General features: G+C 38.9%; 19 protein-coding genes and 1 long non-coding RNA gene across 55 annotated transcripts in view; 11 read left to right on the plus strand and 9 right to left on the minus strand.

Moving 5' to 3' along the window:
• Positions 1 to 343: 343 nt before the first annotated feature.
• Positions 344 to 76,509, minus strand: STK39 (serine/threonine kinase 39). 5 transcript variants are annotated; one of them, XM_063162056.1, is made up of 17 exons: positions 76,370 to 76,509; positions 60,287 to 60,399; positions 55,278 to 55,386; positions 53,820 to 53,961; positions 53,385 to 53,440; positions 51,607 to 51,716; positions 51,407 to 51,508; positions 51,089 to 51,222; positions 47,848 to 47,896; positions 47,676 to 47,741; positions 34,112 to 34,234; positions 33,951 to 33,983; positions 31,952 to 32,019; positions 19,785 to 19,837; positions 17,881 to 17,949; positions 5,863 to 5,927; positions 344 to 1,834 (listed from the first exon to the last, which is right to left on the minus strand). In XM_063162056.1, exons 2-17 carry the CDS (start codon positions 60,299 to 60,301, stop codon positions 1,760 to 1,762), a joined length of 1,269 nt encoding a protein of 422 aa, XP_063018126.1. In that variant the 5' UTR covers positions 60,302 to 60,399; positions 76,370 to 76,509; the 3' UTR covers positions 344 to 1,759. The 5 variants fall into 5 exon arrangements, with proteins under 5 accessions (XP_063018126.1, XP_063018125.1, XP_063018124.1 ...); XM_063162055.1 differs by lacking the exon at positions 76,370 to 76,509 and adding an exon at positions 76,142 to 76,217 and having other exon boundaries at positions 60,287 to 60,395; XM_063162054.1 differs by lacking the exon at positions 76,370 to 76,509 and adding an exon at positions 75,656 to 75,812 and having other exon boundaries at positions 31,952 to 32,013.
• Positions 76,510 to 108,045: 31,536 nt separating this feature from the next.
• Positions 108,046 to 205,020, plus strand: CERS6 (ceramide synthase 6). Of its 2 annotated transcripts, XM_063162059.1 has the most exons (11): positions 108,046 to 108,333; positions 138,683 to 138,788; positions 141,029 to 141,159; positions 154,885 to 154,942; positions 169,525 to 169,575; positions 172,154 to 172,246; positions 178,385 to 178,513; positions 181,892 to 181,998; positions 195,744 to 195,900; positions 196,885 to 196,908; positions 199,162 to 205,020. In XM_063162059.1, the coding sequence occupies exons 1-11, from the start codon at positions 108,164 to 108,166 to the stop codon at positions 199,321 to 199,323; spliced, it is 1,188 nt and encodes a 395-aa protein (XP_063018129.1). In that variant the 5' UTR covers positions 108,046 to 108,163; the 3' UTR covers positions 199,324 to 205,020. The 2 variants fall into 2 exon arrangements, with proteins under 2 accessions (XP_063018129.1, XP_063018130.1); XM_063162060.1 differs by lacking the exon at positions 196,885 to 196,908 and having other exon boundaries at positions 108,050 to 108,333.
• Positions 205,021 to 209,510: 4,490 nt separating this feature from the next.
• Positions 209,511 to 214,326, minus strand: SPC25 (SPC25 component of NDC80 kinetochore complex). The gene is made up of 7 exons (XM_063162061.1): positions 214,284 to 214,326; positions 213,864 to 214,032; positions 213,711 to 213,776; positions 212,801 to 212,947; positions 212,547 to 212,651; positions 212,142 to 212,240; positions 209,511 to 211,202 (listed from the first exon to the last, which is right to left on the minus strand). Exons 2-7 carry the CDS (start codon positions 214,015 to 214,017, stop codon positions 211,069 to 211,071), a joined length of 705 nt encoding a protein of 234 aa, XP_063018131.1. The 5' UTR covers positions 214,018 to 214,032; positions 214,284 to 214,326; the 3' UTR covers positions 209,511 to 211,068.
• A 187-nt stretch (positions 214,327 to 214,513) lies between these two features.
• G6PC2 (glucose-6-phosphatase catalytic subunit 2) lies at positions 214,514 to 229,273 on the plus strand. Of its 3 annotated transcripts, none has more exons than XM_063162069.1 (6): positions 214,514 to 214,641; positions 221,165 to 221,238; positions 221,532 to 221,641; positions 224,698 to 224,809; positions 225,640 to 225,755; positions 226,954 to 229,273. In XM_063162069.1, the coding sequence occupies exons 2-6, from the start codon at positions 221,189 to 221,191 to the stop codon at positions 227,463 to 227,465; spliced, it is 900 nt and encodes a 299-aa protein (XP_063018139.1). In that variant the 5' UTR covers positions 214,514 to 214,641; positions 221,165 to 221,188; the 3' UTR covers positions 227,466 to 229,273. The 3 variants fall into 3 exon arrangements, with proteins under 3 accessions (XP_063018139.1, XP_063018140.1, XP_063018138.1); XM_063162070.1 differs by lacking the exon at positions 214,514 to 214,641 and adding an exon at positions 224,959 to 224,969 and having other exon boundaries at positions 221,021 to 221,238; positions 224,698 to 224,771; positions 225,619 to 225,755; XM_063162068.1 differs by lacking the exon at positions 214,514 to 214,641 and having other exon boundaries at positions 221,021 to 221,238.
• Positions 219,073 to 267,841, minus strand: ABCB11 (ATP binding cassette subfamily B member 11). Of its 8 annotated transcripts, XR_010028564.1 has the most exons (32): positions 267,380 to 267,744; positions 265,314 to 265,416; positions 264,707 to 264,728; positions 263,445 to 263,492; positions 263,305 to 263,353; positions 261,293 to 261,534; positions 259,532 to 259,619; positions 258,509 to 258,642; positions 257,679 to 257,850; positions 255,824 to 255,948; positions 254,874 to 255,048; positions 251,745 to 251,858; positions 249,713 to 249,823; positions 248,653 to 248,778; positions 247,656 to 247,859; positions 246,228 to 246,398; positions 245,658 to 245,859; positions 244,859 to 244,937; positions 243,784 to 243,919; positions 242,078 to 242,236; positions 239,352 to 239,456; positions 239,092 to 239,253; positions 237,106 to 237,309; positions 235,181 to 235,422; positions 234,915 to 235,071; positions 233,950 to 234,147; positions 232,997 to 233,203; positions 232,132 to 232,278; positions 231,347 to 231,578; positions 226,111 to 226,197; positions 223,864 to 223,949; positions 219,073 to 219,231 (listed from the first exon to the last, which is right to left on the minus strand). XR_010028564.1 is itself a non-coding variant. In XM_063162065.1 (30 exons), exons 2-29 carry the CDS (start codon positions 265,387 to 265,389, stop codon positions 231,378 to 231,380), a joined length of 4,056 nt encoding a protein of 1,351 aa, XP_063018135.1. In that variant the 5' UTR covers positions 265,390 to 265,416; positions 267,380 to 267,744; the 3' UTR covers positions 224,803 to 226,197; positions 231,347 to 231,377. The 8 variants fall into 8 exon arrangements, 6 of the variants coding, with proteins under 6 accessions (XP_063018135.1, XP_063018136.1, XP_063018132.1 ...); XR_010028563.1 differs by lacking the exon at positions 219,073 to 219,231 and having other exon boundaries at positions 222,303 to 223,949; XM_063162065.1 differs by lacking the exons at positions 219,073 to 219,231; positions 223,864 to 223,949 and having other exon boundaries at positions 224,803 to 226,197.
• A 2,459-nt stretch (positions 267,842 to 270,300) lies between these two features.
• Positions 270,301 to 279,086, plus strand: DHRS9 (dehydrogenase/reductase 9). The gene is made up of 5 exons (XM_063162072.1): positions 270,301 to 270,549; positions 274,445 to 274,775; positions 276,326 to 276,584; positions 277,788 to 277,951; positions 278,787 to 279,086. The coding sequence occupies exons 1-5, from the start codon at positions 270,535 to 270,537 to the stop codon at positions 279,035 to 279,037; spliced, it is 1,020 nt and encodes a 339-aa protein (XP_063018142.1). The 5' UTR covers positions 270,301 to 270,534; the 3' UTR covers positions 279,038 to 279,086.
• LOC134421311 (uncharacterized) lies at positions 275,734 to 277,909 on the minus strand. Its single transcript, XR_010028565.1, has 3 exons — positions 277,724 to 277,909; positions 276,072 to 276,683; positions 275,734 to 275,846 (listed from the first exon to the last, which is right to left on the minus strand). It is a non-coding gene; the product is annotated as an uncharacterized LOC134421311 (long non-coding RNA).
• Positions 279,087 to 281,196: 2,110 nt separating the features above from the next.
• LRP2 (LDL receptor related protein 2) lies at positions 281,197 to 391,585 on the minus strand. Of its 3 annotated transcripts, none has more exons than XM_063162074.1 (79): positions 391,310 to 391,585; positions 376,320 to 376,427; positions 374,282 to 374,404; positions 371,742 to 371,858; positions 363,925 to 364,035; positions 363,712 to 363,825; positions 363,122 to 363,238; positions 362,137 to 362,280; positions 360,626 to 360,745; positions 358,848 to 358,976; positions 357,544 to 357,713; positions 355,093 to 355,316; positions 354,125 to 354,331; positions 352,907 to 353,109; positions 352,137 to 352,277; positions 351,025 to 351,228; positions 350,099 to 350,291; positions 348,831 to 348,956; positions 348,416 to 348,546; positions 347,518 to 347,655; positions 346,316 to 346,597; positions 344,873 to 345,112; positions 344,118 to 344,237; positions 343,653 to 343,769; positions 342,134 to 342,511; positions 340,998 to 341,246; positions 338,577 to 338,788; positions 337,925 to 338,109; positions 336,812 to 337,040; positions 335,506 to 335,683; positions 333,424 to 333,552; positions 332,310 to 332,476; positions 330,555 to 330,698; positions 329,482 to 329,591; positions 328,406 to 328,583; positions 327,876 to 328,089; positions 327,189 to 327,428; positions 326,867 to 327,055; positions 324,949 to 325,869; positions 324,233 to 324,398; positions 323,603 to 323,761; positions 322,403 to 322,692; positions 321,228 to 321,431; positions 320,616 to 320,858; positions 319,880 to 320,005; positions 318,063 to 318,182; positions 317,120 to 317,251; positions 316,045 to 316,246; positions 315,297 to 315,592; positions 314,280 to 314,796; positions 312,351 to 312,503; positions 311,728 to 311,898; positions 310,225 to 310,448; positions 309,638 to 309,815; positions 308,513 to 308,709; positions 306,701 to 306,946; positions 305,904 to 306,032; positions 305,627 to 305,746; positions 304,965 to 305,081; positions 304,578 to 304,694; positions 303,045 to 303,182; positions 302,212 to 302,334; positions 301,194 to 301,322; positions 298,922 to 299,053; positions 297,469 to 297,600; positions 295,660 to 295,803; positions 294,777 to 294,942; positions 293,014 to 293,142; positions 292,124 to 292,344; positions 291,520 to 291,696; positions 290,891 to 291,010; positions 289,001 to 289,091; positions 288,369 to 288,436; positions 288,089 to 288,206; positions 285,694 to 285,823; positions 283,867 to 283,986; positions 283,664 to 283,771; positions 283,158 to 283,229; positions 281,197 to 282,699 (listed from the first exon to the last, which is right to left on the minus strand). In XM_063162074.1, the coding sequence occupies exons 1-79, from the start codon at positions 391,401 to 391,403 to the stop codon at positions 282,538 to 282,540; spliced, it is 13,983 nt and encodes a 4,660-aa protein (XP_063018144.1). In that variant the 5' UTR covers positions 391,404 to 391,585; the 3' UTR covers positions 281,197 to 282,537. The 3 variants fall into 3 exon arrangements, with proteins under 3 accessions (XP_063018144.1, XP_063018143.1, XP_063018145.1); XM_063162073.1 differs by having other exon boundaries at positions 288,089 to 288,209; XM_063162075.1 differs by lacking the exon at positions 283,867 to 283,986 and having other exon boundaries at positions 288,089 to 288,209.
• A 20,263-nt stretch (positions 391,586 to 411,848) lies between these two features.
• LOC134421017 (collagen alpha-1(XXVIII) chain-like) lies at positions 411,849 to 445,535 on the plus strand. The gene is made up of 36 exons (XM_063161397.1): positions 411,849 to 412,005; positions 412,792 to 413,360; positions 414,996 to 415,016; positions 416,387 to 416,446; positions 417,564 to 417,617; positions 417,695 to 417,739; positions 418,533 to 418,559; positions 418,838 to 418,882; positions 419,493 to 419,537; positions 420,184 to 420,237; positions 420,977 to 421,045; positions 421,733 to 421,801; positions 423,541 to 423,609; positions 425,803 to 425,871; positions 426,302 to 426,370; positions 426,457 to 426,525; positions 427,692 to 427,760; positions 428,957 to 429,028; positions 429,603 to 429,671; positions 430,319 to 430,390; positions 431,249 to 431,317; positions 431,742 to 431,810; positions 433,521 to 433,589; positions 434,633 to 434,701; positions 435,157 to 435,225; positions 436,619 to 436,687; positions 437,394 to 437,462; positions 438,227 to 438,307; positions 439,326 to 439,361; positions 440,471 to 440,507; positions 440,636 to 441,193; positions 441,853 to 442,046; positions 442,635 to 442,722; positions 442,807 to 442,896; positions 444,227 to 444,415; positions 445,477 to 445,535. Exons 1-36 carry the CDS (start codon positions 411,849 to 411,851, stop codon positions 445,533 to 445,535), a joined length of 3,588 nt encoding a protein of 1,195 aa, XP_063017467.1.
• A 740-nt stretch (positions 445,536 to 446,275) lies between these two features.
• On the plus strand, positions 446,276 to 456,980 carry BBS5 (Bardet-Biedl syndrome 5). Its single transcript, XM_063162081.1, has 12 exons — positions 446,276 to 446,383; positions 447,522 to 447,604; positions 448,418 to 448,483; positions 449,307 to 449,356; positions 449,883 to 450,010; positions 450,893 to 451,028; positions 452,026 to 452,121; positions 452,624 to 452,686; positions 453,373 to 453,507; positions 453,619 to 453,702; positions 455,418 to 455,441; positions 455,556 to 456,980. The coding sequence occupies exons 1-12, from the start codon at positions 446,322 to 446,324 to the stop codon at positions 455,655 to 455,657; spliced, it is 1,029 nt and encodes a 342-aa protein (XP_063018151.1). The 5' UTR covers positions 446,276 to 446,321; the 3' UTR covers positions 455,658 to 456,980.
• Positions 456,981 to 457,658: 678 nt separating this feature from the next.
• On the plus strand, positions 457,659 to 465,408 carry KLHL41 (kelch like family member 41). The gene is made up of 6 exons (XM_063162079.1): positions 457,659 to 458,873; positions 461,535 to 461,692; positions 461,784 to 461,891; positions 462,706 to 462,891; positions 463,381 to 463,527; positions 464,350 to 465,408. Exons 1-6 carry the CDS (start codon positions 457,764 to 457,766, stop codon positions 464,459 to 464,461), a joined length of 1,821 nt encoding a protein of 606 aa, XP_063018149.1. The 5' UTR covers positions 457,659 to 457,763; the 3' UTR covers positions 464,462 to 465,408.
• Positions 465,409 to 467,443: 2,035 nt separating this feature from the next.
• Positions 467,444 to 485,125, minus strand: FASTKD1 (FAST kinase domains 1). Of its 3 annotated transcripts, none has more exons than XM_063162077.1 (17): positions 484,867 to 485,125; positions 483,291 to 483,392; positions 481,796 to 481,879; positions 480,531 to 481,032; positions 480,073 to 480,141; positions 479,055 to 479,180; positions 477,473 to 477,871; positions 476,253 to 476,363; positions 474,959 to 475,090; positions 473,515 to 474,001; positions 472,659 to 472,773; positions 472,093 to 472,221; positions 471,201 to 471,332; positions 470,071 to 470,184; positions 469,642 to 469,783; positions 468,559 to 468,676; positions 467,444 to 467,587 (listed from the first exon to the last, which is right to left on the minus strand). In XM_063162077.1, the coding sequence occupies exons 4-17, from the start codon at positions 480,863 to 480,865 to the stop codon at positions 467,498 to 467,500; spliced, it is 2,499 nt and encodes an 832-aa protein (XP_063018147.1). In that variant the 5' UTR covers positions 480,866 to 481,032; positions 481,796 to 481,879; positions 483,291 to 483,392; positions 484,867 to 485,125; the 3' UTR covers positions 467,444 to 467,497. The 3 variants fall into 3 exon arrangements, with proteins under 3 accessions (XP_063018147.1, XP_063018146.1, XP_063018148.1); XM_063162076.1 differs by having other exon boundaries at positions 483,291 to 483,439; XM_063162078.1 differs by lacking the exons at positions 481,796 to 481,879; positions 483,291 to 483,392; positions 484,867 to 485,125 and having other exon boundaries at positions 480,635 to 480,771.
• Positions 485,126 to 485,345: 220 nt separating this feature from the next.
• Positions 485,346 to 506,739, plus strand: PPIG (peptidylprolyl isomerase G). 2 transcript variants are annotated; one of them, XM_063162087.1, is made up of 13 exons: positions 485,346 to 485,468; positions 492,156 to 492,235; positions 492,354 to 492,428; positions 494,531 to 494,638; positions 495,143 to 495,187; positions 496,822 to 496,909; positions 497,992 to 498,021; positions 498,115 to 498,254; positions 501,596 to 501,800; positions 503,490 to 503,657; positions 504,125 to 504,209; positions 505,004 to 505,140; positions 505,464 to 506,739. In XM_063162087.1, exons 2-13 carry the CDS (start codon positions 492,175 to 492,177, stop codon positions 506,581 to 506,583), a joined length of 2,262 nt encoding a protein of 753 aa, XP_063018157.1. In that variant the 5' UTR covers positions 485,346 to 485,468; positions 492,156 to 492,174; the 3' UTR covers positions 506,584 to 506,739. The 2 variants fall into 2 exon arrangements, with proteins under 2 accessions (XP_063018157.1, XP_063018158.1); XM_063162088.1 differs by lacking the exon at positions 485,346 to 485,468 and adding an exon at positions 485,737 to 485,754 and having other exon boundaries at positions 492,155 to 492,235.
• Positions 506,740 to 512,559: 5,820 nt separating this feature from the next.
• On the minus strand, positions 512,560 to 520,725 carry LOC134421321 (cilia- and flagella- associated protein 210-like). Of its 3 annotated transcripts, XR_010028566.1 has the most exons (8): positions 520,443 to 520,725; positions 519,526 to 519,682; positions 518,397 to 518,536; positions 517,918 to 518,110; positions 517,207 to 517,371; positions 516,419 to 516,522; positions 515,516 to 515,680; positions 512,560 to 512,964 (listed from the first exon to the last, which is right to left on the minus strand). XR_010028566.1 is itself a non-coding variant. In XM_063162097.1 (7 exons), exons 1-6 carry the CDS (start codon positions 520,538 to 520,540, stop codon positions 516,421 to 516,423), a joined length of 855 nt encoding a protein of 284 aa, XP_063018167.1. In that variant the 5' UTR covers positions 520,541 to 520,725; the 3' UTR covers positions 512,560 to 512,964; positions 516,419 to 516,420. The 3 variants fall into 3 exon arrangements, 2 of the variants coding, with proteins under 2 accessions (XP_063018167.1, XP_063018168.1); XM_063162097.1 differs by lacking the exon at positions 515,516 to 515,680; XM_063162098.1 differs by having other exon boundaries at positions 512,560 to 515,680.
• A 1,554-nt stretch (positions 520,726 to 522,279) lies between these two features.
• Positions 522,280 to 528,526, minus strand: LOC134421020 (cilia- and flagella- associated protein 210-like). Its single transcript, XM_063161399.1, has 9 exons — positions 528,428 to 528,526; positions 527,551 to 527,817; positions 527,135 to 527,308; positions 526,846 to 527,042; positions 525,798 to 525,954; positions 524,658 to 524,797; positions 523,661 to 523,853; positions 523,175 to 523,339; positions 522,280 to 522,678 (listed from the first exon to the last, which is right to left on the minus strand). Exons 1-9 carry the CDS (start codon positions 528,524 to 528,526, stop codon positions 522,469 to 522,471), a joined length of 1,602 nt encoding a protein of 533 aa, XP_063017469.1. The 3' UTR covers positions 522,280 to 522,468.
• Positions 528,527 to 528,558: 32 nt separating this feature from the next.
• Positions 528,559 to 550,600, plus strand: SSB (small RNA binding exonuclease protection factor La). Of its 5 annotated transcripts, XM_063162095.1 has the most exons (13): positions 541,726 to 541,792; positions 542,470 to 542,529; positions 544,944 to 545,018; positions 546,546 to 546,649; positions 546,817 to 546,991; positions 547,142 to 547,249; positions 547,326 to 547,426; positions 547,621 to 547,692; positions 547,774 to 547,816; positions 548,421 to 548,561; positions 548,921 to 549,104; positions 549,278 to 549,409; positions 550,149 to 550,600. In XM_063162095.1, the coding sequence occupies exons 3-13, from the start codon at positions 544,953 to 544,955 to the stop codon at positions 550,244 to 550,246; spliced, it is 1,224 nt and encodes a 407-aa protein (XP_063018165.1). In that variant the 5' UTR covers positions 541,726 to 541,792; positions 542,470 to 542,529; positions 544,944 to 544,952; the 3' UTR covers positions 550,247 to 550,600. The 5 variants fall into 5 exon arrangements, with proteins under 5 accessions (XP_063018164.1, XP_063018161.1, XP_063018162.1 ...); XM_063162094.1 differs by lacking the exons at positions 541,726 to 541,792; positions 542,470 to 542,529 and adding an exon at positions 528,559 to 528,675; XM_063162091.1 differs by lacking the exons at positions 541,726 to 541,792; positions 542,470 to 542,529 and adding an exon at positions 540,620 to 540,733.
• On the plus strand, positions 528,561 to 530,879 carry PHOSPHO2 (phosphatase, orphan 2). Of its 3 annotated transcripts, none has more exons than XM_063162101.1 (2): positions 528,561 to 528,675; positions 529,568 to 530,879. In XM_063162101.1, exon 2 carries the CDS (start codon positions 529,570 to 529,572, stop codon positions 530,293 to 530,295), a length of 726 nt encoding a protein of 241 aa, XP_063018171.1. In that variant the 5' UTR covers positions 528,561 to 528,675; positions 529,568 to 529,569; the 3' UTR covers positions 530,296 to 530,879. The 3 variants fall into 3 exon arrangements, with proteins under 3 accessions (XP_063018171.1, XP_063018170.1, XP_063018169.1); XM_063162100.1 differs by lacking the exon at positions 528,561 to 528,675 and adding an exon at positions 529,069 to 529,269 and having other exon boundaries at positions 529,613 to 530,879; XM_063162099.1 differs by lacking the exon at positions 528,561 to 528,675 and adding an exon at positions 529,070 to 529,269.
• Positions 534,938 to 540,737, plus strand: KLHL23 (kelch like family member 23). 2 transcript variants are annotated; one of them, XM_063162090.1, is made up of 4 exons: positions 534,938 to 536,160; positions 537,760 to 537,912; positions 538,417 to 538,671; positions 540,601 to 540,737. In XM_063162090.1, exons 1-4 carry the CDS (start codon positions 534,948 to 534,950, stop codon positions 540,627 to 540,629), a joined length of 1,650 nt encoding a protein of 549 aa, XP_063018160.1. In that variant the 5' UTR covers positions 534,938 to 534,947; the 3' UTR covers positions 540,630 to 540,737. The 2 variants fall into 2 exon arrangements, with proteins under 2 accessions (XP_063018160.1, XP_063018159.1); XM_063162089.1 differs by lacking the exon at positions 540,601 to 540,737 and having other exon boundaries at positions 538,417 to 540,593.
• Positions 550,263 to 555,483, minus strand: METTL5 (methyltransferase 5, N6-adenosine). 4 transcript variants are annotated; one of them, XM_063162105.1, is made up of 8 exons: positions 554,948 to 555,483; positions 554,142 to 554,263; positions 553,372 to 553,486; positions 552,762 to 552,943; positions 552,302 to 552,384; positions 551,983 to 552,034; positions 551,273 to 551,322; positions 550,263 to 550,371 (listed from the first exon to the last, which is right to left on the minus strand). In XM_063162105.1, the coding sequence occupies exons 2-8, from the start codon at positions 554,248 to 554,250 to the stop codon at positions 550,318 to 550,320; spliced, it is 645 nt and encodes a 214-aa protein (XP_063018175.1). In that variant the 5' UTR covers positions 554,251 to 554,263; positions 554,948 to 555,483; the 3' UTR covers positions 550,263 to 550,317. The 4 variants fall into 4 exon arrangements, with proteins under 4 accessions (XP_063018175.1, XP_063018173.1, XP_063018174.1 ...); XM_063162103.1 differs by having other exon boundaries at positions 554,831 to 555,483; XM_063162104.1 differs by lacking the exon at positions 554,948 to 555,483 and adding an exon at positions 554,613 to 554,798.
• A 352-nt stretch (positions 555,484 to 555,835) lies between these two features.
• UBR3 (ubiquitin protein ligase E3 component n-recognin 3) overlaps positions 555,836 to 576,716 on the plus strand; it is a 98,138-nt gene continuing 77,257 nt past the window's right edge. For all 5 annotated transcript variants that reach the window (XM_063162082.1, XM_063162083.1, XM_063162084.1 and 2 more), the window contains exons 1-7: positions 555,836 to 556,299; positions 567,785 to 567,924; positions 568,315 to 568,473; positions 569,490 to 569,633; positions 570,259 to 570,308; positions 572,881 to 572,947; positions 576,686 to 576,716. The exon at positions 576,686 to 576,716 is cut by the window's right edge and continues 100 nt beyond it. In XM_063162082.1, the coding sequence (XP_063018152.1) occupies positions 555,851 to 556,299; positions 567,785 to 567,924; positions 568,315 to 568,473; positions 569,490 to 569,633; positions 570,259 to 570,308; positions 572,881 to 572,947; positions 576,686 to 576,716 (1,040 nt within the window). In that variant the 5' untranslated portion in view covers positions 555,836 to 555,850. The remainder of the gene's footprint in view (positions 556,300 to 567,784; positions 567,925 to 568,314; positions 568,474 to 569,489; positions 569,634 to 570,258; positions 570,309 to 572,880; positions 572,948 to 576,685) is intronic.

Below are 576,716 nucleotides of genomic sequence, written 5' to 3' on the forward strand. Positions count from 1 at the left end.
ACGGCTGCCAGGAGCCAGCTCAGCCGCGGGGCTCGGCGGGCACCAGCAGCCCCGAACGGCCTTGACCGGCCCCAAGGCGCCTCACCTGGGCCGCCGACCCCACCCCGGGCCGTCCTGCTCTCCGTCTACACAAACCAGCAGCACAGGGTCTGCCCCGGGAATAACACTTATTTCTTGAAGTAAACCCTTGGGAGCCTGTAAAATGGCTTCGACAGAGTCTTGGAGAGCAAGAAGGTAAAGCTACCCTCTCCACCTCCTCCTCCTCCCCAACTAAGGGCAGCAGCCTTTTGTAATAACAATTCTGTAATCCACTCAGAGCATGGAAACTCAAAATACAAATCGGTTTGTGCAATACATCTTTATTTTAATTTTATTTTTTTAATCTTTGCAGTCATCTTGGAGTAATCATCATGTAAACAGTAGGATGGGATGGGATTACATTGAGTCGTATGCAAATAGTTCTAGAACACCTCAACGATTATGACAAGGCATTATAAATAACTTCTCTTAACAATATACATTTGCCATTTTCAGTACATTAAAGAGCTGCCACTTATCTAGGATTAACTAGGAAGTAGTTTAAAGTGTAACCTCTGAGAAACATGTCTCCAAATGTGGAAGTCTTTCTAAGGTTCCCTAGCTCCATAGCATCACAGGTTAAACAGAGGGCTACTTGGGTCAAAGTGTTTTCTTTGTAACAGAGTTTTACTTGATCATTGCACAAAGCCCTATTATTTTCATTCCACCTTGGTATTTGGCAGAACTTCAAATAAAGCTTCAGTTCCATTCTTCAAGTTTTCATTCACTTGTATGTAACTGGTTTTTATCATTAAGGGTAAGTGAGATCAGAGATGGACACAGTAAGCATTCTACCTTAACAACAGTTCAGAGTAGCTCTAGTTCATCGACTCCCCAATAAAGCATAGTCAAAATACTCTAACACCTTTGCTACTGTAGATCCCCTCCTCGCTCAGATAACTATATATATTTATATTTATTGTACCATATGTATGGTACTTCTAGAAAATGGAGATTATTTATATCAGCAGCCTCAGGCACATTCTTAAAACATTAATATCTGCAAGGCACCTCCCACTCCCTTGAGGATCAGTTTGTGGACTGGTTTTTTGACACACAACCAACAAAAGCTTGCTAATGCCAGATCAAATGATTTCAAAAAACCCCTAGAAGTTACTAAATACTTCAAAGACATACCTGAAACTTTTTTAAATAGTGGGAGATTAACTGCAAATAGCACATAATCAAGTCAAATAATTTTCTTATTACTAGTATGTGTAACGCATAAATATATGAAAAATAAAATTCACAGTAATTTTTTTAAACTAGAATTCAAGTTTGGCTAATATTTCTAAACTTTTATATGTATGTTAATTTCTAAATGTAACAGAACAGAGGCAGTATTATCAACCACAAGTACAGGTAAAATAGTATCACTCAAAGTCTGTGAAAGAAGTAAGCTTGATAGAAAGTTCCTTTTGTAACCAATAAACACAGCCACCTGAGAGAGAGCATTTCCACAGGCTTTTCACTCTGGGGGAATCCAAATCAACTTCTAAGAGACATTGAGGAGCATTTTGAACGTTAACAGCAGCGGTGTAGCTGTGGGCTTTGCTTGTTCTGACTTTGTGAATTGCTAGATAATGAAGCAGAACTCAGTGTGTGGTGCATTAATTTTCCTTTGCATCTAAGCTGGCTTTTTTGCAATCTCACAATTCGGCTTGGGGTCAAGGGACAGACATCAGCTGACACTTAACTGAGCAAAACCAATCAGTTTCACTTCATCAGGAATCTCAGTGCCATCACAGCCAGAGGCCTGCAAGTACAAACAGAAATGTTTAGTATATCATGCTGCAAAGGAGCATTTGACAGCCAGGATATAAAGTTTCCCCATATTGCCCACTCAGCAAACAGCTTGATTGAAGGAAAGCTTTCAGACTGCTTCATGTGGCCTCAGTCAGCATGCAACCAATTGCAACCTTAATTTTAGCAAACTCTTGTAGTCAATATTAAAAATTATGGAAAAAATACTGGAAAATGGGCACTGAAATACCCAAAATCTTTAAAACAAACTTTCCAGACTGGAGCCAAATTTGCTTTTTCATGGGAGTAAACAGTTTTCCCTCATGAAGAGTATCTAATACATATGTATAGAATCCACTTTTTACCACTGTGCTGGTGGTACACAGCAAATGTCTCATGAGTCCAGCCGCCAAGTTAGTTCACCAACCAGATGAATTTTTAAACAAGGAACTGAAACAGTCTTTAGTTATATAGTAAATGCTAATATTTGCAAAAGGACAGCTCCCTCCTGACGGTACAATTTAGTAGTTAAAACTGCACAGTTTAGATTCTTCAGTAAAGCTTGTCTCAAAACAAATTGGCACAAGTAATCAGTTCATTTTTCATATATAACAGTAAGAATATAAAACCACTTTGCTGAGAACGAAACAATTACTTTAGGGCTGTTTTAGAAAAAAAATGCTGGAGGCAGAGTATTTCTGTTCCATTTTTAAACACCACAGTTGCTTCTGTAGGACAAAAGTAGCACTTTAAATAAAGGGGCTTATACTTTTTTATCTGTATGGTAGATAAGTCAAAATATTAATAGAATTGGATTAAAAGTGCAATGCTAACTTACTTATGACAGATGCCTCCAGATTTTTTTGCATATCACAAAATATCTCCAACAGAACAATTGGTCCACCCTATCAAAAAGCTTTTGATCCTTTTTTGCATTAGTAGCAGTTGAACCCTTTAATAGAACTGGTTTGTGAACATGTGCTGTAGGGTTAAGAGCTCTCAGATTGAGCATAGAAGGTGCATTGACACAAACCATTGAATTTTCATGACAAGAAATAAAAACTGTGTAGACACTTGTTGAAGTATTACATCAGGCTAGCCCTTCAAATTTACTTTGAGCAGACACAGAGAACAGTAGTTCTCTCTTCAGATAGTATTTCATATCTCTTATTCCACAGAAGCAGCAAATTAAAGGTCTGAGATCATCACTCCTGGTTACTATTCAGATATCTGCATGGTGCTTGGATTGGCATTTTACCAAATAAATGGAGTTTGAATTTTGCACTTAAAATTTAATGCTAAAAAGTGCTGCTACTACTACTAACATTGATTGATAGCTAGCTAGAGAGTAGAACAATCTGCTCAAAGTCATGCTAAGTAACATATCTAATGAATATAGATATTCAAATGCCTTAAATTCATTATAAACTTCAAAATCCCCATCAGCCTAAAAATAGACTTCTACTCCCTTGCCTTCCTTATCAATAAGTATTATCTTATGTCTATTTAATGCACCTGGAATCTATTAACTTGTGTTTTGTGCTTAGCATAAACACAAATATGATACACAAATTGCAAAACAAAAGTGCTTGGTAGAGACTGAACACACTCATTATTGGGTTTCTTTCCACCCTTTTTCATAACTAAAGTCTTTGCGCAAAATGCGAATTATGCTGTGCAATGATTTTGTGTTTCCTTGAGTGTTTCCAAGATTATTTTTGTATTAAAGCAGCCTCCTTCCCAAAGTGTGGACAGCTGGATCATACAGGGAAGTTTTCATTCTGTGTTAGCAAAGACAGCTAGGGGATAGTGAATACTATATATGTTCTGCAGAATTACATCATTGCAAGAGCAAAGATACATTGTTTATAAAATATGCAGGAGAGGGAATCCAACCCCTGCCATCCAGGCACCCCACCTTAAAAATTTTCTTTACTATTTCAGTAATAATTAAATACAAAAAATAGTTAAGACAAACTCTTCCTTTTTCACCCCAAAGATGGACAGCTTGCTGTATGAATAGAAATATTATTTACCAGTAAAATACCAGTAACAGCAACTTGTAAGCAGAGAGATACTAACCAGACTCCTTGTCCAGAAATACTAGCAACTAATCCTAGACTAAGAAGTACTTTTCAAATGAATTTTCTGAATGGATATAGGATTAGCTACACTTAGACCTGTAAACCCCTTTAAATATTACCAACAAAATTTGTTTTAATCAAGTAGCATACAAGTGCTCAAATTCAGTGAGATCTTGCTATGAGGTAACAAAGACCCATTAATGCATACAAAGATATGAGAGAGTTCTCATAGGCAACAATTCACTTAGCAACTTCACTATACAATACAGAAATAAGCAGAAATAGAAGATATATTGAATTAATCCAAGGAGAAAAATAAATTAGGATACTTCTTGTTATGGTCTTTCCCTATGAAAAGAGGAACTAGTGCAGGAAACTGAGGTCAAGAGTATGAGGAAGAAACTAAGGTTAAAAATTAACCTCCAGAATTCCTACCCATCCAGTGGAACTTACCTACAGCAGGGACAAAGACATTGATTTTGGATTGTCTACTAATGCTGAGTATGGTAAGAAGCAGAATGATATCAGCATTCACTCACTGGAATCTGAAATTTTATGTGACATAAACCTCAGCAATAAATCCAACTGAATCATCAAAAAAATAGAAAAAAATATCCCAACCTAAATTTTCAACTGGATTTGTTTTCAACATACATAATCTGGATACTATGGGATATTACATTTTGGAATCACAAGCCTCTATTTTAAGTGTGGGAATGAGAAACCCAGGCTTCTCAGAGCCTCTGGAATATCTGTTACCTAAATGCTCTTGGTGAGATGTCATTTACTACACAATAAAGCCAAGTCAGGTGTTTAGACAGCAGGAGCATACATCAGCTGCAAAAAACTAAAGCAGTAGCTTTTAAGCCGTATTTATAGCAAAGGCCAGAGAAAGAAATGAATTTGAGTTACATGTCTTTGTTCCCCCAGCCCAACCCCTTCTCACAAGGGATGCAGAAGTTCAGGGGATTTCACTGGATTGAAGAGGAAAAGTGAGCTCAAATGAGTCAGCTAAAACTCCTCAGATCTGTATAAAGAATGACATGGGAAGAAGAGTCCTGAATTAATACATCATCATCAATTAGGTCTAAAAATGGCTCTCTACAGCAGCTGCTTTTATAAACAAAGCTGTGATGCTGCTTATCTAACAGACACCCAGTGTAGTCTCTCATGTGACTGAGTCACTCCCAGTAAAAGGTGCTGAAAGCTAATTGGCATTTACATAACTAATAATTCAGTAGCTTTAGGTATATACATTTTTTAAACTTAATTTTAACAATAAATAAAAAGAAACACAGCACATCAATTCTGGCTCAAGTTTTTGCAATTTAAGTCCAGTGTACAAAACGCAGCACAGAAAGGAGTCCCAAGCCCCAACCCAGGGTCTGATGACATACATACAGAAGACAGAGGTAGAGAAGTAGAAACAATAATAAAATACAGTGGGAGAAGGACCACCATGCAGGTGTGGATGGTCAACTGGAAGAAGGTTGACAAGAACTAAGGAGAAGTAAGCAGTGGAGAAAGTGACCTGTATGCAAAAAAAAATCGGGGCAGGTGTTTGAAAAAATGGGATTGGAGCAATATGTCCATCAGCAGAGGACACTTCAGCCAGGGTAGAGCTCAGGGGCTGGGGGTGAAGGAGTGCAAATCTAGCTATTGCAGTTTTCTCTGTTTTACTTGTTTCTGCAATTCTTCCCAGGGGTTTTCTTACTGTAGCTCTCACCTACACCTCAGGCTGCCTCAGAACTCATGTGACTGAACCTCTTTCCCATGCAGTTATGGCACTGTCCTATCAAAACAGGGTTTCAGCTTTTTCTCTAATACATGGAAATTTCAGTCACTTTCTATGTCAACACAGCTGTTCAACAAAGTATCCATAACTGAGATAGAACCCAGATTCTTATGTGAATATTTTGATAATTTGTTTGTTTCTTCCATTGATGCTTTTACTTACCAACTTAAAAGTCAATGTTTTCAAGGCCTTTGGATCATCTACTATCTTCTGTAAGTTAGCAGCAACTGTAAAAAAAAAAGACAAAAATATGATTTACAGAAAATTGCATTCAACTTCACATCAAGGCTTTTGTTGAATCTTCTACTTAATTCTACACGAATACATGTCCGTAAATTACCACTTGAATCATTTAATCCCTCTCCAGCTGCTGTTTCACAGGGCAATTGAGCTGCCATAAATCGTACTTCCTTTCCTTCAGAGTCACTGATACCTTGTGACTATGTGACCTGATTCAGTTGCATGTTTCTCCATGATTCATATTGCATGTCTTTAGGAAGAGCAGCCTTTCATTTAATGTTGCCCTGCTGTGGCACAGCCCCGTGCTGCTGGGCTATTCCCCCAGGAGCAAAGCTTCCAGCTGCCCTCAGGCACTTACTGCCAAAGGCATTATTAGTGCTTTTGCAAACAGCAGCCCATGATCAGCAAGTGTTTTAATGAATTGGCACACAGGTGGCTAAGGGGCATCAGGGATGTATTGAGTCTTTAAAAACCCTAACCACACTCCTGATTGATTCTTTACCGGGGAAGACATTAAAAATTTCCAAGTAAAAACAGAAAAATTGGATTTTTAATATATGTAAATAGTTAATGTTAATTACTTTGTTGTTGTTACTTAAACACTGTATCAGAAATGAGTGGTGTTTTAGATGGCTATCATTCCTCAAGAAAGCAGAGAACAGTGCTCAGTAAAAGGCTATGGGACAGTTTCATTTATTCACTTGTTTTTACTTTTAATATGAACTCAAGTCAGAGACTTTTACATATTAAATATGCTTTATTTTTGTTTTTCTGATGGACCATAGCTAGAGTGGGACATGTGTAGTCAAATAGAAGATTAGGAGAATTTAAGGGCAAAATGTCACATATTTTCAGGCTATGCTTGAAAAGGAGAAAAGTAGACCTAAAAAGAGTCCATAGCATTAGGATACAAGTTTACATTAAGAATAGTCACACCTGCAGTTTCCTTCAGAGAGATATTTTCAATTTTAATCATACATATTCAGCATTTTCAAGTAAACTAGCATTTCACCTTTGACTTTGGTACTGTGTTTTACATTTTCTGGCCTTTACAGAAAGGCAATAGAAATCACTTAACCAACATAATGTCATTAATCACAGTCAATCAAGCCACCATGAATGCAAATCCTCCCAAAAGCCTACTCTTTCTGCAATATCTGAAAGCATATGTAATTATCATCAACTAAGAGCCAAGTATTTGCATACTTATCTAGCAAAACCATACCACCCTGCTGGTATCTTTTTCATTTTTCTAACTCCTTGTTTTTGTTTTGCCAGGTCTTGCCCTTATTTAGACCACAAGGACAAAAATTAGATGCAACTGTCTGAATTTGGATATTAAAGTCAGTATTTCAGGAAACTTTAAAATATGGTTCATTACCTTTAGGGATGAGACAATCATTACTCTTTTCACCTTAGTGCAAGCCCAACCTTCTAAGACCTCAGTATGTACATAGCTTTGGATGTGTCCCTCTGCACCTAAACTGTTTAAAAATCTGGGTTCAAGTGATAACCTAAGTGGTCACCTAAGAAACACATAACCCATAGACTGCAGGTGTCCATGGCATCCCCAGTTTGGTAAATTCCACTGGAAACAGAGCCTCTAGCACAGGCAGTAGAAGCCATCCAAGCAGGTGAAAATCCTTCCTGAATGCCTGCAGCCCCTTCCAGTTATTTCTCCAGAAGGTCTGGGGATCCCATACAGTGAAGACATCCTCAGAATTATAAATACAACAAGATACTCTACAGTTGAATACTCATCCAACTTTAAATGCAATTAAAGATATCATTTGCAGTACATATAACTGACTTACCACTCCTGTAAATATATTTCTGAAAATTTAGGACTCTTACTAAACAGTTTGGACCACTAAGTATGCAAATTTCCCCCAAAGACACCAAAAAAATTCATGCCAGGCATACACTCATGACAGTAAAGAATGCTTTCACTTACAAGCAGTTGGTGTTACTGTTCAACCCTATACAGAATTAATTGTCACTTCGGGCAAGTATAAAAACCCAATTATTTTTAAGTGGAACTATTAGGCTTTATAGATTAAAGTCTCCTCCAGCTACTGGATTTGGGCTCTTCTCATTCAGGAAAATTATTGACAAGGCCAAGACTCACTAACCCTCCTAGTACAGTTCACGTGCAAAGTTCTAATTTGGCTTAAATATATCAAATGATACTAAAGTCTCTAAATGCTCAGTTTCGAAATGAACTCAATCACATCTGCAAACCATAGTGAGGAAAATAACCATCCCATTCTCACTACCTTTCCCCACCCCACAGTCCCAACAATTCTTGTATTGCAAGTTGGTGAACAAAATCAATTTAATACAGTAACACTCTCCCTAAAGTGAAAAGGAGTTTCATACTAGGACTTTCTAGAGAGGTAGGAATTGTTTTCTCCACTGGTACTTCGATTATTTGGAAAAGTGAAGAGCATTGTAAAATACATATCTCTCTACACCTTATCTCTAAGCTAAGTATACTGCAGTTCCTATTGACAAAGCCATTTTTCTTTGAAATAATCTGAAGTCATGCCTTGGATGCTGTACTTGCAAAATTCATAGATTAGCTCCTGCAAGCAGCACTAATTGATAATTAAACTCCTGTTGGGAATTCACTGTTTCTACAAGACCTGGATATCCTATACTCTTATTTTGCAGAGTGTTTTCTCAATATTTTATGGCCATGCACAGAAGAAGAAACATGAACAAGAAAAAATTAAGTGGTGATGGAAAAATCTTTGCCAGCAGTAACCTCAGATAAATAGAGTATACTTCAAATCATGCCTTGGAGCAAAAGCTCTCCTTAGACATTAGCAGCAGTTAGGACAAGAAGCTTTTTGTTGTTTACAACAATAAATGAGGTCCTGTTCACTTTCTTCAGAAGGCTTCTGAAGGACATGTAATCAACCTACACACCACAAATCATTCCAGGTTCTTTTGCAGGTTTTGCTCAGTGACAAATGGTTGTGCCACTCTGACGAAATAAGAGTGTGCACTTGCAGAGCATGCAATAGGAGAAAAGGTCAAACCCAGCATATAAATATACAGAACACAGGGTGTTAATTGCGGATGGAATAAATTTAAAAATCCCATATAATTTGAGGATTTTGCATGTATATAATACAAATCACTTTTTGCTATATTACAATTTTGGCCAACAACATAAATTACAGTTTTTATGAGGTAACAGAACAAAAAAAGGCCCCCTTCAAGATCCTACAAATACAAGATAATAACCAAACTGGACAGTCTCAAACAGCTGTTTTTTCTCCTGTGATGTGACAAAGTGCTCTCTCTCTGGTTACTTAAAATTCTTAACACGGCATGAAACTTAACCCTAATGGCTTCTGAAGAGGGAAAACTTCTGGAAAAGTTAAAATTAATGAGACAGTAAATAAAGCTATATGAAGTACAGTTAAACTATTTCCAGTACAATGCCCACCCAGCCAACTAAGCCAGAGCCATCTGGCATAAACACAGACACAAGCAGAATCTAAAGCTTGAGATGATATTTCTGGGGTGCTCTCAAAAGAATAATGATTCATCTGCTTTTCCATTTTGCAAAGAATGGATGGGTAACCTCGGAAATAGCTCATGAACTTATGCTTAGGTTCAACAGTTTGCAAAGCTAGTGCATATTGTAATCCTGAAATACAGATATGAGGAAAGGGAAGTATTATTCAGGCACAAAATTACTGTCACTAAAAAAAGAGAAAAATTATAACCTTGGAGAAAATGAAAAATATTTTTAATAAGTTAGAAGTGAAATATTTTTTTTGTAGTCTAAAACTAAGTCTATAAAAAATAGCTACCTTCAACTGCTCCCTACTTCATCAGCAGTATGGCTGTTAGAGGAGACAAGCTCAAACCTCCACAGATTTATTTGCTTTCCTGCTGATTGTTTCAAATATTACCTCTTCCCCAACAGTAGGCAGTTATTTTACCATTTTCATCTGATACATGGAGCTCACCATAATTAACTGCCTTGGGAGTCTGCTGGTTTGAGGATTAATGCTGTGTTCTCCTGTATAGGTCTTAGGACACAGGGTGCTGGAGTAGCAGGGAATATTTTTAAGGGGAATTATCACTCCTAAAATTCAGCTACTGGTAGCCCTTTTCCTCCAAAGGGCTGAATTTATTATGCACGCTCTTGAAGCCATTTCACATATTGCAAGATGTTCATTGCAATCTATGCACTCATTTATTTTTCATACTACACAGTGGTTTTCATGCATTTGCAAGTCCAGAAAAAAGCCAAAACTAAGTTTTAAAACCTAGATAGTACTGTATTATAGTATATTATACAAACAATGAAAACAATCAGTGTTTAGAGCTTTTGGTAACAATTCCTCCAGATCTCTATCTTGTTACTATCTGCCAGCTCACCAACTGTCTGCCTTGAAAGATTAAAGGGCTCTTCAAAGAGAGATCAAAAAGGTCACTTAAGTGTAATGTGATTCCATTAGTTCAACCATTCAGGATGCTGTGAAAAAATCCCTTCAGTTGCTCAGTAGCAAGGGAAATGTTAAAGCATTTGAAGATCTGCGGCAGCTAACCAGCAAGTGTTTATTGCTAAAGGACTGCAAGGACCTAGACATGATTCTTGTAAGTAAGAAATAAAAGAAAAGAGAAAGATCAACAGCAAACTTGGCTTCTCTTCTGAGAAAGCTATTGGACACTGATATGGCAGAACCATTAAAAACATTTAGAAATGTATTATTTATGAAGAATGTGTCATTAGGAATTTATCAAAGGGAGATTAAAGCTCACAAATTTGTCTGAATTCTCAAAGTGTGTTGCTGAATCAGTAGATATAGATAAAAGGCAGTGGAAATGATCTCCATTTCAACTTTTGATACTACGATAATTTCTTACAGCTCGATTTGCAGCCTCACCACCAGAAAACACAGCTTAAAGAGGGCAGGTACAGGACAACAGGAGGCCAAAGCACTTCTGCTTTGAAAGGAACACCGAGACTGGAAATGGTCTCCTACAGCATCCCAGTGAACAGGGATCCTTGTGAACAATTTCTACCTGCACTTTTCACAATTTTAAACAATAATTGACTCCACTTGAGATCTGTGGTTCATATGAGTTCTGAGCCCCAATACTGTATTAATTTCTTACTCCATACAGACATCCTAGGTTTAGGCTGGCTCATGTAATTTTAGACATTAAGGATATTAAACAGCATAGACATTAAGGATAGTAAACAGCCTTTGGCACCAGGCTATCTTGTTCCAAAGAAAAAAAAAAAATGGCAAAAAAAATAAAATAAAGAGAGACTTGGTTGGGACCAAAGCTTTAACAACTAGCCAATTAGCCTTGGTTATTCAAATGAATGGCAGAGACATCAGGGGGATATTCCTGATTGACTTCTACCCACAAATAAAGACTTTCAATATTTACCCTTGCTCAAACTGAAAAAAATATATCTCAACACATGTACAAAATAATAGCAGACCTCAAATGTCTTCATATTAAGTGAATTAAGATCAATTAACATGGAGTATTGATATTCAGGAGTCACAGGCAAAAACTAGAAAACTGAGGTTTGGTTAAGTAATATACAAGTTGTAATTTTTCTTTAGGTAACTGATGGAAAAATTCACACCAACAGAAGCAGTATATTTTTATAAAACAGGAGTACTGCATCCAAATAGAAAGTGACGTAAGTCAGTACTAGAAATCTACCTATATCAATTCCAATAACATATTATTAAGCTCCTGAATTCTCAATTACTTAGTATGGCTATCTGATTCCAAAGAAACGTTTTATATTATAGTCTGTGAGAAGAGGAAAAAAAAAAGAAAAATAGCACAATTGTGACAATTGGTTTTATTGATAGTTTAAAATATTAATTGTAGAACTGGAAAGTTGTAGCTTTTCCCAGAAACTTATAAAAAAATGAGAGTTGATATTTCAAATTGATTTTTCTTCCCCCAGAGGATGTAAAAAATGCTTAGGATAACCACTGCAAATTTAAAACAAACTAAAAGGATAAGTAAACAAAGTAAAAGGATATTCTACTTTCCTTTCTAAAAGGATAAATGGAATATATTTGGGTAATTAAATACTTATGTATTTCAGACCTTGATTCTTCATGTGCCTAATAGAGTAGATTATTTAGGAAGGTGAGGGCTGAGTATATACATATTTCATCACTTCCCCTTCATTTTGAGGATCCTGAGCATTCTAGACCTCAGTCTATTCTCAAATGAACATTCATAATAAAAATTTAGACCTGCTGCCCAGCACTGCTATTAGGGCTATTTAACAAGCCTGAGATGTTACAGTAAATTGTTCTCTTAAATTCTCTATACAAAAGAATGAGAGTACTAGGTTGAGAAAATAATTTCCCTATGACTGAATGTAGAAACCAAGTGCTAGTTTTCAGATGCAGGTTTTGGCAACAGTTTGGTAATCATCAAGATAGTGAAGACAGCTCTAACAAGTATCTTCATCACACTGGATTAGATCTGAAATATAGGTCTATGCAGAAATAAGGCAGGTCATATTCTGCTATGCATATTATTACTTTGCAATCTCCTTTCCCTATCAGGTCTTCACAAGTCCTCCTGTCCCAAGTTCAGCTATGAATTATAGATAATGTTCTGACAAAACTATTAAGAAGATGAAATAGCAGCCAGGCTACTTCAATACCTTGTATCTGAAACTGGAAACAAGAAGAATATATTTAGAAAAGACTCCCTGATGTGCTGGAGTTAGGTTCTGAAATAGAATACATCTAGTTTGAAGAACCTCAATAAATCCTTATTTTGACATACTAGCCCCTGGCAGAGAAGTGAATGCCAAGGAAATAAAGAACAGCAAATAAATTACTATTGAAAACAGGAACATTACATACATTGCTGCTTTTGCAATTTCTGATTTAAACTCACAATTGTTTTTGGTTTTTTTTCTTCTGAACTAGAAAGTCATTGAAACTTTGATTCAAATCTATGAGGAGCAGAGAGTTTATCACTTACTGTATCAAAACTCAAACTAATCCCACTAATAACCACATGGATTAATTCCTCATTTGCACATTTAAGTAGGAACCAGCAGACTGCAGGTTGAAAAAAGGAACTTTCTTTGAAAACAGTTGTCAATTCTACCTTCTTTTTTCTTTAAAAAAACATAATTATTAGTTACTTTATCATGGCTGTAAGACAGGCACATTCACTATGACACATGAACACACATATGTATGTGTGAAGAATAATTTGCACACTTGGAGAATGTCTTATATGACGTATTTATAGTTCTGCTATAAACCACAGCAACAGTGATTATTCACCTAACACAAGGTTTTTTGCACCTTGAACCTTTACATTTTTACCACACTGAAATTTCATCACAGTGGAACTTCTGTGAAACCTGCCAGCTTCACACAATACATTTCCTCCAGTGCACCTTTTATATCCAACACAGAAGGTCTAAAATAACTTAGGTGCAATTAGACACAAAAAGTCATTAGCTGCAGGTGCACCTCAAGCTTCCAGAACTCCTGGCAGTCTCATCATTATGAGTCACCCTTCAGTGCATTAGCTCTAAATGAGCCAGATGTGTTGAAATATTTAAGACCTTGTTAAAGCCCCCAGGGATTTTAGAGATATTCTTCCACTTGTAATGTATTTGCATATCTTGCTAAAGAGATACTGAGTTATGTACACATTTTGAAGGCACATAGGTTTTTACAAAATGCCTGAAAATACAGTCAGGGTTTCATTAAATCTATATGTTTTCTTTCTGGATAATAGATTAAAGTCAGCACAAAGTATTTAGTCCCTCTAATTTAGTTGAAATTAATTTGTAAGAATCTATAAAGGCATTTTCTCATTAGAAAGTTTATGGGTAAACTGAGCTTTGGAATAAATAAAACTGTGATACATTTAATTTAAAATTCAGTTATTTAACTCAGTTTGAACCGCAAGTAAAGCAAACAAAACTTCTAAAAAATTTCCTAAATACTACAAAAATTGGTGCACTTCAAAATATTACTGATATTAAACGACAAACCTAAGGTGCCTTCAAATGGTAGTGCTGTTCCACTTAACCACCCATACTGCTCTTTGAGCACAAAAATGTATGCAGCATGTCTTCCACTTGTGCAGCTCTATCCCATTTTCTAACTGCAGTAAGATGAGATGGAATTTGTTAAAACAAAAATCATTCAGTTTCAAAGATGACAACTCTAAAAAGACAAAGTAAAATGAGGTATAAGCAAATGCAGAGCAAAACCTAAGAAAGCAAAATGATATGTGTAAGTCCATGGCTTTTCTAGAATGTGCATTATCAGTGCCACCATAAGCTAACTGTACCAACAAACTGGGCTGGTGCTTTTTCATCATTCTATTTTAGTATGACAGTACCTTCAGCATCAGCAGACATTACACTGTAAGACAGTCAGCTGTTTCAATTTCAAATGCTTTATTACTATGAGTAATTGGTAACTATATATTATTGCTACACTGTGTTACATATGTTACTTACTGTTTAGCAGCCCTTTGAAATAATGTTATTCTGGATTTGGTCAGATACATGTTCTCTACATTCATGGTCATTACTGTATCCACAGGCTTTCTTTATAAATCAAGATGCTAATTTAAGTTCTGTTTACTTACAAAGTAATTGTATCAAACTATTATGGCATCTATTGTATTCACACGCCTAAGAAAATATTCAAGATATTGATGAAGTTATGTATATACTGCAATTTAGTAATTGTAAATACACCTTCAGGTTCTGAAATTTAAACAAGGACTCCAGCAAATTAACTGTAGTCTAAGGCTTCATTGTAATTATATGCACATTGTATATACCAGTGGAGTAGGACTGCAACTACGTGATTTTCAACAGAATCGACTGTTGATATGATTTGAGTTTTCCTTATGGTATCAAAAATATAATGCAGCATTACCTGATGAACATTTACCAGCTAATATACATGCATTGCATACAGAGACACATTATCTCAAAAGGAATTTTGAAAATATTCCAGATCTGATTTAACATAGATATTTCTGCATAAAAATACCTCATCAGCAAGATCTCACAGGCTCCAAGGCTCATTCCCCTCTGCAATCACAAACTCTAGTCTGCTTTTAAACAAATCTCTCTGCTAATTCCCATGGTCTAGGGACCTTGTGTGAAACAATGATAAAAGAAAAGAAACCAGCCAATCAGAGCCAAACCCAAACATCAAGCTGGGATTTCTCCTTTTCTGCAGAACAGATAGCTGAACTTCATGTACATCAGAAAGGAAACCTTCCTGACAAGCCTGTGTTAAGTGAAGCAAATCCAGCAAGATTCAAAAGGTGAAGCTTGTTGATGCTTAGAAGCAAATTCTATAGAACTTAAGGTGTCAGCTTTTAAATTCTATACATTAACAACTTCAGCTCACACATGCCGTGGCCTACTTCCACAACAGCATTTGCTGACTCCTATTTTAAATGTCCTTTCTGAAGATCAGCCATTATTCAAACAAGTAGTTGAGTTCAACATAAAAACATGTATTTTCACCTTCCTCTTTTGTCCATGTCTCTACATGTTTTAACATCCATGAAAAGAATCTACAAGAACAACTTTCATGAGACTATCTCAGAACCTTGTTTTCATTCAGGTTACAGTGGCTGAATTTCTGCCTACTTCAGCTAAAAAATGAAAGGCAATTTACCACCTGCTTTCAATCTGGAAACTAATGGAATCAGTTCTTCTGGTGAAGAAGGTTAACCAAGCTCTTCTACACTATTCCCTTCTTCCTATATAGGAAGATATTAAAATTTTGATTGAACAAGGCACTAACATAATTTTACACAGAAAATTAGTTTTGTAAGCAGATTTACATTTTAAACACCATCTGCTCTCTTATATGACCTCTGGCTTTAAACTGAAACACTTCTTAAGATTGCACTGTTACAGTGAAATATTCTAACAAAGTGCAAATTTAATTTTTTACTTAATTGAAAGCAAAATCACATTTTGCAGAAATCTTCCTTCAATAAAATATGAAATCTGAAGTAATTTTCTAGGAAGGTAACAATGTCCAAACATATTTGAAAACTTCACAGGTGAGGCAGATACAAGATTATAACACAAATTTACTCAAGAGTTTGTGCCTGTGGAGCTTGAGGTAAGTTACATCATAAAAATCCTACCATATAAACTTAATAAAGATTATTATAAACTAAAAATAAATTACTGAAATTAAATACAAGTTGATTCATTTCATTAAATACAATAAATTTTATTTCCTTAGATTTTTTTTTAGTACCACAGTAAAAGATAAAACATGAAAATACAGAAGGAGCAATCATAATCCTAAAAATCAAAGTGTGATGCAATTCAAAACAGGGACTAAGTAAGGAAGTAAACTTTTATTACTAGACAGTGTCTCTAACCAAGCCTGATATGGAAAAATCTTGTTTAAATATTTGTGCTTCTTCAAGGACCAAAATGCTATCACTGTGGGATGGGAATTTATCACATGAGGGACATCTATTTTCATTTGCCTTTCCCCCATCATGCCCCCTGCAAGATGATAACAAATCCCATTCATGCTGCCATTTTCACAGAAGTACTGGCACTTTGCATTGAAATAGAATTTTGCAGCAAAGGGAAAATGAAGAAGGGAAAAGATTTCTCACTGGGTCCCAGCAGGACTTGCACTGCAGCATCACCAGTTGTGACTCAGAGTGCCACCTGACTGTCCAGGCAGTCAAATAACAATTCTTTTGTTAGCCAGAAAAAAAGTCTTTTTCTAAATGAAAATTCTGCCAGAAATATTATCAGCAGTATGGTAATGACATTTTTCATACTGGATGTTTAAATGACAACAAACCAAGGCCAAGCAACTCCTCTTCCTGAACCCTTAAAATAACCATGCAGTAGAAGTGACTTTAAGAGTGCCTACAGCTTGTATCATCTGCAAGCATCTCTAAAATACTTTTTCTTTAGAAATAAAGGTAAAAGAGCAGATAAGAATTTTATCTCTTATATCAGCTAGAATTAATCTGTATTCTGATCATCAAAAAGCAAAAAGTACTTTTTTTGCTTCTCTCAGAAGGAGTTTACCTACAAATGCAGTGAGAGTGTATTTTAGATAATCTTCCAGGCAAGTAATGAACTTCTGGAGCTGTGAAACACTCTCCATACCACTGAGGAGTTTGGTAAGGAAATCTTAACTTACTGATAAGAATTTGTTTTTGACTACAACACAAAAATTGACTTGATTGTATTCCTCAATTCAGTTCTCCCTTATCTAGCATATACTATCCCCCTCTGATTTTGGTGATTATACATCTGCTGGTCTTGAGCATCTAGAAGAAAGGAAGAAGATGCAGAGAAATAACCACTTCCAAATTAATCATCTTCATGAAGCACTGAATTTCAAGAAAAAAAAAAAAAAAACATTACTAAGCCTGGAATAGAAAAATAGAGAAGCATCTTTCAGCCACCAGAAAACATTTCTGATTACCTTTTCTTTTTTAGCACAGAAATAACACCATTAGATGCAATTTCCATAGGTCCTGAACACTGTCTTGCTCCTCCTTCTATGAACCCAACAGAAGACTAATTTCAGGGTTGCCAAAGCACACTCTGCAATATCCTTTACTTATAATAACATTTTATTGTTACACAAAAAAAATGAAGTTATCACAAAAATGCTCAATCATAGACATGTCAATAATCCTTCAGGAGAAATATATCGCCCCCTCTCAAACCACTAAAGAGATCTGACTTCCAATAGCAATTCTTGGACTGGTATCAAAATTGCCTTGTTGATTGAACTATGCATACATGAAAGCAAAATTAGGACAAAAAAGATTTTCTGAAAACCAGCATCAGAGAAAACATTTTTTCACATCCATTTAACATGAACTTGTCACAAGAGCATAATTGCAAACAAAAATGTAATTTACCTATAACTACATCATGGCCATCAACCAGGCCTGCAGAGAACAGCTCCTGAGAAACGCCATCTGCTGTGTCTGTCCAAAAGGTGAAAGGAATAAGTGTGAGAGTCCAGAAAAACAACAAAAAGTAGCAGTCATCCAATGCACTTCAACAAAAAATATATTTTAGTTACAAAACACCCAGGGAGGCAGGATTGAAATCAAAATTATCTTTAATTGGGAGGAAAAAAAGATAATTATCTTATCAGCCTCTTCACAGCAAATCACATAAGGTAATGACTTGATTCATTGCAAACCCCCTCCAGACCTCTCCTGGCCACCAGCACTTCTCTCTCATCTGACTACATCATCATACACATTTTGCAAGTTCAGTATCTTCACAACCAAGAAGATAAACTAAGCTTTAGTGTGGTTTTCTTTATGCCATCCACTGTTCTGCATATCTAGACAGAGAAATAATGGAGTAGGCTTTCTTGTTTGTTGCAAGTGGCATAAAGGACTTACGTGAACAGTCATTATTTTGAGATCTAGGTTTTAAATAGCTTTTAAGTATTCTGAATCCAGAAAATCAAAGCTTTGGATGGATTTCCTATTAACTGCTGTACCTGAGTGGGTGAATTCCTAAGCCCCTGTGACCAGTACTTGCCCTGGATAAAGGCCTTAGAAGGCTTAGATGTAAGGAGGCAGGAACAGCAGGAACAAGCCTAAATTCCAGCTAAATCTCAACTTTAATCTGGCCCCAGCACCAAACACCCTAATGGAGCTCATGCTTTGAGGCAGTTAAAGTTTTATCATTTCCTCAAGAAACACACACAGGTGAAAAGCAAGGTAGCTGAGCAGTTTCTGGAGACGGGAAGCACAGCTGCCTTCTGGCTGCCTCAGTGACTGACTACAGGAACAGTCCTCATCTATCCTCTTATTTTTGACCAAGCAGAAATTCTCAAATGGCTTAAGGAATGGCTTCCCAAGTAATTCTTCTGGCAAATCGAGATGTTCTGTGCCCAATTAAGTAACAGGCCTTTTTTGTTTTTACTCATTGCCAAAATCAACGAGAAAAGCAGGTAGACAACACAGAATAAATCCATGCATAGAACTACTGTACATGAAAGATACTATGATTTACTGTGAAAGAGACACCACTTCTAACCTGGATTTAATTTTAGGTGAAACCTCTTTGAAGGCTTCTCTAAATAAAGTGAATACTGACTTCTAAGGAATATAAAATAGGTTCATAGTTCAAAGGGTTGCAGCTTAACAAGGATGATACCTTCTTACTCAAAATATTAGCCTTCTGTGCATTTCATCCCAGTACAACTTGATTTTTTCAAACAAAGGCAAAGTACAAGTTCTTACAGCTCTTAGCACTGGAAAGCCTACAGTTCCATAAGTATGCAGCAGAGTTTAAAGTTTCAATACCAGAATTTCTTTCTGGTGATAATACCAAAGCTAGAGATACAGCTAAAATTTCAGCTGAAGATAGCATTTGAAAAATGGTGTGCACTTGATACTCATTAATAGACCGTCTTTTATTATAAAAGGGAAAGAAACTTAAATGCTACTGCCATCACCACATATACTTTTATGGCTACTATATTCTATTTCTTATGATGTTTTCCAAATGTGAAAATGGAAATATTGCCAGGCAAGATCTTCTATACCATATAGATCATTTCAATAAGACATGAAATTGACAAAAGTATACTGTGAATAAAGTTTTCTAATATATATATTATGCAACCTTGCCACTAGAATTTACATACATTTGCAATTCTTACTCCACTGAGGTTCCATATAAAGCTCTGCACAGTAGGAAACATTCCAGAGAGGCAGTCTGCATGAAGCATAAGCAGTAATCCATGTCTGAAATGCCTTTTTAAGCAGTAAGAATAATTCAGTTGCAGGAGCCTTACCTCTGCCTGGAGTAAACTCAAACCGTATGTCATTAAGTTCTTTCCTGGAGTTCCTGAAAAACAGTCAGTGCATACATTAAAATGTTAAGAAGAACAGAATAACTATTCAGTTCCTATACCCAAAGAATATCTCTGGCATTGACAGCCACATTTTGTGTGTTTCCTTGAAAATCCTGCTCTCCCAAAGCACCCAGACTGGAAAGACTCCATTGCATTTTCATGGCAGCATTTTGGGAAAACTAGCAGAAAAATACGCTTAAGGTGAAAACACATTCAGTACCATAAAGGATAAAATAAAGTCCTCTGATAAATATTTTCCTTTTCCTCTTCAAAAGACATTCTGCCATATTGACTCTAATAGTCCACCACAGTTTGAGTCAGATACCTTATCCTCCAAGGACAACAGAAGATTCACTTGGACTTAAAGCTCCCTATTTGAGGTCACATTTATACAAAGATGTTTAAGAGACAAAGTATCCAGCAAATGTTAAATGCTGAAAAGTAGCGGTGATGCACAGTGTTTATAAAAGGGTAAATTCTTTACTCCAAATGAGTAAATTCTTTCACTGACCATCCTTGTCTCAGAGGTGAGGTTCCACCTACATATAAAATGAGCAGTAATATGTTAAATCCCAAGGTTTTTTGTCTTCCTGCTTGCCTCCAAGAGTGTTTAACCAGTTCAGTGTGCAATACAGTCTTAAGGGAGTTAATAGCAATGTTATAGAATTCCTTTACAGCCTTATACTGTGCCCCATTCCATGCATTCCATGCATGTTTACAGCTTCAGGTTTAGTTAATAATTTCTTCCATCAACAAAACATAAGCCTCTGCAAAACAGACGTCCATCTCATTTTTGGAAATGACAAGTCAGCTGAGCACAGGGAGGAACCTAATTGCTGTAGCCCGCTCTTTTTCTAATGAATAGCTCAATCCACTTGAAATGCTAATGGTAACAGAATGTGTTTTGCAGTTCATTATTCTTCTCCTCAGCAAGGAAACGGTATGCAAGCCCCTATTTCAGCATACCAGGCCATGAAGTCTTGCTGTGGGAAAACTAAATCCAATAGGCAAGCATATTCAGCTGTGACTTACATCTATTACTGCTTGCTAAATACTTCTAGGAATATTACAGAGCCAAAACCAGCAACATGCAGAAACACAAAACCCAGAATGATTGACAGCACACACAACAGTAAGAGAGCAAACCCTGAAAAATGAGTATGCCACATGCAGTGCTTAAAATGAAAAGTACTCATTTACTGAATCTACTAAATGCTTCAAAGGTGAAGGAGTTTCAGGTTCCCAAAAATCTACTCTAAATAAAGAACTACAGACATTTAAGATCACTAGCACAAAGCTGCAAATAATGAAGCTAGCCAGCTTCATTATCAGCTTCTTTTTCTCTCTCCTAGAAAAACATGAACGGCTTTCTGTTAAAACAAACAGCAACAATAACAAAAAACATAAAAACCATCAACTTAAAGACCTATCTCCAGGATTCCTTTTGACAAAAACTGTTTTCCAAAGAAAAGGAAAACGCACAAAAATTTAGCATTATTCTTGAATAAGAAATGTTCTGACTAAATGTCTCATGTAACTCAAATACTCATTTCCTGCACATACTTCAGAAGAAACAAATCAAGTGAATAAAGACTTTCACACCTTTATAGAGGCAAACCAGGAGGTAGGAACAAGATGACCTTTAAGGTCTCTTCTAAGCCAAACCATTTTGATTCTATGACCAAGAAGCCTAATCCATTAGGTTCTCCAATTATATCTTTCCACAGACCTCCCATAAGCAGAATACCTATGATGTAAAAAGGCACCAAGTAATTATGAACTCTTATTAAAATTACCAGCTTTTCACAGCTGTTTGAAAGAAGAGCTGCTCCTAGTTACACTCCTTCCTCATGCATGATGCACGTGGGCTCTATGTTAGATTGTCTCCAAGTTCCAAAATATCCCAGATAAAAAGTTAAGGAGTCAAATCAGTTTATTTCAGTCAAGGCAAAAATTCATTAAAGGTTGATATATATTCAGCAATCCAACTTTGCTATTGAGAATTATTACACTGTGAATTATTTTGAACTTAGGACACTGCTGCTTTCTTTATAATCGTATTCAGCTATTCAGGAAAGAAAAACAATGAAAGTTTGGCAAGATTAATTTGCTAGAAGCCTGTAAGTGCTTTTGCTTATTGTTCCATTACCTGCCAGACATTTATTGATTTCCATAAATTATGTATTCCAATATATAATCCACCAAATAGCAGATGCACTTGAGTTCTCCCCTAAAAGCACCTCATGGTCTTTTCTAGCCTTTAGACACTTCTCTGGTTCTAGTTAATGTCACTGTAACTGCAAATTAGTTTGCTAGCTCCCCCCTTGGTGAAAACTGTTTGGATTTGTTGATTTATTTGTAGGCAGAGTTTCCAAGCAGCATTTCATTTGTTCCTTGTTTTTCTTACATCCATTACACTCTTATCATGTAGCAGCATACAGACTTGATTTCTGCTATATAGAAATAGGATTGGAAAAAAGGCACTTAGTATCTTTGTGATTAATAACTTTATCTTCTTCATCATTTCTTAGTGGTTCCTATTTTCTCAAATGCATTTGTGAAAAAGTTATTTCTGTTTTAAAATGCCAACTCAGACCTTTATACCATCTCTTATAATAGCTCTTATGTGCTTCTAGCTCTGTGCCATTACAGACTAACATACCTTGATTATCATGCGTAAAACAAGCCCATCCCTCATCTCTTTTTAAAAAGTAGTAAATTTTAAGTACTTTGCACGTTTCTATTCACTTCAAGTTGATTTGCATTATGCACTCACCTCCAACAGGAAGAATTGCAAATGTTTTGAATAAGGGTGACACCAAAGCATGCCATGCTAAGACATTCGGCAGCCATCTTACCAGCAAAGTAATCGCAGAATCTAAAACTTCCCACTTTGTGAAAGCATGTTCTGCAACCCTTCATTGCTTATTTGTTTCCATCAGAATCACCTGATATGCACACCAAGATTGCTAAATTTGATTTCAAGGGAATAATGCTTCCTCAAGGAAGTTGAAAAAGCACAAAGGCCACCCACTTCGCCCCTCACCTACAAACATTGGCAATCCTGTCATTAGGATATAAAAGAAAGATATTCTGTTTTGAAGGAAGTTATTTGTAAAACAATGCTAATATTGACCAAAATCAGGATTAGAGAATAAACAAATTATGCAACTATTCAGATTGACATGGTTCTACTGACAAAATCATAAGACATGAGAGATATTTCAGGCATTTGCATTTAAAGAAGCCTTCAAATAATTACCTAATGATAGCATGATTCCTGCTACAGTCAATTATCTCTGTTTCACATGATTGACAAAAGATGTGTGTTGTTGAATTAAAATAGAAAATTGTTTGTGTAATGATACAACTGTAAATTAGAGACATCAAATGTCATTATTTCTTTTGTCCTTAAAAGCAGAATGTCTGTCACGTAAGTGCGATTCAGGAAAATGAGATGTCTTGGAATTAAACTTTAAGACTAAAACATGCTGGAATACTTTGATTATATATCAAGCAGTCGATTTTCTTTCAATTTAGCCATATTTTTTACCCTCACAAATTTATCCATCATTTCTTATGCAGAGTTATCAAAAACAACAGCATCTATTTCACACAAGCTTCAGCATCTTCCATACAGCCCTCAGGGAGAGTCTGTATTCCTGGATGAGATGTATCCTACCATAGCTAATTAACTGTATATTCTTCCTTCCCAAAGTAAGAAAAAGATTTCTCAGACTAGGTAAACCCAAAGAAGTGTGTGTGTGCAGGTGTGTAACAACATCCACATTCTGTCTCTGCACTGCTTGCCTAATTTTCAGACATCAGCTACACAATCATCACATGTGGTTCCAAAGCCTGATGTAGGGAGCTAAGCATCCAAGAATGCAGGTACTGACAGAACGGGAACCACCACAGCTGACTCATGACTGGAAGAGACAACAGCAGAATGCAGAATATGCATTCTTTTCTAGAAACAGAAATGAGCTCATCTTTAACCAAAACTGTAGAAACTTTATTATGAAAGCTCCATAACAATGGTGCCACATGGCACCCTTCACCAGTCAGTTTTTCCCCTCCTCATATTCCTAATAAGCCCTATTCCCACCAGGACAGAAGCTCCCCCACCATCAGGGACTAATGACACAGGCCAAGTCAGTGTGCTTTAACAAAAAACACATGCTAAAAAAAAAAATTAGAAAAAAAAAACAATTATCTCACTTGTACAAAATTTCAGACCCACAGATCTTCCTACCATCTAAAATCTGAACTGCATTGAAACTACCATGGAAGCAAAGTTAGAATGGAAAAAACAAGATAGCATAGCCTTAGAAGCAAGGGTGAGCAGCTTGGCATTTGCACTACCTCACTGCAGTTGTGGCTGTAATTAAAATCACAGAAGAATTCAAATTACTTGCTCATTTAGACTGCAGAGAAAGCAGAAGTTCACATCAAAATGAAGTGGACTAATCAGAGTGATAGGTGGGCCATACATCCTAGAGCTGTATTCATCCAATTTTCATTCTACATCTCTTGGGCAGGATCTTAGTGCATACAATGCAAGAAATATAATTGAGGGGCGAAAGCACAGAAGAGAGGAGTTTGCAGGTTTGTTTAAAAGAAATTTTACATGTATTTTTTATCTTGCTGGAAAAAATGCTGGAGAGACAAATGCTTGGCCTCACCAAATGTCACTCAAATTTTATAAGGTCATCTGCCTTCTCTCAATAAAGTGTCACCCATTTTTGTCTTTCACCTGCTTAAGGCAGAAAGCCCAGGATAAACACAGTTCCCCCATGAAGTCTATGTAGCCTTGTTTTCACACTGGTAGCTTATTCCACAGGTGTTGTATTTTTTTATTAAAAGCAGAATTTTAAGTATTAAATACCTGCACTGATGATCCATAGTACCTGTTTATTATCTCAGTTTTGATTAATTAAAACTTTATTTCAACTTTATTTCCAGAACATAGTTAATATACACACAAGAGTGAAATACAAACTGGCACTTTACTTTCAATATTATAAAGAGAATGAGGGACTAGAATATTGGAATAAACAAGTAAAAAAATTAATCCATCCCATATTTAAGGTTTAGCCAATCTCAATCCTCTATACATCTATGTTCTCTACCTTACAATTTTCTTATGCTTCAGCTGTGGAATGTAGCTATTAACCTAGGTCAGAGCAAGTGAGAATCCTCTCCTACCTCAACAGAAATCATAGTTCAGTTTTCTCCGGCTCCTGCCCCCACTTTCTGGATTTCTGAAGTCATGATGCTATGCACACAGATGAACCAAAGCAGCAATAAGAGCAATGTATGTTTATTAATGTAATTTTGTGAATCAGAACACGAAGGCTCCTGTGGGATTATATAAACACAAGAGAATAGAGCATTTGTAAAGAAGCATTAGCCTCCTGAGGATTCACCACATGCTTGTGTAAACTCCTTTATTTCTAACACTTTGATGCTCAGCTGTCATTTACTAATCAATACCCAGGCTCCTCCATTACAAATTACCATATTATCAAGAGAAGATCATGCCTGTTCAGCACTCCACATCAGTGGAGATGGCTCTGCTCTACTTAATTTTAATTACTTCAGGTCAATTGTAAATTAAATGAAAAGGCGTCACTGCTAACTTTTGGTAAGAACAAGAGAGATCTTTGAATTCTCTTCTGCTTCAAGATTCCCACTAAGAAGAATGGGACTAAAATCTCTCTGTATTAATAAAATGTGGTTCCAAATAATTATTTTACATTCATCAAAACCTTACCATAAAATTCAAATTAAAAACCTTAAATTAAACTCAACAGTTTAATTTAACACAGAAAAATGCCACTACTATTTAATCATCACATGATCTTGGGTAAAGAGCAGATCTCTCAGATGATGCAAACACTTTTTAAAATCAGTACACATCAAGAGGCAGCAGCAACACTAACAGCAAAGCACAGCCAAATTATGCTTTCAAGAGTGGAAAACATAATGCCAAAATGAAGCATTGTCATTTGGCTGATAAGCTGCTGGAATGAGACAGCAGCAGTTACCTGTTAAAGATTTACTGTCTCTATGCCACTCAGCATACAGAAAAGGCAAGTGCACATTAAAAAAATCAGCCACCAAGGCAATTGTTATGGTCACAATCAGAGCAGCTAGGAACACTGTCCAAGGCTCCAGGGCAGCTGATAGCTCCTCCCTCAGGAGGGGTCTTTACAACACTTCTATCCATAGCTGATAGGTCCTGATTGCTTAAGACTCAAAAGAAAGTAGAGTCCTTTCCATCTAGTACAAATGGATGGGATATGATAGTGAAGCCTTGAAAATGTGTGACAGAAAAACACAAGAAAACTGATACATTTTAGAAATGACATATAAATGTTAAGTCCTTTCTCTCAATCCACTGGTTTACAGCCCCAAGTCTACATATTATGACAAAGAAGTGTTAGAACTAGAGACATTTTAAATATATCTATATCCAAATATGCTGCTTCTCAATTTCTGCATTTGCTGATGCCAGAAGCTAAATCAGAAGAATGTTGAAAGCCCTTCAATTTTTTGACTTGTGATGTTCATTTCTAGCTAAGTCAAGCAGCAAAATCTGAAACAATATTTTTTGCCTCAGTTATCAGTGACTCATTTCACTGCACAGACAGTGAAAAGCAGTATTCACTTGCATCATCTTTTTTGAAATTCACACTTCCTACCTGCTCTCATAAATCAGCAGTGGGAATATTCAGCAAAAAGCTATCAAGTTTTTTTGCAGCAGAGATGGCAATATTGATCATGAGGTTTTTTTCCTCTGAAATTACTCTGAAGTAGCACAGAAGTTTTTTTAAGAGCAGTGGTAAAGATTTAACTTCTGAAAAGCATCAGTTTATAACAAGTACTTGAAATACAAGGAAGGGCATACACAATTATGCTTAGAATTTATTAATGTGGTAAAATCTTAATGTTTGGTAGAAACCAGAAGTGATCTAAAATAGACTTTTTCCTAAAAGGAACTGGAATTAAGTACAGAGAACATCAGTAATGTTAAAAAAAAAAATCACTTGAAAGTATTCAGCGAGGATTTCAATAATAGAAAGGACAACATGCACATAATTTGATCACTTTGTTAAGCATTACAGCGGGTTGTGGTTATAGTTGCCTTTCTGGATTTGCCTGTAATTTAACTTCTCCACTCTGAGTGTATCTCTGTATGTTTTGATACCAAATATTATTGATCAGTGCACACTTTAAGGAAGTCCAACCTGTATTAGCTGCATGACTGAAGTGATACCCCATCTGCCTGACTGATAAGAAATACCAAAGCAACTTAGAGATTAAGCAAACAAAGCCTTTTCTGCATGCCTGGTGCACAAGAAGAGGGATTATAACCTGTTATTCCAGTGACAAATTCTTCAAGTACAGCGTTGAAAAATAGCAACAATGCTTGAAGCAAAATGCCAGTTCCTTAAATCAGAAAGCATGAAAGGCCAATCATTGCCAGGAGACTGGGGGTGTTTCAGAATAGAGCTCTAGAAAAGTGATTTTATTTATAAAATCAAGACAAAAGATTTACAACAACTTCTACAGGTATATGGAGTTTTTTAATAGAACCTTGTAATTCCCCAGTGCACAAAACAGGCTTTGAGAGGAAGGCACAGAGAAGCTTTTGACTTTACCCAAATCAAAGAAAGTTTTAATCATGTTTAATCAAAAACAGCCTGGAAGTCTGCATCCTTTTAATCCCACTGGCTCAGAGTTTTACAGTGCTGATCACCTGTCAGTATATTACTGTAAAACAAAGGGAGACTTCTAGGTAAACCAGAAAGACACCTGGCCACCACAAAAATTACAATCTGCATATCATCCATCTAAAAGTCATGGATCCTGACTAGCTTATCAGAAAGAGTGGGAAGCATGGAAAAAAGTCTAAGACTTGTTTTAAACTCTTCAAAGGTTTCATCTGTTTATCCTGCCAAACTTTCTCTTTACAGTAAATCAGCTTCACCAGCAAAATCTGTTCCTATGTTAAATTGTTGTCACATCTGTGTCCCAGTGCACCTCTTGTGGCCATTCACTGGCCCCACTAGAACAATGACAAATGTGAGGCAAAACAAAGTAAATAAAATTGAGTATATTTAAAATTTTACCTTCCCCTCAAAAATATCAGAAGTCACAAACCAAACAACTGAAAGCTGGCTGCTTTATAGGGACCCAACACAGTCCCAGAACATCCCCACCAGTGGAAAGATGGAGAACCACACAACTAAGTGGGAACAGGAAAAAAAAATATTTCAAATAGTTTCAGTCCTGCCCAATGTACTGCAACACCACATTCACAGGCCAGTAAAATTCATTTGCCAGTAAAATATTTCCATTTGCCCCTTTTCTTCCACAGGCTTAATTCATCTAGTGTGCAGGAACTGTATTAAATTAGGTCCTGGGACATTCCAAATTACTGTCAATAAATTATCTTCCTGTCATAGGAGCTAATTTAACCATCTTAGATTGCTTCAGATAATTTGCAATTCTTAACTATTAACCATTAACAACTCTCCTAATTTAACACAATATCTCTGTTATTAATCCAAGTAGTCAAACCCTCTAATAGTGACCTTCCTAAATCTGTAACTGCAACAGCTTGGTTAGATTGGAAATTTCAAATCCAGGGTGGTAATTGCTCCCCATTTCCCTTCCCTGGTGCTGTGAACAGTCCTGTTGGAGGACTCAATCACAGACATTGCCTTGGCCTCTCTCTGCAGAGCTCCTGCCAGGGTCTGATGCTGAGACACGCGGTGTTCACAGCCTTACTGGAAACAAATTTAGATTACAGATTTCATTCCTCCCTTCTCTCAAATACCACTTCCTCTTGAGGGTGAGGATACAGAAGCATTGGCATTTCAAAGTGGCAATTGCTCAGGCTGGGTCAGAGTCACGCACTGTGGTAACAGATCCAGCCAGTGAGAACCAGTATTTTCAGCTCACTGCAAAATTCAAGCACGGTCTCTTAACTACATTAGAGCTTTAAAACACTAATGGCCCATGTTAAGCATTTAATACTAGATCCTTTCAAGAGCTTTTCAGGGAATTACCTAAAACAGCCTGCTGGTAATTTCCCTTTTGGGGCAATGTACTCCAAGACACAATACTGCAAAAAATAAAAAAAAAAAAAAAAAAAAAAAAAAGGAAATTGCTGTCTCCAGCCCATGAAATAATCCCAACAGTAGAGAATTTTTTGACAAGTCAGCTCGCACTGAGAAAACTATGAAAATAGAAAGGTATTAAATACAAGGCAAGGACAGATAAATCCGTCTGGACGGTTTTCCCTTTTCTTGAGTAAGGGAGTTAAATACCACCATTTGTATAAAGAGTACCATGGGATTCTTCAAAGATTATTTCAGACTGTGAGTTGTGTTTCTGATCCACAACAAGGCATTGCAGTAAACAGAGGATGGTGTTAATTTAGCACACCCTAAGGAATCACTGAATGAGTCCAACCCTGCTGTGACTGGGAAAAAATAATAGAACCTGACCATCCAGGTAAAGAATTACCTAAATGCATTGATTCTTCTGCCAGAATTCCTCCTTCATGAAAGCAATTTTTAATTTTTATGGGTACTAGTAAGCTTGTTCTGGAACATACTGCTAGGAAAAAAAAATTGCAAGCTAACATCTAAAATGCAATGGGGGGTCATGGTGTAGCCTCACTGTAGAAGAGGAAAAAAGAAAAAGGCAGGAGTACTTTCTTCCTGCCCACCTCTTGTTCCTTTTTAAGGTTGCCCATCTCTTTATCCTTTGCCCTGTCCCAAATCCCCAGGCACTACTCTTTAAACCTTTTGGTCCACACTCCCAAGCCTCAGACTAAATTGTTTCTGCTCAAAAAGCTCTAAATGTTTGCATCAACTTCCATGACAAAGTCTCAACAGGGAAGAAGGTCAACAGTGAACAAAAAGCACAACTCAAATTCTACCAAAGGTACCTTGCTAAAGACAATATCTATAGTCAGCCAGTGGCTGCCTGAGCTTTGGTGAACGTTCCATAAACAAAATAACTCCTGCCTTTAAATTAGCAAATACACAGAAATTCTAAATACTGTCTCTGAACCTATGCTTCTGGGCACAGATATAGGCAGCTTGTAGCCCTCACAGTCTCATCAGTCCTTCATAAAGGGCCAAACAAAAGAAAAGTGACAAGTGTGTTACTTAGTGCAGCCCACACCCCTTCACTGCCCCCAAACACACACACTGCTCATGTGCTAGCTCTGACCCCACTCACATGCTCAGGCTGCCAGCAGAAGCAAAGTCTGTGCCAAGATCTATAACTCTGCCCCCCTCCTACCACCGAGACCAGACACAGCCAGAGCTCACATGGGACAGAGGTTTGCACTAAACAGCATTCTTCCCTCAAAAGCAGGAAAGTTAGAATAACAAAACCCTGCAAAATTACACACCAGATTTTTAGTTTTCTCAACACTGCTAACAGAGTTCCCAGGCCCAAGAGCATATCTACTTTTCAAGACTCTTTTTTTCTGTTTAATGGAAGCTTTCTGATTCCTAAAACAGAAATTCTCCTTTCTTCCCTCTCTACCAATAATCACCTATATGTTCATAAATATAAGAAATTAACCTAATTACTACAGACTTGCTTTTAGGGAAGGCAGGGAGAGGAAATTTTTTCCAGCCATGAATTAAAGAGGATTCTTAAAAAGAACAGAAGTTCATTGTGCAAGTATGAGCTTGGAAACTCAAGTCTCCCAGGATCAGTTCTCCTTCACTTGTGGCTCAAAAGCTGCAGAAAACTGAAAGCATAATTCCTGATGTTTCACTATACTTGCAGGTCTAAAATGTTTGCCCTCTAAATATGCCAGCACTGCAAATAACTGGGTAAGAAGCTAATCACTCTCTGGGTTTTATGATTATTTATAGATAACCAAAGCACCTCACTGCAGTACACATTGGTACACACAGCAGTGCAAATTGGTCTGTTTGTAAATGGTTTCATCTACCTGCCAGCAGAGAGATGAAAAAGAATATTGATAGCATAACTGGGCAGTTATGTAAATTGGACAACCAAAATTATTCCAAATAATCTCTATGTCTTTCCTATCCCCACAACAAAATTCATTAATCCTCTCTTTTTTACACAACCTTTGGCAGCCATGCAAATTTTTTTGCATCTGCCGCTAGAAAAGTAGTCAAAGGGAAGAAAATAGATTTTGAAAGTTGGCACTCATTCTGTGTAATTGGTTTTTTCTGATTACAAACAGTGGAACCAGAACACTAACAAATTTTGATGCTACTGTTTTAAAGGTATTTGTTATGTATAGATATGATATTTGTTTCTAACATACTGGTTGTAATTTCATAATTATTTCTGGCTTCTCATATTTTTGTTAGCATAAAAAATAATAATACTTTTCTCCATAGCAGTAATTAGGAATTTACAACCTCACATAGATATCCTGTCAACACAAACAGATGTAAGCAAGTTTTAAAGTGAGTGGTAATAAGCTTTTTAAGAAAAAACATTAAAAAAGCTATCATACACATAAAAAGCTATCGAAGTTTTGTATGAAGAAATAGTTTTATCCAAGAACTAGACTGCATAATTAAGCAATTCAAACCTTAGTTATAAACTAATTTTAATTAAAGGTAATCTGACTTACTTCAACTAAGCAAAAATTTAAGCCTGATAACATGTTTGTATCCATTTTCTAAAATACCCATCTCTTCTCCACAGTGGCTGATCAAACTTGCCAGTGAAAAACATTTTGAGTAGGCAACTTGTAATACAGCTATGGTTTATTTCTGTCAGAGGCTGACTGCTGAAGTGTGAAAGAAACTCATTAAAAACTTCTCACTGTGATTCTGCATTATAAGGAAAAAAAGAAAGAAAATCCTTAATGAAGGGTACACTTAGCCTGAAGACACATTCATATTCTGCTTTTCATTTTACACTATTTCAGTAAGCAATTAAAAGACAGCAATTAGTCACAGAAACACTATTTATACTGGTCATACTGGGAGATTATACACTTCAGCACTGATTTTATGTTAATATTATGAGTGTAATGAGGGAGATCAAGATAATACAGCTAAATAAATAAAAGAATCTTTTACCTTAATCTTAAGACAAGATTCACCGCACATGGAACTTCACTGTATTCCTCACTAACAGCAGGCTGAGAGAAAAAAGCAAAAAGTCTTATAAAGGATGCCAAAGGGAAAAAAAAATCACAAAAAACTTTCCATGCTAACAGTTTGAAGTTAGCACAGAATATTTAACACATTCTCTAACTTTAAACACTTGCAGTAAACAGCCTATAATATAGCTGATACCAGTAAAATTCCCATATTTCAATTACAGAGAAACAAGTAATAAATAGGGCCTGCATTAAAGCACTGAGTGTAGGAGCTTATAATCCACCTTGCACCAAAGCAACAATTACCTATTGAATAAAATGCACACAGTAAGAATTCCAAACTGCTACTCACATTATTTTTGTGTAACAGTTTTGGTTGTTAAGGAAGTCTTACATCTACCCATATGCAAGGAACTAGCAGCACATCAAAGCAGATATCAAGCTCAGAGGATGTCTTCAGCAGAGAAAAATCAGTAACACTGGTATCTTTCACCTTATCACTCCTCCCTCACACTGTGATATCCTCCCAGCTCTCAACTAAAATCTCAATGAAGTCTCAAGCAAAAGTGTATCCCACACACAGAATACAACAGGCTCCTCTACCCTACTATGATTTCATACCCACCTTGGTATATTTTCACCAGTCACAGAACAGCCTGTTCAGAAGTTACAAAGGGTTCAGAAGCCCTCCCAAAATAAAGAATTGCATCACAAATTTCATTTGACTTTTTTTAAAACAGTTTTCCATATCAAAGCCACTTGAAAAAAAATTACACAAGATCTGTATTTTATTATCTGTGTATTTTCAGGAAACATTATTGAATTTTTGGAAAATTCTTTTTCACAATCACTAAAATGACAGCAGGGATTTTTCTGCTTCAGTTAAATTCCTTCCATTCATATAAGCTACTATTTTTTCTGCACTTTCAACAGACACATTATGCCAATATATAGCAATGTGGATCCCAAAGACCCCAGAGGCACACACCAACAGTGACAAGATGCACTAGCCTTAGTTCCAAGTCATCTTCTAGAGCATTTCAGGAAACAAAAATCAACAGAACACTTCAAGCAGAGGGTTTTTTTCTCTTCCATAAACTAAGCAACTTTTAAAAATGATGAGTTACCAGGTCAAAAGCAGTAGAACTCTCAACATTTAAGACAGTAAGACTGTGTGGTGAAAGTCCTATTTTTGTACTCTGCTTACATAAAGTATCTGAGATGCTGAAGAGCTGTGTAAATTAGGTCTGCAATGGAGACACAGGGGTCATCACAGGAGCTAACAGGACTAAATGTGACAGAGAGCTGCTAGTCTTTTAGAAGATTTCTCTGACACCAGCGAAAATCAGAGAATCTAAAATTGCAGGTGAAGTGGCAAGGGTCACCCACCCAAGGAACAGGCATTTTTAAAATCATTTAGTCTGTAAGCCATAATTCTATTAAACAATTGATTATAGCAGCGATGCTACCCACACTTAGCACAGGGCCATGAAATTCTATATGGTATTTTGTTCTTCAGAGTTAATCTATTATGCTTCAGTACTGAACTATTTTATTGTGTATGGAAGGAAATATTTTAATTATAAGCTACATGGCATGATATAGATACTAAGAAGAAAAAATTATTTGGAGATGTTCTAGCTACTCCAATGCAGCCTTCATTACCTGTACAGACAGCAATTAGTGTGCTCTAGTTACAAAGATTCATTAAAAAAAGCCAAATTACCTATCTTCATGAGTTCTCCTGGGCACAAACATAACATGACTTTTAAATTCCTATCCATCTTATCCACTGTGTGCTGAAGTCCATTGTTACAGGCACAATGGCATAACAGCTCTATCCTCACAAACACTTGCCATACAAGGCTGCAGAACAATACTCCCACCTCAATTCACATTTTTAACAGCAGACATGAAAAAGAAATCTCTTTACTCAAATGCTTGGAAGAAAAATAAATTGATAAAGACATTTTTACCTCTGCATTCTCCTCCTCCTTCAGTCTTCGTGACTGGAAAACAAATGCAGTGAGACATGAGCTATGCAGCTTTATGCAACAAAGATCTAGAAATACTAACAATTAACATAAAGACAGAATGTTTTTTAGAGTATAAAGGTCTTGGTACAAACACAAAATACCTTTTCCTGAGAAATAGCAGCTTTGCCTTCCTCACTCTTCTCATCCATTTCATCATCACTCCATTCCCAGTCCCCATCTTCTGTTTTATGGAGGTGGCCACTGGAACCTGGCACTCGTCTGACCTACCAAAATATTGTTTACTATTACATAGACATCCTTAGTCTTTATTGGTATTCTGGTTAAGCAGAAATTATTTGCAGTTTTTATTCTGTCTGCTCTCATTAATTTGCTGCCGAAGCCACTAACATATTCCAATAATATCTGACCTCCTTAAGCCTCCTTTCAATGCCTTGCATTATATGAGCAGTGATCAACTTGGTTCTACATTCTGTTGGTTGGTGGCAGTAATGGAAAACACAAAACAGGGGAAAAAACCTAAATATAAAAATCTGACTAGAAAAACTACAGTGTTTTTCAGCATAATGAAACTTAAAAGAAAGACTAAGCTGGTATTAACCCTGCTCTAAACCCCTATGGTTTGCTGCAAGCCATAATGTGCAGAGAGATGGAGCATGGGACAAATTCCAGCTGTTTCTAAATCCCATCAGGTATCATAACAGCAAGATGCATGACATGAAAACAGCTTAGACCACTTCAAGTCTGAGACCATGAGCCTCCAAGGAAACCGTGATTCAGGCATTAATACAATTTTTCCAAAGCAGATTTTCATAGAGAGCTGGGCATTTGTGCTATTCCTGTATTGTGTTTAGGCCAAGCACAATTTGGTATTCCTCCCTTACATTTTTTCCCTGTACAACTGAATTAGAGTGCCCTACTCAGTTTCTCCATATTTTGTTCTCATTTGTAACTGAGAAGAAGGGAAACCTATGGAGGACACTGAGGGAACACCCTACTCCATCTCTTGATGGACAAATTCTGCCCAGTTTTCCCTGTTTCCCATACCAAGTTCCTACTGGATCAATTTTAGCCTAGTTACCTCCAAGCTTGGTAGAAGCAGCTCATTTGTATTTGGGAGAGAGGAGCAGGCAGACACCAAGGCAAGCAGTAGCACAGCAATTCTTTCCCCAGCTGCAATCAGCCCAGGCACAATCAGTGGGCTCTTACTGTCTACAGCACCAGGGATCAGCAAAGACACAAGATGATCTAGCAGGCAATTTGCCTGCTGCTTGTGGATGTAATTTATTATCCTTCAAGGAGACTGAGGTAGGCTTTTGTTCAACAGCATAGGCATCTTCCAAATGGGTCTACACAAACCTAGCAGAGGACATCATCCACAACTAAAACCATGCTTTTCCAGCACAGAAGGATATATTGATTTACAGGCACACTCAAACACTGTTTCGTGCACTAATCAGTATCTTCGGCTGCTTCCATTTTCAGCTGTTTTGAAGACTTATTCTAAACAGAATTATTTTAATAGGGCTTAATGATGCTTGCATCATTTGCAGAGAACAGCGGATTTCAAATTTTTAAATAGACTGCCTTTTAATAAAAAATAAACAAATGGCCCAAGTACAAAGCAAAACACCATGTTAAATTATTTTCTTGAGAGGTTTCTGAAAGCAGGAAAACAAGTTTAGTGGTACTCTGTTTCAATCACACTGATTCCCACCAACATACACGTTCACAGGAAAGAAATTATAATTTCAGCTAGAGCAAAGTACCCAACCTTTTCAACTTTCAGAAATGTGAAATAGTTGTCTAGAACATTTTTTAAATTTGTGTGTGTGCTTAACACTTGCAACACTTGATGAACTAATTTGCACAATTTTTAGACTAACAAGTCTGGCTTTGATCCCTCAGTTCTAGTTAAAGCCACAAAGAATCAGTCACATATGGAGGGCATGTACCCTACCTAGGTGAAGGAAAGAGCACGAGTGGCACACCATGTCTGCAAATAAATTGTCTCTTTGTGCATCGTAATCATCTCACTCTAGTATCAGATATTGGATGGAAATATACATAATTTATATGACATATTAAATTTCTGTTCTGGCTATCATTTGAGATACTAGTAGCAGACTGATACCATAGGCAGCTTGCATGCATTTCACTCCAATAATAACAGCATTAAAGCAATTGAGAATATTCTATATATTTCTCCTGATACCCTGCTACAGGTCTTCCATTTTGCAGAGAGAAATAAAGGAGCAAAAAAAGGAAGCTATTTACATACAAAGGCACAAAGCAAATCCAGGACAGAACATGGAACCTAAACAAACTTCTTGTGTATCTACACAATAAGAAGTAAGTTGGTTACATTGCATGCAGTAGCCATACAAATGTAATTTCCCCATCAGCTTCAGTCAAAATACACAACATCGGTAATTCCTTATGCTAGAATTGTATATCTCAGGAAGTATTTCAGAGGGAAAGGAAAACAAATTAAAACATGCTCAATCCTAATTTGTATTTTACTGATTAAAAATCTACATGATCCTTCCAAATAGGAAGGAAACTGAACCATAACTTTTGCTAATATAGAAAACAATGGAAGTTCAGTTTTACAAGACAAATTAGCGCATATTAGAAAACATTTTTCACATAAGTCAGAAGACACAGAGAATAAAAAATTACGTTGAATGACTGGCAGTTAAACTACAGCCTATACAAAAGCAGTTCAGAACATTGCAAAGTACAACCAAAAGCTGTTTCTAGGAGGGAAAGCTTAATAAGTGACTGCCAACATTACCACAGCTGTGGAAGAAAGACATGAACATCAGTTAAAGCACAGAATGTTGGACAAATCACTAAGTGAAAAAAACCACAACCACCACAGAATATTAAGCATTATATTAGTAGTAGTATTGTTGCATATGTTGTTCTTGGTTAAAGCTTACTGCAGAATTCAACACAGTCACGAAGATTTAAGTATAAATTAAACTGCTGAAGAACTCTTTGTCCCCATCCTTTTAAAGTAGGATACAGATAATTTAACATTCCCTGCCAATTACACCATGCCCTAGCTTTCTAGGAGAAAGAGTGTTAACAGATGAACAGGGCAACTGTAAATCCCACCCAGTGAAGGTCAGGCCTAATCAGCCTGACAGAGAGAGAACTTCATCAGCAGAATGCAGAAGCTGCCACATTTCCCAAGGCTTGATAAAAAGAAGGCAACAATGTAGAGAAGCAAAACATAAATTGTTTTCTTCAAGGTATGATGTGCTCACTATATGTAAATGTTAGAGACTGGGGAAAGAAGAATCTATTATTCATTACTGATTCTTTAGCTGCTGCAATCTCTTTGCAAGTTTATTTTTGCAAAGTGACAGCAAAGGGAATGAGGACTTTTTGAACACGAAGAATTTTCTACATCCTTATTCACAACTGCTCAAAACAGAAAAGAACTGGGCCCACTTACAGATTATTTTATTTCAGTGTCTATAAGTTAATAAAGAAAGAAATAAAAAGCATACACTGTGGGACACCAGTGCATACACATAAAGCATTACTGCATTTCATACATGGTAGAACACATGATCTTAGACTATATTACAAATCCAGTCTGTCAGTAAGAGCAATATTATGCATCTACTTTATTTTCCCTCCTTCTGCAGGAAGATGACTGAACTACTAACATTGACTTTCCCACTATCTGAAATATTTAGGTATTCCTATTGAAGCTCTGGCAACCAAATATTTGCAATGGGGTCCTGGAGAGATTTAAACCAGCATTTTTAAACTTTGTTCCACAGAAAGACTATGGTGACCTGAAAGCATGGGAAGTAGGATGCATTTGTGTAAGTAAAACTGATGGCATCAATAAGCATTAGTATTAAATATCATGGAAGGTGCCTTGCCACCCTCCATATAGAGGTAACAGAGACCCCAAATTTAATTTGTTCCTGAATTCCTGGAGAGTAGCAAATGTGTAGATTCCACACATTTAAAGCACATCTGCAAAAGTCTTTGTGGAACCCTGACACTCCTTCCTATTAATTTCTAACTAGAGAACAGTCAGTGCTGTTGTCCAGTTTTTGCATTTGTGTATCTCTATAGAGGGCAAGCTATACTTTTTTATTTTTAAACACATATCCTTCCAGAAATACTGCAGCTGGAGATAAAATTGTCTTTTATTTTACCACAGCTACATATTCTAGTAGAGTAGTGGAGATATGCCGAATCCCACATACCCCAGAGAACAGCAATAACAAGGTGATTATTTAAAAACTTCACCTTTTTCATTTTCTGCAGTCTGTCCTCATAAAAGCCTAAACTTGATTTTCAGGCAGAAAAAAAAAAGACCAGTCAACTGATGCTGTATACCTTCACGTTACACTGGTTCTTACAGGAGACTGGACTCCCACTGCTACACAGATCCCAGAAGATCTTATAGAAAAAATATACTCTTCAAAGTATGAGTATTTACTTGGTAATTGATAAGGAGAGGGTTTTTGCATAGCCATTGCTCCCCTCCTTTTTTTTTTCTTAAATCTCAAGTTTTAAGAGCTTCACTTCTCATATGAAGTTCTCTTCATGAGAAGTATTTATAAAACCAGTTCTATCCTAGTTATTTTATGGAAAGAACAGTGATGAGGAATAGGACATTACTGAATAGTTTTGGGTTTAGCACCACACTTTGCTTGGTGTATTTTTCTCTCAAAAGAAATCCCTAGACCAGTTCCTTCCATCCACAGCTTAAGCTTATAGAACAAACAGATTTTATAACTTTTACCTTTCACCATCTTGCAAACCTTTCCTGAATGCTTCCAAGGACAGAAAATCAAATATTCATCTCCACCCCTATGCATGTATTTTTTATTTCAATGCAACAAAGAAAATCAGCCTACCATTGTGTATTCAGTTATGCTGCAAGTGTTTTGCCTTAAACAGTTTACAGCTTTAATCACAGCTTAGCTCCTGAAGTTAATGGCAAGAAGTCACTTTCTACAATATATATTAAAGTCACAGAACACTGTTCTTTTTGCATAAGAACACCTACAGTGTAATCACATTTTTGCAAAAAAAAAAAGACAAGAAAAAAAACCCCAAACCACAAAAACCCTGAGGTCCAAGACAGTACATGAATTCCCACATGTTCACATCATCCTTTGTTGAAGAGTTGAAGCAGTACCTCAGGAGAAATCTAGTCCCCATCCAACCCAGGCTCACAGATCATGTGAACATCCTAACCCCTTCACTGCTGGCCATTCCTAAACTCCTCTGTATTCATTCTATTGTGAAGTCTTATTTTTATTCTGATGGAAACCACAAAACTTCTGCAAGCCTGAATGTGTTTTATGCAATTGCAACCCTTTGTTTTTCTCACAACATTTTATGCAGGCTATCGTTATTAATGGGATGTACCACTACCTTTGTAAAAAAACACACTGGCAATCTGCTTTGTAGAACTCAAAAAGTGCTAAGATATCACAGTAATTTGGTGTTAATGTCCTCTCCTCTTAAACCAGTATGAATGCTGCAAATACCATCATGGAAAAAAACCTTAGTCTTATGTTTTTCTCATACTTGGAAAAAAAGATAGAATTTGCAGTGTTTCATACTCATACACAGAAACTATTGGAATACTCCCTCCCAGAGAAATCAATTACACTGGCAGCTTAAAGTCAAGAAATACAAGGATCATTATATCTTTCTTTGTGAAAGAATACTGAACACAGGAGACTGATAATTCTGCATCAAACAGGATTTCTTCAGCTTTCTACTGGATCTGGAAGAGCAACCTTTTAAAGGGATAACACAGCAGAAGTCAACAAAAAAACAGATCTCTGTTTAAAAAAAAACAAACACTTTAAATATTTATGGAACTGGTGTGTTTTTATAAGCCAAACAGTATCATGGTTACATGATGACAAGTGTGACACCCAAGGGCATGGCCATCAGTTGAGAAGACTGCCATGAAATCCTACCTAGGCTCCCAATTTAGAAATGGAATGCAGTGCAGCTGTCAGTGAGAGGAAAACAAAGCCATTACCAGCTGAAGAGAGACAGGATGAGGGAGCACATTCCTGTACCTCTAGAGGAAATGATGAGAAAAGTACCAGTGCATCAGTGTACAAGTCCTCCCCCACTCTGGGGGATTCTTTGTCTAACACCCTCCTCTTTACTACTCTTCACCAATTCTTCTATTGCTGGGATAATGGTGCTTAGAGACAGGAAAATGTAGTGGCTCAAAGTAAGACACTATTTTGTTACCAAAACATCTTGTAAACAAGTGCAGGTATTCCCTGAACTCCTAATTCTGCTTTCTTCAAACATGAGGTTTTACCTAAATACTGCAACATACTTATTATCTCTGCTTTCAACCTGAGTCCAAAATTAGAATCTGATTTTGCTTTGAGAAATTACAGTTTTGCTGAAATTCCAGTCACATGGGAAATGTGAAATTTAGCAACTCTGTATGATTTTTGCTTTTCAGACATTATTTCTCCATTTATTAGTTCCACTATGTAAAGTTCATTACTGGATGTTATTAGCTACAAATAATTCTTTCACTCACATTTTACCAGGAGTCCTTTCGGGCATGAACGTGTACCTGTGCTCAGGAGGATGTTTTCAATTAATTGTGCAGAGGAGATAGATTGTTCCCACACAAGGAATCCCAAATGGCTGACAGGCATGACCCGATGGCTAATGCACACATGCGGAGTGAAGCTCTTCTCTATCCTCTCTCTTTTCCCTGCCTGCTTCCCGCCACCCTTCCCATCTAATTAAGGTGCCAAGGCCAAGGGTACCTGGCAAGAATCAAAGCAAGCAAATCAAAGACACAGCAAATTGGCAAAGTAGCTTAGTACCCTGAAAGATGATGAAGACAGATCCAGATCTTTAGAGTTTTCTTTCCTGGCTGCTCAGATGAATGCACATCATGATGGTGAATCACTGCTAGAAGACATTCCACTAGAGGGATCACTAGAGCCACCTTGACAATCATCATTTTCCAATTCCACCATGCTTTTCTATCATCCAAGCAGCTTACTTTCTTAAAATAAACAGAGGTGAAAAGAAAAATATAGCCTTATGTAGAGCTTTCATTACTCAGTAGTAAAAAACTCATTATAAGGTGGGTTTCACTGTCAGCATTAGAGACAGAGTAAAGAATATTTAGGAAAACAGTATATTACTGCAGAATTCAAATAAGAAATTACTATGACTTTCAATTACTTTCAAACTCAGGGTCTTGAAAGTACCATTTTCAAGGTGAAATTCCAATTTTTACCTTTTACTATTTTCTCCAAGGTTTCCAACTGCTTATGTACATAGAGAAATTACTGTAATACACATTCTGCATCCCACACAGATTTTAAAGAGACTTGAATTTATTCAAGGTCTCTCTCAAATATTAAGGTGATCAAATTTAAACTGGAGAGTAGTTCTTCAAAAAAGTCATTAATTAACATGAAAATAATTAACACAGTTCTGCAATTTTTATAAAATCCAATATTCTAAAACCCCCAGTGCCCCTGATTTAGTCAGACATCAAGGAGCAGCATGCCTTCTACCAGCCTACAGCATTTACAGTGGCAGAGCTGGAGCGAGACGCGCAGCCTGCGAGCGCAGCCTGAGCTCAGGCAGGATGGGTCCTGCACGGCGCTGGATGTGGCTGCCCCCTGCTGCCAGTACATCCCGCACTGCCGGCCTGCGCAGCCCCGACTCTCCTCTTCCCATACTGACTTTACCTTTAGCTGCAGCTACACTGCTTGAATCACCTTCTCGAGGAGCTGTTTTTCAGAGCTAAACAGAATTACTGTTCCAGACCTTCTTTCTGCTCTGCTGGCCTTCATCTACTTGTTCTGGTTAAAACCTTGAAGTTTTCAGCTCCAGACATAATTTTAACTCCTTGAGACAAGAGCACTTTTCAGCAAAATTAAGTCCCCTATACTATTACTGGGTGACACCATCTCAAGGATGTCCTTATCACCTACACTTCCCTTGCAGCTCACCCCAGGAGCTTCCAAGAATATCACTGGCATCAAGCACAAGTGCAGGGGGGAAAGGAGTGTCAGAACAAATGACACACACAATTATTTTTGCTACTATACTTGTAAAAGCTTTACAGGGTCTAACCAGGAAAACATATTTACGCTTTCTTCAGATTCTTGATCCTTGAGCCTGGGCTCTTTTTCTTTTTAATTTCCCCGTCTCTTTTTTTTTTTTTTTAACTATGAGGGTTAAATGTTTAATTTCTCCATATAAAAGCAAAAATTCTCACACACCTACTCCATCAGTCTTTAAGCAAATGGTAACAGGTGGGAATGCTGCTTCTGAGCCACCTGGCTTTTAGAGAATCCTCTTTGTACCTGCATGACGTTCCTGACAAACTTCCCAAAATATACAAAATCACAAGTATTACACACTTCCACATCCTGCCAAAACTCCTTGTTACCTCTATGAACAAAGGCAGAAAGGCTGTCTCTTCCAGAAAGGAAATCCCATGACAGTAAGGCGACCCCAGCTAGCCAGCGGATGCTGCCTGCATTGACACAGTATTTATTTGGCCTATAAACTGGGAAAATTATTAAATAAAAACTAAGTCCATTGAGACAGTTTCACTTAGGGAGCCAGTCCAAATCCAAGAGAAGCAATCTGGTATTGGATGTCATGCAAGTGAAACGTTTGAGGTTTAATTTCTCACAGGGTAAACAGGTAAAACCAGCACCTTGCTGCACATTTTCAGTGACAGGAAACCAAATCCTTACAAAACAGGGTAAAAATAGGATTATCTTCTGCTTATTTACAAGGCTGAATCCCTGATCAAAGACTACCACCAGCATCATACACACCCAGACTTCCTTTATCCTGTCTTGATTCTTTAATCATGACTCCTTCAACAGCACTTTTAAGAAAATCCTCCTCCAGTTCTGCAAGTTTCAACAGCTTCGGCAAATGCCAAATACTTAGAGCTACTGCTCTAAGCAGAAAAACTTTCAACACACACCAACCCACTGTCAGTCCATGTCCAAGATGTTTTTGAACAAGTCAACAGGTCAGGAACACAACACTAACTGAGGAGCAGATCAATGCAGTCACACAAGAGACAGGGACTCACTGCAAAAATGAATTCTGAAGTGGAACCATGATGGCCCAGGGACTGGAACACACCTTCCAGTAGGGAACAGGGCTACTTTTCAACAACTAAGATGAATCATGTACAAGCTTTTAAACTCTGCCATAATAAGTAATCCAAGTTATTTCAGATATGCATATGGCTATTTGAAGTACAAAGACACTCAACTACGCCATGGTTTGTTTCAAAGCTCACTTCCTTAGGTAACAATTAGATCCATTTGAAAAGGCACAAAATCCATCCTCACAAGCAAGCACACAGATAGTAAAAGCACCCTATGAAATAAAAGATGGACTAACTCATATAGTGCATGAAGTTCCTGGCATCTAATGGCACAAACACAGCATGGCAACACTAAGCTGTCTTCTTCCTTTACATGAAAGGTTAAAACAAAGCTGGTGCAACTACATGTGTCTGCCCCTCCCAATTCTACTACCCACTAATGCAGGCACTGCCTTCTCATTATTTGAATTGCTGTCAAATTTACATTTGGACACTTGGAAGAAGTGCTTTTATTAGATTTCCCTTCCAACAACTTCTTGAAAATAAAAAATTACCAGACATAGTGTGAGTGGCAATTTCTCCTTTTTTTTTTTCCTTTAAGTGATATTCAACCATATAAATACAGTTCCACTATCTTTTTTTTTTTTAATTTGTAGCAGTGTTCTGGAAAACCTGAACAATTAATCCTCTGCAATGGAAGGCCCTCCCTCACACAAAGCCTTGCCAGACGCATTTATAGTTCAGTTACTGCCTTCCAGAAAAAGTGTTCAGTATAACCCATGTCCCTTCCTTATATATGTCAATATTATTTAAATAAGACTTTCTTATACTGTAAAGAAAAGTTAATATACCATTATATTAACAATCTGATTTCAGGTTCATGTTGCTCTCTGCTTTGCAATTCAGCTGGAGTCCAGCTGTACCAACATTCATCACTGGTGAGATGTATCTATCATATTAAATCTATTCCTGAAGCAAGGAAGGACTGCACATGTATGTCTTGCTGAGGTGCAATCATGTTGTTATAGCTGTCCAAGAAATCTGGGATATAATGATATTTTTCTCATTGAATTCAGGGGATTGATGATATCTTATGTAATGAAATATGACCATTTTCTTAAATTAGCTGTACTGAGGAGCTAGAATTGCAACCCATCCACAAGAGCATTTCTAGTGAAGTATAATCAAAACTGGTATCACTCACACTAATCATCTCTTCATGCTGTCACAGGTTTTTCCCACTAACACAAAACTCTCAGCTCTAAAAAAACTTTCTATTACAAGCAACTATTACAAGTTTTCTGTTACAAGTTTCTATTACAAGCACAATGCAATACCATCATTCCAAAAATAAAATTCAAGCCCAATTATTGCTCAGATTTTTTTTATTAGCAGCACTTCAGACAGCAATAAAATGATATGTAGATACATGCTTTTCCCTGTTCACTTTGGAGAAGTGGCAGTCATGCAGGAGATTTTAAAAATAAAAAAAATAGGATTATAAAACCATAAAATTGACCCAGGGCCTTTAGGCATACAGAGTACTTAGAGTTATAATTAATTTTTTAGTGTGACAAGATTTGAAAATTGACTGTGGAACTCTAAAAGCTGTTACAAATTTCAAATTGCTCTCTTCCAATACAGCAATCCTAATCACAAATGAAACAACTTAGTGTTCAGTTCAAAATTAAAACTAGTTCAGCACATGCTAACACATAGTATATTCAAACCCTTATATGGTGGCCTGTTTTATGGCAGCAGTGCACACAGCCCTCATCCAGGCAGGGCAGGGCAGGCTGCTCTACCATCACACCATCTAACCAGGCAGAGGCACGGGGTGCCAGGGCTCCTACATTTATATCAATGACAGAAGTGGCTTCAGAGCATGTCCCTGCTTACCCTAGCATACTGAGCTCTGACCATTCCACACAGCCTTTTCTCCAGCCCTTCTTGACAGCAGCACAGGTGAGCAGGCCCATTAGTGACACCCAGAACTGCCAGTAAGAAGTTGCAGGGTGTAACACTCATTGCTGTGGATCAGCACCAATATGAATCTAACCAGGCCCTGCACAGGAAGAGGCAGGACATGCTCCTCCTGGGTAAGTGGTTCAGCATTAATCCTTAATTACTAGGCTAGGGCAAGGAAGAATTTAAAATTCAGCAGAATTAAAAGCAAATGAAACAATGGAACAGGAGAAACGTGCATAAACACATGGCTTACAATTCTAATGTTACACAGTATTTTAAACACAGTGAAGATGTTGCTCAATTATTAAATTGGGGTTTAAAGCAGGACACATCTTTATAGCACCAAATGTTTTCCTCACACATACAAGACCTGTGTATTTGCTTTCAGGATTTCACAAACGGACCCAAAGTCATATTTAGAAAAAAACAGATGCCAAGTATAAGCTATAAAGGCAGAAGCAAAATGTGGGAACACTATGTCAACAGAGAGGAATTTAAAATTAAAACTAAACTGAGACTGGAGTTCTGGGCAACAAGGCAAAGCAATTATACATGTGGTAAATGGAAGAAAAATTAGATTACCACAGGGCAGATCTGACATCTGTACTAGCAGTGGTGCTACAGATCATTAGTCACAGGCATTTCACAGCAAGTGCCACAGAAGATAATTTAAGCAGTGATGACACCAGCTCCATCCCATCCATTGCTCTAGTAATATTAGTTTTCCAATTACAGGGGTTACTTCTTCCAAGAGAAACCTCTTAGACATTTTACATGTAAATGTTTAAGCAACCAAACTCAACTTACACAAGCTTTTTAAACAAAACCCCAGAGTTTTATTATTAAAGTACATTTATATTTTATGGTGTCTTAAAAGAGCAGCTACATGCACAGTTCTAACAAGTGAATTAAACTTTAAATCCCCAATGAATTTTAATATTGTGTACTTTTAAAATATAAACAATGCAGCATTTTCAGTAGGTAAAACCCAAATATTTTTCCCATTTATGATGTAATTAAAGACATATCAATATGTATCCACCACTGTATAGCTTTGATTTCATAAGATTCACACCTCTTTCAAATTAGAAATAATTGTCAAAGAAGCAATTCAGAAAATTATTTCTGGTGGTGTAGGGCAGGCTATCCTGCATTCCCCCTCGCAATTCCAAGTGCTATGTTATCCAAAGACATATAAAGTACTACGTGCGTGCATGCATGCGCTGCGGCAGTCTCTGGAGCTGGCCCGGCATCCGGCGGGGAGGAGGCACAGCCCTGCCAGGAGCCAGCACGTGTCTGGGTCCCTCCTGCGCTCCCGGGGGGCAAACCCAGAAGCAGAGGACGGGCTTTCTCCGGCTGGATCCTGGTTTGTGCGGGCATTGCTGCCACCGCACGGCCAAACCCTGAACACTCCTCCTCCCCCCATGCAGGCTCGAACCTGCTCAGCACAACACCCTCGCCACAAACCCTCTCCTACTCAAGCCTCCCAGAGCCCACCACCGAGTCCCCAAAATTACTTCCATATGAAGAAGATTCGAAGGAACTTGAAGCGCTCAGACCTTGCTGACAGTCTCTTTCAAATGTGAGCCACCAGCTGTGAGAACATGTCAGTGTTGTACAACTACACTAGACCAAGAGTCCCAAAGACAACAGAAAATCGTGCAGGTGCTGCTCAGGGCAGCTGCAGCCCAACTGACACGCCAACAAAGGCTGAAACAGCTCCTTTTCTAAAATAGCTTCCTCCAAATATCCCCCAGCAAAGCCTGCTTTTAGAAGGCTGGACTCAGCACACTGCTGTGTCTGTCACCTGCAGGGGCTCAGCAGTCTGAGCAAGCACCTCATACTGAAGAGACATGGTGAGTTAAGTCACAACACAAAGGGAAAAGGAAGTTCAATATTTTTTCACACACAACAAACAGGAGTCTACATTCATTCCTGTTTCTTAGCTCTTATGAACAGCAGTTTGCTTCATATTGAAAGATTTTACAATACTTACCTGTTAGGAATCAATTTTTTTTATTCTGCTGCACATGACTTGGTAAGCTCATTTATACAAGTGCCAAAGGCACCACAGAAATACAAGCATAGCTGTGGGTTTAACTCTGTCACCTGTGGAATAATGCTCCACTGGTCTGAAAAACTCAGCAGCACTCTTGCAGAGTTTTGACCTGACATTTTAGGAATAACATTTTAAATACTCCAAAGAATCAGGCTGATTTCAATAAATACCATTTAAAGTATCTTCACCCTTTCCTTAGGTGATCAATGAAGATGTGAACTGTGCAGTTTATGAACCTATATGTTTGCAGGTCACCTTTTTTCCTCACAACTACTTCACCTGTAGCTTTCTAAGAGGAAGTGAGAAAAAAAAACCTATCAAGTATGACAAATATCATCTATCATTTTGACAAGGTCAGAAAGGAAATTAAAATGCCTCAGGGCTTCCTAGAGAAAACAAAGCTGCAGAAAACATTCATTCAACACTCACTATCTTTGATGGACTAAATTAAAAGTATGGCTCAGTTAGTCAACTAAAAATGTAAGGCAACTGAGGAGTCTCTGCTTTATCTTCCACACTAGATGGAAAAATATGTGAATGCACTCACCTTTTTTGCTCTTTGTGCTATATTAGGTGTTCTAGTGAGAAGCTTTTCAATCAGGTATTCTCTATTCTGCAAAACCAACATTTGTTAAGTTAAAAATCAGTACAAGGAAAGAAGACATTTCACATAGATTTTAAGGCAGAGCAAAATTTACTCATAGGGTTAAACGTTTTACCTTGGCTTTCTGGAAAAATTTGCATTTTAAAAGTTCTGATGCTGTGGGCCTGAAAGATCAATAATAAATTAGAACAGAAAACAAAGACCCCTCCCAGTGAATACAGCACAGACGTTAGTTAAATGGTACGTCTCTAACACTTTTGAATTAGTACTGTATGAATGGGGAATGAATGAACATAGCTACTGAATTAATTCACACAAACTCACTTACCACACATGAAAAAAATTAAGACTCTCTATGGCAAAAATACCAAAAAACAGGAAAAAAAACAATTCAGTCTCTTAAGCTGCCATTTTTCCCTCTTCTTTGTTCAACACAAATGCATTTAACCTTTAAAAAAAACAAATAAGACCCAAAAAACCCACAAAAAAAGGGAGGTATTGCTTTCTTCCCCAAATGATTCTATGAATACAACTAAAACGTTGCTCCACAGCAATAAAAGCATAATTACATTTTCCATACAGCAGCATGAGTACCTCCTATTGGCATTCTTTTACCTCATTGATGTCAGCAGATATTCTCAAGAACTATACTGACACTATTTACATGGAGCATAAACCAAAGAGTCATCAGGAAAATTAATCTTCCAATCAAACAGACAAATACAAACCAAAACAACAGCTGCAAGGTAAAAACTGACACCCTTCATTTTTACTTGCAGTTCTGCTTAAGTTTGTTTCAGCATTTCCAAGAGATAACCACAATCAATCTTGCAGCTATCCAAGTGATTCCTACAGCAGGTTTTGTCTCCCTAGATTCAGGGATCTAAGAAGCCACTTATCTAGCCAAAGCCAGACTCTGGTACTGAAGCAGACTCTGAAGAGTAAGTGAAGCATCTCTTGGGATGAGATAAAATCATTTCCATTAGGAGCCCATACCACCATCAGGACTAATTTTGACACAGCTAAATTTAGGGAAGTCAAAATCCTCAAGACTCAATTTCTAAATAAACAGAAGAAACATCTGCTCTAGTTTTCCATTCAAATTCCAGCAAGAGATTGAATATTGAACAAACTAGGTAAAACAGTGAGAAAGCTTCAATTTGGAAAATCTCAATCTCAAAAAAACCCCAAAAATCTGACCTAATTTATTTCTTTGAGGACAGATCAGTAAAGTTAGTGAGCAAAAGAGTAGTAGTAAGTAGTCTGTATGCATATATCAGTTCATACTTGCAAGGAATAATGAAACAACTTGACATTAACAAAAAATTCAATTTAGACAATAAGTTCCATAGAGCACATAGTTTTCTTCACCTCCAAAATGCCCAAGTTCTACAATAAAGGAGTTTCAATCAGTGGTCCTGTGGAGACCACCAGACTTGGTAATAATTCATAACTGTATCTTGAATGAGCAAAAAGGAAGGGAAAACTATTTAAAAGAAAAAATAGCTTCAGTGCTAAAGTTTTAGAGTTCTCAAAGTACACTGCTATCACATCTTACAACAGGGTTATGCACACTTAAAAGCTACATTTTAGTAAAGTTTTATCCAAATTAGTGTTCTCCGTTCCTCTACCATTAATTACGCCAGAAGCTTCTGAACTGGCTTGGACATGTTTCCTGGCCCTGTTTTTCCACACAAGCTGCAGCAATGAATTGCAGCTGTGGACTATGAGCAGCATCCTTGGCACTGTGGAAAGAGAAACACCCACAGAGATCCCCAAAAGAAAAACATCATAGTCTGAAACAGCAGCAGTGCAATGCCAGTCCTAGAATTTGCCACAAAAAGCAAGGGCTTCTCCCACAACTGACATAATGGCTGCTGGAGGGATCTCCATGCAAAATTACATCCTGGATTCTAAGAACTATGAAACCAGTATGTTTCTATCTGAACATCTATTTGCTGGTCTAATTGTTCCATTCAAGGCAATCCTGAGTATGAAGGTGTTGCATGTGTTTCAAAAAAAATGTATAAATTTAAATAAGTACCTTAAACACCAACGCCTTTACTATACACCAGGTAACTCCACATTATGTATTCAAGGAGACAAGGAAAACTCATTTTATTTACTTCTCATTAGTTAATACCACTTTAATCTTGCCTGAAATTTGCTAGATACAGGAAACAACAGGAAGCTTGATTATCCAGAGCTTGATTATCCATTATTACTATTATTCCTATCTGTAAGCAGCCAAACTGCAGCACTAAGCTTAAAGCATCAGAACTTGCTACTAAGATCAACAAGGGTAAGGGGTTTGAGAATCTGAAAGCAGTACACAAGTGATCACTGAGTGAAAAAAAATTCAAGTATTTCAAGAATAAAGACATGGCCATAATCTTTGTTGTTAATTGTACTTGTTCTCTAGTATTCCTGCTGTCACCTACTCAATGTGACTCCCTACAACCATATCCTGCACTTGGGCTAACATTACATCAGGAAGTACACACCATAAATGACACATACAATCAGGATTGCTCTCTCAAAACAATCTTTCCCCAAAAAATAGTAGCTCAAACTCTAGAAAACAGTGATATACTTAACACCTTAGGAAATAATGTTAATTAGAACGTGCTTCATACAGTTCTTCAGCAGAAAAAAGCCTGCAAAAATGAGTCTGCATAAAAATGAATAGATAACTAATCATTCAGGGAACTTGGAATCTCAATGGTTTTGAAATAAATGTTTAATACTTTCATCACCTTGGCTATTTAAAAAACACAGCAAGAAAGAACAAACAAAGACAACATGACATGCAGTTCCCTATATAAACATGAAGAAAATTCAAAAAACTTGGAGCCCCTAACTTTACAGTAAAAAAATACATCTTACTAAGTAATTTTCTCTGGAAATATCCCAGTTAAAAATAACACTAAGTTTATGTCACAAAAAGAGAAATCAACATACAATTATTAATTTTTAATTTCTTTTAAAGGCCAAGAGAATTATATATTTGGTTACCAACAGTTCTGCTGCTCAATCTGAACAGTCTTGTTAGACTTGTGCACAGTATCAATATTTATACCTTACTTCAGATGAGAAATTAAGATGTAGAACAAGGACTTTTATTTGATCCACATTTAATTCAATACTGTGTTTAAGTTTAAATACATTAGGTTAACAATCAGAGGTAGTAAACTTAAGGAACAGTAAAAGGGCAATTTCTTCTTCCCAGATGGAGGTGACTGAAGGCTGATATATACAAAACTCAAACCATACACTTAAAGATTACATCACTGTAACTTAAAGTAGTCTATATATTTTCAAAAATAATTCTATTTTACATGACAATAGTGACCTACCTTTTGGAAGGATCTTTTTGAAGGCATAATGAGATTAGTTTTCTAAAGGATTTGCCATACTTTTTCATCATCTCCTTGTCCTCTACACCTGTCTCTAAAGTGGGGGGGTCATTTTGAAGCGTTAGCATTAACACCTAAAATAAACCCAAAAATGAGGTGTCATAAGAAAAACCAATTTGAAATGCAGAAATTAAAAGAAAAAAATACTCCACAGAATACATCTATTTAGATACCCTGAGTTGCTACTGAAAATGAAGTAGTACTATCTAACAGCATTAATACAGCTAACAGCATTAACAATTACAAAGTGATTGTTACTTTCATAGGAGGGTATTTGTGATAAGGTGCTGCTCCTGTTGCTAACTCAATGGCTGTTATCCCAAAACTCCACATATCGGCCTTGAAGTCATAACCTCGCACCTGCAACAGAACCAGAACGGAAAACCAAGGCAGTAATGTCTCAAGTTCCACAATTAAGAGACAAAATGCTGTAAATTTTTGATTAGCATTAGAAATACCTGCTCCATTACTTCAGGGGCCATCCAACAGGGAGTCCCAACAAATGTTTTCCTTACTTTGTTACGAGTAACATCACCTCCAGTTGCTAAAAATGCACTAACACCAAAATCTGCAAAAGAGAAGAGCTGAAATCTGTTAAACTGCCAATAACAAAGCAAAAGTTGTACAATTTAGAAATAAAGTCAGTTCCTGAAGGAATGCTTATAGAAACTCTCCATTGCAAAGCTGACCTTTGCTCCACAATACGCTGTTCATGAAATGCTATGGAATAGAAGGTACAGTTTTATCAGGGAAATCCACACTAAAACATCCTCAGGTTTAACCTCAGAGTATGTGTCTTCCTGGATGAAGTTGCAAAGAACTCCAATACATCTGTCACCTCAGGTTTTCAAATATTCACTTTGTGCCAAGGTTTGCATCTGCTATTGTTCAAAGACAAGAAGCTTCTTCTGCATAGAAACTAAACATGAATCTGATTTGAACAAGACAAAATACTTTACGTAACTTCAATTCTTATGGGAATTTGACAAACCAAAGGCAATCAGAAAAGCCATCACTAATATGTACTGAATAGTAGACCAGGACATGAACAGTTTTCTCCAAATTCTGAAATAGAAGAAAAAAAGCCAAAAGGCTCAGTGTTCTGTTAATCTGTTACTACATCAATGACAGCTGTATGATGTAGTAGCATCATACAGAGGGAGAGGTAGGCGTGTAAGTGGAAGAAAGAGCAGGTTCCCAATGTATGTAGAAATACTGTCAATTTTGACTAGAGCTATATGAAGAGTATTTTTAACTGTACTAATTACAATCCAGTTATACTGAAATAGAGTATTTCACTATACACTTCAATTTATTCCCTAATGCTTTCCTGTTGTTACCTGATTTTAAGGTTGAAAAGAAAACACCTCCAGTAATCACAGAAAAATGTAGTTTTACCATTATTTGACACTGGCATATTAAAGCCCTTAAAACACATGCTTACATGGTACTTAGAAAGCATCATTTATATAAAAATTACAACTTCTGTCTATAGCCATTTTTATTACCAAGGGCTCTCAGTGCTCAGTCACCCCCTACAGACTGTGGGAGGCCTGGCAGTGTGCTGGGGAAGGGGCAGGTATCACCACCTGCTCCCATTGTTTGCCACATCATCTGGAAATATTCCAGATACCAGTCTCAGAGATGGCATATGAGCCTTGCTCTTACAAGACCAAATAATTCAATTCATACAGATTACATCAAGAAGCACATGAATGTACTCAGAGGACATTTAAGATGCTAAACTGTATCCAACAGATACCACTGCCAGACAAATGGCAGATATGCCAAAAATAATTATCAGTGAGATATATCTCATACATCTCAGTGACTGGTAAATTTATAGTCCAAGCCCTTATGATGGACAGTATATACAGATTGTTGGATTCCCAAGAACTATTACAATTACTTGCAGAAAAAAAATGAAATTAACAGAAATACCAGCTTCTACCATTTGTAATCTGTTTACGGTGCATGGGTGAATAAAATGGAAACATTAAAAGGACATTAGAAAATTTGCCTGAAATATTTGATGTGACACAGAGAAATATAGAATAATTTCTGAGTCAAGTATCATTAATCAAGAACCCCAAAATCTGAAACTGGATAACTTGTGGCTACAAAACCCCAAAAGGAATAGTTAAAAGCCAATAGAAAAACTTTCCCCCTTGATATCAGTTGCTCCTGATCCAGCTGCAGTTACCTTTTGCTTTTATTCATTCATTACCACCATTACCTGCTATTTGTACAGAGCCATCCTCACCCAGTAGAATGTTGCCAGCCTTCAAATCTCTAGAATGTACAAACAGAGGTTGGCATGAAAGCACATACTGCGCATTTTATGCAAACAAATAAATATTGCACACTGAATAGTTTCACAAGATAGCATTTTCAAATTTAAAACAGAGAAAGGAAGATGACGCATAAAACGTAACTGAATAACATAAAAACAGAGTGCAGAACTCCAACTCTAACAAATTTTCACATATAAAAAGACCAGAATTCAGATCAAGCATAAAGGAGCAAAATTCAGGAATAGATTTTAAGAAGGGAGATATTTAGGTTCAAAGTCTGGCTTACAATCTTTTATAAATATAGTCTCACAAACTAAAGCTTTCAACAAGCTACAGTCAATTTTGAAAATGCTTTTCATTATGTATAATGCTCCTACCTGTGAATTTGTCCATTCCTGTGTAGATAGTCTAAGCCCTCCAAAACTTCTTTAAGAATTGTTGCTATTATGGGTTCTTCAAGCACACCATTTTTGTGCTCTCCTCTGTTGACAATATACTTTATTATATCAAGCATTGAACCTGTATTACAGATCCAGGAGAGAAAAAAAGCATATTCAAAGCATTATCATACCAGATTCCTCAGAAAGCTGTATTTTTTCATTCTTTCTATGCTACTGCAATTTAAATCTTTGCATGTACATAACTAGCTCTTAGAATAAAGCACACCACTAACCCATTCAAACAAGATATTGAGCACTGCTTTTTGTCAAAAATACTATAACACTTAATGATCCATTAGAAAGATCTGCTAACACTTGCAAGGCAACCACTAATTAAAAATTCAGGAGTACCCCATATTTAAACAGACATGTACTGCAAAGATCTTGGTTTATTATCCAGTTTAGATCACGCTTCACGTATTCACAATGTAAACACACAGCTGCAAGACTGGAAGCAGACAAATGCAAACAAATTATAACATTCCCAGTGACACACAGTTTGACATAGAACCTCAGTTATTATACACTTCAAGGCTTGTAATGGAAACATTTTGTTTTATCCAAGCACTATCCAACAGCTCACAGTAAATTCCTGTCATGAATCACTTTGTTTCTCTCATGGTCTATGCTTGCTTTTGCTTGAAGTGACCAATTCAACCAAATGTGACACAACAAGTGCTTTGAGCACTTCCCCTCCTTGTTTTCCAGCGTCGTGGTAAAGCAGCCTGCTGCCATCAAGACTAATCTCGTTCTTTTTCTTGAACAACATCGTGTAACAACAGAACCAGAGCAACCATTTTCTTCTGGGGCCTCTCTTTGCTGAACTGCAAGCACATTAAGTTCAGCCTCCTTTTTCCTCTTCCAGAACTAAATAAGAATTTTATACCAGTAGCTATTATCATAAAACAATGCGATGAGTGTTTGGTTAGCTTAAGCAATAAAAAGGATGCAATATGTGTAACACTTGGCCTTGAATGGATCTTGCTTGAATAAGGAATCAGTAATACTCATTATGAAATCAGATATATATGCATTTTTATAAAAATACAGAGGATTCTAGAGAAACTCCATAAAAATCACACTGACAGAATGGAATTCATTCTAATCAGTTTTCTCTACACAAGCCTTAATAGCGAACTTTAATAAATTGGTTCAGAATGCAAATTAAATTCTGTTTATATAACTACCATATTTCATTAATTCTTAGCCTCTCCTATGAATATAGATATACAAACTTTGTAAGCTTGCACGTTCCTCCTTAACATCTCAAGGTTCATTCCATGTAGTGTCTACCCCATTCTCATTAGTTTAGCTCAATGAACTTGCAGGTGGTACATTAGGAAAAAAAAATCCTAAAATTGCCTTGCAGCTGAACAAGTAAAACCAGTAACTTACCCCCACTTAATAGCTTCATAACCAGCCACAGTTCATCCTTCACCACAAAAGATGTGTAATAGGTCACCACATTAGGGTGATTGCACTGACTCATGGCTTGAATTTCTTTCTGTAAGAAATACAAAGTCCAAAACAGAGCCAGCTATCAGTTTTGCTAGTGTAAAGTTTAATTTCCAAAGTGAAATACTATAACAGAGCTAAAGTATGTACAGGGTATGCATCAAGGCATTAAAACACTAATTTACCTAAAGATCTGCATGCAAGAAAAAACATTATTGCTAAGAACACGAGGGAAGTCTGGCCATGAGATACAGGCATAGTTACATCACTTTTCTCCTGAGAACAGCAAAGAAATCACTGTTAAAATCTCAAATTCACAGTAAGCAATGAAGAATGAGTAGTCTCCAAGAGCTGAAGATGTGGATAGAGGCTGGACAACAAAATGCAAGGAAAGGTCAAAATCTACTGCATTTTCTGTTTAAAAGGGATATGAAGAGTAGAATGGGAACAGGTAGCAAAGAGGAAGGAAGCCATCGAACAAAGGACACAGCACCACTGGCTCAGCTGCTGTGGGACAGACAGGTAGACACCAGAGCCACACAAGTAAACAGAAATAGAGAAAAAGCACTATTACAGGCCAAAAATCATAGGAAACAATTGACTAGAGGAACACACAGGCACTAACAGATGCACAACGTGGCACTACCAAGTAACAGCATCTATGACACGCCACAGCTGTACACATTAAGAATGACTGTCTTGTATCTGTTAATTCAAGCAGAGTTCTTTTTCTATTCACTCCTTCACATAATTGCTCTGTAACACCTTTCTGGCTGCTCTCATTCTTCTGCCAATCCTTACACAGGAGCATGAGGCCTCTTCTGTACCACAGGCTTTGGCCTCACCAATTTAAGATGTCCCAACCCTACTTCTCCCTCTCTACTTCCAGCTACAGAGCCCTGATCCACCCCTGGTGCTAGAGGACATGCTTGTGGAGGGTGAGCCAGCCTGGAAGCCAATCCAGCCAAAAAAGCTCTTCCTCCCCTCCTCTCTCTGAAAAGCAACTGCTTGAGGTGAACTGTTTCTCTCTGACTCAACAGCACTTGTACAAGTTACGCACTAAGCAGGTCCCACTTAGGTTGATTAAAGCTGCCACAAATGCCATTTTCAACTTTAAGCTTCATTTTAGCAATTGTTTGAAAGAGATTCTTTGTTATTTGCAATGTATTCAAAATCACAGCTGGTTTCTAACAAAAAGTTAATTATATGTATTAAAGACTGGGATTTAATCTCATGGTGCTTGTAGGAAACTATTAAAGTCAGGCTGTAGTTTGACACACATCTCAGCTTGTACTGCTGTCCCAAGTCCTCCTCCTTAGACAATTTCTGAAACACAGAAGGAAGAATGTCTGGATAATGAATCAATGAACCTGAATAATAAAAGCAATTTGCAAGACAGCTCTCTGTCATCCCCCAGAAAACAGTAGGTGAAAGACAGAAGACAGACATGTAGAGTACATTTCCCTCTCTTAGAAGACATGTCATCTTAAACACAATTCAAATTACTGCCTCATGTACTTAATTCAGCTACCCATTCTAAACCTCAACTGTAACTCCCCCAGTCCTGGTTACTATTTCATTTCTTACACTGTTTTATTGTTTTCCTATGCTGGTAATATAGCAGTGACTCAAAGTCCAGCTGACACCACTGGGCAAAAATGCATCTCATCTAATTTTCTCAGACATTAATAATGCAGAAATGTGACTAACTGACTGAGATAAGCTTCACTATCTTTAACTGAAAAGTGTTTTGAATATTTTACCTCCCAGCATCAACTCATGGGCAACAATTGAGCTACCACAGTAACCACTGCCAAAGGCACCTTGTGTCTCAGCTTTCATGACATTTTTTTTCCAAAGAGTCTTTGCAAAACAAAAATAAACAAACAGAAAGCACCTCATGAGAGATAAGGGATGAAATTTTAGTCAAGAAAGAACTAAATAATTTCAGACTTGCAGTTCTAGAAAACTCCTATCACAAACAGAATAGTAAGCCTCCACAGACTTCATTCCATTTGGCTGTGGCCCACAATATGCACAGGTGAGAAAGAAAAGAATTCATTTAAAATACATTGCCAGGGAAACAGCTTGCAGCAGAACACTCAGGAGAAAACGCTGGAGCACTCTTGACATTTATGCCACCTCAGACATTCAACAGCAGCAAAGAGGCAACAGCAATTTAAGTCTCTCCCTCATCCCTCTCTTACCCCTGCTTGCACTAGCACAGGCATTTGTGTGCTTCCCCAGGCAATATGCCCAGGTTAAAAGCTAACCTCTTTCAGCCAGGTTACTCCTGATCCAGTTTCACAGAGCAGCTGCATAAAAATGTCTTTCAGCCTGAGGGCAAGTGGGTGACACAGTTAATAAGCAACTGCGAGACAGTTCCTTTCCGTGCTGGGCTGCAGCAGCGGCCGGGCCCTGAGCAGGCCGCTGCCGCCGCGCCCCGGGCCCGGCTCCCGGGGCCTCCCCACACGGCCGGGGCTCCTGAACGCCTCCTCCCCCCGGGGCAAACACCGCAGAAAGGCCAACAGCCTGGAAAATCCCTTCGAGCAAACAATTCTACACAACATTCTGGAGTTTGTGGGCTTGAGGGGTGGATTGTTCTAAAGAACTGGAGGTAAAAGAATAGGGAGGATACCCAGTCAGGACAGTACTAAGGACAGGACTTCTCCCTTGGCTTAGGGGGTAAAGTTACACTTAGGTTACAATAGTGAGAACACAGGACATTGCAGGAAACAGAGTATCGAATTTCAGGAGTTTGGCAGTTTGTGTAACCTCAGTAATATTTAAACTCACTCCCACGCTGCCTTTCTATTTTAATTGACACTGGCCCAAATACTGTCTGCTTGCATGGGTTGATGCATTTCCACTTCTCTGAAGGCCACACAGCTGAGAACTTGTGAAGGGTGCCTGTGCACAGCATTCATAAGCACTCTGCACCATCATTTTTAAAAACAGCATGTTCAGAGAACAGACAGTTTTAGAACGTTCCTGTGCCAACAAAAACTGTTTCATCAGAAAAATAAGTGATTAAAAACTGATTAAGCTCAAAATTTTTAGTCTCAAGTTCTGCCAAAACCACAAGAACATTTTAAGTACTATCAACTGAAATGAAAATGTTAGTACAGTTGTAACAAGAGTTTTGAAGGTCAATTATGCCTTTTGCCAGAAAAATTCTCTATTTTTGAAACCAAATTTTAAAGTTTCTCTAATAGAACTGAGTCATAAGTACACTGAACCTCACAGAAAAAAGTTAATTATGTACGTGTATGCATGCACATATGTGTACACACTTCTATAGCTCTCCGAACCAGAATCCAGGAATATCCCAATTCATGTTCAGATCAAAACAGATCAACAAATTAAACAAAAATTCTGAGCACAGGAAAGCAGAAATTGACTCATGTTATAAAATAAAACAGATGGTATGGACAGTTGTCTTTGTACCAAAAGAAAGCAATATAGGACCAAATATTCAAGACCTACTGCCTCATTTGACAGACAGCAGAGACATGTCAACAGTAAAGACACTCAAGCATTTGGCAAGGTAACTTTTTACAAGCTTGTAACTAACTGCAATCATTTCTCCAGACCACAAGAAGTTCTCTGGCAGTTTTGTCCGGTTTTGCTTGTTTGCTTGTAATTTTAATTCTTAATTCCCAGTATTAGTTCAAATTCTAACCAAAAATTTCCAATTCTGACCAATTTATCTTACAGTTATTAGTATTTATCTTTTTATAGAAATGTTCTTTGGGGACTGTAGCTGTTAATACATCATGCACAGCATCTCACCTTGGGCTTAAGGACAGCTTAGAATTTATCTTTTGAGTTTTCAGTTGACAGAATTCTCACTACCTCAGAAGCAACTTCCACTACCACAATCCCCGTAAAAAGCACAACAATGTCGCATACAAGCGGTCACAAACTCAAGGCAAATGCCATCAATCACCAGGGGAAGAGCATTTTGGGTCCTCCACTGTAAAAAAGCCATTTTATCTGAAGAAACTGGACGGACCATACCCTCTGTATCAAATTCAAGATATCTTTTGCACTGGCAATTCCCTGCTGAGGAGACCATTTCCTTCAGAGGCAGGAATTTCTGCATTAGAAAAAGCCCACAGTCTCTAGGCTGTAGTATAACCTGTGGAACAGAAGAGAGTGTTCTCACTTTTAGAATGGTTTTGTGTCCTTCAAACCTTATTACTCTGCCTATACATAAACACACATTAGTCTTGCAAGCACCTATCTAGGAGCATTAGAAAGCAATAGGTTTTGTGTTTCAATAGTTCTTTGTGAATTTTCTGGATTGGCATAACCAGTGCAGAGGAAAAACTCTTGCAGTTCCTTTACAGATGGCTTCTTACAGGTCCCTTTCTTCTCTGACCAGTGGCCCAAACAAATAAAATTCTTCAAACATTCTTGCTGCGCCTATCTGATAAATGTGTGTTACTAGCTTTAACAAGAGTTTCCTTGTGTAGATGGCTATGCAGCCATTCCTCCTTTTCTCTTTAAAAGTTATCACTATGAAATGATCCAACATGTTTTGGTGCTTCAGACATTTTAAGGAGACTTACAAAATTCTTTCTGCATATTTTTAATCATTGTTTAACCAAAGGAAAATGTATCTTTCCTCAGTATTAACAAAGACAGACATCCAGGCAGTAATTGCTTAAAATCTGAGCTTCCAGAAAACAAGAGTTTAGGGTCCTCCCACAGTTATCCCAAGTTGATTATCCCAAAATTAAAGTTTGCATATGTTGGTTTTGTGACATGAAAAAATATGCATTAAAAAGTCATATCTTTAGGGAATGGTATAAGTCTTTAAGATTATTTTCAAATCCTTCTCTCATATCCTCCATAAAATTCTACCTCACTCTTGGACCAAGCAAAAAACAAGTCAAAACAGAAGTTAAGTCTCCATGTAACATACTGCCCCTTTATTTACTTACAAGTAATTCATCCATACTGGTTTGGCATTTTTCTAAGTTGATCCTCTTTATTGCTACACGTTCTTGCCTGGGTTTGCAGAGTGCTGCCTGGACAACTGCTGTAGCACCGCTACCTGAAAGGGCAGGAAAGGAACAGTCAGAGATCAGCAGAGACTCACAGATGAGGTAAACCAGTGACCAGCATGAGAAGCCCATACTGACAAAGAACTTCAAAGCTGCTGTTTATGCTTTTTCAGTGCTTTCTCCACATGCATACCTTACCACTAGCAAGACACCTTTCACACATCCCAGATGGAAAAGAAAAACCTTAAAGTTTCTTTTCCATATAGCACAAAAAAATGCAGAGCCAATGATTTCAAATGATGTACTCATTTATCAAGACATAACCACCACCTCAACGCATTTCATAGTTCATTACATTTCTGTCTTTGGATACAACCATTTTAATCAAGAACATGACCTGCACAGTTGATACATGGAGGGGTGGGTACTGTGCTTTATCAATTGTTCTTTTTTTTCTGTACTTTTAGGCCAGTCCCTATTTAACCAGGTTTTTTGCTCCCCTATCCAATGAACAAAAAAAAAAAAAAAAAAACAGTAAACTGTGCATGCCAAATCTTCTACAGTTCCACCAGTGTTCATGCTCATTCATTATGACTGCAGTAACACCCTACAAGGAGCATGCTGATCCTTGTGAGGAGCACAGGAGGCACAAGCACCACACCAACAGTGAGAAGATGCAGATTACTGAATGGCCCAGCAGAGAAAGTCACTCATGTTTACTTGGCATGCAAATCACATATGGTCACACAACTATGCTGATAACAAAGCCCAGGGGAATTGAACAAATGTGGGGGGAAGAAATAGAATAATTTTCTCTAGAATGCTTTATTTGTGAACCACAGGAGTAAAAGGCATTGTTGCTTCTTTTATCAGCACCCACTGGCATTTACCCAGTCAGTATTGCCTCACTAAATTAATGAAATGATTGCCAGTAATATTCAGAAAGAGCTTTGCTCAAGTTGCACATCTTGTTGCCCCATCAAATATAACAATGTGTGCTTCCTCAAATAATTACATTGTGCTCATGCATGCAGAAATCTAAAAGCTCCCAACAAGCTTCTACCATAATTCTAAATATTTCAATATAAATTATGGATTTCTGGTAAGTCGTTTGAGCAACATGTTATATTGGCCTGCTTATAAACTATGTTCTATTTATTTGGCATGTCCTAGACGAATACAAATTGTGAACAAAAAGCCTTTTGTTGTCAAGCTCTACAAACGTGGATTCAGTTACCAGCCGACTTAAGAACAATTGAGAGCTTTTCCCTCTGCACATCTGAAAACAGCACCAACAATACCTCATGACTGAAAGTTATTGTATATGTTTTAATTGCTATCTGCTTAGCTATTTTCATGTATTTTTGGTTCACATGATGTTTTCACTCAAATCACAAAGCTTTTTAACTGCATATGATTTTTGTGTCAAAATTCTGGGCTCATCTTTTAAAAAAAAGTCTCTTTAAAAAATCCTCTCAACAGGACTAACTAGTCATGTTTCTGCAGGATGTGGTCACAGACAAATATTGACATGTCCTGTTCTGTCTGCTTGCAGAACAAAGCCTTTAAAAATTCCAATAATGTAGGTAATAAAAGAATTAAGATATTTTAAAAATTAAATAAGACATCCCAAGGAAGAAACCACCAAGTCAGCACAATTCAGCTAAGGTAAGACTCATCTACATCACTTTAATGAATTCGTCTTTCAGTAGACATCAAGACACAAATCCTCTCATTACTCTGACTACACAAACGTACATTGAAACAGGAGAAAGTATTTTTAGCTATTAAGTATACAGAAAAAAGACCAAGATTTTCCTTATGTATCTTTTTCATCTATGCCTTTAGTTTTATCTACTTGTAGAAAACAACCAAGATCTTTGCTTTTAACATAGATTTGTATACAAAAGCCTCTAAAAAGACAAACAGAATAAGCATACAGAGAATTAATTCACCCAATGCCATGGTAAAATCTTGACTACTTCCTCAAGTTAAACGTCAGCAAGAAACACTTCAAAACTCTTCAAAAAAAATAAACTACCAAAAAAAGTATACTTTTCTGTGTTTTCTTCTCAAACAAAGGTGATTTACAGCGGGATGTTCTTCACCACATGACTAAGATGTGCTGACAATGCAAAAAACTTTAGAATAAAGCCAATATACCAAGTTTCTTCTTTCTCCAGCTTTTCTAATTCTCTACACAATACACTAGTTTGAGAGTAAAGTCAAGGTATGCAGTCTTCTCAGTTTGACTTATGTACATATCAAACCTGCTTGAAAAAGCAGTCTCACACACTGAAGCAGGAGCCAGACACTGAGTAGCTGTATGCCTCCTTCCTCCTAAAGATGTTCTCTCTTTCTCTGGCTCACAAAGTGAACAACCAGGGATAGAGATAAGGAAAACCTGCAGCTTTCACATCTGGTCAAAAGACTCCTTTGTCTGACCTACTAAACAAGGAGAAGTGTGCAGTGTTCCATAGGAGCAGCTATTAGAGACTACCTAAATAAGCATTTCAGTTGAAAGGTAAGAGAATGCAGAACTAATGAACCTATCATCATACAGTGAAACTAAATTGGCACAAGCAACCATTTAGCATAACAAATTAGGATCACAGAAAATTATTTCATAGACTAGATTACACTCAACTATTCCTTGTCAGAAGGTAGGGCTTCTTCAGATATTGAGACTTGCAAGTCTTCCAAAACCCTCAGAGAATACCAACTACAACATAACCAAAACAGACTGGTTTAACACCCAGTCTCTGTTCAGGAAACTGATATAGCATAACAAAAGCTCAGGTTGCATAAAACCATGAAGCCTTTACATCCAGTTGTCTCCTGCAGAACAAAACAATTACCCATAGTAATACTAAAAAACCCAGCCTTGTAAGAACAATGGGCTTTTCCACTACTGGAAAAGTCATTCTGCTCCAGACAAGTTCTCTTTGCCAATTTCAAAAGTTAACAGTGAAACAATGCAATTTCAGACCACATCAAGATGCCTACTACTCCCATTTCACAACAGACAACAGGTCAGAGTTTCATCTTGCCCTGGTGTTTTTGCTGCCATTCTCTCTAGTGTGAGCATGCCCTCACAGCCAACCTGTCCCTTCATGCTACAGACCATGCACTCCCTACCAGTCCCATCCCCAATGCAACAGAGCCATTAGAATTTCTTTTAACCATCTGGGTTCACACAATAGAAACCTTCACAAGAGCTACATCATATGGCCACACTGCACCTCTTCTGAAAGGATGTACCCTAAAAGCAGTTTTCTGCATTCCACTTTGCACATACTTCACAGAGAGCATATAAAAACTCCACAAATACTCATCTGGGATTGAAGCTTACCTGAACCAGTTGTTCTAAATTTGACATAAAGGTATTTTTTCCTCTTTTTTTTCAAAACATGAATTAAACCCTTGCAGAACGTGACTCGACAAAGAAAAGGATATTTGACATTAATCTTTTAGTTTTAACTGCTCTCCACTAGTCATGTCTCAAAAATACAGTGGGGTGAGATGGTTGGACCATACCACTGGCATACTGCACATGCCCACATCCTTCATACAAGGATGTGACACTTCATTTATTCCATTATTGCTAAAGGTCTAGTACTTTCCACTTATCATGGCACACTAACTGTATTCAAAATAGACCACAAACATTTCTTTTCAATTTTGTTCTTCTCCTTATAAACAAAAGCCCATTAGCCCATAATGATTCATCCAGTTTCTCTTTTAGTGGCTCAGTGTTAGTCTCTACAGTATTTCAGCACAAACCTCTTTTAAAGATCTCTGCAGTTTAGGTCACTCTAACAAAAGAGACCTTCCCCAATACTACACTGGTTCTAATTTCAGAAGAGGAGGATGAAACTTGTTGAGAATGGTAAGTTTTCTTGTTAACTAGGTATCTGAAGGGCTAGAGAACAGTTGCAATTGGAGAAGACTAAATATCTTATCTCAGTATCTATAAAGTCTTATATACCAACCTATGCCACCTGCATTTTTGCACACTTCTGCTCCTCCAACCTACAGAAACCTCCTAATAATACTTAACCTCCCATGACATCCTAGTTTTGAAGAAGAACCCCCCTAGGTAATTCTTAAATGTAGCTCCTATACAGTGTAGCTGCAGGATTCCTTTTGCATGGAGCAGAATGCATTTGTGCACAAATCTAGATTAGGTTTCTACTCATGAATACATGTGGAGTTTTTAATGGAATGTACAAAGCACCTGTGCTTACATGCAAGCTTGGAGAGGTATGTTGTATGTGCTGTATGTGTGTTGCACGCAATATTGTGCAGCATATTTCCAGCATTACTAAATGTGTTATGAACCAATCAGCCTTTCAAAATATTCCATAGCAGCACTGGGCTGAGCCTGGCTGGTCTCTTCAGTTTTGAAAGAATTAATTCTGTTGGTGCCAAAGCAATACTTTTGGTTAACAAACAGAGAACAAAGAATATTTAGCTTCTTTTGGTTGCTAGATTTTACCCCATAATACTCTAGACAACTTTCAGTATTACTCACTTTCTTTCATATTACTTCCACTGATTAAAATAAGTTATAAATCAGCCAGGTAAAGCTCATTTACACCTCCATACTGAACTCTGAATCTTTTGGAAACTTAGCTTCTTCACAGAAAATAAGCCATTATTTCCCTTTACATCTTCACATGACAAATACTTGAGTTCTTAAGAAGCTCACAATAATCATTCCTGTCCTAACAATTCCTACCCACTTTGTGTTCTGAATTCATGCTGGGATCAAATCTCTCTCCTGATAGCTCACTTGGATACTACTTTGCTTATCCTAGCAGTTACAATGTAATTCAGTTAAATACACTAAGTGCTACATGAAATCAATGCCCACACCTAGAACTGCTACTTCTGCATTTTTGACAAGGATTGATCTCTTTAATTCCTCAATAAATTTGTTTTGCAGTTGGACATTTAAAACATTGCTATTATGGCTAAAGAACCACAGGGTTACTCAATTGTTGTGTTTACCTTTTTGTGGAAAATTAGCTTACACAATATCTGAGATCTAGCTGAGATCCCATACTACTTTTTAAAAGCCCATTGTATAAACAATCCAGAAAAACCTTTCCAAATATGCTATACAGATATTTCAGTGATTGTAGAGAAGTCATAAATAGCCTAAATGTTGATGTCAAAATGATTATGCATCATAGAAAAGTTCTATGCAAGTGTTAAGACAACCTGTGATAAAACAAGCTTCAGCATTAACCAGGCATCATATCCTCCATACAGAAGGAAAAAGGCAGGGGGATTCACAAAGAGCAATAAACCCCCACATGCATGAAAAACAGCCACAGGAGGAAATGACCTAGCTTTCTGAGATATTCTCTTTATTATCTCACTAAAATAGTAAAAGTACTGGTTATAATAGATGTTTTGCCTAGATAAATTACAGGAAATACTCCAAGGTTTACTGTGATATAGCTCTATGTCAAATCTTTAGAACAGAATAAAATTTTCTGCCAAAAGCACGTGAAAAAGAACTATTTTCTTGAACATAGAGGGTACTAGCATCCGAGTATAGCAAATATGTGTCAATAACAAACTAATTATTCAGTAAATATGACAAATTGGAACTGTACAAGAAAGTTGAGAAGCTCTACCAATAATCTGGAAAATACAAATCTTACTTCCCTCCATCAGAGACTCAGACACACTATATTGCAGGATTTCTTCTGAAACATCTTTCTTATCTGAAGAATAATCAGCTATCAACACCAGCCATGGGTAAAAGAATTTTAAGTGTTCCACTGTCACTGACAAAGGTATTTAAGAAATCTGTAGCTAGAAAGTGAAACCAGATATATTTAGATCTGACACAAGTTTTTTTAATAGTGACTGTGTTCAGCTTTAAAATGTAATATCAGCCTAAGTGATGGCTTTTTACTTTCTTGTTAAGGAGACTTCGGCCTAGAGCCATACAGAGCTCAGCACTTGTCAGCTTGATACAATGCCATCAACACACTAAGATTAGACTGAAAAGTCCAAGGATGACCATTAACTATGTTTGGGGCATTCAAGTAAACCTTTCATGGAAATGTTAGCATCACAGCTGGTAAGGAAAACCTAAACAAAAGCAGTTCACTTTCAATAGGTGTTATTTTCTCCCTAACTTGTCCTTTAAAATAGGTGAGTCATCTAAATAAAGTTGAAAGGGAACTGTCTAGGGAAACCCCCTATTATAAACATTACTCAAGATTAAATTTCTTTTGCTCTGCTCTACATCTCAATTATCTTCTTAAGAAGTTTTATAAGTGAGAAATGTCTACATAAAAAAAAAACCAAAATCACCGCTGTTTGAGACGTCAGAGTTATCAGAACTGGAATTTGCCTTGTGGAAATGTCAGGATAAAACTGGCCCACAGGCCCTGCTCCTGACCCCTTGTAAAGCAACTGGCATAACTAACACCACTTTATCAGGCAAGCAGGAATTCCCTGTGACTGGATGGGTGAAGCATTCATTCCTCTCCCCCTTATTCTCAGGCACTGAAGGTCCTGTGAACCAAGTAGACAAACCAAACAGATTTCTCCTTCCCCTCCTGCAGTCTCGTCCTGCTACACCCTCCCTCCCAGCTTCAAGATTCCTGGGAATCATGGTGATCACTCCCTCTTGTACAGCACTGAACATCCCAGATCCCAGTGCTGGTGATGAACCCATCACTGGGAAGTACAACGGCACAGGGAATACTACAACTGCCTGTAACATCAAGCACTTACAAGTCCTGAGTAAGGAACTTGGACTCAAGCTGCTGGTGGACACTGAGATGCTTGTGGCCAGAGATGCTTCCATCATCATCTGCTACCTCTGAGGACTGACTTGCATCTTCCATATCTTCCAGTCCAGATTTGACCTGATCTGCAGAGGGTTCCAGTCATTGGAAACAGTAAGCTAAGTTGTATTAAAAATTCTATACTGTACTGGGGCTGCCATGGGATAAGGACAAATGTGGATGTACAGTACTCCACATTAATGTATCCAACAAATCCATATTCGTTCTCTATTTTTCCAACAAAAGCATAAAAAAGAGTGGAGGATAAAATCCATAAACTCTTAATCAAGTTGTATCTGCCATGTTATTATCCATTCATTCTCACTTGAAAAGAACATGGATTCTGATAATTTCATTTTCCCTGTTGTTTCATCATCAATATAGAAACCATTATTCAATATGCATACAACTCTAAAAATCTGGAAGGCAAAACCCATGCTGAAAATGTCTCTGTATAACTACGGGAGAACTTGGTATCTGGTATTCACTGTGGAACCAAAAGTTACCTTACCAGGGTACCATCAGAAGTCCACAGAACCCCCTTACAAAAATAGAACAAATTGAAGATTTGCTATGCTGAGTCAGATCTCCTGCCTAGAAAGAAGCTGTTAAAGAACTACTACTCATTTCTGAAGTAGCACTATAAACAAATTGTGGTGTTGATTTAGTCGGCATATTTTATTGTTTCTCATTTGGTTTGAAAGTAAACACTTGGAACAATTCTAATACCATGAATGCAGTATTTTCCAAGTATTCCGGATGTCACCACATAGTGCATCATTCTCTTCCGAGAATGAAAAACAGCAATCCACCAAAACAAAGGCATTATTGCTTCTGTAGTGTCATAAAGATCTCTAATTAATCCAGCAGTGTTGAGCTACAAATCTTCAGCTAGCTCACCCCAACAAAATGTGCCTCCTAGAATTTGAGTCTACTGTGACCACACATTACAAGCAGAAAATTTACCGAATTCTCATATATTGCTTCTCATGAAACAATGGCAGAGTTGGAGCAATATGAATACTATCATATCATTAAATTTTCATTAGGCAATTCTAATCCAATTCTAATGAGGTTCCTATTATTAGTCTGAAGTGGTTTAGGAGTCTGGAAGCACAAGACACTAAGAGGAATAAATTATAAGCTTAAATTCAGTCCTGGTGATAAAACATCTTCAAAGCAAGAAAGTGAGAAGGAAAAAGCAACTTTATAATTAAATGGCTATGCTTCTGAGTACAAATATGTTACTTCTCAGAAGTCTAAAGCAATAGCTTAGGTTTATGCTCTTGTTCATATTACTCCTAAAAGATAGAAACCACAAGTAACAAACACACAGTATTTTTCTGGTCAGTTAAATTAACTATTTTTGTACCACTACCCTGAACCTTGGCACATGGACATTCAGTATGGGTCTTGACTTTCAAGACCTTTAAGTAGATAATTCTTCTGAAAGGATGATTAGGAACACAAAAAAACTCCTAATTTTCAATCTGCTTCCAATTCTAATTTTTCTAAGTGCAGAAGCATAGCTCAAAGGATATGTGATGATTATGTTACATCAGCCTATAGGGCATTCTCAAGTTTCATCTATATTTAACTTACAAACAGAGGCATTTAGACATCCAGAGGAATAATTAGGCTAATAAAATAATTCAGAAATTTTTATTTGTAAAGATAAAGGACTAATGGAGACAGCTAATTTATCATACTGAAGTTTCACTTATAAGGAAAAAGTAACATTTTAGAGAGAATTCTTTTCTCAAGACTTTTATACCTACCACTCTCACCTCATTCTGCCTGATAATGTTCTTAAACTCACATGCTTCAACCATGCAAACCTTGTGCACATCCTAAGACCTTCAAACTTAGCAACAGTCAAGTCTAGTGGAGCTGTAAGGATTTCATCCCACTGGAAAGGCTGTGCTGTACAAGGCAGAAATACAGAAAAATCCACACATTCAACACACTTCATTCTTTATTTACACAAGTAAAAAGTATCAACATATATTAAGTATGATTTTTTGGGGATGAGGGAAAATTCACTTTTAATTTTGAGCACCAGAAAATATCCTAGTGACATATTGTTTTCCAAGTGCTGCAAGCATGATACTCCTGTGCAACCTCTGCTCAACAGTATCCCAGTGACTTCAGCAAACCCAAGAAGTTAACAAGAGTAGCTAACTTAATTTGATTTTTAGGGTCCATTCTTTAACCATCAAGAATTACAATTATTACTGAAAGCAAAAAAAAAAAGCCTCTATCAACTGCTGCCTTACAGTTCCAAATTATTTTGGAAGGTCAAATGGAGGAAGAGAAAGAGAGAACCAAGGCAGTGCACACAAGAATTAAATATGACCTAGACAAGTAGCCACTATAGGAGCCACCCAGATCTCCTTTGGATGGAGAGTTAACTGTGTTTTCCCCTCAAGCCAATCAGAACAGATGTGGTTTTGTTTCCAGTTAACAAAGAGAGAAGCTCCATTTGACAAACAGATTCTGAAAAAAAAACCAACTGGTCTAGGACCCAAGAGAAAATGATTCTTCACAAAAAGAAAAAAAGTAAAGCAGTTCTTAAGTTGTTTCAGAACAACTACTAAAATAGCTCTGCCAGGTCTGAACTCAGCCCCTGCCATCAAAGCACAGTGCTGGTTACAAGAGGCAGCTCTACTCCGAAGATGCAAAGCCTTGCTGTTGTAACACTTAGCAAGGGGCAAAATCATGCAATCCCTTCAAATTTCTACATGCTCAGCAGCAGAGTGGCTCCTCTTCTAACACTCAATCAAATCCTGCAGAGCCAGGACATGGCAGGTATTGGGCCTTAACTGTAAGAAGGACTTGGATGGAAGGGAAAGAAAAAGCATAGAGAGAAGAGAGCAGCCAACAGGGAATTAGGCAGATCAGAAGAGCAGGAAAGCATATGTAGTATAAATTATCATTACACAGCACCAGCCAACTGCCTGATGTGTTGATATATGTTCCTTTACCCTTACAGTAAACAAGGTAACTTTAAAACAAGCTTAATATCCTCACTACTTCCAATCAGGAGAACCCCAAGGGAAGCGTTTTTTTTTTCTTTTTTGCAATTTACATTAATTTTGTTTAAAATTCACTAAGTTATAAAAAAACAGTTTGAACGTTGAATCAATTAAAGTTTTACTTCTAATGAACCAATGAAAACTACAGCTATGTACAACTATGTCTCCAATCAGGGTATTTCTAATGCACTTCCATTAAACACAAAAAAAGCATCAAGGCAGATCCCTTCCCCAACACTACCATGGGGAGACAAAGCAAATAATTAACAACTTCAAGCTCTGCAAGCCTCATTAGCAGCACAGCACTCTGAATGTTCCACAAGGTGTTTTTAAATTGTACCATGACCACCTTTACCCTGGCAACTGAATTAAAAGCCACTCCTTATTAAAATACTAAATGGGGATTTAATATTTCCAGTTTTTACAGATGGTTATTAGCAGGCAGAAAATCTCAACCAATTATTTCCCAAAATGTAAAATTTAATTTACAAAATTAAACTCTTCCTGCCAAGCTGAAATTGTATTAAGTTACAATTAATATTATAAAGTCTGTATTTAATATGTGCATGTAAAATATGCTTAGGCTGCTGTAGTAACTTTTAAGATTTATTGTTAAAGAATAGAATTTATTTTGGAGCAGAATTAAGGCAGACACATGTTTCTTTTTACCAAAACTTTTTGTAAAAAGACATTAGGTAGCATTAAGTATTGCTTATCAAATTATGAAGACTCGCATGCAAGAATTATGGAGGTTTTGCCAGAGCAAATACAAAATTTTGCCATAGCTTTAGTTGTTAGTGTGGTATTTCATTCAGTACCATGTGATTTACTTTACAGCACATACATAAACTACTGCAAAAGAAAGACCTTCAAATGTTAAAAAAAAACCTGATTCAGCACAGAGATAAGAAATTTTGGAAGATGTGAGTGAGACATGAGTATCTGATTACCAGAACAACAATGAAGAACTGTAATTTCACCTTTAACTGTACAGGCTTTCCAAAACAGCGTACAGCACTACCAACGTGAACATGGATTCCTGAGGATCACAAACAGAGATAGTCAAAGATCTCTGATAGCAACCAATATAGCAAAGTCTATTCTCTGTCAGACAAAGAGCCATTAGCAATACATGCAGCAGGCGAGAAAAAGAAGTCAATTACACACCCTGGAAGCGCCACTAAAGACCTCAGAGCTATTAACCAAGAGAGATTCTCAGGCTGCTTATAATAACCATAAAAATCAGCAGAACAATCTCACATACTACCTTGTTCTACTCAAAATCCCAACACACTTGACTTAGCAACACTGCACCTTATGAGGCAAGAAACCACAAGATATTTTTAAGCTCAAAGTTAGAAAGAAAATAGACAAACACAGAAGTTCCACTAAGGAAACTTTTTAATGATTTGCAGCCAATATAGATAATCCATTTCATAAAAGTAACCTTTTATTTCAATCTAATTCTGTCTGTTTCCCAGCCAGAATAATTTTCCAAGTCAGTTGCAGCAGGAAAGAAAAATATAATTTGATAATGGAAACTAGTACTCAACCTAATCAGAAGATAATCCACTGCTTCTCCATAACAGAATCCACCTTCCATCAGTGCAGGATGACAATAAGTTACATCTGGCAGAGAAGCATCAACTCCAAAGTAGTTTTCCAAAAGAACACAAAAAGGCCAACCAATATTTAATGCTGCTTTGTCTCATCCACATGATGTAGGGCTCATTACTATCTGAAAGGCTGAAAGACTATTTTAAAAAGACCGAAAACTGAATAAAGTGGTAATGTTGATTACCATTTAAATGCTTTTTCTTTGAATATTGATATTGTTTCTGAGGAAAAAACCTCATTTGTACATGAAAAATTCAAAGAAATTCTATTTCAGTTATTTTATTCTGAACACTTGTTTATAAACCCAAACTGCTTAAGAACACCTCTCACAGTACTGCTTTTATTAGCTGCTATTTTTTCAATCCAAGTCATATTCATCTAAAAAAAAAAAAAAAAAAGACAAAAACCAAGAAAATCCTCTCCACACATATGAAAATCCACTGAGCATTTTAATGCATTTAAATCTTAGAAAAGATCTCCCAGGTCTTCACTAATTTAAATCTGGTTCTACCTTAATAGCAATTACAGTTCTTATCTGCGTAACTACTGCCAGAAGGTTGGTTGGACTCTCCTTTCCTAACAATTAGGAATCCCCTTCCAACATGCTTTTATATATGGACAGCCTGTATTAATCCAAATTAATGTAAAAGTCTTCTCTTTACACTATACATTTATAGAGAGCAATCAGTGTTTTTCTCCCCCTCCAGAAAATATAAGCATCTATGCATTAATCGGAAGAGCCTCTTCCTTGCACCAAACCTGTCAATCACAAAGCCATGCAGCAAGTCAAACAGGGAATCTGATCCAGCAGGAAACTGACCCGGCAGAAGAACTAGTTCGCTGTCAGATCAATGTGATCCTTTCAGCAGCTGCCTGTTAGAGCAGATTAAATGTATCATGAAACTGCACACAAAGAGTTTACAGAGAACTGGCCAGCCTCCTACAAAATAAAGCAGACTTGGAATAACATCTCATAAGAAGCACTCCTTAAAGCTAGTATTTTCTCCTCAGCAGACACTTGAATCTCCCAGCCACCCTGAAGGATACAATGGAGAGAAAATGAAAAAAATAGCTTTTTCATTGGAAATCCATATCATGTGGCCTTGGTTTTCAACATAGCATGGGGCTAGACACAGATGAGCAATAAGAACTGTTCATGCTCTCACAGAGAAGAATAGACCTTCTCCAGCTGCTAAACCCAAGGGATGGAGATGGCCCACAAGACTAACAATTATTTTCATTTCATAATCCCCACCAAAACTTGTAAAAATTCCTAAAACAGCTATTCCTGCATTTCTGCTTTAGTTACCAACGAATCTAAAGTCTCTTCTGTCAGGAAGCATGGTGATAAACCATTATGGTGTATCTTTCCTCCTGCAAAGCTCAAAATGGTGCTTCACTGCGTTTTTATTTTTTCTCACTTAACTGGGAAAGGGCTGCTGTAACTGAACTCAGCTGACACTACACAGCTCCTCAGGGAGAAGTATGTGGTGCTTTCCAGAGGTGATCAGCTCTGTTTCAGCAAGAGGTAACTACTCCTGTTCAGAACATAATTAACCCTGGCATAGACATGCAAAGGGTTGCTGCTGAACTAAGTTCAGACTGTGTCATTCTCTCCTCCCTCAGATATAAAAAATATTATTGAAGAGTCCATTACCATGTTCATTAAAACCGACAATATTCATCCCAAAGCTCCAAAATTATGTTAACATGTGGTCAAACACATGGAATTTACAGGGGGCTTGGTTTGGCTGGGCTTTTTTTAGAAAGTGGAGTAGGGTGTGTTCAGTTAGAGTTTTTTACTATTTTAATAGTATCCAGACTAAATTTAATCTCACAGTGAGTCTCCTGTAAATTAAGAAGGTGTTAATGAAAAGACACATTTGTCTAAGCACAAGATTTTTTTAGTCAAGTGGTACAAAATAAATCTCAGCAACTTTCAAAGAAAGTCATGGAATACACCTAAGCTCAGTGAAATTACAGCAGGCAAGTTCAGTATACCCTGACCTCAATTTACTCCCTAGACATTCAGTTAAATAACATCAATATTTAGGAGCACCCACAGGTAACTAGCAAAGAAGTTTCTCTACAGATCAGTATCTGCAAGTCCAACGAACATCCACTCATTCAATGGATGTATATAAATATATATTAGCTGTCAGGATTACAGTTTACATATCAAAAGATACAAGCTTTTAAACCAAAAGAATAAAGTGGAAAGGAGGTTTTAAAGGAAATTCTCACACATGCATTCTACAGGTACTGTAACAGAAAACAACTACTATTTAAGTAACTCATATGACCCATATTACACCCTAGACAAAGATTAATCCAACACCTTTGAGGCCTTTTTCACCATAGAAATGCGATCTTCTCAGCAGAGATACACCCTTATGCTAGTAGAATCACCTCCACTTGGCTAACTTTGACCTATTCCCCAGACTGAGGAAGACAATCCTCTGTCCAGTAAACCCATGCTTTTGGGGGGCTTCCATAGGCAACATCTGCTCAATACTGAACATAGTCAGCCACCTGCAGGGACCTGAACACCTGAACCCTCCTTAGTCTCTATTCACAGCCTGGAAGTACAAACAAAAACACAAAGGTACCACCTGGGTCAACAAAAAGCCATCCCATTTTAAGGAAGAAGTACTTTTGTCAACTATTTTGTTTCTGCCTGTGGAAAATAAAAAGGCTTAATGACAAAGCTGAATATACACAACTTCCAGATTGATAACATGAAGTTCTGGTGCTCATCAGCCTGACAACAATTAGCAATTAGTGTAATACTGAAGATAATCAACAGCATCAGCAGGCAAGTCACCTGGACTTTTCTCACTTAAGTGGCCTTATTTGTAAGAAACAGCAATCAGAGCTGGTCTTTGCCATCTGCAGTGTTTGCTAGAAGTTTAAAATGTTACATACAAATAAAAGCAAGTTTTCCCAAAGTAGATCGTTAGCAACAAGCAGCATCTAGGGCAAGAGATGAAAAACTTTCCATCGCACATACTTGCAACAACAGCTAGCATTTCATAAAGTAAAATTCAAAAGAACTTTAACCAAGTAAAGGGAATGGATAGTGAACACATCTGATCTGTATTAGTTGGATACGTGAACAAAGTGCTGAAGTACACAACGAAGAAAGTCCCCTTCCTTGGGAGGGGGCCAGCAGACGGGTTAAACTTCTCATGGCAAACCGGGTCAAAAGCAGGTTGGCTGGGGTGAAAGCGAAGCTGTAATCCCCCGCTGGCCTTACGTGCCACCGACGGGCATAGGGCCGAGGGGCATAAGGAGATGCGAACAAGATGAAACAGTGAGGGAGAGTGGAAATAGTTTAAATATGTATATACGTGTATATATACACACTGATTAACAGAGAGTCGTCACGTGAGCAGCAGATCTACGGGTGAGATTTACCTCCCCCATGAAAGCACCGGAAAAAATGCAGAGTAATCTAAGCGGATGCACGCACATGTGCGCATCCACGGACACACAGCGCAGACACACAAAGCACACAGAGCGCATCCGCGGAGTTGCCGGGGTCCCAGCGCAGAGCGGCAGGTCAAGGCTGGAGTGACGATGCACCGCAGGACAGCGGCGCCTCCGCCGAGCCGCACCGGGCGGGGCACGGCGGCTTCTGGCAGGGGCCGCCGCCCCCCGGGGCCGCCCGCTGCCGGGCGGATAAAGTTTGCAGCAGCCGCCGCTGCAGTGCCGGGTGCGTCCGCCGCAGTGAGCGAGCCCTGCCTGCGGGAGAGCGAGCGCCGGTAGGCCCGGAGCCGGCCGCGGCATCCCTGCCTTCCTTCCCCACCTCCGCCCCGCCGCGCCCCCGCTCCACTGACCGATCACCTCCTGCAGCTCGTAGGCGTCCCTGCAGATGGGCCAGCCGGCGGCCGGGGCGGCGGGTGCGGGCGCCGGCTGGGGCTGCTGGACGTGCACCGGCGACTCGCCCTGCTCCGCCATGATGCTGCCGGAGCGCCCAGGCACCCGGCGACCTTCTCCAAAGTTCCCCTCCAGCAACACCTTTCCGCCGCGCTCTGCCTCCCGCCCGCCCTGCCCGAGCAGCCGGCCGCCCGCCCGGCGGAGGGAGGAGGCAGGGCACCGAGGGGGAGGAGGCAGAGGCGGGCGGCGCCGCCGGCCCCGGCCGCTCGCCCAGCGCCGCTGCGGAGAGACGGAGCCGAGCGCGGGGCCGGGGCCCCGGGCGGTGCCGGTGCGGGGCGAGGCCGTGCCCCCGCCCCAGGGACGAGCGCGGGCGCTCTCGCAGGTGCGGCCCGCGGGAGCGGCCCCGCGCACCCCGGGGCTCGCTGCCTTCCCCGGCACCCCGTAACCTACCTGCCTGCCTGCCGCTCCGGCCATCGCCCTTCCCCGCTCACCCCGCGGCTCGCTGCGATGCTCTGCGCCTCGGGAAGCACCTCGAGGTCCTGCCCAGGGCGGCGGGCAGAGCCCGTGCAGGCCATGGCCCTGCCGGCGGAGTGCCGGACCCCGCCGCGGCCGGGCAGCCCCGGAGGGAGGCAGGGAGGGAGGGAAGCCACGTCGCGGGGCGGATGCTGAAGCACCTGTTAGGCCGATAGCATGAGCACGCAGGCTGCTCTGGAGCACAGGTCACTAGAAGTGTCACTGCTGAGTGTGCTGCTGCTGCTCCAGATGACTCGTATTCGAATTTGAGGACGTGAGGAAAGCATTTTCTTTCATCGGCGATCGTGCTGCAGTCCTGCAAAGTTTTCAAATACCCTATGACGAGTAGCCCTCTCCAGGATGAGTAGGACAGCTGCAGCGTGTCACTTCAGTGCAGACGCTGCCTCAGTTCACGACACCGAGAAGGACTGAGGACAGCTAAAAATGCTCCCCTCGCTAACCAGTACCAAGTGATTTAAACAAATACGAATCATGATTAAACGTCTCCAGCACTTCCAATTATACAGTGCAAGGTTTAAAAAACCCTTCAACCTTGGGTTAAACAAAATTCTGCTGTTAATAATAGTATGGATTTTTTTTCTCTACACTCTAAGTAGTGTCAAGTGTTCAATGATATCATCAGGATTTTACTTACTATGGAGTAATTTAGAAAATAGTTATTTGCATAGTCTACAGTCTCACCCCTACTTTGAATGCTTTGCATTCTAAGACTTCTAGAGCTCTGAGAAGAAAAGTGGTAACATAAGATTTCCATATAGTCCAAAATCTTACTTCCTGCTATAGAATGAACTTAAGGTAATTAGAACTAATACAGGATGCTAGCAGGAAAGCTATAGCACTGTCTAAAAGAACAGAACCTCAAAAATTGTTAGGAAGTATGATGAAGTGTGATTTAGAGTCAAGAAAACATACATGTAACAACTAACACCTGTTAGATACTTTGTTCCATTTGGGATAATGTCCTTTAATATTTTGTGTGTGTGATTAGTTCAGTGAGGACTCAGTTAATTGAAGGTTATTTCAAAAAGGAAAGCAAGTTACTTCTAGTTTGCTTTTGCTGAGAAGCTGAAGGAAGTCCTAGCCACTGCTTAATGATTGATTCACCAGGTGCATCAGCAAATTGCAAATATTTCTGCACTGCTCTTCCATTTTCTCCTAAGCAAAAGTTTAGCTTAGTATAGAGACTTCTAACAGTAGAATAAAAATATCACACATTTTTTTGCTAAATTAATGATTCTTCTCAATCTCATTTTTAAAAGTTACATGATTGGAGTATTTTCCTATATACAAATTAAAAATTATTTGCCACAAAACTGAAGGTCAGCAAGACTTGGAAGAGGAAGTATTAAATTGTCATTCGGCATTAAATTTAATGCCAAGACCTTTCTGCCAGGAATAGCATAAAAAATAGTAAAAGAGCAACAGCACAGGCCAAATCAATCAGCAGAGAAAATGGGTTACTCACTATTGATGGAAAACAGCCAACTTCTCCATCTGTACTCAGTTGTTGGGGGGGAGGAGGTTGGAGGTGGCTCGTTTCGAGCCATGAATTTCTGTGATGCTACTGCCACATCACTCTTTAAATTGCTGGTTAACACCTGACACCATTATGTTTATTTTTGTCCTGATTATTGCCCAACTAATCCCTACAATTTTGGGGATTTCTAGAGTGCACCTGCACTCTGTAATTCGTTGAAACGAGCAGCTTCCACAGGAGGACCCTTCTGGCACAGCGGGTTTATGAGCAGCGGGAAGCGTTCCGTGCGTTCCAGGACAAGGCCTGGGCACAGCGCGGGGAAGGGCCCCGCAGCCCGGGCTCGGCCGCGCCCGTCCCACACACTGCAAACAACAGCAACCCGCCGGGTTAGGGGGTTCCGGACAAACTGATAGCACTCATTACAAATCACTGCTCTCTGAATCAGTCACCAAATGATTGATTCCAAAGTGAATGAAGGCTTTACATAGCCAGGTTACTACCAAAACCGGTGAAATATAAAACCACGTAGGCCACTATGGCAGGAGAGTTAAAGCCATGCTCGGACCTCTTGAAAGTTCCCTGCAGTACCCTCTGCAGATGGGACAAAAATGTGCTCAGATCAAAATAAGTCAGACTCCTTTTCCTGGTTTGCAGAATTTAGCCAAGATAATGTTAGTACTTACAATGACATTGCAGACCAACTAATTAATTTCAAATGTAAGCAATACCAATATAAAATCACAGACAAGCATAAGGACTGGGGTTCATAAGCAATGGTAGGTATGCTAGTAGCATAGACAAGGGATAGCATCCACCCAAACTACTTTTTTTTCTGAATACAAGGCAGCAGATGCAACCAAAACAGCAATATAACCTACTACAGACTAACCCAGAGCGACAAGGAACTCTTCTCTCTACTGTTACTTAGTCTACCTCAGAGAAATGAGTGAAATAAAAACAACCTCTCTTCCACAAGGGTCCTAAAAATGCAGTTATGACTATGACATACAGCAGCACAGCTCTCTCCAATTATGTAGGTAAGGTCTGAAAGCCTCTAATTTGGCAGCACTGAGGGATGGCTGTGCTTTAAACAATGTCATGAGATATGAAGGCTGACATGACAGCAGCTGGTGCTGATGGGAGCAGACTAAATGCTTCCAGCCTCCCTTTCTCCTCTAGTGAATGCACAGTTAAATAGGTACCATGCCCATTATTGTTACTAGGATGCTTCCTTTCATCAAAGCTTACAGCTTAGCTTGGTTTCTGCTCAGAGAACACATGAGTATCTTCTTGGTGATTCACATCACAAAACACATTGTACTTAATACAGAATCATTTGGGTTAGAAGAGACCTCCTGAGATCATCCAGTCCAACCCTGCCCCAACCAAGGCAGGGTCACCTAGAGCAAGTTACACAGGAACGTGTCCAGGTGGGTTTCAAATGTCTGCAGAGAAGACTTCACATCCTCCCTGGGCAGTGTGTTCCAGTGCTCTGCAATACTGAATGCAAAGAAGTTCTTCCTCATGTTGAGAGGGAAACAGTGGAATGTTTACATTGAAAACCCTTCATTGGAATTGGAGATGAAGTTTCACTGAATTAAGGTCCATCAAAGCATAGTGATGCTTTACAAAATAAGCCATTTCTATTTTTTCCCTAAGTTGAAGGCCTTGATGCCTTCATTTCTTTTCTTCTCCCTTCCCCCCCTTGTAAACCTTTGCAAGCTGTTCCACTCAGCAGATTAGTCCTTTTAAACTCCTAGAAAAAGCTGTGTTCTGGATATTAATGTTTATTGAGCCAATTATGATTAAGCTATAAATAAATTTTGTTGTTATACAGTGAAATGGGTATTTCAATTACTTACTTATGTGCCACAACCCAAGCTGTTACTGGTCCTGGCAAAAAAAAATTTTTTTAGATTTTTTTGTTAACCTGGTTTTCAGGCCACAGGTAGAGGAAATGCTCGCATCTTTGTCTCAAGCCCTTTGAAAGTGAGAAGCCCTGACAAGGATATTGAAGACATAAAAGGAATAACAGAGCCTGGATGAGCTTCTCTGCAGAGCTGGAGAGCAGATGCACCCTGTGTGTAATCAGAGCTGGTTCCTCAGTGTCACAGCTGGCTTTGCAGGCTGGGAGCCCCTGTTACAGTAGCTAAGCCTCCACATCCACCCATCCAGCTTTTCAAACCAGGCCATGGGAACACATTGTGCTGTTAGCTTGCTCTTGCTGCCAAACCAATCAAAACTTTAAAATCACCAGCTAAATATTACTAGCTCATTCCAGCACCATGAGCCCCAGTGGCTAATTGCCTAAATCATGATGGCACATCAATCATTATGAATTTCAAACACTCAAAATTCAGAATTTTGCATCCATTTATAATATCTACATGCTAGCCATTTGTATATTGGCAACAATAGCCTTTTTGGGACCTGCAGGAATCACAGTCTGAGCTATGATCATTTGAATGAATTTAGGATACAGTCATCATGAAAGTGACAGTGAACTAAATGTTATTGTTGCTTTTGAACTACAGTTTAATATAATTAAGATGATGTGGAGGTGTCCAGCTTACTGAAGCTTATAGCAGGAATAAACTCTCCATAGCTGTGAATGAATAAAACTCAAATATATAGAAGATTTGATCTAGGAATTCCTATGGCTTTCATCACTGTAGGATATGGACATCTCATGCATATCAATAAATTAATCCTCACATTAATTTACATACAAAAAGACTGGAGAATAGAATTACCTCAGTTCACAAGTGGAAACAGAAAAAGCTTAAGGGATTTGCTAAAGGTCATGAAAGAACTCTGTAGCAAAACTGGGAGCATATTTTCTGAGGATGAGATTTCACACAGCCTCACAAGATCAGGGATCTAATCTGGTCAACAGCTAGATCCTGATTTGGCTCATCCAAAAACATTGGCTAGTTAATGGTTAGCCAAACAAGCCACACACAGGATAAACAAGGGAGACATGAAAAAAATGCAGCCAACAGGGGAGAAGAATAAATGCCACCATTTAAGCAGGAGCACAGTTTTAGCTTTGTTAGATGATCATGGAACAACCAAAACAATACATTAATTAGAAAAGGCTATTCATCATTTGAGTAAATAACCCCAGCCTTTGTTCATTTTCTTTTCACAGTATCAGGGAAGAAATACATTGCCATCTTATCACAAAGGTTCCATACTGTTGTCTCCTTATCACAAGTTTCTTACCTTCTTGGTGTTTCTCGTGGACAGCTCCTCAGGGCACTGACTCTTTCTTCCTCACAAAGCAGCCAACTGATTCCAGCTCCCTTCTCAACCAGCCACCCCACTCTTTTATAGCACTCTTCTTCTCATTGCTTACAGCTGTGGCCTGTTAAAGTCAGGCCTGTTCCTAATCTTTGATAATTGGCCCAGCTGCAACTCCTTAGGGGTAAGATTATTTCCTACACTATCTTTATTTTCTTATATTCTATCCCCCTACAGAAACAGTCCATATTTTACTGGAAAGCTACAAGCTTCAATGCAGTAATGTTTATAACGTGCTTCAGCTCTTGAGGTTTAAAAATTTCTAAAAGTTTTCTTTTCAGTTTTGGGGATGTAAGTTGAAATAATTTTGTAATCTAAATGCTGTAAGTGTGCCTGTACATGAAACTCAGCAATAGAACAAAAAACTGTGATTACATTTAAATGTTCTTTTGTACCTTCTGGGTTTTTTTGGAGGGGTTTTATTTTCTCTTTTTTTTTTTTTTTTTTTGTTAGTTTTTGTTTTGTTTTGTTGGTTTTGTTTGTTTTAAGGTTTTTCTTTTGTTTTTGGGGTGGTTTTTCTTTTTGTTTGGCTTATTTTTGGGGGTTTTTTGATTGTATGTTTTTGGTTTTGTTGGGGTTTTTTTGTTGTTGTTGTTGTTTTTGTTTGGTTTGGTTTTGGTTGGTTTTTTTTTGTTGGTTTTTTTTTTGGTGGTTTGGGTTTTTTTTTTTTTTGTCCTGGAATATTTGAGGTCTGATGAGCAGTGCTTCCCGGGAAATCAAACAGCACTTAAAATCAAAATAAGCCTTGGTCACATTTTATAATTTCTCTCAAACATTATGATTTACAAATGAGAAATTAAATTGTCCAATGCTGCTGGATAAATCCTTCCCTTCAAGTAAGTCTACAAGATTTCCAGTCAAATCTGAACATTATAAAAACCTCAGGTTCCCATCTCTCAGGGCAGCTTGCTTGGCTTTTATGGGACTGGCAGAGCTCTTCATCTAGGCCACCCTTGAGGAAGAAAGGATGAAAAGCTTCTGCCTGAGCAAATCATGTCAGCAGCAAGAGAGGCTGGGCTGCCCGGGAGGGCAGGTGAGCCAGGAGCCACAAGTACCAGCGATGCAGCAGGGCCAGGGCCCACACCGAGCAGGGGACACCCTGCCAGGAGCCCAGACAGGGCCAGGGGCCACACCGAGCAGGGGACACCCTGCCAGGAGCCCAGACAGGGCCAGGGCCCACACCGAGCAGGGGACACCCTGCCAGGAGCCCAGACAGGGCCAGGGACCCAGACAGAGCAGGGGACACCCTGCCAGGAGCCCAGACAGGGCCAGGGACCCAGACAGAGCAGGGGACACCCTGCCAGGAGCCCAGACAGGGCCAGGGGCAGCAGCCAGAGCCAGCCAACAGTGCAGGGACTGCCAGGTGAGTCTGGGGACAGGCAGGTGCAAGCTGCAGCCAGAGAGCTCCATCAGCAGGCAAGGTCAGGATCATCCATGTGCAGGACTGGGCTCTGCTGCTGTGTAAGGCTCAGGCAAGGAGCCAGCACAGCCACAGCATTGCTCAGGCAAGAACCACAGGCAAAGGTCTGAGCCTGAACACAGCAGAGGACCCAGACAAGACTTCTCATACCTCTGTCTTGCAACTTGGTTGTTTTGCAGCACTTTGATCCAAGGTTACAGAGCAGCACCATGTCTGAGCTGGCCTTGAGTACAGACAATAAAACCCTAGGTGCAGGGAAAGAGGCAGCAAATCCAGGTGGTGTGCTCAGAGCCCTGCAACATAGGCTTAGCATCAATAACTCAAGTGTTTCTCTTGTTAGGAGTGTTTGCCATACCCACCATTAATTTCCAGAGTCACATGACAGATCAGAAGTACTGTCAGTGTAGGTTCAGATTTTAATTCAGAAAATTGCCTATTGCTCTAATTCCCTCTACTCTATGAAGTGCTGAAACACTGCAGGAAACTACCCAAAGGGGAAAGTACAGAAGTTACCATCCTTTCCTGTGTATCAGCTAAATCTCATAAGGCTTCCTGGATTAAGGCAAGCTATGGAATAATGTCTGAAACAAAACCCCAGGAACACAGAGTAAATCCAGCAAATGAGTAGCCTCTACTCTAGGAAGATTAAAATACCAGTTAAGGCATTAAAAATAGAACTCAAACTAAAAGAAAAAAAATTCCTCAAAACAGTGAGGTGCTTTAAAATTCCTGAACACTTCTTTCTCTCTTCTCTGTATCTCCTAGGATGTTCACAGCATTGAAAAAACCCAAACATTTGTTGACTCAAAAATTTAGGTGTTAGTTTTCTTTTAAAGGCCTTTATCAATTGCTCTGGATCTTGCATAATTTGTGTAATTCAGAAAAGGAATTTGAATGTAGACTCAAAAATAACATTTTTCCTGACACATACTGTTTTTATGATTTCTTCAAAAATCTAATTTATCCAAGAGTAACAGTAACCTAAACTAATCAACATTGCGTTTCTAATAATTGCGAAACAGAAATTAGGCAGCTTAGGCACAACATTTTTTAAGTTGTACTGGCATATCATCAAAACATACAAAGTACACTCAACAGACATCATTATTCACAGATGATGTACTCATAAAAGCCTTACTTTTAGTAATACTAGGTACAACATGCCAAGACAGAACTCTTATTTTTGTTTCCTGCTTTACCAACAGTAGAATCAACTGTGCATAAATATCACTACTCTAGTTTAAGCAGGCTTTGCTGTTACATCCTGTAATGCATCCCCTGTAAATACAGCAAAGTCCTCGCTCTGACCTGGCATTCTGGCCCGTACAATTGCACCTACAAAACTAGGTACAGCTGCAGAAGCCACACTTTGACTAGTTCTGTTTGTTGTGCTTATGTAAGGGTGCTCATTGTATTGATATAAAGCCTGATTTTGCCAATATACCAAAAAGCATACTAGAAATGGTGCCAGTAAAATGCAAATTATCTCTATTGGTAAACAAGTCCTAGCATGGGCACAGCTTTTTTTTTTTCCCAGTGATTACACCACCAACACGTGGCTTAGTGCTGATATGAAAGTACTCACTGATCTAGGTCACACCACTGAGCCAGAGCATCACTGGAGAGCAGAGGTGCAGTTCTGGGATGTGATCTTTGAGTGGCACCAGAGAGAGCTGTATGGGAAGAGAATGCTGCAAGCCAGGGCAGCAGGCACAGCTTGCTCTGGGATGTGCAAGGTCCAGAGAAAATATTGAGGGCTAACAACCCAAAGGCAAGAATGGTATCTCATGGGAAGAATGGGGTATCTGGAAGCTCTGGTACAATTGAATATCTAGATAATGATATTCAGAGGTCCCTTTCAACCCTAACAATTCTGTGGTTCTCCGATTCTGTGATCCAGCAGTACAAATGACAACAGGAAGTTGCTTAAACAGGACTTTCATCTGAATCTGTAATATTGGTGTGAAAAAACCACCACCACAAACCAAAAAACACTTGGGGTGTCAGCTCATTTCCCACAGTAGCACCTCAGACATGATTTACTTAGAATAAGTTTACTATGAATTTTTATTACAAAGACTTGAGCAGTGTATTACACATATATCTGAAATGTACGTGTGTGGTGTCTTTTAACCAAAGCAAAGAGAAACTCTAAGGAAATCTGCAACCTGTCTAAGCTGTATGCATTCATGAACTTATCCCGGTTTTTTACAGTTGACTGGGTTGTGGCTGGAAGTGTGAACAGAAACATCATTCCCAGTCTTTCAACAGTCCAGAATCTTGGTTAGCCTGCTGACACACTGGGACAACTGAAGTTATCCACTCTAGGAAGGAATCTGCAGAGGGTGGAAAAAATGGCGCTGAGAACTAGCACAGCCTCGAGGGAGGAAAGGCGGCAGAACTCTAAATCCAGCTGGCAGAGCTCCAAATCCAGGAAGACTACTAACAGTACTACTAAGAGTAGCACTAAACATCATGAAAGTCCTGAAAGCCTTTGCCTCCACGAGTGAACAAAAGTAAAAGGCTGGCAGGTAAATAATTATTAGATTAAAAAAAAAAAAAAAAAAAAAAGCAAACCAGAAAACTGACTTGAACAAAACATGGGCTGTGATTGTCAAAAATAATATTCTTAAGGGCACAACTTACAAAGCTAAAGCCATTAGCACAAATGGGGACAGGAGGTGCCCAGCTCCACTTAACTATTCTGGAGCAAGATCTTACTGATATGGTAATTTTAATTTTTGTATAAGACAGCAGAAGTCTGATCTTTAGGATTAAAATGTATTAAAAATTATAGGTTATTTGTGGATTTCAAAAGCAAACAAGATATGCCAGAACACAAGTTCAGTGGAGAAAAAAATACTATTTCCTGAAGACAAAAAAAAAGGGCAAAAAGGCATGGGTAAAGTCTTTCAGAGACCTGTGTATGTTGATGGCAAAAATACACAATTTAATATTCTCAATTTTCTGGAATATATATGCTAAAGTAGTATCTCAGCTAAGCAGCTGATTGGCAAAGTCATTCTTTTTTAGCTACATAAATATTCTAAGCTGAAGTTTGTGTGGCACAAGTCGGGGCAGACCACAGTGAAGTTTATTGTCTTCTCCTTTAATTTAGTAGATTGCTGAAAGTTCCTTGCCAGTAACAAGATGCCCATTGAAAAGGATTACAGAGAAACAGTGTCAGCTTCAGTTTCATTGATGCCATATCCTGTTACTTAATAGCACAACGTATAATTTGACAGGTCTAGCAACGAATCATTGCTGGTTACCTGCAGACATTTTTGACAGAAAACTCCCAACTAGAATACTTATAATGGAGGAAGCTGGAGTCAGAAGAAGAGGTGGGAACAGGTATCAGAGCTGACAAGTAAGTCTGATCTCCTACCTGAGACAGGCAAAGGAAAAAGGAACATGTGGCACCTTACCCAGCTCCCAGAAAGGTGTGAGACCAAACACGTACAAAATGAGATGTAAGAATAATGGTTTGCTGCTGAACTGAGGCAAGACCACCAAATCTCCTGATATAAAACAAGCAGAACAAATGTATTTTCTACATCAGTAGTAGCAGTGGTATTTCAGCTGAGAATCACTGTCATTTCAAAGTTGCTAGACATCTAAGTAGACTCCATTTATAACATGAAAATTTTAAAATATTCATATAATTTTTTTAATCTGCCCACAAAGAAATTTGAAGCATTAAAAACAGCTAAGGACTTCCCTATGGTCATTTACACCACCCCATCTGAAGGCCAGAAACTCCTTTCTCTGCCACAAGCTCTTTAGCAAGCAGATGTTTGAATGTATTCCAAGAGTGTATTAATACCGTGGTTAAGGAAGCTCAGTGGGGTTTGTGTTTGCTTTAAATAGGATAGATTTCTCTAAGAGGCAGAAAAGTGGTAGCCCTTAATAATGGCAAAATAAATTAATATTTCCTTTTCTGCCTTGTCAAGCAAAGACTAAAATATGAGTTTGGTTTTGTTAATGCTTCCAAGTCTGCCAGCAAGTCACAATACATAAAGGGCTTTTGTTGTCTCCCACTTAAAGGGACAAGTTTATATTGTCTCTTTGATGCACTTTTGAAGTTATATATTAATTTATTTCACTGCTTGAAACAATACAATATGTAAACTCAAAATATGCAGGAGTTATTTGCAAGAATTCTCTACTCTGCTGCAGTAAAATGGTGCTATTTTTAATAAAATAAACAGCAAAAAAGCTTTCTTTTCATACAAATTGTGTGCATATTTATTGATATTCCCTGACAGATTATGCAGTACAAATGCTATATTGAACAATTAGAGGAAGAGAAAACAGCTTAATTTTAGATTCAGATCTTGTCCTCCAAATGTCTTAAATCAAATAATAAAGATTTACACTTTTAATTCGTGCCTTAGATTCTGGGCTGTAAATTAAAAAATATAATAAAAAAATTACTGCTCTAGCTTACTCAAGATTTTCCTGTAATATGAATAAAATATTTTTGGTTATGTTTGCTTGAATTAACATTTGAACTGCACAATATACTAGTCCTCTTCAAAGCTGCCTAGAGACTCTGGTAAAGTCTTTATCCAACTATGTAACTTCTGTGAAGCATTGATGTATGAGTCAAAAATCAGGAGGAAAGTCTTAAATCAGTTTAAGTATTTTTTTATCCCAAAACAACCAATAATTCAGATTGAGGGAAAAAAAAAAAAAAAAAAAAAAAAAGGAAAAAAGAATTTTCCAGCTATATTTGCAGGGAATGTAAAGGTGACTCATGAGAGGTGCAGGACTCAGTCCTCCTGTCTCAGGCACACTGAGCACAGTACAAGTGATGCACCAGCACATGAATGATGAACCCTTCAGGAAAATGTCCCTGCTGACCATGATGACCCTGAGCTGGAAATAGTGCTGCTCATTCACCATCATCACTAGGACTTTTCTTAGGGCACACATCCAAACACATTTAAAAACCTGTGTACTTCAATGGCAATATGAAATCTCTCAACAAGCCTCAAAACTCACTGTTACTTTTAAATGAAAATCTTATATTCTGCAGAGCTGGGCATGGATTCAAGTACTAGACAAATATATTAGGCAAGCTGCCTTCAGCCATGGGAATTGCAACCTGGCACACATTATGAATCAGGAAAGTAACTTGTATTGATTTGTATTAGTGCTGATCCTGTATTCCTCAGCAAGTTTCAGGTGACATTTCCTCTCTCTTGATGAATTATAAGTTAATATTGCTTGTAGAGACAAGTCAGACAAACACAAAGAACTATCACTTTCAAATGAGAGGTTTCAAAACTGAAAGAGCTAATGTTTTCTCAGGTTCTGAAGCATTTTAACCTTGTGGCCCAAAAGCTGCCAAGCTGGCTAGCCTGGATGCTAGAACCACTTACTTAATGGAGGAGGAGTAATACTGCAAGGCAGGCAGACAGGCTTGCTATGGTTGCAGAATCAACACAGTTCCAGGCTCCACCAGCCCATCAATCTTCAAGGTCTCTGCAGAGACTGCTGCACAGCATCTTTTAGTAGTGCCCCCAAACTGCAAGGGGAGAATGAACTGATTTCTCTCAGCCAGGTGACAGGGCCAGGGACACTCTGTAATCAGAGGCAAATAGACCTACCTCACTTGCAGCCTTCAGTTTCTAGGCTTGAAGGTTGATCAATGCTCTATAAAAGATGTAATCTCTCATATTTGTCCCACCATAGCTTTACAATACCATTCCTTACTCTCCCATAAACCTTGATTATTTTTACCCATGGGCTTATTCCTGGAACTTATCACAGACCATGGGGAGAGCACACACCATTTAGGTGCATAGAAGGGAGAATATATTTTCTGGTTTTGTTTAGCATTGGCTGCATTCCCAGACTTGAAGCTTTCTGGAAGGTGACTGTGTGCATCTGCATCAGCCAGGGTGCAGCAAGGACAGGGCAGTCTGGGGGCTCTGGGTGCCAGCAGGGCCAGGGGCAGTCTGGCACCACCCCAGCCAGGGGAGGAGGGCAGGTCTCACAGCTGCCACAGCAGGCTGGTCCAGGTCACCGAGCCATGCTGTGGCACAGTGTGCCTTGAGCACAGGCAGAGCAACCCCTGAAAGGCAACATTGCATGGTGAAGGACTCCAGGCCTGAATAGTCATGGCTTTGTTTTAGCTCAGGTCTGTCCATTGGGAGTTGAGGTTTGCAAAGGACAGGGCCTGCTGGTGGGACCTATAGTCACAGAAGAAGCAGTGCTCCTTGACTTGGGTCCATCAGGTCTAACAGAGCTATAAAGTTTAGAATCTCACAAGTGCAGTAATGTTGAAGAGAAGCTGACGCAGGTTAACATTCTGTACTAGTTATATTGTGCTTAATGGTAACCAAAGCAAAAAATTCAGTGGCCATCTGGATAACTACAGTAAAATTTTCGGAATTCTGTTAATGCATGGGGATCCGGAAAGTTCACAGCTGTGCCTGGCTCTTTCTAGCACTCCCTAACACTGGTCAGAAAATGTGTCAACTTGTTTCTCCCAATGTATATCAGTCTACTGCTGTTTTATTTATTTAATAATACTCTTTATCCTATTCTCATCATGTCACCTGATTTCTAAGCCATCTTTCCTTGTCTCTTCCCTATCTTTTCCTTGTCTTTAGAAAAAAAAAAAAGTTATAAATTAGCAGCAGAATTTGAATGCTGAGAACTACCATCTAAAATATTTTCCTTTAATCAGAAAGGACATCTACATTGACATGCCTGAAACAAGTCTTATGAAAGTCCATATTGGGATGACAGAGGGAGAAAGAATTGCTGTAGGTTTACTTGTTCAAGGAAATTTTCAGTGTATTCTCAGCAGCTTTATTCCCTGGTGTATATGTGCATGCATAAGGAACATGCAACATAATTTTGTTGGTATCCAGTACAGTTAACAGAGCTCTTTGTAAAAGATTTACAAAACCAGATGGATTGCTAATGTGAGGGTACTCAGAGAAGTTGCAAGCTACTGGAATTACCCTACCACCTTCTGTTCCTAACATTCTCCTTGGAGGGTTAAATGGTTGTTTTGCAAATCTCTTTGAAGTGTGTAAAAATCCATCCCACCATCATGCCAGCATACCAAAAAGATAAATCCTTACACAGTTTACCTTACTTCAAATACAGTATTTGGCATTACATGCTTTGTTTAAACTACTACTAATGCTTTGATTTTTTTCCTTCAAAAGATACCCCAGTCTAGATCTTACCATTGGACTTCAAACACTCCCCAGAGTCCAGAGGGATGGGAGAGCAGACAGCAAGTTCTCCCAGAAGAGCCCAGTCCTCCTGCCTCTGTGGGAAAGGAGTATGATTATGCACAGGCAAGTGAGACAAATCTAAAACAGATTCACAAAAAGCAAAGCCCTTCCACTACCACCATGCTGTGGGATGCTTGCTGAGATGTGCCAGTGGCTGTGGGAGTTGCTGCTCAGGGCAGGAGGAGCTGCATTTTGCTTCCCAGAGGATCTCGTTCCATCTCCTTGGGTCTCAGCAGCGCATTTGCCCTGCACCAGGCACTGCTGAGAGCTGAGAGGACTTCCAGCCTAGCACTGTGGAACAGAGCAGGGCTGTGTTTTTCTCTGATTGTACCAAATTAAATTGGTATTATGGAGCTGAAATTTATATCTATTTCATTCTTGATTTAATAAAATCTTCTATCAGAAAGCAGAAATTGTTGCCCATGCAACTCTTAAACTGATAAATTACTTAAATAGCAGCTGAGAAGGAAAAAAACAACTTTTAGTTAATTACCAACTCTGAAAATTCTGTCCCCAGTTTTTTGTTGAGGTGTAAGTTTTAAGTCTGTTTACAGCTTCTATTGTAAGAACTGCCTAGACAGAATTCTCATGCGCCACAAATCTTAGAATCAACCAGGCAACCTCTCTTCAGTGTCATTATGGCAACTTAAATGACTGTTACAAAATTTAAAAGTAAAAATACTTTCCTTTATGTTCCAATCATCATTATTGTGACTCAAGTGTTGGAGAGAGTGAGGGAAAGAAGAGAAAATGGAAATCACTTCACTTTCCAAAATCACAGTTAATGATTCAGAGTTAATCATAGTTGGGCTCCATGATCTTAAAGGCCTTTGCCACCCTTAACAATTGTATGATTCTAAGGCATGTATTTATTTTAATCAGTACTACTGTAATTTGGGCCAAGGTTATTTAAAACCTGTCTCTTGCCATTTGTCTGCATTTTGGTTCTGGAATACAGTCTTTTGGGGTGGCACAGACTGACCAGAGTAAATGCTTCTGGAGGCACATGGGGACAGATTTCACTGGGAGCAATGGTGCTTCTAGCAAGTGTCCTGGGGGGGTTCAGCTCTCCTTGTTCAAGGGCTCTGGTGGGACTGAGGGTTAGAACTGAGTAACAAATTACCATGGGCAGTTACTATTACAGGAGGCAGAGTCTACCAAGCAGTGTGCCAGTGGTAGGGGGACACAGTATGGGTAAATGAAGGTGGTATAGAATGTAATCTTAAAGAGTTGCATCTGAACCAATTACTAAAGATTAGGAGCAGGCCTGATTTTAACAGGCCACGCCTGTAGCCAATAAGAAGCGTGTTATAAAAGAGTGGATTGGATGGGTGAGGGGAGCTGGGGTTGCTGGGTTGTTGTGAGGAAGAGGCTGTGCCTAGAGGAGCTGACTGCAAGAAACATCAAGGAGGTATGAAACTCTAGTAATATGGAACCTTTGTAATATAGTGACAATAGAACTCTTGCAATATAATGACAACACCAGTCGGTGAAACACCTCTAAGGGCCATAGAGGCAGGTCTCAGGGATAGTTTAACACTGAAGAGCTGAACCAGATACTGTCTCCACAAAATGTAAGAGCTCAAGCTAGAAATGGTGCCTGAATTCTGCACAGACCGAGAAGATTTGGATACACAACAGATCCAAATTTCAGGATGAATTACCAAGAGTCCTAGTGGACTTTAGGACTCTGCCAGTAATATCATACACTACCACACTACCTATTTATTGTGGAAATTACATTTTTTCCTGTTCTGCAGACTAAAATTATTCCTGTTTGACAGCTGGAGAAGAAGCAGAACTACAGTGATATGAAGCAATTTGTCTAAGGTCATGTTGTGTTCCTTTCACAGACATAAAAACATGAATTCATATTCCTTGGCTCTCAAGCTAGTTCTGATTCCCATTTTTATTCTTACATCTTAATCCAGTGATCATTTTTATGGTTTTCACAGATTTCTCTTCCTGACACAATGATAAATGGTTGTAAGCATTTAAGTAGCTTGTTAACCTGTTTTAAGACAGCAGTGGGATGTACTTGAAATAAAGGCCAGAATCACTTTTTGAAAGCTGAAATTAAGATATAGAATGAGCTCACTCATCTGATAGAAGTTCTTTTGTGGCCAGTTGTTAGGCAGCTCTGCTAAACTGGTTTTACAAAAGTATTTCATAGTGCACTCATGATGAGAAGTGCTGCTGAACAGTTAATTTTGTGTAGAGCAAAGCACTTAATTCTCAACTTCAAGGAAATCTTTGATCAGGTTGTTCACACATGTGTCATCGAAGGCTTGTCATAGCTGATATGGCCAGAAAGTATCAATCAAGGAGGGTAAGCACACATGCTCTGGTATCACTGAAGCTATCAGAATTTTCCCAGTAATATAATAATAAAACAGCATCATTATGCTAAATTTAGGTAACAAATAAGAAGTTATTTGCCATATTTTTTTAAAGGTTAAAAAAAAGCATGTTTCATTAATTGAATACACTTGAATACTAAACACATTTTTAAGTAAGGTTTTAAAAATCTTACAGCAGACAGTTATTTGTTCCATAATTGCCAAAACCTATCAGTATTAGTATTAAAATAGCTTTAAAAACTTACCCTACAATTCCCCCAAACTCATAATTTTCTTGCATGTCTTATATTGTGAAATTGTAATATAAAGGTAAATATAGAGGCACTTTTAAAAATTGTTTTCTTTTTATCACCCCAGTTTACTTCCACAACAGAAAACAAGCTGAAATTATCTAGGAGGTCATCATGTAGGAAATAATCTAGGAGAAAGCATAGCTCATGAAAAGAGAGTGGAATATTTTTAAATGGTCTATTTGAAGTTTGTCAGATGAGACAGAAAAGATTTTCAGTGCTGAAACATGCAATCAGCTGTAGACTGGAAGTGAAAAATTAAACTAATCATATGTTTCATAGGAGTCCAAACAAATTTACAACTTAAAATGAACCAGCACTGCAGGTTTATCAATGCACATTGGTGGCCAGAAGAGCAAACAAGTCAGTAAAAGGCAAGACAATAATAGCAAATACACTGAGATGGAAAAAAATCTGTCATTGTTTGTATTAACACTGCAGCATCAGCTGCATAGTCTTCATAACTACATTTCAAATGGATATCACAAAAGGAGTTAGTCGTTTCAGAAAAAAAGATGGGAATGGAATCAAGGGAATGGAAAAACTCTCACATGGAGTCAAAATACAAGATATGTTTGCTTTAATGTGAAGATAGATAAGAATATGGGAGGTAAAAATTATATTATGAACTTACTTGAAGCTTTCTGTCTGCAGTACTTTTACAGGAAAGAACAAGGCAGCAGTCAATTACACTGAAGAAGAGGCATACAAAAGTAATGAGGCCCTACACTGGGCAGCTAATATAATCTTTGTATTCCTCCAGCATGAGGGAAATGATGAAGACTGAAAAGTGATAGTCAGAGTTTCTCTAAATAACAAATAGCCAGAGGTTTAACTATGGTCAGAGCTCTCTGAAAGGTTTTTTTAGGTATTTAAAAAATCTCCATTAGATGAGGAAGCAATCTGAAGCATGTGCAGGTGAGAATAGAAGACGCAATGTTTCCCTCATACGCTGGCTGCAAAGGTCTTATGTTCTTCTGAAACACCTTGTACTGACTGCTGGCAGACAAAAAAAATCCTTGGTCTGATTCAGCTGCCAAGTTCTTGATTTGTTCTGGGACATTTCAAAATATTAAGTTTTTGACCTTACCTTTCAGAAATATATTAATTGCTTTAACTGCACTGACAATCAATCATGATGATACAAAATACTAAACTAGCATGTGCCTGATGATGAATTTCAGACACTAGTTTAGAAGTCTGGAATGCCCCTTTAAGTCTGTTTGCAATGGCCGGCACTCTGTGTCAGAAGAGCTGCAGAGCCTTGTCCCAGATCACCTGCAAAGGCTGTATCTGCCCTGAGCCCTCTGGGCTGCATTCTCACCACGTGGCTCTCTCTGACATGATGTGCTTTCCTTCCGCCTCCTGCAGTCATCAGCTCCAGAGCCTCTGCTCTGTCCTCCTGCAGGCCAAAGGCTTACGAGAGGTTCTCCCAGCAAGGCAGGGTTTCTTGGGCAGTAGGTACCTTAAAGCCTCAAACAGGAGAGGCCTCTGTAAAACTGTGCCAAAAGGAAGTGCCCTCTGGCTGTAGCTGCTTGAATTTTTGAGGTATCTTTGCTCTTTTTCTGCAGGGATATTGCTTTGTATTTGGGACAAGGTGTGCTGGGACAGTGTTCCTTTAAGGGAGGAGTGGGCTAGGTGTGGGTAGAAGGAAGTAATTTGAAACTATTTGTGTTTCAGAGGTCTCCAATTAAAACACATCAGAATACAAATTGCTCAGCTTATATTAATATTTCCAAACAAAGCAGTTGTTGAAAAAGGAATATACTTCATCTAGATATTATTCCTAAGATGTTATTTAAACGGTGAGCAATCACCCAGTAACTGCTTTTGTTCTGGTAAAATGAGAATCTGTGGTTTATACACTGTTAGCTTTTCAGGCTAAACCCTAGACCTTATGCTAGGGTTAATTTTAACTAGCTTATGACTGCAGACTTTTCACAGCTTGGTTTACACTAGGATTTGAAAAGGTGTTAATAAACAGTGCATGTTAAACTGAAGCATTCTCCAGCAGAGTGGCAGTAGGGTAAGCATAGCCACAGGGTACATAAGGATAACAGCTGCCAAGTGAACCGAGGGATTTTTCATGATGGGGTATTCCTTTCTCCCCGTTCCCAGCCTGGCAAGGTGGATATGATCTTGCTGCCAGCAAATGCCACTGCCCGAAACTCTTGCATGCCAGAATGCTGACTATCTGCAACACTCGCTTTCCACACAGCATGTGCACAAGGAGGCCAGATTTCCAAACAGCACAGTTTGCCTTACAGGTGAGGCCAAATCACTCAGACTTCCAGGGAGTTACACAATATCCATACCAGCCTCCTACTTTCCTGCCAGAACATGGTCTCCAGACTCCCTAAGGTTGATGGCTTGGCTTTATTTTAGTCGTGCCCTCAATTTTGCATAATGCTCTCCTGGACATCTAGCCCTAGGGTGAGCTTTAAGATATGGCAGATGTAGCACATTCTGCAGTAATTTGTCTGCTAGTTTGAAGCCAGGAGGAATGCCCCAGGAGAAGACTGTGTGTTTGCTATGCCAATGTATGCAAAGCAATCGGAGTAAAAGTGACTTCTCCCCCGGGGAAATCTGTCTCAGAAAAGAACTTTGATATGTAATGACACTTACAAGGGTCTACCAAAGTGTGGTGTGGGACAGTCCCACTGTGCGTTCCAGAACCCCGGGCATGTGGGCAGCATGTGGGCTGCAGCTGTTGCTCATCCCTGTGGCATGTTTCCCTCCTGGCATGTTCACACAGGTGGCATTGCAGTGTACAGTTTTCTTTGGGAGCATGTGACTCTACTTGTTTATGTTTAATTAGTGTATTCCTCATTCATCATCAGTTGCAGAAGGGAGTGGACCCCTGCACCTTGCCCTGCTGGTCCATGAGCACGGGGGGCAGGAAGGCAGCACCTGTGGGAGCCCGGGGTTAGCGGGAAGGACAGGGCAGCGTGGGCTGTGCTGCACCAAAGCCAGGTGCTCCACCAAGCCACCCCTGCGGTGGGGCACCAGGCACCCTTGCAGCCCGATAGAAGTCAATCAAGGAGTCAATCACTTCTGTCCCCCACCCAGCTGCCTGATGACCCACAGCCTGCTCTCCCCCAGGTTATGGCATCTGAAGACAAAGAATTCAAAAGGTCCATTAAACAGATTTTAGTCTGAGTAAATCCCAGTCTAGAAGCCTGAAGCATAATGGAGTGGCAAGTCAATTATTTTTCTTCCAAGTTCTAATCTTCCTTAGCTTCTGGCTGTCTTTTTGCTGATTCTCAGAAAGGGTGATTTGTAGGTGTTTATTGCTGGAATTTGAAGTGATTTAAAATGAATGATTAAATGTAGCATGACTTTCAGAACTAAGTTATTAATATATTACTAGTTTTCTAAGCAGTTAATACTTTTTAAGGACCCTTAAAATTTACTAGCACACTTCATATATTATAGTTTAAGCAGAAATGCCAATTAACCCACACAATGTGCAGTCAAGATAGATGAGGATTAAGTCCCTACAGCCATTGTAATAGAAGAGATGCAATGACCTGAAAATTGTGTCCTTAGTTCCTTTGCCTGTAATTAATATAAATTCACCAGTGAACTGCCTTTCCTCTTTTTATTAATCCCTTCTCTACAGTCCTGGATCCCTGTTGTTCAAGCAGTTAGGACAGATGGCATATGTTTTCTTGATTCTTCAGGTCTGACTTCAGACTTGCAAGGGCTGCATGGCCAGGCTTGATAAGCTGGGGGCTTGGGAACAGGATACAGCCATCCTGGATATGTGCAATAAATTTCCAGTTATGCAGAAAATGCCAAGGCATGTAACCATGTGTCCAGCTCCTATTTTTTTGGCCTTTGTCTTCCTTGCACATCTGTGAATATGCATTATGTCTCCTCTTCTTTACTCAGTGTCAGCCTTTCCATATTAAATTTTGTTCATTGCTCTCTGCTAGCCCACAAGTAAAACAGTCAGTGCAGAACTATGGAGGGTGTTCTTTTGGGCCTGGAGCAGAAGCTGAGAATGAAGGACTCATGACCTTGTCTGCAGTCACAGAGGCATGGGTCAGGATAGGATGACCAAACTATTTTAATAGGGAGCAGAAGTTACTGCTTCCATGCTGTCCTCCACGTTTCCAGAGGCACATGGTGAAAGTAAAATCCTGCTGTTCTGACTCCAATTGCTGCGGATTGCACACATTTTCACACATGCCTTGTTTCTGGTTTGCATTTCAGAGCTACACAGCTGTCACTGGAACCAGGGAAATGAGTAACCCTGTAGATGCATGTGGTTAGCTGACTCAGAGAATATTGGAAACTGCTCAAATCCTGATGTGGCTGTCAGCCACACAACTCAGGATATCAGAAAAAAAGCCATAACTAACAGAAGCTCTGAGAGACCAGCTGTGGTGAGTGCTGTGAGCTAATTCATATTTCAGGTTGGCAAAGAAGTTCATTAGAGTATTCCTTTTCCTCCTGTGGAATTAGTTAAGATTTAGTGTCAAATATAAAAGAGAAATGCAGTCCCTTGTTTGTCCTTGAAGAAGAAATGTGCTGTATACTGTTTCTGCTATTTTACAAATGTAAAAATTAAGGTTAAGGGAGGAAGCAGGACATCACTGAGAAAATAGAATTTCAGAAGTAATGGGATGCTTATGCTGTTTAGAGGTGCAGGAAGACTAAGCTGTGTTTTGGTTTAGGAAGCTTGTCCCATCAGCTGAGTTATTTATAAAATTACACTCCCTTATGTCCTTATATATAGCTCATCTTTTTAAGAAGTAGAGGGTCTTAAAATTAATAAAATATTCCTTTAAGAAGCTCTGAAATCAAGGAGAACTAGAAACCTACAGCAAAATGAAATTATGCATGAATCAATGTGTTGGGAAACAAGCCAAGAGTTATGGTGACAAAAGGATCTCTTAGTCATCATCTCACAATCCTACAGTAGGTCTATAGAAGGAAATACATCTAGTAACTTAATAGGCAATATTGATAGGATTAGATCAGTGCTGAGAAGCAGCTGTAGAGTCATATGTATAAGATGAAAATACATTAAAAGTAGAAGGTCAGAGGATTTAAGGATTTGGAATATTAAGCTTAGAAAAATGGTAAACTCAGAAGGAAAAGCTGCTAGTCTTTGGCACAGCATCAGTTACTGCACCAGGGGAGGAATAGTGGCATTAAATTGGTGTAGCAATGTAGTTTGAGCCATGTAAAGAGGGGCATTTGTCCTGCTTGTAAAACCACCAAAGTATCTTAAAGTTATGAATACACTTTTTTAAGGCCTTGCATGCTAGCCTTTTCTTCAATATCCATCCTGGTATGTGTCAGCTGGAGCAGACAAGATGAGAAGAAACTTGCTATTAATGCTGGAAAATACCATGGTACTCATGGTCATTTCTGTGATGACAGTGGAACAGTTCACTGTTAACAAAAGGTAGATCTGTTTTCCATTTGCAGCACTTCTAGACAGGTAACACAGACAGACTGTCAGCTGTCACCCAATATTATGACATGGCCAACCCAAAGAGGGGCACTCAGTGGTTGCTCTGCTAGCAAATCTCACTCATGGCTCCATAAGGTATTTTTGTAGTGATTTTAGCTACTAGATTGGGAAATAGCATAATAGAAGTGTCCCTTAAGGTAAGTGCTGGGCTGTGCACAAGCCACTGATCTCTACTCCCACCAGGCAGACAGCAGCCTTCTCACCCTTAAATAATTTATTGTCAGGTGCAGTTCCCTTCATATCGTCTTCACCTGATCCTTGAGTCAATCTGAGTTACCATCAGAGCTCAGGCTTCTGCTACTGCTGCTTCCTGTCCTCTGAAGTCAGTGGCAACAAAATCCTGCTGCTGGGAGTGTTTCTCATGCACGTTTCACTCATTCTTTTTCTCTGTTACCTCAGCTTTTTGCAGAATTAACAGCAAATGCTGAGGTAGACAAAGAATGAAAGATGAGGTTTTAAAAAAATACAAATCCATTCATCTCCTTTACAATATGCACTCCTTTTAGCTGGTACCTTTTTCCATCCTAAAATTGAAAATCTGGTCATGATGTTTCACATCCAATTGGTATTAGATGCATCTTTACTTGTATTTGCCTAGCAGGCTTATGGGATGACTAAACATGGTGAAAATGTTTTGGTAAGCATGACAACTATTGTCAATATTTCTGGGTGAGTAATTTTAAAAGCATATTTTAGCACCCTCTCAATTCCTATTTAAATCAGCCTCTACCTCTATACTTGGTTCCTAGGATAATCTAGTAATCAAAGCACCATGAAGTAAAATAGAACATCATAATTCTGTGAGTGCACTAATAAACACAGTAAATGTCTCAAATAATACTTTAGTAAAAAAATGCATATTTTCATGGCTTAACTTTACTGAACATTGTGTTTGAGTAATAACTGAGTGGGAAAATGACCACATACACAGGAAAGAACAGAAGAGAGGCAGGCAAGCGAGAAAGTTTCTATGCCATTTGTTCTAATAAAAAGTCTGCGGAAAGAAAGCATTAAGAAATTGTTGATGCAGAAAGTCAAGGAAATAAATAGCAATTACAGATTTAAATACCTAATTAATGTTATCTTGTTACAAAAGAACACCTGCAAAGCACCGGCAGCTGGTCTTTTTAGTTACTGATCGGTGGAGTAAAAATAAAAGGGGAAAATTGTCACTGCCAAGCGTGGTTAAAAGGAGTTGACAAATTGACATTAAGTCCTACCTCACATGGTGGCTCTCCACACTGTTATTAGCTCAGCCCATCCTTGCAGATGCTTGCACTTTGTTTAGTGCTCAGTGTTATGATCCCTTAATTCCTCCTTAGTTTGTTCTATATCATATTATAGGTTTGGTGAAACACAATTCAACACAAGAAACTAAATTTAGCAAAGAAAAAGCAGGAAAGGTTTTCTTATTTTACTCTATTTCCTTTAATTTTAAAAGTAATTAAAACTTAAGTATATAGACACTGACAAAATACTTGTATTTATGAAGAGGGATTTTTCTACATTTTATAATACTACAGAGCCTGAGTCAATATACTGTAGCATGTAACTCTTGTAAGATTTGTGTTGAGGGTTTAATCCCAAGACTTTGTTCGGACCCTTTACTTCAGAGTGATTTATGGAATATTATTGTAGTGAAATAGAGACATCAAACATGCTGTTAGGGTACATGGAACATCCTGCATACACACTGGAACAAGCAGAGGATTATAGCAGTTGTATTGTGACTGTACCTGCTGACTAACTTCAAACAGGATGTAAACACTCATGTAGCAGGAAGGCACAGCATATGACCCAAAATAACATGCCAGAGAGTTTTTATTTTGCTTTTCAGCGAAAACTCAAGGTAGAAACGATATTTTCAATAAAATGGTAGAACTGTGCCCATCCTGTCCCCATCAGGCAAGAGCCTGCCCTCCAAGGCGTCCTCTAGAGGACTTGAAAAACATAACACAACACTAGTGTGCTTTAAGAAAGTGGCATTTATTTAAAGACAGGCAAATTGGTGAGGGGAGTGGGGTAGGCTGATTGGTATATTTTGGAATTCAATGCAGCTCTGTGTGTCTGCCTCTGCTTAACCACAGCTCATGTGAAGGGTTTTTGTGTTTGAAATTATATAGCTACAGGATTTTAATGAAATTATATAGCATGTCTTGCTCTATCGTTTCCTGGAAAAGTTTGCTATGGTGCAGGCACATCTTATTCCAAAAGTGAGGCAGCAGCTCTATTCCCCATTTGTAAGGGCCACAGCACATCATGAGCAGCACAAAATGAGCTCTGAAAAAGAAAACTGAAGAACCTGAACTGGTTGTGGCAAGACTGGAGAGAGCTGACCTCATTGAAGAGATGTGGGTTCAGCTGTAATAATGTCAGAGTGCTTCTCTTCCCGAGGGCAGAACAAAAGTAAGTTGTACTTGGTGATCAAATCCACTGGAAGGTGCAACAGGATAAAGAAAGCTAGTATTTACCTTACTTAAACTATGTCCCTGTAACTCCCTTTCCTACTCCCCCTGCCAACACCAAGTCAGCTGCATCTTCATCCTCTGCTGATATCCTAAGTGCACAGTCAGAAATGAGTGCATTGTGGTTTGCATTATTTCATTTGTTTCTGTGATGAGTTCTTATTTCTAGAAGCAGCATTTTCTTCCTGAGGTTTAATCACTTAGGGTTTTCTTTAGTAAATGAAAGTCTCTTTTATTGATAAACAATAGCAAATAATGTCAGTGATGAGAATGCTAGTTAAAAGATTATGATTAAAATGAAATTATACCATTTTCTCCCTAGGGAATATCCTTTCCAAGAAAAAGTCATTGTATTGACAGAAACTGCAGGGATTTTTTTTTAAAGAAAGTCTGCCAATGTTAATTGACATTATTCAGCTACCTTCATTTGCTTGGTTCAGAGTACTCCTATTTAATTTATCTGTCTTGATATGGACCTCATTCCCCAGGGAAACTCTGTCACTATTGCAGCTGTATTTATTCTGATTTTTTTATGAAGTGGGTTAGCTAACAAAAAGTAGTTTTCCATGTACAGTTTATGTTTGCAAAGTATCCAAACTCCAGCCAGGCCCCCTTCATTGTGCAGAAGGAAAGGCTTCCTCAGCACTGCAGTAAAAGCCAAGTGTAAGGAGGCCACATTAGCACGAGCAGGGTTTTGCAGCAGTGCTGCTCAGCATGTAGTGAGATACCCGAATTTGGTCAGTCTGGAATGAGCACCACCCACCTCAACAATATCTTTAACAATCCTCAACAATAACTGGGAAATGAATGAAATAGTACAACTGTGCTGCATGTGGCAAAAGTTGCAGCACAGTTGTACTATTTCAACTATGTACTATTTGGCCCTTCACCAAAATTCTACTTCCAGAAAGTTATTCATTGGTGTACCTGGTTTGTTCAGTTCAGTTTTATAGAAATTCATTAGATGGTACATCTAATCAGTTAAAATAGCCTTCTCCTATTTTTTTGAATGCAAGGAAGAACTTTTTACTGTGCGGGTAATCACACACTGGAACAGATTGCCAAGAAAGGTTGTGGAGTCTCCTTCACTGCAGATATTCAAGAACCCTCTGGATGCAATCTTGTGCTCCAGGATGAACCTGCCTGAGCAGGGAGGTTGGACCATATGACCCACTGTGGTCCCTTCCAACCTGACCCATTCTGTGATTGTGCACAAATGATATAAAACCACAAAACCACTAATACCTAGGGTTTTTTTCCTTAACACTACATGCTTTTAAGAACTCTGGCTTCTAGGTCAAAGAGACAAAGACATTAGAGCTTTGGAATCTTTTCTAAAAAAATCACCTCAACTCTGCATACATATATTGTGCTAAAAATAAGTTTCTAATAACCACTTTTAGTCCTGTTTGATAAAATTTTGATATAGTTAAGTATGCAGATTATAAACTTAGAGTTGCATGTCTTTCCAAATATTTCTTGTTGAGTTCCCTAGGCTGAATGGAAAATTTTGCAGCCTTCCATACCATTCCAAGAGGCTGTCTGCGATGCAGTCACTTTAGAATCAGCCTCATTTTATGGAGCAGGAGGAGCCTTGATCACACCAGGATTTTCCCCTACACCTGAGAACAAATTGAAGGAGAGATAAATCCCTGAACAGATTTTGCTTGTGGGTCCATGCTGCTGTGCCTGGACACAAAGTAGTTATTAGCCTGGGTTGACCAGCTGATTTGGAGGAGGGATAGCAGCTTTGGATATCAAGAGGGAGACAAGGGCTCTGAAGAATACAAAAGGGCTGCAGCCACTAACTGGAGGAGTGTTATCCATAAGAACAGGTAAAATGATGAAACTGGTCAAAGACTAAATACAAAATTTAATTCAAGATGTAAATATAATGTGTAGTAATATAGTACCTGTACACATAACCTGGCAAACAAAGTTTTTTTGTGCTTTTTGTCTTCATGGGAGGAACAAAAACAACCCCTTTTTCATAGCTGGGATGAAGGTACTCTCCTTTTTCTGTTGAATAATTATCCCCCCTAAACTTGTAAAACACAAAGTGTTGTTCTCTGGTTTTGCCTCTCCACAAGTCCATAGAAAACAGAAATAGAGTATTATACTGGCAACTCAGAAAATGCTTAAAGCCATGCCTAACTAATCTACAGTGTCAGTGCCCATAATAGATGTGGCCTGCATCAGAGGGAGGAGATAAGATAGTCAGCTTCCACTTTTGGAGTCAGGACTGTATTTACAGGGCACAGTAAATTGTCACATTCACTACAGAGCATAAACAGTGGTAGTTACCCCAGCAGGGAGTGTGGCCCATTGAGTTATCACTTCTACTTTCTGATATCTTTTCCACTTAACTGATTTCAGTGCAATAATCTGTGACCTATAATCTTGGGAATTTTGACACAGTCAGTAAAGCTAAGGGAATCTTTAATTACTGTCCAGACCTTTAAAGATAAACTTGTATCAAACAATTATTGTGTGTCTGTTTTTACCCAATCCTTTGATTTACATTTTACTTCCAAGTCACATTAAAAAATGAAACAACCTTAATCTTGCAATATCATTACGAAATAAAAAAAATTGATGTTTTGGTTTAAAAATGTCAGAATATATACATGATAATTGGTGGAAATTAAAATGTTAATTTAATAATTTCAGCATTAATTCAGTAATATTTTTAGTCAGCCCGAATGTATATTATGGGTGAAAATAAAATTCTGTCCAGCTGCGACATAAGTATAGTGAAATTCATAAAGAAGATATTTAAAACTGTGATAAGAAAATACAAGTTTATTGCTAGCTGTTAACTGTCCCCTAGCTCCTAGGAAAATAGTAATTTACATCTAGATGGCGTTTTAAAACCAAATACTAAATAGCATTGTCTTTATTCATATATGAACACAAAGTATTACCAAGTAGCTACCAGATGATATTCTGACAATGATGTTAAATGAGCTTTGAAGAAAAATCTGAGATGACCAGGTGAATGTTCTTCTGAGCAGAATGTAATTACCGTGGAAGCTGTCTGAAAATGACTAGAGAATTAGAAAATTTAGTTCTGACAGTAATTTCTGGAGTTTTGGGGTTTAATAAGTCAGCAAATGGCTGACAGGATTGGAGCACAGCTTGCAGCCACGGGATGGGAGGTACTGATCTCACAGAAGTTCACACTGACAATGCAAATTCCCTGTAAATGATATGACAGGTCAGCATTGCAGTAGCTGACTTTTTATGCTAGATTAGAGCTCCCATTGCATGGAGAGCCAGGTATTGTCTGTCCCCTCAAAGCTGACACAAAGCTGGCAGAGACTCCAGATTGCATGTTCATTGGCAAGTCAGGCACACTGGTGTGGTTGGTCAGAGCCCAGATTTCACTGAGCACTGGAGACAAGGCCTGGCTGCTCAAAGTCTGCAAGCCCATGGAGCATGTCTGGATGCTGGGGAAACAAGATACAAACAGTATACAAGAAATTCTGGTGTCATGCAGGTTTCAAGAGTCCCTTCACTAAGTAAATTCTAATGTGACTCCATAGCCCAAACCTGGCCGCATGAATAGGCATGAAGCAGATGTTTCTGGAGGGCCAGTTAAGTGTGACACAGTGCATCTAGTTTAAGACAAAACTTGCATGTTTTCCAGCTGCCTGTCTTTGCTCAGAGTTGTGCAAACCTCATTACAAGGTTTTTTTCCATGATAATTTATTTAAAATTGGTATGGAAGACTCTGGCTACTCTTACTGTTTGAGTACATTGGGTAATTAGGCAACATTGCAATCAAGTGAACTATGATGGTATCATATTTAGGACATGCATTTTCACACACTTTCTTTAGAAATCTAGAGCAGGAAGCCAAATCAAAGTGAACAATGAAAGCAAATGAAGCATGGATATATACTGACTCAGGCAATCCCTGCTTTCTACTCTCCTTCTGAACTGTCTTCACAGGGCAGTTCTGCTTCAGCTCTTGACTTTAATTGGAGCCCAGCACAAAGCAAAAACCATCCCAAGGCTTGTAAACCTTTCTTTCAGCTAGAGCTATTTGTCCATGTATCTTTCCATGGCAGCCAAACTAATTACCATGGCATGTCTTTCCAAGTGACAAAACTTGCTTGTCTGCCAAGATAAAACATTTGGAGGGCTGTCAAGTGATGTAACCTGGGTACACCTCTGTATTTCTGTATTTTCAGTGCCATTATACAGAGCTCTGTTAGTGATTTGAATGCAGGGTGTGTTGTGTGGTGATTGGGTGAAGCCAGACTGATCTCTTCAATACAACCCCACACAGGAGTCAGGACTGGTGTGACTGGCCGGGCATAGGTTTTGTAATGAAGACTGCTGCTCTGTTAATGTGATTCTTAGGTGAAATTATTAGAAAAGCTGGCAAAGCTAGTAGCACAAGAAGCTAGAAGAGAGCACAAAGCTGCCAGGAAGAAGGTAGAAGACAAGTTAGAAGAAGGGCAGCTCACTGCCATGACTTGCACTGCCACTTCCCCTGTGCCCATGGTCCTTCATGTTCCCCAGGAGGGCACAGAGCAGTCACACTACACCCAGGCAGTCCCTGGCCATGCTGCTTGGCACATCATTAGCAGTCTAATGACATTGACCTATGGAAATGGGACTGGCACCAATGCTTTTAGAAGTATCAACTTTTAGAAGTACACTTTTTTTTAGAAGTATACTTTTAGAAGTATAGCCATCTCTTCTGCTTAGGAGCAGTTCAGATTTGGGTAACAAGAAGTCTCAGTGCATTGTGTTATTGGCACCTCTGCTACCCAGTTCTTTAAAGGGACTGGTCCAGAGTCTTATCACAGTTGCCTATGTGCAAGCCTGATGCTACTCCAGAAATAGAGTAGACTAAATGAGATTTTTTTTTAAAAAATTGGCTAATTTTAAATTAGCAATCCTTTAAAATCAAGAGGTTTTTCTGCAGCTTCTTCTCTTTTAGTGGTCGAACTCTTCCAGATGGCCATCAATATAGCTCAAGGTCTTGAACTAGCAATGTGTAGGCTGTCAGTTTTCTTTTTTCTTTTTTGGAATGGTAACATAAATTAAGTAACTTTTGCAGAATCCATGTATCTGGTTTTGTTTAGTTAGTAGTAACTCTTGTTAGTAATTACAAAGTTCCCAGGCTTCAGCCCTTTACCTTCTTTTAGGACAGCCAAGTTTTAGCACTATTGTGGAGTAAGTTCCTTCAAGATATGGGACCACAGTTTTTAAGTTCTAAGGCTCCATTTTGTGGGGGGCTGGAAAGAAAAACACCGTGGTAATATCTCCCTTCAAAGCACAATATTCAGTCATTCTTATTCCATAGTCATATCTTGGCGACAGCCACAGTTTGAATTCAATTAAAAGCTTTTAATTGGTCATCCTTCCAAACATTTCCAAACTGTCATTCACTTTCAGATGCATCTAGAGATCTATTGTCCTGACATAATTTTAGTCTAAGACAGAAGTCAATTACACTAATTGTTCAGCAGGAATTAACCTCTTATGCATCATCAGATTATTACTGTTGCTAGGTTCATTTTGCAAAGATCTTTCCTTTATCTGTACATAAGCAAAGCTAAGCACCAGCACTTGTGATTCTCAGTACTGACTGGGAAATAACTACTTTATTGGAATGAGAACAGACATGTATATTGAATGTACTTCTAAAACTGACTGGAATATTGAAATAGGCTGCAAAAAGATAGGTCACCTTCAGCTATGGGATAATGACACTGATTCTCTGATTAAAAATGGCTTTGCCATAAACACAATTATTAACAAAGTAAATGGTTATCTGTGTGTTGACAGATAGTAAAACAATATCTAAAGAACTTTTAATCAAAGTTGATGCTTCTGAGGTTGTTCTGAGGATGTGCCCTTATACCTCCATTTAAAACTCACTTGAGCACGTCCATTGAGAAAATGGAGTGATCTGGAGGATTTGAGAGGTGTATGTGTACATGCAGGAGCCAGCTCATGTGTATGTGAGAATGTGCTGAAAGACAAGCTCCCAAGGGAAATTCTAGGTGTTCTAGGAGTTCTAGGTCAGCTGGAAGAGAGATGAAATCTGACTGTGAGGACAAGGCAGAGAAGCTGGAAGGAAGAAGGATAGGCAATTTTTTGGTACTGGATAAAAGCACTCTTGATGATTTGAGCGAATGAATGTTTTCTTATGCTCAGAAAATCTTATTTTTATGTGAGGAAAACTTCATTAGGGATGTGGAACTCATGGTCTGCTTTCCCTCTGAACTGAAATTCCAGCAAAGCCCTGGATTTTGACAGGTCATGTCAGAGAAGAATCCTGAGACAAAGTGAGGGAAGAGCTGGGGCCAGGCAGATCTGGCAGTGGTGCTAGAACTCACACTTTTTTCCAGACAATTTGAAGGAGAGACTGTACTCTCTCCCCCAGAAGCAACCACAAGAACTGAATTGGAATAATAATACAGCCACTTAGGAAATTGTCTCATCAATAAAACAGAAACATTCACTGGCAGGTTTACCTGCATGGCTTGTCAGCCATCCTGCCAAAGCATTTCCTGAAACTTCCCTGAAATGTCCTAGATGGAAATTATCTCCATATACAGAAGTTGTTTGCTTCCTTTAAATTGATGCGGCATTTCCCACAGCATTATGTTTGACTTATGATTGTATTCAGCACAGAAATGTCAGCACAGACATGAGGAGCTGTGCAATTAATTTTTCAGGAAGGGCAAATAGAACCAGTGGGGTAAAAAGAGCAAGTTAGTGTAAAATATAAAAGTGGGATGATAGAACTCTGAACTATGTGCAGAGGTCTGGGTCTCAGTATACAATAGCCTGATGGAAAGTATGATGATACAGTGAAGAAAACAGAAGGCATCTAAAATAAACTGGGGCAGGGCACAAAAACAGTGATGTTACAGGAGCTACTACTTCAAATAATTTTGTGTGTGCCAGGACCACCACACATACAGTCCTGTGGCTATAGCTATGCTAAAGCCTGCTGTAAAGTTTCATCAAATCAATTGTAGTTTTCCTCTTGCAGCATATCTCTAGCAAGACATGGCAACGGGATAAGGAATAGAGGTAAAAATCTATCTAAAACGAAAAAGGTTTTTTTTTAGCCAGGAATGCAAATCTACAGCCCTAACCTCTATCTTGTTGCTGATGAGTCGTGTGCTTTTCCCTGCCACATTTACACGTGTTTGCTGTACCCGCGTTCAGAGTGAAGTCACTGCATGTTTGAGGGTCCTTCCACCCGGGACAGCCCCGTTCCCGGTTAAACACCTCAGCGGAGAGGGCGGGAGCAGCGCTCCGGGCAGGGGTCACTCTCGGGGACCGGACTGCGGAGGCCGACCCCGGCCCAGGTGGCTGTGCAGAATTCACAGAGAGCTTTTCACTGCTGCCACCTGCCCACTCCCACCGGGCAGCAGCCTTCCAGGCTGGCCGGGCCCCCGGCTGGGCGGCAAAGGCCGGGTGGGTGCCAGGGCGCGGAGCCGGCGGGCGGGCGCTGAGGCGGAGGCGGCCCCGGTGGGCGCAGCGCTGCTGCCGCCAGCCCCCGGGACGGGGTCCCGCTCGCTCGGGCCGCGTCACTTCGGTCTCGGGCTTCGGTGCGGCGTTGGGGCAGGGGAAAGGGGCGGGGGGAAGGCGGCTCCGGACCGCCCGGCGGGCCCCGAGCAGCGGCGGGAGCCAATGGGTGCCGGCGCGGCCGTGTGACAGGCGGGGCGGCCGCTGCCCCCGCCGGGCGGGGAACCTGCACGGCGGCGCTTGGCAGCATCATCCGCGGCTGCGGGGCTGACACACGCCTCCATCCTCCTCTCTCCCGGCAGCCGCTCACACGCGCCTCGCCGCGGGCGGAGCGGAGCGAGGGGCGCCGCGGCAGACAAAGCAAAGATGGCAGGGATCCTCGCCTGGTTCTGGAACGAGCGGTTCTGGCTGCCGCACAACGTCACCTGGGCGGACCTGCAGAGCACGGAGGAAGCCGCCTTCCCGCAGGCGGAGGACCTCTACCTCGCCTTCCCCCTGGCCTTCTGCATCTTCATGATCCGGCTGCTCTTCGAAAGGTAACGCCGAGCCCCCCGCGCCGCCCCGGGCTTGGCTGGGCTGGGCGGGCCCAAGGGCAGCGGCGGAGCTTTGTCAGCCCGGCGCCTTCCCCGCCGCCGCTGCACTGCCGGCCTTACCGGGCCCTTGCGTTATCCCTGCCCCCTCGGTGGGTCACGTAGCGGGCCCGATGCAGGAAGGTGGAGGGGTTCGAGAGGCAGCCGGCGCGCTGTTCCTGCCGCCTGCAGCGCGGCCCGGCGCGGGCGCTAGGAGGCGAGGTCTGCCCGGGAATGGGCGCAGCCCTCCCGCCACCTGCGCCGGCCGCGGCGGGCGGGGAGACGGGCCCTCGGGCGCCCGTGCGGATCGGGGCGCCTGCCCGCGACCCTCGGGCTGCGGCGGGGCCCTGTCCGCCCCCCTCACGGAAGCTCGGCCAGAAGAGCGGCGGCCGGCCGCGGCGGGAAGCGGTCCCGGCAGCAGAGTTTGCCCGCGCCCCCGCCGCAGGGCCGCTGTCCGCAGCGGAGCCCGCGCTGGGTCCGGCAGCGCCCGGGAGCTGGGGCCGGCGACTGTCCCGCTGTTCAGCGTGGGGCCCCGGGTGGGAAGGGACAGTTCTCGGTAGCTGAGCAGAGCTGTGCGTGCCCAGTGCAGATGGTATCAGTGAGCGGTGCCGAGTGTCGGGGCACTCCTGTAGCTGTCGGAATGTGGAAGCTCAGTGGTGAAACGCGCCAGGCGCTGTTCATCTCTGAACCAAACTCACCGTTCTTCGAGGCTGCTGAACTCATTAACCACGTTTCACAAATACATAAATACGTATATATGTGTATTTAAACATGAGGCGTCAGGCTAGCGGTCGGTCGGCAGGGATTTTCTGTGTTTTCTGTGCGTGTTCCCATGCCAGCGGGTGCTGAGCAGGGGCCGCCCGGCGCGGGGGCAGCTGATGCCAGGTGCGTGCTCGCCTGCGCTCGCTGCTGCGCCCCTGACAAAGGTGCTGCTCCCTCAACAGCTGAGAGCAAAAGAGCGACTCCTTATGCCAACACCTACGTGTTTTCAGTGGTGTTTTCTTAGGCATGGTATTAAGGTAGTCAAGGAAGATAAGGGAGGACTGGTAGTTACTACATGCCAGAGAAGGGCTGTAAAGATACTTTAAAAATGATAAAAGAGCTTATCTGCCAGGTACTGCTTCAAATTTCCTAAGCATTCCCTCTCCCTGGTTAGAACTTGCCTGTATGCCTAGCTTGGTTGAGGGGACCATATTTGTTTTGAAAAATAAGCTGTCACCGGCTGTTGTTATCTTCTGTGTTGCTTTACAGATTTACTGAACAGCAAAAATTGTCATCTGCCTGAAAACCTGAGGTTGTGAAAAGTTAATTGAAGCAATTGAGTTAAATGCTGCAATATGGTTACAAGTGGAGTAATGAGTACCATTACAAGTATTTAGATTATGTCAAATAATTAATCTTTTTTTTTGCAATCTGTATGATGTGTACTTCTGAGTGTTGAAAGCGGGTGCATGATATTGCATCTTGTCATCTGAACTGCAATAAGCATCACAGCAGGACTGTGTTTGATGGATGAACAGCTAGTCAGAGAGATAGTTTCAGCCTCAAGTTTAACTCACGTTTCTGCTAATCCTGATGTGGCTGTTGTTTGCATTGTAGAAGCTGCTCTGATTATGTAGTAGTTTGTATCCACTTACTTGGGTTATTTTTCTTCATTCATTTAAAGTAATGTTTAATTTTGAAATGCATTATATTTTAAGTGTTAGTTATACATATAGATGAGAATACCGGTATTTTTTAAATTCTCTTGTATTCATCAGGCAGATTTTGAAATTTATATCTAGAAGTGTGTTCTGCTAACCTGATTGTAGGTGAGAGACCTCCAAAGATGTTTATTAACAATTACTTAGGTATGGGGTTTTTCCTTTTAAAATTAAAATCAATTTCATAACTCCCCTGTGAGAGTAGAATCAGGCTGTTTTGTGTGGGATTAATCCACATAGCATGCTACAACAGTGATTTTTCATGTAGAGCATTTTATTAAAGCAGCCTGAGCTCAGAAGCAGCATCCTTTCCTAAACTCCTAAGCATCTCCTCTGTGAGGAGTGTGTGCTTATAAAAAAACTGTATTCACTCAGCAGTCAGTGTGCTTGATGGACACAAAGCAAGAGGGTGACACTTCTGTTTTAGAGACTTCTCTCAAGGCAGAAATTGACTGAATCCTCCAAAAGGTTTCCTGGTAAAACAGATTTCTGATGTGGTCCAGCAATCTTCTGAGTCAAGTAGTCTGGTATTGCTTCTTTCTTTACACTTGGCTCACCTATTGCAGTTACTCATACTTCATCTTTGCACTGTAGTTGCACTGTGTTTTATTTCCCTCATCTTGTAAGCAGCAGTTTAGGCTCAGATCTAATGAAGTCACTCAGTGAATCAGCAAACTGCTTTTACTGCTTATATTGTAATCCAGCCTTGATGAGGAGCAGTCCTCCAAGGTGATGCTGATATTCTGCAGCTGATGGAATGGCTCATAAGGTCAGAGGCAGCTTGATTATATATAGCAACAGCTGCACTGGCTTGAGCTGAGCCAGCCACATCATTTACTACTACTCCAATCAAGATACTGTAGACGTGAGCGTATGGAAATTCATGGCTTTTATTTGAAACTGCTTTTGTAATGATAATTCAGTCTCAAAGGTTACCTCAGCTGATTTTCATTTAGTATGTCACAGTAGAGTACCTAGGGGATCTGGGTGACATGATACAATGACTGTATGGGCATGTGTATATATATATTTTTGCTACCTATAAAAATTCATTCAGATGACAATACATAGTCTTATGAGTGTTTCTGGTGTGTAGTGTATACGTACAAATTTTGTTTTTTTAAATACCTAGTATCAGTGGGATTTTACAACAAAAAAGAGGCTAGACAGAATACAAAGTTTGGAAGTGACTGTACTAGCTTTCTGTACTTCCAGCGGCCCAGAACCTCATCTGGAGAGGTTGGGTGGGGCACTGATGGCTTTTTCTGTCAAAACCTTTTTCTAGGCTGTAATATTTATAGATTTTTTGCTTACTTCCCTGTGTGTTAGGCAAAATCTGATAATTCAGGTGTAATTCATTTGTATGTAAGTGGATGCATGTTCAGTTCTTTCTTTACCTTTTTTTATAATTTTTTTCCATAAGATGACATATAGGGCTTTTTCTTTTTGCTTGATTGCTATTTACTAAATGCTTAATTCTGTTGAAATTGAATAGCATATTGAAATTGCTAACATGTAAGAAAAGACAGACCCTGGAAATAAAATAACTAAAAGAATATTTCTTTTCAACTTTAAATCAACTTCATTTTTAAAAGTAACAATAGATCCTTAGCAGTAAATAGCTTGAAAATGCATTTATATCTTGCTGATTGTACTGTTCATTTCTCTGTGTTTCTTTAAGTTACTAATTTTCTGTCATTTATCTTTTTCTTTATATAACCAGTTTTTGTTTCCCAGGGTGGCAGGGGTGAGCTTCAGCCACTAACACTTGCAGACTAACACTTCCCAACAAAGGGGTTGTTTTACCTGGAGAGCTGTTGTCTTCTTGGCCTGTCTCTTACCAGCTCAGACCAGTGCAGTGAGTGCTCAGGCACACTGGTGCTGGCTGGTACACATCTCTGCTGGGTAATGTGGCTGTGTGTTCACACAGAGGCTTGGAGTGTTCCTTTAAAAGGAGGTGCAGTGGATAAAATGCACATTATTTGAATGTCCTTCGTATCAGGCCGTTCACAGATGTGTGTTGGCGTCGGTCTTAAAATTAGGAGTTAAATGGGAAATGCATGCTGAGCTCCAGAAGAGAATGCCATTAGAAGTGATTCCTAAAATATCCATGTGAGAGAAGTGTGACAGCTAAACCAGAGCTCTGCCAATGAAAGGTTTCAGTGACAGGTCACTAGTGGGTGCTGGGAGCCTGTGAGTGGGTTTTGTCTCAGAGCAGGTTCCAGTTACTGGTAGCAACTCCAGTTTGGTTCCGGCCTGGATTCCTGCAACCACGCAATTGGATCCAAATTACCTGTGTTGTGTCTCTTTCTGCTGCCCTGCTTCTGCCTCTGTCACTGATTAATAGGTGTTTGCGAAGGATTTATTTTTGGAAAAAGAATAGCTTCTGGTATGCTGCTCCTTTCTACGTATCTGCAGACCAGTGTCTTATTAGTCCATACCAAATATTTAGTAAATTACCACTTGTGATATTCTGTTCCCTAAAATCTATCTCTGTTCCTGTCAACAGGGCTGATGCCTGAGCTGAACAGTGTTTATTTGACTATAGTTTGGGGGGGAGGTCTGTTCTTTTGTCTCAAGTTGGTAAATATCCCTTGCGTGCCCTAGGCTGACAGTTTATTAGCATGTGGTGTTTCTGTGCCTGTCTAGAGATGGTCTTGGAGTTTGGAGAAGAAAGTTAAAATTACAGCATAAAACTATATAGCTTTTGTAAGTGATGTAACCTTATATAATATCAAGCTGTATGCTTAAGACTGTGTTGACACCCGATGGACAATCAGATGTATGTGATGTGTATCAACAGTTCCTTGGAGCTGCTGATCTAACACCTGGATTGCTTTGTGTCTCCCCCCAGAGTGACTTCCTTCACTCACTGGGCACTGACAGATTTTGGGGGGCAGCCAAGGGAAAGGAAGGGTCTCTGATCATGAAACATGTGAATCTCTGATTATTTGGAACAGGAGGAATCACTAATGTCTTGTTTCTGACAATCAGATGGGCTGAGAACTTCTGTCCTCTGGGAGGAAATGTTTTTAGCACATAGTCCTTGCAGAAGACCAACACTGCACCATATAGTGTCCATCAGTTTATGATGATGCCTTTCTGGTTGTTCTGAAGTAGTCAAACTGCAGCCAGGGTGAGAGAACTGGAGTATTTAGCACAGTCAGCTGAAATCCTAGAGATGGTTTTCAGGTGGAACTGTAACACAAACTTGTGACTTCTGCACATAAAACAGAGAGTGAACTGTATTTTTTTTTTCCCTATGTAGTTAATACCTCTCTTAATAGCAAATTCTGCTGTTGTGAAACTTTAATGTTTCTGAGCAATTGTAAAGCCTCATGTAACTATTACTGATGTAGCACAATCAAATTTCAACTCTCACGTAATTGTACAATTAGTAAGAAAATTTAAGAATTGGAAAGGAGTGTAACATCCTGTTAACTATGTCATGTATATTGGCTATTAATCCAAGTTATGTTTTGCACAGGGAGGAATGAAATGCTAAGGGTCTCCAGACTACCTTGTATTAATGAAATAACATTCAGGTTCACTAACCTAAAACTAATTTTAATATTATAAATGATGCACATTAAAGTTTGGTCTGAAGTGATGAAAAGCCTCTCTGTGCTCACAGGTCACACTAGGATAGTTACAGCAAAATACCTAGATCACTTGTATTTTTTCACAGTGCAAATGCAGTAGAGTAGAAGCTTCCTTTTAATAATATCTTCACTGTATTGGTTTCTCCTGTATGGATGAGGGCAATAGCCTATAGTACTGTATTAAAAGAAATAAATCTTGCTGACATAGTGAACAGTGGTGCACAAACAGAGGTCAGAGCTTAGAATGTGTTCATTGGCATAAAATCTTACGTTCTTGAGGCTAGAGTATTTTGTGCTCTCAGTAGTGTTTATCATTTGCAAAAGCTAGTAGCTCTATTTTTATAAGCAGTGAAATAACATAACGTGGTGTCATCAAATCTACTCACTGCCCATTTGCCATCCTCTGAGGTAAACTTAGTATTTTTTAGTTCTGCAAGCACAAAAAGCCTTAATTTTGATTTAATAAAAATGATGCTGAAATCCTCACTGCAGCATTGGGATCTCTTCAGTCCCTTTTCACTCTGTTCATGACTGATTTCAGTTCTATATGACATTGAGGAAATTCAGATACCTGAACTTTGGTTGGGACTGCTGTTTACCATGTCTGTGGGACTCCTGTCTTTTCACTGAGAATACAGTGGAAGTGAAGACTGCTCTCAGTTTATACTTTCCTAAAGTGTTTGACAGAACTCTAAACTATGAAAACTGCTTTTGTACCGATACTGTCTACCTTGAAATGGTACAAACGAGCTAAACTGCCTAGACTAATGAGAGATGCTTTCCTGCAGTGGCAGGGAATTGCTTATTTGGAAATAAGACTGTGCTCTATAGCTCAAAGTAAAGAGCTTACTCAAAAGCAGTCCCTGATCACAGAAGTAATGTGAAAGGAAGATCAGAGTGGTGTGTTGTAATATCCCTTGTGCTTGCTCTTCCTTGTGTCTGTTGTGACTGTGTGATGTGTGTATTGCTGAGACACAGTTGCCTCCATAGTTAGAGATAGCCTGCTTGGTGTGCTTTTTAAGGGGATTGCCCAAACAAGGTGTGTTCCTTAAGGTGCACAGAAATTAGCCTTGATATGGCAACTGCTGAAACACTGTAAGCGGGCAGTGTAAATGTGGAATGCTAGTGTAAACCAGTGGGCATTACAGTGTGACAAAGCAGACAAAATTAAATGTACATGAAATGAAAGTGAGCTCAGAAATTTTTGGGGTGGTGGGTGAACTCAGGTAGCACTTTTCAACCAGGAGGAGACCTGTTCAGCTGAAGGGCTCCAGTCTCTCATCAGCTGACTATCAGGCCTGCAGCTCTCCTGAGCTCTGCTGTAGCAGATGAGACCAGTGCTTTGTCAAGACCAGAATCCCCTTACATCTGGTAAGACCAGTTGTTTCTGTTGAAAACAAAGTTCTAAGAAATGAGTGGGTCATGAATATGTGCTTGTTGACCAGCTTTTCTGCATTTGTCCATTACCTTTTTCCACTTCAATACTTGTGGTTGTCCAAAGCATGCTGCTGGATGAAACGATCAGGTCCAGTTTGGTATAATAAGTTCCTGTTATGGGCATCATGTTGGAAAGAAACTGTTGAGAAAAAGAAATGCAGGTGGTTAGACCACAAGCAGAAACGTGTTGTGTATATATTGAAGCAATAATTGAGTGGTAATTGAGTGGTTGATTCTTATCTGTCAGTTTTTCCCACACAGTAGTATGAGAGGAGGGTGAGAACTGATATGATAAGAGAGTAGCCTGAAAATATTTCAGTAGTTCCGGCTCCAAACATTTCCCAGTGTTACAACACTTGGACTAAATTAACAGTGATTGCATTGTTATGATGACAAATTGAACTGTAGATGGAGTTTTGGGAGTGCTGGTGGACACAGATTCTTCTTAGTGATGTATGTGAAAGGACGAGAGGCAACACGCAATTGATGTGCAGGAAATTCTGTGTAAACAAACTTTTTCTTGGGCTGGTGGTGAAGCACTGTGACACGTTCCCCAGGGAGGCTGTGGAGTCTCCAGTTGTGGATGTACTTGGAGAGCACGGGCATAGTCCTGCACTGATTGACCATCCAGCAGACTGGGTGATCTCCAGAGGTCTCTTCCAGCCTTGGTGATTGTGTGAAATCACAAACCTCACAGAACGACAGAGGTGCAGGCCTCCAGGGCACTCCTGAGACCTGTGTCTGCATGAAGTTTGTAACCTGTGTTGGAAAACTGAATAGGAGAGGATTAAGTTGAAGTTTACAGAAGAAAATTAGGGCAGAGCATGTAACATTTGATTGAATGGACATCTGGATTTTCCATTTTCTGAAGGATAGATCTTCTGATTTTTATTGTAGTCTGGTGTGTGAGGAGATGGGATGTAAACTGAGAAATAGATGTGGATCTCCTCTACCTAAGACAGGAATTAACTTATAGGTACCCAGAATGAAGTCTGAGTTGCTTTGAAGTAAACACATTCTGTTCCCCTTCTAGGAGGAATGCTTTGAGTCTCCTACAGCATACAATTTGATTATAACAGACCATTTTGAGGATAATTTTAGTTTTGTTCCACTTAAGTTGTTTCTTCTCAACACTGCAATATCTTTAAGATAATTTTGGGTTTGAAAAAATTCACAGAAAGAGGTGCTTAGACAACAGAAAACAGAAATCACATGCCTTACTGCAAAAGCTTTTATTCCCTTTGTTCATGATAATAAGAGTAGATCAGACTTAGGGGAAAAAAGAGAGAAGGCAGTCTTTAGTCTCACGTTCACCAATTCTTTATATTGGTAATAAAATGCAGAGTTGAAAATATATTTGTATATGTGCATGAGAGAGAGTAATTTACATGCCACAGTGGCATCATATCACTCTGATGCAATGTGCTTTTTTCTATTTTGTTTTTAATATTCTTACATCAAAAAATAGGTGTAAGGTGTGGATGTAAAATACTGACTACTCGAGAAAATGAGATATTTCGAAATGTCACTTTTTGGGGTGATAATGAAACAGTGATGCTTGACAGAAGAAACATATCTTTTCTCCCAGTTAGAGGTACTGTCATGTGTGCTAATGTGGAATTGTTATTTTCTAGAGCATTTACAGGAAACATGAAAAATACTTGATTTTCTTCCAGTTTGGAATGAAATGCAAAGTTAGAAATGTCAAAATTTCATCAGGAGCAGATGTCCTGACTTTCAGCCAACGCTGATAAATGGATTTGGTTACAAGGCAAGGATCTAGAGATAAAAATGAGATCTCTGTAGCATTACCAGCCTCCAGAATCACACATTCTATTCTCACCAGAGTTAACCAGCTTGTATCATCCATGATACACAGAAAGTTTAATTGTGTTTTCCTGTTTGTTTTGTGTTTTATCAGAGGAAAAAATTACCCCTTAACAGGTAATGTGTAAAATTGCCTCTTAACAGGTTGTTTTTTTGCAAATAGGCTGATGGTTTGTTAGAGATGGCAATAGTTTGAATCTCTAGCCTGACATTTACCTTCAGTTGCAAAGATGAAGAGTGTGCTGGCAGAAATAGGACACTACTTCATCTTGCTCACTCTTCCTCTGAGAGCTGCCTCTGAGGTTTGAAGAGAGCCCAGCTGCTTTTATCCATCACAGGAGTGTTCCCTGTGTTTTGCCTTGCTTCCCCAATAATCCAGGTGTAACACCTGAGTGGTTTAGAGCTTTAAATACTAACAACAAACCTCTTAAATAAGTTGCCTCAAAGGAAAGAAAACTTCAAATATACCTTGAAGGATCTGCTTTTACACTTATTTTTAAGGGTTCTCAAGGGTTTCAAACTGATCCTAATTTTATCAAGGGTCTTTCTCAGTTTGGTGGAAAAACCAATGTGTTGGTCATCCCCAACTGAAAACCCTTCATGCGCTTATCAGGAAGAAACCATAGCTTCTTTCACATTTTTTTTCTGTAAAGTCCTGGATCTATACCAGGAAATATTTTTTTAAATGGTTTGAAAATAACCCAAGTGCATTGACTAAGAAAATGACATCTGCTAAATAATCTGCCATCCTCTTCCAGCTCTCAGACTAGAGCACAGCACATTGAGAAGCTATATACAGAGAGGAGGTATCTGTCAAAGCAAGGACATTGCCAGCTAGGCCATAAAGTGATTCTGGGATTTCAGTCCTCAATATCCAGGGTTTTGTGTACAATATGCACAGGACTCTGCTTCCCTTGAATACCCATGACTGACTTGAAACCTTGACCACAATAGGAAGGTGATATGGGTTTTGTTTGACTTTTTTGTTTATTTGTGGCTATGGGTTTCTGTCTTGGGGAAGGCTTGTTGGAATGGAGAGCCAAGGCATTAGTATTCAACATCTTACCTTCTTGTTCACATGTAGAAATTTCAAATAAAAAGTGAGATTAGTTCATCTTCATATATAAAAACAGTCCTTAGAATCCAAATATTACCACTTGCATCTTGTCTTCTTTTTCAGACTTGTATTAATGTCACCTGGGGCTTCTGTGAATCCCTTGCAAAGCTTTAGGCCTGCCTGATGCACATGGACTGGTAAATCCTAAATCATACATGAAAAAATGAGGATCAGGGGTTTTCATGCTCCCATCCCAGTGACTTCATAGAGTTTACTGTGAAACATCCTGGATTCCATACATCAGGCTAGTTGTTGGTCTTCCAACATTAGCATTTGTTTTCCTAGATTAATTTTAATGTAAAAAGAGCATTAATTTTGTGAAACATGTATTACATGCATAAAGAGTTTTGTCACACAGTCTTATCAGGTTATTTGCAAACAGTAAGGTCTGCAGGAGGTGTAAATTACAGTGTCTTTGAGGGTGGTTGAACTGATTTGAGGATCTGCATTACACTTGAATATAATTTATTTACTCAAATGTCCTGAGTCTGATCTTCTGCCAATATAAATTAGAAATCAACTTTTGCTGAGTTTTATCAGCTTACAACCTCTGTGAAAGACCAGAAGTTTTATGACATCATGCATGGTCATTTGTATCCATGGGATTTTAGTAATATAGTAATCTAATCTAATAATTAGGTTGCTGTTTTAGTTATTATGAAGCAAAGCAACTTTATCTCTATACCTATATATATGTATATATAAATAAACCCTGGCATTCTATGGAAACTGTAGTCACTGCCACAGTAACAATATCAGCAGCTATTGAGAGCTCTGAGTACAAACAGAAAAAGAAAAGTGTCATTCTTATGATGATGACAATGTTTGTTCCACGTGTGATGATTTTGTGATTTAGAGAGTACAACAGGTTGTGTGTTCAAGTTGATATTAAAATAGGTTGTAATGATGACCTCCATCACTTTCTCAATAAGTCTGCCACTCTGCTTCACAACAAGGCTTTTTTTGCCTTGCCTGCTCCTGCTGCAGGTATTTGTTTATACTGAATGACATAAAGAGGCCTCTGAATGAGTGCACTTGCATAATGAACAGTGCATTCATTGGATCCACCCTGTATTTTCTTTCAGCCTCCATCCACTGAGCTTTCTTCAGCTGAAGGCTTGGCAAAAGTTCCCTCTCAGCTTTTCCTTCAGAAGAGTGGTTACCAACCAAGAAACTTAATCACAGGAGTGAGCATGGCATCCTTCTGACCCTCCACACTGCTGGCCTGTGGGAGAGTAATGAAAAGTACTTTGGTCTGGTTTTGCTGTTGACATTGAAAGAGTGAGGCTCCTCATCTCAGGAGGTCTCAATTTGAATATTATAGTCAAGTAGAGGACTAAAATTTAGTGTGCTTGTGTTTTCTGATTATTTTGAGTAATGTATCATGGGGCCTGGGGTCCTTTTTTTATGATATGGGGATAACTACAGTACCTGCTTATTGCTTCTAAAAAATTTTTAGTGAGAACTATCACTGATAGCAAAAAGTTTTTTGCAGAGTGAGAAGCTCTAAGCTCTAACAGCCACTGAACAGTTAATTTTTTGTTTTTGCTTCTTAACACCTTCTTCACTATTGTCTTGCCTGGAAATTTTCTAGCTTATTACTTAAAAGAAAGAAAAGGAACACTTCATGGTTGCAAAATGCAAACTGTCAGGCTATTTTAATTTTAATGGTATCACCTTGCTTATCCATTTACAGTGTTCCCAGAAGAGTCATACACATTTTCCTTTCTCATTTCTTACCTCAGAAATTGTATTGAAAGCATAGTAATAGCAACAGTAGTAATAGTAGAGTTGATTATTTGCTTGTTTTGAGGGGGTGTTTTCTGATGCAGGTCTATAAAGGGAACTTAATGCATTTGAACAGTTGAGAAAGGACTGAACAATAATACGATGGTTGCATCACTGCCTGTGTCTAATAAGGCTGTGTAAAAGTGAAAAACCAGCAGAAGGAAATGCTGATGCTGTTCTACATTTGGCATGGGATGATGCTTGGCATGAAGACCTGTGAGTGGAGGAGGGCTGCTGTGTGTGGCAGTGCTCTATACCAAAGAGATGTGTCCTCTTGATTTGGCTAAAAAGAAATAAATTTTGTAACTCACTAAAAATATGGATTGTAATAATGCTTTTGGACACCTGAATGTTATCTAGGACACAAAAGAAAAAATACTTACAAAGTTATTCTCTTGTAATTGTTGTAATTTTAATTAAGGACTTCTTACTCTTAGGGTTTATTTATGACAATAGCACACTAGTGGAGTGTGCTTCAGCTGTGAGTTTGTAGTTCTAAGTTTAGATCTTTCTTCTGCAGCTGGATTGTTTATGGTATAAACGAAATAATGATAAAATGCAAGTTCTTTTGGTCCTAATGCAGAACAAGCTGAGTGAATTTGGCATTCCAAACCCTCTTAACAGCATTAAAAGAATGAGTTATAAAAGCAGAAGTTGGAATACTTCTGTGCCATCAATAAATATTTGCATCTCAGATGACAGATCACGACAAGTCAACCCCCTCATGAGTGTGAGTAATGCAGATAATTTTTGTGGAGATGCAGTGCAGCAGCCACATGACTTGTGGTGTGACAATCTGCTGCTCTTCAATATCTTGACACTTCTGTTGCTTACTTGGAATTCAAAGTTTAGAGAACTAATTACTCACCAAACTCTTCCTGTACTTGCTAGGTAAAAATGGTTAATGAAAGAGGTTGAGGACCAGAGGTAGGAATGGGGCAGAGAAGTAGAACTGGAAGGAGCACACAGGTGTCTTAGGGAGAGTGGGAGAGGGGAGTGGGACTAAAGATACCTTGTGTGTGGGGAAAACATGACTGTGATGTAAGTGTGTGCACCTGGGCGGACTGTGGTGTAACCAGGCATGCCTGTTTGCTTGTGTCACCAGAAACAATGTGTTTGGAACTATTCCCTTCAGATATGCTTCTAAATTCAAAGGAATATGAGAACACTTATATCCTAGGCAAGGAAGAAGCTTGATGTATGTATGTCTTGTCTTCCTCAAGTTGTTAACAAAACATGAAACAGACCTGAAAATTCTTCAGAAGAATTCAAATTTTACCTTTTTTTTTTTTTTTTTTTTTTTTTTCTTGGCAGTAAGAAAGCCATAGTGTTTGTATCATTGCAGTCTGGTCCCACGTGGAAGGTGTAGCGTGCCCAGCCCCACACCCACCTTCTTGCAAAATCATTAATGAAGACAGATGACAACTAAGAGATGCCAGCTGGGTCAAAATGATTATGGACTGGTGTATATTTAGCTCTTCTGATGACATCTAGAAATCTGTTATTTGGGAGGGACAACACCCTTTCTTTACTTTCCAAAATAAGTAAATTAATAACCTTCCAGGTTGGTTGGCAAATGTAGGTACTGTTATTTCTGGAAGATCTTAGTGGTAGATTGGGTCCTTGTCATTCAGCAGAACCCTGTGCTGGGTGGTCAGTGAGACCAGGAAGTGGTCTGAAAGGTAGCTGAAAGGAAATAAAGGAGATTTGTGTTAAGTGTCATTGGGGAAAGTGGCTTGCATCTGTAGAGGTTAAAAATAGTGTTAAAATGAGACAATTTCTGATTGGTGAGCTGAGAGTTCCAAGAACAGAGGATTTACAGCTGAGGTGACAAACCTCAGTATAGCCAAGAACAATGGGTGACCTTGAGTATGGAGCAAGTAGGTGAAATTTGAGTCTGGTGGGCCATTTGTGACAGAGGGAAATATTGCTATTGTTACTTGTCTAAAGTGAACTCTGCTTTGCACATTGCAACTGCCTGACAAACTCTGCTGTTGGCAAACCAAGACTGATAAAAGGATTCTTGATTTTAAGATAAAGAACATTTCCAATCAGCTAGACAAGGCATCCTTAATGGTCACAAGCTATCACAGCACAAAAGTACTGCTTAAATCATCTGGGGAACCTAATAGTGTGCTACTCCTATGACTTAATTAGCAGACAAAGTTTCTTTTATGACATTAAGAATAGTGCCAAAGAATTGTTCGTGTTTTATGGTGTGCTGTAAGGGGGGATGGTGTCTGTGTGTGTGAGAAAAATGGTAATGTTCTCTAGTAACCCAGAACAGTTATGATTGCCTGGATCATCTAGAAGCACAAGATGTTTTCAGCAATTAATTTATAGACTGAGCAGATGTTCCTATGGCAAGAACCCAATAAAGGACTTGAGCTGTTCTCTGAAAGACTTGCAGATATTTTCCCAATAACTGAGGCTTAGGGAAAAAAATCTGCAAACTTTATTTGGGGATTTTGAGAAGCACCTGTTTCATAAAGGAGATCTTCTGTTAAGTTTGTCATTAGACTATCAATCAAAAGATACATTAATGATCTAACACAAGGAATTTAAACAATTTAAAAAATTCGCCTTCTTTAAATAGTTTGAATGGTTTTGAGAGCTATTGTAAATTGCATAAAACATTAGTTTGAGTAGCTTTTTTAATAAATGAAGGAGAAAGCAATTTCCAGCTTAGTTTTTATGATTTCAGCTACTATTTTAGAAGCAAAAATAAACTTGGCATCATATAGGAACAAACCTAGCTGAGAGTGTTGATCTGCTAGACATCATTAAAGAACAGCACCAGTTTCTGATTGATTTGTGGGGAAAAAAAACCCCATACTAATGCAAATGAAGTTTCACAAGTTATTGTACAATTTATCTATTGATTAGGATAGTGAAAAAACACCTTTTTGAATCTCAGTGTTTCTCATTGTGGGGCTGTATTTAAAACAAAAGATAAATGAAGGAAGTATTTAGGTAAATGCAGACATACTATCTCACCACTGTTCAGAGGATTAACACAAAATGAGCTTTGCATTTTTCTAGAAGCAAAAGATCTGTTTTAGACCATCATTCATGAACACAGCTCAAGTAGAAATACTGAGCATTAAAGTACAGGCTTCAAAACCGAGTAAATATGCCAAATGTTGCTACCTGTCAATGTAGTGGTTCCAGAATGGTTTTCGTTTCATATTTCTCTTGCAAATGCTTGTTTTTCCTACTTTACTTTGCCAACTCCTCATATCTACCTCGAGAATTCCATCCTTGCCATTTCTTTGCTTACCCTCTGATCCAGTATACATTCAACAGAGGGTTCGCATTCTGAATGTCTTTCTGGCTTCAGGTCCAAGATGCTTCCCCCTTCTAAATGTGTCACTGTCAAAAAACCTGGTGAAACAAACATGAACTAATCAGCCCAAAAGAGAGCCCAAACGTTTTCCTCAGGATTTCCATAGTTTATCTAAGGTATTGAGGCAATAATTGTTTATGGCTTGCTGAGTTAAGGATGAAAAATTATTCAAGACAATGAAAGTTCATCTGTAACTGCTATAGATAAGATGCTACTCAGAAACAAGGGCTAAATGGGGCTGGTTTAGATGAGTTACGTGCAGCATAGGCTTAGCTTCAAAGGAATTTAGCCAAAGGCAGGAATGGTAAAAGTGAAAAAAAATATCAAAGACAAAGGCTCCCTGGGCACATTCTAGAATTTAGGATGCAGTCTGTGTAGTCTGCTACTCAGCTGTATACTGTGCTCTAAATGGCTTGTCTGGGTGGTCTGGGATAGTCCTGGGTTTGCTGGTGAGAGAGAATGGCTTCAGCAGCACAACATAAACTCTGCACAGTACCTGTGTGGAAAGTGAAATGATGATGATTTCCATTGAATTGAACTAAAAGGGCTCAGGATTGGTTGTGAATTTTGCCAGCCAGATCTGCACGTGTCACATTGCACACTGGTCATTCTTTTCCACCAAAGGAAATGAGCGAGGCACTCCTGCCTGGCAGCAGCACCCTCCCCTCTGCCCCAGCCCTTGCTTTGCCACCTCTGGAGCCCCTTGGCTGCTGTCCCAGCGCCCCTGGCACCATCAGCACAGCACACAAGGCTGCTGGCACTGCATGGTTTGAGGAGGTGCTTGCCACTAAGAGCTGGGGCTGGTCCACCCCAGCCTTCAGCTGCCAGTCAGCAGTCCTGTGGCATTCACCCATGTGCAGGCTGTGGTATGAGCCTTGCCAAACCTGTTAGGCTGGCCATCACTGCAGTAAGTCAGGAAGTTGATTTCTTCACCTTCTTGCACAAACTTGTCCGGTAGCACATTGCATGTCGTGGAAATAGGGTTCAAGAGTGATTTGTTTTAGTATTTGCCTGATACAAAATGGCATTTTTTTTTATGATAATGAAATAGAGTCCCTTCTGTCTCTGCAACAGAAGGAGAGAAATGACTAAAAATGAGTAAGCTGCAGTTGGATTGTCTTAGTCCCTACATTTTGTGAAGATTTAAAAACCCACTTAATGCCTTTGTGACAGTGAATATATGAATTCCAGTGTGAGTCCTTTTTTCCAGACAAGAATTGTTTAAACAATTCTCAGGGTGGTGAGTAGATATAAACCTAGTATTATAGTTTCTCTTTGAAATCTAGTGTCAAAATGGAAATATTTATGAGATTTCTAAAACTGTTCACCAGGAAGCTGTACAAAATACACTAGCAAGATGTCATTAAAAGCAGCAGATGCTATTATGGTTTTGCTGCAAGCACAGCAAAAGTGAAAGCACAGCAATTCCTCTATTTTTGCTTCTTTCTAGCCTATATTTGTCTGTCTCTTGCCCCTTTCCTTCTACATCTATTTTCTAACATGCATCATTTATTTGATTGCTAATGGACCCTAGTAGCATTCAGTAGTACATGTGCTCTAGGATTAGGATTTGTGAATAGGAAAGACTATAATGATTTAATTTTTTTTCCCTTCCATCTGTAGTTCCACAGATGACCTCCCTGATATGTACCAGGCAGAAGCAATTTGAGACCTGCATGACAGGTCTGTTAATTGATTCCTTCAATAACTGCTGAAATCTAAAGGGGGAGGAGGGCTAGGGAGGAATGGCAGCGAGGTTGACTAGCAAAAGATTTGACCTAGTTTTTTCAATCTGCATGGATGTGCAGACAGACTCAATTATAAATCTGCTGCTATAGAAGAGCTTTTTTTTCCCCTATGTGAGCAGCTGCATTGATTTTGAATGTTCAAATTTGGTGTGTTAAAACATAAAATTTTGTCATCATTGTATATAGTGTAATGTGTCATGAAATATGCACGTGTGGTGAGGAAGTAAGGGAAGTCACCTACTTCTGGTGGATTTCTGTGGGGTTTGCTGCTTTGTGCCCTGCTGCTCGATCCTCTCGTGTGTGGCATTCCATGCTTGGCTTTTTGTCCTGCCTGCAATATTACTGTGTATGTGAAATACACTCACTCTTACTTTGCATAGGAGCTATGGTACTGCTTTGCACACAAAGCTAAAGGGGGCTGAAAGACTTTTGTTTTAAATTTTTTGATAGCATCTCTAAACTAATAATTTGGCTTTCTTATATCTATTTATAGCACTTGCCCTGGCCTTTGCTTGGTTTGCTTGTTTGTTTATTTTTCTTTCCTTATTTAGCGATGAAGCACCAGGGATTAGTACTAAATTCTGCAGCAGCATGGGGATTCATGACAGGCTTTGACCAGAGCTTTGATCCTCCAGATGCTCTGAATAAACATGACAACAGACATTTGAAGGGGGATATTCAGTTGCTGAACAGATTTGTGAATAATTTTTTTCTTCCTTTTGATTATGGATTCCTTCTAGAGTGCCTGATTAACTGATGCATGGCTCTGGGGTTGGCCAGCCCAACAAGGGATTTTTACCTTTTCTGCATTTCTTAATAACTGGTTTGGTTTTTGAGCTGTTTGCATCTGCTACAGGAAAACCATAACCTACTGAAAACCAGCAAACTGAGTTTTGTTCCTGAAGCTGCTGTGAGATCCTGCCGAAATTGTGTCAGGAGACTGCATAAACCCATCCTTGCTGGTTACATCCTAGCTTCCTAGCTCTCTGCCTGGAGGCTCTCTTTCGTTGTGCTGTAGGCAATGGCCTTGGAATGTGGCTTCATGCTGCTTTGCAGTTTCTCACTGTTTGCTTGTGATCTCTGCTCTCTCATGGCACTGCTGTGGCTCCAGTGTTGGTTGGTGCCAGCTGGAGAGGCTCTTGGAAGGGCTAGAGTTTGCAGCTCTCGGCTGGCAAGGAGGGGACCACAGTGCTGGGGAAAGAGCAAAGCCAAGTGGTGTTGGACCAGGGGAGGTTCTGTAGGCTTTGTGGGAGCTCCTCCCTTAGCCAGGCTTGGAACTGGCTGCATGCTGCTGTGCCCTTGGTGCAGCACCATTCATCAGCCCTCCTTCTCCCTCCCCCCTTTGGCTTGCCAGTGCTTCTCTCTGAACCTGGAGGGATATCCCTGTAGGTAGAAGCTGATCCTGCAATGGAATAATTTCATCACTGTTTCCTATTCTAAAGGAAACATTTGGAATTATGCCATAGTCCAGGGTATTCTGAAGACTTTTCCTTTTCTTTTTGTGCCTGGCTGTAGCTGGTGGAGTCAGCAGTCCTGCTTTTTGGGAGCCAGGCTGTGTCAGTAATTTTCTCTAGGGGGTCATGGCTAACATGCATGTCAAGAAAGTGACTGTCAGCCCCAGGAGCTGAAAGGAGGTGCTCTGAGTATCCTTCTTTGGCATCATATCTGCTGGCCTGACATTCCCAGTCCCACTCTGAGCCCAAGTCCCACTTGGGCTGAGGTATTTGGTTGTGTATCTTGGATATAGACATCATGTCTAATTTGTTCTCAAGGGAGGACAGAGTTTGACCTGTGATTCTCTGTAAAGTTGCTAATTACCATGTCCTCAGTGCTTGCAAAGCCTTCTGCAGTTCAGGCACTGTGCAGACACTTAACTGGTGTGCATGCTGAGTGTTTGGAGTGTGTGCAGCAGGGAAGTGTGAGGCTGGCCAAGTGCATGTGGTGGGCTGTAACATCTGTGTTTGCCTGGGCTGTTATGGGCAAGGCTTCCAAAGAAGTCCTGCAGTAACTCCTGCCTCAGTATTTCTCCTCCCTATTCCATCTTCTCCTTTCTTTGTCCTCTTGCCAAGTGTACAGCACTCCACAGTTCAAGTGCAGAAATACTGCACATGGCTAATCTGTAACCCAGCTGGGTGAGAGACTGGCTGTCACTTCCATTTGGGTTGTCAGATGAACTGAGTAGGTAACAAACAGAGACTTTGTGCTTTTTGGGCTGAGCTGCCACATAATTATTGTCCATGTGCACCAGAATGCTCAGTTTACCCAGAGCAGTGGGAAGAGCTCTGAAGACCTGTGGAAGAGCTCATCCCCAACAAGGCAGTGTGTTTGTGTCTTCTGTTCTGCTGGGAGGGTTTTGGTGGTCGGGCAAGCTTTCAGAAGCATGTACACACTGCTGCTTTGCTCAAACTGCACCCAGACATTGCCATCAGAGTTGTTGTAAAGGATTTTTTCCTTTTTAGTTATACTCTTAAACAAGAATTCTTCAGTGACTAACCTTAGAAATTATGTTTCTTGCCATTAAAAAAAATGTAACTGACAATCTACAATTCTGTAAAAATCTTCTATAATTATAAAACTTGTATGGGTTCCCAGTTTTGGTTTGCATCTCAAGCAGCACACATTGTGGTGCGTTTAAAAACAAATAAATAAGCAAGACAGTTCTAATGATCCAAAGGAGATGAAAAGGATTATGGCACCCTAAGCAGGAATACAAAGAGTAACAAATACTTGCCACTTGAAGGTTTTGAGTAGCTGTTTATCTTCCACATATTTTGTTACCAGCCAAGGCAGATAGGTGCTCTGTCTACTTTTCAGCACAAGGCACCCTTCTTCTTATTTTTTTCAAATTCTTAATAGTAAAAAGAACTTTTTCTGTTACTATCTTAGCATCACTTATTTGAGGCACCTAATCTCATCCACTGGGTAACAATGTTACAGTGTCAGCTCAGGCTTCCTCAAATACCCACCTGCCCAATTTTTTTTTCCTTCAACTTCTGCTGGTAGAGATGGGCGTTTATATTGCAATACTCTTAGGGAACCATGTTTTAGTCACGTGTCCTGTAGCCAGGTGTTGTTTGAAATTGTAGTGTGCAAAGTTGCTGACAAAAATCTTGTAATGAGCTAAAAGAAAATATGATTCCAACAGTTTCTTGTGTGTTTTGCTGTAGAGAATACACTTGCTTATGGATCCAAAGTGTAAATCACTCAGAAATACCCAAGACATGAGATGACTTATTTTCTTTCATTTGACGCATGCTGCAGCATGTTCAAATGCTGTCGAAGCTGGTGGGCCAGCATTGCTGCTGCAGGGTGAGCTCCTCCAGATGGCTGACAGCTATGCATGCAGCTCACCACTGCATCCTGCCCGTGGCTCCCTTCCCTGGCTGAGGTTTCTGGCTGCAGCAGCCCAGGGAGTTGTTTCCAAAGTGTCGTTTGGGTGATCCGCTAACAAATCCTATTATTTGTTAAAGGGATTTGTTCTTGCACTGTTTGGTCCGATCACTGATTGTTTATCGCGCATTAGGGCTACAATGAGATGCCTGTCAGCTGTGTTTTGAGCTTTTTGTGTGCAAGACTCATTGTTTGCCTGTGATGGCAGGTTTGCTTTGGGACAGCCTTAGTGTGGAAGGCAGAAAACATAAGGCTGTGCATTTCAAACACTGCAGTGTAGTATTTCCTGCACTCTGGTGGGCATTAGTTTCCCCAGCTCCCCAAGACAAGGTCAGAGGGTCAGTAAACTCATGTGGAGGGTTGGGTGTTCTGCACTTCTGCATACAGAGCTGCAGCTGCCTTCCAGATTGCTTCCCTGCCTTTCTGAAACAGTGTCCTGTTGAGCTGGCAATTAAACGAGAAAGCTTTAAGAATATTCAATAATAGAACAGAGAGGTGAAAATGTACAGGAACACTTGGAAGCTAGTGAAGCATAGTTGCTTTTTGTCTTGTTGAATGTTTTGATCAGTCCATATGGTATTTAATGATCATACAATGCAGGTGGAAACTACTTCTTAAAAGGGGTTCACCTGAGCTAGTTTTTGAGATTTTAGGTGTAAGCACTTGTATAGGTATTTTAATAAATATTTTGCTGAAGCACTTATTTTGGAAAAAAAAATAATAAATCTTTTGTATTATAGGTATCCTAATACGTTTTTAAAATCTTTTTTCTCAGAAGAGAATACAATGTAAGAAATACAAAATTAAATTTCCGAAGCAGAATATCAATATGGTCCTGTGATGGCTTAACTTGAGCGTCTAGAGGGTTCACCTTCAAGGTTCCCAGTGTCTCAGTTTAGTGATGCTGTGTTGATAGAGTGAACTGGATCAGATCATTGATCCAGCTGAAAACTCCATGCTCTTCTGGGCTGGTGTGCAGTGATAGTCTTCAGTTTCTGGAAGCCCAAATCTGCTTCTTCTGTGGCTGCAGTAAAAGTGGCAGAAAGGGACAAGTGAGGGAGAGGGAGCCCAAGCACTTCAGGTGGCTGCCCTTGCTGAGGGTGTGGTGCCTGGGCAGTAGAAATGGCTCAGAGCAGCCTGCCACATTCACTCTGCAAATTTTGAACAGCTCTTATTTTCTTAAGTAATACCTATTTAAGAATAAAACAGGGGAAATAATTTATTGTGTTGTTTGGCTGTATGCTTCTTTAAGAATAGGTTTCCTGAATATCTACATGTGTCTCTAACCTTTTTGTATTGGTAGCTAATTAGAAATAAACTGAGGAACTATATTGTTGTACCAGATAGGAACTGGGTTTTGTTCTGAGTTTGTGTAAAGTGTCTGGAAAGAAATAAGGCTCTAATTCTGGTATTTTAGTACTCAGACACTGTGCTGAAGTTTGATTGTATATACACACATATATTAAAAGTACGCACGCACAAATATATAAAAATATATGCTATTACATATGTTTTATATATATATATATGCTTGTTTCAGTGTACCATATGGATTTGTGTTCATATACATACAGAAAATGCAGTGAATTAATACTATTGTGATCATTTTTTGTGGTTAATACCTGCCAGCCAGAATGAAAATTGGTTCCTCTTGAAGCTCCTGCAAAAGATTTGATGATTTTGTGACTTAGCTCTTGGAATCAAAGCTTAACCTCCAAGCCACACCAACCATCCCTATTTCCAGTACTTGCAGAAGTACAACTGTCCTGCAGAGAGGAATCCATGACCTATTCCCTCTTCAAAGGGAACAGAATAAAGATTTAGTGTGAGCACTCTACTCAGAGCAGGAAAGTTCCTGAAACATGCCCTGCCTCCTGAGGTGGGGAAAAATAGGATTTGCACCAGAGGTAGTGGTTTGCCCATAACTTTCAGGCACATCTTGAAATTCTCTGTCTTATGCCATGACAGCCCACCAGCAGTACAGAAGCTGAACTCACACAAGGACAAAGAGAAAGCTTGAAAATATTGAAATCCTTTGTTGTGTGTGCTTTTCTTAAGTTTGTGGCACTGCCAGGTGGTGTAATGCCAGCGTTCAGGAGCAGAGCATGCCTTCAAGTCATGCAGGCTGGGTCATTTGCTCAAACACAAATGCACACTTGGAGCAGACAGAGGTTTGGGCTTTACTTTTCTTGCAACTCCTGCCTTTGCTCAGGGCCTGGTTCCATAATCCATGGAGCAGGGCAGGATCCTTGGGCCCCTCAAGCTCTGAAATATTTTAGGCACTTAATTGTTTTTTAATGTTCTATTGAATATAAAGCATTATTTATCTTCTCTGCTTTGAAAAAATGTTTTCTAACGTGATATAACTTAATAAGTTTCTGTTCTTGGTGAACAGTATAATTTCCCAACATTTCTGATACTTGTCAATATTTTCCAGGAAGTTGTTGCTGAAATTTTAAAGTTCTGTTCTGTGACTTGGTAAAGTCTTTAGACTGTTTGTTGTTAGTGATTGCTAGGGTTTTTAACAACATCCTTCTTTATTTGGCCTTCTGGTAGTAAATAGATCAGAAGGCAAGTACATTAGAATGTAAGGGGACCTTGATGAGACAAGTTAGCATGTGCTGATCAGGCTGAGACCTACCATGGGGGAACCTGGAGGAGTAGCATTGACTTTCTACAGGGCAGTGGATGGCATGCCTTGGCTGTTCCTTTACTGTAGACATGGGGATCAGTCACAATTTTTAATTTTTTTTTGCTCACAAGTTAAAGATGTGACCAAAGTCAAAGATGCTGCAGGGCCTGGGGGATTAGAACACTGTCATTGTGTTAGACTAACCCACTGCAATTTAAATATTAACTTGTCAGTCTTTAATTTCTTTCTGTGCTGTCTTCCTGCCCTTTTCCCTGTCCAGAATCAAATCCCATTTGGACCATGTGTCTTTTCATATGTTTTATGGTTGGTTCTTTGTTTTGGTTATCCCACACTTGCTGAAATGAAGCAACTTACCAGCTCTCTATTTTAGAAGTGGCAGAGGAAAGTACGAATCTATAGTGTCAGGAGAGGCAAAGGATGCTTTGGGATTGACTGTTCATTTTTACCCAGTGCAAGAAAAGAAAAAGCAAAAACAAAACTGGCCAGCAATGTGTTCAAAATGAAGGGGCATGGTTCTCCTCACAGAGTCTGAATTTACACTGGAGAGCTCTGCCATAGACCGTGGAAAGTTTTCACAAGCTCAATGAGCTACAAGTGCAGCCTGAGGAGGAAGGGTCAGCCCTTTGGGGACTGCTATGTGCAAAGATGCCTTTTTTGGTCTAAATAGTCCCTAAGCCACAACTTTCTAGAAGTTGGGAGAATATTTTTGCTTCACTGACCTTTTTAGCAGTGAGCTACAATTTTGGAGCCTGAATTTTACCATTGACCCTGACTTGTGTGTCCTGATTTTAATGCAAAAAGGGTGAGAGTGATATCTTCAGAATTGTATCATCCATACCATCTACTGCCTTGGTGATGGTGGTGGAGGGCAGCTGAGAGAAGGCACCATGGGTTAGAGGTGGGGGCACTGGAGTCTATCACCATTTCCATTCCTTCTCCCTCTCCCTGATCTGTGCTTGGAAAGTTACAGAGTGACTAAACTTTATTTTTAGAGATTACAAAGAAAGAAAGCATTAGACAGCTGGCTGCAAAAATATTTATTTGTGACCTTTGTCTACATTTGTGCAGTGCTTGCTGCTATTCTGGAGCATGTAGTTTCCCTTGATTTCACTCTTACAGTTTAAGGAGAAACTGAAATGCTTAAAACTTTACGCATACGTATATTTTAAAAAAATTGCTTCCATATCTGGAAAAAAGGACCACTTCTGTTTGTAAAGTGCTGGCCTTATTTGTTTCCCATTTTTGTAGTAACATATGGACTGGAAAAGCAACTGGAGCACTGCTGGTAGGGGCCAGGCTGGAGTAGTCCCATACTGGGGGCCGAACACCTCCTGCATGAGTCAGTCCCATTATGAACTAACCTGCAGAAAGGATGAAATAGATTTTCCAACTCTGTGGGGCACAAAGGATTGGCACCATGAGTGAGTAGGGTCTGGAATTGGGTCAGTGATCAGTGGGGTCTGGCCTGCAGCTTGTGATGGGAGCTAGCAGGTATGCAAAGGTAGCTCAAGCCAAATGTTACTGGTCATGGTTTTTGTTACTGGATCAAAATCTTCAGAAAATGGGAGTATTTTTAACTTTGCACAGGAGGACATGTGTCCTTGAGATGTGTGTTTTCAGTCAAAAAGGTAGGAAAATATAAATGTGAGAAATCCATTGCAAAGATGAAACAGTTTGACAGTGATTGAAAGAAAGGTATGGGTCAGTCATATTAGTTGTGTTTCTTAAAATTAACTCTGTTAGGACAAAGCTTGGCCTAATAATGCTGTTGAGTGATGAGGATAATTTGTTTTATTTACTTAAAATTATGTGGTTTTACTCTGTACTAACAGTAAGTCTGAAAGCTGAAATACATTGTGTCTTATTGGATCTTCTGTAACATAAATTATTGTGAAACATAAAGCCAAAACCGCTGCTGGGATAGGTATGCTGGAGTGATAACCCTGTTTATCTACTGATTTTGTTCTAGAACTATGGAAATTTTTCTGGATTTAATAATTAAAATTAATTATTTTAATTATTACTAATACAAGTAACTTCTGAGTTAAATAGGTCAGCTATACCAAAATAACAAATTCAGTAATTCTTTTTGAGTGTTGTGGCAGTAAATCGGTTGAGCATCTGCTCAGAAACAAGCCTCTTCTGCTTTTACTGATCCTTTGAGCAAATTTAGATTGTTTCTGTTCAAAAGCAGCAAGCAATGTCCAACAAGTGAGACAATTGCAATCATAAATCCCTGGAATAATCTGTGTTTAGTGAGCATAAAGTAGATGAGCTGGGAAAATTTGCTCTGCATCACTCTTTCAAAAAAGGAGCCAGACTCCTCTTAACAGATCTGTGTACATCTTTAGCACAGAGAGGAATTTTTGCTGGTTTAACTGCCTGCCCTGATATCTTTAAGTGTACTGATAGGAAACTGAGACTTTATGGACATATTTGATTGGCAAGGAATAGTTTGCTTGGTTTTTTTGGGGGGGTTTTTTGGAGTTCACGGCTGGCTTGTGTTAGCAAAATGAGCAGACTTTCATGCAAGCATCACTTGAACTATGCCAATGTCTGAGGATTTTTACCTGTTTCACAGAGATACTGAATGTATGTAATCAGAGCCTACCACTTATCTAGACTGTGGTATCCCTGGAGATCCTCTAGTTGTACTTGGGGTGACTCAGAGATGTGCTGCACACCTTCACATTCACCACAGTTTTTTCTAATTGCTGTACATAGATGCATCCTCAGCACAGAAAGAGGACACTCAGCTCTCATTGTGCATTGACAAGTAATTAACTCAAATGTTTTTGTGGACATGAAAGGCTAAAAAACCCCTGCATATTCTCAAGGTACATGGGGATGTCATAGCTTAGGTCCTGCCTGTTTGCTTCATGATATTTTTCATCTGTTGCCAGAGGTCATGTAGGAGCAGTCTCCAGGGTGATTTTGTGCAGATCCTTTGTGCCATGCTGAGGTATCTTATCAGAAAATAAATTGTTAGTTAGGGGATGGATGCTATGTAATAACAGGCCATTAGTCATGTCTCTTGGTCCATAATGTGACCTACTTTTGATAAAAATGAATGACAAAAGTGACTGATTTAAGCTGTGATTAACCAAGATATTTTAGGAAAGTGTGAAATATGCACTGGCTTAGCTTTTCTCACTTGCACTAATGAAAATTTCTGAGTGGGCTTCTGTATTGAAGTTGGCCACAAAATAAAGTTACTTAAGTGAGGGAAGAAACTTTGTGTGCTGAAAATACTGCAAGGGAAAAAAAAGGGTTTACTAATGTGTGGGATGACGTGTAGCTAAAAAATAACAACAACAACATCATCATCATCAACAACAACAGCAACAACAGCAATAATAATAATAGTCTAAACTTACATTGCCAGTTATTGCTGGGTTTGGGATCTGTTAGGACTCCTGCAGATCCTTCCCTTTGATGATGACTTATTTTAGATGTGCCAGTTTTAAGTGCAGAAGTATAAAACACCCTTTTTCCTCTGTATCAACCACCCTTGTTTTGATTTTGGTTCTGTTGAATGGGTAATCTTATCCTTTTGCAAAAATAATTGGTTAACATGTATCACTTACCTAACACTGTCAATTACTTTTGGACTAGTGTTTCTCAAATTCATAGTTTAGAAGAAGCATTATTTTCTTTTCATACATTAAAAAGAGTGTGAGTTACATGAATCTAATATTCATTAGCTTTGTTAGCTTAATTTTTGTTTGTTTTGTTGGCTTTTCTGGGTTTTTTAGCCCTCTTTGGAAAGCCTTGTTAATTCTTGCAGACCTTTAAGTCTGTTTAAAAAATCCTGGACCTGTAATCCCTATTTGCCTGCTGTGGGCTCTGTTGTGGTTTAAATACCTGCAGAGCTGCTGAGGAACTGTCAGACATGGATTTGCTAAAGGGCAGCTGCTCTGGCCAGCTAGGAAATGGCAGATGACCTGCTGGGGTGAAAGCACTACAGTCACATCCTATCAGAGGGCCTACAGGCACATTCCCAGTGCCCCAGATGACTAAAGAGTTCTGGATCTGTGTCTGGCCACATTTAGGGCAAAGATGACATGTTACAAGTAGGGCTGTTTGATTTATAGTAAGAAAAATTAAAGCCTTGGGCTTTGGGGGCATGGGGTTTAAATGTGGCTTCTGTCTGTGAATAAGGAACCTGCCTTTAAAAAGGGTATTGAATTTTGATTTTAATTCCCTTGTTTGTGTTAGTCTTTCCTTTCTAGATCCAGAATAGATGGGGCTATATTCAGCAAAATGTGTTTGTCATTAAATTTCTGTGTAGTTGAATACCAGTTTGCAATTCAGCTGTACTGAAATCCATTGAAAAGGAGATATTGGTGTGGTGTTTGTTCAGATTTCTGTGTTTAACAAAGAAAAGCTGGCAATATACTCAGTTCCACTCTCCTTACTCTTTCACAATAATTGCTCCCTCTTAATTGCAGTACCTTATGCAATAAATGGTCCCGTGGGATTTACCAAGACTATTTAGGGAATTGAATACTACAGTGTTAGCGGAAATGGAAAAAATGAACAGTGCTTTTAAGAAGTGTAGCATTTGGCAAAATACTCAGTTTGTACATGTATCAAACATTAATTATTTTTTTTACTTATGAATAAATTTAAATTCTTACAGAAGAGTATCATGTTAATGAAGCATTTTATGGCATCTGTGAAATTTGGACCCTGTTAAATGAATTCTACTTTAAATGACTTTGAACTCTACTATTGTAGCCTTGAAAAACATTTTTATACTCTAAAGTATATCTTGATTTGGTTGGGTTTCTCTATGAAAAAAAAAAATCTCACATTTTATGAGTTCTGCCAAAAGCAGTCACATGGACAAAGCTTGGCTCATGCATACTTGAATTAGTGCTCAAACCTGCTCAGTATTGCAGGTGTCTAAAATGTTTCAGTTAAAACTGCTTTTTCTTGAGTGTCCTGGTGGGACCTTTGTGGGTTTTTCGTAGCTTTGCCTGTCCCTTCATCACTGACATAGCTGGCCAAGATAATCCTGGGTCTTGCAGCTGTGTACTGTGGACAAGCTCTGCTTTAAGTCACGTGTCCATTCCTCCCATGCACGTGACAAACATAAGCAACAAAGGCAGAAAAGCTCATGTTTGTGTTTAGAAAATGTGTTTTGTTTTAGGTAATGGGTGCAACATCTATAGTATAATTTTAAGGTTAAAAAATCCCCACTGGGTCTGTGCTTTGTCTTGGATTTACCTAGGCTATTCATTAACATCACATTTAATTTTATTATAATTTAAGCAAACCTAGCTGGCTGGCTTAGATTTAAATTAATATCAGCTCAGCATGAAACATGTTGGAATTATGTCTTGTTGAATTTTTTTCTAACTGGGACTTTTTATCTGCTTTTTTCTTTTTAAATTAGTGTGTTTAGGGAACTGCCTCTCTATTGGAGTTATACCATGGCTATCACATTCCTTCACTCAGGAGAAGGAGAAAAGCAAAACAGAGGTTGCAAGATGTATTTTGTTAAAAGAATAGCGAACACACAAAACAACAGCAAAACCCCCAAGCAAACAAATAAACCCCCCCATACCCTCCAAATAAACACAGAAGTCGTAAATCATGTCCCATTTCAGAGGAGACTGACTTAAGAAGTGGACAGAAACTCCATCTGAAACAATTTTTATTTTGATTTTTGTGGTTATTTAATAACTGCTTCTTGATTTTGCTGTTGATAATGGAGGCTGAGCTTGGTTTCCTCTGTGAATGCATAAATCTGCTGCAGTTGTCTTCTGTTTCTTTTATTTGTTTTCACTCTGCCTACAGCATTCCCCTGCCCCTCTACTTTTAAATGTTTCCTCTAACGGCTTAGTAAAATTAGCTTTAATAGTGATTGACATTGGCTTTATTGTCTCTTTAAGGATTGACTCTTGTCTAGCTCTATGGCTTACTCTTCAGGAAAATGTTTTTATTGTCTTTATTATTAAAGACTTGAATTTCCGTCTGTTTTACAGCTTTTTGATACAAAATAAGGACATAGATGCTAATATTCTGAGCCCTATTGTTACATTATGAAGTGGTTTAGATTCTTTAGTAAAGTAAACTTCTGAAATCAAATTGCATTGGCTTCTTCAGCTATCTGTTTGGTTATCAGCTAGCAGCAATTACCAGCACTGCTTTGGTTATGTCTTGAAATTAAGAATGCAATTCTCACTTCTTTTGTCAGCTTATACTTTAACTAACATACAAGTTTCCAATGTGGCTTGGTTAAACTGTATTTACACCTAACATGTGCAGAGCTTACATGCTTCTTTTTCATGAGCAGAAGACTGAATTGTTTTCTTGATCTTAGTAGTGTAACTGGATTGATCAAAGCTCTGAACTCTAAAAAGCAGGGAATTTGCACCTGATGCAATGCCTTTAATTTGGTTGATGCTATAGAGGTAGCATGATGGTTACAATCTGCAATTTATATTGCCACCAAAGTTTTACAGAGTATGAGGGGTTTTTTTCTTCTGTAACACGCTAGGAACAAATAGTGAGATCACTGATAACATTGTATGTGTTTTTTGAATATTTGTCCTCTCAGTCAATCACCAATATAATTTCAGGCTACAGAATTATCTTTCATATGGATTTGTGTCAATGTATCAAGAATTTTTCTCCAAGAAAATAAGGTGGTCTGGCATCACCCATCTTTGTTTACCAAATGCTATTGCTGTAACCACTATCACATTGATTAGGACTTAATTCCCTTTAATCATCAGTGCTATCTTAAACATGGCAGAAACAGCAGTTGTAGCTCATAACAGGGCTTAAAATGGGGCTTGTGTGTGCATAAGAATTCTGGGATTTTTTTGTAGCTTGTGGTCATGCAGCTGGATAAATGTGGAACCATTTAAGTACCAAGTGTTGTTTTGGTCCTTGCTGGCGAATGAAGCTTAGGGAAAGAGAAGCTGTTTAAGTGAAGTAATGAGTTATATAGCTCAAAGATAGCAGAGGTTCATAGTGTTCAGAGATGAATGGGATTCCTATACAGTGCTTTTAGCTTTCATGGGAATTCCAGATTTAGACTCGTAGTTACAAATAATTTAATTTTTTGTGAGTAGAGTGGTGGTCGTTGGCTACATGCAAACTACACAATTCAACTCTAAAATGTCTCAGAGAACTTATGGATTGGTGTTAGGATTTTGGACAGCCTCATACTTCAGCAGAAGAGTATTGCTTGTGTCTCTGTACCATGTAAATTTTATGCTTTTAGGAAATTGTATTGACTGGGCAGCTTAAGTGCTTCCTGTCTTTCAGGATTCTGAAATTCCATTGTGCCAAAGGAGTCCTGAGGCAGTAGCTACTTTGGAAACAGATTTTTTAAAAGGCTGTATTTGGAGGATAATATTATATGCTCCTCAAGCTGTCCTGCTCTTCTCTTTAGTTGGTGCTTCTCTAGGAGGCATTCTTCTTATGCTTTTGTTCTAATCTCTTTCTTTACAACATGAAAGAAAATCCTCTGTTTCATGTGTTCCAGGAGTTCCTTTCATCTTTCAAAGTGATGTTCCTTACTTTGTGATGTAATTGCCTATATGAGCTTGCTTTTGAGCTGTAAAACTAAGTATTGTTGTTGTTGGCAGGGTTATAATGTTTGCCATTTACCACATGCCATTGATTGGTAACAGTAATGAAGTAAATAACTGAATGTTTTCTTCTCTCGTTTTTCTGTTTCTCACAGGTTCATTGCTAAACCATGTGCCTTAGGCCTTAAAGTCCAAGCCAATGGACCACAGAAAGCTCAACCTAATGCTATCTTGGAGAAGGTTTTCACAGCTATTACAAAGGTACTGTGTCTGACTAAAATATTTACCTTGTGAAGTGGTTTGTGGACCTGTAAACTATGTCTGAACAAAGCAAGGCTAACAGATGCAGCGCTGCATTTTTGCACCTCAAATCAGAAATTTAGGTATTGGGGATGTCATTAATGCCAGCTTGCGTGGTTGTGTATCCCTTTATGATGTCTCATGTAAGTTTTCAATAAAAAATTGTCACAGAAACTTTGTAGATGCCATATGGCCACCTACATTTTTTTGCTTCTTATCTGTTTTTGCTTCTTATCTAATTTTTATCAATTTTTGCGAAATTGTTGGGGTTTTTAGAAAAAAAGTGTTCATTTTAAGCCAGTAATATTGATACCAAGTTTTCCATGAAACTTCAAAGCTATCCTTCCTAGGGAAAGGCCTGTTTTGCTGGTGTCCCAGCTAAGGGAGAACAACATAGAAAAGTGGGGAGAAACTGACTGAAAAATGTTTTATTTATAGCTTGCATATCTTTCTTGTACAAGATTTCCCCCCACAACTTACATATCTGTCTCTACATCTCTCACCATATGACATCTCAACCTGTTTGTTGTTCTGTCCATGCTTTTCAAGCATCCCAAATTTTTCTGCAGGAGCTTTCCATTCCCACCTTGGCTCCAGACTGCAGCTGGGCAGCAGTGTAAACAGAGAGTATTAAAGTCATAGAGGATAAAACTGGGTTCAGTGTCACAGACAGTGAGAGAGGCTGTGGATCTGTCTTGCTTGTGTGTCCTACCCTACCCAGAGATCACTTGCTGTGACTTTTGTCCTGTTTCCAGGGAGGGAATTGTGTGTGCCTTGTTTCTGAAAGCTTCAGGATATACTTTCATACAGACTCTGCTGAAGGAAGAATGGTTAGGTTTTGTTAGTTGTGCGGTTGTTTATTTGTTTGTTTTTAATATTTTGTCATAAAAACTGGTAGTATGACGCAGGGCCTGAAATACCTGTGAGATGAAGAGCTCCAAACAAAAGTATTTTTTTTCCTGCAAGAATCTGGTAGCTGCTCTCAGAGAAAGTGTCCAATTTAGCTCCCTGCCTTTTTTGAATCCTATACAGCAGTTCTCTCTAGTCAAACTCCCAAGAGCTGCATCAAACATTTCATTTTTCTAAGGTTACAGAAATTGCTTTTCTTAACCTTCCGTTGAAAAACTAGTAGATACTTTGGTAGACTAGAAAACTTTATTGAGATGGATGCCAAATTCATCCAGCTTCAACCTTCTCTTGTCTCATCCTTTCATCTCTCTCTTTCCTGTGTTTTCTTGGAGGCTGATGGACAAAATTTCAGCCTAACAGAAGTCTTGCACATCTGTGTCTTGCAGCAGTTAAAAATTTAAGGCTCTTTTTTGTAAGGGCTCTTGTACTTCATTCAATATATGTAACTGATTTGCAGAAATAAAGCTAAAGTTCCAGAAAACAGATTGTGCATTTTTCTGTTTATTTAAAAAAAAAATATGTGATCAGGAGAAATACATAAGAAGTACATATGCTTCACTGTACATGTAGAATTGCTCCATGATTGGAGATTTGTCCTGTACTGCTCTTCAAATTAAAGACAAACTAATTTTCTTTTGCCTTACCTCTGCACTGGTTTGCACCCATGCTAATGGTGTGAGACTTCTACATTTTCTGCTTTGGAGAATATTTGTGTGTATTTAATTTTACAGAAAACAATTCCAGAAAATGTCTCCCTGTTGTCAAGGTGATTTGCCTTTTGAAGTTGCCACTTTGTTTAGCGACCTCATTTTTTAACATTATTGTGCAGAAACGTGGGATTTATCTTCTTTGTGTGTCAGTCAAACCATCTTCCCTAGTGCAAGAGTCCATAGGACAAAGATCCTGATGTAGGCGAGTGGAGCAGGTATTAGTGTGTGACAGGCAGTGGGGTGTTTGTAAGAGCCACTGCTCCAGAAATGCATGGCATTTTATGGCTGCTAAACTTCACTTCCAAGTCTCAAGCAAGTTTCAATCCCATTGTCCCTTTAAAGTTTTTTATCAGTAATGGATCTGCACATCACATTACAGCATCTGTCCTTCTAGATTAATTGTCATTGTAAATGTATTCTGACAGGAATCTGCCAGTAGAGATTTCTGTGAATTTATTTCTGTGTATCCATGTGTCTGACTGACAGCCTTGGTAAGAAGGCTATAGTCAATTTCAGTGGTTCTGAATTTAAAGTGAATGCAGTTGGGCTAGAAAATAATTTTTGTGCTTCTCTGTTTTGTAGCATCCAGATGAGAAGAGGCTGGAAGGGCTCTCCAAGCAGCTGGACTGGGATGTGCGCAGCATTCAGCGTTGGTTCCGACAAAGGCGCAACCAGGAGAAGCCCAGCACCCTTAGGAAGTTCTGTGAGAGCATGTAAGGATGCATGTTCTCTTCTTGTGTCTTGTTGAGCCTGTGTTCTCATCAGTTTTCCCCTTTGTTTTTCACAGGTACTTTTGCAGACAATTAGAAAATTATACAAATTGGTAGAATATAACTAATGAGAAAAATAATCTTCATTTTCCTGAAGGAGTCAGATTGTACTTTTCAGGGATTTTCAGTGGTCAAAAGCTTGCAGAAATCATGTTGCTGTGATTCTATACTATCAGGGCACCAGTACCAAATCACCTGATGTTAGTGTGCTGTCCTTACAGCACTACCTTCAGCCATACAAGCTGATGCACATCTGAAATGGAGGAGCAAAGATAAAAGGCAGTTGGGTTATTAAATAAAAAGAAGACAGAAGACAAATTGTCTAAAGATGACTGCCCTTTATTAAACAGAATAACTTAGGTGTCAGAATGCTTAAGTCTGTTCTTTGGTATTTACAGCTAAAATCCTCCTTCCTTAATGTTTAATAAATCAGGGCATGATGAGATTATGACAAAATGACTTGGTCATTTTGTTGCCAGTAGCTGCTGGCCTTAGAGTTACTAATTTTTGAGATCAGTGAAGAACAACCTTTTTTCTGCAAGGGTTGTAGTTAACTTGTCAGCTGTGGAGTCTTGGGAAAAAGTATTGCTTTATTAGTCTTAGAGGTAGCGTATTTGGGTGGCATATTTTGCTTCCTCTGTAACTCAGCTCAAAGACCTCGCTCTCTTGCACTGGTGTGAGGGCATCTGGGTGAACCTACAGATAGAAAAATTTAAGCATACCATGAAATACTGGCATGGATAGGGTAGTAATAGGTGCTGAATTTGTGGCATGCATTATCAAAATGGGATGCAAATGACAGCTATGAGTGCAGACTGGAAGGTAAGGTCAAGCTGTAGTGAAGTGCTGAGAGAATATAGTGCCAGCTTTGTTTAGAGGGAGCCATTGGCATTTCTGCAATATGTGTATTTAACAGTCACGATAAAACTTGTCCAAACAGAAGCAAGATGGCATAAATAATAGGTCAATACTTCAGGTTCTCTCTGTTCATGGTTTGCAGGAGGTACAGTGAGAGCTGCCTCTCTATTTCTGTGCTACCTAGTGCTGTGGCAATGTGGTGTTATCCAACCCAACTGTGTGTGCCTTGCCCTGGGAGCATTTCCAGTGATGGACTGTGTGCCACCAGCTGACCTGACACATTTTGGACAAAGTTGTTGGCATGTAGTCAGACTACTGCTTGGGAGCCCAGGGTTCCCTTTTATCCCTTCAGTATGGGTTCAGTTAAAGTGTGGTTTAGTTAAATATGTCCATCAGAGTGCTAAGCAAGGTTGTTCAGAAAGTTTTGACCAAAGAAATCCTTTGGTATGGGGTCTGTAGCCTTTTCATAGCTATTGAGTTAATGGGGTGGCTTTTGAGAGATGTAGTGACTGTGTGTGACAGATGCTTTGAAGCTCTGAGCTCCTGAAGTTCATGTTCCCACAGCAGTCATGGGAAGGGGAGCACTCCAGTCTTCAGTAATTGAGGTGCCAGTGGAGAGTTTCGACAGAACAAAGTGTGCCCTTATCTCATAAGCAAGAGCAGAACAAGCAGAATGACAGTGATCTCTGCCTACACCTTCATCTGCTGAGCTGCTGTTGTCCCTCCAGAGAAGGCTTCAGTTTTCCTGGGAACAGCACTGATTGACTGTGGCGTGGGAAGGAAAGTGAGAGAACCCACAGCAAATGTGGATCTGCCTAAAAAGAACTCTAACTCTTTTCACATGGAGACGATTTAATTTACTGCTAGACAAAGTGTTCCTTGGGCCCAGAGTGGCTTTTCCATGATGAAAGGGAAGAGGAGCTGTGCCAGAAGGGCTGTAGGCCATTTTTGACTGCCTTATCTTGCTTGCAAATGAATAACGTGGGCACTATCTAAGGTAGAGTAGCTTCAATGTGACAAAAGCCGAGAGTGAAATTTAATGATAAACACACTTGCCTGAGATGAATGATGCCAAAGACCCAGCCCCAAACACACTATGCCAGTAACTTCATTACTAGGTTCTTATTGTCACAGATTTCTCACTTTCTCTAACCCTTCCCTTCTCTTCAAACGATTACAATTCTGATCATGAACAGAGTGCAGAGAAACCCCAAAACCTACACTGCTCGCTGCTTCTTGAGGGAGAAGGGGTGTTTGGTGGGTTTTTTAGTTTTGTTTTGTTTCTGTTTTGTTTGTTTGTTTTTGTAGGTTTTTTGTTGTTTTGTTCTGTGGGTTTTTGATTTTTTTTTTGTTTTGTTGTGTTTTGTGGTTTGTTTGGTTTGGGGTTTTTTGTTTGTTTTTGCTTTGTGGGGAGTATTTTTTGGTGGTTTTGTTGGTTGTTGGAATGGAATAATTCCTTTGCTGCCAGTCTTTGTCAGATATTCAGGCCATGGGCAGATGATGGTTATATGAAGAAAACCACAGTAGTAAAATCTCCTGTTTATTGATACTGTTTGTGTCACAGCATTATAGTGAAAATAAATTACTTTTTCAGGAACCTTTCATAGCCAGTATTCACACCATAGAGTTTTGTCTGTCAGTGTGGAAGAGAAGGTGTAATTTGATTTTTGGAGCCATAGAGACCCTAGTGGTGGGACCCTAGTGGTGTTACATACCTGCTTAAGCTTTCAGATGTTATGGTGATAAGTATTTATATGAAATAGATAACTTCACTAGGTGGTGATTAATGTATATAATCACCAGGTGGTGATTAATGATCCAGTCAGAAAGTAATAAATGCAGCACTGAGTATTATTTTACTAGCAAGTTGGTCCTCATATCCCAAGGATTAGGTGATTCTGGCATGAAACCTGGAGTTCAAGTCACAGTTTGTAGTCACTAGGAAAGGTATCCACCTAGTATAACCTCAGATTGCAAAGCTCAGGCACTTAGCCCACTATATTAGTTGCAGAGAATAGTCTATCCATAGCTTTTCTTTCTATTTTGTGAATTTAGACCATTTGCACTCCTTTCTTCAACTTGAAAGTCCAACACCCATAAAGGAGGGGAAAAAAGTGGTCAACTAAGTGTGCAAAATGAACTTTTCTACTCCCATGTATTTCTGTTGGGCTTTTATTGTTCTTTTCTCTCTGTCCCTATGGCACAGCCTAAATCAAGAATATTACTTTCCTTATTGCCACACAGAATACAGAATCCAATAATGTCTTTGTTAATGTTTGATGTGTCAGAAAGCCAATGCAGGAGTGATTCCCAAACCACTTCCAGTGTCTTCCCAGTTTCAGTGTGTTGTTTCTGCTCATAGTACCAGTGTGTAGGCATGTCTGGTTTTCTCAAAGAGAGAGCATTCTCTCATCTCCCCTTGTTGTCTGGCACAAAGGGAGAGAACCTGTGATGCCAGAAGTTACTAGCCTGGGATTTTGGAATTTCATCAGGCCGATGGCTTGTCTGTCCTACAGCAATGTACATTTAAGCAAGCTGCTTATTAGAGATATTTATGTGGTTTCTAAGGAGTGTCTGGAAGAAACATATGGCCAAGAGAGATGTTTTGAGTTTATGCAACATTCTGCATGTGAAAACATGGAAATGTGCAGACAGAAGAGCCAAAGATCTATTTTTTCCTCCCCTTTATTCTCTAGAAGAAGCTTGGATACTAAATTGTCTGTAAGTAGGGTGTCTTTTAGTTTTGATGTAGGGGAGAGAAGAGCCTCTGTCTTGTATCCTAGCTAGATATTCTTTTTCCTAAGGAATTGAAATTTTGTTTATGCACATTTTGTTGTTGCTTTGGAGGAAGATTTTATCTGTCTGTGCCTGTATATGAGTGTGTGTGTGTGTGCACATGTATGTGTATAGATGTAGAGAAATACCAATTGGGGTTTTTTTTGCTTGTTATACACGTTTGTGTGAAAATTCTGTGGGCTGTTAGCAACTTCTTGGGCATACTGCTTTTCTTAACTAGCAGAGTAATTCTGTCCTACAAAATTGTACTGGAAAAATAACTGTGAAAGGGATAGAAATGAAGACAGCTGTTTGGTTGTTGAAATTCTGAACTGTGCTGATGCACATGATAACAGAATGTGCGAAAGAATTCATCAGTCTGTGCTCTGTGTTGAGCAGTAAAGCATTAGAAAATAAATAGGCTTTTAGCTCTGAGTATTTAATAGCATCAGGCTCTCCTAAGCCAGATTCTAACACACTTCTGATCTGAGGAAAAATTTGTGGTAGGTGGTACTTTGAGTCCATTTAATTTTGATTTTTCAACTGCTCCAGTGCTAGATGGAATGAAGGACTAACCAGTGTTTCATGAAAACTGTTTTTCATGAGACTCTGTTTCAGTGTCCTAGAAAAGCAAAGAGGGGATGAGTCTGTGAAGACCCACAATGTGCTCTGCAGCAAATGTGGTTGTTACTCTTCAGTGGCCACAGAACTGCACGATCTCCCTTGTTTTCCTTTGCTGTTTTCCATGGAATGGGAGTTGCTGTCACTTGGGCAATCAGATATTTGGCATTGTGTTGATAAGTGGATTACGACATGAGGGGCAAGTAGGCTCAGATGTTGGCAGAGTCACATTTGTGAGGCAGCTTTTGGATGAAGGATGAAGGTGTTCAATGAAATGTGAAGGGAGTTGGAGTCTGTGAAATTGTTCCAGAACAGAGAATATGTGTGTTTGCTGAGCGCAAGAGGTGTTTATTATGGCTTCAGGTGTGGTAACTGAAGTGCAGAGTAACAAAGGTGATCTGGCAATTTTTATCTGTACTAAGCATGTAAAATACTGCCTTTTTACAATAGTGCTGTAAGAGTTGCATTTAGACTCTGGAGTTAATACATTCAAGGACCTATTACTCTCTTAAAAGAATTATGTCTAGTAACATCACTGAAGAGAGATGTGCTTGAATGCAAGGCCTCTGTAGAAAGTAAAAGTCAATGAGGCATTGATACTGAGACTCATGTCAGGGAAACTAGAGCTATACAAAAAGGCCTGGAGTCATGTTTGACTATGTAAAACCAAGACAGAAATCCTGATTTGTTTTACATCAGGGTGAGCTGTTGCTCCACAAGAGTAGCACTCAATAGTTCTGCATGTTACTGATTCCTTTGTCTGCTACTCTCTAAGCCATGTATGAAGTCAGTATGGAAAAGTATTGATGGAGCCTTTTATTTTGTGTAAATGTATGTTTTTGTATGATGTCATTCAGCACTGGTTCACTGATGACCTCCCTGATCCAAGAGTAAGAATGTGAGACAGTATTGGTTGCCTTGAGTTACATAATACATAGTAATCTGTAGCTTTTTCACTGGACACACAAATGAGTGAATGGCTGTCAAGCTGTCCTAATTTTAAAGTTGTGAGAGCACAGTGCAGCCATGTCAGCAATTTTAATTCTTCTCTAGCACTTGTTCTCTGATAAATCTATATTAACCATCTTCTGTGTACCTCCTCTCCAGCCCTCAGCTTGCCCAGCACTCCCACTTCCAAAGGCAGACTCTGGGCAATGAAGCCCAGCTGCCACAGCGTGGTTTGCTGTGGGTTCCTGCCTTCAGCTCTGCCTCTTGGCACATCTGTCTTTTTAGGCTGGGCCTCAGGACTTCTCACTGCCCTAACATGGTGTTAGTGGGAAGTTACAACATTGGTTAAGTGTCAGGAGTGGCCAGCCCTCGTTCCCTGCAATTCTGCTGGAGCAGACAGGCAAAGATGTCCATGCCATGTCCTCAATAATATGCTCACTAGGTTTTAAGACTTTAATGCTTTAAGCACTTATTATTTTGCATCTTGTGAAATTCCCTCTTCCCTCAAGTTGAATTACTTAAAATTATGAATTCCCTGCCCTTACTGCCTTCTGTGACACAATTTTTAACACAATTAATTAATTTAAATTAACTCATGTGCTCATCCTGCAAAGACACCATCACTTAACATTATCATTGTACATTAAGCAAGGTTATAATTAACTAGGTTTCCATTCTCTTGTGGGTTGTATGGGCTCACCCTTGTCTTATATTATGGAAATTAAATAAGTTCTAGTTAATGTGAACACAAATCCAAAATTACAGTCACAATATAACAATTTATGACAACTAAAGGAAAAATGAAGAGACTGAAGTAGCTACTGTTTTCTTGTGTTCTATGCACCTTAAACAGTCTAGTTCTTCATTGTGGCAGAACAAGCTGCCACCTTCAGTCAGCCTCAGCTTTAAATGAAGTTGGCAAACTGGAGATAAGTGCCTTGAAACACTGAAGAGTTAAGTGGCAGTAAGATATTATTTTATACACAGCAATGAATTAATTTTATTTATACACTGCAAATCCTTACTTCTCTCTTCTAGCTTATATTTATGCTGTTACACAGTTTATTTCATATTTGATTGCCTTTCATTTTATAGATCCATGGACTATGCCTCTTCACAGAGACACAGAGTTAAGAGGAGAATTAGCTTTTACATTGTTTAACATTTTTCACTTGCATATAACTAGGCATATAACTACACTGTTTTCTGTGTTAGTAGGTTGTCTGCCAATGGCAAGGGGCTTGCAGTGGCCTGTAGCCGAATTTATGTAGTGGTGGTGGTCTCTGTGAGAACATGTACGTGATGCTGATGGAGATGAGAAACTTGCTAGTTTGTCTAATGCTTTTTGGGATGATGGTAGGTAATGTAGCCATAGGCACATGGTAACCCAGTGTTTGATACAGCTGCTGTCTTCTGCTTTGGTGTCTCACCATAGACCTGCTGTGGCAGCACACAGAGCCCAGGCTGCACTGGGGACCTCTCTGGTAACTTCATCTCTATGCCCCTGTTTTGCATTATATGTAAACCCATGAACTCATTACATTTTACTGATACTATCAGTGTGACAGGCCTTTCTGCTTGTATTGAACTGGTGACCAGGATTTGCTCATACAGGCATGTTTATTTTTCACTTCCCTGAAGTTCAAGAAGCTAGCAGATTTTAAAAAGGGTATGTGAGATTTAAATTCTTCATTAATTTTTTCAGAAGATTCAAGTAGTGTGTCAACTCATGTAGTCCTGGTTATTGGCAGGGTAAATCTTCTAAGATCAGGCCCTGAAACAGCCTGAAATTGTGACTATCAGACAGGAAGTATTCAGTATGAGGTGCTGCAGAAAGTATGCTTTGAAATTCTTAATGCTATCCCTTATGGTTAGTTATTGAAATACTTTAGGACAAATGAATATAATTTGGTTAGATGGTGCTTCCTGGTAAATTTGGGGTTCTGTCTTCTTTATCTGCTCTGATAAAAGCACTTTTGCAAGAACAATAGTACAAAAATTTCCTGTCCCTCTTTCTTTGTACAGTGCTTGAAATGCTGATGGAAAATAAATCTTTAAAAATAAAAAATGGACCAAAAAAAAAAGCCTTCACTGTAATGAGCAACTTGTAGAGGTTTTTTTTAAGTTTTCAGTGATCCAACAAGCAATGAATGAGAGACACAGAAAGGGATGGAACATAAATGACAAAGTCAATACATTTCTTTGGCATGTAAAAGGGAAAACAAAATTGACAAGATGAGGTTTGCGTACTCTGCTATAAACATTGCTTATCCTCCAATTTTAGCTATAATAGCCCTGCAACTCCCACTTGGAAGTTGGGGAGGTTTGTCTTCTGAAATGGAAGCACAGAATGTGAAGACAAAGCAGACATCAGGGAGGCAGACTGATCTCTGCCTGTGTGGTCAGAGGCTGTGGGGTTGCTGTGCACTGCCTGGGATGTGCTGCATGGATCCAGCACAGCCAGCAGCTCCCTCAGGGAAATGGGGAAGCAGCACTGGCACCCAGCCTGCCTCCACACAGGCCATGCCCCTAAGGGTTCAGCATCTGCTTCAGCAGGGCAAAAACTGCTCTGGAGCACACTTAATGCTACAGCAGAGTCACATTGAGCACGGGAGCAAAAGAAAACAGGTAATGCAAGTTGGTCGAAGAAGGTGGCTACCTGACACTAAGGTGCCTTATGCATACAAATGTTGGCCATCGTGGCTGGACAACATCATTAGGTGAAATTCAAATGCAGTCTGGAAGATTCAAGTTTTCATTCCCCTAGAGCTGTAAAGGAGTGGGACAGTGAGCAGCTGTTGTGTCTGCAGACAGGTGAGTTGTGAGTTCATTGTGAGAATGGAGAGGGGAGGTCCCTGTTAGAAAGGCTTTGGATTGGTTTCTCATCAGCTGTTTGCATTGAGCGTCACTGATGAGAGTGCAGGTCTGCTGGTCAGACCACAGGGATGGTGCATGGCAGCAACCTCTGGTTTTTCTGTGTGTGCTTCCCATGAGCTTTCCAGATAATATCTCTTTGTAGGGCAGGATTTGGTAAGGAGCATAGGTCTCTGAGGTCTTATTTTTATTTTATGTAGCCCTCAAAGTGCTCAGAAGAGAACAGTTGCATAATCATTGAACAGAAAATATGTAACCTAGAATGAGTTACCAAAACACCTTTTGTATTATACATATTTTCTGGCCTAATTATAAAAACACACTTTATTATTTATAAAACTGCATTACTTCAAAATTTATTACTGTGTTTCCTTTCCTCTTTTCTGCACTACTAAATTTTGCTCTTAAGACTTTCAGAGCTGCATTTTGAGCATACAGATTTAGGACAGGACTGGTCTCAAGTGGCTCTGTAATACTAAATATTAAATAACTGATTCAAACTGCAACCAAGAGGAAAATCAGATGACAGTCTTAATCCAGAAGATTGAAGAGGAGAGCAATACAGTGTTGTCAATTTATCATGCCTGATATTTTGCACATCTTAGTGAGTTGTGCATAACTGCCTTCTTCCTCATATAACATCTGCTTAACCACAGTGCAGGAACTATTTACCATTTGCATGGTCCAGGCTGACTCCATGCCAAAAGAGGCAAGAAGATTTTATTAATTCATTTATTTACCTATGTATTATTTTTAATTCACATTTTTTTATATCTGCTTGCATGTCAGGCTTTGTGGAGATGCAGCAAATTATCATTACAGAAATCTGGGAAGGCAGGAAATTGGAACAGTGGAGCTTCTTCCATCAACCATACAGTCATACTTGCAGCTTTGTATTAGAATAGGTATCAGGTTTGAAGATAAGTAAAGATTTACTGGAGTCTACTGTTTGACCTCCTATGTATTGGATGGATTAAGCATTATTTTTCAGTGCTCTGTCTTGTATTTTTACATGATTTGTTGCCTAAAAAATAGTATCTTTAGGAAAATTTTTTGTTGGTTTAGGGAGAAGGGTTACTGTTTGTTGTGTTTAGTTTTGGTTTTAACTTAAAGTTGGAGTAATAGGTAGGTGGACAATGTCACAAATATTAAGAAGTTGATCCAGAAGTTCAGAGTCCATTTTTTTTTAGGATGATCCTCTAAATATTTGTCTTTAGAGGTAGTCATCTAGAAGGAATGTAAACCTCTGGCTGTGTCAGAAGCAACAGTAATTGGATTAAGTCTTCCTGAGTGAAGTTGAAGGCTGTCATACTGTAGTTGGGAGAGCAGAAAAATGCAATTTGATGATAAAACAGACTGCTTTAAGTAACAGTGAGCATGTGTGGAACATTTAAAAGAAATGAACACTGAATACTGCTTAAGCTCAGCCTCAGAAATGCTCCTTTGAGCACTCTCACAGTGAATAAAATTTTCACAGCCAAAGGAAATCATTGCAGCAAAAAGTAGTTTTCAGTCCCAGCTAATGATGCCATAGCCCAGCTACATGTTTGTGCAGCCCATTCAGATTGTGGGGATTGAAATGGAGAACAAACTGTATAATGGTACTTCAAGCCTTCTCATCTCCAGAACAAAGACCTGCAACTGTGGAGATGCATGAAGCTCAGTTTGACTTTCAGTCCAAAGCCTGAGCACAGAGGTGTGTCAGCCACTGCCAGAAGGTGAGCAGGGGATGATGGAGAACAGCAAATCTTACATTTTACTGCAATCTCACATTTACACATGGAAGTGTATTTCCATGGAAAAACTTCAGGCATCTCCATTTTCTCTGAAAATAGTTTTCAGAGCCAGAGAGCCAGTTTCTTCAGCTGCAGACAATGTGGTGAGTTTATGACTAGTTGCTAAATAACAGTGAGGTTTTTTTAAGGTTAACTGTTTTGAAGTGTGGCATTCTTAAATTGCTGATTGTGGCCCTGTCTGTAGCAAACCAGTGGCAAAGGCATCTCTGTAAATAACAGCTACAATTCTGCAAGAATAATGGGTTTTATGTTTTTAACATTCTGTATGTACTGTGTTTGGTGTTTTGTTGTCAGCAGTTAGTTTTGGATCCTTGCACACCATTGCTGAGCAGCAGGCACTGGTTTGGCACCAGAGCCATAAGCACTGTGCACTGTGAGCTGGGTGCTGCAGAGTTCTGCAGGACTGCCAGTGTTCACAGCCTGGCCGCTCAGTCTTCCTGCAAAAAAAGTGGAAAAAAGGAAAAACTGCAGGAGCAGAGAGGCCTTTTGCCTCTTCACCCTTGTTCTAGGGACAAGTGTCCATTTTTCTTAGGGAGGCACCCATGTTGAGCTCACTCAGCTGGACATGAGCCCCATGTGGTGAGCTCTGCAAAAAGTATGGAGTCGGGGAGTGCTTTGCTTGACCACTGACTGAGCCTTTTTTTTTTTTTTTTTTTTTTTTTTTTTTTTTTTTTTTTTTGTTAGCCATAGTTTAATTTCATATTTCAGAGCAAAAATTCAGAGGAGAATTTAAAGGAAAAAATTTCATTGGTGTGATGAAGGGAACCTGACAAGACATAAGCATGAAATTGGTGAAGTGCTTGCTCAAGTGGGCACTTTAAATAGTTTTTGCTGAATTGAGCATACCATGGGGTATATCAGGTTAGTTGGTGGAGGCTCTCCAACTTTTCCATCTTTTTAGGTGATGTTCTGTGTCATGCTGAAGCATCTTTAAAATTTCATTAGCAGCTCAAAGTTAAAGGGGTTGAGACTACTGTGGACTGGGAATGCATTCAAATGTAGAACAGGAGCAGTCAGATCTGCTTGTGCACCTTTGAGGACTCTACAGCATTCTTTTTAAGACTACATTAGAAAATAATTTATTTTTCTGTTATGGCAGAGTCACTCTTCAGCTTGACTTTTTTGCTGCAGTGTGTCACATTCATGTTTGAAGCACTGGCCTGGTAAGCAGCAGCGCAACCTGAAGAATTTGCTGGAAGGTCCCTAAGTCCATTTGATCTCCCTAATTCAGATGTAAGCCTGGTTCAGTTTGGAAGTCTTATAGTGGAGGACTAAAGTGAACATCGTAAATCTTATTGTGAGCAGACAGATCAGGTCTTTCAGAGCTCTTGTGCCTTGAGTGCTTTCATCTAGGTTTGCTGGATTCAAACTAACTTCAGCCTTTCAAGCAGCACACTTTGTGTGTAAATGGGTAATTCAGATTTTGTCTCTATACAACTGAGAAAAGGAATGTTTGAAGTCTGAGGGACAGAGTAAATTCTCACAAAACAGAGAAGCTTCAGCTGTTTTCATCTTTCAGTTAAGCATGAATTGATGTGGCAGTGGCCCATGATGGAGTGCTTTACCTTGTGGCCTCCTCTGTATGTCTTTAATAGGGCAGAGAATATTGCTGGGGGAAAAGGGGAACAAGAGGTATTTTAGTATGCATCTTGCCTTGCTTTTCCTGTTCTCTTGGGCTCTGCTACTGCTGCCTTAGAAGAAGTTGCTTTGTCTGCTGAAGACAACCAGCTGTGACCAAACATTAACAGTATCCAGTGACATGTGGACACTCAGCATGAGCTGCTGATGCTTAAACAGGATATTAGAAAGTGTCCTAGGAGGCACCTAGGACATCTTCCCTTTCTTGGGTTCTGTAACTATTCAGACTGTCTTAGGCTAGAGGCACTTCCCAACATTAGATTTGGGATTATTACCTAGGACAAATTTGAGACAGCGCTTCATCAACTGCCACTTTGTGAGTTCAGTTGGAATAAAACTCAATAACCACCACTAAGAAAGGTGTCCTTCTCTTCCATGATGTCCTGTGTGGACAGAAAGAACATTTTGCCCAAGCTCTCAAATGCAGAGATGTTTTGGACACTGGGCTAAACTGTGAATAGGTGTGATTACAGGTCATAACATTTTCCCTTTATTTGCATTTCCTCATCAGTGGGCTTCAGTGAGACCCAAATAGAGGCATAAAGTGGTATGTACTGTAGATTGAAATCCATCATTCATATTAGAGTACTTGTTGCAAGAGAATTGGTTTGAGAGTTCACCTTTGGAGGAATCTTGCTTGGACATATCTGCCCTGTATGAAAGGTATTTCTCACATACATTCTGTCCAAGTACTCTGTGTTCACAGTGTCTTCAAAGTGCCAGCATGAAAACAGTGTGCCGTGTTAGGACAGTGCCCAAACCCTTGAAGGGTTTGCTGTTTCTCTCATATCAGTTTAATAAATCAATTTCTTCCATGCTATGGGACTACAGTGTAAAATAGAGATTCTGTTCAGCTGAAGTATTGCACTTTAAATCTCATTGATGTTCTTACACTCTCCTCAAATTGGCAGAGGGTTATTTATGTATGACACAAATGTCTTTCTAAATACTTGTAAAAGTAATTTTGAAGATAAAGGTTTGGATTAACCTTTAACATAGGAACATTTTCAGTTTTGTAACCATTCCAGTAATGTTTGAAAGAACTCCAGTGCCAATTAACTGGAAGCTAATAGTTTTGCCAGTGCAGAGAAAGTTGTAAGTGCTGTAAAATGTGTCAGTGAAGGTGATTCATGTTGCATCATTGCTTCACACTAAGGTGGCTAAATCTCATCCTGCTATAAACATTATGATTATTACTTCTCTGGTGTTTATATTAAGCATGTTTGTGTAGTCAGTCCAACCCTTGGGAAAAAAAAACAAACGAGGAATTCTTCTAAGAATTTATACTGCACAAGGTTATGATTTTATTTCCTTAGACTTCCAGTAGTTCTTTCATAAGTGAGTAATGGGTCCAAGAGATAGGCAGTTACTCTCTCTGTCTTCTTTTCTTGAAGACTGGAGAAAGACAGAGGTGAGGATGATTTTGTATTAAATCTCCTGGTGTTTTCTCTTATTTTCCATGGAATCCTGTTCTTAACTTCTAGTTTGCCTCTATTTGAAAAGAAAAACCAGAAGCTCTGCAATTATTCTGAGTGCATTTGGGAAAATGTAGATAATTTTTATCACGGGATGCATGGGAAGTGGATGTAAATTATGGATATATATCTGTATCCAGCATATCAATCTGTCCTAAATGCACTCCCTAAAACCAAATGTGGAGTGCTGCAATCTGCCAAGTGAATTTCCAGCTCATTGTGAATGGCACTTTTCATTTCTAAAGAGTCTGTTTGACATGCAGTACTCCCAAGTCACCTGTTGAAGTCTTAATAAAATTTTTTATTATCTTTTTCCTGGTGTCTAATAAGAGATGACCTTTCCTACAACAGATGGGTAAATTGTCCTCTCTCCTCCAATGTCCTGCTAGTTTTCATTAAACTTTTAAAAACTTAATATCCTCGAAAATGTGTGAGGATTTTCTTCCCCTGTTTAGATAAAATTAGCAAGTATTTTCAGAGAGCTAATGAGAGGCCAGGAAAAGCAGGCAAATGAGCACAATGCTTGATAACAGAAGTTGTAGAAAACCAGACCAAAATTTTGCTTCAACTTCTGTTAATTTAACTAGGGTGGGGTGGTTTGGTGGTGAAATAAGAAATCATGTGTTGAACTGTAAAATATGTAAACCTGGTATCCTAGAGTTAATCTCTTGTGCCTTTTGCAGGTGGAGATTTACATTTTACCTTTATATATTTACCTATGGAGTTCGGTTCCTGAAAAAGGTAGGCACTTATATTATTATGCTTTCATAACATATCACAGACTTGAAGTCTTGTACAGGTACAATATAAAGCTCAGGAATAAAGTCAATGTTCACAAGGAGTGAAAATTAAAATTTTATTTGCATTCATAAAATGCTTTGCTACTAGCATTGGTAAGGAATATAAGTTCTTATCAATATTTAATGGGGTTTTAAAAGAAAAAAAGGCATAGCAACATGCCTAGTTCACTTGATTACTTTTCATTATAGGTATTAAACTGACAGTAAGGCTTTCCAAAGTATTAATCTCAATTTCACCATCATCCTTGCTTAAATGCCTCTGACAGAGGTTACTTTTTATTAAGAGACAAATTGCATTAGTTTTAGAAAAAAATACCTTTTTTGCCTATTCTTTTTCTAATGTACTGTGGAAGGAGGTTTCTGTGGAGTTTCCCATCAGTGGTGTGTCTCACCTGATTTAAAAAGAGAACGGTATGGAAAGCTTCTAAGCATCTGACATAGGTCTGTTAAGCCTGCAGTAGAGAGTAATATGGATTTGTGGTGCAAATGTTTTTACAGTGTGACTAGTTCTCAGAGCTTCTGTGCAAGTTGGGCCATATTTCTGTAATTCTAGGAGGTGAAATTAGGGGAATGGTGCACTCAATGTGTTCATGTAATCTTTGTTTTGGTCAAAAATTTGACACAAGAATATGTACCCTGAATGTCTCTGGGTGAGAGACAGATTCTGTATCCTGAATGTGCTTTGTAAGTAAAAGAGGTTTAATGTTCTTTTTTATGTCTGTAGTTCTTGAGGCTGTCTCAGGTGCAAGGCAGCTTGGTGTGAGCAGGAATGATGATGTGCCTGTGCAGGGAGGGCACACCAGAGCTATTGAGCAGTACTCAGCCCCAGGGGAAGTGTGGCCCAGAGCAGCATCAGTTGCATTCTCCCTCTGTCTCCTTGAACACTTCCATTTTGTGTGTACTTCATCCATTAACATGCTGTATGGTCACTTGATCCGGAGCACTGTGTGTTTCAGAACATGCCCTGCAGTGGGATGCTAATGTACTGAGGGGATGAAAAAGGTCATAATCAGGATTTGAACTCACTTGTGTAATTTCTGATACTTTATGAGAAGAGGGAATCAGTGCAATTGTAGGTTAAGTGTTCAAGTTGTCCACCTTCTACCTCAAATACTATTTTCAAGAGCAGATTTGATAATGAGTGTTCTTCTGTGTGAGGAAATGGACCAAGATACCAACTTTGAAAGAGAAGATGATACTTTCTTTGTTACTAGCTGCCAGCTCCAGTCTTTACTGTTTTTAGATCAGGTTTAAATTATTTGTGACTGCAGAGTGGGTGAGTGGCCCACAAAATCATTTAATGGGAAGCATTCACCTTTCCATCAAATCCTCATTGCCCCCATTCTTGGTAAAATGGCAAATGCTAGATGTGGCCATCCCCACCTTAGTTTTCAGACTTCTGATTGAGATATTTTAGCACTGAAGGACTAAAGCTAGCACACACTACAGCATTCTTTGTGTATTTATAAATCACTAATATTTGAAGCATAAAAGATAAGTAACCAATTATATTTCCACTTTGATCATGTATATGCAAATTCTTTCCTTTCTGAATGAAACTGAGATTTTTCAGCTCTACCATTTGTTTCATTTGCTTGTCTACAAAACACTTCTTTGCAGAGTACCGCACCAATAGTCATGTCAACAAAACATTGAGTTCCAGTGAGTGCCAGTGGCATTAAACTGGCTGCTTTGCTTATCATTAACACAGGAACAAGATAATGTTTTTGTTTTCCTCAGTAATATTTGTAGTTAAATAAATGGTGGCTTTGCTCATTAAGAATTAATTGGCTTTGCTCATTAAGAATTAATGGTCTGACTGTGCTCCAATTAAATGGAAAAATATCATTATCTTTGGTGATAAAGAAACAGAGCAAAGAGTTCAGGATTAGCTTGTTTCTTGCTTGCTCACCCTTGGTGCTAAGCAGTGCCTGTATAGTGCTGTAAAATGGAAAAACAAGCATGTGGAAGCAAAGCTTCCAGGTGGCATATATAGACTTTTCACATTTAATTTCCTTTCTTTAATTGCCCATGAGAATTACAAACTCACAGAAGAGGATTAATTTTCTGTGAGTCTTCTGAAGTCTGTACTGAGACTTGGAAACCTGAAGTTGCATGTAGGTATTCTACTGGGAAAAGAATCATCAGCCTGGATAAACAAATCTTGCTATTTTTCAAATTCAGTGTTGAAGTAAGGCAGATGATACAAGTATGCTGTGGCTATATTTAAAAAATGCTGGGTGCAACAAGCTTCTGTGGGTATGCAGCTGATGGAGTGTCCTTCCTAATGAATCATCCCCTACAGGAGGACTGAGAACTGTCTGGTGGGTAGTTACAATTTCTAGCTTGCAAAAGAACAGGGAAAGCCATGTTGAAGTGTAAATTTGACTGCAAAAGGCCACTCAAGGGACATAAATGTATGGAAGGCAAATAAAAAATAGGGTAGTATGAAGGAAAACAACCCGACAGGTAGAGCTCCACTTGTTCTGTTATGAAATTTCCCCTTTCTTGAAACTGTAGGATGTTTCAGATAAAGACACTGAAGTGCTTATCCTCATATGTGCACTAACCACTGAGCCAGTGAGCTTCTGTGTGACAGCAGGAGATGTTCTGGTAGTGGCCCACAGTTTCTGTGGGCACATTGAGAGAAACTGGCTTGATGCTGGTTTGTGAGAGACAATGTTGTATTCTGTTGCTCAGTTGAGTTGACGGATTCTTTGCCTCTTTTTGGAATAAAATAGCAGCAGCGATACATGCACATGCTACAGCCCAGAGAGAGTACTGTAGAATTTGTAAATGCCTTTTCAGATTGCTTGTACTCCAGAATTTTAGAGCCTAAAGTCAGACCACCTTCATTAGAAATACATGAAAAGAACTTGTCAATAAAGTGGTGGCTGGTTATTGACATTGTTTCTGTATTACAGTTCACCTACTATTCAGATTGTTAACTTTAGATGAAGAAAATAATGGCTGTAATGCATAGCCACTTCATAAAATTAAATTGCTATATCAAAAAATATACTGGTGCTCTAGATAGTTTTCAGTCTTCGTAGCAGTAAGACAGACTTGATTTTGTCATAAAATTTCCTCAGCTATTGGAAAGCTATTTGCAGAACACATTGCATGTTATATCATTTGGAGCAGAAAAAATGACCTGCATCAGAATATTCAATATTTCATTTACTGTTTCCATCTTTTGTTGCCCTACCTGCTGCATCTACTTTTTCATTAAACTAATGCTGCTGCATATTTTGTGGAACAGAACAATAAAAGAAATGTAGCATCTTGGAAAAATGCATACCACTGTTTGGATTATATCCGATTGTCTGATTCATAGAATAAGACTCCTTAAAGCAGGTTTAAGCCTTTTTTCTGGTTTTAGCACTGAAATACCAAAGCGTGAGTTAGGAAAATATTTACCACCTTGGTTTAAATCAGAGCTGGCTCTAGCAAACACCACTGTGGCAAAAGCTGGGAGGGAGGGAGGGAGTTTACCTCCAGAGCTCTTGGTATCCCTTTCACTCTTGAATCAATTCAGAAGGCCTTCTGCTGGGCACATTTTCTGCTCTAGTCTGCATCTGCTGTGATGCTTCCTTCCCACGTTCTTCCCGAAAGGTTTTTATATTATCTGTTACTGGAGCCTTGTAATTCCTTTTGTTCAGAGAGCTTATTTGCAAAATGCTGGATAAATATTCTCATTTAAATGAAGAATGCCAGAGGCCACTGTGGAGCCCTTTTAACACAATGCTGATATTTGATATTTTACTGTGCTATTAGCAGAGGGATAATGTGATACGTAGGCCACTAAGGGAGGAAGTGAAGCCCGCATTTGGTAGATTGTGCTTGCTTTAAAATTGATTTGGATTCTCTGGAGGGTTTGATTCCTTTTTTATTTTTTACTCATAAAACCAGTTGCTGAGTTTCTGTAATTCATGAAAATTTTTAAGCTAAAATAATTTTGGATGTTAAAATTGAATTATAACCTTTTTCCTTTCTGTGAAAGCACGGCTGAACATTAGGTGATAAATAAAACAATTTCTAATTCACTGAGTGAGCAAGAAAGTATACCCGTGCCCTGGAGTCTTTTGAAGAATGCCATTGTGAGAAAGGGGAAATACCGTATTACATTTTAAGTAAGCATCACAAGTGGAAAAGGTTTCCAGGAAGACCATAGTTAGATGCTATCTCATGGGAAAAGGAATAATTTGTTTCAGATTTATCTTCAGAAAGGCATAAAAAGTGTTGAGGGCATTTAGGAGAGATTATAGAGTGTTTTAGATGCCTGAGATCTAAATCACGAGTCATGCTGTGAGAAAGATCAAAGCTACTGAAGAAATTTAGTTTTAAATGACTGCAGCACCTCAGTGTACATCAACAAGGAGAATGAATGCATTTTGGACAATGAGGCTTTGTAAGAGAAGGCGAGTCAGCATAGGAAGTAATTCACTGTGTGAGCTGTTGGAAGTTAAGATAATAACTGCATCAGGCAAAAGAGGACAAAGCTAGGCAAGCTGGCACAGTTTATTTCTGGCTGAAAGGAAACTGAAAGGTTTTGAAAGAAAAAGCAAAAGGAGAATATCAATGGTATCCTAATTCGATAATAGGATGACAACAGGACTTTCAAATGTATGCAACAGGGACAAATTTCACATAATCATGGGAAGGAAAAGCAACACACTAATTCAAAAAATGCATCTAGAATTCAATTTCACTTTATCTGTTTTGAATCCAGCTGGGGGTATTTAATAACATCAGAGTAGTAAGTAAATGCTATGTAATCATCAAATTGGCAAGTTAAGCTGGTACTGAGCCATGTTCAGCATCTCTGCTGCTTGTGCATTGCGCTGGGCAGTGAAGGAGGGGCTACCACACCTCATATCCCCCTGTGGACTGCTTGCTAATTTTGCCTTCAGCACAGTCAGTATTCATTTTCTTGGCAGCCCAGCTTTCTGAAAGACTGAAATTTTTTCAGGGTCATATCATAAAAAATGCCAGATATAGAAAAAAAAACCTCACAAAGTGTTATATTTGGGCAATTTTATGATAAAAATAGTATTAATTCATCTATAAACTGAGGTTGCTCATTCATACCTGTAGTAAAGTATTAGCTCAGCACTCTATTGCCATGAGCTTTTCATGTTTTTCTATTCAAATTAATGAAGCAGTCCTGTTTTTCACAGCTAATTAAACCTGAGCAAAGAGTACATGTTTGGATATAAGAAATAGTAATGCAGGTTGTTATACAGAATAGTAATACAGGTTATTACTAATGTAACTGGTGCCTTGCATTGCCCTTGTTCAGTTGCACTCAATACTGAGGATAGCTGTATTCTCAATTAAATTAGTAAAACCTGTAGAACAAAATGTATTTTTATACCATAAGTGCTTCAAGTCATTAAGGTGCTTCATTTTGTCTTTCAGTAGAGGAAAAAGTCTTGGCAATGAATAAATCCATCATTGATAATCTTTTTGGTTTTTTCCTATTATATTCCCTTCCAATGTTAACCTGTCACACCTCTCAGAGCTTTATCATTTCTTCTCCCCACTGATGCTCTTGGCTATTGGCTGTTGAACAGTGGCAGGTTAGCATGGGGAAGTACTGCTGTAAATTTGAAACCCATTCAGAGTTTTGCTTCTATTTTTTAACTGCTGTTATCTCACGGGCAACTTAAGGAGTTTCTACAGGGATTTTTGTCCTGTCCGCTCAAGAAGATGAGAAAGAGAAAATTCCTTCCTCTTGCCCAGCTACTTTAGGTTCTCTGCTGTGGCACAAATTTAATATTTATGGTTTTATACTAAAACTTAGTACAAATTTGTAATTTATTAAACAAAATCATATGCAATTTATGATAGTTCCCCTGTTCTCATCCCTACCAGCCAGTCTTATTGCTAGTTGTTTTAATAGATCAATTGCAGAAAACTGCAAGTTATGTCAATAGATCCATCAGCAGATGACAAATGGAAACGTCAGAAGACTTGTCTCTTTGCACTTCCTCAGCAGGAGGGGAAGGTGAAAAACAGAGAGAAAATGAATATAACATTTTATGTAAGTTTAGACATTCTGGGAAATTATTTTGTCTGTCTTCTTTTGCTTTAGAGAAGACAGTGTTGTTATTATGGTCACTGACTCAGAACTGAGCAGGAAAAAATTCCTTGCAAACTGTGTTTTTATATTTAAATTAATTAACATTTCCCCCATCTGTCTTCCTGTTAGAGGTAAACACAATATGAGAGAGATTCTCTCACTGGGATTTTTTTCATTTAGTACTTACTACTTGTGGCATTATTACATACACCAAGAAATGTGATTCTTGGGGTGTTCTCTGCAGGGCCAGGAGTTGGACTTGATGATCCTGATGGGATCCTTCCAACTCAGCATATTCTGTGATTCTGAGTATTTCAGTTGTAATGAAAAAACACAGTGGTTGCAGGAGTGGAAGGGAAGCAGCTGCTTCAGGGTGTCGTGTTGCTCAGGGTTGTGCCTCATTTTAGCTGTGCTTAGTGATGGGTTCCTGTGCAGTGCCCACACACTGGGGTGCCTTTTGGCCTGCCTGGTCCAGCCTGTCTGAAGGAGTTCTGCTCTCTCAGTCAGGTGGGAGTTGTGGTGTCTGTGTTGGGAAGCAGTCAGCTCCTTCTGCCAGGGTTTTGGTGGCATTACTTGAGAGTGGGGAGTTCACTAATAAAAGGCCTTCTTCACCACCTGCCCATTATGGCACTATGTGATTCAAATACATTCTTGCCTCTCCAGGGCCATGTGAACTAAAGAATAATGTCCCTGTGAACTAGAGAAAACCTATATTTCCTATTAAAAATTCTGCAGTTGCAGTAACTTCCTAATTTTCAGACTGTCAGGGATGATCCTGAGACCTTGCTACAATGTGCCTATATGAAAGTACAGCAAAACACATCAGCTGGGGCTTTTGGTTAGTTTTTCTCTATACAGTGTGTTTCCAGTAGGCAGTGCAGTTTCATAAATTCCACAATCTTAAACATCTGGGTTCAGGCATGAAATTTTACTTGATGTTTACCTTGGTATGGAGTTGTTATTATTATTAAAATTTTACTCTGGCCCCCTTCATGGACAGCATGCAATGGTGGAACATGTTGTATGTCAGTGAAGCAAGCCACAGTGAATCCTGCAAAGGAAAGCAGCTGCCTGAGGATTTCCAAAACTCAGCATCAGGAGTACAATGAGTCTGGTAAACACTTGCCATCAACACATGGTACTGGAAGGCAGTGGCTGGCAGAATCAGACACATGCACTCTTCTTGCAGAGCAGCCACAAATAGGAACATAATTGCAGAAAGTAGATATGTAATGATGAGTTTAATTATTCACCACTTTCCTGTATGCCTTTGAGTAACCATAGTATCAGAGCGCTGGAAACCCTGGAGCTTTGTTGAAGCTGCATGCTGTAGGAAAATTAGGAGTAGTCTGAAATCAGGCTACTCTGCAGTGATCAATAAGGGTTGAAGTGCCCTATTTTATTTTTTAATGATTTTGTCTTGGGATTTTTCCTGATCTCTTAAAGGTTTAATTTTATGCAGATCTCCCTCCTACAAGGTGAGGTTCCCCAAGTGTAAACTTCAGTACTCTCTCTTAACAAACTAATTCCAGGCATGCAGTTATGTGTTGTCCTTTTAAATAAAGTAAATCCATAAATATCCTCCTAGATGCAAATGCTAGGCTAATTGATGTGGTCTGGCATTGTGATCAAAAATAGAAGGCAGCTGTAGAGCTGATGTACAGCTGCTTTGCTTCATCAGAGGGTTATCAGGCATCTGGAGTGCTTGGGTGAATGTGCCCACTACTTTCTGTGCACGGTTCTTACAGTGTGGATTGAGGAACTACAAAATACATTGAATAGTGTTTCTGGGAACTCTAGCCTAGCTCCTGTAATATTTATGTAGACATCCAGCTGCTCGAAAATGTCATAGCACCCATGATCACTCAGCTTGCTCATGACCAAACTGTCCTTGAAAACGTTGTCATTACACATGAAGGCAAAAGATTTTAGAAGTTTTGTTTACTACAACGCAATCAGCGGAGCAAGTGTCAGAGGAAGAAGGTACACAGAAGAGAGCAAATATTTTGATGGCTGGGCTTGGTAAGGGGACTGGTGGCAGTCTGGGAGAGGAGATGCTGCAGGCAACAAATTCTCTGTCTGGAGTGTTCTTCCATTCTGTTCAGTGCATTGCCTTAATATTAGGACCCTTCCAGATTCTAATTATCAGTTCCTTTTGCCAGCTTCATTTTCCTCTTAAGCTGTAAGTTGAAAGTCAACTTTTATCAACACAAGGCATAAGCTCCAGATCTCTATACATAATATTTTTAAAGAGAAAAGTCGATGTGTGCGTGAAGCTTATTCTGCCTTTCCAAATATCATTTCGTATAATATATTAAAACTTGAATTTGTATTTTTTCTAAAACCTTTTTTTTGAACACACATGTGTTTGCATTTGAATGTCAAGAGCGTTGTGCAGTGATTGTTATTAATCTTGGCCTTTATAATTTCTTCCATATTTTACAGTTTCCTATTAGCAGAAGTATAATTTTTAATTATGTTTGGAAGTCAGCAGTGCAGATTGCTGAGAGGAAACACTGAGCACTCTTCATTGCAGAAGCATTTTTTCCTCTAAAACCTTTTTTCTACAGACACAAAGCACTAAACTCTAGAGGGAAAAAACCTCCAGTTCTGCAGAAACTTAAAACAGCTTGCTTAGTCACAATATATGAAAAAAGAACCTCAGAAGGTTCATTGACAATGTGTCATATTGTCTTCACTTCTGTAGTTAGCTATGCCAAGAAATACCAACAACTGCTTGGATCTCTGAAGGATTTATGAAAATTCTATTCCTGGTGTAAGAGGCAACTGCATCCTAAACCAAATCAACAGTCACTGCAAGGAAGAACTTGCACAAGTTGATGCAAAATAGTAGCCATGGATTTTGTTGTTTTGCTGAGTTCTCTTTGCTCCCAGCATGGTGCTTTGTCAGAACTCGGTGATTTTGTGGGTAGAGGGAAGCATACATGATTTGGATGTGTAGGTGACTTGCAGTGGTGCTTGCAGAGTCAGTTTGTGGCACAGCTCAGCCTGTGCTCTTGGCATCGTTGGCTGCCGAGGCTGTGCCCTCAGAGCCTGTCATGCATGGCCAGCGGAGGCTGGAAACTGTCTGATGTGTGCTTTGAGTCAGTGGAACTTTGGTTTGAGAAATTCTTAAGTAGTAGCAAAACAAGTACAACAGTAGCAAGGGATGTTGCTATATTCAGGGCAGTTTTTCAGAGGATAGTAAGAAAAAGCACACATTTTTAGGAAATCAGAGAGTTTCCAAGACATCATAAGGCAGACTTAGTGGAAGATGGTAGAAAATTTGAAAAGCTCACTCAGAAAGTTCTGGTTTTTGCTTTATGAATTTTCTGAAAATCAAGAACAATGAGCAATCATTTAATTTTCTTTCTGCTGGAGAGAAGGAAGCTGCAAAATTGTAGGGGCCTGAGTAAATGTATGTATTGTAAATATATGTATGGCAGTGAAAGATCTCTGTATTGTATTAGTGACCCTGCCCTGATTCTAGTTATTGTAAATGGGCTGCAGCTGTGATGTCCTTGATTGGGCAGCAGCTGTAGCCCATGGAGGTAACTGAGATAAAGGGGGGCGGGGTGGTCAGGGAGAGCCTTGGAGAGGAGCCCTGACCAAGAAGCAACAACACCACTGCTGTGAAGATCTGCTGTGAGAAAACCACCCAGAAGGTATGAGGTTCTGGAAATATGATATACAACAATATGAATACAACATAAAATATTAATACTTGTGAAAAAAAGAAAAGGTGATTTTCTGTAACTTTTTAAATGGTGGCTTGTTTTACAAAACTCCTTAATACCAAGGAGTTTTTCTGTAGTTAAGAGGAATAATAATGTATTTGTTTCTACTTTATATGCAGAAGCAAATATTTTCATGGATATATATGCTTCTTAAGAGTGAAAGGTGGCAGCAGTCTACAGGTACACGGATCTTCATTGAGCCAAGAAGATAGGGAAGGAAGCCCAGGATCATTGTGGAATTTGTATCTAAGAGACTAACTTATTAAAACATCTCTTGGGTTTACCATACATGGATGGAGTAATTTTTATAGCAGAACATAGAGCTGGCAGAGGAGAGTAAGGAAGGATGCTTTTTGTGTTTCCAGGTAATCTAACTTTCCTTCTAATGTCAGCAGCCATCCAGCACACCATGCCAAGAGGATGCAGGTGTTGCAGGAAAAAAAAAGAAATCGAGCATTTCAATTTACCTCTAAGCGAGTGCTTATTCAACCAAGTGATGTCCAAAAGGAATGTCTATTAATACGTTGTAAAAGAAAAAGGTTGCTATAATCCCTACCCATAACTGGGGGAAAATTACTATTGACATACTATTTGATTTAGGCAAGTAGAAATGCACAAAAAAAAAAAATCCAACCAATGGAACAAAACCTAACCAAAAAAAAAACCTACTACCCAATACCCCAAAAAAACCTGTTAATCATGAATAATTGTCCATCTCCTAATGTTATGAAAGGTGCTGTTGATTAAAAGGCTATCAGTTTCAGTTCCTGGATAATAAAAAGTGTGTGAAAAGTGTCAAATGTTACTGTACTTTGCAGTGAACAGAAAGCTGTTAGTCTCCTCCTGTGCTGTTGCAGTTGCACTTTGGGTAGATGAGGTTTAAAGCTGGGGATGCACCGAGGGAGGGAGGGAGGGAGGGGTGTGCCAGGGGGGCAGGAGCTGCTACTGAGGAGGAGAGTTTGGCTGAGTCTTGCCCTGTACAGGGGTATCAGACAGTGGAGGTTTGCCCCTGGGGTAAGAACAAATTGCACACAGCCTTTTGGGGCTAAGTGAGAGCTGATCAAGAGGAAATCTTCTGACCTTACTTTGTACCACTTGTTTCTGTGAAGAGCAAAGCAAGGACCTGCTGTAACTTGGTGAATGTAGGTACGAATGCCGTGAGACATCTTTGTCATATTTGCCTATATCAGCCCCAAAAAATGAGATCAGTAGAGCTTTGCTGAAAGTATATATTACCTTGACTGTAATGAATAGTGCTTATTTCCATTCCACTTAATATTGCTTATAGCAATTGATACAAAATTGTATTCAAATGCTTTAATCAAGACAGATAAAAATCTTGGCAGAATAGTGAACATGTACACAGTGAATGCTCTGTATTTTGCTGGTTTTGTTCTACAGTTTCAAAAGCTATCTAAGTTGAAAAGCAACTTTAAATCATTTCTTTTTGGACTAAGGATGTCTTATTGTGATTTGAAATGTGTTTTGAACATAAATTGACTCTAGTGAAATGTGGGGATTCTGTCTTGATATTCCTGGATTTTTACATGCTGGATTCTGGTAAAAACAGCAGCCAGATTTCTTTTTTTGATGGAAAAATTAGAAGATTTTTCTTACTTACCTAAGAATTTTGGAAGTACCCGTTTGGGAGCTACACCATGACCTCATAGTCATGACTAAATCAGGTGCATAACAGCTCTTTTGTGATAAACAGGAAGTTTTTTATTGTACTGCTTATTTTCCCCCCTTAATTTACTATCACAATTGATCTTTCACAAACGATACTAGCAGCATTTTGAGCAAGACCTGGAGATTTTAACTTCTTAGGACTTTCTAAAAGCCAGGGGCCAATTAGATGCTTTCTCCAGAGATAAGTGCATGAGGCAATGGATACAAAACAACCCAGGGCTTCTGGCTAAGCATGCAAACATCACAGATAATTTTGGAAGGGTTTTTTTTGTTTGTTTTTTTTTTTTTTTCTTCCAAATCCTCAGTCATTTCCTTGTCTCAAGAGAAGTTTTCTTTCTGAAGGAATTCTTTAAAATTACTCTGTCTAATCACAGGGATGGAGAGAGATTTGATGGAGTTTTTAGCAGATATTCCTGTAAGGGAATTAAGGTGATTTGTTCCTTAATACTGTAAATCTCAACAGATTGAACAGCTGTTTACATCCTCTGTCACTGACATTGCATTCATTTGGCACTGCCCCTAAGTGTGGTAAAATTTCAGCTTCCATCTGAGCTCCTTTATGTTCTGTAAGGCAGGCTGTCAGCATTGTAGAGCTGGTGCTCCTAGCATAATTGGTACTGAAGTTTTTAGTATTCTGTTTCCTGCTTAAGGTGGGGAGGCTTTTTGTTATCAGGATCTTTGGATTTCCTCTCTTCTCCAATCCCCTCGTGTCCCTCTCTTCTTCAGACATATACCAAGAATAGGAAGTGAAATGAAAATTGGGTATTCAGCAGGCAGCAAAAAGAGAAGCATGCCTTTATGTTCATCAGAAAAGGATTTGTTGTGGAGCCAAGTCACTGACCTTTTCTTCTAATCCAACATGGGATTTTCAGGCAGAACTGTGCTCTGCTTCACAGTGACCTTGCCTGTTCTGAGGAAGTTTGCAGACGTGTCCTAGGAGCACACACAGGACTCACTTGAGCCCTGGAATGTCAGTCTTAGGTCCCTTATGATTAATCCACCTTTCACTGCTGGGTCTAGGTCTCACTCTGCAGCCTGTGTGAGCTTTTTTTAGGTTGTTGCTTCCTACTGAAGCCTCTACACAGTATTGCACAGTTGTGAGGCTCACAGAGGTCTAAATAAGATGCTTCTTGGTCCAACTGTAACCGTGGATTACATTTAGGTGTTGAGTGCAGTCTAGGGCTGTGCTCATTGTGGAGGTCAGAGAGGAAGGTTGTGCTTAAACCAAGCTCTTCCTCCACCTCTTCCCTAAAGCCTGCAGACAAGCATAACCCAAGTGCCCTGCTGCTAAAGCTATTAACAGCAACTCAGAGGTGCCAAGGCAAGTCAGGGGGAAGGGAGACTGGGGAGCTAAGAAGGGTAAGAAGGTGCTGCAGGAGCCCTGGTATTTTAAGTGCTCTTGCCCACAAAGGATCCATTAGGTTTCCAAACAGCTGCTCAGAAGCATTTTGTCTGAGATGGCAGCATGGCTTTCTGAGCCTTGTGTGGCTCAGAAGGGACATATATTCTGCTGCATTGGTCTTTGAGGCTTAGTGCATGCATTACATTATTTGTCAGTTGTGATACCCTGTAGGGCTTTGTGGTTATAGGTTCATCAAGAAAGGCCTATTTTATTTAGCAACCAGCATTTTAATTGCTCATAAACCTCTGTATCTGTAGCTCCTGCAGCAAGCATCTCTATGAAGAAGGCTTAAGATGTCATAATATTTGAAAGAGAAAAATATGCTTTTTTTGCCAGGACCTGTAATTTAGGCAGCAAAATAATTGGGTAGGAAGCATCTCTTATCTTTTGATGAATATGATATGAAAGACAGTTACAGCTTTTCAAACCTGGCTTAAACTATGAATTATCCTAGAATATTTGTGTGGATCTAATTTAGGCACCTGTCAGACAGAAATATTTTAGATTCTTTATATTGTCTTGCAGAGATACTGTGGCTGTTTCCAAAGACTTTTTTTATTGCATGAAATGAGGGGAACTTGTATAGCACAGTAAATATGGTGGAGACCTTAGAACCAATTAATTGGTTCCATGAAGAAGTTATTTCTGATGGAGGGAAGGATAAGTTTGGATGGGCTTTAAGCATTCTTACAGCATCCTTGAGAGAGGAATATCAGAAACTCTAGGAGGTCTGTTACTTCAAATGCTGGCACACCTTTCAGGCTACTGTAGGAGCTATTCTTTGTCATTTCAGGAGCACTGGGGGTAATGGTGTGAAATTTTTATATTGTCTTCTTTTTATTGAAGGGCGTATTCAAAAATCCTTCCTACCTAGCCTGATTCTCAGCCTGGGGGCTTTACCATTCTGCCTAGTGTCTGTTTTCTTGCTTTGATGCTCACCCATTGTATTTTGGATGAGTTTGATATTATGGTTTGCCTGAGCTGAGCTGCTCCACCTGATGGTGACAACAAGAACAGGCCTCCTCTCAAGCAGTGAGGATTTATTTGAAAAACTGTGGTCTTGGGGAAGCATTTAATGCTGCAAGTGTAAGCTGTGTGCTGCCTTATTCCAGGAGACTGACTAATGGTGTTCTGTCCCCTTTGTACTTGAATGGAGAGTAGATAAGGCTAGGTAAAGATGAAGGGTGGATCCTATATGGAAGAATGCCTATATATAATAGCACATGCAGGGAATCTTCTTTGAAACATTTAAGCTGGCTGAGGTCAAAATTTCCTGTGCTATTGAGAATATAGTGTGAGATCTGACCATCCAAACACGAGCTGGTTACTCTCAGTCTGCACTCTTGCAAAAGTGGTGTCATGGGGTACCAACAAAAATGGGCAAATTGCTCTAATTCATGCTCTGAAAGTCTGAGAAGTGTCCTTGACTTTGGTTTTCATAGCCTCTATCAAAACCTCTATCAAGTATTCAGGTTTTATAGCCTCTATCAAACAATGCAAATTCTAAGCTGTTCTTATATTTTTTGTCCTTCATTACTATTAAATATATACACTTAACATATTACAAAGTGGTCTGTACTGACCTTTGTTTTGCTTTTTCTTCCTTTCAGACACCCTGGCTCTGGAATACCAGGCAGTGCTGGAGCGGGTATCCATATCAGGTAAAAGTTACAGTGCAGTCTAAGAACAAGCATGCCACTTCTGCAGAGCTCTGGTTTTCTTATGGGGGAGCTTTGTGCCAGTATGTTTGTGTGAGTGGGCTACTCAGCATTTCAGAACATTGCTAGATTCTTCCCGTCTTGCTTGAGTTCAAGATGGGAAAGATGGACATAGCTGTCACACCTGAATTCCACACATTAAATTCTAAAAGCTCCAGAGAAGAGTTTGCAGTTTAAGGAATTTGACTTAGGGTGTAAATATATATATATGTATATATACATACCCTATATGTCTAGGGTATTTTTTTTTTCCTTCCCTAAGACCAGGGAAGGGGGGAAAAAAAGCAATTGTCTGACTGGAAAGTGTGAATAAGAGTATTGTCCCAAAGACACATGAATCCCTGTGACAGTCAACAGCCCTTGACAGAACAGAGGCTGAGCAGAACTGTGTTTGGATGCTGCTGTTCTTGAAGGTTGTGTCTCTGTTGGAAATACTTCAGTGGAGACAGTTCAGCAGAAATCTTGATCCAAGAAACATGGAGGGAATTTGGTCATGTAGCCTCAGAAGAAATAATGACTTAAATTCCACCTGGAGATGGAGGGTGAACCGAACAACAGTAGGGAAGCAGCAGCAGAAATTGAATGGGGGAAGTGCTGAAAGTTAATCCCTCAGAAACTTCAGGTACAGTTGTTTCTTAGATTGATGTACCTACAGTCACTGGTGCCTCTCAGCCTGGTTTCCTACTTTTTTTGTGTTATTACGTGCAAGAAGAGGTTGACTGAAAGCAAAAGACCCTGAAGCTTACTGATTGAAGAACATATGTTTACCAGACTTACCAGAAGAACAGTCATTTAAAAGTTGGTTACAGCCTTTAGAGTGTGGGAGGAAAAATTACTCTATCTAATATTGTTCTAGTAGTGGTGAGGGTCCAACATAAAGCAAATTGTCAAATTAAAGTCATTATGAAATCACTGTCTCAAAGATAAAAATATCTACTAGGTGCTAATCAGGGCTAAGTACTGGGGTTTCAGTTTGTTCTCTTGGTTTTTTCCACAACTAGATAAAATTTCAAATGTTTTATTTGCTACAACTCCTTTGTAAATTACTGAACAATGCACTGCAGAAATCCAGCTGGACTTTAATGTAGACATAGTCAAATGGATCATTTGGGTGATGACACAGCCATAATCACAGATTAAACCTATTGAGGTCAAGTCTATGGAGAACTGGAACCTAACATTTGAACTAAGTTAAACACACTATTGATCCAAGAAGGAATCTGTGACATCTTTAGAATTGCCCTACACTATCACTATGTATGGCTTTAGAAGTATAAACGCTCTTGTTAACAAAGCAGCTGAAAAAATTTCATTTTTTACTAGAAGTTTTCCCCAGAGAGTTCCCTTGCAATAATGGGTATAATAGTTGCAGTTCATTGCAAGCTCTTATTTTCTTTCCCATTTTAATTACACATAATCAAAAGTCTGTTGGCAATCTCTCTGACTCAGAAAAGAGTTATATTGGCCCAAGAGATGGCTTTAAAGGATGGATTTTAGTTGAGTTACACATTTTTCATAAAGCATAAGCATATGTCTATATTAAATTAACACCCATAGCAGATTTCCTGGGAATCCAAGGACTGGCTTTCAGCTGCAAGGAACTTGTCTGCAAAAGGGAGTGGGAATAAAAGGTGCAACTGAAATACCTCTTGCCAATGGAAGCAGCTCATACCCTGCTAGCCTGCACAGTTGTGCCAGCGCAAGGTGCTCTAGAGATGATTTATCTAATCCTTTGGGAATTGCCCTCAGGAGCTTCTCCCTTGCCAGTGTCCCTGTCTGTGCTGCCATGGAAGGCGTGACTATCATGGAGGCACATTTAAATTAATGTCCTAGGTAGCTCCTAGGACTGGCTTTCCTAGGCTGAGGGTCAAAGTGTTTATGTGTGCTAGCAGTTACCTTCTTTGAAGTCACCCCAGGCTGGTTTTGGTTGTGGATTTTTAAAATTTCTTTTATTTTTAAACAGCTCTGTCAGCATGTTGTATATCAGGCAAGATGCTTCAATAAATTTATTTTATTTTCTTCTTTCCAAATGTTAATATGTGACCAGAAAATGCCAAAAGTAGGCATTTCTATTATGAAGAGCCCTGCTCAAAGCCCACATTTTCATCATGAACAGATGAGGTTATTACTAGCATTACTTTTTTCTCTAGTCTACTCTAATGTTGGTTTTTTGCTATGCTTTAAACCCACATTACTGATATACAGCTAGATCTTTCAAGTAAACTTTCAAAACAGACTTAGGAATACCCAGAATTTAGTTTGCTCTGGGTTCCAAATGGACAGTATCCTAATTTTTAGTATTACAGTATTTTCAGGGCTAAAACATTAGAAGAGAGTATCTTGGGGAGCTTTATTTTTCCAGAGCCATCAGAGTTTGAAAGAGGCAACCATCATCTTTCTTCACATAGGATGCTTATGTATAATTCAATAATCCCCTGCAATTAAACATGCTTGCTATAGATCACAGCTGCCTGTAATGTCAGTTAGACTCTATTAACATTTTCTCATCTCCATCTTTCAGCCCCTGATGCCTGACCTTCATTACTACTACATAGTTGAATTGTCATTCTACTGGTCCTTAATGTTTTCTCAATTCATTGACGTCAAAAGAAAGGTAAGAACAACAAGACTAAAAACACAGAGAGCTTTAAGCTTTAGCATATAATTCTGTACTTGAGGAGTAGCTGCATTACATGTGCAGTGAACTGGAAATGCAGTTCTTTCCAGTGTTCAACTCTTGCAGATATTCATCACTGAGAAACTGTGATTGTCTTACTTTGCTCCTGGCTGCTGTAATTTGAGGTTTTCCTGCACATGGAAAGAAGAGCCTGGAGAAAATATTGAAGGGCAAATAGCAGAAGCCAAAAGAATCTTCTGCTTTCATGCAGTGACTTGAGTGGAATTGAACAGGTAGTATCTGTTAGATGTGCTGCTTCTTTTAAGAGTTAAACAATGAAATACCAAGAAAAGGGCAAGCCTGCCTCATAAATTCACATTATCACTTTGTGAGGTAAGATCTATGAGGGCTTTCAGATTTTTCTACAAGGGCACAGCAAAAACATTTAATATTAAGAAGTGATGTTATATTTAATTTTTATCCTTCCAATCATGTAGCTCAGCATTGCTATTAGAGAATTGTTAATGAAAAAAACAAGACTCTATCCAAATAAAAATATTTTTCCAGAATTAGTTGCAACCTGTTCCATATTCCAAGTTCTCTCCTTCAAGGAGAATCCTAGTCCACAGCAGAACAAGCAGCACAACAGTTACTCTGTAATAACAGTCCATTGAACTATTCTTGCAGGGGCTTTAATGTTTCAAAATTAATTTTTTTAAACATTTGAAAGGATTTTATAATATCTTTATGTTCTTCCTTCAGCTGTCATTTAAGTAAATGATTGTAGGCTATGCTAATGGAAAAATTCCTGTTTATTAGAATTTTAGCAGGAGCATAACTCTGAAAAGAGTAAATGAAGGATGCATTATGACCTGAATAAACTCATCTGTCACTTAGAGCCACAGTGTATTTCTGGGAGTCCTATGCCAGAGCTACCTATATAGAAACACACTCCTCTATTTGGATTTCCAGATTATTCCAGAAGCAGAAATCTCAAGAAAGCATCCACAAAATTGAAATCCATATTGGAGGACAAATTGTAAATAAAACAACCAATTTATGATTAATACATATAAATCCTTTGCTTGCATTGTCTGTCAATACTAAACATTCTGTTAATCATGAGCTTGAAATGGGTGTAACTTCTCTGTTTCACAAACTGAGATAGAGACAATGCTTAAGGGAGCTGTATGATAGTGGAGATGAATTTAAATCAAGAGTAATATTGACTAATATGTTACACTGCAAGGGCCAAGTCTGTTTCTTAGTTACATAGAAATGACTTGTTATCAGAAAAACCTTAGGGCAACCTGCTGTGGAAATAGGATGGGACCTGGGGGTGGGGAAGTGAGTTGCTATCAGCCTGTTGACACCCCAGCCACAGCTCCTGAGCCCAGAGCACCAGATCCAGCAGTGTCCCGAGCACAGCTCTGTCTGAGAATGGGCAGTGTCCAGCAGAGAGCACGAGCACATCCCCAGTGCAATGACAGCAAGTCAAAAGCCTTCCTTTATCAGCACCCAGCAGGGAGATGCCATATTTATAAATGACCTATTAAACCACTCACTGGTTTGGACTGTGGAGACAGCTCTTTTTGTGGCAGAAGCAGAATTGATAACAAGGAAGATCAGATTGGAGAAATGCAGCTGTGCCCTGGTGTCACACAGCAAAACTGTTTGGGGTGCAAGCTGCCAAGGAAACCCACTGAGCTGAAAAATGTTGCTACTAGAGACTTATAATAGTTGGCAAAAAGGAGTACAAGCTTGACAGAAACACCAGTTCTTGCAACACCATAGTAGTTCTCTTTTAAAAGAAGGCTGAGTTTAAGAAAATGTAATGCACCCCATTTGCAATGTGTGGAATGGTGCCCACATGAAATAGGGATCTGTTCAACAGGAAGCAGGAAACTTGCCTGCTAATATCAGATGCTATTGTAATGTTTCACAATTGGCGTGTACGGAGCAGATTAACAGTTCTCAACCTGAGTAAGCCACTGATGTTTTCATGCTGCAGTGAAAGGAATATTTTTATCTAAATCTTGGTTATCATTTTAGATACTTTAAATTCAGCAGCAGTGGCTGTGTTTTATTCTGGGACAGTCAGAAGTGCCCAGGCAGTTTTGAGCACTGCAGGAATTCAGCCAAGTGTTTTTTTCATGTAGTTGGGTTTGTCTGAAGGAGAGGTGCAGTGTGTCCTTGCTGGAAGCAGCAGCCCTCGGCACTGGCCTAACTCCAGATCTTGTCTTTTATTTATTGCAGATCAAGAGAAATGTACTTACTGTTTCCTATCTCCATTTTATTCTTCTCTGATAGCAAACTGATGACTTCAAAAATTACTTCCAGAGTTTTGGGGTTTTTGACTTTCAAATACTTTTTTATCTTTATTTAGGTGTTACAAATTCCATCAGATTGTCTTTGCCTGACTGGAGGTGTGAGCAAACTAGGCTGCTGCACAAACCTACTATTGGCATTAAGTCAGTGAACTCTGTAGCAACTTCTACAGTTTTATAATGGCGTGCTTTTAGCTTCATAAATATCTATTATATTGCTGTAATGGTATTCTCCCTTGAGGGTGTTCATTTTCAAAGACTGAAACCTAGTATGAATTGGTGTTTTATCATCTTTTTCCAGCTTCCCATGCTCCTGTTTTGTAAAACACTGAAAAAAGTAATTATGGAAGTTTGTTAGTTTCAAAAGCATTGGATGAACCTTAAAAGCAGTGAGGCTTATTTACATGCTTTCTGGACACCTGATGTATTGTTTAACAGAAAAATATTTGGCAGGTACATTTAAAGGAATGTATTAAATTTGTACTCAGAGTTTTAACAGGTTTGTAGAACGTCTAGGAGACCTTTCCGTGAATTCACATCTTTTATTTCCAAGCATTTGGGAATTCCTAAAGCTTTCGTGTTATACTTTTTTTTTTAATGACAGTCCACTCATTCCAACAATAAAATGATCTGTAGTTGCTGATTTTCTTGAATACTGAATTTTGATCGTAGAGAATTTACACTATATTTTGCTAAATTTGGATACTAGATTTCTTTCTTCAAAGAGACTTTTCTTGGCAATGATAGACACACAGAATTGATTTCTTTTGTTTCAGTGGAAGCAGTTTAGATTGCATATGTTTTGCAGACCTTTCCCTTTCCTTGTTGATCTCTAATGTAAGCCATACAGTTGATATTTTGCCCTTCAGTGGCAGTAATGCTCCCTGGCCCCTTGGCAGTTCAGTCAGTGAGTGTGACACGTTAAACAAATGTGGGTGGCAGAAGCCTTAATTCCACAGGGCTTGTCTGCAAGTTGTGACCCATGGGGTTTCTCTGCTGTCTGCCCTGTGTTCTTCCCACTGATGGTGTCTAGAATAGGTTCTTTCTCCTATTCTTAGCCAGAGATTTTCTTGACCTAGGCACATGACATCTTCCAGCAGTTACAACTGGAGGCTATGAATCTTCTGTAAATAAACACATCTTTCACAAACATACATGTGATTTGAAATACATTAATAAAAATTTTTTTAAAAAGCCACAAAAATTAAGAAGCCCATTCCTGTACAACTGCTACTATATGTGGGTGAAAATGCTGGAGTAAGCTGGGAACACAGGTACCACTTGGTATCTGTGTGTTCAATACCCTTGTGTATAATTAAAATCTAACAGGTAGCATCTTCAGAGCATAGTATTAATTAATGACTTTAAAAAGTGTCACAAAGAGGAAAGAAACAATCCCAATAATAAAGCAATCTTATTTATATAATTACTACTTTTTTTCCAACAGTTTTCTGTAGATCAGTCCAGCACCTCTTTTTCAGAGGTGGCAGAGTCAAGTAACTGTCTTTTTTAAGAAACATTATTACAGGAGTCCCCAGACAGCATTTCTTTAAGAAGAGTCATGCAGAAATGCAGAAGACTGCTGCCCAAGAACATTAGGATTTCTTAGGAATAATCCATATTGTCAGGAATGCCTTGAAGAATATCCAAGAGGGACTAGGAATCTAGTATTTGTAGAACATGAATGTGTCAGCTGTGAAAACAAGGGAGATTTTCTACTTGACTTTTTGCCCCATTAAGACTTCCTATGTGCTAACATAATTGCATTTGGAAGGGAAATTAAGAACAGTGCCATAGTGCCTGCAGGTGAAGGAGGTAAAGAGCTAGACTGCAGTATGGCCACAGGGCAATAATAGTAGCTTACTTGTAATCCCATGGACTAAGGTAGGTACTTTGCTGGTTTTATTATTGTGAAGTGGTGAAATGGTCTTTGTATGTGTGTTTCATAGTTCCTGAAACGACTGAGATGCCAAACCCTTGTTTTCCCTCAGGACACTCAGAAAGGGAGACAGCCTTTAATTGTATTTTTCTTCTGTCTGTGTTAGAGGTACTGGTGGTGCCTATTGAGGAGTAGGAAATAGGATCTTGGAGCACCTGATAGCATTAAACGTAATGATGGGCTGGGAGCAGGTCCTGTCCCTCCTCAGTTAGTGAGACTGCCCAAGGTGCAGGCTTTTCCATTTTTCTTCTGTCTGTGTTAGAGGTACTGGTGGTGCCTACTGAGGAGTAGGAAATAGGATCTTGTAGCACCTGATAGCATTAAACGTAATGATGGGCTGGGAGCAGGTCCTGTCCCTCCTCAGTTAGTGAGACTGCCCAAGGTGCAGGCTTTTCCATGGACTGCAGGTGTACACTGCAGGGAAGGCAGGTGCTGGGAGGCAGTGGCACTGCACATCCCTAAAACCAGTGTGCCTGCTGCCTTCCCAAAGAGAGCTGTGGGCACACTGTGCAGGAAATGCTTCTCAGGACTGAGCAGACAGTGCAGTCAGGGGCTGGAGCTGCTGCTTTTCCAGAGCTGCCCCTGTGTTAATTGGAGCTTGTGGCACTTTCCATAGGGCCCTCCTGCCCGACACAGGTACCTCCAGCTCCTTTGCAAACCAGGTGCTGCCCCTCTGAAGGCACGGTTTTGGTTTTCTCTGTTGTGGGCCACTTAGCTGAAGACTACCACAGCTCAGCAGGACTGGCCAACAAAAACCACCAGAAAGCCAAATTCCACCTCCCAATACACTTGGTGAGCAGGCTGCCTGAAGGAGCTGCTCCTTTCGACTGTCTGGATCTCTCTCCTTTCTGACAGCTCTGCATGGAGCCACTGGATCTGTTGGCAGCTGTGTAACAGATTTTAAATCTGGCATAGAGAAACTTCCCAGTTAAATGTTGCCTGTGATCTTAAAGGGTTTTAGTGTCACTTCCTCAAAGCTGTGCAGGTCGTTCAGCAAATGCCAACAAGACTATTTTTGACTGACTCAGTGCCTTGCTGAGTCTCATTAGGTCCGGTTCTCTCATTAATCAGTCTGGGAGCCTGGGCCAGGCAGGCAGGTTGCTCCCTCTGCTTTATCTGCCTCATGGCGAGTATCTGTGACGTTACTTCTAGGAGCACCTCCACTCCCAGATTTTTCAGTAGTAACAGTTACTTTGTGGCCAAATAACTGAGAGTTACTGGTGTGGAGACCAGCTAGCCTGCATCATTTGGGAGGCAGTGGATTAGAACCAATTAGGAGGAGATGCTCCAGCTCGCTTGAAGACTTTCCTGACCCTGTTACAGTGTGAAGACAAAGCACCTTGATTAAAAACAAACAAATAAAAGCCTGGATCTGGGATTCTCCCAGTTGTTCTTGGCAGGTGCCTGCTGTCCTAGTGTACTAGTGCTTTCCATTGTAGCTATTTGCTCTCTTCTGAATGGTGAATTATTTGGCACTTGGTTATGCATATTGTTATAATCATGTGTTACTTGATGCATAGAAACTACAGTGGAGTTTGATTTGCATGTACATATGCCTTTTCAAAGTAGCTTCAACTGCAAATGTTTACTTTATTAGGTTAAATTACTATGAACTGAGAAGTGTGGTCATTACCTACCTTTCAATATTTTTTTTGCATTTGGTTAACATACAATGATTTTTTTATTCAATCTAAATGAAATATAGAGCAGGGTGTATAATACACTTATATAGTAGATATTTTTATAACTTAAATATAATGCTGAATTTAAGAAACAACCATCCAATTTTGTATGTGAGTACAGAATGTCAGTGTTTGCTTCATTGTATTTTTTGTTTTCTATGTCTTTTCCTTGCTTCTGCTTCTCTAGGACTTTGGAATCATGTTTACACATCACATTGTAACAGTCACCCTGATTACCTTCTCATACGTGACCAATCTGACACGAGTGGGAACCTTGATCTTGTGTCTCCATGATGCAGCTGATATTGTCCTAGAGGTGAGATCATTCCTGTGTCATCCTGTCACTAGGCAGAATCTTTTTGCCATGCAGAACAAGTATTTCCTAAGCCAGTTCAAGATGGTAATGGTGATTAATATAGTCTATTTCCTTGCCTAAATATCTTGCACTTGTAGCAGCGCATATTTCTGATTTCAGACTGGTTTCTCCTTTGATACGTTGCTTGTACAGAGCAGAGACTGGCAATGCATTGCATGCCAGGGAGGGTTACATGCAGATTCTAAATACAGCATGGGAAAATCAAAAGCTGAAGTTGCAAAATCTGCAAAGTGGTGAAAGTGGCTCACCTGGTTCTTAACCCCTGTGACATGGTGTGTGGAGCAGTGACGCTGTCTCTGAAAGGATCAAGGTGTCACGGTGTGTTTCTGCTCTGCTTTGCTGGGCAGAGAGTGTTGGACAATTTAGTGGCTTATTTGGGCATGGCCAGGGAGCTGACCTCTGGCTTTCCAGGTTCCCATGCCTCTGGATCCCAGTACCAGCAGCTGTATTTGGAGAAGAAGGGATGATTGAAATTCTTTTAAGGCAAGATAGTCTGTAACTTCCATAGTGGCAGCTTAGAGATGTTATCATCCTTTATCTGCACCAGTTGTTACAGAGCTCTGGGTCATGCTGGAATTTGGCTGTCTGAACTCTCCTCTAAAGTTAATAACTGTTTTGTCTGAAATTATTTTTTATTCAAGTACCTGCAAGGATACCTGTTATGCAAGAATATAGACTTACTGTGTGAGTCACCTATTGCAAAATCAAGATCCTGCCATTCTGATTCAGTAGTGCTGTAAATATGGCTTTATTTTTTAAACTTTTTTGGTCTAGAAAGCACATGACTGCCTGAGATAGAAACCAAAAGAGAATATGGATTTTTTTGAGGATAAAAATAATCACATCTTTGCAAGTTTATTTTTCTGTTTTAGCAATGTGTATAGCTAGCTGTGACTTCACCTAAACTTTCTTCATTCCTCTTTTCTCACCACCAGAAAGAGGTACTTAAAGGTGTTTATTCTAGATCAGACCAGAGTCTGTGGAACTATAAAAACACTAGAGAGCAGCTGTACTAGGCTAGCTAATCTTTACCCTCTGTTCATTAACTGAGACAAAGAGGAATTGCTGGTGTTCTCACCAGTTGCAAACATTGGTCAGATATGCTTCCTCACGAGGCACATACTTGAGTGGTCTTTCTAGTCAGTTCTTTCAGTCTGGTTTCGCTGGAAATGCTGCTAGGGCAGTGGGTCACAGCACTGGTGCCATATGAGAGGAGATGGACTCTTGCACGGTGCTGACATTACTGAGGGAAAAGTCAGTGCAGAGGAGGAAAACTATCAAACTGCAAAAGAAGTTGGTTAAATGGCTTGCCTTGATGCGTCAGTTGTGCACCTGACTTGTGTTACCTATTACATATTTGTAAAAATTAAAAGCTGTTTCTGGAGGCCACTAGACTCTTTCCATCTACCATTTCATAATGAAACACATGCACTGGAAAGCTGGGAAGCACCATTTTTTGTTATTCTCATTGCAAAATGTAGTGTGCATTGGTGGGAATACTGGAGGTGATTTTTTTTTCCACTAGTCTTAAGGTATCTGGAAGTATGGAAGAGCCATAGTAGGATTTCAAGAATTTGTAATGCTGTGTTCCTCAGTTGTAGTCATGGTTTTTAAATTCAGAAAATTGTGTTCTATTGTCTTAGGTGGCCAAGTTCCATCCAACAACAACATATTCATTCCCCTTTTTTCTAGTCTTTCCTTATCACTATAATGTGTAGAATTATTGTAATTTGTTATTTGAGAACCAATGTCCCAGTAGCTGTACTGTTTTTGAGAAATGGCATGATACTACTACAAGTTGCTATAGTAATATCAGCCTCATGCACTATGAAACCAGTTTTTTAGACTGCCACCATGGAAATACATCCAGAATTCCTGGACTGATTTTTCCATCATCTGAAAAGCAAGGAAGTTAGTAATGCTTCTGCTTTGTATGTTGGCACCAAAGTGTTCTCTTTTCCTTCAAACTAGGCTATTTCCTTCAAACTGCTTCAAACCTCTAGAAAATAGGACTGATTCAGAAGGGTTATGTTTTCTTCACAGCAGTGATGGCTTTCCTCATATTCTGGGAGCTTCTTAACTGGATTTCTTTAGTGAGGAATAATCTTCATGTTCAGGTTTTTAGTTGAACATTGCAGAAATTAGGTAACATCCAAAAGTGCAGGTTTGGTTTTGGCATCCAGATTATCTCTTTCTCTGGTTTGAATTCTGCATTCAGAAGTGTATTCTGTATGCCTGGTTGTAGTAATTTTGTTCCCTCTTAGTGCTCTGGAAGCCTGCACAAGTGTCTTGTGGGGTACTGGGAGCTGGATGCAGGTCCCCTCAGAAAGGAGCTTTGAAAGGGTTCCCAGTGGCTTAAGTGGTCACAAAAGAGTTCCCAGTGACTTAAGTGGACTCTCTGGATACCTTTGACAGAAAACATGAAGAAAGACTGACCCTGTCTCAAAGCAGATGTTGTTTTAAAGTAATAATTAACTGCTTGTACACATTAACACTGTGGAAGCAGTACGGACATGTTAAAACAAGCTTCCTTCCCTATATACCATTTTCTTAGGGAAGAAAAGGGTAAAGAAACTTCTGGGAAGATCAGTGTTTTAATGAACAGTTTCAGAGAGGAGTAATGAATTAGTGAGTCCTTCACTGGGAAAGAGTCAGAAGATTACATGAAGACAAGTGAGAAAAGCATGTAAATATAAGCATAAGACAACAAGTCAGAAAGCAGAAGCTGAAAAGAGAGCCTTGGAAAAATACTTGAAGGGGAGGGGTATAATCTTTGAGGTGGAAACTACTCTGTTTAGGCAGAAAAGGAAGAAGAGATGCTTCAGAAAAATGCAGTACATGGGGTGTACTGGAGGAATTGAGACAAGGTTTATATATAGCAGCTACTAGAAGGTCAGAGAGCATGGGGTACATGGAAGGTAGATGGATGCTGAAAATGCCAGTGGAGCATACTGGAAAGGTGAAAGATAAGCAGGTAAAGAAGTTGGGGACAAAGACACCGTAAACATACTGGAGTTCCATAAAAGGTTTAGAAGAGTTTTGCAAATCTGAAATTGTACAATCTCAAAAATGAAAATGAATGGGAAATAAATTAAATACATACTCTAGTTTTATGTAGTCTGATTCGGTTTTTATTCCAAAGAAGATATTTCCAGCTGCTTGGTGGAGAGGAGTTCCAAGATCACTGTCAGGTGGCCCAGTGAAAATGTTAGCGATATCATAAAAATTTGATTTTTTTCTTTTTCTTACAACTTATACACAGTACAAGAGAATTGAGTTGTCCTCATGGAAGTAAAAACACATCTTTTTCTTTTGCAGGCTGCCAAAATGGCAAACTATTGCAAGTGTCAAAAACTGAGTGACCTTCTGTTCCTTACATTTGCCGTTGTCTTCATTGTCAGTAGGCTTGGCATATATCCCTTATGGTGAGTAAGGACATTGTTTTCCTCAAGCTCTAGGCACCAAACAAGCTTGTAAATAACTATGTTATAATTGAAAACGATTCATTGCTGTTACTCTGTTTCCCAAAGCACCAGGGAAGAGTTTCAGACATAACCAGGTGCTGGAACAGCCTGTTTGCTAGAGTGCCATTGTGTTTACTGTGTGCTAGATGAGAAACATCTGGGCCTTCTGCTGCTTTTCTGCTAGAAGTGGGCTGGAGACAGCATAGCTTCAGACTAGCAGGTGGCTGGCTGTATTGGCAAGAAAGGAAAGGAAAATGAAAATATTAGTCACCAAAAAAACCGACCAGCAGCTAAGCTTGAAGCTAGAATATTCTCAGTGCATGCTTCATGCACTGAGAATATTCTAGCATTCTTTCAGCCTAAAGAAAACACAGTGGAATAAGTAAAATCTGACCTGCTATAAGGATGTTGTTGTCATGCAGATTGAGATACTGCAGACTCTCCTTTTCCATCTCTCCTTTGAATTGGGGTTCTTGGGGCAGCTGTGTAACACTTCTGTCTAGGTTTGTGTGAAATTACACAGCTTTTACTGCAATCTCACATCTTCCCAGACAGTCAGCTGCTTGCATGTGCTCACACTCTTGTGGGTACACAGACATGCATGCACACAGGCTGAGCACAGATGTTTGGTTCTGTAGCTGGGATCTTCTGATCCAGGGGGCAGATGGCTAATTAGAAAACACATGGAGGTACTTCATTGTAAAAATGCATTAAAGTTTTTCTGCATCCTGTGCACTATATATGAGGAGGGCTGAGAGAAGGTGTTGGCCTTGGCTCTTTTCTCAATCTTTTCTTTTTTATAAACAGAACTAGCACAGATACCTGTATTTCTAGGCAAGTAAGAGAGGTCGTTCATTGCATCAGAAAATTAAAAATGACAGTTTTGTTTTTGGGAAGCAGCAAGAATGGCAGAAATTGTACCCTTTGTAGAGTTTGTTTAGATTACCACCGAGCTCCTTATATGCAGAGGATTTACAGATGCCAATGTCAACCTCCCTGCTCCAATTTCCTTTCCAAACCTCACTAATGATACTTCTTTGAGGTTTTGTTAATGCAAACAGGGTAAGAGCAAGATGCCCTTAGGGAGCTGTGTCATCAGCTCTGCTTAACCCTACAATGTAGAAGTCTCATTTAGTGTTTGATGGCTCCAAAGATATTGTCATAATGCCTGGTCCCTACTTTGTTGTGAGTTGGTGAACAAACATGACAAACATTAAAATGGATAGACACACAAACTGCATGTTTAGAAACATTTGTTATTTTCTTTGAGGAGCGTTTTTTTCTTTCTTAAACAGTTTTGCTTCCCTTCCTCAGTCCTTCCTTGAAGCCAACTGGGCCATTCACTGAATTTCTGTAAATGAAATAAGCTGGTTTTTCTACTTCCATGATGTCATATAGGAAAAATGGTGGCATTCCTGCTCATAGGATTTCACCTGACCCCTACTTTCTGTTTTATATTGAGAAATGGAGGGGGGACCCAATTTCACCAGTGAATTTCTGCTGCTGGAGACTGCAGTATATGACTGTGCTTAAGGGAGGGCTCAGTCAGGTGAGGACTGGATGGGTTTGCAAAGGGGAAATCATACTTGGCCAACCTGATAACCTTCTATGATGAAATTACTGGCTTGTAATTACATAATTACTGGATTAGTGGGCAGAGTGCACCCTCAGCAAGTTTGCATGTTCCCACCTGTGAGGAATGGCTGATACACCACAGGGTTGTGCTGCCATCCAAAGGGAAGGAGCCTCAACAGGCTGCAGATACAGCAAACAGGAGCCTCAGAAGTTGAGCAAAAGCTGCACAGAGCCCTGCAGCAGTATTTTCTGGAGGCTGATCACCAGGAAAGCAGCCTCGCACCACAGGAACTGGGGGTTCCAGTGGGCACTGGGGTGAACATGAGCCAGTTGTGTGCCCTCGTGGTAACAAAGGCTGCTGGAGCCCTGGGCTGCCTTAGGAGGGGGTGGGCAGTGGGCTCAGACAGGGGACCCTGCCTTTCTGCCAGCCCTGCTGAGGCCACAGGCAGAGCACTGTCCAGCTCTGGCCTCCAGCAGCAGAGAGGCACAAAGCTACTGGAGACAGCCCAGCAGCAGCCACTGAGACTGATCTGGGGACTGGGGCACCTCTCACGGGAAGAGAGGGTGAGACAGGCAGGATGGTTTAGCACAGAAAAGAGAAAGCTCAAAAGGGGTATTATCAATATAGAAATGCATGAAGGGAGAGAGTAAAGAAGAGTGAGCCAGGGCTTGTCCATTGACAGGAGTGCAGCAGCTGGCAGTGTGCAGTGTGCTCCCTGTCACAACCAGAGTGGGGACCCTGGTGATCTCTCTGCCTTGTCATGCTTAACCCCAGCTGCCAACAAAGCCCCAGGAAGCTGCTCACTCCCTTCCCACCAGTGAGATGGGGGAGAGAATCAGGAGGGTAGAAGGGAGAGAACTCATGAGCTGAGATAAAACCAGTTCAATAGGTTAAGGCAAGGGCTGTGCACGCAAGCAAAGCTGAACAAGGCTTTCATCCACCACTTCCTGTGGGCTGGCAGGTGTTCAGCCATCTCCAGGACAGCAGGGCTCTATTTGTAATGGTGACCTGTGAAATGCAAACACTGACACTCTAAACATGATCCCTTCCCCCTTCTTCCCCCAGGTTTGTATGCTGAGCACGACACCACATGTTGTGGAGTATCCCTGGGGGCAGCTGTCCCAGCTGTGTCCCCTTCCAACTCCTTGTGCACCCCATTCTCCTCACAGAGGGCTGTGTGAGGAGCAGAAAATGCTTTTGCTCTGTGAGAGCACTGCTCAGTAATAACAGAAACATCCTGAAATTACCAACACTGTTTCCTGCACAAATCCAGGATATAGCCCTATGCTACCTACCATGAAGAAAACTAAGTCTGTGCAAGCCCAAACCAGTGTATCCCTGAATCAATGAAAAATACATTCATTTATCTGAATATGCAAATAGTTTAGTGTGGTGTAAAAAAAATATTTGATTTTTTTAAGACCCTTGCCTTGATGTTTGTCAATCCCTGTATGGGCCATACACTTAAGAGTTGGACTCGATGATCCTTGTGGGTCCCTTCCAGCTCAGAATATTCTGTGCATCTCTTCCTGATGGCTACCCTTAGATAAAGCCAGAGGGAGATTCATTGTTCTAGCTGTACTGTAGGCAATGCATGTGGGAGTCAGAGTTGGCAGGGATGAGCCATGGCATACATGAGCTTGTGTCTCCCAAATCCTTTTCCTCTATGAAACAGCAATTCTAAATCTTGAGCTCTATTAGTTTGCATGTCAGCAAAGATGACTCACTGGAGTGGCAGCAGGCCAGGAAGTATAGCTTTGCTCTCCTTTGCTGAAAATTCAAAATAGCAAAATTTGGTGCCTGATTAATATTACATAAATATGCAAATTTTGCTAGCATAAAGGCTGAGAGGTATAAAATCAGTGTGCATGTAATGTAAAAGCAAGGCTGTAATTTGTAAGAAAACTTCCCCCACGCAGGAAGGTGAATGCCCCAGACAGGCTGGCAGGGACGTCACTGCCCAGGCCCTGCTGTGCTGCCCCTTGGCACAAGGGCCCTTCTTTGTGCATAGAGGGGCTCATGGAGAATTCAGAACGTATCAAATGCTGTTGTTTGAAGGGTGTTTAACAGCAGGGCTAAGACAAAAGAAGCTGGCAATTAGGTATATATTTAGCAGTCTTTCTGCAGGCATCTGGAGTTCATTTCAGCAATAATTCAAAAACCCCAGGATACTTTCTGCCTCCTGCTGCTAAGTGAATGTAGGAGTAAAGCTGCTATTTTCACTGACAAGACATTTTGCTTGTGAAATTCTCCCACTTGCACATAATCACTGTTCTAGCAAATTACAACATAGAACACAACTCTCCATGAGTCAGGAGGAACATGGTGCCTTCTCAGGTGAACCAGGATTGTAGGGAGAATGAAAGCAATATCAACCAAAAGTTAATATAAATTATACAAGCCCTTGGCTAATCTAATCAGGCTGGGTAAAGCAGTTACTTCAAGCTCTCAGGGAAGCTGGGCTTATATTTATTTACCAGGTTAAGGCACCAAACCAGTTAAATTGAGGCTCTTTCAAATTGCTCTGACTAGTTACTAGCATGTGATTTTCTGGAGTTTTTCACTTCTTTTGATTACATTTATAATGAGTTATATTGTCTGGGAGGTAAGAATCTGTGTTTCAGGGAAGTGTTGCTGACAAGTACTGCTGTCAAAAGACAAGGACACAAGCAAACAGCATTGGCATTCATGGGTTGACCTGTGAGTTCTCAGCATGCTTGTATTACACACATGCACTGAGAAATACAAAATAGTGCCTTAACGTGCAGATTTAAATGAAAGCCTGATTGAAGCAGATTATAAAGAGCAGAGGTCATGTTCTGCATATACTGTCCTACAAGTTCTCATCTAGGCAAATTTGGTATAATCCAGGTAGTCCTTATTATGCCTTCTGTTCTTGATCTCTTTGTACACTGTCAGTGTCCAGAGTTGTATCACATTAAAAGCTGTGAAGATGGACAGTCAACTACTTTGATTAGTTGGTATAGTCTTGTTTCATGCCAGTAGGTACATCTTAGCTGGATTTTTTTTTTTTTTTTTTGTGAGTCTGTTTGGAAATATTCTGGGGGAAAAAAATGGAAACCAGTAATTCTCACTGTTAAAATTCAAAGCTGTTTCAGGTGTATGTCTCCTCATCAACTGCAGTGTGTGGCTTCTAAATGAGATTTTGGTGCCAATGTACCTTTTATAAGTATGGGTCAGCCAATCCTCAGAAAAAAACTTTGTTCCTTGCTATTCTTTCATTTTTGAAGCTTGTTCATGACAGTACACACAGTCTGGCTCATGGCTGATATCTAATTGCCTTTACATGGCAGTGAGTATCTGCATGAACCAGACAGGCCTGGTGTGATTCTTCATGAGTTACAGTTAACTTCTGTTCAGCGTGGTGAGCTCTAATGAACCCCAGCTGCTCCTTGCCAGAGCTGCAGTCCTCTCTGCATGACTGGCAGAGCAGCTCCTCCTGAGTGCCACCGCTGGCTGAGCACCACTGTGGGGCATAGCCCTGTCCTTACTGCACACACACTCTGTGTTCCAGACAGGGAGACAGGACTGCCAGTTTGCACTGCTCTCTGTCCCTTCATTTATCCTGGAATCTGCTTCTCTCTGAGCAAACAGGGCAGTGCAGAACCCCCATAAGAAGCAACTGCTACAAAGATTTTCTGACCCTCTCTTTTTCCTCGTTTTGTTCTTTAGCTGATATTGGCTGGGTTGGTACAGCTCTTAACAAGCAGTGAAGCTGAGTTGTTGTCTTTCATGCTGGTTTTCTTTCCTGGCACGCTGTCTCCTGACTGGCCCTTGGAGTACGTGCGCTGTGTGGGAGGACAGCATGTGGACCCCAGCAGAGTCTCTCTGCCTCACTCCTCTGAACATGCTGGTGAAACAGACAGCTCCAACCTACCCTTCAAAGCACCCTACAGTGCCAGAGCAATGCATAGACAGTGATTAAAGCAGAGTCCTGGTCAGGTTCTTCACAGAGTGAGAATTCAGGTAGCTAGATGAGTCCCAGCTGCCCACACCTTGCCTGCACTCTGAATGAACACAATTGTTTAGCAATGGTTTTAGTTACTCTTGTTGGATTGTAAACCTTTCTAGCCTAGCTAGGATAATAAAATAACTTTTTTGTTAAGATGATCTCTTCTGACACTGTCTCAAGCTCATTTTGCTCAGAATATTGTCTAAACCAGAGCACAATCATAATCACATGTTGCTTGTGGGTAGCGGATTCTGAAAGAATAAATTATGATTTTGATACTTGATTCCTGATGCTATTCATACTGTCATTGAGTGGATGCTGTAAAACTAGCAAAAATTATCTGATATGCTTACATTTCAGTATGTTTGTAGTTTCAGCAGGCAACTTATAATCAATCAGTTTATCAAGAGCATTTGATAACAAGGTTTTGGCAAACTAACAATAGTATATTCAAAGAACTCATAGACTTCAATTTATGGATTAAAAAGAAGGTTTAATTAACTATGTCTCTATAAATTTACTCACAGCTCTTGTCTTAGCTCTTTAGCAGAGTGTATATAGTGTTGTCATCCCATCTGCTTCTGACTGAACATTATCAGATGTTATCCTTTCTAATGCCTAGTTATTTTATTTCCTCCAATTTTTTACAGCATTTGTGAACTCAGGCCTCTGGAGTTTTACATGAAGCAAGGGTGAAATCTTTGGAGTACAGGTTAATACTAATCCAGCTATTTACAGGGAAGCTATAAGAAATGGAAAGGTTAGAGGTGTCAGTCACCATTATGGGCTTGCAATGTAAATAACAAAATGTGGCATTTGCTCAGAGTTGCCGTTTTTAAAATTTTCATGTGATCATAGCAGGAAAAAATTATATGAAAAAAGATTTCATCAGACTTCCAAACCCATTCTTATTTTTAGTTTCTACAGACTGTACTCTGTGGGTATAATAATGCTTTCTGTTGTCAAGGATAGCCTATTCAGTTAGTGTTCATACTTCTTTTTTAATTAAGAAAAATGTCCTGTCTAAAACCTGTGCACCAATTGGAAACAGGACAGACACCTGTGCAGCGGCACTTCTCTTGCTCAGAATTATTCTGCCATAAATGTGTCAGGGCAAGGGAAGCAGCATGGTTGTTTTTCTTGTGGCCAGACGTCTTAGCCACTTTTAAGTCAGCTCAGGTAGGTAGTTTGAACTTGTGCAGACATTCTGCCTATTCTCAGCCCCTTTTCTCTTAGAGATACCTTTAGCACCAGGGTTTGCTGTTGCTGTTACTGGCACGTATTTTGTGGTGCTACAGAGTCAATACAAAAGCAGAACAATGCTACTGCAAGCTTCTGACAGATGTGGGATGTAAAAATCATAGCTATGCAAAAGCAGGAGAGGAAGTTAACTTAGCAGCTTGAAACAGTCAATGACTTTTGAACTCCATGATCAACAGCCCTGATGGGGCTGGAATCTCATTTGTGCTCAGCTGGGAGGGGCTCATGGTGGCTGAGCACCCTGGGAGAAACCCAGGCCCATGTAAATGAGCACATTCCATAGCTTTCATTGGGGCTGCACAATGGCAGAGCTTGACCCATAACATCTCTGGAAGAATAAATAATTATTAAGAAAATTGGATTAAACTGAAAACTGTTTAGAGATGATTTCACAGACACTGATGTTGCATATAGTTTAGCACAACTGCACTTAGTTTTACTCATCAGAAAGGGGCAGGAGGATGGCTTTTTTATAATCTGATACTCTGTTTTGCAAAGATTGGAAACGATGTAATTTACAACAAATGCTTTTCCTCTTTGGAGAATAATATGCACTCCAGGAAAATGGATCTTGATATGTGTTCTCTGTTGCTCATGTAAAAGTTTTATAGGTGCCTGAAGATTTTCAGATTTGGAAGTGTCATTCTTAGCATAACACAGTTCTTCAGTACCTGTGAGTTATTATCATGGGCCTTTACACAAGCATTTTGTCATAACACATTACTGATACAACATCTTGCTGTGTATAATTACATTCTGCTAGGAAACTTGAGTTCTCTCCATAACCTGATGTCTATGAAGGACTCTCCTGAGGTTTGAGTTTGGATTGTGAAAGTGCCTATGACCTTGTATCTTTGTTTTTTCTATCCTCAAGAGTGTAAATGCTACTATTCATACCAGTGGCTGCAAAATCAGCTAATGGGCAGTAACTGCTGATGAGAAGGAATTGAGTGAAAAGCACAGCTGAAACCAGGACAGTGACAGCTAGGTCAGGTCTCTTCTACAGTACATCAAACATGAATAATTTCCTGCCTGCTCCATCATTTTAGTTAAGGAATTGGAAATCCTATTGATCTGCACACAGGACTTAAAATAACACAGTCTCAGTGGCAGGGCTGTAATTTCTGCAAAGACATATTGTTCCTGATTGGCATTAGGACAGGAGCCACCCAGCCCACAGCAGCTGGGCATGTATTGGTACCCTGTCAGGAGATCCCTGATGTGGGGCTGCTGTGGGTGAGCAGAATGCCGTGTGGAGCTGACCTCACTGATAAAACTGAAGTGTGTGGATTTAACGTTGCTCTGAATACTGACTCAATAGGTTATATTCTTTCTGTCTCTGCATTTTGCAAAGATCTTTCATCAGCTCTCTAAAAGAAGGAGGGTAATGAGCATCACCAACCAAACAATCTGATGAATCAGTCTGAGATGCTGTTGAAAGATCATCTCTCTCTCTCTCCCAGTCCTTTCCCTGCTTCATTGCTTCTGTGTGGGTGACTGGTTCATCTGACTGTTCTCTGTTCACAGTGGGTTTCTGCTACTTCTCTTGTATTTGCCATGCACTGATACTCTGGAGGGCTGAAAATGTAAGAGACAGCAGGATCTGGAAAGGGAAACAAGCTTGTTCTCCCACTCAGCAAAAACCAAGAAGCAGAACAGTGATATAGACACAGCAGCTGGCCAAGCTGAAACTCAGATGAAAAACTTGGCAGTGTAGCCCTTAATGTACTGGATTTGCTATAATTAAATATTTAGCTGCACTGCAGCCTAAGGACTCCAGTACATGGAGTGCTGTAAACCAAAGTTTCCTCAATTTGATGACTGTTTTGTGTATGATTCCATATACTTCTCAGGTAAAAAGCTGTTTAGTTCATCTGAAGTCTCATGCAGAAACATCTGTGTGTAAGGTCTGTTGTGTAGCACTGGCCTTAAAAGTAACAAGGACAGCCTGGGATATGAAGTCCTGTCAGATTTCAATCAAGGTCTTAATCCTAGAGATGAATCTTGACCACTGATGAAAGTGTCTGGTTTATCATCCTGTGGCTGATCAACATGTGCACATACATGTACTCTCACACTCCACTGCTCTTCATCTATCTGTCAATCTCAGTGACATTTTTTTCTACCTTTCACTTTTGTGGCATCAGTTAAAGAAGTAGTCCACAGTGTTTTATCAAGCTAATAACTCATCTTTATGTGGCCAACAAGGTGTGCCAATACTCTGTGCACATCTTTAACAAAAAATGAACTGTGTAAAGAAATTTGGGAATTTCTTAGATCACATAAGTTAATATAACAGCTAAATTCACAATTTAGAACTCCTGACTCTTTATTCTCTGGTCATAGTCACTTTTACCACATATAATGAAGAATAAATGACTATGTTTTGGTGCAAATGTTTGGTTTTTTAAAGGAAAAATTTTAAAAAGGGGCAGAAACTTTGAAGCATTGCAGGTAGGAGCACTGTTGAGTTACTTGCACTAAATGGGATAATTAATGTAACTACATAATTACATAAATGTAATTACATATTTTCTTGGTAATGCATGCAGTATTGAAAGGTGTCCCAATACAGGTGTTACACTGCAATATAAAATACTGTTGTCTAATACACACATAATGGGGATAAAGTCATTTATTCTGAATTATTTAGACAAGCTGGTGTTGTATCATGCTGTCCTTGGTCATATCTGAGACTCCCATCTATTGTGCTGTGTTAAGAAAGTGACTTTGATTCAGCATGTTGCAGCAGAATATTGGGCACTGGGCAGTGCTGCAGAAGGGAAGGCAGCTTGCAGTAGCACTAATTTCAGCTGCACAGTTTCTGCTCCCACTGGATGTGATAATAGTGCCCATCATGCTGCTATGCATCATTCTGCAAACAGAGTTTATCACTAATTTCTTGCTTGTCTGGAAGAATACCTGCTCCTTCCACATGATCCTCCTTTTCAGCTCTTTTTGTTTCTCTCAGGATGCTTTCAGAAGCAAACATAGAACGCTTTTATCAGGTCTCAGACAATATAGCTAAGGACTTTACTCTTCCACCCATTCCTCTCTTTATTTATCTCCCTTCATCTCCAGGTTTTCCTTTCATCCTTGGTGCAAGACAAGGAATCAATTTGCCAAGAATTAGTAGCTGACACCCAAGGGCCTGGATTTGGGCCCACTAAGTTGTGGGAGGGGAGTGTAATGTTAATGAGTCAGTGTGGATCTGTTACCTCTAGTGTCCCAAGTACTGCTTTGCTGGCTAGATAAAGAGCTAGAGACTAGACCAAAAATCTGTGTTACTGTTGGTGTGTTGCAGGTGATTGTTTAGTAGTTGATGAAAATGTGTTCATTTTATTCTGATAATTGGAGTGGTAGTACAGTAAGTACAGGATTATCTCTCCCAGTGGCTCAGATATTGTGGCAGCATTCCTGAAAAAATACCACAGATTTCTGTAAGAGTAGATTGGATCTTAAGTGGTGAATTTATTTTTATTTGCTTTCATCAGCCGTACTGCTTAATTCAAGATGCTAAACTGAGTGCTTCACACGGCCAGGTGCACAACCCTCCTTGGAATTCATTTAACCAGGGAAGAATACCTTCTATGAAATTGTGTTGTGTTCTCCAGCTGTCAAAGTCTTTCAGGGGCTCAGAAAACAAACAGTACAGAAATTATTTTCAAAAGCCAAAGCTAACATTTAGTTGCAAATTGCAAAGATCTGAGAAATGCTGGCAAAAGTTTTCAGAAAGGTAGAGCACTTGCAGCTTAAGGTAATTTTCCCCTGTGAGATCAAGTCCAGCTGTTTCAAGTCAGATACCCAAGAATCGAAGTTTCCACCATTCATTATGAAAAGCTGGGATTTAATCACTGGAGAGCTTTGAAAAGTGTGTTTACAGGTTTAAGTGCTTTTCTGACTGTTTGAATCCAATATTTATTTGCATATGCATCTCATAGGCACTTTCTCCTCCATCTATTTTTGTGCTGCTATTTCCAGTCCCTATTACTTGTGTAGTTGATTAAAATGCTTCCATTGAATACTTGAAGCAGTGAAATTCATGGAAAGTGGTCTAACCTATCTTTCCTCCCCTTCTTCCTCATTCTCTGCAAGTAGAATTTCTCCATATATTCTGACTCATAACCTTATTAATTTTCCCCATTTCAGACTTTTAATATGAAATAATTTATTTATTTTGAGAGTTTATTTGCTCATGTCTATTTTTTCTGTAATTTTCTGTATTTTTCACTCAGCTTCTGCTCTGTAGGTGCTTGGACATAGCCTTAGTTCAACATGAACACCTAGCCTGCACGTCAGACCACTGAACGCCCTGTTAGCATTGATGGCAAATTAATGAGATCCTTTTTGCAGCTTTAATGGAGAATTCCAGTCTTGTCCTTAGTTTGCCAGACACAACAGATTAGAAAGCAGTCTGCTTTTTCATTGAGGCTTATTTCCCTATCTGATACACAATATATGAGTCATTTGCACATGGGACATGGGTTTTTGATACCAGAAGCACTCTTTTTGGCCTTGCTTTCTTCCTGACTTCTGCCAGAGTGGACTAACTCATCTCTAATGCTGCTTTTTTTACTTGACTTCTGTGGAAGTCCCCAGAGATGAATTTGGTCCAGTTAATAAAATATAAACAGAAACCTGCAGAAGCTTCATTTACAATTCTGTGGCATTTGAAGATTTAGACATAGAGACAGTTGAGTGTAAACAATGGTAACTTTATATACAGGAGTTGTTGATTTCAAGTTTGAATTTGATGTAATGGTTAGAACTGCAGTAAGCACTGGTGAAGTTGAACCGTGCTGACTCCACGTCTGTTTTGATGTGATGAGAGTGTCCCCTTGAACTGTAAAGTGGCGTGTTACTGTGACAAATATAGCTGCCACTGGCGGAACAAATTGCACAAAGCTGAGACTGAAGAGTTCCACCTGACAGAAGCAATAATGTGATGGGGTTTTTGCAAACTGGAAAACATTTTCTGGTGCTCGCACCATAAACAGAAGACAGTGTAAAAACACTGTCTAGGAAGGTTATAAAACATTCAACTTCTGTAAGAAGGCAAAAATGAAAAGGTAGAAGTACTATGAAGTACCCCCACAGTATTGAGTCGAGTGTATGAGCAATCACTGGTTGCTTTGTGATCAGTGGTGTTTCACCCATTGGGTGTGTATCATTACCACTAAATGTGGTATTCTGAATTTGTTGTCTGTACATATTTCATACTAGTACTACTTTGTTTTTGTTTTTGGTTTTTTTTTTTTTTTAATTGGTTTGATGCTGTGGGAAATGCGGTTGTTCATTAGAAGGACGAGACGAGTATCCCTGATTTCTGCGCGGGGCTGAGCGCGGCTGTGCGCCCGTGCGGGGTCCGGGGCTGCCGGGCTGAACGCGCCATCTAGCGACCAGCGGGGATGGCCGAGCTGAAACAGGAGACAGAACAGAAAGGCAGCCGGGTTTTTAATGAATTTATGCATCAGCAGGGAAAGTGGATGACGTTTGCCAAGTCCTTATATTGCCTTATTTTTTTCCACTAATTAACAGCCATTCCTAGATCGTTATTTGTTTTTAAAAATGACATTGTTTTTATCATCTGTTCTCCACTCTGCTGTCAGGCTGTTTGCTAAGATAGATTGAAATCACCTGCTGTGGCAGGGTATCTGAGCAGAAAGTTAGTGCTGGATTAGCAAAGCTTCAGAAGTTCATTATGACATCAGTTTACTGCCTGCATCTGAAATGCTGATTCTCAAAAATTTGTTTCAAATATGTAGAACTGCCTGCGTTTCTTAGAGTCATGGAATGATCTGGATTGCAAGGGATCTTTAAATGTCATTCAGCACAACCTGCCTGCAATGAGCAGGTGTTGTCATCTTATTGCAGGGGTTCCATACTGTTGTCTCCTTGTCACAAATGTTTCATGCCTTCTTGGTGTTTCTCTTGGGCATCTCCTCAGAGCACTGACTCTTTCTTTCTCACAAAGCAGCCAACTGATTCCAGCTCCCTTCTCAACAGCCACCCCACTCTTTTATAGCACTCTTCTTCTCATTGCTTACAGCTGTGGCCTGTTAAAGTCAGGCCTGTTCCTAATCTTTGATAATTGGCCCAGCTGCAACTCCTTAGGGGTAAGATTACTTCCTGCACTATCTTGATTTGCTTATATTCTATCCCCCTACAAGCAGGGACATCTTCATCTAGATCAGATTGCTCAGAGCCCTGTCCAACCTGACCTTGAATGTTTGCAGGGATGGGGAGTCTACAACCTCTCTGGGTAATCTGTTCCAGTGTTTTACCACTCTCAGTGTAAAAGTCCTCTTCTTTAGATCTAGTTTCAATCTACCCTCTTTTAGCTTAAAACCATTAGCCATTGTTTTATCTCAACAGGCCCTACTAAAAAGTTCATCCCCGTGTTTTTATAAGCCCCCTTTAAGTACCAGAAGGCTGCAATGAGGTCTCCCACCCCTCACTGTCCTTTGCCCACCTGTCCTGGATGTAACTGCCAAGCCTCACTCTTGGTTGTACATAAGTGGTGTGCAAATTGGATTTAGTGCAAAACAGTGGCTAATATGGGGGCCAGTAATTTTTGTTATCAATCAGGGAAGGTGTTATTTGGGTCAGCCAACACCTGCTAGCTCTATAGACGAAGAGAAGAAATGCACACTGAGGACCTTTGTTTTCTGTATGCAATGTTTACAAATCAAGTTAAATATTGAAAGCAATATTTTGATGTTGTTTCTCTCTGGAGACAACTGTGTGATTCAGTCCAAGTCACTATTGCTTTGAAAACCAACTGTCTGTGTGGATCCCATCTAATTAAGTACTTTTCTTTTTGATTTAAAAATAACTTCTTTGAGATTGTTGGCTTAAGGAAATTGTTATTATTTTTCTGTCCCTTTTTTTTCCTAGGATATTAAATACAACGTTGTTTGAACTGTATGAAGCTCTGGGCAATTTTCCTGCCTTGTGGGTCTTCAATGTGCTGCTTATGGTTCTTCAAATTCTGCACTGTTTTTGGTCTTACCTAATCATAAAGGCAGCCTACAAAGCTATTTCAAAGGGCAAGGTAAGACAACACAGTTCTGTTTCATGATTTTTATTTTTCTATTATCAATAGAAGTCACTTTTTGTTTGGATTCATTTCTTCTTTTTCTAATCCATAACATGCTACTGAAGACACATCTTGTTTTAGATAAACTCTTCTTTCCTTTCCTGGAAACTTTTTCCCACTCCTAATGATTGTCAAATAGGTTAATAATACTCTGTATAGTGATTGTCTTTATATATGCTTCTGCACTTCTTTTTTACAGTGTAGTACACTGAACTAAACTACATTAGGAAAATCAGGTTAAAGAAACCCAACAAATAAACTGCTTTCTTGGGGCTGCCAGTTCTGTTTTTCTTCTTTTAGTAGTTGTTAGCAAAATGTTCATTTCACAGCTGGAAGTGATAGCAGTAATAATACAACATGAAATTCTGTGTTTGCTAGTGGCAAAATTACTGATCACAGCCTCTTCTGGGTTTTGGTATTAGTGAGGTACTGCGAAGAGCTCTGTATTTTCTTTCTAGTATTCCCAGAGTAGACTGTTTGGGGTAGACTTTAGTGTCTTGCTGCCAGTGGTACATTTGACAGGAAGGTGTCACCCCCAGAAATACATTACAATTGCTGTGCAGACACAGGGCCTGTGTGCAGATGGTAGAGCTAATCCTTGCAGATCATGTAAAGTCAGGACACTTCGCCCTTAAAGAGGAGAGCATATTGATGTGGCTGACCCCAAAGTGAATGGGATTGTTCTCCAGAAAATTGCTATCTGTGAATGTACTCGGGAGCTCAGCCATGCACTGGCAGAGCCCAGAATCTGCCACTCCATCGTGAAAGACAGTGCATTCACCAGCTGAATTTTGCCTGGAAGGCACACTTTAGTCTGCTCTGCTTTTAAAAGTTATTAGCCTCAGCTGTCCTGTCTGAATTAAACCAGTAACTTCAAAGACTGCTTCCTCCTGTCTCTTACTCTGCTTGTTTATCCTTTCCCTTGTGCTGTGCTGGCAGGCTGGGAAGTGGAACCCCTTGCACGTAAGTTTCTTTAAATTTACTATGCAAAAGATTTATTCTGACAACACCGGTGTTTGTGGTTTGGGTTGCTTTGGTTATTTTAATTTGTGGTTTCTGCCTTGTATTCATCCATTGTTTGTATTTATATATTTAAGTAAACACTATTTTGAAAGGCTATTTTTTACTTCTTGGCTATGCATCACACAAAACCATTAAAACCCACTTCTCTCTGTAGTATCTGGGTGCTATTATGTTTCACCTTTTTTTCATACAGATATAGATAGATAGATAAGATAGTATGTGTGTGTGTTTACATATATATATATATATATATGTATATCTGTATCTCAGCAGGATAAGCATCTGCTCTGTCAGCATTCAGGACACACACTTGAGACTGTAATACCTTCACCTTGTAGTTCTAACAATTGCACAGGAGAAAATTGAGATTGTTACAGAGTTAAAGCAGAGTCAGACACTTGCAGTAACACAGTGACTAGGTTAGAGATGGATATGTATGACATATATACAGAGGATGAATTTTCCTTCAGATTTTAACTTCCTCATTCTTTCTATTTCGGCAATAAAATAAAAACTATTTTCACAACACATTACAGATATCTTACAGATAAGTTCTAAGTACTGCAAGATGTGTTGCATTCATATCAGGTTTTAAGTGCAAAGACTGCTTCGTGGCTGCATTTTAAAAACAAAGGGAGCAGATCCCATGTTTAGAAGAACTGGCTACAGCACAGAATCTTATTTTGATTTTTGGCTTTATGGCAGGACCCTAGCAGAAAAACTGGCAGTGAATCTATTAAGAGAATTTAAGTTGAAGCAGAATTGTTCAGTCATCTGCTCTGCTATCACATAGATCCCAGGTGCTCAGTACTGTGTGCTGAGACCATTCTCTTCTGTCTGATAAGGGTATAATTCTAAGTGTATTTCTGTACTGCCACCAGCTGCAATATAAAAGTTCCTTTATATGAGAGACATTGAAGTAACCTATTGATTGAAGCTCTGTAAAGTATGGAACCAAATTTCTGACCTCAGCTGAAGTCCAGTTTCACAGGTGTCAGAATTGTGGGCTTGCTAGACATTGGCATTAAAAACTTTACTTACTGGGAGCTGTATGGGAACTGTTTTCTTCTTTTACTGGTTCCAAGCAGAATGGTGTCACTCAGGTACTGGGATATTGCAAGGGCAACACTGAGAGCTCCAAAGGCAAATGGCTTTTTCTGAGATGAGAGTGGAATTGTCAAGAAGACTTTCCAAAGGAGAGGAGAATTACTGTAAGCGAAAAATTACACAGTGCCCCTGTTCTTTAAGCATTTTTAGTTCTTCAGGAAAAAGACTCACCATGTGTTTGCCCCCTTTTATGTCCATTTGCTGTAGTGAAGTCAGCTGTAATTGTCTGGTTGTGGATTGATCATGAAGAAATTGGGATGCTGAGCTCTACAAACAGTAGAAACAGGCATGCAGGTTAAACTTCAGACCTCTTTCTGTTGATGCTGGTTCTTTTTTGTATTGTATCTGGTGGACTCTTGCTAATTTTGGAGATTTTCAAGATTTTTCGAAGAAGTCAGCTGAAAATTAGCAGGAAACAGCAGCTAAGGTCCATCTGTTTCTGAAACACCTTTCCAGTGACACAATGGGGCACACAGGAACTGTTATTCCTGTTTTAGAGACTGAATTGGACTATGTCCACATTTTGCAAGTGCCATTCTCACCACTTGTCTGAAGTCAGAGACTGGAGTTAGGTGATGAGTTTTATTTCAAGCAGTGCTCGTGTCTCCTCCTGCGAGCACTCAACACTGTTCCCTGCAGCCACGTGGTCTCCAGTGAGTTGGGAAGTAAGGGGCAGGAAGTTGGGTTGAACACTTTGTATTATCAGGTCAAAGAGCAGCACTCCAAATGAAGGACAGTTGTAGTTAGTAGGAGGGCAGGGGGACTGAGCCTGGGTTGAATTTGGGAGCTTTGATTGTTGTTTACTTTGGTCTGTGCAAAACCCTTTGCCTTGAGCACTTGGCCATACTACCTTCAGTGCACCAGTGCTGAGTTCTCAGCCTGCCTTTGCACGTGGCATATTTATGTGCCGATACCTGTGTTTGAAGTGAGTGCAGGCAGGCAAAGGCAGAGAAGTGTGCCAGAGCTGAAATCGCCTTCAAAACTCAAATTGAAAAAAATGTGTGAATTCTCTGATTCTCTTGAACCAAAGAGCTGAGTTGTTTCCTTACAGTCACCTACTGCCCACTTCTTTTCCACATTGTACAGGTAGCAAAGGATGCCCGAAGTGACGTTGAGTCAAGCTCAGATGAGGAGGAAACAGTACCGCGCTCAAAGGGCCCGCACAGCACGGTCACCACCAACGGCACCAGCGGTGCCAACGGGACAAATGGGTATCTCACTGCTGCCACTTCCTCAGAGGAGCATTAATCCTTCCGTTCAGTCATGAGACACGAACAGAACGAACTGTTTGCTACTGGAAGTAAATTATAAGTCGTGAATGCAGTTTATTCATGTATTTCAGCATCAGAAAAAAATTAGGAGTATCAAAGCATTCTGATAGCGCACTGCCATATTTCCTGTTCGTGAATGAAGACAGCACACCATTCTGTATACGTAGGCATGCTGTATGTGTATGTAACTGACACAATGGGAGCAGTATTTTCACTTGTACTGTCTGAAATATTATTTATTTTTTATTCTTTTGGGAACTTCTGGACAAAAGGGAATATCCATTCTCAAACTTTGTGTCTTGGATTCTCGGTAACGGAGAGCATCATGCTCAGATCTCTTCTGTCCATCCCTGTTGGTTTTGCTGAATCTGCTATAAGTAATACTTGCTTGATTTGTTACTTACAGTAATTTAGAACATAGCTTTATAGATTTTAGATCTGCTTCAGATATTTTTGCTATCTTTGTGTTTTAAAGTACTGGTTTTGAAATTGCCTATCAAATCACAGTTACTGTTCTTCCAACATAATTTGAGGGGAGGGGGAAAATTGTGGGATATAATTTTAGCATAATTTAAAATTCAATTTGGTGGTTAATTGCATTAGAAGTAGACTTGATTTGTTGTGCAAATACCCAAAAGCATTGTTGTCAGCACTTTGGATAAATTCATTATTACCTTTTTTTTTGGCCTTTCAATTTTTGACCTCTGCAGATTTTAGCTTTTTGCAGAGATTCCGTGTAAAAAGGTGTTTCTTCAAATGCACCATTCTGAATCCAGACTTAATTCCTGAAATTGTTCTTGCACATTCACCTGATTGAGAACAGGGGTGTAATGGAAAAAACAGCAGATGAAAAGTTCATTTCTTCCTCGGACTCAGCTCAGTCTAGGTATTGTTCTCAAAATTATTGCTACTTCCTTGGCAGGATGAAGAGAGGGAAGGCAGAATGTCATACATTTCTAAAATTGGTTTATTTTACATTATTTTATTTTACATATGTGAGAACTTGAGCAAAATTCACTCAGCATAATTCAAAGCAACCTTTGCATGCTCAGCAGTATTTCATCACCTCTACAAATAAAATTAGGGGGCGTTTTTAAAATAATTTTGCATTCCTTTTTATCCAAGATTTATACATAGTGTCCCAAAGAAGACATAATAACACCCTAAGTAAACATCTTTTCAAACATAATATGCATACTTCTTCCAGTCTCTAGATCAAAGTTTAGTGTAATGTAGGATGCTAAGGATCATACAGCTCTTGCAGGACACTCTTGCATGATTTGTGACAGCAGTGCCAAAAGTAGGCAGGGTTCTTGGGTAACAGACTCTATGCAACCTACTGTTCAACAGTATTGTGTGTGCACACAGAACCAATGTGCTTATAGACCAAAGACTGATGTACACACACACACACATATATAAAAGTTAAAAAAATAAAGGAAGGAAAAAAAACAGGGGAAAAAAATCTCAAGTGTGTCTTCTGTATACAAAGGGATTGGAGTGCTGTGTTCAGCTGGAAACCTGAGCCATGAGGTCATTTCTGATTCCTTCCACCTATGCAAATAGTAAAATATAGATGGTTTCTGATGCCATAAAACATGTTTAAAGATGCTATTTTATATAGACTTCATTGAAGAAAGTTGTGTTGTCACTTCTTTCTTTTTAAAACTGAGATTTGTCCTATTCTACTGGTCACTCTTGAAAACTTCTAAAACTTTTATTATCCATAGAAACTCCTGTGTGTTAGGAAAAAGGAGGTGTGCTAAAAGCAAGATTGGAATGGCATGAATGGAAATAGTACCTCAACTTAGTAAATAATAAAGGTAAGAAAACTCAGAAAGTGTAAATCACAAAAGATCTGTCAGTTCTACTACCCACAGAGCATCTTTTGAAAAACCCAGATAACTTTGTAATCCAGCAGCTGCATAGCTTAAATGCCCATGAGTATATCTGAAGGAGCAAGGGAGCCTTACTTAAATCTCCTTCTCCCCAGAAAGTTTCTCTGCCTCTGATTTTTTTCATCTGTCTCCTGTGCATTTGATTTCATACAGTTTTCTGCAGGGCAGGTTACACATGTGAAAATATGCTGATTGCAATGGAAAGTATCCTATCTATTGTGTTTGCAGCTGTGTAGTAATTACTGTAAAGACAATTCCAGGATTTTAAAATAAAACCATCCTGGGATCAATTAAATTAAGATTATAATTTTTGAAATCTGACCTGCTAAAATGGTAATGGAGAATATCAGTTTAATTCTGTGGTGTTGATTACTGCCTCCACTGAACCATTTCCCTTCTGCAAAGATGGTTACAAAAATGGCATTCTGGCAAAATATTTTGTCTCACATGAGAACAGAATGTTGCTCTGAACTGCCAACATGCACAACATAGACCACATGCTGCAATGTTGGTGATGCAGGGCATAGAGCAGTCCCCAGCAACAATCCCTGTGCCAGAGGCCTTTAGTCCCTGTTGGTCCTCTTCAGCAATGCTCTGTAATGTGCATTCAGGTGTAGAGTCAAGGCTACAACCCTTGAGATGATTTAGCATCACTATGTATGCTGTTAGGGTGTCACAGAATCATAGAATGTTAAGGGTTAGAGGGGACCTTGAAGATCATCTAGTCCCAACCCCCCTGCCATGAGCAGGGACATTTCATCCTAGGCCAGGTTGCTCAAGACTTTATAAAACCTGGCTTGAACAGTGCCAGGGTTGGGGCATCCACAGCTTCCCTGGGCGCAAGCTGTTCAGTATTTTACCACCCCTGAAGTAAAGGATTTCTTTCTAATAGCTAATCTAAACTTTTCTCCTTTTTGCTCCAGTCCTCTTATCAACTTCACAGCTCTTCTCTGGACATGCTCCACAGTTCTATGTCCTTCTTATGTTGGGGACACCAGAGCTGGCTGCAGTACTCTGGGTGGGGTCTCACAAGAGCAGAGGGACAGAATCCCCTCCCCTGCCCTGCTGCCCTCACTCCTCTGGATGCAGGCCAAGATCCATTTGGCTTTCTGGGCTGTGAGTGCACCCTCATGGCTCACGTTGAGTTTTTCACCAACCATCACTCCCAAGTCTTTCCACAGGGTTGTTCTCAATCACTTCTCCACCCAGCCTGCAGGAGTGCCTGCGACTGCCACAAGCCAGGAGTAGGACTTTGCATTTGGCTTGCTTGAACTTCATGAGGTTTCCATCGGCCTCCCTCTCAAGCCTGCCAAGGTCCCTTGATCCCCACTGTTAAATGGTGCATCTGGGATTGAAACTCTTCCCTTGAGGTTAAATTTCAGTTGCATCTGTGAAATGCTAAAGCATGTATGCAGTTACCTTGGTTCAGCTAACACCCAATGACATACTTAGTCCCTATCATCCCGGCTTTTTGGATTCTGTTCTTAGCAGTTAGTATAAACTTTCTACAGATATGTCTGGAAAATAAGTGAAGTAAGAGAGATTCAAATGACACATGTGGGGGAATAGGGTAAGAGGAAGCCTTAAGAACTTCACCAACCTTTGCTACACAATGATTTTTCAAGCTAGAGGTTTATTATAAAAATTATGAATTTACAGTTTTTTCTGTCTCTAGTGGGAAGGACCAAGTGATTTAGTGATCAGACATGGCAGTGTGCTTTAATTCATTGTTTCAACTAATGGGTGTGAAAACTTTGGCTTCATCTTCCACTCTGCAGAGAAAATGCCATGCAATTATTTCCTTTTTCATTTGAATTTGATTGCTTTTCTGATTAAGAGCTTTGCAAGGTGCATTTGGAGGTCATCGAGTATTTAGAGGTTGATTGCACATATTTTAGAAGATTGACTGAAATCATTCGCATGGTTTGTGAGACCTTGAAAGGTTCTGTATATTCACACCTTTTGTAGAATTGTAATTTAGTAATTCTAGAAATGAGAGTTTGTACTCTATAACTTCTCTGTCTTTGAGTTCTATGGTCCTATTTATAGTACAGTACATGACACAGTGGTTGAGATGTCAAAGTAGAAAAATGAGGAAATTAGAGTTTATTAGTAAATAGTAAGAATTTGTCTTCTCTCCTAGACAGAGCCCAGATTACAGTAAAATAACATTCAGGTTACCCTTTGTGTGGTGTTTCCCATATTGGCATATTTTGTATCAAAAGAAAAATACATGGTATGTTGGTGGTTTTGTTTGCTTGTTTTTCATAAAGAACAACATTGCAGAAAATGGTAAAAATACCTGATCAAACAACATGGGTGGACATTGGAGTCTTTTGGGACTTGATCAGTGTTAAGTAGTGCTAGTTTTAAAATACCAAAGTGCCCCATGCTGTTTCCTTGTTGCCCTTTTGTAGTTTTTTCTATCTGTTATTTATTTAATGATTCCAGCAGAATTGGTCCAGGTGTCACAGCTTCATATCTCCTGCCTCAGCCTGTGACCATTCTGTGACCACGTGATTGCCAATGCCAAATGCTTTTTCTGAGACCAAGTACATGCACTAAAGCTTTGCTTACAGTGAAGTGATTCTTGTCTTAAATCTGTATCTGATTCAGGTGAAAATCACTTCCTGGTTGTGAACAGGACATGAGGGTGAGAGCCGTGACCCTGCAGCACACGCCACTGCTGCTCACTGCTGGGTGATTGAGGTGCTCCCTGTCTTACACAGAGTGCTCCACTGGGAAGCCTAATGCCCATTTCATTCATTTTCTCATTACCACAGCCTTCTGTATCTCAGAGAAATATGGGCTACCATTGGTTTTATACAGCTGATGCTTTGGTATTTTCTTAATCTCTTTGCTACAACTCATTTTTGTATGTCTCCTATTGTCTACTTCCTGTGACATTTGTGGGAGAGGAGTATTTAAAACTTTTTACCCTTCTTGTAATGTAGACCCTCTTAGGCCTAACTTCAGTGTTCTGCAAACTACAGTTGCCTTTAAACCATGAAGCAAAACCAGTTTGTATTACTTGTTTTGACTGGTTTTGATTTGGAACAGGGACCTAATGGGAACTTCAGTAAGACAACATTATTCTTTTTTTCCCTTTTCTTTTAAAAAGCTCTAGTGGAGGTTTGGAAAGGTGGTGTACATGTACAGCTTTTACACTGTAAAGATTTCTGATTGTAGTTGCAATGAAAACACAGTGTTTGAGTGTGTCTCTACAGACTTCTCAATCTTTGAAATTGCTTTCAGTTAAAAAACTGTAGGAAATACCATGAAAGGATGTTTTGGAGTCATGTCAATGATCACATGTGTCAGACAAAAGGCAAAAAATACTGTCTTACATGACTTAAAATGGGTGCAACAAAACACATTTTCTGGCTTCTGCTGAGCTTCAGCTTTTTGCTCTTCTTGTTTACACAAGCTCTCATACCATACTGTGTGTGTTGACTGCTGCAAGTCAAGGGGAGGCAGATGACACATTTTCACCTGTGTTTTCATGACAATTCTGTGCTTGAGCAACTCTTTCAGAAATGTGGTGATGTGTAGGAACTCCACTGTTCTGGATACAGTGATGCACTAGCTAGAAGTCCTTTCATGTATAGCTATTGTGTGGAACTTTGGAGGTTATTTTGTCTTTTATTTGACTGGGTTTGGGGTTTTTTCTAATACAGAGAAAAATTATTCCTCATAAAATCTCTGGAACCAACCAGTATTGTGGGCTATTTTAATTTGGAGACAGTTTCATAATAAACATAAGTATTAGAAATGTAGATTTTGTTTTCTTATTTTTTTCTATGAGATGCAGACAATGTTTTCCTTTGTTTTAGCTCAAAGATTGTTACCCACACTGTAGACTCCAACACTCTTTGGACAGATCCAAGTGTGTCTTTAAATAACTTTATGTTATTTCTTGTATGAAACTGTTTGTAACAGGAAGTGTTGGAAGATCAAGTTCTCTCAATACAAACTAAAATATTTTCATTACCAGAAAAGGATAATTTTCTAGGATTTAAACATAAAAATTTTGCATGGTAATAACTCCTGAATGTCAAACTGAGCCCACTTTGGAAAAGCTGTCTTTTTTTAGTGAGCAGAGTTTCTTTAGAAATACACATTCAGTTTTCTTTTAAGGAGTCAGTCAGCAAAGCACCCCCTACTAGCCTCTTGTGGAAGTGAGAAAAAAGAGCCACTCCTAGGAGTGGCTCTCCAAAGGAAAAGCTGCAGCTCATCAAAATAAAGCCTACAAAACACCATTATCAGGCAGGCTCTGCTGCAGCATTAAAAGATTATGAGGAAGTACTTAGAAATGGGATGCCTGAAAAAATTCTGGTAACTTCAGCACAAAGAAATTTAGGCAACAGTTCTCATAACACAAGTATCAGTCATATAGGGATCTTCACACATCAGTTGAAGTTTTACACTGGAAGAGAAGTAAGCCTTTTTGCAGATGGGGTGTGCATTATGTTAAAGAACTATAGATCTTTAGCAAATTTAGTTGTTAATACAGCTCTGTGATAATATATAGATACTCTTGTTTACATTTAATATAGCACTTCAGTTCATGTTTAATGAAGGTATTTATGAAGAGATTTACTTATGTGGAATATTGTCCAGCGGTATGTCTAATGTCTTTTGCTCCCTATGCCACATCTGCTCCTCAACTTATGCAGCACAAGGGAGAGGCAGTGTGTGCAGAGCACAGCTCAGGATAACATCACACAGAGCAAGAGCTTTGTGCTCTGGCTCTAAGTCTGTAAAGGACCCTTTGCACAGAAAACAGTGGCTCTCCGAGGACAGCAGGAGGACTGCTGCTTCAGGAGAGTTAGAAGGCAGTGACACAATTTCCTGTAGATTTAGAAGGTGATGAAGGGAATCCAAATGTGTAGCTGTCCCAGATGAGCAAATTTCTGCATGATTCAGTAGCTCATCATGCTGTGATGGACAGAGGCTGGGGGCTTATGTGGAGGGAAGGTAGTCCCAGCTCTGCTAGTGTGGGTGGAGGGTTCTGTTTCCCTAAATTGTGCTGGGGGTTTTGGTCTTTTTGGTGATCCATTCTGCTGCAGCCAGTCCTGCCCCTGGACAGATTTTACACTGTCTACTCTTGTCAGCCAGTAACCTGCTTAAGTGGGTTTCACAGAACAAGATGCCAATTTGTGTTTTACACCCACCTTCTCCAGCCCTGAGTCTGCCAAACCAATGATGATTGTTGTGGAGGGGTTTCTTAAATGCAGAGTTGTGTGCAACAATGACATGTTCCTGAGGTTCTGACTTTCAAAGGTAATTGTTTACATGTGCCACAGAACTGTTAGCTTTTAGTAACTGGAAAGTGTAATATGAAAGTAAGTATTAGAAGTTGAGTATTGAGGGTTTTTTAAGAGTAATATGACCTACTTGTAATGTTACTGCTATAGTTCACTGATCAGATGAAAAGGTAATGTACTCTTAAGCTACTGGCTGGCAACATATATTTACATTCCTAAATTATTGCTCTTTCATATACATCTGAAAAACACTACAGTGGGTGAGGTTTTTTATGCTTTTTAAACATTTCAAAGTGTAAGGTACTCTCCCTAAAAAATACTGTGCAGGTTATTTCTCAGTTTTCCAGAACAACCAAGCAAAGTCCCTGCACAACTGCCACATTTCTTGCATATTTACATCAACTTTTTGCAATCTCCCCTCACAAAAAAAGTCCTGAAACCCAAAGATGAAATCCTTCCTTAATTAAACTTGCGTCAGCTTTCTCACATTAATCTAACTAGCAATTTTATGTCCTATTTCTGAGCCTATGATGAAGATAGCCACACCTTTTTAATTCACAGTAATGGTAATTATAATTACTGTTGGGTCTCCTAAGGTGCCTTTGAAGGAGCTGCTTCCTACCAGAAAGGCTTGCTATCTCATAGTTACTTTTGTTTAGTCCCTCATTTAGGCTTGATTTAAACTTAATTCATCCAAAGCATTTAGTTCTCATTTTTACAGGTGGTTTCTCATGGATCTATCTCCCAAGTGAGATCACTGCCCATAGCTGTTACTTTATGGGACAGTGTAATCAGATTTCAGTTCCAGAAAGGATTTGCATGTAAATAGGCTAGCTCACTTACAGGTCCAACATTTGGTCCTTCAGCAATGTTGAGGAAGTGATGACCCAGGTTGTGGCACCACCTGGACTGGGTGGATATAAATAACAGCCAGGACTGCTGTCCAGACTAGAAACAGCCTTTTCACATGATTTTTTTTTTAATAACTGTTCCACTTTAATACCAATTTCCTACTAACTGGATCTCATTTTTTCTAAGGCTTTTTGTTAAGGAGCATGTGAACTATTGAAATTATGTATAGTTAAGCTGTGATGGTCTGCACTACTCTTGCAACTTGTCCAAGCATCCAGCACAAACACAGCAGCTGTTTTGCATAGAAGAACTCCTCTGTAAGATTTGACAGGTAACTATTATAGACTGCTAACTGTATTATCTTGGAGAAGAAGAATGGGTTGCTAACTGCAAAGGGAAACAGCAGGAGCAGGTGGGAACAGTAAACCATTTTTCTTGTGTAAATTGCATTCACATTGATTGTGGATTTCATATTTTGATTCAATGGGATGCCATTAGCACAACATTTAGTAAAGGTGATCCCGAGTGTACTACAGTCCCAAGCAGACTCAGAATTGTGGACTAACCTTAGAGAAGGCTGGAACCTAAAAAAGATGGGTAATTGCTGCAGAGTTGCAGTTGACAGCATTGAGAATTGCATGCCAGAAGAGGATTTTCCTCTTTCCTTTAGAAACATGAGTTTATCAGATGGCTTATCTGCCTTTGCAATAAGTGCAGGAAAATACAGGCCAGTAAGTCATGCTGATACAATACTAAAAAAATAAAACTACCGATTTGCTGCATTGTCTTTCCATTATAAAGTTGTGTCATACATGGAGTTACACAAGAAAAACTCTCTCATTAGCTTTGCATGGGAAGTATTAGTTGTTTGCCTGTGAGGTAAGCATTTACATTAATGTATTGTGCTGTAACTCAGCTAGTAAACCACCCACGAGGTCACCTATCACTTCGACCCATTCCTCACTTAGCCAAAAGGTTAATGTATGCAGTCTTCTCTTAAAAGCCTGATTTCCTTTATGGTAATTGCAATTGCTATCAGTATGAAATGTAGCATGCTTCTAAATCAAAATAGTGATACGTAGCTGGTGTTCTAACAGACCTGTTTCTTTGCCCAGCCAGTTATTCCAGCTGAAGCTGTGGTGCAGAAGATAATGGATAATGAAGAATTGAGCCCACAATGCAGTAGCTAGTGCAAGTCAGTCAAAGAGCATGTTTCCACATAGAGAGAGTTATCCATCAGTCACAAAACAGGTGAGTCAGTAGCAATTTGCATTGTTCAACATGCTGTGACTGAAGAGGAAGAAAATCACACTGAAGCTAATTGTATCTTATTTCAATTAATCATTTCAGTGCATAACTACTTATGCATATCCATAAAAACGTCATATGAAAAGCCACCACACGTGTGCATGACTAAACACTATTTTTAGCTTCTGTCAGTCTCCCCAGCAACTTCTGAATGTGTTGCTCAATTAGTCCAAATTTGAAAAGAAGATTGTGTGGCAATTATCCCTGTCCTTATAATGTACTTAAAGTCAGCAGTCAGGTACAGATCAGTGCACTGGACAAAGAGTAGGCAGGGTGCAACTGGTGTCCTGCAGCTTCAGCAGCAGCAAAGCAGGAGCCAAATGGCATAACTCAGGAGTGGTTGTAAAGAAGAGCTGAATATCACAGTGAAGAGAATGGCACTCTTCAAGGACAAACCCACAGATCTATAGGAAATCAGGCTTCATTGCCTATGCTTCTGCTACAGCAACTTATAAATAAGCTCAAGACTCTAAAGGGCTCTTTGTGTATAGAGCTGTCAAAGTAATTAGGGATAATATGGATAAAAAGAATGGAGTGCCACTGTCTGGCAATCAGAGCCATTCCTCCCAACCCTTCAGGCATACAACCCTGTTTTAGCAGTAATGCCTCATATAACTGAATTGCAACTATTGCTTTCCAAAAGGTAGGACTAATACCACAATCATTTAGTATAGTTTATTCACACAGTTGAAATACATACTCTTACTGTGTCTGTGGGACTGATTTATGCGTGCATTCCTTTGTTATGTCAAGCTCCATAAGCCTTTTAAAAGGTTACAAATCACAAGTGAGTTCACAGCAATGTTAAGGTATTACAATGACAAAACTAATTTAGACAATTTCAAGGCACTGAATAAATGCAGTTTATTGACACAGTAGAGAAGACAGTATGGCACAAACAGAGCATACTTCCTGAGAAGTACCTGCAACTTAAATCCTGTTAATCTGATTGAAAAGGAAGCAAATCCACTAATGAACAATGAGACCCTGAAGTCAGGCTCCCATCCCTTGTCTTTGTGTGCTATTGCCAGTTACAGAATTCTCAGAGAGGACACAGGGTTTGTCCTGAGAGAGGACACAAAGCAGAAACTGAAGATTTGTTTTATTGGAGATGTCACTATAGTAATGCTTAGTAATTCTCTGCTGCTATTCTGTTCCAAAATTGCAGTGTAATCAATTGGCACCTTTACCTTTCTTACTGTTCTTTGTGTATAACTGGCTGTAACACAAGAAAAAAAATCAATAGGGCACACCAAGGAAAATGATGCACTACATAAAAAACAGCAAATTATGCCCTATAGAAAAGAAGAAATGGAAGATTATGTCTTTTACTTTTTTGTTAAGTTGTGATCCTAGCAGATAAGCGTGTAGTCTGTGGTGCACCCATCAAGCTATATGGTTAAGTTCAGACAAACCAAATTATTTAAAATACAGTTCACATGTGACTGGGAAATATTCCCAACTGTACTAAGAATATCTGATTTGATCAGATCACCACATTTAAACATGCCTAAGAATATCTGATCTGATCAGATCACCACATTTAAACATGCCTAAATTACTAGGTCGTACATATTAGTTTTTGATGCACTAGAATTTCTAGGACTGAACCTAGTCAAGTCTTTATTTCAACTTATGGTATATTATCAAATGAAGCATTTTCCTTCTTGTTGCAACAGTCCTTTTAAATATTTCTGTAAAAATGATAACAGTTTACAGGATAGAAAAAGAATATTTTCAATCAAAGCTAAGCATTGTGGTAGTAATAGTCGTCTTGATAAGATGAAAAATGCACACATGATTTATCTGTCACCACTATATTTCATACTTTAATACACTTTACTTCAGGCTTTGCCATGTCAAAAGGTTTCCAATGACAAAGTTTAACAGACCAGAAGAAAAATATTTAGATGCATGACTATAAATGCTAACACTGTAGAATACAAGTTACGGTAAAAATCAGGACAATGACCTATGACACAAGTAACTGAAACAAGTGTTAAGCTTCAGCAAACTATTTTTTTTTTAATAGGTTTCAGGCCTATTTCAACTACACAGAAATCTGACAGAGACATCCATGCTTTTGGAAAAGATACACAAACTACCGAAGCTACTTTATTTTGATTATCTCCCCGGGGCAGCTAAATACAAACCATTGCACCATTAATGCACGTAATGGATCAAAATTTACATGTCCAGACATTCAGTTAAGGCAGTAGTTGGTGATACCAATGTTCAATGAATGATTCAAAATGTGTCCAGAAAACAGTAAACTAAAATATCACTTTCATGATCTTTATTTAGAAATTAGGAATCAAACATTGATAAATACACCATTTCACCAACAGGAAGGGGGTAAGAGTGCTCTACATCCAGAAAGAGAGGTACAAACCAGTTTCATGCAGACTGTTTATATGATAAAGCAGTGAAAGCTTTTCTGATGTTGGCAACAAATGCAGAAAAATTGTTAGTTTCTCTCAGTTTAAGCTGTAACTCTGCAATACAGTCCAGAGGAGGAGTACAGGAATTCACTAGAATGACACAAATTTGTAAAATATTAGACTACTAATAAAAGAATAAATCCATACCAGTGTTTTTCTGCACCTATGAAATACTAATGCAGTTTGTTATCTTTTTATGTTTTCATTTCCACCTGCATTATTTTGGAGAAGCCTCATTTTGTTTCAGCAAAGAGAAAGCCTCAAAGAACTTAACAGGTTTTTTTATTTCCTGACCTCCCACTCAGTGCTGTGCTCCTGCCTGAGTTGTTACAGCAATTCCCAGGAATCCATAGCCTACTCAAAAACTGAAACACACTCCCCTAAGCCATGATGTTGCTCTGCAGGCAAGCAGATTATAAACTGATGTAGCCCAGCATATGATAGACTTTTGACTTCAACAGTTTAGGTCTGAATTAGTAAAACCAGAAATCTGTTCATACCCAGAGGCATGGCAGAGCCCCAGTAGCATTTGTCTAGAAGCTATCTAGGACTCAAATTCCATATGTAAGAGCCATATAGCCAAACCAGCTGTGAGATCCAAAAGGCTGTGCCCTTACAGAAGGGGAATGCTGGATTTCAAGTTTTATTCTTTCACCTATGTCACCCTTTTTCTGCCTCTAGGCTTCTGGAACAAGTTGAAATAAGCCTGTCAGCATACACAAGCAGAAACTGTAGCAGAAACAAACTACAAATGAAGCATTCTCATCTCTGTCTGTGGTCCTTCTCTTGCTTTGCTTGATACAAAGTAAACAGCATCTCCACAAATGGAGGCCAGTGAATATAAGCAGTCCTATTTTCATGTAAGTTAGCAAGACAAACATAATTAAAGAAACAATAATACCAATCAAGATTTTCCATTCAGGAATTGGAAGATAAAAGATCCCAATTAAGCTGCACTTTACTCCTCTGCTTTTTTCAAATAGAGGTGTCAGATTCAGTGCTCTAATTTAAGTATTCAAATTCACATACCTTCATAGTCCCCTTGTTCATTTATGGAAAGGGTACACACGTAGGGCTTATCAGGATCTTTTTGGTCAATGTGCCTGAATATAAACTGTAATTGCTCATCTAAAATAAACACAAACAGAAGTAATTAACACCATTAACCTCTGCTGCAGAGTCACAATGATGATTAAAACTCACAATACAAAATTAGTTTCAATTAATATTCCTAGAACACTGACAAAGTAAGCAACCCTGGCCTCTTTGCAAAACAAATGCATTTTAACATATTTTGCCATTTGAGGGACAAATGTAGTAGCTGGGCTAATCCAGCTGGTCAAGTGTGTAATCTATGTGCTCTTCGCTGCACAATCCAGCATGAGCCTCATTGTATCAGTGCACACAGAAACTGTGGAAGCTACAGAAACCTACCTGGAATTCTACGCATCTCCAACGCAAGATGCTCTTTAAACAATGTTTTAATCTTGCTCACTTGTTCCAGTTTCTCCTTGGCAGCTTTATTTTTAGAAGATTTTACTAGAATGTAAAAGTCCATCATAAGTATCAAAGGCAAAACAAGCACATAAAAAACCATCTAGAACAGCAGAAAAGCCACAAAGAGCAAGTGTTAAAAACAACCCCTCCTTCAATTAGGAAAATTTACTTATTATCCCTTTTTTACTTACTTTCCATTTTCTTCATCAACTCTTGTTTAAGCTCTTCAATGCTGTCCATCAAGTTCTTCTGCTGCTCTTGTTCTTGATTTAGCTCTGATCTTATTTCTGTCAACTGCTCTTCCTTTTCTGCTATGTATTTGCTCTGCTGGAGAATCTCTGAAAGGAGGCAAGAAAATATGAACATATACAGTTGATTAAGTTATGTCTCTGCTATTTAAAACTTAAGTAGTTTGACATTATTTATATTAATAAGACACAGTAGAATGCATGCTACCATAGCTGCAGAGAGAAGTTAGCTTAACTATACCAAATGGAAACTTAAAGTGAAAGTTATTCCTAAGAGAAGCTACAAAGTATGGAGCTGCTCAGATACTTTAATGAGATTAAATTTGCTTCTGGTGCCAGCACTACATACATATTCAAAGCATGAAGATGGTGGCTCCTGCCCACAGGTAATGACAGAAAGCCAAGAATGGAAACATTGACTGATGTGAGAGTTGCAATCATTTTACCTGATATTCTGAAGGTTACAAAATTCAGCCAAGTTAACCCTAGACTGATGAGCTGACAGTATTCTCTTACTAATATGGAAAAGACATAAATAACTTCACAATACTTAGCTTTACTAAGCAGTTTAATTTAATTTTCCTACTGCAGGCAAAAATTCTGACACTATTGTTTTAAATACTTATGCTTTATGTAGAAAACATATTTTTGCATCATCAAGGAAGTTTTTCAACAAATTGCTTTTGACTTGAAATTTACATTTTAATTTATGTTGTAACCAACCCATTATGTTTGGGTTTAATTCTGTCTTCATTCTGATGTTATTACTTGCCTTTTCAAACGTGAAGTTAAACATACTATCCAGCTATATTCAGTTAATTTTATAAAGGTTGGGCATAAGAAATAACTGTACCATTGTTATACTCGTGAATTTTGTCAATCATCACATCCTCTTCTTTCAGCTTCTTGGACCATTTCTCTGGAAGGGAAAGTTACTTCAGTTATCTGAAGAAGTTTGATGACAACTTGCAAAAAGCAGAGTTAACAGGAGCAAGGGCCTTTGTACCTGCAAGAGCTTCTAAAGTCTCCTTGCACAAATCTCTCAGCGCTGAAGTCTGATTGTTCTGTTCAGTGCCATAACTGAATTTAAACTGGTTCCAAAACTCTTTCATATCTCTTTCAAGGAGTGTTACTTCATCTTCCGCCGGTGCATTCCCCATAGCGCTGTAGCAGACCTGTGCGGGAACAGGCGCGGCGTCAGGGCACGGGGGGCAACGGCAGCACGGCTAACACAGCGCGGACGCGCCGGGCTGCTTCTACCGCCCCGCCTTGTTGTTCAAACCTCTCGGCGCAAGCTGTTTTTGTTGTCACCATCAGCTCAGTGGGAGCCGCGTTTCCCTCGCACTGTCCCGACGCTCGGCTCCCGCGCCAGGGGAGGTTTCCCCACCGCCCGCCGGCCCCGGCCCCATTCCCGGCCCGCACCCACCGCGTCCGCGCCGCGCCGCTTCCCGCCGCCAACGGCCGCTCCCGCCCGCCCCGCAGCAAGCGCGCCGCTGATTGGCTGAGCCCCGCCCCGGGCCCGCCGGCCGTCGCTGCGGTAACGAGCGCGAGGCGTGGCCGGCGTGAGGGGCGCGGCCGCCATGGCGGGGCGGCGCCCTGAGGGGCGGCACTCCCGGCTGCCCCCGTTCCCCCCGGGATTGCTGCTTGGGATGCGGTGTCTGAGCCTGCTGCTGCAGGGCCGCTGGGGGAAACTGCCTGTTCGGTGCTGAGCGAACAGCGCGGCTCATTTACGCTCCTCTGAAGCCACAGCTTGTTCCCAGTTTTACTTATGGAACACACTTACGGTAACTAGTCTTAAATTTTGTGAGTTTCCCGATAGTCTTTTAATTCGCCCGGCTTGAATTCTCTAAAAGAACGTGGATGAAGCTCGTTCTGAGAGGAGAATGACCTGCAGGGGTAATTGCAGTCCTTTTGGTGCGAACAAAACCACCATACAGTAGCCATGCCTGTACCCAGTCAAACATTTGCCATAAATGACTGTCAAAGTGAGTTTGCTCTTTATGACAATGTGACGGGTTTTTCTCCAGTTGTTTATATTCCCTTTTAGCTCTTGATAAGCACTAGTTTGTGATCCAAGGTAGCAGCTTTCAGTTTTTTATGAAAGCTACTTTTAATAACTTTTTTACCATAGCTAATGAATTACTCTTAATTTTAGTTTGTGCCAGTGCTATTTAGGTAATTCCAGAATAATGTATATTTAGCATGGCTTTGAGGATTGCTGTCTAAAAGTACTAATTACTATCTTCCACCTGTGCAATGCTTGGGACCACCAACCATTAGTTCCATTACCCTTACACAAACTTCTCGTATAAACACTTTTACCCCACTGTTTTCCTGTCGTGTTTAACTTGGACACTGTTCTCCAGACTTCACAGTTTCCTCAGCAATGTTCCTAAAGCTGATAGACCCCTGTTTCTTACCTGCTTCACACTTAATTGTACTGAAGTTGGGCTGGTCCAAGGATGATTACCTAGCCACGTATGAATTTGGGCACTATGGACCTATACCTTATGCCTTTTTTTATTGAGGAACATTTCTTGCCTAACCAAGTGCATGCTGTTAGTGTAAAGTTTCAGTGTTGCTCTTGACAATATTAGTCTCTATTATTTGAGCTCATAACTTTCTGAATACACAATTTTCCCAGTCCCTGGAGTTTTGTAAATACAAGTTAAACTAATCTAATCAAGTCCTGTTTTCTAATCCATAATCTTTTGGTGGGTTCTACAGCTGGATAACACTGATAATGAGTTCACCCCACAGTAGCTGGCACTAGCTCAAAAGTGTTAGGTGTCTTTTCTTCATTGGTGAAGTTTTTCTAGACTCATTAGTCCTATTCCTTTGTTTTACACTTTCACCCACCTAACAAGACTAAATGCCTGTGACATTTACTGGCAGAATCCATACCTTAATTGATCTCTTTTCTGATTCATTTAGAGGTTTTGAGAGACATGAACTGTACTATAACCTATCTTCAACCTTTCCCACTACTGTCCACCATCAGTTTACCAAGTGTGTGTTTCAGGGAAGCACAGTGATTTTGGCAAGTCCTAATTTTCAGCTCAAGCTGGTGGTTTTTGCCAGCTGCAAACAGGAATGTGGCTTCATGGCCCAAACTAGTGCAGGTCAGGTGCTTCTTCAGTCCCCTCTTCTGGGTCTGATTCAAGAGGCTCCATGGACAGAAATGCAGGCAGCCAACCCACCATAACTCCAGCCCAGACAATTGTTCTGAATTGTTGATTTTTAAGTGTCTGTCCTAGCAAGCCATGGAGTAGCCATGGATGGAAAAAAGTTTCAATGCTGATTTACCTATTTTTAACACTGTGAGCTTGGCTGGAGACCATTAATTGTGCTATTTCTGCATTTTCCAGCTCTTCATGGGTTACTTGGTTAAACTCAAGGTTCCAAGGGGCACAGCAGCAGCCACAGGGTGACAGTTCCCTGCAGTCAAACTGAAGGGCAGAATGTTGCCAACAAAAATCTGCGGCTTAATTTTATTGGTAACAGAAAGTGTGTCCTGGGCAGTTGTGGGTTAAGAGGCAGCTGCAAAGTCCAGCTCAGGGCTGGAGAGCTCCTGCAGCTTACCAGGGCATTCTAAAGGAGCACAGGATTGACAAGCTGGTGCTAATAAACTGACTCAGCCACCTCTTGTGGCAGGTTTCTGACTGCCTGGGCCAGGCTTGGCATAGGGCTGGTTTTAAGGGTTGGAGCAGGCTAGTTTCAGGGATTGCAGAGTGACAGTAAGACGGGAATCTTATTGGAAAGGGAATTGAAAAGATGGGTTGGAGATTGTTGGCTAATGGGTTCGGTTCTGTTTATGCCTGCAGTTCATGGAACGTGAAGGAATTTTGTCCTCTCTAGGTGGCTTCTAATTTCTAAAAGGTGTTCTTCATACTGAAAATAAGTAAAATTTCTTAGATGTGACTTTTTCATAGGCATGCCAGAACTGTGTTCCATGCATTGTTTGTATAATTTATACTGTATAATTTATACTTATAAACACAATGAAATCTAATTACATTACTGATTTACATTACTAATGTAAACAAATATTAAGGTCTGGCAGGTCTGGTTATTGTCATAGTGCACACATTAGTTTTGTTGGCTTTGTGTGCTTGCATAGTTAACTTTATAGCAAAGAGTAATGACTGTACTAACTAGGAAAGATCAGATTAAGGTGGCAGAATGAAGAGAAGGAGACTGGGTCATGTTAACTATTGCTAAACCTCTATTGGTCAGCCCAACCCTAAAAAAGCCTGAGTCCAAAGAGGAATGCTTGAGGATATGGGATAAGAAAGAAAGTAAAAAATGAGAGGGAGAGAGCACAAGCTTCTTGAAATATTCTTCTCTTCCTAATTTAAAAATTAAGGTGTATCTTTTCAGTGTTCCACTTGGAAAGCATTCACACCTGAGAAAATACCTGTCAGCTGTTATATACAGTGTCTGCTGGTGAACTTAGCAAATTGCTTGTTAATCCTTGTAGTTGGTCCAGTGTCAATGGAAATACTGGTGTGGAAATTCATGTTGTTGTTCAATTAACTAAGCATAATGTACCAGAAAGTTAGGCCCATTACATAGGCCTCCATTAACAGTGTTTCAAAAAATGTTTGCTTTGGTGGTTTTTCCATGCCTTGCAAACATTTACTTAAAAGCATCTGTTGACTGTTATGTAATATTTGCTGTAATATGTAGGTGCAAGGCAGCTGTAAACATTTTATCCTCCCTTCAGTGGATCATCAGCATGACTCTTGCTTTCATGTTTTATGTGTGTGTAAATATGAAATCTTTGGTTTTGTATGTCTTGGAAAACACAGTAAATCAGGAAATTATCAATAAATTTAAAAATGTATGAACAGATAGCATTTGAAAGGTTTTTGCTTTGAACTAAGAACTAATTTATGTGAAGGCCCAACCTTGGCTCTCCAATATCAAAACAAGAGAAAGCTTCAATTTAAAAACCTAACTGCCTACACATTCTGACAATTTTGTATAGATCATAAGGTTCCCTGCAATTCCCCATACTAAAATACAGCAAATAGTTTTATTTTGAGTGAGTTTGAAGCACTAGGGGGATTACAGAAGCTTTTTGCAGTGCTTTGCATAGAGGAGTGCGGGAAGGTCTATTGAAGAAGTGCTTTTCCTTTGTCAAACAAGTTATTAAATATAGTATTTCAAGTCATGTTTCACCATCTTTGTGGGTTATTACAGCTTGGAAGGTCTTCAGTGTCTCAGACTTGTATTGGTTGTGTAACATGACAGGCAGAACAAGAGATTACTGACATGTCAGTTATTGATTCCTCTTGGATGGAGCAGGATCATGGCTGATTCCAGGCACAGTGGGAACTGCCTCTCCCACAGAAACACACTTACCTGTTCCAAAATTTCCATGGTGTCTATGAGGTTTTTAAAACATCCTTTATAAACATGATTCCTCTGGTATCTCTAAGGTGAGGATGTAGGAGCTTCTAAAAGACTCAGAAAGAATGTAGGAGAAAATGAAAGCCTTTTCTCTTGCTCTTAGTCTTTATTATGTTAAAGGTGCTTATCTTTCTCTAAGCACAAGAATCAGCAGCAAAATCCTGAAAGTTAATATCAGGAGGTGTTCAGCCTTTATACTAAAAGAGGTTACTTTACTGAGAAGAGAGCCAAAGTGCGCCTGAGGGGTTCTGGCTGAAGAGTTCAGCCTGAGCAGATGCATTGCTGTCCTGGTGCATAGATAACGTGGGTGGGTGGGTTTGAATTATAAATAAAGCAAACATGCAAAAAGTTATTGCAATTATTGCAATGCTTCTGCACATCCTGTGTCAGAGGCAGTTTTTCAGATAGCACTGACTAACAGTGGCGCCATTAAAGAGGGACTGTAAAATGACTTATTTTATTACTTGGTAGACTCTCCTGAGGACATTAAACTGTATTTGATGGAAAGTTATGTACTGCAAAATATTTTTTCCTAATAGGACAATAGTCATTTAGACTTAACCTCATTATAATTGTTGTTCTTTCAACCAAGTACTAGAAGTAAGATATCTGTTATTCAGCTGCCAACTGACTTGGCATTTGCACTCATGTTTGAAGCTAACTGTTCTTGCTGAACTAGATTGGAAAACAGAGGAAAACCTCAGATTTTCTACATTTCTGCATACTAAACCCAGACATGTCTAAAAGAGTGGTTTTTTTATTGTTATAGTATATCTTACTTATCTTTAAAGGCAAGATATTTTTGCAGTAAAAAAATGTAGCAAAAGAACATTTTCTTTGGCAATAAGGTACAAAGAGTTATTAGAGATTTCTAAACAAGTATGGCCTTGGGGAAGTACTGGGAGAGAGAAAATTAATTCCATCCATTCATTTCTATGACAGTTGTCTTGCTGCACACTCTGGAAAACAGTAGAGATATACAACTTAGCAAGAAACAAACATCCTCAAATATTTTCAGCAAAAAATCCAGGGTTTTTTTTCTTTTTTTTTTTTAAATATCCTGAAATTTTGAATCTGGAAGGGTTTCCCTTGAAATCAAATACCACTAGTTAAAGTGAATAATTCGGTCAGTATTTAGAAAAATATTGTAGTTATTCAGAAGCAGCGCATTGAAACTTTTAACTTTAAGGTTTTCTATATGGCTTAATGCAATTGGTAGCAATAAACATACAGGATTTAAATCTGCTAAAAATTTTCTGAAACCAGACTGTTATTAGCTAAAGTAAATGGGAGTAGTTAAAGTAAATGTGAGATTGTGTCAGGAAGAGAAATCTTCTACGTCCGTTTAATTGTCATGCCTTATTTGTTGAATCTACTTAGTGTTTCCATGTGACTCCCTGACCACACATCATGAAGCCCTCTTAAGCCATTAAGCCCCTCTTCAGCAAAAACAGTTAAATGTTCATGTCTTTGTCTGCACAGCTTGTGCAGTTTAGCTTGAAGTGCATGGAAAGAGTATTAGGGAAGTGTGCGCCCCATATATAGAGCTGCTTCTGTCTTCTGACTCCCACTGTTTCAGATACACAGATAATTATTTGATATGACTACATTAGAATATTAGGGCCTGATAAAGAGCTTGAAGTTTTGCTCCAATGATATCAGAAGTTGGTATCATGAGGCTTTTATTATCCATTTAATCTCTTGTAGAAAAAGTTATTTTCATGAAGCCACCTCAAATGAACATAATATTTTATGCTACAGTTATTAGTACTAATATTGATAAATCTGATATGCTAATATATTGTCTGCTGAAATCTTTTAAACTCCTGCAGTTTGCAGACTCTGTTTGCTCTTGGCTGTTGGTTCTGGAGCACTGCTGTGCTTCACTGGGGAATAGTTCAGGGAAAGTCTGATGATCTGTTGCCAGCCTTGCTGTGGTTTGTGCAGCAGCTCTCGTTTCTGTCCGGTGGGCGGCAGGCGGGGGCTGCAGCTCCTCCCGGCAGAGGGCGCAGGAATGGCCTCGCGTAGGCAATGCCCGAGAATGGCTCAGACTCGGAGCATCGTCTGCATTGGACCTGGATTAACGGGCCTCTTGTAGCAAGGAAACAATTGCTTTTCAGTATTTTAAGAATATTTAAAAATAGAGCTCGACAGCATGGTTGATATAGGGATGCTGGTTGCATTTTCCCTGACTGAAAAAATGTGTTGTGCAAAGTATTAGTAGCAGCCAAGTTCTGTTTCAAAGTGAAATGTACAGCTTCAGTGACAGTTCTGTGAAGATCAGTAATTTGTGTATTCTACCCTTTGCACAGGCAACACTTAATGAAGTACACACATTAGTAAGATGTCCATCCTGCTGAGAAATGAACTGTGAAAAAGTTTAAGCAAACATGTTCCAGCTGTTCCTACAAAGGATTGCACAAGTCACACATTTTGTTTCCACAAAACTTTCCCCACAATTTGCTGCTGCTCAGCATGTACTAACACGTACTTCACTTAGCTTCCTACAATTAAAATTTGCAAACAAAAAAGCTTTCCAGTGCTAGCAGACTCATATGCTTTCCCAGAGATTTGGAGCCACGTGTTTCAGGAATGGCTGGGTACACCACGCCAGTATAATATAAAGGCAACGTCAATCACCTTCTCTCACTTTTTAATAGCTCCCCTCCATGATTCTCATTCTCTGTCACTAGAAACTTAAGATTAAAGGAACTTTACTATATTTCAAGTATAGTTTAATCCATTAAGATGGATCTCCTTCACAGCAATGGAGTGCTTATCATTCAGCATTTACAGAGGGACTACAGGGCTTACCAGGATTTCCTTAATTTTATGTCACATGTTGGTGATCCTCGGAATATATTTTCAATTTATTTTCCTCTTTGGTTTCAGCTCAACCAAGTGGTTGGTACTAAAATGATATGGGTGGCTGTCATTGGTGACTGGTTCAACCTCATATTTAAATGGTAAGAAAAATTTGGTATTTTTAATAATAGTTATTATATGTACCTCAAGTTTAGAAAACTTTCTGTAAATAATGTACTAGTAGATTTTCCCTGGTAATTATAAAACAGGAATGAAGATATTTAAGATATGTTTGAAATAACCTTGTAATAAGATGAGAAGAACCTGTAGAACTATTATTGCAAATATAGCTCTTCATATTCTTTGTAAGAGTATTTATCATGCTTTTCTGAGGCCTTCTTATGTAAAAATATTTTCATTTAATTTCTTCCTTGTTTTTTTTTTTTGGGGTCAGGATTTTGTTTGGCCATCGCCCTTACTGGTGGGTGCAAGAAACAATGATTTATCCTAATCAGTCAAGCCCATGCCTTGAACAGTTTCCTATAACATGTGAAACTGGACCAGGTAAGAAATGTTGCAGATTTTCTTGGTATATTTGATAGGGATAGCGGCTTCAAGGGGGAGAGAATGTGACTTAGGAAGGTCTTACATGATTCAGAAATCTTAGAGCTCATGTATAAAATATCACACAAAAACAAGTAGAGGAAAAGGAAGAAATACAATAGGTACGTATTTGCTGTAGGACAAGAGTATTTCCTTCTTTTCCTTCAAAAGATGCAAGGGAGGGGGACTTGCTTTAAAAATAACTACTACTAGAATGAACTGGGGTATTGGAAAGAAGTTTTCACAAAACTTGTAAAATACATTGTTTATTGGGTTCCAAGGCAGGTCCCAGGCCTGTTGAGTTTGAGGGCTTGTTTGCTGTTGCAACAAGTATTCAAACCCCATAAACTAAGTAGATAATTCAGTGTAAATAACAATAGTCTCAGCAATTGATTGCCTAATGTATCACAAGGGGAAAAGAGCGAGAACCAGACACTGCCACTGAATGTGTGTGTGGGAGTATGTGTACTAATATATGGGGAAAAATTATTTTTGAAATGTACCTTTTCAATATATTTTCACTTTTTATGTCTCATTATCTTCTCTGTGGAAATCAAATGCAATACTGATGAAACTAAATGAACTTGTGCAACCCTAATATGTGCAATAAGATGAACTTGCATTGAGCTAACTGAATTTAGTTTAATTTTTGTACAAGAAAATACTGACTGTGGAAATGATATGCTTTGCATCTTGTCCATGCCACTGAAAGCTTTTAAACAGTTTGCACAGCTGTATTTTGTTAACAGTACTCTGCATTACATCCCATTGTAATTGTGAGCAAGAAGCTGAAACCCTTGTATGAGGCAGGGTTTAATAATGCTTGGTCTTTATGTCTGCAGTCTCTTTCAAGTTACTTCATTTGAGACCTAACACAAAGTATTGAAGCCTTCAGATCTTCTCAAAAGCCTTCAGAACTGAGCCCAATCAGTGCTGTGTAGATCTGAGCCCTGGCTCAGGAGACAGTCAGTGTTTCATTTTGATTCATTGAACCAGAAGGCTTTCCCTCTTGTTCCTGTCTTTCTGAAAGGTCATTCCTATTTCTGTCCAGTGGGTACAACTGTCATATTGATTCCTTCCTTGCACTTATAATGACCACATTTTTCCCACCTCCACACTTACACGGGACCATTCAGACTGTCACTGACCTGTTTCTCATCAGCCAGAGGAGGCACAGTCAGTGCAGGTGTTACATGCACCCAATTACTGTATGAGCTTGTGTGGTACTTCACACAATAAATACTTTTAAAATAGCAATTTATATTAAAAGATTAGAGAAGCAGCCACAGACATGAGAAAGCAGCTCCAAACACTGCTAGGAGAGCCTGAACCCCAAACTCCATGTCTCAGCAAAAGGGAAAGCTGAGGGAACTGTTCATATGACTACATGGCAAACAGTTTAGGACCTGAATTTGGTTTGCATTTCTGGAATTAACTGAAGTAAAACCCAGCAGCCATTTGTTTTCTAATATTTGTAAAACTTTAAGAATATATACTTTAAGGGAAAATTTATGCTGTTTTGAGTAGGTAATTTGCAGATAAGCTATGAAATATTATTCCTAGATGGCATTTTCCTAGATGACAACAAAGAGAAGCTTTTCTACTGCTGACATACAACATTACTGTTTCCTCATCAGTGACATTTGTTCCATTGTGAGGTTTAGGAGTGCACACCTGATAGGAAATTAACAAAAGAGCTGGTAGAGTGACTCTAAATGTACTGCCAAGCAGAATAGCAAAAATGAATGCAGGGAATCAGAAATCATTGTGCTTGTCCTGCTAGACATTTCTGCTTTGCTACTTCACTGAAATATTCTTTTACTCTACTCACTACTAGACAGTGCTGACTCATAACACATTCTTGAGCCAAAATTATTTCTTCTGATAGTGAAATAACCCTGTCCCTTCTCTGTCTCCACAGAAACCCAAGATGTAAAGGTCCCAGATTTACAGATTCCAATGATCTAATTTTTTCTTTCCCTATTTTGATTTGTTGAATGTAAATCTGGTGAACATGAGAAAGGAAATTACAGAGTAATTTTAGGAATCACTTCCCTTGCATCATGTCATCATACCTTGTTTTATGGTGATTTTCACAGTTGTAGGTACTTCTCTGTGGTTTCATATTGCTTCCAGTAAAATTGATATTTTACTTTTTAAATTAAAAGAAATGTCACACATACCTGGATTAAAAAGAAATCACTGTTGTTCTCTATATGAGAGTCTTCCCTGTTATAGACTGCTGTAGGTGGACTACTGTGTGCTGTACCTGTGGGTGCAGCAATTAGAGCATCATATCATGTGCCAGTTTCATTGACAATCTGCTTTTAATCTGGTTGATATTTTACACCACCTTAAAAATTATAAAATTAATCAAAGTTAAGCATAAAGAAACATTTTTTCTGTGTTTCAGGTGCATTTCTAAAATTATTACAAAACTACTCAAAATGTTAATTACCTGCATTGTAATATTGCTAATGAGGCACAGCTGACAATTGTTAACACCATGGTAATTGCTGAAGCAGATAAAAAGCAGCTCGGAAGTGCTATCTAAAGTTATACTGGTCCCTTAGTTTAGAATGTTACAAAGAGCTAAATTTCTCTTGCTCCTGTTAATTATGAGGAGGCTCATTCAAAACTTTTTTATGTGATCCTCATACATAATTTCTACATTCCATGCTACAGCTCTAAGACAGCCCTAGGTGCTTTTTAAAATTTTTAAATCCAAGTAATGGGAAGATAATATGTTTTCCTATCAAGATTCCAACTCACACCAATATAAAGTGAGTGAGCTACTACCTTTTTTATTTCAGACAAGTATTATGGATTCTCTGTAGATGAACCTTCTGAAAAATTCTTATGGCAAAAATTAACTTTTGAGAAGCAGTTTCAGCCTTTGTTAACCATTTCTTTTCTAAATTATTAGGTGCCTGAGTAACTACCACTACACATTTTCTATATGACCAATGTCACAGTCTTCATTCTTGGGTTGAATATTTCCTTTTTGTTTTTACTAGGAAGCCCATCTGGACATGCCATGGGATCATCCTGTGTTTGGTATGTAATGGTCACAGCAGCACTTAGCTACACAGTTAGATGGAAAGATAAATCAGCTGTTACCCTTCACAGGTCAGTGTCTTTCCATTATTCCAACTCATTATATTCAGATATTTCTTTAAATATACGCTATGTTTTTAGTGGACTTAATTTAAACAAATATTCACAGTTTGGTCTATTTTGTGAAAAAGCCAACAACCCTTTATTATGGTCTACTTCAGCTGAAGAAAAAGTATATTAAGAGGATTTATCTGTTTGTATAGTCTGGTATTTATTTACAGACATTGCATACAATTACAGACATTGCATACAATATCTCTGAATCAGTCGTGAATCTTCAGTGCTGGAAATTTTTAATTCTATAATTGTCACTATGTATTGGATTTTTTTTTTTGTTTAGTACATAAATTTACTGCTTTGATGATTATCCTTCACCCATATTAAAGCAAGTGCACATAATGTTGGCAAAATTCACTGTAATGTGTTTCTCAGCTCTATGGGAAAGTCCTGCAATTGCTTTGGTGGCTCTTCTTTCTAAGGCTGAAAGGTTGTTTTCACACTGTGTGAATTTTGTCATGAAATAATTGAGTTTTGCATATAGTTATGACTTCATGATGAGAGATATATTTAAGATATTAGTCCTAATTTAATCTGCCATTGATGACTTTCATCACTTAAACCACAGAGGTGTCTTGGACCTGAATTTTCTGAGATCTGTTCCTGTAACCAGTCTCGATAATGTTTTAGTACTGACTTCAAGTTTTTAATCAACTGGTTCTAAACTACTCTACTTAGTAAAACTGTGCTGGTAAAAGCATGAGGCTTACATGATGAGTCTTGGGGTAAATAAGTAGATGAAATATCTTGTTTTAATTTTTAAGCATCTTCCTTTTCCCTCTTAGACTAACATGGTCATTCCTTTGGAGTATTTTTTGGATTATCCAGATCAGTGTGTGCATCTCAAGAGTATTCATAGCAACACATTTCCCTCATCAAGTTGTTCTTGGAGTATTTGCTGGTAATGCTGCTATTTTTTTCTTTCCTTTTTAACCTATATGCAATTTTTTTTTAAATATGAGAGAAGACAAGAGATTTTTAGTAGTTGGACTCGCCTTGCAGCCCTGGTGGTGCTCTCCACTCTCTTGAAAATCAGGGATTTGATTTTAGTCCGAAGGTAAAATTTGTGAGGTGGAATGTGCCTGCTGCCTGTGTAACTCACAGTGAGGGAGTGAGCCCTTGTCCACCTGCCAGTTGATGCTGACTGTATTGTGTCCACACTCCCCCAGACTGGCTCTGACTGCTTTGGACTGCCTGCATCTGATCTTTAACAGTGGAAGACATCAGAGGGGAAATTGCTCTTCCATGGCTCTGACCTTTCCTCTCAGGAGGAAGTTATTTTGGTCACTTCAAATGGTGTCCAGGTGCAAAACAGCATGTGTGCAATGTGGAAAAACAGAGACCTGGAGCAAAATGAAAAAAAAAAACGTAAATAGCAGGACAAACTCCCCTGGGTGATTTAAGATGCTAAAGTACATTTTTCAGAGTTACTTAAGCATATTATAAATTGGTATTCAGGGAGTCCAAACTATAAGCAGTATCTCCGGTATCTATATGAATTTAAGGAGGGTGACCAGTGCTTTGAGCAGGGGCTTCCTGCTCATGTTGTCTTTCATGAAAGCAGTGCAGCCTGGGCAGCCCTGGCTAACAGCTTTCCCTCTTCACAACCAGGATAAAATGAGTACAAGAGAAGATAACTGTGTTCTGTGTCTTTTCCTTCAACACTCAAAGCCTGTGTGGGAACTGGTGTTGAATTCTGCATTGCTGGAGCCAGTCTTTGAGTGAGGGACTCTTTTGGAAAAGGAATGTTCCAGTTTACATCTAATATTTGATAGGTTGTCATCTGGGAGATGCAGTCAGGTATGCCTCGTGTCGAAACCATGTAGTGCTTGGTTTTTGGTTTTTTTTCCAAAGTGGCACTTTTGAGTGGGAGGAAAGGTTTTGTAAAGGTTTTGTTCTGCAAAAGTTGTAAATTGTGTGTGTATATGTGTATGTATAAATATAACTATATATATATATATATAGACACACATGTGGATATTTATTACATAGGTATATTCTTCTGTCTTTAAAAGTCAAATTCTGTAGGGACACTGTAGAAAATGCTTTTGAAAGTACAAGTGTGTTGTTCCCTGTAACACTGAGTTTCTAATCCACAGGCATTCTTGTGGCAGAAGCATTTGAACATACCCCTGCAATTCAGACAGCAAGCTTGAGAATGTACATGAAGACAAACTTGTTTCTTTTCCTCTTTGCCCTTGGCTTTTATCTGTCCCTCAAGCTTCTTGATATTGACTTGCTATGGTCTGTTCCAAAGGCCAAGAAGTGGTGTGCCAATCCAGACTGGATAAACATTGACACAACTCCATTTGCTGGACTGGTGAGGAATTTAGGTGCACTCTTTGGTTTAGGTCTTGGAATTAATTCTGAAATGTTCATCACGAGCTGCAAAGGTAAAAATAGCTGCAAGATAAGTTTCCGCATATTGTGTATAGCTGCTTCTTTAGCTACCCTGCAGCTGTATAATTTTGTTAAGATACCTACTCATACTGAGTATTTGTTCTACATTCTCTCTTTCTGTAAGAGCGCAGCTATGCCTCTCACTGTAGTTGCCTTGGTTCCCTACTGTGTCCACTCGTTAATGAGGACAACTGAAAAGAAACTTAATTAGGTAAAGTTTCAAAATGGTTAGCAATGTGGGGATGGATGTGAACTGTTTGAGAACCCTCTGCTAAGGCAGTTTTGCTAATTCATTTAAACCAAGGGGATGCCACTGCATCTTTCATGTATTCCTGGTAAGTAACCAGTACATCCAAAATCAGTACACTCAAAGCAGCTGAGAAATATTAGTTGCTGATTTTATTCCTAGAAATATTGCAAGCACACTGCAGTATGGTTAGAAATGGCCCAATACTCTGGGTCATAATGAAGTTTTAAGGTATAAACAACCATCTTTATTTAGCTATATGGTGGTCTTTTAGTTCTGTCCATCTCTAGCTAGATAATGCTTCAAGCATCAGCTGTACATAGTGATACTCGATGTTTCATTTTTTTATCAATAGATACTTTGTGTTACACTGCTACATAATGGTGTGACAGTATCACACCACCTACTGTACGGCTGTACCCAGGCACTGTGAAAAAGGCCAGCATAGTTATAAACAAGGCTTTAGATTTAATTTATTGAGCTTCCTGAGCAAACCAGCTACTGAGTAAGTCAGATGAGAAAAAAAAAGTTTATTTCCATTGGACTCTGTAGAATATATTTTTGCATTACTGTGTGGTTTTTGTCATTTTTACTTTTTGGAAGGGGTCACATGAATCATGAATAATACAGATCACAACTTTGAATGGGGGAACGCTTAAATATGGTGTAAAAAATCTTTGGTTTCTGTACATCTACACAGAGCAACAAATGAAAAAAGGTGTCAATAATGAAATTATCTCAGTATATGACCTCAAGAATGTTGTTCCTGCTCCTGTATTGCAAAGTTAATTCCCTGCTAATTCTCTCAGATCAACAGTCACAAGCCTGAATCACTGTTAGCAGTTGTGTAAATCATGAAAATATGGTTGCAGACTGTCACTTCAAGTTTCTATTCTTTGTTTAACTAAGCACACAAGTAACTAATATGTTGAATATATGTTTGCTATATAAAATGGATTTTCTAAAGGGTTACTTTCCATTTTATTCATTATTTGGCATCTATTGTTGTATATTTCCTTTCAGTGCACAATCTTTAAGTAGTATTTTGCTGATACCATCCCATAAAACTCTCTCTCTGTCTATATATATATAGATATATATAGCCTTAGCATGCCTGGCTATAATATGAGTAATGAGGGCTGCATATATATGATCTGAAAGCAATAAGACTTAGAAGATGTAAACATGATATTGCTTCTAGACTTCCAATTAGGTAGGAGGTAATTGAAAGAATCTTATTTAATTAGGTAAAAAAGGCAAATCGTTTGGTGTTGGCCTTTGGGAATGAACAAGATACAAATTACAGAAGCAAATCTGAAACAGGCATCCTTAATTAAGAGCCTAGTAAGACTACCATGACTTAAGAAAATTAATCATTGAGGAGTATTCTGCTTCATGTATCTCTTGATACCTTCTCTAATGGTTCTCTGAACTTTTTCCCACAGCAGCTGACCTGAAACCACTCTTTCCTATAATTGTGACTCCTTAATCAAAAATCACTAAGTTCATGGGACTAGACACAAACAATGAAGAACAAAGCTGTGACAAAGATTTCAGCTGTGTTCAAGTTGCTGTGTGCTTTGTTATTCCCTGCCATGTGAGAGGACCTACAGAGGCATCACAGAGCAGTTGCAGGTTGATTGAGTTGTTGTTCTGTTCCTGGCTCCTCCTAGCCAGCAGTAGGAGATTCTTCATGCACAGCTGTCCAAGGTTCTTATAATAGCATCTGCATTTGGTGGCAATTTGAAGCTGGGAGTTATGGGTAGGGATCACATAGGCTTCTAATCACGTGAGAGTCTCTGTTTCCCAACACTGACAAAGAATCTGTTGGAGTAGCACCCTTCCCAACATTCAGCTCTCTGTTTCCCAGTTGCCTGGAAAGAGGATAACGTTACACTCCCTGAAGAGCAGCAGCACAATCACCCAGCTTGGGCCCTGGCCCTGTGCTGCTGCAGGGAGGCAGCAGGCTCCTGTGCAGGCAGGAGCTGGCCTTGTCTGCAGCTCCATCCTGAACAGCAAACCCTTGGCACAGACATGGTACTTGCTGGTGCTGCCAGATACTCATGTGCTTAGCTGAAGGGTAGGAGAAAAAATGCTAGAGCACAAGAGCCAGTAAAAAAATACAATTTATTGGTTTAATTTGGGTCACAAAGGTATTGCCCTTTAGGAAAAAGAATTATTAAATAAGTTTACATAGTCAATGTCATTTTTAATGAAGAGTTATTATTTTTCTGTGTCCTTAAATAATAATATTAATTAAATACCATATACATGTGTCTGCAGGTTATTGATAGTCACTCTGTCAATAGTTTCCTGAGCCATCAAACTACTTATTGCTCTGAAATGTAAAAAGGCTAAAAAGGTTAAAGCAAATAATGCAGCTTTTCCTTTTACTTTTCAGCTAAGGTTTAAAATACAGACTTCCATAGAGAAATTGCCATTTCAGTGCTGGTTGTGTGATTTCAATAGGGTATGTGGAAGTGAGTCTGTTAATGGAGTTGTATAAAAGTTGAAATTGGGTTTTGCTGCCTGGAATTAAGGGATGTATCCTAATAACATTTTTACCCTTACAGCTCTATTTACAGTACTGCTACTGTTGCAGTATTTTATAAGAAGTGGTGTGACTTCTTATAAAGTGAGTAGAAACTTGCCTGCCCACCCCCTACCTAGCCCAGATGCAGATTTTAGGACATGGAGAATGACCTCCAGTTAATATTCTGTTGTTTAAAATCAATATTTAAATATTGAAACTGTTATCCATACTTTCTTTCTATCTGCTTTTCTCCAAGATCCTAGTCACTAAAGGAAACAGTCCTGTTCTGCTGCAGACAATAACCAATAACATATTTCAGTGAAACTTGTGGTAGATGCTACAATAAACTGTGACAGATTCAAGTTTCTACCAAAAGAAGCTCCTTCCTGACCTTTGTAATTTATGAATATATTGTTGCTCTGTTTATCAACTGTATTTAATACAAAGAACTAATTATGCCTATTTTTCCTACCTCCACTCATGATTGTATTATCTTCTGATAAAAGAACACATCCATCACCATTTCAGTAGAAGTGGTTTAAATAACTGATTATTAACCATAGAATTTTACATTAATTTAACCAAGGCATTTATTCCTATTCAAAAATCTTTTTGACAGCTGATTAAGATGATGAGTATTAGCTGGAGAGTGGTGGGCTAGGAAATCATCCTCACCAGCTTCTGTTCCTTACCTTGGTTGCTTTCCTTACTTTTGTGGAGCTGCCTTCTTTGCAAGTACTGAGTGGTTTGTTGAAGGGGCACAGCTGTGTCAGTGCTGCAGGTGCACACAAGGGAAGCGCAGCCTCCCCCAACAGCACAGCTGATGTGTGTGGTGCAGTGGGTGAAGGAGTGGGGCTTCTGCATGCACAGGAAAGGCCTCTGCTGAAATCAGCTGCAGACCAAACTTTAGCACAGATTGGGTCCCTTCAGATGTACAGCATCATTTGAAGGGTTGTTTTCACTCATTCAGCTTACCTAGAGAAAGGGCAGTTTCCTGAACACCAGAGTCTTCCTTGATTGCTAGGTTAGGTATCAAAGGACTGTGCAGTCTGACTGCAGGTAGTGGCAACTCCCCGGATCACCAGGAAAGATCTTTCCCTGTTTCAGGGGTTTTTTCCCTTATCAGTGGGCTAAGATACTTCCTAAATGCATCAGCCTGTGCTTAGTGCCTTGCATGTGCTGGCCAAGTGTGCTTGATGCAGACAGCTACATATATTAAGGGTTCCACAGATCTCACTGTATTGTAGAGCACTCCCTCTGTAGCACAATGTAGCACCAAAACACACACACCTACCACAAAGTATTTGCTTACAGAAATCTTTCAAATTGAGAATCACAGTAATTCAGCTAATTGGGGCTCCAGTAGTAACAAGTTTCCAGTAGGCTCCTTCCATGGCCATCAGTTCATCATGAGTGCCCCTTTCAATGACGAGTCCTTGGGACATCACAGCAATGATGTCGGCGTTCTGGATGGTGGACAAGCGGTGGGCGATGACGATGCAGGTGCGCCCTTCTCTGGCTTTATCCAGGGCTGCCTGCACAGTCTGAAGGCAACAGACAAAGTGTCAGAATAAAAATGTGCAAATACAACAGGGCTCAGAGCTGGAGGAACCCAGTTGTTTCAGATTAATTAACCATATTGTGCAACACTTGTAAAAGTGACAGTGGGACTAAATCAGAGGTTCTGATATTGATGTGCTTAGCTGGGTCATGAATTCTGTTTACCAGTATTACAAACAAGAGACACCTAAACATATAGGTAGAAATAAAGGAAGGTCTTTACTCTGCTGCATGCTAAATGTCAGCTGAATGCTTTGAAATCCAGGCAATTCAGACATTTCTGAAGAAGTGCTGCCTCTCCTTTTAGAAGTTTAAAAGCACCGGGGACTGGCTGCTTTTTCTTAAAGCTGTACCTGAAGTGCAGGCACTTCTCAGAAAGATCATTAAAGGTAAAAGTGCTGAATTCACAATGTGGAATCATGTGCAGTCATGCAGCAGAGTATGCTGGCATATCTATAGAACAGAAAAGGTGGTATGGATCAACTGTGTATGTAGGCCATTAACTTTTCCTTATCGATATCATCACTGCGCATTTACCTTTTCACTTTCCGTGTCTAAGGCAGATGTAGCTTCATCCAGTAATAAAATTTTAGGGTCTCGTATGATGGCCCTTGCTATGGCAATGCGTTGCTTTTGCCCACGAGACAGCTGGGATCCCTGAGCCCCAACATTAGTTTCATATTTCTGAAAAATATTCAAAGGGATTATTTTATTCAGATGTAATTTAACACACCAGTAGACAGCTAAAGCAAAAGCAGGAGAGAGGCAAGAAAGTCGACCACTGCTGACCACGTGCAGAACCTGGGAATGCAGAAAAAATGTACAGCAGCAAACATGTTTGGGGTGAGGTTTCCAAGCTGTTCTTTGTCTGCACATGGCCCTGAGGCCCAGGCAGCACAATGATGAGCCTGGAAGGAAAATGTGATAGCAAAATGTTGGCTGATTTGTCTGAGGCAAAAAGAATTCTCCCTGCCCTAGATTTGGGAGAAGAGGCTGAAAGTGATTTAAAGGCTTTCTAGAAAAGTGCTTTGTTTGGGTCCCTAAATTGTTTCTATTCCTTATATGTTCTTTTTATTTTTATATTATTTCAGTGCATTTAAATACTGCTCAAGTGTACATAAGCAGCCAGCTTCAAATATTTTTGTCTTAGTGTCACGTCCTACTCACAAGGCAAATCTCCCACAGCTGGGAACAGGATTTATGTATGTGCCTACTGTCTAAGAATTCAGTAATAACTCACACCCAGAGTCTAAGGAACACAACAAATGGTCATAGCAGCCTTTTGCTCCTACTGTCACAGCTGTAAAAGGACATAAAAAGTGCATGCATGTAGCAACTTCAAATGGTTTCAGAGCAACTCCTGCAATGAACACTGAGCAGCCAAGGCCTCACAGGTACTTACGTTAGGCAGAGACATGACAAAATCATGCAGTTGAGCCTTCTGGGCTGCTTCTATGACTTTTTCCATTGTTGCTTCTTTTGTGTTACTGCCATATTTGATATTATCAGCAATGCTGCAGTCAAATAGCACAGGTTCCTGTGACACTATTCCGATTTTTGATCTAAGAAACTGCACATTTACGTTCTTAGAGTCATGTCCATCTATTAACTACAAGGAAATGGAAGAAAACTTGAAACATCATTACAAAACAACAGCTTGCAACACCCAAATAGTTTATAGCAAAATAAATGATTTAACCGTACCATTAAAACACAACCACAACTGATTTAAAGTGGTTGAATTGCTTGTCTCTGACTCCTTTGTGCATGATGTGTATTTTGTGATATGGCTTTGATCCATACCACTAAATACACGGGACCATTTGCTCAACAGAAGTCCTAATGAACTATTTAATTGCTTAAAGTTAGGCGTATGCTTTATTGTCCTCCTGACATAGTGATCACCACACAGATTTTTTCCAGAGAAAGATAAATCAATCTAGATAGGTAAATATTTACATTAGGAAAACATAAAAAAGCTTTCTAAGCTATCAGTAATTGAATAACAGGAAGTTAAATCTAGGCAAGTTCCAGGCTCTTTGTTGCTCCATTCAGACTTGATTTTGCTTGTGCTCTCACAATTCACAGCATACATTTGTATGTTTCATACAGAAGCTACCAAGGCAAATGCCTACAGCCTACCTAATGCATGAGAGTGCACCAGAGGCAGGTAGTTCTCTTATCTTGTCTGAATATGTCTGAGATAATACTTGGGAACCGTCCAAACAGTACACATGTGTCCTTCTGAGAAGGAGAGGAAGCCTCAAACTGCACATTACGAGCAACCACTGCTAGGCTGCACAGTAGGACACAGGCACAAAACCAGAGGACAAAAACCACATTTTCTTTGCTTACCACACTTCCTTTCTCAGGGTCATAGAAACGCTCCAGAAGTTGCACACTGGTGCTTTTACCACAGCCACTACTTCCAACAAATGCCAAAGTCTGTCCAGGTTTAACTGATATAGAGAGTCCTTTCAGGACCTGAATATCAGGCCGAGAAGGGTATGTGAATTTACAGTTAAGAAATTCAATGCTTCCCTTGAAATCATCCTGGTGAAAAGAAAAATGAGAAAGATGTTACAGTGAGCTTGAGCTCAACCCTGAATTGTAAAGTACAAGACAACTCTTCCTCAGATCCATTCTTGCATCTTTTGCTTAAAATTTGACATTTGTACTTATGAAATTATCTCAGGAAAAGGGAAAAAACCCTACTGGAGTAGCTGTCCTAGGGGTGAAGCTATTAGTGATAACACTGTTTCTCGGCTTATTCTTCCCTGCATGGCACTGGTCAGAGGCATAAATTGGAAATGGCATTGCCTTGCCAATGGGCACATTTTTCATTTTAATATAGACACTGTGTATAAAATAAATAATTTCAATTTTCTGGGTCTGACTTTCCAATTCACCAGAAACTCAGCATTTTCACTTTGTCTGACTCAAAAATTCTTTGCCTCCTTATGAACACCCTCCACCAGTTTGATGTGAATGGAAAAACCTCCATCATAATCAGCAATAGTAAGGTTGGCCATGAACTGTAAAGCAGGAAATAAGAGCTTGCTGTTCTGTGAGTCATACAAATCAGTTCCATTCCAATTTACAGTAGTTTTACACGGACAAATTTCTAATGGCTGACTTTATACTACTCTTTATGCCTAGTACAGAGCTTGCTTCCAAAACAGCAAAGACAAACAAAACTTTTACAATCAGCATAACCTTCTTGTAAAGCATTGATCCTCATTGACTCCTAAATCACTAGCACAAAATCCATGCCTGTAGTGAGCTGACTGACATCACAAATTACACATCTCCACTCTTACCCATTTTTCCCCTTTTTCACTGTAAACACTGATTTTAGGAATCCGATCTACCAGTTGAAAAAAGCGTGCAGCAGATGTTTTGGCTTTGGCGTAGTTTGGCGTGTAGGAAGAAGCTCTTCCCAATGCAGTTCCACTGGTGACAATTGCAGAGATCACCCTGTGGAGAAGGGGGAAATGGTCATTCTTGGGAAGCCATCAGGAAACTGAACACCACACCGAGTGTAGAACTTTCAGAGACCTGTTTGTGGCTCTGAGCAGGCTCTCACCTGAACACAAAGCTGTAATGGAGCCCTTCAGCGTCAACGAGAAATCCCCCGTAGCGGTAAGAGACGGAGTTGGCAATGAACACGATGCTCTGGGCAAAGCCAAAGCAGACTCCGTACACGTGTGCTTTTTTGATTGCAGCTTTGTAGGGCATATCCAGGTGCTTCTCAAAATTCTCAATAAACATTTTCTCTTTTCCTATCCCAGCTACTGTTCTGATGTTAGAGAGAGCTTCACTGGCAATCTGGAAGAGGGAAAAAAATGGGTAAAAGCTCCTAATTTTTACTTGGAAATGTAGACTCTGGTCTCACAAGTGCATGATTCTTTCATGAACTCAGGACAGGACACTGATGCAATGTGTATATTCATTCAGGCATGATACAGACTGGGCCAAACATCATACAGCCTAAAGAGAACTTTTCCTACAAGCAATTTCCTATTGATTTCCTCGAGAGCAATGCTCTGCCTGCTCCACTGGAGCTGTTACTGTAAGCACTTTTAGGGAATCAGGCATGTGCTCTAACTTGTGACTTATTTCACATAATGTGAATAAATGTGACACCCACAAAAGGAAAAACTGTTTTAGGAACTTCTTTAGTTGCATGGATTTATTAATTAAATATGTTTATTTCAATTGTTTTCTGTTACTTTTAGCAATAGTCAAAGAAAGAGTTAAAAGGAATAGCATCCCCAACTTCCATTTCATAAATTGAATCCACTTGAATTAACTAAGTTTCCTTATCTGCTCACCCTCCCTCCTGCTGATGTCCAAAAGGCTGATGAGATGGAACATATGAATCTTCAGTGACAAAATTTCCAAGATTTTTACCTTGTACATAGGCAATGAGTAAGCAAATGCTTGCCTATGCACATATGAAAATGCAACACAGGAAATTATGAGATAATCACCAGAGAAACTTGTGTGGAACTTGTGTTAGTTGTAGGCTTCATATTATAATTTATTGCCAGTCAGAATTTGGGTTTATATCCCAACAAAAGAGTACCACAATTTCACCTACGGAAGTAAATTGATGGCTTGTTTGGTCCTAATTTCACCCTTTTAATCTCAAGTAATTTTACTAAGAAATTGTATTAAAATGCTGTCGTTTGCTCGGACTTTGATAGTAGATTCATAATGTAACACATTCCTTTGGGAGGCAAGTGTGGTTTAGCATGGCTCATGAGCAATTGCTTTGGAATAATTCGGTGTTTTTTGCATTTGGATGCAGTGCTGGCAAATAAATTAGAAAATAACACCAGAAACAATCAATTATCACCAAAACTGCTGAAGCTTTGCTTAAAATATGACTTCATCATAGCCTCTGGGTTGTTCCATTGAGTAAGAGCAGTTGCCTTGACTGATTAGTGAAGTTTCTCTCCTTGTCAAGAAGTATTTTGATTTAAGACTTTTGTAAATAATTAATTATTCTGGGTGTGGGCAATTGGTCAGGTCCTAATTCTTAAGATAGAAAGGGCTAAGAACTTAATTCTTAAGCTGCTACAACCCACCAAAGTAACAACTGTTCTTTTTAAAATCCACAGACTGATTTGTGGTTCAGTGCCAGATTCTCAGGTGCGAGCATTTCCAGGTGAACAGCTATCACTGCTTTCTGAGGACAGCTTAATCACTGGTCAACAGCAAATGGGAGTTTAAATTAAACCCAACAAACGTGAACCGGACTGCTGAGAGATCTGTGTCTACCACTTCAGTCCAACAACTTTGCAAGGTCAGTCACATTCCATGCAGCAAGTGCTTTTGCAGTTAGGGAGTTCCCAATGCTGTTTCAATGGTTTAACAAGCTGAATATTGCAACTTATTCACAAACCATTGCCAGTTTCATGACATTTGAATTACTGATGGTCCCTAAAGACTGATTTTTCATCTACCTGTGACTGCAAATATAAATTAGTCTTTAAACAGCATTACCCGTCCAGTAGCTTCCAGTGCTTTCTTGTCCTGCGAGGCAAATCCTGTCAGCATTTTAGCCTGCACAGCTCCAGATAAAGCCAAAAATGGCAGGAAACACATTATTACCAAACTCAGTTTCCAGCTGAAGTAGAAAGCAATGATCATGGCCACCCCAATGTTAGTAAAGGAATTGACAATCATTCCTATCTGTGATCCAGTTGCCTTTGAAGAAGAGAAACAGACATCATTGATATGTACTTCAAAAACAATTTAAACAAATCTTCCTATAAAACGTTAGAAAACTGTAAATTAAAATAACATAAGACACTAACAGCTAGACTGCACTGGAGTTCAGTCAGTCTGGATATACTGTTTCCAGTTATTTGGATGAAGAACAGGACTGCAAATGTCCAATATTCCTTTGATCCACCAAATTTTCCATTGAGAATTCAGAGGATTGTTTCTACTGTTTGTGAGAAAGATAATGTAATTATTGAAATCTGTTGCCTTGGTTCCCTGGAGAATAACTCATCTGAATACATTGTTTAGCTTCTACATCTATGTAGATTTAAATAATCAGCAGGACCATTTTATAGCTTAGCTATTAACAACAAAGCCACAGCAGTGCTAAAATCAGTAAGCGACTTCACTGAAAAGGGATGAAATGAAGCTGTATTTCTACCTATCCCTTTATTAAGGGAAAAATTTAAATACAGCTTTGACATCATCTTTATTGAATACATTTGTCTGCTCCTTATGTACTTCAACAATGCTATTCTTTCTAATAGACTTATTTACTCAAAATTAATTTTCTTTCATAGCAATAAACAGCACCCTAAATAGGAACTATATTGCTATGTATTAGAAGAAAATGTACATTTGATATCCTTGATGATTTTCAGTCAAACTCATTTGCAGAGTACGAACTTGGCAGCACAAAATGCTCATCATCTCCTCCTCCTCTGACCTGCAGCAAGGTCTGTGTCAGGCAGTGAAAGGTGCAGGGCACTGGTGCACAGGTAGCTCTGGTCTCCCTCACCCCCTGCAAGCTGTGGGTTGGATGGCTGTGCCTCACTGTTGTGCTTCAAACAAAGATGTCCCTTAGGACATTAAATGTTCAGTCAGAGTTTTACAAGTTTATTTATTTCTATTAAAAGACACCCTGTGAGGTTTCCAGCAGGTTTCTCTGATTCTGTAGAAATTGCTGCTGCCAGGGCTTTTGGAAACCTCTTCTCTAAAACCCCCGTTAAAAGTTTTTTAAAGCTAACTTACAATCTTGAGTCAAGCTGAAACATGACAATTTTTGCAACAAAAGAAATCTGTACATCTCCTTCCTTGTTTCTAGAAAATTGCTTGCACTGCAGCCCAGCAAAATGGCATCTGACTCACTTCTACCTAATGATCAGTTCAAATAGCGAACATATACAGCTCAGCATGATTTAACCCTCAGCCACTAAGGAACACAATGCAAGCAGCTGGTGTGTCACTTTCCCAGACGCTGAAACTGGCTGCAGGATTCCCAGCTGGAGCACCAGCCACTGCTGCAGATTGGTTTTTCAAGTGGGTTGTCAGTTTAGATCAAAATTGCCACAACATGCACAATACCATGCTGAAAACTGGAAAACATGGTTATTAATTATTGTCAATAACATACTATTTTGACATGTTTTTAAAATAAACACTTTAACATTGTGACAAAAAGCTAATTCATCTCCAGAAAAAAAAGAAACTCAAACTTCTGCACTGGGTGTTCCTTTCCATTCCATTGTTGGTTGGTATTTTATTGATTTTTGTGTTCTTTTTTTGTACTTTTAGGGTATACCATATACTAGTATTGGTTCCTCGGTGGCAGTCGATTAATTGAAATAGCTGAATTGGCTTACTAAGAACTAATCTGCACTGATCTGGCTGGTTGCATGGCAGCTAATTTCTGTGAAGCACATGCCAAAATAAGCCTTCAATCAGTGTCTACAGTAAAACAATTCATAAGGTGCCAGTTCTTACCCCTTGGACCTGTGAGGCGTCTGTTGCAAGCCTGGTCGTCAAAGCCCCGGGGCTGTTCTTCCGGTCATCAAACCAACCAATGTCTTGGCCGAGCATGGCCTGGAAACCAATTTTCCTTAACCTTCTTGTAAGCAGCTCCCCAGACTTGGCAAAGGTGTATCCCTGGGGTACATGAGAATAAAAACAGACTGTGCAGAGAGAGACACACACCAAGAAAGGGAGCAAAACCAAAAATATGTATTGCTAAATTGGACCATTACCTGGAGAAATTGTGTGAAAAATGAGAGAACTCCGACTAAGACAAAGAGCACGCAGACACCATTGATCTGGTTTTTTTGGTTTTTTTCATCAAGAATGGAGAAGGTCTTTGAAAAAAAAAAATAGAAATGTCAGTTTTGCTGTGTGTGACATATGTACTTGATTGCCAATTGCCAAGTGCAGGAACCCACCCTGCAACCAAAGCCAGAACACAGAGCTCTCCTTCACCCCCTGCAAAGGTCTGATTATTTTTCCTAAGGTGAGCCTGGATTAAAACATAATGGGTTTTACTCCTGTTAACCAACGAGTTCAGTATGCTTGGTGTCTGCACTCACTACTCCTATTTGTGGCCTATCCCTGGTTATAATTAACCACTCACCCCCCACTGCAAATTATGATAACAAGAAAATAGCAATGTAATAAACAGCATAGCAACAAAACAACAGTAAAATTTGGCCTGTAAAATCAAACCATCCCATTCTGCAGCTATCCTAACATGGTTACTTATGTTTTTAATCTGTGCTCTTTATTAAAAGAACAACACTGATCATGGCAGCATGCAGCATGGACCATATCAGCAGTATTAAAAAGAAAGATTTGTTGCTGAGGCATCCATTTTCAGATCATATAAGTCTCAGCAGTTTTAGTGTGGACTGTCTTTCATCTGGAGCCATGGACTCCATGCCCAATAGGGGTAAGAGCACACCTTTCAGCTGAGTTTCACTGGAAAGGATCCATATTCTGAGACAATTCCACAGGAAGAACCAAAGCATAAGTCAAAGAAACTAATGAAAACATTGTTCAAAAGTACATACACAGTATTACCTAGTTCTTCATCGACTTTTTGGGACTTATTTCTGAAAACTTTCAGGGCAGACTTAGCTAAATTTATCCTTTCACTTCATAGCTGTGGGGATTTTTCCCTCACTTTGCCAGCATATTTGTCCCAGAGTACAAGCCCACATGTCTGACACAACAACACTGCAGATATTTGGGCAGATCTGAAAGCAGATGTATATATTCCATCTGCCTGACTGCTTTGGCACCAGGCAGAAATATTTTATATTTATGAATAATAAAACACAATAATAAAACACAGATATTGGATATCACAGATATTATCCCGCATGTTCATTATGGCTTGCTTTTTCTTGCAGCCTCTCTCCTTTGATAGACTGAGACCTTCAAAAGTAGGAATTCATCCCTGGCCATGAAGGTATTTAGCATCATTAGCCCCAGACCTCCCAAGGTCTAGAAGACTCCTCTCCAAAGGATTCAAAGGTGAGATTCACAGTGGAACGTGTATAGCAGTGTCTCACCTGCCGTCTAGTGAAAGCCACAGTCCTTGACATGAGGTCTGGACACTCAAAAAGTGTTTGGAGGTGGCACACCTATGTCTACAGGACAAGGATTTTGGGCAGAAATATTAAGTGGATCAACAGGGCCTGGAACATCCTTTTTTCTCCTGCTCATAGGATCTTATTTAAATGCAAAACTGCAAGTAAATGTGATTCGAAGTTCTAAGCAATTTCCCAGTGAGAAATGTCTAAGCCAAAACTATACTCCCAAAAAACCAAACAACAAAAGGTCAACTTTTTTTTTTTTTTTTGATAGATTGTTGCCACTGCTCTTAGAATCCTTTTCTATCAGGAGCTCAAATGCTGGGTCATTCATTCATTCATTTGCTTTTTCCTTTCTGTAAGGTTTTTGACCTCCAACATCTGTCTACCTTTTAGGGCATATGTTTTTGCACTCGTGTACCTACCATGACCTATGCAAGTGAGTGAGAAGCACATCAGATGGGTGGCAAAACCACAAAATACCTGTGGCATTCCCATTTTGATCCCAGTGAATGTGTTGTTTACTTAATAACATACAGCTTGAACAGATGGGATTTCTCTAGCCTAATTCTTGAAAATTCAGGACACTTTCCTAGGTACCAGTCAGAGCAGCACTAAACATCTTCAGGCAGCCTCCAATGCCCACCAACTTGGCAAGCATTTCCCCAGAAAGCTTTTACACAAAAGGGGATGCATCCTTTTGTCTATCACCAAAAGTTTTTGAAGAAATAAACACTCATAGAACTTGACATGTTTCAAGAGAGGTGGTGGTAGCTGATTTTGAGAATGTGGTATCTTTTAGTTAATGTTAAAGTTTAAAGCATATTCCAACTCCTGCTTCCAAACCTATTGATGCAGGCCTACTTGTTGCTGGTGGCTGTGCACCCAGGTACAATTACCTACCTCTCCCTAGGCATTATGCAGGGAGCAGGCAGCAAAAAGGTGCCTGAAATATGTCAACAAAAAAGTGAAGTATTTTTTAGATCTGATCCAAAGCTTTCTCAAAGGCTGTATAATAAAATTCTACAGAGAATGACCTTTGCATGTGTCTCTCTCCACTGTACCTGCATGTGAGGTATTTTTTATCTCATCTAAAATAAACTGTATGCAAGTATAGAAACCCATTCCCAGCAGTTCCTGGAAAATGAACAAAAGAGATAATGAAGGACACATGACAAATGCTGATAAGCTTGCCCCTTCAAAGAGCTCTAATGATAGTTTGATGACAGTGATATAAATATCTACTGAATTGTTTATAGGCAAGAAGGTTAATCCCATTTTCATTATGAGATCTAAAGATTTGCCAAAACATGTCAAGTTGTGCATCATATATTCACCCTCCTCTGTTTCAGAGCTAAAATACACTTTAAAATGTTCCCATAACATACCCCAAGGATCTGACTGAATAACAAAGCATAGAGTGGATTGACGGCTCCATTCACAGCTGCTGCCAGAGATCCAAGCACCAGGTATGGCCATTCAGAGGCATTGTATTTCAAAATTCTGGTAAATGGTACAGGCTTGGCATCTTCCTCCACAACAGATTCCTAAAAAAAAACAGGTTGGATTTCTGAAATGAATACAGTCCATCAGTGATGCTCTCCCTTTGACAATGAGATAAAATAGTGAGCCTAGTTTGTTAAACTAGTGGACCAAACAGCTGCTCTAGCTTTGGACAGCAGGGGCAGCTGCTGTCTGGACCTCTTTTGTGGGCCTAATAAGTCAAGTTTAAAAAACACTTAAATAAACAACAAACTTTATCATGCCTGGGGGGAAAGAGAGAGATTCAGATCTTTTTCAGCTCTAATTGTTCCAGCTGCAGAGGTTACTTACAACCAGTTTGAGATTTTCTGCCACTGAAACTCAGGCCATTCCCTTTCAGCTGTCTCTAGACAAGGTGTGATGAAATACCCAGTGCCAAAACTTAAATTCCCTCCTCACAAGCAGCTTTATCTGTCACTCATTCAAGCTCTTAAATACTATTTAAAGTATTGTGAGTGACCACACTGATCAGACTGCATCAAATTAACAGGTATGTGATATCATTAAAACAAGAGAGATGTCAGAGCGATAGCTGGATTCAGGATTTTTACATGGTAATTATGCCTCCCTTCTGTGAAACATCCTCATACTATATGCTGAATTCGCACAATTATGCCCAGAAAGGGCAGAATATTCATCATCAAATTGTAACTTATCCTTCAGTTTGATTTGTACAGAATTTTTGTAACACTTTGTGTGCTCAGCCCTACTCATCTCCCTCAATTCATATGACTAGAAACAGCCAGAAAAAAAGACACTGTGAAGACCTATCTTCTGGAAATATGCAGGGAGGAGTGGGTGGAAACATCTTGTATTTTCTCTTTTTTCTGAGCTGGTGTCAGAGTGATAGCACTCAAGCCCTCTATTTATCCACAGAATAGGCTTGGCAATAACAAGAAGGGTAACTTCTATCTGCTGCTCTCTGTACTGAACAACTGCGGCCATGCAGATTGATGCAGGGAGAGGCACTTTGCAAACCCACTGTGCAAATTCCTAGATATTCTGTGTCATTTTAAGGCATGCTGGCCTTTATTTTCTACGCCAGTAGATTGCATGAGGATACTGAAGTGAAAGGATTTTGGGTTAGGTTTCAGTGAGGATGTCTCTCTCTGCTCAAGTCTCCAGATGATTTTTAGATGAAAGTGAATTTATTCTTTACTGAACAAGAAGCAGTGCCATTTGTATCACTGAGGGCCCATTAATTACATTTCACCCACTGAGCATTTTGCTTTTTGTCCTTTAATTCAATTTTTAGGAATGTATGTTTTTCAACTAAATCTACACCCTATTTACAAACAGGTAGAGAGCAAATAGCAAAATGTCTCTGCTAGAAATTTTATATCAACCAATAATCAAAACAGCCATCAAAGTGTAGCCTAGGGTTTACACAGAGATAAGAATTGAAGCTGTGGTTTTGTTTAATGTGAGAAAAGGATCAAGCCAAGATGTACCTGCTAAGAACTCTTAATGTACAATCACATAGGTACAGGTACATTAATGAGTAATATAACCTATTCAGTTGAAAATTTCATAACAAACTATTGGACCTGACCTTTTTTGCTTTTCCATCATCTTCTCCATAAGAAGGGGCAAGATAGTTGGACTCTGCATGGTCTCCTCCAATAGACAGTGGAGGGTCAGGGACCACGTTAGAGAGCTGGGATCTTGAGCGCTGCCGGAGTGAAGCTCTGCAAAGAGAACAGAAATGGCCTGCTCTTTGCAGCTGAGTAAATCCAATAATTGCTTGCAAAGCAGGTGCAGTTTTCATGTCCATTAAATCAGAATGCACTGAAGCAGTTCATAGGAATCCCACAGACTTTTTCTTTCTTGAATATGTTCTCTCAACTTCTCGGGAAGAAAATATCTCACCAGCTGGGACAAATACTTTTCAAAATCATATTCCCCTCACACCACTCAGACATTGTCTTAGATGGACCATGTACTGTGTATTTGTCAAGTAAAACTGGGGTGTGTCCTAGTACATTTGCACAAGTTATTAACACACCAAGTCAAATCACCACTACCAGTAATTCAGCCCAGCAAATCAGGAAGCTGAAACAAAGCACCTCTCTCTCTGACCAAACATAACTCTGCAATGTAGGAGATGTATTCATTTGCACATGCCTGCCATAGGATTGCCTGGAAGAAATAGTAAGTGTCTAGCTACAAGAAAGTCTGGCTGTAAAATGCTTTAACTTTCATCAAGTAGAAGCCATAATAAAAATGTGCTTGTGGATTGCATTGATTTCTCAAGTAATTGCACAGCAAGTAATTTTTCAAATGACTGGACAGAAAGCGCATTAGATATTACAACTAAGGCTGTATTTAGTAATATCAAACCCAGAACATTAACAGAGTAGATCAAAATTGGAGACAAGGTACTATGGGCAGAAAGGACCAAAATGAAGAGCCCTGCTATTTATCCATGGATTTCAATCAGTAACATTATCACTCAAGCTATCTCTTTGCAAGAGAACTCTATCTCAGTAAAATGCTCACACCCTTCAACCCTCTTTTACACAGCACATAGAAAAGTTATTTATTAGGATTTTGGAATAGTGGGATGAAGTAGAAACATTGAGAGTAGTCTGGAAATATTGAGATTTACAACCATTTTTAAGACTCACCGCAAACTGGCCTGATAGCTTCCCCTGCTGAATGACTGAACATTCTCAAGATTTGGCTCCACCACATTATTCTCTGCTGCTGCAAAATACAGTATAGAGAGCTCTGAAATTAGTGCCAAAATTGAATACAGCCTGAATACACTGTGGTTCTGCAAAAAAGTGCATAGCCTCCAAGTCATAAATGGAATACTTTGTATAAGGAAAGGGGAGTAATATAACCTTGCTACTCAACCTACATGTTTCACAAGTTTTATATTTGTATTTGACATAATGAAGTTAACTGAATATTAGCCCAAGGACCATCTCACTTCAGATGTGACCGCTAAACATTTTTACCTATTTTAAGTCTGCAATTGCTCTCTTATTTCAACATAATAATATCCAATGCATGCTTCACAAAAATACAATGGATCATTCTATTGAACCTTAATTTCCAGAAGCTTTAATTCAAATCTGCCTCTAGCAAAACAAATAGGATGATTTCAGCATAGTCTGTAATGTGCCTGAATCCCAAATGCAGCAGAACAGGACTTTTGGCACTCAGTGAAATTATAAAATGATGGATATTTCAGGTCAGAACTAATGTTTCAGGGCAGACTTATATTAGGAAGGTCTTTCAGTGCATATGCAGCAAAACCACTTTGGCCAGGGCTATCAGTGTATCAATTTTATGAATTATAAAAATCAGCCATAAAAGCAAAAAAAAAAAAAAAAAAAAAAAAAAAAAAAGGAAAAAAAAAGGGAAAAAAAAGAAAATCTGTATCCTGTGGGATTTTATAAAAGAAAACGTTACGCTTACTTTGTGTTTCTTCTTTGTTAGGTGCTGTGTCTCCTTTGCTTTGTAAGGTCACCAACATGAAATAAACCCCTTTCCTCTGCAGGAGTTCCTCGTGAGTTCCTCTCTCTACAGCCCTGCCATGCTCAAAGCCGATGATGACATCGGCGGCTTTGATGGCTGACAGGCGGTGAGCGATGGAGATCGCCGTGCGGCCGAGGCGAGCCTGGGGGAGACAGCAACAGCGCCACTCGCAGCACAGCAGCCCGAAATGCTGCCAATGAGCTCTGCGCCTAAAGGCGAGTCACACTAACTGGCGTCCTTCTAGTGGGTTCAGCCCACTTTAGCTCCATCCACAGCCTGCAGAGGAGCATCTGTTTCTGGGCAAAGGGAGCTATAGGCTTCTGTTGATGACCCAAGGTAAGTAAAAATTATTCTCAGTCCATAATAGTAAGGTTCTACTTGTACTTTATAAAAGAGTTATTAAGAAATGCTTCTGACTGATTTGTTACAATTCAGGAGCACCCTCTGCAGAGTGTATAATAAATAATTTCTGCCCTTTCGAGTCTGATTTTTTGCTATACTATAGCAAACCTTATGAAGTGCTTCTTGGACAATTGCTTCACTTTCATTATCCAGTGCTGATGTAGCCATATCCAGGAGCAGGATTTTGGGGTTTCGCACCAAGGCTCGAGCAATAGCTATCCTCTGTTTTTGACCTCCACTCATCTGGCTTCCACCCTCTCCAACATGAGTGTCAAATTTCTGTGTGAAGAAAAAAAGTTAAAATTAAAGAGACAAGAAAAAAGCCTGTTAAGATCCTGGTGAAGGTGGTGGTAAAATGTCTCAAATTGTCCTTGGAGTAGACCTGAAACAAAACCATTGTTAGTGCAGCAGATTCAAAGAGCAACAGGTGAAATAACTTTCTTCATAATGTACAAGATCATTTTGCCTGAATCAGGTTTTCAACCCCATACCAAAAGTATGCAGTTAAAAAGGTGAGATGTTCTGGTTCAGCTTGAAACAGCTATATCAGCAGAAGCTGAAGTGGAGAGGAATCACCCACCCACTCTCCATCAGATGACAGACAAGCAAACTTTTCCTGGCCTTGTCTGCTGATGACCTGTGACTCATGAACACTGTCTGTGATTCATGCATACCATACTCTGACAGCATTGGGTTCAGGTAGAGAATTAAATAAACACACAGAGTCTGGCAGATTGAGAGACAGGATCATTATATTCACTTAGAGATAAAGCTTTTTTATTCCTCCATTTCCGTGAAATAAGTAGGGGCCTTTGAACAGCCTTTCAGTAAATATTTCCTGGAAGCCTCGAAATGCATAGATAAAGGATAAAGACAATGTACTAATATTAGTTAAGGGTACTTGAATCATGTCAAACATTCACTGTTGTAACACGTCATTTCAGAAGCTACTTGGCCAAATAACATTCTAGAAAAGTAGAGAGCTCGATTGGGCTTCACCCAATTTGGGCTTTGTAAGGAGGAATGACTGAAGCCCTGTCGTCATTAGGGAAGAAACTGGAGAAGAAGGAACCTCCAGCTGGTTTACAGAGCTCGTAAAAGGAGGTGAGGTTGTGAGCATCAGTACAGACAGGTGAAGTAACAAATGCTGGCTAGTGAGAGGCTGAGCTCTACATTGCTTTTGGCCTGAACAGAAACAGATCTCCAAAACATGAAAAATACAAATTTTTAAACCATGCTATAATTATTCCCATAATATTGAATGTTGTGTAGATGATTCCTGAGGAGTTAATTCTTTTTGGGGTTGTAGTTTGGGGTGAGGGGCTGGGGGGGGTTGTTTGCTTTCATAACTTCATGGCATACATGGCATAAGATATAAATGACTGTGATCAAAGGGAAGGCGGTTGCCTCCTATCTGAATCAATCTTATGTCCTTCCACTTGAGCACAGATTGCTGCAGACTAGGAGGGACGAAAGGACAAAGAGATTCTTTTTTCTTACCAAATTCTGCCAAACACTTTCCTAGGCAGAGCATACCTGTGGTAAGTCCATGATGAAGTTGTAAGCATTGGCCTGCTTGGCTGCTTGGATGATGTCCTCCATGGTAGCCTCGTCCCGGCCGTAGCGAATGTTCTCTGCAATGGTGGTGGCAAAGAGCACTGGCTCCTGCTCAACCACGCCGATCTGTGAGCGCAGCCACTGGATATTCAGGGAACGGATGTCATGGCCATCCAGCGTAATCTACAGTTACAACATGGACACAAAATCAGGGAAAAAATCAGGGACGTTATGCCCTCCACTTCAGAGACAAAGAAAGACACAGTAGAAGTGAAGGGCCTGTGATGCTGTGTTTCCATGATCAGCATAAATATCAGATAAAGAAGGTGGTATAGTGGTAGTAGGAATATTGGCTCTCAGAGATGTGCTCTTTGATTTCATTTCCCATTTCTGCTTGGCACCAGAAATAAAACCAGGTGAAAAGTAATCATAATGTGATGATTATGTTATTTACAGTAATTTGTTTCTTTGTTTTTTATATGTTCAAATACAGGTCAACATGTACATGCTTATCTATTCCTATCTGATATAGGAACTCATAAATGGAATGAGATTTTGAATAGCTATAATTCATATTCTTAGCCAAGCCATTACTAAGTGGTAATTGCATATATTTAAGTGATATTATGGGTTAATGTTTAAATGTTCAATACTGTGTTTTCCAGGAAACATTTGTCACTCCTGAATTATCATTTCTATAGGTATAGTTTTTACACAGATTTAGCACTGAATTTTTATTTTCTCCTAAACAACTGGCTTTTTCACATAATTGTTTTTATAAGACTACTAAGCACAGTTTTATAAAAGAAATGTGTAGGAAGATATTTCACTCATTTAAAAAATAATTGGGAAAAAAAAAAGAAGAAGAAATAAATGAAAAGGAAGTTAGTAGTATTGCTTCCCACCTTGGAGAAGAAACTAGCTATTCTTTCAGTTTCTGGGGCCAGAGAAACACATTGTAGTCTGGGACACTCACCATCCCATCAGTGGGGTCATAGAAACGCTGGATGAGCTGTATTGTTGTACTTTTCCCAGCTCCACTAGATCCAACAAAAGCTGTTGTCTCTCCTGCTTTAATCACCATATTAAGGTTATCCAAAGTCTGGATAGGAAAAAAATAAAGAAACAGAATCTATCTATTTTTTTTCTCCACGGTCATACAACCAAGTGAGTATATTTTGTATCTTAAAGTAAAGATTCAAAGCAATTTTACAAAATTCAGAAAAGTATTATGAAGAAAAAGTACGAAGCAAGCCACATTTACTCCATTTGAAGACTTTGTAGATGCAGAGTACACATTTCTACAACAGGCAGGCAGATTTTCACCTTTCATTGTTCCTGTTGTTTATCATTAAGAACTAGTCAAGTTAATACACTAGAGAAGTTAATTAATTATATTCTCTTTAAAGAACACTCTGTGTGTATTGTGAATGTATGTTACAGCATAAATACTAAGAGTATAACCATGATATTTTGTAGAAAAATCTGATACGACATGTCCTTCCATCCTTAGAAGTAATAGCACTAATATGCTTGTCCAAAAACATGCTTTTCCAAGGAGAATTTGCCAATTCAAACACAGGAGTAGAGAAAGAGTGGGATATACAGCCTACCCTCCTGTCCCTTTCCTAGCCTTTTAATGGGTCACATGGTGCATCCCCGGGGTAATGGAAGAGTTTTATAAAATCTCCTTGAACCATTCAGTTTATTACTTTGTGTTCTGTCTCATACACATTGATACAAGGGCATCACTGATTGCAAGAGACGCTGTACGCAGGTGAATTTGCCCAAAATTACTGGGAGTTTATGTTCAGCAGCAAGGAATATGCAGATGTGACAATGGATATGTCAGAATGGTAAAATAAGCCAAACAGTAAGCAGAAGACTTTAATGGAAGAATTATTCAGTCTACTTTTAAGCAAAGAGTCTGGGCTTCTGGAAAACAATCTATGGAAAATCTAGAAATTGCTGGCACAACCAGGATATTTTTCTTGTTTACAATAATTGTGTTCACAGCATGAGTGATGAATAATTACCTTTATGTCTGGTCTGGATGGATAATTGAATGTTACATTATGAAATTCAATTTCCCCTCGTACTTTATCCAGCTTGTAGCCATCTTCTGACATGCAGTCAATGGTGGGTTTCTAGGATGAAATTTATTGGGTTATTTATTTGCTGTTAAACAGTCAACAGTGCTGCAGTAGATAAATAGAATCCCATACAAAGCCATGGCACTTCTGATTGAGCAGCACTTGGCTGCATGGAGCCAGCTGCAAGCTCTGCCCCAGGGATAGCAGGCAAGGGACATGGAATTGAGGGCCAGAGTGATGGGGGAGGTGGCACTGCTGGGTAGCACAGACAAGAAGGATGCACCTTCTTCTCATTGCAGGCTTACTGCAAATACCACAGCCAAGCACTCAGGCAGTTTTGGCTGGAACTGAGTAGCTGACTGACAGAGATATTTTGACTAAGCTAATTTAGCCAGCTCCTCAGGGATAAAATGCTACTACGTCACTCAAAAACATCCTCTCACAGCACTGAACAACCAATTTATTGCTGAAAATCTTCAGGTCTTGCCACTTGGCAATTAAAACATCCATCCTTGTGCACCCAGTCCTAAGAGCTGAAATACTGTAGTTTTCCTAACAAGTGCTTCATGTCTCACGTACTTTTGGCCAGGTGTTGGGTATTGTGGATTTCTACACATGAGCAGAGAACTAAGAAATTTGAGGTATCACAAAGAAATAAAATTTTCTAAGGATAGATTTCTGAAGCATGGAATACAAGCAGTAAATTAAAATATAGCAATGAATATTTGATAACTGAAATGTGCATGCCTTTTTAATATAGCCTAACAGATTGAAAGGAAAGTTAAAATGAGAAATGTCTATGTTCTAAGATGTTAAGAACAGCTACAAGATTGGTGTCACTTTGGGAATATAATTTACTTAAAATCTGATACTAATCTGTGACGAAGTTTCACTGATCCTGCAAATGGGAACCTCAACATGACTAGTTTTATTGCCAGGGCAGAGCTGTGCTTGTACTGTCTAATCATAAATCTACAAATACGGCAAACAGATGGATCTAATTTTGTCACTCTTTCTCTAGATAGATGAAATGTGACGTTGGTTTGCTTTTTTTTACCCTAAGGTTTTGTGACTCAGCCTTATCCTGAATATTGTGATTAATCCTTACTGTTGCAACTCTTTATGATTTTAATTTTTTTCTCAGAAAAAAATCCATAATCCACCTCTATTTTCAGTTCATTTTAGAGCTTTAGCTTATGAAGTGTATATGTTTTATCATTATTACAGAAGTTTGAAGGGTTACTAAAAACTGTTAGCATTACCATAGCCTTATGTTTTCTGTAGAAGACAAGCAGCATTTTAATGTGTTTATACAGCTTTCAGCACAATAAAGCTTGTCAGTGAACAGAGATAATACATTAAGAAATCAACAGTACATTTCCAACCACTAAATTTATAAAGCTATAGAAAGGAATCAGTAAATTTCAGTGGCATCTCAGGGTCTCTCATACAATTGTTTCAAGTATCTGTTTAGATAATATTGTGATTAACATTTATGACAGCTGCATGAGCAATGCCTGTGCTCATTTGGTCCCGTTTTTGCTCAGGGTAGCTCTGGGAAGAGGCCACCTTCACCACTAATGCCAACAGAGCCACAGCTTTTGATGCCATCTGGAGTCTGGGAGCTATGGGATGGCTGCTGCAAGTGTGGTTGCAGAGTGGCTATTACTGCCTGCCAGTACACCTTCCATGGGCCAGCACTGGTAAGTAATTGCCTGTAAGGAGAAATGGGAACAAGGAACAGCAGCAGCCGAGGTAAAGCTTCAGAACTCACAACCAGGCCACTTTAGAAATCTGTTCAATGCATTCTTTGAGTCCATGTGCATCCCACTAGACTTTTCTGTTGCACAGTCAGTTTTTCCTTAATCAGACTCATTTTTCCTCATTTACACTGCAGATAAAACTAGTACCACTTCAGGCATATTTAATTATTTTTGCACTACAAAGTAACACAGCTTAGAAATGCATTACTTACTTTATCTATTGTGTCAAAAATGTTTGTTGCAGCCCCACGACCAGTGGCAAAGGCTTCCAGACAGGGAGATGCCTGGCCAAGATTTAATGCTCCTATTAAAACACCAAAGAAAACCTGAAGAAGTGGAAAAAGAAGTTAACAAAATATGACATCACATTTTTACTATAGCTTACAGCTTTGACAGGCAAACCCAACTACAGTAGCTTTATGACTTCTCGTGCACCTGCTGAACTGAAGTGATCCACTATATGAGCATTATTAGCCAACAAGAAAGCAAATAAATGCATTTCAGAAGGCATTTTTGTTGTCTTTTACAGATCTGCTTGAGGCTGAAGGAAATCAACTAATATTTGTCTTTGCCTAAAAAAGTTTGCATCTAGGTATTTGCTGAGATGCCACTGATGTATTTTTAAGCCATCTCAGTTTGACTGGGTGCCTTTTCCTTGAAACAAGATCTAGAACAGGACATTGGTGGGAATTAGATTATTTCAGGGATGCCTTTTTACCAGTAAGGAAAAATATAAAGAAGCTTAAACCACTGTATTACAGTCTTTGTACATTGCAGCTCCTGTGTGATTCAACACTCACAAAGCTTACTTTTGAAGGAAGTACCAGCTATAGAGAATATTTTTTCTTTGTCTCGCAGAGAAATGAACTGTAAGAGTTGCTACAAACACTGGATAAGCCACTTTTTGATGTGAAAATATTCTGTCATTTTGGGTGAAGAGTTTCTACAGGTAAGACATACCCAATGGGCTCACGGTTTTAAGTTCTTTTCTAAGAACCAAAATGAAGAGTTACTCACTAATGATGCCCTTCTGAAAGCCCAAGGATTCTCTTTTTGCTTAAGCCTAAGACAACATGAGAGAAAATGAGCAACAGCATCTGCTCCTTCTGGGAAGACTGACAGGCAATAAAGGCAGCTGGACAGAATATTGAATATCAGAGGACCCTTGAGTCCAAGAATTCAGCTCTGGTGTGTGGCCTTGTGATCAGAAGCAAGTGAAGCTGTAGCATATCAACTAAAACACAAAAGTGTTTGTTAGAGATTTCCTAAGAGCTGCCATTACTTCATTTCTATGAAAGGCTTTTATGAAGGTTCTTAAATATAGACAGGAACTTAGACTGCAAATGCTGGCAGGGGCTTCACAGAACAGGACACTGCAAGGTGGTGAACATAGGGAAGGTAGAGGCTTATTTAGCACTTGTGTACCACACAGATGCAAGTCATTTCATTGTCTGTGTCTGCATTGTATTGTAAGCATAGCTTACTCTTCTCAGTGCTACCATATGGGGTGTGCTTTTGAACACGTTTTCACAGGTTTTTTTCCTAGAATTTGCTGTTTAATTCTCCTTAGTTTTTCAATTACAGAGGTGTTTTGGCAGAACAGGTTATAAGGGTTGGACAATGCCTTTGGTGTAGGCTTTTGGTCCATTTTGTTGCTTTATTGTGGGTGCTAGTTTGAACATTCGCCCTGCACATAAGGACATGGAATGTTGTGTCTGGTATGTAACCATTTGCTCTAGCTTGGCCTGCAAATTCTGCTAAGAAGCAATCAAGGACCCAGCTACACTTTTGGATATAACACAAACAGAACTCAGGATAAATGGGGCAAAGTGTGTAAGGAAACACTACAGTTGAGAAAGAAATAACAGTACATGGGACTCAGTTCTCCTTTGCAGTATAATGATGTTTATGGGAATATCCCTGTAGCTAAAGTGGAGGAATCTCCTGAATGCACACTGCACTGCACATGTCTTTGCTGGGATGTAGAGATCATGCCATACATTTACACTCAGCTTTACTACCAACTGATTTTCTTGCAGGAATGAGTCTTAAGGCAAGGGGGTTCTAAGCCTGTCAGAGTCTGTCATGGACATGAAGGAGCATGTTCTGTACACCTGGCAGAAGAAGAAGGGAAGGCAATACTTAGTACATCTCAATGCAGTATGGTGGCTGTATGACTTTTTGAGAGAGCAGGAAAAGCATATTTCAATGTTTTGTATCTAGAAATTCCCCCTACTGCCCCCTGCCAAACTAGGAGTGTATGGTAGAAAATATGAAGTAGAAGAAAATGACTGGAAGCTGTGAGGAGGGGCATAAGGGACTCTCTCTCCATGGGCAGCTACAGTTTTTCAGCTACAGGGTAGCTCCCCACTGTTTGCCATTTGTCATTTGGAAACACTGGACTATAGAGCAAGGCAAAGAAATTGCTGATTTTGTTTTTCACAGCACTGCCTCATATCAACTACAGGGATTGAGAGCAGGTGCAAATTATTTCCTCCTTGAACAGAATGACTCAGGTTTACAATGTTCTCAGGGTAATTTGCCAAGTTCCATTTAGCAGGAAACTTTGCACTATATGCAGCAGGTGGTTGGGAACTCTGATGGTATGCAACAGACAGAGAAGGAGCAAAAGCAGATGTCTCATCAGAATACCCAGAACCTACTAAGGCTCGGGAAAAGTTGTTCTGAGTTTGGACTGGAGTCTGCCGTTTGGGCAGTGCTGGCTTAAGCAAGCAATCAAAATACCTGTACATGTTGGCTTTGTTGCATTGAGGCCAGAAGTGTCTGAAGCACCTACTGAGCAGAAGTGAAAGCATGAGTGCCATGCAGGTTACACAGTTTTTGTACATGCTGCAGGAGCCACAGCCAGGTGTGTTTTTATCTGCATACATGTTTACATGGCCTTTGTAAAAACAAAACAACAGGAAATGGTTTCTCAAAGGAACACAAAGTGTTCATGAGAAATTAGATGTGACAAGGCTTTCTTTGGTTAGGTGTCTCTTTATCACAACATTTTTCATCATAAAATTCTTCAGAAAAGCCAACATCCCAGAAGCCCCATGCTGACCCACAAAATGGAAAACTATCAGGCCTCTGATAGTTTTGTGGGCTGTCAAATGTGGGCATTATTCTGATAACCATAGGTAATATTCAAAATATTTAAAATAAACATAGATTTTTTTTTTAAATCTTATCCACTTGTGTCATAGTGAGTAATGATCTTTAAAAGACATAAATAATGTTTGTTACCATGGAGCCACCAGATACCAGAACAGATGTGTGTTCCAGAATTATTATTTTAAGAACAGTCCAGAAAAGTTGCATCAAGCTAAAATGAGTACCTGCAGAAGAGTGCCAGGTGAATATTCTTCTTCCTCAAGGACAAGTTTAGAGCCATACCAAAAGGCTAATGCATAACTTAGAAAAATTATACACCACATGTAACCACTGAATAATCCCATTATCATTCCTTTTCGAATTCCCCAGTGCTGAGCAAACACCAAGTTCTTATCATATCTGTAGAAAGAGAGAAAAATAAGGGGGAATTAAATAAATTTGACAGAAGTTTCCAAATGAGCAAAGATCATATGAGGCAACTTTGATGACTCAGCAGAATGTCCACACATAAGGTCAAAACAGAATCACTCTGAAGTGAGAGATCACCGCTGAAACCAGCAATGCTCCCAGATCATTAAATCCTTGTATGTTCTAGTGTAACAAGCACAAGAAAAGCCACACTCATTGCAGATACCTCATGGGTTTTGGAGTTTTAGCAGATTAAAACAGGATTTGAGAATCTGGCCAACACTCCAGAGCACATCCTACAGCCATATTATGTTTTCATAGAATTTAAGAGAAATTTGCAGAAGAAAAATCTGATGTTTTTCTGATGAAAAATGATGTCATGATTGAATGTCATCATGAGGATGTCCTGATGAAACTAATTCTCCGACTTAGCTTGAAACTACTCAAAGTTTTCAGGTATGCTGCAGAAGTGATAGATCAGACAGCATTTAGGGAAAAATTTGACAGAATGTTCCTACAAGTAAGCATGATTAAAGATAGTATTGCTGATGTTTTATGTCACTGATAGACTGAATTATAGAACTAATTCTGCATACATTACTTGAAACCTAAATTTCTGAAACATACATGCATATAAGTTTCAAAGCTACTAGATAGTCATAGTTGTAGAATATAGCAATTAATTGTTATGCATCTGATGTGCATTACAGCATTACATTGCTTCAGGAAAAAGAAATCAGAGACCTTAGAGTTTGTTCAAACAAACCTTTCAACTTCTTTCTTCTCCCCACCAAAAGCAGCCACTGTTCTGATGGATGAGAGCACCTCGTCAGCCACAGCTCCAGCTTTTGCATAAGCCTTTAATTCTCGGCCTGTTAGTTTTGCCACAGCCTAGAAAAGCATAAGCAGTGCTGGTTACACCTGAATTTCAGGTACAGAAAAGGACAGAGATGAGCAATGCTGGCTATCACCCTGTGCTGGCTGCACTGCACTGGGTCACCTCCTGCACTCCAAGCAGGCTTTTATTAGGCATGTTGCACATTCTAAGCTAGCTCTTCTAGTGCCAGGGCATACACCTTTGTAGCATATGTTTTGTAACAGCTCTGCTCCAAGTAGCTAGAAAGAGCAGCTGACAACTCCTGCTTGCCCTGCCTCCCTCCCTCCCCCTCTCTGCTGTAACTAGGCTGAAGCAGATTGCACACTGAGGGTTTGTGCACAGTGGGAGGAAGGGGGAGTTTAAGTGCCAGGAGCAGCCCTTTAACCACCGTGGCAGATCCCAACTTTATGGTAACTGTTGTGGTGGGGGAGGATAAAAACAGATGTTGCCACCGCTGTGTTTTGTTTCATGGGCTGATAGCAAACAGGTCCCTACACAGCAACCAAGAGCTCGCTGGATGCCAAAAGCTTACTTAGACTCAAAAAACTGCTCAAATTAATGGATGAAAATTGACAATTCTACACAGAGATACCACACTGACTTGGGAATGAGATATCATTAGAAAGTGTAATGTGTCAGCCTTTCCTTTCTCTTTCCAAATACCCTATCCCTTGCATCTATTAGTCCTTTTTGAAGACAGGAAACCAGGCCAGATTGACTTTGTGTCTATTTTCTTCATGGTATAAAACAAAGACTTGGGCTGGAAAGGCTCATAATGAGGAAAACCTTAAAAGTAGGTATGTGTCGGGAAAGAGATGGGTAAAGTAAGAATGGAAAGGGAGAAAATTACAAAGATAAAGGGGAATAAGGTGGAACAAATGAAGAAAAAACATTTTGGGTTTTATTTCATTCCCTGCCAAGTTTCTGCTCTCCCACTTCACATGAGTCATTATTCATATCAGCTACTTTCAGCCAGAACAAGGTACTAAAGGAGAGCTGGAGGACAAGAAATTAGTCACAGTTACATTAGATGTTTGATAGCAAAATTATAGCAAGCTGTTCCTGATGGAAAAGAAATGGGATTGCCAGAGGACTGAACTCAACAAGAATAAAGAAGATGAGCAGGAATTACCCAGCCCTGCTGATTGTGGGAGAGGAGATGAAAGGGAAGAACATCCTGCAGTTTCCCTTTTCACTGTCCTTTGTACAGTGACAGGAAGTTTGTAGGAAGTGGATGGAGAAATAGAACAGGAACAACTGGAGAAGGTGCAGCAGCTTCTGGGAGCAGGGACAGTTTGAGGGAAGTTTGAGTAGTTGTTTTTAACCATTTTATGTCTCTGAAACTTAGCACCCATAAAAGTCACTCATTTACATAGAGAAATCAAGTCCTGTATCTTGTAGCCATCTAAAGCAGGTGTGTAGTAATTGAGAAAGGTAAAGACCAACTTCTGATCTCAGCATTAATACCTATCCAGAGGACCCCCAAGAAGGTAAGCTTACACTCCCCTCTTAGAAGCAGGATTTTCTACTCTGGGAATCAGAAAAAACAAAGTGAGAGCAAAGCTCACCTCCCCTCTACCCCACCTCTCCCTCCATCCTTCCCTCTCCCTCAGTGCTACTGGGACCATAATCTGTCTCTCCTGACTTTAAAGGGGTGTGATCAACTTCACCAATCCTCACAGCTTTCTGGCCAGATCTTTCCTGTTCATTATGGCTCAATGGAAACCTTTCACAATTCACTTACCAAGCCATAGAGAGCTGCTCCAACCCCAAGCAGAGGGCTGACTGCAATGATAACCAAGGTCAATTTCCAGCCACTGACAAAGCCCAGGAGGAATCCACCTACAAAGGTGGTTATGCGCTGGATGAAGATTGCTACTTGATCAGCAATAGCCTCATTAATTTTGTTAACATCACTGGAAAACAATAACAGCAACAAAAATCAACAGAAGAGTGGTGAGCATAACTTCAGTTTGTGTTGCAGGTCTTGGCCATATTTGGGTTAGTTGCTTTTCACAGGAGAGGGCCCATCCTCATCCCTATTCTTTCACCATTACCCCATATAAAGACCCTGGAGTATAAGGAGAAAAGCTGATGCCTTTGCAATGGAGAAGCCTTTTGGGCATGAATATTGGAGAGGATATACTGTCCTTTCCCAGGAAATGTTCTGGCAGCAGACTGATTCACTGTCTCTTCCTACTGTGCCCCAGCTGATTCAGGAAGTGTGCACTGGCAGCCAAATTACAGATCACTCTGAAATGACTGGGCACAAAAGGAGAAGAAATGAGAGGAAAACTGGAAAAAAAACCCCACCCCAAAACCCATCTAACCCACCACCCACCCACCCACACATTTGCTGTCAGACAAGTCATGAAAGGGAAATAATTGAGGTTCAACAGTTACAGTACTTAGTTCAAAGATGGGAGAGCTAATCAGTCTGGTAGCTGCTCCCATGAACATAGCTGTATTTCTACCAAAAGGTGTTTGTCACATGCCTGGTTATTTGCATTCTGCAGTGTTTGGAAGGAATTACAAAATATTTTCTGTAGCATATGAGTTTCTTAGATTACTTACTCAGAAATTCGGGTGTTCAGTTCTCCTACAGATGTACAGTCAAACCAGCCTATATCCATTCGCATTATTTTCCTGAAATAAGCTTTCCTGATTTTCTGTATCTGACGAGCTGCAGACATAACCCAAAAGCAGATCTGGGAAAAGCACAAAATAGCTGATAATTGCAGTAAAAAGTCTTTCTACTCCCAAAAAATCAGAAAAAGCAATTTGACTGGAATGGGAAAGGCTGTTGATAAAATTACTATTCAGGTAAAATACATTCTGGCTACATAGACATGATAGCTGTTTTGGTCTTTAAATAGTCCAACAATTTTACATAGCCTCTGGATCAGGCATTTGTCTCAGCTCTGATAAAATGGGAAGAGAGGCAAGTTAAATTATTTATGCTGTTACATGACTGCCATATGGACAACATTTTTTCCATCTACAAATAGAAGTAATACAGAGATGGCAGCCATCCTACCTCTGCAAAATTCTTGGGTAGTTTTCAGGAAGAAGATTGACAAGTGATGTTTGCAATTATAAAAAAGCTTCAAAAGCCATGGGCCATTCAGCAGACTTTGCAGGAATCATCCAAGCTTTTGACTCACTTCAGTCATAAGGACCAAACAATTACTACAGAATATGTAGGGTATAATTCTTGTTCAACATTAGTTTTACACTAGTATTGCTCTATAATATCTCTGTAACAGAAACAGGGCTCAACACAGCTGAGATGCCTACTGGGAATCTGCATGCCCTTCAGCTGTTATTTTGGAGGGCATGCGGATTCCATAGTGGCTACACTTGATCGAGTATTGCTTGTGGCGTGGGTAAAATGCATCCTTTCACAAAGGTATGCATGCCCAAATCCTAAGAGTTCTCAGATTGCCAGAGCTAACATATTTCAGTGATGGAATGAGAACTGAAAGCATCTGTTCTGTTCAAATAAGTAGCTAAGCAGTTAAAACCAACATAATAATTATAAATTTAACTATTTAGTGATTTAAACTTCGAACTCAAAACGGAAAACAAAATACTGACTTGGAGGTATCCTAACACAAGTATGGCACAACCAATTCCTGCATAGTATCCTGCAAACTTGGTCATTTCCTGTTCAATGTCCAGCAGCCTGAAAAAAGGAAAAGGAAAAAAAGGAAAAAAGAAGTGAGTAATACTTTTTTAAGTTTCTCACAGGTTTCTAATCTGATCCTCAAGTAAGATTCAGACCAGGTGGAAGTCAGCTTGTTTTGCTAACAGAGGCATTGTTTCCCAATACCAAAGTTATTGCAAGTGGCTGGTTTCCTTGTTCTGGCTGTTGCACAGGGGTTGGGAGCTGGCAGCTACCAAAAAAAGCTCCACCATGCTGCAGCACCCCTGTAGTCCCCAGGAAATGCCCCCAGACTGCCTGCTCCAAAGCAGCACAGGTGAGAGGGTGTTTCAGACAAGAGCTGCCCAACAAGTTTTCATTAGTTGTTGAATGTTCTTGCTTTGTGCCAAGCAACTAATAACATTCAGATTTCAACTGCATTTTATAGGGAGAAGTGAGGGCTGCTAAAGTCAAATAAAATATTACTTTGTACCATAAACTTACCAATCTAAAATGATCATTTGTTTTGTTACACAAGTAGTAGTGATAATTACTCCTAATATCAGTGAAGGACACTGAATTGCTGCTTTTGCATTTAATCTACTTTGAAATAGGTTGTTAGAAGTTATGCATTTAGAAAACTTTTTCAAAAACATCCTGCAGAACAGCAAATTTTATTTAACTTACCCAAAATTTTGTACCCTGAAATTTTAAGCCACAAGGGACCATTCTGCACCTGACTTGATCTCTGACAAAAAACAGTCATGGAAACAACTTAGGTTGTTAACCTAAGTGATCTGACACAGATATCCAGAACAATTTTACATGACAATTAGGATAGTGGAGCAGATCCTCCTAGTAACTGTGCCAAGGCATATGATAAATAAGGAGGTGACTGGTGACAGCCAGTGTGACTTCACTAAGGGCAACTCATGCTGGAAAAATTGGGTGGCCTTCTATGACAGAGGTACAGCATTGATGGATGAGAGAAGAGTGACTGACATCATCTACTAACTGGATTTGTGCAAAGCATTTGATACTATCCTGCATAACATCCTTGGGTCTAAACTGGAGAGACATGGTGGATGGACCAGTCGGTGGAAAGGAATTAATTTATAATGGTGCAGCAAGAAATGATTCTTAGGAAAGGTTACAGGTTCAAATTTGGCCTTTACAGAAATCTGTATCTGAATGAATTATCTGGACTCCATTTATTATATTTAATGGAAAGAAACAGCGAGTCTTATGGGGCAGTTCTTTTGATCTGCCTCAGACATCCCCCATAAGCTAAGATGAATTGCATTCTAGAAATGCTCATTTCTCTCTGGGACAAAAGTAACTTGCTCAGAAGTCAGCAGGCACCTACAGGTAACTAAGTTCTGACCAGAATGACCAGAAGTCATTTCTACCTACAGTGTAATCAGAGAAAATAGATTAATGTACTCAGATATGTAACATATATATTTGTTATCCAAACAATCATAATCGAAGAGTATTCTTGCTGACAACTATAACTGAAAGACCAAGATCCAAGCTGACCTTCTGTCCCTCCAGATAATATCACCAGCTCAGAAACAGGACTATGTAACCAGAACCATCTTATGAACAAAAAAATATAAGATTTAGAGGCTGAACAGAACCTTCAATAGCAATGCATTCTCTGACAAGCTATGATAACAATGGGATATGATAACAATGATAACATCCATACTTACCCACATCTTATTGTGGCATTCTTTTCATTGTGATGAATAGTACCATTAATCCACACTATGGTGTTATTTACACATGTCTTGTTTGGGTCTTTAAGCTCTTGCATTTCAATGTCATATTCGATAAAAGTGTCTGCCATTGCACCAAACACAAGCAGCACAGCTGGTTGGGCCACTCCGTGAACAATAGCACACAAACTACCAGCAACCATCATTAAAATCTCCATAGATGATGAAAATCGAAACTAAAGAGGGAAGAAAAAATTATGGTCTCTGTTGCAAGGCAGTCTTCATACTGGTTGTGTAATGATAAATCATAAATTAGGTGGATCAGATAAAAAAGCATTCTCTTTAAATTTCAGAAGTATCTTCAATATAGAAAGAAGAAAAATCTCTCTGTCCAATCTATTCTAATTACATCTGTGATTACAGCCTCATAAATTATTACAAGCTTCCTTTTAACATGTGAATGAATGTATTATCAGATAACATTAATAGCTCAATATCATTCTGCATGATCATCATTCCAGAAACTAGGTAAGAGATTAAAAATAGTAACTTATAATTCATATATATAGTCTGCTTTGCAGCCTTCCAGTGGAGAGAGTAGGAGGGGAGGAAAAAGCCTTAGGGCATTATGTAGAGACTCTGAATAGAGTCAGCCAATTTCTCAGAAGTCTGTGGTGCTGTGGTAGGAAACCAACTAAACATCTCAGAGCAAGTTTTCATAGCTAAAATTCATTCTAAAATGCTTTGGCTGAGCCAGGCTCTTAATCTGAGAGAAATGTGTAGAAAAGAGTTTTCACACAGGTAGCTCAGCAAAGATACAGTGGTTTAAGTTGCCTTTGTCATGATTGCATGAAATCTGATTCTCAGGGTGAAGTCAGCTGCAAATTTATAGATTAAACTGTCCATATAGACTATCAGCATCAAATGCTATACCTTTAAAAATAGGAGTGTCAAGGAGTCATAGCCTGCTGAAGAACCTGTCCAGGTTCTGTAGATGCTATAATGTGCCCAGAGAAGAAAGGGTGGGAATTTACAGCATCAATGGAAAGGGACATTAGGGCAAAGCCAATATAAAGGGAAAACCAGTTAACACAAAAGATAAATAAATAAAACGTCCTTCTACAAAAAAAGAAGAAGACAAGGTCAGAAGAAAACTATACCTCTACCACTGTTTTACAAACCTTGCTCATAAGAAGCCTAGAAATTCACTTGATTTTTTAAAAAGCACACAGAAAATGCACAGATATGTGATATCTGATCTCTCAGCACATCTGAAGCAAACAGACTCTATTTACCAACTGCACTTCAGGAGTTAAATATCTGTGCAAACCTCTCTGCTTGCCCTCTGTGGGGACAGACTGTTGTCTCCACCCAACCAGGAGCAGAGATACTCAGCCAGGTACATTGCAAGGGATGTTACTGCATCAGCCTGCTGCTACAGTCAGGGCCATACTTGTTTGGACACATTACAGACTAACTGACTGGGCTGTGTGCAAACCAGGAGTAGTAAGATCTCTTAGCTGCATGCTCTTGACTACATTTATTTTAAAATTTAGATTGGAATTACATCAAAGGCTAGATGTAACTCATACCATATGGTATTGTGCATCCACAAGTTTCCATTGCAACCAAATCTTCTAAAACCCATGGAACAATTATAAGGGAGCTAAATTATCTGCCAAATATCACACAGAAGATTTTTGGCAGAAATAAGAATGAACCAAGGTCACCTAAATCCCTGCTGTGCAACTTACCTCATTTCCATATAAGTACCTGTAGCTTAAATATAATGTGTTTAATAGACATTTTTGACACCAAACTGACAAGACAACAAGGGATTCTAGTGAATTCCCACTGAATTTTATTGGTAGGATTTCAGGCCAAAAGATTTAATCCTTAAAAGTTCAGCTTAGTCACAGCTGTACCCCAAAACAACCTTATTGGTTATTGTCACTTATTCTGCAACACAATACATGTCAAATATTTATAGACATTGCTTTCATTACCAGCTGAAAGAAGCCAACACGAACACTGTTTTCTTTCTTCTTTGATGACCTTCAACAACAGAAAACATAAAATTATGAACTTGTATTTTAGTACTTATTTTGTTTCATATGCCAAGTATAAAGAATTGAACTTAACTCACTTTTCACTTTTCTTCTCTATAAAAGGTTCTTCATATGCGTAGAAATTTCTGGCAAAAAGGATAAGATTTTATATTATTACTTTTACTTTCTTGGTTGCTTCTCTAAAATTACATTTTACTTGAGACATTTTGCCCAGAATTTTAACAGACAAGCTGTTTCTTTCGGATTTCTTTGGAATCAGTGATTTGATAGTTCTTTGAAATTTTAGACAGAGACTAGAATGGAGGTTAGGTTCAAATTCTCTAAAGTTTATACTGTGTTCCATAAGCAGCTCCTCAACACACTGTTCCTGTAATGTAGATTGTGGGTTCTTTGAGGTCAGCTAAGAAAAACCTACCACCCAAATCGTTGGTTAATCCTTCCTTTAAGACAAAGTTCCTGTTCCTACAGCAAGGGATCATCAGCAGCTGTGTACATTCAGTGATGAATGATAGGGATATTCTGTTTGTGGTGGGTTGTTTTGGTTTGGTTTGGTTTTTAATGAAGCAAACTATTCAAGCTGTATTTGTCATAAACTGTTTTCAGAAACCAGATCCTAGAAAGCCTAAAGGAAGCTTTCCTTCAGGTATGTATGGATCACATGTGTATTACATGTGAAAGTCCAACAGAACTTGGGTTTCACAGTAGAAAGACGTGGTAGACTTCTAATACTGGTGCTCTCTTAGATGGGCAACCTGACAACAGGAAAAATTAAGAGATACTCTGGTTTTCCTGTTCTAGAGGCAGCTCCCAGTGTCAGAAAGAGTTGGCCCAAATGATAGTATTGTTACTGTCCAGCCTGCTACAGAGTTATCCAAAGGTCTAGAAAGGAGGAGGCTCTTAATTCCAATCAGACCTCTAATAATAGCTGAAGGTCAAATTCACTAAATCATCCCAAATTTTAACTATCCAGAATTCTACACTTAAATCTTAGTATCTAAGACCTTTTGTTTTAAAATCTCACAGTTAAGTTTTAAGAGAAATTATCAAGTCTGGTTAAAATTCCTGAAAAAGTGATTCCTCAAACTAAAAACACAGAAGAAAGATAAATTTGAATATCAAAAACATTTTCAGAAGGAAGATCATATTGCTGGCATTTATGTTTTTAAAAGTTTCTAGGACTGCTTTGGTCTACCTGTTTCAGTTGTCTCAAATAAGGAGGTTCAACATTAGAGAACAGCTTTTTTAAAAAAATAAATATTCCATCAATTTGATCCAATAACATTAACTTCTTTGAATATTCCTAGAAATATTGATTGCTCCAATCATGTACATGACTTACCCTGATTTCTTGAAGCTGTTACCTGTGAAGGAAAATAAATGCACAATCTAGTTAATGATTATTGCTAAAGTAAATAACCTTCTATAGACATGTGAAACATAAACTCTAGAAGTCCATGGGACCTGATCATTTGCATATTGCAAAGGAAAAATGGAAAAAAGACAAGCTCTGATAAGAAGAGGGAATGCAGATTTTAGCATTAGCTAAGCTCATAGAATTAGCTCATAAGTATTCTGCTGAATACATATATGACTACAAATATGAGTGTTTGTTTGTTTGGAAGAAACTGTGTAAGTCAGCATTTTTTACTTTTTTTTCTTCAATGGAACCCTTTTACTTGTACAACAAAGTACTGAGTGTAAAAACCTATGCAGATACCTTGAACTTGTTTGTTTACCCATAAAGATTGTCCATAAGTAGGGATTATTATATATTTACAGAAAAGTTTTGGGGGCAGCATACTTATGACAGCAGGTACCGTATAACCCTATTTATTCCACAGACTATTTGCTTGTATTCTGTAGACTACTTCCTTTGCTTAGGCCACCCACCACATATTTTACATGCTTTATAACATAAGGAGGCGACTGAAGAATAAACTTCTTACATTTGCCATCTGAGTCAAAAGCATAATTATCCTCTCCCACTCTCTTGATGCTACGCAGAACTACTGGGTCAGACATGATGATTATTAACTTCAACCAAAAATCCTGAAAAGAGATGGGGTGTGGGGATGGGGAAAAGAGTATCAGCTTACATTTGTCTGTGAACATAAAACAACATTGTGTTAAACTCCCCTTTGCCCTCATGATCCCAGGACAACACCACTGATTACAGCACAAGTTGTAACAGGACAGATGTCACGGACTCAGTGAAACCTCAGCATAGAAAAACACCTCAGAGAGCGCCCAACCCACCCCTGGCAGGCCTATGTGGAGGCTGCCCTGCAGGGCTTGGCAGCTCCTGGCAAACAGCCCTGTCCCCAGGCATGGCTCTGCTAAAATGAACCGCTGCCTCTGTGAGGGTTGCACCTGGGAGGGCAGCTTAGAGGCTGAGACCGTAACAGGACAGATCCTGCCTCAGTTACAAGGGAGCAGCAGAACCTGCCCCTGCCTTGTCCCAACTGGCAACAGCTGGGAGAACCTTGACAGGGGACAGCTGGGACTGGGGAAGGGAGAACAGTGGGGGCACATTGACATCTGTGTCATCACCACCAGCTGCACTCCCACAGCTCTTCACTACCAGAGCTGCTCCTCTGGGCAGTGTATTCCTGTAGTCACACTGACATGCTGAGCAGATATCATACACGAGAAGAAAGAAGACAAAGTTAATACCTTTTTGTTAAAGAAGTGCTTTCATGAGGAAAAATCTGCCAGGGAAGCCTGGCATCCAAGATGCATCCAGGGGGAAATGCTGCAGAAGTCATCCCCAAAATAAGCCCTTTCACAAGCAGTGTTATCTCATCTACATCTTTGCTTAATGTAATGTATCCCAAGGCATAGTTACTGCGCCTTCTTCCAGTCTTTAAGTATCAACACTTACATGATTGTATGTCTGTATAAAATACTCACAACCTCTCATTTTAAGCATATTAAGCATTTAGATAACATAGTTCAGTTATCCTTATTTCATTTTAACAAATGTTTATCAATTTTTAATTGATAATTGTAATTGTAACTTTTTTTTAAGTCTAAATGTTGATCCAGTTTTAGTAACAGGAAAAGTGGGAAAACACCAATGATTGACAGACTTGACTTGTCCCACATTTCTGAAACATTTTTCCTATGTTTTCTAAAGCTTAACACATCAACTACTGTCCTGTTCCTTAGGCATCAGTCATTAGCTTACTTAAACAGATTAGTATAGCAGATTAACGTGCTGTACTACATTATTAAAATAACCTTCCTCAGGGTCTGAATGTTTAATGGGGATCACTTAGAACATCTTAAAAATACTGTTGCTGGTGTTGCAATTAAAAATCAAGATAATAGAAATCAGAGAAAATAGAAGGTAATAGATCTACCCATGTGTGTGTGCAGAATACAACCTAGTAGCAGGAAATAACTCAAACTGCACTCAAATGAAATAGCACCTTACTTTAGCCAGTTACAGTGCAGCTGCTGGAGTTTTGAGAAGCAAAAATCTTTGAAGAGCTCAAAATCCAGATTTAAATAAGTAATATTGAAAAATACTAACAAAGGAACACATCCTGTAAATGGAGTAACATTAGGACCTCATCCAAGGTCCTTTGAAATCTATTTCAAATCATCTCTTTATTCAGATCAGATCTTTATTTAACATAATTGGGAGTGGAGGGGCAGAGAAAAAAAAAAAAACAATTAAAATTAGCCCTGAAAGCACTATCCTTCATATTTCTCTTAAGTTAGGTTCCTCCTCTCATTTATGCAGAAAGACATATATTGCTTCAAAATGGAACTTAAATGTTTTGTTCTTCAAGCAGTCCCATTAAAAAAAATTAAAAACTGAGAAAAAAACAAAAACAGAAATAAACAAACAAACAAAAACAACAAAAAACCATGAACACTAACTGTGCACAGGAAATGCAGCATTTAGGTTAAATTGTCCCAAAGGAAAAAAATACAAATACCTTTCAGTTCAGGAAGTGTCATCAGTTAACTCTGAAATAACAAACAGGACAAATTTGTTACTCACCTGTGCCTGTGAGAAATCATAGGATCATAAACAAATGCAAGGACTCTGTTCAATTAGTCAGTGAAGCACCCAAGCATTTTCCTGTATATTTTCATTATTTTAACCCATTTGTCAGAACTGAATCTTTCAATTGGGCCTTGGCTATTTGCACCTGGGTCAATAACCATGCGGTCACAATGTTTTCAGTTCATTGACATCTAATGGAGTGTTTAAATTTGACTAATGCAATCTCAAACAAAGTCAGTGCACTTGGAAAACAATTATACATGAGGAGACCAGACAGTTCTCTGGAAAACATCACAGTTGAATGCACAGGAAGAATTAATATAGCATAATTTTATCAGCAACTTTATTTGGCAGACAATGGTTGTGTACGCTCCTGTCCCCACCGTCCATAGCAACATCAGCTGAATAACGTGAGAATTGGTTCAGAGATTAGGCTAAATTCAGATTAAAAACTTGCTCAAAAGCTTGGTTTTCTAACTAAGATTGCCCGTTTCCACACGGCTTCTAACTTTTTCCAATTTTTCCTTCGAAATGAAGATTTTACAGCCTGGAAGCTCCTGAGTAGTAGTGAATTCTCCTTGGATACAAGCCCTCCATGGATTTTTCAATAAGGGACACTGATGAGGACAGTGTTATGACCTCAGACAATATCAGTGCATAGCTTAGAGGGAAATGGCAAACAGGGTTTAGTTCCTCTGTGAAATCAGTTGTCACTACAGAGGCTCCTGACTGATAGGACAAGACAGAAAGACAATGTCTTAATCACAGTGATTGTCAGGTCTCTTCAAGACTTCTGTGCTCTCATACTTCCTATGATAAAGCCTCATGCCCACAAGTGTGTCACAATTAAATGTAGCTAAGCAGAAATCCAATTTTCCTCGGTTAGCATCATTACTGTGTTTACAATGACAGCATAACTAAGTGCAAATTCAGTGTCTGCTCCCACTACTTTACAAAAAGAAGTCTCTAGCAATACCACTGTACACAGCACAGACTTGAGAACAACACAATTGGAGGTAACATCACAGTGATAATAATTTAATCCACCACAGCACAGAGCCAGATAAAACAAACAGTTACTTGCAGTGCAGGGACAGGTACCTTCATGGTAGGGGAAAGGCTGGAAGTAAAATTATATGATAAGCAGAACTCTGCTTTAATTCAATCCCCACTGACAGCTTCTTCAGGAGCAAAGGCAATGCAATGCCTTTGGCTGTCACGGTACTTAAGCAGAGTTCACACTCTTAATAAGCCCTTTGGGGTTTTGGGTTTTTTCATTTTTGGTTTGTGGCCTCTATTAAAAAATGCAGGTAGATCTTTACATTGCAAAGTTGGACAACTGCAGACAGACTGGACCTGTCAGTCTCCCTGGCAGGCTGGAGATAAAACAGACTGTGGAAAGCACTCTAACTGAAAGCCTTGTAATTACAGCACTTCTATTAATTAAAGCTCCACTCACTGATTAAAGCCCACAGAGATCAGTTTAAGTCCCATTTTTGTAGACATGTCTGTTGTCATGGCAAAACCAGGCTTTTTTTCTTCAGTCCAGGTAAATTGGCTTTTATTTTTGTTTATTGACCAGACTGCAGATAAAGCCAAAACTCTGTTGGTTTTGTATTGATTTACAAATATACATTATAGACTGCAACACAGATGCAGGCAAACGAATGCTTCAGCAAAGGAATACAACTCCAAGCAGAGTAAGGGATATTATACAGAAAATGGTGCGTTTAATAAAGTTTGCAAGAGAAGGAAAGCCAGGCTGTGTACTGGGTCTGTTCTGCATGCACACATATGCCGAGAGAAAAATTTTCTTGACCTAAAGGAACTCAGAAATACTATACAGGGAAGGCAGTTACCGAATCTTTCTTCATACTTTCTTCACTACTGATGCTGTAGAGGAAGTAAAGCAATAAAAACTAAAATCTCTCAATTGCAACTTTAACAACATGCTGAGTAACTTCCAGCCAGCACAAGAAGCTGCATTTCACCAACATACTTACTTATGTAAAGCACCAAGAGCAGTCATAGGGCTTGCAGTAAAAATGGGTATCTTAAACCTGCCATGTCAGAGCAGAAAGCAGATGTATGAGCAGAAAATAAAAGCAGTGATCCTGTTCCTATTATGCTTAAAAACATGTCAAGTGATTGCAATTTCCTTTTAAATTAAGCTTAGCCAGAGCAGAATTTGACCATAATAAGTGCAACTTCATTGCATCTTGCCCTGCAAGAGATGGATTGTCCACAAACAATCTCTAAAAAGTTCTGTTCTTTAAATCTGTTTAAATCTTTAGTTGATTGCATTAGGCATTCTCTGTTTTCTGGGCCAAGAGTGCTCACAGAGAACTACAACTGAACTTTTTCTTTACGCAGAATTTCATCCATCATCAATAATTACTTTTAAATTCACTACTAAATCAGTTGGAGGATAATCCCAGATATGCAGGCTCTTCCCAAGCATATTTTGCAGTATTGATGTTTTCACACAGCCTAAGCTTCAGTTCAGCAGGTGAAGTGCTCCAACCTGCACCCTCCTTCCTGTGCTCAGGGACCACAGGCCAACTCCCACGGCCTAGTGGTGCAAATTTATTGTTTCAGAGGCAAAGAGGCACTACTTGCTCCCTTCTTTTCTGAGACTTCAGCACTGACAGCAAAAGGTTTTAGTAAAATAAAGCTTTTCTGGGTAGCATTACTTCAGTATCCACAGTAATGGGAAAGGTTCTGGGTCCTGCTTGCTTTGCTTGACTTTCTGTTGTCTGTTGGCCTCAGCTCAGTAGATTAGCTCTCCTTAATGAGCCTTGACAGTACCCCAGGCTCTTCAAATCACTATATATAGCCAGCAATGCTTATGCAACATAGGTAGGTGAGGCAGGCATAGAGCATAGCCAGAAGATTAATTCCAAGTACATCCCTAAAATAGACAGATCACAGTACAAGTCATTAGCAATAGCAGGGAGAGGGGCCCTGCTGATGTGCTGATTAGGAAAGCACCACCAGACACAGAATTTATGAGATTTTTTTCTTTTAACCAACATGCAGGTCTTGGCACACAAGTTTATGAGCAAATTGGGCTGTTTCTACGTTCTGACACTGGAAATAACTGGTGAAGGCAATTCATAAGCACGTGGAAGTCTAGACTGAGCTTGCAGATGTCTCCCCAGAATGTGAGTAGAACTTCCATCTACTGTTATAGTGAGCAGTACCTATTATATGCATTTTCAGGATATCTAAGAGAGCCAAACATTTGTTTTCTAGTGCACAAACAAGAGAATATGCAGTCCCTTCCTTTCTAGAGTAATTTTATGAATTGTTGCTTATCTTAACACCTACAGGGTCTGAATAAAATGCTAACTCAGAAATGTTCTTCCCAACATGTGGAATCTTTCCCTACTTCAATTTTCAAATACTGGGTTGGTGACCTAAGATTTTAAATGTTTTTGTTTTCCTAGGACTTTTATGATGCTGTGGTAAAAATGTGAAGTATAAGCCATACAAAGAAGATAAAATCACAGAGTTTTCATCAGCTGAAAACTCACTGTACAGACTACATTCATCTCCCTACAAAATGATGTGTAGGAGAGTATTTCTTTTTAGGTAAAATATTAATAAAGATCCTAAATTATTTGTTGCCCACCAAACCAAAATTATCACATATTTACACAGCATACCAACAAGCACTCCTTTTTCATGAAAAGTGCAAAGCTCTGCATGTGCAGGAACAGCTCACCCAAGAGATCTGATGTTTTGTGCCTGCCAACTTGTTCAATTAATTAACTGAAAACTAGATGTTTGTAGCTATGGAAGGGTGACTCTGGAGAGCTGCTGGATGTTCCTTCAGTGGGCTGCCTGATATATATAAACCTTCCACTGTGTGCTATGTGAGTGCTCATTCTGAAGAACCACAGGGCCTAAATTTCCTATTGGCAGTTCTTCCTCAGATGCCTGGCAGGTCATTCTACCCCTTGCAGAGCACTGACTTCTGGAGTTTTGCACTGCCTGCACAATGGGGGGTGAAGGAATCCAAAGCACACACAGGCCCCACACATCACCCCAGCCTGAAATTCCTTGGCATAAGCAAAGTTCCTGTGGGAGTAAATAAACACCCTCCTTCAATATGGGGTCTGTGTGCTTTGGTTTCCTTTAGTGCAGAGCAGCAGAGGGATGCTGTACTTTGCATCATCTAGGGATCTTAGAGGGCTCTCAATGCAGTGATACTGCTTTTCTCTAAAATCAATTGCTTTTATAATGCCTCATGTGTAGGCATGAGAAGCCAAGCTCTATCACACAAGTTCACAATTTGCCAGGCAAATATCAAAGTTTGATGGAAAACAGAATTTGCCTTTAGTTATTTACTGGCTACATTATTAATCCAAGTGCAATATTTATGAAGATACGTCAATACTCTTGAAATATCATGCTGACATTTTCTCTGGAAGTGCACTGTTTGCCACTCCATGCAGCTATTTCAAAATCAGTATGATCTTGGAAGCCAAGTGGTTTCTTTTTGACTTTTGTAGAACTTCGCAATTATCAAACAAGAGATATTTTGAATAGCATTGTACTTTCACAGAATTAGAGGATTTTCTTGTGAGAGAACTTTAACTGAGACTTTTTCTCTTGGTCCTGACCCCAGGTTCCTTCCAGTAATGCCATCATCTAGCAGAATACATAAGGCAGAAGGCTCCAGCAGAGCAAAACCTACCACGATGCTCGGGTCACTGTGTTACTGGAGAGGGAGCGCTAGCACGTGGCAAGAACTAGGCAGCAGGGAAATGCAGACTGAGTAACACTGGCCCAGGGCTGCCAGGGGAAGGAAGAGCAGTGCAGACTCTACAGTGCTGCCCTCTCAGCTGTCTCCCCTAGAGCCTTTTGTCTGACAGAGCTTCTGTGCCAATTATTGCTACATAAACACAGTGGCTAACACTAACCAGAGCAATCCCTGGCATTTTCCTTACAGAAGCCAGGTTGGCATCCTGGCCAAACACTCCAGCTCTTATCTACAGTGCCTAGTTTCAAATTTAACTTGTTTTCCAGTAGTGCAAGCTCACTGCCCACTGCTTCTTCCCTACAGCACAGCTGAGAAAGGAAGATGTGATTTATAAGTTCTGTTTTCAATTAGGTTAATTGTTTGCCCAAAACTTGAATTATTTTGTTTAATTTTGTATTGGAAAAAAGGAAACTTGAGTCCTAAAGTTATGTATATATATCACTGTACTAGCTTGCCAAATACCTTGCTGTGATTTAGTGGCACAGCGTTATCAGAGTCTGCTGACAGCAGGTCCTCTCTCTTTTTGTGTCTAGCACTGCTCCAAATTCTAAATGGACAAAGGAAATGTCATTGCCTGGCATATCATTGCAGATGGACAGGAGGGATCTATGATCAGCTGCTAAAACATTCTGTTTTCAGACTTTATTTTATATTACAAAAGCCTTCATTAGCCTGAGTGCTTTCACATCGTTGTGGTGGCACTTTGTCAGAGCACTCTCTGAGTCCTCTCAGAAAATAAAGGTCACTAACACAGGGAAAAATTACAAAGATGATTTCAAAGTGCACACATTCAGGAATACTGCAATCCTTGTCAAATTTAACAGGGACATTCACAGCAAGAAAGCCAAGTGTCTAACCAAAGTACCTGAGCTGGAGGGTTGGTTACGTCAACCTCAAAACAACAGTGAGATGGGCCTCTAAAATAAGCAGTGCAAACATCCCAAAAATTTGGGATTTCAGTTTTCTTCCCCTTCTACTGCAGTTTACAGGAGGACTTTCACTGAAAACCCTCCTGTAAACTGCAGTAGAAGGAGAAGAAAACTCTTACCTGTATATATTTGCTTAATGGTTTAAAATCAGAGATCATTAGTCAACAGCTCAGAAGTTCATATTGATGGCTACTGAGGCACTCAAATATCATTAAGTGGTAATGGATGTTGTCACTTGTTATACTTTATTAGCTTTGTAACTGATTTAATTATTTAATGAGAGTTCAACATCCATTCACTATCAGATTCTGAGGTTTTTTTCCATACCTACTTGATGACGTGACAGCAAAATTTGGGATCAGAGTAAATGCAAATCACAGTTCATGAACTCAGTAGGAACAGGAACAACAGACAGGCTCTAGCACACAGGCCTAATACATTGAGCTTCCTTTAATATTCATGTCTTGAGATAGAAATAATGTTACACAGAAGACAGGCTTTAAAAATGTCACATTTTAAAGGTGAGTTGTCTGCACATCTACACCTATGTTGGTAACTAGAGCCTAGGTGACTGCTTAGAACCTGTGAAAAAGTTTCTCTTAACAGGATGTCTGGAATGTGCTTATTGGATTTCCTATAAATATTGGCTTTAATGAATTAAATCTCCATGCATTTCCTCATTTCTTTATACAAACACACTTTCTATATAGTATGTCCTGCTGTGCTGTGTATCACTGCTAAACAGGCAACAAGTGACAGAAGACTCAGGCACTGCCCCAAAGTCTACCTTGTCAAAGGGGCAGAGAGCAAATCACTCACTGTCCCACAAGTCACGTAACAAATTAGTCATCAGATCCACCACTGCAGCTTACACTTCTCTTGAGTTGTTCCTGGGGTTACTCTGCTTCTCTGTTACAGATAAGAAAAGCAGCCTGGGTAGCATCATAAAAGTGGTCAATGAGAATCATTCTTTTTCCCAGGGGAATTTCTCTCTCTCGTATCAGCATAAATAATGACCCATGTCCACAAATAAAACCTTTCAGAACTGAAAAGGTCGTTCCTTTCAGTCTGAAATGTCCTTAAAGGACAGAGCTGATGAGAGTCTGGTCAGCAAAGCTTGAAAGCAGGAAAATCTATTGAGAAGAAAGATACAGGAGGTTTTGTCAAGGCACACATTATTCATGGATCCCGATCACATTGTGCCAAAGCTCCTATTCCTGCTCTCCTCTAACATAGAGTGGTCTGGAAGGGCTGCAGCCAGAAACAAAGCCCCTAACAGGAGTTGTGTCTCAGGAAGTTGGAGGGCTGGCTGAGCACATTTGCTTCATTGCACTTCCACATCATTAACTTATTTGCTTGTAGCTCTCACTTTCAGACTCACTGCACATAGCAGTTTTGGCTTCCATACTTTCTCTTATCATTTACTGGATCATCAGAGACAGATACAGAGTGAGAAACCTGAATGGAAAGCATGTCTTCATAACAGGCTGTGACACTGGACTTGGAAACTCACTGGCTAAATGGCTTGACAAAAGGGGATTTTGTGTCATTGCTGCATGTGCCACAGAAAAAGGAAGCCAAGAGCTACAGTGCTGCTCTTCTCTCTCACTGAAGACAGTGAATCTGAACTTAGCAGACTCCGACAGCATTGCCAGGGCTGTGGTGTTTGTGACTGAACAGACAGCTGGCAAGGGTAAGTGACAAGGCAACCTCTCAGAAAGATGATTCAATATAACCAAATCTGGTCTAGCTAAAAGTTCTGTTGCCTCTCTACTCACTGCAAAGGCATTTTTAATCTCACTGATGAAACACATTCACTCCTCAGTTCTGTCATTTCTCAGTTCAAAGATATTCTCTCCAGCAATGCTACCCATTGCTTTCATCAAAAGGGTACCTAAAAATCTATTTGCTTGGTCTGTTAAAACCAGATCATTCCCAGGTGTGTTTTTTAAACTCCTTCTGGTGTAGTTGAAGAATGTCAGTGGAAGGAAGGTACTAACTGGTATCAGAAAATTTTCATGACAATTCAGCCCACTCAATTAAAAATGGTTAATTCAGGGCCTCTGCAGTCCTCCTCTAGTAAAGAGAAGAGTACATTTTTGTATGCCTGGATAAGTATGACATTTGCATTGTACTCAACAATTGCACTGACTGCAACAGTGAAACACTTGCAATTTCAGCCAGTTTTGTTAGAGCTGTTACAGGGGTAGCTCTCACTACTCCTATCATATACCTCTGAGTACTCCTGTAAAGAAGAGGAGCTCACCCTTTGATACCTGAGACTTCAGTGATGGGTTTGGCAAAGGCTAAAAAGATCTGCATGGTAAATATATTCAACTATGGCAATACACATTTATCAGCTCAGACTAAAGGCTACCAAAGGGCATCACAGCACTGTAACTACCAGTTGTAATACACAGTTACACCAACTATTCAATAGGCTTATTAATAAATTAATTACTTAAAACAGCAAAACATGTATCTTCTACCATAACACTTTCTCCTCAAAGACTGTAATAGGCTTTTGGCCTTATCATGAATATTCCAGACCATTCTTGAATGCAGAGGTTGAGAGCAAGTTTAACAAAATTCTTAGCTCTTACCTCCTCCAGCAGGCTCTTGCTCCCAACTTGCAGAAAGCCCCAGGTTCTCAGGCAGGATAGCCACTGCTAATGCTTTCCCCTCAGCGTGTAAGACTCTTTATGGAGGCTGAGTGCTGGACTTTCGGCCTCTCCCCTCAGGCACAGGCTGTCCTCAGCAAACTCTAGGAAACGTCACTATTTATCTAAAGTTCCTCCAGTCATTTATAAAGGTAGTAAAGCAGCACTATCAATACACAGGGCTAAGCTAGTATCTTTAGAAGCATTGACTAATTCTACAGATTTGGTCCAGACCTTTAGACCCCAAACCAGAACAATCAGTCTCTCCACTTCTATGCAGACCATTTGATTTTCACAAGAATACAAACACGTATTAGGAGCCTACATACCTGAGCAGATCTGGATAAAGCCCAGCATGGTGGCCCACATCTCCAAACAAAATAGTGTTCCTTTAACATTTTACCCATGTTCTTCAGCAAATTCTAACAGATGTACAAAGCACACCATCCAAGCAAATCCCAGATAACCGTATTCATCTCACTGAAGTTTTTGCAGACTGTGTGCTTGGTTCCCAATGCATCCATGATACTCCAGGGTAAGATATTGCCATATACTGAGATAAATGGTTTTGCATTCCTCCTAGGGCTTTTTGGCTTGGTGAGCAATGCTGAAGGAACAGCACCTGTAGGACCCACCGACTGGCTGAGGATTGAAGACTTCCATTCAGTCCTGGATGTTAGCCTGCTGGGATTGATTGAAATCACACTCAAGCTTCTGCCTCTTCTGAAAAAAGCTGAGGGAAGAGTTGTCAATCTAATGAATGCAAAAGGTCTCATGGCTTTTGTAGGGGGTGGCTACAGTCTGTCCAAATGGGGCATGGAAGCTTTCTCTGACACCTTAAGGTAAGTAGCCAGAAACACATGCATGGATCCAAGAACAGACTCCAGACGTGCTGAGGAAGGGTATGTTTGCCCATTTTGATTCCTCTCTGAAAGTCTTGCCTAAAGGGGGAAAGGAAAATAAGAAGACTGGTCACTTTTTTAAGATTTTGCTCTCCAGTACTAGGGACAGACCCAGCAAGGAGCTGCACTTGGAAAATTTTCATGTCCCAGACAAGTTGTTAGCGTGCAGATTTCAGGCACGTGAATCCAGTGCATGCCTGAAAGTAAATCAAAAATATAGCCTGGTCAGACACCGAGTTTCTTGGGCAAGTTAATATACTTGCCTGTATCTTTTGCTCTAATTCTCCTCAACAGTCTGAGCTGGGCAATTCCAGACAGCAACCACACTACCAAAGGTAATTTTAACTTCAGAAAATTAGGCTGAACACCTTTGCTGAAACAGTTGTACTGCACTGCTTCTGAAAAGCTAAGGCCCAGCCCAGTGAGCCAAGTCTGCATGAGTCAGAACAACTAGGAAAGCTGGTTCCAAATCATTATGAGTACTTACTTAAAGAAACCATATACCCCAAAGAAACAGAAACTAATGGCTAATGTAGATGTGGTCTATTCCTTTACACGCTGTAGAACATGGCTTCCTTGGTCTCTTGAGCTGCCCAGCAAGACAAAAATGCCATTTTCACCCCAAAGGAGTTGCACTGCAACTCAAAATTACATGGAGGGAACTACACTATGAGGAAGCCCATTAACATTTAATCATTTAACCATAGCCATCTAGCCATAGGATAAAGAATGAAGTTCTAATCCAATTGAAAATTTTTTTCACGTTTATGTTTTTCAGACACTTTAATATTCTGCTGTTGCTGTGAACTAAAATAATGCAACAGTATATGAAATTGTCAAAAGCTCTCATATGAGAATACATTACTAAGATGCACCTAGCTGTTACACCCTTTGCAAGAGTCCAGCAGAAACCACAGAGAATTGTGAATCTACTTGACACTGCTTTTTTTCCCTCAGTTGTCTGCTCTGCTTTTACAGAACAACTGCTATGAATCCAATTTGAACCTTTCAAAATAATTCTGATATATTAAGATAATAATCAAATTCTCAATTATTAATGTGACAGATTTTCAACTTACTTATGATTCATAGTTGTGCCATTATTGGATGGTCAGGGAGATTATTTGATTTCTTTTCTTCTAGGATAGAAATGCGGCATTTTGGAGTGAAAGTAAGCATTGTTGAGCATGGTTTCTTTAAGGCAGAAGAAGTTAATTCAGATATCATTGAGAAATACCTCTTCAAACTTTGGAACAGACTGACTCCTGAGATCAGGGACTCCTATGGAGAAAAATACTTAGTTGAATGTAAGTAGAAAAAGGATTGTATGAAAGCTCAGGGGGGATACTATCAACATATATAAATACCTGAATTGAAGCTCTAAAGACAACAGAGCCAAGCCCTTTTTAGTGTTGTCCAGGGACAGGACTCAAGGCAAAGGGCACACATTGAAACACAGGATGTTCCTGCTGAACATCTCAGTGTGAGGGTGACTGAGGACTAGCACAGGTTGCCCAGGGCAGCTGTGGAGTCCCCCTCTTTGGAGATATCCATAACCATCTGGACATGTCCTGGGCAGCCTGGTCTAAGTGACCCAGCTTAAGTAGTGGGGCTTGATGCCAGAGGTCCCTTTCAACTTCAACCTCTCTGTGATTCTGTGAACATTTACTCAACATCATTAATGCTCATTAAGGACCCATCACTGACTGCTCTTTACTTTGTGTATGTTAGATGAGGCCTGAGGTATTAATTAGTTCACACATGAGACTGGTGAGATATGAGGTCATGCTACCTTTCCTTGTCCCTCTATACTTACAGGTAGGATGCCCAGTGGGAATGAGCTGCTATGGCCATATGCTACATTTATTGCTTCTTGGTATCTGAAAAGTTAGTGCAGTGTGACACAGAACATACTGTACAGAACATCTGGCTCAAGTATACGCCAGGGAGGATTTTGTTTATTGGACTTCTGGGTGTTTTGTAGCCTTTATTGTCTCTGCTTTGCTGTAGCTATACTGCTCTCAGCACTTGAGACAGTAGTTTAAAGCAAGCCTGAAGCTGTAGCCAAACCTTTGGGTATAAAGAACACTCTTGCAGAGATCTTGCATATAAATGCTTTCAGGATTATTCTTTTGTTTACAGATATAAAAGCCCAAAGATCATCAGTGAAAAGACTGTGTGACTATGATACTTCTAATGTCATAAAATGCATGGAACATGCACTGATAGCAAAGTACCCCAGGACACGATACAGGGCAGGATGGGATGCAGAGTTCTTCTGGCTGTTTCTCTCCTATGGCCCGAGCTGTCTGTCTGATATGCTGCTGCGTATTACACTGCCAGCTCCAGCTGAGAGCAGGAGACCAGTTCATGGAGCTCTGATGAGTGTCTAGCATTAACACAGGATCAACTGTGCAGAAATAAAGATTTATCCTATCAAAACTAGATGTCCTCTTCTTTACCAGTTACTAGACTGTTAAAATTCTTTTCAGAAGATACTTTCTCCATCCCTCACCCCACCTTACCTGAAATTCTGAGTTCACAGGTAGGCTTGTAAATCCAGCATGTTTTTGAAGGCTGTTGCTCAGAAATTATACCTCTATAGGATCTGCATTCATAAAATTTTCAGCTACAAAGCTAGTTAATACTATTCACACAAGACATTAAGTCAAATAATAATGAGGTCCAGATATTGCAGCATATTCCAGAAATTACAATTATAGTATCTGACCACTTGATTATTCAATTCTGCAGGAAAAAAACCACAAGCAATTTTACAGATATGCAATTCTAGGGAAAATCAAAACTTCACTGTTCTATGCAAACAGAACAAACAGAGTATCGAAATACATACTTTAACTGTCTTCCTATTATTATTATAGTTTATGGGGAAAATACAAAAACAATATGCATTTGTATTTCTTTCATCCTCAGTGTGTTTTGCAGGAGAAAATGATTTCACTTATCAGATGAAGTAGGTCATTAGTGTAGGCTATAGCAAATCCTTTCAGTTGTACAGAGCATGTTCAGAATGGCAAAACATTAGCTGACATTACTGTGCCTTTTGTACACTATTTCTATCTCTTGAGCTATTGGCCAGAGGCTCACAAATGGGTGCTCCTAGAGATATTAAAATTGAAGGGGTAAAGGTTTTATTTGCTGAAGTGCTGTGCTGGTGATTAATCATTATTGTGCAATTCAATTAAGCTTAAAAAAATACCATGTGCAGGTCAGAACTCCAAACATAAAAGAAGTTTCATCACTATGTGTGAGAGGGCATGTGTGTGTGTTTGCAATGGGAAAAAAAAGGACAGTATGTAAAATGTGCTAGTAATCTTCAAGTATTTCATTGAAATTCTATTCTCTAGCAAACAGCTTCAAGAATAAATCTATTTTACTTCATTTCACAATAAATACTTGCAGAGAGAGAAATCTTTCTATCTGGCCAGGCAGCTCTAAAGAGAAAGTACATTAAAAAATTAATAGTATAATTTATCAGCTCTATAGTTGCAGAATACAGACAGTTGTTGAAATATCTAAAAATCAGCTTTCTTTGAAACAGAAAGAGTCCAAAATTTAAGAATTCAAGCAGGGACTGTCCTGATAAGGGAAATATAAGTGAAAAATAAAGTTATGAGTATAATCTAAAACTTCTGTTGTACAAAGTACCAAAACTTAAATTTTACATAATCCCAAGTGTACATACACTGATAAAGAGTAGATAATCAGAAGGGTTCTCAGTAGCTATGCTGCTGAGAGCAGGAGATATGCTAAACAACCAAACCTACATACTACCTAACTAGAGAGTAACCCAGGGACTGTTTTCTTCCCTATCTTAAAAAGTTAAAATTATTACAGGAAAAGTTAAAATTATAACAGGAAAAAAAGTATTTCTGATACATAGCTCACATATTAGCAGTTTCCACCAACACTGGTTCCAGATCTTTGAGCTGACAAAGACTATTCCCAAAACTGACACTACTTTTTCTCGCGGTATGCAACTGCAGGCAAGTCTTTTGGAAGGGTCAGCCTTGCCTTCTCCCTTTAAAACCTTGTGAATTATTTCCTTAAGAACAGCACCTTGCATCTCAAAGAAATCCTTACAGATGTGTCTGTTGTGTTGCAAACTCTAAGGAATTTTCTACATTAATGGACTCAAGAAAAAATTATTTTAAAAACACATAATGTGCTTAAAGAAGAAGAAAAATCAAAGCATCAGATTCTGACATCAGACATGAAAGGTAATTGAAATAAGGTTTTAATCACTTATGTCCATACTACCTTGACTGTCAGTCTCTCAATAGTAAGAGTTTCCTGTTCCAAGGGCCAGTTTATTGAACGTGTGTAACAGGGCAGCTTTCACACTTACAGAGATACAGTGTCAGTATCAAGACATCATCTTACAGGAAGAACTTTAGACAGCTGTGTAAAGCAGTAAACACTATTCTTATTTAACTTTATCTAAGGCATTGTTGTTTTCCTCTCAGAGTGCACGGAAGTCTCCACAACTGAAAAAGTACATAGAGCCTTGACACAAATTATGGAATAGGAATGTGATAAAATAATATGTTTATTAGACTTATTCAGCAGCATCATTTTACAGTTGTCTTTTCTAATCAAAGTATGTTACAATGTAATTACAAGCATTCTAATTAGAAATAGTATATATTTTGAGAATTTAGATATAAAACAATCAAGTAGCAAAAGTCTCAATCATTATAAATTCAGGAATCTTTTGTATGAGTAGCTAGCCAGGAATACTGAAGAACATGGTCCTGTAATCAGTTTTCTCAAATGGTTCATGTTGTGGAAACTATCTTGGCTAATTATTAGAAGAGCTAAAAAGATCAACAGTATATTCTGATGGAAGGTTAGAGGAACAACCAGAAAACTACAAAGACTGCATTAGTAGAAATTGCTTCCCTTTCTATTAATATCCACCTTAGGAAATAAATAGTCAATAAAATTAAATTTTCACATTTAAAAAAAACCTGAAGGAATTCTGAAATGAACCAATATCTCTCATATTTTGCTGTTTGGAAATAAGCTGCTACAGAAACCTAGCTACTTCACAGTACAAAGAGAACATAGTTCCAGAGACTCCAGCCAAGAACAGAGGTATTCCATTGATGAGCAAGAGAAAAGCTCATTAAGTAGTTGTGGCACTAAAATCTAAATATATCCAGTCTTCATAGGAACACTAGTAATGGAATTGTGTTAATTGGAACCTAGAGGAAAAGTATGTGTCTTATAGACTGAGAGGAAATTATGTCAGGCAACATTGTAAGAACAACATTTTGCACAGGTAACTATTCAGCATAATAATGCTGCATTGACTCTTTCATCTTTTGTTTAACACAAGAGGAAGAGATACCCATTTTTATATACAGTACTATATAAAACAGGTGGCAAAGATGCCCAGAGCACCAGTAGAATTTTTAAAAGGTGCTGATATTAAAGGTACACTCTAAAGACCCTGTAAATCAGTAATGTTCCTTTATTTGCCTTGTTTGGTTCTCTTTTTTTTAGTTTTAAGCATTTATATAATTAATTTAGCCCTTAATATATGACTGATTCCATACAAATTTCTACTAGCAACATCACCGAACAAGATAATCTCAGAAAAATTTACAAATGTACAATATATTTATAACATTACTTTCAGACAGCTTCAGTGCAAAGATATACATATAGTACATCACGATAATCGTTCATAAAAATAGAAATTGGCATTTGTCAAAAAAACAAGGCATAGTTTCAACATACATCTCCAGCCACTGTCTAAGAGATGTATATCTTTTTATAAAGCATTTGAATGTGAACCTTACTCTTCTGTTTATAAAAAATATATGTGCAAATGGATGTGTCTAATTTCCCTAAACGAGTTACCCAGTTACACCACAGAGTCCTCTTTAACAAGGTTGGCGGTGTCTTTAAACGTATCCTCTGTTGCTGTGTAAGCTAGGGGTTGGTCTCTCTTCAGAATAATCTTGGGAGGCAGTGAAGGAGAATGGGTAGGGACATTTTCTGTGTCCTGTTGCTGCTCCTTTTCCATCTGAAACAATAATCATAAAATAAAACCATACATTCTAATACACCATACATCCAATATTAGCTTTCAGAAACAGTAAATAAATATTCCTAAAGTTAAATGAAATGGTATAAATTATTTCTGCAAAACAGCACCTGTAACAAAATGAAATGCTAATTTCACCTTAGATAGGACAGCTGAGTAAAAGCAATACTAGAAATTTACACTCCATACACTGGAACTTCTACTCTAATGCTTAATGTCAGGAGCAGCTGTGCCACCTGAGCTGAGCCTGCTCAACACCTCATTGTGCCTGACATTTAGTAACCTCAGACAACCACTTCATTCCCTAACCTGCACTGGAATTTCTGTGCTGTTCCACATAGCAGCAGAATCTACCAATAATCTTTATCCTATGAAAGCAAGAACAAAGTCCATCAGTACATTAGCTGAAAAATAGAATTATATAATATAAACAATACCTCTGCATATATTGGGTTTTCAAAATTAGTGTTTTGCTTCTTTTTTCTCTTGAAGAAACTCCACTTTGATTCCTGAAACATAAAAATTATTAGAACTTCACACATTTTTCTCAAAACTTCTCTGGAAACTGCCATTACAACATTGGATTTCACTTGCATTGACTGCTACCCCAGTGACTTGAAATGGATGTTCTTACATCACTAGGTTGTAATTGTAATTCTAAGCATGGAACACAAATTTCTTTTTTTGCTAGATTACTAAGTTATTTCACCTAAAGAAGTATTCACAAAAGACTAAGCAACAAAAATTACTAAATTACTTCATGGAATCCTATATACCAGACAAGTATATTAAAAAGGAAAAACCTGTCTTGAAAACAACACAAGGGCAATTATTGAGGTACATGAAACTACATTAAGTTGACTGCATCTTCTCTAGCAATTCAATTTTTCTGATCTGGAGCAGAACACAAACAAGGCATCCTTAGAGCATTTGAACTTCCTACCGAAGGTGCATCTGTACTCTGAGGGGTTTCCTTCGGGCTAGTAGATATCCCAGAGGAATACACAGGGTTTTCAAAATTTTCATTTTCCCCACTACCAGCTGCTGCTACCTGTAGGAGAAGGAAGAAAATCAACATTCTTCAAAGAAGAAAAGGTGGTCATAAGGGAAAATGAAAGGTGAAAGTCAAGCCAAAATTTATCTTACAAGTGTTGGCCGAATGACTGTAACTGCACCAGCTGTGCTGGCTCCACCATCTCTGGTTGTATACATTGGATTTTCAAACGTGATTGGTTGTTTCCCCGACTCCACTGCAAAGTTTTCATTCTATGGAGGAAAAAATCCAACAACTGCAGTGGAATAAACACCTCCATACTCCTAGGAATTATTGTGTAGTCAGACTCTTCATCTTGGGGAACAACACATATTTACTTTCATGTAGGCTTAGACAAAACCTTTATCTGTTAAAATCACATCAATTTACTTTTACTCTCTGACTTGGCAGCCTGGACTACTGATTGTTCCAATATTACCCCATTTTTTAGATGGACAAACCCCTCCCCCCACATTTCAGTACTTGACTCCAAGTATTTTATGATGAGGAAAGATGACTTTCACAAATCATACCTTCAACAGGGAAGAGATATCAAAGGAGGAATAATATCCAAATAAATATTTTAATTTAGACTTCAAAATGACATATGAATTAATATGCAGTAACTGATATTTAAGAGAAGGGGATTCATTAATTTTGTCCCAGCAAGGAGATTGCTGTATTTTTTGAGACAAAGCAGTGTGTCCCCTCAGTTATGTCAGATGAGTTACACCAGGTAAGAGGATAATGAAAACAAAACCCCACCCAGACGCACTTGTCCTGCTCTTTGACACAGCCTCATGACAGAACCAGCAAGGAACAGCACAGGAATAGTACAGCAGCTAGTCTCTTAAACCTGCCTCATTTTCACAAACACTGCTTCATGCCCAATGGAGGGAGTATAAACAAAATTTTTTTTGTTTATGTAGGGAGAACTAACGTCACATAAGTAGAGATAGTCTTCACCCAGACCTGTTATTGGCAATGTATAAACTGCATTGCTTGAGCTTCAGTATGTGAGTATGAGGCCAGAAAATGCCAAGCAAATGACAAGTTCTTTGTTCATGAAGAAGATTTGGGATAATATACAAGCCTAAAGCTATTTTTCCAGTATTTACCAAAATGCTTATGTGGATGTTTTGTTACACAAACTGCCTCATTTTAACAATTTCCGTGTTTTTTCATCTAGGCAAAGGTAATACTAGGAGCTTATCTTCTTTACCTGTTTCATTTCATATCTATTCACATCAGTTTAGGGAGTTTCCACCTTATGCTTGGCAGCAAGTGCTTACTATTCAAACATATCCATGATCTGTTTCCTACAAGTAAAAGTCATTTGTACACTGTACTTGTGGTAAATGGGAATAACACAGGGATCTGCTGTTTCTCAGATGTGCGTAACAAAAAGTGCATTAAGTAGAGTTACGCTTTATGATGTCCCCATAACTGTTAAATGTGATTTGTTTAAACTTCATAAACTAAGAAATTTTCAAATCTATACTGTATTGCACAAAATAGTGAATCCTGTGGTTAGGAGTGAGTTTTACCTCTGAATGCTCTAACATACTATCTGGTTGTGAAAACTACACATTTTAAACTGTTCTATGGAACACAGAGATCCTAAAGAATTCCCTGTTACAATGCTTTCATTTGTCTAGTCATTCCCTTTATATCCCATGAAAGACAAAATAGGGTAATTGACTTAATTTCTGCTATATAAATCTTCAAAAAATGCACATTATTTTAAAGAACATCCTATATTTGTCCTTGCTTTCAAATTACAAAAAGCTATTCCAGGAAACTATCAATCATTGTTCACTTCTTTTCTAGAACACATTTATCATCCCACTATCATTTTATAGATAAAAGGCTCCCTTCTATAAGCCACTAATTACATTAAAAGAACACAATTAAAAAAATTTTTGAGAACTAAACCTTACCATTTGCATTGCTCTGTCTATAGCAGAATCTCCCCCAAAGCCAGAGACTCCTATGTCCATGGTCACATCTGCTCCAGATCGGAACGTTACCCCATTGCCATTTTCATTAGATTTTACAAGACTGCTCAAACTATAAAAAACCAAACAGACAAAAACAAACAGACAAAAATAAAAAGAAAGTAGAAGAGATTACACAGAAAGAGAGTTTATAATACAGTTTTTTTCACTTCCTTTTCTAAGCATAATTATCACTTTGAATTTTGGCAAGCTAGCATCAGAAGTTGTATTTCTTTATTAGTTTAATGAATTTTTCAACCTAAGTTAGCCCCCTCAGAATCATCTCAAATACCTTTGTGTGCTCATGTAGACATCAAATGATGTCAATGAAATAAAATTTCACTAAATTTACCTACATTTTGAACACACTTAATGTTGACTTAAAGACAGATGCATGGATCCACTCAATTACTCAAATTCATTGAAACTGTTTTTTAAAACACACATCTGAAATCTGACAAAATAAATCCACCAACACCTATACTGAAGATTTAGGCATGCAAATAATGAAGATATCTACAAGACACTGTTTTCATACTAGTGAATGTTCAGTCTGTGTATAGATTTATGACAACCACAAGCGCAATCTAGATATTTATGAGTAATACTGGAAACAGTCTGAAAGCACACTGTTGGGCTAAAAAATAATAAGAGAAGTGAAAGATAAAATCAGTAACCAAATACAGGACATTCCCACAAAGAAATGTGAGTATGTAACATCAACATCTAACTACAAATCTGCTCCATAGCTAACCTTTGGTTTCATTTTGTCAAATCTGCCTAACTTGAAGGAAGGCAGAAGTGCTGGAATTGCATGTCCATTGTATGTCCTCACTGGATCTGGCTCCTGCTAGACTTCTTTCCTACAGCTGGTGCTGCAGTAAACGTCACCAGTCGGCCGTGTAAGCATCAGCTGATTCAATTTTTAAATGGTAGCTCTTAGCTACAGTTCCTGTACATGGACAGGTCTCATACCACAGGCAAGAGCTAAGCTGTAGCTGAGTTAGGTCTGCTGTAAAGGTATGAGTTCCGAGTTTAAAAAGGGATTGAGCAATGGCAGCACTACGACATACGGCAGAAATAAATAAACTCATGAAAAAGTTGGATTGGAATCACAGATTCATAGAATGGCTAGGGCTGGAAGGGACCTTAAATATCATCTAGTTTCAACTTCCCTGCCATTGGCAGGGACCCCTTCCACTAAACCAGGTTGCTCAGAGCTCATTCCAACCCAGCCTTGAGCAATGCCAGAGACAAGGCATCCACAACTTCTCTGGGAAATCTGTTCTAATGCCTCACCACTATCACAAAGAATTAATTCTTAATATCTAATCTAAACTTACTCTCTCAGTTTGAATCCATTCCCCCCTTATCCTGTCACTATGCGCCCTTGTAAAAAGTCTCTCCCCATTTTCCTTCATCTACTAGAAAATCATCCTCAGGTCACTTTCTAAACCTTCTCTTTTCCAGGCTGAACAAACCAAGTTCTCTCAGCCTTTCTATGTAGGAGAGTTGCTCCATCCCTCTAATTATCTTGGCTGTATTCATCTGGGCTCACTCAGTGTCACTAGTTCAGGGTAATCCTCCAGTGAGGAAGCAGTTTTAGCTTCATCCACATTACTGACTACAGTGATTTAATTACTACAGTGGTTCAAGAGCTGTAACTGGGAAATTGGTACAAGGACTATGAAATGTGCTTTTAAGCATTTTAAAACACATAATTAGCATAAAGCTAAAAAAACTAAAAGAAATTAATTTTAAATAATTTAAAATATATTTCCTTCATCTTTCTTTGATTTAAAACATCAAATATTTGTGATGACATTTCACAAAGCTGGTTTTCACTCAATAGTATGACTGTCAGCAGTGTAGGCATTATCTCAGGCATTGGAAACAAAAGTTCACTACACATGTGCCATATTTTTAAGCACATGAATACAGGACTGCAGATGAGTACAGACTTTCACTTATTAAAAGATCTCTTCAATTCATCTCAGGTCAAAGTTTTATAAACAATGAAAACATTTCACTGTGATCTTTTGTATCTTTTTGAACTGAACATGCAGCTTCAGATCTGGTAAACGGTCTTCTATATTGCCCATTATTTAAAAGCTAATTTAGAATGTCAAAGAGTTTTACAGTCATCCTCTGTTATACAATAATGATCAGCTATGGTATTGCCTGGAATGAAAAATTCACTGGAGATACTGCAACACTGCAGTTTCCAGATTCCACCAGAAAGGGCACATGGCAAAAATAGATTTTTCAGAAATTTTTAGAAACAAATCTACATTTCCAGTTCACAGCCATTCCTGCTCTGAAAGCCTTCCAAACATACCTTGGTAGTTTGGGAAGTGCTGGTAAAAGGGAGCCTGTCCGTCTGTAGTTGAAAAAGCCTCCGACCGCTAACACTCCAATGATGACGATCAGTATGACTGTCAGCAACACTGCTACTGCTGCTGCCAAAGACAGGAGAATGAGAAAACATTCAAGCAAGCATAGTTCAGTGCAAAACAAGAACCCAGAGAATTAAAAGCCTGACCCTGAACAGGTATCATGGTGAGGTATTACAAATTCCTTAGCTCAAATGTCAAGTGCAATATATTCTTGAAGCTTACTTGTTCCAGGAGGGACTCCTTTTGACAATCCTATTTCACAATAATTCCCAGTGTATCCATAAGAACATCTGTAAATGTAAGAAGGACAGCTGACTGAATGGCTTTTATTAAGTTTGGGATCTCAGCTTTATGATTATATTCTGAAATGTTTATCTACAACCCAGAAATTTTAACTCCATGCTCAGTAATTATATATTGCACTCACTGTATGTAAATATAGTAGGTCTCCTATATTCAGAGAACTAAAAGTGAAAATAAAAAGTGCTGAGTCAGAGGTCTGGTTTCAGTGGAGCACTGGTGGCACCTGCTGGCTGTTCCAAGCTACATTTATTGAGAGTCACTTCTCCATTGATGTAATTTTGGGGTATAACATTTTAGAATTTTCAGAGGTTTGCCTCTTTGGGTTTTTGGTTTTAGGGTTTGTTTGGGTTTTTCCCTCCAAACTGATACATTTACATTACTCATTTGTTGATATTTTTATGCATGTGTTTTTCCATAGTTGTTTTAAAAATGCTACTGCAGATGTATGACACCTTCTGACATGTTTCCAACAGATTTCAGAGTTTAATTGTTTCATGAGACTAAACCAGCACAGTCTGAGCCAGGATTACCCTAACAACATACAGACTTACTTGCATTTGGGAAGGCTGCTTTCATCTATATAGCATGTTCCACCATTCATGCACCTGCAAGCTGGTGGCATTGTGGGAGGGGATTCAATAGCTGCAAAATTCAGAAGCCACATATGCATTATCAAGACATCCTCAACAAACTAAATAATATCAATAATGCATTTTCTTTGTCTCTAGAGATCATGCATGTGCAAACTCACAGGCCACTTAGCAGAATTTTTGGTTTTGATAGTACATGAGGTTGTTGCTCTTGTGTCTATTTTTTCTGCCAAATCAGTTTAAATTAATTGAAGCAAAACCTCTTCTCAGAGCATAACAACTTAGTAGAGTGTAGGCACAGTCAGCTCAAGAGCTGTGTGTCTGCTCACTTTCTTTTTTCCATGCAATACAGCCCAAAACCACCCTTCAAACCTCTCCATTCAGAAAGCAGCAACTTCTCTCTTTTAGACTCTTCCATTCTACCAGCAGGAAGTTGTACAGAGAAGGCCAAACTGGAATGCAATTACTTATGAAGAAAAGCAATGGATGGAAATACACAGAGAGGAAGAGCATTATTCTAATGCTGAATCAAGTGGGGAAAAAAAATCATACTAGTCTCCAGTAAGAGCTCTGGATATATTGTCAGAAAAGTGTATACCTAACATAGGAAAAGCCCTGGATTTGAGCCATTATTATAGGCTATAGATTGAGGATGGACATAAATCACAAAATTGTTATCATCCAGAAGAAGGAAGTGTGTTGCTACAATGTTTCTTAAAGGTAAAACTCCCTTCAAGTAAATGAGGTGCAAGAAACAGGAAAGGCAGAGGTTTTGCAGGCTGTCTCTCAGTAGCTGCAATAGGGCCAAATAAACTAAATATATGAACAAAAACTATGCTTGGTCACTGCACAAGCCCAGTTTTCTTAATTCCCAAACATTTTATATAAAGCAGGGTGAATAATGAATATCAAATTCAGTGTCTCCAGAGCAATACACAGCAATTAGCAAATGCAATCAACAGTTATTGATCCCTTATTTAAACACATATTGCATATATTCATTCACTATTACATATTACTGTAACCTCTTTCTGCAGCTCACATCACATGGCAATAGAAAATATCACTACTAATTATTAAGAAAATGTAATTTGGAGGTAAGGCAGTGTCAAAGTGATAACATTTTCTCTTTCAGTGCAATTAGAATATAATTCAGAGAAAATTAACCATAGGAAAGATGCCAGACATAATGCTACAAATCATTAATGTATTAAAGATACATTCCAAGGACAAGTACAAGGACATCTGTCTACCGCCTACACCACTGTAAAGCTAAGAATGCAGACTCTCAGCTAGAGAGAAATAGAAATTCTGCAGTGGTATTTTCACTGTTCTCAGTAAAGGCTGAGAAATTCTATTTGATTTGTGCTCCTGGAAACACTGTGAGGGTTTTGCTGCAATGCAACAAACGCATTGCAAGCATGAAATTCTAGTGCCTAAAAGACTCTCCAGAGTATAATTATCCAGAAGTTATCTCTGTCCACACTCCTAAGTTCTGTAAACTTTAAGTTTCTATGATACTAACTAAGTAAGAGGTTCTACAGAATTGTTAAAAATAATTTGTCAGAAATTCTTAGTTCTGAAATCAAGACATTCTTAAAAAATATTTTGAAATTTCAAAAATATTTTAGACCTATATCCATTTTACAAATGACATGCAAAGACATTAAAGAAAATGTACAAGATGACCACAAATCAGTGATGACTGAGAATAAAAGCCAGATATTCTGACTTATCAATATCTATTACATCAGTTAGCAGATCTCTCCATACTTCTAATTCAGTAATGTATTTGTATTCCTAAAGAAAAGCTTCTGTTGCTTTCATTTCCAGTTTGACAAATTATTCTACCTGCATCACATTCCGTGCTGCTGCCTTCTAGGAACCGAGTCCCTTGAGGACATGAGCAGGTGTATCCTCCTGGTCTCAGCAAGCAGAGGTGGCTGCAGACATCTTTACAAGGATTAGGCACTGAAAAAGTGATAAAGTGATAAAGATTTGAAGAAGCAATGCAGCATATTCCTGAGGTAAGGCAGGGCAATTCCATAGTCAGTTGTGTCAACATAGCACGTTTATACTAAAACCTTCTCTCTTCCTTTTCTTACACCCTTACATTCTTAAGGGAGTGACAATGGCTGCCCATATAGCACCAGGAACAAACTACTCCAAGTAGGAAATTATCTGCACTTTGCAAGGATAAACATATATTACAACTGTTCTCGTGAGGGAGGGAGAAAAAAGAAATGACAGGATCATATTATAGAGACTCCAAAGACCAGTGTGTGGTGTTCCACTGTTGATTTCATTTTGGGTGTGCAGAAAATACTTGTCAGTCTCTAAAAAATGTTCAGGTTTTCAGAAACTAATATTATCATTTACTAATAGACACATTATCAAAAGTTTACTAAGCTCTTTGCAGACATCAATACCAACTTCAATTTCACAGCAGGAAATGGCCCACTGGGATCCTGATTACCCACCTGACTGATTGTATCTGTGCTGGTGATAGATGCGCACTTGGGTAAGCCACGGATTTACGGTCAGAACTTTCACTTTTTCTCCATTTCCAAATTTATCCTTCTTCCAGACTTCTCCTCGCTCTTTAGCTATCCAATATAAATGGCCTTCAAAGACATCAAGGCTGTATGGACTGCCTACTTCTCAAAGGAACCAAGTAACATACTGTCAGCAACCAAATCTTTAGTAGAACGGACAAAACTGCTGTTCTTCAGCTTAAATACACGATTTATTGCTTTCATTTTAAGACACATGCAGTCATATATTTATATTGTCATGTGCTTCTTCATGTCTCAGTGCCCACATGGATTAATACTGATTAATAGTATACATAAAAAAGTAAGAATCCAGTTTTTCACATTGTTTCCTATTTGGGTCACAAACTCCACTCTGGGAGTCCAGTTACCAGGCATCCCTGAGCCTGGTATGCCATTGATCACTGTATAAAGGAGAAAATACTACCAAGACTTAATGTTTGAAAAGCTCCCAAAAGTAGCCCCACTTGTGAAGCCCAAGTGCTTCTTAGCACACATCTTGGTTACTATTAATTACATAGTACAGTCTTACCTCCATGTAGTACAATGGTTCTGTCTGTCCCATCAGGTCTCATGGATTCAATTATATTTTCTTTAGAATCACTCCAATAGATCCTATCATTGTTCAAATAATCAATAGAAAGACCAGTTGGCCAGCCAAGGTCTTCAGAGACCAGAGTTTGTCTTTGTTGTCCATCCATCCAGGCACATTCAATCTTTGGCTGCCTTCCCCAGTCAGTCCAATACATGAGCCTGAAAGGACAGAATGATAAATGGATACAGTTCAGAATTTGGTCACTGTGATTATCCTTTGGAGTTTCATGGAAAAGGTCAGTAATGGAAAAAAAAGCTGTTCAGCAACTTATGTTCTGCAGATGTGATTGGGAAGGTCACAGAGAGTTCATTGAACAATAAATACCAAAAGAACATCCATCAGTCACAATAAAACTGTAGCATCCATGTCACTTCAGGAAGCTCTGCTGCTGTACTCCAGCTGAGAGAAGCACATATCAATATCTCATGATCTACCATTTAATCCAAGTTGCAGCAAGCCCAGCTACTGAATTTACAAGTGCATTTGCATTGCTTTTCCCCATGGAGGAGGCTATGACTGTCCTGTTTGGAGCTGGTGAAGAGACAATCCCAGCTGTTTCCCTGTTTCAGTAGTAACTGAGAAATTTGGTGGGCAAATTATAATGTAGAAAAGTGATTTTTATTTGAACCATCTGGCCCTGTCACTGAAACAGGCATCCAGGTTAAATCTAATCCTAAAATGCTTTCCCATGCTCACAAACTTTGCAATGTTAGTAAAAGGGAGTTCCAGAAAACATTCCCACAGTCTTTTCTGAAAAATTACCTCTGTGGGGTTTTTTGGTTTCAAATAGCATTGGAAATAATTCTGGTAAGTCCTGCAATACTCACCCACGTTTTGGATTGACAGCAATAGCTGCTGGCTGATCCAGGTGAGAAAAAATAAGCCATTTTCTATAGCGTCCATCTAATTTTGCCACCTCTATGCGATTAGTTCCTGCATCAGTCCAGTAAAGATGTCTGAATTGCATAAAACACAAAACATTCCAAAAGTAAATAGTTTACACTGGGAAGAGGAATAAAAAAAAATTAAGACACACTCAATCAAACTTGAAGAAAATTAATATAATGAACCTGTATTGATTACTGAACTTGTATAAAATATACAGATCCTAAATAAAGGTAAGTTTAGCAAATGTGTGTCATCTGTTGGCTCACTTGTTTTTTTCCTGTGAAAAAGTTTCTGCAGCTGCTTCTGATTCCCATCAAATAATCTTCATTGAAGGACTACTGAAAACTTTCATTGTTACTTTTAAGCAGCAGAAGTGGCTAATAAGCATCTTTAAAGACTCTGTTTTTCAGAAGATGATGAAGTTCATTACAAGTAAAAAATTCATTTACCATGTAATTTATGCAGCAGCTCTGGAGATATCCAGCTTATTAGTTCACAGCTCCTCTCTAGACTATTGTCTTCTGACAGAGATACTAATGAATAAATTGTTCCCATATCAGATGAAAATGCTTTTAGTCCTAATAAACAGGGTGCTCAGACTACTCTTCCTTGAATTTTGTTTATCTTTATCATCATGCCTTTATAATTTTTTTGACCTTAGATAATAAACAGATTCATTATTATGCACTCACTAATCACATGGTGCCTTCTGCTTGAATAAATTATCTTCTAGCTGACCTGGGAATGTGAAAAAATACTGTAATTTCTATTTGGCAGATGAGCAGCAAGACTAAGTGTCTCAAACCATGTGTAGCATTTTATGTAATGTGTAGCTAATGAAACATAGTTTTTTAAACACTGTTCTGAAATCAGTGCAGCACTACGCTTGAAGTGCTGAAGTTGCTCACCAAGGTGAAGCTGAAGTCTCACCAGGATGCTTGTGATATGTATCCTGGATGCATCAGGTTCCTCTCAACATTAATGCCACATGAGCTACAGCTATACCTGTCCACCACGTCCTTTAACAGTTGTATCGCAAGATGAAATGACACTGCAAACCATAAATCAAACTTCCAAGAGTGAAGGCCAACTTTGTCCCAGCTCTTCTCCAAGGTAATAAACATAAGGAGTGATCTCATGATTTCTATGATTAAGTTTAAAAGATTACCATGTTTTAGGCTAAAAACACCCACAGTCAGTAGAAAGACCTCTGAAACACAATTACAAAAACCTAACCATTTTCTGAGAAAACACATCTATTCATCAAACTTCAGAGCTCCTTCTGTTTTAGGATTGCTCATACAGCACAGGGTTGATAAGGAATGAGCAAAGATAAAAGATGAAATTCTGTTGTGGGCTGGGGAGCTTTCTTTCCAAAAGCAAGGAAAGCTTGTTCCTTGGAGCGTACCTAAGTCACTGAAGAAGAATCCATCTGATATGGAGGCTTGTGTATTATCACTTTACTGATGCACAACTCATCTGCCAGTTGCACAGAACATGTGATGCAGTCAGCCACATGAACACCTATTAACCTGCTGTCTGGGCAAGGACAGCTTACTACATTGTTCTGACCTGCCTTCAGACTAGAAACATTCAGAGACAATTCATAACAAATAAAAAAGTGGATTTTGCACAGCCTGATCAACTTCACAAACTGACATGTTGAAGGTACAGCATTTTTCCAGCTTTTCAGTGTACTTACCTTCCAACCCAGTCAACAGCTAACCCATCAGGATTAACTATGTATTTGAGATTCAAGTCAACTTCCTTTGTTGGATTGTTCCTACTGCTGTCAAATGTGGGGAGATAAGCACGTTTGATGGCTCCAAACTCAGAACCTTGTCCCAGAATGCTGAAGTACACAATACCTTAAAAAAAGATGACAAATGTCTAGTTAATTACATATTTTTCAAAAATTCTAATTTTTCTGAGGCTCTTATGTGAAGTTACCAGCCCCATTTATTTATGAGTAAGCTTGTGTTAGTGTGTAAATTCTAAAGTCATCCATCATATGCAAGATACATATCCAAAGTCATCTTGAGCTAGATTATCAAGAAATATATATCACATTTTTCAAGAGCAGAGGATCTTAGCTCTTTACACATGATTTTGAGAGTAATTTAGACTCTCATAAGCCTAAGGAGCAAGTGTGGCCCAGGACAGTGGCCCTGTGGAAAGAGCAAAGAAAGGGAACTCAAGGAATAAGCAAAAAAATAAGTTAATACAGGGATCTATTGCCATTTCTGCTTAGTATAAGTCCTTGCAAGGTTTGGGAACTGCAGAGGCAAAAGGAAGGGGTTAATAACAATCTTCTATTGCAGCATAATCCTAAAGAGCCACAATTCTACAGCTAAACTCACATTAAAATGAAAGGAAAACCAGATCAAAATCCAGCTAAGCTAAATTAAAGCACTAAAAGAAACCACATGATGCTGGAGAATGAGCAGAGGGGAGGGGCACATTCAATGGAGACCAGGCCAGTTGATCTAATCTGATTTTGCTTTCCAGTGTAAATTAAAAACCCATGCTGCAGAAATGCCTATTTTTAAACCAACCATTGCATGACTGAGTATTAGCATACTCACTCAGGCCTATCCCTTCAGGGTCCCAGTCATAATCCAGAGCTTGGATGCGCTCCTGGTTATCGATATAGTCGGAGTACTGCTCTGATGAGATGTTGTACCTTCGAATGCGCACATTATCTGGCAGCAGTAACAATGGAGGATTACCTGGAAACAATCATGAATTTACTTTCACGTATTTCTCATTTTAGAAAAAACAGATGAAAGTCATTTCTAATTAAAACTAAATGGGATTTTCACAAGTTGCATCTGTACAAGAAACAGAGGGAATCTACGGCCTCTCCTAAAGCTTCAGAGATACCCAAACTTCATGGCTTTCCAAAATTCATAAAAATTGAAATGCTTACCACTGAGGGTAGTATTATCCCTTTCACCATAGACCTTGCACAGACATAATTCCTTAAAAATTCTTAAAAATTATATTGTTGGCATATCATCACATCTCAAAACCAAAATGCCACTACACACTACGTAGTGGAAACACTATGTGATTCCACTTCTCCCTCAAAGTACAGCAAAAAATTTTGAAAATACAAATAAATTCCCAGTCCCTTAAGCCATAACATGTCCAACTTCTACCTTAAAGTTTGTGAATTCTAATGGCTCCATATTCAGATGAATGTTTTCCTGGACACAGTTCAATTCTGGGTTAGCCTGATAACATCCCATAATACCCTCATTTATGAAGGCTGTGAGATTGTATGACAAAGCAGGGCAGAGTTCTATTCTACAGAAACAGAACTTGGGCACAACAAATTTCATTGTTACCAGCTACAATCATATTATCTTCTATCACATAGCCTTCAATACTTTGTGTGTCTAGATGCTTCCTGAACAAAGCCTGTGAAGAAGGATGTCAAAGAACTGGATTTCTGACACAGGCACAAACAGGCAGCCAGGCAGAAACTGAAGTGTAAATGTCCTTTGCATTTCCAGCCTAACACTCAGCAGTAAATATTTGCTGAACTAGGCCCCTGGATGGTTAACCTGGAGACTCCATTTTCTTGTAGCATTTTTCATATTACAAATAATTTTTAGATTTCAAAACCTCCAGCAGCATGCCAGTTTGGTCACAGGCATTCTGTTCTGAAGACTTTACCATTTGACTAGGCACACCATAGGTCTATCACTTAGCTCTTAAAGCTGTTAAAGGGTAGCTACTTTTCTAGAAACAGTAGTGCTTTTAGTTTTTAGATAATGCTGCATGATTGTCACTTTTTTCTCTTTTCTTCACCTCTTTATTTTTATTATTACTGATATATTACTATTATTTTCTGACTCAACTCTGCCTATTCAAGCACTGCCACACATGGTAGTCACTGCACTGTGGTATGATAAAAAGCCAATGACTGATTTGAAACACTGGCCAAAGTCCTTCTGTTTGTGTGCATCAGTCCATGAATAATGAATGGCAACCTGTCATCAAACTGCCTTTGATTTATACCAGTTTAATGCAACTTTTTCTGAGGCATTATTTTGTTGAAAAAATCTAAACTTCAGGAATAGGCAACATTAATTTCCTTCTGATGACAACCACAGGACAACAGGTTTTTGTTTGCAGAAAATTTCAGGAGAAATGAAGGCAGGCACACAAATCAATGCATCATTTCTAATGTTTACAATTGGAAGCAGAGATGAGCACTTTCATTCCTAATTATGGAATAGGTGGAATACACAGATAGTATTATCTTTCAGAATAAGGTTTGGCTTTCATTATCCTCTTCTTATAAAACAGAGGATTACATTCATTAAGTTGCTATATAGCACCTGCTCTTTACAGGTGGCAGTCAATCTTGCTATCAGTTAACATACCATCAGCTGCACACTGTTTCCCTTGTTGATCACCCACGGACCTGAAGCCATCTGCACAGAAACATTCATAGCTTCCTTTGGAATTCTTGCAGTCCTGGGTGCATGTTCCAAAGATCTCACACTCATTGATATCTAGACACAAGAAGAGAAAAGATTCCTAAAACTTGTTTTCTTTCTTGTTCAGTCTCTAGGAGTCTCAGGGTGACCTCATTGCTCTATACAATTCCCTGAAGGGAGGCTGTGAGGTGCGGGCCGGTCTCTTTTACACTGCTTGCAGTGAGAGAAGCTGAGGAAATGGCCTTAAGATGAGACAGGGGAAATTCAGATTACATATTAGAAAAAAACTTTCACTCTAAGAGTGGTCAAGCATCAGAGTAGGTTGCCCAGGGAAGTGGAGTCACCACCCCTGGAGGTGTTTCAGATGTATCTTCATCTGGTGCTGGGTGATGGTTTACTGATTTAGGGGTTACAGTGGTGGTGCTGGGTTTACAGTTGGACTGGATATTTTTAAAGGCCTCTTCCAACCTTGATGATTCTATGCTGGTCATCTTTACTCCATGAAGTTGTAGGTTTGTGCCTTCCCCACATGCTCTAAAGATCAGTGACCTAATAAGTGATCCTTAAAATCAGCATCTATAACCAAACAGAACTCCCCATCACCCATCTGCTGTTTACCATGTCTTAACTACAGATTGCCAATAGTTACTCCAATCCTGCTTAACAGGTTTATTTTCAGAGATGCATTTTTGATCATGTATTTTTGTGTTAAATCCATAAGGCAAGACAAAAGATGAGGTATGACTAAAATGAGAAGCAAGAGCAAAGCTTTCTTGAAATGCTGAAGACACATAGTCCTCAGAAACTATATCAGCAGGCAGGAAAGGGAGGGGTGGCCTTGGACCATTTTAATAAAACCACACAAATTGTCCACAGGAGCTGGGAGAAACAAGCAGAAAGGTTCTCATGAAAACATGCTGAAACACCAACTGGGAAGGTACTATATCAAATGACCACAAACCATGGCCTTTGAGTAGACTCCTCACCACATTTTATCTGTATAAAATCCAGGGCAAAAATACGACACAACACACCTTTACTGTAGGTCTGTTCGAGAACAGAGCAGAAGGAGAGTATAACCTGCACTAAGTTTGTTTTCAATAATGAAAAAAAAACCCAATCACATTTCTATCCCTCAGACTGCAAAAATATGACAAAACCTATGGGCTGTAAAACAAAAACATATATACAGCCAACAAAAGCTTAAAAGAAGTCTTAACTGTGGAGCCAATTTTTTGTTGAATGAAGCATACATGTTAGAAAATATGATTCAGAGGCAGAACTTTTTAGGAAGCATCTGATAAATGCATAAAAATCCTGTTAGAATGTGAAAATGAGTGGTCACATTAGAATGATGAAGTGACAAGTGAACACTTATCAGCAAGCAGACAAATACCTTCACAGGAGTTGCGATTATTTTCACTGGCCTTGTACCCTGGCCTACAGGAACAGATAAAGCCTCCTTCATTCAGATTGGTACAGTTATGTTCACAGATATTTTCTGCACAAGTTCGCTCTGTTCCAGGATCTGAAAGGAAAAAAAAAAAAAAAAGAAAATTATACAATTATAACAAAAAAAATGAAGTGATAAGGAGAAGGTATATTAATTTTCATCATTATTACAATTAAAAATAGTTTTCAGATAGATTAAGTTAGTTTCCTTATCTTTTTTTTTAATTAAAATTAGAAGACAACAGTAACCACTGGTTAAGAAAGCTGTCAGGTAGTGAAGAGGGTCAGGAAAAGATCCATAATCATTAAAGCACACCTTGCTTAACAGAAATTACATTCTAAATTACCACCAATCTGCAGCAACTGCAGAATTTAAGAGATTTGAATCTAATGCCTAACTTTGCCAACAGGGCTCATTCTTATCCAGTGCTTTCTTATCAGCTGAACAAGACATACTCTCAACTGATATCAAGTATAACACAGGCCCTACATTATTAACATCTGGAAACTGGAGAGAAGATGGCATGTAGTTCATGCCAAACCTAATCTAAAGCCTACTGCAGACAGTACATGTCATTGCACAGAATGCACTGCCCTTTAAAACATTCCTATAATGGAAAAGCCAAGTGAGGGACAATAGTCTGTAACAGATAATGAAAATTATACATGTCTTAAAGTACATATAGAAATCTATTCGTTTATATATACTGTATATATGCATAAAATACTTGAGTAAAAACACAAACCTGTTATATAAGCAGAAAAGATAAATAGTATGCTTATTGGAAGATCATGAGGAAAAGATACAGACGTATAGCAAAAACTTTACATTAAGCTGATTATGTTCTTTTTACATACACATTCCAGAGCTGATTAAATTAAGTTTAAACAACTAATTTCATATACATGTAGAAGCATAAATTCATTGTACACATACACACACAAATATTCCATTTTCATTATAGCAGGTATTTGATGTTGGAAAGGCTCCAAATGTCACCATCTGATCTGTATTCACATTTATTCCCAAAGAGCTGAATGCAGACATCAGGTGGTGTCTGTTTCACACTGCTTCATTGCCTTTTTATACTTCTATATTTTCATCAAGTCATTGCATTGGGCTGTATTACCTAAAGACCATTGAGATGGTAATTGAAACAGAGAAACTGGCTGCTCCAAAATGGACGACACTATAGGCTTCTAAGTTATTTGTGTTTTGGAAATCTGCTAGATTGCAAATCACCCATGTAGCATTTGGCACACATTCACTTGATGCCATCACAGCCTGACAAATTGAAATTACAAGTGTATGCTCATATTAACACTCTGCAGCTGTCTATATATTGACATAAAAACTTAGGGGTTTGTTTTGGTTTTTTCTGAGGAATACCTCAGAAAAAGGTTTGGTTATTTTATGGAATACCTCTCATGTCAAAGTTCAAGTCAGAGCTTTATATTTAAATGGATGCTAGTAAATATATAATAAATAGTTCATAAAAGCTATACAGAGGATCTGAGAGGGCCAACAGGCAAAGGACTAGTGGTCCTTAAAGCATTCTGTGGTCATGTCTGTAAAAAGGGAAATAGAAGCATCTCAATATACTTTTTTTTTTTAACAGGGCTGGAGGAACATGTATCAGTTCAGAGTCTGCCTACTAATAACTCCATAGGTTAGTCTATTGCAATTATGGTTGAAATAGGTGGATGTTCTTGCCTCTGTAACACAACCTATTTCAAAACAAGATCAAAATCAATATCAATTTTTTTTTTTGGATGCATAAATACTCTAAGTCTAAAAATGACTGTGTTCAGAGCACTGAATTTCAGGGAACGATGAAATCATTCAAGCTGGAAAAGATCTTTAAGATCATCAGGTTGTATTATAAACCAAACACTGCCAAGACCCACTAAACCATGTCTCTAAGTAGCACATCTATATGTTTTTGGAAGACACACGCAAAAAAAATGAAAACAGAAGAGAATTAAAACAAAATAAACTAAAGTAATGAAAGAATGAAAACAGTAAATATTGTCCTTGCTAACTGAATAATCCTAGAAGAGACTCATTAAAAAACAATAAGGAAATTCACAGAGGCTACTTAAAAAACAATACTTCTTAGTATGGTATTAAGGAAAAAACCTTCATTGCTTTCAGTTTCAGAAATATCTATTTCAACAGCATTGTAATTTTGTATTTTATTGATATTATTACTTACTGCAGCCTATTTCATCAAAGTGGTCTCCACAGTCATCATAATTGTCACAGACATAATGTAGGGGAATGCAATTTCCATTACTGCACTTGAATTCTTCAGCTTTACAAGGTCTTGGTGTTGGCTCTCTACCTACAATCAGGAAGAGAAATATTCCTCTGTCACAGTTTAAACTATGAAGTACCAACAGACAGCCCTATTCCCTATTGCAAATGGGGAAGCTGATGCCATCTGGTAAAACAGTGGCAAGACTACTTTGGAAGTCTGCATAAAGTTAAAACCATAGCCAAGATGTAACACCCTGATTTCTAGTCACATATCCATGAATTGAAAGAAGTCTGCTGTTTTACAAAAAAGACAGAAGGAAAATTCTTTGTGTTAACATTTGACCAAACTTTCCTTTTAATAGTGTAAACGTATTAAGATCCTTTAATGATACACTTCATACACCTACTGCAGACTTCAAGAAATTACAGAGACATTAGTAAACTATTAACATTTAGAATATGTACAATAAAGCCAGCAAATAATATCATTAAGCAACTAAAAATATTATTACACTTGAAAATGTACAGCAGTCAGCGAGAACTACATAAGATTTCTGAGGGCAAAAACCTACTGAATATTAACAGAGCCACAACTTCAGGAAGTATTACCATTTGTTTATTTTAAACATCCCAGCTAGCCATCCCATCCCAATTTTACCATACAGCCAAACTCTTTCCTCTTCCTCCTTTTAGGCAGAGCTCACAATAAGATGAGCAAATATGTAGCTGGTGCTTATAATAAAATCTAGTATTGTTTGAAAATCATGCTCTTTACTTTTCAGACAAATGTTTCCCCATTTTTGCTACTTGTACAGAGAGCTATAAATACAAGGTACCAATAACCATAGTTAAAATTATTTCATAGTGAGCTCTTGTTTTCATTATCCAAGGTTAACTTTGACATCCCTTTGGTATTATTAAATATGAAGCACATCAAAATTACTGAAATTGATGCTCAGTTTTTGTAAACATACAGTGTTCCTCTTTCTCGTCACTCCCATCTCTACAGTCGTCCTCCTGGTTGCACAGCTCGTGACTGTAAATACAGCGATTGTTGTCGCACCGGAAACGGAACGGAGATTCACAGGCAATATCCACTAAAAGCACAGAGGTCAATCAGTCACATTTTGATACTTCAGGCCACTGGGTCACAAATCATTCATATCACTTTTCTCTTGGAACATCTATATGTTTTCTATATTTCAAAAGGTGAGGAGGCATTCAGACAAAAAAATATTTTCTGCGTATTTTGGTGATTGTATGTTAGGACATTACACTTTTTTTTATCAGAACATTTGGCCAAAGACGAATTCTCTAACTACATATAACACTGAGGTTTCTAGGTTTGTTTATGAAGAAAATTGACTGGAAATCCAACATGTTATTTAAGCGCATTACTGACAAAACCAGTTTAAGTAGCACCTCCAAGACCTAATTATTAGACCTCAAGTCAGGACTTAGCCATATTTACAAAGATATCCTGGCAACACTAATAGCTTTGGAAGTTCAGCACTTGTGACAATATACATTATCTGAATTAATCTTTTATTTCAAACTGACATTCTTATTTTTGATAACCAACTTGAAAAACGTGAAATAGTGAAGCTCATCTCTGATACACTTCTCCCTACTTTCATAACCACATATACAAACACAGTGAGATATACTGCCACAGAATGAAGTGAACTTGCATGCAGAGCAAAATTCTTAGCACTCATCCCAAAGAATTACAATTTATTTTCTAATTTATCTATTATATTTAGAGATTAAGCATATTGTTCATTTTAATATCATTTCTTTCTCTTACAGCAAAGATGAAGTTCTTCATCAGAGTCATCTCCACAATCATTATCCCCATCACATTTCCAGTATGGCTGAATACAGACATGATTTTTGCATTCAAACAGCATGGGTGGACAGTATGTACCATTAGGATACCGTGTTGCTGAAAATAAAAGAAAATTATTACATTTTCATTTACAATAAAAATGTTATGTTTTTTATGAAAAATAGTCAGTCCAACCCCATATTGTTTTTAAAAACACTTAAATCCATAATAGGAGATACTATATGAGGTGCTTCAAAAATGTACAGCAACAACAGGCTGCAAGGACTGATGACTTCTTCACAGCTTCAAGTAATTAATTCAGGTTTAAATGAAGAGTGAAACAAGTTATGTTAGACAAGCTTTTGAAAATAAACAAATTAATTTAACAAATGCTACTTGAATTTGTATTTGACAAATCTAGTTCAATAAGAAAGAACCTCACTGGCACCAAACAGGAATGACTGAAGGAGCATGTAAGATATGCAATTTCAAAAGGAGTCATGCTGATATAGCAAAAAGCTCCCACTCATATTCTGTAAAAACTGTGAAAGGAACTTAACTAAACAAAAAAAAACCCAAAAATATTATTCTACCATCCAATATAAATAAACCATACCCTTGCCCTTTCAATGGCTTCTCATACATTTTATCCTCCATTTAAGAACAGTCACATGTTTTATAACTCAGGTTCTGAAAGACAACTGCTGTGATGTATGTCACAGGATGTGGTAACCATCAGAAAAATAAAGACAGTACTGTGCAGATGCTCTTTCTTACTTAAAGCACAGGTGTTAAAATTAAATACATGGAAAGATGTACAGAACTGCCCTGATACCAACATGAAGAGAAAGGAATTCTCCCAAGTACTGAAGCCTAAGATCATGGGAACAGGTGAGTCAGAACCAGCACATCAGTATCACAAAAAGCCGATGTCAGTCAATGCAGATAGAGCACAGAGGGAATATTTTCATTCCAACTGGGAACAATACTTTCTGGGTAAACAGCTGCAGCTGTAGATCCAGGCAAGCTACAGACATTTTTTTCACAGTAGATCAATATACCAAAGGAAAACAGAAATTATAAAAAAGTGTATTATTTCCTTGGGTTCACTGACACTTTAGGACACTTTACACTACTTTGAGTATTATAGAAAACAATCTCATTAGAAACCTTGTTAGAATTTAGTACAACTGAAACAGTTTGGTTCTTGCAGTGCTCAAGGGATAGTGAAAAATTTTAATTCAATCACATGTGTATCTTCTCCTGGACTTGGTAAACACATTCATTTCCTACCATTAAGAATGTGTTTACAATCAGTATAAGATACAGCAACACATTATTATGTTAAAATGCTGATTCAAAATATTATGCTTATCCTGAATTTTTACTAAAATCACTGAGCACTGCAGAATTCTATATCTCTAAGGAGTCATTTCACTTAAAAATAGGGAAAAGTGCAAATATCCCTGGAAGTGAGCACAATGAGCACCAACTGCAAAGCTTATAACTCACGACAAGTTGCTTCATCAGAGAAATCAAGGCAGTCTGCATTTCCATCACATCTGAAGCGCTCTGCAACACAGTGTCCACTCTCACACTGGAAATAACCTGGATGGCAGGTTCTCAGCTCTGAAAAGATTAAGAAGTAACTGTTGAAAGATCTTCTTGTTCAAAGACAGAAAAACTTTTTATATTTTGAAAACAATCTTCTAAAAATGCTGGAAAATCTCAGACTACAAAAACTGTGGTATTCTCTATTTTTGGTGGAGTGACTAACATGACAGGGTGAACTTTAGTTCTTTAAAGATGCTTCCCATAAAAGATCATTTTGCAGAATAATTTATCACATTAGAAACAAGAGTGTGAACATGTAAGAGGCAGCATTCAGAAAACACACACCACAGTCACGTTCATCTGAATTGTCCTCACAGTCGTCATCGTGGTCGCAGATCCACCGGGAAGGAATGCAGCGCAGGTTGTCACAACGGTATTCACTTTCTGTGCACTCACGAGGACCTTCATTTAAAATCAATGTACACATAGGAAAAGTTTACCAGATGTAGAGTTAAACATCCACACCTATCTCACTGAACCAGACAAAATGTGGGCAGAGGTAAAATCTTAAAAATTTAATTATGTTAAAACACCATTACCCCCAATTACTCTTTAAATATGGAAGATATTCCATGTCCCTCTTGACACAGAAAAAAGGAAAATCACTGCAGACTTTGTTTCAAAACAGAATTATACAGAAACTTTTAATTTAAATAAGAGAAAAAAGATCCATTATTATTGTTTAAGAAACTATACATTTGCACACAGGATAAAATTCAAATGTCACTTCTCAGTGGAAAACAGGAATTTGTGTTATTGTGATGACTGGATGGATTAGTGGTTTTATGCATCCTTTATATCAGCGTGGTACTTCAGCAAATAAAAGAGATGCCACCATATAAAACAAAGAAGGGTTGCACTTGAGAGCTGCCTTGTTCTCATAAAAAATAAAAGGATATTTAAGTCAAAAGTGGAACTGTATAATTATGAAGAAAACATGAACTCACTGCAGTTATGCTCATCAGAGTTATCTCCACAGTCATCATCTCCATCACACTTCCAGCGCAGCGGGATACATCGATGATTGTCACAACGGAAATCTCCAGAAGGATTGCAAGTCATCTCCTCTGAAGTGTAGACAGTTTGACAACAAAACACCACACATTAGCATAGTCTATGCCCAGATACATTATTACTGAGGACTTTCAGGAAATCTGAGTGTATGCAAATTGGAGCAATATTCTAGGCACAAAGTTACATTGAAATGACCTTCTCCAAACTCACCACAGCCTTGTTCATCACTGTTATCTCTACAGTCATCATTCCCATTGCACACTGCCCACAGTGGTATGCAACGGTAGTTGGTTCTACAGCTGAACTGTGTGTGATTGTCACATCGATAAGCAGGTCCCACTGAAAGAGGCAGTTGTCAAAATTAATTGTATTACTTAGTCATTAACCACCCTCCTTGCTTTTCTGCCTCTCCTAACCTTTTATGATTTACAGTCAATTATTTTGATTAAAAAGAGCTATCTGATAATTTTAGTATTGTAAAAGAGCATTAAATGAATCTGATTTTACTATCTTTTCCAATCTATGCTGCTTGTATTCTGTATTTGCTACAAACCCATCACAGGATCAAATCACACTCAACTCACTGTGTTTGTCCCTAAACTATTCAGAGATGGTGAAACTGGCAATAGCCCCAAATGTGGAAGCCAGAGGAGGCAGCTTGTCCTCAGATGGCAAAAACTTCATCACAAGTTCTTGAAGATGCCCATTAGTTCAGAGAGACATGCTAGAGCACACAGAAAAATCCTAGCATCAAGAAAGTGTGAGATGCTGCCAGTTTCTGATAATCTAGCCAGCATATATAGGCTTTCTCTTCTTCAAGAATAAGTAAATAGTGAATTATCACATAGTCTCTACGTTTTCTAACACTCTTTACTACACAAATACAATTAGCTTGCAGAAAATACTCCTTTCCAATGAACTTTCAATCTCAGGAAAATTAAATTATGTGGTTCACTCCACTTCTAGTGCACTTCAATGTAGGCATTTTACTACAGCTGTGTGCTTACTGCATTCGTGGAATGGCTCATCAGAGTTGTCACCACAATCATCATCCACATCACACTTCCAGGACTGTGGGATACAGCGGCCATTGTCACATTTAAATTGGCCTGGGGGACAGGTTCTACTGGCACAGTGAGCACTATCTTCATCTGAGTTGTCACCACAGTCATCCTCTCTATCACACTGCCAGGCTTCTGGGATACATCGTTTGTTGGCACACTGCCACTGATGAGTTTCACACTGGTGATTGGCTGAAAGAATACAGATCAGCTGTTAGGATACTGAAACTCAGAGAAATCATCTGCTGCTGTTATATCAATTGAGCCCTGACATTTACATCAACAGTTAAAAACAAAGCCACAAAGAAATTTAAAATGTCATATATACTTGCCCAGTTAAAGCAGTTAAGGTGCACATTTCTAACATCACATGTCACATTTTCCCCAGGTATCTTCAGACAAGCTCACTAAGGCTCTACAGTTTTCTAGGAGCAAAACATATACTACTTTCTCCTAAAGCAGAGGGAAGTAAACCCAGCATTCAACATGTTTGAGGCTGGGTCTCCCACTCACTTCACAGAGGAGCTAAGTGGCATTTTGGCTCTGGCCATGCTATCAGCTTAGGTGTGTATTGCCTGATGAGCCTGTTTCTCTACGAATGAACATGACAGAAAACATAGGAGAAGACCATCTAATATCAGCTGCACAACCTAGAAAAATATAGCCTCTATTCCCAAAGGGCAAAGCACTGAAAGGCGATATCAGCAGTGCTGGCAAACTGCGGTAGCTCTGAAAACAGAAGTCAAAACTTATCTCTACCTCCAGAATTTCTTGCCGTGCTCCACTCTACTACTTTCTTTTACATACACTGCCAAACTGTTCCAGAGAAAACAGTGTATTATAATTTCCATTAACGTTCTAGACCAAAGGATTCTGTTACCATGCACGAGATAACAAGTAAAGGAATTACATAGATCTAAACTGATTTTTATTGTACCCAGTATGTTATGCTGTACCCAGCATTACACAGCTGCCATACTTCTACTTTTAAATTCCCCTGTGGCACACTTAAAATCTTAGCTATTTGAAACTCATTTAAAATTGACATTTCATTTAATTCTGTCATTGTTAGAACCCTGTTGGAATGGAAGGCAATGACACAATCAGTTATATAACCACACTTCTTTCCCCTTTGCTTTACATTACTTGCTTGTAGCTGCCAGAACTACATTATTTAAAAAAAGAGAAGGAGGGATATCCTTTTTAAATTAGACATAAGTATGTGGAATAGCATATGTTTTTAAGGAGATAACATTATTCCACAAGCATAATTATGCTACATTTCTATAAGACTGCTATCACAAACTGCTCTCCAAAACAAATCTTCCCACATCAACTGGATTCTGTGCAATGCAGAGGATGTAATAATTTTTTCCCATCACACAAGTACAACAGAGTTACAATTAGACTGACCTGGGCATTAGGAAGGCCTAGACTCTTCATAATCACCATGGCTTTACCCAGCAAAAAACAAAGTGTGTCCTGTTTCTAATATTTGATATCTCAGATACTAATTTACCTCAGCGCAAATCTGTCTTGGAGGTATAGAAACTGTTTATGTTTTGATATAGTACATTTTTGCTGTCCTTTACCCTGCTTGCACAAAGGTGAATTGCTCCAGCAGGTGCAAGACTACAGAAGACTACATCTATCTATCTCATCTTTTTATCTTTGAAAAAGTTACAGTGATTATGAAATTTATATGTGATTACATGCTTTATACTGGCAAAACAGCTTAATTTATGTGCTGGAACATACCACAAAGTACAGGATCTTCATCTGATCTGTCATGGCAGTCCGGCTGGGCATTGCATAAGAAATGTGAACTTGTGCAGTTGCCATCATTGCACTGGAACTGCCCCACAGGACAGTAGCGGTGCGGGCAGGTTGGGGGCTCGTCTGAGCCATCTCGACAGTCCCTCTGCCCGTCACACTTCCACCAGATGGGAATACACCTACAAAGAGAAAACAGTGTGTTCTCTGCTTAGGATATAGCTTTGCAGATGTACAACCATCCTTTTACAGCACAAAAGACAGTCTCGTCTTAGTGATATTTCTTGAAACATCCAAAACATCTTGAATTTTATGCCTTCTATTTCATATGTCAAATGCTAATAAAATATGCCAGAATACTGTCACCAGAAACAGATGATAAACAGATGATATTGGTAGACCTCTAGAAGGAAGTTCACAGAAAATAATAAAGAATTAATTTTTATGTTTATTTGTGGTAATCCTCTCTGATATTTTTTAGATCAATCATTTAATGAGGTAATATTTCAATAATTCACCCAAACTTTAGCACAAAAAATTTCACTAGAGATTATCATTATAACACTGCTTCAAAAGGCAACCCAATAAGCACATCTTCCTCATAGGCTCCAGGGTGATACATCAGTACAAGAGCTCTTATGTCACCATTCCTCTCCCTCCACTGCTGTCTCAGTAAAAGGGGCTAGAAATGTGCTCTCATGTCAGCTAAATGGCTTTCCCAGGACACTGGCAGACAGTATATTTTTGGCAGAAACAGATACATTGTAAAATATGTTTAAAAATATATAAAATAAAATTCCAGGTTTGAGAATTCAACAAGAAATGTTTTCTGGAGGTACATGCTTCTAACAACCCAAACTTTGCTACATCTGCAATGCCTATAACAGAAAGAAAAGTTAAGAAGTACTACCTAAGGAACTAGCCTAGAAGTACTTTTCCAAAATGAAAGCCTGCCTTCCCGTCTTTTCCTAGTTTTCTCTCTGCAAGCATGTCACAAATTCATAATGAGAACAGAAGGAAGCCCTAATTTCCTGCCCTTTTGAACAGACTGAACTGTAAAACATAGCCTTAAAAGCACATGGAAAAAGCGATGGTGAGCTGCAGACTTACCTCTCAGTGTCTGCACAGAGAAACTGGGTGCTAGAGCACATTGGAAGGCAGTGGGCTGTATTGCCGAACTGTATGACCATGAAGTTATCAGGGCATTCACAGGAAAACCCCTGACCACCAGCTTTTATTAGGCAAAGATGGGAACAACCACCATTATTGGTGCCACAAGGATTATTAACTGGTAAAACAGAAAAGTAAATATTACCATACGTCATAAATTCCAGAACACAAAGGTTTCAATCTATGACAGATTGCTCTAATACTGTTTTGAAACCTTAAATGTAGGAGGTTGAAAACCAAAACCTAGATAAGTAGACATTTCATGAGACAAATATGTGTCATTTCATGTACACACAATCTATGCTATCAAGCAATGATGTTTTAGAAACTAATTTAAAATTATGCATTAGCAGTTATTGCTTTTCAAAGAAAAGGCCATTTATAAATGTAAACTAGATGGCTACATTTACTCTGTGCCTTTTATTCCAGTCAGCAAAGGCAAAAGTTGAATGCACTCAGGGTCCTTTACAACTAGTCCCCAAATAACAGCTGATCCTCTAAACGCAAATCTAATTCTCTTTTCTCACCAAATGGTTGTCTGTATGGGTGGTAAACATGGATGTCAAATGGTCTGTGCGTGGTATTCACAAGAACAGTCCTTTCTGATCCATCATATTTATTTCCTTTTTCAACTGTCCTTGTGTTCCAGTCAGTCCAATATATTGTGTCTTCAAAAATTGTTATTGCAAATGGATGAGGTAGAGTCCCATCGTATACCGTGTGACGATGATGTCCATCCAGGTCAGAGTACCTCCACAAAGAAAAATTTGTGCAAAACATTTAGATAAATGCTAAAACTTCTTTCCATCTTTTCACACATTATGTATGCTTATGGTCCTTCATTACTGGCTACCAGAATGACATGTAGAATTGCAGCTTCTTTATGCCCTAAAGACAGATGACCATCCTTAGCAAATTCATTTTAGTATATGGAGGAAAGTAAAACAGGCTATTTCAGGGAAATAAATGGAATAGAGTAACATCCACTGAAATGTACAGTCCTCCTGAAGCACATTAGCTAGAACAACGAAATTTTGCACATTTATTGCCTTAACAGTGAGTTATTTTTGTCACAGAAGAGACTAGCTTGCCTAGATGATTCAGACTGCTAATAATGAAACACTGAAAACAATAATAGGCTTCCTATATTCCTAAATTTTACATGTCTTTCTGATTTAAAGCTTCCTTGGCTGAGCTATCTTTGACAAGATTTTACATTTTTCTATACCTTCCTTGTATATGGGGAAATTATGAAATACAAGAGAGGAGAGAGAGAAAGAGAAACATACATATAATTAACACATATTTTTAAAAAGACATCTCTAATACTTTATCATAGAAAAGGCTGCCAGAAGAATTAATAGAGAAGAATAGAAGTAAATGCAAATATAAATCGAAATGTGCAGGTAAATATGAATACAAATATGAACACTAACATAAATACAAGTTATTGGTTTCAAAATATTTCAGTATTATGAGTTTCAAAATTTAAGTAGTCAGATAACTATTACTTATTTTTACTGCTATTTAGGTGGGAATTTTCTAGTACTAGAAGCAATGTATAGATTTTTCTGGATTGACAAAAGAATCCCACTTGCCAACAGGAAATCCCATATCAAACTTATGGGCATTCAGATATCTTCTAAAGGTTTGTATACAACTTATTAGCACATAACTAGTTTAGTTACAGCTCAATTCTTATCTAACCAAAAACAAGAGAATCAAAAAATAGGGAATTTATAGTCAATTTTGCTTTGGTTCAGGTTGCATAACTAGACACAGAGAAGTTCTATCTTTTAGTACAGAGTGAGAACCTTTTCATTGTAATTTTTCAACAATTTTCACTGAATGTAGCAACTCAGTTACTGTGCCATCTAATGATCAATATCATCTACTACTCCAGACATTCTGACTCCAATTTTCTATAGAGTCAGTGGCAGAAGTATTTATTCTTTTCACAGCACCTATAAATTCTCCCAACACAATCTGACATGAGTGATCAGTTGTTTTAACATTTCCTGTGCACATACTCAATATAGTTTAGATGGGCATCTGTCCAGTAGAGCTTGTCATTGGTGTAATCTATGGTAAGTCCATTGGGCCACTCTAACTTGGTAGAGATGATTACAGTCTTCTCCTTGCCATCCATGCCAGCTCGTCCAATATAGGCTCGATCTGCCCAGTCTGTCCAGTAAATCTGTCTGTTCAAATGAATACCTAGAGTTAGGATTGTTGAAGTAAATACTCGAAGCCATGCCTCAAATATAGTATTTCCTGCCACAGAACTAAAGCAGAGATTGAGGAAGAAGAAAGCTAATACATTTCTTAGTTTAACTGCTACAGCAGACAATTGTGCGATCACAACTGAAGTCAGTCAGCCCCAAACACCTATTGAACCATACACACCTCTATCAACCTTTTCAGCCTTGCAATCAGAACTTTCTAGTCCATATGGAACAAAATTCCACTTCCAATGGTAGCTGACAGCCATGCATATACACCCACAACAGGCAAGCTACTATTTCTCCTAAGCTGCAAATAAGTACTAACACCACAGAAATCTAAATGCAAGCAGCCCAAATCTACTTCAGATTTTCAGAATAGTGCAAGATTATTTGCAAAATAAAGGAAAAGGACTCTTGGAAAGTCATACCCATATTTTGGATGAACAACAACTGCTCTGGGATACTGAAAGCAGAAAGTATTGTTGGCATCCACACACCGATCCAGCAGTTTTTTCCGGAATCTTCCATCAAGTTCAGAGACATAGAGACAATCTCGGTAGGCATCCACCCAGTACAATTTTCTGAAATATTTGAGGGTTAATTTATTAAATATTATTTTTCCCCCCTTATTTTGCTTCACAGCATCTTTAATTTTTTTTTTCTCCTAGAAGCAATGTATCCACTGGAAAGGAACACATACTTCATTGATGCCGCATCTAACCATGCTCCAGGCTGCCCTTTTCACTTCCACTTTCCTTATAACCACAACCAGTGGTGCCAAACTCAAACTTGCAGGTGCCCAGTTGAGTAATAATATACCATTTGCCTACAAATTCCTGAACCCCTCTTCTCTTTCTCTCCTACCAACAATGGCCAGGAGCAGGAAAACAGACAGTTTTCCAATGCAGTGCAATGGACTGTGACCAGGCGCAGTAAGGCATTGTAGAGTATCCTCAACTGCTCCATGCTGCCACCTCTGCACTCATCAAACAGCTAGAAAAGTCCTAAGTACTTTCACACCCTAATTTAAACTTCACCTTGAATTTTCTAACACTTCTATTATTTTGCCTGGGAATTACACACAGCTGTAAGCCAAGAAATCATACAAGCAGAAGCAATGATTTTTTTTTTTTAAAGCATCAAACCAAAGCATTAAATTCAATTAGAACTACTGCAGGATACTTTGAAATTCTCTGCAGAGCTGCCCAGCTCCAGCATCTACAGTGTCATTCCAGAAATAGCCTGACAGATATAATTCTGCCTACACCACCCTAAGTAGCACCATTCCCACCAGGGAGGAGGAGAAAATAGTCTTCTCCAACCTGCATCTCATGGCATCCTTTAATCCTCTCTCTCCACAGAAAACAAGCAGGAAAATTCAACAATTGTACTGTTCTTCAGCCTGCCTGGAACATCTAAACAAGAACTGACTGAAGACATAACTAATGCTAGCTGAAATAATTCAAAAGCTATATTAGAAATGAAGCTGTAGGACCAGTTCAGCTAAAATTTGCCTTTTGCTTCATCATCTCTCCGTGATTCATAAAGCATTTGGGGCTGCCGGAAACATTAATTATCATTAGTTTAGAGACAAAATCACTTAAAAATAAAAACTATTACATAGACATAGTCATATAAACACTCCCATATAAGTTCCAAAAGTGACTTTTTGAACAATTCTTATTATTTTACAGTTTGATCCATGTTATTTAAACTTTTCATACTTATATTACTGCACTTCGGAAGCAAGATGAAACACAGCAAGACCACTGTCAGAGTGGCCACCACATAATGACAGAGGTTCTGGGACAGTAAATCAGACTACTTTTTGAAACACAGCAGGCAACTAAAAATGCACCATAATGAGATGTGTTTTCCAATTACCTCACCCATATGTTGACCTCCTGACAGAAAATTACGTGGGTCACATTTTTTGCGTGTGTCAGTTAAAGGTGCATTTTTCAAGAGCCAAAGACAGATGCTCTTCACATTGGCAGAGGAGCTAAATTTCATTAAGGCTTACTGTTACTTACTTCACTGGGATCTAGTTACCTGTTACAATATTTTGTTTATGCAGAGTGAAACCTGCATGCCAATCCCAACAACTGCTAGCAAATAATCAATGGGAGAGCAAGTCTGACAGAACCTCAGTATATTACGTATCAGAGTAATTTAAGTGTTATGTATTAGATGCTAATAAACTATGTCAGAGCAGTTGTGTAACACTGCATCCACAACCCAAACTATTTCACTACTCATCAGGAATTTCATATGGAGTGGGGGAAAAGCCCTAAGATAAACTTTTTCACACATCATTTCTTCAGTAGCTCAGAAAGACAAAAAATGTATTTTCTTACCTGCCAACCCAGTCAACAGCGATACCTTCCCCGTTGGGCACATCATCACTTATCACTGTCTCCTTATTTGTCCCATTTAGGAACATTCGTTCAATGACATTCCTCCCCACATCAATCCAGTATAACCTCTTTTCCACCCTGTCAAAGTCCAGTGCCACCACATTTCTCAGTCCTTGCAAAATGAGAGAGTAAGACTGGCCATCTGCTGTGAGATTTCTCAGATAGTAACGGTTGCTAAAAATAAGGTATGGGGAGATATTACTATTTTGCCGGCAACTTTTTCCATCAGGCTCCCGGATATAGCCTGGGGCACACTTACAGATGTAGGAGCCAGCTGTGTTCTCACAAATCTGGCTACATACTGATGGAGTTTCATTGCACTCATCAATATCATCACAAGTCCTTTTATCAGACATAAGTTTGTATCCGGGATGACAAGTACAGTAGAAACTTGTCTGTGTGTCTGTACAGTCATGATCACATCCACTGATTGAAGGGTCACTGCATTCATTTACACCTGGGAAAGGAAAGGAGTTCTATTCAAGGAGCCAGCTAGCAGAGTAATAGTGCAGTCACTTTCCAATGCACTCTGTCTCTCTCTCCTTGCTACCACCTGAAAATGCTGAATGTGGATGTGGGCTGCTGTAATAAAGGAAAAAAGTAAACAACACAATCTAATATAAAATTATTCTACCACCTCTGAAGTCTGTCACAAAACACCAAGTGCAAAGTATGGGCTATGGCATATTTTGGAAATGCAAGGGTAATGCATAACAATGTATGAAATACATTTTGTTTATATCATTAGCTCATCAACACAGTCAATTAAAGCAGCATGTGATAAGTATGACTTAATTAAAGCAAAAAAATTTAAAAGTAACATTTCTTATAATTTTAATTTCTGAGGAACAGCCATGGAATAGATATGATCGCAATTAAAGAATTGTCTTAAGAGTGTATTCTTTCAAAGGTGCCTAAGATTTTTAAATTAGGCAGTACAAACAAATGTATACATACCACATCCTTTTTCATCACTGTTATCTAAGCAATCATCCAACCGATTGCAGACTTTAACCAGCTCAATGCAGTTTCCATTGTCACATTTAAAATGATGGGGAGAGCAGGTCGCTTCTGGTGTACTACAGAGATGTTCCAGCTCATCAGATTCATCACCACAGTCATTATCCCCATCACAGATGTAGGCTTTGGAAATGCAGCGCCCATTCTGACAAGTGAACTGGTGCTGTTGACACGGTTCATAGATGCATCCTCTTTCATCACTGCTGTCACCACAGTCATTCCGCCTATCACACCTGAAGAAGAATGAACACTCTCTTCAAATATAAGAAGGCAATCCCTGTCTTCAGGGCAGATGAATATATACACTCTCCCAATTTCCAAAGAAGGTTGATATTTTTAGCTCCCATAGAACAGATTTTCAGAAACTGGGGTGATATTGTATAGTCTGATCTTGTGAGTCCTGGTAATACTCCCTGTGTGCATTACAAGCTAGACAGAATCACCCCAGGAGAGGTTACTAGTGACAATAAGAGGGATTAAAAGCTAATGGTGAGCAATAGGAATATTAACAGAAAATTCTAGAGCATTTTCAAGTCAAAGCTAATGCACAAATGCAGAGCAGATAAACACTTTCATTACAATATGTAGATCTAATTACAACTAAATGGTGTGAAAAAAAGGTTGAATTAGCTCCATCACAATTAGCAATTTTGAGAATCTCTAAGCTGCTTGGGAAGTTACAAACCTGTATGTGTTACGGATGCACAAGCCATTACTACAGGTAAACTCATTTTCTGTGCAAGATCTTCGTGTGCAGTTCTGGTGTTCATCAAGAGCATCACTGCAGTCAGCATCACCATCACAGACCCATGCCCGAGGAATGCACCTCCTGAGCGGGGGTCGATTGTTGGCACAAGTGAACTCTGCTGCTGTGCAGTTACGGTTTGCTGAAGGAAAAGCACATCCACTAACTAAGTTATATTCTGTGTATGTGACATCCTCCTCCACCACCCACACAAACAGCTTGGTTATCTACCCATAGTCCATAACAGAGCCATGTCCCACTGCACATGCAGAGATAGATACCACTGTACCATCTCATTTACAAAATTGCACGTTGCCCTTCATGGATGCTGACTGAGAGCCAAAGCATTCCTTAGGCAATGCTGACACGTGCAGAAATCTGTATCTTACTGGATTCTCAAATAAACCTTTTCAGCCAGATTTCCTGGGAGCTGAACAGCCTCTATTCCCTATTTTTCAAGCTATTCTATGTCCAGGGAGCAAGCAGAGGTAGAATTATTAGTTAATAAGGGCAAGGACTACAAGTATAACCAGCTATTCTTGAAAGAATCAAGAAGCAGGACCAGTCTTGTTGAACCTCCTTCCCTTCCTTCACCTTCTGAACAGATACACTTATTTTGTTCACTAGTTTTTAAAGATTTTAAGCCACAAACATGTGGTTATTAATATGCATAAGATGCAGTGCATGATCACTAGGGAGTATCTCCACTGAAGCTGCTCTACCTGCCCAGCTCATACACACAACCCAGGTTAACTATATCTCCATTTCAACTCAACAATTCAAAAAGAAATAACCACAAAATTAAAACAATGTTTTGTTGGGTTTTTATACTAGTAAAATATTCAATTTTGATTCAATATCATGAACAGGAAGGTATAGAAAGACTGTACCTCATGCTTTATGTGCACCTTTATGGGGTAGAAAAACAGGCAGTGAGTGAGAGTTTGGGGGTTTTTTGTTTTCTAAAAACCACCTGGAGGACAAAGTGCAGTATCTACTTGCATTAACCACCTACCACAATTATGTCTTTGATCCTCATCGCTCATATCCCCACAGTCATTATCACCATCACAGATCCACGTTGCCGGGATACATCTGCCATCATCACATCTGAACTGGTCACTCGAACAAGTCCGCACTTGGGGCACTTAAAAATGAACACAATCCTATGCTTGTTAAACTAACCTGCACTGCCATGAAATCTACTGAGGACTAGTTCAGGCAGAAGCTTAGGACAGTGAAATGTAAAATCAAAGCTTAATTGTAAAATAGTTAATGTATAAGATGCAAAACATTTTCTTAAGCTAAAGATGCAACTCCTATAATGTGCAAAGAGAAACCACAGAAGAATCGTGCCTTGTGTTATTCTTTTACAATGAGAATAATAACTATGTTATAATATCAATTGTCAGCGAGTTAAGTTAGCTCCTTCTCTTCTTCCCTGGATATCACTGTCCTTTTTTTCACCTCCTACCCTACTCCTCTGCTTATTCCCATCAGTTTCTACTGTACATACAGGATTTTTTTACTGTAATACTATGATACCCATATACTGTGTCACACCGTTCCCCTCTGCATCCCACATTCCTTTTTTCTTCAAATGTAATACTACACGCACACTTTCTGTACAGTATAACATCTGCTTCTACATGCAAAACAATACCAAAATACTTGCTATTTGTTGCCATTTAATTCACTACCATCATAGTCTTACAGGGATAGGAGGTTATACATTCAGAGTATTACAAACAATCAGTTGTTGCAACTAAAACCTTCATATTTCTTACACAGCTTTAAGGATTTAAAACTCAAATTACTCAGTGACTCATATTACCGAGAATGAATAAAACCCAGAAGATACTTATTTTCCAACTAGTCTGGATTAAAGCTTCTGCCTACAAGACAAAGTACTGATTTGCCATAACCCATTGTGTTGTATCTTCTGAGTGCAGACTTACCACAAGAGGCAGGTTCATCAGAGCCATCAGCACAATCTATTCCTTGATCACAGTACCAATGGGCAGGAATACAACGTCCCGATGTACAACGAAACTCGCTATTTGTGCAAGTCAGAGAGACTGGAAGAAAAAACCTATGCATGACTTCTTTTTTTCCTGCTACCTTTCCAACTTGTTTTAAGTCGCTTTTGAGTCCATGTTCTTGCATAACCCATGTTATGCAAGAAATATTACAGTCCCCAAAAAAGAAAGAGAAAAAATTTTGCTAGAAAGGATGTCTTTTCTCAGCCTCTCTGGAAAGAGTTCATTGAACAAACCAGCTTGATATTGGTACGCAAAAGAATGTGCTTGATTTTCTCCCTGGGCATACGTATCAGCTAGTAAGCAGACAGAATTTGCCCTGGATATAAGACTGCACGCAGCAACTGTACATATATTATATATTTATGCTTGAGATTTGTGCACAGGAAAATGACCACATTCCAGTGTACTCATTTCTCCAGTGCTCAAACCAGGCGTAACAGACTCAGTGCTCTTCAGGAAATCAAAATGTGCACTGAGGAAGTAATATCTCACGGAAGAGAATTTTCCTCATAGCAATTTTTCTTCACTTGCTGGTAGGAATCTTTCCTTACTGGCAGTGAAGAACAAACCATAACACTGAGTAGTTCTAGTTCAGCATGCTGCAAGTACTGCACTTCAGCCAAGCCCCTTGATCCTGGGATGTATAAAGGGTTTTGACAATTTCTTCAGCAGTTACCAATACTTTCCTGTACCCTCTGATGGTTTCAAAATACCAGAAGGATTAAGTCTGGCCTTTTAATTTGCAATTTGCTCTTCCCTGTGCCTTTAATGATGGAAAACAAAGACAGTTAACTATTTCTCATTAACATCTTGGTGTTTCTTTCATCTCTCACTCTCTCTCTCTCTCTTCCTTGCCCTTCACCACTTCTCAATTTATGTAATTCAGCAGGGACATAAGCAGTAAAAAGGACAAAGCGCACCTTTGACAAGTAGAACAAGGCTCACTATAGCCACACATTGGTCTCCATAGATAAAAGTGGCCCCATTTTGGCTACAAAAATTGAACTCATATTTAAAAAAAACTCTGGCATAGTTAATTCAAAGCACATACCTTTAGAAAAAATAGTGAAAGCAAAAATTATCTACTCAGACAATGCTAAAACTAAATCATGACCTGAAAATATCCATTATATTTTACAAACTGATCCATAGTATTTCATATGGGAAAACTACTACCTAACTTCTACCTAATAAAAATGTCCTAGCAAAGTTAATCTGGTTTGTAATTAAGGCTGATTGAAAACTAGGCACTTCCATATCCTAACTGGAAGATACAAGAATCAAATCAAGATAGAAGACACAAAATCAAATAAAGAACATATCATATGCTAAAGCATAACCACATGAAAGAGCTAAAAGAAATTTGAGATCATAGACAAATTTGTTCAGTTAGAAGGAAGAATATTCCAATGTTAAAGTTATGGAAAAAGACAGCTCTCTATAATACCTAAGTGCCAAACACCTTGTAAAAAATAAAGAATACAGACCAAAATAAGCAAAAGGAACAATCCTCAAATGCTATATTAAAACTCCCCAAAATTTATCATCTTTTTTATTCAATAAAAGTATTATTTAAATAATTATAATACAATAGTATCATGTATATATAACTTCAGTATTACAAAAGTAGATGTTTTGAGAACAGTTGGAGTTATATTAAAAGAAAAGAGCAGTGGAATAAATTGCAGAACTATCAGACCAGTTACAAAGGGCCTTTAACTCTCTTAACTTACCACAGTGAGTAGGACTCTCATCACTCATATCTCCACAGTCATTATCACCATCACACAAGTACGTTCGAGGAATGCAAATATTTGTGCTTTGACATTTTGTAAAACCAGACTGGCACGTACGCTCCGCTTTAAGGAGGGAGGAAAGAAGAAAAAGTGCTTTAGAGCTACTTTAAACACTGTTATGCTGTTATTTTCATGAACTGCAAAAGTAGCCAATATTGAACTAATCACAGTTTACATCTTAAAAAAACAAACATAACTGAACTTTTATAAGGCAAATAATCTTAAAGTGTGCTATTATGGGATCCCAATATACACTCCAGATTATTAAATATAATATAATTAATATAGCATGACACAAAGTAAAAGGCCACTGTCAAATTCCAGGCTAATCCTACAAAAACATAAACCCTGAATCCAAGTTATCTGAAATAATATTTTTTAAATGCATGGAATTACTCACAAGAATTAACACTACATACTGCATGAGCATTTGTTGCTTCAAGGCACACTACTTACAGCAACATTTATTATGTAATATCTTAGGGTGTTCCAGAACATGATTTAGCAACTATATTTGCTTCAAACAGCACTAAACAGTGTGTAATGTAAATTTTAAAAACTTTTGTCCTTCTTGCTGGTTTTGTCAGATTTCTTCACATAAAATCACATTTCCATCTTCCTTTGTCTAGAGAGTCAGACACCAACAGGCATTAGGTACTAAGGCTCAACTTACGACAATTCCTCTCATCTGAGGTGCCATTGTCATAACAGTTGTTTACTCCATTGCAGACATACTGAAGGGATATACACCTTCCATTATTGCAAGTAAATTCCGTGTGGGAGTCACAGGTTCGGAACAAGCAGCCAAGCTCATCGCTGTTATCTCCGCAGTCATTGTAGTGATCGCAGCGGTAATGGTAGGGTACGCATCGCCCATTGCCACAGGTGAAAGCTGTTGGCTGACAAGTATGGAAAGCTGCAGAAAATAAAAAAAGGGGGAAAAAAGTGGATAAAATATAATCAAAGTTCTCTGACAAAGTAACAAGTAAAATCACAATATTTTTACCTGCCAGGGCAAACACAGCTGCAAAACGGACTGCATGAAAAGTAAAATACATATTTAAATTAAAAAAAATAGAAATTGGCTATACATGACAAAAATTCAATACTACAGTGCTTCTGGATTCTAAAGCAAACCACAAGTCTTTCATACCTCAAATCTGTGAGCAAGCAAGGGATCATTTCTAAACTACAGCCGTAAGATCCATGAATATAAAGCCATAAAAGTGACTACAGAACAGGCAAGCAGAGTATCCATTCTAAAGCAGCTATTTTCAATGCTTACCACACACACTTTCCAACTCATCACTGCCATCACCACAATCATTGTCATTGTCGCATTTCCACCGCTCAGAGATACAATGTCCATTAAGGCATGTGAAGAAACCAGTATCACACCTGGTACCATTATCCACAATACAGTGCTTGTTGTTATTGGCTAAATACCAGCGACCTTCAGAGGGGCACTGACATTCTGCACCAGCTGGACCTAATTGATGTTTGACAGTTTAAAAAAGATAAAAATAGGACACAACAAAAAGGAAACAAATTTAACATTGATGATTTATATAGGTTTCTGTGAAAGTGCTCACAGTTGTAACACTGGAAAAGGCAAAGCAATTTTCATAATTCCTATACAATCTATTTGCTTAGATAGTAGTGTGGTGACTTAGCCACATTAAACCCATTAAAACCCACAAAAGTTATTTCAGAGTTCCTTAGAGGAACTGAGATCAGAATTTGGAATATCTTAGTACTTGCTTGTTGTCCAAATGCCTTTTTAGCAGTAGCAAGATGGCATGTGATGCTTTCAAATATCACAGCTATATCCACTGAGACTTGATCCCTCAAAATCAAAACAGGTGTTCAAAACTTCTTGCAATAGACAAACTGCTCTTCTCAAAATTAATGAGAAGTTTGAGTTGTTTTCAGGCAAGATAGGTATTTAATGGTATTTAAGATGCTACAAATGAAAACATGCACTGAATTACTTTTTCAAAGTCAAGGCTCATAACTTCCAAAAATCTACAACATATGAAAAGGCTCTGTAACACTTACATAAAGAAATAGCGACCATAAATTTTTAGAATGTCTTGTAGGAAACATCTGATCAGTAAGAGCATATACTCTTAAGGTAAGCATATCCGGCAGCACTCACTTCATATCTCATCCAAGGAAAGTTTAAACCCCAGAAAACAATGGCTTGGTTTAAGCTGGGTTTAAGAGAAACCCATAATTTTCACTTGTGAGGATTCTTAGACACAACCCCTAGGTGTGTTGGTGAAACACCATGATCTTAAATGGCAAATATTTTGATTGCATTTATAAATAAAATAGATATTAAACATTTGTGAACACTAAGAAATATTTCAACTGTCCCCATGTGACTAGAATTGTTATAGTCTAAACTCTAAAACAGGCAAGAGTAACAGCTTACAGTCATCAAGCATAACAGCTTACCTGGTGCACAGATGTGACTGCAGCCACCATTGAACTGGTTGCAAGGGTTCATACACTGCTGCTGCTTACTTTTTGCCCAGACATGAATATCCATTGGCCTTTGTGGAAGATTCATGATCATTACAATCTGATCTGAACCATCATACTTATTAGCTCTGTAAATGCTTCGTGTGTTCCAGTCTGTCCAATATATGTGCTGATCAAACACTGTCATTGCAAATGGATGCAGAGCAGTGCTAACAATGACCTCACGATTTGTACCAGTGAGAGTGCATCTCTCAATCTTCTGCCTACAAAAACAAAGAAATTATTACATCTTGAAGAAGTCCTTTTAACTTATGTATAAAACCACGCCCTAATTAGTCTGGCAACTGACATCCAGCATTTCAGCAGTGTTCACCAGTATCTCAAGTGCTGCTTATGCTCCCCCAACTCCATTAACTAGAGCTTGAAACAGAAAGGTGTACGTTCCATTTGACATCCTGAATTCCTCTTAAAACAGACATCCCCTTACAAGTGCCTTGCCCTCCTGAATGCAGATAAATCCAATAGCCACCTTCTTCCCAGAAGATTCCATAAGACACAGGCCATGGGATTTATATTACACTACAGAGAACACTCTTCTGATACAACAAAAAATCTGAAAAATAACTTCTGTGCTAGGAATCAGAGGGGAAAGGTCTGATAGTTGCAGTGGTTTCTCCAAGGCCATGGGTAAATTTGAATGCTTAGAAAACAAAACCATTTTTTAAAACTTTCCTGCTGATGGAAGAAATTCTGTGGCAAAAATTCAAGATAGAGCTCTGCCTGGTAGGCAACAGCAAGAATATCAGGCCCAATTCCAAAGGTGATAGGCATTAACTATGAGCAATGAATACTGTAAAATGTGTACTGTGATTGTATTTGCTGGAGAAGACACTTATGAAAGTCCTGAATTGCATGTAAGACAAACAGAGAGCGGGTGTAAGTGCATAAAGCAGAGAACTACACCGTGACACAATATAACTTCTTATTGCACAGTAGTTTCACAGCAATATTAAAACCTGGCACTGCATTGCTACTAAGTAACTCCTAACATTCTATAATGTCCAGTACCAAATTCAACTGAAATGCTGAAAATCAGCTAAGAAATGGAAAAATAAATAGAGCTATTAAAATATGAACTAAATGTAAACCAACAAGTGTGTTTTCAATACATACAGATTTGCATCAGCCCAGTACAGCTGCTGTTCTTCATAGTCCAGGGTAAGTCCATTTGGCCATACCAAGTTTGTGCTCACAATGGGTGTTCTGAAGTTTCCTCCAAGTGTAGCTCGTTCAATCTTTGCATTTGAACTCCAGTCAGTCCAGTACATATACCTGTCAATAACATAATTATATTTTCATAAAACAAAACTCACAAACTCTGCTTTTGGTGGTATTTCCACTGTCATGTCCCTTACTGAAGTGTACATTGCAAAACTACAAGAAAAGATCCTCTTCCTCTATTTCGGGTCACATTGACAAGGGAGTCTTCTAGAGGGATCACTGGGGTCCACTGCAGTGAACCTCAGAAAATTTTTTCCAGCTCCTATGTGAATTCACTAAAGTCAATCTCTTTTTTATCTTTCTTAATTATAACACAGTATAACTGGTAACGAAATTAAAAGCACAGTATCATACATTAATGTCCCATCCTCTCAGGAAATGTTGATACTGAAACGAGAATTCTTCTGAAGCATTCAAGGAATACAACAGAAAAAGGGTTAGTGTTATAGGAAGTCTCTGGCAGTCTTTGTCAAGGTCTAAATTGTCATTTCACCTGCAGTCAAAACAAAGTGCAACACGTACCCTCTGCAGGGATCTAACACAATGGCTCTGGGCCGTGGCACGCGGGCGATCACGGTGCGGTTTGATCCATCCACAGCCATGGAGCTGATGGTCTGATTGAGGTAGTCACTGTAGTAAACTCTGTTGTTGATCCAGTCAAAGGCTATGCCATCTGGAGTCCCCAGGTCTTAGGCACATGCAAGCAAAACCACACACAAGCTCAGCATGGTTTCCTGAGATACTTCAGCACTCTTCACCTATTATAATTTGGCTACACTGAAGACTTCTTTGAAATGCCATTGGCACCAGTGCAAATCTGTCACTTTAAAAAACTGGAGTAGTAATACTTGGGAATCAGGCACACCTGGGTATACAACAGTGTTACAAAGACATTTCCCTCACACAGATTTAAGTTCTGGTTGCTATTCTTCACGTAGCAGGAATCCTCCCTTACTCCATTATATTAATTTATTACGTATAATTTTAATTTATTATGTACCATTTTATATACAGAATAATATCTATCCAGTTTTATATTTCCATATCACTGGGATCAAGATAAAATAAGAATCTCAGAAAAGGAAAAAATGAGAAAGCAAAAAGAGCATTTTATTAGATATCCCAACTAAGTGGTCGACCTTGACCTTTAGCATAAAAATACCTAGGCTAGTGGTAGGTGGTGCAGGTCATTTTTTTTTAATATCTGATTAATTTGTAATGTATTTCAGTGCACTTACCAGATGCAACTACAGTTGGAGAGCTAATTCCTGAGTAAATACTAACATAACTGATTCTTCCTGTTCCTGAAGGATAACTTTGTGTAAAATATATTCGGTTGTTTATGCTGTCAAAATCCAGGGCCACAGCAGTTCTTAACACATTGACTGCACGGAAGGGAGGACTGTGGTTTTCAGGATCTAGGTGGATACTTCTGAGGCCATTTTCAAGAGCAAAAATCAGGTAATCATCTGTTGAAATGGAACATCTCTTGCCATCACTGCCTAGCGTTCCAAAGGCACAACCACATTTCGGTGTCTGAATGTCAGGGAGAGCAAAACAGAGGTGAGAACAACCTCCATTGTTGTCCAAACAAGGATTGTTGTTGACATCAAGGGGAGAACGTGACTGGAAATTACTGTTGTAAATTGTAACATCCCTTAGCCAATTAATGTTATCTCTTATTACTGTTGGCTGATCAGTATTGCCTGGCTGCTTGCTGGCTTGGAAGATTTTTTTCAGGTTTCGATCCACCCAGATCATGGAATTGCCGAAGATAGTGATACCATATGGAGTTGGATAGCGACTGCCATAACGCACAATTTCAACATCACCACCATCGGGCTGAATTCTTGCAATCATATCTAAGGAATCGTCCACCCAGTAAACATAGCCATTGCTGTGATCTATGGCCAACCCACGAGGTGTGACAATGCCCTCAGACACAAGAACCGTTCTGTTGGTGCAGTCAAGAAACGCACGTTCAATCTTTGGATTTTGTCCATAATCAGCCCAGAAGAGATATCTGTTTTTTGGGTCAACTACTATGTGCCTTGGCATGTCTATGGTAGTTTTCAGAAGCACACGGCGATAAGTTGTGTTTAAACGCAAAACTTCTATAAAAGTCTCTGTCAGGAAGGCATTTGTAAAATAAAGATTTCCTGTATAAAAAACCAAAACAAAAAAAATCAGAAAAGCAAAAGAGAAAGCTAATATTAGCATCAATACCTGAGAAACACAAGTTGCTAAGACACTGAACCACAAAATGAATAGCCATCATAAATATGTTAGTACTTGGAAGCATAAGGTATTTGCCTACCATCAGATGAATTAGAAAGAAGACAGCCAAACTGACAGTCAATTAATTTCTAAATTCTCATGAATGGCCATGGGTATCAGTAGTACAGTTGCCTTTCAAAACACACAACCATAAAGTCCATGTTATGGCACAAGACTGTATACAGGAACTAAATTAAGTGTTTACAGCAGATGATTATCCTAAAACTCATCCCAACAAGCCTATCAATCAACTGAAGAACTTTTGCAAAACATATATACAGTACATTATATATATATATATATATACATATATATACACAAAACTAAAGTATTAATGGTAATTGTTGATTAATACTTTCTGAAGAGTTAATATTTTAATTAATATGTTTAAATAGGAACAGGAAGTGCACATGTGGAAATTATAGATCAAAGATAAATATTTCTTCTGCGTTTTTTACTTTTCATTATAACTTATAATATGTGTACACAGCAATCTGAGGGTAGATAAAAAGTCCTTTCTTATTTACAATGTCATAATACAGGTTTTATGCATTCTTCTCTGCACAATGGTAGTGCACAATGGTAGTTGATAGCTACGTACAAACGTACAGACAAGAACAAAGGCCTAAGACAAATATTAAAGCATCAGGAGAGAAAAAGCTCCGTACATCTTCTCTGATAAACTTTCACCTTTACAGATATATATAAATAAACATAAGAGCCATTCATTACTTCCTCTTATTTTCAAATCAGTCCATTAAACCACAAGCTAGAACCATAGTACTTCCAATCAAAATTGTTCCAATAGAATCTGCTTGTTAGCCTAAAAATTTTATAATATGTAAAGAATAACATTCTCCTACAATCAGCTGCGCTTACCTGCTACCCAGTCAATTGCAATGCCACGGATCCCATTTCGTCCTATTCCATTTGTAACAACATTTCTAAAATAAGAACCATCAGGTTTAATTTTACGTATTGCATTCTGAGAAGAAACTGTGCTACTGAAGTCACACCAGAAAATGAAACCAGAAGGCATGTGAACATCCACATGAAGTGCATTTCGTCCTGAAATATTTTGAAAAGTATTAATTAATGATTTTTTATAGAAACTAAATTCTTTAAAGTATGTGCTGTGCTAGAAAGAAATGCCAAAATACCAGGTATGACAAGATTTTTTCCTATTATAATATTCACATACCTCTTCCTGCCAGTGGTACCATGGCTTCAGAGTGATCTGATGTCTCTAAACTAAATCCTTTAATTGCAGAGAGCATAGAAACAACTACAAATGAACTGTATGGGGAACAGGTTCTGTTATCAGGATTTAGCTGAAAGCCAGTAGCACAGGCACAGGTGAATAATCCACCAGGTACAGGCAGGCAAAGCTGCTGGCACACTCCAATATTATTACTGCAGCCATTTGTGGAACCGGCAGAATCTGCAAAAGACATACATGGCAAAACAAAAATCTCAACTGTATTATCACAAACACCCATAGATATACATAGATGCATATAGTTGTATAGTATTAACAATCAGCTGACAAAAATAAAAATCCTAATCAGAATACATTTTAGCATAGATGTGATAGCAATGCTCTCTTGTCATCTAAGATCAATGGGGCCAACAGCCAGATAAAACAAATTTGAAGCTAAAGTAACAAAATTTCTTAGTCAACATGACTTTAGTAAAACTACATGAGCCAGTAGATGCCTTAACTAGATGGTGGAGCATCTCTTTACCAAAATCAGGCAAAATGCTGCTGACACTTTTCCTGTAAACCACATCAAAGCATATCTTTTGAAAGCGCAACCATTCTGTCTCTAAGGAAAGTCTGAGTTTTTGCAAGTTGAATATCCTGAAACATCTCTCTACAAATACTCACTGTCTCTGTAATACACTCGTAGGCTCTTCAGTCTTGGGACATTATCTCTCAGTACGACTTTGTTTGCACCGGTGGCCTTGTCAACTCGTTCAATCACTTCATAATCTCGATCAGTGTAGTACAGAAAGGTCCCGTACACAGCAACTCCCCAGGGATGAGAAAGATGAACCACCAGAGTCACACGATTTGTACCATCCAAATTGCCTCTCTCAATCTAAGAAATCATTGTAAAGATTAGGATTATATTTCCTATAGCAACAGTTCAGTGTTACAATATAAAACAAAAATGCAACTCATGATACTAAACTCTCTTTTGTGCATTAAATATTTAGGTACAAGGTAGGAAGAAAAGGCAAGCAGTATATGATTTCTGATCTTATACTTTTGATGGTATTTAATAACAACTATCCAGATTTTGCTTGGTCCTGCAACTCCCATTTATAAAAGAAAACTGAAGTAACTAAATCACTCATGTGAACTATAGATGCAGAGACAAGTAAAGAAGTAATTATTAAAAATATATCTCCTACCATCCCTGTGCTTGTGACAGCCCAGTACAACTTTTGTTCCTTAATGTCAATGGTAAGAAACTCTACATGGTCCAGGTTGCCAGTGAAGAGGGTTTGTATGCCTGAGCCATCCATGTTTGCACTGGCAATCTTTGCTGGGACTCCACTGTCAGTTCCCTGGTCTGTCCAGTACAGCTTCCTGTAAGAGACATTAGCAGATCTGTTAGCAAAACTGGCAAGAGAAATCAATGGGTCAGAGTTGCCTGAGCATATGCTTAAAACCAATTCCTCTGTCAAACACTTCAGCACATGCTGAACAGAGCTCATGCTGAATCAAACCACAGTTAAAAAGAGCTTATTTGAGAAAGAGAAGAATGCTTGTTCTCTTGACAAAGAGAAACACCTGCTTCTCTGGAAAGAGAGGAATGCCTCTTAAATAACTTTTAGAAATCCTTAACCTCGCCTATTTCGTCCCATGATACCATCAGCAGGTAAATGCAGTAGAGTATTATGACTAGAGCATAAAAGGACACCTCCTTATAATACTAGTAATAATTCTGTTTCACAGATGGCTGCAACACTTCAGAGTGAGTTTGGTTTCAATTTTCAATTAAAACAACAGAATCAGAAAAAATCTACATGAAACAAAAAAAAAAAGGCAAATTATTCTTTTTGGGAACAAGCAGCAAAATTACATTTAGCGCTATACTTTTTAACATGTGACATTTTTCCCATGTAATACATCTTTCTAGGCTCAAGTCAGACATCACAAGATATTTTACAGAAAGACTTTGGAGTACTCTTTATTCTGGGTTCCCATTTTTCAGGGATTTTTTCATAATCATAATATTCTGATTTTTTTTTTACATTAAAAAATTGTACTATACAAGTATATTGTAAATTAAGGAGGATGAACATCTATGTAATAATTTAGGAAGCTATGCACTTATTTTTTACAGCTGAAAAAGAGTAAATAAATTCTGCACATTAATGAAACAAACAAAACTGTGTCAATTCCAGGATGAAAATCCTAAAAAAACAAGAAAATATGGAGAATATATTCATGAGCAAATACAATAGCAGTTTTGGAAATTTACCCTCTTGCTGGATCAACTGCCAAACCAATTGGTGTGCCAGCTCCCAGAGAGGTGCCATCATTGGTAATCAGTGTTTTCCTGTACATTATGTCGCCATGCAGCTTCAGGACCTATGCAAACATTGACCTTATCAGACCATGCAATGCAGAACTTACAGTGCATTTTCAAATTACAGGAATGAAGCCTAAATCAACACGGAGTTGAAACTGCAGAAGACTTTCTTGAATAGCATGAAGAAAAAGCACATTGTTCTGTACTCTAACCACCACCTTTCTCTAACATGCACCCCTAGAAAGAGCTGCTTGCAGCTAAGAACCTCCCTATGATAACAAGGAAGGCTCCTAAGCATAAAAACAATTTATCTTTCAGTTTCCATATTATCTTCAAGGCCTGAATGGTTTGATGAAATTCTGATTTAGGAAGTATCCCGTTTCACTTGCTAAAATTAGCTGCCTTTTAATTTAATAGTAGGCATTTATATTTTGGAACAAGAACACTAATGACTGGGTTTATTCACAGTCATTACTATATAATACATTACTTATCCTCCATTTCCCTACTCTGAATGACAATTTTATCCTTCATATACCATGAGACTGCTTGTCTCTAGAAAGCTACACGATACATTATCAAAGCATTTGGGAATGGATATTACTGCATTCAATGGCAGCATTCCTTTACTATCAGAGGCATTGCTTTGGGATCATTGATTTGAAGTAAGGACAATAACAATATTAACTCTAGTCATCACAGTGTTAAACACATCTGTGTGTTAAACACTAGAAGCCTAAGGCATTGTAGGGAGAAAACAAAAAAAGAAATTTATACACAAATAAAGTTTGCAGGGTAGATATATCCACAAATAAAGCGTCCAGAATATATTGCTTTCAATCTTTTTGACTATCTTTAAATTAATTTTCTGTTCAAGTTCGTATTTTTCTACTGACAGATTACACTTTAAAGTAAATCTAATTTAAGTTTTTCACGAAATAAATATTACTAATTTAAACCTCTATACATAGCAGTGAAAAATCTAGGCTCTTATTTTCCAGTTGTCTCTCTTAAATAATTACCTCAATTGACTGTGTCCCTGGGTTAGTGTAATACAGGTTTGCAGATATCCAGTCTAGTGCCAGACCAGTAGGAGCACCAATAACAGCTGCTGGAGCAAACACTGTCCTGTTGGCTCCATCTGACCTCACTCTGTGAATTTCACCCTTGAAAAGAAAAACAGCAAAAGTTTAAAAATGTCAAGAGCAGAAAACACTCTTCTATTCCAACTATACTAGCACTTCTTTTATACTGCAATCTTTTCTAATGCTAGCACAGTTCTAGGCAGAAGAAGGCAGAGACAGGGCAGAACCAGGAACATAAAATGGAGCACAGGAACGACAGAAATATCTTTTTTGCAGAGGGCGATCCATGACTGACACAGGTGTGTCAGCTCTGTTTGGGAGCAGCCGAAGCCCGAGGCCTGCAGGGGATGCAGCTGGGGGGCACAGCCCGGAGGCACACCTTCGGCAGGCCTTGTCCAGACCCACCCAAAGCACACCCAACAGCAAACACTGGCCCTGCAAAGGCACCTCCCATTGCACTTGCCAGGATTTAACTTGCCCTTGACCTCCCACCCTATTGTATATGTCAGCTGTGTCTGCTGGCTGACATCTGTCAAGAATATTTTTTCAGACTACAGAGAAGATGAAACAGATTCTCAATACTTAAGTAGTTTCTCAGGCAAAGACTTGCTTAAATAGGTCTATTTAACTACTTCATTGAACTAAACATTCTAACTTTAAAAGAACAAATAATTAAACAATTTTTAATTTCTTTATTAGTGGCACAGAATACACTTTAAAATTAGTTATTTTTAAAATTGTATTTACTTCAGAGCTGCAAAATGTAAAGAAAGCAAGTTGGGAAAAAAACCCAAAAATCTTGTGTGGATGAAACATAACAAGTTTGTGTGAATTGTTTCTGTTAAAACATAATTACAGAAATCTCCTCATCTACCTTCATATTTCTCCAAGACCTAATTATTGCTTTTCTTGATAAAAAGAATTGCTTTCAAGTTTCCAAGAGTGAAGACATATTGTCTTCAGACAGACTACCAGAGATTTTTTCCTTTTGAAGTGTCCATTCACAAAAATTATGCATTTTTTCCTCTTTTGTTTTTTGTAACAAGTTAGCCTTATAGAACATATCTAGTTTCTTAGTTCATGACCAGCAATAAAAGCAATTAGTCAAACAATTATAAATAACTATTAAAAATTAGTTCAAATTCATTTTTAAATCTATAAGCCTCACATGTGCTACCTGGAAATTCTTGTGAGCTTGCAACCATTTTCAACTTAATGAAAAAGATGCTTCTCTATGACATCAGTTCATTAAGTGCTCAGACTCAATGCACATACATTCATCCTAAGGCTAAGTGTCACTGTGTCCAATGCACTGCTCCCACGCTGAAGTGCTCTGTTGTGTTTGCAGAGTTGGCTCCTAAGTCAAGGGAGCAGAGAGAGCAAACTACAGCACAGCAGGGCTGAGTGTGGGTCTGTCAATGCTCTCCAATATTTCCTGTTCATGTCTCTGAGCCAGGAAAAAACACTAATCAGATGTTTCTGCTGACAAATATAAGAACTACTTTACAAAAGAGACAAAGCTTCTTTAATTGTCCTAGGAAAACAACCAACCAAACAAAATATTAAAAAAAAAAAACACCACCAACAACAAAAACAAATGTTAACATATTTCAGTCCAAAACACTTTTCAAAAATAAAAAAGGTAAAAAGGTTTTAATTTAGTGCACATTTTGAACACAAATACTAACTTACTGGATTTTCAACCCAATAAATCATCTGTTCAGAGTCATCAAAGTCAACATCAACACCATTTTGAACTCCTGCTATTGGAACCATGGCATCATTTGTCTTCTCCTCAGGGTTCAGAGAAATTCCATAAATTATATTATCTCTTACAGCAATAAGGAAAGGGTGTTCAACTGTGAAAACAAAGAGTAATTCAGAGTTGCTTCTGGTCAAGAAAAAGGCATTATGATATGCTTTCCCCTCCCACCCAAAAGTTCCCTGCTGCTGAGAATGGTTCAATATTACCAGTGATGTTTTGAAACCCCTTACACAGAGGTTTGTTCTCTCACTAGGAACAAGGTTATCAGTTATTTAAACTGCTGTAACATTTTAAGTTTCAGCACTGTGCAATCACAATACAAATTCTGAGCAGAAGGAAGTAAATAAGGCAAGATCACTCAATTCCAGACAAAAAAAGGATATTTGTGCAGCTGCTCTAAGCTGCTTTTTCAAATCTCTGAGAAGGGGAACCAGCCAAAGCTCTGAGGATTCTGCAGGACCTGCCTGTGATAGGTTCTAATGCATATTAAGCAGGACCCACAAGCATGGAACAACATCACAGGGCAACTGCTGATCATTATTACAAAATAGAACTGCAGTACTCTTTTCTGGTTTTATCCCTAAGGGAACAGACATACTCCCTATTGGTATATTTACTTTTAGGTAAACTTGTACCCTTATGCTTAAATCTTATTAACAAGGGCAATGCATCAGGTGATCTGAGAAAGTGCATCAGAGAGCTGCAGAGGGATAGTCAGCAACTGCATTTCTCATCTGCTAGGGACTAGGGGAAGAGAATCTCCTGAACACAGATTCCCTCCCCTTTTCCTTGTGCTTTGGTCTTTGGAGAACAAATCCTAGCCTCTACCCATAGGCACAAGCTACCACCTAACAGGGAACTGGGCTGCTGTAGAAGTAACCCATTGAATCTTTTATAATAGACAAAAGGTTGGTTTGGTTTTGATTTTCTTTACTGGCTGCTTAACACTTTTATATAAATTTTGCAGTAAAAATTCTGGCATGAAAAACCACAAAACACAGCATCACTGCACCTCTCAAAATCTCATTAGTACTGCCCTACCTCTCATGCAGTTCCTGTTATCAGGAGAAAGGATCCACCCTGAAGGACAAGCACAGGAAAAAAAAAGTGGTCCAGATGAAGAAAGTAAGCACAGATGGCTACAGGGGGATGATGCACAGGAATTAATACCTGAAAATAAGAAAGGAACTATTAGCAGCTGTAACAATATAAGCAACTAGAGAGAATATTCTCCTTGCTACTGACATTAACCCAGAATTAAGAAAGTTTTTCTATTTCTTTAAAAATTAAAATTATGAAATTATTTCTAAGAACAACAAGGAATACAATTTACTTGTGACAGGATACAATTTTCCACGGAAAACCAGTACATTACCATAGTAATCTTTGCAATTTTTATGCATCACAAAAAAATGTTCAAACTCTATTTCAAACTTTTCTTAACTGCATGAGGAAACCTGTGGGATTTGCAGTCCTTGATTGTAACCCTTCTAGATGGGAGATTTAAATTATTTGCTGAAACTTCTTGAAGAAATTAAAGAGAAAATAGTTGCAAAGATAGCGGGAATTCAATGCCAAATTTCTTAGCTTACTTTGAAACTGTGAATGAAAAGTTGTAAAATGTAAAAAAAAGACACTGAAGATCTCTCCTGACTGATATTATTACTATACACTAAAATTCAATCTAAACCACTTCTGCAAACTTGCTACTGAACAAGATTTTTCAGAATGAGTAATCTTCATAAGAAAACAAAAATCAGATTTTGAGTACATCCTTAGCAATGGCAGCAGACCTTATTCTAAAAAGCTTGGGAGTTCCAGGAATTCACAAAATTGTTACTAATATAAAAACTAACAAGAACTGAAAACAAATTAACGTGACAATAAAATAATGGCATAAACTCAGAACTCAAACTGTAAGAAAATTGTTCATGTCACCAGTATAAAAAAATATAAACTGTGGTTAGCGTAAGATCCAGTGGTTTACAAAATAGGAGAGTTGATGACAGTTTTATTACTGCATCTGGAATTTCAATCAGCATGTAATTATTCCTTCATTTGTCAACATCAGTATGTTATGCTATTCTGCAAGTAGTCTATTCTCTCCCTTTTTGCCTGGCCACATAAAGTACAATAGAATAATTCAGAATGAAAAATTATAAAATGTACTAAATACAATAAAGAAAAAGAAGAAAAAATTCTCCAGGGATAGAAATTTTTTTAAACCTTAGGTTGTAAAATAAAACCTCTCAAACCATAATTATGACGAATAAATTAAGGCTATGCCCTGCTAACTGAACAACTGACAGTGAGAATAGGCAGCTTTAACATGTCTGAGGAAGGCTTTGTTCCAAAGCAAATCCAGCACTGAAAGTACTAGTGCCTTGCTCAGATACTCAGGGAAGTCTCCACCTTCCCAGGCACGGGGGTATATTTTGAGGAAAAAAAGAAAAAAGAAGTAATATTTATTAGCTGGAAACACTCCATACACAAGAAATATAACTAAAGCTGAAAGATAATATTCGTATCAACATGCTCAACACTCTTCAAGTCATGCTATGAAATAAGAAAAAAGTCTGATATGAAAGATCTCTACCTAACAGAAATAATTTAGGGTTTTTTTAGTCTTTAAGCTGCAAGAGATCACCCACACAAGATCTCAGAGAGAATATTTAATGCAATGAAGGGGATTATTTATCATTATTGTTTCATTGACTAAAATAATGTAGAAGTACTTTCAGAGAAAGTTGATGACAGTAATCTTTTCAAAAATAATTATTACTGCACGAGAAATTGAATCTAGTATGCCACAGAGAGAAATTTGTTAAATTAAAATGCTTTCCGAAAATGCCTCAATTGTCTTGTAAAAACATTCAGAACAAAGTGCAAGAAAATGGCACACACTACCTCCTTATTGTTCTTCTTGGCTAGTCATCATCCTGAAATGCTGCCTAGGTGGTTGTTTTCCCTAACACCAGATTGAACAGTTGCAAGTCAATAGTGTGAATTATTTGTTTTTTTAACCCAACCCTTTTTCTGAAAAGACTGATTCTTGGTGTTCCAATGCATGACATCACTGCATCCTTATTTCTGCAATTACCAAAGTTGTTTTGATGAACTTACCATCAGGCTGCTTTACAGGATGGACTGCCACGAGACCCAAAGGCTGGTGAATGTTATAAATCATAACTGTCTGGTTTCCTCCGTGCCATTTATTGGCCCGAATGACTCGATTAGTATAGCGGTCACTCCAGTACACAAAATCTTCAAAGACAGTTAGACCATGTGGATGCTGCAGTATCTAAAAAGGCAAGGTTGATTACCAATTTACTTCTGGAGATTTGCAGATGTAAAGCTTGCAATGAAGTAATAACAGAGGTGAGCATAATTTTTAAATACATAAATAATGAAGCAACTGTGTCACAAAAGATATTTTTTCAGAAAAAAATAGTCTAAAAATAGTACATTATTAATGTACTCTTAATAGTACAAATAGTCTAAAATAATACATTAATAATGAGGAAAATATATATTTTTTAAAATGGAATGCTATATAGACCCTGTGAGATAAAGAGAATGAGGAATTAGCAAAGCAGTCTAACTACTTTGGGCAGAACCCACAGATAAAGAGCCAACTGTAGATTTTCAAAAACACAAGAGGAAACGTCTAATGAGAATTATGGACTTATCAAGAACCTGCATTCTTGATAAGCTCCCCTAAAATTTACCAGAGGATCAAAGAAGGAGGCTTATCTAGATTTCAGATAACCAGGAGTGGAAAGATTGCCTTGGCTCCTATATCACACTAATTGTCTCTCCAGCCAAAAGTAAAAGCCCCAGGAGTCAATTATTGAAAACATTCACATGGTTATTGATACCACTTTCTGTGTGCCAGCTGAACATCTGCACTATTGTGTTGGTACAAGGACAGTGCTGCAAGCTGCCAGCAGCACTTCACTGGGATGCAGACTGTAAGAGGGATTGTCTTGATGGAGCTGCTGCACACAAGTCACAGCACAAAACCCTTCACTCCTGTCAAGAATAGTAGCAATAACCTCACAAAATACCAGGAGACATTTCTCCAGGCTTTCTCTACTATCTCTGCCTACAGAGAATGTACCACCTAGTTGCAGCATTGTCAGATGTCACCTTCAGATTTCATACATGCAGACAGTACAGATGAGAATGCTATAAAGCACCAAGTCACCAAGTCTACAGGCAGCTCCAGACTCTGCTGAAGATCTCCTGAGAGACTGAATAGGATAGCAGTTTCTCTTTTTCCAGCAGCAGGAAGCAGATAAAATACTTCACATCTGCTTCACTCAATAATTTTAAAGAAAAATACAGCCCAGTCTATGACAAGCTAATATATTTTTCAGTACTATCAGCAGGGACACAGGAAAACAATGGTTCCTTATTAATGTCTTACCAGATCACTTGCAACCACCTGTCGTCTGTTGTTTCCATTGTAATCACAGAAATCGATATAGTCAAGATAAGCATCAGCAAAATAGAGAAGTTTATTTGGATAATCAATGGACAGTCCATTGGGCCAGTAGATTTTATTATTAACAATCACTGTGCGCATTTTGCCATCCATGCTGGCTTTTTCAATTCGGGGGTTTTGGCCCCAGTCCGTCCAGAACATTACATGAGCACTGAAAAAAGTAACTCATGGTTAGCAACCTGGGAAAAAAACTAGCAGCCTACTGAGAAACATTCCACAAAGAGTCATTAGGCAAAAATAGAAGCAATCTTTCTATGAACAGTCCTACATAATGATACTGAAATAATTTACTTTAGCAACATGCTTACAGAAGATATTACAGTAATTTCTGTTATAAAAATTCTTGTAATACCTCTACTGTTGTTTCTATTTGTCAATAATAGCAGCTACTGGTTTTTCGTCAATATAGAAGCTACTGGTGTCACTGGTTTTTTTATTATAATCTCATCCTCTGACTGCTACATAATAATTTATTACAGGCTTACATTTTAACAGTATGCATTGATAATGTTAACAGCATTGAAACTGGCAGCAAACAGAGTTCAAGGCAATGAAAACCTCAAAAAAAAAGAGCAAAATTTTGTACATGAACAGTTCAAATCATCACATTAACTCTATACCACTTGCTGTCTGAAATGGGAAGGTGCTTTTGTGATAACAATACAATCTGGATAATTATTTCAGACTTGGAAGTATGAAGGTAGGCATATGACATGAAATCCCATTGTTTGTGGTATACCACCAACTGAAGTGATACATCATAATGTTGAATTAATACTTCTTAACTCAGAAGCAAAAGAAGAAAAATATTTTATAGGTAAAAAACCATCTTGTTGCACTGAAACAGAACTACATATCACCAGTAATTACTTAATGACTTGAAATATTAATCAACTCTAAAAACACACTAAATTGTTTTAAGTTGTTACTTCCACTTGTCATTTACAATTCCAATACAATTTGGACATGTCTAAAATTTTAATAGCTACATCATAAAATAAGTATCTTAATAAAAAATAATATGAAAAATCTTACTCAGTTCTAGGATCTAACACTAGTCCTCTTGGGTTTGTTATATTTTCACTGATCAGCACAGTCCTGTGGCTCCCATCCATTTTGGAGACTTCAATTGTTTCCAGAACAAAGTCTGTCCAGTAAAGGTTACGACCCACCCAATCCACTGCTATACTCTCAGTCACAGTGACACCACTGTCAAACACCTGTTCAAGAACAAAAAAGCAGGTGGGGGAGAGGAAAAAAAAGATTATATTAAATTTTACCTTTTGCATTTCTATAGATATGGAAAATTATCAACCAAGTTTCCAATATCTTCTAGATCTACAATGCAGAATTAATCACAATGTACATATCCAAAATGATGGCAAAGCATAAACCCAAACACTCCTACTAACTTCAGCAGGTCTATTGAAGAAGTTAGAATTTACTAATAGGAAAATCAGTTTAAATTGTGATGCTTTAAAAAGGGCTTCTTGAAAGCATTCAGTTTCCCTTTTCAAACAGCTGTTTGAAATGTTAGCTTGGCTTTTCTACAAAGTTGCTTCACTTTGTCTCTGTTACCTCTTTTCTTACTATATTTGGATTTTCCTCTTCTCCTTCATTAACTAAAGATACAGTGTCTTCATTTTCTCTCCATAAAAGACAAGAAAACTTACTCAGCAAAACTTACTATTTTTCGGTCAGTCCCATTTTGATAAGCACTCCAGATTTTATCCTGTGTTGTATCAGACCAAAAGATGCGATCTGTGACTGAATCAAAATCAATAGCCACAATATTTGTCCCATCCCGAACCAGAGAATAAATACTGTGTGACTGAGAAGTGATGTTATCCACAACAATTTGGTTACGACTTGCCACCAGCAAAAGAAGATTCCCAGATTCTGTCAGAGGAATAGAAATTAAAATAAACCAATGAGCTATTCAACAGTAACTGGGAAAAAAGAAACACTGAGTAATTTAACATTACTTTATAGCATCAACACTGTAGTATCTAGACATAAATATTGAAAGGACAAATTTAAATCAATTCCCGGGCCAAGATATAGTATCATATCCAGTCTGTCCATCCTGACTATTAAATCTACATTGGCTTTTCTCCATAACTCTTTTTACAGACTTCCCTCCCAGGCTCCTATCTGAACATTAGGTCCTATTGCCCACTGTCTAACCAGTTTGCTGCTGACATCCAGCACTCATTCCTCCATAAAACTCTTTGATCTCCCACTCCCGATTCAACTCCCCAAGTTTTTGGCACCTCCAATTAATCTACTCAGCCTGGTCTCCCTCCTTTGTAACCCACCTTCTCTTTTTTCCCCCTTTGGACCATGTGGGAACAAGGGAGAAGAAGCAGATTACAGGAAAGCCATAGATTGCTGTAGTTAGGTTGCACAGATAAGATGCTAAAAAATAACTGAAGAACATCAACCATAAAGACAGCAAAGTACAAGAAACTCCCTATTAGTAATGGCCAAGCTTATGTGCAGGGAAAATGCAAGTGTCTTCCACAACCTGAGTATATCCCTAAACCACGAAACTTGTAAAGATAAATTCTCTGCCCTGTCAGTGTACTACAAAAGAGACAGAGAACAACTGGCATCTAGGCTGCATCAGTGATGTCTGCCCCTTAGAAATGAGCAAAGTACAGCATAGGCACGAGGTAAGTCTTACAAGAGGCTGGGATTTAAACACTTTGTGAACATTGAACTTTATAAACAGTTAATTTTGGGCTACGGCTCACAAGTCGCTGAAATTGCTTTTCTTCAAAATATTATTTTTGATCATTGCAAGCTAAAAAAAAATAGCGTTTATTTAAATATACTATTTCTATGAAACATTCGTTTCTAATTAACCCTACAGCTGACAGTTTTAATTCTCACGGTCATCTGCCATGAACACCTCTAAAATCAACTCTTTTAAGAGAAAAAGATTATAGTGGCAAAGTGTTGGCAGTTAGGATTTTTCCTTTAGCTGCTTTCTCTCAGGTAATTTTCTCCCATTTGTTGCTAAAAGATAATTAACGACTGGTACTTCAGAGAAACAAAGGATATAGCCCAGGAGAAGGGGGACGAGTGCAGCTGCCTGCACTATCAGCTGAGGGGCATTTTCTCGGGAAGGGCAGCAATACCTCGAGATTTTGGCTGGGGGCTCAGGGGCTGGGCTGGACTCCATGCTTTTGCTGTCGGCATCGGAGGAGGACGGTCAGTCGAGCTGTTGCCAGTGCCACCGCCCAACCCTGTACTGCTTCTTCCTTACTGTGGGTGAGCCTCTGCTTGTAAGAGCAGCTGGTGGACTGGCACCTTATTAACACCCTGCCTCACTAGAAAGGGCCCTCACCATCTACCTGAGTGTCTCAGGGGAAAACCCGGGACCCCGAGCCCCCTCGAAGGAGGCTTTCCTCCGGCTGCACGGAGCAGGCCTGCCGCTGCCCAGCCCGGTTGTTTTTCTGCCACTGCTCCGGGTTTTCGCTACACTTCAACCCCACACCCCTGCCTGCCGGGAATCCCCTGCGGCTCCTGCTACAGCTGTGGAGTTTCTGATACACTTCCTTTGCTACTCTGGGGTTCCAGCCGCCGCTCTGAGGTTCCTACTGCAGCCCAATTCCCCATCCAGCCCGCCGCCATTACCCCGTGAGGGAGACACGGCCGAGCTCGCGCCTCAGCGCCCCCTGCCGGCGCAGGGCAATCACCGCAGCCGGGCCGGAGCCAGGAGCGCCCCTGGCGGCCGCGAGCGGAACTGCAGCGAAGGGAAGCGCCCGCAGCCCCAGGGAGGCGGCCCCGGGGCTCCGGTTCCGTTCGGTTCCGTTCGGTTCCGTTCGGTTCGCTGCTGCTGCTGCCGCTGCCAGAGGGGCTGGCTGTTTGTCTTGTTACACATATCTACATGTGTATACATATTAGTAAAGAACCGCTATTCCTTTTCCCATATCTTTGCCTGAAAGCTCCTTAATTTCAAAGTTATTATAATTTGGAGAGAAGGACGTCATATTTTCCATTCCACCTTCCTTGGCAGACACCTGTCTTTCAAACTGAGACACAAAGCTGGACAGTTCTCAGGCACTGCTGTCATTCTTAGACTGACATCAATGTTTCTCACCTGCTGCTTTACAAATCCTCCCATTGGCTTCTAGAATGTATCCTTCATCACAATAACACCTAAAAGATCCTCTCTCGTTGTAACAGTGCTGACTACAAAAGCCCGGAGGGTCACATTCATTAATATCTTCACAGGTCTTGGAGTCATTTGCAAGCTGGTATCCAATAGGACAGGTACACTGAGCTCCAAAAGGTCCTTGAATACATTCATGAGTACAGCCAGCATTATTGTCAGAGCAGCTTTCCTGATCTGAAGATGGGTTGGGGAGAGAGATAAGCAAATAGTCAACAAATGCTTCCTGTGATAAATTTGAATCTTTACAATTGTATTATTAGCCAAAGACCGCTACTAAAATGACTGCAGAATCTCAGTTATGCAGTGTGAGAAAGGACTGTGGTCTTTATACAAAATACAGCATACACACTGCACATTAAGGCAGGTAACAACATCACATGTACTGAATCTCATCAAATGAATGCCAAACAGAAGGCTGTCTAATTACATACAACAACTTTTTCAAAAATAGCTAGAAATATAAGAAATTTTACTTTACCACTCCAATCCTAAAGTTGTATAAATAATAATTTAAAATAGTTTATAATCATACCTGGCTGGGGTTCATCTGAGAATGTGCATTGATTAAAGAGAAGAAGGAGGAAAGAAGGAAAGAAAAAGATTATGTTTAAATCAATTCATAATCAACATAAATACAAATTCTCGCTACAAATTAACTTCTTGATTTTTATCATGATTCTTGAAGTTGAAAATTTAAAAGAGAGTATTAAGGACTGAATCATATTTCATCTGAATATAAAGATATAAAGCATACTATGCTTTAGTGAATGTGTCCAGGAACACAAAGTTAATTCCCATGTAGTTATATAAAAATCTAAAGTCAGTGGGAATCACACTGGAATTCAGAGCACAAGATTGGACAGAGCAAATAAATTCCTCAGTCATCATTGCAGTATCTTTTCACTGAAAGCAAGTTCCACTTAGAAAATTTGAGCTCAAATTACATTGTGCTTACATTTCCACCAGAAACACTGTGACATAAAATAGAGCATGCTGAGTATTCCACTTCTTTCTGAAGAAATGACACATAGTCTACAGTAGATACTTGAAGGGTAACTTACTGCACAGCGGGGATTCATCAGCTCCATTAGGACAGTCAGCAGAATTGTCACATACTTTGCTGAGGTTCACACAGATACTGTGACCTGGACACTGCCACTGCCAGCTGGGGCACTGGAAGGGCTGAGTTGGACAGTCCCTCTCATCGCTCATGTCCCTGCAGTCGTTATCCCCATCACAGATCCACGCGCGGTACACACAGTTGCCATTGTCACAGCGGAAAAGCGATGGAGGACATGTTCTGGGAGGACACCTGTGATGTTCATCTGAGCCATCTGCACAATCAACATGGCCATCACATTCCCAGTGATCAGGAATACAACTGCCATCTGATTGACACTGGAATTCATGCTGGTGGCACATCCCTGGTGGTCTTGTAGCTAGAACAGTGACATTCAACAGTTCAGAAGCTGTTTCAACTTTAGACTGAGAAGCAAAACCACTATGTTCAGTTCATCTCTTATATAACTTATAGTTACAGTGCTATTAAGAACTGTGTTGCTTTTAGATCAGGCCACGGATTCACAGTCAATCTGCAGGACATTTCAAAATGTGACTAATTTAACTCCTACTTTATAATGTGGTCAACAAGGCAATTCAACTATTGTTATACTTTGAGCAAACACATATTTATACCTATGTACCTGTCCAAAGCTACAGAAAATCAGTTTCTCTTTCACCACCCTGTGTTGTAGCATTTTGACTAATTTAAGTGTAAAAAATCACTCAAAATAACTTTCAATCTAACTTTCATGAATACCAGGTTTTCAGATTAATAAACTTTATTTTGCTTTAAAATCCTGAGACTGAAATGCCAAGTAAAACAAAATGTTATGGCCAAAAGGAACGCAAACTGTCCTCTTTGTTTGAGCCATCTACTCTCGCTAGCATAATCTGCTTAGTTCCAAGACTGTTAGAGGGATGAAGCACCTCTCCTACAAGAAAAGACTAAAAGAATTAAAATTGTTCTGCCTGGAAAATAGTAAGCTTAGGGGTGACCTTACTGTGCCTTTCTTATAGGCTCCCTTCAGGTACTGAAAAATGGGGAGAAAATTTTTACAAGGGCATGTAGTTACAGGACGAAGAGGAATGGCTTCAAACAGCAAGAAAACAGGTTTAGATTCGATATTAGGAATAAATTCTTTACTGTGAGGAAGGTGAAGCACTGGAACAGGTTTTCCAGAGAAATTGTGGATGCCATATTCCTGGAAGTGTTCAAGACCAGGTGGGATGGGGCTTTGAGCAACCTGGTCTAGTGAAAGGTGTCTCTGCCTAAGGCAGGGGGGTTGAAATTAGATTATCTTTAAGGTTCATTCCAACCCAAGCCATTTTATGATTCTATGATATTCTTGCACTGGAATCTGTGTTTGAAATTCCTGCTCAGGAAAATGATGTAAAGACAAGTTTCCCTGAAAAGAATATTAAGATTGCAAGGGCAGTATTCGACATAGCAGATTAAAGGAAATGTCCAAAAGCATCACTTAATAACTGAAGTATTTCTTTCAGCATCAATATACTTACGGCAATTGGCCTCGTCTGAGTGATCGTTACAGTCAAAAACACCATCACACTGGTAGTAGGTGCTGATACACTGGTCTCCACTTAGACATTTAAACTCTGTGGCGCTGCAGTTATATACTACAAAATTTAAAAATACTGAATGTTATTTATTTATTTTACAGAGCTAGACTGCATCAGATTTACCCTACAGGTGCTTAAGTCTGATACGGTATCAATTCCACTGAAGACCATAATTTCCCTGAGACACAGAAAATGCAGTGACTTTGTAATTCACAGAAAACAGAGGAAAAAGATTTCAGCTCTCCACAAGCAGCCCAGAGATCAAAAGCATCACAAGCAGGATTAATTTATGGATAGGTTTATTATGCTGTGTTGGAGCTGGTAATATGAGATCACCAAAGACTCCTTTGGGGGCAAGTGTGAGGAAACAATAAAGAGACATTCAACAAAGAAAGTTACACTTACTGCAGTCATGCTCATCAGCACCATCTATACAATCCTTGTCCCCATCACAGACATAAAATGGGTCAATGCAGCGATGGTCTGGACACTGGAATTGCCTGGGTTCACAAGTACCTGTGAAAGCTATTAAGAATGACAATAAATGCAAATGTGTTTCTTTCCTCTCTTTTGAAATCAGCATATTGCAGAGAAAGTAGAAGAACATTATCCCTAACTTGCAGCATATAATACAACAACTAGTAATCATATAAATTATAAGCATTAAATAATTAATATCAGGTAATTTTTCATTTATATGTAGGCTTGGGCTCATGGAAAATAAGCAGAAGCTTCCACATAGTGGTAAATAGCTTAAAAGAAAGTATATGAAAAAGCTACTATTTTACTTCTGGTAAAAACTTCCAGTCTAGGTTAGCTGACTAACCAATAGCCATCAAAGAGATCACTCATGAAGTAGGTGTTTAGAACATCTCAGCTTTAACTGCTTTTTGCTAATTACAGTGGATGACATTATGAAGCACCATGATCATGTTTATCACATTTGCCCCTTTTAATTTTTTAAGTATTTCTCCGCATTCTACTTGGCCCTGGAACTGCAAATTAGACAAGTTTTCCACATCTTAAGAACTACAAAATATCAGTCTAAATTAGATACTAGTCCTTTTTCGCAATTTCATTTATTGTCCTTATACCAACAGATATATCTATGAAGATATGCACAGCTGACTATAAAAACAACAGATAGTCATGATACTCACTGCAGTTTTTTTCATCTGAGCCATCACCACAGTCATTATCAGTATCACACAGCCAGATTCTTGGAATACATCTTCTATTATCACAGGTGAACTGGGTTGCAGGGCATGAAGAGGGTCCTTGTGTAGGACAATTCAATTCATCACTGCCATCAAAACAGTCATTATGTTTATCACAATGCCAGCGACCCGGAATACACTGTCCGCTGGCACAGGTAAAAGCTGAAGAAGCACAAGTATTGTCTGAATAAAAAAAAAAAAAAAAGTCTTTATAAAAAGATCTTCAAAACTTGCCTTTCCTGCAACAGTTATCAGTACCTTCATTACACTTAGAGAATGCCTAAAATATGCACCAAATTTTAAAGTGCACATTGCTCAGAATTAAAATGTCTGTTACGCAACATGCTGCAGAACTGAACAAGCTTTCTTTAAAATGCAGGAAGCAATAAAAAATTAAACAGTTAACCACTCCACAACAATCTAAAGAACAAGAAAAGGAACATCTTCTAGTGACCATTTGCTTTATACTTTTCCCCAAAAGATATTCTAGTTATTCTAAAATGGCCCATTAATAAGAAACAGTTTATACCTCAGCCATAGTAGTTAGTCCTGTGCATAAGGGAGCACATTTTACTACTCTTTCCTATTTTCTTGTTTGTAATTTAAAATAATTAACTCTGAAGAAGCACCAGATATGTCATAAAAGCCTCTTCAATATCTTCAGTATCTTATCCTCTCTTCAATGTGTTATCAACTGTGATTATCTCACTGTTCTCTCATTTACTTGAACAACAAAATATTTTGTGTGAGACATTTTACTGTAAAACCAGGAAATGAACCACTGTGCTTTTAATTTACTCAACTGTTAAAATCCAGATGTAACAAATAGATCAGCATTGCCCAAATATTATGAAAAACTGATCTTTTATTCTGATGTTAAGTGAAATAAAAGGTGCTGCTATTATCTTAAAGTTAGGCAATGTAGATAGTTTTGTTGTTTTTCTTATGGTGCTATTTTTAAAGTGTCTTCATCTATACTAAGATGGCTTGTTCCTCTCCATGCATCCAAATTAGGCAAGCTATTGATATTCCAATATCTTTCAAAATTTACAAAAAAAAAATAAGAATAAAGACAACATTTTTCTTCAGAAAATAGATTTTTGTTACTCTGTAAAATGAATTTTGAGAACAGTGAGATATGAATGTTTTCATGCATTGTTTAGGTGGCTGGTACTGAATCCTGTATTACTACGATATAATTTCCAAAGTAACTAGTTATATTCCAAGTAATTTCCAAAGTAACTAATTTCTCAGGAAGATTTCAGGATTTATTCACAGATGCAATACTAAAAAATTGTAGTTTATTCCCATGAAGCCATACTGACTCATTAAATTCCCTGAACTGCAAACAAGGAGCACTAACTGCAGATTACAGGGATTACTTACTTAAAGAACCACAGTTTTGCTCATCACTGTTATCATGGCAATCATCAACACCATCACACTGATAGTATCGAGGCACACATCTTCCATTACCGCAGGAAAATGAGTGGGAGCCACACTGCAAGGTGGGTGGCTCATTGGATGGATCTTCAACGCATGTCAGTTGATTCGGAGCCAGCTTCATGCCATAAGGACACCCACAAACTCTCTGAAAGTTTGGAACTGGGAAGCAGAAATGGCTGCAGTCTCCATTGGGATTTGTGCCTCTATTACAGTAGTTAGAGCCTTAAATAGTGATAGAGAAGATCAATGCACACACTGCAGATAACATCTTGGCAACTATTAAAAGTGCACAATAACTGTAAAAAAGAGTGCTGTAGCAAGTCCTGGTTTTGCATACACTGCACAATAAGGTCAAGCTCAGTGACAGCAATAGTAGCAGTATCATAAGAGTGTTGGATTCCATATACTCTTCCTGACATAAATGTTGATGGAAGACAAAAACTTACTATTAAATTTCATCCAATTTTCTGACAATTTTCAGCAACTGTCTGGAAATAAATAAACTACCACAAAAGAGAATCTCTGTCTGATCAAGACTGCGAGAACAGATCAATCTTTTGACACCAAGTAGTCTGTGAACCTTAGATTAAATCATTTGTCTGATGAGTGTACTGGCTGTTTCACAAAATTAACTACAATACCAAATCCTTGGCTTAGATCATACAATTGCATGGAATTTGAGAAAATGAGAAAATAAGAAAAAATTAGTGATTTATACATAGTAATTACTTGAAGAATAGTAATTTGATTAATAAATATTTACCCAATTCCTCAAAATAAATAATTTAGTTTAAATAAAACTTCTACCAGAAAAGGAGAAATATGAAGTGGTAGTTGGTGATACAATTACAGAAAACACAACAGAATCAAATTCATTTTGCTTGGTTGTTAAGTACAGTAATAGAAGGGGTAGAGGGAAATTGCATCCAGTCACAAAGCAGTGACTGGAGGCAATAAAACAATGGATTTAAACAACTGGAAATAAACAATGTGTGATTGCAAGTGCCTATGCTGCCTCCTGTGCATGTCAGTTATGATTCAGTGAAGCCATTCATAGAATTGAAACTGGAAATCTGCTGTCCTGACATTTTGTCTCTTATTCCCTATATCACATCCTCCCTCTGCAGAAGAAAGGAGCTCACCTATTTGGGAATGAGCGTCATATGCTTTAACGTGCATGATGTTACTAATGCCCCTCCTAATAATAGTCATTTCTCCTCCATCAGACTTCCTTACTCGAACTATCCCACCAAGTCTCCAATCAGTGAAATAGGCATAACCTGTTTTGAAAAATATTTAACATATTATACAGAAATATGACATAAAAGATCAAGTATCATAAAAAAACTTTAAAAGAATTGTCATGAAAATTTAACCAGTTTTTGTAATTGTTTAATGAAAACGACAAAAGGACCTTCACCACTTATAATGCTGTCAAAGTGAGCCTTCAGTCACAGGCAGACATAACTTACATAACTTAGGGAAGCCCTCTCAAATTTTACTGAAATTGGCATATAAAAAACCCAACTAGAATTTCAAATTCCAAGGCAATTTTAATTAATTCATTAAGACTAATTCACAGAAAATTTTAGAGTGTTTTTGAAGATATTTTTATACACGATCAAAAAAGGTTATATACTGACATCTTTCTTCAGACACAACATAAATCCAGTAATAAACTTTACATATAATTATTAGAAATCCTGAAATGTTGACCATCTCTGGAGTGGTGTTTCAGTTTGTCTGTTCAGCATGAACAGCTCACCTTGGAAGCTATTATTAGTACAGCATATCTGACTTGTTGCACTACATGAATTACCTGACCTATCTAAAATTATTTTAAAATAAATATACATAAAACTAGTTCTAAAAACAAGCAAGAGGTACTAAACACATATTTTTAGTCAGAAGTTTCAAGAGTGCTTTTTTGGGAAAATCAGTACTGCAAAATCTCTGTCATTTTATGTCACAAACTCACAGATCACCATATGAAAAGAAAAATCTGTGATGACAGATAATATTTTTCCGTGCTAGACTTACCTCCAAAAATTGTAAGGCCAAATGGGTGAGTCATCTGAGTAATATGTTCAAGCGTCCGTCTGTCCAGCCCATCAAAGGTGCTGTGCTCAATTTTATCAAAAAAAGCATCCACCCAGTACAGCCTCAGAGAACTAGAAATAATGAAAATGTTATATCTTTTTAAGTGACATGATGTCCATTACAAAGCACTAGTATTTTCTTAAATAATAATCTTCAATCTACAAGAAGCTATTGGGGAGTGTGAGGAGGGATTCTGAGAAAACCTTATATTTTAAGGCTTTTCAATCAATTGAAAGATAAGTCCTCAATAAAAGAGTGCCAGTGCATCCAATCTGACATAATTCCATTATTTTTACTCCCTAACAGTTTAAAAGAAGAACCATGTTTGCTCAGAAAGCTTCTATGTTGGCCTTACCTCCAGTCAATGGCGAGGCCATTGGGCCAGCCCAGCGTTGTATTGACAATTGGCAAGGCATGGGATCCATCGCTCCAGGCCCTCATGACCTTTGCCGGACGGAACCAATCTGTCCAGAATATATACCTGAAAGGACACATGTCAGAAGACACATCAACTCAATTATATAATGTGATTAAACAGAGCAAACATTTGAAACAGCATTAACATTTTTCTTTGTATGACATCCTTTGCATAACTTTAAAAAATACCATTTTGTGTTGTCCCTCTCCTCAATTGGCAGTAGTACCAACAATTCATATTTTTCCTGTATACAACCACCAGAATCTTTGGAATTATTTTTGTTCTTTAGATATAAAATATCCATAACTTGATTAAAATTGTTAAGGTTCTCATGTAATTACCACAGATAAATAGAACCAATAAAAAAATGCATTTTCCAGCATGAGTACTACAAAGAATTTTCTCCGGATCCATTTAACTTATGCTTGCAGTCAAAGAGTTGAAGTTAATGTTAAATAATTTTATAAAGCAGCAAACAAAAAATGTTGGGATATCCAAGGATCCAGGTTCAACGTTATTGTTATCAGATTACTTTCAAAATAGTGGATTTGGTTACTCATGAAAAATCAATACCTAAGAATCAAGAAATTCAGTAGTACAACATTATGAAGCCAAACTATGCTGTGAAAGAAACACTGTCTTGGCATTGGCAAAGAACACAGAGTGTGGAATTTGAAAGTAAGCATTTCCATCAAAGAAAAGCAAGGCTTCATTTTGTTTATGGAGTCACATATTTTAAGGTCTGTATCAAATACAAACAGTAGTATCCAATATGGTTCAAATAAAGAAATTCAGAGAGATAAAACTATAGAATCAATGTTAGCAGTCTGGAAATTGAAAGTATATTAAAAACAATTTAACAAACTCCATTTTTCAACTGCAAGATATAGCTTTGTCAGTGATACAAAGAAACCAAATTCTTTTGCCTTTTATCAATGAACAGGAGTAAAAGGAAAAAACCATAGTGCTTTTAAAGAGAGTTCTTTTGAGTGCTTCTGTCCTGTGCAATCTCTGTCACCATGCCCTTTCCTCTGCGTGCTGAATCCTGGGCTGGAGCAAAACAAACAAAATGAAGACAAGACAACTGAAAAGAGATGGTATTTTGAAAAGAACAAAAATCCGGAATCAGATGTAAATCTAATCTCACCAGTTCTGTTTAAACCATGAATTTGTACATATAGTTTAAAATGAGAATCTAAACTTACCCAATAACAGGATGAACCACTATTGAACGAGGATTATTTAAATTCTGAACAATAGCTCTCCTGGATTTATCTGCCAGCCTCATCACACTGATGCTCCTGTATCGAGGATCTGTCCAGTAGAGGTTCTTTGAGATCCAATCAAAAGCTAAATCTTCAACACTTTCCACTCTATTAGCAGTCAAGATCTCTCTTCCTAGAATTTATAACACACATGATTGCAAATGTTTAGGAACAGGGGAAATAACATGAGTGCAGTATTCTATTGATAAAACTTGTGGTTCCCCTTGATAAAAATGCTACCTCTGTGCTACTTAAAATAAAGACCAATAATCAAGAGGAGGGGAAGGGTGCCCTTTGCTCTAGACAAAGAAGGTGTATGTCCACAAGCACAACTGGAAAAGAGGGGAAATAAAGACTAGCCAAAGGTCAGAGAAAAATCTGTCGCTAAGTTTACAGTGAGGGTTTTACAAATGAAGCTCAGTAAGGTCAGTGCAGTAAAAACATCTTGCTCAATAGCCAGACTTTATCTACTCTTTGCATATTAATGGTCAGCTGCAGTCTACCATTACCTACCCAAGGAAGCAAGTGAGTGCAGAAAACTATGTGCTGACATTTGATCATCATTATAAATTGGAGAGAAACAAATCTTTACACTAGCATAACTAGGATTTCCAAAAATCTCATAAAGTTAATAATCTTTTTCTGTATTACAGTATCATAGCAAACATCCTGCTCTCCAGATAGGATTCAACAAGCTCAATATAAGTTGTACAAACATTTTTGAGAAACATTTTCCAGGTTACTGGGGTCACACTGAGATTTATCTGTATATCTCATAATGTGACTTTTCACTATTCTTTTTAGAAAAATATATATTACAGTCTCCTTACCATAATTACTCTACAATTCCCAAGCATGATTCTCACCTGAACCATCAGTTTTCTGTTTATAGATCATGTCTTTACTTGTGTCTGAAAAAAAAATTGTGTCATCCTGAGCAGAGAAGTCAATTCCAACAAAGTATGAAGGGCTCCCTGTTACAGGTATGATCACATCTTCCTGGGTGGAGAGATTGAATGGGATTCCCCGCACTGCCGTCTGCGATGAGAACAGCAGAAACTGTCGCACAGCTGTGAAAGGGAAAATCAGACACAGGCTTTACTGATTCACAAGGGAGGACACCTGAGCATTAAGAAAACCTTTGTTTTATTTGACAACACTAATTGCCTGGAAGTAGAAAAAGAAGAACGAGAAAATAGTGATTTAAATACTGTCAAGACTTAAAACTGAGGAAGAAAACCAAAACCCTATCCAAAATATTAGGTAATGTGGTCAAGCATTCTTTTTTCATTGTTACTGTGGTTCTAATACACTTTAAAAGCAAGCATTATACCTATGGAAGCAGAAATTATCTGCTGTACTCTTCTCTTTACAATAATCTATAAAAAATTAACTCACAGGCTTTGTTGAGCCACCATAAAACTAGACAATACCTGGGGTAGCCAGATAAATGAATGGTCAAATACTAAAGTTATAGACAACATATATGACATAGTTTGTCAGTAGATAGTCACAGTAAATGTGCATCAGTGACAGTTCTGTAGCAGAAGATTGCTGATGGAAACACACAGCTCCAAAACGGAATCTGTTATTCTTGCCATGTGTTCAAAGGGAGAAGACCAACCTAATCTGCACAGCACTGTGCAGGAAAGCAGGCTTATATGTTCAAAATAATGCAAAATCTGCATATTAGCAAGCATTCATGCTTGATTTCAGGATTAAGAGCTCAATCATACAGCTGTCTACACATATTCCATATTTAACTCAAAATCCTCATTAAAGGAGATGAGTTTAAGTTGTGGCTTGAAATGAACATCAGCAGAAATTACTACATTTAAAGCTGTCAAAAAGAGTTGTAGTGAAAAGACAAAAAGTCCTCATTATGTTGAAGCTACTGAAGAGAGGAAAGATGTTCTAGAAACAGCTCCAGAGCTAATGGAGTAGCATTACTTGCAACACTTGTAAGGCATTTTCTTACCAACACAATGCCGTCCATCCACGTGTAGGTCGAAGCCCAGGATACACCTGCAGCGATAACCTAGGCCATCATTATCTGTTTTGTGGCTGAGAACACAGACCTGTTCACATCCCCCATTATTACTTCCACAAGGATTTCTTACTGGAAAATAATACAGATAGAATTATAACTTCCTCTAGCAACCAAATGGCATCATTATCTTGATTTTTCAGGATTTTCTCCAACATCCACAATAAATCATGTGGATTATGTGAGAGTTACATCCCATGGACAATATACCCCACCAGATCTAATGTGGAATGCACCAAAATCACATCAGAGGTAACCATCATTAAGAAATGCAGCTTATACAGAGACACTCAACACACAGCATTTAGGCCATAATTTTGGCTATAGTCTTCTGCACATAGACCTACTTCAGAACTATATCTCACAGAATTAATTGAATACCGGTAGCCTTTTCACTGCATTCATTGCAGTGTTGAGAAAAAAGTCCTAAACACCAATACTACTCAGACCCACAGGTTTGACTCCACCAAGTATCAATCTATTTATAAAGCTCCCCCTACTCTTGAATGTTGCATTTCACAGTTCATCAGCTACAGGAGTTGGATGAAACAACAGGGTGTTAAAAATCAGCCCAGTTTTACAATACAAATCTATGTATCATAATTACAGCTCCTTACAGCAAAGTAAAAGTCTCATAATTTTTACCAGTTTTTGGTAACATACTTCTTAAACCTCCCTTCATAACCTACTTGTGGTCTTACCAAATGGCTGCCTGGCAGCATGGTAAACTGTCACTCCATAAGGTCTCAGTGAAGACTGGTAGATCACTTGAGGGTTAGATTCTGAAAATTTGTTAGCTTTCACCACTGCCATTTTGGTCCAATCAGTGAAATAAACGTTGTGTTCAAATAAAGTAATTCCATATGGATGAGGAATCAGTGATCCTCCATGAGCTACTGTTTTCCTGTTATAAAGATGTTCAACATTATTTATCAAATATTACCTAGACAATAACATTATTAACAGAAGAAACGATACAGTAGTTTTAATTCATTCACTGTTTTTTTTAACAGAGAAGCTACTAAAGTACAAATTGAAAAGATCAAATGAACTGAAGAGAAAAAGCTAAACATTCATGAACCTAACAGATACAGCAGTGAAAATACAGAAAAAGTATTAGCAAATTCCAAGAAAATACAGTGAGTAAAGATGAGACGAGAAAATATACCAACATTTTATAATTTAAAAATTTATTTTTTAGTAAGTAAAAAATAAATTTTATAATTTACTAAGTAAAAAAATACATTGAACAAGAGACCTGTCAAATAAGCAGAAGACTGTTTCTTGAAGTCAATACATAGAAGGTATGCTAAAGGGGACATTTTTTTCTTGATTCGAGTAACTGATACTATTTAGAGATACAGAGATAAGCAGATTTCTAAACAACTCCATGCTGTAAGACCCAGTCCCATAAAAACTCAAGGACTCCCTCTTTGCATGCTGTGATTTACTCTCCCCAGTATCATAATAAGGTGTAGGATGACTTAATTTTTGACAGCAAAGATTTATAAAAAGTAAGAAAAGCATTTAATACCCATCACATATATTAATGTTTTGAAGTGGGATAGTTCATATAAATTCATTCATGCAAAAAATGCAAAGCAACTATGATGGAAAATAATGAATATAATTGAAAAATAATAAAAAGCAAATGCTCTAAAAAATGTGTACTGTACTGGTGGACTATAAAATGACATTATAAAATAAGGGCAAGAGGCATTCAAGGTCAAAAGAGAGGAAAGAATAATGAATTAAAGAATGTCTAGAAGTAGCATGACACCATAGAGAAAAAGGTGCATCACATTCTTTATGTTATTTTCGTCCTTTGTGTATCTCATTTTGTGAGAGAAATCCTTTTTTGAACTAGACATAAAATAATCAGTGTATCTGTAGCCTCCAAGGAATAATATTTCACCTACCTTTGAAGTCCATCATAAGTTACAGTCTCAATGTAATCAAACCGGCTGTCAACCCAGTAAAGCCTCTTTGACACAATATCCAGGGTTATTCCAGCAGGCCAGCCTAATTTTGTTTTTATCAAATCCTGACGATTTGTGCCGTCCATGAAGGCCCTTTCCACTTTAGGATCACCAGACAGACTGTCCCAGTCTGAGAAAAACAAGTAACTATAAAGAGATAAAAAAGAAAAAAAGGTCACACTTCCTTGAGATTTTATGAGAAACCCCTTGAAATTCACATGGAATTTAAAACCAGCACCCTTACAGAACAGAATTTGTTTCTTGCATACTATGAAAACATACTTTATACTTTCTACACAAAAAGTAATTTTCATTTTCTTTTATAGAATAAATCCATAAAGAACCATGCTTTCACCCAAAAGACCTCAGTAGTACTAGTTTTCCTTAGTAAATCACAGACTTAAGTTTACTGCCAGAAATAAACCAGTGACAAATAGTTGCATCATGAAAGCAGCAGCCATGACTACAAGTTGCATGAAATTCCTCTTCCCATTCTCAGAAGATCCATGTTTTCATGGTTCACACATACTTCTGAAGCATATGGATTAGGAGACACTAACTTTCCTGGCTTCATTCCATCTCCTCATTTCAGACAGTAGGAGATCTGTTGGTGCTACTATAGCTAAAATCTTTAAGGATAATACTTCTCTGCAGGGCAATTCCACAGTGCTGCTCATGCACACAGAACTCCAGCCATGAAACAGATTCCACACATTATAAATAAATGCATTGCACAGTCCTCTCATAAATTAAGGTGCAGAATAGGTTAGGATAGAATGTGAGTGTTCAAAATATTTTGTATCTGATTCTAAAATGGTCACTCTTGCTGTTTCCTAGTTGTTTTCCATTTACATGGAGATAAGGGAATTTCTGACATCTTTTACCATTATCTGATAAGTATCACTTACCCAACAGTTGGATCAAGGGCTATTCCTCTAGGATTTCCAAGATTTTCAGCAATAAGAGTCACACGGTTTGTTCCATCCAAGTTAACCATATCTATTCTGTTCACACTGGTCTCAACCACATATAGCTTATTGTTAACCCAATCCACTGCTAGATTTTCAGGTGTGTCAACTGAAACATTTAAAACTTCTTGGAAATCAGAGCCATCAATATTAATAGAAAAAACCTGAAAACAACACAAATATTGTCAGTACCCACATGATGTTTTGAATCACAAGTCACATGCTATTTGTTTTTTATCACCACACTGATCACCAATCCACAACTATATCTGTATCTGCCTGCAGATACAAGCAAGTTACCCTCTAAGTTATTCCTTAGGTAAGGATTTTTTGCAAAAATCTGGAAACCAATGGAAAAATTGCAAAAGGCTTGCCTTCAACTAGCATTTCTGCAAATTGGACAAGATAAAAGACTAAAACAGCCTTGTCTGTTAGCAAATGATTAAAAAAAAAAAAAAAAAAAAAGGAAAGTGCATTTTCTTTCCAAACCCAAAATTTTTATTGATTGAAAACAAATGATCATGCTTTGGTAAAGCTCTCAACAGCAGCCAGAAACAAGAGAAACAAGAGGGGGAGCTCTTACTACATCTACCACTAAGGGGAAATAGCAAAATGAAGAAAGTAAGGGAAAGCTGTCCATCCTCACAGAAGGGAGGTCTCAGCTAGTGGTCTCTTTTATCTAAGGCTAATTTTAAGAGCATCCTGCACAAGAAGAATAATGCTGTTATTTTACAAGCAAGTTCAGAGCTACATGAAGTAAACAGTCCAAACACAATAATTTTATGTATACAGTAATCGTGTGATTATAACACTGGGTAATATGAAAAGGTAGAAATTTTCTTTTTTTGGAACAACAGCATGAGATTTGGAATGCATTTAAATGAAAATAGAGATGACCAAGTAAATACATGCAAGAAAAATAAGAGCTGAAAGAGTTGTATAATTTTAAATATTCTTCAGTTCCAAGTAACAATAATCAACATAACCACTTAACTGTCTACTCTGTTCTTTGGAAACCCTGTTGATGAAAGAGCTTATGGGCATTAGGTTATCTGGCAGTACACTAAATGAGATAAAGATGACACAAAACACAACTCACAATATTCTGGCTTAGTTTATGTCTTAAACTTAAAAAAGAAAAGACAAAAATGCCCTAGTAATATTATTTTAAGACATCAAGTGGAAATACTCATCATTTAAGAAAATTCTAGATGCAAATGTTTTCATCTGGATAGTCTAGCTAGGACTTAATTAGATTAATTAATCTTAATTAATTAATTAGGATTAAACTATATTGGGCAGATAAAAAAGGTAGTCCTGGCCACCTGGGGTGTGCAGCAAAAACACCCATATTATCTTTTATTTACACCTATTACAAGGACAGAATAAATCTCCTGTCTCATAAAAGTGCAGATTTGACCCTCACTACATTCAGCCATTGACAAAGCAGCTGCAGGAACAGGAACCTACTACAGCCACAATAAAAATGCCAGAACTGTGAACAAGTCAAAAACTGTGCGCACAAATCTTGTTCTACTTAACAGCCATGCAGTCAATGTTCTTTCCACAGAACCAGCATGGAACTGTGGTGAGAACTCTAGTTTTTATTAGATGTATTATGTGTAGATTCAGAATTATGACAGTGACATCAAATTGATCCATCAGTGGCATTAGCAGGATCCAGGTCACAGATTCTCCTTCACTCTGCATGACAATCAACATGAGGACAAGAGATTATGAAGTTTCAGCATTTGATCTAAGATTTTCTTTGGTTTCCATAAGTTATGCATAGAAAAAAAGAACAAGGGTGTCATCCAACTTCCACAAGAGTCTCCAGACTGTTTTTTTTAATTACTTGGCTCTACAGTGTCTTGAAGCTAAAATAATTACTCTTAAAAAAAAAAAAAAAGAGAAAAGTAACACAATATTGGCTCATTACACAAAATACTGTCAATATTTGTTATTCAAGCTCAATTAAAGTGCCATTTGAAGTACATGAAGAAGTCTGATTTTTATCATCTTGGAAGGCACACAGCTTTTACATTTTAAATGATCATGTTTCAAAAATTACCAAGAAAAATTTGTTCCGTTTTGAAAGAATGTCTACTATTTCTCTTAATTAGTTTTTTGGACTCAGTCTAAAGTAAAATTAAAAGTTGCTCAAGACATTCCCATATAATAGGATTCTTTGTTTAATATGTCACATGTAATAGTATAGTTGAAAAAATGCAGTCATTAACATAAAACATTTCAAGGAGTTTTTTTGTTAGAAAACAAAAATACAGCCAGCTTTGGCTCTCAAAAAATGAGGGCCTATCAACACATTATTTCTCTTGAAGTTCTCTACTTCCAGGTACACAGAAATACATTCTTCTTGAAACTTCTACCAACCTTATCTTGCACTGTGTCAGTCCAAAAGATTCTGTGCAGGTAAAAGTGAAAGTCCACGCCCACTGCAATCCCACGATTCTGTGACTGCACCAAGGTACGAAAATTCCTTCCATAAAGATCTCCAATCAGTAAATCACGGCCATTGGAGAAAATAATCGATGCAACACCAGCTGAAAGCAGGAGTGACAGACAATGATTACCCTGCGGGCAAGATATTTTGCAAAGGGGCATTGCAATATATACATACTGGTTCATACATACTGGGCACAAAGTTTTGAACAGATGCTCAGGGTACAACCTGTATAAATGTTTCAATGTGAGTACTAACCTGCTGTGATTTGCCTTTGGTTTGTATACTTGGAGCAAATCAGGTAGGAACATGTATTTAAAGCCATACCAGCTAAAACTTTTATAAAACCCCTGTGCATGCACCAAAAGACTATTTCTATTAAAGCTAAAATTAACCTGGTGAAATTGACTTACAGCAGGTACTAAATTCTCCCATTTATAAGAGAGAAATGCTTAGAAAATGATGAGCTGAAGACTGGTGGCTGAAGAAAGAAGGAAGGGGGAGGGAACTGAACAGTTCTTGCTTTTCTAAGAAACAAGACTTCTAATCAACTATGCCAAGCAGAAATTCCCATTCCCACCAATTCTCTGCAGGCAAAAGCACCTGCCTTACACAACAGCCTGTTGGGACACTACATCTCCACAAAGCAGAGTTTCCTGGGGCCTGCTTTCAGAACTGAGCAGGAGGTCAGGAGAAGGAGCCTACAGCTGATGAGAGACTGCACTCTGAGAGACAAGTATTCTTCAGACTCTGGGACACTCAAAGCCAAGAGCATGGCTTCTCTCACAGGCAAGGGCTTGATCTGACCATTCAGCAAAACCAACTTATGGCACAGTTCTAGAAAAAATTAGGTTTCCTGATTTCTTGACAACACTAAGTTCCACAGAGAGCATGACAGAAAACTGTTCGTCACAGAAATAAGATTTTTTTGTTGTTGTTCAGGAGTGCTCTGGCAATAACCTCCCAACTCTGTCGAAGTCAGGAGTGGTGAAAACACAATGGAGCCTAAAAGACATTTGTTGATTAGAGGAGAAGCAGCCCTGATGAGGCAATCAACACCAACCCGCACACACCGGCAGATACAGAGTTCTGACATTTGCTGATATTCTGAAAGCTGTCCTGATTGTAAGTCCTTAAGGGCAGAGTTAAAATCAAGGAGAACTGTGTAGGTAAAACTACCCCATTGTACCTAGCTATATCTATTTGCTCAACAAGACACTTGGGGTGCACTAACCTGAAGTGTTGGCCCGACAATGCCGGTGATGCTCGAGGAAATAACCTTCCACACAGTGGCACTGGTGATGTCCCACACGATCTTCACACAGCTGGTCACAGACACCCCACATCTGACAGTCATCAAAATCTGTCAAGTGAATAAGCATATTTATAAAAAAAACTTGGTATAAAATTCATGTCATAATTAAGAAGCTGCAAGTTTGTCCTCTCTGTTTGCTTTATATCTATTTGCAAAACTATAGCATGAGGAAAGTGAGTTTGCATGGTTTTCCACAGTGCTTCAGTTTTGTATTTCTGGATAACAAAAAACCTGTGTTTCCTGCCCAAGGGCGTACCTGCAATTCTGCCCCTTATGACAAAATGCTAATTAAAAAAAAAAAAAATCTAAGCCACACCTGCCAGGAGAAAAGGAAAAATCATTTGAAGAGATGTCATTGTCTACTTTCCACAATACAGAATATGTCTGTGAAGTATTTCTCCTGCAAAAGATCTCTATACTTGGCACACACAAAGACTTGGCTGGATTTAAGCCTACTCTGAAGGTGAGCTCTACCTTTATTTTAGTGCAGTGCTTAAGCCTTTAAGTCCTACTTGAAGGCAGTGTTTATTAGCTCAGATTTAGTACCACACTAACAGGTATCCAATTTACAATTAAAAGCTGTCTGTGCACCAGAACCAGCAAGAAAAAGTTCCTTTTAGCATGCGAAATACCATATAGGTAGAGTACTGGATCTGGAATTATACAGTACTGACTGTCAGCCATTCCTTCATGACAAGTTTTGCTCTGGTCACAAATATATGCCTAGATTTCAGCAAACCAAAATACATAGACTCAGATTTACAAGCCAGAATCTGATAACTAGGTTTACAGGGCAGTCAAAAAAGCAACAGAAGACTCACTGAGACTGCACCAGGTTTGGGAATATGTCCTTCACATATTTCCCACAAAAGCATGCCTTATTTCTCTGCCTCTACAAAGAGCAACCATTCTGCCATTGCAGCTGATACAGCCTTAGGCCACCCAGTATTCTCAAAAATATAAAAATCTCATTAGAGACTGAGCATCTGAAATACTTTTAATGGCACAAACATCATAGCTTGGGTTGAAAACTCATAACAGATATTTACCCCTTTTCTTTTATTAGGCAGTGCTAACTTTCATGATTCTGAAGTTACTCAATTCCCAGCTACTGAGATAAATAATTTGTGCTATCAAGTTACAGCAGCTTTACAGTTACCCTTGCATTCTTGTAAATATTCTTCTTTTTCATGTAAATTATGTATATACTGAAACCCCACAGAAGACACAACCTTTCCATAATGCAAATATAAAACACCCTTTTTATTTTCAAGTGTAATGTTCTGCTTTCTGAATATACAGCCACTTTCCAAAAGGAACAATCAATTCAACATCATTAACTGTTTTTCCAGGCATGCAACACATATTACTGAGGCAGAAACAAACTCTCTCTACGTAAACACTTAAAGATCAGTAAAAACTCTTGATAATAAGCCATCCATCCAACAGTACATATTTTTAAACCTAATCATGCTGTCACTATGTCTTTAGGTCAAAGTGAAAGACCATCTCTGTGGTTGATTTCTGTGCCACTATGCTGCCATTGTGCTACTAAAATTTTCATACATTTGCTGACTCCTGAGATTTTCTCTTTATCAGTACAACCACACAATTTGAACTAACTTGCCTTCCTGGAATCCCAACTTTCCCAGTTGTGAGAAGGTAGTGGATATCTGTAGTCCCTGGGCTTTACTCACCAACGCAAGTACGACTGTCATTGCTGCTTATGGTATATCCTGCAGGGCAGTAGCACATCCCTCCTGAGGGAGAGGAATGGCAGCGGTACTGACAGCTCAGCGCAGCGCAGCGCGACACGTCTGAAAGGCAAACACAATAGCTCACAAACACTCCTATTACAGAGGAACAGAATAACTTCTGCCTTACTGAGTTACAAAGCTGAAGTCTTTTCTATGATGGGCCTTCAATTTCAAGTACAGCTTCTTAAAACTAATCTGCAGAGAAAATTATGTACAAAGTTCCACAAAATCTCATACATTTATATACATGCAAGCAAGGGCATGGAACACGGAAGAGAAGGTACTGTTTTTAAAAGGTTTTTGGAACAGAGTTAAAGAATAAGCAGCAATTTTATATGAACCACCAATGGTAAGTGCTGTGTAAAAAAGGTGACCAGAGGAAGCCATCTGTAGTGCCCCAAAACTTTCCATGGTTCCACAAGACCTACTTATGAGCAGTACATCCTTGAGCTCCATCTATTGGTACATAACCTCATCATTTACTCTTCTATGTGAAAAGATCCTAGTTTGTTATACTAAGAAGAATATGTATATCATTCCAATGTATTAGAATATACTGTTTGCATTGTGTTCATGGACAAATGATTCTTTATCCTCTAGTTCTCCCTCTCTCTCATTTTTCCTTCACTAATTCTACTAGTATTTAATAAACAATTCAGGGGCAAGCGAGTAATGACTTTACAACACTTGAATTATGACTGTGAAACACTTGATAAAAAAGGAGGTGAGAGTCAGCATTTTCCTTTTCCTCAAATTCTTCTATTAAATGCCTTGCTTTTCAGCTTGTATCTGCTATAACTACCAAACCACTCATAAAAGCAAGAGGTGCTTTTTTACAATAAAGTTTCATTTCCTCTTATTTTTTCTGCCCTCCTATTTCAAAAGGCACGATTTTGTTAATAGGAATTTTTATCTTCCTAAAATGAAAATACACTGCTCTTTGTCCTCAGAGGAATTTGATATTTGCAAGACTAGAACTATGTCCAACATAAAAACACAGTGTACCACTAACTGGAGAAACAGACATCCCAGGTAATAAGTTTTTTTTTTAAATCCTAATCTTTAAAGTGAATTAGTCAAAGCTTAGGATATATTGATTCAATTCTGTGTTCTGATCAGCACAAATCATTACTTCTTACACAAAGGGACAAACAGATATTTAAACAAAGAAGGCATGTAGCACACCCTCCCCTGACTTCACAACCATATTTTAGGGTATGGAGAGCAAGTTAAAATCCTTATTTGTGAAATCTCATGTACAAACTTTTAAAAAAGAAATGGTCTCTTTGCAACATATATGCCTCTTCCGGATCATCCAGTCAAAATAGTGCCAGTGAAAATAGTGAGCTTCCAAAATTTCAGTATTGTTTAGGAGACAAAAGGCGAATGTAAAAAGATATCAATGCTGATGTTCCTGCTATTCTGTGTATGTTTTTCATTCTAATACATACTGCAGTGTCTGCCTGCAGTGATGTTAGTTTCATCTTCTCCTTCAGGGCAGTCTGCAGCTCCATCACACACTTTCCCAATTGGAATGCAATGCCCTGATCCAGGGCAGGCCCACTCTCCTGGGTAGCATTCATGGTGACCACTTTCTATGGAAAAGAAAAACAAGAATAATGAAAAGTATATTTCAAATACTAAAATTTCTTCTCCAACAGCTTCCCAAGGCACCTCTATCCTTCAATATCCAGTTTCCATTTCTTGCACACAGCTGGGAAAGACTATAAAAGAAACATTATTTATACTTACTTGTCATGCTTACTTTTACATTCAAACTACAATGCCAATGATACTTGGGTAGACAACATATGAATCTCGTTAGTTTTCTGTTTTGTTAGAAACAGTAACATCATTTAGCTTTAAATTAACCAGTACATTGGAAAGGGAACTATAGTTTTGTGCTTTCCAAACATGTAAATACTATCTGGATAACGAAAATCATGTTCATGATAGAAAAGGCCAATGAAAAAGAAATCTCATTCACACTTTCATTCATTAAAGCTTCTGTTTCTCACATGACAAATCTTGGCAGGATCTGAGTAAATTTCATTTTTAATCAATGGGGTTTGGTTATTAGAAGCCTCGTGTCTCTTAACAGATGATCTGAAAAATCTCCACAGGCAGAAGAACCAAAACAAAATATAAAAGAGAATATATAAAATATATATATATTGTTATATGCTAAACTTAAATATATAAAAGAAAAATATATATATATTGCTATATGATCATACTCGGTACCACAATAATTCTCACACACAACAACAAAAATATTGCCAAAGTTAAAAAAAGAAATAAAAATGAAGGTGGAATTCTAAGGTTTTAAAAGAAATGAAAAGTATTTAGAACATCTTGACTGGTCCAAATTTCATAGATGCAGATTAGTGTCATCTTCCTCTGAAAATACCATTGGAAGTTAGCAGTAGTATTTACCACATCCTCTTTCATCTTCATTGTCTTCACAATCATCATCTCCATCGCAAATCCAGCTCTGATGAATGCAACGGCCACTCGGGCAAGTGAAGAAGTTGCCTCTGCAAGTTGCATAAGCTACAGAAAGAAACATAAGAAAATCTAATTGCTCTAAGCAGTTAAAAGGTTAAAAATAACAATATTGTCTCATTTACAATCATTTATTATATTGCTTAAAACATTTAGGCAGTTCCATATTTTGTATGTACTGCAAACACTGCTGGTTTCTTCTCATTTAGGTATGAATTTCCTTTGGTTCATGCTGAAATTAAGAGGATGAGAATGTAAGTGTAACCATATGTATTAAGAACTAGACTGTCACTCAGTCCAGCAAATTCAAATAGTAATGACATAGCCAGGAACCTAGCAGCAAAGACAAAGTCTATCAAAGTAGCGCTGCAATTTTCATCTTTCTGCACAGAAGAGTATTTGTAGAACTATTCTTAGCTTTTGATGGCTGTACAGGCAAGCAATCTGCTTCCTGCTATCTGCTTGAACCAGGTCTTAGTAAAACAGTTGGAGAAAGTGGGAAAAAAAAAGAAACATCATACTGCAAGAGTTTTCATCACTCCTATCTCCACAGTCATCATCATGGTCACAGACAAAGGCTTGCGGGATGCACTCTCCATTAGCACACTGGAACTGCGTACTGGTACATCCACGAGCTGAAAAAGATTTTAGCACAGAAACACAAAATCTGTTTAACTCCAAAAGAAGGTCTATAAAGCAAATTTGTTTGGGATCACTCTACACAGGGGACTTACTGCAATTAGCTTCATCAGAAGAATCTCTGCAATCAACTTTGCCGTCACATCGCTGGCTTGCATTAAAGCACGCTCCATTTGCACATGATAACTGTTCACATCTTGGGTAGTCTAAAATAAAAAAATCCTTTCTATTAGCATGAAGTTAGACTATAATGAGTCATATCCACCTAGTGTCAACAGAATATCTTGGTTTAGAGGAAAAAGGGAATACAAAACTCCATAACTAGTAGTCCTATACTAGTAATCCATTTAGACAGTATACTGTCTTCTCCAACAGATATTAAAGCATATCCTCAAGATGGATGCTATAAAAACTTGCAAGCAACAAGAGAAAAATCAAAGATCTTCCCACAGTCCAAAAAGATCTGCAACCCAAACAGTTTACAATATGATAGAAAGAAATGGAACATAAAAGGAGAGCAAGCAGTGAAAATTTGTTTTATTTCTTTATACATCAGTATTAGAGTATCCCAATCTTAATAAAAGTATTTAAATAGCAAAGGATTTCCTGAAATTTACAGTTCCTATGTCCTCCTCTTGAGTTCTCAAACTCAGAGACCTCAGGTTTTAATGGTTTTGAACCAATTAAGCCAAGGATAATTATATTTCCAGGTTCCATGAACAATGTTAGAACCGTTGTTTTTTATTACTTGCTTCCCCTTTCACAAAAGAAAAGAGATTCTGCAGAAATAATGGCTTTTTAGGTTTTGGATATTCTACTTATATAGATGACCTATATGCAAATGCAAGGGATTGTTTCAATGTTTCAAATTAAAACAAATTCTGACAACACTTATTCATACAAGCAGTCAGTGAGTTCAGTGGAAGTATCCAACAAATTAGCCATATGCACATGCTAGAGTTGAGTAGGAGAACACGAACTCATAGTTTATGCTGTTGCTATGTAGACAAAACTTATATTTTTCAGTCAAATGGCAAGTAAGAGAGCAAAGAAATGGTAATTTTAGAAATCAAATTTCTTGAACCTTTGTCTCTATATACAAGATAAAAGAATTCGAGACGCAGAAGAGCCAAAAAACATTTTTCATCTCTTAGATTTTCAGTTTGAATTCTTATGCCATTTTACTTTTCAAAGAGTTCATAAAGCAGATAGAGAAGGCTCTCACTTAGACACATTTTCATTCATATTTCATTGGATTCCTTGGAACCCAAAACATGGGTTATAAAATTGCTTCAAGCAGATATAAAGAAACCTGCAATTTTTCCAGATAGCAGCAAACTGCTTTTAAATGTTAAAATGAGAGGATAATTAGGTGTGTTCATGTCCACTACAGGTCCAGCCAGACTATCTCCCCAGCTGATTCCTTTACAGTTCGTTTGCTTTCACTGCAGTTAATGTAAGGTGGCAACCTGCACGTAGGAACAGTGTGTGCCTGAGCGAAGAACAGCAGTTACAGATTAGCAGGGTTCCAGCTACAGCATTGCTGCCTGTGGCCTTCTAGGGATAGTTCCCAGTCTTCCATTCTCAAAGTCTGACAATGCCAACATGCTCTCTAAGCATGTTGGTCCCACTTCTCAACCAGACAGTCACCTTTCTAATACATAATTTTCTTGCTCCAGTTAGGCTCAGATAAAACTCATAATGCTTTGGAAATAATGGGTTTGAACTGTTACTTCTGCCAACAGAAAGGACTAAAAAAAGGCCTGACGTGGGGCCAAGTTTTAAGTTCACCACGGAATTAATGCTTTTTCCCTGTCTGAAAGCATCACAGGGAGAAGGCATCACAGGGAGGAACCATGAGGAGTTCTATGAGGCCAGCAGAACCAGCTACGGCAGTACACTGTATTATAGGGCAGATGGAAGAAAAGGAGGAGTACAAGGTATTTTCTATGAAGTAGAAAAGCTTCCATGGGATTTATAATGGATAGTTTTGTAATTTTCCTCACTTTTCTTCACATCCCACAGAAATACCTCCAGTGATGTTCCAAACTGTTTCCAATGGACTGATGTCAAGGAAATAAACAACTGAACCCATTGCCTTGCACTGCCTGTTTCTTCAAGAATGCCCAGGCAGACTAAGAATCTAGCCAGTAATAAGATTTTTCTCAAGCTTATATTAAACTCCCTTACAAGAAGAAAAACTTTGTCAAAATCTTCTCTCCAGCAGCAGGTCTGGAAATGCCCTCAGCCTAGCAAAATCTTTATTATATTATAAAGTTTAGTGTATTTTATAAACACAATCACTATAAAAAGATACCAAGAAGAGCCAAGATACTCTGGAAGTAAAGATGCTTTGAAGATACTTCAAAGTATTCATTCTGACCGAATTGGTGTTTTACTAGAATATGAACAAATGCTTTTTTTCTCTTATTCTCTTTTCAAAACTGGTGTACAGATTCTTTATTTTAATTCTTTGAAAAGCCTGACAGAGATAAATATAATTTTTAACTCTGTACAGGTAATCTAATTTCCAATCCCTTGTCAATAAACCAAGGTTAGTAAGTTATAGTTCTGATCACAGACTGGTCACTGATCTGAAAGATATTTTTCACTGCATCTGCACTGCAGACTGTACTCTTTGTACCTTATAGCATATTATTTTATTAAATTTGTTTTAATTATTTGGGGCATTAAGAACTAAGCTTCATTAAAATTGCCAAAGCGGTGAGCTGCACCAAAGGCTGTAGCCAATGCAATGCATGGCTCAGGAGCATCCGTGCCATCAGGACAGCTCCTCAGTACCTGGGTTAGTTTTATGTAAGGAGAAGTAGAAAAGGAAAAGAATCAAGGAAGAAATGCTGGCTTCTGTGAGGGCTCAATGCTGAGAGAATGAAGGAAGCCAAAACAGAACTTCATAATAATACTGGGATATCTGAAAACAAAGGAATGGCTGTCCTTGCAATTGTAAAAACCCCAGGACATAAACTCCCTTTCTTTCTCTCCAAAATTTAGAAGACAGGAGCCATGAGCTTAGTTCTTCTAGCCCTATCACTAAATGGGGACTTGGTAAAAGAAGAATCTGAACCTTGGCAGCAAGAGGGGAGAAATGGGACTAATTCCCTTAACAGAATGACCTGTACAATCCAGCTTAATGAACAGCTCTCCAGCAAATGAAGTTGGAAAGTGAGTATCACAACATTTTAAATTTAAGTGGAAAGGTCTTGCATCAGTTTTGCATTTGGGGCTTGCAAAACAAACATTTCCTAGCTTTTATTTTAATTTTTATTTAAACTAAGAATTCTCTATACACACCTCATCCAAGATCAGTGCATTTGAGTATAAAATCCCACAGCCAAGCAAGAACTGATAACACGCAGAGAAATTGATCCTACTGTCTCTGTTGTAGGGAACATATGGAAAAAGTGTCAGTGCTCTGGGACTGACTTGAAGGGGTTGCCTTCCAGGCAATGGAACTTTATTTTCTTTCTACATTGGTGACAAATGGACCAGAAAGAGCGAAAAGGAAGGATTAGGTTCTGAGTTAAAAGGACAACAAGGTAGGTAGTTTGCACCTAAGGAGGTCTGGGATTACACTGTACAAGAAAGTGAAAGGGGACAATGTGAACACAACATTAAAAGTGAAGGGACAGAAAAAAATATAAACACTGTTTTTATTTCACCTTGTTTTGAATGGTCAATAGCCTCCAAAATAAACACTGTTTCCTTTACCTTCGCCTCCCAAAAAACCTGCGGCTAACTTTCCAGAAAGCTAAAAAGAAGAAATGTAGTCATGACAATTCCTAGAAGATAATATGAGCTTAGTGAAAACAAGGGGAATGTTTTTCACCCATGTTCATTGCAATGCTCTGGAAGAAAGGGAGCTCTTCTTTCTCTCCCCTCCCCTCAGGCTTTTTTTTAACCAAAATACTTCTACACAATCTGTCTCCCTGAAGCATGCCAACACTTCTGTTGCAAAACATAAATAACTGGCAAACACCAGCACAAATGACAGATGAAGCACCTTGCTCCTTGTAACTGTTTTGAGGCAACACTTGTGAACATATTTAATGGCATCTTTCAATGGACACATGGAAGATGTTTGAAACCTATGTCACAGGGATTGCTAAACCTCCATAATTTTGCACTCTGCCTAACACTTCTGTTCTGCAAGCTGGAAATAAATGAGTAAAGAAAAAAGGCAATTTCCTACTAACAAGTGTCTTTTATTGCAACATGTAAAAACATTTTACAAAAAAAAAGTTAATTAAAACTCTTTGGTTCACTGCCATAAGTCACCACCTCACAGTGGTCAAAGCACTGCCCAGACAGCTCACAGCCTACCAGACACCAGGAGGGAGACTTTCTCCAAGCCTAAGAGTCCTATGAGCTGCATGATACCAGGCAGTGTTCATAGCAGAGATGCTTTCAGAGCTGGCAGAGAGACCAGACCCTCATTCCTGGCCTTAATTCCTGATTTTGATCCCTGAGACTCTAGTCTTTGGCTGCCTGCCTTAGAATGCTCCAGTTTTGCTACTTCCCTGTCCCAAACTCTTCCTGGCAGAGATATTTCCTTCAGCCTGAACTTCTCCCTCATCCTATAGCTGCTAGATGTAATTTGTCCAACACCCAGAATATTAGTCTCTGACTATGGCCTTTTTCTTCTTTCTTGGACTACATCCCTTATGATCTCCTCAGTTCTTGATCTCTGTTCACTTTCACCATGGTCTCTGCAAATTAATCCCAGAGCTGGCTGCCCACTTCCTGACCACAACAGCTATTTAGCATAGCAAACAAGAGGCAGGAATTCACAGGTTAGGCAGCTGACCTATGGCAGCAGCTCAACATCAAAATTAGAATCTAAAATCCAGCGTATCTTGGAAAACACTCAGCCCACTAGCTTTGAACAACATGTCTTTGAAGTACTGTTCCTTTCTCCTTCACAGCTTCAGTGCAGTGCTCAGCTACCAGAGCAGTATCCAGAAAGGTTGCTCTGTCACAGCAAAGCAAAATGGACGCTGCTGGGATTTTCATTTCTCAGCTATGAAGCTGAGGCAGGAGAGAGAATTCTATTTTAACTGAAAGAAATAAAGTATGTAACAATAAAATTGCCTGCCTACTCCCAAAAAGTGCTTGCTACCCCAAATAATCTGCCATTCCATTCTGTTTCTAAAGTTTTAAAATTAAAGCATTTACTAGCTGCTGACTATTCAAAAAGCTAGAAAACAGCCTGATATGTGTATTCAAAAACACCTAAAAGACATAATTTTATGAAATCAAAACAGCTTCAGTGCACTAATTGTATGACCTGTAGCTGAAGCATTTGTTCTGATGTTTATCTTAGTCTCTGCATGGGCAGATTTCCCTTGCTGTTAATCCCATTAGCAATAAAATGGACTAAGGCTCTGAATTCCTTTGTTCTGGCTTTTTACATGTTTAATTGCGGTCTTACTTTAGATTGGTGACATTTTACATTTGACTACTTTCTTACATAATGTAATTTATTCAGGAATAAAACTATATCTTCTTTACAATCTAAATCTGCTTTCTGACAGATGAGTGAGTGCAAAGCATAAGTAAAGAGACCTAAGTTTCCATTTTGTTATGCTCCATGAAACACCAGAATCAATTATAAATAGCTTTATTCTTCTGTTGCTCATGGACGTTTCACTTTCATTAATGAAAGCTTTTAGTTCAAATTAAATAAGGGGAATTTAGTGACAAAGAAAAAGGCCAAAATAGCACTATTCCTCTCACATTTGTTTATATCAGATAATGTGGAAAAGGAAATACATTAAACACTGGGGAAAATGAACATTCAAAGCAAGTTTTAGAATCTACTCCAAAACTAATATGCTAGTACACTAATACTATAACTATTAACTATACAGTTAATCATAAAATCCCCAATTTGTAAATTTTATTTTATGGCTTCTGTTGAAAGTTCCAGGCCTTGCAAAGACAAAATAAAAGGGAAAAAAGGGAATAAAAGGGAATAAAATTAAGCAGCCTTCCTCAAGAGTCTTGTCATTACATTCTTCTTGGATCCTCTTGCCTTCAGCACTGTCGCATTTCTTTAAACTAGTCTAACTGCTTTCAAGGTTCCAAGTCACAGTCATTCTTCTGTCTCAGAGGGACTGTCAGCACATATTCTAATAAACCAGAGTGGAGGCTGTTGAATGACAGGAGGCAGTCCCTCTCCTTTGGGCTAATATGCTGCCCCCACAACAGTCATGGGGCCCATTTGCTGATTCAGCAATGACTGTCTTTCCCCCACAGCAGTGGAGTGCTACTGTTAATGTATCTAGAGGGCCCTTTCCTAACTGCCTTTTTAATTTACCTAGCTGAGAATGTGTAACATGAAATAAAATGTGTACTTCAATTTTCAAACACCACAGCAGCTTCTAGTTTGAAAAAAGACTTTTAAGTATCATCCTTAGGACTCCACTCCAGATTGACACAGATTTTCTGCATTATAACAATCACACCATGGCACCTGGCTGTTCCACACTGTATTCAATGACTACTCAGAGGTATCTCAGAGATGCTCAACAGTTCCAGTTCTTTAATTCACAGATAATACATTTTTAAAACAGATATCTTTTCTTCAGGATTTTTTTCATGTGTAACAGATTTACCAAATTAAGTTTTCAACTTAATTTCTTACTCTAAACTTTAAGAGAAAAAAATGCTAGGCTACAGAAGATATTCTTCCAGCAATGAGATGGGGTACTTTGGATCTTGGCTTTTAGCCATTTGTATTGGTGACCAGAAGTGACTATGGATCTATCACATGAAAAATTCCAAGCTGGACAACTTAGCAACATTTTATTCCAGAATATCATATAGTCCTAAATACCTTTTCATTCTACACAGGGACAATTTCAGCCATTTGTGAGTTAAGGATAAACCACATTAGCAGTCAGATGACCATACAGTCTTCCTTTACACAGCATAGGCATACGCCCTTTTTTCCCCCAAGCATAGCATTAACAAAATTTAATTTCTTGCTTCTTTGTCCATCCATTACCACCCCAGCTTCTTCCCCCACCTCCTGCCCTGGGCCTAGTCCTAAGTGGAGTTTCCAGTTATGTCTGTTTCCCAAAGGCACACTACATTCTAACAGCTGGAATAGCAGCTGAGATGTTAGAAGTCACTCAGGATGTGTGAAGCCTTTCCTTAAGACTAACAATGAACAGACATGTCTGTTACACACTGTTGGGGAGGTATTAGACAAAAGCATTCCTGAAAAACATGGTCTCTATTCTGTGGCCAGCTTTCCTTTCCATCAATATTCAACCTAGGCCAGAATTTAGGGAGGCTGTCACCAGACAGGCAGCCCCAACTCTGGGGAAGGTAGAGAGAAAAAAAACTACTTGTCCATCTGCATTTTGGTGATGGACAATATAAACAACTCATCTGAGTACAACATGACTAAATCATCTCCACAAGAAGCTGCAGTCTAGAATAAAATGCTTTTGAAGATATCAAATCTCCTCAAATAAATCATTTGGGGTCAAATTTTGCTTTTCTGTACAGGCTATAACTACTACTGATTTTAAAAGTATGCAAAAACAACTTGGAAAACTTCAGCAAAGTTAGCTCAGAGTGTCTCAAAGCCATAAGACAACTAAACATGGTTGCCTTTGTACAGTGCAATATTGATTATCTTTCAGACAATGAGAAACAATATGATCTGATCCTGTGCTGACAGCTTGCACTTGAGTTCTGTGGTAACAGATCTGTATCAGAACATCAGCTCTAATACACAGAAGAATCTGAAATGAAACTCTTGTAACAAAAAGCATATTGTGGTCTTCCTGTCTATCAACAAGCCCTTTAATCTTACAAATGTATTAAAATGCCCCAGAGAGATGAGATGAAAGCAGATCTCGTGCTGGGGGTGAACACTCACGGCAGCCTCTCTCATCCGTCCCGTCGGAGCAGTCCTGCACGCGGTCGCACCGGTACGCGCCCGGCACGCACTGGCCATCGGAGCACGTGAACTGCTGACTCGAGCACGTCCTCCCCGCTGCAACAAACAGGCACATGTCAGTCCTTCCTGGCAAACAGGACTTCTTATCAGGAAAAATATTCTCCTTCCTCTTTACCTACTTCATCTTTCTCATAAATATCGGTGTAACGCTTTCTCCCCCTGTATCTTGGTGTACTCAAGAGGATTAAAGAACACTTGACAAGCACACACCACAGCATAGCTCTGGAGGGCTCCTGCAGTCTGCAAGGTCACTGCTTTTCTCCACTGAAGAATTGACCTAGGTTAAAAGTACCTCCCTATAATTATTTTGCCTAAAACATTAAATTATCAATTCTCACTGATTTAAAGTTTTCTATAATTGTATTTACTGGGTCAAAATCTGTCAGTAGGTCCAAGCTATCAGTCAACTGGAATGTCACAATGTAAACACAGCAGTGTTGGAGGTAAGGCACTGCTTTCTAATACAGCCAGGGCCTCAGCAGTCAGGAATAGTTTGCATATGTAACTAATGGAGGATTGAGAATGATTATGTCTCTTCTCTTGACAGCTGTCAGGAAAAAGCAATCACATAAAACTGTTCACTTCTACTTTGATTCCACTACAGCTGAATTACACTTCCAGTTCTTAGGCAAACTAACACGAATCCGTGAAGATACAGTTGAAGGACAGGCTTACTACTAACTTTCTCTTCCCTCTGCCTCTGCACATTTGTTTCTTTCAAACTCATGTTGTTTCTCAACATCATTCCAGTCTATACATTGGCATCTTGTTATCTGCTGCTCTGCAGGGGCTTTCTCTGCTGCCTTCTGTCAGCAGAGTACCTAAAATAAGATCAGCTACTGGGATACTAGTGTCATGAGGACAAACAAGAGCACGACAGTCAAGTAAAACAATTTTCTGCATTTATGACTTCCAGAGCTGTCAGACAGCTTTCCCAAGAAAAAGTTTTAATAGTTCAAGGTGAAAAATCTCCTCTAGCTTTCCCAAACACTGAGGGAAAAAATCCCTTTAGAACAACAAGGACAAATACCAGGAGATGACTCAAAAATGGCAGCAGCACAGTGCCACTGTGCAGATACTGACATTCATGATTAACCAGTACATGGTGAACAATGTTACAGTGACCCAGTTCCAAGGTCAAACTCAGAGCTTTTGCTCATTTTGCATTTTGTATCTACAGATTCTTTAGTTAAAACATAACCAGAACTTCTGCTGACTGCTTCTCAGAGGAAGAGGTAAGCAAAAGGGAGTTATCTATCATTCAAAAATTTCCATCCCCAGTGGATTAATATGGAATCAAGATACAAAAGCAAAAAGCAAGTCTGTGAGCAAAATCCTTCCAAAATAAACATTTTAACCTCCCCAGCGGTTGGTGAGTAGCTCCAGAGCTGTTCAGTTCAAAGAAGTTATCAAAAAATTATACACACAATCAAAATGAAAATAAATTAATCTTATCTTCATCACTTAGAGTAAGTTCTAATACTAGAAAGGGCAGAAAAACCATCCTTCAGAACACTACATTTGTTCTCTTGTCTTATGCAATAATGCAGAGAATGTAATTTGGTGCAGTAATCAGCTCAATTCACTGTTCACCACTTTGGCATGTACTTATAGCCCTTCAAATGCTTAGTCATGAAATTCTAAGCCAGAGTAACATATTTTATTTGTCTATCAATACTAAGAGAAGAGCAAAGCCTATGGCTGTGGCAGTTAGGCTGTTAAACTATTTTCTTGATCTAAACTGCACAGAGAACGCTAAACACTTTACTTGAAAACAGCAATTCAGACATGAATAATACACTGTTTAGCACACTTAAAGTGAAATACTAATCAGAATTATGTTCTAAGTTTAAGCTGTCCAAATGATAATGAAAGACTAGACTCCCCTCACACACCAAGACCATAGATATTTCTCCCCTCTGAGTGTGAGAAAGAATGGCTCTGTTAATTCTAAATAATAATGCTACCAATAGCATTGCTAAAACTAATGCAGTACTGGCCAATGTTTGCTGATTATTGATAATTCATCCTGTTTTATATACAAATATATTTCAAAGTCATCTAAAAATAATTAAATTTTGTTATAGATAGTTCTGAGATGCCACTATGAATTTTGCTAGCCAATGGATAGAGCACATAAAGAAATATTTCTATTTCACCAATTTTTTAATGGTGAAAATTGCTAAACTTTTTATTAAGTATAAAACTAGTATACACTTTACATTTTTTTCTCTTTTTAACTAAAAGAAGCATGAGTAATTTTCAGATTTCAAGACCTGGAGATATCTTTTTAGACATATTTTCTGTATTTTATCTACTTCAGAATACTTTATTTCTAGAAATACCTCAGAGAGGCTTCTGTACTTACAAAGGGCTTGTTTCTCTATATTGTCAATATACTGCCAGTAAATTACATTATTTCACAAAGCTGGTATAACACTGGAAGTTAAAATACTCACGGCATTGTTGGTGTTCATCTGAGCCATCTTCACAATCCTCCTCATCATCACAAACCCATGACTGTGGAATACATTCCCCATCAGTGTGACACTGAAATTGATTTCCTTCACAGGTAGGTTGTGCTAGTGTAAGCAATGAAAAAAACTGTCATTTCACAGACATCTGTGAAAGCAATTTCAAAGATAATAACATAAGGGAAAAGAAGGTCTAAGATTCGAGTGTCAATGAATTGTAACTTCCATGAAACACATGACGCATTTAACAGATCAAAGAAAATGGACGGACCAGAGAGGTGAAAGTGGACCAGCAAAAGGATGCTCAAAGGCAAAATTCAGCTCAGTAAACTCCTGTATAGACTCATCAGCCTTATATGCTCTCCTGGAGACACAAACTCCTCTAGAAGGAGACCCCAAATGAGGCAGAGGCCTTTTTTTCACTGTTGTATAGTCACAGTAGCTTCCCCAGTCTCACAGGAGGTCGGTTCAACTGCTTTCACCCCACCTCTGTTGCTTTATCCCTGTAAGAACATGATCTCCCAAAACAAGCTCACAATTCTTCCCTGTGAATTCATGAGGCAAAAGTGAGGGTCAGATCAGAACAAGCTGAATCCTGTTGCCCCAGCTCCACTCTGTACTCTTCAAATAGACAAACAACAGGGAACCATCAAAGAGAAAGATCAAAATAAGGGTTTGAAACTATGTCACAGCTCACTCCATCCCTAGTTAATACTCCAGGAAGAATCTCTAGTACAACACAGTCCAGTAAACAGGACTCTGGCCTTGATCATCTCTGTTCTCAGGATTATGTTTTTGCAGAAATACAAGGTCAACTTTGTGCTCATGGGATGATATGCAAGCACAAATATCAATTTAACCAAAGTGTGAGGGAGAAAATTAAAGCAAGTTGTAGATTTAGAGTTGAAAAGTACAAAATAACATCAGTAGTAAACTAATTAGAGGGATAAAATTGATCACATACTACAGACACATACTTCGTGCATACTTTTTCCTGCTTCAACAACCAAAGAATAATATTTTTTAGTATGATTTGAACCTCAGACCAGTTTTAAACAATCTTGTTAGCCACTCATGTGCCCCACTACCTATGGTACATTAACATATTGTTTTTAAAGGACAACTAACTCAAAAAAATGAAGTTTAATTTTAATTACTGCTGTGGGACAACACCATTTTGTTTTGCCAGTTTAGAGGCATCTTCACCCAGGACTACACAAGCTTTTTTTGGACCTCAAGCAACAAATCAGACTGCCTAGCCATGTCAATGGCCTCCAATTATTACATGGGTCAAGCAGCAAAAAATAACAGGATAAAAAGAACAGATATTAATTAGTCTCACTTCCTATCAGCTGAAGGGCAAAAATTGGCCTAATCTGTAAGTGGCCTGATAATCCACTCAAAGAACTAGAAAAGGTGAAATACCAGCAAATTCCCAAAAACAGACTGTGGAGGGCAATTCTTCATTTTCACAACTTTTCTATTCAGAGAATCCATTTTCTCCATTTGTGAAAATCTTAGTGCATGGATATTACAGATCATGTGAATAAAATTGTTGCCCGTGAGCTGCTGACACAGCACAATCAACTCTAGACAATTAAACATGACTCTAGTTTGGGCACAGTAGGTACAGTTAGTTGTCCAGAGTCTGAAAAACCCAAAAATTTTGAGCACAAGTGATGCTGGTGGTAGCTGTATATACATCCAATATTCAGGATTACTACAGTAACAAAATACAATTAATTTCTACATCTACTTAGAACATTAGTCATAATATGAAACTGCATTATTGGGCAGTCAGATTTTTAAGAAAAGGTTAAAGTCATGTTAGAAGCTGAGCACTACTTGATTTTCTGTGTACCAAAGCCAAATGAGCTCATGGAATATGACTCAAATAGATTCTGGAGCATCTCACGACAACTCGCAATTCAATATTCACTCTTGTGCCATAGGTACAGTTGAGCACACTGGAATCTCCCATTTCTGGGATTACAAAGGAGCTGCTCTGTATGGTGTCACTTACGGCAGCCAGCTTCATCTGTGTCATCCGAGCAGTCTCTGGCCCCATCACACCTCCAGTCTGCGGGGATGCAGCGCCCGTCGCCACAGCGGAACTGCCCCCGCTCACATCCTGCGCCAAAACACCGAACACACAGCTCAGCAGGACAGCCACATACACACACCGTGACACTCAGCAAGAACTCGGGCTTATCCACTGCCTTGCAGCATGGCGATTAAATGATGATATGAAAAATAATAGAAAACATACTACAAAAATATTTAAATATATACATGAGTTCTACATACCCAGTCAAACAAACAAACAAAAAAAAGCAAAGAATCATCTTCAACTATTACAGAAATCTCAAACTAAACTGCTAGAAAATTCCAATAATTTTAGTGTTTGTATATTATTCAAACAAAACAAAAATAGTTATAAAAAAGGAAAAAATAACCCAAACAAGTCTCAGAGTACATACACTACAGAAACCTATTTAGCAGGAATGTATCAATTTTAAATTCCCAAGCAGTATAGACTTTAAATAAAGGTGGGGCATCATTTTCCACATTATATCTAAGGGCTAAATATGCTAAACATTATTGCTCTCCCAAGTGTATGAGGATTTAAAAACATACAATAATAATTCCCTTAGCTGATGTGGAAATCTTGTTTCAGTGGTAATTGCTTGAAAGTATAGAAAGATCTCAATTTTGTTTTGTTTTTTTAATAATGCCCTCATACTTAAAATATTTCCTCTGAAGTACAGGAAAGCATGTCTTGAGTCAAGATTTGAATAGCAAATCATGTTTTAAAAAATTAAGATTTCAGACATTTATGGCTGATCAAAAGCTATCCTGCTGTCATTCTCTCCTGCTTGATCTACTAAGGATTAAGAGCTGATAAAGAAGCATTCATTCCCAGGTGTAAATGCAGCTGGATCAGTCCTTTATTAGAGTCAACTAATGAAATCTCCAGTCTATAGGAAAGAGAAAAGGCACTGTTTATGGCCTTTCCTTGTGACTACAGCCTCATAAAAAGGGAGTGAACAGTTTTATAGATCCTCAAAACAATAAGCTACAACATAATTAGGTTCAAGAGAGTTCTGTTTCATGTTAATCTGTTGTCAGCACCTCAGAGAGGGGAACACTGAAAAAAACTGAAGTAATAGCAAAATCCAAATCTGAAAAAAAAAATCCCATTTCCTGATTAAATTAATAACCACATAATAAAATCACATCTTTCAATTCTTTTGAGTGATCTGTCCAGAGAAGATAACCTCAGTATACATAAAGCACAACCACCTATTTTCTGAATTCATGATGACATAAATAACACGCTACCTAACTTTCATGTAAAACCAGGCATATCAACACTGTCACATAAACACAGTTAAGTGATGTATTCCTCAGGGATATAGGCAAGCTCCTTTATGCAAGGAATGTTCAAATCTGATTGTCTGTTAGTGACACCCTGATTTATAATGTATCCTGCAAATGGTCAAAAATTTCACTTGGATAAATGGTGGTACGGAGTGGTACAGGAGTATGTTCACCCAAATACCTTCTATAGACTAATGCATGATGGTGGTTGGTGGTGCAGGTCTGGGGTTGGTGGTGCAGGTCTCTTATCAACTACCTTTAAAACACAACAACCTCCCTTGCAAAAATGCCCTGAAGGAATGTACAAGTTCACTCTGGAATCCCAGGCCCTCTCCCTGAATTTTGCCCTGCAAAGCAACATTTTCATATGAGATTAGCAGTTAAAGCTCTAAAAACACAACATATAACCCACCATTTATCAATTGCAATTGCTATGCAAAAAAATTACCAAATCTTCTTGTATAGTTAGTATATTATGGCTATTTAAAGTTACTTACTTAAAAGGAAGTTACAATATAGAATCAAATCTGCATCCCCATTAGGATTTTCAATGAAACATTCTTATAAACAAGCAATATGAGCTACTTACATATTATTTCTAAATAATAACTAGCTAAAAAAAAAATTAAGCACTATGTACAACAATCATTTATTCTGCCTGTCTTGTATTAAGTTCTTATAGTAAACCATACCCTTATAGTGATTAAAATGAGGTGATAATACTGATAAACCTTTTTAAAAGCAGTATAAACACAGCAGTCTTTGTACAGTACCTGAAACGGTAACTGAATATTAACAGACAACCTGCAAGTCACACAGTTCTGTTACTCTCTATAATACTTCTCAGAATTACAATTTAAGATGCTCACACCTCTACACAGTAAGCACAATATCCATGTTTATTTACACAATTCCTCAGCAGACCTGTTACAATTCAGTTAATTATGGCATTAAGCTTTACAATGTTATCTGCTGTGCTCACTTATAACCGAAGGCAAAGAGCTCTGAAACACCTACAAATGTTATGAAAGACTAATACTTCAGTTATTACTGTTTTATATTATCTTTAGAACAAAGAAAATTACCTAGCAGATAATTATGTTAATTCATTTTACAAACCAGTCTTTGAAAATCAGTAATATGAAAGAAGTAAAAGTGATCTGCAATATTGAGGGCACTTCTCACAGAGGTTCCAAAAAGCTTGTGTTTCATCTGTGAGCAAAAACAATTCTAACTTTGATAAAGTAATCAGGGGAAAAATACATGATTACAAAGTTACTGCTACAAATACTCAGGAGAAAGAACTAGAATGAAAGAAAAATAACCATGTCAGTAATAACCAGATTTGGTATATTCTATGCAACATGAGCCTGCAGCACCTGGGTTTCAGCAAGAGTAGGGACTGTCAGAAAAAAAGGGGTATTCACTTGTTTATTGATATTATTTGAAGCTTCAAGTCACTGAAGAATTAGTAATCAGTAGTTTTATGGAAGGTTTTCCTTTCAATAAATTTTTGTGTTTTGTTTAAATGGTAAAGTAGCTCATTAATCTGTCAGAAATTACAAAATAATTATACTAATGAACTAATTTCCATAGAAATTCAGATTTACTCTGTCAAATGCTGATAGGAAGGAAATAACCACTGAGTTTAAAAATGAGCGATAAAGTAATCAGTATTCATTTTCACGTTTAAAATTTGCTAATAGAACAGAATTTGGGTGACTTTTGAAAGTTCAAGTTCCAGAAATTATTGAATTTTTGGTGTTGCTCTACTAACTACTATAATTCAGTTTCAGTCTTCTATGATTAAAGCACTACTAAAATATGGGCTAAAAATGCATGGCAGATCTTAGGAATCACATCAGAACATATATACATAAAGAAGAATGTCTTGTCATTAACAAAAATAATTTTGAAAGGAAAAATTGGTTTCAAATGCTCAATATTAAGGAAAACACCAAAGAAATAACAAATATATGATATTGGCTTTAATATAAACCAGTCTGATACTAAAATTGGAAAGCAAAGATCAGAAGCATTACTGGAAAAATGTAGATCAAAGTACTGTTTCTAAACTTCTTGTTATACTTACTATCTCGGTTCTTCATGCTAAATTGGTCACTGGAATTTATACTGTTCTCTGTCTCTGGGATTCTCTCAAGAGACTCTCAGTGGATGTTTTAGATTCAGAATTTGCCCAGATAAAACAAGAAGGCTTATGTTACTAGCTCTGGGAAAGCTGCTGGCAGAAAGGTTTTGTCAGGTAGTCATTTTCCACTGGAATAGACCAACATACTAGTGACTTTATCAGACAAAAGATTGAGCTAATTACTAACTAAACACTTTTAATTTATTAAAAATAAGTGCATCTTCTACCACTATTCACCTTATTTTTCTGCAACAATTGTTGCCTGCATATGAATGAAGTACCCGATGGTAAACCACTGCCAAAGGCAAACCCCACTGCCATCGGGGACGGTACTCAACATTCACACCACTAATGAATGTTACCCGATGTCACATGAAGTCACAGGGAATTCCAGCAGAAGAGAGAGAAGTTAATAGCGTCACACATTTCTCAGTGCAATGCTTTAACCCATAGGGCCACAGTCTCCAACAGGAAGGCATTCCCCTACACACTCTCAACCTCCACTGGGCTTCATTTCATGTAGAAATATTTTATTTCAGAATTAAAGCTAAAATTCAATCCTTTTGTATTTTTTTGCCCCAACATTAAAACCAGAATGCTATGTTTGGCTTATAACAGAACCAAAACAGCCTTACTCTTCACCCCTCTGTGTTACTTTTGACTCCTTGCAGTACCTCCCTGAACAGTTCTAGTCTTGTGTATTATTTTCATAGATTTTCTACCTGCCTATTTAACTTTGAAGTCCCTCACACTTTTAACTCGGACTACACATCTTCTGAATTACATTTGTCATCCACACATTAAGGGCCATGACTGCTCATTCTGACTACATAGAATAGGCCAAAACCCCTCATTTGTTCTTCCTTCCTTGTGCTCACAATGCCTTTGAGAACTGCTAACACTTCTTTAGCAGTTAAGTGTGAATCAAGAATTTAAAGTAATGAGGAAGGTATTAAGCCCTGGGTAGATTGTACCACTCTCAAACTGTCCACTCAGAAATCAAACTTACACTGCTGCAATTACTTTACACTTCAGGAATCAACACTCTCAACAGATTTTTGCATCTAAAAGAGGAATGTTCTTCCAGGCAACATTTTTTCAGCTGAGCACTTAACACTTGTAATTCATCTTCAGATTTTCAACAAGTAAATGCAAACAGACTGTGCATTACAAACCTCTTCCACACAAAATTTACAAATAGAAAAATAAGTGACAAGCTCTATTTTCCTCCCTTTCTGGCTTCCAAAAAAGGGGGTTCTCTTTTCCATTTGGCCCCCAAACAGAGCAGCCCACTCTAGGGGCCTTGCAGGTGAAAGAATCCTGAATAATCATCTTCCATAGACTTTGATGTTAGATTTTTACCTAGCTTAATTACATGTCAAACTGCCTAAGGTTTTGGAATGCTCAAGGAGGGAAGGCTGAAATTGTGGAAATTCTGCTCCTCCCCACTAATGTACAAAGAAGCAAAATTCAAATTTTAGCTTATTTTCAAATAACACCCTATGATACTATAAAGCAGTATTCTGCTAGCAATTATAATCAGAGAATGAGCAAATATTATTTAACAGCTAAGAAAAATAGAGTCTGATGAAATTATGCTGACTTTCATATATCTCAGCATGACATTTAACCTTCAGTCTTTCTACACTCTTTAAGCTTCACTACATTTAATACAAACGATTCAGATTTAAAAAAAAAAAAAAAAAAAAAAACACAGACCACACAAACACTTCTAGGTATTACACAAGGTAGTAAAAAGTTTATCTTCAGTTTTCAAGGCCTTGCAACACAAAATGTATTTTGTACCTACATATCTCTAAAGCAGATTGAAGAAGTAATTTTTACTGGCAATATCAACAAAAAGACAGTACAAATGTGCATCTGCACCCACTTCACATGACTGCAAGTTCTTTATAGACAGATTGATAGGCAGACAGAGGACTAGTCAAGGGACAATCTGAGGCAGAAAAGCTGAAGTGCCAGATATACAGCAATGCATTGTTAAAAGGGAAGTGTAGGATTTCTTTTACTGAATTATCATCCAATTACATATAACAAGATTATTATTGGTAAAATAGCATCTACAGACACAGCAGCTGATCAAGAACTCCTTGTGCTTTGCACGGTACAATCAAGGGCCATGCCCTGGATAGTTTGCACAAAAAGACAGGAGGCTCTTGAGCTCCCAGGGTGCGCCAAAGGCAAGAGGCCAAATGGGCCTGTTCTTCCTTCCACCAACACAGATTCGTATTTTATTTTTAATCGGTCAGCACTCAAAAAAAGTCACAATATAATATATGAGAGGCACACTCTGTTTTGCTGGTATGTTTATTAGACAGTACAAGAAACAAGGCACATGTCAGATTGTTTGGGGGTGGGAGGCAAGGGGCAGTGGTGGAAATGAAAAAAGACTGAACTTGAAGCAGAAGATCTGGTTCTTCACCAGTACCAGCTGCACTTATTTTTGAGTAAACCACATTTTGTGTTCAGCACAATGACAGGTATCAGAAACTATGATAAACAAGTTCTACTCTGACAGGTAAGATCCAGTACCTACATTTGAAATTTTTACTTACTGATTTATTTTTTTGAAAAAGCACGACTAAAAGTGAAAATATTGTCTTTCATTATGGACTTAGCAATACCATGTTTGCTGCAGCATTAGCATATTTTTATGGTTTGCCTTTACTTGCCAAGCAGGAATAAAACCCAGCAAAATCTACATTTAATTTTGTGCCTTGTGTCTGCATGTTCTTGCACATACAGATATTTGTCAGCTAAAGCAATTGTTACAACTAAAGCATCAAATATCATTTTAATTATGCTCACATGCAAAATCTTTGATAAAAATACTTAAAATCACTGTACTCAATGTTAAACTATTTGTTTTCAGTTAATACAGTTATAAAAGGGCTATAGATTAATTTCTGCTAATGCCCCAACGTAAATCCAAGAATTAAAGAAATTCAGGATTTTAATCTACTGAAACTAAGCAGGAAAGCTTTCCTGCAAAGAAAAAAGGGTTTAGGTCTCCTGCATACAACAAGTTCAAACGAATGACACTGTAAATGCTTCCTAGCAACATTAAAGATATTCATAATCCTCATCCCCTCTACCTTTCAGTTTTATTAATTGAAAAAGCAGCAAAAAGACTGATAAAAATGGAAATTGTTTATTAATTTGTTCTTAACAAATCCATTCAATTTATTTTTTTCAATTTTAAGCCTGAACCAATAAAGAGAACAAGCACTCTTTTTTTTTTTTTTTTAATACACCACATATGGACCTCCTAGGGAAAAAAATAATCAGTTCTAATTTTTTTTTCTTAAGGCTCTGGTATTCAGAACAAAACAACAATGGTTTCTACATTACCACTTTCAAACCAATTATTCTGGGAAAAGTTAAAAACAATTAAGATATTCTCTTTCCAAATTATTCACATTGATCCTAAATGTAAAAAACCCAACCTTATAAATTTAAAACCATGACAGTTTATTTATCATACATGCTAACAAAAAGTACATACCCATACTATGTATATTTTCTATCACACAGTACTACAAACAAAATAATAAAAATTAGGTTACTTTATAATCTTGTTTCAACTCACTTTTTTAAAGCAATAAATAAACTTTTACTATCTTTTTAGTCCTATAAAAAGGCAGGAATAAGAAATAATCCTTTTAAGCAAGGACTAATTCTCATAGACAGGAGGTGATACTCCTTTCTACTGATAAAGTAAATATTCTTTATATTGAACAGACCAGGTTCCTTCTTTTGTTTAAGTCATTGACAAATTTCTTGTACTTCAGTGATAACTGAGGGTAAGCCATTAATTTTTTCTTGGACACCTTCTTTAATCTAAACTGCATATAAAGTACTTTACAAGAGGACGCTAACAAAAACTATTTGTACTCCTTAGATATTTTAGTAAAATTATTATCTCTATGGCCAAGCTCAAGAGAACCAGTACTTGCAGTGCTGCTGACAGATTAGCCTTCTCAATATAAAAATGTTTCAGATGTTACATGTTAAGAACGTGTTCTGCCTTCAACTGGAAAACCCCACCCAGTTGTCTTTACATGAGGCGTCTTAATCCACATAAACCAGTTGGAACTGTGTTAGTTGGAAAGGGAAGCAAGACTGTGGATCTCTAGGGAAGCATACACATCCCAGCTCTCCTAAATCTTAGTAGCTTCTTTTTCATGAATGGCACATTAAGTAGGCAAAAATCTGTTCTAATTGACCATATGACATAAAGAGGAAGAAGAACATGCAAACATGTAGAAATAAAGACAGCCTCAGTTACTCACAGAAGGAAGCATCCCAAGCATTTTCCTAAGAATGAACCTTGATAATGGCCCCAAGGCTGCTGCAGAATAACAATTGGGTAACAGAAGGTGGGGGGGAATATGACCAAAAGAGGAAAATCCTCAAGACTAGGAAGTATTTACAACTACACAGCGTGTGGAAAGTGAGGGGGAAAAAAAGTGCTTCAACAACTTAGAGAGAACATGTACAGTATATATCAGTGAGAAAGTCAGATGCAGTAGCAGATGATAAAACAATCCTCTCAGGAAGCTTTTATCGTTTTGAAATCCCGTATAATTTAAAAAAAAAAATTACCAACACGTGTGCTGTTTTTTCACAAAATTAGACCCCGTGCTGAGATGATGACCTGCATTCAATTCTGTCATGATCTCCTGAAAGCTGATGAGTCACTGTAGCACTAGGAACTGGCCCCAGTAAGAGCCTTCCTGCACAGCTCATGACAGTGAAATTCTTTCATTTTTGTATTTCTTTTCTGCATCACTGCTAGAATGAAAATGGCTATGCAACATATAACATTTTGCCAAATTATAAACCTTACTGTAATTTTATTTTACCAGTTATTAAATGAAAAATGAAACCTGCCATGCAAAAAATAAACCACTTTCCTTTACAGATAATAAACACAGTAAGCACATAAAATCAAAGTTATTTCTCTCTTCCCACCACAGAACACATATCCACAACAAAATTCTTTAGCATCATATCAGTATGACTCTAGATCAAAAAAAAAAAAAAAAAAAAAAAAAAAAGACAATTTAAACTGTGTCTTAAACCTTCACAGGGCACTAGTCATTTTGCACAAATTTCAAAAATTGGAACAGTTACTCATTGCAAACTAAATGTGTGGGATCATTGTCAGAAAACAGAACTGACGTGTCAGTACAGAATAGACAGACCACATGCTACAAGCATCTAGTGTGCCTAGACAGACATTCTAATGCTGCTTACTCCTGTCCATGACATTGGGAACCACATCTATTCCTTTGGATGCACTGACACATCACATTTCTCCCTTATTCAGTAGTGACTCTGTTTCAGTCAGAAGCTAATGGCTGGGCACTCCTTATCAAGGTTCCCAAAAAGGAAATTCCATCTGGCAAAGCAGGCCTGAGTAAATGATGGATCATAGAATCATAGAGGGGATTGGGCTCAAAGGGACCTTAAAGATCATCTAACTCCACACCTGCTGCCAGGATCACCTGAACTGAAACAACAATGTTGACTGATGTGCTCACAAAAAATGCAGTTTTATCTTAAAGAAGCTGAAAATGAACAATAAGAATTAAATAATCCTTTGGCTGTTTTGTTTTTAAGTAAAGCATATTTTTTTCTAGTTTTCGGTTTAAAAAATAATTTAAGAAATCCTTTTACACAAATAGCAATATTAATGAGTGTGCCATATTAAAAAGATAGTCCTTGAATTCATCAGAATAAGATAAATACAAGAAATATCATCTTCTCCTGAAACATTACTCTTCCTGTCAATCCCAATGGAAGTATTTTACCAATAATTTCCATAAGCATCCAAAATCTATAACTCTCAGATTTACTCACCCATTTTGACTTTTTAAGGATGCTTGATTCTGCTGTGACTTCCCTTCATTAGTGGCTGCTGGGACACTATATTAAATAATTCTTATTTTAAATAATTTATAAATTATTATTAAGACATAATAATTAATAAATTAATATTTTAAATCATTATTTAAATTACATCAGCTAAATACTCTAAGCAGCATTCCAGACACAGAGGTTAATAGTAGGGAAGAACTTCTCTAGCTGGTATAGCTGAATAAGCCCTACACCTGCAACATGCTTGGAAACACAAAGGCATACACGTTTTGCACCCTATGTCCTTACATTCAGAAGCAAGCACAAAAAACTACAGCAAAGGCATACACTGTCTCCCAGGTATCTCAGTGGTAACACACAACATACAAATCACATTGCTCAGAGGACTGCAGGCACTTGCCTACAGGTCTGCAAACTTTAACTTGGAATCCCCTCCTCATAGCAATCTCTCCATCAGTCTTTCACAATGTCTGCTAGAAGAAGATTCCAACCATGCCTGTTATATTGCTGTCCAGAGAGTCAGTATCTCCACACAGCCTGTTTAAAGACAAGAATTTTCTTTTAACAGAAGATAAAAACCATTACCTAGATTTTAAAAACATCAGTGAATGTATCAGTTCCTGGGATATCTTGTGGACTATGCCTTTTTTTTTTTTTTAAGAGATGCCACAGAACACAACTAAAGCCCCAGCCTTCTTGGTCCAAAAAGGATGACCCAGCAATCCCCATTAAAGGGAGTCCCAATTCCCCATTCTCTGACTTGACTCAGCAGGATGTAGTACCATGACCTGGCTGTGCAGGAAAATAATTGGGCAGACACACTGCTGCTGTAAACCGTGCCCTTTTGCTGAAGATCTGGCTTCTTGATTGTAAAACAAAGGCAACTTATTAATGTTAAAACTATAAAATAGAACAGGTCATGGAAACAGAACCATTTCAGTCAACTTTTATATGTTGTTTCATTAATCCAAAACAAAACTTCTAACAGCGCTCCTTTGATCTCTAATCCACTTTCAGCATTGCAAAACAAAGAAAACATTAAAACCCCTGAAACCAACAGTCAAAGCTTAAGGAATACACTAAAGGCTATCCATTTGATTTAACAGTTCTATGCTTACTCATTAAACTTATTTTTTTTCAACTGTTCTGTAAGTGTACTGAATCAAGGGAGAAAAAAATTGTTAACAAGAATTAACACTATCATAATGAAATGGACTTCAAAATGTACCTCAAACAATGAAGAGCTATTTAAAGAGATGTTTACTCTTCACTGAATCATATTTTCTGTCTTAGATCAGTACAACTCAGCAATTTCTTTGAAATTAAAGGAATCGCACTGCATTGACTGAGAAGAAACCTTGTTATTTCTTCACCTAGAAACAGCTCAAGGTATTTTTGAGATCATTATTATTATCAAATTATATAAATAAGAACTTAAGTAATTTTAAAAACAGCTCTTATCTGCCACATTCAGTGTAAGCTATTAAAAAGAAACTGACAAATTATTATTATCATCACTAATTAGTCAAAGTGGAATAAAAACATCCACTTCTCTTTAAATAGAAGTTAACCTGTAGATTCTTAATTAGAAGGGACCTTTAATGTTTTTCAACAATGACAGCTTCTAGAAAGTATAAGTTCCTTTGAAACATCCAAAGTACTATATGGTTCCAGTGTCTTTTAAGTAGAGTTCCGAAGGAGAAGATACAATTCCTGCTTTAAAAAGTGATAGAACAGTGACTCAAGTTACAGATTTGTCTATCTGAAAAGTTATCACAACCACTCAGATCTAAAAATAACTATTGTAGAAGACTGAATAGATTCAATAACATAGATAAAATAAACTACATCTGCAATGTGCCTGCTTACTGCTCAACTAAAAAGAAGAGTATTCATATTTAGAAGGTTCAGTGTTAAAGTATGAGAAGTTAAAAGTGCAAGAAGTGCATGGAGGAGAAAGGCTCCAAACAGTACAAGTGATTTCATGTCAACCCAGGAAGACCAAAAGGAAAATAATTAAAAGGCTGTAATGAAATTGCAGTCTACCTTTACCCCAAATGAATCTTTGCTATTTCCTGCAAAACACATGGCAAGTAAATCTGGATTAAAGTCGGATTTCATTGCTCAAATTTCCAATCAGCTCAATTTATGAAAGAAGGTTTTGGTTTGTCTTACAGGGAAATAGAAGCATCGCACACATCACACATTTATCTTACTTGAAATCTCCTTGGATTATCTGTCTCTGTTTGTCTTCACTCCTGTAGCTTAATTATTTACTGTAATTCTAGCATTTGGCATAGAACCTAAATCTAACCAGGTGTCATCCAATTACTGCTTTCAATATTTAACTAAAATTCTGGGATTTGACCCATTCTTTACTTTAGCTGATTACTTTGCAAATACCTGATATGCTTTACTGAACAGAATACAGAAAAAGAGTGAATTATTAAGAAAATTCAAGAGCTGTACTAGAAGTGGGCTATTCATTAAAAAGAACAAAGAAAAAACCCCAAAACCCCTGTTAGTGCACAGAAAAGGTCATTAAAATGTGAGAAGACGATAACGTGTTTCACTGACAGATACTTGCAAATTGTCAGGCCTCACGAACTAAACCAGTTTAGAAGCCAGGTACATGGACATGCACTGCAATTTGTGCTCTTCATTTTGTGTCAGTACATCTCCCAGAGAAACCAATACAATTGTCCTAGTGCAGCATTATGAATTGCACAAAATCTAGTAAATTGTATGTCAGGATCGCATCAGTACATTCCTATTTCTTGGCATCCCTTTTTCCCTTCTCATTACTTCCAAATCCTCAGTCCCCAGTCACTCAAGTCTCCAAACTCTAGGTCTTGGCAGGGATGGGATCTTCCAGACAGGCTTCTCTCATTTAAAAGTGTGCAGTGCTGTACAAGGAGGTATGAACAGTGACTGACCTGTCGCCTGTAGCAATGTCACTGTACATCATCCTACAGACAAATGAAATAGTTTTGAGTGAAGACAATGTCTAAAAACCATTGAATTATTAATTTGGAGATTGAACTATTACAATGCCTTATGGAAAATATATTTCTCCATGACTTCTTGATAGAACTGCTGTACCTATTCTCTACTTGGTCTTACCATACCTATTTCTTAATGGCTTGCCACACTTCATGCAAATATTCATTGTGATTTCTGATGTACCTTATCATACCATATGAATTCATTCTCAGAATAGCCTTCATTCTCAGCCTAATAGAGACCTCATAATGGTAACAAATTTTAGTCATATTTGCCTGGGATGTATCAAGCTGATCATTTATCACTGCAGAGGTGCAGGATACAAACCAAATTTGGTGCACTGACATCCATCCATTGTCTCTAGTTTATGGCTGAGTGTAAAGCACTTTGATATTTTTCAAAACAAACACGAGCAATAGTCCCGTGATGTTCCTGCTTGACACTACCTTCACTTAACTACATTTTAGATTCCAGTTACACTTTTTTCTGGCAACAATTACATCACAGACAGCAAGACCTATAAAGGTTAAAGAAACAGGCTCTGTACTGCTGGCAATTACAAAACACAGCATTTTTATTCTGTTTATGAGCACTATGGTTACTCTCAGTAAAACCAGAATTAGGTAAATTGAGGAAGAGTATCATTTGAGCAAGTCCTTAGGTGAAAGGAATGTTCTAGAAACATCCATCCTATATTGAGAAGACTCAGATATTGCCAACAAAAATCTCAAAAAACATCAGTGAAGTGCGTTTGGAAATATTGAGGATTAGGCAAGATAACAGATTTTCACCATATTCCTTCAAAGGCTTGGGATTGCCTTCATGGTTCTCCAAATTTGCTGTTGGAAATAAGAGTCTGACATAATCTCAACATTCAAGGAACTGTAACTTAAGGTTACCAAATATTTCATTATCATAATCACAGTGCAGACAGAATTGCTATCCAGGTATTTTGCTACTATCAGTCAGTCATTACTAAAATTATACTGTTTGTTTTCCACAGTTATTCTACTGTGGAGGCGGGGGGAGGGGAGAATGGGAGAAAGAACATCATAAAAGTAAAAAAAATTTTGTACTTCTACTACTTAGGGATACTAGTTCAAAGCCTCTCTCTGCTTGTTCTGTCATGTCTTTTAACAGGTACATTCTGGACAATCAAGCAGCTGTAGAACAAAAAAAAATTTTTTGATCTGTACTGCAGGTTCCATTCTATCCAGTGTAAAATAATAATGCATAGGATTAATTCTGCCCAGTGTGACCTCCTTGGCTGGAGTTTTTGCAGGTCTCCAGCACATTAGCTATCTCTTATTTCCCTGTTCATAAGTGGGTGCTGCTAGCAGCAGTTGCTGTATAATTACTTAGTTGATTCTGTCTAAGGAGCTTAAACTAAGAGTTGAGCAAAGAAAGCAGATTAACAATTTGAACACACACGTAATACACAGACACCCACAGAAGCAGCAGGACTGCAGGTCACTACGCGGGGCGGAGGAAATGCACTTTAGCCACTCTTGCTCCTACAAGCCAGGCTTGATTTTCAATGCAAGGCAATTAAAGAGCACGAAGAAGGGGAAGGCAGGAAGATGGGCTGCAGTCACAGCCGGAGGGAGCGCTTGGGCACACGGCTACTCCATCCCCAGCAGCCAGATTAGCACCGGAGGAGCGGCACTCAGCCTGCTCTGCCAGTCACATGCTCCTCCGTGTCGCCTAGCAACAGTAAAGCCCAGAGAAAAAGTTCTCCCTCTCTCAACTTCAAATCTGCGTCTGAGACCGACTGAGGGGAGCTTATTGTGCTCCAGACTAAGCATCTGTTTCTTTCTTATAGCCTTCTGTAAATGACCACATACACCACACGTACGCAAGCAGGTCCATGCAGAAAACCCCCTTCCCCTCGGCCCAACCTGTCTACGTGCAAGTGCTGCAGCCCGTGCACTCCTCACCAAAAACAACTCTAGGTACAATTTTAGTGGTCACCGAACCAGCCCTTGGAATGCAGGTGAACTCTGCTCTGCAAAACCACCCGTATTTCAGTAGCAAAGAAAGCACAAAGATCACAAGGAAAAAATGCAAAAAGTCTGGGGTGATTTTTTCTTTTTTGGCCTTATTCACAGCCAGTAATCAGCACTCACAGAACAACCTGCCTGCTTGCATTTCCACAAAACCATGAGTTTAGACCGTGGAGTTGCAAAGTCTGACATGTCCCTCAAAATTTAGCCACATTTGTGTGCTGCTGTCTTACACAACTAGGAAAAAAAAAGTTTGTACAAACCAGAAAAACAATCAAAGGAGGCATCCTAGGATAACTTAAAAACAAGATGAAGTGAAGCTAAAGAATCGGTGGTGTTTGCAGTGCTTTTAAGGCGCTACTTACTTTTCCACAACAGAAACCGACTCCATCAAATGACTCCTGGAAAGAGCCAGCTGTCTCCCCTAGCTATTAGAAAGAACTCCTTGAATCAGCGCCCGTTAACCCTCTACTTTCAGACACTTTGGTCTTTTTCTAATAAAAGTCCCCGGAATAGGGATATGCTCCTTGCGGTGCAATTCCCACTCCGGAGAGGCTGGAGCACAGTGCTTACCTTGGCAACTGCCCTGCATCATGCATGCAGTGAATAATATGAGCAGTTTGCAAGCAGTTGCTGCTCTTCCATCCATCCGATGGTGAGGTCCCATCTGGGCTGGGATGCTCCAGCTTCCTCAGAAGCTGGCTCCTGGCCTCCGGGGTGCTGATCTGCACAGCAGCAGCACAAGGAGCCTGGTGTCTTTTTCTTATCCTGCTAGTTGCAGAAGAAAGGCGTGTTCGCCTGTTGAGACATCGCGTTTTCTATAAACTCCCACCCTCCAGACATTGCATAAAGCTCTTTATACCCGGCGGCCCCGGAACCAGCATGAGGGAATCAGGCACTGCTCCAGGCCCTGCAGCCACAGGCTGCCTCTGCCCCTCCTTCCACACTTTGCAGGATCGCCGAGATGCTTCCAAGAGCCTGCACTTTGCCGACTTCGTATCAGCGTCCATTGGTGCTCTATTTCATGTGCTTATCTCTTCGGAGTAGTTCTGGGAATTGCAGGTGGCAAGTGAAGTATGTCACTGGTTTTAGTGTCCCAAAGGCATGCTCCAAAAAAGAAAAAGTATATTTGATAACTCTGAAAAAAATCCAGTATATACTCACCAGTGCAGAGGTAAAGCTTAGAACTTAGTAGTCCTCACACAAATACTATGAAAGAAAACTGTAGGTATGAAACTTACTTTTTCACTTTCTTAGCAGATAAAATCAGTTTGGTAAAGTGCTTTGGCTGTGAATTCTCAAGATTATCAGCTAGAGACATGCTCCTTTAGTTCTAACTCTCCAACAGTGTGTGCAATACACAAAGAAATATCTCCTTGTGTTTTACTGCTGCCATTTCAGGAACCATATACCCACTAACAAGGGAAGAGCAGTATGTAGGATCACAGAGAAAAGATAAAGACTAACTTCAGGCTGGAATGCAGCCCCGGAAAAAGGACAAACATTTTGGAGGCTTTGCTTGCAGGATCAGAAGCATCACATATAAAATGTGTGAAGTTAAATAATTTTTTTATATTAGTCAAAAATAGTCTTTCATGCAGAAAATTTAGTTATGCCTAGCTGTACTTTCACACATACACACACACATCAACAGTGACTACTGTGCATGCATATCATGGGAGAAAGATAGGTCTATTTGTCTTCCAGGAGGCTCTGTCAGATTAATTTTAATGACACCACCTTTATAAATACCACATATCTTCTGCATTAGCATCATGCCATGCTCATTATACTGAAATGGCTGTTTGCTGATGCTGCAAAAGAACTTAAGCAATGTTTCAAACCTTAACTCTTCTTCTTTTAGCCATGGATTGCAAGTTCAATAAAGGGGTAGAGGTGCCTCTGTTGTCCCTGCAGAAGTTGCACGGGAACATGTTGCTGCTTATTAGCAGACTGTGATTTCTCTCCAGGTCCTGTAGGACGCTAATCCCTCTAAACCTTTCCGTAAAGGCTTTCTATCTATCAAGATAGTAAAGAGGGGGGGTGGGGAGAGAAGATGTGGAGCATAGGCTTTTGCAAGGTTGTGATTTATGCAGGTTCAGGGCTGTTTGGTGTAGTGGTACGACACAGCACCGGGGTCAAGCCACAAGAAACACTGGGGGCAGATCAGAATATTCAATTAGCTTCCTGGCACCTCTGAATCACAAAGAGAGGATAAGATCTCTCCATCACAAGATCCAGAGCTGCCGGGGGAGGGGGAGACATGCCCTCTTCAAATCTCCCTCCTCCCTCCCACCCTCTCTCCTTTCACTGTAGGGGAATAGTGCCTGAAACATTCCTTTCTGCACGGAAGGTCTTTTCCTATTGTTGTTTTCTTTGTGTTTCAGTGTTGCCAACTTACTGGAATTCTTGTCGTGGTTTCACAGCAAGGCTCAGGCTGACCAAACGGAACCAGCTGCGTTTGTGTATGGGGCCGCTGCTGCTTTAATCTCCCAGCAAGGCCGATGGGGAGGGAACGAAGGGATCCTCGGAAGGGAGCAAGCAGGTCTGCTCTCTACGGATGGGTGCCTGCAAAGCCAACACAGACTGACCGTACTTAATTAGAAGAGGAATTGTTTAAAGCAGTTCACACCCCAGCAACACGCAGAGAGGGCAAACAGTGCTTGAGAGCTGCACCCCCAGGCTGCGAGCTATGTGTATTATTCTGTCACTGTATGCTTGAAGTGACCTGGGTGCAAGCTTTGGGAGGCACCCACCTGTTTCAGTCCCTCACAGCTGGCAGCCAGAAGTGCTCCTGCCCCATTCACCATCACCATTTCTACTCATCTGTATTTGCCACAGGTGACAGGCTAGAAGGAGTCTCCAACAGGAATGGTGGCAATGCTGTTGACAGTGAGCTGAGATGGTGGGTCATGCCCTTCCCACCCATTATTCTTTGCACTCACAAGACAGAATTTTCATTTAGAGACATATAAACTGATAAGCCCAGATATGCTACTGCTGAATAATAATAATAAAGGGCCAGCACAAAACAATGCTATTCTTCTTTTTACTTCATCTAAAATTTTCTCATCTCACTTTACCATGGCACCTCATCATCCAACTAAAGGGACCCTGTCCTGCTGGACACCATTAAATGGGACTTCTTCAAGACTAGAGACATAAAGGTCAGAATAAAAACTCCTCAAGGCTTTCCCATAACTACACCCAAAATTGCTCATGTGGGTGCAAAACATCTTTCTCTCATCTTTCTGTTGACTGTTCCTGTTGACAGCTCATGATTTCTTATTGAACTAGACCTAGGGATTTTTAGTTGATCATACATGTTTAAGACTATGTCTGTTAGAAGGTTAGAGGGAGAAAACATAGGCAATGCTGTTGTTCATTGAACTCTACTTTTGGTTCAAAATACAGTTTGGGATGTCTTTGCTTTTCTGGTTTTTAGTGTAAGCAAGAACTCAGAAAAGCAGTTCAAGGTGTAATTTAGAACTAACAATGACACTGCTTACTTATTAAGGATATCTGCTAAGCAAGGAAGTTAAAAATTAAAAGGCTTCATTTTTGACCAAGGTTCAGTCTAAATTAATGTCCAAACTCATGCAGTTCTTCACAGACAGATAGAAATATCAGGGTTGATGTACAACTAGATAAAGATAGAAAGCTGATGGTTAAGGAAAGTAAAAAAATGTATATATTCACTATAGGAAAATGTGGGTCAGATCTGTAAATTTGTCTCTTCTGAACTTCTCAGAGCTAGGACAGTTTAGAGAGGCTAAGGATCTGCCCAGTGCATTATCCAATAAGGCTGTAATTGCCATTGGCATTCAGTAATCTTGTGGTCAATCTGTCCTTGGATAAACCCAGGTGTTTCCACATAGAAAACATTTTAAGTTACAAGCTGTGTTTCCAATTTCACATTTAAAGTTTAATCATTAAATCCTATGCCTTTACCATGACAAGCTTTTTTTGGTTTTTTTGGGCAATCATGCTAAAGCAATGCTACATTTTAAACATACTAAAGCTGTGCTCATTTTTTGGGAGAACACTGGTAATGACAAGTCATACAAATCTAAACTAAACTCGGTCTCTCTGCCTGGGTAACAATATAAGTACCCAACAGCAGCAATTAACTCTTCAGATTTCATCCATCTTTGCTATTCCACAATCTAAAGTGTCCCATTTCCTTAACTGAACCTTAGTTTTATAGTAAGCAACAATGTATGTGTTTGAGTGTCCTAGAGGCTTCCTTTCTTAACAGGCTATTAATGGCAGGATGGGCTCTTCTGAGATACTATTTTTGAGACATTTCCTTCACCTAAGGTCCACTTCAGTTTTCATCAAAGACATCAGATTTCAGGGAGAACAGATTAAGCTGTTTTCATGGGGATCCACAGTAGCAATGTGTATTTGAACTTCACCACTTATTTTTTCCAAATACACGTGTTGTGAGTAGAAGTTTCCTTAAAAGGTCCTGTTTTAGGGAACATGCACCTTGTACAAAGGACCAGTATTAATTTCAACTCTGCAACACATGAAAAAACCCAGACAAACAGACAATAGCCCCAGCTTCATCAAGCTTCTCATATAAGTCACATCACATTTCACAGTATCTAAAACAATGGAAATTATTTGCCAGGGAAGTATTTTCTTCCAAGAATTTAAAGACAAAAAAAAACCCAACAAACAAACAAAAAAACCATCCCACAACAACAACACAAAAAACATCACCTAATCTCAAACTAAGAAAAAGAGAGCCTTAGTTGGTATAATACCCAAAACTCTAATGCATATTTGTAACTAAAGCACAGATTTCCAGAAGACTGGACCAAACGTAGGTCTCCAGACCACATGAATGGGAGAAACATTAAGCTGAGGAGATGTGAATTGGTCCAGAACAGAAATCACAGAGTCAGAATTGCACAATGCAGCTGGCACTGTGGCCGAAAGTTTTCTCAAGGTCTTCTGGTTAGTGAAATATTATAACTTCTCTTTCAACCTGGCATTATATTACTGCATTCTGGAACAAGAAGCAGGAACATGGGAACTTTTTTGGTAATTGCCACTGAACAAGTGAGACTAGTAGAAACACAGTCAGTAAAGGAGCTTCCAAAACACCCCAGGTATATTTCATCTGCAGAAATGGGCCTGTGGGGGAGTTTAACAGTAACTATGTAGAGATGAGAGAGAGAGGTTTTTTTATTCACCTGGAAGGAAGAAGAAAGTGGAGAAAGATTAAACAGATTGCAGTTATTCTATCCAGTTGTCCTTTGGTCAGCACAGTCTGGTCCACCCTAGAAGTCCCTGTGCCTTATCCTGGAGACACAGTCACCAAGTAAGGGCAAGTATGCTCTACCTCAGCTGCATCTCTCACTGCCAAAGATCTTGGTACTTGCCTTTCTGCAAACAGATTTCTTTGGAAGTTTCTCTGTCTCTAAAGAACAAAGTCCTCATTTTTGCTCCAATCCACTGGCCCTTCAGTGCCATTCTGCCCTGCAAGGAAGTAACAAATGGGATTTGTACTTGAAAAGGAATGGGAGGTAGAGAAGCATTTGTAAATGACTTATGATATAAAAACTTTATAGGGAATTCACAGGGAAAACAGGATAGGCTGGAATAACTCTGCATCTCCCTTACTCTTTTCATTGGTTTACTTTCCTATTAATAACAGAAATTAGGTCTGTTCAGGACAAACATCTTTGTAAGTGGGAGGCATACTAAAAATGGTTAGGTATCATTCCTCCAACAGCTAGGATGAAATGCTTGAGAGATCACAAAAGCAGTCAGTCAAAAGACCCAAGAAAAGATAAATAATAAGACTTCAGTAGTATTAATTAGAATTCCAGGCCAAACCCAGGGTAATAACAGTAAACAAATGAGAACATGGTGTAGCAGTACAGGGATTGCAGTTGACAGATTCTCACAGTTTTGGTATGTATTTCAGAAGACCACTGCTTACTTATTAAAAAAAGTTGAAAACATGGCCTAACTCTGAATTTTCTAAACAAGCCTCCACACTTAGTGAAGAAGAGAACTAGACATCAATAGGCCTATTAAACACCATCTAAGAACAAAGTCACTGAGTGTATGGTGAAAGTATAGCTACCCCACAACACCCTGAGAATGAAAACCACTGATTTGTATACAGAGATATTTGTAGCATAAATATATTTTTATGTTAAATTAAATGGAAAAACATGAAGAAAATCAGCCAAAGATAAGCCACACTGTAGCAATTCTTAACTGATTGTCAAGGAACAATACCCAAAATATTTGGTTTGAAAATAGCACCTGATTCAGTCAACCTGCAAAACTACTTTGACAAGAAGAGACCAAACTCATGAATGCATGAGGTCAAAAGGATTACAATAATTAAAAAAACCTAACCTCTCTCCTCCTTGGGGGACTTGTTCACAGGAATGAGATATAGGACAGTTCAGTGAGCACAAACTTTGGTAAGCAGGGCGACTGGCTTGACTAGTCTACCCTTCCCCCTTCTCCACTTTCCCTCAGAGCTGCAGCACAGCCACTGCCAGTCCCTTTTGTCCCCTCAGTCAGCAGACCTTAGGGGAGCATGGTGGCTGTGCTCACTTCACAGCACAGCCCCAAATGCACCACAGAGCAGCAAACGGCAGCAGGGACACCACAGCCTCACACTGCTGCACTGCTCTGCCAGAGTCTCAGCAGCTTGTACTGGGCAGGAGGAGCAGGGTACAAGCCTGGAGAAGCTACATCCGCCTGAGCTACCACAAAAAGAGTATATAATGGTATTTTTATAATCACTTCACAGAATACAAAATTGTGAGGTAGAAGTTTGCCATCAAAAATAGCTTGATGGTGTAATTTGTACTTGCAAGATAGCTAATTGAATTTCTCCTTCCTTTCAGCAAAAATTTTGCATTCAGTAGTTATTATTGTATAATCCAGTTTCAAAATTTAATATATTTCCTAACTAGGATTCATCTAAAGACCTTGAAACAGTAAAGGCTACCTCCTGTTGCTTTACTATTTTGAATACATGGTGATCAGCATGATGAAGGAGAACTCAAAAGCCACAGGGAAGTTACTTTTCTAGTAAGAAAAGGAACTTCAAGAAATTTCAGATATGCGACACTTGAGTTTCTAGAACAGCTGCACAGTAGCATAAGCTGAAGAGCGTATTCAAGAAACTGAAACATATTCTTGACTCCTTTTGCCTAAGTTCTCACTGGAACAGTAGTCTGTGAGTTCTAGAAATATGTATGAGAACAGCTGAGCAATATACCCATTGTAATTACCAGTGTCTTAAAATGCTTTGGAGGGGCTGTTTATTGTTTGGTGGTTTTTTTCTCTAAGAGAAATAATTGTGCTAAAGTGTCATTGTAAGCCAGAGCCAGAAGCTATTAAAAGGAAATAGGAAGTTACATACCATATCCCCTAGTACTAAAACTTCTTTGTTCCTTAAGAGCAACTTTAATACTTAGCCTTCTAGAAAAACTGGAGCTATGTCACTTTGTGTCAGACACTTTAAGAGATACTAATGAAAATTCCCTCGGTTCCCATAATCCTCTGTGGCTGATTAGGTACAGTAGAAGAAGTTGTTTCATTAATTTGAAGACCATTAGCTGGAGCCCTCATATTGACCTGAAAGTAATGTTTTATTCATATTGTAGTGTTGTAGTCAAAACTCCAGAAATAACTAAAAGGACAAGTCTCAAACCTTGGACCTTTGATTTATGAAGCTGGATACCCAGTTAATTATTGAATGATGAAAAAAGTGGATTGAGAGCCAGCAGTCTTCATATATTATCATTGCCATCTTCCTTTGAAAAACTAATGGGTAATCAAATACATATCACTAAAAATGTCCTTAAAACACAAACATGACAATTATTTCCACAGGTCACAGTTAAAAACCTTCCTTCTAAATTTAAAAAAATAAAATAGACATTAGGTTAAATTCAGGCTCCATTAGACTTCGGAGGCAAAAGTCCAAAGTTCAATAGTTTCAGTTAAGATTCATCAGCAGTCAGTGAACAGCTACCCATAGCCAACATTCAAATAAAACACAAGATGCCTGGATCTACTACAGGAACAAAACAGAGCATTTTTTAATAAAAGATGACAAAAACCTATGCCTGACTTTAGAAATTAGGTTTATAGTTTTCCTAGATATAAGTAGGAACTCACTGTAGTCAACAATGAGTTCTTCCAGTCAACCTTTCAAATAATCAGTTCCCTGAATTTTTATTAGCTGTTGTTTGAGTGGTGTTCAAGGTTTGATACCTTTTGAATGTAATGAAATAATTCAGCCTGAAGTGCAAAGGCACATACATATGAATGGTAGTTTTAAAAAAAAAAAAAGTTGTTAAAAATCTGTCATCATCCAACAGGCAGCCAGTGATATTAAGAAATACTGAAATAAAGACCAGCAAATAGAATGTCTGTTGATCCATCTTTACCTTTTCCAGTAGAAGTATATCTCGCTGTCTTTATATCCAGCAAAGAATTGTAGTGAAAATTCAAGACAAAGATTTATGCCATCTCTAATCAACATAGGCATCCCACACCATCCCTGCAGGATGATTTAGTCATATCTGTTCCTTTATGCTCCTCATTGCCAAGAGTCACTGTGGATTCCATTTTTCCTGGGATTTGACAAGTCTCGTGAGTGTGGCAATACATTATCTTCAGATTAGCTTTTTAATATTTTAAATCAAGTGAGGTAAGTGAGCTTCAATGAAACTTACAGAACATATGCAAAATATGCAAAACTCTTCTCATGTTTTACTGTCAATCAACTTTTCCATGTCATCAGACAACAACTGCTTCAAATATTGAAGCACTGAAAACAGTCAGCAGAGATTCAGACAATATATCATGTTAGTGTCAGCACTCTTCCATTTCTGAACAAAGTATTTTTAATAAAAGAGAATATTAAACCCAAATTTTGCTCTCAGAGCTACAGCACCAATAAGCATTTACTGTTCTCTAAAAGGATATCATGGTCTTCTCTTTATTTCTGTTGCTGTACTTGTACTTATTCCAGTATGGATCACACATTCTACATTGCTCTTTCCTTCTCCTTCATTCCCAATATATTTTGGTCTTCCTAATATTTCATTGCAGATTAAGTTACAAGACAGAGCAAAGAGGAATGCAAGCCAAAACCAATATAATCAATATATGCTGAAGTCCTTACTACTCCTCTTGGAGCAAAACAATTGCTTTGTATGTGAACTGATGTATTGATCAAGTTGCACTAGGAGATACAAGGTCAGATTCACAACTATGAAACTGCTCATTTGAACTAACTCACCAGTGTAAGAAAAACCATACAAAATGAATATAGTTTAAGATCAGCAGAGCAAATCTTACTCCAGCACACAATCAGAATACCAGAAAGAGATGAAGGTACAACACCACAACCTCCATATTTTCCTACTTCACAGGGATCCCTGGAAACTATGTATGAGATAGAACATTTCATTGACTACTTACTATGCCTGTGATGCTTAAATCTCCATAAACCAGGATTAGGAAGGGACAAAAGGTACTTTAAAGACACCTGTCATTATCTCACACTCATCCTGAGTTAAACACAGTGAAAGACCAGGGATTTGTGGGCAGTTTTCCATTTTTGTTTGACCTTTAGGTTTTAACAGTATAAGGTTATATTAGAACAAAGCTATGCAAAATATCATTCTCGCTGGGATCCAGCTAAGGGCTAGAATAAAAGAATAAAGAAATAAAAAATAAAAACATGTCAGAAATGACTGATTTCCACAGAGACACAATTGCACTCCATACCCTCAATCATATGCTGCAGGAGGTGCCCTTTTTTTTCCCTCCATAGCAAAAGGTAGCTTCTCATGGGTCACATTCCCAAATCATCCCTGCTCATGTTTCATTATTTCTAAATATAGAAGGCATAAGGATATTTCAAATATTTTTTTTTCATTAAAACCTACCATCTAGGAGCCTAATCATATAAGCAATTTGAATACACTAAATATTGGTTTGGTGGGCTTACCCTAGAAGATAATAAAATATCTCCTCTTAGTTTTAATGCCATTTTGATCTTTATGTCTTCATTCCCCTATCTGCAAAACAAAGCAGAGATCATAACTCCTGTCACTTAAACCAAAATAATAACCATTAGTGAGGAGGATCAGAGGTAAAGTTTTCCAGTGAACATAATTTACATTTTCAAACTACTTAAGTTTGCAGCTTAAGTCAGTTTAAACTAACAGTCAGTTTAAATAAGCCAAAACTAAATTCAACAACAAGAAACCTCTCAGATTTTGGGTTGCAGCTCTTTTAGTATTTGATTTACACAATTTTCCATAGAGGATGAATGAATCAAAGGAGTCAACAGAATCTTTTCTATCAAGTCAAATGCAACATCAAAAAAGAGCTCAGTTGCACTCACACATTTGCCAAAATGAGCTCTATTTTCTTTGAATTTGCATTTGTGCACGTTAGAAGCAGACTCAAATTCTGCAGCTAGAGTCTGCTCTTTATCTCAGCAACTTTCTTCAGGTGAAAAGTGGGAGATGGTTGGAAGGGAGCCTGGTTCTTTTAATCTTATCTGAGCAGTCCTGAAAGGAGTTGCAGCTGAAGATAAGGGGTGTGGAGTCACATGCCTCTCTCCCTTGGAGTTTGTATTGTGTTATGGGGACTGATCCCATTTCTGCAGTCCCAATTTGAAGCTACTGCAGTTCCAGCATCTTTACAGGAGATGTTCCTAATATGCACAATGAAGAGAACTAGGCATAATTATAACATTTAATTGGGGCAGTAAAATTAGAACTACCATCTACTGACATTGCAATGCCATGTTTAAAAAAAAAAAAAAAAAAAAAAAAAAAAAAGAGCCATGTTTTGCCTTTGAAGTGATCTTTACTTGGGCTGTCCCTGGCTAAAAGGGTTTAAGGGGAGGAGGTGAACTTTTTCATCATCTCTGAGGTGACATTTAACAGACCTGGGAAACAGACATCAGCTGTGATGGTCTACTCAGGAAGGGCTATGCCATGAATGACTTCTAAAAGCAAATAAAATAGTAATGCATTCAGTATATTTAAAATCTCATTATTTGACAAAGGACTTCTTCCCTTGTGACTTTATCTTCTTCTTGATAGTAACTGTTACCAGCAGGACTGAGATCGACCAAATACTTGACACAGCAAAGACTGTAGCAAAAAACACAATACTCAAAGAATGCTACTTCAAAATCCTTGTAAACTGCAAATTCCTCCTGCTTGTATTTGACAGAATAACTCTGAACTATGTACAGCATGCTTCATAATACACAATGATTAGAACCAGGAGCAAGCATTTACATTTGAGGCAACATCACTTTTTTCCCCCTCAAATTATTTTAAAATCCTTCCACTAGAACTGCATATATTTAGAGTGGGGTAAGAAGTTCAACTCCAGGCTAGAATTCTTAAGAGGTTCTCAAGCCAAGGAAGAAAAAAGATCCAAGATCCACTGTTTTGCACCACAGCACAAGTAACAGGCAGGTTGTTTGTGTGAGTGGTTGCTGCTTTGCCTAGGTCAGGCCACATGAGCATGCAGAAAAAAAAAGTACTGCTGTTTGCTAACCTTACTTCATCATCCATCATCTCTCAGTTCCCAGTTCCAGCTTAGAACCATCATCCCAGGACTCAGCAACCTCTACAGGCATGTGGTAGTTGTCATTGCATAACTCATGGAAGCGAGTTTTGAACCACACTTTGAGCAGTTCAGTCCCACAGCGCTCCCAGCATCTCTAATGTCTACAGACAACTGTGAAATAATTAGATAAAGATGCTCCACAAAAAAAAGTCACTAATCTGTAAATTAAATTGAGTTCCCATATCCACATAAAAAACTGCCTAGAACAGAAAAAATGTAGTGAAGATGCTTCAGGATCCTGCTCACAGGCACGAGGCCTTTCAATGTTCTCATATGCAGCTAGCATGTATTTGATGTTCTCAGCTCAACATATCATCTCAAGAATTTAAGAAATACAAAACTAAGAAGTTGCTTAACTTTAACCAGAAGGAACATTCCTTCCCAGTTATGATATTTTCATCAGCCCTATCACCTCATTCTTGAAAACTTTTATCAGGGAAAAAAGGTTTCCTGAAAATGTGAGCAATGAATGCAATTAATTAAAAGAAGCAGAGAAGGAGCAGACTGTTAGGCTACCTTTGGATCCAGAAAAAGACAGAAAAGATGAGCTTGTAATCTGCTCACTTTAGATAGCTTCTTAAATGATTTTCATTTAACTAGAATTATATTTTTACACATTCCTTTTAATTTGGTTACTCTTTTCTGAAGGTCTTCATACTCTGAGACGATCCAAAACAGAACTCATTTTAACCACTAAAACATTACAGAATATGAATAGTCACAAATAGAGTGCAGCAAAACTAATTTACTATTTGATGCTCTGTAAGTAATGTTTTTATTTCCCTGTCCATCAGGTGAAGATATGGTTAATATAAGGAAATGCAATATAGACTTATACATTTATTGTGTATGCAGTATCCAAAGCTCACTAAAAACACCTTTGTGAAGAGAGTGTAGAAATCTATTGTTCAAAAATCCACTTTATTTTCCACAGTACAGAAAATCTGAAGATTTTCAAGAGGTTTTCAGAAAAGAAGGCTGAAGGTCTGTCACATTATAATAACAATAAAAAGGTCTAAGTTCTTATAAAAAGGAAAAGTACATGCAAAGGGCAACAATATCCTAAGCAGCCTAGGTTACCTAACACACTCTCTCTGCCATTGCAATAGGTGACACTTTCATACAAGAGATCTTTTCCATGTCTCCCTTCATCTCTACTTCAAGGACCCCTCTGGCAGCCATGCCACATTACAGGCCTGGTAGGAGGATAAATCAGCTATTCCCCTCCTGATATTTCTAATCCATAGATAGTACACAATGCCCAAGCAGACCATTCAAAAGACAACTATAAAAATACCCACCATATTTTAGTCTCTTTTTGAACCAAAGTGGCTATAGTGATAGCACAGTGACTCCTACATTACATAAATTTCCTGAAGTTTAAAAAAAAGCTGTTAGCTGTATTACTGATATTAATAGCCTTGCTCTATCAGTCATCTCTCAGGCACCTTGTGCAGCCAGCAATAACCACACAACCTTCAAACGTGAATCAAGGCTGACACCCGGTGGACATATCTTGTAACTGATTTGTTTTGTTTTTTTCAACCTGACTTTTTAAAAACTGAAATTCCATATTGAAATTTTACTCCAGACCTCCAGGACCATTCTGAAAAACATTTGAAAAGATTCAGTTGTTCAAAAATATTTTTAAGAAAAAAATAAATCAGCTGAAAACTCGCATTATGTATAAAATTACCTGTTTTCTTAAGAAGAAGTCTCTAAGAAGTCAGATGTTTTGTAGCACTACACACAAGCATTTAACAAGTTAAGAATCCTGCAAGCTTAAAAAATCTAGAGAATCTAGTCTCACCTCTATAATTGTTACAGTTAATATATGATAATACCAAAACTAGAGTAGGAGGATGTTTTGAGCGCCTTCTTAACCACCTTCTGCTAAAAAGCATAATTCAGCAGGCTTGGTGCTACACATATTTAAGTATAAAGATGATTAAACACTGCCCACTGCCATCAGTTATACCTGTTTTACATTCAGTAATAATTGCATGTCTTTAAGCTCTTAGCTCACCAAACCATACTACAGACTCGCTCAGATAATGCATGCCTACACATAAAAACCTATCTATGGACTGTGCTACAGGTGCACCAAAAGGAAAGAGCTGTTTGAACACCACAAAAATTAATAGATAAGATTTCACCCTAACACAACTCCACACAAATGCATTTACATTCTACAAGTTTTCATTTAGAAATCATGCAATAGTTTGCATTGGAAGGGACCTTTAAAAGTCCCCTAGTCCAACCCCCCTGCAGTGCAAAGGGACACCTTCAACCAGATCAGGTTGTTCAAAGCTCCATCCAACCTCCTTTCAATGTCTCCAGGCATGACACCTCTACCACCTCTCTGAACAATCTGGCCCAGTGTTTTATCATCCTCATTGCAAAGAACATCTTCCTTATAGGTACTCTAACCTCTTTTAGTCTAAAACCATTACCCCTTGTCCCATTCCAACAAGCCCTGCTAAAAAGTCTATGCCATTCTCCTCATAGGTCCTCTCAAGTGCTGGAGGGCCACCATGAGGTCTCCCTTGAGCCTGCTGTTCTCCAGACTGAACAACCTCAACACTCTCAGCCTTTAGACATATACTTACACATTCCTTTTTTAAAAGCTCTGAATGAGGTAGAGGTTTACTAGTTTATGAGTGTGAAGACCTACCTCTGCCTCCACTAGCACAGCATTTCACCACAAGCAAATGCTGCTAAATAGGGCTGATGTTTCACTGAGGGCTCTCTGAGGGGTTTGTGAAGAGCTGTAGATACTCACTGACATGGAGATAACTACCAGCATTCATGATGACCTGTAAATAATGGCACCAGTTCTCTCAGGAGCAGCAGAACAGCTGCATCCCCAGGGCAGGGGGAACAAGGAGTGCCAAATGGGACAGCAGAGCTGGGCTTCTAATCCCACTGCCCACAGCAAGGGACATGGGCTGGGAGCAGCCTCTAGCCCAGCTTATCAGGCACCAGTAGAGGACAGGACAGTATGGGACACCAGCATACCCAGACAGGGCTGTGGCAGAGCCAGTGGCCCACCTACCCTCACACCACTATGGGCAAGGCTGGTGGCCTCAGGCTGAGCTGAAATGGTGCCAGGGGTGGGGGTGTCAGCTGAGGCTGGTCAGGATCACTAAGGGCTCTGAGAGCTAGTTTACAAGCACAATTACTGCTCTCAGCTCAGAGGTTAATGTGTATTACAAACAGTTTAAAAATAGGTCAAAAGATCAAATTCTAATATTTATGCAAGTTTAGAGTTATAATGACAACAATGGTTGTAAGATAAATGCGTGCCTCTTTACAACTATATAAATAATCACGTCTCTGAAAGACAAAATCTGTTCCCAGCATGAAAAGGATCACAACTTTAGAACTGTATAGAACATGACTTTTTCTACCAAAACTCTGTCATTTGCTAATATGGAATAACACATACAGCAACATGCTTTAACTACCTGATTATATTTCTATCAGAGTTATTCTGCTTAAAATTATTGGAAAATATCTTCTCAACATGTACTAGGTGACATTAATGCATCTGCTATTTATTGCACCTTCCTAAAAAATATATTAGTTTCTACTCCTTAAAAATGTAATTACTGTATTTTAAAAAGAGTTTTGTACTGCTAATTACAGTTATCAACATGAAAATCAGGCAGGTGGAAGAAGAGAATTATGCAAAGTGTACTGTACAATAAGAAGTAACTGGCGTGTAACAGCGAATTCAAAATAATTACTTGTCAAGTACATTTTCATTGGCACCAATGCAGCAAATAAAATTAAATCCTTAAGAAACAATGATTTTAAAAGTATTTTTGATCTAGTTAAATGTTCATGTTTGTACCATCAAATGTTAAGTCAAATATTTTGTATGTTAAAACTATTGCTGTACTAATTATTAGCATGCTTTCATTCTCTTGTTAGGCTAAATGCTTCAAATACATTTGAAAATAACTTGCTTATGTAGAGATATGCTTACATACTTAGGCTGTAAATGGAAAATACCTCTTGGTGAGGGAAACTGAAAATGAAAGGAGAATTATTAAAATAAAAGCAGAAATAAATACCTTGAAAACAAAACAAAAGCTTTGATATTGATTGATACTGCAGGCAGACTATGAGTATTTAATTACCACTAAAATGCTCAAAGTGAGTTTTTGGCTATATTGTCTCTAGATAAAAAAGGAAAATGCTGAAGACAGTCTCCTTCCTTTTATGCCTTGTTAGAGTCTTTTTCTTGCCACACCTCCTGAAAAAACATTGCAGAAGAGCAGTACTTAAAAAGAGAAAAATGGAGAGCCACATTCATACCAGCTGCAAAAGAAAAAGACATGTTGACTACTCCAGTCTCAATCACTAAAATCTGTTGGGAACTATACAAAGAGCAAGTCTCTGCCATCAAAGCCTTTGCTTACAGTATTTTCTGTGACAGTGGGGTCAGAGGAAAACAGCTGATTTGCTTTGACAAATCATTTGCATTTGCAGAATGTTAAGTCCATATTTTAAAAAATTTAAACTGTAGCCTCAAGAGTTGACAAACAGAAGTCAATTTGTCAAGACTTAACCATGATTAACTGACTGCTCAGTTGAATCTTGGGCTGCCAAATTCACTAGAAAACATTTTGTAGTCAAAAAGTGAAATACAGGTTTTTATCTTTCTTGACATATAATCCTATGTAAAGTTCTAATTTTTAAAAATTTTCTTGCTCAATTACTTCAAATATTTGAACTTTCAAACTATTTTTCCCAAAATTTGCCTATGTGATAGAACTTACAGCACTGTGAGCCACATTCTTTATAACATTCCTTTTTAGTATCAGGATACAAAATGTTGTAAATTATGTGCTTTCATTATTTTACAAGTTCAAGTCAGGTAGGTTTTTGTTTCTTCTGGACACTTTGGTCATGTACTGACAGGTATAATATAATGAAATAAATACTCTTGAAATACCATTACATCATGATGCAGTCAGGTTAAATGGTCAAGACTATCCTGAGGCCATGAAACACCAGAAAAGTTTGTGTGAAGTGTGTGTATATTTAACAGTTGACAGCAGACTTGATATGCGAATTATTCACACTGAAGTAGCAAAAAAGTGCAAAAATATTTCAGATACATCATGTCAAACTCTTTGGGAAAAAAAAATTACCATCAGAGCAGAGGAAAACCAAAAGCATGGTTTGTCTGCCTCATGCTGCTCCCACAAACTGGCCTCCCTGGTGGTTCAGCATTCCTTTAGCATGTGGAAATATTCAGGTGGTATTTTGCCAGCTATGCTGGCTCATCATTACTCCATATCCAGTGATGTTGCAGGCTTGTAGGGACAGCTGAAGGGCTAGTCAGGACTCTCTCACATTCTAGTGGCATGATATCATGCTAGAAGACACTAGTTACTCTATTTTATGAGAAATTACTCTAGGCTTCTCAATAATATATCGAATTTTGTTAAACAGTGGATGAAGGAGTGGCAGTTGAGCCAGACCAGGCTCAAGAGTCTGTGTAAAGGAGGTACCCACAGACAGATGGGAGGGGCAGACAAAGAAGAGAGCTCTGGGGAAGAAGTTTGGAACTGTCAGGCTTGCTGCTTCTTCTGCCCATTAGGAGGCAATAGTGAGGGGCTGCTGCTGACCCAGGAGGTCATGCTACACCACAGCAAGGGGCATCTAAGCCCCAGTTCTTCATTCAGTGTCCCTTCAAAGTGCCCTTGCAACCTCAGGGAGCTCTGAAGCTGTCATCACCTATGCAATGCTAATGCCACCAACAAAGGGGTATAAATATCACCTTTTTTTTTTTCCTTTCCTAAAAGTGCTTAAACACTCTCACTTGCAAAAATATCTTGCAGATCTTTCTTCATATGATGCCTTTTCACGTGGTTCTAAAATGATAAGAAATTTCTTTTGATTGAATATAACCTATTTACATGTGATTTTAAATAGCTCTCACATACCCCTCTATTCCTTGAAAAAAAGTGTTAGACCTAATTTCAAAGATTTGAAATACTGGGATCAGACAGCTGAGAACTCTTGGATTTCAAACAGTGATGGAAAAAATTCAGAGATCTGAAGATCTGAATATGCAGCTATATCTGTGATCTCAGTTTCAGTTGGTGCAACCATAACATAGCCTTATATTCATGTCAGTGTTTGACTCCTGCAAGGATTACCAGACTTAATGTAGGAAGCATATATGAGGTAAAATATCTGGGCCCAACTTAGTCAACTAAGTACAGGAGTCTGTAGTGTCACCTCCCAGACATGTAAAAGAAACTTAAAAATGTTTAAATATGAGTGGAATGGAAATGCAATTAATTGTGTGCAGAAGCATCCAATGTCTCGATTCCTCAAGAAAAAATACAACACGTTTTTACTCCTTTACAAAAAAAAAAAAAAAATTCAGCAATCAATTTATAGCACTTAAATGACAGCATGAATGTTCCTTAGCATAGGTTTTAAGGCATTTATTTTATTTTAAAAATATGTACAGGATAATGCCATTAAAATATTAAATAAGCACTTAGTAAAGTTTGTGGTATAAGAGGCAAGAAGTCTTGCTGTTAATTTTTAGTTTTAAGAGTTATTTCAGATGTATCAGGGCATACATATTTTACATTGGTATCATTCAGGTTTTGATAAGCTGTCACTGTAAGAGTAGTGCAGGTATTGAGAACTTCCCAAGTTCAGAAGACTGCAAGTCTAGAAGTGTACTGTGTTATGTCACATGGCTGGAATTTTGGACAGAATAATACCATGCAAACAGGTATAAAAATGTGGAGGCCTCACTAAGCTTTTAAAGTAGCACCTGGCCAAGATAAAAAGAGAAAAATTTGTCCTGAAGGTAAACATTATTCACCAATAAAAGGAAATAGCCTGAAGCCAGGAACTTGCTACTAAACATGCAAGCAGAATAGTTGTTTAATTAAGAAAATATTTGCCAGCTATGTTTTTAGGTAGGGATTAGCAGTGACAATGAAAGAATTTCAATGTTTTGATAATGGGAAGCATATAATCCCAACCACAAGTAACATGCTTTTTCTTACTAAAATTAGAACTTTTTCTCGGTAAGATTTAGGGGCTAGGTGAGATTTATTGTACCTATTTCAGTTAAACACCATATAATTTGTGTTCCTAAATGGGAAGATATTGCCTTTTCATTCTTTGCCTTAATCAAAATCTGAATATGACAGTCTAAGCGCAGAAAGATCCAAGTGGCTGGAGAGAAATAAACATCAATTCTTTCCAGCCCTGAAAGAAGATTCTTTCTTACCTGTAATTGTGGCACAAATAGCTGTGGCTGAGTTAGTTTCAGCTTAGATAAGGATAAGCAGCCATACAATATGTAGGGTTGGATTCAGCCATCCTAGTTCACCAGTTTTGAATTGCTGGCAAATACAGAAAACAGAAGATGGGGTTAGAACCATGGCAAATGGTTTCAGCATCCAGCTGCATTGTCCTGCCAGTGGCTCTCATGTATCTAAACTGGAGCCAAAGCTGCATTCTTTCCCCACAATCTCCTGAGCTGCCTTGGCTGTGCCTGTGATAAGTGGGCTGAGTTGGCTGGACACTGAAGGTGGAAAGGAGGACAGCAGTTAGCATTGGGTCCTCTTTGTGTGCCTGTTGGTGGAAAATGATGAGGCCACAGTAAAAGAAAAAAAGGTATTTCTGTGAAAAAAGCTACTTGTTTAATATGTTAATTTGGAATGCAAAGTTTTCTGAGGATCTTTGAAGAATTAGGTGACAAGCTGCAATCACTGCTAAAAGAGATAGCCTTCAGGATCCTTAGCTACTCAGCTTATATTTTGAAGGCATCATACTATGTGTCAGTCATTGTTCCCTATTACAGTCTTTAAAAGGAGATGTGGGACAAAGACAAATCTCCAGAAACTGACACGGGCTTTCAAATTGGCCTGCCTTATTTGACCACCTCATGCTGCAGAGTTTCACCAGGAACTGAAATTTCAGTTGGCCAAGTTCATGGGACAGTAAATATCTTTTTAGTTCAGTAGTTACCAGTAACAGCTCATTATGAGGAGATCCTTTTAGGTTTGAAAGGGATCCTACAACCATCAGGTGCTAAGATGATATTGACAACATGATGCCCATTACAAAAAGCTGCCGAGTCAAGCATGAGAGATGTGCAAAAGTATGAGGGTAAAGTGTGGATAGTAGTGATGGGAGAAGAGAGTGAACAGCACTGGGCTGGTGTGTAGGGAAGTGTGCTGGGGTAAGAACAGCCCTCTTCCATTCATTCCCAGTTACGGATGAGCATTTTTGTGTGCAAACGGCTGTGGGGGCTGAACTAGAACATATATGCATAGCCTCGGGGGCAGGAGAGGAGCGGGTGGCTGTGGAGGAGGGGGAGCCAGGATTGCTGCTCTCTGCCTTAATCCTTTCTGCTGGCCCCTCCTGACAGATGACACCGATTCTCACACGAGCTTGCAGCCCGGCTTCTCCCTCCTTTCCTCACAAAGCACCCGTCACAGGGAGGGCAACGCAGCTGCCAGCGAGCCCCGAGCAGCATCCTGCATCCCTGCACAGCCTTTGGCTTTGGAGCATTGAGGTAAGGACCCCCTGCCCTCTCTGCCTGTGTCTGTGGGCATAGGAATTCCCACCCTAAACTATCAGGAGCCAAGAAACGCTGCAGTCAAGGCTGTGTTAGGGAATTTTATGAGTCAGGTGACTTTTGCTCAATCCTGGGAGGTTGATTCTTGCCATCAAACTGCCCTTTTGGTATGCACTGTAGCTCCCTGGGGAGAATTTGCAGGGAGATGGCAATGAAACCAAAGTGCAGCAGGAATGATCTATCAGACCCTGAGCAGCCTGTGAGCTGGGTGTGCATGTGAGGCCAGGACATGCCCAGGTCCCCAGGATTGCACAGCAGGTTCATTCATGCCTTGACAGCACCCTCAGGCCATGACTATTCTCCATTGGACTGTTTAGGCCAGGGGACTGGGATAGCAGGGAGAAATGTGCACAGCCATCAGTTCTTAAGTAAGAGAGTAGGGGAAAATTGAGGTTTGCCTCAGTACTTCCTTCTCCCCATATCAGCCATGGAAAAAGCTGGTTTAGAAAAAAACACCTCTGTGAATTACACTTGGGGTTCACAGTTCATCCACATGGGTACAGCCATGGATGGTAAAAACAATACCAGGCAATGAGAGAGAAATGAAGTGTGTTTGTAAAAGTCTGTCTCCAGTGTAGAGAGATGTATGTGCTAGAACGATATGTACAATGCTTGAAAAAATTCCAGTATGTCTCCATTTATTATTTATAGTGTGGTTTTGAAAAGATTTTACCCAAAGAAAGCAAAATCACCTTGTTTTTAGGGATGATAGTTTAAAATACAAGACTGCTAAGCAACCTGTTGAAGCAAAATTGTTGAATCATGTTTTATCATCCTTGTACTGCTGTGCTTCTGTATTTGTGTTGTTTAGGAAACAAACCAATGATGTTCCTCAGATTCTGGTGGCTTTTGTGGATACTTGAACATCATGAGTTTTTAGCAGAAAATCTCAGGGAAGAGAAGATATATGGATTGAGAAGATCAAAACCTAAACACATTCTGTCAAATATTGTAGAAAAATATCCCAGCTCAAGTGAACAAGGTGAATATTGTAATTTTAAAACAGGTGTGATTTTAAACATCCTGATTTATTTGAATTCTGGACTATATGGTTAATTTGCCTTCTAGATGCTTATAATCAGTCAGGTTTGCCTCATTCTACATTTGCACCTGCCTAACCTTTGCACTTTTATCTTTTTACTCACATCTTTTCACTCCCATCTTTTCCCTCCCTTTTTGTGTATTTCAGAAAAGGAGACAGCATCTGTATTTTGTTATGATGTGGCTGAGAGCCTCTTACTATCATAAGAATAATAGCCCATATAACTATTTTCATAGAATTGATGTCATCAGTAGTTTAGAAAATTAATACTCTACAGATCCTGCTTTTAGAAATTTTTGTCACTGGATGTGAGTGTTAGTACTAGGGACAGTACTAACATTCACTCACTCAAAATCCAGCTCTGTCAAATCACATTCCAGTGTCTTGTTCACTAAGCGTCATTTTCGTATACACGACCTCCAGCTATGTTGGTAGGGTACAGTGAAATACCAGGCAAGATGACAGAATTAAATTTAAAAATCACTACAACATTTCTCATTTCATACTATATCAACATACCTTCAGGTTTTTATTCCTTGGGACATCTGTTTTGGAGCAAATCCCTCAGCCTCTGTCAGCTCTATCTTCATGAAGGGCTCACACTTGTGACCACAGATGTCATCAAAATTTTCCACAATGCCATTCTTCAATCCTAAAATACACGTAAGGGTAGAATGAGATTTAGTATAAAGTCACTCCACTCACCTACATACCTATTTATTCTAGATGAAGATTGCATTCTGGAAATTGCCTTTTTACTGGACAGCTCCGAAAGTGCTAAGGACTACAATCATGAACAACAGAAAAGATTTGTACTGCAAACAGTAGACAGAATGAAAAGTCTGCAGCTTAGTTCTGGACGTACCCTGCGCTGGAGGATGGCCCTACTTCAGTACAGCAGCACTGTTTTCATAGAGCAAACTTTCCATGACTGGAAAGGTCCTGAAGCATTCAAATCCCACATTGCTCCCATCACCCACATAGGCCATGGCACCTACACAACTTATGCTATAACGAATCTTACTCAGCTCTACATGTCTGAAGGGACTGTGGGTAGTGTCAAAGTAGCCGTGCTTTTCACTGATGGAGTGGATCATCCAAGAAACCCAGACATTTTTGCAGCTGCAGCTGATGCTAAACACCAAGGAATTGTATTTTTCACAATGGGAATGACCAGAGTGGCTGAGGAGGTCAGCAATGCTGCCAAGCTCCGGCTCCTGGCCAGTGTCCCAGCATCCCGGTTCGTTTTCAACCTCCAGGAGAAAGGAACAGTGGAGAAGGTTCTCAAAGAAATGGTATGTATGAGAAAGAATTTGAAATAGGGTTAGGAACATATGTAAATCTTATATCCAATATTTTGAAAATACATTTCTTCAATATACCATTGAAGAAACTTGTACATTTTACATTTTAAAGTAGCCCAACTATTAATGAGATCACTGTGCCAAAATAAAGGTTTCCTTTCTCTTCCCACCATTCAGATCTTCTCATTCAAAAGATTTGACACTGCAAACTGAATTAGAATTAAACATTATTTTTATCTTTGTTTTTCCTCCTAAGAAAGGTATTTCAAATCTCTTGTCTTAAAAAACCCTTTTTTTTTACATCCTAGTGCTTTAGTCTGTAGCAAGTAGGAAAGTGAAGCTGCCTTTTATGTCAGAAAAAGATGCAGCTCTTGTAGAAGTGAAAATAAATTTGCAGACCATGGAGATAGCTCAATTTAGACAAAATTTGAACTTCGTGATAGACATCTTTAAATTTCCATGGAAAATCTACCACATAATCAAGAGGAAATATGTAAATTGAGCTTGAAGCTTTGTTTGGATGTTTTTCTTCTCCATTTAAACTTTATATATAAAAAATATTCCCTGCCAAGTATAGAGAATATAGCCATATTCTAGCCTATAACCCTGGTGACACAAGCGGTGGATGGAGTCCTTATCTGAGCATGCACAGAGATTTAAACTAGAATTATGAATAGCAATCAGGAGACTTCTGCAATGAAATTGATTCCAAAGTGATCCCACACAAGCCTTGAAATTGCACCTGTGTTGGCTTTCCTGCTCCCTGTCCTTCACTTCGTTTGCATTGGTTCCCTGAAGAGTGCACTTCCCATCTTCTCTGGTACTGTCCCTTTTTCCTGTGTCATAGTAAGCAGCTCTCAAAGAACAAAACATCTCTTTATTTTACCTCTTCTAAACAGGCAGTCATCCTCAGGTGCCTTCTTTCAATAGCATGCCTGCTGTTTGGTTTAAATAATGGCTTTGTCATAACTATACCTGCATGCATGAGAATTGTAGAAATCTGTATTGCATTGCTGCTGATCAACACATTTATGTCCTCTCAAGAGACTGCAGTAGTTGTGGAAAATGGGAGGATGTGGGTGTCTCAGCTCTACAGATCTTCTCAAAAATAACAGCTAAATTGCTGATGATAACTTTATGTGATCATCAGCAAAGCCAATCTTTTCTAGGGTGTACTTTCTGTTCTCATTTTGTGTGTGCTTAACAGTATGAATACAAGAGGTTCTGATTTTCCAAGTGTAGAACATTCATCCTTCACTCCTACTAAAGAGCTGCTTCTATTCAGCAGTTTGTAAACAATGCAGTTTGTGGATGCATTGTTCCCATATATTTAGCTAACCTGTTTACTATTGTAATTTTAGAAAATTATGGCTGAATATTGAGAGTCAATGATTTCAGTCAACAATCTATAAAAACAATTGAAAATATTTAGCTTATTTTTTGAGTGGAGAGATTGCTAGAATGTTTCTTAGAAATTAAAATTTAATTGTTAGTCAATATATTAATTGTATAATTTAATTAGCTAGTTGGTGAATCTATTTATTGTCACATCTTGCAGTGTCTTTTCTGTAGAGTTGGATTAAGACTTTAAGTTTCTAATGTTGTTTTCAATATCTGTCTTTACAGAAAGACCTGTCTGAGGAGGAGGTAAATCTTTTAATTTTTTGGTTTTTCTTTTCCTGTGTAGACTTACTGCTTAATATATATATTTACAATTATATGGAAATATGATTCAGGAAAACTGATAGCTCAGGAAGCTGGTTAAATGCTGAGTCTAATGGAATTGTCTTCAAGTTAAACATGCTTTTGAATTTGCAGGACAGAGCTTTAATTTGCTATCCTAAGGTAATTTACTATTATATTTAGTAATTAATAATTTATTAATTTCCTAACTACAAATATAATTTGCTAACCTAAAGTATTTTCAAAGAAAAAGAAACAATGTGTGAGTATTCAGGCTGGCAAGAATGTTGACATACATCTTGACACGCCCTCTGACAAACTCAGTGAAAAATAAAACATGATGCAGAGCTGAAGACAGGGCAGTTCAAACCCTTAACCCTCTTCCTGTGTGAGAGGGTTTGAAAAGGGTAAGATGTCAAAGCTCCACCACGCCTTCTTCCAGTTTGTCCATGCTGTGTCACCCTGACTGCAGGCATTGATAGGTCTGGCTGGCATTTTGTAGGGAATAAAGTTAGTTTTCCTTTGAAAGATGTTAAGTATATTTAAGGCACAGTTTTCACACAAAAAATGTTCTCCTAAGGAGCTCAAGTAAACTGCTAAATAGTATGAGTGTTCACAAAACTTTGAAAGACTTCATTTTTGACTAATTTCCACTGACATGTTGATTTTTCTCTATCTATATAGAAGTAGTAAGACAGTCAATGTTAGCCTTGGAAAACATATTGTGACTAATTTGGATATTCAGATAAGAATGATTTTTGAACCCTTCACTTCTAGACATCTTCAAGATGAGCAGAAGTTTAATAAATAACTAAACAAAAAATTAAAATTACATTCCTTATCCTTCCTTCAAAAATAACTCCAGTATCTGTGATAACTCTGTCATGATCTTAAAGATTCAAAAAGATCTTGAAAATCCCATAAATACATACCATAATGAGGTTTCACTGTGACACCTGATGGCAGAGATGACAGAAGAGAAAGAAGGATTATCAAGTATTATAATGAATTGCATTAACTAAAAGTATATATCCATTCATATTTTGTTTATAGATCTAGCTAGAGCTAAACTATAAACTATCCTGCTTACAATGGGATTAAGTAAAGAGATGCTTTTTTACTTCATCTTCTTGGCTATCTCTACCATGCCTAGGTCACATTCTGGATGAGTAGTATACTGATAGTTAAAAGATTTCTGTAAAACAGGTAAATACAATTTCTGGTCATTCCAGGTGTAAAATTTAAACTAGCCATACAGTAACTTAATGCAAATGTCTGTGTGTTTTCTATGTCTTCCATTAAAATGTGCTGATTTGTACTATTTTCATCCCAAGTGTCCCCAGGTTGATACATGTAACTGTGAGAAGGGGGAAAGAGGCCTTCCTGGTCCTGCTGTAAGTAGCTGTCACTCAAATAACTGATCTAAAGTATAAGTTAAAATGTTATTCACTGTTAAAAATTTTAAAAGAAATTGTTTGAACCCAAATCCTGAGACCTTAGAAGTTCAAGGGTCAATACACACTCCTCCATGAAGATGCCCCAGGAGCAGGAAGTGCACAGAGTCCATGAGACACTGCCTCGGTGTGGGGACAGACAGGAGGAGGAACAATGATGTGTGGTCAGGCTCTCCTGTGAGCCACAGCAGTGTGAAAGGCTGAAAGGAACACTTTCCTGTTGCAATCACACAAGACCAGCTGGATCTAACTAGCCTCAAATCAAACATTAATATCCAAAAAGCTCTTTGAAAACAAGAGAGAGAACAAAATACTGAAGCATCAGGAACAACTGAGACAAGAATAAAGTGGACTGGACTTCTTTCAGAATATTCTAGGGGGTTGCTTCATACAAGGCTTGGTGATCTAAACTGCAGGGCTTGCATTTCAGAATGATCTGCTATTATATCCCTGACATTGAACTAAGAGCACTATAGTACCTTTCAGCCCTTGCTCAAGGTGAAGGGACTGTCTCAGAGTTTGAAAGAGAACCCTAGATTGGCCCATCCTCATCCTTTTGACCTGAATATCCTACACATACACAAACAGAAAGACACCTGGGTTTATGCAGTGCAGTACAATGCACTTTAATACAAAATGTACCCTCTACTGTGTGCAAACAGTAGTTTTGTTTGGGTTACTATCTGCTGTCTTTACTTGGAAAGTGCAGGTATTGCTTACACAGAAGCATACACCCCAAAGAGTTGAGAAGAAAACAAAAACATCCACTTAGCAAGCTGGGTAGTTACAAAAACAGCTGATCACCTCTTTTCTTCAGAGAAGAAGTGAACAAACTAGTTTTGTTTATAACAAAGTCAAAGGAGAAACATGACTGCCTATTGAGTGGGTCCTGCTGTTCCCAGATATTAAATTTCAATGATATTAAAATTCAGAGATTTTGAGAAATAAATCTATAGAAGGCAAATATCTTAAGTTTGAGAAAAAACAGCATATATATTGTAAAACAAAATTATGTTTACTAACATATATCATAAGAATTGTATTTTGTTTGTTTCAGGGTAAAAAGGGTCGCACTGGGGACGATGGAGCTCCAGGCCTGAAAGGAGCAAAGGTGATTGGTTTTTCACATTTAGGAGAAAGATCTGTCTTGTCCTTATTTCACTGATCTTGATGTTGCATTATTCATAGGGGGATCCAGGTCTTAATGGAATCCCAGGACGAGACGGAATAGAGGTAAAAAAATACTTTTTTCCCCCTTCTTCTCCAGTGAGCAGTGTTCCTTTAAGGCAAAATACCACTTTTTTTTTATTGTTATAAGAGCAAATTCCAATTCTGGTTTACCATCTAATTAATTAACATAAGAAGAACTGAAAGCATTCCCATTGCTTAATGAAAAGGAATAATTGTTTCATATATGTGTAATCTAGAAAATACTCTCCAATAATGCATAGAGCCTCCAAAACATTGAAATGCTCTGACGTGATAATATAAGAACATTACAGAAATTTATACTCTGCCTGCATTATTCTGAGTGTATTTAAATTTGACTAATAAAGGACCCCGTGTATAACAGCAGTAAAAAATTTGAATTAAATACATATAGGAAGTAAGTGCAGGACAAGTCTCTTAGTGCATAATTCTGAATGCATTTTTATATGAATCCCTTTACTTTATGCTTTCTTATTTATTCAGTACATCCTCTTTAATTAGTGTCTTTTTCTTGTTTTCTTATTTTTGCATGTTTTTCACTAAGATGGAAATATCAACTCTACTTGATCTGCATTTACATGGCCAGAATCCCAGTCTAAAATGATACATTCATACAATTTATTTACCCATACAACAGCATCTACCATAACTAAAAGGCACAGTACTTCGAATCATATTGCCATATTAATCAGAGTCATCTTTTCTATTTGAAATGCTATTTTTCTGAAGAGAGTAGAATATTAAGGAAGCCAATACTCATGTTCCTACTTTTGGGTTATGTACCATCACAACCTGCTTTGCTTTTTTGTTTTCCCAGGGGAAATCTGGATATAAAGGAGAGAAGGTATGTCTTTTAGTCAGAATTGATGCCTGCATCTTTGTGGTTATTTATTATATATAGTGCTGTATTTCATTTAAATACTAGTAAGGAACAATAACATCATTTTAGCAGCTGCTCCACAAGCTGTAATAGAAGATGTAACTGTTCCTCAGTGAACTTGCAGCACAATTGCTATATTATGTCCTGAATATAATAACATTTAGGTTTTCAACTAAAGCACCTGGAGAATAAGGATGATATGCCAATGAAACTCATAAGTATTTATTCCTATTCCTTTCCAGGGTGAAAGAGGTGAATGTGGAATCCCAGGAATAAAAGGAGAAAGAGTAAGTAGCCACAAAGTTGTTATGTTTCCAAGAAATACAGTTAAACCACCAAAAAAATTAGAATTCCCTGAATATCAACCATGATGATAGATTTAAGTCATATATTAGTTCTAGGGCTGAGGGAAATTGACATCTGACAGGTTTGAAATATGTAGTGAGCAAGGACACCATTTTTACTAACTTTCTGAGCTCTTTCTACATTTTCATATGATTCCTCTTAGGGCCCAAGGCTGAGCCTTTTTAAAACAATGGTAAATCTCTACTTTAACAGAGGCAGAAGGCTTGAAATAGTAAGCAAAGGTAATGAGATATAACAATGAAAACAAGGTATCTTACTCCAATCTTTAAGATTTAGTGCATAATTGTTTTAAATATTTCAAATAGAGCAAATAGAGTTTAATCCTGAATTACTGGTCATGCTGTATTTTGATTACCAGTCAATTAAAAAAAATTATTTAATGTTTTGTGGCTGCTGAGCTTCTCTTACATTTAGTTTTGATTTTAATGTAAAGATATCCAAACAAGATACCTTAGTAAAAAGCTACCTTAAAGTGGTTGTGACAAAATCTAAAAATACAGAAATATATAATTTTTTTCACTTATCTTTCAGGGCCCTGAAGGTCCAGTAGGCCCCAGAGGAGTAAGAGGGATACAGGTAAAAGAAAAAAAAAAAAAAAAAAAAAAGGAACTATGAAAACAACAATACCTGATTCCCTGGGATTCAATGATCTGAAATAATATCATGCCCCTACTGACATGGAATCTTTGAGTTGCTGACTTCAAGTTACCCAAAATCTATCTTCTTATATAGCAAAATCAATAAGAATTTGGAGAAGCAATCTAGACAAATAAATCATCCTTATAATTCATTCAGTCTCAAAGACCACAGCAAATACATTTCCATAAAAACCAAAAACACTCATTTCTCTTTCAGTGTCTTAACTATTTAATTTCCTCAAGAAGTACATAAAGAATATTTAGTCTCTTGTCATCCCAGTTCTCTCATACTAACGGCCAAGAAGCTTAGCCCATCCTAGATATTTCAGTACACCTTGACTGTACATTACCTTTAATTGTATCCAAAAAAAAGGGAGAGCCAATTCCTCTCCCCAAATACCAGAACCAGCTCCCACTGGATTGAGTAACTAAAAATGTACATGCATCACAAAACAAAGCTTCAGTTCTGCTGTGTTTAAAACTCTTCTTTTCATGCAGACTTCAGCAAATAATAAATTTTTTTCAAGTTGTCATTTTTTATGAAAGCTTGAAAAATCTCATTGAAACCACTCCTGTTTTAACAGGGTCTGCCAGGACAATCTGGAGATCAAGGGCCTGAAGGTCTGCAAGGATCAAAGGCAAGAACTGCTCTATTTCTCTTAATTAATGTTAAAAGATATCAATATAGCCTCACAACAATTATGATTTTATCCTTATATTCTATACCCTTCTTGTAGTGGATGCAGTTTAACTTGGCACAGATAGCAAATTGTGTACTTTTTGTATTCTACAAGGTTCTTAAGAAAGGTATTTATTACTTCACTCTTTGTATTGAATTCAGGTCCAAATCACACTCCCATCTTTATTAATCAACACTTAAAATATGCTAGAGTCAGAGAATACTACTTAGCATTGAACTTCTTCAGTTTTCAATTTAAAACTTTTTCCTGAAGAGCCAAACAGGAATTCTGTTTGAGATCTCAAATCAAGCCTTTTTTTGAGACTGAACATTCTCAAGAAGAATTCTGTAGTTCAAAAGGAATATTGTCCTGAAGAAAAGCTTGAAAATAAGCATATAAGGGACATTATTTGTTATCTCTCTTGATATCTTCTTTACACCAACTGGCCAACAGCGATACACGGAACAGCTGAGTGTCAAGACTTACATTTTATGAAACATTTTTCCTTTTGTTGAGTCTCATCTTTGTACAAGATGAATTATTACAAGGGAATTTTGAAGCTCTGAAAGGATGAACAGACAAAATACTGTGGAAGACAATTCCAATGGGCTGAAATTCAAGATGCACTAAAAATTAATCTACAATGTGAGTTAAACTGATTTATAAGCAAAGTTGTTTTCTTTTCATTCTTTGAAAGGGTGAAAGAGGTCTCCCTGGGCCACCTGGCTTGCCTGGAGAAACTGGAGTAGGACTGCCAGGCCCAAAGGTACAAAAATCTCATATTCTGTATAGCATGTGTTTTAGGATAAGGATCAAGACAGCTGAGCTAATAGACTTGCTGATTCACATGAAACTTCAAGACCATAAATGTGGTTTTGTGGTACTGGAAAGGTATTTTGTATGTTATCAAAACTGTTTACAAACAGTTGCAAACAAAAAGTACATTTTAAGTATATACTTTAAAGGATTTTTTTACAGTAGTCGTTATGCTTGACATAAACTACCAAGAAGAGAATGATTAGGTAAAAACAAATTCATAGTCTTAAACAGAAATTAATCTGTGCAAAACAGGCTTGTTGGTTTAGATGACTGGCATAAAAAGAACAGAAACTGCAAGATAGAAGATAGAATACTGACTTCTTGGGAAAGGACAGTAAGTGATACATGACTGGGTGCATGAAGGGAATAATGAATCTTTTAGAGTTTTTAGACTCAACATTTTCTTCTGTCAAATGCAGAACTGACCTCTCCCCTAAAGCTGTGACACTGCCCCAGTTCAAAGCCTGCTGGGCCTCGTGTGGTGTGTGACTCTGAGGACACTCAGGTTTTCTCTGCTGTTCCTGTATTCTCCTACATCCAATATTTCCAGCACAGAATGCCTGATGAGTTGTTATATGCTGCACACATAAAAATTCCTAAATCAGGCATATTCAAAGTACATCTTTCTTTGAAGGGTGACATTGGTTTGACAGGAAGACCAGGCCCTGTTGGCCCACCTGGAGTTGGTGAACCAGGATTTATGGTATGTCTGTTTTTTAATTTGGTAAGAGGAAAGCAGGACAGAAAGCAAATTTCTCAATGCTTCCCCATAAACATGGGGAAGATTTAGCACACAAGAAAATGTGTGCTAAGCTGTACCATCTCTTTTCTTTCTTCTACCATTTCTTACTCTTATACATATTATGTTGTCTGACTGTTGTTTCCCTCAATAAACTGGAATTGTTTCCAATTTCTTAAATTTTCTAATTATCATATCTCTAAAATGGGTATGAAAAGATAACATCTGATGCAAAACCACACAAATATATAAATAAATCTGTTTCCTGATAGATTTAATAGTGTCCAGTCCCTATGTGATACCTTTGAATTTGACTGCTTTTCAGTATCACTAGAACATTAACATCAGCATGGCTTTGAGGCTTTGAGGAGGAGACTTTCAGAATTTACAGTAGGTTTGGCTCTGAAGTCTCTTCCTTCCCTTCCTCTTCCTGGCCATTATAAAATCCATCTCTTTGTGGTAATTCAGAAAACCAGTAAGTCAATTTTATGGTCCTTTTTTTCTAAATAGCAGGCAGAACCTTTTACTGAGCTATTTACAATACAGCAGACTTAATTTCATTTCTCTTCACCTGGATGAAAGATTTCTAGTGCAACCACAAGGGAAATTTTGTTCAGTTTTTACACAAGTACCTTTTTCCCATTGACAAGGCAAAATTTGGAATAAACATTTCATAAAAGGTGCTCCTGTGAAAAAGAGACTCATCATTTGGTAGGTGAACTGACTGATTTCAAACCTGCTTGAAAATACACTACTGGAGAGCCCAAGAAGAAGAGCATTACAAATAAGGCTGGTGGTGGCAATCAGTCCAAGCAGGGCAGTAACACTTCCAGTCCTTTCAGTAACACCACAGAGCCAAGACCCACTCTGTGGGGGAAGAGGTGCCTGTGATATTAATCTTTCCTAGGCAAAAAAATACTGCTATAACAAGGGATTCTGATTTTTTAAAAAAATATTCTAAATATGCCGCTTTTATTTATTTTAAAGTTTCTTTGCTTCAAAAGAAATTCATTTTAATGGCTTAATTGAGTCCAAATATCTATACCTCAGGAATGACTCTAAAGCTCTGTGCAGAAGGAGAAGCATATTTAGGCTATGCAGAGACAAATTTACCAGCATTCTGTGATGTATGTGTAACCCCAAGCAATAAATCTGAATAAAAATCTTTTAAAAACAGATGCAAGAAAACAGAGTGAAGCAGGCTTAATATGCACAGGTGTTGGACATGCATTTTTTTTGTCATTTGCCCCTTGTGCTTCTATCAGATCTTTTTTCAAAAAGGGAAGGGCATGCTATTTCTCTCTTTGCCAAGTACAGTCAAATCTTCCTACAGCTTTGTTTCTTTCATTACTCTGCATGGGCTTTAATCTGCTTCTGTCTCTCATGATTATACTGATACATTAATAAGGATTAGCAAGAATTTGTAAAATGGAAATTTAGGGCGTGAAGATTCCAAAATGTAAGGAATAGAAATTTCATCTATATAACCTGTGATTCCTTAGTAACCTGAAGGGTATTGTTACTGCTGCAGGCCAGAATGCTCATCACTTACTCACTGGGGATGCTGTGTCACTGCATGAACTGTAACAGATTGTAACTACACCAAGGTCTGAAGACCTGCTTATAAGAGTGACATAGAATACACTGCTGTTCATCTGAGTGATTAATACATATCCCAGGTCATTTTAAACTTCTGTTAACAGGGGCCTCAAGGACCACAAGGGGTTCAAGGAGAAAGAGGCTCACCAGGAGAAGGGCTTCCAGGAGCAAAGGTAAAACAGTCAAAGGGTTTTAAGACCAGAGCAGCACCATTAAATGAGTGCATGCCAAAACAAGTCCATAGAAGGCACAGGAATCTGAGAAAGTATCTTGTAAATTAATATTAAGATTTTCCATCAAACAATCCAATATATTTTGATGGAATTCACTTGGTTCAAACATGACTTGTAGGCATAGCTAGCCTTTGGGGCCTGTAAAGCCAGTATTTAATTTACCTGATGCTTGATTTGTGGGATCTAAGCCTGGAATGAATTCCATAATTTTAAAACAGCCTAAAGCATTTGACTCTAAATAAAATACCATTAAAAGGTTCCTAGATGAAAATCTAGCATTTTGTTGTTGGGTTTTTTTCTTAATCCTTATATAGAGATCTTTACTGTCACTATAAAGACAGCTTCCAAGCTTCTTACATACCTCAGACATTGTGTATTCATTTTAGCAGAAGACTGAATTCAGTTTGTTGGAAAAGAAAGGTGCTGTTACTAATGTGCAGATCCAGTGGCAGTAATGAGACTGGTAGTTGTACTACATGGATGGACTTACTGGAAGATTCCTTTGCTGCCCACTGAAAACCAGTTCCTAGGCTGAGTTGTTGCTTTGGCCTTTGGTTACAAATAACAAAGTGACACAGATTGTACATGAACTAAATGAGCAACTAAACAGTTTTCTCATTTTTATGCAAGCACCAATTCTGCTTGAGAAAACAATAATAAATGGTTTCACAGATGCAGAGCCCAACTAAATTTTCTCTGAGAGTAGCCCTTTACTAAAAATCTTAGGATTTCTGCTTAGCACAATACTTGTTGTCAGCCAGGTTGAAATTTAACTGCTGCTAGCAACATAATATCTTCAAACATCCAGTGTGTATTTTATGATGATGAATTATAGAAATTATTTAACCTCTTTGTTGATGGCTTGTATCTGCTTAGCAGATCTCATGAATGAAAACTAACAAAAATACAATTTGAAGAAAATGCATTTCAAAATCACTGAATTGCCACTGAAATACCAATTCATGTGGGAAGAAAAACTACAACTAGTAACTAAAACACAGCAACAGGGCACAGTGGGAACAAGCACAGATGAATGCATAATCTAACCAAAACTACTAGGCAGTTGAGATGGATAGGCAGAATAAAATAATCAGAGACATTCTGTCAGCATTATTGGAACTCTTCATTCTATAAAAAATGTACTACTTTTTATTGCCAAGTCTGACCTGGAGCCAAGCACAGAGTCCATATGTATCTCTAATCCAATCTATGGCTGCCAAGCATGTCAGTTCTTTGGTTTTAAACACATTTTAAACTGGTGATTTGTCAATCTAAGCAAATTTGCAGTTGTTTTCTTCAAGTCTTTTTACTACAAGCTCACAGTTTAGTAAAAAGGATAATGAAGGCAGATGTTCTAAAGCATCAGGAGTAAAGAATGTTATTTTAAATACAAATCCTCATAAGGAATTCCTGTCAAAGTTAAAATTATGGAATTGGTTACTAAGGATAGAAAAGATCTGTCTGGGGTGTAATTTTATTGTCTTGGGTGATTTTTTTGCTATTTAAACAAGCTGACATCTGCCTGTACATGTTTTATTAAGAGAAGTACAGAAAAGCACAATATTTGTAGCTTTTTTAGTAACTGGCACTTTCCCCAAGACCACTATTTTGTAAATGAACATTTAGAAAGACAATGACATTTACAAATAAACTTCTATAACAATACAGTCTACCTGTCTTCATCCTGGCAAATGCTTAGTGGGAGCCAGAGCCTAATTACCCCACTTCAATGAGATCAACCCACACTTTAATGAGATTAACCCATGAAAAAAAATAAGCAGAATTCAGTTTTTAGTTAGTCTCAATACTCATCCCTGCAGGCCTTTAAATCAGCTGTGGCTTTGCCATTGATTTGAGAGGAAGCAGAACGGGACCTTAAGTAATTGAGGTGGGCAGAAAGATAAAAAAGAAGCTTGTTCAGCTCTTTCATCAGCAATTCAGCAATTTCAAATTGCAGGGAAACCTCTTTTGAAAAGATAATCTCTTTGGTATCCTGGAACAGAGATGCAGGAGCAGCTTTCTGGTTCTTTTCATTTTGGTTTTCATTATGAGAGAGAAAACACTGTCTCTAGTTACTTCAGAGAGAACAGCTGTGTGTCTCCACAGTTAACAACTTATTATTTTTTCATGTAGGGAGATCGTGGCTTTGATGGACCAAAAGGCCCTCGTGGACTTCCAGGCATCAGCATAAAAGGTGACAAGGTGAGCAGTAAATACACCAGGGGATTAATGGAGTGCAAATAAATCCTATACAGGGAATACAGGGTTGATACTCACTGCAGAAGGTACAATGAGGCAAGGAACCCATAAAAGACACTGGATAATGTGGTATTTAGTAGAGATTTATGCCAAATAAATTCTCCCCACCCATTTTAATATCTCCTCATATCAAAATAGAAGATGTTAGAAAAGCATCTGATTCTGTGTGAAAGTTAAGGTTTAAAAAGGGAAAAAGAGACTAGGTTGTTTGCAACTGAACCAGTGGGGAATAAATGCATGTGTGAAAGATAAAAGGTCAGATCCCCAGCTTTACTGACTTCAGAAGAAGCCAGCATGTACTGACTAGCATGAGAGTTGTCCCAGATTGTTTCTGTATGTTTCCACAACTAAGCTACTGTACTTTGTTTGCCAGGGTGAGTGTGGCCCCCCTGGTTTACCAGGATCAGTTGGATTACCTGGAATTGGAATTCAAGGAGAAAAGGTACAATTTTCCCCTCACCCCACACTTCAGTGTATAGTAACAAAGACTATTTTATTCTTTAATAATTACTTAACTACTCTTCTCAGGGAGTGGAGGGCCCAAAAGGACCACCTGGCTCTAGAGGGCTACCAGGACAGGGGATACCTGGACCAAAGGTCAGGGAATTTTCTGAAGTAAAAGCTACTGTGCTGTTTTTATCATTATGTTTCATGATCAAGAAATGGTCTATCTCTGTAAATATTTACATTAAACTGGATTGCTGAAAACCAATCTAAGTATTGTCATAGATGCAGGAAAATATTTTCTTTATTGATATTATAAACCACACAGCAGATCCTACTCCACTGAAAAGCCTTGGTAAACTAATGCCATGGCTACTTATTTAGGTTTTTGCCTGACTCACACAGAAGCTTTCAGGTGCCACATCCCAGACAGTGAGCTGCACTTTGCCTGATACACTTCCACTGAGAGGGTTGTCTGCCCTGAGCTTGTGGTTTCTTCATGGCAAGTGGAGGTGCAGTAAACCTGTTACAAAAACTAGCTGCCCTTAAAAGAGAGGACCATCCCAATTTCCATATCATCTTTTATTCTCACTGTACTGTTTCCATTCCAGAAAAATACATACATAGATACATTAGAGATTGACTGCCTTCCTTGCAACTTCTCCTACCTATTGTCTCACCTGAATTTGTATCTACGTATCGAGATGTTAAAAATGGTCCATGGTGCAAGGAAGACTACTTTTTCAGAAGAAAATCTCTCAGAACAACTTAGCCTTAACTGATTCACAAAATACAGAACTGTTAATGAAAGACATCACCCTAGAGGTGTTTGGAATGGAGATTTAAAGTAATTTCCTGAAAGATGTGACAAATTTCTGAATGACTTAAGGCTATTAAAGCATGGTATAAAGGAACTAGAGGTGTAAGTGGGTCAAGTGTCTGTGACAAGTAAAGAACTTTGCAGAATCAAGTATCACCTCTTACACTTTAAGTGACTGTGCAGGGATATGATTACCACTACTAAAAAGTGAAAAAAAACATTTGTCTTTGGATGTCATATATGCTCCTGAAATATCAGCTCTTTGGCAGGAAGGATTCCCAGGGACATACAAGTGTAGATTTACAGCATTAATAATTTCCACTAACAGCTCCTTGGTGACAGCTCAAAGCATGAGGCAAATTGCCAATCTTTGTGACCAAGGGTTTAACACTTCTTACTACAGACAAGATTACACTAATCTTTCCTAAAATTTACACAATGAACCATATGCTTTTATATTTTTCATAATAATGCTGTTAAAAATTAATATCTGTTTAAGGGTGAACAAGGCTTACCAGGAGAGACTGGAGTGCCAGGAGAAAGAGGTATTGGAGAACCTGGTTCTAAGGTACATTGTTAACAGAGGAATTATTTAATCTATTTATTCATTTGGATTATAAATTTCCTAAGTATGCTTTCTGAAGCCACATAAAAACAGGCTTAGAAATAACTTTTAGATTCTCAGTATTTTGAATTTTTAACAGAGAGTTTCAATGACCTCCAGATATGGCAGCATTTTAAATACCCCTGTTCTGTAAAAAATAGTAAGATTTGTGGTGACTGGAAACTTCCACCTGCCTGGCTCACGCTCAAGTCATCATTGCACACAGCTCACCTACAGCTCTGTGCAGAAAACCATCCAGAATATTGAACAGCTGCAGAACTCACCGCCCCAAGTGTAAGCTACACTGTAGCAGAGAGGTGAAAAAAAGCCCAGAACAGTGGTTATTGGGCTGCTCCTTCCCTTTCCACACAGAATATAGTGGAAACAGAGCAGCTACATCCTCACACCTTCATAAAAGACACAAGCTGTGCTGGTGGACAGAAAGAACAGCTGAGTTGCTAAGAGGAGAGGAAGCTGTAACCAGATTGTCTTAGTGCTGAAGTGCCCAAACAGTACCCAGTCCCTATGGCATTAACAGCCAGATTAACATAGAATAGGGGAATCAATGAAAAAGTACTTTTGTGACAGTGGAAAGGCACAAGGCTATCCTGGTTTTGCTCTTGTTTGTTAGGGATTTCTGACAGTGGCTGGAAAAGAAAATTATTCCATTTCTCTCTTTAATTTCACAAAAGACAATAAAACTGATAGAACCCATTTCACCACAAATTCATCTAAAATCAAGTCAGGCTCCTGGATCTTACATAATTAGGGCCATGATAATTCCAATGACATTAATTGATTTGTATTGATATTCATCAGCAAGATGTCAATCATTGTGTCATAATCAGTTATATCTGATATTTCCTTAATATGCTGCCACTTAATGAAATGATTGCATTATTTTTTAAGAATAAGCTGAATCATTAACAGCTAATAATTTTAATTGCATAGATAAAATGCACACTTCAAAACAATCAGACAGTAGGATAGTACCAAGTAATGAGAACTGTCTTCATAAAAAAAGACAAGACTTCACATGCATAAATGTTTTCTACAAATATATTTAAAGTTAAAAAAAATTAAATAGATTTCCTTAATTCAGAGAAGGAAGAGTACTGAGCCTGCATTTAATAGAAGAACTTACTTTTTACTGATGTCAGGGTGATCCAGGGCCTTCAGGACTGGCAGGTCTTCCTGGTCTTCCAGGAGAAGATGGAGCCCCTGGACAAAAGGTTGGTTCATCTCTCTCTGCAGTCCCTCTGCTTCACCCCAAGCATTGCTATTCTCCCTGTGCTGACACCCAAACCTAGAAGAGAGAGTGATCATGGACAAGGGGAAAAAAGTACCACGTTTTTTTTCAGAAAAAAAATCTCTTTTGAATATACTTTTTTAGGAAAAACTTCACTTTTTCTAATGTTTTGGGGTGGGGCATTGCCTTATCTTGTTTACTCTTGTGTGCTTTGTGGAAACCCTGCAGTTCAGGAGGGAAACCACTAAAATGGCTATGGGCAAGCTTAACTGGCCTTGTGACTGTGTTTTTTAATAGATTCAGAATTTAAGGTTATATACTCAGGGTTCAGCTGTCTCTCAGGAAATGTGCTACTTCTCACATTCCACATGGAGTTGTACAGTGCTCGCTTCTGAATATGGGAAAGAGCCCCTGGACACACCTGACAGCAGTGGGAGTTTTGTCACTGACTCTGAAAGGTCTATGGTCTTCATGAACTTGTTCAAGGGAATGCCAAGTTTGTCTTGCACCATGTCCATGCAGTGCTCTGAGACACTCCTTTGATTTTTCTATTCAAGGGTGAACCAGGGTTGCCTGGTCCTAGAGGTCCTGAAGGTGCTCCAGGGATTGGAATACAGGGGGAAAAGGTGAGGATTTCTTACTAAAGGTGTCACTCAAAATTGGAATGTTCCAGGAATAGGTTTGGCAAAGACTTCTCTTTTTTTTTTTTGTCCAATATAAGTAACAAAAAAATATTATTCTGGACTCATAGTTGTTTCATTTTTTGTTGTAATTATTATAGCCCAGTAATCTGCTTGAACAGCCAATTTTATCTTGAGAAATTTACAATATTCTTAGTTTTTCTTTGTGATCAATTAATTTGCCCTATTTGCCTTCAAATTAAAAAAAGAACCAAGTACTAGCAGCTGGATTATATTTTCCTGTTTTGATTATTTTTCTTATTATCTTTTTAATGTAATTACTTAACTTGCTTTTCAGCTGCAATTATTCAACCTTTAAGATTCCTTTTGGCTTTTATTTTCTTCACAGTATTCTGTGGTAAACTGATTTAATTTCAGATGAAATCTATGCCTTTTTAATTGTACAAATCCAACACTTTTGGAGACAATTCCTGAGCAGAATTAACTGACTTGCCAGTGAAGGCAATAGGAACAGCTCATGTGCACCACCTACAAATAGATGTTTTCTATCTTTACTGACATTTACAATTGATTTCAGTTAATACATTCTTAAATTATTTGACATGTGTGACATGTCTTTTCCATTTCTGTAGGGAGATCAAGGACAGAGAGGAGCACGTGGATTAACAGGACCAACAGGAATGCCTGGACCTGTTGGAGCTAAAGTGAGTTTATTGCTGTGTTATATGTGTAAAATACTCTCCCAAAGCTGTACATTGTTCCAGATCTCAGAAACAACTGCTCTAGAATGAACTCACTTTATAAAAAAATAATTTCAAAAAAGTTCAGCAAAGGCTTCTCTTAGCAAGAATCCCCATGATCCCTACCAACAACTGGCAGTGTTTTTTAAAACCCTTTGCATTTACCATATTGCTTCCCTGTTGGCTTGGAAAATGTAAAGCTATATACTTTTATTTTTATACTGAAATATTTGAGAAGATAGTATGGTGTATGGCATATAAATACATGACAGGACTTTATTTTCCCTTACACTGACTCATACCTGACATTCTTTTATGGACTTGGAGTTTCTGTTAAAATACTCAGTACTTAATGAAAGCTACTCCAGGTTTATCCTCCAGTTCCTTATTCTTTTGCTATTTATACACACAAGAGTATTTCCCCAAAAATGAAAAAGAGCCAAAAAAAGTAAACTGAAAGATACATTTTAAAAAATCTACTCTAACAGAAATGTATAAATGTTTTCAGTATACCTACCCAGCTGGGCAGGGAGTCTTGAGCACTGCATGTGGTGGACCAAGCCTTGAATACACTAAGAAAGGGACTTCTAAAAACGTTTGTTTAGTGAGTGAGAAGAATCTCATTTCCATGGAGAAAACAGAATATGGTAGTTATCAGTTCTCCAAATATTAGATTGATCTCTGCATAGAATACTTATTAGAAATTCTAATCAAATTTTAATGGAATTAAATGTAAATTGTTGCATAAATGTTTTCTCTGTGTGATTTTCCTGCTCACTTTCAGAAAAATCCACTGTTTTTTCTCTCCTACCTTCACTGCAGGGAGAGCCTGGTGCACCAGGACGTCTTGGAATGCCAGGCCCTCCTGGTAGATCTGTGCCTGGACCAAAGGTACCATCCACATTCCATCTCCTAGTGCTTAGAAACCCAGGGTGAAAAACTGAAGTAGGCTATGTTAATATTTGTGTCAACAATTCCAGCCTTATGAGGTCAACTAAGACTTCCTCTGGATTGCATCCAGTCTAGCTACCACTGTGCCCTGGTATTAATTGTATGGCAGCTTGAGGTGTGACCTACCTTTGTTCATTTCTTTATATTGAGTAACTTTGGATATCAAAGCACATTTGTTTATTCTTTGTATTTTTTCTATTTACTCTTTCATTTTCATTTATGCTTTTGGTGTTTTTAATGTTTGCAATAGCAATAAATAAAATGAGCTGTTATGTTCATTATATATGAATTTGTACAAAAGAAACCCACAGCCTGTGGTGTTTAATAAGATATGTAAGCAGAGGATTTATTTTCTTCATTGCAGGGTGACATTGGGTTACCTGGTCTTGCTGGACCAATTGGAGAACCAGGTTTTGGGCTTCCTGGGGCAAAGGTAGCTCCTAAATTGTTAAACTGATTTCTGATACAACTGTAAAATAAGGCAGGAGGATTTCAGTGAAGCAGCAACAAACCTCCTAGGATGGCCACAGTGTTCCACTGAAATGTCCCACAGTTAATGTGTGTGTCCTACAACTCTGGCAGAGTAGAAGGATTTGCAGAGCTGGATAACCATGGATGGTCAATCCTCCAGAGTCTGTAACTGTAATCTTTCAGATGGCAGAGAACCAGGAGAGGAATGACTGTTTCTAACTGGTGTGAATTCAGAGAGAACACCCCATTAACACTGCTTACAAGAGCCTACATGTTAATTAGCAAGCAGCTGATTTTTCTCAGCCAGGCTCCTTTGCTTCATTCATAACTTCAGGGTTAACTTCATAACACTCACAACACAGGGTTCTAGTGTAAGAAGAACATGAATATGTAGCTAATCTCTAATGGCTTCTGTGTACCACTGCCTCAGTGGTACCTAGATTCAACTTTCATAAGCCACTCTTCATTCCAGCAAAGATTTTGTCTGGAGACCAACAAACTCAGGACATACAAACCTGTGTTTCTCCAAATATACCGGATCTTGCCTGCCCCTCCACCACCTTTTTTTCTTAGTGAGATTGATAGTACTTTTGAATACATCCCTAATCCCTTGTTCTTTGAGTCAACTGAACAGAGTAACTGAAGCATGAGAAACACGTGACAATCTCTATCTCTTTTTGATCAGTCAGTGGTTTTCAAGATTTTTACATTTATTTTCATCAGGAGGAGAATATGCTGATGGAATCACATAATTTTTTGGTATAGAACAGTCAATTCAGAGAACTTCATGTTGTCCCATTTCTGGGGATCTAACAGGAAATAATCAACTGCAAGCATATCCTTTGCTCAGAGTGGCAAGTCTCTCTCCCTCAACCTTGAGCCCCCCAAAGCTCTTTCAATTGGGCAATACTGCATGTTTCTGTGACTACATTCTTCACTTCTTGCTGTCTTTGTCAGCATTAGTGGTTCTGCTTTTGTTTAGTTCTTAGATACACAAGCACACAGAGTAAAGCCATAGAGGGTAAAGCTTTTTACAGCCTAATTTTTTAAAGTTATTTTTGCATGGGTCTTTTTTTGCCACTGTTTTAAATACCCATATTTTGGGTAGCTACAGGAACAAATGCAATCTTGACCATCTATTCTATAGCAACTGAGCAACTCACTGCACCCCCCAGTGTGGCTGGGAGGGTTAAGGTCCTCTGAGTTTTCTTGGTAAATCTGTTCCTGAGATACTCCAGCTGTCTGGATCCATGAAAGGAGTTTAGTTGTACATTTCCCATAGGAAGATCCTGTTATACTCAAAAGGTCTAATGCGGTTCCACAGCATTACAGGAAATTAGAATTCTAGAACAAATTATGATAAATATATGAGAAATACCACTAAAGTAATTTCTTCTTATAAGTAGGCCACAAATGACAACAGACAGAGGTCTTGAAAAATATTAAAATTAGTGACTCAGAAGTGTAGATCATGAGCACTATTAAATGTCACTGGTTTAGTCCAGGATTAAATAAACCTAAAATATAATAATTCACATAGTAAAATACATTAGCGGATAGACAGATAAAATCAAATGATAGTGTATTTGCCAAGTGAGTTTGACTTTCATGGATAATTTCCTGCTAGCAATTGTCTTGGCATTCACTCAGGTGTTTCTCCTGCCTTCATCAGGGTGACCAAGGCCTTCCAGGACCCCCTGGGCCCTCTGGGCAAAAAGGAGATGGTTATCCCGGCCCACCTGTAAGTTTATAGATTTTTCTTTTCTGTGAATTGGGAAGAAATAAGTGCTACGCCTAAGGGATTATCCTACGTGTCTGACATGCTAGGAAAGATTTGCTGGTCTAAAAGCCTAAAAAGCCTAAAACTCCTCAATTGTGGAAATGCACTTCAACACAGAATAACATGAAATCTCTCTCTGAAATAGCACAAGATCATCTCTGTCCTTTTCTCTTGATACACCCTGTAACATATTCCAGGTGGGTTCTTTTTGCCAAAGTATCACTGATGTTTCAATCTGTTCCCTCAAAATCTTCCTGCAGGGTCCTGTCTTCTGCCCAACCGTCCAAAATTTATTCCCAAACAGGAAAATACAATCTAGCTAAGCAGCTGGATCCATATACATCCCAGAACCACTGAAACAGCAACTGGTGCGCAAAGAGCCAGAACTAATGGTTACAGAGGCCTTTATTGGTAGATATAACCAATCCCTTCAAAGAGATGCAAAGAGAAAAGGCTCCTTCTTCTCCCTTCCCTGCACATGTGTGCAATGCTGAGCTCACACATCCAGTCTGCTCTCAGTGTGCTCCACCAGCCATGGCAGTTACCTGCCTGTGCAGTGAGGAAGGCTCAGAAAGGTTGCTGGCTACAGGCAGGGAGTTTGGAGCACACATACTTGCATTTGCCTATGCTAAACACAACAGCAAAAGTGCTTGCATTTGCCACACCGAGGAACCAAAATTAACAAATATCAACAAGGAAATTGATTTATAATACTTTCTGCTATTTTTGTGCAACCCAATGAAGAACTACTTCTGCAACTGCCTCTCCATATTAGACCCCTCTACCTTTAAACACATTCAAGCTCCTGCATGACATGCAACACACATGTAAATGCTACTGACACTACTTCTGGCATATCAGAGTAAAGTTTAACCAGTTGTAGATCACAGTGATCCCATTAAGAGCCAATATAGTTTAAACACTACCATGAAAATATTAACAAATGGATGTAGTCAATGTAGCTGTAAATTAAATTTATATTTTGTCTGTGCATACAATTTCAGGGCTTGCCAGGCCTCCCTGGGATTCCCGGTGAGCAAGGCCCAGATGGAGTTGGACTACCAGGACCTAAGGTACAGGCTTCAAGTTCTAGGAAAGCAAATACTTGTGTATACTCTACTTCATAGAGATACAATTCCTACCTATAGGTCACAGTCAGAATTCCTATTTAATCCAGCTTTAACTTTCTTCTCAGTATATAAAAGGTAGATCTTTTTTGGTTTAGGTTTGTTAAATTTTTTTGGTTTTTTTTGTTTGGAGAATCTGGAGTTCATTTTATAATATGGGAATTGTAATTCCTGTGTAACTGTGCATAATTGACTTGAATACATTTACACCACCAGCCACTGTTTATCCCCAATACCTTCCTTGCCCTGCCAGCAATATCCCTGGGTTGGCATTGTTTGGACTTGCACAGTTCAATAGTTCTCTTCTCTTTGTCCCATTTGGGTGTAACAGATGCTTGGAGTTCTAGAGATACATTAAACTTTGGTATTCACTACTTATTTCTTAAAGTATTGGCTTTCAGGGTGATCCTGGTAGTAGAGGACCAGCTGGCCCCACTGGTCCCCCAGGAAAAGGCTTGCCAGGACCAAAAGTAAGAGATTTAAACAACTATGTCTCTCTTTGTCTAATTTCTAAAATGGGGGGGGAAGTATACCATACAAATGTGTGATTATGTATAGACATCTGCATGTTTACTGTCTTCACTGGAAACAATTAATCCAACAAATAATCTTTATTTTGTAGAAAATCAAAAATATTTCTGGTGACTAGCCATAAGACATAGCCTCCTTGTGGCTGCATATGATAAATGATAAGGTGATAACCAAGCAGTGAAAGATCAATGACAAAACATTTAGGTCCTGCAGACATTAGCTGCAACAGAGTGGCAAAAATTTCTTCAGACCTAGCATTGGTCAGAATTAAGGGCCAGGCAAGTACTTACTATGTGTTGCCTATACTACTGTTACAGCTATAGGCACTACTGTTGAGTTCTTTTGGAATTAACTCCTCTTTTTTATTGTATAAATCAAATAATCATCTAATAGCCAGTATGAGGATTGATCCCTGCAAAAAGGATTATATTTGTAATTATTTTGTAACCATGACAAAGGCCTAAAAAAAACTGTAACTATAAAAAGCACTGTATAAAAAGCAAATTTCACCTCCCTAACTGGAAACTCTCATGCTTCTACAGCTGTTTTAGAAGTCTATTGAATACAAAAGAAATTGTTTGAATGTAAATTTAAAGGAACTCAACAATGTCAAATGCAAAGATGATGCAACATAATAAGGAGTTACCTGCACACTGTGACTTACTGGTCCCTGAGATCCAGTTGCCATTGGCAGGAAGGCAGTGTCCAGAGAAAAGCAGTGGTGAAGCAAAGCACCTTCTCAGGCAGCACTAGTACCAAGAGACAGCATGTCCATGGGATTCTCACAAATGAGGAAATTGAGGATTTCATGCAGGGTTACTAGAATAGCAGTACAGACATAAAATTAATATGTACTGTGTGGGTTTTGATTGCTTCCAGTGAGTAACACGGAATGGGAACATTTTCCCCAGAGTTCTATTGAAAACGAGCTTATAAATTAGCAACAAGTGTTTCTTTGCAATGCCACATTAGTATGTATATGTATAGGTCTTGCTGTGTAATGGTGGTAAAAAATAAAAAAACAATAATAATCTTCTCTTAAATTTTAATTGAGTCCCCAATGTGGCACCAATAAAATCCATCCTTCAATGCAGCATATATCTCTATCAGCAAGGTGATTCATGTTCACTAAGTATTAAGCTAAGTGACTCCTTCAAAGTATAAACTGGATTATTAAAATCTGACAAAGGCCAAAAAGAGTATTTCTCAGCTAGAGCAAACCAGCCTGATTTCCACTACTTATAAAAAGCCATGTTTGAGGGTAGAGGAAGGACAAGAAATTACACAGTGGTATAACAATTTCTTGTGTATTTTATTATGAACATCCTCTAGGGAAGCATAGGACGCCCAGGGCCACCTGGCTCTCTGGGACCTCCTGGTGAAGGCATTCAAGGAACTAAGGTAAAGAGACTCAGAGTTCAATATTTAACCTGTGCCGAGTGGTCAATCTGACCATCACGGCGTTAAGGAGATTTCACATTGTTTCTCATGTGCAGAGAGCCTCAGGCTAGAAAATGAGAAGGATAATGTGAGCACCTGCACAGTACGTTCTGTCTGCTGCTGCAAACTTGCCCAAGCATGTGTGTGTTGAGGAAAGAAGAATGAACTTTTATCAGTTAAAGATACCTTTACAAAATTAAAAATACCACTCCCTCTTCCTCAACTCTCATGCCCACAGAAACAGTCTGAATTAGTTATGTGTACTACCACTCTACTGAGTAGAGAAAAAGCCTCCATCCTGAATGTGAGTACTATTAATTTTGCCTTGTAATATGCACTTTTACCCAAAGCATCAGTCAGATGAGACAGACTCAAAAGATAGAAATAAAGGCAAAATGAGAAGGTATAAAATGGGATGGAAAGAGGGGAAAAAATAAAACTGCAATCAAATTAAAATTAAATCCAATAATGATCATAAGTGTTTTCAATATTGTCTATCTTTATACTGAAGAAGTATTTGAGAAATATAAGTTAGCTACTACATTGTCTCAAGTGCCTCAAGATCCTAGTTAAAATGCAGTTTAAAAAACTTTCCCTTTGAACATTTTAAATTACTGTGTGATGAATGATTACAAAGGGTTAATATCACTACCTGTTTTATCATTAGGGGGAACAAGGCATTCAAGGAATGCCAGGACCACGAGGCCCCCCTGGAGATGGGCTTCTGGGAGAGAAGGTATGATGTCTAAATCAGAGATAATAGTGAGATAATGCCCTAGATGGAAGCCAACACACTCCAAATGATCTTTTACTGTCAGTTCTCATTGAAGGCATGTGAATTCTGTGTAAAAGGAGCCCCAGACACCAGAAGATTATATTTTTGTTAGAAGTTATATTGTTATTAGAAGCTATATTATTATTTTATTATTAAAATAAGTATTAGATTTAATATCACTTCCTTTCACCTATCTGCTATGCAAAATTTTCTAACTAAATCAATGTTAAGAAAAAGAGAATGGTGGGCTGGAATCAGTTTTTAAATGCGATCACAGTGGCTCAGAAAGGCTGTACTAAGTCTACTAAAAATCAAACCAAGATGCATCTGTTTGCTATGCCAAACACCTTTTCTGGGCTAAAAAGTTTCTCAGAGTGATATTCCCTTTATTAATTTCTTCAGTGTTATCTTATTTTTCTAAGGCACAGATAATAATTTCCATCATGCAATAGCCCATAAAACCTCTCAGTCTGCATGTAGTTGCTTGAGATGCTTCATTGTTCAAACCACTTCATGTATTTTTTCCCATAAAAATGCTTAGCCAATACTACAAGTTATTAATGAAATTCACAAAGTACCAATTTATTTAAATGATCTCTAACAAAGATGTCTAACTTATGTCACCACCTTAATGTGCATTCAACAAAGGCTATGACAGAGAAATTTGAAAAGTGTAACAAAAGCTGACTTACAATTTCTGTCTGCTTACCACCATGGTTTTAAAGGGAGATCGAGGAGCTACAGGTGACAAGGGGAAAAAAGGAGAAAAAGGTGATGTGGGTGACCCTGGTTTATCTGGAGAACCTGTGAGTAACTCAGGTTTATCGCAGATGTTTTTGTAAACCACTCAGAAACAAAGTTGGGCTGTGTGTTCTTCTTTCTCTTTAATTACATATAATCTGAAACTTTCAAGAAACTGAAACTATTAAAAACTTTAAAAGCACAAAGAAGACACTTACTTGATTAATACCCCACTTCCCAGATGGATGTGGTTTCTTCCTTAAGGCAGTTGTCATGAACTCAACCAGCAATTAAATACTACACAGCCACTCGATCATCTACCTCCCAACACTGGTGTGATGGGGAGGAAAATTAGAAAAAAAAAAGTTAAAAAACCCACCTAACAAGCTAAAGACTCATGGATGGATATAAACCAGTCTAATAACTGAATCTATGAAAATAATAGTCTATAATAATAACCATAGTCATAATCACAAAAAGCCAGGTGAAGCCCAGTAAGACTGCTCCCCACCCTGTGATGGATGCCCAGCCCACCCCTGAGCACTGATGGGCCCCTCCCAGCTGACTCCCCCAGTTTCTGTGCTGGGAGTGCCCTCCATGCTCTGGAATATCCCTTTGGCCTGGCCAGGCCAGCTCTCCTGGCCATGCTCCCCCAGCTCCTCGTGCAGCTTCTCACTGACAGGGCATGGGAAACTGAAAAGTCCTTGACTGTGGGTAAGCAGCACTAGCAACAACCAAAACAACAGAGTGTTATCAACATGATTGCCATGGTAAATCCAAAACAGCACTAACCAGCAACTAAGAAAGTGAACTCTATCCTGGCCAAAACCAGGACAGCAGTGAGGGACAACTGCCAGTCAGTGACCCAGTGGGACACCTGAGGTCATCCACTTCCCACAAACCTCCTCAGGAGGCTGCAGGTACTACATGCACAAGGCAGTGCACGTGCATCAGGACCACACGTTTTCTAGTTTAACTTCTATTGGAAAAATATTATTCTAATAACAGTATTGATGAAGTTGTATTCTGAATTACAATGCTACTATCTAATTGCAACAACTTAATTAGCAATCACTGTTACAGGGCAAGATGGGACCAAAGGGAGACCAAGGCCTATCAGTAAGCAAATTCTATTATTTAAATCCCATTACAGCAAGATATAAACAACACTATCAGAGGAAATGTAGTCTTTTAATTATTTTGGAAAGAGCTTTCTGATTAGAAGCCAACTCAGAAATAATATAGAAAGAAACCAACTCAAAGATTTCTGATTTTTTCTTATCTACTTTATCCTGAAATTGAATTAAAAGTTCCTGGTGACTTTAGGTATTTTTCTGCTATATGTTCTTTTATAGCTAGTGTTAGATTACCCAGGTGTGTACTTGCTGCAGGAAGGTTTTTTTGCAAGTATTTAAGAGTATGAAGAGCAAAGATCTTCAAACTTGTCATGGTCTATCATGCTAGGAACTTATTTATATTTCTGCTAAGCCTGTACCACATTTGAGTCAAATTCAGCAAAGTATATCAGTGAGTATATAAATATTACTACAGTTTATGATGAAAGCTGAGAAGCAGTAGCAAAAGGTTGTATTTGAAAGATTGACTCAAAGCCAGATGAGTCCTGTCATGCACTTCAAAATATGTAACAAATGATTGCTCTGGGAAACACTTTGTTCACATGCCACAGAAGCCCTCATTGCTCTGACAGACAGCTCTGAAGGCAGCAGTTTTGGGGTTTTGTGCTGATGAAGGCTTGGTAATTGTGGGCCAGGTACATCAGGGCTGACAACTCCCATTCTGTACTGGTGCCCTGGCATCTGTCAGCTCACTACAAGCAATCCTACGCTTCCTCAAGTTGCGTCTATTTCTCTGCTCCCACTACATTTAAAAGGGATATCATATTATGCAGATGCTAAAATATATATGCCTTTCAGTTTAAATAGAATCAATTAATCACAAAACATTTTTTGAAATAGCAGGAGCTAATTGTTTTAGATAGAGATGTTAATGTGTTATCAAGTTATTGATTCCTGTATGCATATGAAATAGTTTATTGTAACATGTGGAACTCATTCCCAAGTTTGGAAGTTAAACAGTAAGATTTTTCTAAGTCACTGTAGGACACAACAATTGATTATAAACAAAATATTTGTAAGTGTTAAAATTATAGGTCATTTAAAAGAGGCAAATTGTAAAATATTTTAATATTTAATTTTTTTCACATCCAGAGAGAAGATATCATTAAACTAATAAAAGAGATATGTGGTAAGGACTCAGGAAATCTTTACGTTCAAATTCTGTATTTCTTTCATTACATTTGCATTCTTCTCTTTTCCTAAAGCATGCCAAATCAAGTCATTGTGATCTGGGTTTCTTTTATTTTTCCTTTGTAGGTTGCAGTATTAAATGTAAGGAAATTCCTATGGAGCTTGTATTTGTGATTGACAGCTCTGAGAGTGTAGGACCAGAAAATTTTGAGATTATCAAAGACTTTGTAACTGCTTTAGTAGACAGAGTAACTGTAGGCAGAAATGCTACCAGAGTTGGCCTTGTGCTGTACAGTTTAGAAGCTCGGCTAGAATTTGGACTCAACAAGTATCCAACCCGCCAGGATGTCAAGCGAGCAATTAGAAAAATGCAGTACATGGGAGAAGGCACTTACACAGGAACTGCCATCCGCAAAGCAACCCAGGAAGGATTTTCTGGTGCTCGAGCAGGGGTGAGGAAAGTGGCCATTGTGCTAACAGATGGCCAAACAGACAAGAGAGAAGCTGTAAAACTAGATCTTGTTGTTCGAGAGGCCCACGCAGCAAACATCGAAATGTACGCAATAGGAATCGTAAATGCTTCAGATCCAACCCAGGCTGAGTTTGTGAGGGAGCTGAATGTGATTGCTTCAGACCCAGATGGAGAGCACATGTATCTCATTGATGACTTTAACACCCTCCCAGGTGCGTCCAGTGACCTTTTATTCTGCCTTATATCATCAGATGCTTCTCACAAGGGGGCAGGCTGGGAGACAAGCATTACCTTTGTGGATATGCTTTGATGCTGCAAAGTAATAGGAATCTAGACATACAGATCCCTTTTGTTTGTGGTGTCACATTATGGGGCAACGTGCCAATGGGGGAATGTCAGTCACCCAGTCTAGGAAAACAGCTGCTTAAACAAGTTTTCTAAGATGAATAAGTGCTCATACACTGAAAATCTGACTGTAAATCAGAATGAAACCCATTGTCATAAATGCTACTTGTTCACTTCCTGGGGAAATAATCCGTTTTCATGTTATTTCATGTTTTCAGGTTATTCACAGCAGCAAGATAGACAATTATTTTCCCATTAACAAATAGTAGTTATTACAAAGCTTGGATGAACACCCTTACCTAAGATCCCTGTATTTTCTACCATGTAGAGGACTTACATGCTGGCAAATTTGTGACCAAAAAGAACATACTCCAAAGAATCTGGAATAATCTTCTTAGATGTGTGTAAACAATCTGAAGGAGTTCTGGATTACATGCACATTAGCGACATATATAAGTAATCCAAATTTTAAGAATACATTGAATTTCTCATTATGATATGTTTTCTAATTATTTTTTTTCAACAGCTCTGGAGTCCAAATTAGTAAATCAATTTTGTGAAGATGAACATGGCACCTTACTATACAACCACAATGAAAATGGTGCAAGCATTAGTGGGCGATCGTTCCAGTCAGTATCTCCAAGTTCTTTACACTACATACTTCAGAAGAACAATGTTAACAGACAATCACTTTCAGCACAGACACTCAGAGTATCTACAGTAGAAAGTCCTCTGAGTCTTGGCCATCTTCCTCAACCATCAGCTCCGGTATGAAAATTCAGCAGAAGTTTAAAGTAGATATCTTTCTGTGCCACCTAACGTAATTTGTACCATTTCCCCTAATTTTCTGCAGGACAGGTACTTTAACTTGGTATGCTCAGAGCTGGTTGTTCTGAGTAAGAGCTCTGATGTTGCATGCAGGCAATTAACTAATAGCTATAACTTATTCCTGATATTGTAACAAGGATTCCTTTGTTTAATACAGTAATATTTGTGCCACAGTGTGAATCATAACAATATTAAAAGCAATTACACTGTTATAATTAAGTCTAAGAACAGTAATTGAACTCAATTGTAGATTATAATTCTAAGTCTATAAATAAACTTCCATAAAGCTCAACTAAAAAAAAATATTTATCCAACATTTAGATATGCCAACTTTCCTGGTAAACCAACCAGGAGAAGTTGAAATTCTGGTTTTTAACACTGAAGTCAGGGTAAATGCAAAGGAAAAACACATGGAGGGCTTGTTCACTTTGGAACACTTCACAGTATCTGGAAAGAAAAAAAATCAAATGCTCATTTCAGACCAACGTACCTTCCATAGTCTATGACGCCTACGAAGAGGAACAAGATGAAGAACAACAGCCAACCCTGCTGACAGGAAACACCAGAGGTATTTCTATTGTCATTCATTTCTTCATTCTCATTTTTGGCTGACGAAAAATCAATGTCTCATTTTGATCCTTTTCACCTGCAGCTGTGTTACCATTATTTTCACCTAAACAACCACCATCCAATAAAGGGATAACATCATCTCTCTTAACTGCAGGCCCCACACCAAGACCTGGTGGGTAACAGACCACTTTTCATTTTGTTACCTCTTTGCCTGGTACTAACTTTTAATAAGGCTTTAAGTCAGAGTAATTTTGTTCCATTCTCCAAAGACTTTGTGAGTCTGTGATGTAGAAGAGAAGTTGCTTCAGGATTTTATAACAGATCTAGTTGCAGTTCTTGTCTTTCCAAGTTCTGGATCCCACTGCTCCACTTAAAGCAAAAGCAAGGTTGTCTACAACCTGAGAGGGAGCTCCTAAGGGGCATCAAAAGGAGAACATAATGCTCACTGAGGGTGGGCCAGTCAGCAGGTCATTCATCAGCCAAGCAGGGGCAGTCTACAGAGGGGGAGACTTCACTAAAGGCAAAGACAATGATTTCAGAATTGGACAGAAAGAATGGTTTTCTCTTTCAGAGGAGCAATAGGAAAAAACCAGTGTTTAGTCATTTTAAGTATAATAATTAGCTGAGTACTTAAAGGGTTGATTCTTTTTATATGAAATGTCCAAATGTATTTTGTTCATCATTTGGGGCATTTTCAGTTTCAGTAATAGTGTATTTTGATGGAGCAACAGAAGAGAGTGATAGAAACACTCCCAATGTTTCCTGGGAACAGTGGCATGACTTATTCAGTCTCTGGCGCTAATGTTTTTTTAAAAAAAACTGACAAGATACCAGTTGCAAAAGACAAAATATTAGTCACAACAATAAACTTCACAGAAAACTGTTTTCTATCTCATGATGTTATTAAGGTGAGACTAAATTAGTATGTCACAGTCCTCTAATCCATATTTGTAGGAGTTTTTAATTCAAAACTTATGTACATGATTCCTATCATTTTACTGGATAAGCAGCACAAATACCACACAAAAGCAAGACAAGAGTTTTATATTCTTCTGAGTATTTAATGTCCCTTCTCCCATACCAGAAGGAAAATTAATGTAATACAGAAGGATGCAGCAGATGCAACTAGCTTACAGCTCTTGGGCTTAAAATTTCAGTTTGCTCACAAGACTGGTTGAATGTAATCAGATTTCAAAAAATATATTTTAAAATTATCATATTCATATAGTTCGCTCTTTTTGTATGTGGAGTCATAATATTTTTATTTCTGGAATTACCGGAATCATGCCAGTAAAGGAACAGTCTATTTGACTACCAAGATGCACTTATAACTTGTCTTCAATACTAACATCTTTAGAACTAAAAGTGAATCTTAAACTATTGTGCAAGACTAGCAGGAAAAAAACAAAAACCAAAGTAAGAGTTTTAAAGGTAAAATCTATGGAATATAATTGATTTTTACAAACTGAATGGTTTCTGTTCCTCTTTTTTTGTCATTTTAGAAAGTGCTGTGGGCCTGCGCTGCAAGCTGAGGCTGGAGCAAGGGCCGTGCCGTGCTTACACAATCCGATGGTACTATGACACACACGCCAATGCCTGTGCTCAGTTTTGGTATGGCGGCTGCCATGGAAATGCCAACCGCTTTCAGTCTGAGCAGGAATGCACACAGGCTTGTGTAGTTTTTTCTGCAGGTAGCAATTAGTCTCTACAATAAAAAATGGTGAGGTTGAAGCTATTGATTGTTTGGCTTTTTTATCAAGTATCCAGCGTGGTATCTAAAATCAAACCAAATAATTTATAGAATGCTAACATTAGGAAGTCACATGCCCTCTAACTAAAAAAGTCTACCTATGCAAGCATACTTAAACACTTTCAGTATTTCTTCTGTGGCCTAGGGGTTATAACAAAACAGCAAATTTTCAACAGTATCAAGAGTACAAAATTTCCTTTTTTACTCAGTTATAGTTAGACCAGTGTAGCATTTGTCATAACAGTTGCCCTTCCTTCACCTAGATCTTTAAATACTAGCATTGTACAATCACTAACTAGATCTTATTTTAAACTACATATATGGCTTTGAAAACCAATCCTTGGTCATTATGTAAGTTCTTTTCCCTTTGTTATGGAAATCTAATATTTGGCATGGATTCTGCAATGAAAGCTTCACTTCTTTTAAATGAAACTATTCTCACAAATAGTATTTTACTATCTAAAGCACAAAACATCAACTTCCAAATTACATGCAGAGTACTACTTAATACAGATAAATACAACAAATGCATCAACTTGTGGTCTACGTGCTCTCTGGGTCCCAAGACAGGGAGGAGGTTCAGTTACCCACCTTCCCTAAGCACATCACAGGTACATTTCATCCTTTTTTTTTTCAGTAAACTCTCCTCAGTTTTTATGAGCTAGCCAAGATCCATGACAATTACAGTTAAAACACATTGACAGATTTCTATGAGTGAATATACCAATAACTGGCATTACTGTGTTGGGTTAGTTCATGTCTAAAATGGTCCTTCCAATGTGTTTCTCGTCTGAAAGCCAAGTCTAATTTTTAAATGCATGTTAATATTTTCATCTTCCTAACTATTTAAACTTATGTTTAAAACATTAAACAGCACAGTTTATTGTCTGCCACTGTGATATTACTTTTTACATTTATATCTGCTTGTATATGTTGAATTTCCTGTTATTTAATATACTTTAAAGCTTATTTCTAATAAAACATTGTTGGTTTTACTGCCAGGACAGAAAATGGATGATGGTTCATTTACAGGACTAAAAACTTACCTCACAGCTAAATGACATTCACTGTGTCGTGTGCTTCTCATAACCAGATTTCTGCCACAGCCCTTAACAAGGCCAAACATCTCAGATTATGCACTCATCGATCATTTTTAGTTGGATTTGTGTGGTTTCTTTGGTTTTTTTTTCCCCCTGGGCAAATGGTAACATCAAGCATATCAACAAAAAGCGGAGTTTGGCCTCAACTAAAACACCCTCCCCGTTTGTGCTCTCGGAACCCTCAGCCCCTCTCGTCACGGGCCCACAGGGAGGTCGGGGCATTTCCCGCCCGCTGCTGTATTTCATCCAGCTGGTGTCCATCTCCAGATGGCTGCAACGGGCTCCTCGCCAACCCAGGGACAAGCTTTAGGGGAAGAACTAGCAAAGGACAAGTTTTTTTCTTATGAATCTTATTTGCAGCTTCCTGGGGTTTTTTTTAAATTGTAAAGTGGCAGGGCACTGCAATTAAAATTTGGATACAGCTTTCAAGACATTCCAAATTAAAAATTACACATCTCATCTATTTCAAAATAAACCCAAAACCACCAAACAAACACTGGGCCCCACAGATCCACAGAGCTCAAGGCTGCACTACCGGGAACGCCAGGGTCCCTCAGGCTCCCTTGGAGCCCCTCAGCCGAGCCGGGGAGGAACCAGGGCGGGCGCGAGCGCGCGCGCGCTGCCCGCGTGCGGCGCCGCAGCCAATCCCGGGCGCCGCGGGGGCGCGAGACTCCACCCACCCTCCCCCCCCCCCCCCCCACGCCGTTGCCAGGGCGGCGCGCGGACTCGTCGGGGCGAGTGGCGGCCATGAGCGGGGTGCTGGACGTGCTGTGGGAGGACAGGGATGTCCGCTTCGACATCTCCCCGCAGTGAGTGTCCGTGTCCCGGCCCCGCCCTGCCCTCACAGCGCCGCTCTCGGGCCCGCCCGGCGCCGACCGGCGGCTGGCTGAGCGCTGCCTCCGCGGCTGAGGCCGACCGCTGGTGTGGGCGCGGTGCACGGCGGGAGCGCCCCAGCGTGTGCCGGGAGCGCCCCGGTGTGGCGGCCGCGGGGCAACGGCGGCTTCACCTGGCCGGGCGGGCCGGGGCGGTCAGTGCTTGCTGGGTGGGGTCCATGCACCGTTTCCAATCTATAAAAAGAAAATAAAACAAATCAAAAGATTGGACACTGGAGGCCTGAGGGAAGGGGGTATACTTTTCCCAGCTGAGCTTTTTTAGCACTGAGAAGTGCAACCAAGCTGAAGGCGTGTGTCTGCGGGGACGGTGGCACTCATGGTTAGCCGGGCTTGGCAAACGGGGCGGCGGCTGGGCAGTATTTCGCGAAAGTCGTGTCTTAATAATACATTTTGTTTCTGTCATGCCATACATGGAGAGTTTTGGCCGCTTTTGACAATACGACTAAAGTACAGCAAAAAATCACACTGCATTGGTTGTTACGTAATTAAGTGGTTAGATCACTTAAATAAAGCAAAATAATAATACAAACAAATAAATAGAAGACCTCACAAAAAAAAGCCAAAAGCCAAACAAACAAAAAGTCAAACCGCACCCTTTGTGGAAAATTTAGCAGAGCATTTCACATATCCTTATACATCTGATATTTCTTTTGCTGGAATCTCTTCTTTCCTGAGCCTAGCTCCACTGCTTATGACCCGAATCTACATCAAGAGGCAATAAACTCAGTCCCCTAAAAATTACGTAAATGCAAGTGGGGGTTTTTTTTTGCTTTTTCCTCCATTTCCACACACTTTGTCCTTATTTTGGGGTATAGTTTTCATGGTCACACTTGCTACATAATTATTTATTTATTTACTGTTATAAGGTAATCATAAAGATATTAATATTTTTCATCTGTGAATGTAGTGATAATTTCAGATATGTAAAGTTGATTTGTGTGCATGTGTGTATTTTTCATTGCATTATGTACTGAGCAGAAAATAGAGGAAAGCAAAACAGAGAAATAAAAATGGCCTTATTTTTGGAAAATAAGTTATTTTTCCTTTTTTTTAGACAAATGAAAATGAGACCTGGAGAGGTCCTTATAGACTGCTTAGAGTCTGTTGAAGATACCAAAGGAAACAACGGAGACAGAGGTAACTGCATAGTCAGGCAAATTGTAAACTTTCTACACTTTAACCTGTGTAGGTTTATGAAAGCCCTGGCAGGTTCCCCTTGAACTCTGTATCAGTGCTCTGTTGCACAGAAGAGATCCTGCCTATTTCTCAGATCTGCCTTGGAATGTTTTTTTAAAGTTGTAGGAAGGTGATTCTTGTCTCAGAATTTGCTTAGAATTGAAAGCCTTGTAGGAACAATCCATTTATAAACAGTGTGGTGCTGTTCTGCTGTAATCCTCTTTAATGCTTAGCTTGTCCCACCCTGTTTTTAACTGAATCTGAAGTAAGGAATTAACTTACTGAAGTAAGGAATACATAGTGGGCAGGGGCTGAAGCTGCCAGCATGCTGAGATGCCCCTTCAAGGGGGCTGGATGTGCTGCTCTCCAGGGTCCAGAATGGAATAAATTTGCATATGGCAAAGGGGTGAGGTTTTTCATGAACACTGCTGTGACAGTTAACTCACTGCCTTCCCCTTCTCCTCCACAGAGCAGTTCTGCACTAATTGTGTCTACATTTTTGCTATAAGCATCTGGATTGGAATCAATAACTGCTCTTGGTTTGATTTTGAGGCATGCTGGTATATATTCGAAATTGTTTAATTTGTTCCTTGTTGGATTTTCTCTGCTAGCATTTTAAGCTTTTAAGTATTTAGTGGTTTAGTGATTTTTCCGGTGGAGTGTCCTGTGCTTTCTTCTTTTTCCCATCAAGGAGAAGGAATATCCTGTTGTTTCAGAACATTTTATTTAATGGAATTTATTTAGATTAAAAATAGCTACACTCTTTGTCTCCAGGCAAGCTGCTTGTGACAAATTTGCGGATCATTTGGCGCTCACTATCATTGCCCAGAGTCAACCTCTGTAAGTATTACCTTCTGTTTCCTCTGTGGTGCCTTGCTGTTCCTTCACCAAGTATTGATTTCAGTACGGAATGCTGAAGTATAGCTGTGTTGCTCTGGAAAGTCTGAAATAAACTGTTACTAACGAATCTCTTTATAATATTGGAAGTGACATGGTAATTCATAGCAAAATAGTAATATTCAATATGCTATGTTAATTTCTCAGAAAAGAAGTTGAAGAGTTTTTCAGACATGTTTTTCATTTGGCTGATGTGGGATTCATGTGGATTTTTAGAAAAAAAGTTTGAGCTTCATTATACATTGCTTTACTTGTAGCTCTTGTTGCCACCTGCTTATTCACATTCTGCACTTCTCTATTTATTCCCCTCAATTACCTTCCTTTCCAGTTTTAGTATTGTAAACTCTGGATAAGTTTCTCATTTTAACTGTATGAGTTAAAACTGTACGAGCAGTGAGAGTTTTGCTTATATTTAATTTAAAGTGCTGAAACAGGGGCAGGATTAGCAGTTCCTTTGTGCACAAATTATTTCCAGTGTTCAGTGTGCAATCCCCTTCTGTGGAAATATTTCTTGGATTGGATAGTACACTGAGCAGCCAGAATTGGTCCTGATTTGAAAAGAGCTTGACCAAAGAACCTTCCAAGATCCTTTCTAGCTTAAATTAGTCTTCAGGGTTGTGATGAGGACCCAGATATTAACCACAAAGTGTAATTCTCACACATAGCATCCAAAGCTGCACTAAAAAATTCAGTAATATACTTTGTAATTTTGACTGTTATTTTTCTTGTTCTCAAAACAATGTATTTTTCTCCCTTGACTTTTAAGCTGTCGGTTACAACTGCGTTATAAATATAACTACAAGAACTGCCAACTCAGTAAGTTCCAAAAAATACTTTTAAAAATCATAAAAGAAGCTGTAACTAGTTGTTTATGTTTACTGCACTGTATCAACAGTAATCTGAAAGTTTACTTGCAAGAACAGCAAAGAATAGTAATGAAAGTTTTGTTTTAAAAGTGGAGAGCTCTCAAATACATAGCCTGAATGGAATTGCATGCAACTGTGAAGCTGTTTGTTTGACCTGCCACAAAGAACTAGCAGGAAGATGATGTAGATTTCCTGGGCAACCGTATGATAACAGAACCAAAAATACAGTTTCAGTCATGATACTGGAAATGTAGAGCAGGCAGGCTGCATTAGTTTTACTGTTGAGGAACTGCTAGTTGGTCAAAAAGAAAAATAAGTTCAGTTGAAGACAGCAGTAGATTAATGGTAGAATCAGGGTTACACATCCATAAACACTGTCTAAAACAATAACTTAGACAACATCTGAAGATTATTTATTATTTGTACAATCAAGGTACTGTATTGCCAAAATGTAAAATTTTGTTTTTTCCTTACAGAAATTACGAGGGCAGACAGAAGCTCTGTATATATTGACTAAATGTAACAATACTCGCTTTGAGTTCATATTTACCAATGTTGTTCCTGGAAGTCCCAGACTTTTCACTTCAGTTATTGCTGTGCACAGGTAGTGTACTTAAAATAGTGTTTGATCAAGGCCTCAAATATGGGGGATTACAACTGCTGATAGACACAATATATGACTGTCCATGTTCAACATGCAGAAAACTTTCCCTAAAGAGAACAATCTCTGGAAGGAAGGAGGACTGTGATCACAAATTTTAGTAGATAGCTGCACATAATGAAAATTAATGTGTATTTCACTAGTTATTGATCACAATTTATACACTTTGTGTGTATCAACTATCTGAACAAATAAGAGTATAATGGAGCTAATTTGAGTGTGCATTTTCTAGCTATAATTTCTGTCTGCAATAATTTCCTGTAATTTCAGACCATGTAAAGGAAATGAAAAGTTAAATCCTGGTCCGAACTCTTCACTGACTACAAAACACTGTATGCTTCCCATTTAAAGACAAGTCATCTGAATGAATGTGTGCAGAATATATTGCCATGGGTGTCTATTTAAGAGCTGTGGAATACTGACATATGTATTGGATGTTTGTGATTTAACTGGCACTGAAAAATAAAGGATTGTTATTGTCCATGCTGTGTGTACCATGGGACCCAGAGAACTTATGCTTTGTAGTAGAGGCTGGGTGATGACTATCTTAAGGAAAAGGAAAAAATAGTATAGACATGAACACTACAGGAGATCAGAAGGTTGTCAAAAACCTGCCTTAAGTTTAAACATAATTTCATTAAGGAAAGCTGGAATATACTTAATTGTGTTGAAAAATTTGTAATAATATTCTCAGTTTTGTGCAATGTGGTGATAAGAAAAGCTGAAAATATACATGTCATATCTGTACTGAAACAAAAGGTAAAGATAGTATAGTAGAAAAACAGAACTATGTATAAACTAATACATATTTTATATTTTTTGCAGAGCTTATGAAACTTCCAAAATGTATCGTGATCTGAAGCTGAGAAGTGCATTGATTCAAAACAAGCAACTGAGATTGTTACCACAAGAACAAATCTATGATAAAGTCAATGGAGTTTGGAATTTATCAAGTGACCAGGTATAGTAAAGAATCAGAATATGTTGACTACAGAAAAGTTAAAATGTTTCAGCTTTTGTCTAGCAATTGTACTCCTGTAGTTTTGTAACCTCCAAGGAATTACCCTTAATGCTGTTCATCAGCTGATGCATGCAGAGAAACTGATCCCATATATTTGCTACTCACTACAACAAAATCTCCTTTTGGTAACCTGAAGTCTGCATGACCTGGCTAATATGCAAGGGACTAGATCTACAATTTTTGTTAAAAAGATATATTTAGGAGTCTAAAGCTCTGTATGATACTGAAAGAAAATCATGTTTCTGAAGTGTTCTGCTGAATATTTGTATATTTATATGCAGCTTTGACTAAGCAGTAGTAAGATTATGTTGTCTTTTGATTATTGAAATTTGAAAATACTGGCAGGGATTCCATGTCTTAAAAAAATGAAAAACTTTAGGATAAAAATAGAAAGCATTTATTATTTTATAGGGCACTAGTTCCAAGCATTTCCCAGAGCAGTGAAACAAAACAGGAGCTGATATTTCTGTCTGTGCAATTTTAGTCCAGAATAGAAATATGATCCACTCTGACAAGCTAAAAAGTTCTTTCCTCTACATTCCCTTGGCACACGTCTCCTTGATTACCTAAGTTTAACCCACATGCCTTTATACTTACGCTTTCTGCCAATTCCAGATCTGTACAGTTAATAACACTCAGATGCTTCATGTATTCATTCCCATGAGCTTGGCTGGGCTCATGACTTGATCCAGCTTTGCTGCAGTAGTAGGTGCTCACAGCTATTTTCCTTACTCAGATTCACATAGCCTTTAAAGATCCTCTTCCCTTGCAATCAATAGAAACATTTCAACTGGGTTTGGGAGGAAAGAATCGGGCTTTTAGTGAATAAAATATGAAGCTGTATCTTGCTTATATGTAAATGGATAGCAGTAATCATCATGTTTGGGGGAGAAAGCTCTGTCCTTAAAGCAATCCTAACATAACTTTTCTTTAATAGGGAAATTTGGGAACATTTTTTATTACTAATGTGAGAATAGTTTGGCATGCAAATATGAATGACAGCTTTAATGTCAGCATACCATATCTACAAATTGTAAGTATCTTACAACAACCATTTTCAAAATGAAACAGCATATATTCAAGTCTTTGGTTAAAACTCCCAGGTTACCAAAATTTTATTTCATATCTCTCATTCAGAGAGGAACTTAGTTTTTCCAGCATCAGCCACAGGGTATATTTTCTTTTCTGTCCAGATTAGTTGGAGGATTTCCTGGGCAGGTACAGGTGGTGAAAATGGCTTGTATTTCGAACTTTTTAATATTTACTCTGATGCTTCATGCCACATACACTGGGATTCATGATCTGTGAACTTGATGTTTAGAAATTTACTGTTACCACTGTTACCATTTCTAATAAAACACTTTTCCCTGAGGTTTCAGGGGTTCAGATTTGTAATGGTAAATGGGAGGGAATGCTGGTAGCCAAGCTTCCAGAGCCAGTAATTGTAATTATTACACTGTAAAAAAGAAACTGAAATGAGATTTTTACCCAGTAATTACAAAGTTTTTAACAGCGTTATACCTCTTTTTCATTAGCGTTCAATAAAAATGAGAGACTCAAAGTTTGGCTTGGCTCTTGTGATAGAGAGTTCTCAGCAGGTAAGAAGCTTTAATATCCTTTTTCTATTGATTACATTTTTATTATACATATATACAGTATTTCTTTAATTTTGAGATGTCATGGGTCTACTTTTAAGTTACATAGAGCATTTCTTCTGTGTGGCCTTTTGAAAACTAAGAAAGTTCTGTGCACTGCTTTAAGTGTATGTTATGGTCAATATGGTTATTGGGAGTTACAGTTTCTCTAAGCAAAGCCACAATAGGCCAGCATAACTAGCTTATAACTGTCAAATACACTGTCTTCTGACAGATTATCTTTGGGATCTAATTAATTCTCTACTTAATTAAGACCACTCTTTTAAATCTTTTTCATTATTTCTGTGTATCTGAAAGGTTCTTTAATAACAGCATCAGGACCTAAGAGACTCAGCATTTGCTGAATAGCTGGGAATAAATCATTAATATCACTTCTGAATTTGTCCCACCCTTGTTTGCTTGTGGTTTTCTGTATAAGGAGTTTGTTCCCCTTTTATATAACGGGCTAATGGTTAAAAGTTTATTTACCTCATAGAGAAGCATTGTCATTGTGTTATTTCACCCGTGATTCAATTTTCTCAGCATGCTGAAAATTTCTGTCATTTAACTGGAAATCACTATCAAGGAGAAAAAATTGTTTAAAAAGTAAGACTAATAAACAGATGTTGTCTTTTTTCTCTGTTATGTAGAGTGGAGGATATGTACTTGGTTTTAAAATAGACCCTGTAGAGAAACTACAGGAGGCAGTGAAAGAAATAAATTCGCTTCACAAAGTTTATTCAGCTAATCCTATATTTGGAGTGGATTATGAAATGGAAGAAAAGGTACTCCATTTATTTATTGTAAAATGCATACAATACTGTGTTAACAATTATAAAAATATATTAAATATATTAGATACGTGAATTTACTTACTACAATATTACAATTTGCAGCCTCAACCCCTTGAAGACCTAACAGTGGAGCAGGTTCCAGATGATGTGGAAATAGAAGCTGATGAACATACAGATGCTTTTGTGGTAAGGGGCTCCACAAAAAACCCAGAAAAATAGAATCATTCTTGTTTGGTTATTCAGATTTAAGCAATGTACAGCTGTAATCCTCTGTTAAAGATAAGTGCAACTGTACTTTCTATATTTAAAACACATCTACATGCCTTTTATTAAACATCCTGATTATTACAGGAATTTATTCTGTATATGAATTCTTAATTAATTCTTGATATATATTCTTAATATGAATAATATTTGAATAGTTTGTTCTTTAAGAACAAGCTATTATTCAAATATTATTCAAAAGAAATATTAGTAGATATTCAAAAGAATTGTTGTTTGTAGTTCCTCAACACATTAAAATCGGGAATGGCTTGAAAATCAGCAGTACAATATAATCAGATACATTATATTGAAACAATAATTCACCTTCTCTTAAAGCAGATGGTGATATCTGTATGCTCAACATTCATCTAAGATTCAAACTTGGAATATTTTTAGAAAGGCAGCAATAATTTTACATTATTATGTCTCCCAGTATTTTGGGAAAATTTAGTTTAAAATGCATTAGGTTGCTTGATTGACCTTCTTTCAAAAAATTTCCAAAGCTGATGTGCAACCCAGTAACACTTGGTTTCATGATTGACTGCAAGGGTAGATGGCACATGTTTTCAAGTGTTAGCCTTGATGCATTGACCAGTCTCTGAAATTTGATAAATTAACAGGCCTAGCATGAGTGTTATTTCCACTCCTTTTAATTTTGCAGCCTTTTGCTAACACAGATAGGCTCTTGTTTTTTCCTTTCCCTCTTTCCTAGCTTTTTGGCTTACTTTTTTTCATTTTTGCATATTTTTATTCAATCTTCAGCATAGTTGAAGACATACCTTCTCATTTGCTTTGTTGGTGCCTTTATCACCTGAACTAAATAACTGTGCTTTGTATATTCTCAAACAAAAACTGGAAGCTGAAAATGGTTAGAAGTTTGTTGCTGTAGAGACTCAGGTTGCCCAGGACCCAAGGAGCAGCTACACACCAATATTCTACAATACTTGATGCCACAGGAATGTGCTTTCTTTGCTGCCCCTCACCTGTCCACAGGGGCAGCTGAAGCAAGACTGGGCTCATTTTTGGAAATAACATCTAGAACCTGCAGGTCCAGAGATTTCTAGAGTGTGGATATTTTTGGAGATCTGATATCCCTAAAAGTTTGAGCCTTAATTTCCACCCACACAGAATAAGAAAGATGGTATCTCTTTCCCATGTCTCTGTTTATGGAGTTGTTCTATTACTCTATGTTCTTTTCTTAGATTGAGTATAATGTCAACTGAACTTTGATATTATACATCTTAAGCTAGTTTTTGATGTTGAATAGTAAAAGCTGCTGCACATGAGGCAAAAAAATACCAGGATGCTGTCAGTTTGTCTTCATATTAATATTCCCTATTAAGTGTTTGTCAGTGTAACAAATGTAATACAAAAATGTTGCCATAAGTCTTTCTTTATTATGATGGAAATTTCAAAGGTAATGAAAAATACCATAATGTAGTGGTATCTAGTCTATAATCCAAAACAGAAAATCTTGTTAGAAGCCTTTTGTAAATTATTTTAACATAGAAGTAAAACCCATGTAGACTGGATTCTTGTGGAAGACCTACTCAATACAGTTTTGAACCCAAGGAATTATTAGCAGATGTGGTTTTTAGACTCTTGTTTTCACAGTTCTTTTTTGTTTTCCTTTGCAGGCTTACTTTGCTGATGAAAACAAGGTAAGGAGATACTTCTTCATACTATCAAATTGCTGTTGATAAAATGGGATAATGAAATTAAAAAGTGCTTTCTGCTTTATTTTATTTTCTCTCATATGTCATGTATTCAAAAAGCAACATGACCGGGAGCCTGTGTTTTCAGAAGAACTGGGACTTGCAATAGAGAAGCTGAAGGATGGATTCACACTCCAGGGACTCTGGGAAGTAATGACCTGATTTAGATTGGCACGTTTGTTTCTTAAGCAGGGAGAAACTCTGTTCTTGCTGGATTTAGATCTGTAGACGATAATTTAGAAATATCGGAGTAGCAGAGAAAGAACATGCCAAAGTTAAAGAGCAGGTAAATATTATATAATAGGCCCTCAGGCTATGTCATAAAAGAAAGGTTACTCAAAAACCTTGTATGCTTAAGAGGTGTGCATTTCCTGTGTTGCCTGTGTAAGCAGTGGGAGGAGAGCCCCTCTGAGGCTGCTGCGGGAAGCGCTGCCCCCTGCAGGCCCCTCGGTCCCGCTGCACGGACCTGCACATTCCCTCTGCCAGGGGGGGAACGCCTGGGGGTCCCTCCACACCACCTCCAAATGGCGTGGCAGTGCCATTGACACACTTGGAACCTCTGCTGTTTTCAGCATTGCCCTCTGTCTCCCTCCCCTGACAGTGCAAATTCGGCCATGCTGTTTCAGATACCATTTTATGGCAGGTAGCGACCATTTTTTTTATAACTTCATGGCTTCTGTGTTTATGTGTTGCCCTTTGGCTGCCAGGACCAGGCACTGCTTGCCTTTTTACACAACACTATGTCAGAAAAAGAAGCCTCCTCTTTTTCTGAACGTGGAGACCACTGCCTGAGACAGGGCAGGGTGAGGTATGCAGTTTGATGCTCAATTTCAAGTATTCATGTATTTATACAGAGTGATGTACTTTCCCATAATGATTGTTTGAATTACATTTCCATAACTTGTTAAATGATTTGCAACACAGAAATACCATTGTACAGGGAACATTTTGTACGTAGGCATATTGGCTGTGTTATTGTTAGCTTTAAGCAAAAGCAATTCTGTTCCAAATAATAGCTTTCATATCTCATAGTTTTGCTAAATGTTCAGCATGTATTATTCCAAGTTTTAATTGTAATCCAGAGATCCTCATACAGTTGTTGTTTGTATGTTTGTTTGTTTTTGCCAGAGCACTTTTTAAAGCAATGATGTAGAAAACAGGGCACATGCAAATAGCTTCTGTGAGTCATTAGACCTTTTATGATGTTATGTGTTAATGAGTCATTTATTGTTTAAAGGAAGACACAGCTGTTACGTTTTCTAGTGAGATAAAACCTCTGTGCTGTTTTCTATAAATGGAAGAAGTCAAATGAGCTGTCGTCTCAGCTGTTGTTTCAGCAGCTGACTGTTAAAGTAACTGTGGTGCGAATGTAATACTGGTGTTTGTAGAAAATCTTTCAAAGTATATACTTTAATGAAATACAGCCTATATTGAAAAGCAGTCATTACTTCAATAAACTTTGATATTATTATATATTGTTGTAAATCTTGCATTCAAGTAGTTGTATTTTGATCCCGTTTCCATTACGTTCAAAGAACATTTTAACATATGGGTGGAGACTTCAATTTGAATTATTTTGGAAAGCAAAACTTTACCTGAAATAACACATATTTTATGTCTAAACAGTAGTGTTTGGTTTAAAACCAAATGGATATTAAAAAGCAGCCAAAAATTTCAAAGCCTTAATCTCTGAAGAAATTGTATATGTGATATGGTTGTGTATAAAAATAATCTTAGAACAAGAGCGATCAATACAAAGTTATAGAGTTTTTTTAGTATCTTTATGACTGCAGCTATGAGCTGTATTAAGCAACTCTGAAAAAGTGAGCAGTAGTTAAATCTGACTACTCGATTAATAATATTTCTATTTCAGAATACTTAGTAACATATATCTGTGCAGTCTTGCTCATAGCTGTCTCACTGAGGGTCAGATTCTGCTGTCCTTACTCATGTCAAATAATTTATTACATTGCACATAATCTTACTGATTCAATGTGGAGAATGATGGCAAAACCTGACCATAGTGACTAAGAGCAACAGTTGCTTCTTTCAGTCTTTGACAGCTGCAAGAGCAACTCTGTTTTTCCAAACGGTCCATCCCAAATTCCGACCTGTAAGAGTATGTACCTATATTTAGCTAGTGAGATTAAATTGCAGAGGCTTCAAGCAGGGCAAAAAGCACATTGGTCTGCCTTTTTTACAGACAAACCCTTGGGCAGACAACAGCTAAAGCTTTCTACTCCCTCCCCTTTCCCAAGTGTTTGCGAAATGGATTCCCAAAGGGAACTCACTGAAGAGCTCAGACTTTACCAATCCACCCTCCTTCAGGATGGCCTCAAAGAACTCCTTGAAGAGAAAAAGTTTGTAGATTGCTCTCTAAAAGCTGGTGACAGAAGCCTGCCTTGCCACAGATTGATTCTGTCGGCATGTAGCCCTTATTTTCGTGAGTATTTCTTATCTGAGCAAAATGAAGAGAAAAAGAAGGAAGTAGTTCTAGATAATGTTGACCCCAACATCCTGGATATGATTGTCAAATACCTTTATTCAGCAAGTATTGATCTTAATGATTCTAATGTGCAAGATATTTTTGCTTTGGCCAGCCGCTTCCAGATCCCTTCTGTATTCACTGTGTGTGTGTCCTACCTTCAGAAGAGGCTTGCTGTTGGTAACTGTCTGGCCATCCTTCGGTTAGGTGTTCTGCTTGACTGCCCCAGACTTGCATTTTCTGCCCGTGATTTTATTTCAGATCATTTTGTGCAGATCTGCAAAGAAGAGGACTTCATGCAGCTTGCCCCTCATGAACTTATCTCAGTTATTTCACCTGACAGTTTAAACGTAGAGAAGGAAGAACTGGTATTTGAAGCAGTAATGAGATGGGTCCGAACAGACAAGGAGAACAGAGTAAAGAGCCTGGGGGAAATTTTTGACTGCATACGTTTTCGTCTAATGCCAGAAAAATATTTCAAAGAACAGGTTGAGAAGGATGATATAATTAAAAGCAACTCAGACCTTCAGAAAAAAGTTAAGATTATTAAGGATGCTTTTGCTGGAAAACTGCCTGACTCTAGCAAAAGCACAGAGAAGTCAACCAAAGGGGAGGTGAATGGCGATGTAGGAGATGAAGATTTACTGCCTGGCTACCTAAATGACCTTCCCAGGCATGGCATGTTCGTCAAAGACCTGATTCTTCTGGTTAATGACACTGCTGCAGTAGCTTATGATCCTCTTGAAAATGAATGTTACCTGGCAGCTCTTGCAGAACAGATTCCCAGAAATCATTCCAGTATAGTCACCAAACAAAATCAGGTCTATATTGTTGGAGGACTCTATGTAGAAGAGGAGAACAAGGATCAGCCTTTCCAGTCATACTTCTTCCAGGTACAAGCTTTATATTTGTGGGTATAATAATAGGTGCTTATGAGGGTTACTGAAAAGTGTTCTGAGTGTCTTTGTATGGTGATGGAGAGAAGTATCTAGAGAGAGTTATTTTTGTCTCAGAGACAGAAATGAAACTGAGGGCCTTGCATCTTCTTTTTAAAGATTAACTGCTGGTGAGATCTCAGAAAATATTAAAAAGATTAGTATATTCTGTCTAGGTACTGCTTTTCATTAAGGCTCAGATTTTTCATTGTACAGATGTCTAAATTTAAGTCTAATAATACTTTTGTAAAATACTCTGTGTATTTTTGTTAACTCTGATGAAAGTTGGAGTACTTTAGCTGGTTTAGATTTGATGTCTTTCTTTTTTGCGTCTGAAACACTTTCATGACAGCAGTAATGTGTGTATTTTAAGTGCAATTTCTGCTACTACTAAAATTTCAGAAGTCCTTTTTGTCATATCTACATTTGAAAGCCTAAGGGCCATATAAATATGTAATTTAGAGGCAGAAGGTTTTTTCCTTGGCAAACTGTCAGTGTCAGTACACTAAATACCATGTTTCAACCGAATGTAATTGTGTATCTTTGTAAATCTATAATACAAGGCTGATTAGTGCTAACTCTAACTCCACAATATATTTCAGGAAAATTAGCAAAAATGCAGTTTGCCATGCTTATACCATAAACTTAGTCTGTTGTGTTTTTAGCTACATGCTTTGGTGTATATTTAAACTATTTTGTGCTGAATTATGCAATATGCTGCTGGCTACGTCCTCTCTTTAGGCACACTGGCCTAAAAGAGTAAAAGTAAGTCCTGTTTAAATATGAAATAAAGCACAGTAATAAGCAGTGATAAAATTTTGAAGCCTTCAGATATTAAAAAATGCAAATATTGTTTATAGGAGTATGGCTCACTCAGTTCACACAATAAAAGACTTGGTTTCAGACATTTGTTACATGCATGAGAGGGAAGTCTTAGTTTGTAGGGGAGGGACTAACACTGTTTCATTTCCTTATGTAGGTGTAAAACACTAATCACCGAAGGGAAAAACTTGTTACAAAAATATTCTTCCAATAGAAATAACACGTTGATGAAGTAATGTGTATTTAGTCCAGAACTGAATAAGTCTCAGGCTACTAGAAAGGGACCTCTGAGAAACTAAACCTCAAGACCTATACTAAAAATAGATGGAGTTTTCAAAATTCTACTTTAAATGTCGACATCCATTTCTTGAAATCATCTTTGTTTGCTTGTCATCTTTAAGCTTGCTTACTGCTGCTATTCCCTAAAGTTACAGTACTTGTCTGCATTACCCATGTGATTGTTCTTCTCTCCAAAATATTAATACAGTGCCAAACCAATTCTCACTTGCTGATCTTCCTTTTTCCACCAATGAAGCATTGCATTTGGTAGCTTGCAACCTGGGAGAAAACAGGGCTGCCACTGGCTCGAAAATGCATGACAAGGTGATGCCCTATCAGCAGTAAATATGTCATCTTGAAGACGTAGGGAGTAAGCTGTGATCTCTGTGATCTTCTCATTCCCCTACCCAGATCCAGCTACTGGGCAAATCCATGTCCACAAACTACATTTCACTGTTGCAATAAAACTTTCTGTCCAACAGGAGTGGTCTGTCAAATTCAGGAGATGCACTTAGCATGGAAACCTTGACTGTGGAACGTACTCCTGGAAGAAGAATGTCACCAAGCTAAATTCTGAACTTTATTTTGACTGAACTTTCTTTTACTTTCTATCAAATGCCTTTACACCCACACAAACTCTTATCTTACCCTCCCTTCCTATACCAATGTCCAGCAAATCTATAACAGTAGGTCTGAAAAAATAGTTCTTTTTCAATGTTAGAGGTAATTCAGGTTCAATCACAAGTTCTCAGATCAAAACAAAAAATAAGCACCACAGTTCTAGGAAAATCCTGGTTTATTTTGCCATCTGTCCTCCTGCTGCTGTCTTCTGCTTTTCCTTAGGTGTTTTCAGTATACTGGATGTTAATTAATTGAGAGAGCCCTGAGAGTAATACAGTAGAAAAGACATTAATATTATTGCTGAGGGAGCTCAGTGTGTTCCTATTTTGCTTAAGAGTGGTTTTTGCATCTTCAGAGATCTCACAAACTCTTGAGGGTATTTGTGATGGAACACACATCTGTTGCCCTAAGGATTGCAAAAGAAACATCTGTGCCCTTTGCCATGTGATGTCTCCTGATCAGTAAGAACTGTGTAAGGATGTCTGGCACGTCACTGTAGCGATGAGCACAACCAGCTAAACACAGGTGTGCACCTGCAGGAGTGGCTGCTCCCTCGGGCAGGAAGATCATGTTTCTTTCCAACATGATAGGGAACCGAGAGTGAGGGACCTTTGTGTAAGGAAGAAGAGCTTAATAAAGAGGCAAGGAAACAGTGAGGGTGAGCAGACACAAAGAGAGTTGTATGGCATTGACTCTGCTAGATCTCAGCACAAATAAGCATGGATGGGTAGGGGACATCATTCATTAGCCGCACTGAGGGAAGGGCAGGTTGTTCAGGCAAGCAGATTTGCTGTTGAGACACTGAGTGCCAATAGATAAATTCTGTGGAACAGTATTCATTGTGTGGATTTTTACTCTTGGCCTTTCCTAACCCTTGCTGTTCTGATGCTCTTTCAGCTGGATAGCATTGCTGGAGAGTGGGTTGCCCTTCCTCCACTGCCGTCAGCCAGGTGTCTCTTCGGGCTGGGAGAGTCAGACAACAAGATCTATGTCATAGCAGGCAAGGACCTTCGCACCGAGGAGTCGCTAGATTCAGTACTGTGCTATGACCCTGTGTATGTGCCAAATTTAATTATGCACTCTGAGGACATATGTAGATGGCTCATTGTTAGTTGAAAAAACCTAACAGTGATCTTCTTGTTCCAGGGCAATGAAATGGGGTGAGATCAAAAAACTGCCCATCAAAGTATATGGCCATGCAACTATCTCAAACAATGGACTGATATATTGTCTTGGTGGAAAAACTGATGACAAGTGAGTTTCTAAGTCTTTTTATGACAATAACATTATCCTCTTAGTCCTTACTAAATAATATGTCTCACACTCAGAAATTAGGTTTTCCCTTTCCTGCATCTCTGGTATAAGGTTGCTAATAGTCTGGCATACATTATGGTATGGAGGATCTATTTTTTGGTGATAAGGTAAATTACATATAAATTGTAATCCAACTTGCAGTTTTAATAACCATACTTATTTCCAAGGCAAATTTTACTTACACTGCAGACAAATTAGTTATACATAGCTATGGGGACCTTCACTGAAAGTACTCTTTCCTTTCAGATAGAAATACCTAGGTGCCCTGGATTTAGAGTCTGTTTTTCCAATTTTCTTGCCTGTGATACCTGTCATACTTTATTGGGTATGACATTAGGAAAATAGAAGTTTTCACTCACACTGAACAGGGGGTGATAATTTTTAAGTGTTTTATCGGAGATATTTAAGATAAAAGTTTCTAATATCCACCAAAACTTCATCATAAACTTTCCTTTACATAACCTTTGGTATATATTCCTCCACAAATCCATCTGGATACAATATGGTGGGAAAGGACGTTGTAGTACAAAAGTACAGTGAAATGGCTGCCTTGTGTAATGTAAACCACATTTGCTTTAGCCCTGTGGATGAGTAATGCTTTGTAGACATTGCAAGGATTAGATACAACAAAGGATTGTCCAGGATAGGAAAGAGGTGGTATAGATAAACCTATACAGTCTACCTCAATTAGATCTACTTGGAACAAGTCAAAAGTTCATTAGAAATGATCACCAATTTTCTTTTTGCTCCCCAGGAAATGCACTAATAGATTATTTGTGTACAATCCCAAGAAAGGAGACTGGAGAGACCTGGCTCCAATGAAAGTGCCTCGCTCGATGTTTGGAACAGCCATCCATAAGGGCAAGATTGTCATTGCAGGTGGTGTCACTGAGGAAGGCCTTACTGCATCTGTTGAAGCTTTTGATCTGACCACCAATAAGTGAGTGCAATATTCAAGCTACTTTAATCAAGTGTTTTATCATCTAGGCTTTTAGGAGCCCTAGGTAAGAGTCTCCAAGCTGTTCAGGTACTTATACTCCCACTGAGACATTTGGTCTGCAGTCACATGTTCAGCAACAACAGCAGCAGCTTACAGAGCAGGTCTGTAGATGTTTTTCCTGCACCTGCACACATTCCAGTTATTATGCTAATGCCATTTTGTATGAAGCATATTACTGAGCAATCAGGGAATCTGTAAGAAGTTGTCCCTGAGAAGAGATGTCTTAACAGTGTAATTGTGTAATTTAAGAGCTACAGAAGGCCCTGAGGGCATGGAGACACCAGAACGTACTGCTGATAGATCTCAGAATTTTTTCGTTTTATTAAACCATGGTCTTGGTACCTGAATTTGTTGCTCAGAGAAGTTTTAGTGCATTCAGTTTACAGTATTTCTTATGTGTTTAACTTGACTTTTTCTTTTGATCCTTAGATGGGAGATAATGCCTGAATTTCCCCAAGAGAGAAGTTCCATTAGTTTAGTCACTTTAAGTGGAGCTTTGTATGCTATTGGAGGCTTTGCAATGATTCAGCTTGAATCTAAAGAATTTGCACCTAGTGAAGTCACTGACATATGGAAGTAAGTTTCATTTTAGTCACTCTTTCCTGGTCAAAGGTCTTGTCTAAAATTGAGGTTTGTAGACGCTGGAGGCTAATGCTATTTTTCTGTTTGACTCTGACAATGATCCATAGCACAAGCTGTAAAGCATTTGTTGACAGATACAAAACTTTGTCAGAAAGTAACAAATAATCATGAGACCTGGATCTAATGACTACTTCCACCTACTAATGATTTGACCAGTCCAAGTCACGATCTTCAGCTTCTTTAGAAGAGTAAATTGCCATCTCTTGGCATTTTTAGCATTGCCAATAAAAACATTCTTTGGTGGCACTGTGATGCAGAAAAGGATGTATATACAGAGGCCTGTACATACTGATATGTTGATGGTCAAATGAGTAATGTTCCAAGAGAATGAGAAGTCCCTATCTCCTGGGGTTTTTTGATCTAATCACAGCAGCAGTGATGAGACATCATATCTGTGCTGCAACTCTCAGTTGCCTGTGTAAATTCAGAAGCTTTAGTTGGGAATAGGAAGGAAAACCCTCCAACTTTATGTGCAAGAATCTGAAGAAATTCAGAAGGGATGCTTAAGGGGGAAGCTTTTTTAAAGCATGACACAGGTCAGCAACAAGCTTTAGGGACCAGGAAAAGAATAGCTTGTGTGCAAGAACATCTTTCTGTTCTGGAGTAGAGGACAAAAGCAGCCTTTCTTGGCACCCTTGAGCACACAGTTGCTACAAGCCTTTGCAACAGGTGCACTATCCTCCTTTTCATATATGTGTGCTGAAGCATCAAACTCAAATTTAAAGAAGCTATTTTCTAACTTCTTTTAAAATGCAGGTATGATGATGAGAAGAAAGAATGGGTTGGCATACTGAAAGAGATCCGATATGCTACTGGAGCCTCCTGCCTGGCCACACGCTTAAACCTCTTCAAGTTATCCAAACTGTAAACAAAATGCTGGAAGATGTGATATGGTGAAGGAGTTCTGACAGGCTCTTCTGGTTTTGTTGCATGAAAATGTCCCCAAATTGTACAGTTTTATAGCAGCATACTAGTCATACTGGGAACTGTTAAATATTTCATTTGTCTGTCCAGTTCTTAAAATACTTTCTAGCTAACCAGCAACCACAGAATTTTTTAAATTTCTAAAGGTGTTTAAATTTCTAAAGGGTTATAATTAATGTTGATTAGATTAAGATTTTGGCAAGAACTCAATTTTCCACCCTGTGAAACAGCAAACAATGTTCATTGTAGAGCAAACAGCAAACAACGCTAGTTCGCCTTCCTTGCACTCAATACAATCCAGTTATTGGTGGTTTGTCCTCCAAACAATGTGCATGAATTACTTGTTAAGTTAAATACAACTAATAGGTAGCTAATTTTATTCTAACTGGCTGTTTGTAAGGCCAGATTTCCCCTTTTAGTAATGTATGTAAATCCTTCACTCTTCAGCGATATCTTGGAAATATTCTCATCCCAGACCTCAAAAAATAATTTAGCTTGGAATTGAAAGGAATGTTTTAAACAAAAGTGGCTTAATATTATGTGGCCTAATAAATGCCAGTTTCAGACAAAACTATACTAGTAGACAGAGGAGAGGGTAGAGAGAGAAGTTCATAAGGTTAGTAGCTCTACTGTTTTACCTACTGTGTTTAGACTTCTGATAACAAGGGTTTTCCACTTTTTTAATGCTTTTATATTTATTTCCAAAGCAAATATTTTATGGAAAGTTTTCTCAGAGATCTGAGGTCAATAGCAAGCATTCATGAAAAAGTCCTAAAAGAGCTATCTTTAGCAAATACCTGTGCCAGGGAGGACTTTTTCATTTACTATAGAGTTGATGCATTTTGATGTTGAAACTTTTAACAATTAAACTTCGTTTTTAAAACTATAAAAGTATCACTTGATGGCGTCCTTTTTTAGTGATTTGCTCATCATCACTATCATACTGACAGGACACAGATCTCTTAGTACAGCCTTTGCCCAAAATAAAGCACTCAGTTTTCTTCTTCTTCAGAGCTTACTTTTTTTGTCGAGTAGCTCTTCAAAGGATTTCTCCATTGCATAAAGAGGCTGTCATCAATCTAAAGGATTTCATAAATTTAAATCTAAATTGGAAAAGAAGGCCACCACACCTGATTGAACAGCAATGCCAGCTCTCACATGACCTTTTGCATTGCCCTCCTATGAGACAGAAGTAAACAAATGCAGAGGCACAGCCATCATATTCATTTCAGTATGTTACCGACCAGTAGTACTTTATCTGGGGGGCATCTTCCCTTTAGTACCCAAATCTGCAGCTATGCTTAGCACCTATGTTTATTGGCTCCAGTTAGATGACTGGTTTACACCCCTCATCTGCTCTAACACTTGCTGATTTAATACAGAAAGAATGAGTGCAAAGAATCAAGAACAACACCTTTTACTGAATTGTTTTTTGGGTTTTTTTTGCTTTTCTTCAATACCCTTTCTGGACCACTCATAACAAGTTTTAATCCTCTTCCCATTGTGCATACTCATAACTTTATCCACACAGAATTTGAAGAAAACTGGCTTGGTACAGTGACTGCTAGAACCCTGAAAAGCAGGGTTCAGCTCAAACATGACCACTCTGACTGATAACTTCAGCCACTGACACTCCAAGGCTGCTGCTTGAAGGCTGTCTGTACAGAAACAGTGTCATGCAAGAGTCTTTGACAGGTAGTCTACCTTCTGAAATACTAACCTATATTTATGATTGTCTTCTCCATTTTATACAAATTATAATGGACACAGAATCTTTCTATGTGCTGTGTCTTCAATGACATTTCCTCAAAGCAGTCATTACATCTTGGAGCCTTTGTCCATTTAATAGCCCTAAGTGTCTAGACTACTAGTTTTGTCAGTTATCCCACAAACATGAGGGCTGCCTCAGGAGGAAAGTACCTTACAGCTTAGATCAGTTCTGTTGGGTTTTCCTGACTTTCCATTCCTGTCCTGACTTGTATTCAGTTAATAAAACATTTTTCTTCTGCTACTGAATAGTAGAAAAAAAGGTGACAGCCAGATGCATAATGGCCAATTCAGATATGCAGTTGCTTATCTCTGCCAGGTTTCAGGTGAAGTGATAAAAGAATGTGTCCTGTTTCTACTACATAAGCAAGAAAACATCTTCTCTTGCACATGTGAGAAAACAGGCACAGCTGGCAGTCTAGGTGATAGCAGCTGTAGGCACAATGTGGCTGCCTCTGGAAATGGGATGATTTGCCAAGCATGACACCCCTGCAGTTACTGCTCTACAATGAACATTCTCCTGGCTATTCCACTTCTTCCTTCTACATCTCAGTGTCTTATACCTCCTGCACAAACCCTGGCTGGATTTTCCAGTATGTTAAGGTGTTCCACAAGGCTCAGCCATTCTTCTGCACACACCAGATCACAGAGTAGGAGAAGCAGCTGGAGGTTCCTCACCACCCAACACTTTTCCCACAGCACCTCTGTTCTGAGAATGGAAACTGAATGGCTCTAAAAGCAGCCTTATTAGAAAATGTGTATTTCAGTTTCTTGGTTTCAGAGTACAGATACTGTTTGATTCCTAGCTGCTCATTCTGTCACATAGTGGAGGACAGACATAGTTTCCAGTGGATTGCTGACTCCACTCTCCTAGTCAACAGTATTTCCAACTTTTTCTGTAAAGAGTTTTATGTCTGGCAAAGCCTCTGAATATTTATTTAGGAAATAATAATGTAATTTGATTGCAAAACTGCCAGATTCATGTGCTTGTAATAGCTTCCAGATAATGAGAAATTGTAAGCATTCTTACCACATCTTCACAGCCCGCTGTGACCTCCCTTTTGTAATCCCTAACGAAATGAGGATTAAATCTCTTTACTTGTGATGACCTTGGCAAGCCTTGGCCCACCTGATACAGATAAAGAGATTTTATGAGATGTTTGATTATACATAAACTGTTTTTATAAAAATACTTTAGACTGCATGTCTGATATCACTGTATTCCATACAGCTGCTGTCTCAGGTATTCCAGCTGTTCACTTTTTGTTGACAGAACCATGGAATTCCATTCGAAGTGAGGAATCTGTAGAACAGAATGGTATAAGCCATTTAACATTGGTATAAGCCACATACCACATAAGAGCAAAGAAAAGGCTCTCTGATACCTGTTGTTCTTCACTTGAAGATATTTACCACCTCTCAAAAGCCTGGCTTACTCCAATACTGAAAAGATCCAATTCTTATTGTAAGATTCTCCTTTATGTAAGTACAGTCAGTCTGCTTCTAAAAAGCAGCAGAGTTGCAGAGATATAAAACACAATATAGGCTGTGACAACTCCCTTACACTCTCTTTTAAAACACAAACTGAGAGAAAAATCCCAGGTCACTGTAGTTTGTAATGCTAATGTAGCAGACTGGAATGTTTTATCAGTAGTGTAACATGAAAAAGGATAATTATTCTGTTCACAAAAACCACAACCAACAAAATTTAAGCTTAAAGAAGGATTCTAGCTAAAATTAGGTTAGGTGAGTTGTTAAATATATAGGAACCTCTGCATTAACGAGTCTTCAATTCCCAAATGTTTCAGTGCTGGTGGTGAATTATGTCTGACCTTTGGTGTTCCCTGTCACAGCACTATCACTGCAGCTGACAAACAGCATCCATATCCCGTCTGGCAGCTGCCTAACTGTCTTACCACTCAAGGAGGGTATGTTCAATCCTTTTCTACCATAGAAATCTTCAGTGAATTGAACTGAAACTCTCATTTGACTTCTTCTCCTTTACTCAGGCTGCAATGAGATTACTAGCTTGCCTGCAGTAAGGTTAGAGTGGGACCTTTTCACTTCAGCTTTGCTTCACCCTCTTTCAGAGAAGGTGTGAGTTCTGCGAAGTCCTTACACCATTTTGAGAACAGCTTAGAGCTTCCTCCCTAACTAGAAAAATTGCTCTCTCCCAGTAAGTACTTTTAATGATAAAACTGCTCTACATCTGTTGGATCATTTTGCACTGCTGATACAATCCAGAGAGGACACAAAGCATTGCTGACTGCTCACCTGAACGACTCGGTACCCCAGCATTTCCAGGTGTCGCTTTTTCACTGCAGGTTCTCCTTTCAGATGACGTGAATAATCTTTGCTAAAAGCTTTTGAATCAAGAAATTCCAAAGCAATTCTGCAAAAAGTAAAAATGTGCATTTACTTCCACATCCTACCTGAATAGCAAGAAGTGGCAGCTCTAGTTCAGTACTGATAGTTACAGCAAGACTAGATAAACCTGACAATTATCAGAAAACGAAAAGTAAACAACTCCCTGGAATTAGACAAAACATTTTCCTCCTATTTATCTAGAGATACTTGAATTCAGAAAAAGCATTTTCTCCCTGCATCTGTTTTTGTTTCAATGGTAAAAACAACTAACCAACATTTTCAAGGCTTGCATGTGAAAAGGGGGAAGGAAAACAGTATTCCAATCTCATGAAACACATGTCAAGAACCTGTACTGAGTTTGGCTGGGATGGAGGTGCTATTCTTCATACCAGTTGGTATGATGCTGTGTTTTGAACTTGTGACCAGAACTGTCAATAACACGCTGATATCCTGGCTACTGCTGAAAAGTGCTTGCACAGCACCAAGGCCTTCCCTGTTTCTCCCTGTGCCCACAGTGCATACAGGCTGCATTGACAAGAGCAAGGGACACAGCTGGGAGGGAACCGCAGCTGCCTGAAGTGGTGTTTCACACCATACAACATCATGCTCAGCAGTAAAGCAGAGGGGACTTTATCCCACACAGCCATTGCTCCGGCACAGCTCTGCTGTAGGTCAACGACTGCATGGCCATCCATTGCTTTGTTTCTCCCTCCCCCTTGTTTTTCCTCTCCACTTATTAAACTGTCTTAATTGCAACCCAGGAGTTTTCTTCCTTGCTTCCATGTTCTCTCCCCCATCACACTGCAGGGACATGAGCCATGTCCTGCAAATGGGAGGGAGCAGATGTGGCTAACCCAGCACACCCCAGCAGGCTAAACCTCATTAGACTTTGGAAAAAGGAACAGAACATTAGAACATGAGCATCAAAAACCCAGTCTAAAGTGGATGTAAGCTTGGAAGAGCCAATGTGCAAGAATTCAATGTACTGACCTTTGAGCTCCTGGTGGGAGAGCCTTTCTCCATTCATCCTTGAAGTCATGTCTCAAGGGTATTTCCCCCACACCACCCAAAGCTATATTCTGAGCCATATAGGAAAGAGGCTTTTTATTTACATCCAGGACACACTCAAAATCTGCCAGAAAACAAAATAAACCTGTTTACTGACAAAATAAAAATGGAAGAATTTGATCTTTTCTACAAGTACAATGTTTACTTGTAGAAAAACAGATAGCCATAATTAGAGATATCCAACATTATTAATACTACAAAGAACATTTTGGAAACTATATTTTATACAACAATTTCTTCTTTGCAATATCTTGTGTTATTTTGAGGCCATATGACCAAGAACTTCCTAATCTTGGTAACAAGAGTGATATGAAAGGACTTCATAACAATTTTAGAGTATGAACTGCTCACCTATTTCATAGTAGTACGGTGTGAGAACAGATACTCTTGAGTAATGGCTCCCTCCTAAGATCTCTGTCAGCATTCTGTGAATGTGCTGTCGCTGTGGATTTATTTGGCTCATGCCTACAAAGACAAAATAAAGAATTCATATATCAAAACTTCCACAGCCAAAATTCTGAAAATAGTGCTTTGAGACATTGTATTTTTGACAGCCAGGCTACTGAATTAAATATTTTCCACAGATCCCGAGTGCTATTCCATCATAATTCAGAGACAAAGTGATCATATTTTAGCTAGAAAGTGGCAGGTGCATCCTATTAAGTAAATTTCAAATCCAGAGTTTGGATCCCAGGATTTTTTCATTCACATACTACAAAACCTCAAGTTTTAGGTTTCACCTGGTGGATTTTGTTTCCTTTATTTATGTTTAGACATGTATTTACTCACCTTGGGTTGATTACAGCCATACCCCACTATCTGCCACTTCTCTGTCCATTGCAGATTAACACCCTGCTCCATTAAACATCTTCAGTTTTAAGAGACAAAGCAGCTGAGTTCTGTGGATAGCACAGCAGATCTCCCCATGAGAATTAGTGGAGGAGAGCCAGTGTTTGCATTTGATGGATTCTGAATTGATTACTGTTCTGAAAGATCTTAGCTGCTACACTTGATCACTAGCCTACTTCTCTATCTCTCATCCCTGATGGATCTTGATTCTTGTGAGGAAAAAGGGAGGATCAAGTTCAAAAGCAGGCAGTAAAAATGTTTACCTTGAAAAATTTAAGTCAAATGTTCAGTTTTGTAAGTGAAGCAGGGAGCAAAATGACCCTTGTCTCCAGTACAGAATGATCTTCCTGCCTTTCCATCCTTCATGCCATACACTGTTTCTGTGTATTTAAATTTTAATTCTTCTGCAGAAATATCCCATCTCTACTACATTAATTCTCACTAGGAAAACCAGTTTGCTCCCAGTTGCCCTACTAAGTGGTTGCACTACAAAATGCTCAATAGAGAGGGGTGTGCCTTCTATTGTGTGCTAGTGTCAGTATGACAGCTTTAGAAGAAATATCTAGTGTATTTCTAAAAAGATAGACTATTGTGAGTAACAAGGGCAGTTTTTCCTGTCCTAAATGACTTACTGTTATGAAAGACACGTTGACAGTATGGCTCATGAAACCAAGGGATGTGAAACTCTGGGCATTCCAGACAGACTGCTCTGTTCAATTTCATGAGGCTCGAGTGGACCCTCTGCTTCACCATATCAGGCAGGACTGATTTAAAAAACAAAACAAAAACAACATAGAAAAGTGTGAACTGAAATGTGAAAAATCCATCAAATTGAACTAAATGGTAACCTCTGAATCTTTTACTAGAAATGCAAATATCTGTATACTATGGCATTTATACAACTCATGCTGCAGAATTTTAGAAAGGTTCTCAAAATCCCTGAGAAAATAAATGAAAAAAACACAGTTCTGCTCAACATTAAGAACAACAGGAAGACAGAAGACAGATTGCTTCTATTGTGTAAATTTAATTAAGTAGTTGAGGGCAAAATGGCAAGAGTACACTGATAATGAACAACATAGAGGTAGAGAGGAATGAAACAGTCAAGCACTCAGTCTCTTATTTAGAGAGAAGAGACAGGTAGGATACATTTCTTGAAGACAAGAATCCCAAATTATTCCTTCAGCTTTGTGACTACTTCTAGTAATAAACACCACAGTCAGGTAATTTTATTTCCAATAAAATTGAAGAATTAATAAATACTGAGTGCAATAAGTTGACTATAAAATTTTATATTACTTTCTCTCATCTGCAATACAGGTCTGTACTTTTAAAACAAAAACCATATTTTTGTTCATTCCTGCCCTTTAAGCCCTCAAACTATGACTATATTATAAACAGGGTGTCTTTCCCAAAAGCAGAATCATTTAAAGAGTAATTCTATATCTCAAGTCATATGTAAGTCCAAATTGCATTTTATGCCAAATGCTACACAATCAAATTCATCAAAAGCTAGATAGCTACCTTTAAGTTGAGCATCCAGTTTGCTTAGGAAAGAAACATTAAATATGGTCGTTATCAGAACTGGAGGAAAATACCCAGCCATTGCCAAAACATGACCAAGCAGCACCAAGTGATAATTTTCAAGATGACCTTGAAAAACCAGAGAGAAACCCATATTAACACATGACAAAGATCTGCAATGCCCTTTACCTGGCCTCTCAAATCACCTGATTTTCCCTCTTAATGTACAACCCAAATCCATACACACTTCCTCCACAATTTTAACTATTTCTTTGTCATGAATCACAAAATGTTTCCTTGGGGAACACAACAATTCTAACCAATAGCAGCACAGTGAATTAATCAGAATTTTCACTTATCTTTTACTATGCCAAAAAATCCTTTGCTAGTCCCTTATCAAGAGTAATTTTCAGCGGGTGAAACAAAACCTAAAATTGAATAATTGTCATGGTTTAACCCCAGCAGGCAGAGTATTAGCAGTAACATAATTATCTTTTCTTTGCTTAATCAAAGTACCATTCTATTCCCATTTTCATTCAGTAAAAATCTTTGTCTATTGCACTTACTCAAGTTAGAAGTAAGATGTTGGATACAACTCTTAAAGAATTCTTCATTGTCAGGAGGGTCATAATTCAAAGCAGAGAAAAGGAAGAGAATAAAATAGATTTCAGAGGTGAGAATCTGAAAAAAAAAGACATCCTAAATCAAGCTATTGCAAAATATCCTACTATAGCTTTATAATAAAGAAAAGCTTTATAATTAATTCAGAATTTGGAGATTTAGGAGTAGACAAACTATTTTCTAATTTTTTTTGGTCAACTTTTCTGAATAACAAAAAAATAAAATTGTTGAAATTGGAGCCACAACTAAAACTTCAAATTTATTTCATGTAGGTGATCCAAGTGTTTCTATATGCTTAAAGAACCTTTTAAGAAGGTTTTGCATTAAATGTTCTTAAAGAAACTAAACTGCAACAGAATAAACTTGAAGATTTATATGAACACCAGATTGAGAATGAGAAAAAAGATAGTATGAAAAAAAGAGTAATTTTGACCAAATAGACAGGCTATTGGGGAAATCCCCAGAACAATTAATACTGTTAAAATATCCACCAAGTGATATGACTATTTATCAAGTTTAAAAAAAATTAAGATGGTCAAATGTAAAGTTGAATGTAAATTATGGCTGACCTAACACTGAGTGAACAATAAAAAAGAAATGAAAATTAATAATAAATGCAAATTTATACACATAGAAGTAAAACAGCTTTAAGTAAGCAGAAAAAAACCATTATCTCCAAACCAGCTACGTTGAAGAAAACTCTTAAAAACATGTGTGGATTGTGCTCTGAAACACATCAACTACTGATGTGCCCTTTCTTACTGAATAACTCACAGTAGATAGAAAGAAAAACTAGGACACCTTGTCTATGTTTTCAACAGTCACAGATGCTATTCTGTCAAATAATGCAGGACAACGGTGCTCTGATTTGATGAGAAAAAAACACAGGGGTAAAACATTTGCCCATGTTATTTGATCTATCAAGTGCTGACACATGGCCAGAGTTTCCTCATTCAGGACTTCTTCAAACCACTCTCCATTCATATATGGAAGCTCTTCCAGCAGAAGATTTAAGCTGTTGGCTTTCTGAAGCCTCTGAAATGCACAGTCATTGAGTTTTTGCAGAAGCTTGGCACATAGCTCAGAGCTGTTTTGCCAGTGAAACTGGCCATGATGATTCCACTTGACAAGAGCCGTAGCAATGCAATTCAAATGATGCAGTCTGCATTGAGGCAAAACTGCTGCTGCTTTGTTTATAATAATTTCCTCCACTTGGAAAGAAGGAAGCATGGCCAGAACACGAATTACAGCTGCAGTATCTGCAGGTATCACACTAGATTTTAAATAACTGGAAGAGAGACAGAAATAAAAAGTCCATCAGTAGTGACAAAGTGCAAATATTTAAACAAAACAAAAAAATACATGCTTGAAACTTCTCGTTTGGAAGTCAAAAGCTACACATCAAACATAAAATAAGAAAAATATTAATGACTTGGCAGAAATCTACACATCTTTTTTCAGTGAGATTAACTTCTTCCTTCTAATTTATTCAAAACTGAAGAAGGGGAAGAAGACAGTGAGCAGCTCAGTCAGCTGGTGAGACTCCACCTGTTACTGATAAACACAGAAGTTCTTAGTAAGGCCAGAAGGTCCACATTTGTCAAGGTAATCTGTGGATTTATGGGCCTGGTTAACTTCTGTGATTTCTGTCCTAGGGAGCATCAGGTTTCAAGGAGTCTGAGGAACATGAGGACATCATCCACCAAAAACATATGTACAGCCAAGGCATTACATTCCCATAGAAGCTGAGCAATCAAAGCAAGATCTCTTGTCTGACAACTTTCTGCTGTTCTGTAGGAGCCTAAGAACTAACTGGACAGTTCTTCAATCAAAAGGGTACTTCTGTGTCACATTTTCACTTGTCCCAACCAAGGCATTCTGTCTCTTTTTCATTACTTCTTCTGTGAAACATCAAATACAATATTAATATCTACCCATCCTATCAAATACCAAGCAAAATTTATTGTCATTTCAACATCATTATATTACAGTGGTCAGAAAAAAAATGGAAAAATATTTTTAAAAGGTACCATATATATTAGCAGACACTGTTGGGTTTCTAGTCAAGACAACATTTACTTTCCATCATCTGATTTACATGTTTAATAAATCAAATACTTGTAACAGTTTGTTACTTCTTCGTATTTTATGGGTAGAACACTAACATCTTAGACTGCTATTTAAAATCTTGAGTAGAAAACTGTTTAAAACTCAAATAGCTACATTTCCAAGAATACACACTTACCCTAGTAGTAACATTTTTAGTTTGGCAAACAGCTCCACATCCTGGCAATGCAACACCACCAAGTACTGGGTTAACTTCACCAACTGTAATACATGATAGCTGTCCAAGTGTCTGTGCAGAACAGAAGCCATCCTGAATTCAAAGAGGAAAACATTACATTATATTAAGCTAATACAAAAAATACTGCCAACTCCCACATGCCACATGAAATAGAGGTGGCTTGTGATGCACAGTACCTGTGGGAAGGGTTTAACACAACTGCACTCGTCTCCACATTGATTTTGACACTATTCAACTCAGAGCAGCCTCTCTCCACTTACTGAATTGCAAAATTAAAGCCACACAACAAAAACTAAAGTCATCACAACAAATCAGCTACTTCACACTACTAATTTCTGTTGCAGATTTCACAATCAGTTCAATTTAGAGTGGACCCAGAACATAGACTAGAATAGCATCAGCAGCTCCAGCACCACCACATTCACATAACTGTGGTTGTTACAGCTGTGCTGGTCTAGAGCTGCAGAGGGGGATAGATTTATAGGGAAAGATAATACTTTAAGACCTTCTTTAGACAGTGAGACTCAGGAACAAAAGGCATTATTCACCTGATCTTCCTTTTAGTATCCCTTTGTGCCACAGAACACAAGTTTGTCCTTTTTCTTTCAAGGATCTGTTTGATTCATACAAGTACCTTCAATCCAACAATTGTTCACAACCTGCACTTAATTCTGCTGTATCTCTGACATATCTAAAGCTATATCTTCTGTGCCTAAAACATCAACTTTTTTTCCATTCACTGTATGACAGACACTACCCCTCCTTATAAATAGTTTTCAGTTCAAAACTGCAGAAAATGTGGCCCAGGTTCTAAAAAACACAAGCTTTAATAGTCCAAAAAAGGACACAATGACTTTTGAAGAAATAATTCACAAAAGTAACAGGATCTTCAAGACAGGATATGTTCTCTGCAACTTACCAGATTTCATTTGCACTCTCCCAAGTTTACAGTAATTGTTAGAGGTGAAGTTTATCACAGATTTGTAAGTTAGACAGATGCTATACAACAGTAACTTGGCAAGGGTGAAATGCCTTTCTTTGAAATCCCTAAATTGCCTCAATTACTTCTGGGTCAAGCTGCAATATTCTAGAATCTGTAATAGCCAATAAGTTATAGTGTATAAGAACTTGTGTGCAAGTGATGCTCCTAACTTACTGGATATGTCAAAGTTTTCTACACTGAATGGAAGTTTACCTAGAGAATACAACATCTTAGTAATATCAAAACCATTACTTTTTGAGTAGATGAGAATTTCTGCATTTCATTTTCCGCATAGTTTTCAGTATCATCAATATTTGGTGACTGCTAAATTCCTCTGCCATGTTTACTGCAGTTATCAGCAACCTAAAGAGGAAAAGACAATTTCCAATGAAAAACAGTTGAAAATCTCTGGCAAACATTGCAGCTATTTTCTTTACCTATGAGGAGAAGAACCAAAGACTACTTCTGGAAGCAAAATTATCCCAAACTAGAGACTTTTGTTCTGTGGACATTTCTTCTAAACAGCTGGTCTGTCTAGCACAAATAAAGGGGTGTGAGTGTGTTGGATCAGTGCATCTTGCTCTGATGCTAGAAAACAGCAAGTCCAACAATTCTAAAAGTAGACAAGAAGTAGGGAAGGTACTCTAAGACACAGAACAATTCATGATCAATCAGCAAGCTACAGATAACAGAATCAAACATGAACTGAACTGGTTCTGTGTTAATTAAATCCAATGTTTATCACAAACAATATAAATTAAAAAAAAAAGAAGAAAAGCTTTTGGAACTACATCAGCTATGGCAAACCAACACAGGCTTGCAGCAAATCTCTGAATAAAGGAAATGTTCACGAAGAGAAGTATGAAAATATGACTCATTGTAATTAATACAGAAAATTCTGCCTAGAACTGCAGGCTTTGAGAGACCCATGAGTAATATCACCCCCAAACAGGATTTTGTGGCACAAGAAAAACAGGCAGAGAAAAAAAAAAAAAAGTGCCACACAATCCTATGCTCTAAATAAATGCTGAAGTGTTCCCTGATGACGATCTTTCATAAAGAACAGGATGTCAGCAGTCTAGAATAGGACAAGACTCAGGCTTTTTCAGCTACTGACAATCTTAAAAAGCAACACATATCACTGCATATTTTTCTCAGAAGAAAGTCAGAAATGTTTTTACTACCACCCAGTATGAAAGGAAGGATGTAATCTAAGAGACAGAGCTACAGGATGGCCTTGCATAACAGCATTCACACCCCCCCTTAATGGATCTGATTCAACTTCTTAATAAAACATACTGCTTTGACAGTGTTTCCATGATGAAATCATCCATTGCTACACTGTTACAACCAGGAAACCTAAGGCTCAGCTCACAGATGGGCTCAGAAATTCCTCCAAACACCACTACATTTTTAATTTCTGTGTAAGAATATGTGCATCATAAATAAGATAAAATTATTAATAGACTTACCTTTCTCTAACCTTGGGTCCTGCCAAAGGCCCAAGAGAAAAAAATAACTTTGCAAATGTTTCAGGATCATAATAATCATCTATAGCTTCAGATAGCAGCTGTTTAGCAATCAAGCGAAATTCAGCACTGCCAAAACCCAGCTGCTCATACAGTCCAAAAATATGACTAATACTGTGTATATCAAGATGGGAGGCACTTTTAAGGAAAATCCTGTTGCATTTTTCTAGCACTGGATGATATCTCAGTTTAACATTTTGGAGAAACTGTAGTATTCTTCTGGCATAGTTCAAGTGGACTTCATGCTCTTCTTCTAAGAGCTGTTCGGCCTTGTGTAGTAATCGATCTCGAAAACTCTCTGTGATAACTTCAGATATGCTGATCATCAACACTGACAAGATCCTAAAAAATTCAAAAAGTCTCCTATTTACACATTGAATATAGTAAGCAATATATTTTATATTTATTAAATGAAGTGCAAAAAGAAATTAATGGTAGTTCAGGTGTTGTTGGCTTCTGTGCAAAACGAATTTTAAATCAAATCCAGAAAACATGGATGAGTAAAAACCATTTATCCTATTAAAGTAAAGATTTGGCTTTCAGTGAACCTCTGAAATGTCTGAAATTATTTAAAATTTTCAGCCATCTCTTACAAAGTTACACACGATGAAAGAGTTTGCCCAAGGCAAGACCCTGATTCATATTTGCTGAAATATCTTTAACGTTCCATAGACACTAAAGAAGCCCGAACAATTCACAAGTGACAGGATGGGGAGAAGAGTCATTGTCACTCCTAAAGAAAGAATGCCTTCCTAAGGGGATAAAACTTATGACCATACAGAAAGTTATTTCACTAAAGAAATGCAGTCCTGTTCAAAGAGTTTCATAAGCAGGCTCCTCATATCTGAAAAAAATCTGTGGGACTGCTGGTGCTGTATAAAGCAGAAGAAAGAAAGAGAAGCTGTAACAGCCCCAGGGGAACAGAAAAAAGAAAAAAATTATCTTGGTCCTCTTTGACTAGAGCTGTGCTTAAAGTAGTTTAAATATGAAGGTAAGGTGCTAGACATGCTAGCAAGAGAATTTAGTAATTCAGCCTGACCAGAAAAACAATGCTCTGAAGATAAAGAAACACAATATTGTTTTAAAACCTCTTACTGCTGTTAGCAAAGACATGTCATGGTAGACATGAGAAACTATCAATGTCAAGGGAGAAAAAGGGAGAAAAGCTTCTTCTGGTGAGTCAACAGCCTCTAAATTACAAAAAAAAATTCCATGTTTAGAATCAGGATAATGCTGATTGTAAATATCTGCTGTACTGTAAGTAGAACCGTGGAAATGAATTAAATTTCTATAAACTAAACAATCAAGCTGTAGTTTCAATCATTTAGACTGGTTATAAGGAAATTCTTTGTAAAGTCATTGGGAAAATGCATTCTCTTGTGAATCAATGCACAAATACAAAACACTTCTTTCCCACAAACCCCCAACTGAAGCAAAGTAACCTCCAGCTGAGAAAAAGGCAAAGTCTTCAGAAAAGACAGACCATTAATTGCAACATTTTGTTTCTTCTGCTTCTGACACTTACCTTATATCCTGTATAGAATCCAGTTTCATGTCCACAATATGAGCTACTTGGCCAATTATGGGACTGAAGTGCCTGTGCTGCTTGTATAAGCACAGAGCGAATTTAGACAGACAAGGCAAGCTAAGCCTGTCAAGACATTAAAGACAGTCAGACAGGATATCTACCTTTTATTTCTAATCAATAATTAAAGACAAAAATATTTTTTAACAATTCTGTAAAAACCAAGGTTACAGTCAAATTACAAAACAAGGAAACAAAGTATCTAAGCAAAAAACCTAGGTGTTTAATATTAAAGCATGTTGTGTATATGGAGTTCTACAAGAATTAGTTGTACTTCACTTAACCAGCCTGAGAAATCTATAAAGATTATATTCTCAAGCAATTATGTCAAATGGATAAAATGAATGTGAGCAATTTATTACTTGAGTATAACTTTGTTTTCAAGCTACACTGTATTTATTTACTTCAAGATGCTCCACATATAAAGAAGAGGCAATTCTGTGATGCGGGTGCCGAGACTGACACTCGATTCTGCCATTATCCCAAGATTAAAGAGTCAAAACTACAATATCCCTCCTCCAAAAAGGACTTAAAAGACAACAAAACACAACAACAAAATGCACAAAGGGAAAACGTTGATGTTTAAACACAAAATGTTTTATAAAAATTGAGATAAGCATGGTTCTAATAACCATTTAAGACCTGGACAGCAAGCACAGAGGTAAAATTGTAAATATGAAAACCTGCAATTCACTTCAAATACAGAAACCTACACAGACAATATATTCCAAAATCTCAAATGCTGGACTATCTTGTTGCAGGATCTGAATCTCTCAAGCATTTGTGTACCAAATAATTTGTATAATTTTCAAAACCTTCAAAAATACAACTGACATTTAAAATAGGCATATTATATTTTAAACATATATACTCTTTGAGAATTCTTGAGTAACCTCACATGAAGCAAATCATGCTTGCAACTTATACCTTTCACAAAGCACAGCAGGACAATACTTGCCTTTCTAATCTTTTCCATGCTTCTGTAACAAGCACTTTTGTTAGAGAAACGTGGTCTTCAACATTGAGCCTGCAAAATAAAGACAATGCTTTACTTCAATAAGGAAGTAAAGGAGTATAAGGAAATAAGTATAAGGAAATAAGACATATGTCTTTTCATTATTTATCACAATGTTTTACTTTTCTATCATTCTCTCCATTCAAACAGATTGTAAATATTTGTGCATGAATAATCAGAATTCATAAAAATCATAAAACATATTTAATGGGACTGCAAAACAGATCTGTTATGCCTGTATCTCCAAAAGTGAGGCACAGGACACTATGCTGTGTCACACAGTCAAGAGTTCAGAAGCTGCAGCAGGGCAGTCTCATCACAGTCTCCTTATGAGAAAGCTCTGTAGTCAAAATTCCTTATATTTTTAATACCAAATACAAAGAGTATTTAATGCTCTTTACCTCAGGATGCTATATAAATTGTCCACTATCACCTCATCTTCCATGAGTTCCACCTTGTTTTCTGCCAAAATGCAAAGGGTGAGAAACTGGGAGTGATTTCTTACATAGTCAGTAGTCCTTGAGAGAAAGGACCTCTTCTTTTGCAATTGCCACAGCATGTTCAATGCAATTCCCACGTGCTTTTCAGAAAGTCTGGCCTTGTTTCTTCCAACAAGGTTGAACACTTCATCTTCATGGGTGCAGCCATTTATCTGGCTCAGAAGCCCATCACTACACAGAGCCCGAGCTTGGTAACGCCTCAGTGTGAGCAAGCAAACCTGCCTCAAACAAAGCATTTTGCTAATCCTACCAGCCAGATGTAAACTGTCCAGAAAGATTCTTCTTTCACTTTTCACAGAAAACCATGCTGTTACAGACAACAAACTCAAATATCTGAAAAACAGAAGATCGTTTTTCTTTGATCCTGTATGGTCACTTTATTAAGAAGTCAGTTCTGAGGTACCTGAAATGAGAAAGTATCAAAGTGCTTAATTTCAGTCACAACAACGAAGTAACAATCAGTGTCTCTATATTATGATGTTTTAAGTAAGATAAACTTAAGGAGAACCTACAGCCTGGACTGCTCTCATAGAAAAGCTCCCAATATCAAACACTGACAGGCTCACAAGTACTGTGAAGTTAGTCCACTAGGTAAGTTTTCAAATTTATAAAACTGCCTTTAAAAGGTCACATGTGCTATCAATGTAATTACTGAGAAGGAAAAGCTGATGATTTTAACATTCCAGCACTGCATGACTAAGGGAGGCTTGCTCTCACTAGGCCATAATCCCAAACTGGGTTCCAGGAATTGCCAGAAAATACAACTATTGGTGGTAAAATGAAGTGAGATGGCTTCTAGTCAAGAAGGTTGATCACCTTTGTATTACAGGATACTGATCAATCACATACCATCAGCTGAAATTGCCATTGCACTAAAGAAAAGCAACCTGACTCCAAATTATAATAGAAGCTACAGCCTTATCTAATGAAATTTATTAAGTATTCATTTGTTTTCTTAGAATATACCCCAATTTGTACAGAGTGCTAACAACTGTGTTCTACAACCTACATAATTGATTTCAAGCTGGAGTACACAAACCACAAGTGATAAAAGCCTTAGTACACCAAAGAAGCCTCATCAAGTTCCCTGAACTTAAGAGATCATGGAAAAGCTTGCAAATCTTGCTTTAGAAGATATAATCATTAACAACTAAAATTATCAATACCTTCAGCAAACCTGAATGCTCTTCAACTGTAGGCATGATTCCATCAGTGCAATGTTATCAAGGCGATGGCAGCAGTACCCAGGTCTGTTGAGGAAGAAAAAACCTTATTTGTGCAGCCTGTGCAAGGTACTGAAATCATTCCAGAAAGATGCATATAGGTGGATTTCCTTTGACATCTGTACAATCCTCTTCCTAGAACAAAAAGCTATACAGCACATTGCACTACACTGCTGTCACTGACACTGGGGCAGACACAAGCAAAGCTAAAATGAAGTAATTTTAATTTATGATCTGCTATAATAAGAAATCTTTTCTTTCCTATTCAAAATGAAAGAATACAAAAGGAGGTACAATTTTTTCACATACTATGTATTAAGTGCTTTTTATAATAATGATTTACTTTATAGACCCTTGTCAGATATTACTCTTATTTTTTTCATATGGTAGTTGCCTTTAGAAAGAATACAGTAGTGGCAAGCTAAGTGCAAGAAGTCAGGATAAAGTAGATACCTGAAGAAAATATAAAAACCTTCAGACTCAGTTTCCTGTAAATCCATGTGACACATCCTTTCCCCTTCTCCTGCTGCATAAGACCTTGCATATCCTGTTGATGGGGAACCAGGATCTCTATCTAAAACAGCTCACAGGAAGCTTCAAAATATTTCTCTATTCCATTGAGCAGATGCAAGTGATTTACTACAAACTTTTACACCGTTTTAAATCATAGTAAATTCCAGTATCTTTCAAAAAGTTCATCAGTAGAAAACATTGGATGTTTTCAAACATAGAGTAAAACGAGAAATTTGGATCTACCTAAAGAACTATTTCTAAGATGTCCTTAGAAATGCAAACTTACCATGCAAAACTCACACTAGAAGGACAAGGACTTCAAAATTATTTTCTATCGGTTGAAACACAATAAGCACTTTTTAAGTCTGCATTACAAAACACAGCGAGCCAGGAAGTCTCTCAAAAAGGAGCAAATGTGGACACTCACCACTCCCCAAGTATAAGAACTACAGAGAGCTGCTTGTGCAGTGCAGGCACCGGCGGGCCCCAGCTCCCGTGAGCCCGGCCGCGGGAATACAACAGCCCCGTTCCCGGGTAGGAGCGCTACCGCCGCACCGCCCTGCGGCTTCCCGCGGGGAGCCCGCCCGCTCCCACCCGCTCCGGCACCGCGGGGAATCCTGACCCAGAGGGCCCCGGAGAGAGCGCGGCAAGGGGCCGAGCCGGGCAGGAGGGCCGCGACCCGCGCCGCCAGACTGCACTCCCGCCTCCGGGGGCACCGCTGAGGGGCGCTCCCTGCGCGCCTGAGGCCCCGGGCGGGCGGCAGCACCGGGAGGCACCCGGCGGGCGGGCACGGCCCAGCTGCCGGCCGGCGCTGGCTTCAGCGAGGGCTCGTCACACGGTAAACTCCACCGCCCGGCGGGGTTAAACAAGAAAGCAAAGGCGCCGGTTCCGCAGAAGCGGAGCCGAGGAGAAGCTCTGGGTTTACCTTTGCACAGGACCTTCCTGCTTTCGAGCCTCCAGACGCGGCCCCAGCGCTCCACGTGCCCCGGCGCTGTCACTCGCCGTGCGCATGCCCCGGGGCACAGCGCTTCCCAGGAAGCGTAGGGAGAAAGGGAAAAGTCCAGCCAGTTAAGACTTTCCAGAGGAAATAAAAATAATAATTAAAAAGGTCCGAGGCTCATACTGACTATTGCATATTAAATAAAGCAACGTTTTTATAATTCATTCGTGGGGGGGAGGAAGTCTTTCCTGCCTAGGAAAAGCACAAAGTTCAGAAAGGTAAAGTTGAAGAGCTAGGCTTTGTTGTACTTTAATTAGTGTTATTTTATTTTACCATTTTTTTAATGCTTTGCAACAACAATAAATTTAAAATGAATGAGTTTTAGCGGAGAAATCTAATATATCTTGCAACAAGTATGTTGCTTATGTGGAATGTGCATTTTTCTGGACCTTTTCTCACCACCATTGATAGCAGAAAGACATTTAGAAAGAATGATAAAAATCTCAGATTGCTCTACATTCTATCCAAAAAACAGAATCATGACCATGACCAATTCTGACCAGCTGTATTGCAGCTGTCTATCAAATACTTTGGGGTTTTAGTTTTTGTCTGTCACCTCCACATATACTGGATGCCTATGAATATGGAACTCACTCGAACTAATAGAATAGAACCTAAAATATTTATCACAGGTCTGTGGTATTTTAGAAAAAGAGCATGTAATTTTTTCAAACTGGATTAGTTACAATTTTTGTAATTGTGGAATTTATAACTTGGACAGGTTCTGTATCATCTTGCTAACAAATTCCAGATTGCTCCAGTTACAGTTTACACAGGCATGCAAGTAACAAAGCAAGACCCAAACCCTGCCAGGTGAGCTCAAAGGGTGGCACATAAAGTACCTCTTTCAAGAATGTCAGGCCTTGTGCAAACTCATAACAATTCCATGGCATCTGAGAAGAAAACTGTAGCAGAAAACAATTCCATGGTCATACAAAGGAGACTTCTGTAAATCATACAGATTTTTCATTTACAAGATGCTGAACTTTTCACTTTTGACTTATGAAGTATACATTTGGATAAAATAAAATAATGCCTAAACCAAATTAAAAATGCTAAATAAAATGATGTTACATTTTAAAGTGGAAACATAGGGGAGGAAAGCAAGACTTAACAAAGCATGCTGTGCTAAAGCCAGTGTTGATTTATTGAACAGATGTTCACTCACCAGCTCCTTCAGGATTTCAGAACTCACAGGTGTCAGTTTCACATTTTAAACTGGTCTTGTTGGTTTTTTTTTTTTTCCATAAAACCACAAGATCATTGGGGTTTTTACTTCAAATAAACTTCTCATCAGCCAGTCACATAACTTCCATCACTTCCCATTATGTATGTGATTACTGACCCAAATGCCTACTGGTTAGAATTAAAACCCATCGAAGGAGGTACATACTCCAGCGCCAGTCTTAGTTAATTTTGAAGGTGCTCACAACTTTAGGCATTGCTATAAACTTTCATTCCTTAATTTTAGGATACATTAACTTTGAATTGCAATACATACCTATGGGATACTATTATCAGTTGCTCATTTTTGGCACAGTTGGCCTAAATTCCCATTTTAATTCTTTATAAGCCCTGGCGAGGTGTACTACTGGAGGAACCCTGCGCGCTTCCAGCACCGTGCAGGACGGTTCATTTACCAGCCCTTGGCCATTTCGCGGGCCCATCGGCGGGGAGGAGCAGCACTGTTCCCGATGCACGTTTGGCGGCCCGTGTACCTGCCGCGCTCAGCCCCTCCGGCTCCAGCCCCTGCGGCTCCTTCCCGCGCCGGCCCGCTCAGGCTGGCCCGGCGGGGCCGCGGCAGGGGCGGAGCGCCGCTGACGAGCCCGGGGAGGCGGGAGCCCCTCCTCCCCCAGCCGCTCGGGCTCCTCGCGAGCGGCCCGCGCCTCCGGCCTGGGCTGTGTCGCTGCCCGCGACCCCTGCACCGTGCCCGGGCCGGGGGAAGGCCGCTCCCGCCGCCGCGCTCCCCCGCCCGCCCCCGGCGCGCCGCCCCCGGGTCGCCGCTCCCGCCCTGTCCGCCACTGACGCAGTCCGTGCCGCACCAGCTCCAACATGGCGGCAGCGCGGCGCTGAGCAGCGCGGGGCTTCAAGGGCCGCCAGCGGGTGAGTGCTGGCCACGCCGCCGGGCAGTGCCGGGCGCCGGGCCGGCAGAGTGAGGGCCCTCGCCCGGGCCGCGCCGGAGGCTCGGCGGACGGTGGAGGAGGAGGAGGTCGCAGCGCCGCGGGGCCTGAGCTCGGTCACGGCGCGGGTAGGAGCTCCGGCCCCTCCCGGCCGCCGCTTCGGAGCGGGCCTGGGGCGGCCGCCCCCGCCGCCTCCTCGCACCCGCCCCTCGCAAGGCCCGGCCGCCCGTGTGCGGGGGACAGGCGGAGCGCGGCGCTCGGCGCATCCCGGGAGGGAAGCGGCGTGAGCAGCCGCGAGTGCGGCCCGAGGCGGGCGGGAGCGGCAGGGTGGGTGAAGCGGCGCACGGGGCCTGGCGCGCATCGCAACGGGGGTCGGCTCTGGCAGGCCGGCTGTGCCGCTCCGAGCCTGGCTGGCCGCGGGTCTGTGCCCGCAGCGAGCGCCCTGCTCGGGCTCGGTGCTGCCTGGGGAGTTTGAATGAGTCTTCTCTCCTCCCCTAGACGAGGAAGGAGCGGGGCTGTCTGCCTGCCACATGTTCTCCCTTCTGCAGGCCTCGCCTAGGAAAGTGGAGCCTGTAGGGGCTACCGTGTCTGGCAGGAGGCTCCTCTGCATCTCTCTTTTAGGGATTTCCCTAAGGCGTTCCAAAGACTTCCATGAGTATTGAGTTTCAGGCTCATTTTGTTTGTATCCATGACATGCTGCGTATATATGGTTGTACTTTGAGGCCTTGAAAAGGCTTTCAGAGACTTAAAAGACTTAAGAAATAGCTCACTGAAACCGAATAGAGAATCTGTTGTAGTGCTAAACATTGCCTTTAAGTTCAATCACCATTAGAAAATTTATAAATAATGGTAAAGTTGTTTTGGCTAGTAGTTTCCTAATGTTTGACTGGTTAAGTTAATTATATTTAGTAGTCATCTGAGACCTAATTTAAGAGACATCTCAGACCATTATTTTGAATATAGTCTATTTTCTAAGCTGCCTTTTTTTTGAGAGAATATTTTGGAGATTTTGTGGTTTTTTTCTATATTGTCAGCAGAAGAAACTGTTCTTTGGACAAGGATAAATGTTACTAGTGGTTTTTTTCGGGGTTTTTTTTTGGTGTGGTTTTATGTTATTGGGTTTTTTTAAATCTTCCCACCATTTTGTTTCACTATTCCCATTGCATTGGGGTCCAGCATTGCTCAGATTTTTAGGTGCTACCACGATAAAAATAAGGTAACAATTTGTAGGTTAGACATGACTTATGAAGCATTAGTTCGTCTAAACTCACAGAGTTTGATTTATTCTTTTGTAAAAATTATTTATAAATATTTCAGAAATAATTTAGTTTCCTGTATGTGCAGTAGATCTGAGGGGTAGCATAAAAAGGATAGCAGCATTAGTAGTTCTCTGAGAGCACCCTTTGGGACTACATTTCTCATTAAGACTTCCCATTCTTTCACTTCTGTGAAACAAACATTATTGCTTTCATTATCTAGCAGTCATCAAGCTGCTATCAAGAGAAGATTTGGGGTTTTTTCCTCACAGGATCTCAGAAAATCTGGGGATTATGAGGGAATTTAGAGTGAAAATATGTAACAGAGTGAAGGATTTTAGTGTGTTGCAGCATGATTTCTCTGATGGCAATTTAGGAGCCAGCTTCCATTTGGAAGAGAGTCAGTGAGTGCCAGGGAAAAGATGTGGCCATCTTTTAATGCAGTGAGGTTTAGTCAGAGGCTGGGATGGAGCATGGAAGGGATCTAGAGGAGTAGATAAAGGGGTAGAACACAAGAATAAAACACGGTACAGCAAGGTTTTTTGGTTTTGTTAACAAATATGAGTCAGCATTCAGAGCTGTCTCTTACTGCTGCATGGTTGTCTTGCCTTCAGTAACAGGTAGGAAAGGATTCCACTGCTGAAATTAATTTTGGGATTTGCATGACTTGGAGATTGCACCCTGTAAAAGGTTTTCTCCCTGTTTCATGCAGAGCATAAACTTGTCTTTTCTTAACACTTCTTAAGTTTTAAAATAAAAGTTCATGGATCCAGACCTATTCAAATTCACAGCAACAAGTGCACTTATTTGTGTACAGACCTGACAGAAAACACCTGTATTTTTTCACAAATTAGGAAAAGAAGTACTTTCTGTGTAAATTAGATAATAGAAAATCATGGCTAAGACTTGATAACTTAGATTTTTAGTTGCAAGTGACAAGAGCATGGTGTTGGATATTTTAGCATTTTTCATTGAAGGAATCCCTTTTCTAGAAAAATAAAGGGGATGATCCAGTAGGAGCCTGTATTTCTGTGTAAACAGTTTCAGAATGTTACTACCTTCTCAGCTGAATTTTGTGCTCTCCCAGCTGGGGTGTTGAAACTGGGTGTGCATTCATTATACTTTAGTACAAGAAGACTAAATTCATGTTCATAATTGCAAGAAATCATACTGAAAGTGGTATAAGTGATTTACCAGTGCAGTAGGGTTAGGAGTATGTACTGCATATTTAGTCAGGGCCTATCTAAGGGTGACAGATATTTTCTAAGGTCTCCTTGCCTCATGTCCATGGAAGAGAACAGTTGATATTGTCAGGTGTCTGATTTCCTTTTTTAGAGGGAAACAAATTCTATGTTGGTAGTCCAGTAAATACTTCTAACATTGTTGTAGAGAGGAGGCCTGGTGAAAAGTGGTGTGAATCCCTTTTTCCCTGCAAAAATGTTGAAAGTTTTATTTTATAGGTGGTTTTTCTTTTCTGTCAGATTGAAAGCCTATAATGCAGGATTTTTAATGATGACTTGAAAGTCTTCCTACATAACTTTCATAGAGCTGTGTGGAAAGCAGATATTTTCTTTCTTATAGGTGTGTTAAATCCATGTGATTGCAAAGACGTCATCCTAAATCTGAAATGTGTTCTAGGGTAGCACATTATTCTTAAAATTGGCAACAAAAATCCTGTGCTGCTGGTTAGTGAAATGAAAAAAAAATCCTTTCCCTAGATGTCATTGCTGCTAATTCAGAGTTTTGAGATCATGAAGTACAGAGGAAAAGATGGTGTTGTTTATGGAAAAATGCTAAGGAAACTATGGAGATGGAGGGTTGATGTGTTTAGGTTTTTGTTCACATCTTTGGAATCATGCTAACATGGCTGCAAGCTCTGTCACAGGAATGGATCTGTGAACAAATTTTCATGTCTCCCATTTCAAAATGATAAATTCACTTCTAGTTTAATCCATACTGGAAAGAACTTGTAGCGTTTTTAGTCTGTGCCTCTGCCATCACTTTGGGCTGGTAGGTGCTGCTGCCGTATCATTCTGTGGAGGGAGGAGGGAAGCCTGGTTTTTGTGCAGCCAGGTAGGCACTTGTGTGCAAGCCAAACGTGTGGGTGTAGGAACCCTCTGTTGTAGTGTCAGCCCACGTGTATATTGCCTTCAAGTGACTGCAGCCACAGCCTGAAAGAATATATGCTCTGTGTTCACTTCGTGCATTTGCATTAAAATACATTTCTGGAGATTCTGCATGCCTGTCTTTGAAATATGTATCAGTCTTGCTGCCTTTAGATGGTGTGAAACAAAATGCTAGCAATGTGGATTTATGTACTTTGTTTGCTTCGTTTGGACATTGAATGAAGATCAGTGCAGGTAATTGTAGGTTGATGCAGAGAAGCACATTCAAAGGCAAGGTAAAGGAGAAATTAAAAATCTGGGAGAACTGGTGGCGACGGGGAAGCAAGTGAAGGAATAGGACACAATGTATCTTTTTCCTACTAAGTATGTCTTTGCTTGCTATTCTGGAGTGTACTGGGACTGAAACAAATCAGTAGTTCAGCACAGTTCTAAAGAAGGTTGTTTTTTCCCTCCTATAAAATGAGCAAATACTGCTGTGTTGCTGCTTGCTGTCACCTTCTTTGGGCTGCATGACGTGCTGATACTCAGTTGATGTGCATCTGTGAGTGCTTTTTGGCCTCTTCAGTCAAAATGCTCTAGTATGTGTTAAAAAGTACTATTACCAGATCCCTGCTGGCACGGGTGATTTTGGAAATAAAATTCCCCAAGATGTGTTTTTTAAGCACATCAACAAATATCAGTGATAATCCCTGGTGGAAAGATGCTTGTGAACAGTTTTTAAACAATGAGTATGTTTTTAAACAATGAGTATGTAGAAGATTGTGTTTGGTGTTAGTACATGAATAGAAATTACTACTTTTAAGGACCATTTGTAACTTGGTACTTTGCTCTGTAGCACATCAGGAAAAGGTCTGGCTGAAATAACAGTGCAAAGTGTCCTTAAGTATATTGGAGAGGAAACACTCCCTTGACTTGTGAGGTAGGTAGGATAAATGTCCCTGATATCTTAGCCTGGTTTGCTGGGCACCATGAGCTTGAGAGTGAGATATATTTGCTTGGCCTGGTGTCCGTTCAGGGGGCTCATTCTGACCCATTGCCTTACCTGTCATTTAGAATCTAGTGCAGCTGGTGTTTAGGGGATGTTATTGGAGGGTTTAGGGAAAGTGCAGGGTACACTGGAGGTACCTGCAGAATATGGACTAACTTTGTTTGCTGCACTGTTCATAAAACAATGTTAAGGTAGAAAAACATCAAATTGAGAAAACTTGGTAGGGATAGGGAGTTGGGCAGAATTCTTTATTTCTGATTTCTCTCTCCCATCATCTACAAGACAGTTAAAAATTGACTGACGTGGGTATATTTATACTTATTTCTCAACGTAGCTTTACTCATTATCAGTGTTTGAAATAAAAATTATTTCACATATTATTTCATGTGTCAGGTATTAATTATTTCACCTAGCATGTGTTAAGATAGTTGTCATTTATTTTGGCTAAAATACTGTATATAAATGTTAAGGCATACCTCTACATTTCTCAAGCAAACTGCTTGTAAAGCAGGAAATTCCTTCTCACTTAAGCATTAGAATTAAATTCTTGAAAGTTTGAGTACAAGCAGCCAATCAGTTGTGGTACTGATGCTCCTTAGAGGTCTCAGTTCATTTAAAACTGGCAGTTCTAGCACCAAACAATATTTAGGACAGCATTTATTGTGAAAGGTTTCATTGAAAAAAGTATCCCCATGCAGCTGTGTGGTCTGTTGTGCCCCTGACAGCGAGGGCTGTGCTTTGGGGGCTCTCAGTTCTGAGAGCAGCCTGTCCATCCCATCCCATCCCCATCCCATCCCTTCCCATCCCCTCCTTGGCCACCCCGTGCCTGCCTTGGCTGCCTGACCTGGGCAGCCTCCTGCTGATATCCTGTGGTATCCAAGGTTTCAGCCATGGCCATCTTCTCTGCTCATTTCCCTGCCAGCCACAAAATTGGTTGTGCTAATAGGAGAGAAATGCTATTTTAATTCAAGCAAGCTGAGATAAGCCTGCTGCTTTGGACCAGTGTCAGGCTTGTGTGTATGAATGTATCTGTTACACACCTAGAGAATATCTAGCCAGATTCTGCATTTTTTTTAAATCTTCTCATGCTAAAATCACATGAGTAATGAACTACTGAGTGGTGTTTAATTTAAACCAGTCCTGCATTGTTCCTGTGATTTTTGCTGTGTAATCTTAGCAAAATGTTAGGAGTGACAGCACAAGTAGGGAGAATATAGGCTAACAAGATTACACTGCTGTCTTGGGTTTTTTACAGCCTCTTGTTCATATGCTGAGAGTGACAGATGGCAACAATTGAATTTTTCAAGTGTGTTCTGTAGTACAGCTATGAGTGAAGCTTTAGGAGAGATGTGTGTGGTGTATCAGCTAGATTTGAGCCATATTTTCTAGCAATAAAAAATAATTAGGACTGAAAATGTAAGGATTATATTCCAAATTCTGGAAAAAGTACTCCTGTCTTATAGATACTTCTGCTGTCACTGTTTGGGTTTTTTTCCCCAGTCTGAAGTTACTCAGAGAGAGTAGGGATTTAGAAAAGGAAAAGAATATGATTGTACATAATGTTGGAATGTTGGAGATGCAAATGGAATTTTAAGACATAGCTTGTTACACAAAAATAAAAGGATTTATATAGTCTAAGGCAAAAGTTGCATTAAAATTCTCTCTAAGGAATCATAGAATCATTAGGCTGGAAAAACACCTTAAGATCATTGAGTCCAATAGTAAATCTAGCAGTACCAAACCATGTCCTTAAGTAGCACTATGCAACTATACACCTTTTAAATGATACCAGTGATGGTGTCCCAAGAAATAAACAGTGACATAAAAGGAAAAGAGACAATGAAAAGCCAAAATAATTTCACTTAGCAGCAGTTGTGGAAAAAAATACACCCTTGTATTTTTTTGTCAAGAATGGTTTGAATCCTAATTGGAGCAATGCCTGGTAACTGCCATGACAGGAATCCAGGAAATACTGAATTTTGAAATTTGAAAATTGAATGCTAAAGTCTTGCCCATATCTCACAGTATCTTTTCCTTTTGTATTTCCCCACCTGAAGTATGGCACTCAAGTTTAAATTTAATGTTATTGCAGCAAACTTGAAGACAATCACTCAACTGGGGCTACAACACATAAAATGACATAAAGTACTTGGCATTTTTTGAACTAATGTTTGCTTTCTGGGGTTTTTGTTTGTTTTCTGCAGTTTTTGTTGACTTTTGTATTGCCTTACACCTGTATTGACTTACACATGATTTCGGTGCACAGAAAAAAACCTAAATTTTGTTTTCATTGCTTACAGTAATTAGACTTCTGAAGCCATGGGAGTGAAGGTCCAGAGACCGCGTTGCTTTTTTGACATAGCCATCAACAATGTACCCGGTAAGAAAATGAAAGTGTCAATTCAGTAGCATGGTATTCATATGAGAAATGTATAGGAATAATAGAAATAGCCTTTAACTTCACAGTAAATATGGTGTTTTGGTTTTTTTTTTTCTAGCTGGAAGAGTGGTCTTTGAATTGTTTTCAGATGTGTGTCCAAAGACATGTGAGAATTTTCGCTGCCTTTGCACAGGTTTGTAGATTTTACTATTTACTCTGTAATTTTTAATGTAATACCATGTTAATTAGTTTGATGTCTGTTATTATTTGTGACATATTCTTAAATGTGGAAGTAAGTTCAGAATTGTTTTTTGACACCTCCAAATATTTAGCTGATGGTGCACATATGAGCCTACAAATATGATGTAAAGCAAAGCAATTGTAGCTTTGGCTTAGTGTGTTGCAGGGAGTATATACTAACCAACTTTAAATACAGACACAGTAAGCTGATTTTCTGTTACTAGCACAGATATTACTGTTCACATTATATAACATCATCCAGTCTTGAAAGGTAGCTAACAAGAGGTCAACCATGCAGACTTACATTTCAGTCTTATGATACTTTGTGGAATTTGAAAGGTGATGCTTTTATTCATCAGTTGTTTTTTCTGTTATTTTAATTTCTTGATGGACACTGGTGATTTCTACTCCTATTGAAAGTGTATTTCATGAGGAAAATACTCCCTTGGAAACATTTACAAAGAGAATTACTTTCCTGCAGACTGCATACTTTTGTTGCAAATGCTGACAGCTTAGCAAAACTTGAGTTTATTGTTGCAAGAATAACTTTGTGAATACATAAATAGCATATCTGCTTTCTGTCTTCAGCTTTTTCTGCTTCCCTTCCTTCCAGCTTGGTTATTTTTCAGGTCAAGAGTCTGTAGCTGTTAATAGTGAATCCCTCAGCAGTACTAATATGATCTGAATCAGGTGTGGACACATGATTACATTCATGTTAAGTTTACTAGATCATGCAGCACACCATTCAGGTTGTCTGCAGGAATGTAGGCATTATCTGATCTGACAGTAGGTTTAATGGCAAAATCAAATAATCAAAATTTGTTAACAGATTTGAACTTCAATGATTTTTAATGGCTGTGACTATGTTAATAGGTGACTGTGGCATTCTTGATCTGCTGTCAATCTCCCAAAAGTCAGATTATTGAATAAAGGTGTTACTCCCTACTGCTGTCTTATATTTGTGAATTGAAGTCTTCAACAGCATTTCAGGTCAGCAACATGTATGATCAAGTTCAGCATTTGTTGCTGACATCCATAATCAAATTCAGATCCTGAACTATTGTGCTGCCTTAACACATGTAAGAATAGTGAGAAAAATATGCAAAAAGTTTGATATTGATCATCAGCAAATTATTCAAACTTTCAATTTTGTTTTCCTTACTCATCTTTTTTTTCTGGGAGTTTTGAAAAGTGTGTGCTGCCTTTGTAAAACAGGGATCCACAGCTCCATGTTTTCCTGGCATACACCAAGTTAGTGGAACATACACAGCTTCACACTTAGCAGAGTTTTATCAAAAGTGGGTTTTGTTCTAGCTATTCAAATCCATATGGAGACATCAGTCTGTAAGTTCAGAGGAACTGCCCTTGACAAAAGCTTCCAGTTGAATTGCTCAGAATAAGATTATAGGAAGATGCTGTCTAACAGTTTGCCAGCATGAAGAGGAAGTGGTCTTCCCTGAGAACTCCCACTGATTACCTTGCTGTTACCTTCAGAGGACCCACCATGAGCCATTCATGTGGCTAACTCAGCAGAAATCCTCTCTCTGTGAGCAGGGAGAGGCCATTGTGTTGTAGCTGAAGCAGAGTTTGCTTGTAACAGCAGAGCTGATACAAGGGAGGAAGATGGCATTGTCATAATGAGTGAGGGGGAAATGAAAGTCCTCCCCCTTCCCCCTGCCTCTATGGTTTTCTTACAGGTTTTTATGGCACCTTAGCCTTGCTGATTTTTAAGTACAGATCTGATTGTTTCTTGCATGTATCTGAGAAATACCAGTTGTCATAAATATAAACTGGATGTTTAGCTTCAGTCAGTTTGGATGGCAGTGACCAGAGTTGTATACTAATGTCAGTAAGGTGTTCTTCTAGTATAACTGTAGAGACAGAAAGTAATTTCTGCACTGCTTTCTAAAATGCCACTTTCTTACAGGTAAGTTTGCCTCACAGGCCAGTTTTTCAGAGCACAGAAGATGATTTTGATTGAGTGCTTTGCATAGAACTTTTTTTGTAATGAAGATGCAGAGAGTAATTTTTGGTTTTGTTCATTTTCTTCTTTAGGTGAAAAGGGTACAGGAAAGTCCACCCAAAAGCCATTGCATTACAAAAGTTGTCTGTTTCACAGGGTAGTGAAAGATTTTATGATCCAAGGAGGCGACTTCAGTGAAGGTATGACATGAATCTTTAAAGAAAATTTTGCCACTCATGTAATAAAACATTGCAAAAGTTCTATATAGAACCATTTACTTAAATTAATTATTCTCTGACAGATATCACTGCTTTTTCCCCTTTCTTCTGTGTGAGATCCTTTCCATGAGGATTTGTATAATAAACTTCTATATGTGCATTCACCCACTTTTGCTCAAGTTATCTCAGTTATTCAGAGAACCATTCATACCTGCTATTGAAAGATTGAAGCATGAGAATTAAATATTGTATCTGCTGCTGGGAAATAAAGAAAAGAGGGAGATTGTTGCTGAATACATGGGAAAATATTTTCTTGTTTTCCAAGTTTTTTGCTTCTGGATTACAAAAATGCATCTTGGTTGTGTTTGCATATCTTGAAGAATAATGTCAGTGACTTGGATGCAGTTACATGAGTATTATGAAGTACCTTCCACATAATGTAACTCTTTTAATCACTACTTTAACCCTCACTTTTCCTCTTTTAAGGAAATGGCAGAGGAGGAGAATCCATTTATGGTGGCTTTTTTGAAGGTAAGAGTTCTATCTGTCTGTTCTGTTTTGGTGTTAAATTAAACAATTACCTTTACATTCTGTAGTCTCTCTTCTGTAAACCTGAATTCCATTTTTTAAAAAGATTTTGTCTGGTCTTGAAGGCCTTTGACTGTCCTGTTAAAGTTATTTTACTTTTAAGATATGAACCATTTTAATGAACAAAAAACTAAAACTGAACTCCTGTGTATTTGTCCCTTTTACCAGACTTACATTTTTATTGCTGGTTTTAGATATTTACTTTTGGCTTGCTCAGCTAGCTAAAAGCTGGGGATGATCTGCTCTTTGAGGGAAAAGGAGAAAGGTGTTGATGGGGTTGGGTTTCCTTGCAAATTTTTATTTAAAAAACACACAGAGCTCTGCTTTCCTGAACCCAGGATGGTAGAGCCTTTAGTTTTCTCACAGTCCTGGTTCTTTCTCAGCCAGTGCTGCAGAAGAAGCTATAGTTGCTGCATTTCTCAGCCTATGTTTGCCCAGAATGTCGTGGAGCATCTGTGTTTATTGGAGCAGTTGTTGTGTTACACCTAAGCCCAGGTGCTGGTAGCTGCCACCCAGGCAAGGTTAAGTCCCTCTCCCCTCCCAGATACTTTTTTTTGCCATTGGTTGTTGTCTAAGCTGGCAGCACACACAGTAATTATTCATTGGTGTAGTTGGGCCAGGCTGCAAATTTATATCAGACCTTGAGTGGAATCAACAGTTTGCAACTGCCAAAAGAGGGAGGAGGCCTTACCTTGCACTGACTCTCCCATCAAACTTTAGCCTGATTCGGCTTGCTAAAATGCCTAAAAATTGTAGCAAAAAAAAATTTATATATTCCCGTGTTAGTGAGTGGATCCAACTTGGCAAGCATAAGAACTAACACAAATGAGTAGCTGGATTTGAGCAAATGTATGGCTGGGAGAAATGGAAAAATGGAAAAATGAGCACAACCTCCACTTATCTTCTGGTAATAGTGGGCTGGCTGTTCAACTTGGCTGGTCACAGTATGGAACTGAATTTGTGGAAGGTTTTGCTTTTGTGGGTAAATTAACCAGTGCACCATAGGATTAGGTTGACACTTGGTGCTATTGTACAGGTGATTGCAGAGTGAGTGGGACTGTCCCTTTCCTGGCTAGTGACCGTAGCATTATGAGTATTGTACATTTTTCTTTGTTACTTGATAAATTCATCTCTGTCTGTCAGACAAACAAGTTGTTTGGGATTCCTGTCAGACTCTCTATGTGTACTTAAAAAAAACCAAAAAACAAAACAACAAAATGCCTGAAAATTAGGGATTATTGATCATTAATACACAGCTTCTGTTCCAAAGAAAAATAGAGCAACAACTTAAACATCTCTGCTAGCGTTGGTAGGAGACAGATCTTTTGTGCAAGAATACTAAATTTTAATTTTTTTTCCTCTCAGGCTATAAACCATTGGATTCATATTTCTCCTTGTTACATAGAATGAACAGAATGATGTTTTAAAAACAGCTGTTATTTTTAGTCTATTTTTAGTACAACTTTTCATTCAAGTGGCTAACAGATTTATTTAATTAGGATTCATTTACTTAGATGATAGCATTTACCTAAGCATATATTGTATGCTTAAAAAGTAACTGAAAACACTTTCTTTAGATGAAAGTTTTGCTGTAAAGCACAACAAAGAATTTCTCCTTTCAATGGCCAACCGAGGAAAAGATACAAATGGTTCACAGTTCTTTATGTAAGTATTGAAATGTCTTGAAATGTGTGTATGGTTTGCTTTTTGTGAGCTGTTAAGGGAATCCTTTTAAATATTGAAGACTGGCTCCTGTGCAAAGCCAAAATTGCTGATTTTTTACCAGGTTGCCTGGAAGTAGCCATTTTCCTAATGTGCTTATTTTTACCCCTGATGTGCTTATTTGTATTTAATTTTCTGTGTAAAAGGGCTTTCAGTAGTTTTCAGTAGCTGTGTTCTAACTTGGACAAAAAAGCAAACCTCTTAGTTCCTTGTAAGATTCTTAGTGCTCTAATAAATTGTTTTCAGGAAGGTGGCAAAACAACTCTGGGGACTCTCCAAAGTAGTAGAGGGCTTTTTCTAATCACAAAATAGCTTTCCAGTACAGTCTTACTTATAGGTAAAATTTAAATTCTAAAAATACATTGCAGTGGACTCTTTTAAATTCTAAATTATCTACAGAAAATATTCTCAAAATACATCACCCTTACCCATGTTTCATGGCTTTAGTTAGCATAACGACTTGTGGATGTCAGCATTAAAACTTTATTTTGGGATTTCTAAATGATCATTGCTCTAATCATCCCAGTTTTCTACTCTTCCGTAACTGACATGTATGCCTTAGTAATGCTAGTGTGGGGGAAAGCTGAGAGAGTGTCAGTTAATCTCTACATGCAGCTATTTTTTCTTCCAGTTTTCTGGTTCTTTTCTAATGTGTAAAAGGTTATTTGCATTTTTCCTGCAGACTTTTGTGTCTGTTCCTGGTAGTATTTATATAATTCAGTGAGTAGAAACTTATATCCTACATGAGGATTCTGTCTAAAAATCTCTGTGCAATTTTGGGTTTTTTTTCAGTAAAATCTAATAATCAGAGTTTTTAATTGAATAGCTAGTACAACATATAAAACATTAAATATTTTTAACTGCACGCAAACATAGACTGATATATATTGGTTTTGTTCAATTTTGTTAGTACACTCAAAATAATGTTCACCTTCCTATGTGTAGATTACATGCTTTGAATGCTGATGGCTTCTCACTAATACTGATTTTGTTTTTCTTTTTAAATTAAAATCTGGAAACAACAGAACAACTAAACCTACACCTCATTTAGATGGGTAAGTATGTCTTATTTCCTTCTTACATTTGTTTGGGAAGTGTCTTGAGAAAGTTAAGTGCTAAGACTACTTACTTTTGTTTGTGTTCTTCAGGCATCATGTTGTTTTTGGACAAGTCATCTCAGGTCAGGAAGTTGTGAGAGAAATAGAAAACCAGAAAACAGATGCATCTAGTAAACCATATGCTGAAGTACGCATACTGAGTTGTGGAGAGTTAATTCCAAAATCCAAAGGTAAAGTTGAACTGTACATATGGGGTAATTTTCTTGTTTTCTTCCATGCTGGCTGCTTATAAAAATATTTAGGAACTTACTTGAGATAGATGATGGCATGGTTGGTGAAAAGGTGTATGACATTGTAGAGCAATCTGTCTTCTAAAGAACTTAAAAGTTGTTGATGCAAAAGACATTAAAGAACAATCATTCATGCTTTTTTTCAAAGCTTCTCCTGTCTTGAGTTTTCTTATACCCACTACATTTTGGTACAAAGCTTGCCAGCACTTGTCATATCAAGTAGAGTGCTGTGCTGAGATTGGTGGCAGCCTGACTTTGTTTGGTAACTTACACTTCTTTGGTAAGTATTGAACTTGTTTCAGGTTGCTCTAAGGTAACTTTTCAAAACAGACACTTAGATTATAAAAGTCTGGATTTGGCCCTCTAGCTCATACACTTTTTAAGTTACTATAATCTGTTCTTAAAGAGGAATATGACAGGACCTGTCTTTCGTTCTGGAAGGGATGTCCTGCTCTGCCATTGCAGAATTGAACATGGTATGAGAGCTTGGATCAAGCCTTATTTTATAAGAGAAGCAGAACCTAAGATGTTCCTGTCACTATGGAGAATCTCAGCAGAAAGCCAAGATGCTTATTCTGTTTGCTTCTGTTTGTTTCATTCTTAGCATGTTCTGATATGTACTGGGAAGGGTTACACCAAGGATTTTGAAGCACAAGAATAATGGTTTGTTTGGGCAAAGGAAAATACAAGCATTTGAACTTCGGCTTCTTGTTTTTTCACCTCCTTGTTGCTCATTGTGATATTTGGCAGAGTGACTTCGGTGTCTGAGGTGATCTCTTCAATACTGCAGAATTCAAAGCAGAGTTATCTTTTGGCTCCTGACTTCTGAAAGGCTCTGGATCATGCCATGTGTTAGGATACAATTATGGGTGTTTTTTGGACAGTATTCTGTAGCATGACATCTCTTGGGAAATGCACAGGTGCTGTAACTGGAAAATACAACAGTATAGCTACAGAATGGGTGAAACTAAGCAATGAGATGCCCACTTGCATAGATGTCTTCATTGGATCATCACACTCCCTTTGAAGTCCACTCTAGGACTCTTGAATGACTAAATGGAATTTTTGTCACTGAGCAGTGATGATCTGCAGCCTTTAGGCAGAGCGTTAAAGTGCTTGTCATCCAAAGAGTGAGTGAAATAAATACAAAAATTTTGTTTTCCCTCCAATTTCTCTTAAAAGAGATCAGGCTTCTGAAAGGATTTGACTTGTGTTGCCTTTACCCTTTTGTCTATGTTCTTGTACCTCTGACTCAGTACTGCTGCATTCGTGGCAGCTCTGGTTTCTGTAGCTGGCCTGGTGTGCCAGGGAGGGAAATTGGTGCCAGGGTGATGGGATCCCCAGTCTATGGAGCTATAAGGCTCAGTTCTAGATAGTGATGGGCAGTAGGAATGTTTGGAGAACAAGAAGCCTTACACACCAGGATCAGGCACGTGAAGGGCAGAGCAGAGTGTGGGGGAAGACGATGGCCTTGATGGGCCCTAATGCACGGCCAGCGTGATAAAGATGCTGTGACAGAGCATGGTGGAAATTCTGGTGTGCAGAGAATCCTGCTTTTAAAAGGGGAAGGCTGTGTGTAAGACCTCCAGTGAGAAATGGGCTGCTAACTGTGAAAGATGGCAGCATGGCTGGAATTGTTCTTTGAATGCCCAGCATGGAACCTCTGATGAGGTGTCCTGGCCTGAAGCAGTGGAAGAAGGAGGAAAAGTGTGACAGCACATCAGCTGTCAAGCTGTTGTCCAAAGGTCACAAGTGGAGCAGGAGACGTCCTTGGACTTGTCAGTTACTGGGAGGGGAATCCATATAGGAGCAGTTTCTGGGATGCAGTCAGTGTCATGCAAGATCATCAACAGAGCCATCTAATAGTGGAACTGTTTGTGGTACAGTACTGTGGGAGGTAAATGCAAACTGATTATGTGAATTATGAGGCAATTATCAGGGAAGACTGCTTTTAAGAACTTCATTTTAAGACAAAGGAATAAGGAGGTTGCCTGTGAGGGAACTACAGTGATGAATTTCTGTGGGAGGATACATTAGGATACCAAGGGAGTCTTAAGTATTTATTGTATGAGTTTCTTTGTGTTGCCTACCAGACAAAGGGATTAAGCCTTCATGGAATGAAAATAGAATACCTGGGTTTAGCAGGTAAGATAGCTAAGATGTCAAGATGCCCCTAGCAGAAGGAATCACAGTATAAGCAAGGTGCTGGGTACGAGTGTTTTTGTCATAGGTTAAAGTTGAGGAAAGGTGATCTGATTTTCACACAGTGAATATCCAGATAAAGTGCTTTATCAACTATGCAAATTATCTCCTTAGGTGGAAGAATTGGATTTATTTAAGAATGAGCGTATGATGACCGAGCCATGTTACTGGATGCTATAAATTGAATGATGCCATGATCACAATTACAATATTGCAGAGGCCTTGATAAGCTTTTAACATGGGGTTTGAGAGGATGATCACCTAGAAAAGTGGAATGTTTATTATATTTTCCTTTGTTTTTCTTTTTTTTTTTTTTTTAGTTCCTTAAAGTTGGAGGAATAAGTGAAAAGGGGAAGATTTTAAAAAATTATAAAAGAAGAATTTCTCTGGCCAAGTTGTAGAATTTTTAGAAGATCCTAAAATTCTAAGGAAAATCTTAAGTTCTGGGTAGAAAAAAAAAAAGGAAGAAAGCAAAGTATTAACCCAGTATTTAGAAAGGTTATTACAGACTAGCTAAGCTAATACAGCTCACAAGAAAAACTGGAACAAAACACGTTACGTTAGCTTTCTTAAGGACTGGTGGGACTTTGGTACCAGTTTTGTAGAAGAGGTCCTAGTCAGAATTTCTCATATTAGTGATTTGATGAAGTCAGGTGAAACCTGAAGCTAGAGAATTTTTTTTATAAACACGTGTAAATAAATTTTAACAACTTCTTTGTAGGTAGCTTATGTTGTATAAAACATCATCAGAAAACTTAGACAGTTCTGCAAATGCTTGACAGTATAAATTTTAGATTTAGTTTCATAAGTCCAAATTATGAAAATGTCTTGTTTTCCTAGACATATCCTTTATTGTACTATGGAGAAACAATTTTTTTTCCAAAATATCAATTTGTTCTTAAGTATTTTGATAAGGTAATCTCATGACACAATTATAAGAAGCTGAGAGATACAAGAGAGAATGGTCCTGTCCATACCAGGATACAAGATACAGAGACAGATGCAAGACGGGTGATTTTTCTTAGATTAGTTTAGAAGTGTTTGATATTAAAATGTATCTTTGCTGTTCTGATCTAAAGCTAAGAAAGAAGAAAAGAAGAGACACAAGTCATCTTCCTCATCCAGTGACTCAGAAAGTTCAAGCGATTCAGAATCATCTTCTGATTCGTCGTCGGATTCTGAGAGTGCTTCAGAAGAAAAATCTAAAAAACGAAAAAAGAAACACAAAAGAAATTCCAAGAAACATAAGAAAGAAAAGAAGAAGAGAAAGAAAAGCAAGAAAAGGTCAGTTTTGCGATTTGTTTTGTTACATGTACACCATACAGTACCATTCTCTTGTCTTAGTAGCTGCAGACTACATAGCAATGCAGGGTTTGCAGTGTGGGAGGTCGTTGGTTTCCATATACAAGAATAAATTTTCTGATATGATAGTGAAGGGTCATGTTCATGTGCCTATGTACTTCAGCATGTAAAGGAGTAAACGAATGAACTCACACTTCAGTTGGCTTGAAAAGTTGGAGTGGTAGGTTTGAAATGGGTAGGGATAGTTTGTTGCCATAAATTTACTTCTGTACAATTCATTTTGAACTATATGTGATGGAACTTAGAAAAATGTATTATGCAGGAATATAGCAAAATTAAACATAAAATTAATAAATTGACTTCTTATAAGTTCTTAAATAATAATTCTTAAGTAATTAATACTTCAGTTTTTTGGTCTGATGTGCCAAAACTCTTGCAGTTTCACTGGAAGATAATAAAATTGAGAAAGCAGTCTTGCTTCTGAGAATGTTATTTTGAAACTAATAGTTTTGTTATAGTTCAGTGTGAGATAGAAGTTGTGTCAGTTTGTCCTGATTTAAGGCAAATTTGGGAGGAAACTCCTAAAGGGGTCCCTCTAGAAAAGCAGATTCAAGTGGCCCTTCCCCCAGCTGGTTTGGGAAAGGATTTCCTTGGAGAAAAGTAGAAAAAAGTGTTAATTTAAAAAGCAAAGTATTCACAAGCATAGAAAATGAACAATATTAAACAATAAAGCCTCTCACTGTTCTGAATGGATGACAAATTCAGAAAGGTCTTGTCATGGGCTGTAACTGGGCTCACTCAGTCCATTATCAGTCGCTCCGGTGCTGGAATGCAGCATCCCAGGCCCTGGTGGCCACAGGTGTCAGCTCCTGGTGCTCTTCTGGGTTTTCAGTCCAGTGCAGGTTCAAACAGTTCCAAGAAGAAGAAAAACCAGAGTCCAGGGAAATTCACTGCCTCAGCTAGCTAAAAACTAACTAAAAGCACAGGAGAGCTCTGTCCCACTGTTTGTGCTGCAGAGAGCACAGTCCAGGAGAAGGATGCAGGGAGCAAGTGCAGCTCCTGATAACAAATTCTGGGATTCTTCTTCCCCCCTTTGCTCTCACAACCAGCCTTAATGTGCAGAACCTAACATCCAGCATAAACAGAACAGATGATTGGGGATATAAGCATCATAATGGACACATTGCAAGTCACATTTTTCTAAGCTAGCAGTGGAATTTAAGAAACGTTTACTTATGGCAGTGCTGCCTAAACGCTGTTTCTGTGCACCTAAGCCCTTTTCACAGAAGTTTTAAATTGCTTGGAATTACTATAGTCTGTAGACAGTTACAAATTCTAGTGTGAAATCTGAATTTTTAGTCTCCTGAAAGTGTTTTTAAAAGAAAATAAACTAAAAAGTTGCATCTAAATAGACAGTATGTCTATGTTCAGTGTTGCACCATTGTCTTTAGTAGAGAAAAAGTGTTGGTCAGAAATCTGCTGCTGTTGTATACTTTGGAGCAAATATATCATGGGGGGAAAAAAAGTTGTTTCTGAAATAGCTCTGTTTTCTGAGGTTCTTGTGGTATCATTGTATATTGAATTAAGAGAATTTCTGAATTATTTAAATAGATTGAAGGGTCTTCCTTCATCCAGATAACTCATTGTGCATATTTTCTATACAAAATAAAGTTCATCCAGTGAAAGTGAAGATGAAAATACTGAAGCACAGCCATTATCTACTGTCCGTCCTGAAGAAATTCCTCCCATACCCGAAAACCGGTTCCTGATGAGGAAAAGTCCTCCTAAAGTAGATGAGAAAGAAAAAGAGAGAAAAAGCAGAGAGAAGGAAAGAGAAAGGTAATATATCTGGTTTCAGTCTGACTATGGTATGGTCACATACTATAGTCTGGCAGTGGTATGGTCACATTACTGTTTAGAGCTCTAATGTTGAATTTTTTCCATGTTGAACAGTTGTATGTTGTAAGCACTGCTGGATGAAAAATAGATTTCTCCATTTATTGGAAACTGTTGTCTTTGTCCTAGAACAAAGGCTTAGTCTTTGAAAATGGTTTTAGTGAGTAAAGAATGTATAATGACTGGCTTAATTTCATTTAGCATGCATTGCAACTGTCCAGTCTGAGTCTAAAACCCGGAAATCTTGTAAAATTATTGTGGTCACAAATTGAAGTTTTACTGTGTAGATGTTACTGTCTGCTGTGAAATATAATTGTGTGTTTTCATTTAGTTTCTGAAGAGGTTGTAATACTGATTTTCCTCCTTTTTTAATTGTACAAACAATATCATTCTTTTTAAATTATTTTTAGTAATCTGTCAAACTCACAGTCAACATACCAGAGAAGACTGTTAGTCACCAGATCTGGAAGGAAAATAAAAGGAAGAGGACCAAGGGTAAATGTTTGCAATCTGTTCTTCAAAATAAGCACGGTGGTAGCGCAGCCTCACTGCTGGTGTTACTAATCATATTCATTGGGATAGTTGATTTTAAAAAAATAAATGCATCATAATTGATGTGAGGACTGAGGCTTGAAGGAGGACAGAAAAGAGAAGAAGAGGGTGAGAAAAAAACATTAAAATATTTTATTTAAGTTAATATGGTAATATTTAAATAGGTGAATGGAACTACCTCAAGAAGGGTTCTAGTGAACACAGAACCGGTAACATCAGTGCTAAGAATGTGGGGAAGACTTCTCCCCCTTTTGGCAGGGGGGAGCTGTGAAATTGGCTCTTTGAATATTGTGAAGCCATATGCTATGTGCTGCATGTAGCAAATATTTTTAATAACTGAAGTCTCTATTCCTCCAATTCTTAGTAAAATCCTTAACAAGTGTGAAGTATTGTTTTTGCATTGCCTATCAAAGATACAAATCTTCATTGTTAGTAAACAAACATTAGCGTTTGTGCAAATTAAAAGTAGCAGAAAACCTCTCATGAGACTACAAAAATCCTGGTGTAGACTTCACCTTAAAATCAGTTATTTGATCGCAGTTGGTGTATTCCCTCTTTAGTTAAATGTCAGATACATTTTCAGTAAGTTAGTAACTACTCAGTGGAAACTTGGTATATGCATGTGAAGTGTCCTGTTAGGTGCTATGTTGAACAGAGTGCCAGGGTGCAAATGTTGCTTCGGTATCACAGCATGTGAAATTCAAACTAAGGCAGGATTTTCTCTCTTTTCCTCCAAGCGTTACCGGACACCTTCCAGATCCAGGTCAAGAGATCGATTCCGGCGCAGTGAAACTCCTCCACATTGGAGGCAAGAAATGCAAAGAGCTCAAAGAATGAGAGTCTCTAGTGGAGAAAGGTGGATAAAAGGAGACAAGTAAGATTATTTCTTTCTGGAACATGTGCATATGGGTTTTAAAAAAAATTTTAGTTCTTAATTTTTTTTTGCTTGTTTAATTAAAAGTAATACCTATTACCTTGGATTTTCAATTACAATTGCTTTCCTTAAGAAGCTAGGGTGCTGACTTGATTATTCCATTAATTGTGTGTTAGTTTAACCATGCTACTGCAAATACATAATTATTAATAAAAATTATCTGATGTGAAGTTTTAGTTGTGAAGCTGTCTCACTTCAGGTTTAATTTTTCAGAGTGGAGGGAAATGAAAACTTTTTAAAAATTGTATCTTTTTCTCTCCAAGGAGTGAAATAAATGAAACCAAGAAAGATAATCAAAAGAGCCCAGGAAGAGGAAGAGAGAGAAGAATATCAGACCACAGGCAAGTTTCTGAAAGTCCAAGCCGAAGAGGGGAAAAAGAGAAGAAAAAAGATCACAAATCCAGCAGTAAAGACAGGGAGACAAGAAGAAATTCAGAAAAAGATGACAAGCATAACAAAAGCAAATCCAAGAAGAGAGCTAAATCTAGAAGCCATAGTAAAAGCAGAGAGAAATCAAAAAGTAAAGAAAGGGACTCCAGACACAGCAGACATGATGAAAAGAGACTAAGATCAAGAAGCAAAGAGAGAGACCATGAGAAAGGTAGAGAAAAAGAAAAGCACTATGATTCTAGAGGGAGAGAGAAAGAAAGAAGTAGGAGCAAGGAGAGAAGTAAAAGAGCAGGCTCAAGAAGTAATGAACAAGAGCATAGGAAGAGCAAAGACAGGGAGAAACGCAAGTCAAGAAGCAAAGAGCGTGAGCATGCTAGAGGGAAACACAGCTCCAGCAGCAGGACAAGGGATCGCAGCAAAAGCAGAGACAGGGGTAGGAGAGGGAGGTCCAGAAGCAGGGACAGGGATCGCAGCCGAAGTAAGGACTATTCAAGGAATAGAGATAGAGAAACAAGGAGGAGAGGAAGATCAAGAAGCAGAGAAAGGAGAGGTACACCAGATAAATACAGAGGAAGAGAAAACAGGAGGAGGAGAGAATCAAGGAGTTCAGAGAGAGATGAAAGTCAAAGCAGAAACAGGGAGAGGTATTCAAATAGGGAAAGTAGAAGCTCATATAAGAGGAATGATAGTGAAAGCCAAAGGAAGAGGCGTTCAAAAAGCCGTGAAAGTAGTAGTCCTGAATCTGGCAGAGATAAGAAGTCTAGTAGAGATCAGGATAGAAGTCCAGACTCAAAAAAGAGAACAAGTAGCAAAGAGAGAGAATCAAAAAAATCATATTCACGCAGCAGTAAAGAAAAGGAAAAGACCAGATCCTCAGCAGAAAAAGAAGTAAACCAAAAATCAAAGAGTCAGGAGAGAGATCATGCCCCTAGTAAGGATAAAAAGTCTGATCGTGAAACAAGTCCTGGAACAGATGATGACAGGCATGGATGAGTTTGTGGACTTAATGTTTCCATTGTCTCAAAGTTTTAGAGACGTTTTGGGGAACGCCTTTTTTAAAGATGTGGACTTCAGTTTGGTCTTTTGATAATCTAAAACCTGGATCATTTGTACTGCTAAAGTTTTAATAAACTTGAAATGAAAAACAAATTACATGTGTAATACAGTGTGCTGTGTTTTAAATATTTCATTGGATTATGTATCCTTCTTGTGTGTTGTCAGCTAGAAAGGTGACTTCCATGCCACTTTTATTTTTTACCTGATGAACATAGTTCAGTGCAAGCAATGGCTGCCTGTGAAGAGGCTTGTTCCATATGTGAAGAAGAAAGCTGCAGATAAACTACATGTCATCTTAAAGCTAGGAGAATATTGCAAGATGTTCATTACTCCAGTCTTGCTACATCTGTTTTTCAGTAGGTATAAATCCTAAGGAAATTTATTTGTAGACGTAAATTATGTTAGTTTTTATTGTAATCACAAAGTGAATTAATTTAAGTAAATCTTTGTTTGTAATTCTGTCACTGCCAGCAGTAGAATTCATTCATGTAATAAGGCAGTCATCTGTGTTTTGGAGTTATTTCCTTGTCCTAAAAAAAAAATCTGAAGTGCTCATCAGCATAACTTTTTTCCCCTGTAACCTCTCCATTCTGTGCTTTCTTGTCGTCTACTGCAGAAATGAATGCTTCAGACTGCCCTGCTTCAGTTGCCTAATTAGTGAGATGCACAGAGATGAAACAGATTACCAGAGTTTGCAGGGGTCAGATAAGGAACCAGGAAATCCTTTCAACTTTTGTTTCTTAACAAATCCATGAGAAAACTCTTGCAGTTCTCCAGTACTGGTCTTTGGAGTAGTTGAAACAGAATTTCAAGTAATGTTTTAAAACATACTCTTAATTTTGGGGGTTTTTTTAACTGAAATTTGCTTTCTTCCTTGTTTCCCCTCATTCTAAAGAATGTAACTCTGAATTCCTTCTCGTTCTCTACTATGTCCCTCAAACCAATTCCCTCCCTTTTCTGCTTTCCTCTCCTGCCTCTAGGTGTCATCCCAGTTTGTATTTCACCACCACCCTTTCACGTGGAAGAGAAGGAGTTTGGTTTGTGCTGCTGCAGCAGTGCCCCCATATGTGCAATCCCCAAAGAGCAGCTGCTGTGTGGTGACTCAGTGCAGTGTCTGAAAGGATAGATTTGGTACAAACCCCAGTGCTCCTTTCAGTCCATGAAACTATTCACATCTAAGACTGGCAAATCTTGAAAGTCGTAAAGGCCAGTGACAAGCATTAATCTTAACCTCTGTCAAAGCAAAACAATACTGTAATCGTTGAAATTTTTGCCAAATCATTCACTAGATGGCACAACTTGCTTTTACTGTCTTGGTAATGAGTTTGTTGACGTTTTTACTTTGTGATCAGTACTTGTTGACAGCAGATTAGGAGAAATGTTGAAGCTTGCTTGCCATTGTGGTCCAGACAGTTGTTACTCTAAAGAAAAATTGTTGTGTCTTGAAAGCAAAAGAAAACCTGGAATTGTGAGCAACATGAGCAATGTTTTTAAAGGAAGAACACAGAAGTGTGTAGTGACTTTTTAGCAGAATGGTTAGTGGAGCTGATTTGGCTGTCAAGTGTTTTTTTACTTTTTTACTGTGTTTTAGAAACATCTCCTATGGATTTTGCATTTCAGTGGTCATTTTATGCAGAAGGTTTAAAAATGTTCCTGGTCCACGTGTGGTGGATGACACAGTAGTTACTTAAGAGAACTCAGAGGAGTGAACCAAAGACCTTTATAGTGGATCTCTTCTGTCTGAACTTTGCAGGACTTTGGAGAAGTTGTAGTCCTATTTTGGGGAACTGTAGTAAGAGTAAACACAGGAAGTTAGGCTTCAGAAAATTTTGTGTGACAGCTTAACCATTTATACTGTGCTATGCATGCCATGTGCTTCAGAGTCCCATTTAAAAATTTTGCAATGTTGTTTCATGATTTTAAATAGAGCTGACACATGAGCAAGCTATTGCTGAAGAAGTTTATTTGCGCTACTGAGAATATTCTTGCCAATATCACTGAAGCTTGTATAAGCATGTAAACAAAACAGTCTGCAACTATACTGACTCTGCTGTAGAAGAAGGGAGGAAAATACAGGCAGTCAGCAATACAGCAATCCATAGAATATTTTTTTAAATTGTGTTTAGTTTAAAATCTCAAATATTAAATCAAATTGTAGTTTGCAGCTGTAGCTACTTATTTTAAAATACGCACTTGCATACCCTTTTGTATGGACTTTGTTACAGTTCAGAAAATTATTTGTACAAAAATGGACTTTAATTCTTTCATAGCACATTAAAGATTCATCTGAGTTGGTGGCACAAAGCCCATTTTCTTTTTTTTTAATGTACTTGGGTTTTGTTCTAAAGCTGGCTACACTAAATTGCAGGCGGTGGGATACAGGTGGGATACAGTTGCCTGTGTTGTATTTGTTAGTAAATTGGTTTATTGATGAGCACGTAGTTTAAACAGAAACACAATTGCAGTCTTATACAAGGGAGGGTTTGCCAGATTTGTATTTTTCTTTATCAAACTGGAAATTGAGAATACTGATTAAGAATTTGTTGGGACTTAAGCCCAATCCCAGGGACAGCAAGCTGTCCCCAAGCACTAGTCAGTTCTTGCTGCCTTGTCAGGAGGCACTGACTGTTGCTCTTGCAGTCCTGGGTGTGTTTATTCCCTCAATGACAGAGCTTTACTGTTGTCAGCCTCGCAGGAGCCACCTTGTGCTGTAGTCACAGTACAGCTCAGTGCCATCTTTAACATCTGTGTCATGTCATTCATTAACTTTTTGCTCAGAGGACTGGTTTGGAAGAATGGAAGTGTTCCAGAGGCAGTAAAAACAATGCTGTGATCTTTCATTGTGAATGCAGGAAGAAAGCAGTAGAGTGCAGCTTTTTCTGCTGGTACCCCAGAACTGACTTTATTCCAGGGAATTCATGAACCCCAATACACAATGTGAAGTGAGGTCAGGGATTACTGGACTAACTTTCTAAGTGTATGTTGAAGTGTCCATACAGGCTTGAAATAACTTCCAAAGGTTAGACACGCTTTCTCCGTTGTATCTACAATAGCTGCTGAGATTTTACTAATACCATGCAAGATATAGATACCTGGAATGCTGAATTTATAATTGACAGAGGCTTTCCAAACTTTGTTAGAAAGAGACTGTTACTTTATGCTGGATTCTCTGGGTACTGCCATCAACTCAGAAGCAGAAATTCTTGCTGAGGGTGGATAGATAGAATGTGCAGTTATGTAGACACTATTACCTGTAAAAAATGTGTTGCTGTCTGCTAATGCTTTAACACAGCCATGGTGTTTCAGTTGTTCTTTGTTTCAGTTGGTTGTTTTTAAGAAAGAAAAAAGGCAATGGTTACATTCTAATGCTTTGTTCTATTTGGTTGTTAAAATTTTAGCCTGAAACTTTGCACTTTGTACCTGAAATTCCAGACTACAGGCTTTTCTTGCAGTGTTCTTTGTCAGATGCATTGAAGAATTTGCAGTGATCCCCAATAATGTCTGATTTGTAATAGTGTCAGCCTGGCAAATGGATTTTAGGTTAATGTAAACAAAAGAAGCAGTCCTTTAGCTGCCTTTTCTGGAACTGTTGATTTATTGAAGCAAATAAAGTATTTTTGGAAACACCTATGGGGGCATGATAGACTCATTGTTTTTCTGATAAGCAAAAATGTATATTCCTGCTTTTAGGACTTTCTTTGTAATAGAAAACCTAAACATATACATACTATACTTTTATAAAAGCAGCAGCCATTTAAGTGTTCTTTTTGGGAGTTTGTTAATTTTGTTTTGGTGTTTTGAAGGAGTTTTTTTTGTGTGTGGGGGAGACATGGTTGGCCACACTTCCAGAGTCAATGTAATGAAAATGTAAAGAACTATTATGTACCTTCCCTTTGCTGAAAATAGTAATTTTCATAATGCAATATTTAACTAAATTATTAAAGAAAATGCATATCAAAAGTCTGTGAACTGCATTTTACAAAATTTGAATTTATTACAGTTTGCAGTTATCTAGCAGAAAACTTTAGCTTTCCATTTTGATGCTTATGTACTTGTAGTGTCATACTTCTCACCCTTGAACAATTCATGTCATTACGAACACTGTTTCAACAAAACTTTGTTGTGTAAAGGCCAAAAGTAATGTTCACATGTTTGTATGATTTAAGTATCATATGAAATTATGTTTTGTAGTTCTAGTATGAAATCTCACAAAAGGATTAGCAGTAATAAAATATGAAAAAGGTGATGAGTGTATAGTAAAACTACATAAAGGTAAAGGTATATTTTTTGAAATTATTAATAAGTTAGTATATTTCCCTAATCAGACAGTCATTGTTCAAATAAAACTAATAGGGCAGTTAGCATGCATAAGTTCAGAGGAGAAATCTTGAACTGCTGAATATGCATATAATTGGTTTTAAACTTATATTTGTACTCACGGAAGTTCTAGGACATTAAAAGGACTAAATAAGCTGAACTAATGCAGCACCCTGATTTTGAATTTAAATTTTGCAATATGGAAAGCACTTTTGGAAACTTGCTATTTTTGGCCGGAAGTCAGACATGGCTACATATCCCCATGATAAAAGGTATTCTCTATGTGGCATTACCATAGCTGCTATTGGAAAGAGTGGTTGAAAGGATTGGAAAGAATTTTGGTATATTAAATTCTGAACAATAGTAAGAGGAGCTTGTTGATAACTGGGTTCCTTCAGCTAAAATAGTTGTTAATTATACCAGCAGCATTGTGCATGTAGCATTTAGCAGAGTATGTTTTAATTAATCATAGTCTTTTGGACATTTTGTAATTTATAGTTTGTAACAGGGAAGATTATTTAGTTGTAAGCTGAGAGAATGAATTCTTGATTTGAAATGTGCAAGTTATGTACCAAAGCACTTCTGAGAAATAAATGCTTTTTTTGCTTATTTGTTAGTGTATTCCATGTCTGCCACATGTGCTTCTTGCAGTATTAGCATCTTCTGCATTTAGAGAAATAATTGTTTCTAACTCATATTGTGGAGTCTGTGTTTGTAAATTCACAGGATATTCCAAGATGGAAGGGTCCTACAAGAATTATCAGGTCAGCTTTTAGGTGAGTGGGCCATGCAGGATCAAACCCATGAGCTCAGCATTATTAGCACCATGCTCTGACCAGGTGAGCTCATCTCAGGGTAAATGTGCTTGGCCAGCCTCCAGCCTTCTGACATGCTGATACTTTGAGTATAGATTTACAAGGCAGAGTCATCTCATCTCAGGGTATTACCTCCTCAGTTAAGCCAAGATCAATAAATTTTTAGTGATGATGTGAAGTTAGATTTTTATTCCACGTTACATTAGATGATAGTGTCAAACAGTCGGTGCAATTAAGAATTTCTTACAACAGAATGGCAAATGAGAATCTATTATGTCTATATTGTAACATATAAAAACGCAGCTATGTAATGAAGCTGGCCTAGTGTCTAATTGCAAATTCTGCTTGTTGCCAACTATGGTCTTTTACTTGAAAAAAATACAAGTCTGTGTGTGTGTGTCTAAATGTAAAGCAGAATAGTTTTCACTGCAGAAGAACTGTTTGTTCAGTCTGAATGTAAATGGACTGAACACAGCTTACAGTCAGTTTGGAACGGAGTGAAAAAACAACTTTTAATCAAAAAGTCACCTACAGCAGCATCACAGCCTGGCTGGTTGGCAGCAGAGTGCTTAGGAGATGACAGGAAAGTGTTTTTCCCATTTTCTGTAGTCAGGGTAGCTGGAGTGCTAGATGCAGTCTTGTTGCAAACATCTCCCATAAAGGATTAAAAGACTCAAACAATGCCACAACTTCTCAAGATACTGTTTCTACCTTTCACTGCATTCTCCAAAGTAAAAGTAAGTAGAAAACTGTCACCAAAAAAAGGTACAATCAACATGGATTATATTGTTTACAGACAGATGTATCCAATTTTATTTGTTGAGTAAGATTTTTTTTTTCAAGTCAAAACAGAAGGTTTGAGTTAAGCCTGGAGGCCCAGGAATATTCAAGGAGTACAGTACAGATGAACTGATAGTTTACCTTTGGTTGTTACCATTTGACTTTCTGAAAAGAATACTGCTTTGTTCCATAATAAAGTTAGATAGTTCAAGTACAGTTGCAAGCTATAGCACTTGTTTCTTGAGCTTGAGTTATAGGCAGGTTGCAGCAAACAGCATGTCTTGTAACTTGGTCCACAGCCTTTGCTCTCAGGCACTGATTGGTTTTGCAGGCACAGAAGTTGGGAGGAGTGAGTGGCTAGCTTCTTACTCCTTTCTAGATGCTTCTGTAGTGGTAATATGTGTTTCTGAAGAAAAAATAAACAGTTTAAGTGTATAATTAGTAGCTTCTATGAATTGTATATGCACTGATAGATTGTAGCTGAAACTAATGCAGAAATACTTATAAGCTTTACCAAAGATAGTTCCAAACTTTGCCCTTGTGCACTGTGCCAGTTGTTGGATTTTTCTTGGTCTGCTCAGTAACACACACTTCAGTACATGCTGCTTTTTCTTTCTAATCTTTGCTTATTTTCCTTTTACACAGAAAAGCAGTCAGTCCAGATGCTACTTATTGGGGATGGGGGGGTGCAATTACTATGTTATCAGAGATGCAGTGTTGAATTTTCCTGGACCTGCAGTGCTGATGTTAAAGCCCTTCAGTACCCACCAGAACTGTTAATTTCTCTGGATAATGATCTGGAGCTGAGAAAATCCACAGAAAAACAAAGTGTTGCGCTGGTTTATACAGAATAGTGTCAGCAAGCTACAAACAGCTCTGCTTTAAGACTGCTTATTAGAGACTGGTTTACCAGATCAGAGGACACATTTGAACCATTCATGTATCACTTAAATATCTAGTAATAAAAAAACCATGATATACCAAAACAAAAAGAAATTTAGGTTAAAGTGGTGGGAGTGCAGTAGTATGAAAGCAATGACTTCACACATTACAGGCTTAACAAAGCCTATACCACGACTCAGTCTAAACAGAAAAAAATTAAGATAATTCCAAAGAAAATGTCTCACATGATCTCTAATCTCTCACCTTTACCTCCCTCTACCATCTTAGCCTTCACTGATTATGGGGATTTTTGCATGCTTTTCAGAGGTAGTGAATTTTCTAACTCTCAAAAATACCCTCCAGAACAGGAAGGAAGATCAGTATCAGAAACAAGGATGCACTGCCAGAACAAGGAGGAAGATTACAGACTAGCTGCAGCACTCTTCCATTCAAGAGGTAACAGGAAGGCCTAAGTTAATAACAGACATCTGAAAGAATTTAGCTGTTGAAGCAGTAAATTATTTGACCTAACATGACAAGGAACATGTTTCAAGGAAGCTTTGAACAGTTTGGTTTTTTTCTTTTTCAGAAGTATAGAGCAAGTCTGTATTGGGATGTGAAAATGTTCATCCTAAATAGTCCCACGGTGCCAGCTCTTCTGTTCGTGGGCCATTTGTTTCCAGGTATGTATCCTCTTAAAACTTACTCAGAGTTAACTGGTAGCAAAGACATGCAAAAAGAACTTGCGCAGACCTAGTAAGTCCACCTGGAACACTACCTAACAGCAAAGAGCTGAACAGTTAGTTAATTCAAATTCCCTTAGGATGTTAGGCATTGTAGAGAGCTGTTCTCTTCCATTTCCAGGTAGGAGTTGTATTAGATCCATGAGAACAGTACTCTTACCTTTGCACTGCCACACAGGTGTGAGCTGAAATACTGTTGGGAGCGTGCCATGTCAGACACTGGAGGCACACATGTTCAAACTTAAGTTCTCTTTCCAGAATTGGATCACAAGTGTGGAAAAAATGCAGCTGCATTTAAGGTCTCAGTTTCAGTCCCTCTGAGGGGTTGCCTTGCATTTCTAAGGTCTTGGTCTTCAAACAAGGCTAATATCTATCATGACTCTCACCTGCTGCAATGTCCTGAAGCAGAACAATAACTGAGAGGATGCTTTTTTGAACAAAACCAATAATTAGAGTTTACTAGTCAAAGTATTTCTCAAAGCATTTTCTGATTTGCTAGCTTTTAATTAAAACTTTATAGAATTCAGACTGGAGGAGACCTTTAAGATCAAGTTCAGCTGTTAACTCAGTACTGAAGTCCAACACTAGCTAATCCATGTCCCTAAGCATCATCTACACATCTAAATGCCTTCAGGAAGGATGACTCCAGCAAATAACTACACAAGAGTGGCCCTAGGCATTAAATGAAGGTACCTCTCAATGAGTAGGTTCTTCCAGGTCAACAGTTTCTTATCAGCTGCAGTTTATCTCCCTGTATTTTAATCTCCCTATCTTTAAATGGCAGCTGAAAAGGACTCTGGTGAGCAGCTAGACCAACCTCCTGCCTTACACAGGACACCTTTTACCAGCAACATTGCACCACCTGTGGCCATTCTGATCTAGTGTCATCACACTATGCTTTACAGAGGTTTTACAGAAAATTACTAATTAGAATTAGTAATTTAAAACAAGCATACAAAGTATGTGCATCTCAGAGTCAACAGAATAAATTAAGATCATGATTGCTGCTGGATTTTTTTCATGCTGAATTTGGGTAACTAAATCTATATTTAGCCAACATGCTTTAAAAATACACATAATTCCCACTTTATTCTAGATGTACTGAAATGAAGAGTTGTTTTCTGGTACTGGAGTTTAATGGGTTTGATGGGTTTTCTGTAGATGTTCAAAGTAAAAGGAGTAGAAGCCTGATGGAAGCAGGCTGTAGACTTCAAATATAGATGTACGTAATCTGCAGAATAGGACATTTCTGGAAGCTGAGTAGGAAATGAGGCTGCAATCCACCTTGTTTCTTGCTGCTGTGCAAGGAGACTAAAAGCCCGTTGAACTCACCAATTGCATAGTAGTGAGCATGTGCAAATTTGCACTTAGGGATTCATTTGGAGCATTATCGAGCTCTGCAGGTTTCAGCACCACTCCTGCTGTAGTCAATACTTCTTAAGGCTCCAGCTTCTGCCATCAAAAGGCTTTTATAAAAGTTTCCATTCTTTCTGCTTGCTGAAAAAAAGCTTGATGTAATAAAATGAGCACTAGCTCAGAGAGAAGGGAAATACATTTTTCATTAGTGAAGGAAGGAAAAAAGTACTGAGGGACAATCTTACAAGTTAATTGCCATGTCTCTTTCTGTAATATGTAATTTTCAAAATTAACTACTCCAAGATAGCTGGAAAGAACTCTGTGTGACTTTTAGTTGATAGTGTAGCAATGTTAGTCTTTTACTTTAGGTCAGAAGTGAGGTTCTGAAACAAGTCTTCATTGTTTCTACTAACTGTGCTTTGGCTCAATTACAGAATAATGGGCCATGCTAATTGACATGGGTACAGAGTCAGTCAGCTCCACCCAGCCATGTTCTTCTATCCAAAACGTGCACAGCCGCCCAGACCACAGCAGGACTGACCAAGACAATAACAGTCTGTGCTGGCCCTGAGGAGAGTTCTTGGCCCTGCCCTCAGGCAGAGCTTTGAGGGCCAAAGCAGGCTTTAAAAGTCATGGCAAAATGCCAAGTGTTTTCTCAGTCCTGAGCAAGCTGGGGGCTCATATATGAGGCAGGAGGGCATTGCATCAACCATCTTCACCCACTCACCCCCCCATTTTTACTGTTTTTAGTACTGCAGGTTATCCACTCCACCATTCTTGCAGTTGTCCTAATTAGGAAGCCCACATCTTGTTCCTCCCTTTAATGTTTGGAGAATAGAAGTTACATCCAGTAATGGCACCGATTCAGTTACTCACTACCTTTATCTCCGAAATGCTTGATCCCGATGGAAAGCAGCCTCTCTCTGAGCATTGTAGTCCAAGTCTGCTTGCTTTTCCTGCTCTTTTCTTGCCTGCTTTTCAGCCTGATGAAGAAAAGGGAATAACAAAGCTTAGTATTTTGTTCTCAACATCATCATCATCCTGTAGAGCTGAGAGAGGGTAAAAGCTTACAGAAGGTCTATGGCATCCTTAGCTGAAACTTAGCACTTATCATCCCTCCCCACTTCTCTCCCCTGCCTTATCTCCCCAGAAAGGGTAGATTGAATAGCTGAGTGAACATCAGCATTAGCTGCTGCTCTTTGGTGACCTGCCCAGAAGATACAAGAGGACAGCAGTGCATGGTTGTAAAAATGTCCTAATGGCACAGGACAGGATGTGATCTGTCCTTGTTGATCTCTTATTACCAGCCCTCACAGTAATCCTCCCTGACTCATATGGGCCAAGTCCACTTGGAAGAGGCTTCTGTTCTACTGCTCCAAGAGGAGGCCCATAAACCTCTGAAACGTGTACCATGCATTGTCAAGTTTTCAGCAGTAACCTTCTCATTCCACAAACAAGCCTCCTGTGGCCCATAGATACAGTCACCTCTCCAACATCAGCAGCTCCAGTGCACACAGGTAAAAACCAAACAAAATATGTACGTCACACCCACAGCAATCTTTCTCTCTCACCCCCCCTCTTCTCTTCTGTCCAATAGGTCTAGTACTATGGATTTAGAAGCGTGCTTCTTTCTGAAGGAGCTGACAGTATAAAGTTCTTCTATTTACCATTTGCTGGAGCTGAAATTTCTGTATTTCCATGCTTGCATCACGCTGTCTTTGTTTCTTGGCTTTTTCCATTTCCAAGTAGACATCATTTTCTGTCATCCACTGATTACGATCCTTCTCATCCTCTTCTTTTTCCTCTCTCTTCTTTTCTTCTTTTAAATTCATCTGCAGTTCACAAAACACACAGGAGTTAACAAGGAGCTGGCCTGCTCAGCTGGAAGTTGTATCTCTGTGCAGAAGCAGCCCTGAACCAGCACTCCGATCAGCACGGTCACTGTGGCTGCCCAGTGCCCAAGCCCAGGGTTTCCAGCAGCCCTGGCAGAGGTGTGCCCGACACAGAAGGGGAAAGGGAGAGGGGACTCCAGGAAAGGTGGCAGCAGACTTGCTGAAGCCTGCTGATGCTTGGCACCAGAGTCACCAGCTGTGGTCTGGGCCAGGCTCCTCAGCTGGGGTAAGCAGTGCAATCTGCACAAATTACAGAGCCTTCCCAGTCTGATTTTTTTGAAGAGAGGATCACCAGATATGTGGCCTGCACCCTTCTTAAGGATTTAGTTCTATAATTCTAGATTATAAATGAAAAGCAACTGGTGAGAACGTGCATGTGTGTCTCACTCCAGGCTCTGCTAGAAACTGGCATTTCCAAACACTATTCCTATGCACAAGTAGGAATAAGAGACAGAAAGAGGAACAAGGACAGCTCCTGTTTCTTACCACAGTGACTCTGTTTTCTTCAATGGATTCAAGAGCAGCCTTTTTTTTCATTTCTTTCTCTTTATCTTTTATTTGGTACTCAACTTCTACCTCTGCAGCTCCTCTAGCAAGACGATCATCTTCAATCTTAAATTTCTCATTCATCTGTGCATTTAATTGTTCAAAAGCTTTGTCCTTACGCTTCTCTATCATCCTGCAGGAGAACATGAATTACTGTAACATCCCAGGACATCTGCTCAGATTATGAGAGGCAATTGGTACCTGTTTCTTCTAATAACACCAACAATCCTACCTCCACCCCAACAGCTACTGGAACTGGTAAGCATTTTTTCTGCACTTTCTATTCCCAAGTTTTAATTACAGAAAACTTGCTTGCATTAAAGTTCTGATCTCGATGATGTAACTACTGAGAACACTGTTTGTCACAAAATGAAATTGCAAGTTTGAATCTTATCACTGAAAATTACCCCTGGACTCACCTGTTAGTCTCTGCATTTTCTTCTCTTGTCAGATCAGCCATCATTTCTTTTCCTTTGATATAAGCCTTAATCCGATCATCATCTTTGTCTTCTTTTTCTTTCTCTTCAGCTTTAAATATTTTCTGTTCAGCTACATATTCCTGTTTAAATGGAAAACGTTTATTGTCATGTAGAACTAGATTTTGGAAACATGAACTAAAAACAAATTCTAGCAAATACTTCAGGCTAACCAGTAATATGGAGTTCTTTACATCAGTGAAGAAGCTACAGAAGATAGAAACCCAGAGATAAAAGAAAATTTTTATTATCTACTTATCACAAACCACAAGCAAAAGTAAAATTAGTATGTGGTTGTGGCTCCGGGCTTATAGCATCTTTATATTCTCTCCTCTACATTCCCAGTGGCTCCAGCTGTACTGTTCCCATCCTGTCTATCATTCATATGGTGCAGACTCTGAAGGGCTTGAACAATAAGTCTGTAGACCATCAAAATAAGGCATTTTGTAATGACTCAGAAATGGCACTTGTACAGCTTGGCAGTATGTATAGCTTTTGTTGCACGTACAAGGTTGGGGGGAAATGGGGGGAAATTTGTGTACTTGGGGTGAGGAGCATGAAAGGAAAAAAAGCAAGTAGGGTTTTAATGGGAATTCTCTCCTTTTACTCCCTCACATGGTAATGAATCAACACAGTACCTCTACTTCAGTTTCCCTGCTCAAGCAGGTATTGGCAGGGAAACAGAACTCAGGTCATCAAGTTTATAAGATATTGTCATACTCAGGCTATTCCCTCTCCCTAACAAAGAAAAATGGCCTTAAAACAGAGCAAGTACATGGAACCTAAATGCAGTTCTCAAGTCAAGGACAATCTCCTTGCTGACTCCTGCAGACTTTTCCATTGTAAAACAGTCAAAGTTCAGGTGCCTCATTAAAACTTCCAAGAGGTCTTTCTCAAAAGCACAGAGGAAAGACATGGCCTGCAACTGGCAGGGTAGCCATTTGATCCCAGGCTCCTAAAGCTGTCAGCAAAGACCCTGTTACCCACAATGCTGTTTATTTGTGGGCTGAGTCCAACCATCACAGTCAAGGTGAAATATGTATTTTGAACTGTCTGCTTTCCTGCTACTTACATGATGCTGCCTCTGGAATTCGACTTTTTTCTCCTGATCCTTCTCTTTATCTCTCTGAATTTCTAGTTGGTACAATTGGCTTGATTGCTGTATTCGTTCCCCTTCTCTTCTCTTTTCCTGCTTAGCCAGATCTGCTTGATCCTTGTGCTCCTTTATTCTGAATCAGAAAAGGGAAGTGCATAAATGAGCTAGGGGCAGCATGAAGTAATAATTAACAGATATAGATTATGCACATCTGTAGGTACTTTAACAGTAGAAAACCCTGATACTTTGAAGTAAAATATCAGAGATCAAAACCAGAATAAGTTTCTATAAGCTAGCGCCAAATTCTTTGGCGAAAGCTCAATTCCAGTCTGAGGGCACTAGGGAAGTCAATATTAGCAAAAGTGAACATGCACAGTGTATGGACTCAAATGTTAGATTGAATGTGATTTGCCTGTTTCATTGTTACCCCACTCCCTGTACAACCTCGGCCTTTTCCAGCACGCAGCAGGCTTCTAAGCAGTGCCACAGCCCTGTACAAGACATGGCCATGATGCCCATGCCAGCTGGAAGTGGGAAGGGTTCTAGAAAAGGAGAAGCAGCAATAGTGGGACCAGCCACTTGCTCTCGGTGCCAGAATTGAGCCAGTCTTGTTGGATGTGTTGGGATAGACATGCAAGAGACGTTTCGGAAGCTGGAGAACAGAATTACAGAGGGTGGGGAAAGGTCAGTCAGACCACGAGGTGAGGATGATCTAAAACCCTCGTTCAAAAGCAGTGAGTCACGGAGCCCCGGGCACGAAACGCGGGTTAGCGCCCAAGAGCCGCCCCTTTCGGCGGGCCGTGCCGCCGGGACCCGCCCGGGCCGGGCCTGCCCCGGTGAGGTTTTAACCCAAAGCCTCTCGCCCCGCTCCCGGGCCCCGCCGCCGGACTCACTGCGCCAGCTGCTCCTGGGCCACGGCGCGGCGGCTCAGGTAGCGGCCACGCTCCACCTCTGCCTCCCGCCGAATGGCGTCCGGCCCATCGCGGTCCATCGCCGGCCTTCTTCGCCGCCTCGTGCACACGGAACGCCTGCCGAAGGCGAAGCAGGGATCCTCACCGACGGCTCTGTTTCTGGGAAATGGGGGCTCCCTCTCTCGCCCCGCTCAAAGGCGGTGGCCGCGGAAGCGTTCCGGCGCCGAGGCTGGAATGGCGCCTGAGAGGGCGACGGCGCTGTGTCGCGATAGATGGAGCGGCACCGCGCCCCGCCCAGCCCCGCCCCGGGGAGCTGCGGGCGGGCAGCGGCCGGTCCGTCACACACGGAGGGAGGGGAGGGGCGGGGAGGAAGCCATCCCCCAGCCATCCCCCAGCCTCGGAGGCCGGACCCTTCTCCGAAACCTGTTCTCAACATTTCGTTTCCTTGCGGAGCGTCCGTACCCGGTAAGAGGCTGAAATGGCGCCTCCGCCTCTGTCCTTCTGCTCCCGCCGGTTCTCCGGGGCCGGGGCCGTGGCGCTCGGCCGGGCTCCGTGCGCTGCCGCGCCTCACAAGCACCTTCGCCCCGCCAGGCCTGCCTGTTGCCGGGGCCCGGAGCGCTTGGCGGCTCTGGGAGCTGGATGAGGAGGTCGGGCCTCCTTCTCCTTCCGGGCATTCACCCCTTGCCTTGCCTGGGAGACTTCTCGAGGAGGTGGCTGCTGCCCCCGGGAAGGACAGCCCCGCCCTCACAGCCAGGTTTGCACAGTGTGGGGAGGTACAGCCAGTTCGGCTCGGCCCTCAGCTCGCTGGAGGTACCGTGCCTCCAGGGTAGGCTCGCATCTTCCTCGAAGCCCTGTGCTTTTTCCAAGGCCTGGCTGCTTTCGGCAGATAGGCCAAGAAACTTGAGGACACACCAAAGACCCACGTTCAAAACTAAAATATTGGCAAGAGTCCTTTTTTGGATTTTTTGAAGGCCATGTATTATTTTCTGGTCTGGCCAGCAGAGACTGGCAGCTGTGGGGTGCAACAAAGCGAAGTTTCAGGTTTCTTGGGCTTTGCTTCCAGCGGACACCAGGCTAGAGGGATACCCTGTTTAAAGGCCAGAGTCCTGGTGGAGGAAGTCATTGCAGGAATCCCTAATTTCCAAGGCAAGGAAATGAAAGAAACCTAAGCTTAAGGAGGGAAATGTATCTGTGGCTTGGGTGTTGGTGAGTAAAATTGCTGGGGAATCTGAGAGACAATTTTTAGATCACATCTGTTTACCTATTTAATAGATCACATCTGTTTACAGCCTGAATTGCTGTTAGCTTTTTTGAAGGAACAGCCCAACTATGTTGTCTCCTGTTGATGTGCTAATTTTGTAGGCCCTATTTACAGCTATTGGGACCTATTTGTCTCTTTGGTGACTTTTTAAGGGCTGGAATCAATTTACATTTATATTTTCATGTAATAAAACTGATTTATAGTATGACATTTGTTTTTCAGACATAGTTGCAAAATACTACCAAAACTGCACACCCTAACTGTTCTAACTTTCACATATGTTCTCTTTTTTTTGTCCCCTGTGTTGTAACCTGGGACAGTGAATTTTTAGATCAATGAATATTAAAAATATAACAGAAGTAGTGAGCTTTTGGCTGGAATGGCTTACAGTTATATAATATGAATTCCTGTCTCAAGTTTAATAAACTAACATTCATGAAATAGGCTGGGGAGGTTTGAATACAACCAATTATATGGCAATCTTTTATTTTTTCAAGTGGAAGTCTAGATTCATGGTATATATTTGATATAAATAATTTACAGTTAACTCTGCCTGTATGGTTGAAAAACATTTATTTAACTTGAAAATGGCTTCTGCCTTTCCTTGGTGGACAGTTTAAAAAACTTTTTTAAACAAAAACATTGCTTCATTTTTTTGTTTCTTGAGCAGCACTACAGTTACAACAAGGTAACTGGGTCCCAACATAGAATTATATGTTTGGAAACTAGTATTTATTTCTTCTTCTCTCAGAAAAATGGCCTATGTCCAAGTCCTCTTCCACTTTCACATGCTTTGAGAAGAGGATAAAGATGATGTGTCGTCTTGGATTCTGTTTCAATTAATTCCTTTGCATATTTCTGAAACTCTTGCTCTTTATAAAGTGCAATAGCCTCTCTCTGAGCATTGTAGTCCAAGTCTGCTTGCTTTTCCTGCTCTTTTCTTGCCTGCTTTTCAGCCTGATGAAGAAAAGGGAATAACAAAGCTTAGTATTTTGTTCTCAACATCATCATCCTGTAGAGCTGAGAGAGGGTAAAAGCTTACAGAAGGTCTATGGCATCCTTAGCTGAAACTTGGCACTTATCATCCCTCCCCACTTCTCTCCCCTGCCTTATCTCCCCAGAAAGGGTACATTGAATAGCTGAGTGAACATCAGAATTAGCTGCTGCTCTTTGGTGACCTGCCCAGAAGATACAAGAGGACAGCAGTGCATGGTTGTAAAAATGTCCTAATGGCACAGGACAGGATGTGATCTGTCCTTGCAAACCAGCCTTGACTTGCAGCAATGCTCTGAGGAGGCTGGTCTCCAACACCAGCATATGCCGAGCACATGTGATTAAAAACAACCCAACAAACAATAAAATCCAAACAAAGCAGCAAACTTCTTCTCTTTCTCTTAGCAGCAGCTAGTGTATTGGTTTAGGTGCAAGCTTCTTTCTGAAGCTTTCTATTTACCATTTGCTGGAGGTGAATTTTCTGTACTTCTCTGTTTGCCTCATCTCGTCCATGTTTTCTTTTGTTTTCCATTTCCAGGTGGATGCGGGCTTCTTCCATTAACCTATCACGTTCTTTTTCAGCCTCCTCTTTCTCCTGTCTCTCCTTTTCCTCTTTCAACTTCATCTGCAGTTCACAAAACACACAGGAGTTAACAAGGAGCTGGCCTGCTCAGCTGGAAGTTGTATCTCTGTGCAGAAGCAGCCCTGAACCAGCACTCCGATCAGCACGGTCACTGTGGCTGCCCAGTGCCCAAGCCCAGGGTTTCCAGCAGCCCTGGCAGAGGTGTGCCCAACACAGAAGGGGGAAAGGGAGAGGGGACTCCAGGAAAGGTGGCAGCAGACTTGCTGAAGCCTGCTGATGCTTGGCACCAGAGTCACCAGCTGTGGTCTGGGCCAGGCTCCTCAGCTGGGGTAAGCAGAAGTAAGATCAGCCCACGTTTCTTACCTCAGTGGCTCTGTGTTCAGCAATAGATTCTAGGGCAGCCTTTTGTTTTGCTTCTTTCTCTTTGCGCTTTTTTTCTTCTTCAGCTTCTATTCTTGCAGCATCTCTAGCCAGTCGATCATCTTCCTTCCTTAATGCCTCACTCATTTGTTCAGCTAATTGACTGATGATTTTGTCCCGTTGTTCCTGTACTTGTCTGCAGAAGAACACGAGCTTCCATAACATACCAGGGCAACACATCTGGGTCTACCTGAAGCTACCAGACTCAGCAATTCAGGCTCTAGAGTTCTGTCACACACAGGCTGGCCCACCCACCCAACTCCTGATCTCCTCCTGTTCCTCCTGTTTGGTTTATTTTTATATCATCTGCTTTAGCAAATAAATGTTCCCAGTGTTCTTGTATCACTAGTTTCTGTTGCAGTAATGAGCTGCATCACTCAGTAAGGATTCCAGCAAGCATCTTGCCAGCAGGAGGGGAATGTTGGCCAGAAGCAGGAAGGGAAGAAAACTCTTAGATTGACTCAGTGGTATCATCACATGGTACCCTTAATGTTAAACTGATAAAATATCTTCCCTTAAGAAAATGATGTTGTTAATTAATATTTGGGCCTTGTTGAGAAGTCAAATCATTTTTCTTGAGCTGACTCAGAGAAATGTAGCTTATACTCAAAAATATTTTCATCAAGGATCTTAATTGTCTTAATTGTTGAGGAGGTGGAGATTTGGCAGGCCATATGAAAATCACTCTTCACAATATACTGGTGCAAAGCTTTGCACTTTGATAAGCCTCTGTACTTTGAAAGGTGAGATTGCTCCCTGACATTCTTACTAAGGAACCTGTGAAAAAATTTCCTTGTTCTCCTGAATTCCCTGTTCTCCCTATGAGTAGAAGTGTTAGAATAACTGTTGATTGTGTTTTATCATTAGTCTAAGTGATCTGAAAACAACTACAGTATAATTTTTAGATCATTTATGATTTATACTCTAGCATTGCACCTACCTACGCATTTCAGCTTCTTTCTTTTTTCTCATCCGGGCAATAATTTCCTTTGCTTTGAAATGAGCTTTGATCTGCTCATCTTCTTCCATTTGGTTTTGTTCCTCTATTGCTTTGATTATTTTCTGGTCATTTAGATACGCCTGTATGGGCAAAATGGTCTTGATGTAACAGATGATGTTTGGAATATCTGCACCTTGGGTAGCAGCTTACAGGAATCACTCCCTGTTCCCCCTCCTCAAGTTTCTTTCAAAAACAGAAGAGAGAAAAGGGATCCTCAGGAAAGGAGAGAGAAGACCAGAAAGGAATACTTCCACTTACTTCTGTCTCCCTATTCCAACATGCATCAAGAGGAGGCAGTCAATGTGAGGGTGGGGAATGGAATTGATCATCAAACAGACTGAGCATCAAACAGCTGCTTCTCTGGTGCATCACACAAACAAATTGCTGTGCGATGCGGAGAGCGTTGTCCATGCTCCCACTGACACACGTGGGCAGGGGGATGGTCCAACCACCACCCACATAGATCATTCTGCTCCTGGCCCCACCTCATCCAAAACTACCCATGGCTTAGAGCTTAATCCAAAGCACAACAGAGTTTTCTATACTTTTATGTAAAAAAACAACTGTCCTTTGCATGCTGGCTAGAACTGCTCTGAGGCAGTTCTTGTTTGTACCTTAGTAGCATGCCTTTAAAGATGAAATGAGATGGCAGCAAGTCGTGACTAAATCCCTAAACCTCTGCAATCATAAATATCAAATCAAATTAAAAAGATAAATTCAGTGTCTGTCTATTTCCTCTTTCTAACAAAGAAAAATGGGCTTAAAACAGCAGGAATGTGAAACTTAAATCCAGTTCTCAAGTCAAGGAGATATTCCTTGAGGTCTACAGCCAAATCTTTAACCATAGACCAGTTAAAGCATCTTCAGACACCAGAAGGGAGGGGCCTCCAAGAGGTCTTTCTCAAAAGCACAGAGGAAAGGCATGGCCTGCAACTGGCAGGGTAGCCATTTGATCCCAGGCTCCTAAAGCTGTCAGCAAAGACCCTGTTGCCAGTAGATCCCTTTATTTGTGGGCTGAGTCCAGCCATCACAGCCAAGGTGAAATGCACATTTTGAACTGTCTGCTTTCCTTCTACTTACATGATACAGCTTCCGGCGTGCAAGTTTTTCCTCGTGTTCCTTTTCTTTTTGTCTCTGAGTTTCCAGTTGGTACAGTTGGACTGATCTCTGTAATTCTTCCTCTTCTCTTTTTTTTTCCTCTTTGGCCAGATCTGCCAGATGCTCACGCTCCTTTATTCTGAATCAGACAAAGGTGAATAAAGTGTCTAGGAACTGCAAGAAGTAATGAACTGCACGACCATAGGTACCTTACAGTGAAGAACGTGATGCTCTGAGTTGAAGGTAGGTAGAATATCAGAGGTGAATAACAGCATGATTGTTTGTAATGGTAACCCTGGTCAGAAATGAGCTACATGGCATGCTCACAGTTTGCAGTGTCGTGGTGAGAAGTTTTAGCTGGATGACTCATTAACACCACTGCATTGGTAATGCTCTGGCCTATATCTGCAGCATCCTTGGAGAAAAAGATTTCCCCAGTATGACCCACCATACCATGTGGGCAGCAGCTTAAACTGGTAATGTTCTGTACTAAGTTCTGCAAGGATCTATGTGTTGTGCCTGGAATATGTAAGACCAGACTTAGAACCCTTTCTCTGCCTTGGGAAATTCGATTCCTTTTATCAGATCTCCAGGGCCAGTCCTATAAATACCACTGGGGACCACTCCATAAGATTTACAGAAAACCTGAGAGAAGGATTAGAAATTACAGTAATGCCTTCTCTTGTTGTGCAATCTGGAAGCTCATTATGGGTAAATGGAAAATCTAATTTAAACTTTTCCTTGTCTGGAACAAAAACTGAGTAAAGTACACTTAAATTTCATTAGCAACATTTGAACAGTGATTTGACTAAAACCTGCTGATGCTTCCAAGAGGCAATTTTGCATACAGACTGTTGGCAACTAAAAATGCATATAGCTTTTCCCTTTTGGGCAAGATCTTCTGTGATCTTCTTTTAAAAGAATGGCATTTGTGAAACTATTAGCAAGTTTTTGTAAAAACCTCATAGAATGTATTTTGAGAAGAGTTTAAGTAAATAATGAAGTAGGGTTGCTTTTAATGATTACTTACTGTTGTAACTGATCTTTGCATAGTGCCTGTTTATTCATATAATGCTGATGTGCTTTTTCTTGCTCACTGAGAATATGTTCTTTAAATCGACGTTGCTCTTCTTCATAGTCCTTCTTTTTGGTATCAACTAATCTTGACTTTAGAAATTCAACTTGAGCATCTCTTTCGTTTAGGACCTTAGCAAGTAGAAGTGCACTCTGCAAGAGAACATTTAAAGTCATTTTTATGTTCAGAAGTCTTTAGAGACATTCAGTACAATTTCAATGTAAAATATAAGTTGTCAACAGACATGGAACTGTCTCATTCTGTCGTCCTGATAAAATAGGTAGGTTTTTGCACGATCAATAACCTCCTTCCGTTTTGCTGCTTGGAACTTTGCTTCTTCCAAATCAAGTAACTTTCTTTCTTCCTCTTCCTTTTCTTCACGTAATTTTTTGGCTTGAAGTTTCTGTTTTATCAGGTTCTACAGCGTAGACAAAATTAAAAATCATACTTAAATTTTGGATTGTTTTTTTACTTTACATTTTAGCTTTAAGTAAAAAAATAAAAATGTTTAAGTTAGATGTTAAACATATTTAAATGGCATTTAGCTGAAATACATATTCAAAAGCAAATGTTAAACAAAGGGAGTATAGCTAGAAATGTTACTATGTGTGGTTTTGTATATACAAAAGCAACTTGTTTACAAATGTATCTTGTACTTACCAGAGTGGCATTGCGTGCGTCTTCTTTTCCAGCATCTTTGGAGTCCAAGTCTACCTCTTCCTGTTCTTTTTTCTCATCAGTGTATGGTGCTTTTCTAATGCAGCCCTGAATCCTTTCCCATTGTGCTTTTGGTAATACAATGACCTGGCGAAGATCTCTTTCTTTTCGAAGGAAAAACTCATCTAGAACATCCTTTTCTTTCCAATGATGTGCTGTGCAGAGGGAGCATAAAATATGAAGGTTACTTGATACCAGAAAATCCAATAGTCAAATGTGTATCAGAATTTGAATGCTGGCATGGTAACAATACTAAGTTATCCTTAGTGTTACTTAGTCCCCCATCCCAAACGCCAGAGCTAAGACAGCGTGTCTGTATCTGTAGTCTGCCTAAGAGCAGTGCGTTTACTTGGATGGGCACTGACTGCCTGGACTGTTTGTACGTGCCCTTGCCTGTTTGTGTGTCTGTGTGGGCTTGGCTTGTAGTAACACACTTCCCAGGCAGTACTTGGGCATGATTCTTAGAACAGCAGGGAGCAGAGACCATTCCCAATATGAAAAGAGGAATATTGGTGAAGCCGTTCTGCTGGCTGGATGAGGCAGCAGTTTGAGCACAGACTGTGCCTTACTTCCATGTCCTGCACACTCATCATATTTACTGAAATAGTTCTGTTGTAGAAGTTTTTGATTTGTTGGCAAGACTAGGATTTCTTTGTTGCATTAGGCTCGCACACACGTGTGCAGGTGTAAATGCAGCTTTTCTAGTTGATGTCTAGGTTTTGTGAAATGCTCTTTCAAGTGTCACCACCCGTTTTGAAGGGAGTGGCACTCTGTACAGGGTGATGTTCTGTAGAAGTTGTGTGATTTGCAGCAGACTGACAGGCCATATCTGAAAGGTAAGGAGGCTTTCTCTTGGAGTGACACCGGTGTCAAACTCTGTTTTCCAGATGCCGTTGCTGATCAGTCTCCCGGCAGGCATCGGACCTGATCCTCTCCCTCTGTCCTAGGTGGAGACAGCCTCAGCAGAAGTAAAGGCGCACCGATGCACCCTGCAGGCAGGACTCTGCCAGCCCCTCGTTCTTCCCCAGCCGCTGCCCCTGGAGGTTACTGGACCTGCGCTGCGTTCAGGTCAGTTCTCTCCACTGCGTTCCTAGGGAGGAACAGCCCCTCTTGCCGTCTGCAGCCGGGGGAGCTTTGGGGAAGTCCCGCTGGGCACCCCTGCAGGCTCCCGGAGCCGTGCGGCCGCGGGCTCGGCCCTGCCCTCCCGCCGGGTCCCGCTGCCCGCGGGGCAGTCCCACTCACGGGCGCCGCGCCGCCGCCGCCGCCCCGCCGCTGCCGCCGCCATCCTCCCGGGCCGCGGCGCCGTTGCCGGGCGACCGGCAGCGCGCGGTCACGTGACGGCGCGCGGGGCGGGGCCCGTTCCCCTCACGGGCCGGGCCGCGGCACCGAGCGCTGCTCCCGCGGCTGCGGCCCCGGCCAGGCCGCTCTGCCGAGTGCCCGGGGCGGCGCCGGCGCGTTCCGCTCCACTGACGGCCGCGTTTCGTTCCGCTGGCTGCCTTGATTTAGCGCGGCCGCGTTGAAGGCTCGAACAGGTTCCGTCTGTTCCAACGGACGGTGATCGCTTCCTTTTGAAACACTTATTGAGGCGTTTTGCCAGGAGAATGGCTGTTCGGTTGCTTTGGCGATTGCTGATGGAGAAATTAGTGTCTGCTCAAACTGATGGTATGTCAGTACAGGAAGATTGGTGCTGTGTTAGCAAGTGGTAGTAAGTATGAGTTAGATACTGTCACAATTACTGTTTTAAACAGAAGCTGGGCACTGAACTGTGGCATTTACAAATTGCATTTTCAGCTACAGCACAACTTCCCATCACGGTAGTGACCATAAATAGTTTATTTTGTTCAGATATTTTCTTCCAGAATTTTTCTCTTCTAAGCACAAGGTCAGGTAGAAATATAGTCTTTCTGTTTATATAAGTAATTTTCTTTTTTGTTTGTTTTGGAAACTTATTTTCTCACAGCTATGAAATTTCTGTTGGTTTTTGATTTTGACCATACAATCATAGATGAAAATAGTGACACCTGGATTGTGAAATGTGCTCCTGAAAGAAAACTTCCTAATGGATTAAGAAACTCCTACCAGCCGGGACATTGGACAGAATATATGGGTAGAGTCTTTGTCTACCTGGGAGACAATGGTGTCAAAGAAGATGAGATGAAAAGAACTATGACAACAATTCCTTTCACTGCAGGAATGATAGATCTTCTGGGATTTATTGGCGAGAACAAGGAGTTGTTTGATTGTATAATTGTCTCGGATTCTAATACAGTATTTATTGACTGGATTTTGAAAGCTGCTGACTTCCATAAAGTGTTTGATGAAGTGTTTACAAACCCTGCAGCATTCAGCAGTACTGGCTATCTTACTGTACAGCACTTCCATGCTCACCATTGTACAAAGTGCCCTAAAAACCTTTGCAAAAGGACAGTTTTAAAAGAATTTCTAGATAAACAGTTGGAGCGAGGAGTGAGTTATACACAAATTATTTATATAGGTGACGGTGGGAATGACTTATGTCCAGTAATGTTTTTGAAGAAGAATGATATTGCTATGCCCAGGCAGGGGTATACCTTGGAGAAAAGGATTTCTCAACTGGCCCAAAGTCTCAGTCCTGTACAATGTTCTGTTCTGGTTTGGTCATCTGCAATCGACATTATGTCTTACCTGAAATCACTTATAAAGGAATGATTCAAATGATAAAAGGAAACTGATGCAATTACATTTTAGCTTATTGGGAGAGAAAAACAACATGTGTATAAAAGCTCAAAATTGTATAATTGGACTATTATCTGAAGTTAGGGGTTTTTAACCACAACATAAAACTGTTTATGTTCAATCCTGATGATAATGGGAAAGTGCAGTAAAAAAGGCCTTCTAACACAGTACAGATTCCAATATAAGTGGAGAAGGGGTGTTGGGACAGGACTTGTCATTAGTTTTTGGCTATTCCCTCCCCTCCAACCCTTTACAAATACATAGCTGATATATACTTGCAATCCCACACCCTTAGGTGAAGGAGTAGGATTCCTGTTGAAAATAATTAAATTCTTTATTAGAAAACATTAGGTGCCAGGAGCATGGTTCTAGAGCTGTTGGCTTTTATACTTCTCTGATCTCATGGCAAATTATTTGCTTGTAATCTTGTTTAATCCAAAGATGCATTTATATTTTCAATCAATTATTTTACCAAACAAAATTACTTTTTAATACTTTGTATTATCTTGTATTGTAAAGACAATAAAAGTTGCTGTCACTGACAAATGCAACACAACTAATCTGTGTCATGGATTCTGCTGGTCTGTGTTTCATCAGGCCTGGAGAGAGTAGACACAAGTGTAGGTGTCAGCCTTTGGCTGGTCAGACCCTTTTTCCTCTGGAAAGCTGTAAGGATGTTGCTGTTTTGTTTAAAGAAAAGTCTTTCTCCCATTGTGCCTACTGCCCTGACAGTGCTGCTGCCTCTGTACAGAGCTGGCACTGCTTTGATCTTCCACGCTGGCAGCTCGGGGTCAGCCAGAACCTTTTTTCCTCCTTGGTTGGTGCTGCAGTGCACAGGCTCACAGAATGGAACATACATATACAGTATACACTGATTTTACCTATTCATTCTCATTTCTATCTGTAGCACAATCTCTTACAGTCTTGAAGGAAGTATTAATATCCATTTTAACTTTTAAACAGATTGTTCTGTCTAAGTAGTTCTAAAGAATTGTTTGTGACCATGCAGTCTTTCTCTTTACCACTGACAGTGAGATGAGCCCCAAGTGTTGGTGCATATAAAGATACTAAAAGTAAGTCTCATTAAACTTAAATAATGTGTTTTCCTGCCAAATGTTTTTATTCTTATATCTCAGAAAAGGTTCAAAATGCTGATGTAGTCTGTTATTAAACTGAGGTCATATTTAGCTTAAGTGCTTTAATAACTGAGAGATTAGGCCGACTTTCACAGTACCTCGGTTGCAGATGTCTGAGGAGTAGCTCAGCAGCCTGCAGTTGCTATATCTGTCTTCTTTTGTTTTCTGTGCAATGTTATTCTCATTTTCTTATCAACATTTCATGATGTCACTACCTTCTTTTTCCTTAATTGAAGATTTTTGAGTGGTCTTGCCTGTTTTCAGGCTGCTGGTTTACATAAATTTCCCTTGTGCACTTCTTTCCTTGCATCACCTATTTTACTGTATTGTAGAAGGTTGCTTTGAACACTCTGTTGCCTAAGATGTCCAAAGTAATATACTTCAGTTCTCAGGAGCCTGGCTTTAGAGATGGATATTTGGTAAGTGTCTGAGATGTTCATATTTGGGATCTTGGCCTATTGTTTTACTCAAGGGCACAAAGACATCTAAGGACTGGTGGGTCTCAGGCTGTGGCAGGTTTAAGTTGTCTGGTTTTCAGGTCATACAGAAGAATGGTAATGGTTGTTGCAAAAGGCAATTTCATGTATTACTTGGGCTTTTAAGTTGTTACCATTGTTTGACTCCAGCTGGCAACTAAATAGAGCAGCTTGTGCACTCCAATCCCTCACTGTGTGAGGAGGAGAATTGGGGAAAAAAATTAGACCTCATGAGTTGAGATGAGAACAATTTAATAATTGAAACAAAATAAAATATAGTAGTACTGAATCACTATAATTGTAATGAAAAGGAGAGAGAAAGGAATGAAGTCCAGGAGAAACAAGTGTTGTATAATACACTGCTCCCCACCCTGTGATGGATGCCCAGCCCACCCCTGAGCACTGATGGGCCCCTCCCAGCTGACTCCCCCAGTTTCTGTGCTGGGAGTGCCCTCCATGCTCTGGAATATCCCTTTGGCCTGGCCAGGCCAGCTCTCCTGGCCATGCTCCCCCAGCTCCTCGTGCAGCTTCTCGCTGACAGGGCATGGGAAACTGAAAAGTCCTTGACTGTGGGTAAGCACCACTTAGCAACAACCAAAACAACAGAGTGTTATCAACATGATTGCCATGGTATATCCAAAACAGCACTAACCAGCGACTAAGAAGGAAATTAACTCTATCCCAGCCAAAACCAGGATAGTTGTGTGTTTCCTTAATTCTAGATGTGCTGCTGAGTGTTCCAAATTCTGTGCTGGTCTCGTCTGTGTTTTTCAGAACTTAGTTATGGAATAGCTTGCTTTCAGTTTGTCCACAGATCTTGGTTACAGCTTGCTTAAGAACAAACAAAAAGTAGTATATCAGTGATTACTCAGCTTTTTCTTCCACTTACACTATTGTTTTAGCCTTAAGGGACCTACCTTGTAATTTGCTGTGAGAGTGAGATATTGGGTGAGAAATTGTTTTTCATCCTCAAAAAAGGATTTTTCTGTGGCTTTGATTAAAGCGCTGAAGCAGGAGTTGAGAGTAGATTAAGCAGAGTACATGAGATATTAGGAATTATGTTATAATCACTTCAAGTAGAGGGTAGAGCTGATGATATTTGCCAGACAAAGTGCATGTTGGAGACAGAAGAAATTTTTCAATTTCAGTAGGCAGACCATTAAGCTATTAATCAGGTCTTGTTTGGGGGTTTTTTTCCCCACTTAAAAGAAGTGAGGATTTTTCTGAAGCACCACAATTACCAAAATTTTCCATGTTTGGTTACAATGGAGGGGAGATGAGTATCTCCAAAGAGTGAAGCTGGGAGCCCAGCCAAAAGAAAGGGAAAAGCTCCTTGAAGGGGGATGCATGTTCAGTACTCAGTACTAAGTGTTGCTGACCTTCTGACTTGCTCTCTGGGAGGGAGATGACTTAGGGAAAAATGTTATGAAAAGAAAAGCCTAACAAAAGTCATATCTCTATGGGGAAGGTTCTGTATGCTAGTAGGTGTGCTGTCATACACCATGACTGTGTGAGTACTTAGCCTTAGTATTGTGTGCTAGTGCAATAGCCAAGACTCCAAAGAAGTTCCTGCTTGTCCATAGGAAGCGATGAAATGGAAAATGCAACCAAAACAAAGCTGTTGGCATGGGGATGTATAAAGACTTGAGGCTCCACAAGAGAATTTTCTGGCTAAAGAAATGGAGTAATGTAGCTGAGGGACAGGCCCATGTCAGACAGCGGAGCTGTTGTAATTACTAGGTTACACTACAAACTCCAGTTCTCTGAGCTAACAATGCATCCAGAGGGGTTGAAAAAAAGGAAGGCATAGATGTGTGTGGGTATGGGGAAATTTTGGTTTTGTGGGTTTTTTTGTTTGTTTGGATCATTTTATCTCATATTACTGACCCTTTGAATCCTGGTGCAGGGCTAGCATGGGAGGAAGGATGGCAGAGGAGTACAACCATTTACACTTTCCTGTCTGGATTTCCTTAGTTCATACTTCGGCTTTGTGGCAGAAATACCACCAATAAATAAAAGAAAAATATGATGCTTTTTCATCTGTGTTGAGTGGGAACTATCAAAATTTCTCCTTTTGGGTATTACTGGCACTTAGCTAATAATAATATTCGCCTCCTTTTGGTTGAAGAAATTACTGGCAGTTCTTTCAATCTCCCTGCTCTGGTAGGGCACGGAGAGCCTGGCTGCTGGGTGCAAAGAATCTGAACCCTGCTACAGATGGAGAGCCCACAGCTGCTTGAACCCAGAGGATGCTGTGTTTCAAATAAAGAAAATGTGTAGCTAGCAGAAAAAAAAAACAAAACCAAACCTTCTTAAATTGTGAATCACATTTTCAGGAGTTTTAAAAGCCAATACAGCCTTCTTCCTGAAAAATTTACTTATAGTTGGAATCTGTTTGTGGGCATAATTTGTTACTGTCCTTTTCACCCTGCCAGATTCAGGAGTTTGGGGAGAGCTGTGGCTGCTCTCCGGTAATGGGGGAGCCCTCGGAGCTTGCTGCTCTTCCCAGTATCCCTCCTCCAAGCGCCCTGGGAGCGCGGGGCGCCCTGCGAGAGGCGGCTTTAGGGCGCTGACAGCGGCGGCCGAGGCCCCTCGCTTTGTTGTGTGGCTGAGTGACACCGAGCTGGTGACGCTCCCCAGGCATCTGCTCCTGTCCCTAACACGGCCGGGCCTTCTGTCACCACTGCTGACAGCCTTTAACCCCTGCCCGGGGTGGGGAGCGCCGGGACGGCGGCGGCAGCGGCTCGGGCCGGACCTTTCCGAGGCGAGCGGGGGCCGGGCTGGGCGCCGGGGCGCGCCGGCCTGGCTGAGGGGTGCCTGGCGGGGCGGGGGGGGCCGGCCGGGACACCAAAATAGGAGCTGCGGCCGCGGCCCCGCTGCTCCCTCCGGCAGCGGCGCTTCCAAAGACGGTCAGGGGCCGCCGCGGGCTGGGAGCCCCCGTGTGCCGGGCGGGTCCGCAGCCGGAGGGCGGCCGGGCTGCGCGGACAAAGCGGCGGGAGCTGCGGGCGCGGCGATGGCCGCGGCCGGGCAGGAGGAGTACGCGTACCTCTACAGGGACTCCGCGCACCCCGCCGGCTTCTTGGAGGCGTTCCGGGCGTTTTACCTGGACGGGCTGTTCACCGACATCACCCTGCAGTGCGCCTCGGGGGTCATCTTCCACTGCCACAGAGCTGCCCTGGCAGCCTGCAGCAGTTATTTTAAAGCCATGTTCACAGCCGATATGAAAGAAAAATCCAAAAACCAGATCAGCCTTCCCGGGCTCAGCCATGCAGTACTGGAAGCTCTCGTGAATTATGCATACACATCACAGATCCAGATAACAAAGAGAAATGTCCAAAGCCTACTCCAGGCTGCAGACCTGCTCCAGTTCTTGTCAGTAAAGAAAGCCTGTGAGCAGTTTCTGGTAAGGCACTTAGATACTGACAACTGCATTGGGATGCACTCCTTTGCCGAATATCATGATTGCTCGGAGCTGGAGAAAGAGTCCAGAAGGATTTTGTTATGGCAGTTTGAAGAAGTGTGGAAGCAGGAGGAGTTTCTGGACATTGACAAGGAGAAGCTCTCTTATATTCTCTCCAGGGAGAATCTCAATGTTCAGAAAGAAGAGGCAGCCATTGAAGCTGTCATTAAGTGGGTGACACACAACGTGGAAGGAAGAATTGAAGACATCTGTGAAGTGCTGAGCTGCATCAAATTAGACTTAGATAATGCGTATTTGAGGTCAGCTCTAAGCCTGCGAAAAAAATGCCGACTCAATGACAGTAAGATAAGGTCACTCATATATAATGCCCTGAACCTCAATCCCAAAGGTCTTTCCAGAAGATCCACAGCAGCCATGTATGTAATTGGAGGATATTATTGGCATCCCTTATCAGAAGTGCATGTTTGGGATCCTTTAACCGATGCATGGGTCCAGGGAACAGAGATGCCAGATCACACCAGAGAGAGCTATGGGGTCACCAGTTTGGGACCAGACATATATGTGACAGGAGGTTACAGAACAGAGAGCATTGAAGCTCTTGACACCGTGTGGATATATAACAGCGAGAGAGATGAGTGGACAGAAGGCTGCCCCATGCTCGATGCCAGGTATTACCACTGCGCCGTGTCCGTGAGTGGCTGCGTTTATGCACTGGGAGGGTACCGAAAGGGAGCTCCAGTCCAAGAAGCTGAGTTTTATGATCCTTTAATACAGAAATGGCTTCCCATTGCAAACATGATCAAAGGTAGGTAAACTTTTGTATAGGGTCTGCCTCCAGTGTTAATTCTTTTGTAGTTGCCATTTTTAAGTGCCATGGAAACATTTAGGATTTGATGCAAAATCTAGAGAAATCCATGGGAATTTTCTGTTAATGTTGGTGGGCTTTGGTTCAGGTCTTCACTAGCCAAATAACCATAACCATCCAAATGCTATATTGGGCTGTGCCATAGAACAGCAGGTAGAAAAGTAAGTGGCAGTCTCAGTTTAATTTTGCCTTTTTCATGAGTAAAATTTCTGTTCAAACTAGAAAGAAATCAGAAAACTACCCAGGATAAGAGCCCAATCTTGTGGTGTGATTTCAGGGTTTACCTCAGAAACCCGGGTCGTCCATTCAGTACACAATCAAAGAGCAAGCTCCAATAAAGGGGCTGTATTACTTTTACATATGATTTTCCATGCAGTCATTTATAAAGGTGTCATAATTTAAAACTTCTTGCATGGAGTTCCCTCCTATTTCTGTGTATCATCTGTTCAGGATCCTTTGTTTAATCTTTAGTATGAGGATAATGAAAAGCACTAATACCTGTTTCTAGCAACCAAGTAGTGATCTACTAAAAATATATGAATCACAGCCTAACCAAAGGGTATTGACTCTGAGATGAGCTCAGTTGGTCTGAGCCTGGTGCTAAATAATGCCAGGGTGACTGGGTTGATCCCTGTATGTGCCATTCACTTAAAAGTTGGATTTGCTGATCTTTCTGGGTCCCTTCCAACTCAGACTATTCTGTGATTATTTTGTAACAGTAACAACAATACTACAGTTAAACATTTTATCATACATTTTTATAAATGAATGCAAATATTTATAATTAGATATAAAAATTTACTGTAAGTTAATGCAACATAATATTTTTCAAGAGCATTTTTGGGTGTATATGTAAAAGAAAAAAAAGCAGGCCTTTACAGCTTTCTCCATTGTTTGTATGTTTTCCTCAGACATTGCTAGTATTTTTATTTCCTTTGAAAGTAGAAATGCTATGCTAATCCTATGAGTTACATATTCTATGCAGTTGTTTTGCCAGTTTTTATAATTGTGAAACTAAGATGCTCAGACCCCCCTTTGCTTTATTTCATGTTGTTGTCCTAGAGACAGTGTTAGAATGGCTGCGTTCTGTTTGTGTCCTTGTATATACAATAGCTTAACTAGTAATACCATGAGAGCGACCAGAAGCATCAGAAAAGATACCCTGAGACACTGAAGAATCTCAACTCCCACTGTCTTTGCTCTTGCCATCTAACAACTCTAACTTAGTGAAACAGTGAAACTAATTGCCTATTCCAAAATCAGTGAGACAGTGTGACTTTACTTACTGTCTAAAAATCCAGGGAACTATTGGGTGGTTGTATTATGTGCAATATATGTTGGTTACTGCAATTTTATTTAGTCATTCTTGACTTTTGCTGATATCTTCATAAATCTGTTTTATTCACATTCAGTTAAATACTTGCAAGCATCTACTGTTAATAAATATTAACAAATAATTTGAAATGGAGTTATGGATGGAAGAGGCCATGGTTATTGTGTGCAGTCTGAATGCATGTTTGACTTTCACACTGTGAACAGGAGTTGGAAATGCCACGGCCTGTGTCCTGCATGAAGTCATCTATGTTGCTGGAGGTCACTATGGGTACAGGGGAAGCTGCACCTACGATAAAATCCAGAGATACCATTCAGGTAGCAATGAGTGGAGCATAGTCACCACAAGTCCACATCCAGGTAAATAATTTCTCTAACAAAAATAGAGCTTGATTTGATTATTTGTACCTGGGAGTCCTTAAGCCCAGTTAGGGGTTTTTGGCATATTCCTAATTTAAAAAGAAATGCCTGTAGGGCAGCAAGGGCTGTTTCCAAACTCTGAAAGTGGAAAGGAAGACCTTCTTCAAGTGTCTGTTCTATAGAAATCACTATATAAATACCGAATGTCCACATTCTGTTAAATAATATAACTTTCTGTAAAACCTAACTATTCATTGACATTTGGCAAAAACTATTTATACTAATTTTAAAAGGGTTTTCTCTGTGTTCTACATCTGGTAACTAAGATTTTAAAGCAAATTTCACTGAGTACTGGTGCTGTAATCTAGCAGAAAATCCTGAGGTGTCTCCTAAGCTCAATGAGAACATTCAGCTGCCCTCAGTGGTGCCCAATGTTTGTCATGTACTTGCAGTTTAATTTAATGTTGTCATGCTGAATTGTACTGTATTCCTTTCTTTCCGAAGAATATGGATTGTGTTCAATTACGTTACAAAACAAGATCTATTTTGTGGGTGGACAGACCACAATCACTGACTGCTATGACCCAGAGCAAAATGAGTGGAAGCAGATGGCTCACATGATGGAGAGAAGGATGGAGTGTGGCACGGTGGTCATGAACGGATGCATCTATGTAACAGGAGGATATTCCTATTCAAAAGGAACATACCTGCAGAGCATTGAGAAGTACGACCCTGAACGGAACAAATGGGAAGCAGTAGGTAATCTTCCCAGTGCTATGCGGTCACACGGCTGTGTCTGTGTGTATAACGTGTAAGCACTGCAATTGCATCTTGCTGTTACAGAAAACAGCAGATGCAGTATTCATATCAGCACTGATTACCTCATCAGGGGTTGTCTAATACAATCACTTAGTGCACATTGGTAATAACTAGATATAATTTGTTCTCATTTTAAACAGCGCAGAAACATAAATGTGATAACAAGATTTCCATATATTTTTCAGTCCAATCATTCTTTGTCATGGAAGTTCTCAAATTGGTCTAATACTTTGTACAGCAACATAGGAACTACTGTGAAAAATTGATTTGTTTTTGCTAATCACTGGATGAAACTATGACTTGGTGCTAAGATGAGTAAAGCCAAACAAAATCGGTTCTAAGGACTACTGGCCTTAAGATGAAATCTTTGTATTCTGAGGGTAGCTGTAGAAATGGATCATTGACACAAGCCAAGTGTAGGGTATATGCAGAGCAATGTCACTGGGATAACTAGGCTATCAGATTCAGAAATGGGCATTTACAGGATGCCTCTAACTCTACCTTCAAGTGCCAGAGCAAAGACAAGCTTAGGCTAGGAATGAGAGAAGAAATGTTGGTAGTAGCCCCAGAGCATGGGCCAAAAGCATGCACTAGTTTTGCTGAAGGAGAAGTAAAATGGCATTCCTCTTTGCTGTTCTCACACTCTCTTCGACATTGCCAATGAGAAAGGAAAAAAGACTCTGCAAGGCTTTGCAATGGGATCTTTGGCTGATGCACAGGTATTTGTAGTTTGGGTGTTTCTGGGGGGGAGGGCTGTTCAGAGAAAGGCCTTAATGTGCTAACTCTTTTTTAATATCAATTCAAATGTGTGTCTGCGTGGAATGGAAGGAGAAAATGAGAGAGACTGGAAAGTTAACATCCGCCTGAGATTCAAACTTCTCTATTTTGTTTAATGCCATTTGATCTTTCCTAAACAGTGACTTGATCAAAGGTAACAACTAAAAAAACTTGTTAAAGTATGTTATGAATGAAGAAAAAATATGATCTATAGGATTGATTTATTTATTATTTATCTCAAAACTTAATATGAGATCTTCAAATCTGTGTAGAAAGTGGATTTTTGTAAAGTGACTTACAGACAAACAGATTACACTCTGTGGCCTGACAATGGTGATCCAAATGAAGAAATGCTTTGGGGAATAGGGAAGGCTCTTTTAGCACGGATCCCCCAGTCCAGTTTATAAAATGACTGCAGAAAGAGCTGTTAGACATTGGTGTGAGAGGCAGGGACAATACAGGGCTGCCGTAGGGTGTGGTGGGAACTTCCCACACCAGCACTGCCATCTAAAAAGAAATTTAGGTTTTATTGGATTTCTCACATACAAATAAAGGACTTTTCCAAGCAGTAAGCTCTGAGTTGATAATAAGCATTTATTAATAAGCATTGCTTGATCATAAGCATTTTCAGCTTTTTAAAAATTCTTTCGCATTTTTATGCTATTTCTGACTTGCATTTGACTGTTTGTAGCAGGTGGCACTCAGTTCTGGCTTTGATGTGAAGTTCTGTGGTGTATATGTACAGTTCTTTTTTTGATATTTTCATATGTTGCCTCACTATTTCAGAAGCTTGTGTGTCTGTTCAGTGTTTTGCTTTGTTACCCATCTCACTGAGATCTATTCAGGGATTCCACATAACTTGTTTAAAGACTCTAAAGAGGGGTAGAGAATTGAACTTCGAGGCTGTTTGAAATGCGTGGGCCAAGCAGGTGAGCAAGAGATAAATTGAGTTTGTTTCTCCTGGAAATCTCCACAGCTGACAATTGCTCAAGGGCAGGTGGAGATTGAAAGGACAACATCACAAGGATATGAAGGTGATCTTTGAATTGAATGAAACCACATTGAACTCAATGTGTTTATGTAATTTTTCAGTGCAGATTATGAAGCTTCATGTTTGTTGAAAAACACAAACATAGAACAGCTGCTTGTGGCTGGCCTTGAGGTTCATTCTGGTCTGTATCCTGTCACCAGCAGTCGTGAGTCAGTGAAAGGATCTGAGAACAAGGTGAGGAATAACAAAACTAAACCCCTCAGCATCCACTTGCCAACTGCTTGCAAACCAGGTGCTTGATGTTGGTGAAAGATAGTGCTGGGGATTCCAGGGCTGGGGCACAGGCACAGGAAGCTGGACTCTGCTTTGTGCCCCTGGACAACCTGCAGGCAAGCAAATGTTGCTTTTTGGCCTCAGTGTTAAGTGCAAAGTGGAGAAAAAGCCTTTTGTTCTGCCCTGTCAGGAAAGAATTTGTTAGTCTGGCATAAATAAAAGTCAAAGAAATTGCTGCTTAGTACTTCAGTTGAAACCTGATTTCTCAGAGATTTTCAATGCATTAGAGTAAATGGAGAGAAGAGTAAGTTTGAACTAATGGTTAAATTTCAACTGGTGCTATTTTTCACAGTAACCTACCATGCCCTTTTAAGTTAACTCATGTAGCACATCCCAAGTAGATGTGTTGCAATCAGGTCTGAGGCACAGGCAGGAACATGAACTCAGCAGGAGGAACAGGATTCTGACCCCTGGTCAGCAGCCTACAAGGAATCTCTTAGCCATCTGTGGAATATGTTTTTACAAATAGTTGAATGTAAACACTGAATTATTGTGCTATTGACCTGTACTGTGGTAGACAGTTTTACTGTTTTACTGTTTCACCTATAAACTAGAAAATTAAGTAATGTGGAAGTCAGATCAAATGTAAAGTCAATACTATTGCTTAAAATTTTCACTTCTGCAATTCCCTTGTTTGTAGTACTATAGATGCCCACAGTACATCTGTAGTGTTTAAGTGAATGTTTGCAATACCTATTAAATGTGAATATACCACTACAGTACAAATTCAAGCTGTCAGTTTTGTTCCCAGCGCGCAGAAGCGGTGACAGAAAGGGTGACCGGGTGAGCGCGATCCCCGCGCGCCCGGCCCTCACGGACGCGCGCGCTTCCGCCCCCTCCCCGCCCCGCCCCGCCCCGGAAGTGGCGCGCGCGTGAGGGGCGGGCGGCCGCGGGGGCTGCTGGGCTGCGCGGCGCCGACTCGCGGTCTCTGGAGCGGCGGAGCGGGGCCCGAGCGCGCAGGTTCGTGTGGGGCCGCTCCCGGCGGCTCCCGGGCGGCGCCGCTGCCGCTGCTCGGCCGTGCCGCGCCGGGCCCGGTCCTGCCGGGGCAGGGCTGGCGGCGGGGCGCGGCGGCCGGGCCGGGAGGGAGGCAGGGAGGGTTCCCGGAGCAGGGGAGCACGTGCCGTGTCGGCCCGGCCGTGCCGCCGCTCCCGCGGTCGCTTCCCGCCAGCAGCGCTTCCCGCGGGACTCGGTGCGCGCTGCGGGGCCCGGGCTCTGCCGGGAAAGCGGAGCCGGCGGCAGCGCTCCCGCCGCGGGGAGCCGGGCCCGGCCTGAGGGAGAGGTGTCCGCTGGGCGGGAGGCTGGGCCACGGCGCCCCAGGCTGTCCGGCTGTCCGCTGCAGGCATGTCGAAGTGTCAACAGCAAACTGCTGCTCTCCTGGCACAGTTCAGGGAACGACATTTCAATTACTTAAAGAATTCTAAGAATTTTTTTCTTACATTGCACTGATTCTACTAAAAAAAAAAAAATTGTTAAAATTACCATCTGTGAAAATGTGTGGCTGTAATTACCCTTAGATAAAAACCACTCTCAGACCTCTTATGCAGGGATTCCTGAAGGAGGAACAATATGAGTACAGGTCCATGTTAACTTAACGGGAAAGCTTTCTTTTTAAAACAAAGCCTTTCACTCTATTACAGTAATGGTAAAATAACCAGCCCGCAACTAAACTTTGTCTTGAACTAGAAAATATATGTCTGGTAAGAGGAAAATCTACTTGGGAGTTCTTGTGGCATGATCTAGCTAATACAGTGTGGGATCTAATTGTTCCAGTTACGGGGGTTGACTGTAATTGTTTATAATTTAAACCTAATGACTACTTGCTTTATTTTAACCTGTTTTTTTAATGTTTCATGGGTTCTGATACAGACTTTTGGCATATGGAAGGAACAAGTCAGTATAGTTTATTAAGAAAGCCCTTAAAATGTTTTGTAGGATTTTGCATGCACTTCAGACCGTGATTGCTGTTCATTGGAGCTTTTTATCAGTCTTCACTGCTGCACAGCAACTGAAAACTATTGATCTGGAAGTTGTCTTGTGCCAAATGACTGAGCTAGAGAGTCTGAAGTGAGCATGTGCATGTGCAAAGGCTAGAATTTCTCTTAAATTAGAAGTCTGCTTCTACTTTTGTTCTAAATAGGTTAGAGCTCAATCACTGAACTGAATTCCATGCATGGCAAGTTTGAGTCTTTCTTAGTCTTCCTTACTAACGCTACTACGTTTGTTACTTGCTGCTGAAAGGATGCTTTTTGAAAAAACTTTTCCATGTGTAAGACTTATTCTAAAGGACTTGTCCTAAGTCTTGTGTTGGATCATGCTTTTTTGTATTAACCTTGAAAACACTCTAAGGAAGTAGACTTGTTTTTTTTTCTCTTCTTGACAGTGAAGCTGAGCCTTATGTGGAAATTGAGTTTTTGGTTTTGAGTGTTTTGGTACCTGGGCTGAGGCAGACTGGGACAGCAGACAGAGACTGCTCTGTAGGTTGCCATTAAATTAGATCAAATTTGGTGTAATGTAAAATAGAACACTGATTTCTCTCACAAGGAGGAAGCTAAGACTGTACCAGCACCTGAATGGTGGTGAAGCATTTGTCTCCTCTAGTCAGGGTGGCTCATGTGGGACATCTCTGAAATAACTGCAACTCTCAGCTTGGGTGCTCTGGCCTGGGTTTTGTGAAGTGCTTTCTTTATAGATCACACTCAGCATAGCTGGCAACTACCACTTGCTGAAATCATGCTTTAAATGCTTTAAAGAGTGTTACAGTGATAGGTACAGGTGCAGGCACAGCACCTTTCAAGGCTGTAAGTGCTCAAGAATTACAAGTTCCAAGGCTTGAATGTGGCTTTGAGATCAGGAAGAGGAGGAAATGACAATACTGCACACTGCAGCAGGCTGAACAGTTAGTGGGGAATTAAACTACTAAAATAAGAAGATGAGGCTGCCAACGGGGCATTCTCCTGAAGAACATCGTTTCCTGTAACAAGGGCACCTCGGGGGAGTTTTCCCTGCTTCTGTGTTGCCAGTCATCTAGATGCTCTGAAAGATGCTACTGCCCTGCCAGCAGCAGAAGAGCAGGAGGTGTATGGTCAAATCTCCCCATAAACCGTGCAAGCCATGAGTGCAGAACCATCTCTGCCAGCAGCCTTTGTGATCACAGGTCTATGAACTGGGGGAATACGACCAGGAAACCTCTGTAACTTCTGCAGCTGGATTTAAAAAGTGTGATAGTGCTCAAAGGGAGAAAGAAGAAATCTCTGCTTCATAGTTCAAAACAGAATTCAGTCTAATTTCTGACAGCTTCATAAAGCTACATTTTTTCTCAAGGATTAATCTTCACACTCTATCCTTATCTTAAAGGCAACTAGATAGAAAATGTTTGATCCCAGTTAATTTTCTGGCCAGTAGCTGCTTTTGTAGTGACTGCATCTGATGTACTGTGATTATACACTTGCTGCCAGTTAAGTAAAGTTACTTCCAAGTTAAAATGTCTTATGTTATAAAGATACTTGATTCACTGTTGAAGCAGAACTGCAGTGAAGACACATTTGTAAGGGAGAGAAGGAGACATCTTTAGGCTGTGTCAGTAAATGCAGATATTTTCATTCTGCCCTCCAGTAAGTTCTGTGAACTTTCCAAAGATTAATCAGGAGGCAGAAACTTCAGAAACACTTTCTCATTATACATATGTAGGAATTGAACATTTTTGTTATTGATTGTTTTGCCTAGTGATGAGAGGTTGGATTTGACTTAAAAAACAAATGTTGTTGGCTCTCAGTTTTGTTGTTTTAAACTGAGAATCTGTGCCTAGAAAAAGGTATGTAACAAATAAGGCTGAGAAGTGCCAGCATTTCCTAAATTTTATCTTGACTGCTGAATGCCAAATGCTGCCCTAACAACAAAAGGGAGGGGATTTTTTCCCCAGGTGTTTCATAATTTCCTCTTGGAGTTCTGCAGTCATGTTAGTAGTTGCTTCACAGACATAACTATGGCTAACGAACTTGGCTGTTACCTTATTTAGATGGGCTGCAGTGAAATGCAATGCTACATGAATGTAAGTCTGTAGAAAATACTATTCAAAACTTAGTGCTTTTGCTCTGTATTCTCTTCAAAACAGCTGGTGAAAATGGCTGAAAATGGAAATGGTGAAAATATGTCTATCTTGGAAAGCAAAATCTGTCAGCAAATTGAGGTGAGTTCAGTTTATAGTTTGGGATCTGGACCAAGGTGTTTTGGGGGCATTCATTGGCAGGGACTTGGCTAACTGGAAGCTAACTTTATTGGGAATTAGACTCAAGTCTTCAGCTCTTTAAACAATGTCACAACTCTGTAATAGGTATTTAATACTTTAGGATAGTCATAATTGTAATTTAAGTTGGAAGCTATACTTCTCTAGAGTTGCTTGTAAGAACACCATTTCAAAACAAAAGGTTTAATTTGCTAGCATTTTAGGTGGTATAGCAAGTGAATCATTAAAGAATTTACTACCATGTTTGCTGGGGTTATTCTACATGTGCAAATAGGAGGAGAGTGCATTTTAATTCTATGTGCCTCAATTTTTGTGGGGAAAAAATCCTCCTCCTTGGGAATCTATGCTGGTCAAAATAGTAGCACATCGCATAACTTGCTATTATGATTTACTTCTTTGTAATTTATTGCTACAAATTACAGCTAAACTTATATGCCTACTTTGGATTAATTCTTTTTTCTTTAGAGGCTTGCAGGGTTACCCTACAACAGAAAACCTGAGCCCATTGCTTTAAATGGCATGTAAAACAAAGCCACTTTCCTGAAGGACAAAAACATAGCTGCACGTGAATGCCCATTACCATATGGAGCCATTATTCATATATAGCAAACAAACAAAATGTGGAGTTTCCTCAGCCTCTACATTTTGTTGGTTTGTTATATATAAATAGTTGACAAGACTAGACTTTTGGTAATGTGAGTTTGAGATGTACTAGAGGAAGAGGAAGTGTTGTAAAACTTGCACTGACTTTTCAAAGCACCATGATATTGATGAAAATATTCCAGCTTACCTTATGGTTTCAAGTATTTGAGCTTTGCTAGGTGACTGCAGGGAAAAGAATCTGATTAACTTGTCTGTCTTGAAGTGAATTGTCTTCCCATGCCGGACAAGATCGAAATAAGAACATAATAATTAAAATTAAAAATTAAATAATGATTTCTTTATCTTACAGTGTTTTCTCGAATGAGACCTAGAAATTCCAGTCTGTGTGTATGATTTTTCAGTGTTCACATACCATATTCTTGCATATGTACTCCTTAAATGAGTACAACCTGGATCTACTGGTGACACATTTGACTTTTGACTCTGCTAAGCTTGATCAGGGTGATAAATGCTTATCATGTTAACAGAAAAAGCTTTGCTCCTTTCCTAAACAAAACTGCAATCTCTTTTTGCCTCATTAATGCAATTGGATGAAGAACTGTTTTGGTGTGGGGTTGGTTTGTTTGGGTTTTTGTGGGGTTGGTTTCTGGTGATTTTATTTTTACAGCTTACACATTGCAGCTAACTTTTTACAAAGTATCACATTAGAGCAGGAAGTAATAATTTCAGAATTCCCAATTGTTCAGATTAATTAATTTTCGTATGTCTCAATCTACTGCAGTAAGCTGTTAGATGAAAATGAGATTTTAAGACTGAAAATTTAAAGACACATCTCTCTTTCCTCTTCTTCCCCCTTCCTTTTTGCAGTACTATTTTGGCAATCACAATCTACCAAGAGACAAGTTTCTAAAGGAACAGATCAAACTAGATGATGGCTGGGTACCTTTAGAAGTAATGATCAAATTCAACAGGTAAAGCAAAGTACAAGTAATGTGGATAAAATATTAACTTTCAGCTACCTATCTCTATTTGGGGCCAAGTGTTCCTGATGTGCATTTACTTTTCCCATCTCTTTTTTAACATCTGGCTTCAGTTTTGCCTGTGTATTTGTAATAACCTCTGTCTGCTTACTCAATAGGTTAAGTCGCCTTTCAAAAGATTTTGGTGTTATTGTAGAAGCACTGAGAAAATCCAAGACTGGTTTAATGGAAATAAATGAAGACAAAACTAAAATCAGAAGATCTCCAAATAAACCCCTTCCTGAATTAAATGACCAGTATAAGGCTGCAATTAAAAACAGATCTGTATACGTTGTAAGTAAATTTTTCTTTACTTTATGCTGCCCTGCATGTCTTTAACTGATAACTATCTGAGATAAAGCTTGAATTAACTCGTACTATAGAGGTTGTAGTTTTTAAGAGTCACTTTGTGGCATATAATTGAAGCTCATTGCTATCTTGCAGAAAGGCTTTCCACTAGATGCTACTCTTGATGATATCAAAGAATGGCTTGAGGATAAAGGTCCAGTTGAAAATATTCAAATGAGGAGAACATTGCAGAGAACGTTTAAGGTAATGATGAGCATTTAGCCCTGGGGCACGGATCCCTCCCTCAGTTACTCTAACAAGATCTCTTATCACTTAACAGGGCTCAATATTTGCAGTGTTTGATAGTGTTGAATCTGCTAAGAAGTTCACAGAGATACCAAATCAAAAGTACAAAGACACAGAGCTGATTGTACTTTTCAAGTAAGTCCACTTAACTGATATATGAACTAACAGTGGTCAGGGGTGGATTTAACAAGAACCAGGCTTGGCCTGAAAAGTGAATTTTTCATGGCATCAATAGCTGTACCTTTTGGAGACTGAGACAGCATCTCAGCTTGGAAAAATAATTTCATCTATTATAACAGCATTTAAAATTAACCTATATTCTGTTGAAGGGAGGAGTATTGTACAAAGAAGAATGAAGAAAGGAAACAAAACAAAGTAGAAGCAAAAGCAAGAGCTAAACAGTGAGTCACTGCCAATCAAAGTGTGTCTTGCTTGCCTGACCGTGCTTGAACTGACTCATAACTAATTTAACTTTTTTGCAGGGAAAAAGAAGAAAAGCAGAAACAAGCAGCAGATGCTGAAATGGTATGGGTTTCTTAAATCACCTACATTTTATAAAGCTAACATGGAATATTCTGTTTAAAATGTAATACAGAACACTTTCTAGAAAGTAACTTCAGCTTTTCCAACTAACTTACAGTAAGAGAGTTTTGTCATGCTGTTTTAATATTATTTTCAATAGACTAATTTTGTTTAAAGGCTCATGTTCTGAATTTATGATATTAGACATGTTTGCCTGTTCAGAATGTTCCTGAATGCACCATTGAGATGATGGTTCTTCTATGGTATTTAAAGGATCCATTAAGGATTTCATCAGTATTATACAAATTTCCAACCTATCAGCCTTTAGAAAGCTGTTTTGTAAAATTTAAAGAGTGTGATTAATATGGGAAAGGAGTCCTAAGTTCCATGTAATTGTATCACAGTAAGCAAAAAAAACTCAAAGGGGGGACACACACTGTACAAGACTTAGACATCAGCAGGACTAGGTTATGTAGGAAAAATGCTTGAATTACTGTAACTTCAACTGCTTGTTTATCACTAGTATGTTTAATAGGATTGAGGGGGGAATATAGATATTCAAACTTGACTCTTCAATGATAATGTGGGGGTTTTTAATTGAATTTAGAAATCTCTGGAAGAAAAGACAGGATGTCTTTTGAAGTTTTCTGGTGATCTAGATGACCAAACGTGCAGAGAAGACCTCCATGAAGTATTTTCTGGTCACGGAGAAATCAAGTGGATACACTTTGTCAGAGGTGCAAAGGAGGTCAGTAATCTTACACAAGGACTTAAGATTTTAGTATTGAAGTTTGAAAATGGATGATTGTTTGTTCTTTTATGTTATCGAGTAAGTTATTGTCTTGTGAAATTGCAGAATATTTAGAGAATTTAATTTTTCCCTTCTTTCAGAAGAACAGATAAAGGCTCCAGCCTTGTTAGTTGAGAAGGTCAAAACTAAGAATGTTCATTAGCACGGTCTGAGGGCTTTGCTTCAGTCTGGTCATGTTATACAATCATACAAAAGTAATGAATTTGCTGAGGCACTCAACAGGATATATTGTTCATCATTCTAGCTGAATGTTTCTGCAGTAAGATTAAAATGAAAATACCACTCTTCTTTTAAAGGGAATTATCCTATTTAAGGATATTGCCAAAGAAGCTCTGGAAAAAGCCAAAGCAGCACATAATGGAAACTTGCAGCTCCGGAACAAGGATGTTTCATGGGAAGTGCTAGAAGGAGATGCAGAGAAAGAAGCTCTGAAAAAAATCTTGGAAGATCAGCAGGAATTGCTGAAACAGAAAACAAAAGGTTCTCCTTCCTCTTATTAATTTAAGCCTTTATAATGTCCTAGAATTGGTGGATGAAATTCACTCTTAAGTAGTCAATATATACTACAGACTGATCTTAACTGTAAAGCAATCTCTGCAGCTGGCCAGTTAAGAGACAAATGATACAAAGTTCCCGATCTTACGTCTCCACAGGGCGCAAAATTAAAGGAAAAGGAAGAGGGGGAAAGATACCTCAGGGTGCACAAAAAGGAAAAATACAGTTTCAGGGCAAGAAAATAAAGTTTGAGAATGATGAAGAAGATGGTGAAAATGATACTAAAACAGGTATGTCATTCTGTGCACTTGATGCAGCTTACTCAGTACTTTTACAGAAAGTAGCTCCACGTACAGTTCCATGTACTTGTGTTTCACATTTGGCTCTGCTTTGTGGCATTGCTGCCCTCCTTGCAGTATCTGCCTTAAGAGTCTTGTGCTCAATTGCTTTCACAACTGTCCAAAAAGCATATTAAGACAATTACTATATAGATAATAATTATCTATATAGTAGTATATAGGTAAGGCTGTACTGCATGGTTGTGTAAAACAACCATGCATTGAAGCATGGTGATTGTCAGCAGCATTACACAACTGGACAGACTCAGTCTCTTTGAGTGGTGCTTTTTTTTTCCTTTAAAGATAGGAGAAGATTTACTAGCTCAGCCTGTCAGTATTTAGCTTGGAGCAGAGGAGGAGCTGGGTTTTAGCAAAGCAGGTACTATATACTCCTGTTCATTACATATGGACCTGCTTAACTAAAACCCAGTGAACCCTACTCCTGGTAGATTCTATTCCTTCATTTGCTTACCTGCCCTCCTGCTGTGGAGTTAGACAGGGGTGAAGCTCTTCAAATGGGGCATTTTAGAACATCTAAAAGCTTTACTGACAGTAATAAGCAAACCCTCTAGTGTAGCTGTGGCTGTAGATAACTGGGACTCAAACTTACATGGTGGGAAGAGTTGGGTTTTTTTCAGATTTCAGGCAAAGCTTTCCTTTACTCTGAATGACTACATATTCAATCTTGCAGAACCAGCAAGTCCCAAGAAGAGACCACTAGAGGAAACAGAAAAGGAAGAACCTGCACCAAAACAACTGAAAACAGAAAATGGAGATGGCAATCACTAATAGTCAAATAAAAGAATTTAAAAAATTAGTGGTTTTATTGTTCCATTTTCAATAGATTTTAAATACATGCCTCAGTTCAGGACTTTTTTGGCAGAAAATCTTATGAAATCCACTTCAATGTCAACCTACAATTAGAGAAAAGTTTCATTTTATTGGGTTACAGCTTTTTTTGTTTAAGAAGCATGCTTACTGCTAACATAAAACCCTGGACAACTTTTCTATTTATAGTTTTGTTTATACTGTCAAATCTTCTCAGTTTTTCTGGCATCTCATTCAAATGTAAAAGGTTTTGGACTTTGTAATCTTGTGGTTATGTTTAATAGCAGCTGGCAATAAATTCAGAACTTAAAACTGCTTTCTACTGAAGCCTGGTTAATATAGTATAATGTTTCAACTGTGAAGTAGCAAAGACTTAAATAATTTGAAGTTCAAGTCACCAAGAGTATAGTCAGCAGCTGATTAAAGCTTCTGTTCTTTGCTGCTCAACATACTAAACAGTGTTCCAACTATTGCTCGCTCTCCTCTCTACTTTCCTCATGGTAAGGGATGGGGATGCATGGCTTCCAGGCCAGCATTCAGTAGCCAGGACCTTGCTGTGGGCTGAGGCTGCCATACTGTGGATCAGGACTGTATCTTTTCCTAGTGAGCATGAGTTCCTCCTGCTGCCCCCAGGCTGGCTCTGAAACAATGCTACTGCTGTAACATCCTTGTTACTGTGGCCTTCAGCACTGCACCCACTCCAGTCTGAGCTGCAGACAGGATTGAGCTGAGAGCTATTCGGAGTTGAGTCAAGGAGGCTGCCCTTAGCTTCACATCTAATTGCAGTGTTGCTTTAAGCTTTGTGTACAGCTTTGGCATTATCATGATGCTTTTCCCTGTTCAGCTACCAAATGGAGTAACAGCAAGGATGTGACTGAATGCTGTGACCATTCTTTATCCAGTACATATGGCCCTAAAACTTAAATCTCATTAAGGAGAATTTATTTATCTCAGCATTTTCTAAGTTATGTTAGGTTTTATACTTACTGATTTCTTCTTATGGAACTTGTATGATGCTGGTAAGTCAAACCTAAGTTCTGTGAACAGTATAAAGAATACATGTTAGACTAGGATGATAATCAGTCACTTAGGCCCTACAGCCATGTGCTTCTGTTTCTAATGTCTGCATCTGTTGTGGCCTGTCATACCTGTTTTATCTCTGCACTTCATCATGACTAAACATTGAAGCTGTCCATATCAGACAGTTAAGTGGATGGCAGTTGTGTTTCAAGCACTTGTACAACTTCATATCTCAAGTTTTATGACTACATCTGGTTATCAGAAGAACTTGGAAGATACTTAATTGGCAAAAATATTTAGGTGGCTAAGGACAGGATGCTTTTTTTGTGTGTGAGAACCGACCTGTGTTTCACTTGTCTTTTTCAGCAACATGCACTTTGAAGCAGGAAGAGGTAACTTCTGCTTGAAAACAAAATCTAGTCCAGGAACAAACCTAATTCTGCACAGAATATGTATTTCTCAGAGCTTTATTAAGTGCCTGCTTGTATTCTAGCCAGGTAGCAAAAAATTTAAAAAAAACATTTTAAAAGTCTGCTAAAAAGAGAAAGACCCGTGTCATTTCTGTGTTAAATCACATTTGAATTTATCTTGGGCTGTTATGACTGGCTGATAGTGTTAGAGATAATGTACAAAACCAAAAGATACTGGGGTTTTTTCCTGTTAAAAATAAATATTACCTGCTAAGACTTCCATCTTCACTTCCCATTCTGCTGCTTTCTTTTGAATGTGCTACAAGTAAAAATGAGCTTTTAAAATTATCTGTTTTATAAACATCTACCCCTCTGTACTTAATAAGTCTCCTGTGCTTTTGATTTTCAAGCCAAAGCATTAGATCACATAACTATCTTGATGTATGTGAGACTGCAGTTATTTGATGTAATTTATCCCAAACATACCCCACAAAGTAGCTGACAAATCAGTAAAGCTATAGACATCTATATAGCCAAATATTTTGTTGTCTGGTTAGTTCTTGCCCTACTAAAATGAAGAACTTACTTCTCGTGTTGAAGTTTTGTGAAGGGAATATACAGCTGTTTTTGCCATTTGTAGAGCAGTTTTCAGAAAAATCATATCAATTCCTAAAACAATAATGAAATTATTAGAATTGTTAAATGGAAGTGCAAAGATCTGCTTAATTTTTTCTGGAATAATAGCTACTTGAGAAACAGCACTGAATACATTAAGGTACAGAAGGTATTTCTAAAACATACTCAATTGCTTTCAATAAAATAAAAATTATAGGGATATGAAATACCTAGTATTTATTTCAAACCCCAGTGACTGTTAGTTACAATGCTGAAGTTGCTAATCTTAGGAAGCTGATTCCAGATAAACAAAACATTAAGAAATTAGAATATAAACAATATAAACTAATAACAAGGGATTGTTTCATTGAAAGCATTTCTCTTGCTGTTTGGTTTGTGATAATTTCTAACTGAGCTCTACAATTACCAACCTTTGTTATGTTTGGTACCAAACGGAGGGTTCATAATAACTGTGTCAAAAGTATCTGACATGCTGTCAGATAGAGAACAGATGTCACACTGAACCATGTTGACATTCGTCAGCTCAAAGTCTTCAATATTGCTATTAAATATTTCCAGTGCATCTGCATCTATGTCAAGGCCCACACAGAATCTATTAAGAAAAGTGGCACATATTAGTCTACTGCAAACTAAAATGGTGTTTAAATTCTACATTAGGGATCTGTGTACACAACTTGGTTTATCTAGGAAATATAACAAGCATACATAATACATTCAGTGCTGAGAAAAATGCAAATACTTCTCTTGCCCTTTCTCAAGTATAAATTAAATTTTGTTAAGGAAGTTTCATGCGTTCATTTAATGCTTATGGGGAGAGCAAATGATTTCCAAATTAATGACAGCTGTCCATCACTTTCACAGTATGAATGGCTATTGATAGTCAAAACTTGGTAAATATTAGCCTGATCATGCACCAGATTATAAACCTGAAATGTATAAGTTCAGCAGTGCTATGTTTTAATCTTACTTTCTACTTTTCTATGCCAGAAAGAAATATAACCAGAAATATTAAATACTTACCCTGCTCCTAACATTGCACTTCCAATGCTGAGCATGCCACAACCACATCCTAAATCTGCAATTGTTTTATTTTCAATATCATCATAAGTATTGTGAATCGTATAAAGCATACATGCTGGGGAAAAGAAAACCCAAACAAAACAGGTCAATGATACCAAATATGTATGTGATTAATCAAGAAAAGCTGTTTCTGCTTTCAGAAAACTCTTAATTTTGCATTAGAAAAGCCCTTTAGTTAAAATGATGTTCTCACTGCCTGTAGTTCTCTTTTTCATTTATGTGTGAAGAGTCAAAACCATTTTGACAAGTCACAAACTTTGGATCTTTGGTGGAGAGATAGAGCTCTGAGTATTGCTTGTGGGAAAAGTATGTCTCTAAACTTTTTGGGGAAAAACAATAGAAGGATATTAAATATGGAAAAGAGCATAATTAAGGGTATGGATGAGCATCTCTATATATACTTTTACTGGTTTTGTGGGTCATGACATAGCTCCATTTCAGCTTCTACAGTTACAGATTACAACTGCTTCAATCACAACATTATCTGTTAGATTAAATAATTTAATTTTTGGATTGGACATTGTCTTAGGTTGCATTTTTCAAAGGAAGACAGACACTACGAGAGTACTACTATACACATTCCTGCTGGATATGCCTTCTTAACTACTGTGTAGTGTAAAGCCTTCAGACAATGCAGCAGAAAAAACTTTTTGAATTAAAATTGTTGATGAAATAGTCAAAGAGAAAACAGTGGTGTGTGTCACCTCTACCTGCAATATGAGGTCTTGTTGGATACTGTTCAAGGAGTAGCTTTGGATTTTCAAAAGTATCAACTTGTTGAAGACAGCTTTCCAGTTCTTTAAGCTTTAATTTCTTCATGTTTATGGTTTTACTAAAGAAAATAACGCGTAAGCAGTTACAACAATATAAATAAACCACGTATGATCTTAAATTATTTCATACATAAAATCCCCTGGTGCTCTTCAGCATCTCCTGGGTGTTTTGACGCCGCCGTTTCCCGGGGCGCAGCTGGTGGCGCACCGATGATGGGGAATGCCCGGACGGCGGCAGCCCCGCTCCTCACCGGCTCCCGGAGTTCAGGCCCCGGGCTCCGCTTCTGCCGCCCGGCCCTCCCGCCGCCCAGCCCTAGGCGGGGCAGGAGCTGGGCCCCAGCGACCGCCGCCCCCTGCCCCGTCCGCTCCCGCCCAGCGCCGTCCCCGCTCGGTACCGGGCCCGCTCACCGCAGCTCGGCCGGGCCGCTCCCTCGCGCACTTCCGACTTCCGACGCGCCGCCCCGCCCCTTCCCGGCTGACGGGCACCTGCGGGAATGAACCGCCAGGGAGCTTCCCCGTGTGGCGCTAACAAGTGCGAGCTTTGGTCTCGTTTATTACACGAGACATTTTATTGCAGCCTTACGTGTCACCGCTGAGCGGTGCCTGTGAAAGCGCCGGGGACACACCTGGCAGAGCGGGGTTTCTCGGTGGTCCCGCTCCTGAGTGCCCTTAGGGACAGAACAAGGAACTGGAATTTTGCCGGCGCGCTGGGAAAAGCGGTCGTGGAGAGGAGTAACATTCACTTGGAACCGCAGCGCGACACAAGCCGCCGGCAGACGGACAGCCGTAGGAAACGCAGGCAAAGCCAGAAGCGAGGCAGCTGCCTTGAGGCCCGTAGCTGTCGGGTAGAAGGTTACTGTCATTTAGGAATAGATCTTTTCGTATGAGACTTTCCATTGCACAGTTGAAAATCTATTTATCAGGGTTTAAAGCCGCCGATCGGTGTGCGAAACACGATAACTCGCATCCACATGCGTTCTCTCCTGGTCGCAGGGCGCAGGCAGCCGCACGCTGGTACCTCGGGGCGCGGCTCTGCGGCCACCCTGGGGTGCGGTGCTGCCACCGGAGCCCGGCGCTGCTCTGCTCCCCCAGCGGGGCCGCTTGATGGCAGCGAGCGCAGAACAGCCGGCCCGAAGCCTCAGAGGTGCCTCCCACATTCCCCGCAGTCGCTCCTGCCCTCAAAGCCGCCACCACCTGAGCCCGGCGGGACCCCTGTGGCCAGATACACGGGCGGCAGCGGGGCGTCTCACGGCAGCCGCTTCGCTGCAGGCACGGCTCGGTAACAAACGAGCTCCGCTGCCGTCGGGGCCGCCGGCCGGCCCAGGTGTACCGTCCACGCTCTCGCGGCTGCCGGGACCCCAGGAACGTGAAGTTTCGGGCCGGCGGGCGGCGACATTTCGTGCGGCGGCGGCGCGGGGCGCGCACCTGCGCGCTGGGAGGGCGGCGGGAGGGCAGGGGCGGAGGAAGAGGAGGGTGGTGTCAGGGGAGGGGAGAGGCGGTGTCGGGAGGGGGGCGCGGGCGGCGGGCAGGGCGCCGGTGCCGCGGCTATCGCGAGAGGGCGGCGCCGCGGGGCGGGGAGCGAGGGCGGCGGAGGGATCGCGGACCCGGAGCCCGGCGCGGCCGTAACGGCCCCTCGGTGTCCCGTCATGGCGGGGGCCGGCGCCAGCAGCAGGGACAAGCGGGAGACGGCGGCGCGGCTGAAGGCGGCGCTGGGTGGCGAGAGCGGCGCGGCGGCGGCGGCGGCGGAGCTGCGGACGCTGCTGGAGCTGGTGCTGGCCCCGGCGGCGGGCCCCGGCGGTGGCGAGGCGGCGGGCGAGGCGCTGGAGTGGTGCCGCTGCCTGCTGTCGGGCGGGGAGCCTTGGGACAGCTTCGTGCAAGCCGTGCGGGCCTACGACCCCGCCACGCTATGCGGCCTGGTTTGGACCGCCAACTTCGTGGCCTACCGGTGCCGGACGTGCGGGATCTCGCCTTGCATGAGCCTGTGCGCCGAGTGCTTCCACCAGGGAGAGCACGCCGGGCACGACTACAACATGTTCCGGAGCCAGGCGGGGGGCGCCTGCGACTGCGGCGACAGCAACGTCATGCGGGAGGCCGGGTGAGCGCGGGGCGGCCGCGGCGGGGCGGGCGGGCACCTGCCGGCGGGGGCGGCCCCGCGGGCGGCCGAGCCGTGCCCGGGCCGGGCCGGGAGCGCGACCCCGGCCCGCAGCCGCCCTGAGGGAGCGCAGGAGGCGAGGCCCCTGCCACCTCCCGGGCCGCCTGCCTCCATCCCTGGCTGCGGCTCGGACCGCGGGCTGAGCGGGGAGTCCGCCGGGGTTCGGCAAGGTGGCTTTGTTGATGTGGGTGTGCCTTTTTTTAGGACGCTCGTGCGAACCTTGTTGCCCTTGCACCCAGTGCCAGCCTTCAGGGAAGTTGATAAGGCAGAGTGCATGGGAGGCAGTACCTGTCAGCTTCCAGCTAGCAGCCTTGGCCTAACACAGCTAGCCGAGAAGTCAAAATACTTTGGGACAGCATGTGAGCAGATAAGCCAAAGTGAACAGATTGAGTAAGAGGGACGCATTTTTGTGTGATTTCCCAGTCTGCAATTCATTTTGCCACCTTAGCTTTAAATCAAGGAATGTGGTAGTGCTTGGATGAATACAACAGGGCAGGTTTTTGTGGAAGTCAAAGGTCTTTTGTATTCTGACCTACTGGAGGCAAGACTGAAGTACCTGGTCAGAAGAAGAGGAAACGGGTACCTCATTAAACCCTCCTTTGTTCTCATGTGTACCCAATGGTGACAGGAAAGATCAGTCAACCAGTTACTGGATGAAGGTTATACCTAGCCAGTAAACTTCAAATTTTACAACTGTCTTCCGGAGCTCCCTGTGTTCCTGTTTATTCACCAGCTAGCTAAAGGCTTCACTAGATGTCAGTTTGGAGTGCTCGAATGAGGATTCTCTTCTGCCTAACCTTGTGGAATAGTCTGTCTTGACTGTCTTAGCCTGGATGACATGGTATGCTGTTGAATTCGAAGTTGTGGCATACCTAGCAGAAAACACTAGGAACATAGAGAAGTTTTAAAACATTTTCCTTGGTTATTTTCTTGGTTTTGCAGCTTTACAGGCTATAACTCTGTATCACTCACTCAGCATATTAAGATTCCTTCTCTTTTTGCATTCCAACTTAAAGGTTTCATTAATTCTGCTTTTTCTGTTTCTTGAATGTTGTTGCCTTGACTCCAATTCTTTGTGTCTGTAATCACTGTTCTGCTGCTGCAGGCCTTGAGGTGGCTTCAGTTTTTGTTTCTTATGCTTTTCTTACCTTTTCTTTGTCTTGCAATCTGCCTCTATCATTTATTCATTCTTTTTTGGTGGACTCTTTTCTTGTTGATAGACTTACTGCAATGTCGGAATTTTTTTCCTCCTTTTGTTTTCAGTAATCTTCAGTGGTTTCAAGTTGCTACTGCTGAAGTGATTCTTTCTTTATCAGTTCTTCTTCAACTTGTGGTGATTCTGCTTTCCTCAGCATCATTGAACTAAGAATTTCCATTGATCTTGAGAAACAGGAAAAAAATTAATACTTCTTCCACTGTTAATTGTGGAATAGACTTAGGGCTCCTCTTAGTGGCAGGATTTTAACAGAGCACACACAAATTGAGCTACTTAGGGTGAATGCTAACATGACTTGTGATGCTGTGCTCATCCCAGACTGTATAGCCTTCACAGTTGTCTTTTCTTATTTTAAAAAGTTTTCTTCTTGAGGAAATCTGGTTAACAAAGAAGAAATAAAAAATGCTCTTAAATTTGCAATGTAAGCAGATGCAAACCCCAAGGGAGTAACAATCTCATTTCTGTGTGCCCTAGTTATTACTTTTAATGGTAGAATTTGAGAGTAAATTGTCTTGTTTGTAAGGTAGGTCCCTTCAGGAGTTTTGGTCACTAAAGCTGAAGAATTGCTGAACAAATGAATATTTGTTCAGAACAACACTTGGCATTGTGCAGTAGGCTTTCCATTCCTCTTGGACATATAAGGAGGGCAGTACATGGCAGCATATGGGGTGCCTGCATTTAACATAAGGTCACTTCTACTTGGGTGGACAAGAACTGATGTTAAGCCATTGCAGTTAAGTGAACTAGAAACTTTGTTTGCTGCACAAGACAAAGTAAAATAAACTTCCACCAATCTAAAAACCATTATTGTGTGCAAACACAGTGAGTTTTACCTGTTGACTTGAATTGCTACAATGCAGCATGTTTAGATAGTGTTTTAACTTTGTGTATACAAATCAACTGCACAATTACAAAGGTAATGCTTTGCATGTCAAAGTTAGGAGGCCTTCATGGTGGACTTAGGAAACTGGAGTGTGTCTAGCCTGATATAACCTTGGCCTCCACAGCCTAGGTTTCTATTAATAGCAAGGGAATCAAATGTGGAGCCTACTTACAAACTTTATCTACCATCTGTCTGCTCAGATACAGTTTTGTGTAGGTGCTGTATATCAATATTATAGTAGCCTTCTTTTGTTTCTGTTCCTGTTATCTGGTCTTCATCTTCATAGTATTTATTTGATGCAGCTCAAAAATACTGTTCATGAAGTCTTAGTTAACTGATCTGCTATAAAGGAAATCTCTCCAGTTTAGAATCTGGAATATCTTCTCATTGCCTTTAGGATGGTTAATGTAAATCTAGAAATGGTTTACCCTAGAGTATGAGTGTGTGTTAATCTTGTAAAACTAATTAAAAATAGAATTTGCTTTATAGAGATACTTGAATTGCTTTATAGAGATATCTGAATGTTAGTTTTTTATTTCTGATGTCTTTATAAAAAGAAGCTGGAATATAGTGTAATAGATGGATACTATGATTTGCCTTAGGTACCTAGGTTTGCTTTAGGATCCTTGTGTAATTCTCATTTGTTTTAGAAAAATCAGATTGTCACATTTTTGGACCTTTTGATTTCCATGCAGATTTCAGTGGTTTTGTTGTTTAAGTTAATTGCAGTTGGTCTAATCTACTAGAATGTATTGTAGACTTTAGAAAATATTCAGGTTTGTAAATGTAGCTGCTTGTGAAAGCATTAAAAATTCTACCTGTGGCAAGGTTGAATAGATTTTAAAATCCATTGGTATGTCAGAAGGTAGAAATAGTTTGTAGTTGTCTCCCATATGGTGTCTAGCTATTTGCAAATGAAATCTAGCAAGGCCTTCAGAGGTAATTAATAATGTTCTGAAGAAGCAAAAATCTTCGGTTCTAAAGCATTTTGTGTAGACATATGCTCATAGTTCAAATGAGTTCATTTGTTGGATTAAAAAGTCCCATGCAGTTGGGCAGGGGAAAATTCAAACTGGAGTATTTTTTGATTGGTAGATGGTCTTGTATTATAATGAAAGTGATGGTTTATGAAATGAGCTTGAAGAAAACAGTATGCCATATGGCTATTATAAGAGTATAACTAGTCAATAATGTTGCTGCTGAGTACCATCTTGTTTCTATGGCTGTCTTGTTCTAAATCCCCTCCAAGTTTGTAGACAATAACCTGACATACTAGAGAGCCTCAACACTTTGGCTATTGTGTGCTGCCGTGTCCTGTTTCAGAGTCTGTCAGTTTGTTGACTTATTTGTTAAATTAATCATGTGGAAAGCAGATGTTTTAGTACTGCATTACAGTACAGCACGAATAATACCTCCATGAAGGGTTGCATATCCTGAAAGGTGAAAAGCCAGGTTAAGAATTTTGGTTAATGGGCTTTTGCAGTGATGTTTTTTGTTTATTTCTTGGTGGTTATGGCAGCCAGTGGTTCCATTGACATAGTGTTGCCTTATCTTACATTAAAGGGATGAAGGTGTTACCCATTTCCACTTGCAGCAGTGGGCTGGTTCTTCATCAAGTAACAAATCCTGTAGTTGTAAGGAAGGTAACTCTCACAGATTGGTGGTATATGCTGTGTGTTCAAAAGCACCTTCAGGTACCTAGCTCTAAACTTCCTGCAGTTCTGTCTTTACTGATCCCTGCTTATCTTTCCACCATAGATAAGACTTCTCTCTGTTTTCTTATTTTTCATCATGATGTCTCTCTTGGAGACAAACATATTTGTTGGCTCTACTGACTTCCCCTTGTGAAAAGGCCAGACAATTCTCTTTGCCTCCTCTTGCTGGCAAGTATGAGAAGTATATTCTGTTTCTAAATGGCTTGGCTTTTCCTGCTTTAATTTATTTAGAAAAAGCTCTGATTTTTTCAGTGTTTTAAAATGTTTGCACCCAGCAAGGATTATTGAATGTTTTTGTTAAATTTTGGATACCTAATAGGTAGATACCTAATTTGCATGACCTTTGCTATTCTGTCCCCATAAAATTCTATCCTTCCTTTTATTCCTTTTCAGAAATTGGGAGCTATGGAAGATTATGTTCTATTTTTTAACCTTCTGTAGCTACGTAAGAGTAAAAGAGCTTTTTCATATTCTAGACTTTTAGAAAATGAAAATCTTAGTAAGTGAAAATGTTAACAGTGTGACCATAAAAAAGGAAGCTTGTTCTTGAGAGAGCTGTTATTGCTAGTTATCTTTGGATGCATGCTGTACATGTTTATCATGAATGGCCTCTTTTACCATCTTGGGTTGTGGAACTGGGATCCCCTTAAGATCAGAAAAGTCAGATCTGCTTGTGGCTGTGTTTTGGGACATACAGTCAATTATTGTTTCACTGGCACAAAGTGGATTACTTGGCTATTTTACAGAGTGTCTTGCAACAGCAAATCACCTGCTTAGCATATATATAACATGTTGCTGCTTCAAGGTCATCCCTTCCTGTGTGACGCTATCAATTGTCTTGTTTAACAATTACCAAGAAGTTTTCAGTTCTCCAGGACCTAGGCTAGGTTTGGTAATGCAGCTTCAAAGGGATAAGGGTGCTCTTTTAGAACTTTCTTCAAGAAGTTGGTGAAACAGATGCTTTATCAAAAGGCTGAGAGCCTGCAAGTAGCCAACTTTAGCTTAGTCTCTGAGTTTTATGAAACCATGTTAAAATGCCTGTGTGTTCAGGATTGTTGAGCTGCTACAAATGGTGTTTTGTAGGGTCTCTTGTCAACTCCATGCAGCTTTTCTGTGACTGAAGTCCTTTGGGCTACCAAGGAGGGACTGGAGAGAAGTTTGAGCTGTAGTGGCTGATAGCTTAGTGTGAGAGTTTGGATAAATCCACAGTCACATATGAAGGATGTGACTCTTCAGAACAAAACCTCCACCAAGTTCATCCACATACAAAGTACAGGAATTCATACTGGGATTCACAAGGACCGCAGAATTTGAAGTTACCATGCATTTATAAATATCTGATTTCCTCTGTTCTCCTCATGCTTCCCCCAGATATAAAGCTCAAGATAATGTATTGCTTCTTAGGATTCCACAGTGACACTGAGTACTTTACATAGAGCTTCATGTTAGGCCTTATCCTTGGAAAGCAAAAGACATTGCAGTTGAGTCTATCATGTCATACAGTCAGCTCTCAAACCTGCCTGACTTGATTTCTTTTAAGAATGTCTCTAATTAGGACCACATCAGCTTCTAAATTACTTGCTGAGATGTATTGCAAATGGTTAACAGCCCAGTGCTACTTTTGTATTACTACCTTTAGAGCTGTGACCTGACTAGATGCATTGTTACTTTCTACATGCCTCTGGAATAATGTGTAGTTGTTTCAAAGTCATCAGGAAGAAGTTGAAACATATCAATATACACAACTATAAATATGTACAAGCCTGAACTCTTGCTATGTTAGTTACTGAACAAACTTAAATGATGGTTTTGCCCCAAAGGTTTGCTGAGAGGACCAGGCTGGTCTGAAGAGCACAGCAGTGCTGTGAAGGCTGAGTTCACAAGATATGACTGCTATATATCTTGCCTTGCCTGAAATTTGGCTTGTGTATTGTATCACTAGTCTATTGCTTTATCATTTGCCTTGGTATATATTCAATTTAAGAAGAGCTGTGTTTTAGAGCTCTCTGAAACAGTCTTGTTTAGATTGGGGCTAACCAGTTTTGATTTTCAGTTCCTTTACTTTGATTCCACCAAATTGTAAAGCTGCTTTTATACTTTTCAGGAACGTATGATCTGCCCAGAATTCTAAGTCCACTACATCAGGGTGGAGTGTTATTTGTCTGATCTATATGGAGCTGTCAGTGGATCTGTTGGCAATGGAACAAATGTGGTTTTGGGAGTATGTTTAGAGAACACATTCCTTAAGAGCTGTTGTTTCTTTGATCTTTCTTAATGACCATATAGGTTGATTCAGATTTCAGGCCATACTTCCTTCACTTTTACAGTATCAGGAATTTTATATTTTTTAAATATCCTGGAATAGTGTCTGAGAGCTGCAGGTGATTTTAAATAATAGTATGTAAATATTAGTATGTGGTTCCTTCCTCCTTAGAGGGTTCTGGTACTAAGCTTTGAAAACAATGAATTTTCTTTGCATTGAATTAATAGAATGGCTATTAGGTAACAGGGACTAAATGAACTGCCTCCTTCAGGATGCACCTCTGTTTCTGCACAGTTCCTGCACTGATAATAGCTCCAGCATGAAACATGTAAATACTTTCCAAGAAAGCTGAAAATTACTTGGATATACACCTTGTCTGTTGGAGGCCTGGCCAAAGCTTAAGTTGATACCTATTATTAAAATTCACACATCTCATTCAAGTCCTGAAGAAATTAAGATTGTTTTTGCATTTGTCTAGCACTGTGTGTGTAGTCACTTAGATCTTTGTCATGTGAAGTATTTGGGTCAAAATACTACATGCTGTATATTTGACCTGTTTAAATTCTCTTTGGAGAATTTTCTTAACCAGAAAGTGTTTTTGTTAACTGTTTTTGGAAAACTGTTTCTTGATTTTTGTTCTTTCAAGTAGATGTACTGTCCATGTACTTCAAGGTCTTGGAAGTCCATTCCTTCTCCTTCTTACTCATTTTTGCTTTAAAAGCGTCCTTATGATTGAAACTGCCAAATCTACTGTTTCTGATTGATAATGGGTACTTGCATACTAATAAAAATCATTGTAGTTTTGTCTGCTATACAGGATGTTTGTCTCAGGACTAACAGAAAAATAGAAATGCCCTGCAGAGCAGCTTTGACTGCTTTTTCTTTGACCTGGTGTGCTTCTTCATTTAATGTAGCACTGAGCTCCAAGAGAGCTTCTATGAGTCATTGCCTCTCTTCCTGCTGTTCTGCAAGGATTGGAATAACTTCTTATTGTCCAGTCTCTGATTTCTAGCCACCTAACCTGGCCAGTCAGCTTTGCCATTAAAGCTTTAAGCTGAAAAGATGTCCTTTAAAGTTGTTGGGTTTTTTTTTTCTTGAGAAGCCATTAGTTATTCTGCTGTGTTTCGTTGTCCTCTGCTATTGACTCTGTTGCCTCTGTTTTGGAAGTTTTCTGGTTAGAAGAGTGAGACTGACATCTTTTCAGCTGGCTTTGCCCCTCATAGCAGAAGTGCAAGTATTCAGTTTTGTCTATGAGCTCTGTAGCTTGCAGTTTTCATAAAGAGCAGAAGAGTGCTCATTGCTTGGGTCTTGAGTCAGTACCACATTGATTCACTTTTGGAAGCCTGTTTTGCAGGTGAAAGGAATTTAACTAATGAAGTGCAGTTATTAGGGTGTGTGGGGGAGCATGCTAAACTTAATTTTAATAGGAGCAGTAGGTTTATTTCTCTGCATTTCTTCAGAGTTATCATTGTATTTGTTATTGTTAGGGACAAGTGGATTTACATAAAGCAACCCTACAATATATCCAAGCCCTTTTTCATCCAGATAATTTTCTAATCCTGATTATCAAAGTTTTACTTTGTTCTGAATTAAGGTTTGGTTTGATATTTGAACTGCAAAGGCGGGAAAAAACATTTAACACATAAGAAATGATGTAATGGGTTTGTAACAACTCAGAAACAATTGTAGCACTCAAAAAGTACTTTGTATCTTGCTTCTATTTTGTACATTCAGAGTATGTATGAGTAGTATTTGTGTGTTAGTTTTACAGTGGAGAGAGAACACATGCTTTTTAAAAAAGTTGTGTTGAATTCATATTTATCAAACTTCATTTGAATACTTTATGAAACATTACATGATGTTAGTCATGAGGTATAGATTATGAATATGTATTATACCGTATATATACGTATGAAATGTATATTATGTTTTAAATAAGAACTCAGTTTAGGTATGACTTACTGAATTGAAGACTCAAGTAGGGCTTTACTTTCTTTGCTTAAAAACTGATTTCCAGCAGTTTCCATTTGGATTCTGTTGCTTGGGTCCCAGATCCTTGTCCCTAAAAGATTCTGTCAGACTCAGGTACTCATAGTGCTGTAGTAGAGTGTGAAATTGGGATGTTTTCTTTTGGCAGTCTTATGATCCAGTTTAAAAACAAATGACGGGGAGGCAGAGGACAAAATAGTGAGAGAAAAGTGAGGGTAAAAATAGTCCATCTGTGTATATGTTTACTTATGTCAAGTTTCTGGAATGCAGCTGCAACTTGAGACACTGTGGGATGTCGTGGATGAAGGACTGATCAAATGCTGTAAAGGTGTGGTCTGGCTGGTACTTAGGGCATTTATCAGCTGCTATGATAACTGTGGAGTAAAAAAACTCTCCTTTGAAGTGATGGAATTGCTTCCACAGTGAGCATTGTATCTACTTCTTGTGCTGGTGGATCAGGATGGCATTTTCCTGCATGTCTTTGTTTGAGATTTTGGTTTATTTTGTTCCCTGTGTTTTGCTCCATGTCAGGTTAACAAGGAAAGGGGTGATGGCAAAATGATTTGGGGATTTCAGTGTGATTTCCAAGGAGACTGGTCTGTGAGTTTTAATGGATTTAAATTGGCCCAGTGAAATTTTTTATATATTCCTATAAGTAAATAACTTCTGCTGGCTTAGCTTCTGAACTGGTTTAACATAGGATCTGTCAAGTGCTAGTGCTAGAACCAATAAGAGGGCTGAAGACAGAGTTGTGGCAGGACTGATCTAATTCAACTAGGCTGTGAAGCTGTAGCCTAAAGGAGTTATTTTACCTGAAGCCACTTGTAAAATGTATTTTTGAAATTCACAGTAAAATTATTAAAAATGGACATAGTAGGAAATAATGGAATAAATCTGGGAAGTTTGATATTGAAGTTGTTCAGAAGATATTAATGCTGCTTATGTTTGTAACAAATGGTATTGCTTACTCATGTGGATGTCAGCAATGGTCTGCTTTTCACAAATAAGATATTAATGCAGTGTAAGGCATGTCAGATTTTTTTTAAATCATATGGAGAAGATTATTTGTTAAACTTAAGTTTTTATTTAATTACAAGTTTACTGTTTGTTCTCTCCTTTTGCTAAAATTAGTCTTATCTTTTTGTGGAAAAGTGATTTCAAGGGCAGGGAAATGCATTCCTGTTTGAAGCTGCTGTGCTTTATGCATGTGACAGTGAAAGAACTTTTCCTTACAGGGAATTGAATCTGGGTCCTTCATTGGTCTTCCAGGATCTGTGTTAATATAGCAATAATAGCACACCTTATAATTCAGTAATCCTTTCTTGATCCTCTCAAGAAACAACATATTCATAACTTTGATTTCCAGGATATGTGAAGTTTGGGCTGGTTAATCCATGCCCCTGAGATTGGTGCAGTTGGTCAGCACAGTGTTAGTAGTGCCAAGCTCGTGGGTTCGGTTCCTGAAGGCACCATTCACTTCACAGGTGCACTCCATGGTCCTCCTGGGTCCCTTCTGACTCTGATCCTGTTGTGATGGGTTCAGAACTTCCATGGTGACATCGACTTCATGGGGAGCAGAGCTTATTTTCTGTGGAAGGAAGCCTTGTGCTTAGCAGAAACTGGGACTCAAAATGACTTTACCTGTGTGTTTTGTTACAGCGGCTTCCTTAGCTTGTGATCATAACCAGTGAAAAGATCTTTTGACAGAACACAAAATGTATGGGGGGGCGGGGGGCTGTGAAAGATGTTAGAGTGCACTGTGTTCCTTCCTTTTGTGTCTTTTAGATCTTTATTTACTTTTGATCCCTTCTTATAAGGACAGTGGTGAAAGGAAAATCAATTACTGTAAAAGTAGGAAATACCATATTTTAGCATAGATGAAGCCGCATTTGTGATTTATAGAAGTTCAGGTTTCTGTATGTGGAAAAGATAAATTTTGGATGACTAAAGAGAAAAAATGCATGACTTTTACAAGCCCCTTTGAATTCCCTGCAGTTGCAAATTGTGCTGTTTATCCATACTGAACAATTAACATGGAGTGACTTTTCATAACTTCTGTGAATGTAGTAGGGAAAGTGGAAGGCAAAAGTGAACACTATTTATTTGGACATTTATTAACAGAAAGTCAGTCATCACTGAGCTCTTTCTGTTCCAAGGATATATTGGGTTTATATACAAATAGCAAATCAACTGGCTAGTACTGTCCTTCTCTACCTTTTCTTAATAAAAAGTCTCATTTCTAATGTGCAAAAGCAAAGGAGAAGCTCTTAATCTTTAATCTTGTGAATTTGCTAGCCATTTTTGTGAATTGCCATTTTAACTGTTGGACTAGTATTGGTTTTTTTGGGGGCTTTTTTGCCTTTTTTTTCTTGATTCATCAACTTTCTTTGTGCCTTTCTTCTATTTCCTTCTTCTCTTGAAGATGATTCTTCAGTGGTCCTCAAAGAAGAAAAGCTTAAGTTTTAGAAAGTAACAGGCTGCTTCTGGAAACCATGGCATAAATTTGGAAAACAGTTTTCAAAGTCAAACAAAGCTGTGTTTTTTTCCTCAATTTTTTGCGTTGAAAAATTGTTAGTAAAATCTGGTGAATCTTTTCAGTAAAAGTTTATTGTTGTGTGATGTATTTTTAGACTATTCTTTGTTTAGTGTGGTTTTTGATGTGGGTAAATAACTCTTTGATGTTATGTCCTTTCTAAAAATAGTTTGGGAGTTGAAAAGTATTCAGTGTCTCCTGAGTCAGGCTCATGTTAAGTGAGTAGGAAATCATTCTGTCTGCTCTAATGGGGTTTGGCTCAACATCATGTCACTGTGCATTAGCCAAGCCTCAGCTACTACCATGCAGGAATTTTCCAAAGAATAAATGTTTTCTTTTCTTTTTAAATGAAAGTATTTTGTAAGGATTTTGTGAATCATAGTTGCTGTACATTTGAAATGCACACTGTTCCTGCACAGTCTTATGCCTTTTTAAGTTGTTTTTATTGTCAAAAGATATTTTTAAAAGTCATTATCTGAATGAGGACTTGAAAAATAAGACTGTCTGATTATGTCACAGAAAGGAGAAGCAAGTCAGTGTTCTTCTGGTTGTTCAATGGAAGATAGTTCTGATATATATGGGAAGAAGCTGAGATGTTAGATAAGTGAACTCTGAGCAGCAAAAAAAAAAATTGGCAGCTTTATAATTCTCTGGCCTCAGAATGAGAATGGGCTTGAACAGAGTAGCTGGAATTTCAGAGTACCATTTCCATACCACCTTTAATGTAAAAGCATCTACTCTCTGAAAAATGGAAAAGGAATACTTTTTTTAGTATATGTTAAAACTGCTGAGCTGTGCTTGGCTAACATTTTTCTCATCTGTTTTCTAGGTTTTGTAAAAGACACCGGATTAAATCGAATTCGAATGTTCCGTGTGTTCCGAAACACTTGTTGATGATGTCAGAATTAGTTCTTCCACAGTTCATCTTTAGTCTGATTCAGCATTTACGAGAGGGCTATAATGAGCCTGGTATGTTTTGGATTTGCATGTATCTAACATATCTTACCATGCTGTTAGCTCTTCCTTTGCAGTCTGTGAAGACACAGCACATGAATGCTCTCCCTAGTTGATGTCATTGTATTTTGTACCTCTCTTCCTAACAAAATTACAGCCTGACTTGGTGATTTGATTTTATTACCTGCTGGCATGCTTAAATATGTTTTAGGGGTTGCCTAGCAATGTGCTGAGCTCTTCCAGAAAATGAAATGAGGTATAGTTTGAAATTGGTATGTGTGAATTTTGGAGCATTATGAATATATAAATTATTTTCATTTGCAATGGTTGTAACTGTTCTGCTTGTGACAGTTTTGGCTGAATTATATTACATCTACACCAAAAGTTCTTCTTCTGTGGTTTCAGCTCTTGATCTGCCATCGGAGAAAGACCTTCATAAAATTCTCCAGGTTTTGGAGCCTCATGTTTCCTTCCTAGAAGACTTGACAAAAATGGGAGGTGCAATGAGATCAGTTCTTACCCAGGTTTTAACTAGCCAACAGTTCTACAAAGATCTTAGCTCTGGTATGTTTGTGTTATTTCTAATAATTAGATTTTCAAACTATGAAGCATTAAGGGCATAAGTTTTTATAATTTCAGTTTCTGCATGTTTTTATTTGACATCTCAAAACACAGAAAAAAGTATATTTTTAAAGCTATTACGTTGATAGGAAGGTGAGCTTCAGGAGTGACTAGAAACATTTGTTTTTAAGACCTGTAAGAGCAAACATCTGATCTATGTCCCAAATAAATGTATAAATAAACATCTTTTCAGAAAAGTTTTTATAGGAAATCCATTCTAGCTTAGTACTTCCAAACTAGTCATAATAAGGTTATTTGAAGTGGAATATTTGTAACTCATTTTGGGATCTACTCTCACAGAGGTTACTGGAAGAAAACTGAATGGCAAAAGGCCATTGTCTGTCCTGCATTTCTGTGCAAAGCCTTTTTCATCTTTTTTTCTTAAACTTTACCCTCTCACTCCCCCCCCCCCCCCCCCCCATTATTTATTCAATCCTGTACCAAATCACAATAAATCTGAAAATGTTGGCAGTCACAACTAACCCCAAATCCCTAGTGTAAATTAACTCCATGTTGTTTTCTTGTGATTAAGAGTCCCTTGCATAGGTACAGAACAAATAGTGATTTCTGTAGTTTAAAGTTGCCATAACTGGCTTGGGCAGCAGCTACTTAAAAGAGCAGGCAATCCCCAAATCTTTATTTGAAAGGAGGAACACTTAGTAAAGCTGCCTCAGGGGCAGTTCTATTTATTCTTTCCTTCCTTTCTCTCTCCTGTTATAGTATTCAAATGGGAGTAATTTAATTACTCCTCTTTCCTATATGTGATGGATTTCCTGATACAGAAATACAGAAAGGGAATGGAAAGTAAGACATGCTTATCTGGACTCTTGAAATGGAGAATATGTATAATTAAATTAAAACATTGTGGGCCATTTTTTAGATTGCTTGCATAGACTGTGAAGCATATGAACCAAGGAGCTGCTTTTGTGCTTTAATACTGTTTTATGTGTGTATTCAAGGTGTTGGAGAGAATGCATGTGCAAAGAAAAGTCATGAAAAGTACCTCATTGCTTTGAAAGGCTCTGGGTTGGCATTTCCTGAGGATAAAATTGCATGTAATATGCAGGAACAAGGAGCTGGAACTAGCACATTATCTGTTCAAGGTTTGTGTAGAAAAATATTTTAAGAGAAAACTTGATTATTGATGGGTTTTATATAAACTGCTTTGGGTATATTTTTAAGAAAAGCTAATCTTAATGAAACTTAGAGATTTACCTGTTATTTATTGCATTACCAAATTACAGGGCCTTTACTTCTATCAGCAAAGCTAAGCATGCTAACTTCTTGTTGCTAATATGCTAAGCACCATTTTTCCAGTCATAATATTGGTGGAATTTGAGTAGGCAAGATGTAATTGCTCATAGTGAAATTTTGCCACTAGAACAAAGTGATTATCAATCCACAGCACTTCTTCTTATAAAAGTTCTGTGGATTTTATTTTGTTGATCACTGAAGTCCATCATACTTTATTATTTATCAGAGTTTTTTATTCGATTTCTGAAAGACAGTTTGTTAACACAGTGCACTGAAGTTCTGCAATGGCATGGATTTGCAAATCTCTGGTTTTGTATTGCTTGGAAATCTTACTCCAACTTCAGTCCACTGCTCTGTATCTTTTAAAGAAGATTAATGTAGTGTTCCATTTCATGCTGGCTTAAAAATCTTAAAATACTGTCTTTTCAATAATAGACTTATGAGAAGAATCTCTGAACTTTTTTATTTCAAAAGGTTTGGCAGGTGGTACAGCAACATCAGGACAAGGGGATTCTTCAGATGAGGTGAGACTTTTTAAAGACTAATGACCTGCAACAGAATATTAAAGGGAGAGAGTGCTTGCAGCCAAATCCCAGAAATCTCATTACTTATACCTGCCCTACATTGTCCCAATTTTAGTAATTAGTAATAATGGAGGTATAAAGGAATAGATCTCATGCCTTTGATTTACTAAGGACCTCTTGAAAAATCCTGTGGTTTGCTAATACTGTTCCAGTTTAATTTCTGTATATAACTGAGAAGAAACCTGTGTAGGTATTCCAGAAATCACTGTCAAGTAAATTGGACTTGATTAAAGCAAACTTAGAGCAGGTAATGCTATGAGTGGTGTTAGCAGTTTCTGGCACTTGAGAATCCAGCTGAACTGGTGAGAGCAGCAGTGAGAATTTCTCTGTAGATAAATTCCCATGTGTAGACTTGACCTTACTTACCAAACATATGGAGTGGGAGTAAAAAGGAGAGAATCTTATTTTCAGTTGAGCTTTAATAAATAAGTAGAAGAAAGTTAAATTCTGGTAGAGTAACTTCATCAATTTTCTCAGCTATTTAAAATCTACTTTCAACTAGTAAGCCTTAGCAGACGTTTTGGTAGGGTAACATAACTGACTTCAAATAATGGAAAGAGATATCCCATATAAAAACATTAATCCCTCAGTGTGGCAAAAGCATTCATGGACTGTGTTTCATTTGATTCCATGGAACATAAAATCTTGAACAGGAGGACAGGTTTAGAGAGGGCCTTTTTTCTCCTTTTGCAGAAAGGAAAACATGAGAAATAACAGCCATCCTACAGATTAATCTTTTACTTCAAACCATCTAGTACTGTAGAAGTAAACCTAAGTACTGAACTGTGCAAAACTTTCCCAAGCTGTTTAGTTCCCTGCAAAAGTACTGTCCTGATTTGTTATCTATGTAAATTTTGTAATCTAGTGTTCCATCTGTGAAACAATGCTGCCATTAGATCTTGGTGAGAAAGGTTAAAAATGTTCTTTCTACACTCATTTTAAATAGTGGTGGAAGAAAATACTGTTAAAAGTGTGCTCTTGCCACATTTCTTAATTATAACATAGTTTTACTCTCCTCTAAGAGAATATAATCAGGTATTAAAAACAAGCTGTAAATTCCCTTTGTAACTGACATGGGAGTACAGAGGAGAGGAAAGTTATTTTTCTGATAAGCATTTCAGCTTTCCACCTGCACGGTCTATTTTGACTTTTGATGAAAGGTGTGAACTTCCTTTTCAGTAATTTGTATTTGCAAAGCAGCTCATGATTAAGAAAAAGATTATAAAACAAATAATTAACTTTCTTTACTGATGGCTTTTTCAGGGCAGGAGACTTGAGTTGCAGAGTCCTGCAGTTTATAGTAATATCCCAACAAGTTTGATTTTTTTTTTCTTGAGAATACATGGCCCCTCTGACTGGGGACTGGGCAGTGGCAACACCCTGAGAACTTAATGACTCATTCCTGATGGAAGTACCAGAGGCACCCTGTGATCACAAAGACCACAGGATGCCTAAGTATTCAAATGTGTGTCCATCTTCAAATGGATTTTCAGATGGAGGAAATGAAAGGGTAGACAAAATCAGACCTTTCATTTACACCATACTTGTGGCCAGTCCTTAGGTATAAAGTGTGAAGAATCTTCTTCCCCAAGGAAGGATAGTAACTTCTTGAGATTCAGGTTCTTTATCATTCCAGAGAAGTTTGGAAGTAAAACATGGCATTTGCTTAGGGGAGAAGAATATTGAGTACTTACTTTTAACAGTAGATATCTGTATTAATTATATCTCATTTTATTAGCTCCAGTAAGAATCTATATTTCTGGTTTTATTGGGACTACCAGTGTTGGCAACAATCCATGAAATGTGTAGTATACTCCTGTGATATCACATGCTTTTTGAAGACGCAGTGTTAGATTTTGTGAAGTGGTGGTGGTGATGTTTTTAACTTGTATTACATTTTGGAGCCTTTGCTGTTTAGTTTGTGGAGTACCTTGAAAGCTTCAGATGACAAGTGCCTGTGCGAAATGTTTCTGTTATTCTCTAGGGAACAAGCAGTTAGAATTTGCATCGTAAAGGTGTCACAAATACTTTATTCCTGCATCAAAAGTTTATGTTGATTAGAGAGTATATAACTAATTATATATGTTGCCAACTTTGATACACATTATGTTGGCTGATATTTTTTCTCTGAAACAAAACCTGACAAACCCTGCAAGTGGATAAGGTAAAATCTTAGATGTGCAAAGATTAGAAATTTTGTAGTGTTAAAACTTTTGTAGCAATAAGTTTTAGAAATCAAAGTAACTAACCTTACAAAATAAATGAAATAAATGTGGATGATAAGGCTGCCTGTAGAGGGAAAAAGAGAACTTAAAAAATTGTTTTTCTCTAAAGGGTCGCTCACAATGCGTGATTCCTGTAAACAGTAAAAGTATTTTTCTTGTAAGAATATGTTGAAGGTTTCTCTGTTTTAGTTTGGTAGTTAAACCAGAATTTTAAGAGCATACAATCTCTTGGCAATAAGTTTCTAAGTATATGATTGTCAATTTTTAAAACTCTTCCTCTGCCCCAGGAGGACCAGGATGGTAGCCAAGGTGTGGGAAAGCGCAAGAGGGTGAAACTAAGCAGCACCACCAAAGGTATTTATAAAGTACTGATCTCAGTTCATCATGTTTGTTTTATGTTTGTCTTAAAAATATCCAGGGATGCTCAGTTCACTTCCCAAGCACTGTAGTGCTGCATGTGACAGGTATTAACATAGCATAGTCTGAAAATGAGTAGCAAGTGAAAATGTGGTCATTGGCAGGTTAGATTTCCCTTGAGTGAGTACCTCTGTCTGGGACTCTGACCATTTTGTCACCTCTGTGTTGTAAGCTGACCTGCAAAAATTCATTCAGTTTTCACTGTGTGCCTATCAAGGCTGCAATATAGCTTTACAAAACAGGTGTTTGATGTATCTGTTGCTAACAAATTTTTTTTTGATTGTGCCACTGTTAGCAGCCAGGCAAGAATGGTTCTCTCTGGTTCTGGTTGGTCTTTTGGTAGTTTATTAATGTTTAAGGTAAAATACTTGAATTAAGTCTCTCTTGAAACCACTCCATTTTTTCTTCCAGCTTGAAATTAGTCCCTTTTGCAGTTTCTAGTCCAACGTGAGTAGCATTCACATTGAGGTCACTGCAAGTTTTAATTCAAGAGCAACCATAGGCTAGACAAGATGGTTCTGTCTGGTGCTTGACATGTTTCTGTGCTAAAAAGTGTTTAATAATATTTAAATGCTATTGTTAAATAAAGAAGAATTTTTTGATTGTGTTTTTTTATTATGAGTGTGAGGAGACTGACATAGGAAGTGCAATGAGTTGAAAGCCTTGAGAAAAGAATATTTGGGTAGAGGAATTGTAGGGAAAGTTGGAATAAAGTTTCTGGAAGGTCTCTGGAATGAAAGTTTGGAGCCTGAGTTTTAAATGCAGAGGTTCTTGAATCAATGAAATAGTATGATGTGAGGAGTATGGGAAAGTAAGATTGATTGTTTCTAGTGTTTCCAGATTTAAGGAAAAATGATGAGGAAGCTGAAAAAGCAGAGAACTAAAGGTTCTGGCAATCCTGTTGTTTAGAGGTGATCTTAAAAACGATGTGAGAATGTGGTAGAGATGTGGAAGAGGCAGTAGTTTTGGAGATATGCAGGAAACATAGAGACATCCAAGTAAGGTTCTCTTACTTGGATTTAAGAGGCTGTTCGCTTGTCTAAAAGATGAATTAGAGTCAGGTAACACAAGAAAAAAATGCTGCTGTTCTGATACATAATAACTCATTAGGGAAAGAGGCAGGGAGGAAGCCCAGATTTAGAAGCTTCCTGATCAGAAAACCAATATCAGCAGTGGCATTTCAGGATAAGTGAGACTTGAATTCCACATTTCATTTTCCCCCAGGATTGTAGTCTTCCCCCTCTGAGGCATCCCAACATGGACTATGATCATGGTGTTGATAGCTCCTAATATCTGCCCCAGAGGAGGGAGTCTGCCAAAGGGGGAAGGGTAAGTGTCTGTTTTTATTAAATATCAAATAGTTTTCTAAAGTTTTCAGTATTCATATTTTATGTCCAATAGGGTATAAAATAAGAGTATGAAAAGAAAATTTTGGAAAACTGAGTATTGAATAAAAACAGATTTACCTTTTCCATATAGGCAAACTCCCTATCCCATCCTAGCTCTGCAGTGGTAGTCTTCATCAGGGCTGTATACTGGGGGTATATTGGAATGCTACATCTTATATTCCAGAGAGATATTTACAACACTCTGTGAGGTGTTTTGTGGCACAAAGAAAGAATAAAATATTTCTTTAAAGAAAGTGCAGTTTTTAAGCTGAGGTTCACTCATACAGGTATGGGACTGAGTAGTGAGAATTTTTTTTTATTCTGTTTTAAAACCTCATCCTGCCTCCATCTGAAATACCAGATGATTTTTAAACCCAGAGACACTGTTTTTTTAAAAAATAAATTTAAAATCTAGTGATGCTTTTCAGAAGAGTAGGAACATTAGTCCCAGCGTTCTTGATAAATGTTCCAGGTTTGGTTAAGAGCATTCTGCCTACTCAAATTATATAGCAGGTGTAAGCAGGTGTGTATTGTTGTGTCCCTGCCTCAAACTGCTGCATGGAGTATTGGATATGTCCTGTTCACCTGTGCTGTGTGTCAGAGAAAGCTGCACCCTCAGTGACAGGTACAGTGTTGTGTCATGTCCCTGCCTGCTGTTGTCACTCAGAAGCATTTGGCATGTACCTAAACTTGTGCTCTCTGTTCTGTGGGCAGAGGACTTCAGTCTTGCATGGTTACCAAGCTTTCCTGGGCAGTCAAATCACACATGCAACTTCATAACAAGAGATGAGGAAGAGAACATAAATGAGCATCATATGTTTGTTGCTCTAGGTGATGTGTAATACCTTTCAAATTAGTTTAATATTTATTGATATTACAACATATTATAATATCTTTTATGATTATATAAAGGTAGTGTTTTATGTCAATGCTTGTCAAATATATTGAATAAAACATATACCTTTTTTTTGTGACTTGCTTGAGTCTTGAGGAGAACCCTAAAATTTAAGTCTGGGCAAATTGGTTACTTGCCTGGGGAACTCTGACACTTGGTAATGGTGGAAAATTGAGGTAATTCCTGCTTAGGAAGAGCACAAATGTCTGTCTTGCCTAGAACAGGCACAAAGCTATCCAGTGCAGTCTCTAAAGCTGTCACACTTCAATGTGAGTCTTGAAGGCCAGATGATGTTCAGTGTAAATGTTTTTGGCTGTGTGCAGATGGCAGCACTTCATGCACTCTGGTTGGAATATGTGGTTTTGTGTGGAGCTCTGTATCCTCAGGTGTAGTTGATTTCTAGGTATAGAGAAGCAGTAGTATTATTACTTTAGTCCTCATATGTTACTGGAGTGAACACCACCTGTTGTAGTTGTAAAGCATAGTTTTTCAAGAGGTTGATTATTTATGATGAAGAGTCTTTATATTTTAGTTTTTTGAAAACAGAGTTAATATAATTTATACTCTATCAAGTGATCATTTCATGCAGTTTTTTCTAGCAAAGGTCAGATTGCAGCTTTGCAATCAGGAAACTGATCTGCTTGAAAACACAGCTGACAAAATGGAAAGATCCTGGACTTGATTCCTATGTAGGTGCCCCACAGGGATCTACTATCAGTATGAGTAAAGGGGCAGAGTGAGTGGGCAGAAAAGGGGAAAGATGAGAATGTCTCTCCTGCTACCGTCAGGACCTAGTGCTTCCTGATTATCTGGCTATGGTAATTTTTGTATTTAAAAAACCCAGCAAGCAGCTTAGTGGTTGGTCAATCAGTGCATGTACTGCTTTGAAAGTAAGAATAAAGGATACATTATTGCATCTATTTATTTTGTTTAGAGCTTGGTAAAGTTGTTTAGGTAATAGAATTAATCACTTAATCATAAACTGTATTTTTTTGTTTTGGTATTTTAACTTCAGTTAAGCAGTAATCTACAATGTTTCCCTTGGTTAAGTAGTTGTGTAAATATTGTGCAATTTGCTGTCATGCATTGTAATCAGTGTAGCTGTTACAGTCAGGTGATGTGATTCAATGCAATCAATGAAGATTGATAGAATTGTACTGAAAACTTTCACTGGCTTCTCTGGGAGATTCTTTTTATAGCTACAGACTCTGACACTCTGCAATATTGGTGATCTTAATTTTCCAGTGTTTAAAAAGAAATTATTTACAGAATTAACTAAGATGTTCTTAAATTTTTGTTACTGAATTTTTGTATGACTGCAACAGCACTATTATTGTTCTTAGTTTTAACACTTACTGCATTACACATGCCCTGCTTCAACTTTTTATGCAGATCAGTCTATCATGGATGTTTTGAAGCATAA

Source organism: Melospiza melodia, chromosome 8, assembly GCF_035770615.1.
Source record: "Melospiza melodia melodia isolate bMelMel2 chromosome 8, bMelMel2.pri, whole genome shotgun sequence".
NCBI classification, from domain to species: Eukaryota; Metazoa; Chordata; class Aves; order Passeriformes; family Passerellidae; genus Melospiza; species Melospiza melodia.

Coding starts and splice junctions, on each gene's coding strand:
- STK39 (XM_063162053.1), bottom strand. CDS start 75,776: ATGGCGGAGCAGGGCGAGTCGCCGGTGCACGTCCAGCAGCCCCAGCCG. Junction 34,235..47,675: donor TAGCACAAAGAGCAAAAAAG/GTGAGTGCATTC, acceptor ATATTTTGGTAG/GTCAGACGAGTGCCAGGTTC. Junction 32,020..33,950: donor AGGAGGAGGAGAATGCAGAG/GTAAAAATGTCT, acceptor TTTGCTTTTTTC/TCTCAGCCTGCTGTTAGTGA.
- CERS6 (XM_063162059.1), top strand. CDS start 108,164: ATGGCAGGGATCCTCGCCTGGTTCTGGAACGAGCGGTTCTGGCTGCCG. Junction 178,514..181,891: donor CAGCTGATATTGTCCTAGAG/GTGAGATCATTC, acceptor TTTCTTTTGCAG/GCTGCCAAAATGGCAAACTA. Junction 196,909..199,161: donor GGAAGTGGAACCCCTTGCAC/GTAAGTTTCTTT, acceptor CACATTGTACAG/GTAGCAAAGGATGCCCGAAG.
- SPC25 (XM_063162061.1), bottom strand. CDS start 214,017: ATGGGGAATGCACCGGCGGAAGATGAAGTAACACTCCTTGAAAGAGAT. Junction 212,652..212,800: donor GTTGATGAAGAAAATGGAAA/GTAAGTAAAAAA, acceptor TTTACATTCTAG/TAAAATCTTCTAAAAATAAA. Junction 211,203..212,141: donor TGAACAAGGGGACTATGAAG/GTATGTGAATTT, acceptor GTGTCATTCTAG/TGAATTCCTGTACTCCTCCT.
- G6PC2 (XM_063162068.1), top strand. CDS start 221,021: ATGGATCTCCTTCACAGCAATGGAGTGCTTATCATTCAGCATTTACAG. Junction 221,239..221,531: donor TTCAACCTCATATTTAAATG/GTAAGAAAAATT, acceptor TTTTGGGGTCAG/GATTTTGTTTGGCCATCGCC. Junction 224,810..225,639: donor TCAGCTGTTACCCTTCACAG/GTCAGTGTCTTT, acceptor TTTCCCTCTTAG/ACTAACATGGTCATTCCTTT.
- ABCB11 (XM_063162065.1), bottom strand. CDS start 265,389: ATGTCTGACCCAGTAGTTCTGCGTAGCATCAAGAGAGTGGGAGAGGAT. Junction 257,851..258,508: donor CTGAACACCCGAATTTCTGA/GTAAGTAATCTA, acceptor ATTGTTTTCCAG/TGATGTTAACAAAATTAATG. Junction 248,779..249,712: donor CATCCAGACCAGACATAAAG/GTAATTATTCAT, acceptor TTTCCTATCCAG/ACTTTGGATAACCTTAATAT.
- DHRS9 (XM_063162072.1), top strand. Junction 276,585..277,787: donor GCTTTCTCTGACACCTTAAG/GTAAGTAGCCAG, acceptor CTTTTCTTCTAG/GATAGAAATGCGGCATTTTG. Junction 277,952..278,786: donor AGAAAAATACTTAGTTGAAT/GTAAGTAGAAAA, acceptor TTTTGTTTACAG/ATATAAAAGCCCAAAGATCA.
- LRP2 (XM_063162073.1), bottom strand. CDS start 391,403: ATGGGACCTCACCATCGGATGGATGGAAGAGCAGCAACTGCTTGCAAA. Junction 309,816..310,224: donor CCCATACAGACAACCATTTG/GTGAGAAAAGAG, acceptor CTGTTTTACCAG/TTAATAATCCTTGTGGCACC. Junction 305,747..305,903: donor CAGTGATGAACAAGGCTGTG/GTGAGTTTGGAG, acceptor TCTACACTTCAG/AGGAGATGACTTGCAATCCT.
- LOC134421017 (XM_063161397.1), top strand. CDS start 411,849: ATGTTCCTCAGATTCTGGTGGCTTTTGTGGATACTTGAACATCATGAG. Junction 418,883..419,492: donor CAGGAATAAAAGGAGAAAGA/GTAAGTAGCCAC, acceptor CTTATCTTTCAG/GGCCCTGAAGGTCCAGTAGG. Junction 427,761..428,956: donor TTGGAGAACCTGGTTCTAAG/GTACATTGTTAA, acceptor TACTGATGTCAG/GGTGATCCAGGGCCTTCAGG.
- BBS5 (XM_063162081.1), top strand. CDS start 446,322: ATGAGCGGGGTGCTGGACGTGCTGTGGGAGGACAGGGATGTCCGCTTC. Junction 450,011..450,892: donor TCAGTTATTGCTGTGCACAG/GTAGTGTACTTA, acceptor TATTTTTTGCAG/AGCTTATGAAACTTCCAAAA. Junction 452,122..452,623: donor GCATACCATATCTACAAATT/GTAAGTATCTTA, acceptor CTTTTTCATTAG/CGTTCAATAAAAATGAGAGA.
- KLHL41 (XM_063162079.1), top strand. CDS start 457,764: ATGGATTCCCAAAGGGAACTCACTGAAGAGCTCAGACTTTACCAATCC. Junction 462,892..463,380: donor TTTGATCTGACCACCAATAA/GTGAGTGCAATA, acceptor TTTGATCCTTAG/ATGGGAGATAATGCCTGAAT. Junction 463,528..464,349: donor GAAGTCACTGACATATGGAA/GTAAGTTTCATT, acceptor TTTAAAATGCAG/GTATGATGATGAGAAGAAAG.
- FASTKD1 (XM_063162077.1), bottom strand. CDS start 480,865: ATGCTTTGTTTGAGGCAGGTTTGCTTGCTCACACTGAGGCGTTACCAA. Junction 474,002..474,958: donor CTAAAAATGTTACTACTAGG/GTAAGTGTGTAT, acceptor TCTCTCTTCCAG/TTATTTAAAATCTAGTGTGA. Junction 471,333..472,092: donor ACTGGATGCTCAACTTAAAG/GTAGCTATCTAG, acceptor TTTTTAAATCAG/TCCTGCCTGATATGGTGAAG.
- PPIG (XM_063162087.1), top strand. CDS start 492,175: ATGGGAGTGAAGGTCCAGAGACCGCGTTGCTTTTTTGACATAGCCATC. Junction 498,022..498,114: donor CCTACACCTCATTTAGATGG/GTAAGTATGTCT, acceptor TGTGTTCTTCAG/GCATCATGTTGTTTTTGGAC. Junction 503,658..504,124: donor AGAGAGAAGGAAAGAGAAAG/GTAATATATCTG, acceptor AATTATTTTTAG/TAATCTGTCAAACTCACAGT.
- LOC134421321 (XM_063162097.1), bottom strand. CDS start 520,540: ATGGACCGCGATGGGCCGGACGCCATTCGGCGGGAGGCAGAGGTGGAG. Junction 518,537..519,525: donor AATTCCAGAGGCAGCATCAT/GTAAGTAGCAGG, acceptor CCATTTAAACAG/GAATATGTAGCTGAACAGAA. Junction 517,372..517,917: donor AAGAAAACAGAGTCACTGTG/GTAAGAAACAGG, acceptor TGTGAACTGCAG/ATGAATTTAAAAGAAGAAAA.
- LOC134421020 (XM_063161399.1), bottom strand. CDS start 528,526: ATGCCTGCCGGGAGACTGATCAGCAACGGCATCTGGAAAACAGAGTTT. Junction 525,955..526,845: donor TGCAAAGATCAGTTACAACA/GTAAGTAATCAT, acceptor TGTCTGATTCAG/AATAAAGGAGCGTGAGCATC. Junction 522,679..523,174: donor AAATTCACCTCCAGCAAATG/GTAAATAGAAAG, acceptor TTTCTTCATCAG/GCTGAAAAGCAGGCAAGAAA.
- PHOSPHO2 (XM_063162099.1), top strand. CDS start 529,209: ATGGCTGTTCGGTTGCTTTGGCGATTGCTGATGGAGAAATTAGTGTCT. Junction 529,270..529,567: donor AGTGTCTGCTCAAACTGATG/GTATGTCAGTAC, acceptor ATTTTCTCACAG/CTATGAAATTTCTGTTGGTT.
- KLHL23 (XM_063162089.1), top strand. CDS start 534,948: ATGGCCGCGGCCGGGCAGGAGGAGTACGCGTACCTCTACAGGGACTCC. Junction 536,161..537,759: donor CATTGCAAACATGATCAAAG/GTAGGTAAACTT, acceptor CACTGTGAACAG/GAGTTGGAAATGCCACGGCC. Junction 537,913..538,416: donor CACCACAAGTCCACATCCAG/GTAAATAATTTC, acceptor TTCTTTCCGAAG/AATATGGATTGTGTTCAATT.
- SSB (XM_063162094.1), top strand. CDS start 544,953: ATGGCTGAAAATGGAAATGGTGAAAATATGTCTATCTTGGAAAGCAAA. Junction 546,650..546,816: donor GTAATGATCAAATTCAACAG/GTAAAGCAAAGT, acceptor CTTACTCAATAG/GTTAAGTCGCCTTTCAAAAG. Junction 549,105..549,277: donor GCTGAAACAGAAAACAAAAG/GTTCTCCTTCCT, acceptor ACGTCTCCACAG/GGCGCAAAATTAAAGGAAAA.
- METTL5 (XM_063162103.1), bottom strand. CDS start 554,943: ATGTTACTCCTCTCCACGACCGCTTTTCCCAGCGCGCCGGCAAAATTC. Junction 551,323..551,982: donor GAAGATGGAAGTCTTAGCAG/GTAATATTTATT, acceptor TACTGTTCACAG/AACTTAGGTTTGACTTACCA. Junction 550,372..551,272: donor AGTTCCATAAGAAGAAATCA/GTAAGTATAAAA, acceptor CTCTAATTGTAG/GTTGACATTGAAGTGGATTT.